Here is a 572,581-nt window from a genome sequence, read left to right on the forward strand (position 1 = left end):
GCTCATTCATGTTGCTTTCTAAATCTACCATACATTCCTAGTGACTTGAGTAGGATAAATATCAAGACCTTCTTGTATAATCGTGCTATTTAAACAAACAAACAAACAAACAAAAAAAAGAGAATTCTGTTGTAGACTGCTGTCAACAACACACCAGAAAATAGCTCATAGTGCTAAAAATAGCACCCCCAATTCAATTTCTGAAAATTCATGGTTTAAGAGTGATTTGAGTTGAGTTTTCTGTAGATCTGTACCTTCCTCTGCTTCTACAATACAGGAAGAAGGAACACACTTCAAACCAACCCTCTGCTCCACACCAGCTGCTCCCCAGTCCTTTCCCTCCTGCCTCTCTCCCCAGCTCAGGTCAGAGATGTTCTGTAACTCATACTCTGAAGTCATGGAAACTTTTAACCAAAGGCAGGCAATTCCAGACTGCTGCCAACAACAGAATAATTTACTAAGAATTATCAAAGTTATCACCAAAGCCTGCTTGATCAAAGCCTCTATTGAGAAGTGCCCTTTGGAGGGAACGAAAACACAGATCAGAAAGAGGTTTCAAAGCAGATATTTGCATATTATTTGTTCTGCTGTTACACAATACCTCTTGCAGTCTCACCCTCTGGGACTGGGAGATGAGTGGATTCCTCTGTTCATGGGCTACTGGAAACCCAGCAGAGCCATGGTGATAATCTGCTCTGATCTGTGGCACAGCTCAGCACAGGAGCCTTCCCCTGCTCCTGTTTTAGCTCTCACCTCCTCTCTGAGATGGATCAATTTAATTTCCATGTGTGGGTCCAGCTTGTTTGGTGGTGTCATAACTCCAGGCTGCTTATTGGGGGAAGTTAAACAGGAGTGCAGCCTCAAGAGATGAAACAATAGACTTCAAGGAGCTAAGATGTTGTTTCCAACCTTAGAAAACCTCCCAAATTAATCGCCCTTCACATTTGCTCTTGTTAAAGGTTAGAATAATCCATTCCCTTCCATTGCTGTAACCTAGCACACTGTTATCACTCCTAAAGCCTTATTAAATTTCAAAATATGATTAAGTGGATTCTTGAGGGAAGCTGGTGTGGGGGGAACTGGGGTGGTTTTTTTTCCTCCTGAAAGGTTAAAATATTCATTTGGGTATCAAGCACACAGCTTATAAGAATTCCTCTATTTTATGGTGGTATGTGATACCCAGAGGCATTGCATATAAAGAAAACCTATTGATCTCTAGGTTTTAATAAACACTAAACTACTGCACTTGTGAAAAGAGTGGTTTTTTAATCAGGAATGATTCCATTATGATGAGAGAAGTATCACAGTGTTTCAACCTGCCTTTTTCCCAAACTGCTGCCATCACACACAGTGATGTGTTGAGTCAGCTGCAGGGAGCTGTGAAGGGGACAGCAGTTCCTTCTCATTAGGGATGGCAACCATATGAAATGGGATTTTACTCTGGATCCAAAGAAGAGCAGAAAAGGTCAACATTTCTGAAGGAATACTCATGCATTTGTATATTTTTCTCTAGCAAAAAAAAAGGAAGTGTTGTACTTCTTGGCTTTGTTTTGAATTTTTTGATTTTATTTTTAAAGGAAACCCAGGATAAAAGGCCCAGCTGTGGTGAGAGTGATGAGAGCAGTGGGTGGGACAAGGTGCTGGCACCTGGCACGGAGTGCTGTGGGAACAATCAGGGAATGCTCACCTTGCTTCACCAGCTGATGTGAGAGCAGAAAGCTGCTCACTACACCTGGTTCCTAAATTCCTACAAGCTTTTTGCCCCTTTTTTTTGTACTAAAGCAGTGTTTAGATGATATGGGTACTCTGAGAATGTGATATCTGTAGAATCCAAGGCTAAAACCTTTGATTGATGTTGATGTTGTTGGGTGGCTCTTTGAACTGCTTTAAAAATCTGAGTGGGGGCTATTGAGATGGGGAAAAAAGGAGAATCTGTTCAACCAGCACCTCTGCTACATTCACGAGCTGCAGGCAGCTCCCAGATAATCATTTTGTGTCGGGGACACCAGATGAAAGGACAAGATCAGGAACATTGCTTAGGATAGCCAATGCCTTCCTTAATAGCCAGCTGGCCTCCTTCCAAGGAAACTCAGGCAGCTGCTTCCTCTCAAGGCCAATTTAATGCTCAGAACAAACTTGGATTTGGAGTATTCTCAGAACAAGGGTAATGTGAGAGGACTGAGGGCATCACCAGCACCATTTCCACTCTGAGGATCACCTGCATGCTGCTCACAGCACAGGTGCATTTGGGGGCACAGGGGACAGGCTGTGTGGCCTCTCTAAGATTCCCTCTAAGATGTTTGTGCAGGAAAACCCTACACTGTGGTATAAGGGAAACAAAAGGGAGAAGAGAAAGCAGTTCCTGTCATCTCTGCTGTTCGAGTGCTGCCCTGGTGCTTCAGCTAAATCTCTCTTTTGGAAAACACTTGACTTCAAAGTGACATATAAGGCAAAATTTCAACAATTAAATATTACATATATAATATTATTATTATTCATGATTAAATAAACATTACATAAAAGTACATAACTTCTGTTTCCAGTACCCTATCTGTTCTTGCTGATAAGCATGTCTGTGTGCTGCCTTTCCACCAAGCCACATATTTCATTTCTTAAAATCTTCAGAGTTTGGGGCTATTCTGTTACTTACTAAGTTATTTATTTTGATGTAGATTATGCATCTTCAGAGGGTGTCTTTCATCACTGCTTCAGAACTTGTTTGACACTTTTCTTCTGGCATATCTGTCTCCTGAATAAGACATCTGTGACACAGGCTGCTATAAATCATGGATGGAAAAAACAGCATCAGGGACAATTTCTCTAAGGGCAGTAACACTGAAACCCTCTATGTGCAGGTTTTGGATAAAGATGTATTTTTAAATGGTAAAATTGTATTACTTCAAAAATGCAATGAGATCACTTGATGGGAATTCAGTCAACATTTATTCCATATCATTAGTCCCTGAGCATTTTATAAATGCATAATGGTTTAGGACATCCATGTGCTCATGAGCCAAAAGCTGTGCTGAATTAGAAATCAAAAAAGCTCTATCTGGTATATCATTATTAATCTCTAATTCCCCATATGCAAGGTGTAACAGATAAAAAATCCTGTGTCCTGAAATTGTATTTGACAAGCAGAAGAAAAATGCATGTCAGCAGTGGTAAAGAGAAAGAGAGGCTGAAGGGTCTTGCACATGAAGCACGTGAAAAATATTTTAACAGAGTAGATGTGCATGAAAAGTCCTATTACACCACTATTGGAGACAGAGGCCTCTACATTTCACAGACTTAATGAAGTGATTTGGATGTCAAAAAAGAAGTGACATTTAATGTCCACTTTGCATAAGTGTTAACAACTGTACAAGATTCAAAAAATGGGAAGCGTGGTTTATTTATTTCATCTGGCACAGTATGTTATAGTGCAGTAATTTGCACAGTAAACTGTACTCCAAGCATATCAAATTTATCATCTTGTCACCAGGATGTTACTGTCCACCAATCTGAGACCCAAAAGGCATAATCAGAGCTGTATCCAAGGAGAGAAGATTCAAAATTTTTTAGTCAATACCTGTCAAGTAAATAGGGTTTGAGAAGTGGGACTCTGTCATTTAATCCACTCTTCAAAGTATAAACACAGCTAATAGAACAGAAGACACTCTGCAGAGAGCTTCACAGGGCTCCCCTTCCTTTTAGGAACAGCTCTGGAAAGGGCTGAAGGGTGCTGGTTGTGCAGCTATCAGTGTAACCCCTGTGGAGGAGAACAAGCTTTAAATTCAAGCTGGATTTGGGAAAATTAGCACAAATGAACATACAAATCACTGCTTGGACAACTCTGGAAAGGAGAGGATGTGTGTGCAGATGTTCTTGCCCTCCTCCCGTGTCTGCCATTTCACTCCTGTGGTGGTGCTGACCCTGGATGCTGCACCAAGCCCCAGGCAGGACCCTCCTGATGTGCTTCCTCTTTGGGAATGTGAGGATCTCACCTTGAAACCAGCCTTGAAGCCCCTCAGAGTTACAAATGTGACAGTCAGTGTAATGGCAAACTTCCCATGGAGTGATTTCCTGGGCTGCCCTGCCATTTTTTTTGTCTCTGTAATTAGTCTTGGGTTTAGCTGCTGTAGCTCAAACAGCAATTGTCCTTTACAAGATTACACTGAAAAATGATTTAACACTGTATTACACTGAGCAAAGGGTGATACTAAATACAGGCAAGTATGCAAACATTTCAGTAGGCAGGTAATCACTGTAGCCAGAAGAGTATATTTGCTAGAAGTTCTGCAAATATTTAGCATTTAAAGGTTGCTGCTGTTATTTCACAGCCCTATAATGTCTTACCAAATTATACTCTCCTAGCCTGAAAACTAATTTTTTCTTCAACAGAAGTCATGGATGCAAAAATTTAGTCAGCTTGGAAAGCTGGGTCCTCTGCAGGTATGTGTGGCCTTTTCTGTAAGGGAGCACTTCAAAGCACTTCATGAATGATGCAGGGTAATGGAGCCCAAGCTGAAAAGGACTTCAGAAGTTGTAGAAAACTCTGTCAATACAAATCCTCCACACTGCAGGATTTATATCATGACTTTTTCTAAGGAAACTAATTCTAACCATTGAAACATCACCTCTTCTAATACATAATCTTATACTTTTGTGTGACAAAGAAAGAAAAAATATTATTTTCCTCACTGTTTTGGTTTCTGACTGCTTATAATGACCAATTCCTACTTACATCTGCAATAACACCAGTGTGCCTTCTCATACAGAGAATCAGACATGCAGAATTCTGATTCAGCATGGTAGAAAGAAAACTGATTATTTAATTCAAATGTATAAGTAAGCCTTGGAGTTCCTAGCCCTACATCCCCAAATCCTTTTCAAAACAAGGAGATAAATCTGTTGAGACAGATCCCCTGTGTTGAAATTCCCTGCAGCCACATCTTCCCTGAAATGTTAACAATTTCAAACCCATTTGTCTCAAATAGAGTTTGACTCTCCTAGAAAGTCCTTGTAATACTTAAACTGAAAGTACATCAATTACTTGTCCCATTAGTTTTCATTTTTTTTTTTCTTTTTAGTGTTGATTTTTGACAATGCAGGCTCCTCAGCTGCCTTCAGTAAAACACCTGAAGAGTTGTCAGCTGGAGGCATCACTAGGCTTTCTCAGGTTTAATTTCATTATAATGACCAAAGGCAATCTCCACCCAGAAGTTCTACGGGGATGGAGTTTTAAGGAGGGAGTTTTAGCTGAGCTGCAGTGGAGCAAACCAGGAGTAGCAAACCAGGAGTAGCTCCATTAGTGTTAATGTACCTGCATCAATTGGGAACTGATGTAAGGAGAAAAGAAACATGTGGGTTATCTCTCTACCACTGCCCTTTAATTTGTAATGCCAGAATTATCAACAAGTTCTTCTAAACATTTGTTTTCCACTTAAGATTAATGCTAAGTAATAGGGTTCAAGAGAACAGATTTTTATCCTGTAAGGCCCTGCGTGCTATTGGAATATTTTTCTGTACTCTAGAGGAGGCAGAGTGGATGATCAGAAAGGGCACCAGATTTGGGAACTACGTTAATGAGGCTGACATTAGTCTCTTGCACAGCAGAAAGGTCATTTCTGTTCCCTGCCCCAGCCTTCTCCTCCAGGCTGTCATAAGAATGCTCCTTGGCTTCCTTCAGTCCAGCATCTGTCCCTTTTATTCTGAATATCTCTCTCCCCTTGTCCTTGTCATGGTTTAAGCCATACAAAGGATAGTTTCCAAAATAATTTGAGAATCAAGAACAGCAAGATATTTGGGGGTTTTAAAAACCATTAAAATTAGATTCAATTGGAATGCCTTTTGGTTTTCTGAGGTATTAGAAGTTACTGGTATGGGGTTCAGGGAATCTAAGTAGTTTAGAAGATAAAAATTTGCATTTAAAAATAATGACAGCTAAGATTCTCAGGGGAGCTGAGAATCTTTAAAGGAAAGTACTTTGAAGCATAAGAAATGTTACAAGAACTGAGAATTTGAAAACTACACCATGTTTTTCTGAGAGACTGTGCAAAGTTGTTTTTCTTTTCTAAAGATATTTGTGTCTTACTCTCAGAGGCTAAACTGTGCTTTAGATTAACACCTGAGTGTTCCTAAACAGGTGGTTGCAAATGCAGAGTCCTCTTCTACCTGCCCCCACATCCCACAGCTTCTCAGGAGGCTGCATTTACCTGGAGGCCACCCCGTCCAGCAGCACAGAGACATTAAACAGAGGCAGCCAGAGACAAGGGCATGGACAAGGGCTTGGAGTGACAGAAAATAAAATGGCTTCAGACTGACAGAAGGCAGGGTTAGATTAGATATTGGGAAGAAATTCTTCCCTGTGAGGGTGGGCAGGCCCTGGCACAGGGTGACCAGAGGAACTGCCCCATCTCTGGAAGCATTCATGGCCAGTTGATGGAGCTTGGAGCAACCTTACCTGGGGAAAGTTTCCCCTGCCCAGGGCAGGGGCTTGGATCTAAATGATCTCCAAGGTCCCTTCCCTTCACATATTATTCTATGATTTAAGAAATCAGCCTAAGGGCTAACTGGAACCTTAGCAACCAGCGGCTGCTCATGCTGATAATTTCCAAGAAAGGTTTTTTGTGCTCCCAAAGCTCTCTTCCCACTGAGAAGTCTGCTGGGCTTTTATTCTGTGTTGTTTTCCAGGTGTCCTTTACAAGACTCTGAAGTCTTTAGCTGCAGGTCAGCAGTGTCATTGACTCATCACTCTCCTTCACATCCCTTCCATGGGCACATGTATGCCTGTGGATGCCCAGCATCAACAGCAGTTCATATTAAAGACAGGAAAATATTCCTTGAAAAGGGACCAACCTCTGGTCATTTGGATAAGGTCTGTACTTTTCAATAACATTAAGGATTTGGACAAAAAGTCAGTGCTGAATAGATGGCCACAGAAGCTGTTGCATGCTGAGACAAAATAACTTCCCATACTGTTCTATTTGAAATGTGAGTTGGATTTCTTCTGTAAGTAACAAAAATAAGCATTGTAACTATTCTTATGTGTAGGGAAAGAAGGAAGCAATGTGGTTACTGAGCAAAGTGGACTTCAGCAGCACCAGGTAGATTAAATGCTAAAATACTTCTTTGCATCCTAAATTACCATGTAGGTAAATAATAAATCCAGAAAGGTTAATGCAATTTCACATCCAATAGTGGCAGATGGAATCAAAGGTTTTGATGAGGCATCAGAATTCCAGCTGTGCCAAGAGGGGTTAAGGACGGTGTTAAATTTGATTCCTTTTTTAAAAAACTGAGGGAATTTGAAGGCTGAGAGACCTGGTTATTCTTTAGGATGTAAGGAAACCAAACGTTGCAGAGCAGCAGTTGAAGACATTAATTTGGGTTTGTGCAATTCTTGCAAAATCAAGGAGATTCCTCAGTCTCCCTCCTCCATGCAGAGGGATCTGTGGATGTGTTACGTGCAAAATCCATCAGTTTAATAGGATGGGCTTTTAGTAAAACAATGTGGTGACCTGAAGAGAGGAAAGCTCCTGGGAAGCAGCAAAGTGCTGAGCAGCCTCACTCACAGTTTTCTGTTTGGCCATCCCACAGGAAGCTCTCAGCACTTTTTATCTGAATCTCTGCTGTGAATCCCTGAAGACTTCATCAGAAGGAAAAAAAGAAAAAAAAGTTCTGCTGCTTGTCACATTCATTTTTTTTTCCTGAGAGTCTCTGAGGGATAGTGTCTTTGCAAAGACAAAAGTAGAACTCCTCCTTTGTCAAAAAAATAGTCCAGAAAGTTAATACCTTTATCTCCACACACAGAGTATTAGATATCTCTAAGAGCTTTTTTTAAATTTATTTTTGAATGGAGCTGTACATTTCCAAAGACTGGCTCCTTTTGTGTGTGCAAAGTGCTCTTTCTCTGCTGGTGGAATTTACCATGCATAACCTTTCTTTCACATAATAAACTCCCCCAGGAGAACAGGTCTCTGCTTTTGGAACCTTCAGCTCCACCAGCCAATTGAAGGGTCACCCTGTTCTTAAGGGACAGGTTTCTTGGTCTGTTCAGCTGTCCCTGTGTGACAAAAGAAGAAAGGACTGAGCAGGCAGGTTCAACAGCTTGAACTGTAATGTCAGAGAACACACCACCTTGTCCATGGGAAAACCCTAGCAGCATAAACTGTGCAGATTTAAAAAAAAATAAATAAAAAGGTATTGCTCTAAATTATTAGGGTGAAATAAATTAGCGATTTTCTGCAGCCAGCTGTGTTATTTCAATGACTGGGTTAGAGGAAAGGTCTTCACCCAGGTCGTGAGACACTGCACATAAGAACCGTGTCTAAATGTGGATTTCAACTTTGCAAAATGTATTTCCCCTTTTTAAATAGATCACTAAAATCTGACATTAAACAACTCTGGCACATTAAGGGCTTGCTACTACTTAGAGGTAGAAGACCCAAGGGTCAAGTTATTCTACACATGTTGCAGTCTACAGAGATTTCCCTCTGGGTTTTCAGCAGGGACAGCTTCACTTGTGAGTTCAGAATAAGAGGGTGGCTCAGTGACAAGGATGTAGAGAACATCTCCCAAATACAGAAAAGACCCAAATACAACTGCTCCAAACCACCATAATGAGGTGTCTGGCAGAGCCAGACTGGAGGTTGATCCTGAGCAGGTCCATCATGACTCTCAGCAGGAGCACAGTGCTCTGCTCAGAGAACTGCCTCACCTCCAGCAACCTCAGACCCTGCTGGCCCGAGGGAAGAAAGGGCTCAGATCACTCCCTGCAGAAATGTCCCCAGAGAAATGGATTCTAAATCCACTGGGAATGAAAAGTCTTTGCTAAGTACTTGTGAAAATCCCTGCTAGGCTCCCCTCTTTGCAGATGCAAACACTTTCACAGTGACTCCTAGGGTCTTGCTCTCAATCCTACTTTGCCTTTAAAGTGGGGAAGTCCTGCCCTTCTCAAACATATTAAAAAATAAGGAGCTCAGGCAATGTAATAAACCAGGGATTGCAGAGAATTTCATAAGGGACAGCATGCTGATACAAATATCATAGTCTGGCTAGGCTCTGATTCAAATAGAATTTCGAATTACAATATAATATTCAAAAGCAGTAGATGAAGACATAGAGTTTTCACACAGAATAGATATGACAGTGTTGCACAAGGCTGCCATGCCTTTATTTATAAAACTCTCTAGCATGTAGAACTTGGGATTTGCTCCCACAAACAGTGAGATTTTAGTTCATATAGCTGCTTCTAGGAAGACAAGTGACAAGATGTGAGTGAACTCAAGGCATATTTAGAATGTTGTGGTTGCCTGCTTGTGTACCAAACTTAAAGAAATGTATTTTATTTAACATGGGCTTTTCTTGATTCCAGTGCACTATCAGATTAGATTTTTTCTCTGCTCTCTTGCTTTAGGTAGTTAATCAATGTGGATGTTTGGATGCTGGACCTCATTGGAAAGTGTCTCCATTTGTTGTTGTTGCTGGCAAAAAGGGGAACTAAAGCCCTGACAGTGAAGGAGTGGAGAGGGCTGGGTTTGGGACTGTCCAGCTCTACAAACACTAGTCCAGGACCACGTCTCTAATCAGGATAAAAACGTAAATATACAAGATAAGTATTTGTGAATGACTAAAAGTTTGTTTTGCCCCTGGGCACTGCTCCAGTTCTGTATGTCCCTGGCTGAAGCTGGCTCCAGGGCATCCCTGCAGGGCAGAGCTGTGTGAGGGCAAAGAGCCAGGGTGGGAAAGGAGCCGATGTGATTTCTACTCCAGGCTTCATGGTGGCAGAGAAAATATGTTCTTTCTACAGCTCCCCAGCTCAAGATTGTTCATACAAATAGCTGTGCCTATTTTATCTTCCTCTAGCTCCCCAACAGGATACCTCTTTCAGTCGGAAGCAGAAATGAGCATTTCTAAACTGCAGAGGGCTTATCCCTGGAAGGAGGTCTGTGTGATGACCTCCCTCTAACTGGATCATTTTTTGTGGTATTTTCTGCAGATTGCAGCAGGTAGCAAATAGTTTTAGTCAAAGCTTTCAAATACAGTAATTTGATGTTCCAGATGGTGCTGTATGATGTTATTTTGACTTCGCTGCTATATTATTTGATGCTCTTTTCGAAAACTAAGTACATCATGTGAAAAAAGTCTCATTAAATTATTCAAATATTTTCTTATGAGTCTATAATAGAGGTGAAATGTGGAACGAAAAGAATTGCTGGAGGTGTTCATTTTTACCCAAGAACTATGGTTTTCTAATAAACATAACATTCCTTGCTGAAGAAGATATCTATTTATTAAAAAGAGCCATTGTTTGCTTTTCAAGGTAATGTCCTGGACTTTTGTTTGCTTCTTAAGACTGAAAGAATAATGTGTATTTACAGTCACTGTGTATAAAGCTGCATTATCTTTCATTACTCTTGCAGCCTTTCTAGGGTGTTAGGTTGGGAAATGTATTGTAATTAAAAACGAGGAGATGGCTTTAAAAAATAGTTATCCGTGGCTGTGCCTGGGAAAGAAACATTATTTCCTTTGTGACAAAAGAATAATAACCCTGGCAGATGGGTTGCTGCAGAGCTGGAAGAAAAGCTCTGTTAGAGTGGGGCTGACAAAGCCATCTGTGCCGAGCAGGAAGTCCTGTCGTGGAGGTAATAAAAAGATATGGTTTCAGTTCAACTGGTTCCAGATAATCCCCACTTTAAGCTCCCCTTCTGACTTGCTAGAGAACTATCATAGTGCCAGGATATTACTGGCTCTTCTAGATTGTTGAAATGACCTTGTTGTAGTTACTTCAGCAAAGGTTATTTGAGAATTGAGTGTCCTGCCCTCTTGTCTCTGCTGGATTCTACCAGCACCCGAATTCCTTGGCATTAACACTGAGCAGGTCCAAGGAAGTTCTGTTGCAGTTCTGTTCTATGACAGCTGCAGATGCATCCCACTGTTCAGGAGCAGAGAAAACGTCCCTGTATTTGCAGAGTGAGATGAGTCTTTGAGGAGGATTATCCTGAGCAAACTTCTCAATAGAACCTCAAGCAGATCGTTTCAATTTGACTTTTGTTTTGTTGACTATTCAATGTTACCCAGTCTTTTCCTCTCTTAAAACAGATTAATGGATTTCCTACCAATCATTCCCTTTTTTTCCCCTTTCTTCTTGTGCTTTTCAGCTGATTTTGTCAGAGGAAGTGGTACAGCTGTAAGTATTATGGCCTCCTCTGGCCTGTTTTTCAAATGAGACAGACTGGATCCCCACTATTTGCTCTCTTAATTTTTATATGATTTTTTTTTCCAATAAAGGCCATTTAGAGGAGGTGAAGCAGAAAAGCTTCTTTCAAATATAATTACTTAGAGGCTTTCCAACCATGTCAAAACAAACAAAATCTAAACCCCTAAATCTTTAACAGGAAAATGCAAAACCATTGGTAATAAGCCTTACCTTGAAAAGACAGAAAGGTGCAAATACCATGGTTTCTTCTTGAGGAGGAAGTTGACACTAAATTCCAGACCTAATCAGGATGCTGCTCTTTCAGGGTTGGTACAGTCTGATTCAAGCAAACTGGAGCTTTGTTCTGATCTGAGCTGTAGATCCAATATTTGGTTGAAAGCCAAGATATCAGCAGGGCCATTGATGTCGTGATCAATGCTGTGTTTGAGAGTAGCAAGAATCTTACAAGAACCAGCAGGGATTGTTTTCCCATTTCTGTGGAGACTGTAAGAGCTTGCAGACATTTTCATTATGAAACTTGACATGTCCTGGCATTCCAGTCTGAAACCTGCTAAAGGTGTAAACCTGGGCATCCTCCTGAGCTTGCACCCAAGGATTCTCTTTGGAAAGCTTTGGTTCACAGCGTGTGGGCTTGAGCATTTCTTTTGTCTGAGGCTGTGTATTTAAAGGGAAAACCATCCTCCTTGTTTGATTCCCACCAGGAGATTCTGGTACCTAAGAAATCACTTCTAGGGGAGCAATTATTCATAAAAATAATAATGGGTTCTGGGTAAAAAAGCTGGTACCTGATAAATTATGCCTTTTTTGGGGGGGGTGTTTAAGAAGGAGTTGGACAGGGAAGGAAGAGCAATATTTCACAATTTAGTGTTTTCATATGTTGTTGAAAACAAAAGGGCTCACAAGAGTACTTGAGTCTCACTAAGCTAGGTTCAAACTTTTATAAAGGGAACAAATGTTTCAAGAGCACAAGGAGGTTTAGCTCTTTGTTTTCCTAATCTGTTTTCTGAGTCCAGGCTCAAGTTTCTTTGCTTTGCTTTATTGACCTCGAAATTAGCAATGGTAAACAGACCAATATAAATCACCTTGCTAAGATTAAGCTCTTTCACGGTCCCTCTCATAAAACAGCTCTGGGGAGTGATTGCAGGAGTCTTTGTAGTCAAATAAGTACCAAGCAGCCTTGGCTCCATGGATGAACAGAAACCACATTGTTATTTAATGGTACTAGCAAGGTTAATTAACAAAGTGAGATGATTAATTCACTGAGACATCTCAAGTAAACACAAGAGTTTGAGTTTAATCTCTTTGTGCCTCCACTGCTGAAGCTATTTTATTTTTATTTTAATAGGGAAGAGAAGGTAGAGTTGATGTTTCTGTCAAGAATGTGCTTGACTCAGCCAAAGACATCACAGTGGCTGTTAAGGTGCTTTAGATGTTCTGTCCATGTTGTAGCATTCACAACTACTGTTTGCAGAGTTTGGATTTACAAAGGGCATGAAAACAAATTTATAGAATATTAGATCTCCAGCCTTCTGTTTACGTTCCTATCATGGCACCATTTCAGTGAGGAATGTAAAAACTCATTTCAAATCAGTGCAGATGATGCCCCCTCGGGCAGGTAACAGGTCCAGCTGCCAAGTTCCAGCTGCCTCTGTGCCACAAATGCCTGCTGTGAGTCCACAAAGACCCCTCAGCCCTCCCAGGTCACACAAACAGAAACACAGGCTGGGGTTCAGAGGACACATGGCATGACACTGTGCCAAGGGAAAAGTAGTTTTGTTGAAAATGATAAAAAAGACTGAAATGTCACAAAAATAAGTTTTTAGTTTGTTAACTCGTCTCTCTCAACAAGGTGGGTCATTGAAGAAGATGAGATCCTTTTCTCTTCACATTTAACTGTAATTCCCCCACTGGTATAGAGCTGATGTGTTGAAACAGATATTAGTGTTTCAGCTGCTTAATTATTTGCTGCTTTGGGGCCTGACCTTTCAATGCATCCAACACAAAATTAATGGCACATGAAATACTCACTGCTAAATGTCAGGCCTTAGGTACTGACCTAAAGCCCAGTGATGCTGAGCCTGGTTTTGAGACCCTCATCACCCAGTGACCAAACTGGCACTCTGCACATACTCCTCCTGCTGCAGTAACCAGGGATTATTCTGAGAATAGCAAGCAAAATTTCATGAAGTTTTACAAAATTTTGTTATTTTAGAGCACAATAGGAGCTGATTATCGATATATAAGTAATGAAAGTTTTCATTTGTATGGAAAACATAAAACAAAACTCACTGTTAATGATTGCCTCTAACTGAGGATTTATTAGTCATTATTGAAGCCTTAAGACTAAATTGGACTCTTTAAATACAAATGTCTATTTTAGCTCAGTCTCAATTAATTTTTTTTATTCTTCTTGAAGGGCAGCTGAGTAACTATTAAGTTTCTTCTATTCCTAGAAGATAAACCAACATATGAAATTCTGTGTCAGGGAGTCAAAAACAGGAGGCTGAAGTGAATCTTACTACTGGGGAAATGAAAAGCAATCTTTATGTTCACTGTTAATAGTCCCTCTTTGCCTCTTTAAGAGACCTTCTGTAGTAAAACCCATTAAACAGGTGATAACAGCTTTTCAAAACAGGTCGAATTAAATGTTGAAATTTCAAACTGTGTTGAGCTTCTGTTTCTGACAGAACAAAATTAAGTGGAAGATGAACAGAAACGTTAAGGAACTACTTCTTATGCCTGTTAAAGTGCTAGGATGGGAAAATTACTTTCCTTTGTTAGTAATCAGTCCATGGTTCAGCTACTCAGAAAGGGGATATTTCATCCACAGTAGAGAGTGGGCAGAAATATCCCAGCACTGGAAGAGCTATTCTTGAGGGAAAGTTTTTAATTGTCTTTGGCTGAACACCCATCACTGTCTTTTGGACCAGGGAAATTATTTTTTTAGTGCCTTCACCTTTGCTTACAGAGAATATAACACCCTCCTTCTGTTCTACCGAGCTCTCTCCATTACAGCAATGTGAATGAAATTTATAACATTCTGAGCATCATAAAGTTAGGCAGGCTGCACTCAAGCCAGTTGTCATCATTCTTTCAGAAATAATACAATTTGAAATAAATGCAGTCCCAAGTGTTCCCTTTAGTTATCACCACAAAACAATGCAGGGAATTGTTGCTTGCTGCAGCTGACATGAAGACTGATGGTGGCCCATTGAAGAGACCACTCACTTTCTTAAAATGCAAATACCTGCAGACCACATCTGAAAACAGCTAATGAGCAATTGCCCTTGGAAACGTATGAGACAGAAGACGTTCCATCCTGATCTTTTATATATTCAGAGGCATGGCTGGGTAATTCACCAGAGCCATAACTCACTATATGATTCATTACATGTTAAAAAAAATGTTCAAAGTTGTCATAAATAAGATGACAAATGTGCAAACTATATGTGCAACTCTGATGAATCTGCAGAAGATGAACAAAGCAGACTTTCATGCTCTTTAGAAAGTTCCAAAAATTATTTAAAAAATCCCAAACCACAACACTCCAGCACAGGGGTGTCCCAGTTTAGCAAAAGCTTTCATAAACTGTTTGTCACCACAAATGTATCTGTTTAATTCTCAAGTAAATCTTATATAATAAGTTGTCAGATCTTGTGACTAAAGACTAAAATAAAAGCAAAACTTCTGAATAATCATACCATACATCTTAGCTATTCTTCCCAAAATGTTTTGCTTGACCAAGCATGAAGAGTTTTTCTGACAAGATTCAGAAAAACTTCAATATATTATTAAACTACATTTAAAAAGACAATAATCGTGCTCTAGTTCTGAGTAGCCATACAATTAACTTTCAGACACTGCACAGCAGTGGAAGATTACCCAAAGATCAGACTGCATCACACTTTGCTTTTTGAAGTCCACATCACTACAATCATGTGCAGTCTCTATGTAAAGCCACTGCAGCCTGTGCCTAGAAAAATGCAACGTTCTGAGTGTCCAGTACCTTCTTCTTCTGAAGAGCTTTCACTTTAGAAAGATCAGTGTTTTGATGGTGAAAATCCTGTTCCTAGTCTATGGGTTGAATTTGAAAAATAAGACAGAAGCTTACAAAGGTGTATGAGGAGGAGGAAAATATTTAAAAACACAAACCAAGTTGACCTAAAGTCCTACCAATCTGGTACAAATCAGAATAAATGAAGGACTGTAAGTTTACTTCTGGGAACATTTCTCTGATTCCTGATCATAGAAAACCAAATGTTCTGGGTCGATATTCTTTATTGTTTGCTACATTTTTTATACGTGATTTGGACTGAGATCAAATAATGATCAAAAGGGTGCACTTTTAATGATAACCATCAGCCTTCAGCTGTACATTTACTCAGGGCTATAATTTTGGAATTATATCAAGGGATTACAGATAATAAACTCAAGTTTTTATTTTGTCTAACAAAGGTTGAAGTCATATTTCTGTTTGTGTAACACCACTGTCTAGAAATGGAGACAAAATAGTAATGAAACAAAGAAAATGGTCAAAGGAGTGAAGAGTTCTAAACCAGTCTATCTCTTTCTTCTTCTTATGTGCACATCATCACAGATATATACTTTTTCCAGGCAGTGTTTCTGCAGAGCTAAAAGGCTTCTAGATTCAACTGAGGTCCACATCACGCCATGAGATTAAAGGAATGGGGTATAAAGATAAAACATAGGAATGACTTTTAGGCTCCATGAAAGCATTTTGTTTCATATCATTGTAAAAAATCTTTTGATTATGGAGAAAGGATCTAATTTCACAAGCCTTTCATGTAAATAATTCAGCTCTAAGAAACCATGCCAGGCCACTTTCTTTTTGATGCTTTGCAATATGTGTGCAACAGCAGTCCTAACAAAGCAAAACTTCTTGTGCTTTTGAAAGATGCTGACGACACTCCAAGAATATTTATAACTTGCCAAGTAGCCTGAGCCTGTTAACTTTGGGTGCATTACTTAAGTTTTTATTTTCCTGATCAAGATTTCCACATTTCTGAGGAATCAGCTGTGCTGCTGGCATTGCTGAGACTTTGTAATTCCCTCCTTTGCTCCAAAGTGGACACAAAAACACTTCAAGGTTTCCAGCAGGTAAGAGGTCAAATCCCCCTGTGAGCCTGTGGGTGTGATTCCCATTTCAAAGCACAGTTGTTGCCCCATGGACAGGAATATTCTGCCTGCTGCACCAACTGCCAGACACAGAGAAAATGGAGAAGTAAATGCACACGGGTGCTGAGTAACCTGTCCTGTGTCAATCCAGGCTCTGTTCAGAGACTCATACAAATAACATCATCTAAACATGACAGAAACCCTGAACAGTACACAGTGGAAAGAAACCTGTGCTATGGGGAAGGGAAAACAGCTCAAAGAAGAACTTGTTAGGTCACCATGGGATGCCAAGAAAACGATTTGGGTTTCTTTTCTGACAGATTGTGGTACACTATTAAAAAAAATAGCTTTACTATGAATAAAGAGGCCAGGAATTCAATTCTCAGGCTCCTACAGGAAAAGTAAGCCCTACAGGAAGACTGCATTTTTACATGGTCCAGAGCTGAAATGTTCAGGTTTTGATCAGCAGCTGAATGCTTTGACACTGCTTTTTTCATGATAGGTCTCACAGGGCTTTGGTCCCTTTCCTGCTGTGAAATAAAACTGTCAAATCTTGAAAGCTGCCATGGAACAGAATGTGCATCCTCCCAGCAGCTTTGCCTGTCACTGACGTGATTGTTTCCATGCTACATACAGGGTGAAACAAAGCAGAGAAATGAAAGGATAAACCTTCCCTCTACATTTTCCTTCAGGTTTTTGTCCTCACTTATCCTCACCTTTATTCCCTTTCACCCTTTGGTTATCAGATCATTTCATATCATATTGTTTAAATAGGTGGCTTTTAGAGTCAGAGCCTTTGGATAAGTTGGAGGCTGAGTGCCTGTGTAGCTGCAAGCTCCCTCCTGGCACTACCCCTCACTCAGACTTGTGGGTGGCTTGCAGTAACCTTAAGTGGGAAAGGGCTGCTTAAGTGATGGGTGATTTAAGCTTTCTGAATTGACCTTGAGCTCAAAGAGACAAAAAGAATAACTCTATAGTGTGACACCAGTCATGATTGGGAGGGAAGTCCAAAGTCTGCTGCTGGCACGTTCAGCTGGCTCTGAATTGTTGTACCTGGGAAAGGTGAGTCAGGCAAGCCAGGAAAGAAAAATTAGAGGCTCTAAAAACTTCTATTTCCTTCCTGATGTTAATTCCTGCTAATCACACCAGCTTTTCCTTTGAACCATCTTGCTTGTGTGTGCCCTGTGTGAGGTAGAAACCAAATGATGCTTTGAATCAATGATTTCCCTGCGTGGCATTTGGAAGATTTATATCCTCTCTTTTGTCTTCTCCCTCTAGCTGGGAGGGTCCAATCCAGCCTTCCCAACTCCTCTCACTGTGCTGCTGCATTTTGCTTGTAATTGAGTCCAGTCTCCTGCCTGCCTCTTGGGGATTTGAATTCCCCCACCTTCATGTCATTATCTCGTGCCCTTGCATTTCTGCTTTAAGAGACAGTTGTGTATTGGCATCTAAGCTGTTCCTTAATATTCAGAGTGAAACGTGGTGACTCCAGTAACAGGCTGCTCCTGGGCTGGAGACAGAATTATCTTACTAAATATTCCTACTCTTTTGTGCCACTTGTTTTCTCAGGAAGGAGCTTTATTCTAGCCTCACAACTGATTTTTTCTAGCAGAATCCTAATACAGGGATCTTTTGATTTGAGATTCTCAGAATTTGAATTTTTTTCCCTTAATGATACATAGTTTCGACTTCCACAAGTTAACTTTGTGAATGCAGTACTTAAAATTCCAGCAACTGCATTAATTCTCTTGGTTATACATATATTGAGAGAGAAACTCAGTACAATTTCATGCATAAAAAGACACAAGTACCAAATTTAAGAGTCTTTTTCTTGATCTAAACATTGAGGTGTACCTGCCTTACAGAAAATATCTTCAGGCATGTTAACTCTGAGATGGGTGTGTGCTCAGAAGTGTAACAGAATGCCACAGTGTAATATGGCCATTGCAGGGAACTGTTTTAATGATCATGAAATGCCACTACCTTGTAATGACACGGCATTCTCTACACAGCTAACAAAAATACTCACGAGCTGCTGTGTGACTTATGTGCACAGTTTGTCTCACACACTGCAGTCAGTTTGGGCTGTGTTTTATGGGACTTGGCACTAAACAAAGCCATCAAAAGAGCGAGCTAGAGAGCCCACAGGGGAAAGGATCTCTGCTCTGCCTAGAGAGGAACAGAGCTGGCTCTCACCATCGTTGGAGCAGCACATACAGGTCTCAGCTCCTACACTGAGATGTTGATCCTTGTTGACTCCAGCTGTTGTGTTGTGCTCTTCAGGGCTCGTTCCAACTGTTTTATATAATTGGACAGGAGTATTTGGTCAAGGTAAGGGCTGGAGAACATTGCCCAGTAGCCCCAAAGTGAGAGGCAGGCTCAGGAGTGGCACTGGGGCTGGACCTGCAGGCTGAACAGTTCTGTACTCCTGATTTCCCACATGGTCACTCCCTGCTCACTTAGAGACCTCTGGAATTCTGACACACAACCAGGAAGGAAAATATCAGCTCTGTAACAGCCTGGCTGCAGCAGCAATCCTCCAGTGAGTGCACATGCAGGAGCTCTGATTATACAGACACTGATTTAAAAGCAATGAATTTTGGGGAGAACTGTCTCAAGCCACTTATTTGACTATAACAAGAGTTGATGAGAATTTGTGCCTGAGGTGAACAAGAGACTGTACTCTCCAGACCCCACTGGTCTAAGTAAATAATAACCAGAGTTGTGAGATGAGCTAACAGCTTCAGACTATCTTTTGCTGCCTGGTTAGGTGAACTGTGTCCATCTTTCTCTTTACACTTTCTGGCAAATGAAAGATACAATCAGTCTTCTGAGAGTTGCTGTATGGGAGCAGAGGACTGAACACTGTTGAAAATATTTGGAAGTAGGAATAAGAAATCTGAGTGGCAAAAATATTTAAGCAACTCAATTTTACTTTTACTTTTACTTTTTCTTTTTTTTTTTTTTTTAGCAGGGTGTTTCAGATAATACCAAAGCTGCTCTTTGCTTTGCCAATGGCAGCCTGCCTAAAGATAGGAGCATATTTTAAATCCCACAGTGTTTCTTATGGGGTGTCTCATGCATTGGGCCCAGAGAAGACAACCTGCTCTGTCTGCCCTGTCTTGGTTGAAATGATGCCAGGAATGATGGTCTCAGAACTTGTCTGTGGGGCAGAGGTTTGAACTGGGGCAAGGGTATCACTAGATACTGTTAGATTGTGCTGACCATATCGTAGCATTTCAATAAACATTCTCTTTAGTCTCTAGTTCCTGAATAATTTGCACATAAGCCAATAGAACAGGTTTATCTCCTGACAAAGAATTGTGTACAAATGCTGTAGGCACAAATACTTGGGGAGGAGAGATGATAGGTCTTTTTGCAAAATGTCTTATTCCATTCAATTGTGCCATGGATCCAGATAATGATGGGTTCAGGCTTTTTTTTTTTTTTTTTCCTCTTTAGAAAAATGAAATATATTTCTGTGGATCCAAACAATGAAATTTACATTACAATGCATGGCCTTTCTAACCTTCTGCTGCAGTGTTCCAACTTTCCTTGTTCATAGTAATGATTAAAAATCTCCCGAGCATACAGTATTTTTGGATGTTAAAAGATTTTATAAGAGGAAAATCTTAGATTAAAATCTGAAGTTAAGCAGCATATAAGGACAATTAAATACACAATTCTCACTTCCTTACATTTTCCTGTTTGGTGTATTGCCTCAGGTTTCATTGCTTGTGATCAAAAGATGAATACAAAGTTCAGACAGACACAAATAGGTCATCCTCTCTTGCCTGGCCATATCAGTATTGTGCAGCTGTAGTTGAGGTTTGCAAGATCTTTAACAAAAGTTCATTTCTCATTCAGAACACAGAGAGATTTGTGTTGCTGAATCCTTTTCACATCCACTCACCACACAAAAAAGCATGTGCTAAATTGAGTTCAGCCCATAGCAACAGTTCTTCTGATAACCTTGGAATGCAGACTGCATGGACAGAGGACACTTCAAGTCTTTAGGAGGAATACTTATTAAATAAGCCTCTGCTTTTATAATAAAAGCCCAATTTTAAGTAAACACTCACAGGCATTCTCTTTCAAGTAACTACTGCGCTTATAGAGCCAGGTGCTCCTCTTGCTTTTATCTCACCCCTTCTAGCACAATCTCAATTTATGGTTTTAAAATTTTTGCTTTCTGGCTTTTGTCCATCTCTCTTTATAATTGGGCTTTTATGTTTAACTCCATGCTTGTCATGATGAAATAATGAAAATTCAGTTGCTATTGCTGTTCAGATGTTGCTGTTTCAGTTGTTTAATTACAGTGCTCCTGGGACTTTCTATCCTACTCTTTATCAATTTAATCCAGATTTGATTCTGAGGAGAAGTAACAGTGAGGAGCGACAGAACTGAGGTGAGATTTTGCACTTCTCTCTCTGTTTTCTGGCCCTGAATGGTAGGGTGCTGTGGGAGGCACACAGACACTTTTTTTCTACTTTTCCTTCCCTTTCCTCAGCATTTGCACCACACAGTAAAAGTCAGACTATTGTTTTTCTGATCAAGCTTTCTAACTAAATAGTTAGAAAGCTCTAAATAGAGCTCAGCATTATGGATCCTGGAGTGGACTTACACTCTTTCCTTTTGTTCTATACCGTGTGCCCTGCTCACCTTCTAAGTATTTTTCTTTGTCTAACAATGATGATGAAGCAGCTCCACAAAGGGAGATTAATGGGCAGTAGGTGATACTTGTCTGTGTGTCCTCTCTGGAGCTCACCCACAGGGCTGGCCTGAAAAAGAATCCAAGAAAAAACAGATAAATGATCTTTCAGCAGATTATCATCTGCTCTTACTGGATAGAATAAAACAATATAAATAAAATGCTGTATCACACAAAACTTTCAGATGATAAAAGGTGAAAAAAATCCCACTACAGTTGAGTGTAAATGGAATATTTTTAGAGACTTATCTGCCTCTAGTTTCATGGTATCATAGCTGCAAATCTTTATCATTAGCCTTAACAAAGGATATGTGCAATGTTCAATTACCAAAGCCACTGAAGGCATTTGCTCTTATTCATTTTCATTTTACCCTTCTGAATTTTGTCCATCACTAAGTTTCGTCCTGTTCTTCCCTTTGGATGCAATTCCTTTTCAGCAAAACACATTCCTATAAGCAATAAGGCCTTCCTATCATCCTGCACCTTAATATGTTGTGATCCATTCTTTAGGAATGCTCTGCATGCCTTTGCTCAGAAATCAGTGTTGTTGGCTCTTAGTGAAGTTGCTGCATCTTATCTAAATTGCCCCCAAGTTCCCTTTGAGGTTTGGATGCTTGAAGTAGAGAACTAGATCTCCAGCAGGAGTAAATCAACACATCACTATTGATTTTAATTATACATGGTGTCTGCTATACTGGCAGATGATCCAGCCTGGAATTACTGTACAATAGATACCTTGTGCATTTCAAGGAAGGAGGCACACTGTTTTCTCCCTGGAAGCATCCAGCTGTGTTCCTTGTACCATTTTCTCTAACAGCAACATTGACAGGGCTAACGAGAGGCTTCTAAATCTCATCCTTTAGTGGAAGAGGTGTTTTTGTGATACAGGAGAGATTCTTCCAGAATTACCCTTCCCTGGTTCACGATACTGCCATAAGCTGCCAAATCTGTATTCACACAGTCTGAGCTTCCCAGGTAAGGTAAAAGCCTTTCTGCTCCCCAGTGTCTCTGGGATTTAGCTTGGTCCCTTCTCTTCAAGCCATGATGATGTGAGGATTTAACGAAGAATTGCTTAATATTTCTTCCTTAATGGTAAAGAAACACTGTGGATTTGGGCATGATTGAATAAAAGGCTGGTTCTAAATCCCTGTTCTGACAGAAGACAAGCATGCCAGTATATTTTATGAGATTTATGTGTTAATTAGACACTCTTCATCAGCCAGCCTGAGACAGGAATTGTGTTCTCCAGAAAAGAGTCAAAATCTTTCTGAGTTGCTGTGCAAAATATACCTGATTTGGTTGCTAAATCTGATGTTTACACAAAGGAACAGACTCTCAAAAGCATAAAAGTACAGAAAACTTAAAAACTACTAACTACAAAAAAATTGGTGTAGTTCTCCATCTGAAAAGATAAAAAGGGGGAAAAAACCCAAAAATCCAGTTAAGTTTGATGCTTTTATGCTAGAGGAATGACATTTGATACAGAAACATAACTGATAGCAAAATTCATCAGCTAAAATTGTTTTTACAGTTTGAGATGGCAATTACAAACAACTTATAGTCCTGATTAAAATAAACAAAACTAAAGAAACAAATGAAAATGAAACTCTCTTCTTCAAACACAGTTCATAGACAGAATGAATAAAAGAGAACTTTGTTTCTCTCCCATGAAAGCAAAACAGAGTTGAACTGTCAGTTTCTTAAGCCAGTTCTTAAAGCAGTTTCTGACTGAAAAGTGATGAAAAGAGAGAGTAAGATGAGGGAGTTAGATTGGCACCTCTCTATGATGAAGTGAAAACTGTGTTCTGTTCTCTCTGGTCAATGCCTGCCATGAAATATGTGTACCCCATATACTGGGATCAAATTCTGAGCCTAATTGTTATAGACTATAGACTGAATAATAAGTTAAATTCTGCAATCCAGCCTGATTATGTGCAAATTCAATGTGACACAGTCCTAATTTGAAATGTATAATTAAAGGTCATAGCAACATTTCCTAGTTTCAGAGATTGATTTTTTTTTTCCACCCTAATTCAGCTACTCAGATAAATTTTAAGGCAAATTTTATCTAGGAGAACAATCACATCATTTTAAAACTGCTTTTCATATTCATATTTGAGAGCAATGTTGACCAAAAGGAGTATAAAAGATGACTTCAGGGATGCTGTTTTCACGAGTAAGATTGCACCCTGTAAGTATGGATTCTGGAATTAGACCTGACTGGCAATTTTTGTAAATGCACAGTCCTGTCCATAATGATATTCAGCACTTGCTTTGACCCAGGTTTATTAAATTTATCATACATAGCTGCATCGCAGCAATTACTGCTGGGGCTGAAGGTAGGAGAGGGTGAATGCTCAAGTGTGCAGCAGAGCTGAGTTTTGAAGACAGGAACTGTGTTTAGGCAGATGTTGATTCACAGAGCAGCTTTGCCACTCACCAGTGTGTGTGTGGGGAGCGATTTTTGTGCACAGCTGGATGATGTGGCAGGAGCCTGCTGAGCACTGCAAGGATGTGCAGATGTGTGCTGGGAATGAATGCAGTGAGGTGTGGTACAGAAAGTCACAGGATACTCTGAGGTGAAAACTCCTGCTCTTCACATGTGGTAGTGAGAACTCAAAATCATGAAACCTGGGCTCCTGTTGCAGACAACTGGTTCTGTAGACGATGCTTCCTGAGGCAGACCCTTCCATAAAAGAATTATTCATTTCCTACCTTGGCAAGCCCTGGACACAGCTGAGTACACCCAACTCGATCAGTAGAGGACCCTGAACAGACCCACTGGAGATCCTCAGCTCTTACCCTCACATTACAGACTGACACTGAGTCCCGCTTCCTTCCCATGGGATGAGACACAAGGAAAATGTCACCTAACCAAGAACTGCAATGCAAGACAAATGTGCAAAGTAACAGGCAATTAATGCAGCTTTCTGAAAGCAAAACTAAGAAAATAAAAAAGCTCCGTATGTTATCTCATGAGAGTGGAAGAGTAAATAAATGCTATCTAGGGTTTACTAATCAAGAAAAGGGCATGAAAAAAACAGGCCATCAGCATTTCTGCTGCTTATCTGAGCCCTGAGCAGTCAGGTTATCCAATTCAAGCAGTAAGGTTTCTCTGAAGATATCTCTGAAAGTCTTTACTGAATTTCTGAGACTGAATTACCTAAAATTTTAGCTGTGCAGCAGAATCTGGAAGAAGGAAGTCACTAATGGTTGGGCTGAGATACTGTATCATGCTTCTTTGATATTCAACTTTAGCATAACATTTTCAAAATAAAAAGGCAAGTAATTCTCCCTCCTGCTAAGGAACAAAGTTGCTATGAAGATGGAAGATGGTTGTGTCTCCCGAGTTTATTTTACTGCTCTGCTTCTCTTAAATACTCTGCCACAGTGGGAGGGGAAGAAGGAAAAAAAAATGGGAAAGAAAAAACAGAAGCAAGAGAAAATCCCTGAAGTTGCCTTTAAGTTTACCCACAAGGTCACATCTATGTTTAAGTGCTTTGCTGAAATAACTTCTGCTATTAGGGCTCTAGCAAGGACTGTCTCATATTTTATGCATGAATTCTGAAACCCCTGGTTGATGTTATAATATAAACACTAGTAATTATTTTTAATATTAAGGCTGAAGATAACAGTCAGCTACTGGATGCACACTATGAGGCTGCCCTTGTCCTGAAAAGTTTACAATCTAATTAGGAGTTGAAAGCAATCTGAGGATCAGCAGTCACACCTCTGCATGCATATATATTGTTCCCCTGAGTTCCCCAAAGAAATGCATAAAACCAAATCCACAGTTCATTTAAATCTACATTTAAAGAAAATTAGATCTCATAAATAAAGATGAGTCTGAGGGGAGAAAAACACACAAGTAGGATTTCCCAAATTGCATGGAAAGTGGAGAATTAGGAACAAATACCCTCAAAAAGTTATTCTTTTATTAGACAGGACCTGTTCACACAAATTAGACAATAATCAATGAGAGGCAAAGATAGACTTAGTAAATTAACATCAAAGTCCCAAAAGACTCATGTAGACAGATGCTAGGAAGTCTTCTAGAACAATGATCTTTGTGTGCTTCAGACTTCACCCTGTATGATGAAACTTGTGAAATTACAGAAAAAATTTAGCTAGAAAGAGCAATGTAGAGTATACATGTAGGAGCATTCAATGATGGCATAGGACCAAAATCTGTGCTTTGTTTCAGTTTAAAAAAAAATTAAGAAATACACATAATGAATGCCATAAAACCAATGGAGAATGTGTGCCATGTAAAATGTCAAAATTACATTCTGCCATCTTTAGGGTTTCTCAAAGCTGTGCTTAGATGTTGCAATCCTCATGATCAACTCTACTGCAACCTTGAACATGGAGAGGTCTATATTTAGAGCAAGGCCATTGTTGAAAAGTGTTGTCAGAGCAGTCTGTGTGCAGATGGGTGAGGCAGGCACAGTTTATGTGAGGAATCTCAATCAAAGTAAACTCACCTCGGAACTTCCATCTCAGATGCAACTCCTGCATTGTGGCTTTGTGGCTCCCATTCCCCCAGGAGTCTTTCATTCTCCCAGAACAGCATGGCCCACATGTTCTCTCTTCTACAGACCATATAAAAATAAAGCACAGGATAAAATAGGGGTTTTTTTCTGTCTGAGGTGATGGGCACTTTCTTTTATACCAAAACCAAAAGTAGCTAAATGTCAAAGATCTTTGCTCTGATTTATAAGTGAGAACTCCATCACCACTGTCCATGAGAAGTCTTACATATATATAATGAAACAACTCAATGTATTGGATTGCAGATATAAAATATCAAAAGAGAACTATGACCCAGGCTTGACCCCATTGCTTTGACCTAATCCTGTGCCATTGTAAAGTTTGGCTCTGCCTCAGAATCTGGAAGCAGACTTTCAGCATTTTGGGTACATACCTGAAAAACAACAAATATCATCAAAAGGTTTCTGCTATTTGGCTTAGTGGCCAATAAATGATGCAAGAGGTGAAGAAGATGTGACCTCCTTTGGTGTAGGGAAGTCTGGAGGTATTTATTTATCTGTTTATAGTTCACCGGGAAAATGATTTCCTTTTAAAGTGTACTTTCACAGAAATTGCTGCCATACCCATCCTACATTAATATTCAGGATTTGCACTCATAATCCATTGCTAAGCAACACTTAACAAAATTGATCTTGCATTAAGCAAGCTCTGGAGCTTGAATAATACATTATTTCCTCTTTCTACTTAAAATCAGAGAAAACCTTTGGTTGCTTTTTGAATGTCACAATATTAAAACTGCATTTTAAATACAGATTTTAATTGCTGCCAAAGTCCATTTGGATTAAGGATTGGATGCAAATTCACTTTTTGTAGTTTTTAATGCTAAGAGTAAATAAATTGCAAAAAATTGTTCAACCCTTGAAGAATATAGGAAAACTCAAAAATGGAATGCAGTGTAATACAGAACAGCCACATCCCATTTTGCATTCTGACACATCCAGGGTAATACCTTGTCAGTTTTTGTGTGTATATCTTAAGCATCTCTGTCACTGTTTATTTATATTCTGTATTAAGATTACACAACTGTGTGCATTTATATGCTGAATAGAGGAGTTTGTGATTCCCATACATGAATTTTATGTACATAGGAAATAACCTTGCCTCTCTGGAGTTGTCTGAATGGCTGCTGGGGATAGAATTCCATGCCTTGAAGTTGCTAGAAACTACCTGTTTTGTCTACTAGCCCATTTCTCTGCCACTGCAGGAAAGTTCCCCAGAGTGTATTCACCAATGCCTTAATCATCCTCTTCTTAAGAGTCTCAAGCAATGTCTCCTTTGGGAGTTCCCTGCACAGCCTATTAGTGCTAGACAGTGCTTATTTATATCCATCCTGCATTTATTAAGCCAGAGTCCTCCCTGTCTCTATCCTTCCAAGCCCCTGCTACACCAGTGCAAGAGAGAGTGCAAGAAGTGATTACTGAAGGTGTAGGGGTTGGGATAAATATGTATGACTCCATTTCCATGGAATTATTAGCTATCTTCAAACTCTAAAAGTTGAGCTCTTAGAGAATACGAATTGATTTTATTTTAATTATCTCACTCTTCATTCAATAGGAACTAAATGTGAAATATAATCCCCAACAGGATCCAGACAAAGGGTTAATTTACTGACATCTCCTATTATTTTTGCTTATGCTCTATCAGTGTTTGTCCAGTATCCATGCTGTAACACCTGGGACTGATGTGAGGAACTTTAATCAAAGGCTCTTCCAAGAATCTGTACTTTGCATTTAGGATGTGTATGAGTTGTTTAAATGAATAGAGAATATAAGTTACATATGATTTGCCCAAGAGAATTTTTTGGTAAAATTAACCAAAACACTCCATGTTCTTATCTGGAGGTTAGGGTTTTTTATCTTATTTGTCTTCATCAGTGTAAAACTTTATGCTGTGACTTAAAGAGGGAGGGAGTTACATTTTTGCTGTGCAGTTGAGAACAATTCATTACTCAGTGCTTTCCCATAAGATCTTAAACACCATTTTGCTTTTGCTGAATTGCACCCCATATGCTTCCCTGTCACTGTGTATGTATTAGGCATAAACCAGGATTTGTAGAGTCCTTGTACTTTGCAGGGAGCACAAGAGTTTGCATCTAACCCTAGGAAGGAAGAGGAAAGCTGTCACAGTAAGCCAGCAAGGGTCAGGTGTGGGTGTCCTTCTGTCCTTCTGTCCTTCTGTCTGGGTTTCAGAGAGCTGTGAGATGTTTCTGGGACTCAAACCATGGTGCTGGTTTTCCATCTTCTTGTGTAGCTCTGTGTCCCTAATGAGTGCAGCTTTAGATTTTGAACATCCAACGGGTTTTCCATCTTCTGTTGAATAAAATATCAGCAACTGATTAAACTAATTATTTTTTATTATTATTATTTTAATATGAAGTCTGGAAACAAGTCCAGGCTGTCTGGGCAGGCGCTTTGTTCTTTTGACAGTTTCTTACAGCAACCCTTTGGACTATGAATGATGAGAAATACTGGGCAGGAATCTTAAGCCTCATTTCAAATTAAGGGCTTAATCTGAAACCACATATACCAAACTACCAAAGAGCTTGTTGGTATTTACATATGTAGAAAAATACACTGAGACATAGGATTACCTGTTTAATTGTATTTTCTTGCAAGAATACTGCTGAGGGGAACACAGTAATGTAACTGTTATATACTTGTTTCTAGACATTGTTAAATTCTCCTGTTGGAGAGGACAGCAGAGGACAGGCAGTTCTTTTTATGTGGCATCAGTGTGCTGGTGATTGTCTCCTAATATGCACTTTCACTCAGTGTGGTCTCTCTTGCTGGCCTAGGTGACAATATTTAATAACACATGCTTCATTTGAGGCAAGACTTCAGACCTTTTCTTAGAGTTTTTAATGTCTAAAGTCACCTTTGTGTATATCTTCATACATTTTTCTATGAAGCCTTGGGGAGTCACTATCTTTGCCTCTTTAACAATTTAATAATCTCATTTTTAAAAGTATATGGGCCAGGAACATGCAGAGCTGGCTTGTGCTAATAGTATTAATTTTTTTCTTCAGGGGGATGTCAGCTGTATATTTGGAATTTGCAGTTTTTACTTCATCTGAGGTCAGACAGGCTGGTTTTATGAACTGGATTCAGAAAACCGTATCTAATCAAGTGGTATATTTTGTTCTGTTGCATTTCTCTCCAATATTCTCAAGTGTGTGTATGCAACCAAGAGCCCTGCACTTGTAGATGAGGAAAAACAATCTCAAAAGATTATTTTTCAGGTCCTCTGGCAATGGTAATGAATTTTCTATCTTCAGTTTGAGCTAGCAAAGTACTTCAGAAAAGTGTTTACTCTGATTGAGATAAAAAAATTACTTTTCTATTGGAAAAATTATGTTAGGGTTCTGCAGACATAATGGTCTCCAGAGCAAGAGAAATGACCAATCTCTTTTTCCTTTTTCTCCTTTTCCTTTTCCTACCCCAAGGCCTGAAGCTGCCTCTGAGAATTTCAGATTTTCAGAACCTGGGACATCAGGTCCACAATCCTCAAATTTCTTAGAGCTCCCCTGGCTCCCAGCAGACACTGAGGTCGATCCTACCTGCATCTCTTCACCCCTTCAGCTGGTGCCACACCCAGTGCCTCTCTTCCCTCCCTCCCCAAACTCCTCATCTCAAGAACTTGGGCTTCAACAGATTTGATGGTTGTGTAAAACACTATTTGGTTTTCCATAACGGTTTGCCAAGTTATTGGCAAAGAGAATTGTCAGCTTCCCTAGAGAATTTAAGTTTCACACCTAAAGTGTAGTGACAGGCAGAAAGAAAATTGTTTCCCTGTGTTATCTGAGAGTATTTCAGTCAAGCTCATCTTCACATTATCCCCCCACAGGAAAGCACTGAAGCCACAGAAACTGAGGAGGGTTTATGAGTGTGCAAAGCATTATGGTTCAGCTGTGGCTCATCTTTATTGTCCTCCTCTGTAGACATCAATACTTCTCTTTTATTTTCTTTAATGAAAAGAAGGTTTAGCGAGAGCCAGAATATTTGGTGCAATAAATCCCAAGTTCCAGTTGTTTCCACATTACTCAGCAGACTCAAATCTGATGATAACCATATGCAGCTGGGCTGGTGCCAAGCCTGGCCTCTGAGCTGCAAGATGTTCTGGGACTCCTTGTCCATCAAGCAGCACTGGCTCCACGAGCTGCAGGAAAGCTGCTGCTTTTGTGAGGATTTTAGTATGTGGTTATATGAACAAGGGAAAAGGGGGAATGGAAGAGTGAAGTAAACAAAAGGAGAAAAGGGAGAATGGAAGAAATTATTGTAAAGAACCCAAAAAAAGCTCAAAATGCGAAGGTTGTATAAGGTTGTGTTAAAGATCTAAGAATAATTGCACCAAAAATGGGGAAATACGAGAAAGTTTAAGGAGGAGAAAAGAAAGTACGAGCACACTTGAGTCTTCTTTAACCTTTACATGAATGCAAATTTAATGTATGTAGTTCTGCCATTAATGGTGCTCCATCTTCCATGCAAATTTAATTTCTGAAAGCTGACTGTTAATGTAAGTGGTGTTATTTATTATTGTTTTCTGCTGTGGTGCCTGGCAGATGTTCAAAACAGACCTTACTGTGGTAAATATTGAACAAACCCATTTTATATTCCACATGTTAATCTCCAAATCTCTGTTTCTGTTCATATATTATAGAAAGGCTTAAGGCAACCATGTAAGACAGCTTGACAGTGGCAGATCATAGCATGATATTTTCCAGGTTGAAGAGAACTACAAAACTTCATACCAGTGTTTCATCCCAGCTAAGTAAAAAGTCTGATGACAAATTTAATTCTAATGACCTTTTCCATCTGAAAGTGAAGGCTGCACTGGCAGAGTTAACTCTGGCATTAAATGGTGAAACCTCCTCACTGCAATATTTATGTTAACCGATTTTTGTGATGTAATTCCTTGTAAAAGTTCCAGTAGCAATAAAAGCCACTATAAAATACAGTTGCCATTTTACAAGAGACTTAGTGAAATACTATAAAATTACTTTTGTCATGATCACCATACCCACTAGAAAGATAAAAATTGAAACCATTTGTCAAATATGCAGGGATTATCTTCCCATTAAATACTTAGTCTTTAAATTGATGAATGGTCTGATGTGACCCAAAAAGACTGATTCATGTCAGCTAAGTTATTTTTTATGTTAGTCTGTGGGTCCTGAGGACAGCAATCACAAGGCAGCCTTGTGACACACCTTACACCTAGTGTGGCTCTGGTTTTTAGGCTCTTTCTGGAGTTGATAACATCTTCATCCTAACAAAACAATCTGCAGTGGCTAGGACAGACTTCAGCTCTAAGGCATCATTCAGAAAGACTTGTTTCTTTTTCCTTATGACAGAGGAAATTGAGGATTAGCCTCAGAAGACACAAGTTAAACATTGTGAATACCTGCCTCAATCTCATTTTTCAGTTTAAGTGTAACGTTGTATTTGATTATACATTTTATGCGAACAGGAGTCTTTTCAATTTTAAACTTATTTTCTCTTCTCACTTCTCAACAAATGTGGGCAAGACAGCTTTGCAACATGAGAAAGTCTTGCCTACAAAATCACCTGCCACTTTTTTATGTGATAAATAATTTTATTTTTTTAACTGTTCTTTTACTTGAATTATTTTGTTTCATATACTCTTTACCATAAACTGTGTTCAGTTTTTACTTTGTCCAGGACTTGCAATTATTTCGATTCACTTTAATCTGGGTTATTACAACTAATACACACTAGCAAATAGATTGCAGAACATGATGATCTTTCCAGGTCATTGGATGTTTTCCAGTGAAATCACTGACATTGGGGTTAAGTGCTTTAGAAGATTGAGAACACTGGGGATTGCACCAACTGCAATGTTGCCAAAGTAACTGGGGACACCTTGTCTGCTAGAAATCCACAACTCTCCTGCCATGGGGCATTCTCGCAGCACCTCTGGTGGCAAGCATTTAGCAAATTCTTGCAAAATTCCAGGCACTGTTGCAATAAAACATGGCTGTCACAGGGAGCAGAGGCCAAGAGCAGAGGCAGATAAAGAGATCAAATCAGAACCTGTATTTGTAGTATTTTTGAAGAAGAATTATGGCCTGTTGTAAAATGAACAAATGTCTCAGGAACTTTGTGTAAGCCAACAATCACTTATTGCACAGGTTAAACTCAGGGTTTTTTCTGCACAATTGCCCAGCAGAGCTAACAAAGCTGAATCTGCAGTTCTGAGACTCACAGGAGGAAATAAAACTCCTGTTTATTAAAAGGATGTGGCAGTATATGGAAGATACAAAGGGTTGTTAAATAAAAGTCTGTCCCATTGCATGCACCTTTGTAGTGATATATTTTTAAATCTGTTTAAATTACTGAAGCTGAATTTTCCTAATTCAGTCAGGAAGGACTCTGGTACAGGAAAGAAATACACTTTAAACATTTGTCACTGTAAAGATTTCCTTTCCTTAGTGAATGTTTAAAAAAAAAATTAAGTGAGTGAAATTGTGGCACACAAGAGAAGGGGAAAAACCATGAATAAAAGTCCATAGAAGCTTTTAGATGCTACTACAAAGGCTGCAGCCTCTCCCTCGAGAACTATGGAAGCAATCAAAGTGGTGAAAAAGTGAACCTTGCTGCCAAATAATAAATGGGGGAAGTAAAATCCTGCACATGCTAAGGCTTCTGTGCTATTGCTATGGACTTTACCTTGCTGGGTACAGAGCTGCTGGCTATGAAGAGCTCCAGGAAAAGCAGAAGTACCTGACTTGGTTTTCCAGTCATCCTTGGTTTGTGTTTCTGCTGCCAGCAAGGCTGGTGCTCGAGGCTCAGTTTGTTAACTGAGAGTTCCAAATGCCCTGTTTAGACAACGAACACATTCCTCTGCATAGGAGGAAGCTTAGTCTTAGTTGAGATCTGTCCCTTGATTCTTGTGTGTGTGAAATGTTTTCTGCAGCAGAGGGCTCTGCTTCCAGAACAAACCTGGAAAAGCCACAACGTGGAGAAGCTGGCAGGGAATGGTTGTTAATACAACTTCTGATCAAAAGATTTATACAGTTGAATTATCAAATAATATCCAAAATCAATACTGTGGTACTTTTTACAACTGTAAGAAAAAAAGAGAAAAAACAAGAAAAGAAAAAAAAGGCTTTATCTCTTCAGTATTTCTTCTAACTTGGAACAAAGGAGCTGTTTACATGCAAAATACCAAATACTTGAGTCATGCACAACATGGAGATCTGCAATATTCTAATTCTGGATGAGAATTAGAGGCAATTATAGCACTGTACCAAGTTAAAAACCAGCTGACAAGGGTGTTTCAATTCTAGTCATGGATGATAAACAGTGTGGAGGTGAAATGCTGCAGCTGCTGAGTGATAGAGATTGCTATCAGGATTAAACAGGAAGGCTGTGTTTTACAGGATCAAGAAAGATTAGCCATGTGTTGAATATGGGATTATGAACTAATTAAATAAATGAAGACACATTTCTGACACAAATTCTACACATAAGAAAGTAATTACTCACTTTATATACAATGTTTCTGTAATTTATCATTCGGGTCTTTGACTGGCAAGCAGAGCAGCCTATTTCCCCTCACTCAGTCAAGTCAACAGTACTGAGGTCACCAAAGGATTGATTCTGGCTCACTGTGCTAATGAGTGTGTTTTCCAGGGGTGAACTAACTGCTCCTATGAATATACAATGGGTAGAACTCCTGCAAGTTTTGGGGGAAAACAATGTTCATCTGCTTTTTACCAGCCAAGCCTAGGAATTCATGAGTTGAAGAATTGGTCAAGGGGGAATTGAGTTGGTTGGATCTCCGGTGGGATCAAGAAAGCAGTAATTAGTGCACCTATGCAAAATTGTTACGGTGCATAAAAGTCCTCAAACATTTAGCAGGTAATGGGGTTTGTGCCTGGTGGTGCTGAAATGCAGGGGTATCTGGGGTGAAACACAAGTCAGATGGAACTGTGGGAAGCTGAATGGCCATGGATGTCTGTAAGGTCACAGGGGAAATCTCTTAACTATCAGATTTAAAATGGTGAAAGATCTTTAATGTCTGTGCAGAAGAGACAAATTCTCTGTTGTTAAAAGCCTTACAGAAAAGGCCTATACAGAATAAACTGAACAGCACCCCTTTAATCTAAGTAAGAAGGGAGGAAGCTTGTGTTGACCCTACCAGGTGGAAGTTATATAAAACTTATCTCCCACTAAAATGAACAGTTTATAGGATGGCTAGTGCACAACAGAGAGAGATTTGAGAGGAATATGTGCCCTGGGCCACCTTCAGCAAAACAGTACTGTCCATTGTAGAAGGCAGGACAGAGCAAAGCTTTTAGGTAAGGATTTACATCCAAATCTGCAGGGCTTTGGTTTGGATTTCTTCTATTTGTTGCTTTTATTGGGTTATATTTTGCCATCCTGCAGGCATGTAGTTTTCATTAGATTCTATGTGCACCAAGGGGAGGATTCAATGCGGGGTACTTATGTGCTGGTGTTTGTTCTCTGCTGTTAAAATTAATAAAACTTCATAGTTTTTTTTAAATCCCAGAGGATTTTATTGAGGTAACATCATATTTGGGAACTGTATTTAAAATCAGATTTAGGAATAGATCTGTATCCTGAAATTCAGTGCTCAGATGCAGCAGTAAAAAAAAAAAGAAAAAAAAAAAAAAAAGAAAAAAAAGAAAAGATCCATTTCTGTATTACTAAAGAAATGCCAGGAATATGGAATTAACCTTGTTGACAGGTTTTTTGGAGAGAAAAGGCATTATTTACAAGACAGCTTAATTAATTGCATTTGAAAAATATCTATGGAACAGTAGTCACAGCTGTATTTAAAATGGCCATCAAAAGTATATGTCCTCATTTTTGGGCATCATATGATACATAAGGGATGAGTTCTCTGATGTAGGAAACCAGGCACTTCCTCCACTGACAATGGAGAACTTTCTTTTCTATCCCTGGAGAAGGTCTCATCCTTTCACCCAGTTCCCAGACTGATGGAGCTCCCCCTGAATGTTTCCTCCTCCTCTGTAACACCAGGAGTTGGTTCTCCCTACATCCTTCTGATGACCCGGGCAGTGTCCCATGGCATTCTCCAGTGCAGCATCCAAACCTCTTCAGAAGAATCCCATCTTCCCTGGGATGTGCTGACCCAGGGAGGGAGCTCCTTCCCTGGAGAAACCCGGGACGACCTCTGAGCTCTGGAAATGCCACTGCTTCTGTACATTGTAAAACCACTGACTCAAAACAGTCATACCCTCCCCAGGGCTTATGAAAGCTGGTGTTTGATGGGTTTTTTGTGTTTTTAAGGCCACTTTTATGTCTCTTCAGAGTGTAGTGGTAGTGAAGACTTCACTGATGATTTCTCCCCAGAGATCGTCCCCAGGTGTGACCACAGGCAGCCTCTCCAGGTATCCTCACAGACCTCCTCGCCAAGATTCCTCACAGATTTTCTTGCCAGGATTTCTCACAGCCCTCCTCTCCAGTATCCTCACAGACACCCTCCCCACGTTTCACTGAATCACCGAACTGTTTGGATTGCAAGTGACCTCTGGAGATCACCCAGTCCAACTCCAGTGCCGGGTCACCTGGAGCAAGTGACACAGGAACGTGTCCAGATGAGATTTAAATGTCTCCATACAGGGACACTCCACGCAGCCCGTTCCAGGTACCCTCCACGTGTAGCTCTTCCTCACGTTCAGGTGAAACTTGCGTTTAATTTACGGCCATTGCACCACCGAAAAGAGCCCACCAGCCGCCTCTGGGCAGCCGCCTTTGCGATATTTAGACGATTTTCAAGCGCTTTCTCTCCCGTTTGTGTCCCGGCTCCGTTCCCTCACGGCTCCGGCCCGGCCCTGCGGCGGCGCTGCGCGCGCTCCGCCCCGCGCCGCAGCGCGCCGCGCGCCCGCCAGGGGGCGCCGGACCGCGGCCGCGCCCGCCCCGCGCGCACCCGCCACACGGACACGGCGGGCTGGGGACAGCCACGGCAGCGGCTCCCACACGGACAGACACACGGACACACGGACTGACACACGGACAGACACACGGACAGACAGCGGCACCGCCACAGCACCGGCACAGCGCTCCCCGGCACCGCCACAGCGCAGACACAGGGCGCAGTGGCACCGCACGCATCCCCGCGGCACCGCACAGCGCAGCGCGGCATCGGCAGCAGCGGAGGACGAGCAGCGCACGGCGCAGGGAGCCCCGGCCGGCGGCACTGCCCGGAGGTAGGAGCATCCTCTCCGCCCCGGCAGCCAAACTTCGCGGAGCCAGCGCTGGCTGCGCCCGCGGGGGCTTGGCTGTGGTTCTGTACCGCCGGCTGTTGTCCCCTGGCTGGTGTCCGCCCGGCCCCGGTGGCCCGGTTTGTTTTTATTGCTGTTATTATTATTGTTGTTATTGATGCTGTTCCCCGCCCCTCCGGGCTGGGCGGGGGGCGGCGGGTCTCGGCAGAGCCGGCAGCTCCGCAGCCAGAAGTTGCCCAGGGCTGTGGGGGGCGAGTGGCCCCAACTTGGGTCCCCTCAAAACTTCCGTGCCCGGGGAGCCGCTGCTGCCCCTCGCCTCTCTCCGCTCCTCTCTCCGCTCCTCTCCGCTCCTCTCTCCGCTCCTCTCTCCGCTCCTCTCTCCTCTCCTCTCGTTGCAGATGTCGGGGATGCTGGTGCTCGCTGCCTGGTGCTTCCTGCAAGTGGAGAGCCGGCATCCTGAAATCATCACGAGTAACAGCAATCATGGCAATTTCCTGGACAACGACAAATGGCTGAGCACCGTTTCGCAGTACGATAAAGACAAGTACTGGAACAAATTCCGGGATGTGAGTACTTCTCCCTTTAACGGGTGTTTCTCGTTCCATTGACAGGAGCATCCTTTCAGGGGGCTGCTGGCTGCCAAGGGCTGTGGGTAGAAGAGAAATGCGGCTTGGGCAACGGGTTGCTGCCTGTGTGAAGGATGCTCAGAGCTGTTTGGGAGCTGGACAGACAGTCCTGGCATCCTTGATTTACCCTATCGATTGGGACAGCCTGGGCTCCGTGTCAGTCTCTCTGTCCTTACGGTTTTCGATTTTCCTCTGGGGAGGAACTTTTGAATGAAGTTTCAGTGCTTGCTGTTTAAGAGTCTGGTTAACTGAAAAACGATGGAATGGTGTGTGTGTGAGAAGGAATACTTACCAGTTCAAGCCACAAGGTGGTAAACAGTGAAGCTTTTTGTGCCTGCAGTTTTTGTGGGAAGGATTTTATTGTCAATTCTGCTTGTAGAGGTCCTTGAGGGTGGTATAGTGTTAGAGAAGGCAGTGCTTTTGCTCTTTTTTAGTTTTTCAGCAGTCTGGGAAAAATCTTCAAGATGTGTTATGATGTGTTATCTGTATAAAACAAATTAATTTCTTAAGCTCAAAATTAATTCTAGACTTCCCCTAGCTTGAGTACAATCGTGTATTAAGTCAATGACAGCACAAAGGGAAATGAAACTTTTTTAAAATAAAAGTAATATTTAAGTAGTTCATTTTACTTCTGCTGTCTGTACACTGAAAAAGCGTTTTTGGAGCACACACAGAAAACCTTGCTTCAGTGTGCCCAAGACTGTGTGATGGAAGCTTTACTGTTCATGTTGATCATGAGCACAGTGAGGTTAAATGTTCCTCATTGTCTGGATTTGTGCACCATGGGCACAGTGAGACTCTAGGAAAGAGAAGACTAGAGCTGGCTAGCAGTTCTGGTAGTACCCTACTGTAAGAATTTGTTTGTTTATTTATGAATCTGGCCTTTTATAGGATATTAACAGGTCAGACTTTTACGCTCTGCTTTTGTCTCTGTGATCCTAAAATTGAACCTGACTTTGTAAAGGGGAAGTACAAGTATTGCAGCTAAATGTGCTGTGTTCCTTCTCAGCTTATTCTCCCTGTGTTTTTCTGTAGTTTTGGTCATCTCTGTGTGAGAAATGGTGCTCAGAATCTCAGCATAACAAAGTGTGGCCTTAGCAGTGGTATCAATTAGCAGCTATCTTGGAGTGTGTCTTCACTTGCAGTCACCGATCCCGTCCACCCGCTGGGACTGCTGAGTTCTCATACAGGAAAGGGCATTCCACAGCAAACACGGATTCTTAGCTTTACCAGGCTTCAGGGGAATCTTTGTTAGTACCTGGTTGAGTCTTCTGGGAAACAGAAGTTAAGGATTTCAGTTGTTAATTTCTACATCTCACTTGACATGAGAACTGAGCAGCATTTGAAGATGGTAAATTGAATGAAGGACTGACACATTAATCTGAAAACACTTCTAACTAGAGACAGATTTGTAGCAAGCAATCTTTCAACAGTCTCCTTCAAAATGGGGGCCTCATGTTAATCACAAGGCTTAAAGTTTTTATTTAAATTTATGTAATTTTTAAGTTTTCTGCTTCCATCTTTTTGTAATTTTTATATTTTCCATATGTTCCTCTTACTTTTCTCTTTAAAACTAGAGTCCTTGCAACTTTTCTTTTCATCCCGGTTCCCAAGACATAGTCTCACTAGTCCAGAGAAACTATTCCTCCTCTTGTGGAAAATATTCTTGAAGGATATCTTTCATATTTCAAGATTTCACAGCTACGAATGCTTTTGTAGACCTTCTGAAAAATGCTAAAAACCCCCATAAAGCCTCAAAATCTTTTATACAGGAAGAATCAGTCTATGGAAAAGTAAAACCAACCTTAACCAGTGGTCTACCAAGCAAAAGCAAATAGTATCAAGTTCATGCAAAGCTTAGGTATCTTTCTATCTGGCCATCTTAATGGTTCTATTTAATTACTTGAAAACTAGCTTTACATATGATTATTCGTGAAAACTGTTGTGGAGCAAATTAACAGAGACTACTAATCATCTCCTACTAAACCTTTTTCAAAAAGAAAATATAAAAAAGCTTACATATGTAATTAAGCTCGTAATTACTGGTTTTCAACCAAATTGATTTACTGGATCATAACCTTCCATGAGAGGTTCTGTGTCCACAGATGAAGACATGCATAGGTAGAGTTGCTGCCAGCATTGCAGGTAGAGCAGTGCCAGCACACTCCTTGCATTCAGAGATGTGGTCAGAAGAAATATGGTGCTTGCTTTGTGGCTGTGCTGTTGGGGATAGATTGTTAAAATATTTGTTGAAACATTCCTTAAAAGACTGCCTGATGAGATGTATCCTAAACAGTATTGATTGCTGTGGATGGACTAGACCAGCATTTCGTGGATAAGTGTCGATTTCTAGGAAAATTATCTTCCCTCTTCCCCTCATTGCCAAACGAATAAACTAATTTTATAGACATGTCTACATGAGGTAGCCTACAGTGTAGGCTTTGCACAGGAGGCTGGAGTACAGAAGTGGTGTTACAGTTAAAACTTTCTTGGATTTGACACTGCAGTTACTCCAGGGCAGAAGCCCTGCTTCATACCTCGTAAATCAGCAGAGGCAAGGTTGCAGTGATTAGCACAATTACCCTTAGCTGCTCTCTGGAATTTATGTCGTGTTATACAAACATTTGTGCAAATATTTACATGACTGTGCCCTTCTTTATGGTGGGGGGAAACCCTGAAGGTGTGGAGCTGAGATTTGATGCGTTTGGGTGTGGCCACTTTATGTGCATCAGCACAAACACCTGCACACACAGATGTGCACATAAATCTGTCATAAGGTTGCAGTACTGGGTGGGTTGTTTACCCAGGTCATGTGTAATTGAATATAAAAAATTAAAATCAAGCTTTTCTCAAGTTTTTCAGTTGCTCTTTTCAAAATCAATTGGTTGGTCAGCCTGATTGAGCTATGGGCCAATATGGCCTAATTTGAGGACAAGCTATTGATTGATTTTTTTTTTAGTATGATTCATATTTCTTTTGGGCAAAGACAGCATGGTAGCTGCACTTATTGTCCCAGCAATCACTACTTTTCTGTAAGTAAAAGAGAGCACGGAAGTACACCTCATTTGAAATCTGCATTATGGCCACAGAATCATGTTTTCAAATGTGACTGAATTCAATAGTGTGAAATGTGTCATCATTTTCCAAAGGCCTCAAGGGATGTGTCTAAAACAACAGTTTACAGCGCAATCTTTTCATGAGATTTGAACACAATTTGTTTATTAAGTTCTCCATTTTAAAAACAAACAGCTGTAAATAAATAGTAAGACCAATGTGACTGATCTATTGTGAAAATTTGCTGTTGAAAATCTTGTATATTTTACATCTGCCCAGCATCAATAACGATGTAATGTCTGTGGTATTAGTCAGGTTTTAGTGCAATCTGAACCTGTTATTCCAATCTGTCTTTCACCCCTTTTTCCTTGTCTGCTATGGACTTTGTGCAATACGTGACAAAATCTTAGCTGTGTCTTAAATGGCATTTTTTAGCTGGGGATAATAGTATTTTTCTTCCTCATAAATGTATGTTGAAACTGTAAATAAGAAAGGACGGAGCTCAGAATCTGTGGTAATATGGAATTTATTATTCACCTAATCCATATATTGAATGTGTCTTCATACATACTTAAGTAACTGACTAGTAAGTTTCTAAAAAATAAAAACTAAATCAATGTGATTATTACTGGAAAAAGAAAAAAGTTAGCAAGGTGTACTCTCTAGGGAGGACCTCCAGCTATTTCCCTTGTGCAGGTCTGAGGCTTGGAAAAGCAGACATCAAGATTATGAAAGTCAAATTAGACCTTCTGATACCATGGACCCTAATATGAAGGCCTCAGTCTTTTGATCAAACCTGTTGAGAGGGATCCTTTGGCTTGAGAGGAGCTCCAGAATAGATTTGATAGCTGAATGTGAAGTGAATTCTTATGAGCCCTAGGAAGCATTTATTGTTATGGGAATAGGCATACATGTTATTGTAACAGGTCACACTGCAGCATCTCATTGTGTTCGTAGAGGCTTGGCACAGAAGGCACAGCATAAATGTCATTTTAGTGTTAGATCTGCCTTTAATCAAAATTATACGAATGGACTAATTCTAATACTTCTACTTGGAGTTATGTCTATTAAATTATTAATGCTTATATATAAAAAGGTAATAAGTTCAACTAGCCATGGATTAAACTGCAAAAAGGAAAAAAAAAGTTAAATGAACTAGGAAGATCTAGTATAAAGCACACAAGGAATTTCTATGAAGTTGAAAGCTAAGAATCTTGGCATGAACTGTGGTTTCAGTGCATGTTTATGCATGGCAGGCTGCCAGACCACATTCTGAGCATTAACTAAGCTGTTTCTCTAAATTTTATTGCTTACAGAGTTTCAGTTCAGGCTATCATGTTAAAACCCCCATGCATTTTGTGCCTGGAGATGCCTTGAGTCTGTGCAAGCCTAAGAAGCAAGGCATGAAATGTCATCATCTGTGTGTGTATATTGCACAGACTTACTGGGGATAAATAGTTACACATAACTGTTCATGCTGAGGATGGTTATCAATAGATTAGATAGATATTAGACTTCTGACACAAACCCTGAAGGGACAATTTTATCAGCTGTTAATGTACATCACCTTTCTGAGCCTGCAAATTCCTCCTCACACCTGATCAGAAGTGCAGAGTTAGGTCACAAAACAAATACAGAATTAAGACACGGGGGATTTGTATTGTTCCAGCTCTGCCACTGATGATTTTTGTCATTGGAGCTGGCTCTTCACACTTCTTCACTGCATTTCACCTTGTTGGCACTTACCTTTCTCTGAGATTTTAGCCCCAAATTAGAAGAGTGGTAGTGAAACTTGATGGCGGGGAGTTGGAAAACATGACCAGTACTGAGAAGGATTGGAATACCAAGCAGGCAGAATTGGAAGACCTTGGGAACTCAGGTAATAGAAATGAAATGAAATTTAAAAGTACAAAGTGGAAGGTCGTGGAATTGAGAGCTAACACAAATTTATTCTGGGTCCTGGCAGCTCAGCTTGAAATAGATGAGAGGGAAAACCTGTGTACTTTCATTGATTTGCAGAGTTATTCTAAGTTACAAAAGTAATGCTACTCTGAGGAGAGCAAATATATTGTAGGAATGCAGAAAATGAAAGATTTCTGCTTCTGCTGAAGAAGTAAAAATGTACAATGTATAGAAGGAACCACTTAATTCTGAATATTGTGAGCACTTCTAATCAGTAAAATTCATTAAAGGTTTTTATGGAATTGGTGAGGCAAAGACCTTCCAACATCATAGGAGAAAAGACTTTGTCTTAAAATAATATAATATATTAATTTACTCACACAAAAGTCATTACAAAGGAGTGGATTTTCTTCAGAATGTTTCTTAAGAAAAGGACACCAAATCCAGCATTGTGTCAAGACGAGATAAATCAATAGATAATTGGTGACAAAAATAACTGCACTGATAAATTTAGGGCTAAGGTTATTCCTTCACCCACAGTTATGTTTTAAAAAGTTATCTAAATTAGCACTTCATTTTCAACATGTAGCTTGTATCTTAACAAAAAAGATTATGATGTAGGGAAGAGCAATAAAAGAACATGGATTTGGGGATTCTAAAGGCATTGGGTTTTTATATCATTGTTTATGAGATTTAAAGCCCCTTGCTGGATGTTGTCTTGCTCCTTATCCATACAGTGTGGTGGAACTTGGTCTGTGACACCCAAATATCTCCTGCTCTGGTGGGATTTTTAAGGTAAAATGTCTTTTCTGTAGACTGGGTTCTTTCTGCTGTCCCTTCCCTGGCAGACACCTGCCTTCAGTCGGTCTAACTACCAGGGATTTGTTACCACTTTTTTTTTTTTTTCTACATTGTATTTAGGTCTACAGGGAGATTGAAGTATTTTTTCTGCCAACATTTTTTTAACAGAACATTTCTTTTTCTTTCTTTGCCACAAAAGTAAGCACAAGTTTTTCTGTGATGCAGTTATTGGTACATTCAGTACATCTGGAGAAACCAATCAGGTCCTGCTAATTATTTGTAGTGAATTTAGTCATAAGGAAGGTTACAGTGCACTTGAAAAATATCTGCTGGCTGGGTAATGGATGTACCAAGTGGCTGGGTTGTGACAGGACACAGGCACCTCAGGCTGGCTTCCCAGGAGATTATCATTCCAAGCCCACCTTGAGATTTAATTGAAGGTGAACACACTCAGTGTGTGTGTATTCCAGTGGATCTGCCGTACAACAGAGTTGAAATGTGATTTATAAGTCTACCCAGGCACTCCTGGCATAGGTTGTCTCTTAGAGCAATTCTTACTCAACACAGGGACAAGGCTGGAATATAAATGTGATCAAAAAGTACAGCTGAGATGTACTTGCATGAAATTTAAAAGAATAGGAAAACATGAGACTGAATCTATGCAAGTGTAATGCATAATCATCTTCTTACAACAGAGGAGATATGCTTTCTAAAAAAGCCCTTTTTAAACTTGGCACTTTCCTTTTGCAGTGGACAAGGGGAAAAATAATGGCATTTATGTCAGAATAATTAACTTGGAAGGTCCAGAGAGCCAGCTTTTTCTAATTAACTGACACTTATCCAGCTTCCCTAGGAATTACCTAAGACTCTAAAGTTAAGTAGGTCAGTACAAAACTATGGTGTTAGTTTCTGTATTATGTTTCGAATTATAACTTTAATACTTTCCTCACTTACAGAAGGGTTCTGCAGACTGCAGTCACAAATCATATCCTTACCGTAAAATTCAGGAGATTTAAAGTTTTCTCCAACATGTATTATGCATTTTTAGAGTAACCATTCCTGTATTCTGCTGCTTGTCCCTCTCCTGTCCTCCCCCCACCCAGGTGGATTTCTTTTCCATAGGGGGTTGTTTAGTTTTGTCAGATTCCTGAGAAAATCACAAAAAAAAAAAAAAAAAAGAAAAAAAAAGAAAAAATGCGGCACAATGAGCCATGTGTCAGTGTAATATAAAATGGGTGGATTGAAAATCATTATGGGAGGCTGAGTTCTGATGTCTGTTAGTGTAAGAGCTGCTACCAAGCTCAGATATCTATGGGTAAATGATAACAGTTTTATTTTAGGGAAGTTCTCCAGGGTTAGTGTTGAGAAAAACAGGTCCATTATATTCTCAAGGGCCAAAAGTTACAATTAAAGCCTATTTATGATACCCTGTTTTGACCATCACATCAGGGAGATTATAACTTTCTTTTTTTTTTTTTTTTTTTTTTTTTTTTTTTTTTTTTTTTTTTGGGGGGGGGGAGGTGGAGTTGGAATGAAGTTTCTCAGAAATTTTAACTATTTGCTTTATACTTACAGTTTTAATCATGGTGCTAGACATATGTAATTCCAGTCAGTGTGTCTTTATCAATGTGTTTTGAGGATAAAATGCAAGCCTTTCTTAATTTGGGGTGGAGCAGCTGAGCTGCCTTTACAAGAAGTAGGACTTCATAAGGAAAGTGGAGCTCAAATATTACATTACATGAAAACCTTTTTCTTTTAGATAACATCTTATGCAAGGACTGCTTGGTTATTCCTTTCCCTATGTAACCAAAACTAAGATTTGTCCAAAGGAGCTGTAGTGAAGTCTTGGTTATGTTGAAGCTGATGGCCAAATTGTCAAAGACTTTAGTGAGGGTTGAGTTTGATTCTTGTATTGCTTATCTTCCTTTTCTCTTAGACAAAGAACCAGAGTACATGACAGACAAGTTAGATTAAACAGGTTCTTTTTGCCTTTTGGAGGACACTGTGAAATTGGAAAAGCCTCAAAGATCAGGTATCTGGCCAGCATAAATAGAAGAAGCTCTCTCAAAGTCCCTGGAAGAATGAAACTATCTGAAAATCAAACATCTGTAGTCTACAAAGTACACATTTTATAGATTTCAACCAAAACAAGAATGCAGAGTTGACACAGTAAAATTAAGGTGATGCTGCTGCCACCAGTGTGATTTTTCTGTACTTGCACCACTTAACTCTTCCAGCTTTAGAAAGGGCCTTATTGCTGTGGAGATACCAAGTCCTAACTCTGAGTAAGCAGTCTGTCATCAGCTAGATAACTCCAGCAGTTATCATTGGAGGATTTGCTATAGCAGGTTGGCAGCTAAAATTGAATTACATGTTTGGACTGAACAGCTAATGTCTAATGACTTTCAAGGCTAAGATATGATTCAAAATTCAGTTTACAGATAAATTGCTAAGCTACTCAATAGTGGCTTTGGCAGGGAGTAGATTGGTCTTTATCTGTCACTTCTGTGACTTGGCTTGTAATCCTGGGTAACAGAAAATCATTCTCATTAAATAGGTACACGGGGACATCAATTAATTCTGTGATCTTAGCTGTCCTCTTAATGAACTTTGTGTCATAAATTTACTTCACTGATTGCTTTCTCCCAGGTAGATGGAAAAATATTCTATTAAAAATTACTGTAAGAGTAAGTATTTTCAGATTAGTTTTTAAAAAAGGTTTCAATATATCACAGCTTACAGTTGAGTTCTGACTAACAGGGGATTGATAGAGGTAAGTGATACTTGTCTGTCTCTGCAGGTTGCTTTGAAACTGTCTAATCAGGAAATTCAGCTGTGTACACAATTTCATCTGAAATTGTGCACCATAAATTTTATGGATTTTTTAGCTTGGAGATCTGTCTTCATCCGTCCTTCCCTGAGTTCCATTGTCCATACAGAAGTTTATTCCAGCACTGTCTTCTAGCGTTTGTGTGTTGGCCTTTCTGGCTTTCTCTTTAACTGATAGCAGTTAGAGAACTTGAACCTGGACAAGAGATTGAGGTAGAAAGATAGAGACAGCTGCAGTCACTGGAACTCAGTGGGGGGTGGTTACATTTTAGAGAATGGGAGAGAGGCAGAAAATTATACTTGTAGGATTAAGAAGAAATTAAGATAAGCTGTTTCTTCAAGGGACTAGAAAGTGTTACTTTTAGAATAGTGTTTCTGTGTGTACTAGGGATGTTGACGTTCTTGGTAGAATTTGATCACAATTAGTAAATATTTATAAAAATCAGTTTGAGAGAATTCCGAATTCCCTGGAATTTCTTGGTGAATAAGAAGAGTGTTTTACTTTGAACACTTGATTTCTAGAGCAACTCTGTCAGTCCTTCTGTCCACGTGTGTGCACCAGTGCCCGCTCTGCTGCCAGATCAGAGTGTATCCCTGGCCCCTGCAGGATTTGTTGAGTGTCCATCGCAGGCGGCGGGGCCAGCCGTGCTGCCCGGAGCTGGAGAATCTCAGGGGCCTGGCCGTGCTGCTCGTAGCTGTCCGGAGCTGGAGCATCTCAAATGATCGGCTGTGCCTGTCCGGAGCTGTCCGGAGCTGAAGCTTCTCAGTGAACCGGCTGTGCCTGTCCGGAGCTGTCCGGAGCTGAAGCTTCTCAGTGAACCGGCTGTGCCTGTCCGGAGCTGTCCGGAGCTGAAGCTTCTCAGTGAACCGGCTGTGCCTGTCCGGAGCTGTCCGGAGCTGAAGCTTCTCAGTGAACCGGCTGTGCCTGTCCGGAGCTGTCCGGAGCTGTCCGGAGCTGAAGCTTCTCAGTGAACCGGCTGTGCCTGTCCGGAGCTGTCCGGAACTGAAGCAACTCAGTGAACCGGCTGTGCCTATCTGGATCTGTCCGGTGCTGAAGCTTCTCAGTGAACCGGCTGTGCCTGTCCGGAGCTGTCCGGTGCTGAAGCTTCTCAGTGAACCGGCTGTGCCTATCTGGATCTGTCCGGTGCTGAAGTTTCTCAGTGAACCGGCTGTGCCTGTCCGGTGCTGAAGCTTCTCGGGGGCCCGGCTGTGCCTGTCCGGGGCTGGAGCCGCTCAGGGGACAGGGCTGCACAGCGCCAGTGAGGATCCTTCCTCTCGCTTGAGAGTCCTGAAGCTTTTTGTGGCATCCTGTACTACGTGGGAAAGCACTGTTCTGACATGGTTAGGCACATGGGGATGTATATCTAGATTAGACAGATGTGAAAGCAGAGGATAAAGCTGGTTCAGAGTTATCCATCAAGCTAATGCCAGATATAACAACAGAATTTATGTCGTGCAAGTCCCAGGACAGTGCTCTTCTGCAGAGCGATGAACTGTGCTGGAATACAAAGACAAAGCTTAACAGGTCTGTGTGGATATATGTGCCACTATCTGACAGCAATGTTTATTGGCCCAGATTCATTTCTTGTTTGATAACATTAACTTCACTCCAGGTATTTAAGGGATAAATTTTGTTCCTTTTTTTTAATTTTTTTTTTTTTTTTTTTTTTTTTTTAAGTAAAGTCAGGGTAAGCAATTTTTAGTGCTAGCTAAGTGTTATTTATTATTTATTTAATACTAGGTGAATAGTATATTGGAGGAGGATGAGGTATTTCCTGTTAAAGCAGAGATATTAGGCAGAGTGGATTTTCTGTATTTATTTTTATGTTAAACAACATCTAGTGAAACTCGTGAGGCTCAGGTTTTTTACATCTACCAATCTTTTTAAAACTTGTCTAAACCCCACTTTTTCAATAAAAGTACACCAGAGTGCTGCATTCAGCAAGGATATCTATAAACATATGATAATTAGTGGTTTGAATACAGAATTGTCTGCAGTATTCCTTAAGCATAACCATGAATCTCTACATTATGGTTCACTCAGGACAGCAGCATCAAAAAGGAAATTGTGCTACTTTTAATTAAAATAAATATAAACACTTAAAATACTGCATACTGTCAATTATGCATAGAACTGCAGTTATGCAGCATGAAGGAAGCTGATAAACCAGATATATTTGCTCATAAGGAAGCAGATAGTGATTCAGATCAGTGACCACAGATTTATTAGTCTCTTCATGCTTATATAACAAAGTTAAGTTGGATATAACAAGACACTTAAGGGTTTATTTTCATTGGAATATGAGGCAAGATGGACTGAAATGAGGATCCTTATGTGACACAAATGTCTGTTTTCATATTTAGTTTCCTTTTTATAAAGCCTTTGTCTCTTCTGTTGAAGAAGTGCTTTCTTTCCTATGCATGTGTCTTATCTTAATAAGTTAAAATGCTCAGCAGAGCAAAGGTTTTGTGACTTGTAATGAACTTACAACCTGAGATGAAATGTAATCTTTTTCCCCTGGAGATTGTGCTGTTGGAGATTGTGAGAGAGTATTTCCTGTCCATGTGTAGTGCCTGTAAAAGAGAAAAGAAAACTGAACACAAGTACTAGAAACTTTAATGGGTATGGATCAACAATTTTGGAGCATTCATGAAAAGCGACAATAAACAATTTTAGAACCATGGTAAAATATATTGAAACTTCCCCCTGTAAAGTAACATATGGCATCACAAATAGTCCTATCTCAGTATCTAAAAGAAAAAGAAATCCAAGCAACTTCTTATGGGCCACATTTTGCTATCAGTATTTTTTTAAGTAACTGCACAACCTTAGCATCAGTTCCTGTTGAGATATTGCATCCCCTCTTTAATGGTAGAATGTGTCCCTGTGTAATCAAGAACGAGCAATATTCTGTTACAGCAGGGCAATGTACAAATACAGACAGATGTGGCATGTGCTGCAGTTTCCATTAGCAAAAAAAGAAGCTGCAAATAGGAAGCAATTTTGAGACCTGCCACCATAATTGCAAACCCATTACTGATATATCAGGGATGGTGCAGTTGATGTGTTCCCTTCAGAATGACGCAAAGTTGTCTATAAAATTTGAACTCACTAAGGGGAGATGTGGATATAAAATAAGATGCTGTAAGATCCTTAAGGCATGGCTGATTTTAAAGCTGAAGCTCCCTGAAATTAGGAGTTACTGAAATAGCAATGGTGGAATAAATGTGTTTTTTTCAGTTATTTTTATAAGTACAAGGAAATAAAATAAAACTAAAAAAAAAAAAGAAACCAAACCAAACAAAAGGCTCCTTAATAGCAAAAAATTCCTAAGCCCCAAAGCATACAATCTGTGTCAGAGGCAAATGAATCCTGGATAATTTAGTGGCTCCAGATAGAGGAGTCATGACTGAAATAGAGACATGCTCCATTAGGTGAGAAATCATATCTGGAACAATCTTTACCAAAGCCCAGTGGTTTCTCCTCATGGAAAATACCTGGCAGAAGGAGGAAATGAGAACATGACATGTGTCTGCATGTATAGCAGTAATGAATCAATAAACACAGAGAAGAAAGGAAACGTAGATGGAAAAAAAAGTAGATGAGGAAAACCATGTTTCACTTCAGTAGAGGGAATTCCAAAATGACAGTGATGGTGGTAGGGTTAGAAGGAGAGGAAAACAGGAAGGGATTTAGGAAGGATGCAGCTGAAAATTATTTACCTGCTGAGCAGCATCCTGGGTGACTCTTGACTTGGGCAGCAAAGAGTTCTTGTGAGCAAAGCTGCTGACAAGCCCCAATTCAGACGTGTGTGTGATTCTGCACAGCTTTAAGCCTGTCTTGCTGAGTATACACAATACATTTTGGACTCTGAACAATCACCAGTGGCCCATTGCCAGATGAGAAGCTCTAAACATCTGCCCTTCTGTAGTCTTCCTACTGTGGGACTTGTGCGGTGGGTGGTATTGCTTTTCATTTGAGACAAACACGAAGATGCATGGCAGAAAGAATATATGCACTTTAATTATGTTTTTTCCTTACAATGTAGTTGTGGATATTTGTAGCATTCATAATTAGCAAAGAAACAGATGGCAAAAGCTTGGTTTAAAACAGAGCATCCATCGAGTGATCATGTGGTGCTGCAAGCTTATTTGGGAAGGAGTTTGTTCCCTTGGATGATGCCCCAACACAGTGGTGCAGGAGTAAAGTAGGAAGATAATTTTTAGCCGTGGGTGTAATTCAGTGTGTAGGACATATATAAAGCATGGAAAACATTTAAACATACAAAATATCTCCTGGATTCTCATGCCTTGTGATGCAAAAGGATGAATTTCAACTTTACTGTTCTGCAAAGCTAAAACCTGTTATGTATGAATTTACATATAGGGGAAGTACAACAAAATATCCCTAAGATTTCCCCATTCCCCTGTACTATATCTGCACAGCAGGAAACAATTTAGTTGTTCTGTGCTCAAATTTCAGTAACTATTGTACTGTAGCTTAATAAAAAAAACACCCCAAAACAAATCAAAAAACCCCGGATATATATTTCACTTGTGTGCTTCCAACATTAACATGGTGCTGCAATTTTTCAAAGCTGGAAAACATGAGATGATTTTGTCAGCATTTCACCATGACACTTGTTTCACTTAGAAAGCCAGAGGGCAAAACAAAGTGGTTTCTTTTGGTCCATGTAATGTATTTAGAAGGCAGTGGTAGCCCGGCAGGCACAATCACTGAGATGTGTATGAGGTAATGTTCAAAACTGTGAGATTCTGGGTGTAAAGGCTCATTGATTAGTTGTGTGATTCCATGTTCCAAATTCAAAACTTAGAAATATTTGATTTTAAGGAGAGGCAGGAGGAAGGAGAAGGTTGCTGAAGAGAAAAAGAAGCTAAATCTGTTTTTCATCGATAAAGCAGAAATATGGTATTCTCCATCCCAAAGGAGCTGAATGGATTATTGCAACCATCCAATCTAGTTGAGATCACGTTTTCTTTTTTGCTTTTATCTCTTTTAAAAAAAAGATAAATGAACCCATGTTGAGATATTTATCTCTGTGATTATGACCTGCATTTACCTTCAAGTCACAATAAACTGGATATTCTCTTTCTCTGTGAAACCATATCACTCTTTCTCCCTGCAGACTCTGTGGATGCGGACAAAAAATATTTCTGTGAGAACAGTGGTGCCATTCCCTCTATGTATGTAATATTTTGGAGGATATCTGTAAAAGCCAATGAAATGATCTTTGATAGCTCCTATTTTTCTCCAGATGGTGAACTATAAGTTTAAATATATTGTGAGTTGTGTTTTCTTTTTCTTTCATGAACTCCCTATATCTCCTCACAGTATATAGTTCACAGAATATAGTAGTTTTGTGTTTGCCAAAACATATTTCTAAAATTTTCATCTTCACTTTCCATGCAAAACTGAGTCAAAATTCTTTCACTTTGAAAATTAAAGTTTCCAACTGCACCAGTTTCTGCATTGACAAGATTGAATGAATTTTTAGTGCTCATTCAGTTCAGCTGATGGTTTTTTTCCTTTTAGTTCTTGAATATATTTAGATCATAAAACTCTTGGGATGGAAACACTTCTGCGTTGATTGTACAAAAGCTGAGAGTTCACTGGGGCCTGTCATCTTTGCAAGGACTGCTGACCAGTATGAATTTTATAATACAAATAATTAATCTTTATCTCCAATTCATGTGGTCAGTAGTAGAACTGAATTAAAGCAGCCATATCAGTATGGGGTCTTTTTTGTGTTGACAACCTCTGCCTTTTCAGTGTGCTGCTCTTGTTAAGAGTAGTTTGCTCAGACTACAGACAAACTTTAGCTAAGTTTATTGAAAGACCAGCACTTGCACAGGGTTTGACTTTTCCTGAGTCCCCTGTACCTCCCTTTCCTTTCACAGGTTCAGAAATAGCCTTTTCTAAGTTAGTTAAAATATTTTCACTTTAGGGATTATCAAAACACTCACAACCATCTTAGTATTCAGTTACAAGAGCTACAAAAGCAATATAATTTCAGTTGCCCCATAGCAGAATTAAGCCCAAGCTGTTTGAAACTTTAGTCAGAAATGCTCCCTTCACCAAGAATTTCCAGACACTATTAGCTTTTTACAAACACTTGAGCCAACAGACCCATGAGTCATAGGAACTTGGTGCAATAGAGTTCCACTTTCTCCCTTGTTTTTGAAGCTTTCAGTGGATTTTTAAGATGTCTTTCCTCATAGTGATTGCTGAACACCACCTCAATGGCTTTTAGTTGCATGTTCATGGCTTCAGAAGATGCTTCTTAGTTGCTGAAAGTATGGAATAGACAAAATGCCATATCTATCACCCAGGGTCTGAAGTTGCTGCAGCTGTGCTGCTCGAAACTCCAGCTGCCTTCAGGAGCTGAAGAATTACATGGTGTTCCCCATAATGACAGGGCTTACAGCTACCTGCTGGGTTGGGGATTGTTCCTCCCAGCTTAGACTGTAACTTGCACTAACGACTGTGTTAAAAGATGAGGAAGAAATTAAGGCCACCTAATCCCTTTTGCTAGTGCCACCAGCAGCCCAGTGCTTAGAGCTGTGTGTTGAGTGGCTGTGGATGGTTTGAGAAAGCGTGGGGATGTACCTCAGGAACGTACAGAGACTGGGAGAGCTGACTTTTGTTTTGAAAAAGGTCATTAAGCGACTGCTCAGCAACACAGCATGAAAAATGTGGTTCTTATGGTGCTAGAGAATACCAGTGAAATCCAACAACAGGGAGTAAACAGCATATTGTTAACAACTGGGAGGAGTGACAAGAGGGAAAATTAAAAGGAATTCCATAAAGCAAATTTATGGAATTTTCATATTGCTGCCTATTTGTGTTTCTTTCTGGGGAAAGGCAGAATGCAAACTGTTGCTCAGTTTTGCCTAAAACACTGTTTACAGACCGAATTCCTGTTTTAGGGGCATTGCTGCCTTTCTGAACTTTCTAACGAGTGCAGTGTTAAATCAAACCGTGGAAGATTTGCACCCTGCTGTGATCATGCAGCTTTCTCCTCCCACCTCCTTTCCATATGTCAGCAGCACTGCTCAGGCTTTGCCTGCTCACCCTTCCTGAGCTCTGCAAATCCTTTTTACTGGGCTGTACACAGAGACCACAGAGGCAGGGGATGGTTGGTGACTTCCTTTGTATTCCTGCAGAGAACACAGCAACTACCCAGCCTTCCCTCCGTGTCTTCCAGTTCATCACTCCTTGTAAATCTGACACTGATTTCACTTCTGTGCTTAGTTAAGAGCACTTCTTTTATCTTTTGCTTTCACATGAACACAGTACACAAATAGCAAATGCCAGAGTGCTGTGGGAATAGCTCCTCCTTCATTTCAGACTCATCATTTCTGTTACATAAATGGTTTTATTTTTATTTTCAGCTTCCACTTTCTGAAAAGCAAAGCAAAAATATATGGATTTTTAATCTCTACAGTCTTGTTTTTACCCTACTGAATATGAGCAAAAGAAGTCTGTTTTTCAGAGATAGACCTTAGATCATGTTTCACAATTTCATGACAAATTCCCAAAAGTGAAGCAGTAGGAGCTGTCACTGTAATTTGGATAATAAAAACAGTAAGAAAATGCCAAACTAAAAGTCATGTCCAACCTCACTTAACAAATGAAATAACAAACTACCAGCTGGAGTTGAAAAGAATATCCAGTATCCACAGACTCTGCTTTTATCCCTGAACCACTGGCAAGGCTCCTGGATTGGTGCCTGGGAGAGCGCTGATAATTGGCCACATCAGTGGGAGAGGCCACTAAATCATTTGCCACTTCTGGCAATTTTATGCCAAGAGAGCACTGGGATTTCTGTGAGTCTGCAGCAAGCAGGATGAGTGCTCTGGAAGAGGAATCCTAATGTGCTTGAGACCTCTGTGGAAAGGATCCAGAGAGCATTTTGAGATGTTCTGGCAGCATGAAGCACTAATGCCCCTATTACTGAGATTCTGAGGGTTAAAAAAGCCTGAGTTTAAAAAAAAGCAAAAACCAACCAACCCAAATTAAAACTGTCTTTGGCAGTTTGTTTCTGTGAACATTATTCACACACTTGATTACAAAAAGTATTGTTTAAGATTCAGAGTTTTGTGCCTAAATATAAACCTGTTTAGATAAGTTTTACTGTTTATTCTCAGAGAAAAATCTATAGCATTTCCTGCCCAACCTGTATGAACATTTTATAAATAAGTCATGTCTAGAATGAATTTACCATGTTTTCTAAGAGTTTCTTTGTCAACAAAGATATATTCAGAAGCAAAACAGGCAGCTTTTTTTTACTGTTCTCCTTGGTATCAACTAGAGTAGACATGTTCTATGATTCTATGATGTTGTTATAGTTTCTGTTCAGAAATAACTGATATTCCATCTGCTCCTCTTCTGTATTTTGGAGTGAGTTAAGCTGTGTAGGATTCCCTTATAACATGTTGAATTCTCCCATGGAAATAATAGACTGTGATAACAGAGGCCAAACTTTCATGATTTCTGCAGTTATGAATTTTAATGTGATACTAGAGCTGAAAAGAATCTTTGAGAATGAAAAATTGATGTTTCCTTATCTTCATTTTGAAATGCAGTGTAGAGAAGGTAAAAATAATTAAGTGCCCTTCATTTTTCCTTCTGGTGACCAGTTTTCTGACTTTTACCCATTTGGTGACTATTTCAGCCTCAAGCTAAGTCCCTGAAACCCAGATAGAATATCATCCCGCCTCACACAAAGTTAAGTCAGTATTTCTGAAAGGGCTGTTACTAGTATAGATTATCCTTCAGGCAGTGCTCTCTCCCTTTGGAAACTCTGCACTGACATTTAAAATCCTGTATTTGACATATTCATCAACAATATAGGGATAGGTGATGTGCTTTCTGAAAGAGATTTAGCTATAAAATATTTTGGTTCATGTCCTAGATAAAGAGATCTTAGAATTAAAGCATCTCAGATTTTCAAAATAGGTTCTCTCTGCTCTTTAAGGCTTCCTGCTTTGTTTCCAGGTTCCCAGGAACCTTTCTAATCTTGTTTATCTCTGAAGCTGATTTTAAGCGAGAACTCAGCTCTCAAGGAATGAAAACATTTTAATGGGTTTCTTATAATAATCTTGCTAGTAAGGCATACTTAAAAATAAACTGCTTCTCTCCTTCCCTCCCTTCTGGAGTCAGCTGAGAGGACAACAGCTGAATCATCTGTCTGAGTCATGCAAACTGCTGTCATTGTTTGATGTAAAGATGAACTAAAAAGCTGTCATTTGCTTGGGAATATTTTTGTACTTGACTCACTTGTCCAGTGACGGGGAGAGTTTTTGTCAGTTGTTATTTTTTTTATATTTTTTGCCTCCTTTCACATGGAAAATGACAATGGAGCTGTGTGTCATTTTTACAGCTATAAACTCTGCAACTAAAAAAGCTTTACAGAAATCTTCCACCTCAGAGCATCTGTCAGCCCGAAAGTCTGGCTTGTTTGCAATTGCACACCAGCTCTGTGAGGCCCTGTGCGAACCTTTCCTTCAAATGTCTGGGCTTGTGCAGACACCTTCTCCTGCCCAGCTGTGAAATGATTCACTCCTCTCTGGCTGTCCATGCTCTCACCCTGAGGTCTAACAGTTGATCCTCATTCATGTGGTTTTGCTTTCACTTTCCTTCCCCTCCTCCAGCTCTCATTCTCTCTTGGTTTGTCTGTCTCTTGTAGTTGACTCTGCAGCACCTTCCGCTCTGTCTTCACTCTGTCATCTCTGTTGTCCATTCTCTTTTTATTTTCCTAGTGTTAATCTTTCTCCCTTCCTTTTATAACAGATATCTTTAATATTTTCTTACATTAACTCCAGGTTCTTCCAAGTCCTGTGAGTTTCCTACCAAATATTGCTAGCCAGTAAGTCATAGCAGAACAGAGCTATTTTATCCAAAATGATATGATGTGATCAGTCTGATTTTCGTCTTAAGCCTGGCACACTGAAAACTGGGATCTGTACCTGCACTCTGGGACTACAGTACTTGAAAGGGTGAACCAGTGCTGAAAAATGATATAAACTTGGCGTCTTGGAGTCTTAATTTCTCTAGCAGTCTGTCCAACTTGTAATTGTAAACTTTCATTTAAGCTCCCTAATCACAGCTTAACAAAAAAAACAAAACAAAAAAACAAAACAAAAAAAAACAAAAAAAAAACAAAAAAAAACCAAAAAAAAAAAAAAAACAAAAAAACCCATGGAGTTTTTCAAAACTGCCTAGCTGAAGGAAAATCTCTATTTCCAGTTCAAGAGACTAGACAGGAGATGAAGATGCAGCTTCTCTTCATGGTTGTGTCTACCATAAATCTTAACATTACTGACTAAATGACCATTATTATTATTATTTTAATACCTCTGAAACAAGTAATGGATTTAATACATTTCTTACCTAAGGAATCTAATAATACAAATCTCACATGAGCTGGAAGCCTTAGCTATCCAGTTTTTGGGCACTTAAAGTTTTTTTTTAGGACCCATATTAAAGCAAAGTGCCATAGTCTCTTTGAAGTGTAGTAATTTTGAAATCTATTACAGTTGATCTCAAAGTATTAAAGGAAGAGAACAGTGGTATTTCTGCTTCTATGAGCATACAGGATCATTTCTTTACACTCTGGAAGGTGGAATTTATGTCACTTAAGCTTTGAGGCTAAGCCCAAGTACAACATTCTCCACTGTGACTTGCAGGCTGCACTACCTCAGTACCTGCACTACCTGATATTTTTCCTCATTTTTCCCTAATCAACAGGGCAAGCTTCTTTTCTGAGATGTATCTCTCTCCAAATGGTATATTTTGAATGCTTCTTGTGATTTGGAATGTGTTGGATTCCAAGGGAAGCTATTTAGAGATACCAGATTAGAAAGAGTTTGAATTCCTGAGAAATGCTGTATAGCTACCAGATCAGTACAATCTTTCCAGTGAGTTTAAAGCCTAGCTAAAAACATTAATTTTCCTGTTAGACAGGAGATCATTAACAAGTGTAATTTTGTCTGTCCTGCAAATAAATTGAACAGATCCTCTTGGAACACCACATAAGGGATAAACACTAATGTAAAGCAGATATAGTCATTTAACTCAGGAAATAAAGGTATTGTATAAAGCAAGTTGTATTATGTGAAAGATCCATTTGAAACCCGAGGTTAATGTTTTATATTGAGTATTTACCATTTTATAGGTGCTACAAAAATTAATTTAGTTTGTAAATGTCGTGCTCTCTTTCAGGAAAACAGTAGCCTGACCATTATTATGTAAAATACCATGGAATTAAATTGCATTATTTTGATTAAGTCAATATAATGTTATCTAATTTCTCTACCCAGAAGTACTAAGCAGACAGCTTAGCCATGCTATGGTTTTGATACCTTGCTGGAAGCTTCAAACAAATTGTTGTTATAATGAAGTTGTGAAGTCCTCACCCTGATAAAGCTTTATCATGTTCAGATTGAAGATACTGCTTCAGCATACTTCAGAAATGCAGAATAACTCCCCCACCTGCTTCTCTTATCTTCATGGCAAACCACAATTTCTACTTATCTGATCCCTTGTGTGTGTCCCAGCAGTTTCCTGGAGAACCTGAGAAAATTAAGTGTGAGGCAAATCACTGCCTCTCTGAGTCCCACTCCATTTTTCTGACAGATCTGCTGAAATTGGTGGCTTCCTTCCACTTTCCCTATATGCACATTGTGTAACCACAGGGACAGAAGTCTGTCATATTTCCAATAATTTCAATGAATCCTTATTTTCACATTTGTGCTTAGCCCCAGTGCAACCAGCAGAGATTTTGTAAGTTTTTGTGTTCAAGCAATTGGCCTCCTCACACTTCGAAATAAAAGAGATACATAACCTTTCCCTTTCTTTTCTACTGGTTTTATCAGCCAGCTGAGTATAAGTTATCTTTCTATTCAATTGCCTTCTGACAATTTTGTGTATGATATAATAAGGTATAGCAATCTGTGACATCAACTGAAGTTTTATAACCAGATTCCTTGCAGCAGTCTCTTCAAAATGTCTACTTATCCATATTTCTTTCTGCATGGTGCTTTTCCTGATGTGAGTAAATAGGAAAACCAGAGGGAAAAATGCTAGCTTTAGGAAGGAGGAGAGGAGAATGCCTTCCTTTCAAATAAGTTTAAAATAAAGAAAACTGATTATTCATAAATTCAGTATGAATTCTGGTAGCTGTAACAAATATGTTAACTATCAGTTCTGTTAAACGTGCAGACATAATGCTTAGAGTTGCCAAATCTGCAAATATTTAAGTAGGTGTTCAATTTTAAAGAATAATGATGAATTCAGTGGGCTGGTTTGCCATCTCCAAATTAGGGTCTTCTATAGCTGTTTGCAGGATTTATGTTTAGTGATGCATTTCATTAGCTTATGGTTGAATTTTGAGCCCAAATGTGTAGCTGCATAGTTACAAGTTTCAAAATCTGTTTGCCTTCACTGGAAAGCTATTTCTTTTGCAAAATAGTTTAATCACTCAGTCCTGATAAGAAGACTTTGATAATAAGGAATCAGAAATGCTGTGTTTAGTGTGGTGGCCATATATTGTTGCCATTAAGTCACAAATACATTATACAAAAGAATAGGTGTGAATCCTGCAAAGAGTATTGAGGAAAATCTAGTGACTGACTTACTCCTGAGACTTCATAAAATTGTGAAATGCTTTACCTGCCTTTGAAGGCAGGGTAAAATGTAGCAGCTGGTCTTACACACCAGACTTAACCCAGGCTGACCCTGCTAGGCTTGGAATCTGCCAAAATCACAGTGGGAGGCTGTAAGGCTGCAGGCAGGCCTGCAAATAAGCAGTATAAATTACTGACAATTCCAAATAAATGGCTAAGTGTTGTAGGAGATATGGAATGTGCCATTTTGTATTTTGTGAGATCACAAAATGTATTTTATTCTTTTCAAGCTGAGCTTGCCTTCTGTTTTAGTGGGGTTGGTGCTTCTCTATGAACCCACTTCAATGGTTTGATTATAGGTCCATTTCAGAATGACAAGGTGACATTATTTTCTTTCCCCATTTCAGTATTGTTAAATTCTGAGTGCTGGCAGGGCTCAAAGATTAGTCACTGGGACAGATTTGCCATTATTTTCAAGCAGTCTGGTGACATATTGGTGCTCTGAAGCTTTCACTTTAAACAAAACTGTACCCACCTTAGTGGCTGTCTCAGCTCTTGTTTCGTGGTTGAACACTTCTGTAGCTGATGTGCAGCTCCCTGTCCTCAGCTGCTCATCAAAATCAAATCAAAAGCTTATTCCTGAACTTGAACCTCTCTCAGCGTTTTTCAATTTTTACCCACTTATAGATGTTAGTTATTTGTAATTTTCAAGTGCCTGTTGTTTAAAGTTGAAATTGTGGTCCCACTCAAGTCAGTTAAATTCACCTCTGGTGGGGTCGTGTTTTCCACATGAAAATATTAAACATTACACATTAATTTAAAGATTCTTTCCCTTGAAAGAAAACAATCCTATCAGAAGAACTCAATTTTTCTGAAACGTGTCTGTACTTTGCTTTCCAAGTCAGTAGCCTCAAGCAAAAAATAAAGAGGTATAGGCCAAAAACAATATCATTTCAAGTCAGAACACAAGAAAGCTGTTTCAAACGGCCTTTAGAATTTGTTCACTAGGACAATTCAGGTAATAGAAGAGTCCCAAGGTACACACTCATATATGTCATGTCCAATACTGTTACAATATAAACCAAAAAATCATGGAAATTGTAACAGCTTCAAAATAGAAGAGGGGGAGAAAAAAAATTCAAAGCCTGAGCTAGCTTACTGTCTCGCTTTGTTTACAGTTTGTAATGTGTGCTAACTGTATAAAGGGATATGAGGATTATGATTTAGAAGTTTAAATCTATTTAAATTTTCAGGTCTGATCAAAAGGATTTCTGGTATTTCTACTCGATCAATCTGTGTGTCTGTTCTGTCTGTTCAGTCATTTCAGATACAGGCAGTCTTCTCTATTGATTTTACTCCCTGTGATATTGCATTTGATATGGCAATTTTTCCTGCTAGCATTTCATCTGATAACCCACGGAATGTGCCCCAAATAAAGTACATTGCCCTGCTTCAGTTTGCATACTAACTGGATTGGAATATTAAAGCCAGAGTTTGATTGAACTATTGGTATTCCTCATAGTCCGCTCCCAAACTTCCCTTGGAAAACCTTGGTATGGGAAACTTGAAGCTTTACATCCAGGCTTCCTTAATTGTGTTATACTCAGATATATACAAGTTTATCTTTCTAATCTTCTTAAAAATAAATGTATATACATTCAGATGTGTAGGGCATATTGACAAAAATAGTCTTGTAATGTCAGTGATTCATACAAAGAATCATTCTCTTGAACTTTAACTGTGAGAAATGTGAAAATACACTGTTTTGTTTTTATCTTGTCGGAGGTATGACTAGAAAGTAACATAAAAAAGAACTATAAAGTGAAAAGCTTTTCATTCTTGTATCTTCTGGAAATTTTTTGTGTTGTGTTTGGTTCATTTGTGAGGACTTAAAATCCCTTGCTCAGGTTTCCTTCTTCCACTCTGTACGAATTCTTATCCACAAGAGCAAGATGTTGCCAGTGACAGGAGTGTTGCCAGTGTGACTGAAATTGTTACAGTGGGAGCTGTATTTGATTCAACATTTGAGCAAAATAATGTGGTGGTGAGAGGTTTATGGTCAGAAAACATGAGTTCAGTCACTTGTACTTTACTGGACATCAGCATCAAGGAAGGATGATAAAAAAAGAAATAGCTGCATTTTCCTCCCTCCTTACTCAGTGTGGCACTACCCCTGTGGATTCAATGCACTCAGGTTTTGGGTTGTGTAGCACTATCTGGTGGATGGCTCCAAATAGCAGCACTTGGATTTCCCTGAGAGATTGGGAGCTCTAGGGAAGGAGGGGATCATGTTAAGAAAATGGACAGAGTGGCTGTTCCTCATTTATTGATCTTAACTAGATCTATCTCCATAGGCCATATCACACTTGTGGTAGATTAGATTTTTATTTGAAGTAGTTAGTTAGTAATTTATGAAAGAAGATTTTTATTTTCCAATTAAATATTAGCATTGATGTTAATGAATAATGCTACAGTATTTTGAAACACCTAACTTCTTAATTTTTTCCCTTTTTTCTTTCCTTTCCATGAAATTACTCTTTGATTTAAGGTGGCTATTGATTTGTTATACACTTGTCCTTGGTGTAAATAGATAACCCTTAAACATCAGATAAGAAGGCATGAGTGACACTTCCCATTATACAGCTACTGCTGCCAGTTACCAGGAAACGTTTCCTGCATTGGAAAAGATCCTCCAATGGATTTTCTTTTGTTATAGGAACTCTTTTGTGGTATTTGTTGACAATACTAATGACAATTAGCATGCTTCTCCATATCAATCGAGAGTGAGGAGCCTGTCCCCAGGGCAGCTGGCATGTTTGTCAGTCCTGGAGATGACGGTGTGAAGTGAATCCTGGCAGGAGGCTGGACCTCGAAGGAGTGCAGCTCGAGAAAGAGGTAATGGAAGGGAAATGCCTCATTATTGCAAAGCAAAATCAGATTCTTGCCACTTTGAAGTTCTTCTGGAAAGCCACAGAGGTTTGCAAGGAGAAATCCCTGATGACCTAAGACAGAAGGAACTGGTTCTCTTTCCCATAGGACATTCTTGTCAAAAGTGATCAGTGTTCTCTGGCATTTCCAGGGGACAGTAAGTCTCCCAGCATGTTCCCCTGTTGCAGTTAGGGCTGCTGCTGGAGGTAAGATTTTGTTATATGTGAGTGGAAAGCTGGAGTGGGAGTTGCTGTCCAAGTCAGTGAATTACTGACTGGTTACCTGAGAGAATCACTGCTGCTGCAGCTGGCACAGAAACGCTTCCCAGAAAAAAAGGAGAAGGGATGTGGAGCTTTCTCACTGCTTTCAGTGAGAGCTCATTGCAAAGTTTGTCACTTTTAGTCTGACATACTGAGTACTTGCTGACCTTCAGAGGAAATAGCAGAGTTCTTTCTTTCACACAGATTCTTGCTGAAAAACTTTTCCCTGGGAGGGATTTTTCATACGCATTTTGCTTCTGCTTTGAGGCCTGATCTGATTGTCATATCATGCATGGATGCTGCTGCTTTAGGTGGCTGATTGTGTCCTTGGCAAGGCTTTCCACGCTCAGAAGAGATGCCCTTTCATGTCTGTCCTTGTGAGTGTCCTGCAACAACAAATGGAACACATCAGTAAAATTTAACTCTTACTGTCCATAGTCCAAGGAATGCTACCTCTGATAAAATAGTAAACCCTAGGGAAAAATCCAGCCTCATCTGCTAAACGTTTTCTAATGTTCAGGAATCTTAACATAATGCTGATTAATTCACTACTTATTTTCTAGTTTTGCAGAGCATGTCACAAGTAATTGATCTAGGATCATATTTCGCCTTTATTGCCATGCAGCTAGAAATATATACCAGGCACTTAATTAGAGCCAGCTTTTAATGAAGATAATGAAAAGAGCAGCAGTAAATGGAGCAGAAGCAAGTTCCAAGTATTGCTTAGTGGAAGTTACAGGATAAAGGCTTAAAAAGTCCTTTCTAGGTCCTTGATTGGGAGGCAATTTGTGCAAGGTCAGCAAGGTTGAGGTTTCTGCCCCCTGTAATGTCCTGTTCTTGTCCAGTAGAGAATTGAATCAGTCTGGAGATGTGTGGGGTGTAAGGAGAGTCTCACTGTATCCCTTCTCCTGAATATGTCTCTGGCTGAAGACTCTGACATGGCAAAAGAATTTATCCAAGAGATTTGGTCCTGGGCAACAAACTTTTGTCCAGGCAAGAATCTAGCCATGCTCAAGGCATACGGTGTTTTTATATTAGAGGCACCAAATGAAGAAAATATTAAATCAGTTAAAATAAATACATCACCTAGGAATCACTAGAGAGGCTCCAAACTGCTACCAACAGACTGTTTGTGGCATAATGTATTATGGCAGAAAATCAGATGTATCAAAAATGCAGATTCAAAGCATAAGAAGAAACATTTAAAATCATTTGCAACAACCGATAGCTGAAGAGAAATATAACTATGATTGCTACAGCAGCAAGTGTTTTGCAAGGTTATGGAGCTCCAAGAGGAGAGCAGTAAAGCTGTAATCTTTTTTTTTAATCAGAGGCAGATTGGCAAGACACAACTCTGAGCCCAAGGGCTCAATAAATGAAACTGCAAGGACCCACAAAGTTACTTTAATTTTGCAAGGAGTTTGGGTAAGTGGCAAAATTTTACACATGCATTCAGAAGTGAGAGGATGAATATTCAGTTTGCATTCAACCCTGAATGCTCTGATGTTGTTTCTAACTGTTCAGGCAATGACCCCTGTAATTTAAGGGCTGAAATCTGCAAGCCATCACCATTGGCCTATCTTTCCTTCCTTTCTTGTTTTGCTGTTTTGTTTGTTCTTTTGGGTTGTATTGTGGAATTGTTTTTTTGTTTCTTAAGGCTCCTTTAAATTGTGATTGGGCTGGGGGAGTGCCAAATAGAACATAACAGGTTGCAGGTGTATTTTTTCTTGGTAAGTGACTTGCACTATCCCTGGGTGCATCCAGGGGAAAGGTGCAAAGTTAGTCCATTGGATCTACTAGAGATCACATTGAGTGCAAGCATTTAGAAGATTATAGAGGCTCTAATTCAGAGTTAATACAGAGTATTGTTTGTTCATCAATCTATCTGCACAGAGAAGAACCCCTCGGAAAATTCTGATAGACTGGGAATTCTTTAGAAAGTGAATCTGGGAAATATAGTAAGCCTTTTTTCCTAAGCTGTGCTCTTCACTGCAACAATGACAATTTTCTAAATCTTACAAGAAGGCACCTCCCTGATACCTTTTGACTTTCATGTGAAATTCTGTTTCATCACAGTGTACTGATTTTTGCAAGGTTGATGTGAATTTCTGTTCATTCATTACAATTGTAGAGTGTGAATAACGATGTATTTGGGAAGTTCAAAATGCAGAGGAAGTCACAGAGGAATCTATGGACTTCTCTAAAGCCTGTGGCCCCCTTGCACTGGATTATTTGAAAAACTTAAGAATATGAGATGTGGGTGAAAGGAAAGCTAAGAGGGAAGTTTCATAAAAAGAACCTTCCCTTTTTTTTTTTTTCCTGGGAAAACTCCTAAGGCAAGAAACAACCTTTTGTAGTCAAGTTTGTAACATATGCACCACAGAAGTGAAAGTGTTTTGGCAGAGATATTCTGAGACTAAGGAAAATATCCCATTTTTCATCCTGATAGATTTAAATACGTTGAAACAAGGTGTAAATATTTTCATGATTTGCAATGTATTTTCACACTGTAACACATTAAAATAAAGATTGATTCCCATTTTATTCAGAGGTCATTATGAATTCCTTTTAAAACAATGCATGGATCAGCAAATTCCCTACTTGCAGGCTACCATCTGTAAGTCTTACTGGATCTGTTTAATTAGATTTCCATGAGGCATCTGTAGCAGTGGAAAATGCAAATAATTAAGCCTTCATGATTTCTTGTGTATTATAAATGTCACACAACTAGTTGCTGCAGAGCAGATAATTCCTTTTGTAATTGGAATTTCTGCCATGAGTTGCTCCCTCATTTATAGCAATTATAACTTTTAAAATAATTTTATATAATTGGGTTCAGTTTGAATTACCTTTTCCTATAGGTTAACATTTTTTATTTTTCTTGTGTATCTTACTTTTTTTTCTTTTCAGTTATATTTTACGTTTTCTCTAAACTGACTTATTATTCCTTTATCAAAGGAGAAGAAAGAGCAGGAACAGATCTGTTGTGACCCAGATGTAAGCTGAGTCAGGTTCACCCCAAAGCATTCCACGCTCGTGCAAATACTGGAGTTTCTAAAGGCATGGCACTGGATAACAATCTCTGTTTCATTAAAAAAAATAAATCCAAAATTCAAACAGCAGTATAGGCAATATCTGGGAGGGTGGTATCTGTATATCAATCTCTGGTTCAAGGGTTGGTTTTATAATTGTTGAGTTTTACAGTGTTTATAGATGAAGTCCTTTAAATATTCAAATGTGACCTTCTGGGGGTCTCACTGTATGGCAGCTGCTGCCAGAATCTGAGCATCAGTGCCTGGCAGATTTCATCTACATTTCATTTTGGTTTCTGCCTTCAAAATTTTGGAAATAACTGAAAATATAAGTAAGAAGTAATGTAAATATTCTAAAGCTAAAAGGCAAACAACTCCCTGCAGATAAAATCTGTGCATCATTTTGAAGTCCCTTAGATGACAGTTTGATCTCCATATTTCTGTGACTTCCTGGCTTATGGAATTTAAATTCATATAATTGAAAATAATAAGGTTAAAACACAGAAGTCTGTGGAAGATATCAGTTGACTGTGTTGTTTATTTGGTCAAGCACTGAAATTTGAGTGTTAGCATTTTTTTTCCAAGAGTGATCTTTTTAATAAAGCCACTACATGAAATTTAAACACTGGGACCAGATTTTCCTTTACACTGACACTGAGCTTCAGGTGTTGCCCCTGCTCTTAAAAAGAGTCATTGGAAGATCAGGCACTTTGATCCCATTCTTGGAGAGGACCACAAAGCTTTCTCACTGTTCTTGAGATGTCTTAACATGTCCACAGAACTGAAAATGTACTCAGCACCCCTAATGAAGTTGGAGTACTGGAAGGAATTGCTCTTACACCTTGTGCTTTCTCTGCAGTCACAAAGGGTGTTTCTACTTTGGGAATGTGAAGCAGAGAGGTGATGTAACTTTTGCGTTTGACATTTTACTGGGTGAAGGGCAGAGCCACGAATAGAATTCAGGTCTCTGCAGTGTGATCCTGCTCTCTACTTGAGCCTGCTGCTACAGAGGCTTTGCTGACCCAGCTGCAAGCAAATTTGGGGACAGACAAATTTTACTTTACTTGTATGTGCTCTTCATGCAACTGCAATTAATGCATTTTTCTTTCACTTAATGAAAGCCTCTGCACTTGCATCCTGCTGTTATGTAGATTATGTACAATTCTGTCAAGCAATGGAAGATGTGCAGTGATATTTGTGGGAAATGTTGCATTTATGGAGTGTTATTACAAATTCCTTGCTGTAATGGAGAATTAGGAAGCATGGGGAACATGCTGAATAGGTATAAAAGAAGGAGTCAGCCAAGCTGAGAAACACTGTGGGTAAGGAAACGCTGAGCAGCTCTTGGGAATTGCTGCTACAGCGCTTGGAAGTCACTCCCGGTGTGTGGGGGAGACTGTGAGTGTCCAACTGATCAAAGCTGATAAAACACTGCTACCTTGGCAAGATACTGATTATAGTATAGAAACTTGGCACTGGCTTCTGCAGTTTCGTGAGTTGTGAGCAAAACAAAGGTGCAGTGGGATCAAAAGCCCCAATGTGCTCAATAGCTTTGATTTCCAGGGCAGGCGGTTGAATAAAAAGGTTATGACAGACAGTTTTATAAATGGCAATATCACTGGCTTGGTTCTTTTTGTATAGGCCACACATTAATCTCACACCATGGGGAGCATTAGTGCAACAGTCCCAACACGGTTCTTTTGTAACAGTTCTGTCTTTTCCAGTGATTAATGAATTTAGCATTAATCTATTATTACCACTGGGAATTGAGTGGAATCAGGCATATCCAAGTTATCAGTTTCCAAAACATTTCTGAACTAGGGATTATTTGTCTTTTGAGGGGTCATTTTATTCTTTCATTGTTTATTTTAAATATGTTGCATATGATTTATTGTGATTTATGAAGCTGACAAAGACTGGATCATTTGGAATACAAGAAGTTTATCTATCCATTGAATAGTAGCTTTTGTTGGAAATAAACTATTATGTTTTGGGATGCTTCTTAAGAAGTGTAATTTTCCTTCTTTCCTCTTGTGGCATTTGCTTAATGATTTACAGATTTATTTTTGTTGGGTTTTTTTTTTATTCTTTATGTAAGCAACTTAACTTCTCTCTCTTTTTCTGTTGCTCACAATTCTATACAACACAGAATGAATACAGAATGAATTAAAATACTCTCAGCCTAACTCACTCTCATTGTTTTTAAGGCAGTGTAACTTTACTGAAATAACAAGATTAATAAAATTCCAGAGCATAATACAAAAATGCTGTTCTGTTGAATTAGACTTGGCTATTAGCCAAAAATCTGCTGATAAAATTCCAATAATCCTGCATTTGCTGAATGAAGTAAACCAGGTATTTTTCAGGGGCTCAAAACACCCAGAGAGTGGATTTTCCTGAAATTGTAATATGCTTTATTATTGTTGCATATGTTGAATTTTCTGGAATCACATAGATTTTTCGTGGTTAATATGGGTTCTCTGTTATCATAGAACATCATGAAAACTCATGTGAATGTCACCTGTTAAGTAGGAAAGCCTTTGAATGCACAGAAAAAGCTGATGTTCATTGGCATGAAAACATCCGTAATAGTTAATCCTATATCTCTAAATCCTAATGAATTATTACAGAAATTACTGAAAGGTAACTGCATGTTTTTCCAGTAGTGGCTTAAAGGAAAATATCGATCAGCATGGATGATGTAATGTTGTATATTAAGACTTTTGGCATGTTCTAAGCTTTAGGCTCCTTTGCTTATACCATGGTTTTAGCAGCATTCAGGCAAATAACAAAAATGAAGATCAATAAAAGCATTAGAAATAAATGTTATTCTCTTGGGTGAAGTAATTCGTTGTGCTGCACCTGAACAAAGCCCAGGCTTGCAATGCAGTTAATTTATAGGCATGATGGGCTGATTGATAGAGGAGTCGTCTCAGATATCCTGTCTTTAATATTAGAAAATCAATTATATGGATGGGCTTGCATAGAAAAGAAGCTTATGATATGGAAATTCCCAGTAGTGCTGTAGAAGCACGGTGCTGTCTTCTGACCAGCCACTGCCATTTTACTGTGTATTTCAGAAGATGTTTGGTTTATGTGCAGTTCAGCAATAACACCTTTGTACCTAAGGAGCCAGGAGAGATTCAGTTCTTTGGAACTGGGGCAAACATCTCTTTAAGAAGTGGCAGCTCCTGAGTCCTGCAGGGAGCAGTTGCTGAGGTGATTGAGCCCAGATGTCCAGGCAAATGGCTGCAAGGAATATTCTTGGAAGTAATGGGCCATGAGGGCAGCCTCAGAAATTTGTTGCACATCACAGACTCATCTGACAAATGTCTGTTGTCTGTTTCTGTATATATTGGGCATTAATAATTCACATATCTGAAGAGTTGTGTGTCTGTGCTTTGCCTGGGAGGTTGGAACCTTCCTACCTGAAGGATGTGGTGATTCTATGATTCGTGTCCTGATCCAGATGTGATCAACCAAAAGGATTTGGAGTGGGTTTTATATATTGTTTGTTTGTTTGTCTGTTTGTTTGTTTGTTTGCTCTTTTTACTGTGTTTTACAACTACCATATTGAGATCAGATAGTGTTGAGAATTTTAGTGGTTTATGTACTGGCAATTTATGACTAATGAAAACTTAGGTTTTCTCTTACAAAAGGTGGCACTGGAAAATCCAGAGGACCCTCAGAATTTCTTCTTGTTTCTGGTGAGGTGGGAGAGGAGAGAGACAAGAGGCAGAGGCTTCATGAACTATTGATGATTCCTTTTAGCTGAAATTTGTTGTCAGTGCTGAGTAGTTGCATGAACAGTTGTGATGCCTGTGACTCCTGCTGAGCTGTGCTCTGTGGGAGCTGAACGTGGTGTTCTTTTTCAGTGCATGTGGCTGTCAATTTCTAAGCTTGATGCTTATGTAAAGTATGGCTTTTAAATATTAGGGTAGGTTTTTATTCTTTTTTTTCCTCTTTGTATGATAGTAGTGCAGTTCTTCCAGGTTGATGGTTTGTCATCTTAATGTAACCATTTCCAGCTGGTTGAGGCTTTGCTTTGTAGTTATTTCTTTGAGAGGAGTAGGAGTATTCCTGGATGGGAAGACGGGATTGTCTGCCAGTGGTCAGCTCTGGTGTCACTGACAGGTCCAGAGTTTCCTGTGCTGGGATGCTGAAGAGGCTGTGTCAGGCTGTCAGGGCAGGCAGGTGGGGGCTATGCTCTAACACCCCAATCAAAAGTCCCGTGGCTTTGCTGAGTTTAGCCATCAAACAGCAGCATTCTCGTGGAAGAGAGCTCCCATGGGCTGTTTGGGTGATTGATGGGACTGAAGGGGAGAGGAAGGCAGAACGATGCTTTCAGCACGGTTCGTTGGGCAAAGGTAATGGTGTGAACCCTGACAGACAAGAGATACTCTCTCTCTGAGAAGTCTGCCTCAGCAGCACTGAATTTCCTAAAAGACTATAGATTAAAATTGTTCTGTAGCTTTGCGGGGTAACAGAGAAGCCTAAAATTAGATGAACTACATTGTGTTATTCTGAAATAATGCTCTGTAATGTTTTGTTTTATTTAGTGGGAAATGCACCTGTTTAAGATAACAGTAACTTCAAATCCTGATCACAGGCTCCTTGAAGGAGTACAGCTTCTGTTATGTGTGGTTGCAGTAAAATAAATGGCCCCACTGAGGATATTTCTCTCAAATCTCTGAATTAGGAGTATGAGAACTGCTAAATGTTTTTGCAAACCAGGAAAATGGAACAGTTGTAACATTTCAGATAGGCAGGACAGAGAGCCCAGAAAAGGACAGAGGTACAAGTTGCCACATTACCACGTGTGTGTACAGAGACATGAGAGCCTCATCTGTTTTCAGATTTGAATCAGTGCAGGAATCAAACCTGCTCAGCATCCACTCAACAATAGTGTTCTATATTGTTTCTCTATCACTGTTTCAGAATTCTGATGCAGTAAAAGACCTTAAAAATAAACAGTAAATATTTTAATTGAAATGAGGAAATGCTTGAATTCATTGGAATTCTGGACTTTCAGTTCTTCTGTCTCTCAGATTATAGTGCACTGCTTTTTGTTCTGAATACCTTATAGCATTTAAAATAACAAATAAATGTAAGTAGCTCATTATAATATTAGTCAGATCATTGGATGACTTGGTTTGACTTATATAATGCAAGCTAAAGTGTTGCTCTCCTGTGCCCATAGATGAATTTCTAGTCATGCTATTTGATGTACAACACAGCTGCTACTGTGTTACTGAGTTTTCCATATAAGTGAAATCAGTCTCCCACGTACAGCCTGATTAATCAGCCTGTACACAAAACTGAAACCAGGCTGCAACTAAAATGTGCCATCCTAACCCATGACTGGACTGAAGAATATCCTAATTTTTATCTAAGGACTGGAGTAGCAACTGCAGGTTTTAAGTGTGACTTGTGCTGTGTTAAAGCCATCCATCACATCTGTAAGATACAAGTTTTATTCCACCGTCTTGGCTGGTTTGGATCTGTTGTGGGGGTGATTCCCAAAGAAGGCAAACATGCAGATATTTCAGTCATGACACTGAGCAGCTCACAGGGGAGGTGTGGCTCCATCAAGAAGGTACAAGTCAGGGATTTAGAAAGCTTGTTTTCATTTTACATCCCTTCAGGCTTTCTGTGTAACAAAAGCCACAAAATTGCAGTATATCCCAGCTGCCTGGCCAAACCCTTGGAGTGGGAACTTGCCTGTAAGGGTGCAGAGTGGCATTTGTGCAGCTTGCAATGGTCACCATGCTGTGGCCCCATAAATACCTCAGATAGACTTAGGATGTTCTTTGTACTTAGAGTACTTTAAGAAATGCTTTCCTCAGGCCATAATTGACTCTAATTCTCTGAAGAATTCGGTTTTCCATAAGCTAAAATATCAGATGTTAAAAGTGCTAGGACTTTTCCCTGACCTTTCCTTTCCATACTTGCTTCTCATTATTCCAGCGTTCCCTGTTTATCATTCCATGGTTAGCTGAAACAATTGTGGTTCCAGCAGGAACACCTGCAGTGATTAACTGAAGAGCCATATGTTGGCTCAGCAGGGCAAAGTCACCTATAAACTATTTTAATTTTTTTTTTGGATGGGGAGGACAGATCTTACTTTCAGGAAGTAACTTGTATGAAAGGGAGGTGCAAATCCCTCTCCAAGGGAAGTGGCATCAGTGTCCGTACTGCAAGACAAGTAGTGCCATCATCTTTCATTCTTGCTATTTCATTACAGAATTCTGCAAGGCTGGTGATCTTTCAGGCTTTAATAGAGCAAAATATACACTTTAAGTGCAATTCATCTGCTCTAACCTGAGCAGGCTGCACTACAGTTGTACTTCAGCCAACTGGTTACACTTGTTTTGCAGCCACTGGAGTGAAACGGACAATTAATTTCGGATGTGGTTCATCTGACCTAATTTAGATAGCTGTGTTAGCATAAGATGAATGGGGCCTGCTCCAGCTTACTGGCTAAAGGAAACCTAGACACCAGCTCAGAGGGATCCTGCCTTTCAGGTCAATATTCAGATCTCTTCTGATACATAATCTTTCTATACTTTAAGCTCAATCAACACATAGTCCTGAACAGAACAAGAGTTTTCTTATGAAAATGGCACTAAATCTTAGCAAGTCAGTATCTTTGGGCTGCAGAGTTTTTAACTTTCCTATAGATATTATGGAATATAAATGAGTGCAGCTGGGGTACTCAAGGCAATTGGCAGCATGGAAAAGACTGGTGCCAGGTTATAATTCTAATAAATCTTGTATTAAATATGCTGTAGCAATCTTCTCTCTGAAACATAAATAATTTACTTATTTTGCAAAAGGAGACAAAGAAATGTACAACTCCAGTGGGAAAAGTGAAAGAATGTTGCCTTCCCTTTACAGTAATAGGATATTCTTAACAAGTAGGCCACAGAAGGAAATATATATTAGGAAGGGAATAGAAATAAAACATTTTCTCCTCTGTTATGCCCTGGTGACCCATGGGTTTTCTGATACAGATATACACAGGAGCTTGGCATGTAAAAATGGACTTAATTTTCCACTCTAGAGCACAGAGGGAAATGACATTCTATGAGGTGTGGGGTTCACCTGTTGATGAGCTGCTGTGAGTACTGCCAGTGATAACCTTATCTGCAGCTCAGAGGGGCTGCATTCACCCTTTCCATGGCCAGGCTTTATCTGCAGCTCAGAGGGGCTGCATTCACCCTTTCCATGGCCAGGCTTTATCTGCAGCTCAGAGGGGCTGCATTCACCCTTTCCATGGCCAGGCTTTATCTGCAGCTCAGAGGGGCTGCATTCACCCTTTCCATGGCCAGGCTTTATCTGCAGCTCAGAGGGGCTGCATTCGCCCTTTCCATGGCCAGGCTGAAGCAAAGAAGAATCTGAGACTGCCCAAGAATTGCAAAGTTAAAGACACTGCAGGTGTGGGGAAGGCAGTGGTGACATGAAGCTCTTAAGTGAGGCTCAAAGTCCAGAGCTGGGCTGGCAGGGCAAGGGAACAGTGCTGCTCTAAGAACATGGACACAGCCCTACCCTCTAGGGGGAAGATTATCCAGGCAGGATCTGAATATGAAACTTCAGGCCTGCATCTTTTTCACTGTCAGTTCCCCCCTGTTCTGCTCATTTGAAGGTGTTGTCCATGGTCAAGCGACTTCCTGGACACACTGGGTAACAGTTCTGTTCAGATAATACTGTACTTCATTCTAAAAACAAAGTAGTTCTAAAATTAAAGACTGTTCCTGCTGGCTTTTCCTTATTTATATGATAATGACATTTGGGGAAAAAATAATCTTTGGTACTTTTACGGATTTTTGCAGAATTAAAAGAATAGATTAGAAATGAGAATCTGGGTTAGAAAAATAAAGTTTAAAAAGCAAAAGATGGTGAGAAGTAGAATTCATTAATGTTATAATCTTTCTGTTCACGTGCTTTGTAAACATGAAATTTTATGGTTATGTTCCATATTTCTGCACCATCTGGAGAGTAAGACTTTCAGAGTAAAAGTTTTTTTCTTATTTTCATCAGTGCATCAGAAGTTTGCTTTAAATGCTTCAGGAAGAGCAGTTTGCTGACATAATGAACTTCAAAATGAGTTTTGACAGAGGCCCCTATTTGTCCAATAAGTACAGTTCTATAATACATATATTCAATTGCTACTGAGAATTTCAGAAATTTGGGGTTCTAACATGCAGGAGGGCATCTAAAAAGTAACTAACTTCTGCTTAGGACATTACATGTTCTTTAAAAAATTATTTTACTATTTCAAATTCCACCTGAAAAAACCAACATATTTTAGCAGTACTAGATTATAGAACATTACTAGAATAGAATATTTTTGACTAGAATCCTTGTTCTAGTATATTCCACTCTCCATTTTTCTGAATGTCTGGTTATATGTTTGTATTAAAAATATATTAAATGCAAATATAATTTGCTAATGTTCTAATGTAAATTAGATTGAACAATTAATCAGAAACAGCCATTGAGAAGTTGTTCTTCTGAAGAAGGCCAGCAAAGAATTAGCACGGAGCAGTGTTATGGAGTGAGAACGCTCAATTGAACACGTTCCACCATGCAACCGAGGACACTTAGAGATTCCAAAGTTATATCTAACCAAATCAGTGGGTATACAGGTCAGCTGGTTTGTCTTTGACACTTGTTTAGTGCCTCAGAATTAGTATGACTATCTAAAAGTATTTTTAGAGGTGAGTTATTTGCACAGAGTCAGCTTGAGTGCCTGAAGACTCACCATGTATGTAAAAGCACCAGACACTTGCAGAAGGGATCCTGCCTTTCAGGTCAGTATTTTCCTTTCCTAGTCCTAGAGTTAGTTACATTTGGCTCTCATCTTTTATGTGTTTCAAAACTGCGTGGAAAAAGTTAAGAAGCCACAAGTTGGAAGCTGCTAGGCTCACACATTTATTTTTCTTAATGCCATAATCTGTAATTTTAAATTTTTTTTTGTGATTCTTTGTGAATCACTTTTTTATTTGGTAGCAGCTACTCTCTTATTCTCTGAATGTTTGGACTTATTAATGATTAAAGTACTCTTTGCTGGCACATACAATATTTTTCACGAGATAGTGGGACTTCTTTATCTGTTATATTGCATATAGCATCGGGAAGCAAAGCAATTAAAAATTTGGAGGTCTTTGCAAAAGTCTTGGTGGATACTCCTTGTACGGGCAATCAGAGCATGTTTGGGGCAAGACTGCTTTGAAAAAGTTTGTTATACTCTCCGTAATATCAAATGCAAAGGGAGACACGTAGGGAGTAATGTCATATTGCAGTTAAAAATTTAAACCCACAGCCCAGAAGTTGAGAGGGAGAACTGGAAATCACATAATCTGAAAGAAATTTCAGTAGGACCATTAACAGACTGAGGCTGCTATACCAGGTCAGAAGAGAATTCCCTGGAGACAAAGGGCATTTTTTTGGATGTCTAGGAGTTTTCTACTTATCTCATAATACGTGTTTCCGAACTCTGTTATTCTGACAGGAAAACCTCATTTTAAATGGACAGAATGACTCGGAGGAAAATTTGAGGAGGAGGCTTCCCTACTTAGGGAACCATCTGGTTCTCAGTTGGAAGCTTCCTGCCCTACTCTCTTTTGTCTTTAGCTGCACTGCCTGTTCTATATGTGTCCCAACACTGTACATCTGATAGCTACTGTAAACCAAACAGAATATAGATGTGTGAAACTTCTCTCAGAATTTTGATTATTTGATCAAAATATTTATTTTTAAAGTAGTTTGAAAGAGTACATTAGATGACATTAATTTAATGATCCTGCATTTTGGATTATTTTTTAACTGTATCATACCACACTCAAGTGTTCCTGTGGATTATTTTCTCCTCTCTGTTTTGGAGATCTGCTTCAACAGACTCTTTAAGTCACAAAAGTAGCATCCTTACCCCTGTGAGCAGTTTCACTAAAGCTGGCAGCTGATTACTTACTGCTGAATGTAATGGATAAAAAAACCCAGAAAGTACTTGTGAAAAACATTCCCATTGCTTCTGTGCAGCTATTCAACATCTTAAATAGCCTTTGAATGTCTCCAAAAACTGTGTGTGATTTCCTATTTTCTTGCCTGCTGCAATTGTATGAATTTAATTTTTTTGAAAAGTGCTGTATGTAATGACAAGTGAATTATAACCAGTGAGTGAGGGGAGTCCACCACAACCTAGCTTATTTTAGCATCCCAGATGCAAACCTTTGTTGGTGTGGTCAACAAATAGAGCTGTTTGCCTCTCTTACTCTCTCTCGCTCTGTTTAAATAAAATTGAATTGTGGCCAAGAGAATCAATAGTTTAAATACTTTACTTAAAAGCTATGTGGAGATCAAAAAGCAGCTTTATAACAGGTCAGACACATTGAGAGTTCTGTTTTTGGTGCTCAATCACTCCCAGAGAGAGCTGTGGTGGAATTCCTACAGCACCCAGGTACATCAGGACAAGAATGATGTCTGCAAAGGGCTTTCAACAAGATTTAGAAACCTTACAGTTCTGAGGATATTACAGCTGGAATCAAATTCCTCCAAGGCAGAAACCCCAAACTTACTGGGGAGCTGAACAGAGTGATGTGGGTATGATGATAATGAGAAGGGAGTGAAGTGTTTGCTGGCAGCTGATAACCCTGGTTTGAAGATTTTTAGAAGACTTTTTTCTTGTGTTCTATTTTTGTTGCACCATCTGAACAGCTGTAAATTACAGATTTCTGTTTTGAGTTACAAAATCATCAATCCTAGTTCACAATTAAGGGTTTAGACACCAGATACCCTCTAGATTTTGTTCAGGTATTGTTCAGAAGAGTTTACTGAATCTGTAACTGACCCCACTTCCTTCATGAACAGTTATTGCCCTTACATTTTCCATAATGATTTCTCTATGGATCACTTGCTGCAGTTGCCCTAGACTTAAATAATTTCAATCTAGAAAAAGCAGAATCATTGTAAATACTTCTCAGGGTTAGTTTACTGAGTAAAAGTGAATTTCTTAGTTCAGTTTCTGAATTTGAAGAGGTGAAATCAGTTACAGTTAACCCAAAATTTGGTAGGGGGCATTGTTTTATTTTTTAGAAAATCTATACACACCATAAATTAAAAACCTCTCATACTGACAGAACACTTTTTTTTTCTGTGGGAAGCTGCTTTGGTTTGGTTGTGGGGGTTTTTTGTGTGGCAGTTTGGGTTTTTTTGTTTGTTTGTTGGTTTGGTTTTGGTGGGGTTTTTTTTGTTTGTTTGTTTGTTTTTGTCTTGCCTTCTGTCTAAACTTTTCCACTTCTGTCGATGAGTCTTGTAGAGTTTGTAGTGGTTGCTCCAAGAGCACAAGGGCTGTTAGCAGTGCCCAGCAGTGAAGTGAAATAATAAGAAACCTCAGATTATTACAGTTTAATCTTTTTTTTTTTTCCCTCCATTCATTGCTTCTGGCCTATATTTGGCTGGTACGATATGATAAATTCTCAATTTTTTCATATTTATCCCTAATTTTATGCTGATCATATTAATATCACAATAAGTGCTAAAGGGGGTTTTGGGTTATGCTTTTTTAAAAATTATCTTACCTGCATGTAAATTCTGCCTGGAACTGCTGGAATATTGTCTAAGAGCACAAAGGTTAGATGAAAATATTCAAGAATTTGTGATTTGGTTAAAATGGGATAAAATAGGACTGTTTTGTGTGATGTTAAAATTGTGTGAAGCAAAAATACATTTTAAAGTAACATGCAAAAATAATATTTAGAAACCACAAGAAGCACATCATAAATTCAGTGCATAACATTCCTGCTAACTTGACTGTTGACTGAAGATGAATGACCTCTACCAAAGCAATTTGTTAGAATGGTTCCTGGAAAAACAAAATTAGATCATTTATGAGCAAATAAACATCTTTCATAACAGATGAACAGTATTAACATAGAATTATAGAGTAATATAATTAACTGTATTTTTTACTGTGTTTGGAAGTGGCCAGTAGCCATTTGTAAGTCAAATCTGTTTGGGTTTTTTTCTGCAATTAATATGTTAAGTGCAGAATTTAGCTGATGCAGTAAAATGGACAAGCTGTTCAGTCTCCCTGTGTGTATTTCAATGGGGCTAGAGGCAATTCAGAGATCTGTTCTCAACTAATTTCCAGAATTCAGTGGCAGCTCTTGAAAAGTGACTTAGCAGTCCAGTCTCATTCCTGCAGATCATCATTACAGTCCCTCTTAAATCTTCCTCTGGTGGAACTGAGAATAGAAGCTGCAGCTGAATAATTAAGAAGTCGCTGTAAAAATACCTAGGAGGGGTGTATATATATAAAGTAGCTTTTAAAAAGTAAAATCTTGTTAGAGCCCATCAAGAAAGCTGAAATAATTTGCATGTTTTTCCAGTAGAATGTGTCACATAACTTCTAAGCAGTATTTCTAAAAGTGTATTTATGTTTGCTTGCAATTAAACTTGAAATGTTGATGTAGCTGCAGCCTGTGCTACATACAAACCATAAAACAACCTTGGTGTGTGTTGTTCAAGAGGGAATTTAGCAAACTGCTAGTTGAGTATCAGCATATTGCTGCAAGCTCCATGGGATGTTCCCATAACAGGGCAGGACAGTAAATCTTAGGATGCTTCAGAAATCCTGAGAAGAGAGCAGCCCCTGCTCATCAGCAGTTACCATATCCAGAGTTAGTGCTTCTGGGCTAAATCTTCTAAGGGTTTTTTAGATTTCCCTCTCTTGCAGTACTTCAAGAGTTTCTTTGCCATGCACCTTTTCACTCAGGAAATTGCCACATGAGCAGTAAAACTGATTTCTTCTTTGTGTGCACCTATACAAACAGAGGAAGGAAGGAAAGCAGGCTCCATGTCTCATATCCATATCTGTACCTAGATGTGGCAATGTGCAGTGTCAGGGTATGTCAGTGTTAAACTTACAACTTCAGCTCCCAGTGAAGTTAAGAGTTTTCCTACGTGAATTTCTTACCTCCTGTTGGGATGTACCTTTGATCTATGGTTTCACTGAGTTTCAGGAAGAAAGGATCTCCGAGTCAGCACTTGCAATTTTTTCCTAATGAGGGCCATATGTCATTTACCCTTTTATACTTGCAAAACACTTGGTTTCCCTGAACCTTGACTTCATGCTGGCTTTCCTGGAGGAGCTGAGCCATGCCTCATTCTCTGTTATTTACAGCACTGAGATCTTCTTACTTCCTTTTGACATAAACAAAAGTAAATTCAATTTGTGCATAAGTGCCAGGTCTTGAATATGGCAAAGTCTTCCTGGACATGTGTGGGTGTTTGGAGGCACAAGTGACTGCTACATGATGGATAATATGTTTTTTTAGCAGTAATGATTTGCTTCTTGAAAGTGATTTAACATGAAAACTTGTATAGGTATCAAAATTGTATGCAAATTATGAAAGAACAAATAAAATTATGCACAACAGTAGGTGATTAAGATGATAGCATTTGTTTTGGCTCATTCAAGTACTGTTAAAAATCTCCAAATAGTTTTTGAAAACATGCTCATTTGCTAAATCCTCTGCAGGAGCAAAATTGAAAGAAACCAAGCCATTTGAAATGTGTCAGGCATAAATGACTGATAGCTCTTTGTGCTTAAATTATTTGGCTTCATTTGACTTTCTGAAATGGGGCTTCTGCAGCAGTGTCTTACATAAGAGACGATTAATAGAATGAGGAAAATAAGGAGCTGAAAAAAAAATCAAAAATATTTTCCTTCCCTTGTGTCATTACAGGGTTAAAAAATTCAGAGGCATCCTACAACTGTTAGAAACCATTTCAAAGAGAGCTTTTTGCCCTGCAAACAGCTTCATGAAAAGTCAGCATAAAAAGACATTGCCATTTTAGCAGCATCTTTTGAACAATAAGTCTCTCTTCTTGTACATTAAAACCTCAGAATCACTTTCCCTTATAGTCTGGGAATTCTCTGTCTTTGAGGTAAGGATGAATCTATGCTTTTTTGATCTATTTCATGTTTAAGGATATTAACATATATTCAGGATAATGAAAACCATTTCAAATGCACAGAGCATCTTTGTTGTCATGAAAGGCTGATGTTAGCTTCCTGCTGAGGTCTGCAAAACCAGAGCTCTTGAATTTAACAGAGCTCAGAGAAGTGCTTCTGGACTTAAAAATAAGAAGTTTCTTCCTAGCCATGTGGGGCTGCAGACATTTGTGGTATTTCTTGGTTTTTTTGGAGGATGGAGTTTACTTAGACATAATACTTATTTATTTTCTTTTGCTGCACAGGGACTCAAAATGTGATTCTGTGATATAAATTGTAAAGTTCTGAGGTCAAGGTTCTGTGCTACCTACATATTTATTTATTTATTTATTTTCAACTGCTGGAGTCTGCATTTTTGTTTCTCCCTGTCCTGTTAGAGTTACATAAAGGGTTTTGTGTTTAAATCTCTGAATATAACTTTTATTACAGACTGCTGAAAAAAATCCAAGGTATACCGTAGCTATGAAATCCCTTTTTTGAGCTCTGGTAAATGAAATACCTGGAAATCTTCTCCTTGTATGATAAGGACCTCTTGGTTTTGGTAAAGTTTCAATAGAATATCCACCTTCTTCTGATCTTTCCAACCATTAAATTTTCTTTTCATTAATGTTTAGAACCAAGTGGAATATACTCTTCCCTTTCTTTGTGGAAAGACTAAAGCTTTTTTCTTAATCAAGTCCTCTCTAACTGTGAATACAAAGACTTCTTCCAAGTGTTCTGGCACACCAAAAAATTCACATTTTTTTAAGGACTGCAGATGTCATCTCTGAGAAATGGCGTTTTATAAAAAGTGTTACTTTCAATCAAAGTGTGTTTTTATAGAAAATTTTCAGCCAGTCTAACAATGCATCACCTCAAGCATGTCACTGACTGCAGTTTGGATTTGAGGGGAAAGAGCTTACCCAAACTTTGAGGCAGCTTATTATATTCTTTCCATGTTTCCTGAGGACTGAATACATTTGACAACTGTTTATCCTTAATAATTGAATCAAAAATTCCTTCCGAGGAAATTACCAGGGTAAAAACACTGACAAAGGCAACTAAGGCAAAAGTCTATTAGCTTTGTTTCTTCAGGGAAACATTTCATAGACAGAAATTATGCTCTCAAGAGTGAGGAAAAATCATTATAAGAGGAATTTCATTATTACTGAAAAGAACATAACGGGTGTGTGTATGATGGAGAAGGATGGGATCACTCATTTGAAGCCTCTCAATGCACTGGTGACTTTACCATTTCAGCAAAATGCCAAAAAAGATGCATGATCTGAACCCTGGTGTCTTTATTACTGCAGCATATTATCCTAGCATATTCTGTACTAAGTGCCATTGAGCAGAGGCAACATTTTGGAGTAGAATTCTTCTTTCTCAGGTTTTTGTTTTTTTTTTTTTTTAACATTTTCTTATCACTTGGTTCATTCTTCCTCACCTTGATTTTTGCTTTGAAGTTGTCATTCTTAGCCCTCATTTTGCTTTCCTGTTTCTTTTATAGCCTTGTTAGCATTAGTTAAGCAATGCTAATTGTCATTTAAGCAACTTGGGGAAAACTTCAGGACTTGCACCTGATTATCAAATTGTCTTAAAAGTGAAAATTCAGTACCATTCAGGCCTTGTTCCATTACTCTTGGGCAGTTTGCCTTGATGTTTTAGGTAAAAATAAAATGATTTATGAAGCTGTGCATCATTCTCCTAGTTTGCAAAAAGAGCTACATATCGCATTATGTAAGTCAAAGAAGTGTGAGAATGTTAATAACTCTGTCAATCAACCTAATGTTTCATTTTAAGCCATGTTTTACCTCTAATCTTAAAGCAGAGTAGTAATCCATAGTTTTAAAATACTATTGCTCACCAATCCATTCCAAAGTGCTTTTCACTGTATTATTCCTATTTTTTAAATCAGGAGAAAATGAAGCAAAAGTAAAATTAACTGTCTCAGCCCTATTCAGCTTCCTCCCCGATGCCATTAGACTTTACTTGTGATTATAGCTCTTTGTTTAAAAGTGTCTTTATGAAGACAGTCATCTTCTCTTGGACTCACACCGCAGTCATGGTCATCTCTCATTCTGTCCTTCCTGACTGCAGAGATGTGGGATAAGTGGTTTTTTCCTCAGAACCACAAATGAGCCACAGGGCTAGTGAATATATGCAGGGGGCCTTATTCTATCTGCAAGCAACTTGAGCCTGAAATAGTTCCAGAAGCCTTTCTGGCCTTGCCCTTGAATTGTGCAGGATTCTGTGAAGAAAGCTGGTGCTGAGGAGATGAATAAACCCCTGTGGGAGAAAAGAAGACATTGACACCTTACACGAGTGTGCAGCCATGCTGATGGCAGCTGTGACATGTGCCAGCTCTACAGGGTTTGGCACCAAAGAAAGGACCTTTTCTAAAGTGGAGGTAAATTATACCTCTGAGGAAGAGCTGAGGCTGGGATGGGCTCTTGAAGGGAATAATAGCTGGGTTAAGTATTTCAAATTTAATATCCTAATCACCATCTTACAGTTTCAGCCCCCAAAGAGATGCAAGTTCATCCTGCCTCTGGTCCTGTCCTCATGTATCTGCAATGGTTTGGTGCCCAGTCCAGCTCAGGTGTGTGTGACTGGTACAGGGAATACAAGTAGTTCAAATATGCTGCATAAACACACTCACAATTTTGATTTCTTTCAGTTCATTGTACACTGTAAAGCCATGAAGATTTCCATGGAGAGACCTGCGGCACTGTAGGCAGCCTGTCATGATAATTTGGGGTGTCACTTTTTTTTTTTTTTAATTAGCCCCTTGTCAAAGGAAGGGGGTAGTACCTTAGACATCCCCTCTGTCTTCCCAAGCTCTCATACAAGTCCTTTAGTTTTGTCCAAACCTAACAGGTTGTCTCCATCATGGAAGAGGGAGAGGGTTTTTTCACTGTGGGGATGTGATTAGTCCAAGCACTTCTGCTCCTGGGTGCCACTCAATGGGAAAAGGAGTAGCAGGGGCCCCATCTTGCTCAAACCAAGGTCTTTGCACATCACACTGATGTCCACACGTTGGTTTCCTCAGATTTGTGTACAGCCTCCAGGCAGAAATAGCCTGTCTCTGTGGTCCTATGTGCTCTGAAAGGTTATGTCTAGAATGGTTATTATTTATTTCTGTTTTCTTTCCAGCTTTTAACTCTGTGGTGTTTCTGCACGTCTTGATTCCCAAAGTGTAACTGTTGATTATGTGCTCAAGCAAATGTACCCAAGTTGCCAAGCATTCATTTCATAAGTAATACTCAAGTGCTCTATGAATGCTGATAAAAAAAAATCCAAGTTCACAACTGTGCATCAGATCTTTTCCTGATGTAAACTGATGTCACTCAGAAAATGTATAATTCAGAATATTTCTGCTGGGAGTCAACATGGGGTGAACTTAATAGCTAGAGGTTGGGAGACACAATTACATGGAACCACTAGACACTTTTGTAAAGGCACTTTTAAAGCACTCTCCCGTTGAATTTGAAGGATGTTTGTGGCAAATCTTTTGAAAGGGTCATTGACTGTACAAGGATGAAAGTTGTGGGCAATCAAGTTCTGTAATTTGTTTCTGCCTACTGAAGAAAAAGGGCATATGTTTCTACAGAAGTTTTTGACTTCTCACTGTTTTGATTTTTATTTAACATACAAACTTTAAAGGAATAATTTTATTTTGGAACAAACACACATAAAAACATCAGAAGACTATTTGGCATAAAATAAATTAACAAGAATGCACACAGTCTCAGAATATCTGCTTGTGAAGTACATGGCACTGTTTAGAACCTGAGCTTCAGTGTTCATCATAAACCAACGATTTCATTTTACTGCATTTGATAGAATATTTATAAATTTAGAGTAGACATTCATAGGTAATGAAAAATAACATATTCTCTCAGATTATTTGTCTGAAGATGGTGTTAAAAAACAAGTCTGGGGTGAAGGGGGAGCAAATAACTTGCTTAGCAAGTTGTTGCCAAGCTGTGACCTACACAGCTGTTTGTTTGAGAACTTTTGCCCATACTCTAATTTCAGAGATGATAAATGTGAAGCAATTAGCACTGATTCATGCTTGTAAGTGCTACTTGAGAGTTCAGTTGAGGAACTGTGCCTTTGTATGATTTTGTGTAAGTGGTGCTTCAGCATATTTAATAAGGTCAGTTATAATACATGTTTGAAAACTGCATAAATGCAATCAGGAAAACATTTCTGATTGCATGAATAACAGTTGTTGCTTATGCTTAAAATGCAGTAAATTATAATGGGATATAAATTGAGCTCTGGAGACATTTTTACATTAATAAACCTAAAATCTCATGTATTTTGACTAAGTGTTCTGATTAAGCAGGCATTTGAAGAGAGTGAGGAGGGAATACCCCATTGCTGAAGAAAAGGCAGTTGCAGATGTTGTTGCAGCCAATTTCTAACCTGAGCTGGTGACACAGACTAGGATGGATGGGTTTTGTGCAGCTAAAATGTAGGCTGTACTTAGATAAACTATTTTATGAAGAGGTTTTAAATCAAAGTACAATAGGGCTGGCAAGACCTTAAAGTTATTTGGCCGACCCTTTTGCTCCAGTGCCTGTGCTTTCCCGGCAAATATTTATCGAGTCTGTTAAAACACTGAATATTCCTTCTGTCTGTTGTTCCACAGCTTGCACATGAGCTTTGTTCTTCTTGACTTAAATAAGTTTTTCTTGCCTTTAGTCAGAATATTTCTGCAGGAATTTGATGTGATTGTTTCTTGTCCTATTTAGAAGAATACAAAGAATAGATACTTCTCTCTGCATTAATCTTTTGGGGAATGTTTCTTATCTCACCTGCAGACTGCATGTGTTACAGGTTGAGAGGGCACAGTATCCAATTTTCTCCATTTCCAAAGTCACTGTGAGTTTCTCTGGCTGCTGTTCCTTTAGTGGCTGTTTCCATGATACTGTTATATTCCTCAGCTTTCACTCCTGAGGCAATTTCAAAGGGCCATTGAAGAATTCAGTGTCCATGAACAAGTTAGTATTTCTGGTTTCTGGTTCACTTACATTTCCTTCCACTTAAAGCTAGCTGGTAATTGTGTTCCCCACATCCTTTTGATGTGTAGATAAATAGGAAATTTATGTAAAAACTGTTTCTAGGTGTTCTGCTGCATTAAAAATATTGAAAGAAAAGACTCTACTGAAGTTTCTTGCATCTCAATGAATTTTGGGGAAAAAAATCTGTAGGACTGGAAGGACCAGTGTGTTAGGGGAGAAGAATGTAGGGATGAAGATGATGAATGTGGTTTCATAGATGGATGAGAGTTTAAGGAACTCTGGAGAGCAATTGGTTTGTGCTTAGCCTCTAAAGAGAGGAAAATTACATTGACTGAGACTGAAACCCTCTTGGGTTTCTCATTCAATTCCACCCTTGTACTCCCTGGGCCAATAAACAGATAAAGAACTAATAAAAAAAAGAATCAGGTTAAAGAGAGAATCTGTAGCTGCTAGTGCAGCTGCAGTTAAATCCTTTCCTTGCATCATAGATTGCTCCCAAATAAAATCATTCACTCTAAGGCTATTGAAAAGAAAAAGCTTCTGTTTTTAATCGTTGCCTGCTGAAGGCATTGACCTTTGGCTGTGCTGAGGCAGGAGGACAGTGAAGAAAAATGCAGATTGGAGGTAAGTCTGCCTTCATTTTGAAGTGTGTTCCCTTCCTCAGTGCAGGAAGGAACTGCCTGCAGGTTTCTCAGAGCCACTCAGGTGGCTCCAGGTCTCCTTACAACCACCACAGGTTGCAGGTGGTGTTGGCAATTCTTTGGGTGCTGGTTCTCTTCCTAAAGGCCTCCTCTGCCCTCTGTTAGCAGAACTGTACCTTCTCTGCCTGCTCTGTAAAACATGAAGAGATCTGAGTTAATTTCTGGTTGTTTGCATTTACCCAATTATGACTCTGACCCACTTTCTGCCCTTTCCTGAGTTAAAAATATACATTGTCCTAAAAAAAAAAAAGCAAAACAAAAAACCCAAACCAACAAAACCACAAAAAAATCCCTTATTGCAAACAGTCCATTGTACACATATATCTAAGGGCAAATAAAGCTTTGTATCTTGCTGGGTTTTTTTAATTCTTGCATTAAATTGCATGACTACACACCTTTGCTTAGATCCCTGTATTTTCCCATGCTATGGTATGATGGCAAAGCAAAATATAACAGAAGACAGTTAATTAAAATGAAAACCTTTTCGTTGGAAGGGTTTTGAGTCAGGCTTCTAAATGTTGCAGTGTGTGTTTCGTACACCAGCTCCCGGGGGCACGTGCAGCTCACTTCATTCTGTGGACAGCTTAAATGTTATGAGGTCTGGCAGTTCTTTATTTCACTGCTGATTAGATGACCTATGAGCAGTGTAGCATGTCACCCTTGCATTGGAGAAGAATTGGCACTGCCTGTGGAGTTGGATTCAATTGTTGGGATGTATGAATGTCTGCTTCCAAATGCTTGACAGAGATTAATAAAGTGCAGAGTTTCTTAAAGAGAATCAATGGTGAGATGGCAGATGCTATTTTCTTTGTCTTTTTTTTTTTTTTTTCCTGGGGGTAGTGTGGGGGTAGTTGCTTTTTCAAAGTAACAAGCATCATAAAGGCTTGGGGACAGCTGATGTGGAATTCTGAGAATCAGGTTCATCTCGTGGGCCTACTGTTATATATAAAGTTGCACTTGCTAAACAGTAGGAAGGTGTTTAGTTTGGGGTTTTTTTTAATTTCCCATTGGCATTTCAATGTAAGTTTAGGTGTGATGTTTTTGGGAAGGTTTGTACTTGTGCAAATGTGTCCTCAGATTGAAAACCCTGTGAAGAAGAAATGAGAGACCCAGCACCTTCAAAAAATAGTCCTCAAAGCCCCTCTGAAAACCCAACTCGCTTTTCAAACCCTGTTCCAGCTGTTCTAAATTTTTAAACCTACAAGACAGTCATGCTATTCCATGCTTTTATAGAATAAAAAGAAAATCCCACCACTACCAAAAATAGAAGCTACTGATATGTCAAAAAGTGTTAATGTAAACCACCTACATGTACTTCATTAGGTCTGCTTTAATTCTTCTCTCTTTTCCCCCACTCCCCCACCATTTTTAAAGAGTTACAGGGTATGTGTCTCTTCCTTTGCAACCCAAGTCCTGATGTGGCTGAGAAAAGCAGGATGGACAGCCCATCCTTCTGAAATGGACCTAGTGGGCTAATTTCCTATCGAGTTATGTGCTTACCTGATAATGAAAGTGTTCATTTTAAACACCATTTCCCCAACAAGTATTTCTTATATATATCTTACTGAGGACTCCTGAGTGAGTTGGATTTCTGTAACCTTCCTTTGAGACCAACTGGCTTGTGAGAGAATTTTTTCTGACTACAGTTCCAGAATCAATACCTGAAAAAGCAGTCCTGTATTTTCCTGTTCTGTGGACTTTGAGGTCACTTAGTTCTTTCTGGGGTATCACTGAGTGCCTATTAAATTGGAGTTCAAGGTAGCTAGATAGGAGGCAGGAGATAAAGGAAAAATATGTTTTAAATGCTTGATCTACCCTGGCAAATTTTCGTGAAACAGATCTTCAGAGGCATAACACATTCTGATTGGTGGGTGTCTGTAGGAAGCAAATGGAAGGAAACCCTTTTCATCACTTGCAGATAAATTTAGCTACAACATAAAAACATGTTGTAGAGGGGGGAAGAGAGAATGTATGTTGAGAAGTCAAAAGACTATTAGGGAAAAAACTCATTCTAATCTAAACAGTACAAAGGAAAGTCAGTTTTGTGAAGGTTTCCAACATTAGGTTACACATTTCATTTCTCTTATAGGTATAGCATGTAGGGAGTGTATTAAATAAAACATTTTTTATTCTGGATTTTAACTGTTGGGTAAGAAAAAATATTATTTTCATATGGGTCAGCATACAAAATTATTTTGGCATTTGCTAATAGCTCAAATGTCTTCTGTAAAAATTTTGCCACCAAAATTTGCTGTATATATAAATTGAAAAGGCTTATATGGAAGACTGAATCCAAGTGATTAAATGGCAAATTGTCCTGCCTTTTTCTAGTAATGGAATAAGTTAGAGGCTTCAGAAAAAGGAGGGGAAAAATCAGGTTTTAACTCCTTTTACAAGTAATTGCCTTTCTAAACTTTATCTTAGCTTTTTACATTTCCCTCTTGAAAACCAGAAGTCCATTTAACCCAAAATCTTCTCGTGGGAAGGTATCTGTTCCACAGCACTGTTCACAGAACAGGTTGGGATTTCATCTCAGGCTGTATTGAGGAGGAGAGGTGAGAGAAGAGCAATGACTGGGATCAGCTCAGATGTCTCGTGTCTAGCTGCAGTCCTTCCTCTGATTCACTGGGTAAAGGATTCAGGCTGTTCCACCAGAACCTTCCCAGTGGAAGTTCAAGTCTAGACAGTTCCATGCCTTTTATTTGGAGTGAGTAAATCTGCTTCTCTGCAGCCCCCCAGGCTGTGGTGATGCTCCAGTCAGGGTGTTTGTCTTTCCCACACCAACAGCTGCCTCTGGTTGAGGGGAGAGAACAGGGGCTGGAGGAGCTGAGCTGCCCAAGCAAACACGGCCATAGAAAGAAACCTCTCTCAAGTTGGGCCCTAAATGCCAAATATATTTCTTCTTGTGAAGAGCTGAACCCAGTGCTGCTTCCTGAACTTGGTCCCCTTTGTCTCTGAGCTTCTCAAGGGAGAATGGCTCTCAGAGATGGACTGATGAATTTTCACCTGTGACAAAATGCAGTCCTCCTCTGGAGCCATTTTATTCTAGTGAATTTTATTGTGAATATAAAAATAAATTTTTTCTCTTCTCATTTTGTCAAAATCCTATGTAATGTGGGCTTTTGGTGGAAATAAAAACTATTGAGTTATTAAATAGAAATGTCAAAGGAAGAAAATCACAAAGTGTTGAAAAAACCGGGTCAGCTTTGGACCTTTAGGGATAAAAACAGGCTTTAAAGTTCTGAAATGCTGTCACAAGGTTTTGCAGCCATTTTTGCTCTTCAGAAAATTCTTAATACCCTCCTTTTATCACTTGCTACAGTTTTTTCAGCTCCATTATGAAGGCTCATGGAGGCCAAGTGATGAGTGATTTCACAAGAAGGTCGTCCATCAGCTTGTTCTTCACTCTCTGTAATTAAACTTAGAGCACAGTGGGAGGCTCATCTTCATACTCTGACCTTCTTGCAAGAAGGGAGGTTATGAAATAGCAAAGCAAAGTTTCTTCCCCAGTGTAATCAGATCTCTGAGATGAAGTTTATGTACCTGCAGCTTCTTACCAGGACACAAGACAGAGCCCTAAACTGGCAGGTTCTTGTCCTTGTACACAGGATGAATACAGAAAAAGTCACCTTTCAGCAGACAGATACATTTCAATGACAATTTTTATTTAGGATTTTGCTGTCTCTCATTAGAAAAACCCATTAAGTTGGGCAAGAAAGTTTCTCCAAGATGGACCTGGGGAGATTCCCCAGAGAATGGGACTAAACCCAGATTAGTAAAATACCAACAAATAGGTAAAGAACATATTATTGAAGTGCATAGACAACACTGAGCAGGAGAAAATGGGTATACAACTATAGCTGTCAACAGTGGATAGAAATGGAGAAAGTAAAACCCATACAGAAAATAACAAATGGAGAACCTTCTACAAACATCCAGCCAATATGTGTGGAAAAAGCAATTCAAGAAACACAGGCAGGTTATTAGATAAGACACAGTGGTGGCAGTGGGAAGCAAGTGAAGCAGAAGAAATGCAGAGTAACAGATTTAGAATTTCAAGGTTAGATATAACTCCATAATTACAGTGTAGATTAGGTTGCTCTGACTAAGTTGGTCTCTGGTTTACCCATCTTCCACAGTGAATTAAATTCTACTTCTTAAACATTTTCACATCTAAGGGTGTATTATATGGTCCTTCCTTGACCTGTGTGCACTGAACCACACAGTGCATTGTCCTTCAGGATTTTAAAAGTAATCAGAACCAAATCCTCATGACTGAAACCTAATGATGACAAGTTTCTGAAGGAGTGAAGAAGCAGATACTGTTGGGGTGGCAGCCACATGACTCAGTGGATGCATGAGAAATCCTGTTCTCCCAGCAGAGAGGATGTGTGCTGGGCTGATGTCCCTCCCTGGGCACTGTGTGTTCTCTGGCTCTGTGTTTCAGCTGTGTCTGGGGTCCCTGACCCTCATCTTAGTCATGCTGCAGTGAGGTACAGGAGTCTCGCTCTGCCTTGGTTGTCTGCATTCTGAAATGTAGTTGTCTGATGTTTGACTCCTTTATGCTTTGCAGAGATGGAAATCTACTGCTAACAATTACCTTTCCTTGTTAAGATTTAGGGATACTGAGCTGTGGAGGATTTTTGTACAAGGTTATTTTTTGTGAGGTTATAACACACTTTAATAGGTTGCAATTGTTTTAACCAGAGGCTGTAAATATTAGAGAGAATTACATACGCTGTAACTTTCGCAGGCTGTTAAACAAAATTATAGGAGGAACAGGGTGTAGGAGAATGCCTCCATGGGAAATGCATATTCTGGGTAAACAGCCTAATGGGAGGACAGGACTGGGTTGTGTGGGTTGTCTCCTCAGCTGTGGTGTTGGGCCTGCTGGGTGACCTTGTCAAATGTGTTCCCAACTTTGTACTTTGGTTTCCTTTTCTGTGCAGCTATAACAGCTTCACTTGCCCTGCAGTTCCTATCTAGGGCTGGAACACTCTGTCCTGCTGCTGTCCACTCAGCTGAGTGTCCCTGGGTCCTTGACATGTAACATCCTGCTAGCATTCTCTTGGCCCAACAGTTGCTGGTGAGGAAAAGGTATCTGGAAATCAGATTTTTTTTTTCTTTTTTTTTAAGACAAATGATGCTAGATGTGTCCCAGTTTGCAAATTGGCTAGACAACAGTTACTGCTTATTTTTAGTAAAGGTCTGGATCTGCAACTTAGGTGCCAACATACATAGACAAACACCTATCAGGATTTCAAAACTCAACCTATATTCCCAAACAGTCCCAGAAGCTTTCTCCATCTGTTTCCAGTTTCCTACCCATTTATTAACTCCATGAATTTAGTTTTATTTGAGAAATTAATACAAATTTGGCAGTGGTGTTCTCTTTTTGGATTGTAATAATTAAATGTTTGCATCTCTTAGCACCTAACAATTATTTTAAAAATCAGGCCCAAATAAAACAGACTTCTGATACAATATTTAGGGGCAAGAAATTGAGGGGACAGAACAGAAAACAAAGCAGTCTGAGGCCATAAAATGGAACAAAAAGAAATTATATAAAAATACATATTAGCATGTTCGTTCTGAAATATTTTATTGAATAAATGTCAAGAAAGCAGATAGTAGATAAATTCCAGAATCCATTGTCTTCCTTCCCATTATTTTCCTACCCTTTTTTTTTTTTTTTTGCCTTTTTATTTGGAAGAAAAAGCCATGTCCTGTATATAAATATCTGAAACAGCTTTTATAACAAGAGTGGACAGAATGATAGAAGGTGCATTCCTTGGGGAATATCTGCCTGGTTTTCCCTTGCAGCTGTTAGCAATATTTGTCACTCAGAGGATAAAGCTGTTCACTGGCAGTTGGTCGAGAATGCTTGATACTATTTTAATAAACATTGCATATTTCCCCTGTGTTGAAGTGGACTGCTCTTATCTGATGGGAGAGGTATTTGTTCCAGGCACAGGAAGGGCCCCTGACAGTGGTGGCAATGTGCCACTTAGAGTAATTTAGTGATGGACTACTGAGCCAGTCTGATCCACTTTGAAGAAGCCAAAGCACTTATTTCTCTGAGGATTGGCTGCTTATTCATATTGATGAAGCATAAACAAAATACAAATGAAAAAAAAAGAAGTGAAAAAATTATCATACTAATTTTGTTTTTAGATTTCTCGTAGGATTTCAGAAGAAAAGGAAAAGAAAATGAAAATTGGCATGGCTTTTATACCAAGTGGAATATTAATAAAAGGAGGTGAATAGTATTGAAATCAAGTCTTCATCTTTAAATCTAACCTCTGGAAATGGCATGTCCTTTATTTTGTGTATTACACTTACTGTGAAGCCTAATTAATAAATATAAACCCTTATGTTTCTGTAGGCTCTGTCTAGGAACCAGGCTTACTGAAAAAAAGAGATGAGTTTTCAGTTTAATACAGGCATAAAATCCCTGTTTTCTATTTCTGTGGCAACAGAGATTCATGTTGAATTAAAGTGACCAAGTAAACATAGCTTGAGCAAGGAATTTAGCCTAATCTGTGGTATTTACTTGGCATAAGGGAATAGCTGATATCCTGATGACATAAGCAGGGCAAAGCCAGCAATCTGAGCTCTATTTTACCCGTGTAATAACACATACCATTAAATTTGGTGGCTTTACTTGGGATTTAGTGTAGAATGAGATTGTAAATCTTCTAAAGAAGTGCAAATAGACACAATGTTTTATCTGGAGCCTGCAGAGCTAAACTTGTTCTAGGGAACATCGATACCCACACCCCTCAGTACAGATGAGGAGAAATGAATAGATGATGGGAGGTTGAATGTGGAAGGGAGCAGGACTGGAATACTTCAGTGAAAAGAGGACAAGCTGGGAAAGGAGCCCCTTGGGATATGCAGGGTGAGAGGGGATTTTTGCTGAAAGTTGAGGCTTTGATAGCAGCTTCTCACCAGCTCCATGGTGTGTGTGCTCTGTATGGGGGAGAGCAGTGCTGGAATATCTGGTACCAAATTTGATGTACTGAGTCTTCCCTCCTTGGAGCAGTGCATAAAGCTTGTCTGCTCACTGCAGCTTCTCCAGTGGTGTTTTGCTTCTTGTCTCATAAAACAGTGATCAGATAAGTGAGCATTTCACTTTTCTGACCTGGTGGTGTGGCCTTACCTTGGGTTTGCTCTTAGTGGTGTGTGAAACAAGTAACTGGGTAAAAAAAGTGACAGTTTCAGAGCAGTGATTGATGCAGAGAGTGTAATGTGGCACCAACAGGAGGTATGCCTGGCTCCTAAGCAGATAAGGAGGAAGAAAGGCTGGCTAGGAATTACTGCTGCTTTTTAAATTTTTATATTTTTTTTAAGTTGCAAGATGTTCTCTGCTTTTCTTGATACTGTTTCCACAAGTAACAGATAAAAGTAAGGTACTGTATGTCTTAGATCTACCCGTTTCTGTTCTGCCAAGAAAGTCCAGGCTTGTCTATCATGCAGTCACCATGGCTTCAAGTCACTGTAGCTGAATCCTCCCAGCTAAAACTCCTTGACAAGCCTCTCATGCTGTGTTTAATCCTAGCTTTGTTTTAATCGTGATTGTGTATTCTACATTTCGGAGCCATGATTATAAATCTGCAGAAAGCTTGTGAAGAGGTCACTTCAAGGCTTTATGGGTTTTGGCCACTGATACACAGGACAAATAACTTGGTGGAGAAGAACACAGTGCCTGTGTCCAAGCCTGGGGAGTGCTCTGGCATCATGGGGTGAATCCCACACTGGTGTTGCTTCAAGGGACCCTCAAATCCACGCTGACAGCTCCCCTTGTGTGTGATCCCAGCACAGGCACAGCAGGCTGCAGTCTGCACCCTGGTGTGACACCCAGCTCACTGAGACTGGAGCTCAGGCCAGTGTGCTGGAGCAGAAACACCTTGCATAGGTGTGGCCTGGCATCCTCACAACATCACCTTGAGGAGGAAAAGCAAGCTGGCTTTCAGTTACCTGAGTTACCAGATTTTTTTTCCCTGGTTTTTTGGATGAAAGGTTGGCTTTTCTTCCTTGAGATTTCTTACAATTTAATGTTCTATTCAAAAATTATTTCTTTCCCTACAACATGAATGGAGGTGAGGGCAGGCAGAGACTTAGGATGCTGTAGAGAGAATAACTTGATTGGCCAGAAGCTGAAAAATACAGCTATGACACAATAATGAAAAAACAAATCTGTATTTCCATACTACACAAACTATGGAGTGATGAAACCTACCTACTGCACTTGATGACTCATTGAATTATGATATAATAATAATAATAGAAGCAAATGGATTTCCAGACCACTGCAGTAAATGCAGAGATTTGGGTAGGGCAGGTACCTTAAGATGAGCCTACAAGTGTTTATCTGAAGTGCATTATGTTACTAATTCTTTTGGGATTAAAATTAGGAACACAAATCTAATACATTCCCAGCAAGTAGTTAATTCCAGAGATCAAGGATTGCTGGAGAGGCTGAAAGTTAATTGTAATGTTTACTTAGTATATAACTCCTACTAAGTGCCACCATCTGATGCTGAAGGATGTGACATCACCTCTATTTTAAACGCTTTGGGACAGGGAGATGCTGCTTTGGAACACAACCTTTAAAAGGCCATGTGATGTGCAAAGAAGTTACCTGAAAGTCAACTTTAAGAGTAATTGCTGAGGTGACTCTGAGAGCTGCCATTAAACAAAAGGATGAGCACAAAGCAATAAACTATTTGGATTCAATAGCTTCCATGAATCTGTCTCCTTTTAAAGCAAGTATTGATCTTCACCACGAGAGGAGGCAATCAGTCACTCTCTCACCATCACACATATGCATACAAGCAGTAATCATGTGGGGCATCCAGTTCCCCAGAGAAACATCTGGTTTTGCGCGTGGGGATTTTGGTGATTTTGTCAAATTTATTTAGACTATTTCTCAAATATGATGTCTTTAAAAAAATTTCACCTCACAGGTGTTTTATGGGCACTCTTTGTTCTTTAAAGCTGTGAAAGCTAAGGTGTGGCTGGGAGGCTAGTTTAAAAGAAAGATTGATTTTTAGGAAGGTTATTGAAGTCTTAAATGCTTAACTGCTTTATTTCAATTCGATTATATTGAAATCACTGGTCTTATCAGTTGGTCAAGTCAGAGTTATTTGCTTTTAAGAAAGATTGAAACATTTGCTTTGTTGTCCTTCAAAATACATCTATATTCAATGTTGATGCATTCTCACTTTGTGGGAGCAAGAGACTATTAATTATCCACCCAAATAATTTAAGCTAAAGACATTTTGGTTTCCAAGCATCCATTAAAAAAAAATCCACCAGAAAATCTCAAACACTGGGGTTAAGGGTTGTGATTGTGCTCTGACTCAAGGGTAATCCCTTTAGCTGGGAGTGTGTTCTCTGACTATGCAGACAAACTGGAACAGGATGTATCTAACAATTACCTGAAAACCTTGTTATATCCATAATGTAATTATAAATCTATATAACCATATATCCACGTGGTTATTCCATAGCTCCCTACTACTGTGCTTGTGGTGGAATAGGCCTCCATTTACTATTATTTTTAATTGGTAAAATGAAGACTTTTTGGGATTGGAATGCTTGCATATATCTTGGGAGCATTGATAGCCTGTTATAGATTTACTACAGTATATTTAATATGAGAATTGTTCTCTACAAGTGATGTTTCAGGCAGGAGTCTGATTTTTCATTTCTGTCATTAAGAGTAGCTGACTTGACTCAGAGAAAAGTTTTGGGATGAAAGAGGGATCAGGAACCTTTGAGAACAGCACTGTGTTTCTGAAAACTGTTTTGCATTTTGAGGAAAAATTATTTTGAGGCTATTTTGTTTTCCATGGGCAATAAATTATGGAGTCATAATACATTGAAAAGTTTCTTGCTTAGTTATTTGCACTGAAATCTTGACTTCCTGTAAATCAAAGCTAAAGTCAAATTTTACAAATGGATATCTAATAAAGCTATGGCTTTGCTCCAAATCATAGAATCATGGGATGGTTTGGGTTGAAAGGGACCTTAAAGCTCATCTGGTTCCAACCCCCTGTCATGGGTAGGGACACCTTCCACTGAATAAATTATTCCATGTTTTCCAAGAGATGTCTGAGTAAAAATATTTCTTTTTATAAAATGATTTCTGAGACCATAAAGTAAACTTTTCATTTGGATAGGAATTTATTTTTTTTTTCTTTGTGTGAATGAGATTTTGAGGTTTTCCTTAGATCTAGAATTGCTTTAGAAGCACACGGCATTTGTAATGTGTTGCATTGTCACTCTGAGGCTTCTGAATAGATCACTGATCTTAAAATTCACAAGAGCTCTCAATATATTTGTATTCCTTATGTGTAAGAAACACATCAGACAGACAGACTCAAGAAAACTATAATTAATTTTGTTGTGCTGTTAATATTAAAGCAGCACAATTTTAAAGCAATTCTTCCGGTATTGGAATCTGTAGACAAACATTTGAAACCTTTGGAAGCTTTAAGAGAGCAAAGGATGTACAGTCTCTAAACCTTAGGTGGCATAAATGTAGAATTTGATCATCAGACACTGTTTTTGGGAGAGATTCCAAGCCCCAATAGCATCCTGTGAGGGGGTGAGGTATGATAAGTAATTGCTCATTTTGCAGCACTTTTAGAGGTTATTCTCAAAGCTCAGTTTTGTATTTTCATGTTTCTCTAAACAACTGTCAAGGTAGGGATCCACATCAATAAAATATACAATCAATGCTGCCCTCAGGTCCCCTGGCTTCAATAAGACAGGCAGCTACAAACTGTTCTAATTGAACTCTCGACACCCAAAGTATGCTGATAAGATTCGTGTTGCCTTCTGCTGAAGGATGATAAATCATCCAGGTGAAATCAGTTCATTTAAATAAACTCATATTCAGGACTGAATTCTGTTTTCTGGGAGAAAAGGGGTGTATCAGTAGGAGCGGACTTCAAGCCAGAAGGATTGTTATTTGGGCTGTAAAATAACTTTTCAAAGTAAGAGCCTTGGAGAATTTAAAATATAGGGTGAGAGTTTATGGGAGGCTCTGGTGGGGCAGGTTACTTTCTCTAATAATTGCTTCCTGTGCAGGACACTTGTACTCCCAGGAATGCAGCAAACACATTATAGAGGGGACTTTCAGAATGCAGTTCAAGGCTTTTCATTTTACATTTTTCCCATAGGAATTAATTTCTTTTAAATAATTTAAATAAAATTTATTAGGGTTTTGTCTTGGGGAATTCCATTTAATGTGCCAGACCCTTTAACATAGAATCGTTAAAATCTGGGCCCTTGGAAAAGTGCTGTGTTGGAGCTGATCTTCAAATTTGAGATCCAACATGGGAAAAAAATGCACTGTGGGATATCCTCAGTCTGAGCTCCCAAGAGACAGCTACAAGGCTGGAGTTTGGGAAGTACATGAGGCAAATCCACTGTAATCTGCAACAGAGAGGGCCAGAGGTCCCCGTGTGTAATTCCTGATGGGGAAAAATCTGTTCAACCCTTTAATCCCATTTCACAGGATTACAAGTAATTATTTTAAATAACTTAATTTTACATTTAATTTTAAAGCTCTTGAAAAGAAGATGTAGCCACAGAATTGGATAAGGTGCTCTATATTCATGTCTGAATTCTAGAAACATCCAGGAAGAGGGTGAAGCATTCCTTCCTGTGCTGACCTAACAAAGGGGCTCAAACCCATCCCTGTATTTACTGTCTGGTTGGTGTTGGGAGTTGTTCTTCTCTTGGAGCTTTCTTGCTGTATAATTCAGAATTGATTGATGCAAAAATAGTGGGCAGGAGAGGAAATCTAACCCTCTGTAGGAGAAGATGAGCATATTCTCCAGAAAGACAATCAAGGAAATGCAATGAACGTGCCCAGTGCAGAATGAGAAATCAAATATTTTCTGGGCTAGTGTTTAAAAGCAGAGAATGCACTTAAGCAAAGATTTGCTGTGCCCTGCCAAAATCTTTCACCTAATTATGGACATTTAACCTTCATATCCCCAGATGGTGAGGAGATGTCTTGTGATGTATTTTATGTCGTGTGCTCTCTGACTCCTTGGTTAACATTCTTAAACTTCCAACTAAAATGTGTAAATATTAATGAAAGCCCATTTTACAGTCCATTTGGGCTGTCTGCCAACTTTTCCATCTACCTGGCAATAGAAAAAGTATCTGCCTGGCCTTTTGGATTAATCAATATTTAAGTATCTTATGCAAACTGAAAAATTTTCAACGGGAAAATAAAATTCTAAGGCAAAGCAGGGATCTGCAACCAGTCAGAAAGTGCCTTGAACCTCCAGTGGGAATAGACCTGCTCTTGTGTGCTGACCCCTTATCTTTGCTTCAGCTACCCAGCCAAACCACCAGGAAAGCTCAAGCCTCCTGCAGTCTTAGTTACTGACATAAATATCGTAATGTAATTTGGGAGTTTGTTTTGGTTTGATTTTTTAACCATAATTTTGCTCAAGGTTAATTATGTTTTGCTTTTTGAGGAGTTCTGGGATATGGAAAGGTGGGAAAATCCATCCCTTAGTGGCTGCTTTGAAATGTTGTCTCTTTTTTTAATTTTTATAATCCTTAAAAAAACCCTAAAACACCCAAAACATCATGTTTATAGTTTCTTCTATCTTCAAGAATTTCTAAATCACACAGCTTCTTGACTGATTGATAGCAAGAATTGAGTCATATACTCAGGTAAGACAATTTTTAGATCACATCTTCTATTCCTATAATGAAATAACTTTTCAGACCAGTTTGGTACTGCTGCTCTGTGCTGCTGTCACTGTCTGCAGCAGTTCACTGGCAGTGTCTGGAGCTGATGCAGTATTTCCATGTCATCCCAGCCATTCCTCACTTACCACCGTGGCAGCATGAATGAGAAATAGGCACACAATAACAGGCCTGTCAAGTGATAACCTTTGCCTTCAGTGAAATCTTAGCATCAGCTGGTCAAGATTCTTCCCTGGCTGAGTGTTTTGAGTCCTGACCTCTGGAACACTCCTTCATGGGGTGTGAGACATTCATTACCATGTGGCAGGGCAGCACAGGAGACTCAGGCTGGCTTTTCCCCACCTGTGATAATCGTGTTTTCTTCAGAGAATATCTACAGAGTAAATTAACTTCTTCCTGAAGTGTAACAAAAATGCTGCGTTAACTCCAGTGAGGGCCATGTGAGTAGTTAAAATTAAATCCTAAAATACTTTGTATAGTTTATTTAAGTACTTTTAAGATATTTGGGCATCCTGGAAGCTTGCTACTTTTTTGTCTTTTTGTTGTTGTTTGTTTGTGGGTTTTTGTTTGTTTGTGATTTTTGTGGGGGTTTTTGTTGTTATTTTTTGTTTTTTGTTTTTGGGGGGTTTTTTGTTTGTTTTGTTTTGTTGGGTTTTTTTGTTTGGTTAGTTTTTTGTTGTTGTTGTTGTTGTTGTTGTTTGGTTGGTTTGGTTTGGGTTTTTTTGCTGTGTCAAGTGAACTAATTGGTTCACAGAGTGAGGAATACTCCTACAATTCTATCAGGCTTGTTCATCTTGCTTGTATCCCTTGTCAGCTGTGGGCCAAATGCCAAAACCTCAGACTCACAGGTTTGGAATTGGAGAAAATAAATAAGTCTACAGTGTCTGCACTGATAGCTAGCTTGGAATAAGCAAATATTCACTGAGCAGCAAATTAATGAGGCTTGATTTCCTACAGATTTGTGCCATGTGAAAGCTTTTCCAGCTTTCATAGAGCATCAGGCACATGAATAATATATGTGTTCATACCACGGCCTCTCCCTTAGTATTCTAAGTAGAAACAGTATTCTAAGTATTCTTAGTAGAGACAGTTAGAAAAGCTCTCTTCTCATCCATCTCTCCTGTTGGGATATAGTTGCATGTGAAACCCCCTGCTCTTTCACCACCCTGAATTAAAATCAGTCTGTGTATTCACAGCTTGGTGGCTTGTGCACAAACCCCAGCACAGAGGAATGTTTAAACACCATGTCCTTAGGAAAATACACTAAAAACTTAGTATAGCTATGAAAAATGAGGGAAGTTTAGATTGGGTATTAGGGAAAAGTCTTCACTGAAGTGACTCTCAAACATTGGAACAAGCTTCCCAGGGCAGTGCTGGAGTCACCAGCCCTGGAGGGATTTAAAGGATGTGTAGATGTAACATTTCTGTCATGTTGGGGACATGGTTTGGTGGTGGCCTTGTCAGTGCTGGGTTAACAGTTGGACTTTATGATTTTTGAGGGCTTTGATTCCCTGATTCTGTTCTGTGCTGAAGTGTTCTGGAATGGGACATGTGCAGTCCCAGCAGTGGCTGCACGTGGTCTCTGGAGCTCAGATCACAGGATGTTAAGCTGTGATAGGTAGACTGAAGAGCTGCAACAAGGTGCTCAAGTAAAACCAAGGTTTTCAACTCCTTCCTGTGTTTCCCCTGAAATAGTGGCCCTACCTACAAGTTTCTCTTCCTTTTTTGTTAGTTCATGGCAATGAAATTCTCCCTTTCTTACCCATGCATTTGCTATCTTAGCATCCTGCAGAATAACTTCCAGAAGCAGCCACTTTCTGCAAATTGTATCTTACAGCTATCTGAGCTGTTGAGTGGACTGAGAACAGCTTCAGTTCCAGTAACTGAGGAATAAGAACCTGCAGAAGCACCTTTATATATGCAGCTGACAATGCATATTGTTAACTATATCATGTTTGTACCACTATTACTTTGGTACCATAATTGCATTGCATGAGTCTTCACTCTGGTGTTATTAATGGCTATCATATTGGCAAGTTAATTTGGATACAGTTATTTCCTTCTTCTAATACAAACAAGATTTGATTAATGAGAAACATTAGTAATATACAATGGGCTCATTATTGCAGTTGTGTGTTTGCCAGCATGTATTGATGGCTGGAAGAGGCATTGTGGTTTTTTTTTGCTCATGCATGCATTTATTTCACTTGCATTCAGTGTTTTAAATAAAAGACAATTGCTAAAGTAGGGAAGCAGCAGTAGAAAAAAGAGTTTAGACTTGGTGATGTGAGTCTGTTGCACTCCAAGGTGTGTGCAGTGAATACAGGCACCATTAGAAAGCCTGGTTATTTCCGTGGTGTTTTAGAAGTTCATTGTTGTTCCTTTTCTGAATTGGTGCCAGTGTCAGTGATGGAATATTGACGTTCTAATGGTGACACTCACTGGTACCTCCTGGCTTGAGAAGGTATCAATGACAACATTAATATAAATACAGAAATAGTTGTCCTGCCTGTTTATGTAAAGGCTGAATTATGAGAAATAAATGGATTGTTTATATCAAGGAGGGTATCTGTAAAGCTGTAATCTTTCCAGTTCAGCCCACTACTCTGCTTTCACAGCTTTCTGACAGTTAAATCAAACTGCACTGCCTTTATGCTTGGTCTCTGCCCAGCCTTCCTCCCACCCCCAGATATCTGAGTTTGATTTGTAAGAGAAGGTGAAATATGCAGAAATCCTCATGTGGAAATATTTCAAGCTTCTTTTTTTTTTTTTCCCCTTATTTTTTTTCCAGGGAAGAGAAGATGAGAATAAGAATAGGCACTCTTGATGATATCCCTTTCCAGTATTCCTGGTTGGAACCTTCAGTAATTGTAGACTAATGAGGGCTTGACCCATTACAGCATCATTACATGCTTGCTCTCAGCCAGCACTGAACAAACCATTATAAACACTAAGCAAAATAAAAGGTTGTGAATGTGAAAAGTGGCAGTGATTCAAGGAATGCCACATCTCTGTGAATTTTATGTACACCCCATCGCCTTAAAGGTAGAACAATGATATTGTGTCCCTTTCTATCATGAATATAAAGATATTCTCTACTGCTCAATAGCCAGAGTGAGAACATGAGGATCAAAAAATTTTAATCAGTGCAGTTACTTATCCAGGAGTGCTCAGTTGTGTCAGTGCTTGTGCTGAGACTGTGGAGAGCTGGTACAGGAAAAAATAATTACAAAGAGGGTGGGGCTGGTCTTTTCCAGCCTATGTCAGGTTCAGGCAGCTGTGAAAGTGTGTTCCTGCCAGTAAGGAGGCAAGAATTGTGGTCAGCCCCATTCCTTGGACATTAGATGGGAGCCCCAGGTCTGAGGGAAGTAAACAGAATACAGCAGCAAGGGTCTGGCTTACAGTTTTTAGAAGCACAAAGCATCTTGAATAAAGAAGATGGAGGATTTATTCCAGAAGTCACAGCATATGGTTAATCCATTTCACCTCTGATGTTATCCAGAAATTAGGCTGTCAGTTTTTGCTAATCTAGGGAGGTATTGATATTATGAGCATCATTCTGCTGTCTCAGTGCTTACATATCTGTTGTATGTTGGGGAAGAAACATCTCTAATTTAATTAGTTCAATTTATGGCATGAATGAGTTTAGGAATTATTTTACAATGGATGTTTACTTAAGAGGGACTTAATTTTTCATTTCTACATTTGGGTAACAGTAACATTGCCTCACCAGAAACACATTCCTGTTAAGCTTACAATTATTAATTTCTTCCAATAAGCTGTATAAAAGTCTGATGAAAGAAAAATCTGATGCAGACACAGTAAATTACCCTGCTCCCACCTCACACTGAGATTGAGTTTAGGCATGATTAATGTGCTATAGATTTCTATAGCAGGTCAGAAGTTGCAAAGAAAATGATCCCCTCATTCTCACCAGGACGCTACAGCTCTGGTGTTTAATATATTCATCCATGCTTTGTCTGTCTCAAGGGTACGAATTTGGAAGCCAAAAAGGCATTTATCTTTTTCTGTGTAGAGAAGGGAGAGGATGACAATTAAATTACATAATGGAAAGGCTAAGCCTCTGCAATTTGTATTTGATCTAAAAACAACTATTATCTAAGAAAAATGGATCAAATTCTACTTTTGGGCATGTCGTTACTACCCTGCAGTGTTAACTAGACAGCATGAGTGTGACTGAAGAACCTTTTTCTGGGTTTGTTTCATTGGGTGTCTACAACTTAATGTTACTGATTAAGAGAAAATCCTGAGAATTAAATGGGTGGTTATTGGGATGAAGAGACTGTTTTCCCCAGACTTTAATTCATGATTTCTCTCTCCTGTTGTGTTGTGTGTCTTGTGACAAGTTTCCATAAGAAGTTGCTTAGATAGGCTAGGTTTTGTAGCAGAATTAACTTTTCACTTCTAGATTAATGTGCTTCACTTCAGGAGGTGTCCTGTCCTGGGAGAACTGGAAATGTTCTTGAGCCTGTGTGGCAGTGCTTCCACAGCAAACTGACACTTCTGTTCCTGTTGGGGCTTTTCTTTCTTTTACACAGTGATTGTCTGTAGGGGAATTTGACGTTCTGTAAGAAGATCACAAAACCTCTCAGTCAGGCTATTCTAGTAAGAGCAGCTGGGTGGGTTTTCCTGAACAATTAATTGGATTGTATGCAGGCAGGACTTCAAGTCAATTGACAGACAGCTGCAAAAGGTGTTTTTGTCAATAGCAGATGAAACAATAACTGTTTTTTTCTCAAATTACCAAAGTTTTGTGTCTCAAGCCAAAATATACTGGGTTATCCAGGTGGTTGTTATTTGTGCAGTTTTGTTGGAATGGTTTAAATTATATGGAACAGGATCATCCCTCTATTAGCAATGATCCCACTCCTCATGCCCAGCTTGAATCAGGCATGAGCAAAAGTCTGAAAGCAAAATAAAGATGTGTATGAAACATAACAGAACTCAAATAACAAGGAAAACTGAAGTGGGCTCAGCTTGAAAACCATTTCAAAGGGAATGGAGGAGCCATTTGGAAAAGCTTTTTGCAGGCAGCTGAATTGCTCACACATTCAGGCCCAGTCAGCAGCTCCAGCAGAGCAGTGAATCTCCAGAGCTCCTGAGCTGTGTTCATGTCCGTGCTCGAGAGAGCTCCCACATCAATATTGATTGAAATATCCTGCTCCAAAACACCCTGGGTATGGCACAGGGCTGTGCCAGCCCTGTCAGCCAGCAGTGCATACAGGGAGAGTCCAGAGCTCAGGGAGAACTGTTAGTTTCTCTCCAATCTCTTCTAGAAAAGAAAGACATTTTCCTTGGCCAATACATGCTGTAGATACGTTTTCATTTTATCAAAAAACACCCCTTTGTTATCTTTTTTTTCCAAAAAAAACCAAAACCCACAGACCCAGATTTTTATCTGCTCCATTTCACATGTGTAGTTTTACTCAAACAATAAATATGTTTCGAAAAACAAAGCTAAGACAAATGCAGAACATATCAAAGGTACATACCTGGGAAGTATAATCTGCTAGCCTATTTTTTCTTCTTTTTTTTTTTTTTCCTTTTTTCTAAAGGAAAAGATTTGTTCCTGAAAAATGTTTTTGCTCTGCTTCATGGTGAACTCAGACACCTCAGAGTCAGTACATAGCAGCCTCAATTCACCTGCTTTCAAGGTTTAGTCACCTCTCCTCATCTGGGTGTCAGAATTTCAGCACATCTGTTCTGCAGGAATATTTAGTTGCTTCTTGAGCACTGCAGTGCAATATATTCACTGTTCTGTCCTGATTTATTTATTTTAAACAAATTCTCTTTTCTTGCTTATGATAGACTAGTCATCATCAGAAATTATCTCTGATGTTTGTTGATCAAGAGTGGATGCTCCAGAGGAAAGGCAACATGATGCTGTCACATTATTTTTGTTGGGAAATATGTCTTAGTTGTTATCAGATGTGATACTCAGGGTTGTGTTAGGATCCAGTCATTCACGTTGCCACACCAGATGATAAAGGCAAATTAATACCTTTAAAAAATAAAAATAAATTGCCTTTTTCTTTCCCTTTGTCCAATGTTCCTCTCAGTAGCAGACAGCAAGCAATCGAAATGAGTGGAGTTTATGGATGGCTGCAGAGGCTGTCTCCATTCCCACCCTGTGCATATCCATCAGTCCCTCTGCAGCATTTTCCTGCAGCAGCAGGGGAACAATCAGCCCATTCCCACTGGAGTGCTCGGATGGGATGGAGAGGCTGGACTGTGCCTTTGTGTAAGCTTGGAAATGCACTGGAATGAGAAGTCTTTTTGGAGCTTAAGCAGTCAGAGGCATTTTAGGGGAGTAACCACACCCAGCAAACACACATATAAAAACTCTTGGAGGTTTTAGAGTGAAAGGAGATGTACTATCTAATTTTTGGTTGTTCTTTAAGGCAAAAATTGCATATTGCAAAAAATTAATTACCCATTAAAAAAATTGCAGACTTTACCTTACCTAATCAGACTTCCTTACATCACAGCAATACAACTTAGAATACAGTTTAACATTAAATTTTTTTTTCATCTGTAAATCACTTTCAAGAGTAGAATCAATCATCATGCCACTCCACAGCTCCAGTTGCTAAAGGGAATATTGCAGTAAACAAGCAATGTTACGAGCTTATTTAGCATACAAAAGTGTAGGTCATCACATTTCAAATGGAAGAAAATGGTTTTAAGTAGAACTGGGTATTTTGTGTGTTTATATGAATTTGACACTGGAGATGAAAGGTCCCCAGAACTTCCCCCAGATTCTCTCTGAAAGTACTTTGTTTTGAGTGATGAGCTAAAATAAATAACATTGATATATAAGGCAGAAAGTATAGCGTGATCCTTGCTTTGGAAGGATTTTTCTGTTGGTTGTACATCCAGCCCTGTTCTATCCATCTTCCATCTCAGGATTTTTTATTTTGCTATGCATTCCAGAAAAGCTAAGCCTACCCTATGGGAGCCAGGAGAATATATATGATGTATATAAATAAAGCAAATACTTTAGCTTTCAATCTGCTGAGCTGCAGAGATACCTGTAGTAGCTCAGTGCTCAGAGGTGGCTCAGAGCACTGCACTCCAAAGAGCCAAGCACATTTTGACATTTTTAAGAGATATACTGAGAAAAAACCAAGGGTCATCTCAGGGATTTGAAGGGTATTTGGGGGTGTTATGTTTTATCAGCATCTGGATTTGATAATCTTAGCTGCTAAAACTTGACTAGGTCAGTTTTGGAGGGGATTAGCTGCTCCTGTTTCCCAAGTGCCAGCCTGGAAAAGAGGAAGTATTTTTATCTGCTTGAGGAGAGAGCTGGGAAAGTGACTGTCAGAAGCAAGAAAATTGTTCATGTGGGAAGGAAGGGTCTGGTCAGCCACGTGTGGAGAACAGTCAAGCAAATCAGGCAGAGGAGGAGCAGACAGAGCACAGGCCATGTAGAGTTAGGGAATAAACAAAGGCCAGCTGCTGCATTTCAGGGAAAATTATCAATTATAACTGTGGCCAAGCTATCTTTGAATATCACCAAGCTGTCCGTGGAAAAGTAAGTCTCGAGATCAGAGCTGTATGAGCAGCCTGTAAAACTGTGTGGCCAAAAATCTGGGATAGGCTATCAGAGACCTTTCTCCTTCATTGCATTCCTCAGTGGTCCCACCTCACCTGCCCTTGGGGCCAGCAGAGCCCAGCCCAAGGTGCCCAGGAGAGCTGGGGATGTGCCCTGGGGCAGGGCTGTGTGTGTGCCCACATCTGAACTGCTTTCTGCACAGCAGCAATGGAGCAAAGCACTTCTGAAACCTTCACCACCAAACAAGGGGAACATGACTGTTTAAATAACACATGGTAAGTGATGGTGGGTTAGAAGAACTTGGAGGGTTTCTTCTTAGTGAAGTAGAGTTTTAACCCATTTAATGAAAAATATACAATGTTAGTGCCTGGCTAGAATGGACTGAAAGTAGATTCAGATATAATCAGTGTGGAAATGCTGGAATTGTAATAAATTGAGAAGGTTATTATGTTTTGAGCTTACTGACAATAAGTTGTTTAGGCAGGTCCAGGAGATGTACTGTAGCAAATGTCCAGCTTTCTAGGGATAAATTCTCTGGCTCAGTTTTCACAGAACCACTGGATGATTAAAACTTCAAACCAAAAAACTAAAATCTAGCTGGGCTTTCTCTAGAAAAGGATGTTGTCTGGCTTTGAAATATAAAGTAGGAAGCAATCCATTGTCTAGCTGAGGAGTACTATAGGTACCAATAAGTAGCGTTCATCAGAATACCAAAAAATATGGGAAGAACCTGGAAGAGGCAGGACGGTGAGCAAAGGCAAGTTTTGTGTGAGCACTCCCTAAATAATAATTTTTCAGGAAATTCCTTCAAATTTTTTTTTATTATAGAGATAGATAAGAAATAGACATGTAACTTTGTTTTAGTCTAGAGCATAAGCAAGCCATGAGTCGCTGTTTGTGCCAGTGCTGTTGCTGCAGATGACAGAAAGGAATCTGTTATGCTTAAGCAGAGGAAGAAGTGTTGTAAATTCTCAGCCATAGTTTTCCATTATATATATATAAAGAAATTAGGTGCTATTTCTTTAGTCTGTATTCTGCTCTCATTTCTGTCTCTTTTACATTTGTACAATCTGTTAATTTCAGTTCACGTACTCCTGATTTATATAATCTGTCCCACTGAGTGCAAAGTAAACAGGGAGAAATAGGTAATTAAAGATATCAAGGACATTTAGGAGAGAGAAACTCTAGTGACAATCCATCAAATGCATTGGGACAGACGGTGAAAAATCATGGTATCTCCATGACAGCCAGAAGTGAAATAGAAGGCAGAATAGGAGTTGTTTTTCTGACATAAAGAATTGCCAGAGTGAAAGATAGTGAGAATACATTGGAGATGCAGATTGCAGAAAGCCAAACAGCCAGGCTAAGCTCATAATAAGAGGAAATAAAGATGTTGGGTGCAGAGCCTGAAGAACAAGTTAAAGATATTTGAGTGAAAAAAGGAAAGAGACAGAGGAGGGTTAACTGTAAACTGTCTTTTACAAAGAAATGTAACATGGGTGGCTGAAAGTAAGTATGAAGTTAGGAGAAATTTAACAGATCAGTGACAACAAAGGAGGTTTAGCCTGATTGAATGCAAACCTAAGAAGAAAATCTGAACCAAGGTGAAGAAATGCAAGTAATAAGAAATCTTTTAGGTAGCTGCATACTAAAGTTGAAGCAATAAGCTCAGAACAAAAACAACTGCTAACAATCTTCAGTGAATGCTCCTTTTGTTGCTGGAGTTGTCAGCAGTCACAGAGAAATCTTTGCAGTGTTTGTAAACCACAGAACCACTGAACCTTGCAGAAAGAATAAAAGATGTACAGGTAGTTGTGCAGTTCTCTTTATTGTCACTGCAATCCTTCAGGAGAGAAGCTGTACAACTGAAGGGGCACTCAGAAGATCCTGAAGGTCTTCAAATCCAGAATTACAAAAGTTTTTAATTAATGAGTTTTTGATTCCCCACCTTATTTGAAATGTTGATGATTTTTTTTAGGCAAGAATGTGAAATTAAGTATACATAACTAGATACAATAAGCTGTAAACCAGTCAGTGGAGGCAGTTTTAAGGGAGGCAAAGGGCTGCATTTGAGAGTGTAATTGCACAGATTTGGTAGCCAGAAAAGCACACTACAGGGTCACACCTCCCAGTCACAAAGAGTCACAAAGAATATTGAATATGGTTATTTTAAGTTCTGAGTATATTGATTTTTTACCCCTTTTATAGATATTGAGAAGAGGGGTTTCTACTGAGCCAAAACACAGGCAAATAAAGCAGTGCTGTTTCCTGCAGGGACATTGGTGTGGGGTCTATGTTTATTCATCCTTCTGAGCAAAGGTGAGATTCATTGTGGCCCTTTTCTTCAAGCTCTTCATGGCTCTTGTCATGATTAATGACACTTGATTTTTGAAAGGATACTTGCTGATGTATAATGGTGCCTTCCAGCAAATTTCAGGATCTACCAGCCTGTCTCAGAGGTGAACTTTAGATGTAATCTCAGAAGAGGGTCTGCTATAAGGAAAAGAAAGATTAAAAAGTGCAAGATATGGTCTGTTGGCAGATGGCTCGTGGTTCCTGCTTGCCCTTTTGCTACTGCATTGTACTTCTCCTTCTGGATTCATCTCTCACTGGGTCAGACTTTCCCCTCACTTTCTCTTCAGACAGTATTATTGCTCATCCCACAGCAGTTCAGCTCACATGATCTACATTTAACCATCCTCTGTTTAATCAGGATCTGTTTTAGTCCTCAGAGGTCTTGAAGTAACGTGCAGTAAGCACAGGGCATTTCTTCATTAGTTTTAGATTTTAGATTTTAGTTTCCATCCCAGTCTACCCCAGAAACAAACCTCCCACTTGTTTCCAGTCACTGCACTCCTTGCATTGCTGAGCACCTGAAATAGATTCTTTATTAATGAAAGGAGAAACCAAGATATGTTTGGAGATGTGTGACCCCAATAGCCAAGAGATCAGTGCAGGGAATCAGGCTGGAGCTTGTCTGCTGCAAAGTGTGAACTTAATGAGCAGAGTAGAAGTTGGATCCTCAGTGTGAATTATCCCATCCTGCAAATGCAGTTCCCAGGCCCCCTGCTCCTGTTGATGCAGGATCTGCACTGGAGGAGCCTGAGCTCTGTATCTGCTTTCCTTCCATAATACAGCAAACCTGCCTGTGCACATTGTCACTGCTGAGGGGTCTGGTCCTTCCTCTGTCTCATAAGTGCTTTTCAGCCATCAGATGTTCTCAATCCTCTCTTAAGTGATACACTAAACCATAATTTGCATTTTATTAACTGGTTGCAGGATTCTAACATGAAAACAAGTGCATGCTGTTTCCTTTAAACATCCCCTGTGACAGACTCAGTATCTCAGTGTGGTTAAACCATCATTTTCTGAGGACTAGAAACTGGGAGATCTACAAGAGTGTTATACAGGGCAGATTTTTCCAGTCCTCCAGTTAATATTGAAATTCTCTAGGATATTTTTCATTCATCTGGATTTTTTTCTCTTGAATTCAGGTTGCAATTTCCCTCACAAACTTGGGTGAAAAAAATACTTGGGTGAAAATGAGTTCACCTCTGTAGAAATATTCCTTCAGCTCATATTATGTTTGACTGAGCTGACAAATGGCTTGACAGCCTTCTTGAAATCTGCCAAAATACAGTGTCAGAAATGACAATGCCATGCAAGGTAATAATCTAAATGAATGTTGCTGCAGCTGAGCAGTCACATTCCTGACTCTCTATAATTCAGTTAGAACGAGGCAAGTCCCCAGATGTTTGGTTCTTAGCAATGGGAAGAGTTTGGGTTATGTTTCCCTATTAACAAATGATTATAATTCACATTTCATGGTTAGCTTGCAACAAATTTAACACATTTCAACTTATTCCTTAAGTAATGGTGCTTTATTTATCTGTTCAAACTCCATTGGAGCAAGAGCTGCGGTTATTTAGTTTCTCAGAAATCCCAAACATACATGAACTAGAAATTTCATAGTGTTGAATTTATTCTTGTGGAGTATAGAACATTAGTGTCTTTGAAGTGTAACTTCCAATTTGAGCTGTCTGAGAGAACCTACAAATAGACACTGCAGCTTTAATGTTGAAAATTATCTTCTCTGCCTTACTAATATGTATGTTAATTCAATTAATATTTTAATGGCACTATTATCACAGAATCACGGAATGATTTGTGTTGGAAGAGACCTTAGAGATCATCTCATTCCAGCCCCTGGAATGGGCAGGGACACCTTCCACCAGAACAGATTGTTCAAAGCCCCATCCAGCCTGGCCTTGAACACTTCTAGGGATGGGGCAGCCACAGTTTCTCTAAATTGCCAGGTAATTTAGTGTTTTATATCTTGCAGTACATGTTTTCAGAGATCCTCAGCGCATTTCTTTAATTCCATACCCTGTAGTTTCAGCTGCTCTCTAAAGTACTCATTTCCTTTGATTTTATATCTCTAAGGTTTGGAGATTAGTTACACTGCAAGTTTGAACTATCTTCTCAGTTGTTAGAATTAAATCGCTAGTTGTACTAGACCTCAGGTGTAAAATTACAGCTGATCAAAATGCAAATGTTCTCTTTTCTTAAAGAATTCTCTATGACCTTCTTTACTCTTCAGATGTCTGTCAATGTGTTTTTCAGGTTCTATTCTTTGCTGAAATGATTTTTTGAGCCATTTCATGATTTAGTCCCTTCAAGAGTGAGCAACTATAATGTCTAGAGATCAGGAGCAGACTTCTATTTACAGCTGAAAGTTCAAAAACTTTGAGATCTGGGAGCTCTATATTCTCTTGAGCCACAGGCACTTGGTTAGGAGGTTCCTCAGATGGGAAAATAAAGTTTTTCTACATCTTTCTTTCTCGTGTCATTGTTCCCTCCATGCCACGGTACACGCTGCCCTTGTGTCACTGATGCAGAGGCTCCTGTTCTGCAGCCTCAGGGGTGCATTATATCCTCCTGCAGGGGACTCCTTCAGATGTGTGTCCTTGATCCCAGTGCATGCTGCTGGAAGAAATGAAAGGTCACTGAGTTTTCTCAGTTTTATCTGAGCTTAGCTTGAATGTTACTTTATCATCGTGATCACAGCTGTGGAAGCCTGATACAATATGTATTTCCTATTTATAATTTATCCTTTTCTAAGGCCGCTCTGAACGTGTGTCAGTAATTAATACTGAATGTTGTTTTTGGAATGCTTACTGTGTGAAATTCCATATGTACACAATTACAAATCTTAGATGATGAATCAAGTGCCAGTACAAGCATAAATAAAATTATCAAAGTTTCTGAAAACATGTAACACCAGTGAATTTTCTTTGAACCTTTCTGCTCCCTTGTTTGACATGATTCTGAAACAAAAAGTCCAAGCATAGCAACATAGTGGGGTTTGTTATTGACTTCCAGCTAAGATTATTATGTAGGATTTGCAGCAGTACTTTTGGGGTGAGCAGTTCTGGGATTAGTGCTTAGGGTATGAGGGGTCACTGTCTCCCTCCCTCCCCCCTTGAGGGGGAGATACTGAGGTGCAGTAAAATATCCAGTAATGCTGGAGTTCCCTTGCTGTGGAGGAGTCCTCCTAGCAAAGAGAGGAGGGTAAATTAGAGCATTTTCTTCATGCAAGTGCAAGATTTCGGTGGCTTAAAGTGCTCAGCATGGATCTGAAGTTGCCTTTGGACAGTATTCTGTGGACATCTTAAAAACAAGTTATGCACAAATTGAGCAGTCAGGTGCTCTCTTCTGCTAAAACAAAATAGGCTCAAAGGTAGTGGAGATCTGTGCTGTGGGCACCAACAGCATTGGCATTTGAATCCCACTGGAAACACTACTGCAGTTTAGCTATCTGATGCCTGAATCAGAGTATTTTGTTTCTTTGGCCTTTTTAGCTTACTTTTTTTTATTATTGTTATTGATTACTTGAGTTAAATCCTTTGAAATACCATTCCAAAAAAGCCTGTTTCTCTACAAAATACTATTGCTTCAGCAAGATAGCAAGTAGGAGGCACTGAGGAAAGGTAACTTGTCATTGTTACTTTAAAACTTGACACAGAAAATGAATTTCTTAATATTCATAAAAATCTTATTTAGTCAGAGTAATAAACTAATGAGGAACTGTCAGTTAAAAAATTATGTTCTTGTATCTCCAGTGATTTTTTAGGAAATGGGTAGAGGTAACACAAGTCTGTCAGTAACAAAAGAGGGTCATGAAGGACTTTCCTGAGTGAAGGGACATCACTTGTGGATGCCCCATCCCTGGAAGTGTTCAAAGCCAGGTTGGATGGGCAGCCTGGTCCAGGGGGTATCACCATGTCTGGAACTGGATGACCCTTAAGGGCCCTCCCAACCCAAATATTCTGTGACTCTGATGACTGAATCACCCAGCCCCAACTGTTATGGACATTTTTATCATGTCATAGCTTTTATAAACTGAGCAAGGTACTTAAAATAACCTGCTGGGTGTTCAAGTTGTTGGTGACAATCAAGGTGAGGAGCCTTTACCTGGGAGGGAACAGCATTTCTGTTTGCAGCAACTGCTGCATATTTTCCACTGGTTTGCTCCCATTAACCCACCCTCAGTTTTGCATAATGATTTTTGATGTAGTGTTCTTTTTTTTTTTTTTTTCCTTAGAATGGATAAAATGTCAGAGACAATTAAGAAAACGATGTTATAAACTGGAATGAGAACTGCACATTTGTAATGGCTCACGGGGTTTCTGATCTGAAATGTGTACAACCCTCTCCCACACTCAGCAGCTGCTTGTCTCATGGGCTGGTTGCCCACGACTGCTTCTTCTTGATGCAGTTCTGAAAAATTTCAAATATTGGCTAAAACTGACTAAAAGGCTGCAAAGTTTGTCCTTTTCAACAGCAAAATGTTTTATTTCACCTTTTGCAAATGTTTCTTCAAAAATACTTGGAACTAGATTTTCCTTGAAGCTGCAAATGAAGTACAAATAAATGCATGTGTGCTCCCAGGAACAGAGCATTGCTCATAATCCAGTATAATTCATACAGTCTCTTTCCAGTCATTAGTTATGCATTTAAATAAGTATTTGAAAGACTGGGGACATTGTAACTAATTTAATTGTCTCTACAGAAAATTGTATCCCTAAAGATCAAAGTTAGATAAGTTGATTTTATTCAATTGCTGTTTGTTGCCTTGTATGTTTTGACCACTGGGATTTGTATATCTAAGTGGAACATCAGTATTTTATGCATAACTTTTATTTTATAACTTTGATATTAGGAAAATTATCACTTTATTTCATAATGAGATAATTCCCATTATGGTAAAATTTTTAAAAGATCACATGACTCAGAACAAATTTCTGAAAACTTGTAAAATAAACCAAGAACTAGCAATGTATTTAGTCATCATACAAATTGTTATTTGCTGTAAAGCAGTTCCCATTTGGAAAAGCAGTGGTAGCATTAGATTTTTTTTTTATGTGGGTGTTGTTTGCCAGATACAACCCCCAAATGATCAACTAAAAAGAATCAGTGATTGTGTCAAAAAACAGCTACTGCAGATGTACTGTCAAAGCAACAAGGGTAATGAAAGTGAAGTCACATTGCCAATGGCTTTATAACCTTCAGGCTAATGTGTTTGGCTTTCAAGCTGCCTAAAAACAATTACTTTCTGAGAATGTAATTTGAATTTTTGACTGAAAATTAAGATGTAGAAAGAATTTAGCAGCTCTCCTTTCAAGGTTTGTTTTCAGTATTACACCTATTGAGAAGAAGATTTATTAACAATACTATTCTCTCTATAGGGAACCTGCAGGGGCCATTCCCCAATAATATTTGCAATTATAAACTGAGATAAAGGCACGGTGGCTTTGGCAAGTGGAAAACAAGGAAATTATCAACATTAGGCCAGGTTGTGACACGTGAATCTTCATTTCACATGGAGGGCACTTCTGTTATTTTTGTGCATTAGTTGGGACCGTGTAAGGCTCACCAGGGGCAGTGAGTTAACCTGGCTGTCCAGCTGGGAGTTCCTGCCTGGTGTTAGTTCAGAGATCAGGAGTACTGCTTTGAGCAATTGCACCTGCAAGGAGAGGGAATACATTTTTGGTGTCTCTGGCTCTGCTTCTTCCTTCCTGTCTGACTGGGAGCTGCTCATTGGGGGAATTGGGGGTTGACAGTCCCATTGCAGTGTTCAGTGTGGCCTTGGCACTGTGGCACCGATGCCAGCACACACATCCAGCCCAGGAGGGATCAGGGAGGGCACTCACGGATCCATCCCTTGGGAGTTTTGCCTTTCTGGCCTTGCGAGAGCTGTCCATAACCCTCTGTGACCAGCGGGACACGCTGAAGTGTGAAAAGCTTTATTAACGTGAAGTTAGAGAGAATTATTTAATTTGAGCAGGGGTAACAGGCTCTTTAGCACATGCTAATGAGCACAGGAGTTCAGGCAGAAGTGCCTTGTAGTTCTGAAGTTAGTCTGCCAAAAGGGAGAGCAAAGAATAATAAAATCCAGGCACTTTTTCCCTGCCACCCCCCAGCTTTAGATATTTCAGCACAGGCCAGCACAGACAGTTGTGTGATTGTCCCAGCCACCCAAATATATCATCTGTGTCAGCCGTGTGTGCTGGCACAGGGCTGTGCCACAGCAGTTCTGCTGGCCCTCATTCATCCTGCTTGGAGCACAAGCAGAGAAAATGAGCATCTGTTTGCCCTCAACATTGCAGATGTACACTCTGGCTTCATTCTTTTGGATGAACAAAGAGTGGTTTGGGGTTTTTTAAGAAAAGTTGATTCTTACTATATTTGTCTTTTTACAAAAAAATCCTAAAAAACTAAAAAGAAACCCCCCCCCAACCCCCCAAAGCCCCAAAAACAACCAAATAAAAAACCAAAATGAAAACAACCAACAGCAAAACCCAAGAGAGCAACAGGAAGATTTTATATAAAAGCCCATGTGATTGAGTTGTCAAGAATGACAATTCTTATTCTATCTGAGCTGGGCTCAGGGGTAAGGAATGTATTTCATTTTTTTCCAAGTATTTTAATTTAATTTTTAAAATTGTTGCCACCCCAATGAATGATTGTGAGTGTGGGTAAGAAAAGTCTATGCTGAAAGTTTCACCTGCCACTTTCACAGTATTGCTCATGGAAACTTCTGGAAAAGTCTTTCAGCAGAACAGGAGTAGCAAATCTTTCCTAATATAGCTGAATAAAACCTCAACTAATCAAAAACAACTTTTAATTTTTGAAAATAAGAAACCCAGTAACATTCTGGGCCAATAATATGGCCAGAAGAAGTTGGTTTTGCACGAGTGGCAGCTGAGCAAAAGTCTGTGTACTGAGAGCTTGAGTCTTATGGGAAAGCTGAGATTTTAAGATATGGTCAAGGATCTTTTCAATGCCATACACATCTGAGGACTCACTAGGATATTTATTTATGAATTTTATACTGTTATTAAGCAACCACTGTTAATATACTTGGTATTATATAAGAATCTAATTGGATTTTAGTGAATGGTTATACTTTTATCAAGTCATTCTATTTTATTAATGATTTAGCATTCTAGGCAGGTCCTGACACCTACAGATTTTTCATTACATGTGACACTGCTTCCTTCTGCCATGGATTCTCTCAGTGTCACCACTTAATGTTGGGAGCCCTTTCAGTGAACCCAGATATTCCTGGCCTTTCTGGGACATTTCTCACTAAACTTAAAGCTTTCCCATATAAAATTTGAAACCAAATATCTCCAGCAGCAGCATTACTGATTCACTAAGCCAAAGCATCCTGTTTGGATGCAGTTCTCTGATTCCTAGGAGAGAGAGAGCACACAATTGGTTAGAGACATCTTAACGTAGAGGTTTCATTGGGGAGCTTTGTTCACTGAAGCACTCAGTGGGTAAAATACATTCTCTTCCTCTTAAGCAAAAACAAAATAGATAAATAATGTGTAATTTGCTGACACAAACTATTTGCTTAAAACAGGCAATAGGCCTTGGGGAGATATTTATGATGGGCTGGATTGACTTTAGCAAGCAGCAGCTGGTGTTTAACACTGCTTGGTGTTGGAATGATCTTCTGCACTGCAAGGTACAGAGGCAGAAAATGCAGCTGCATCTTTCTGGAGCTAATTTTAACAAAAGCCATGAGCTGGTAATTACCACTTTTTCCAGCTGGTCCTTATGAGGGTAAATGGTTTATTCATAGATGGAAGGTGAAAGAGGGAAAGAGTAAGCAGGCTGCAAAGCAGGGTTAATAAATGCCCCTCCTGGAGACACTTAGAAATTTAAACTCGTGTTGGCTTGGAGGGGCTGGGAATGAAGATTGCTTCCTCTGGGGTCTCTGTGAGTCCTGGGGTTACTCCTTTGTGTGGGATGTTCCTCAGGAGGGGCCTGACGAGGCTTTCCTGATGATTCTGCACCAGTTCTGAGGAATCCTCCCAGGCCTTGGGGGAATCAACTGAGCTGAGCTGCTTCTGAAAGGGACAAAATCAGGGGAATGTTTTCAGTCAGCATCTCGTTTCTGCTTGAGTCATACAAATAAGTTATAAGCTCAATTAATGCAACAAATATAAATATTTATGAACCCATTTAGTTAATGTTTGGCTGTATTTATAAATAAGAGCATCTTGCAAGAGCTTCTTTTTGACAAGTAAATAAAGTGTAGAGAGTGTTTGTGTGTTAAATTATCCATGGTTCATTAACTCTTCCAAAATATCAAGTCTTAGGTAGTAACTAAATTCAAAGTGACAGTAGAGTAGGATTAGTGGGAATAACTTTAATACTTAGACTTCACAAGAACAAGAAGTTGTTGTTTACTTTCTTAGTTGGTAGAGGAAAAGAGGATAAATGTGTTTGCCATTAATTTAATTTTTTTTAAAACAGTATTGTTATTGTAGTGATAGGAGGGGTAATATGAGATGAGAGCAGTCTTGTATTAATGTCCTGGTCTTAGGGACAATTTCTATTTGCTGACTTTTCTGAGGTGACTAATAGGAAATTGTACTAGACCCAAGTCTACTTCAAGGCTTGATTTTTTTGTAAATCAGAACACAATCTATGAATTCTGATAAATCTAAGTGTTCCAATGAATGAGGTTTTTGACTGTTCTGACTTTTTGTGAACGGTTAAACTAGTGTTTTTAACATGCCCTTCGCATACTTAGTTTAAGATATGAATATTCTCTTGATTGACTCTGTTGATAGCACATCAATCTAAGTTGGCTGGATTTGACACCCACATATTGAATGATAAAGGATCATTTTGGTCTTCTTAAGAAACAACAATTTATTATGCATGATGTGGTGAAATGGATTTTAGAACATGGTGCTGGTGATGCCAAGGTCACCGTTTCAATCCCCGTGTGGGTCATTAGCTTAAGAGTTGAACTTCATGATCCTTGTCAGTCCCTTCCAGCTCTGTGATTCTGATAAAATGTGTTTGTTCTAATCTCTTGGTTGCTCAGATCAAAGTAATAAAAATACAATGAAGAACTGACGCCCAAGTCTAGCAATTTATATTTGCTTTTATAATTTTTTTTTCATTTGTTATGTTCACAACTGATTCTGAAGTTAAATGTCCTGAGGGTAAAATGTAGAAGAAGGGTTACATGATGCTAAGTGGTGAACAGATGCAGAGCAGGAAAGGCAGCTCCTGTCCCAAGTCTTGCAATGTAGTTAGGGTGGGGAAGTCACTGGTGAGTTCTTTCTGTGTGAGGGGCCCCTGGGCTCCCTGCCTTGCTCTCCCAGGCTGTGTCCACCTCAGGCAGGCAAATGAGATTTTATAAAGGGGGCAGAAAAGAATCTTGCCAAAGTGAGAAGAGAACAGAACTCTAAATTTCCTCAAGAATTGCACTGGGCCTGCTTTGACAGGAGCTGAATTTCTTTTCCCAAAATTGGCAGTGGAATATTTAAGCTGTGATGTCAGACTTGGAGTCCATAAGGAGCCAGTTTCAGAGGCCAAGCCAACACATCACTTTCCTGTAACACTGAGTTGAGCTAAGGGACTCTCATACAGCCTTGGCTTGCAGTATCAGCTCTTCTCCTTTCATGCATGATTTTAGGTGTGCAGAGTCCCTTCAGTTAATTAAAAGATTGACTTAGTCCTGTGCAATCACTGAGCCATAGGCAAAACCTTCAAAGTGTGAATTCTATGCAAGAAAGATATTTTCAAATATTTGTTCATCAAAAATATTTCTCAGTTGCTGTCACCTGCTGCATTAAAGTGGCCCTGTGCCTGGTTTTGCATTCCCTTCAAAGTCCATCCAATAGTCTTTAAAGTCACTACGAAAAAAATTACTTCTCTCTTATACCAGATATGTACAGATGAGTGTGTGGAAAAACACTTTATGGTGGTTTTGTCTGCCCAAAGAGAATGAAAGAGCCTTTTTTGATGACCTACAAGAAAGACGCATGATAGTAAAATGGCATTTGGCTAATAGGGCAGCAGATAAAAACTGGGTCATGGCAGCAAAGAAAGAGAAAATTGTTTCATTTGGGGGTGAAGGTCATCTGAAATAAGGGATTTCACATTTAAAAGGCCACTAAGGAGAAAACTGATGAATGTTAACCTAATTTTATATTGCTTTATTTCATTCTTTTTTCTTTTCTCATTTGTAATGCTTACGTGTTCAGGAAGTTGAGGTAGGTTTCTCAATTTTAACTTGTAAATATCCATAGAGTGAATAAAAAGATTTACAAAATTCAATGTTTTAAACTCTTATGATCACCTGTTAATATTGTTACAAATGAAAGACATGGATGCTTGTTAATTATAAATGTGTTAGTATTGATTAATTAACATATTAATATGAAAATTGCGTAAGTTTCATTTGTTACAGAAGACATAAGGGGGTTTTAGCACATTAGTATCAATCCTAGTAGAACACTCAGAAATGCATAGACTTTTCTGACAAGATGGTATTTTACTGAATGGGAAATTTAAATCTCTTAAATCAAGTTAATTGTGTTATATATATGTATGTGTGTGTGTGTGTGCTGCTTCTCTGTTGGAAGAAGTTACAGTGAAATGATGATATTCCTTCAGAGACAGAGTTCCACCTTCTAACAAAAGTCATTTGAGGATATTGTTATAAATCTCAGCCCCTTCCCGAGTTCTGGCACAAAGCCCTGTCTGCTCCTGAGTCAGAGCTTGAGGTGTGTATTTAAATGTGACACAGATTTCCTGCCCACCATACCCACAGGGTGAGTTTCACCTTTATGGTGCCATATCCCTTCAGTCTCAGTTCCTGCTGGTATGGGTGCTGCAGTGGAGCCCTGGTGCTGTATTTTGTCATTGTGGTTTAATCTAGGTTCCACCCAGCTCACACCATCATCCTCCCCATTACCTGGGTGGCACAGGGAGGAGAACCGGGGGAGAAAAAAGGTAAACCCCATGAGATGTGATAAGAACAGCATTATTATTATTATTATTATTATTATTATTATTATTATTATTATTATTATTATTATTATTATTATTGCTATTATTACTATTATTGCTATTATTACTATTAGTATTATTATTATTACAAATAGAGAGATGAATAAACCATAAGAAAGACTAGTAGTGCCCAGTACAATTTCCACACCTGCTGAGCAGTGCCCAGCTGTCCCCAGTACTGACCACCTCACCCCAGTCCATATTCTGGGCTTTAAGGTGTGGAAGATCCCTTTGGCCAGTTTGGGTCACTTGTCCTGGCTGTTCTTCCTCCTGGCTCCTCTCTGAAGAAACCTGGGGAATTGGAAATTCTTTGGCTTGGAGTAAACACTCCTCAGCAACAACTAAAATATCAGTGTGTTATCAACATTATTCTCCTCCCAAATCAACACTGTACCAGCTGCTAAGAGGAAAATTAATTCTATCCCAGCTGAAACCAGGACAGTTGTCCAACTGCCATAAGTTATTTTGGACTGCTATTGACTGTATTGCTCTAATGTATGTATAGACATTATTTACTCCTATAAATAATAATGGGGTTTATATATTGAAAATCTCAAAGGTTTTCTCTATGCCACCTTTTGGAGGTTTCTTCCCATGTATTTTTTCTTGTGTATTTTCTATGTTATCACACTGTGGTTTCGGGCACATTCTAAAATAAACATAATTTCAATTTTCAAAATGGAATACTAAACAGGTCTGCATGAAGGAGAAGAGGAGGAATAATAGATCTACAGAAGAGATGACTGTGTTGTATATATTTTTGTGAGGAAGGTGCATTTTTTGTTAAGTATTCCTTTGACACTGAAATTGAGATAAACCCCCTTTCCAATCCTTATTTCAAAACTGGTTCCATATGCCACCAGCATAAGAAATCCTTGTTGGGAGTTGAATTATTTAATAGTTTCTGATGCTGAAAACCCAGCAGCAAAGCAACACCTTGGAAAAAAATGTAAGCAGGCACAAAAAGAATATTTTGTTGCTGAAAAAAATTTCTGCTATAAATGCTGAAAACCCATCACATTCTGAAAAGTGATTAATGCTTGGTGAATTTAGCAGTACATCATCATCAGTTACAAAGCATTGTATAACCATGAGGGGGTTTTTGTATTAGCAAAGCTGTGAAATTCAAAGGCAAGTCTGTGATTCTATTTCTGGTGCCAAACCCTGTACTTGTGAAGAAAAAAAATATGGATACATTTGATGTATCTGAAATAAATGATGGGTAATAGTCTTTGCTGTTATTGTGGAATATTTTCACTGCCCATGAAGTCAGTATGACATTGAGCATGAACATATTGGTTAAAAATATGCATTTCCTCCTGCTAGTCATGCAGAATAATTTGACTTAACCCAGCATTTCTCTGTGCTTGCCTGCTCCAGAGTGGGCAGAGGAGAGCAGCAGAACAATCTGTGGTTCTCCAGGCTGTCCACAGTGTTCTGAAAGGAACATGAAGTGCATCTCCTGGTGTTCACTGAGACTGTGGAGCCCTCACTCCTGTAAAAGCCTGTTCTGAACCCATAAAGTCATGCTGACTTCCAAGTCTCCAAAATATTCCAGTTTAGGGTGACTGGACTGCATGAGAGCATGTGAAATTCAGTGTACTGGAGATAAATGGTAAACAAAGCCTTATAGGACAAATAATTTAGATGTCTTATTCACACAGATGGCTTTTTAGTTACCATCCTGGCAAGAAAAAGAAATCTTGGTGTCATTCTGGACAGCTTGATGAATACATCTCTTTAGTGGCATCCCTCAGGAAATGAATATAGAATACTAGATATATTAAAAAGGAAACAAAGAATAATATGCAGAAAAATATGACAGTGCTGTAGAAATTTTCTATGCTTCCTTACCTCAAATAGATAATTCTGTTGTTATCACATCCTCTCAGAGAGGACACAAGTGAGATACACAGAGTAAGCTCAAACTGATAAATCAGTTGGGCTTAACTCTCAGTTCTTCAGCAGAAGGGTTGATGGCACTCTGAAGCAGAAAAAACTTTGCCTTCAGATAAATACTTGCTAATACATAGAATACAGATTGATCCAACACATGGAAGAGTTTTCCATTCCTTCTGCAGAGAGACAAGTTTGCAACAGTCATTATTTGGCCAGGCACTCTGACAGTCCCTGCTTTCTCCAGTGTAAAATCCAGTGAGAATTGTGGAGAACAGAACCACAACAGTCACAGCGTAATGATCTCTTTCCATCAGATTTCAAAAAATGTTTGAAGTTTAATAGTGGGAACAGTGACAAAAATATTCACTGCAAGTGCTCCTGGAAGTTTTTGTACTATTTAAGTGTAACGTTTGCAATATTACTCCTGTATTCTATACGTTCACAAAGGTGTGATTTACACATGTCCTAATGGATGCATCTTTGAATTTACTTTGCTCACCTTTCACCAGACCAGGATGGCGTGGATCACGTTACACTACCTGAACAATATGTTATTTCTTGTCAAAGACTGTAGACTAACATGAAATAATACAGAGTTATTAAAAAGATTTTATAATGGATGTGCTTTCAGAAACAATCCAGAAGAAAAATTCAAGGTGCTGAATTCTAGGAGTTTTTTATTCTTTAATTTCTAACCTGCATAAACTACTCTTTAGGACACAACTTGTTGATAGTCTTATCTGATTGGAGCTGAATCTGTTAAAATCAAAACAGAAGTTGATTCATTTAGTTGTGTAAAATAGTACTGAAAATATTGATTGTATTTTCCCTGAGATTTCTTTTTTTTTTATCCCCATTTAGGATGATTATTTCAGAAACTGGAATCCAAACAAGCCGTTTGATCAAGGTAAACTTAGTACACATTTTGTGGTTGTCTTCTTCTATTTTGTGATATTCCCATATGCTTTATGCCTCTCTTCCTCTGTCTGTCCCATGCATTAGTGGAGAGCTATATTCATACTTACATCTTGTTCCCAATTTAGTCACAGCTTGAGGTGGTTTATGTAGAACAGTTTGACTCATCTCGATGTTTTTTCACCATGTTTTTTAATCCCCAACCATTCCACTTTATATTCAATGATGAAATGTGTGCTCAGAGAGATTCTCTGTAACCATGAATCTTGGTTTAACATGCAATTTAAAACAGGGATCTTCAAGTTCATTTTCTTTCATGTTAGAGGCTTTGCTAAATTAATGTTATAAATGTAACCACTGCATTTTCTAACACCCAAGGGGCCAATTCTTTGAAACCAGCTGTAATGCATGAATTTCAGGGCTGATTTTAAAAGGGAAATGGTGTTTTGTATGTGCTGCTGTTTCAGATGCAGGCTCTCTAAAGGATGTTTTGCACTTGGTCTTGATGAGTGCTTCAGTTATGGCAGTACTTCAAATATTTCCAGGCCAGCCACTAATGGATAGAAAAATACCCAAAAACCCCCATTTTAATTGTGTCCAGGATAGCACTGGATACAACAGCCATACCAAGAAAAAGAAATTCAAAATCACTCAAGTGTTTAAGAAGAAAATACTTACTGGAAGTCTCTGAAGGTGCTTCTGAAAATTTCACTTTACATCTATTTCTGTATTTCATTGCCAGGCATGTTCCTTGCATTGTCTGTAGCTCACAGGAATATCATTGGGGTTAGAGCTTAAGAGTGTAGATTCTCTGTCTTTAGGGAAATGGAACTTCAGTGTCAAAGGAAAGGCAAAGTTGATGCTTTTGTCAAGACACATATCCACAGAGGTTTTCAAAGGCATTTGGGGGATTTAGAATTACAAATCCTATTGACTTCAAATGGAACTTATGCTCCTACCACTTTCGGAGGCCTTGTGACACTCTGTCTTCCCAAGAGGAAAAACAAAAAGGTAAATCCTGGCAAGTATTGCAGAGAGATTTTGAACTGACATGGTTTAAAACTGTCCTGTTTATTGTGTTACTGAGATGTCTGACTCTGGGCAAAACCAGGAATGCTTGTAGAGAATCTAAAGTCACACATGGATACCTTGAAGGGATGTGTCAGATGTCTGTTGAAGATTTCTGTCTCTTTGTAAAGAAAAGGATCATTTTTTTTCAACACAGAGTTTCTCTGACACTGGGTATCTCTGGTTGGGAAGCAGAATGCAGACTGAGGGATGCAGTCTGCTCTGCCTTGCACAAAGATGCACTGCTGGGCATGTGCTGTGCACTGGCTTTTTCTCACTTAAATCTTACAAATGGATTTTATTTGACCAGCAGATCATTCTTTTTGACAGAGGTCACTACTCTTGGCTGTGGCAAATTTTGCCCTGACCAGAACATTAAAAATAGCCAAACATTTCTGAAGAGATTTATTGCACCAAAAAAAAAATCATTTGAAAACTCTTGATTAGTTTAGTTACATATACACAGAGCGTGAGTCTTTAGTCATTGTTGTCACCCAAAAACTGAAGAGAAATCATTTGTTGCTGCTTCAGGCCCTATGAGTCAGATGCTGACAAGACTAATCCTCAGTTTATATATGCATATAGGTATGTATATGTGTGTAAATGTATACATGATATATTTATGTGTATATAGAGGGAGTGGCACTAAAATAGAAACTGCTGAGATGACAGAAGGAAGGAAGGGAAGATTTCTTGTTCTCAGATGTTGCCACCAGAGCTTTAATTTCTGTAATTTTCCACAGAGAGGAAAAAGAATAGTCAGAAGAATTTGTCCCAGCTCTTTTACACAGCATGAGCTGCAAGACAATTGTCTAATCTGTTTTTTCCTTTTCCACTCTCCTCTCTCTGGTGTTTTTCCCATATTGTTCTGTTTGACTTTGGGGAGTTTAATGCCCCTTATGCTCATGTATGGTTTTGAAGACAGAAAATCTTTCATTTTATATTCTTTGGGATTCTGATATCCAGAGAGCTTGTGCAGATCCTGTGGTGAGGAGCCCTAGCTTGCTCCTGTGAATTGAGTAGCAGCTCTGTTTTCTCACTACACAATTGTTATTTTGAGAGATTTTGAGAGATAGCCCAAAAGCTTATTTTAACCTCATGACCAAGATTCTTCCTAGTTACTGAACAGAAAATAACTTCTCCAGTGGATGAATGAAAACAGATTTGGGGTTTTATAGAAAATCTAAGTCTGGTGTCACCAAACTAAAGCTTATTTGTGCAAATACTAACTTTTTGGGATGGGTTTACAAGCTTTTAATATGAAAAATCTCTTTCTCAATTCTAAACCTAAAATCCTGCTTGAATATTCTAGTTGTGAAGTCTTCATGTGGAGCCAGGCTGAAAGATCTGGGAGGGCAGGGCTGGAAGTAACTGAAGGCAGGAAGTTCCCGCCAGAGGGACCTCACAAAGGCAGCTGGAGGATTCCATATGTTTAACAGATTTAAAAACCAACAGTAATCAGAGGTTCTGAAAATTTGAAAATCAGCAGAGTTCTGCTTCCAGGCTTGTACTTCATTTGCATCTTTTAAAGAAGTTTGCTGCATCCAACCAACTCTGTATTCTTTTCTAACAAAAAGCTGGCTTTATTCAGCAGGATAAATTATTTAATTGTGCATTGAAAAACAATAGCAGTGTAATCAAGCTGTCTGCTTTCTGCTTGCAGTGTGGAGAGAAATACCTGACTGTTTGTCTCAAATAAAAAAAATACTTTGTTTTGTAAAAAAAGCATTCACAGCTTTCACTGAAACCACCTCTAGGGAGTGACACGAGGTATCTTTGGATAACAGGCCTGTTCAAGGGAAGTCAACTTGAATGGTTCAACTGCAGCTCAGAGGGCACTTGAGTGATCAGAATTTATTTTTAGCCGAGCTACCAGCCCAGATTTCTATTCATCTTTAACCTAGGAGAAAGCAATACAGAAGTGAGCATCTTCCTGACAGAGCTGAGCTAACGAGGCACTTGGACTGCAGAAGGCAGCAGAGTTTGTAGCCTGGAAATGATTGCTGGTCATTAATATTGAACTCGATTCTGTCACAGGTACAGACGCAAGAAAGCAGAAGAGCAGAAGGTGCAGGTTAGTCAGGATTTTGAAATATGAATCAAAGAGTTGGGTTTTTTTCCTGACAGGTCATTTGAGAGTTCTTAAGGACACCTAACTTGGCGTACTTTCCTAGTCTTCTTCATCCACTTTGGAGAAAGAAAAGAGGGAATAGGAGAAAACTTTAGCATAACTCAAGTGAGAGATTTTGATACATATCTTGTATTCAGTACCTATTCAGACTTGCCAGAAAATGAACTCATTAAGACTTTATGGATTATGTTAATTGAAAAATGTTAAATAAAAAGAAAGTTTAAGTTACTGAAAATTTCTGCTAGTAGGCACCCCTAAAATTGCTGAAGCAGTTTGGAATGGTGTCCAATTTGCCACATGACTTTTTAAAAGCATTGTTACCCAGAATATAGGAACTGTGGAAGTGCACTTTGTATTGCAGATGCATGAGCTCTGAATCAAAAGATGTTTGAAATATCGAGTTGTCATTATTATTAACAACACAGCTGTAGAAGGATGCAATAAGAGGGGTAAAAATTTGATTCTGTGGAAATGTGGATTTTTTTCCCAAATACGTGCTTTTTCCCAAATACGTGCATCCACTGAACTATGGAATTTTCTGTTCAAGAAGGTGCAAGTTTCCCCCTTTCTATTTGGCGTGTGACATTGTCAGGTGATTTCAGTGGATGGAGCTGATGTGAGTCCCCTCCCTCAGCTCTGCCTTCAGCACTGAGGCACAAGGACTGGCTAGAAACAGGGTATTTTACCCATTGCTGGTGGTAGCAATACCAAATGTTTCAAGCTGCAGGGAGAAAAGCTCCTGATTAGAATTAGTCTGACCTTTCCCCCTTGTCTTCCAGCCTTTGTCTTTCTTTTCACTTTCTATTCCCAATCCTCTTTCCCAGTAACTGAGAAATCTGGACAGGGATGTTCCTTCTCAGGGCTTTCAGTATCTGCCCTTAGAGAGGAGGGAATACAAAAAATTAGAAAGATTCAAACTCCCTATTCCACTGTATTGTGTGAAAATCTTTATCTGCCTGAATTGGACCTATCAATGACTGATTCTAATGTCAGACACACTCATTTAGACTTGACTATCATTATTAATTACAGACATGTACTCGTTTCAAAGAGCTCCCCTTGAGCACTAATGAAAGGCTGAACTAGCAAAATACCCTCATTTTGAAGAGGAAACACTGCTTTTGAGTGAATTGAGGCCTCCAGTGTTGCATAGCCTATGACTTTCACAGCCCAGCAGCCCTGTGAAGTGAATTTTCCAAATTTAGAGCATTACATTTCAAGATGAATGTGTTGGTGTCAATGCTTCCTTTCCTTGTGCATCACATCCTACCTGTGTCTTGCCAGTGTTTAAATCACAAATCCAAACTCCAGAAATGGGCTTCTGCAGCTGTGCAGAAAAAAAAGTTTGCCTCAAATTCATAAGCCTTCCAAAACAAAAGGAGTGAAAATGGGAAGCCTGTGATGCGGGATGAAAATCATAGAACCTGCAATTATTTTTGAACATGTAATTTTCTGTTAGCCCAGTTAAGATGTTCTTTCAGAAAAGCCTGAATAAATTCCTCACAAAGAGATGTTTAGTACTGAACACATCTCTAGTCACAAATATATGTTAGTTTTATAATAAATGTTTTCTGTTACGGTGCCTCAGATGGCAGATTTCAATTGAATAACTTATTTTGCAATTTATTTTTTGACTGTGCTTGAATTAGTTTTAGAGGCTTATTCATAGTGCAAGTGCACATGAATTATGTTTGCAAATCTTCAGTAAATCAGTCCAATTTTGGAACATGTTAACTGAATCAACCAAAAACAATAGCTGAGATGCAGCACATGAAATATACTGTCTCCCATCAAACGCATTTCAAGCACATATGGCTGCTTATCTCTAGGCAGATGCACGTGGCTCTTTTTGCATGCTAGAAGCGTAATATTAAATTCCTTATAAGCTTGTAAGCAGCCAATTTTGTCATTAAATATGGCACGAGAAGTGCCAGTGCTGGGGTCCTTGTGTGTGATTGCATTATGGCTGATGTGCTCTGAACAGAGACAGTGATCGATTGGCTGCTTGGCTGGAATTTTATTAGCACTTGGGGAGCACTTGTTAGTTTTGTCAATAATGGTGCTGGCTTGCTTTTAATATCTTACTTCATTGACTGTGAAGCAGACATGATTTTCAAAGGGGATTTCGTGCCCTCCCCATGCTCATCGAGCTTCCATTGAAATAAGAGCATTTTTGGAGAGTATCACAGAACCCAACCCTGCTCTCTTTGGCACCTCTCAGGGAGCAGAGGTTTCCCACACTGTGATTCAGTTTTGTATACAGGAATTCATGCTTGGTAACCTACCAGACCTTTGAGGATGAAGTGTGTATAAATACAGGCCTGCAAATCTTCCTTCCTTATTTGCTGCAAGAGAAACTCCAGCACATTATCCAAACAGCTTTGGTTTGTATTCTGATTTAAGAGGGCCAAACCAACGAGAGGCAAAGTCTCCAGCTTTGAAATGTTATGTGACTTAAATATTGGATAGTATAGCATCTGCAAGCCAGAGTGACCCTTGAATCACCATCCAGTCAGAAGAGGAGTTTGAACAGTATTTAAACATATTTATATGCTTGTCACTTAATGGATAATTACTGTCATTTGGTTCTAGATGAAAAACAGGTGGAGAATAGAAGTAGAAGGCAGAGTGGCAATGACCATAAAAATGCATAACAGAGAATTTTTAGAAAGAGCAAAACACCAAAATAAAGACAAGTGGTTTCAAATATAGATTTAGGTAAATTAGAAATTAGAGGAAGAAAAATAGGGATAATTAGCATTTACTCAATGTAGAAAGCACAAGCATGAATTATCCAAAGGCAGGAGCTTGGCTAATGGCAGGACTCCTAATGACTGCAGTGACAAGAGGTTCCTACAGGAAACAGAGCTAAGTGGACTCTTAAGGGTGCACAGATGGCAGCCCCAACCCAGAAAGCCAAGTACAAAACAAGATATTTGGGCAAGAATTTAGAAACAGCAATTTCTTAAGTGTATTAGAAGAAAGACAAAGAAATCAAGGAAAATGATGGCTCGGTGGAGAGAGATGCTCATGTAAAGGCACTGCTGAGAAGGCCAAAGCTTTGGCACCTGGCTTTGCTTTGGATTTCACATAAAAGGACTGCTAAGACCAGGTGGTGACTGTAGTTGATGTCTTCAGCTAAAATGTGAAATTCTGCATGAGGGAATGGACAGGCTTGGGTAAATTAGATATCCAAATCCAAATCCAGCAAATCAGCTGGAATTGATCTATGGTTTAAGGGAATCAGCGGAAATAATTTTAGAGATACTAAAAGTGATCATTAAAAAGTATATATATATATATGTAATCCTTATACAAGATTGGGAAAAGACAAGCAACGTGTTATTTTTTATCATTAAGGAGAGGAAGAAAATGGGAAAATGTATCTTGTGAGTTAAACCTAAAATTATGAGAAAAAAACTCCTACACTAGGATAAATATTTAAGAAAATATTTGTTAGGATCAATAAGAGAAGGGGGTGAATAAAACTGGCATGGATGTCAAACTAAACTCAGTTTCTTCCATGGCAATTACAGGCCATGAGACTCAGGGATAAGCTTGCAGCATCACATATCTTGATTTTGACATTGGTTTCCATTACAGCCTTTTAAGCAAGTGTTGTGTAAGAGAAATAATTATGAGGTGGATACAAAATCACTTGGAAAACTATGTTCTGGTAGTAGCTGTCAATGGTTCTGTGTCAGGCTGGGAGGATAAATTGAGTAGAGGTCTCTGTGATCTCTTTTAAATCCAGTATTAATTACCACTTTTTGACATTTTTTACCATTTTATTTAAACTATGGATGTTGAAATTATTGCCTATTAAATGTAGCATGGAAATAAAATTCTCAGTCACCTTAAGAAATTTAAGAAATGGTCTGAAAACAAAGGCTAAATTTAGTCTAGGCAGATGCAAAGTTCTTAGATAAGAACAATCATCTGCACAAAACAGGATGAAAACCAATCAGTAATAAATTTGGAGCAAAGGGCTAGGGGATTATAATGGATTACAAATAGAACATGAGTCAACAATGTCATTCTGCTGCAAAAAAAAGGCAAATGTTGCACTGGCATGTGTAACTGTGAGTAATCCTTCAGCTCTAAGCAGTGCCAGTAAGACCTTGGCTGGAATACATTGTCCAGATTTGAGTACCAGGCTTCTTGGGTGCTATGAATCAACTGGAAAGTACCCAGAGAAATGTAACAGGGGTGATCAAAGTTGCAGAAAATATCCTCTGTGAAGAAAGAAAGACTGAAGGAAAGGAGCAAACCAAAAACCAGCAACAACAAACCAAAATAACCCACAAAAAAATCCAAAACAAGGCACAAATCCTGTTTTCAAATATTTGAATTAACTGCAAAGTGGAAGGCTGATTCTATGTCCATTGTGGATACAACAAGGGGGAATAATTTTACAGTGCAGCAAGGAAGATTCATTTTAGCCTTCAAAGTGGCAGCAATACTTAAGCACTGGGAGAAATATTTTAAAGAGGATGTCGAGACTCTGTTGAGAGGTGTTCTGAAATATGTTAGACAAATGTCTTGCAGATAATGACCCATGGGTAGCTGGTCTAGCAATGGAGAGGGGGAATGGAGCCAGCATGCTTCCCAGAATTGCCATTCTAGCACTGTGATTCTATGACTGTATTTTGATTAATGAAAACCAGCTAATTCCATTGAAATCGCAGAAGAAATGCTGAAGAAAGTATTTCTTAAAATAAATTTCCAGTCAAAGCAAAGAATGGAAAATAAATGAACCAGTATCTTTGACAGATGTTTTGGCACCACCTGAAAAAACACAGGTTTTTATTTGAAGTGAGTAATGTTCAAAAACTGCAAGACAGGCACTAACCATAGTTGTCATGGGCTTGCAAAGCTCCGTGAATGTCAACAGGGACTGGCAAAAGGAGGCCCATTTTCTCTGACTGCTTCTCTCTCTTCTCTCTCTCTCTCTCTCTCTCTCTCTCTTGCTTTCTGATATAATCAGTAGGACTTCCTAGGGATGTAGCATTTGCTGTTAGTAGTTGTTTGTTGGGGTTTTTTTCTCCACACAGGAACAAAAGTTGTGATCTAACCCTCAGGCTAAAGATTTGGGTGAAAATCAGTTACCTGTTCTTTTTCAATTCTTTAGCTAAGATGTGATGATGCATTTGTATTTAGGAATTAAATCTCCTTCTGCTATAAGCCTAAGTGTCTAGATCATCAGAACACTAAGTGAATCACAGCTATTTTACTTTCCCTTCTCATTGCTTCAAATTAAACATATTTGCATGAAATAATATTTTTTCTTCTCTAAGCTGATTGTTTGCATTTTAGCTTTGCAGTCTTGGTCATCTGGAAAGTTACTTTAAACTCCTAACTGCTGATACTAAGCAGTCCATGGCAAGATGAATAAAAGAAGTTTTCAAATATATTCTGATGCTGTTCTGCACTAAAAAATTCCCTAAGCATAGTATGTTGAAAGTTAGTTTGGCAAATGTTTAGTTATTTGGTCTCACTCTGTCTTTTAGTTCTGTGTCCTATGGTTGCAATACATCCATGGACTTCACCATCAACCCTGTTTGTGTTTAGCAGTTACTGCCCAGCAGCTTTGAAAGGCTTGTCAAATTTACATACTTTCTTTGCAGTGCAAAGACAGGAAAGCCATATCTGAAGGCTGAGATTTTACTTCTCCTGTCCTTCTTGCAAGGTCTGTTTTCAGGTTTATTCGTTTTTACCCAGAGAAGATGAGTGGCAGCGTTGTTTCCTTATGGATGTGCATCCTTGCACTGCCTCTTCTGCTGTAGGATGATACAGGCAGATGAAGTGCTGACCCAAAATGGGGACATATTAAATTCACTTTAACCACAAGGCAAGGCAGTAGAATAAAACCTGCAATATAAGGATGTTCTGCTCCTGGGATAGCTTTAATTTATACGCTGAGTGATCAAATCAGTCTCTCATTTCCTATCTTATCTGTAACAAGTAAACAGAACTCTGTGATAACTGGATGTACAGTAGAGCAATCCTAGGGATCATTGCACATTACAGCCACCTTTAATGCAATGTAAGTAAGCATTATCGTAATTATTTTTATGTGATCTATCTATGTGTTCATGGAGTTTATCCTTTATTTAATTGCTGGGGGTTAAAATCCATTAGAAGAGGCATGTATTCTCTAAGAGCAAATGTATCTTTGCTGGGAAGGCTCCAGCATTAAGACTTGTTTCTCTCCTCAGTGGGGTCTTTGGAATGACCTTTCATATTTAAAACCAGTTAAAGGTTGCTGACATAACCAGAAGTCTGCAAACCCAAAAGGGAATAACCTCTGATAAACCTCTGTTAAATACAGGCATCTAACAAAAAATCTATGGTTCTCTCTCAGTGGACCACAAATCTGCCTAAGGACTCAGTGTTAGCTAAAAGCAATTCAGTAGCCATGATTTGTTAATCCTGTTCTCAACTCTAGCATATGGTTATAGTTAATTCAGTCTAACCCAATGGATTTATTTATCCTCAAAATCCAGATTATGTTTAGCTATCCCAAAGAAGATAAAAGTAAAACCATGAAAAGCCATGTTCAAGTAGAATCATGAAAAGCACAAGTCTGTTTGGAAAATGCCAGCAGGATGTTAATGTGAATGATATACCCAAGTATCAAAAACATAAATAGTTTGTCGTGATAGTTTAGACATAAAGACTATGAGTTATTATGTTTTTCATTTTTAGATACTTCATCAATAGGACTCCTAAATACAACATTACTATGTGCTGGTTGTAGGCTGTGCTTAGTTGCTCCCCCTCCTAATTTCCCGACATAGATCCTGGCTTCATCATTATTCTATTGCAAGAAATGGGACTTGATATTTAGGGAAACATTATTCATTTTCCTTATGTTTCTACTTCTAAGCTGCTTTTTCATGAAGTGGCACTTCTAGTGTATTTTCCTACCCAGGGCTGTGCCAATAACATTTTCCCAATGCCTATAAATAAATTAAGTATACTGTGGCTTGAAAGAGAAATTGCTATCAGCTGGTGTTCCACTACCTACAAAACATTTTATCTTCTTTCTGTTTCTATTACTTTGCTCTCCCCTGATTTTGTAGGGGAAGTTGTGGTCCCTGTCAGTGTCATGTGGTGCATTTGTGAGCAGCAGGTTTGATGTACGGAACTATCGCAGGCACCCGGTGTGGAGAGCTCTGCTTGGGAAATTGCACTGAAGATGAACTGTTTGGCAGATGAAGGTGTTGATATGATTTGGAAATAGACCTGTTTGTATCAGTCAGTCAAGTACTTCATGTTTTTTTAAAAAAATAAAAGTTTTCATTTAGAAAAAAAAAATAAAGGTTGAAGTTGAAAGAGGAGAGAGAGGCCACCTGCCTAGAGGAAGCAGAGAGCCCAGAAGGAGGAATGCACTCTATATATATCTGGCTTTTATAAGAATGCAACAAGTTAACTTCTTTTCAAGGCTGCAATTTTAAAGGACCTTTCTTTAAAAGGAGTTGCTTAACTTCTCTCATCTGCCCAGCTACCCAAAAGCTGGAGGTGGTTGTTCATTGTGTCTGTGGTTCAGATTAGGAAGCCACTCTGAGGTTTAGCCAAGCCTAATTAACCTTCAATGGGCTAAAGTTAGATGGGACCAGGTGTAAAGAAGATGCACACAGGGCCTCTTGTAGGCACTGATCTCATCTGAGACACAGCTCATGTTAGCTCTACACAACATGTTTGGATATTGCTTTATCCACATTTTCTGAAACAATACAGAACAACTAATTCTTCCAGGCTTACAATTGAAGACAAGAACTTGGAGGAAATGTGTGACATAAAATAACCACGACAGGTGTTGCTTAACAAGAAGGGTTCTCCTGGAACACACTTTGTGTCATCTCTGTGCAGGCCAGAGTACTTGAAAATTACCCAGTTTCAGTGGGGAAAAGGGTGTCTTGGAATAAAGGCTTCAGGAGCTGGAAACTTGTGGTAGTGTCCTTTTCACTGCTTTCTTTTGAGTTGAGAAGGGATGGGGAAGAAAGAGAATGCTGAGAGAAGCAAAAATAAAGTATGCAGTACATGCCATTGAATACTTTGAAAAAGGATCAGGTAGATTAATAATAGATTTTTTGTATGGCAGTCCCCTGGCATAGCTGATTTTTGCCTGCCCGTTAGTATGCTTTTTTGTCAATCTAGTAGAGAGAAAAGAGTCTTTTGCTTGCTTTTCTGAAATAAAAGGAATTCTGTGATCTCTGTACAGGTTTTAAATTATTGTTATTTTTTTAAAAATTAAAATATCGAATCCATACCCTCAAGACCTTAGAATAATGAAGTTTTTATCTCACTTCTAGTTAGTATTCAGTGAAAAGGGTAATAGGGTTTCAGGAGGTTGCTGGAGCAAGGTAGTACAGAATGGAAATATAGCTTTTTGTGTGGTGAAGAAGGCAAGGAGTGAAAAATTAAAGGCATATCTGGAGCAAAGGTGTTTTTTGTGAACAACTTTATTAGTTTTAGGGATGTCTATGTTAAATTCTATTTCACTATCTCCCCCCATGTGTTTGTCCAGTACACTGGCACAACAAGATGTTTCAAAAGAAAACTATTAAAAATTAAAGTCTGAAATATTTACAAGCTTTTTTTTTTAAGGCACTAAATAATTATGAGGCCATTTCCTCAATGATCAGAATGCTTAGTTTGAGAAAGTAATTTTTGTTATGCTGACTAAATATAAAAGGTCATTAAAATTTTTGTAGGGTCTGTAGTATGGAGGTAATTACATTGTTTTTTCTAATATTTCAATTATGGTAGATGTGAATTAACAAGTATTTTAATAAAACTTAGTAGCATTTATTATCCACCAAATGGTGTGAATTTAAGTGACATCTCTGACACATAAAGAGCCTAGGGTAGGATAAGTGTGGTGAATGGATTTTATTTTAATGAATTATAGTATAATTTTCATGTCTTAGCAAATAAAGTTGGGCATTAACTCTAAAGTCATTAATTCCTTTGCATCTTTTTTTTCTTTGGGAGAGGACGTACTAAAAATTCCTTTAAGCTTATAAAACTGGATGGGGTGTATGACAAATAGATTTAAACCGGATTACTGAGGGGCAGAACACAAAGGCAGAATTACATCAGTGTCAAATTCTGCCCTCAGTTGCATGCAGGCTCCTTGGTGAAGTTACAGTGATTTAAATTTGGCTGAGTCTTGCATAACTTGGATGGAAAATGCATGTTCATTGGGTATTTCTCTTTTTCAGACATTCTGATATAAACCTGGCTACTGGGCATTTGTATCGTGTGCATTTTCGTATCCTTGTAAACATCATTACGTTATGGCAATAATTGAGCAAATCTGGTCCAAATTAAGTTCTTCTTAAGCTTTGATTAATTGCTTAGCTTGTGGAATCAGGCCATTTCTCCTCTGTCAGATGAAAGCACTAAGGTGTAAAAGCAGTGTTGATAATTTTGGTAGAATTGTCTGACACTTTGGGGAGATTAGGGAGCCACTTTCTCATCTCCTGCCCTCCCCACACACGACAGCCAGAGCAGTGCTCAGATCCCTCCATCCGTTCTGCTGGGGGTGTTTGTGAGGGGTGACCAGCAAACCTTGTGGGCTCCTTGCCTCTCTCAAGTGTGGGAGGGTTTATTGTGGTGTCTGAGGTACCTGACCTCATTCTTCCAATGCTTATAAGGTCATGGATCTGAAAGAATTCTCAAAGTGAATAAAGCAGACGAAGCAGAGGGATTGTGTGTGCATCCACCATTTTGTAATTTTGCCATTCAGTGCTGTTTTCTAGGGCACAATTTCATAGCAGAGACTGAAAAAGTGTCAGTAGTCCAAACATGAAAAAATGAGCATGTGACCAGATCTGGCTTCCACAGTTCCCTAGAAAATATGCCATAAACAAGGAAACTGCAGATCCAGAGGGGAGTGATGAGCTCAGCATGATCCTGAAGTCTGACAGTTCTGTTCTTCTAAACGCTGTCTGATGTTGTTATGTGCTGAGTCCTTCTACTGAAGCAATTTCACACCTCATCTGCTAGAGATGAAAATGGCAGGGAACAAACTATAAATCCAGCTAAAACTTAGTTTAGTAGGTATATCATCCTATCAGAATCTTTTCATATAAATAATTAGATCATCACTTCCTCAATCCACTAAACTTGCAAAGCTTTGCAAATTACATGGTGTGTCATTATTTCAAGAAACTCTTAAGTAATTAAATAATCCACCTCTTCCTCCAAGGTAACATCAACCCTGCCTGCATCACTCCTGACGTTTCCTCACTGACCACAGTCTCCCCAACAATTTATTCTGGTATTCTTAGCCATTGGAAATTTGTCCCCTGAACTTACCTTTTCTGCAGTTCAGACTTTTGATTAGAAAGCTTTCATGTTGTGTGCCATTGATGAGACAAACAACTGAGTGTCTCCTTAAATGTAGTGGCTTTTTCTTTATAAAGACTTGTTATGTTTCCTTTCAGTGCTGTCATCTTAACCACAGATCTGTGATTTCTTCCTCACAGATCATTTACTGGCCTTATTAGCCTCTATCAAAAGGGTCAGAATGAGGTATTTCAAAAGCAAAAGAGCAGGCACCAAGAAACCAAGGGTTTGGGAACTAGAAGGCCATCTTCTGTGGCTCATGGTACTTGTGTCCTGGTTCCAGCTGGGACAGAATTGATTTTCTTCCTGGTAGGTGGTTTATTGCTGTGCTTTGGATTTAGGATGAGAATAATGTCGAAAACACACTGATGTTTTAGCTGCTGATGAGCAGTGCTTACTGCAAGTCAAGGATCTTTCAGCTTCTCACCCCACCAGCAGGGAGGCTGTGGGGGCACAGCCAGGATAACTGACCCCAGTTGACCCCAGGGATATTCCAGAGCACAAGATTATGCTCAGGGTATAAACTAGGGGAAAAGCTGGTCAGAGGCTGCTGCTGGGGAGCTGGCCAGGCATCAGTCAGTGGGAGCGAGAAGTTGCATTTTGTATCCCGTGGATAATATTACTATTATTACCATTATTGCTACTACTATCATGGTCATCATCATCATCGTCATCATCATCATCATCATCATCCCTTCTTTCTCTGTCCTGTCTTTAATGCAACCCATGGATTTTTCTCTCCTTCCCTGTTCTCTCCCCCATTTCCCTGCCAGGGGCAGTGAGTGAGTGGCTGTGTGCAGTTCAGCTCCTGTGGTGAGGTGCTTGTGCATTTCCACATATGTGTGCAACAATCTGTGCACCCATGGGCACAATGGTGAATGTATTTGGTGCTGTTTTTGCAAACAAGCAGAATCAGAGGAGTAAGAATGTTATGCAGTAGGATTTGAAACAGCACCTTCACATTCAGTTCTTTCCAGCCACATGGAGTAGTTTGAAAGATTCTTGTCACATCTTTCCAAGATACCACAATGGTTATGTAACAGCTATTGTGAAGAGTTGCTGATTTCCAGAGGTCACACCAGATGTTTTATGGCTCCCAGTTCCTTACTGCTAGGGCATCTGGACACTGGAGTGTGTGTAGGTGTGTGTTAATATCTTAATTATGCAGTCAGTTGATAAAAATTGCACATGAAATTGGAACTGTAACAAGGTTAAGGCAGGGCAGATACAACACATTTATATTATTCCTCTTCCTCACCTTCTTCACCCTGTGTATTACTCAATGTGTTGCAGGTCTGTAGAGGGTTGGAATCTGGTTTATTCTGTTGGGCTTGTTGACTGCTGGCATTATGGAGTTGGCAGAATTGCCAAAATTAAAAGTTTGCTGAGACTGTTTAGCACCTCTGCAAAGGTCTGTGATGCCAAACATAACTGACTTCAAGCCTGGGCAGGTACTGTCACTCTCCATTCCTCTTTCCTTGTTCCCCTTGTTTTGTGTGCTCTGAATGTGCAGAGAACTGAGGCAGCACTTCATGTGGGCACCCTGCTGTAAAGCTGCAGGCATGAAATCCAGGAAGGTTTTCCCAGACTGGGCTAGAAGTCAGTGAGGCACATAAAGAGTGTCAGTCTAAGGGAATGAACAGGCCAGCAGAATATTGTTTATTGTGACTGCTCATGTTTTGTTTGACTGCTTTAGACATTTACATGCTTGACCCAGTACCTGCAGTTAAACAAAATATGTTTGATCTCTCTTCAGTATAAACTTGATTGCATTTAAAATTAAACAGAACTTGGGCATTTCCTTCTTGCACTTTGGATGTTTTCTAGGATTGTATCTCCCCTAAATAACACAACCTGGTGTTTTTACTTCCTGTGGTTTTCACTAGACCCTCCAATTTTCAGTTTGAAACAAATGGTGTTTCCACATTGTTTGAAACAATTTCAGCCTCATTGCATTCATCAGGTCAAATAATCCTTTAATCCATGCTCAGAACCAATTGATCTTTTATTTTTTAATGTTTTTCTTAGTGGATGCCTATATTATTCTATGGTAGTGCAGATAAAGTATGATTGATCAGTTAATCAAATGAGATTTATCACTGGTTCATTAATTCTGGCTACATAGATGATTAAAATACAGATTTTTACACCTAGGGCCAGTGATATTTTTTTATAATATGGATTTAGAATATATTTAGGCAAGCAGAAAATTGAATCAACATTACCATCAGTGCATTAAATTACGGGATTTTATTAGAGAAGGATTCCCTTCTAACAGTAGACATGGAAAAAAAAATGCATGAGGATTACCGTGAAAAGTTTTGGATCTTTAAATTACAATTTGATCTTTAAATATTGTGCATGCCCAAAATAATTCCTTTTGCATGCTGGATACCATTTCTTATGTGATTTATGTGTTCTCAATGTGCACAACTCTCTCCCTGAACCATGAGATGCTCCTGATGATTTGGTTTATGTGCTTTCATTTCTGCAGTCTGAGTTAGTATGGTCTCCTGGACCAAATTAAATAAAAGGAAAGAAGGTTAAAAATCTTTGCTACGAGGAGAACTGACTTTTTCTACATTATAAACTACTGAAACATAAATATGACAAAAAATAACTGTTACTGAAACCTGACTCAGGGCAGCAATACTGTGATTGAAGAGCCTGCACAGCCTCTTTGTCTCATTCTGGCCATGCCACTGGTCTCTAACTATGGATCCTGCCTATCAGAGAGAAGTAAATGTGCTTCATCCCTGGAATATTCATATAGTAATAATCTGGCCCTTGTGATCATCGTTATTTCTGCCAGACCATAGCATATCTGTTGGGAAAAGTGCTTTTGCAGACAACTTAAACTGTTAAATAGGTTTAGTTTATGAAGAAGCAAGTTGGAGGGCAATGGATTGCGTAGTATAAATTCCTTCTGCTAAGGAAACTTGGACTGCTGAAACAACTTTAAAGAGGAAAGTTATAAAAATAACTGTCAAAAGTAAACATAGATTAATTCAAATTGGAAATTACTCTCACATTTTTAGAGAATGCAACTAAAATAATCACCTTTTCTCTAAAAGAAAACGGCCATAGAAAGTTATACAAGATTATTTAAGTCCCCACTCCTGGAATTTCTCATAACAATGCATAGACCATGAGACAAGATGGTATGATAGTGAATTCTATCCTTCACATCTCTGAATGAATCTCTTCCCTAACTCCATTAGAAATTAGATAGAGAACTGTGAAATCAAGTTTTGTTTTCCAGCTCTAATGTCAGCTTCTTGGGAACCTGGGATGAGATCATAGAAACTGAGTTTTAGCTCTATGTGCACGTAATTGGAGTAAAAAAATTTTCTTCTTCCTCACCTCCCCTGCTTAGTTTAAATGTTCATGTGTGTGAGCTCCATGAATCGTGTACCCTACAGTTCTTTACTGCCCTCCTAGTTTCAGTAGAACTACTCAAGGGAAAAAAAAGAAACAGTTCCAAAAATTCTCATCCCTTCTCTTCCCATGTCACCCATGATCCTTCTCAGGTTCTGCCACCTTGATGGTCCCAAGTAATCAGAAATCAAGGTTCAGCTCTTTTCAGCTTTGTGCCATTGCACTATCCCTTGTGGCCAAGTGAACTTTCGTAAAAAGCTTTGAGTTTGCTCATGCAAATTCTATCCAATGTTTCATTCAAATGAAAAAAACCTTGCACTTCTGTGTGCCCTTCCACTACTACTTTCTGTAAATTGATAAGAAAAAAGTGATGATATCTTTCTGACACTGTTTGTTCTGTGTAATCCTGCAGGATCTAAAGTTCACATGCCCAATATGTTCTCAGGATGAAACAGCAGCTCTCTTTGTAGTCAATGGGAACTCTGTCATTTATCCTAGTGGAGGAAGATTTTCAACCCAGATGCTTACATTCTTTTTGGTTCTATTTATCTCTAAATTACCTATAGAGATTTTTAGGGGATGAAAGGAGAGATGATGTTATTTGGAATAAAAGACAGGATGCAATAAAGCAGGATGGTTTGCTCATCTAACTACTTCAGAGACCAAAAATTCCTGTTGAATCTCAGGATAAGACTTTCTTAAGTCCATTGATTTTTTTGAATTGGGTTTAGGCTTTGGGCTTCATTTCCTTTCAGAATTTCTGTTGTATTTTCCAATACTGTATCTTCTGGCTTCTGTGAACTTTGCTGCTTTCTCTGCCTTTTAAGTCTCTTCTTTCATTTTACTACTTTTGGCTCTCTCCATCCTAACTATTACCTGTTTTCTTACTTCAGCATGGATCCTTCTCTCTTGTGAAGTGCTGGTACGTTCCCCATCAGCAGTGTTGATGGCTCCCATTAATGCTTTTCCAGTATCTTTTTGTAGGAGTTGCTGTGTGATCAGAAAGGTCAGATCAGCCCCCATGTGGTGGGCATCTGGTGTTTTTGCTAACATCAGAAGTAATCAGAGGAAAAAGGAAAGATAAGATCAGGGAGCAGCAAGATGCTTCTGTGACCGTAGGGCAGCTGGAAATCATGAATGAAAGGGTTGCTGCCAAAATTTGCATATCTATATGGAGTCAGAAAATAGCAACAATAAGAATGTTAAGTTAAAAACAAAACAAACCCACCAACCCCTCCCCCCCTTCAAAAAAAACACCAAAACCCCAAAGAAACAAAAAATCCCCTTAAAGGTCAACCTTTTACTTAATGAAGTCAGACCTGTATAATCCAGGGCAAAAATTGTTGGTTCTGCAAGAGTTAAGAAAACAAAATGAGTTTGTTTAAATATGATCTCACACAGTTATGCTCAACCAGGTGACTAGAAAAGCAATTAAGGACAAAACATCAGCAAGGAGACCCAGAATGAAAATGAAACTGAAGATTACTGTTGTTTACCTTCCGCCTCTCTGAACTGAAATTACTTTTTGTTGTTTCTCCATTCAAACGCTAAGACAAGAGCAGTTTAATCTATTTTATATCTTTTCAGAACCTCCTGATGGGAATGATCATTTTTCCAGTCTGCCTTATTTGCCCATAAAGAAGTAGAAAAGTTGCCAAAGTAATATGTTATTTTAGTATTTTCCTTCAGTTGCAAAATTCAGCCCTTACAGTTTCTCTTCTCCACCTAATTGTCACTACAAACATGATCTAAAATGGGGAATGGGCTCTAGATTTACAGTATGCTCTGTCCTGTGGTAAGATATAATGACATTTGGCTTATTATTTTCTCATATTAAGACAAGGTAGTGTTTTTACTTTTATGTACCACTGAAATTGGATTATAATAAATTTTAACAAAACTAGATAATTAAAAGAAGTAAGATAATGCCTGAAAGTTTGCAGTACTTTTTCTGCTAGAGTCAATCACAGGAGAAATTGTTTGTAATATGACTGGCACATGTAAATATAGGTAAATATCCCTCATGCACTCCCCAGAACCTCTGTCTCACACTTAGAGTATCTAAAGATGACCAGGAAAATGAGAATGAATCATGTTCATACTCGAACTGGATGGACTCCTCAAAGATAATCAGCACATCCCTCATTGTGCTTTTTTACTGAAAATCTGTAACCCAGTTGTCTCTTCAGAATTCAGAAATTCATTAGTTGTAAAACTCTCCAACATGAAACCATCTCACCAGAAGCAGAGCCCTTACCTTGATGTCCTGGTCCCCGTGTTCTTTCCCAGGAGGTGGGGGATGATTTCCCCCTGTTTCCCCAGGGCTGCAGTTCAGCTGCAGAACCTGTGAACCTCCTCTCCTTCTGAGAGCTCCTGTAACTCCAACTGCTGTTCACTCAGGATAATCCTAAACCTCTGGAAAAGGCAGCCTGATTCTTTGTGAAGATTCCTCCAGTACTGCACCAAAGCCCCCACGCTGGAATTTGTCTATTGTTTCTCATTCTGTCCTCATAGATATGGAGAACAAGGTATCTGTTTGCTTTGTGAAAAGTATTTTCTCATTTTAAGACATCTCATTACTCCCTTGTTGAGTCTTCCCTTTCTCAAGTAGTTCAATCTATTTCCTTTTTTCATTTCCTTTGAAATCATATAAAATTTTTTATCAATTTTACAGTTCACCCCTGAATTCTTATCCTCATCTTACCCTATTATCCTGTGTATCTTGTTTATACTTTTACCCAGACAGAGCCATGTGCCAATAAAGGCATCAACAATGCTTAATAGAGCAGAATAATCATCTCCCATGTTTTAGTTAAGGCTTTCCTGCTAATACACTCCAGTTAAAAGAATTTACTTTTGTTGCAGCAGCTTGACAGTTTTGATTCCTATTCAGCCTGCAGTTTGTTGACACTCCAGGATCTCATTTTGTATTATTTCTACCTAGTCAATCTCCATTTTGTGTTTATTGCTTTGATTTCTGCTTTGTGATGCTGCTGCTTTGTATTTGTGTGTACTGACTGTTGTCTTATTCATTCCTCTCATTTCCCAAGATCATTTTTAACTGTAACCTCCAGAGCATGACAGTTCCTCTCCTCATTTCTGTGGCTTATAAGCCTGCTCCCCATTCCCTTATCCAAACAGTTGGGCTATGTTTTTTAATCTCAAAATGCCTCCTCATTTTACTGAATCACGCCAATTAGCAAAATGCCCCTTGTGTGAAGACAGACTAATGTGAAAAAAATTGAAATAAACTCCTCAGATGCCCGTGTTCATTTTAGCACATTTTATGCTGGCCGGGCAGTTTTGCCTGTTGGTGTCTGGGGATGAGGATGGATGTTGACTGTTTAGCAGTTGCTCTGAGTTATCCATTTTATTCCACATTCTCTGAGGGCTGAGCCTCCAGAGGTGCTGAGCCTGCCCAGCAGCCCAGAGGGAAGGAACAGATGTAGCAGCTTCACACATCCGTGGGAGCAGTTTGCTGAGCCAGGGTAATGTTTGTTCTGTTTGGCAAAGCAATTATCAAACTGGTCAAAACCCAGGAGCCTTGTTCTCGCTGTTGGGAACTGAGCATCCTTCCTGCTGAGAGTGCCTGAACCTGAATCAAAGCCATTAGGCACTAAGTACTGACAAAGTGACAACAGGAAGTCAAGGTGGTTTTGTCAGATTCTTTTTTCCTAGCGAGAAACTGAGCTGCTGAAAACTTTTTAACACAGAGGTATTTCAGGTGAGGAAATTCAGCTGTCTGAGGCTGATAGCTGCAAAGGAATAGAGCAAGAGCAGCAGGTCCTGTCCTGGTACACAAAAGAAATTTGGGAGTGTGGGTTTTGTCCACTTTGTCCATGCTGCTTGCAGGAGAACTGCTGTGGCTGAAACTATGGGCAGACTGAATGGGATTTTTGGAGTCAGAACCAGCCTGTGGCTGTGCTGGGGTTGGCACCAACCACTGGACCCTCCCTTTCTGTATCAGCAAGGACAAGAATATCCTTGGTGGGCAATCTTTCCAGATTTAAACCTTCTCCATGTCAGCAAGCTTTCAGTTCAGAATAGTATGATAAATAAGATCAAATACGACTATGCTGAAGTAAATCATATTTCCAGCAATATTTGATGCTTTTCTTTGCATTTGCCTGTTTTTTTTCCCTAGTTCTGTGCAAGGGGAAGTCACGTCTGTGCTCCTCACAGATGCTATCATGCAGCCTCTCCCGGGAGCTGGGAGTGTCAGCTCTGTAAAATGCACTTTGATCCCATGAGGTGTCACTTCAGCCTTTATCCAGAGCCAGATGTAGATGGCATGTGTGGTAAACACTTTAATTTCGTCAATAGTTTAATTTGGTCTGCAACTTAATGACATTTGAAAGTATGTGCTGGCATTTCTGCTCGGCTGCCTGCCATCATTTTTGCCTTGACATGGCAAATAAAGGCTTACTAACTCAGGAGGGGATTAGCATGAAAGATGTCCATCAATCTCCATAAAGAAGCATTATGTAGTAGATTTTTATTAACTCTGAAGTAAAGGCAGTATAATTGAACAGAAATGTGTGCAGCAACTGATAGGCTTGTTTGAGAAATTCTCAGTGTTGCTGGTTTTCATTCTTTTTGAGCAGAATTTTAATTCCAGCTGCATTTCTTTTGTTATGACTCCTCAGCCTGTGGACAATACTAAATATTTTATTTTGAGAAGCTTTGCAGAAAGATCTGTGTTTCTTAGTCCTCAAAAGGGGCTGACTGACCTGAAATTAGGTAAGGTGCACAGAAGAAGGTTCATTTGTTACCCCTGTGCTGCAAAGTCACTTCTAGTTCAGCTGGATGTTATTAGCCCTACCTAGCAAAATAGTTCACAGCTTGTTCTCTTGATAACAGAAGATAAATGTTACACTGGATGCACTTTAGAAGTTCATTCCAAATTTAGAAGCATTACTAGTAGCTGAAATATCCAACAACTTAGGTATGAAGAGTATCACTGGAATTGATATTGCCTCGCAAAAAGATTTTGAGAATCTGCTGCAAATGAGCCTGGCTATTATGAGCACATTGTATTTTACAGCATTATATACTGCAAAGCATGTACACCTTGGAAAAAAATGGACATAAATTAGCCTTGTAAATTGTTTCATATCTTGTATTAAATGAACTGTTGAGTGTCTAATCAAAAAAGCACGGACATAAAACAGATTCCCATTGATTTCAGAGGTCTCGGGTTCAGATCCTATGTGTGTGTGCTTGTAGAAGTCATATTGTGAATCCATTTGAGTTCCAGAAAATTTAACTACCTTCAGCTGCTTAACTTTCAAAGCTCTAGGCTTGCTCATTAGTTAGGTGCAGGAATTCCTTAAGCATCATTATCACTCTTTCTCTGCATGCACAGTTCCTGTTGACTACAATGGGAGTTTCCTGCTTGGAGAGACAGAAGAACCAGCCTTAAAAATGTGAATAAGCCAGAATAACCTGCTCAGCTTTCATTACTCAGAGTGCCTTACTCAAGCTTGGTGACTTTTCAGTGATTAATTACAACTGTCAGGAAGTGAGACTGAATTAAGGATTTTTTCTGTTGCTTCTAAAATATTTCTTTACAAGGTATCCTATAGGTGCTCCACTTTGGGGTCAAAATGTTTGTACCAATTACATATTTGTAACTAAATTGTTGAGATTGCCCAAGGTTGAGGATTTTTACCTCCTTCCAAGTTCTCTCATGTTCTGCAGTCCTATAACTCCTTAGCTGAAATCCACAGCCTTGACATCAGAATGAGGTTTTTAGTTGCTTGACTAGATCAATGATTTTGTGACACACTTTTTAGTGAGATTAACATTCTTAATTTACTTTAAAAGCTTATTCAGTTCCTGATATATTACAAGAAAATAACTGTCCTCTATCTCCAGAAGTCTCTTTATTTCACTGAGAAAACATCTTTAACTTCAGAATGAAGGAGCTGTGTTCACGTTTATATATTGTTACCCACCAGCTAGCCTTGATTTGTTAAAACTGCATCCTATGCAGAAAAAGCATCCTTTGGTTGGGAAGTGTCCTAATATTTAAACTCCAGAGATTTTCTATATCCTTTTAGTACACCATAGTAACTCGCAACAGATTTCCTTCTACAAAGCTGAGCAATGAGAAGACAAAAATAGACAAAAGTGCAATTAGATCAGTAGATATGTGGCACATGAAACTCCTGATTATTAAATCACATAAAAATGTCTTTCACTTGCAACTCTTTCTTTGAAGTACCAGAGGCCAGATGCATCCAGCACTAATAATGTTCAGTTATCCATTACTTCAGTTCAGCCCGTCAGCTTTATGTGGCACTTTGTAGAATTCCTCATTAGTGGGTTCAGGACCCTGGATGAAGCAATGCCCTGACCACCTCAGTCCTCTGAGTTTTCCCATCAGGGAGTGTAGTGAAGAGATTGCTAATTGCTTTTGTGAAATGCTTCAGCTTGATGATGTGCACAAGTAACCATTTGGATACCTAGAATCTCAGCTCTCTCACAGGAGAATTCCTTGAATGGTTAAAGAGATATCTTTTTTTTTTCAATTTTAGTTATGATACAGAATCAAGATTTGTGTTTTTATTAGAGCCCCTGATGCCGGGTTTTGCTTTGATTGGTTTCAGTGCAGTGATATTTTTAAGCCTACTAAGTGCTTCTACCCTCATTACTCGTGTTTGTGTGTCTCAATGCTTTCCTTCCAAACACTCACTATTACTTTCTTAATCCATCATTGCTTTGTTCTGGGAATGACAAAGGCAAAAGCTGCTTTACTGGTCAGCTCAGGTATGTCTTCATATAGTTCATCCTAAGTTAGGTTGCCAAAACTCAGCACAGTTCTCAGGCTTTAGATCAGCAGCAGCTCAAGCTTTTCTAATTCCTGATATGTGTAACCCTGTTCTCTTTCCCAGCCCTGGCTGTGCATTCCTTCAGATCACCTGGACTTTATCCAGCATGCAATTGATTATTTTTTTTCTTAACTTTCAAGTGAGTTTACAACTTCTGTCTGGTTGGTTTTCCACTCAAAAGCCCTGTGGTGGTTACTCACACAAGCAGCTACTGAGTGTGGTAAGTAAAAGTAGAAAACTCTGGTCTCTGGCTCAAATATTCTTGAACATAAGGCCCAAAATTGGATTCAACAAACAGCAAGGAATGGAAAAAACAAACCATGAGAGAGGAAGATTTCATTAGATGTAGTGATTACATGGCAACATGGATTAAATAGGTGCAGTATTGTGACAGAAGCATTTTATGCAGCATTTTGTAGGAACAGCTGTTCAGCACATTTTCTCAGCTCCTATGCATTGTAGCATTTGGACTTGTGTAGTGAGCGATGTGCAAAGGTCCAACAAGGCACTTCAGTGAGGCATTTGTCTCATTTATTATAGATATCATATTAAAAGAAGTAGTTCTTCGTCACGTAGCTCTATTTTCTATGCAAATTCCCCACATTCATCTGCATAAATTGTGCTCTTCCTGTCTTTGGTTAAAGGCTATTCTTTTCGTTTCAAGGAAGGCACTTTTTCTAAAATTTGGAAATTATGTGAATTTTTCTTGAAATAAATCACTCCTGGGATAAGATATGGATTTGAATTGCAAAAAGCATTATTTATGAATGCAAATATCTTTTAATCACCCCGAATATAACTGTCATCTCAAATGCCATATAACTCATGCAAAGCCCAAGTGGGGCTGCCTTGTGAAAGGAGCTATGACTTGATATTTACATTTCTGGGTCTTATAAGTATAGCTGTTATTTTTTTTTTCTTCTTTCCTTTATAATAGAAACTTGGGAAGTAGGTTTTTTTCCCAGTCATACAGCTGAGGTCAGACAGGATAGCAGTCGAATGTGTTAAATATATTATCAAGATACAGCTCATCAAGTAATAAATATGTAAATACATCCATTTAAATAGGTCTGGGCAAGGAAAATTAGCATCTCCAAGGGTATTTCCTGGTGTCCTCTTGTGACCAAAGCTTCAAAAATGGACTGTAGGAAAATAAGCTTTCAGCTTATTCTTTATCATCAGACTTTTTTCCTGCTGTATAACAAGGGCAGCTAGATGTGGTAAAATTCAGAACTTGCAATTTTTTCATTGCTCCTTGAATTTCAGGTATAAGAAAATAAATAAATAAAAGGCACTCAAGGAAACAGTATTTCCATTTTTGCTAATTTGGGGCCCAATCATCAAATTCAAACACTACACTGTGTATTTTACTGGGTATATACTGTACTGTGTAGTACAGCTCAGGACAAAATGGGAGGAACAGTTCTTGGATAAGCAAAAAAAAAATCCATTGGAGGTGTGATGATCTCTTTGGTTTGGACGTGTTGACAAAGCCTGTAAAACATACTTTTTGTTTCCCTTTTTGCTAAATGTGCTGTAAATGCCTATTGGAATCAGTGTAAAGTGTTCATCATTCTTGTTCCTCTTGTGTATTTTGCACAAATGTATTTTGCATTTTAGAGATATGTCAAAATTATTTTCCTGATTTGAAAAATGAGTAAATACTACTTTGTCAATCAAAGATCTGATAAGAGCAGTGTTGAGGACGGGAATTCAAACAGTTCCCAGTTTACTGTGGTAATAATAAGTGGCTTACATTCACACAGGAGGAAAATACTCTATTACCACTAATTTAATCTGGAATTTTTTCTTGGGTGGAAAAGAGATGCTGATGTTCTCCTGAAATCTGCTGCAGACAGGCACATCATTATTTTATAATTCTCCAGAAGTCCAAACCTTTGCACCGAAAGAGTTCTGGGTTTTTTGTTGCTTATTCCACAGGAACAGGAACTCTCTTCATTAAAACTGTATGATAATAGTGAAAGGAATTTTTTATTATTCATAAATAATGGCTGTTGACCTGGAGAGCAGCCAGTGAATGAGTGATACAATCGGTCTCTTGATTTTTAAAAGTTTTATTTATATTTGAGCTCTGGCAGCAGCCTTTTGCTGAATTGAAGCTTTAATGCACATAATTCATTTGGCATGACAGAAGATCATCTCCAAACCATAAATCCATTGCTTAAGAGCAATATTAATCAAGCTGCTCCTCAGATTTGATTGAATTAATGAAAAATAAAAGAGACATAAATACAATCAATGTTGAGAGGGAAAAGAAGCATTATGGACAACTTCAAGTTGTTTGTAGATAGATAAGGAACAACCTGAGATGGTTGCATAAGCTGCTTGTCAGAATTGGAATAAGGTAAAAGTCATTTGCATCTGTTCAACATTTTATTCATCTGTGCTCCTGGAACTGTTTGTTCAGGTGCATTAAGGATGAAAATGTGCAGACCAAATATTTCAGCAGGGAGGCAGTAAAACTGGGAAGCCATGATAATAACTTCAAGGAAAAAATTATGTATGTATTCTGGCATCTGCATTCTGGCTGCTATCAGTAGTGTTGGTTCCATGTTTCATGGAATAAAAATTTTTTCTAGTGGTTGTTTTTTGGCACTAGGAGAAAATTATGGAAGCTTGAGCAGTATTAAAATAGTTGTTAATGAGCTGTAAAATCATGAATGGGCAGAGGCAAAAAATGTCATTACAGTAAAAGATGCAATATTTTGCAAACCTGAAAATTGATTTTTTTCCATTTTCTTCATTTGCAGTTAGTTAATTTAAAATGGCTTGGGGTCACTTGGATGAGTAGGAGAGAAATTATTTTGTTTAACTGATTTGACCATTGCTATCAGCTAATAGTCTACAGTGTAAACAGCCTTCCCAGCAGGGTCTGGGACTGCTCCAGAAGCTGCCACTGCCTGAGGTAGGGCTGTGTTTTGATATCCCTCAGCACACTCGTGCATTTTAACTCCCTTAAACCAGAGCAGCATTGGAGGATGACCAGGTGCTGGATCAGTCACACCCATGTGGAGCTCGCTCTCCTCAGGGTCAGAGTTACAGCTGCACTGGGTTTTCTTCCTCCTGAGGAGCAAAAATTTGCCCAGCAGTGCTCAGGGAATCCCAGACTCAGCTCTTTGCACACGTGAAAGTTCAGCTTTTGAAAATGATGTTCACTTTTTCCTTCACCTTGCTCATTAGACAAGTTTAGGTGCATATATGACTCTACTTGTTTTCAGCAGAGGTCAGAATGTTTTTCCCAAAAGTTCAAGTAAATTAAGGCTATTTTATATTAAATTTAGATTAATGGAAAGCAACAAAACTTTTCTCCTATGATTTCTTAAAGTTTTAATGAAAATTTATACTTCAGCACAGCAGATGTCCTCGGGTAATGCAGATGTGCCTGTCCTTCAAATTTTTAGGTTCATATACTTAATGAAAACCCTTTAATTTCTTCTGTTTTTCTTGTAAACATTTCTTTAAAAGCTATTGCTGGCAAATCCTCAAACTGTTCTTTCAACACTCATACAAAATAATAAATGTCTTTGATATGTTATAAAAGGATTCAGTGTACTCACATGCAATCATATTATACAAGCTAAAAAGGATGGAGCTCTCACACTTTGTGCCTCAGCACAAGATCCCTGAGAGCATAAAACTCTTCATGGGGGGAAATTGTTACTCAAGTGCTTGATTTTGACGAATGCTGTGATCTGTAGTCTTGAATGATAATCACTCTCACTGAAATCAACAGGAATATCAATGGGCAGAGATGCAATATTGTACAGGAGCTGTTCTCTGCACGACTAAATCAAGCTTGACTGAGGATGATGGAGATTTTATTGATAGCTCTTTCTGTCATTGTGTTGGGCATAAGCCAACAATGGGCTTTATTTCCACTTCCTGGGAAATGGCTGTTTTCTTTATCTGTGCAAAGTGGACATAAGAAACTGGGCTTTGTTACCAACAGTTTTTATACCCACTTTACTCTGCCTCTCAAGTGCAAATAACTTAGCATGTTTTTAGAGAAAGGCTCCTTATTGGTTCATACCCAGTTTTGATAACAGATTTTTGTTATCATTGTTCTTTGGGTCAAGTCAAGATTTGCTGATGATCAATGATCAGTATAATGTAACTCCTATATCCAGGTACTGCTATCTTCAGCATCCAGAGCCTACCATTGGAAAGGAAATATATTTTAAAATGTGGCTTTTGAACTAGTTCCACACCTGTGTAACCTTTGGTATATTTGACCATCTAAAATATTTCTGAATATTGGACTAGGAATTGGTGCTCTGATTCTCTTTGGAAGGTTCTTTACCTTTGTAGTAATTTCCATACTTCTAGCATTGATCTCCAGTTAATGCAGTCAACCCTGCCTGGCAGCCTTTATGTCCCAGAATCAAGATTTTCCTTTGTGATGTATTGAGAGATAAGCAATCAGCAGGCCCAGGGAATCCTGATAGTTATGTTAGACAGCACCTCTTTTAGGGTAGAAGGTATACATATGCTTTATCAGCTTCCACAGATTTTAAACGATTTTTTTAGCTACTTATCTTTCCTGATTTTACTTGGAGAGTGAAGTAACTCATTTCTTATAGCTGAATAGTTTTGATCTAACAAATTAATGCCAAGCAAAATAAAAATAGGTTAGATTAAAGATGCTTTGCCAGATGATTTGTAATTGGCTACTTTTGTGACAGTGACAGATGAAGTGCAGGGACTTTTTTGGCTGTGGTGTACGTTCTGTCACTATGTGCAAACCTCACATTTGGAGAAACATTCATCCAAAGCATTACAGGAGAACTGCAAGGAGTAAATAGTTAATTAACAGAAAAGAACCTGCAGATGGTGGTTACCAACATGGCATAATACCTAGGTTCTGTGTGCCACAGGAGACTCACTGGAGGCTGAAAAATCGTTTTCTGTAGCAGCAATTTACTTCTTTCAAAGGGGGGCATTAGTGAGGTAGTAATCAATAGGCAGTATGATAACATGCCGGAAAACACTGAGAAGAAAAATTCTCTCTAAAAATTAACATTATATCCTCTCCTCAGCACAAGAAGGACCAAAACCATGTAACAGTGAGGCTGCTCCTACAGGTACATATAAACAAACCAGAAAGATCAAACAGCACTGATGGAAAAGTACCAAACCCCAGCCTGTGGGCAGACGGATGTGAATCAGGGTTTATTTACTGCTGAATATTCTTGTGATCACAGTGGGTGCTGTATGAAAAGGCAAACAAAACAGGAGCAGAAGTGCTGGTACACAGACCACCAGCAATTAGCCAGCAGCAAACAAAGGGATCCACAAAGAGCTCCAGGAGCATTTGCAAACCACAAAAATGTCACAAGACGCTCAAGCCCGTGCAGTTAGGGACCTGAATAAGCACTAATGTACTATTTAGCTGAGCTGTACCAAGTGACTGATGACTCATGCAATTATCAAATCTCAGAAGGAGTTAATTCTAGTCATATGAACAAAGAAATTTTAAAAATTCTAGTTGTTGGGCTCACATTGGATGCAGGATAAAAGCAGAGATAATTCATTAATTTAGGGAATTATTGAAAACAGAAAAACTGAAATAAAATCAATGCAAAAATAGAAACATACAATTAGTAGAGAAAATACAGTTGAATACCTATGGGTAGTGGCAGAAAATAACATGATAATGAAAAATAACCTGCACGGGGACTCTTGGTGTAATGGCAGTAAAACAAACCAAATTTGTAGATGGGAAAATTGAAGGGACTGTTAGGATCTGGTTTAAACCCAGAAAGGGAAAGAAAACTAAGTCCCTGTGTATAAACTGGAAAAAACTTAGAAGGTTTAAAATATATCCCAAAACGAGATTAAAATCAAATGAGGTAAGATATTGGTGCCAAAAAATTGGTGTATTTTATTTAATAGATTCTTTTCCATTTAACCTGTGAACCAGTGGGCACATTTCTCATGAAACCACTAATACATTCAGGAACTACTAACAGAAACTAAAATTATCTGCTGAAGCAGGCAGTTGAGTGAGATTTAATTAGCAGGAAACAAAAGGAATTCACAGCAAAGATACCAGACTCTCCAAACATTGTCACCAAAGTGCCAACTATAACACATTCTCTTATCATCTGAAGGAACATTTTCCTAGATTATTGCATTAAATTGCCTGTGGTTTATACACAAGGCTTTGTCTAATGGGAAGACTTGAAAGCAGGTCCCCAGAAAAGCCTAGTGAAAAATGCTTCAGTCTGAAATAAGAGTGATGAAGATAATCATATGGGGACCTTTATCATAGTCAGTACATTTTCACCTGGGTTATGGAAGTAACAGTGGAATAAAGTGCTGAATAAATAATTTGGCTATGATATTCGTGCTTAATATTGCTTTTTTAAACAAAATGACAGAAGTTGTTTTGTGATAACTTCCAGTGATGTATTATATAATATGCTGATATCTTCAAGCAGCAAGTAATACACAGGATTATCCAAAGTGGTAACTGCAGGAAAGGGTTTTCAGGTGTAGAATAGAAAAAGGACAACATTTCATGTCTTTGTGTACATGAACAGCATCAAAATACCAAGCTTCAAAGAATTTTAACAGCTGTGACAGTTCCTTGTTCTTACTTACTGATGTTAGAGGGTCTCCTAGTAAAAACTCATGTGTGAAACATTTGTGGTTAACCAGTCTGTATCTTCTCCCACTGCAGGAAAAAAGAAAAAGGAAACCTTTCTCCTTGCCCTGCTGTGTCTCCATTAACACTAGTTTTCCCTTAAATACATCATGATGGGTGACAAATGAAACATGAGAGCTGTGTCACTATAGATAATAATAGCTTTACTCTGATGATATCACAGATTAAAGTTCTAAAATGAAAAATATGTATCAAACCAATATCCCATGGAAACTGCAGTCAGATTACAGGGAGAAACAGGTGAGAAAACAAACAGTTCAGGAATGAGAAATCAGAAATCACAAAATGAAAGCACTAAATCAAGGGATGTAACATTTTGGGTTGCATTCTGCGATTAGTGTTTTTGCATTTTTAGTCTTTTTCTATCCTAATCTGCTTGCAGGATTTATTTCCATAATAGTGGCTCTTAGTTACGTAGTCCACAAAATCCCTCAGGAATTTATAGGTTACTTTAAAGGAGCCAGGAAAAGCAATCCACAGACAGTGAGCCTGTTGCTAAAAGAGTTAAATTTGCTTGCCTCCCCAGCTGAGCTTTCTTTTTCATCTGAAAATCAAAGACATATGAAAATTGATGGTATTGCAACTTTGCTGTTCTCTAGTAGCACAGACAAGCTGTCAAATACATGGATTAAGGGAAGTTACCTATATTTTCTCATTTCCATGATTATGTGGATCTCTCAAAATTTTTATTTTTGCATCTCCTTTAACTGTCTTCAGCATTAATTTCTGTAAAGGCATTTTATATAAAGCAATCTAAGATTAGTCATGTTCAGTCAAACATAGCATTTTGTAATCTTCTTCCCCAGGTAGGAATAAGAAGTCTCTTGATACTTACCTGAACAAATTGTTATGAAAATATCCCCTGCCTGTAGTAACAGTCTTCATTTGCTACTTCTGTAAAGAAAATTGGGTATTCCTCTAGCAATTTGAGGAAATACAAAAGAGAAGATATTTCCTTACTTTTCAAAATAATCATCTCTGCTTGTACTGCTTAGTTTGGTCCCATCCACACTCCCCAATCCTTTCAAGTCTTTGGTAGTATTGGCTTACAATAAAATGAAGCATACAACAAATGTAGATTTAAAAGAAATACTCTGTATTACTGAATCATATTTTCTTTTTCTAATATACTTTGATTACAATGCACTTTCCTAAGGTTACTAGAACACTTTTGGGGGCCGTGTCTGTCAGTGATGAAGTGCATTGACCTGGCGACACAAACAAAGAGATTTTGAAATACTGAACATTTGTATTCTTACTCTCTTTTTAAAAAATAGGTTCTTTTGGCTTTTTTTTTTTTTCCCCTTCCTTCCAGTCCTAAACCCGTAAATACTGAGGTCAATGGTTCAAGTGTTGCTAGTGTGAATGTTATATAAATCATTGGGAGATGCATGACTGGTTTCTGACAGCCTGCCTTCTTGGGTTTTGCCACCAAGATAAAAATGTTTGAAAAATTTGGGAAGTTTGCTTTAACCTCATTGTTCAGCCTTTGGCTCCATTGTGGCACTGTAGGTTTGCTGGGAACAGAAGAGAGGAGAATTTGGGAATCTTTATGAGTTTTCATTGCCTTTTCCTACCTCATATCATGGGAGAAAGTCAGCCCAGTGTCTTCAGCTCAGGCTGTGCTCCTCCTCTGCTCTTTGTGATCTATGAGGTCCCTCAATATTCCTTACACTGCTGTCTGCTCCTTCCCCTCTTTGCACAATAAATGTTGATTTTACTGCTGACCATCTTTGCAGAAAGACTGAGGAAAAATCACGTGCTCACCAGAATATCCATACAGAAAGCAAACATCAGTGTGTTACAAGAGAACAATTTTTGTCTAGCAGTAAGGTTTGTTTTAAAACCTTTGGTAAAATTCTCAGTGGATTCTTTTTCTTATAGAGCAATATACTCTTGGGATCTAGCTGGTTCTGCAATTACTTTACACCTCTTCCTCCTGGGCAAGAAAGAAATAAGGATTAGTGTAACATAGCTATGGTAAGACAAGTTGATTTCATTCTTGTGCTGTTCAAGTGATTGGAACTGTCAGATTTTTCTGACTTTAATCCCTTTTGATTAATTTCCCTATTTTATCCTTAAAGTAATATCTTGTACTTCTGTAAAATCATTCCACAATAACCTTGAATATTTAGGGACACTTTTCTGCTCTCAGTTATAAAACCGTAAATCCACAGTAATGCTACACAGTTTCAAGGCTTTGCTTTCAATTTACACTGGAATGCAGAATCCTGGCTCTTACAGTAAAAGTAAAGGAAAAATAAAAAAGCTGTCCTTGAAATTTTATACAATAGAAAACTACAATCCCACGGTAGCAGGAAATTCTGCTGACATCTCTGCAGGTTTAGGTAGGAGTGTGTGACTCGGTCCTCACAGAGTAAAGGTCTTGCTCAGAAGAAAATTCCCTCCAGATTCAAGGCATCTCATTGAAGGAATTAATATTTCTCCTTTTCCCTTAAGGCTGATTTCTTGTGAACTCAAAATTTCTCCAATTAGTAGATTTATTGCTGTAGCAAAGTGATTACATTATACATTAGTTCTGTGTAGAAAGATGTATTAGGGAAATACACTGTTTTTATAAAATATATCTATTTCTGGTATGTTTTAATTCTGAAACGTTGTACTTATCTTAAAATTATTTTCTGCACTTCCTGTAGGGGAACAGTCTTTTCCCAAGATTTTATTTACATGACAGAAGATTTCAAGGCTTGACTTGAGCAAGTCATAACCTTCTGGTACAATGATTAATGCTCTTCTCTTCACATGTGCCCCCTCTGAAAATTAAGTTATATGCCAAAGAATATAAACATACTGTTTGCAGTGAATAAATATTCCTGTTAGAAAAATTTTGTTCTTTGCTTATGGCTTTTGGAAGTCTCTGGACTTGTGTTTAAATGGACACAGAAACCTTATTGCCCTTTAAGTTAGGGAGGTTGAGTGATAAAATGTCAAGAAACATTCAGGTTCTTTGCTTTAAATTTGTAAGTTCTCTTAGCTGGAGCCACAAATAACCTCAGTTTCCAGGGCTGTGAGACCAGTTTATCATCTTTATGGTTCTTAAATTTAGCCAAAACAATAAAATCAAGCTCCAGGAGGAAATTCATTTGCTGCCAAGTGACAAGAGCCTTTAATTCCTTTCTAGACTCTGACAGTGATACTCCTGGAGAACAGAACTGAAAAGCAACAGGTGTTGAAAAGCCTCTCATTTTGCCTCTCACTTTCAGCATTATCTTCAGAATATTTAAATAACTTCTTTGAATTTTAAAACCTATCATTATAACATATCTTTATGCATCTTTGGAAATTTCTCTCTAGTGTTCCTCCCCCAAACTGTCACTTTGATTAAATAATTTAGAAAGAATGTAATAATAAAGATGATTGCTAAGAACCGTGTGAAATAGGTTCTTTTTCTTATGTATATATTGCAATTTGTGTTTCCCATTAAATCTCACCGCTGATGTAAAAGCTTTATCAAAAACATTTACGTTAACTCAAATGTTTTCAGATGTCTTATGCATTAAAATGAAAAAAAACCAACCAAACACTTTCATCATTTACTTTTCAAACTCTGTTTAAAGTGTATTTCTGCTGTAACATGAAAACAAGAAAATTCAAAGCAATGCTTGGAAAAGCCATGAAGAAAAATTTTGGAGTTAAAGAAACCCCTCTTGCCAGAGGATGACACAGAATAGGGCCTGGTTTTTCTCTTGGTTTCACATCCTCCTGGAACAGGAAGCTCAGCTCAACCTCAGTAGCAATTTTTAATGAAAAAAGATTTTGTTATCAGGTCCCAAAGCTTTGATTTCACCTGGTGATCCATCAACAAAACATTCTAGCTAGAGCACAAATAGAAATCTGACAGGGAACTTTTACATGTATGCAGATGTGTGTGAAGTTTATCAAACATCGATAAGAAAACTAGAAAGAAATCTGATAGGATTACTCAACTTTTCTTCAAACATAGGTACTAAGTAGAATGGAAAGAATTTTCATTTGAGATAATGCAGTTGTTAAGAATAAGTCAGCTATAAAGTAGCTCTAATCAGTTCTTTGAAGAACTAAAACCAGCTATCAGTTCTTGGAGTAACACAAACCAGGTCAGGGAGAACTGACTTTCACCCCACTGCAGAAAGCAATCAATTAGTCAAGTACTTTGATTAGTTGATTAAGAAACACCTAGGTACTGAATATGTATGAGATTCCTAAATCAACATCCTCAGATCAGCAGATGATTTCCTCCAAATCACTTGTCCAGCAAGTTTGAATGGTTTACAGTTCATGAATATACATTTGTATATTCATTTATACATGAAATCCCTGGTTCTGCTCCTGGACCCTTTAATAGGGGCTGGCTGTTGACAGACAGTCTGTGACAAAAGTGTGTGTCTTATTTTATTTTACATTTTTCTTTTTTGTTTCCAACATATTCCAGCACAATCATTTCAATGTGTGAGGTTTCTACAATCCCTTTTTCAACAGAGCTGTACCTAAACAGGAACTCACATTTAGGAAACAGCCTTGAATGTTGGCCAGGATGGCATTTTCATGGGTACCTGTGCTTTTCTTTAAAATCAGAGGAGTCCTGGGTATGTCCTGGGCTGCAGAAATCTCTGCCACAGTTTGTGCCTTCTGGGTGATTTGTGTCATTAATCACTGTCTTGGGGGTCTGACCACGTTCAGTCCTGGTGTGCACGGGCAGTGCAGCTGCAGCACGTGGGAATGACAGGAGTGGGGAGGGACAATCCCATCCCTTTACCTTTCCTTGCATCCTCCCTGCTCCTCTCTCACTCAGGATCTTTGCCCTCACATCAAAGGCAGCCAACTGCAATCTCCAGGCACCATGAAAGGCGTTGCAATCCACCCTAAGCTCTGAGAAGCCTGACGGTGCCAGCCTTCAAAAACATTGACCTGTAGAATTATTTATCTCATGTCTGATACCTTCCAAGGCTCTTATTTGTGCTGCATTTCCTTCATTTTAAAATGAGATTAGTTATATCTTCCATATAGCTGAGTTAGGAGGGTTTTCATGTGTTCTACTGCATTTCAAAAACATAAACTGCTCCCTCAGTGTAAGCATTGTGTCGTGGTAAGTCCTTACTTCTGCTTTACAGATTCTAACCATATTTCAATGAATGAAAGCTCCTGGTCCTTCTTTCACCCATCTGATTTAGCTTTATACTGCCACAATCAACATTACACACCATTCACAGCTATCAACATCAAATTTTAACACCAATTAATTTCAAATGATAAAATCTGAATTTGGCAGCAGGTTTGGGATAAGATCATGATACAGCTGTCTGGGACTCTTTTCAATAAAACTAAATTATTTACAAGAGAAATATTAAAATCCACATAAAAGGAACTTGAAATACTGTAACATTATATTTTTGTAAGCAAATATTACACCGAGAGTACTTGAAGTTAATTCAGAAACAGCAGGGAACCTCATTAATGCTATATAATGCAGATAAGCATGTCTGACTTCACAGCAAGCATCTTTTCTTTTGGGTGTATTTGTGAGAACTGTAGCAATATTTCAAGTTTTAGTTGCAAATATTCATTATCATTAGTAGCTTCCATGAAATTATTAGCATTCTGTTGGTTTCTGTTTTGTTGTCTTGTTCATTAAATTCGGAGCACTTGTAACACACTTGTCAAGCAGAAGTGCCCTTTGTACACCAAAGTGACAAGCTGACAAAAGAGTTACATGATGATTTAAGTCCTGACTTCAATGCAAGTAAACCCCTGAGGAGGGGAAAAAAGCAATCCCATGTCAGCAATTGTAACAGATACAAGGCCAATAGATACCCCAGTGACACTGCAAAGGTTTCAGGAGTCGCCAAAGAAGCCAATTTCACAAGAGCCTCATTTGGCAGTGAAATTTGTCAAGGAGGGGATAGATTTTTCATTGAAAAAGTGACAGAAACAAATTGACAGTCATGTTTTGAAGTTGTTGGGGTTTGCCATCTTAGAGGAGAAAACTAACAAAGTCCAAATGTTTTAGCATCTTTAAAACTGAGTGTTCCATTTGGGTTTTTTTTTAACTTTTCCATTATGTACCAGCATTGTTAAATAACAATAATAATATTTATTATCTATGTATGAGAATACATAACTATTTATTTTCCCTACATAAAGAATACATAGGGAAAATAAATAGTTAAATAATAAACAAAAAGAACCAAGAAACTAAAAACTGAAATCTTGAAGCACATTTTCACCTGGGGAATAACAAAATCTCTGGTTATGCTGTAAATTTTAATTTATTCTGAAAAAATTCAGTTAGTGATAGCTCCGCCAAGCATTCATTTGGTGCTTTTGAAAAAGAACTATGTTATGGCTACAGAACTCATTACAGTTGCAGCTTTGATTAAAAACCTCTTGGTTTACTGAATAAGTTAAAGGTGAACAAGCTATTTTCAGTAAGATTCATCATGTGCATCTTGCTAAGCTTTGAAAAAAATATGTTTCCAACTTGAGTCACAAATCTTCCCCTTAGTGTCTGATATTAAATGATATCTGTCACAGTCCTTCAGATTTTTTCCCTTGCTTTGAGGAGAGTTTTGATGAGTTGCAGTAGAGTCTGTCCACGAACCCCTGAAGCACTGGAGGTCTCCTGCAACCTTACTGGAAAATCAGGGGCCCATCTTGAACTGAAGAAGAAGACAGTTCTCCTGTTATTTCCTTTATAGTAGATTCAATTATTTGCTGAATGGGTTTTATTATTAGGCTGGAAAAACACCAAATTCATGTAATATATACCAAGAAGCAGAATTTCTATCCACTACCTGTTTTAATGTAGAGTAGGCAGTAATTGAAGTGTAAGATCTCACAGACAGTTTGTTCCTGGTATGTTTTACTGAGATATTTTTGTGAAATATACAACAAGAAAAACAAAGGGGGAAAACATTTTTGTCCTTTTTTGTGTGTTTTTTGTCTTCTAGAGGAAATGTCAATGTGCCACAGGAAAAAAAAGTGAATTGTTAGAGTAGATATGGGGAGAAAAACATCTCCCACATTCACCAGGGAGTTTAACTTTGAGGGGAAGAGGAGCATGCAACAGGCATTGGAACAGCAAAAATGGAACAGGAATGATAAATGAAATTGGAATTTGCTGTGCAGGTGCCCTGTACAATGAATTCTTGCAGATAAAAAAGGTTAAATAAATTCAGGGGGACTGTTTGGTTGGTTTGGTTTAATGGTATCAGACTAACGTGGAATCAAAGTTTTTCTTCTCTTGATACTACAGGTCTGAAAGTCATGAATTACTATTAAAATTAATGAATTTGAAAGTATTCATGAGGAAAGAAATCACCTGTGGTTGGGATTTCTGCTTCCTTTAAGGAAAAACGTTCTTAGCAAGTTTTAGTACACCTAGGAGAACAAACATTAAAAATGTCAGATTTACTTACCTTAACTTCAAATTCAGTATTTCAGAAAATAATGTTTATATGATAAATGCTTCTTCCAGAAGTCACAGAAAATGAATTGAGCCCTTTTCCCCATGGTGCTCTGTCAGGTAACTGTGATTTGTGGCATTTGTTTCATCTGCAAAATTCATAAAGACGAGCAACTCCGGTACTTATCACTGAATGCAGCCACTTAGTCAAAAAGATCTACAAAGCAAGGAAGCTCAGAACAGAAATGTTATGAACCTTCTGGTATTCAGCTTCCTGAAATGTTTGAATTACGGATAATTCCTTTCTCAGGACTGGCATTCTGCTGCCTCCTGTTTATCCTCTTATGGTATTTTAAGCTATCTTAGCATCTAATCTCTCCAGAAATGGAAAATTGTGCAAAGTTTGCCCATTGAGCAGAGCCCAGTGGGAGCAGAGCAGGTGTTGGGAGGCTGGGAAGCTGTGGAAGAGAGGAGAGCCCCATGAGATCCATTTGGTGCAGCAGAATCCCTGAGGGCTCGTACCACGCTTCAGGTTTGTGATGTTGTTCTGTGGTGAGGAAAAATAAAAAGAATTATTTCTGCTCCTTCCAGAGGTGTATTCCAATGGTATTGAGGTACTCATGCAAGGGAATATACATTTTTAAAGTATGTGCATTGGGTGACAACTTTGTATAGTTCCAGTTTACATTTTTATCCACCCATTCAGTGTTGTCCAGGCATGGCTGGAGAACAATAGAACTTCTCAAGCAGCTTGCACAAATCAATTTTCTGTTTTAAATGTATTCTAGGCTCTTCTGTTTGGTCCAGAACAAATCACTCATTTCTACAAGGGAATTGTTCCACTGAGCCTTTGCAAAGCTGAACCCCATCACTAGAGGATAAACGGAGATGAATCCAGGATTTTAACACAGCCCATGGGCCAGGTGTTGACAGCACATCAGTGCTGGTGATTTCAGAGATGCCAGTTCATGCAGATCTTCATTCATCTAACAATTAATTAACATGAAAAAAGTAACAATAAAAATAGCTGAAAATAAAGCACATATCTCAGAGTCAGATTTCAGCTTTGGACTCCCAGTGTGTTAGTGATAAAAAGAAGTTGTCTTCAGGGAATTAGGATGCTGATGGAGAGGAAAATGTGTGATCATTTGTAAGGCAGCAGCCTGCTCAAGGCTTGTGTAATGGTTTCCTTATTCCTGTAGAATTGAATTAATTTGTCCTATCAAACACAAATCAGTGCCTGTCTGTTACAGACTTCTTTGTGATTCTTCCATGCAATCATAGCTTAAAGTGTAAGGTGAATTTTGCAGGACATAAAAATCAGTTACTGTAGACATTTCTAGTATTTCTAAAAAGCCCAAGATGAACCATTATAAAAAAAATGTAAAAACTCACACATAGTATATTTACATAGGAAAAAACTATTTCTTTTCATATCTCATTTTTGCTTTGGTATTGCTTAAAAAGGATATAATAAAATAAACCTGCTTAGAAACACTGATGCTATGGCCTGTAGAAGTAGCAGAGAGCTTTTTGATTACTGCTGGCTGAGAAAGAGTTCAGAAATTTTAGGTTAGGAAGCCATCATCTGTTGTTGGATTAATTTTATTTCTTCAAGAAAATAAGACCTTTTTTTTTTTTGAGTTTCACCTGAGTCATATCCAACTGCCCTTCTAAGAGAGAATAACTCAAATGTTGGCTGTCAACTCTTTCAGCTTAATAAAAAGTGATGATTTTTACAGTGCCTGTCACTGTAATATATGTATCCTTTGCAGTCCCACACTTCTACATTAAATATTTTTGATGTAGGCAAGAATGGTAATATGACCTGTGCAGAAGTGAGGTTCAGTTACTGTATCTATAGGTCTGATGTTTCCTCAGAACAGAAACAAAATTTCAGGAGACACGTGCCTGAAATACAAAATCCTCCTTGCTTCCCTCACCAGCTTTTCCATAATATATTATTCTGTTTTCACGAAGGAGGACAGAAAAACAAAGCAAAACACCACTTGTAGAAAAGAAACTGAAGATGTGTTATTTTCTGTTGTACAGTCTTCCATTTGTAAAGGATTTTTAAGCTACTCTGCATTCCAATTTTCTCCTGTTAGTGCCACTTGAGGTATATTACTATTCTATCCTATGTGTATTGTCAATAAACAAATCAAGAAAATATGCCTAAGTTTGGGAGCTAGGTGAAGGATACTGTGTTTTTACTTGTTGTACCTCCTCCTATTCAAGTGTCTTTGTTTCCTAGCTACCATTTGTATTTTCTTTCAGTCTCTGCTGAACATGATCAGAATTTACATTTGCTGCTTAAACAGCTGTGATGCCAAGATCCTTTTGGAGCAAATTTTGTGATATATTTACGAGTGTGCTCTCCATACCACACATATCCTTGGTATGTGTAGAGTTTGCAGTGAGCCTTCACATGGCGTTTTGAGTTCAGAGAAACCTGTATGTGAGTAAGAAATGCAGTACTGGGCATATTTTAGACTATACTTTCAAAAAAAAAAAAACTCTGCTGTGTTTTAAATACCAGTATAATCTTTTATTTTTCCACTTGGGACAGTTTACACATATTGAGTGTGTATAGAACCTCTTGGCTAAAGTCTGCATTTGAATTGGAAAAAGCTTGATCTGCTTGAAAAAATGTTAATTAGAAGAATACCATGTATAGCTGTTGTATATGTGAGTAATCTCTTGAGGAAAGTTATTCCAGCACCATTGTGTAAACATCTGGGAGGGAATGGGATTCCATAAACCAAAAAACAACTACACGACTGAAATGCTAGTTATGATAACTTCTCTAAGGATAGCCCTTCCTTAAATCTTCGATCTTATTCTACCTGTTTTGATCCTCTTGGTTTTTTTGTTTGGTTGTGGGGTTTTTTTGGTGTTTTTATGTTTTGTTTTGTTTTGTTTTGTTTTGTTTTGTTTTGTTTTGTTTTGTTTGTTTTGTTTTGTTTTGTTTTGTTTTGTTTTTGTTTTTTGTTTTTGTGTGTTTTTTTGTTTTTGTTTTTTTTTGTTTTTTGGGGGTTTTTTGGTTTTTTTTGTTTTGTTTTTTTTTGTCTTTGCCTCCTTCCCTTTCTCCTTTCCATCTGAATAGTACTTGCATGGCATTGAACACCATCATCTCCTAGGTAATAGTACATTATCACTGTGTTTCAGCATTGTCAGAGGGATTGAAAACAGCTTTAGGATCTGCACATGTTCTGTCAGTGCAGTGGCTCCCACCATGCCTAGAGCTGGGTTTTACACACGCAGGAAAAGGTGCCCCTTAACAAAACTGATCTGAAGCCTGGCAGGCAGTACAGCTCCAGGCAGAGCTCTCCCATATTCTCCTGCCCTTGCAGAAGAACACCAGCAGCTCACCAGGGCAGGACAAGGAAAGGGGTGACTCTGGCTGGGTATAACATGAGTGATTTGTTTTATCCTCTTTCTGTCCCGACTGAGCAGCTGCCATTGCCTGGCTGGCACAGAGCCATGCCTTTATATCCCCAGGAATCTCTGTAAAAAGATTGATCTGTCATTTCACTCAAGGTTTGCAGTATAGCTAGCAGTCTCCAAACATCTGCTTTCACAGCTACACTAAGAAATAGCCTCTACTGAGACATTTAATGAAATTCAGTGAGCTATTTTAAAAATTACAACAAACATTGAGCCACAACCCTCGGTTATCTGTGGAATACGTTGTAGCTAAGCAAGTTTGAGATGACAGTCATTCCCATAATACAACACAGTGCAGTAGTAGATAGGGAGGCAGGAGAGTTTGGAGGTGACAGGCTTGGACAGGCCCTTGAGCCCCTCTTTTGAAGCAGTCAAGGATTTATATGTCATTTCCATGCTCTTAGACATCATCTTTCACAGGAGAATGCAAAGGCTAAAGGGCTACAGCTGCAGTAGTGCCAGATAGGCCAATATTGTATGTTATGCTAATTAATACATTTTTATAGACTTTGGTTCTCCAAAGTACTTCATATCTCCTTGGGGATGCCAAGTCCCCTAATGTCCACTGACACTGATGAGTTGAGGCTTGTTTAGCCCTCTGTGTGCTCTTCTCAAGAGCCCTCAGGACTCTTTTGTTGCTACACTCAGTCAAAGCATAGAGTTGAGGCTTTTTATATTCAGCAGTGTGATCAGGTCCCTCCTGGTGTTAGAGAACAGGTTTCAAGCACTGCTTCTGTTTTTGCAAGTGCCAATTACCATAACATTCCTTTGCTGTAGGTGTCTTTTCGTCTTGTTGCTGAAATGGCATTAATCTGCCTACTTCAATTTAATTTATTAAAAAGAGACTATCAGTTAAAGTAATTGAGTAATTGAGGCCATCATTTCATCATCTTTGAATAGGGCAAAGCCTGTGTCCTTTGCTGTAGGTCCTTGGGTAGCAGGCTACTGTCAAACATTACATCATTCTAGGGCTGCTTTGTCACATCACACGAGAGGAAATGTTCTCCAGCACCGTGGAGTAGAAAACATTTTAAAATGTTCAGGAGAGCAACAAATGCATAATTCCTTCTACCTCTCTTCAAAAGAAGAGGCTATCTTGTGCTGTACATGTGCATATTTTAGTATATAGAAACATGTATTTACAGGCATTTTTATTTAAAAATTCTCAGGGCTTTTACTCTTTACACTTCATAAGTGAACAAGAAAATGTCATCTTGGGCAGCAATTATCACTGAATTTCTCACTAATATCTAATGAAGCTGTGCCAGCTGTGTGTCAAGAAACTTAACCCTGCTTCATATCTAAATGGTTGTTGGCAGCTTTGGGCCCTTGTAATGCTTTAAAACTGCAAAATTACTCTCATTGCTTCTCTCAGAAGGAACCAATTTGGAATGAGAGTTACTCATGTGTGCAGTAAATTGATGGTCCTTGCACTGCGGTGGATGGAGAGTCATCGCTGCAAACCTGCAGGATTGGGAAGCCAGAGGTCAAGTGGGGATGACAGACATGAAATAGTTTAGGGCCATGAGACCATTAGGAAATTTCAAGATTTTAATAGTAGGTTTTTTCCTCTATACAAATTTACATCAGGTACCAGCTTTTCAGGTTATTTGCAAAGACAAATCTTTTATCCTGAGCCTCTGGTACAACCAGTGCACAAGTGTGTGAGCAGCCAGGGGCAGAGGGCAAGGGGCATTTTAAGGTGCTGGTTAGACAAAAGGCTTCTCTTACCCCTGTGTTCCCATGGGGGATGGAGTAGCAATTCATTTCTAATTCTTCTTGACTCATTTCTCACTCCTCTCAGTGTGGGAAGCACTTCCTGTTTGCTCTTGTCTTGCAGTAAAGATTGGAGAAATCTTCCAGCGAGACAGATCAGTTGCAAAAAAATCTGAGCTCTCTTTCATCTCTCTAAAGAGAAGGGGAGTTGAGAGGGGAGAGAGCTTGTGGTCAACAACCTCAAAAAGCTCCAAGGAGCCCAGACAGCTCCTCAACCATAATGGGTTTTTAATATCATACATTGTTTGTAGCTCTGAGAGCTCACTCAGTTACCAAAAGGTTACACAGGTTCTGTAGTTGCACATGAATTTTGCTGAGTATTTGGGGATTCTGTCTGTAGCCCCCAAGTTGTTCATTTTTTTTTTCATTTTCAATTGAGTAGATGGAGGCTTTGTTTCCTAAATGCTTTGGAAGAGAAGATTTAGAATCGTGCTGCCTGTGTTTGTCCACTCTTTAATTACAGAAGTTACAGGGGGTTTTTTTCTTTGCTATTTACAACTATCTTGATACATACATATATATAATATATGTAAAATTAGATACTCTTTAAAGGTTTGGAAATAAGATGAACAATTTATTGAGAAGGAAATTTTTTTCTCACATCACCAACAAGATAACCCAGAAGCAGCAATGTAAAACATCAAAAATTACATTATAGAAGTGTCCTATATTAAAATCTTGGCAGTCTAAGGGCATGGGTAATGATTTATTTTGAGATTCAGTTTCTGGCATGATTTACTGATTAGTAAATTCCATGTTAATTTGTGTTATTGAGCTGAAATATTACATTAACTAAACCATCTTTCTTATAATTTTGCCTCTGATTTTATCATGACTAAGGCTTCAAAGTGAGATTCCATTTTTTTTTTAATTTGAGAAACATTAGATATATCTTGTAAATTGCTAAGGGCAAACGATTCATACAATAAACTGCTTCTGATCATGATCTGTAGCAGTTGCTCAGGTTGTCAAGAGTCAATTATATTTAAGTAAATTAAGGTTTAAGGCATATCTTATTCATCTTTAAAACTTATCAAAAGCATTGCCCAGGCATTCAAGTCATGGAACTGTTCACATTAACAGTATTTATTCCTTTTATAAATATTACTCAGAGGCTTGCTAAGGAGCAATATTGTGCTCTAATGAGCATATGTATGCTGCAGAGCTTTCAGAGAGATTTAGTTCAGTGATTACAACTCCTTGATCTGCCAATCTGCACATCAAAAGAAGCTATTTTGTTTTAATACTCTGTCTACCAATATTAACTTCATGGAAGAAGTGACCCCCACTTGTCAGTGTGTTCTAAAACTATTTGGGGATTATATTTATGCCACTGTAACACTACTTCTGTCTAAAGGCACCTCAGCATCTCATGTAGCAAAACATCCACAGATGAAAGGCAGAGAAGATAAAAGGCAAAGAGAATGTTACTAATTAACTCTGGATATGTAACGGGCCCCGTTTCCAGTCCAGTCTCCCAAAAATATCTGGCATGCACAACAGGCTCCAGATGGATTGGCTGCCATGCACATATGGCTGCAAATAACCAGGGCACTTGTCTTGGGTTTTCCTTGTTGTGTTCCTGGCTGATGGGAATGGGATGGCTCACAGCTGTGACACAGAAACATCAAGAGGTCCCAGTGCACTGGCACATCTCTCATAATAATTCAATTTTAGGCCCAGATGGGAGGCAGTGGTTGCTGGTCTTAATTGAACACTGTAAGGATATGGCTTTTTTTCCCCATTTCATGCACGTTTGACATGTGTGTATTGTTGGCCTTTCTTGGGGTCTCCAGTTGTTCTTACGGATAATTAAAAACCCAGTGAAGCTTATAACTTTATTTTTTTATTATTATTTCACTCTGTCTGTGAGGTTCAGTTTCACCCTATGAGTAAGTTAGCCACCTGCACAGCCTATTTGGGTTTTAAGTCAGCAAAGTTTTGTCATATTGGCTGGATAAAAACAACAGAAGAAAACAGGAGTTTTTTTTCTAAATTACAAACAAGTCCAATGTCCCCCTTTTCACAGGGGTTTGAGGCAGATGCATTAGGAAAAAAAAAAGAGGTGTGTTAAAATTGGACAATAAGGAAATAGGCAGGAATTTGCTTCAGACACAGCATTGTCCTTTGAAGGCCACATCAAAGACACCTTCAGAACCAGAGAAACTCCCTACAGCTGCAGGCAGCAGGGCCAGCAGGAGTGAAGCAGAGAAAAGAGGAGCTTCTGTAGCCAGAGCACACGTGGATTCCTAATGTGCCAGTGAAGGTTTGGGATGCCAGTGGGCACTGTGTGTGCAGAGAGCAAGTGAACCAGAAAGGAGCCACACAAAGCCAGCCAGAATCATCCATCACAGCCACCCAGCACAGCTGCACACATCTTCCCATTAGGTCTTCTCCTGGGCTTTCACAGATACCGGCTTAAGCCTTGAAATATTTAAGCTTTAAAATCCTGTGTGTGCTTAATTATGTTAATTTTAGGCATTCTTGCTGTCTGCATAAATGCTCAATCCTTTGGGGACCTCGTTAAGTTATTAGCTTCATCACTTTCCTGTGACAGTGATGCTGCAGTTCTGGTCAGCATGAAAAAAAAAAAAGCCCTTTTGTCTGTGAATTTCCATACAATAGCCAAAGTTTTGAATTATGAGAAATTGAGCAAAGAATTACTGTTTTCCTGATATTTGAGCTTCTTTTCATGTGAACAAATGTCAGGTTTGAAGAAGGGCATCTTGCACACATGGAACTATAAATGGACTGGGTATTTTTCACTCCAGGGAAGCTTGTTTGAACATCCCAGGGGAAAATTCTACTTGCACTTTTAATAAGACTTGCCTGTGTTTTGCCTTAAGAGCAAGAAGTGTTGATATCAGCCTCAGCCCTGAAGCTTTGTTAAGCCAATACATAGGGCAATGGAAAATCTGCCGCGCTGCCGGTGCCCTGTCGTGCTGAGAGCTCTCTGCAGTGTTTGTTTACCACCTGCCTCAACAGAGGAAACAGCAAATGAGGCCTTTGTTTTCAGTGGCAGCAGAGATGCTGCTTTAATGCCACGGCTGCCTTTCCTGTGCCTGGCTGGCTCTGTGAGCCGGCCGAGCTGTCAGGCAGCGGGAGCCCGTGTTGGGCAGGAGGAGCACTGCTGGGAGAGGAACAGCTTCCATGGCAGGGGAGAGGGCAGCGTGCCCACCTAGTTCAGCTCCAGTTGAGGCTACTGAGATCCATATTAAAGGCTCCAGAGAATGAGCAGCTTTGATTTCATGACTTCTTCATGTATATTATGACACTGCAGTGGCCAAGATAGCAAAGCTTTTGGGGACAGAATTGAGAAGAGGGTCCAAGAGACAGCTCTCCAGTTGTGATACCTTTTCACATACTCACCTGAATCAAGGCTTAGCACTGACTTGTGGCAGGTAGCATCCACCCCTTCCACACTTGCATGTTTCCCACTCCCTCAGGAAATGCAAGGTTGGGTGCTTGAATATTTCAGTTGTTATTGACAGGGTTGTTACCACAAGACAGCTCCAGTGGTTTGAAACTTGGGCGTTTTTCCTGCCATATTTTATCCATCTGACAACCTGCTGTTACATAAAATGTAATTTGAAGTATGGTACTTCATTAGATGATTTTATGGTATTAGAACCACCCAAAAGCTTTGATGTAGAAGATAATTAGTGAGGAATTATGAGGAGATGAAGGATGGGTGGGCAGACAAGGCTAATGACTCACAGTCAGCAAAAAGTGTGAACTGCGGTAGGTTTTGTCATTAATATCCCAAGTATATTCCTGTTACTTTTCTTCCCCAGGCATGAGAGGAAGACACTGAAAAGATGCATTTCCAGAGCCAGAGGTTGATTCTAATCTGCCTGTGTGGTCTGTCAGAAAGTTACAGCAGTGCCATTGATAAATCACAATGCCTTGATTTCTGAAAATTCCAGGTCATAGAAATCAGACTGATTCTAAAATAAGCCATGGTTTAAATGGTTGGTTTTTTTCCTTAGTCTGAAATATTCAAAGGAGGGTTTTTTTAAGGGTATTTTCATTTCAGTGCTGATTTGAGTCTGTTTTCAGACGTCATGGCTTCTGGGAAGGGTATTGAGCTTCATCTTTAATTTAACTATATGTGATACCACCAGTCCTGCAAACAAATTCATCCCTTTCAGCCTCTTTCCTCTTGTCTGTTGTTTCATCAAGAGAAGGTAAGAATCATGGAATGTAATTATTTAGTGTTTAGCATCCATATCAGTCATGACCCACCAGAACAGGTATCACCAAGTCACAGCAAAATTCTGTAGTTTTCATTTGAGGTAGTAAAGTGGTCTCTGTTTGGTTTGGGAATTGGGGGTTTTTTTTAGTATTGCCAAAACTATTTTTGCTTTATGTAGAATTATAAGGCTGCTGGTCATTTTCAGATGTCTTATAATGTTTGAGTCATGTGCATAACCTGGTCCCTAGAGACAATGTCCAAGGTGATGACAAGTATACTGTGGTATATCTTGAAACCAAATATACCATTAATTAAGCAGATAATAGTCCATAGGTAAGGTCTGTGGGTTCATTGCTTAAAGAAAAAATACATGAGTAGGAAGACAAAACTAGGAAAGGGTTTGGCCTCAATTTTCTATTGAGATTTGCCTTCCAGCTAATCACACATGCTAATAGAGCATTCCTTTCATTCAGCAGGAGATGGTTTTAGACTGTATTGTATTTTAATAATCTCTTCCCTAGTGTTAGCACTGCCTTTATGGTGTCCCTTGCAGTTTGTGTTGCTGACAGAACTTGCAGTTATTGTCTCTTATATTTACTAAGCTGCCTTCCTGAGGAGGTAACATGGTATCAGCTCTTGTACTAATTTTTAATCATTGTGTAGAATCATTTCTTTCTAATAAGGCAAGTGATTAATTATCATGCCCTTTTTATCACTGTAAAGCCAGCCAGGGGTGCACTAGCTTTCAATTACAACCTTTCAAGGTTTTCTTTGGTAGAATCCAGTACACTTAGAGAGTCAACCCCATAGTTAGGCAGCCTTTTTTCTGTACAAGCAATAATTATCTTCTCCATTATTGTTCTACTTATTTACAAATAAAGACCAAATATCCACAGTGGGATATAAAAAGAAATAATAAGAAATTCCATTATCCCAACACTGAATAAAAATTTGATATCAGAAGCTTGATGGAAACGGAAATACACTATCCATTTGCATGATTAGAGAATAAAAGCCCTTTATAAGTCTAAAATAAATGAAATACCAATATGAAATTAAGAATATGTTTCTCATTTATAGGGAGTCCTGAAGCAAGATGTTTTTGTCTTTTCCTAATAGCTTCACTTCAGACTCAATTGTTATAGATTGCTGTGGAGATGGAATGGAACTGTGAAGCAGCAAAGGAACAAGGCAGGAGAGCAATGCCTGAGAATCCAAATAAAGCAGCAGGAATCTTTACAGAGAGAGTGTGAAACTGCTTTATGACAAGCCATATTGCTTGCTTCTCCATAAATCTGTAGGAAGGCTTGGCAAAGGAGTTGAGGCAGTGACAGATCCAGAAGTTCTGAGCATCTCCCAAACCAGATTTGTGTCACTTAGGGTGGCCACAAATCCATCCACAGCAAAATCTTGGTGTTCCTCATGCTAGTTGAAATTTTCCATAGGCACATGAGGTAGCCCTGGAACAGTTCTCTCCTAGCCTGTGCCTCGGGAAATAAAAACATATGTGCCCCTTACTGCTCTGGGAATTTTCAAGTGGACTTGAAATTGTTTCCATCTGCCTTCTGTGCACACTCTGTTCCTTGAGATGGCCCTGGTTTAACACCAAACTTGATGAGCTCTTTAACCTGCCCTCAGTGGGAATATTGACTCTGCTTTTACACTGTGGTATGAAAGATTTCCTCCACAGAGGGAAAAAACATAGCCCTTCTGAGTGTTTGCAAAAATACCAGAAGGATTTGGAGGGACACAAATCTCCTTCAGCAGTAATCATATTTTTTTGTTGCTATTAGTATAACAAACTAAAAATCCTTTTGCTTATACAATTTGTTTTCCCAAAGGGAACTGTTCATGCCCTTAAACTTCCTAGTGTGTGAATCAAGTGCATAAATATAAAGACAACAGGAAAAAGAATGAATAATTTATACAGTCAGCATTCAGGGCATTAATGAATCTTTATTTATTTTTTTCTATCTATAATTGAAATAACCAACAAATAATGAACTTTCTTATTGAGAAGATCTTCTTAGAGATAAAGCCTCCCACTAGGCATGGAGATATGGAGATGCTTCTGCTAATCTTAAAATCTTCTGATCCCATTTTGGCCTCTCAAGAAGTTGTCAGAAGGCATATTTCTCCATGTAACACACTTTGAAAGGATCATTACTTAAAAATTCAACATTTCATAACAGAGAACAAAGTTTGGAATTTGATTTTGTTTGGAGATATGGAAAATATATTTTCTCAAGTTTGCAGCTTCTTTTTGACGTGTGCCAGTCATCCTAAACATGAAATAAATGTCCAGTCACAGTACTTCCAAGAGCACAAATGTTTTTTTTAATGGCATCAACAACACAATTCACTTTATACTGTTTTCTGTATTTGATGTCCATTAGTTAATTATATTCAAATCCGGCCCATGATTTATTAATGCCATGTGAATTCTATTTTGCCTATTAATCCTAATTTATTCTCCAGTTGATACTGGTTCTTTTAGGGTTTTTTTTTTTTTTGTAGGGGAGTGTCCTGTGTGTGTAAGTGGTGTCAGTTCCTTTTATGAGTTCTGCATAGGGGTGGGAAGTTCTTCCCAAACCCAGCAAAGTTTGCAGTTGCAGATGTTCCTGTCCCTCTGTCTTTCCCCCAGCCCCAGTGCAGTGTGACAGACACACTCCACTCCCGTGTGAGGCACTCAGAAATTGGTCCCAGTTCATCTCTGCAATACATCAGCAGGGAGCTCTGGGATGAGGAGCACAGCCTGCACCTCCTCCAAGGTTTCCTGTGTCATATTCAGGGCTCTATTCACATTTCTGTGAACATACAGGGATTTCTCTACAGCGCAAATAAAATAATCCTCTCTTTAATCCTGACACTACGAGTCATTCAGCCAGCCAGGACAGGCCACTCCTGGTAACTGAGCTCTTTCTCATGTGCAGCTGCATCCAGAAATTTCCAACTTTTGCAAATGCAGAGTGCACCCAGCAATTTGGCTAATTCATGATGATAGAGAAGCACATTTCAGTGAACTGGCACAGAAATGGCAGCCAGGGATATTAGAATTCTCTATCTAGCTCTGCCTTTTTTCCCTCCATATTTCCTTGCCTAAGACTGATAAACTTCGTGCTTTCATTTTCCCCACAGGCTAAAGTGCAGCTTCTGCAATTTTATAAGGTTCTTGAAGGATTACTAAAGAAATTTAAAATCTTCCTAAGGTGCTAATAGTGTTAGGCTGTATCTACCACAACAAGCTACCAGTTCTGATAGATAACTGGAGTATAAAAGCTCAGGTTAGCAAAGTCACTGTAACTAATACAGTCTAAACAGGGAATCCATAATCCTGCTTACCAGGCTTATAAACCTCAACGCTCAAAAGATATATGCAAAGACAGATCCTTGATTTCAGGTACAGGGCTGAACATGCTGCTTCTTTAATCAGTAGCTATGGTACCTGTTGATATATTTGCTGACTAAATTCAAAGCATGAGTGCTTTTCAAATTTTTTTGATGAATAATGGAAGATAAGATATCCCCCTCTTTCTTCTTATCTAAGGAAAGCACTTTAAAAATTGCCTGTATGAAATGGCCAAAGGACAGATTTTGTAAATTCTTCACAAGTAAATTGTATAAGACTCCCTCTAGTCGAGTTGGGTTTTTTTCATGGTAGTGTTGTTAGTAATGAAATGTTTTTAATAGCAATACCTCAGTAACAGAGGAGCTTGCTAAAGTTCTGTCTCTTTTTTTCCTGTATGGATTGTTGCAATATCCTTAAGGTGTATCATCACAGCGGCAGAGATTCATCTGTCTACATTTCAGTGTCTGTTACTATGGATCTGATTGTCTGGATTCTGTTTCTCATTGGTACAAGCAAATAGATACTCCAGGGTGTAATTCTGCTCATATTCAGATTGCTGTCAAAAAACAAGTCAGAAGAGTGGTTGGTTTTTAGATGCCTACAGTGTGAGACTCTAATGTTAAATGAGATGGCTTCCCACCTGGTATGTTTATGTCTTGACATTTCCACATCAATATAATTTCCCAGCTGGTAGTTGTCAAACATTGGAGAACTTTTGATTTTTTTTAGATTTGAATAGAAGTGTGAATGAGTCAGATTTAAGTGATATAAATGTTTTCATTTCTTGTTTTAGTCTTTCAAATGGAGCAACATACACTTTTGTCCCTTTGAATTATACAAACTGCAAGGAAATGTGGAACAGAATGTATTAAGGGATTGCACTCCCTTGCATGAAATGGACACCAAGTGCTTTGAGATTGCTTCAGCTACTAGAAAGAATGCTTTAGTTTGAAAGTGTTTTATTGAAATGGCAATTCCCCTCACCACACGCAGCCCCTGCACAGAGAAACTCTGTGTCATACCCCTCCAATCCAGATTTCTCAAAGCAGGGGTTCAGCCAAACGCTTTGGATAAGAGCTTGAATTGGATGTGTAGTCAACTGTCCATGGTAATTATTACCTTTTCATGAAGTGTAATCATTGCAGTAGCTCAGAACCTTGCATTCAGTTGAAGTTACTGTCTGTAGCTGAACTTCCCAGCCCTCAGCTGAAGCAGCATAGGGGTGGTGTGCTGCTCGTGGTGTCCTGCAGGGCAGAAGGATTTATTCACTTACCATGGACAACTCACACTTCATCTGGAGAGTGAACAGATGGGGCTTTTGATTCCTAAGTGACTTGGATACTGCAGATTATAGATTTCACTGAACTGAAGTACTTAGTTACATCAGAAATTAAGTGTTGTCCTACAGTCTGAGAGTTAAAATCATACTGAGCTATGGATTCTGTTTCTTGCCTTTGTGCTGTTTGCAGGGCCAACTAGGAAATGTAATATCATTTATATTTGTTCCCTCTTGGAATAGTACCTTGGTATGTGCAAATTAATGAAATTCCTCTCACACACATTCCCACCACACCCACCCTAATTAAACGTCAGCATAGTTTCCCAGGTCAATATTTCAAGGCAGTGCTGATGAGATAGGATGTCAAGTTATAATAAAAGATTGTGTTGGTAAGTAAATTTAGCACTTACTCCAACTGGCAAAACTGGGGAACAACTAGATTTTCAGAAAGTTAATTGGATATTGAATCCTCTGAGTTGTCTCAAGTAAGATGAGCAAGCCTTTCCTCAAAGCAGAGAATACAGCCTAGAGTTAAATTAAATGCTGGCTGCAAGCTGAATTAGCAGATGGGATCTGGGTAAAACTGTAGAGGGGAAAATTAGGATTATTTTATGTCATCAAGCAGACACCCTGTGGTTCAAGTACCAAAACCTACTGACATGCTGAGAAATTTGTGGGGTACTTCAGTTGACTTTGCAAGCTCTCAAGTAATGTGTGTGCTAGAGATAGGAGTGGGGTCAGTGAGCCCACAGAAGATGTAACAGTCAGAAAGAATCTCTGGTGTTTCTGTCTCGTAGTACTTCTCTCTCTCTCACATGTATTTCCAAGAGTATTAGCTGATGGATATTTTTTAGGTCTGGGCTTTTTTTCCACTGGAAAATGCACAGTTATCAGTACATGAAGCCTTCTGTTCTTCACATAACATTAAGTGCTCCCTGGGGGCTGTTCATGTAGGAGTTCTCTGCTAAAGATTTGCCTCAGGAGTCTGTAATTCCTATAAGAAGAACACATATCTTTATTTCAGAGTCATCACACTGGTTGATGCTTGCTCACATTCTGTTTCATTAATCGTTTCTCATTTGTTTCCTTCTCTTGCCAGTCCACTTAAGCCAGATCTCCAGTGTACCCCATGAAAGCCTTTACCAGCTTCAGGCAGAAGGCAGATGGCCTCATGCCCTATTCCCTCTCTCTGTGATGCACAAATTTTATCTGGGATAACTTCTTTCAAATGTTTCCAAAATACCAAATGCACCCTTTCCTTTCTAATAAAGCGACAAGCATTATGACTTGGTTTTGTCTTGGATTCAGAAAATTCTTGCTGCTAGAGAGGAAGAAACTTGACATGGGAGTGTGGACACAGCTTGAGATGTCATTAATGGGCAGCAATATTCTGTTAAGAACTTTCTGTCTTTCCCCACTCAATCTGAGGCTGTGTTGTGTATTTGCATATTCTCACAATCTGACCTAGGGTAGTTGACAATAGGCACGATTAATCTCAAGGAAATGGTGAAAGGAGTCTATAGATAATGATAGATAATGTAACTCTAATTCAATATGTAATCTAATGTAATAAAGTGGCTTCCAGCTGATGTTCTTGGGGAGGGCTCAAAGCTTTTATTCTGATAAACAGCATGATCAGTTGTGGGTTTCTTCATCTGCATGTGGGATTTCAGACAATATAATGGTGTGTTATATGGCAAATCCTCAACTGTGGTGCTGGACAAATGTCAACATCATTTGGAAGCTGTGTGCTTACATCTAGATGTAACAGTCATGTGATGCTTTTATGATTTCTTCTTCCTACATTGTTTATGTATATGCACATTTATGAATGCACATTGTCATATTTACATGAATTTGCAGACACTGGTAAGTGAAGCACGCAACAAATCCCCTATTCTTTATTACTTAATTATCTGGTTGTAAGGCCCAGCACTCAGCAGTTCAAGCAAATAACAGAGATGTGAATTATTCATTACAGGAGAATGAAAGATTCTAGCTGTTCCAGTCTCCTCTTTTTGACAGCTCTATCAAGCATGAGAGACAAAGATATTGGCACCATAACAGCATGCAGAGATGGGGTCATTGACTCAACCTGTCCCTACTGTTTGGTTTGGTTTTTTTTCTTTTAAAACATAGTGGGAGCAGTGATATGTATTGCTCAGTTATCAGCTTTTTCATGGTGGCAAGAATGTTTGTGTCTACTGTTGTTGTATTTCCATTTGCTGCTTCCTGATGTGCATTTTTTTCTCAAATGTGTCAGCAGTACAATAAAGTACTTTAATCCTCTAGGTGACATAGGCTACTGTGTAGATAAGCATTTCCCTGCTTTCCTATTGGTTCTATCTTATGAGTCATTTAACAAACCCCATTTGATAGCAGAAACTGAAATCCTCATTCCAAAGAAGTCAAGCTTCCACCAGTCTATGATCATGTCTGGTGTTTCATCATTAAAAGATAAGTATCTGTAAAAACACATCCATTTGCAAATTTGCACATTCTCTGATGGAGGCACTTAGTGCTTCCCATGCAGGTAATGGCTCTTCATGGATGATGACATTTCTGTAGCAATTTTTAATTGCCAGTGAATGCCAGCAGAGGAAGCTGTGGATAAACAGCATTTTAAAAGATCAGCACTCCAGCTGTAACGCTCTGGGATTTTAAGCAGGATGAATACCTTATTTCAGATCACTCGCAGAAAGAAGCAACTATATGTTCATTTTATTTCACTACAAAAGCTTGACAGTCCTCTGTCTGTAAAAATACACTTCTCTGTATTTGTATCATGAGCCTGCCAAGCTTTCTCTTCATCTGATTTCTCAGGCTTCAAGGAAATAAAAAGGGGCAGTAAAGCCTTTTAGCTGCAGCCTTTTGGCTTTGTCCTGCTTCATTCTAAAGCCAAATGATCCTGAAATCGACCTGAAAACATAGTTAAGTGATGTGAAATTTAGACATGCTAGCAAATTAGCAGTAGGAGAACATGCTGAGTTTCAAATCATCCTGCAGCCTGGGAGACTGCTAAATTAATTAGCTTGCTAAGAAACTTTAAGGAGGAGCCACTGAGACAATCCACTGGAAAGAGGAAAGAAGGATGTTTCTTTGGAAACAATGACATTGGCAGTTTGACACCTGCTGTTCTGAAGGGTTTGCCAAGCCCCTGAAAAAATCAATCTATGTATTAATGTCCATGTGGCACCACCCAGTTCAGCAGACTGGGACCAGTAGTGGGGGCTACACACACTCACTAATGGCCATGTCCCACACAGAATCTGCCGTGTTCCAGGAGCCCATTATGCCTCATAAATATCTTGACTGTTATTGACTGTTCAACTCACATTAAAAACCTCCTACTGCAGTCTTCCTTTAGAGAGGGAAAAAAAATCTCAAAGATTTGTGGGCCATTTAAAAATCCATAGGGCATGAAATTGATACTGTGTGAGAAAGAGAGAAAGGAATTCCCTCATTAGGTCTTGCACATTAGTACAAAGGCTGTTACTGTAGTTTAATCTGAGTTTTTGTGATATTTCCTCATAACTCATTTGTAGCAGGCATGCACATGGAATAATACACTAAAACACTGATATTTCTTTTAATTACATTCTCTCAATGTCTTTACTTTTTCTATCCATATGTACTGTCTAAGCAAGGGATGGTTAAAGTGAGTAGCTGAATTAAACACCCTGAACTGAAACGCTGACTCCCTGCCTCCAAATTGTGATGTATAACATAAAAGCTCTCAAGAGAATTACAAGGGCAGAATTACATTTTTACTGTGTTGTTGATGAACCTAATGGTACCCAACACTGAGGCTGCCCCTGTGGCAGCAGCTGAAGCTGATGTTCCAGTGTTTCTTGTGATGGAGTAGATTGGACTGGAACTGAACTGCTGCTCAGGCTTATTAGTTTGTACAGCTGTTCCCCACCTCTGGATCTCAGGAAAGTTACTTTGATATCCCAAGTGCAGAAAAAGGGTCAGAGCACAGAGCACGAAGCTCTCAGTTATTTTTTTCCATTCTACACTCCTGGCATGCTCAGATTGTTTTCAGTCTTTGCTCTGAAGTGACTTTGAGTGGATAAAAATTTTGAATTAGGCTTTCTGTCAGCATATATATCCTGGAAAGTGCTGTAAAATCAGCTGGAAAATGATCTTGCCCAAATTATAAATGCAAATTCAGTATTCATGTCAGACAAACACATTTTTTCTGAACAGATTTTAATGTTTGACTATGGCAAAATCAAGCTAAACTCATTTTCCAGTTCAGTGTCAGCCCAAATATCACAGGGGATCATTGCAAACCCTGTGGAGAGAGGAGGAATCAGAAAGGAGCAGAGAAATGAGATATGCCTTCATTTAGAGTTTTTCTTACTGAATATCCTGCTCCAACCTCTTCTGGAAGTGCAGAAGTCCTCTTTGTAGTGATGTATTAAAATGGCAATTTACTGATTAAAAGCAAGTAGAAATATATTCTGCAAGAGAAGCAGTGGAATGGATAAATTGTGCTGCAATAAAATTCATGTTTTCCCAACATCATAGAAAATTTATATAAATGGATTTTTTTTTAATCTCCTTAATATTAAGGTCTCAACTGTGCTGTTTCTGTTTCTAATTGTCATTTTTCCACAAGGATCTTGTTTGGAATCAGAAAAGTATTTGGGGTGATGCTTCCAGATATGTCTAGAGATGGATCAGACAAGTTGACTCTGGTAATATAATATATATATTCCCTTAAAGACAGTAAACCCCAGTTTCCAAATCCATTGTTACTTTGTGTTTGAATTATTCAACTTTACTGATACGTATGGTTCCTTTTTATTAGAACTCTGTTTTATCTTTGTTCTAATAAAAAAGAACATGTACATCAGGAACCCTGAATAATTCAGTCTGACTTGATAACTCAGAGAGCTTACTCTTTTCCAAGGCACTTCTTGCCTCGGTGTTCCAGAAATCAAGCAATTCTCTTATGAACAGTTGTTCCTCTGTTGTAGAAGTCAATTTTAGCTACCATGCTGAGTGCAAGGTTACAGAGTTTGCTGTTGTATTGCCTGAGGCAGCTTCAGCTCTTTCTCTGTAGGAAAAGGACAAAACAACATTTTAGTTATTCCACACAGTTACTCGAGAAAGGAACTGTTCAAACTTTAATTCTTCTAAAGTTCTTCTTTCAGAATTATTTTGGCTAAATATTGGCAAGAGAAAAAGCATTTCTCCTCTGTCAGATGATATCTTCATCAATGCATTTTTTATTAGAAATATAAAACATTTTTTTTAGAAATGTAAAACATTTTAATTAAACTATGAGTTCCTTGAAAACCTTTTAAACATCGGGTTTGTGTGTTTAAAATTATTATCATTTATCAAAAGGCATATCAAGATACCCTGCAATGCATTAATAAGACAAGAATTGTAGCATCTGGCAGAGAACTATATAAAGACAACTTTGATTAGCAGCAGCTCTCTAGAGCTGATCTTTTGTTGTTAAAAATTAATTTCGAGGTCTCAAAACCAAGACAGGAACTTCAGGTTGTGTGAATTAAATATTGGATTATGAGATGCCAGCATCTAAATTGTAGCAAGGAAAAAAAATGTAGAAAGAACCCAATCTCAGTTTTTTTTTCCTTCTGTATAAATTCTGCAGTGTGGTACAGGTCCTGTGACTTCATCTTTTCATTGCTGTCATCCCATTTAACACCTCTCACCTGCAATGCTAATGCTCTTCCTTGTGACCACTTTCTGTCTTCCAGCCCATTTGACAATCTGCTTTTTCCACTCCTGAGGTTACCTGCTAATTTTACCCTTTCATCTCATTCTGTGCAGAAAAGTCACTGATCTGCTACTGTTTGGAGACACCCAGTCTCAAAATGTCTACCTTTAACACAGTTCTGGCAATTACTGATCAATTCCATCAGAGTGGAGTTAATTTTTACAAAATGATGTTGTAATTTAGGAATTTTCATCATTATTTGTTTCACACTAGAGCTTCTCTCTTGCACTTTGGAGTGAGGAATGGTATCAGATACTGGTTTTCCCAGTTAAACTCATGCTTGAAGAAGGAATTCTCTTTGCTGTATTTATATCCACTATACATTAGAACCAGCCAGGCTGGGTGTTTGTCCTTTCATTTATTTCCCATTTAAACCTCTTCCAGATATCAATTATATGACTAATTGATTATCCATAGAGAAGCTTCATCTTTTCCTGCTTAGGTAATTCCTCTCAGAAGCAATGAAAATCCCATTAGGCAACAATCTATTACACCAGTCAGCCCCAGCCAATTTACACTTCTGATGTTTCCTGTTTCTAGATTGAGTACAAGCCATGTGCAGCAGCAGCAGAAGCAGCACTCACTCATTCAGGGTATTTCTGATTCTGTCTCATGGCTAAAATCCCCATAACTTAATAATTCTAGTGGCTTCTTCTGACAATAAATTCTTTACCTGTGAACATAACAAATCTGTGATTTTTCCATTTCATCCCTAATCCAGAGGTGTTCCACGGAACACTGCCCATCTTGCAAGGTTTTCCACAGCAGTATCACCTTGGCAGGAGGTGCTTCCACATGATGGGACTGAAACTGCTCTTTTCATAATGAAATCACTCTTTCAAGTGCCTTTTATTTTAGTATTTGTTTTGCTCAGTGCACACTAAAACTAATGTAATATGGAAACAAATCTTCTGTTGATGGAGAGGATGAAGTGTTTTTCCCACGTTTCCATGGAGACAATCAGGCTGCCATAAATGAACAGGAAATGGCTTTTAGTTCTGCAGTTTGGCTGTTCTAAAATCATTCCCTTGCAGGTCATTCTCAGGCTCCCTTTCTTGTGTTCTGTGCTGCCTTCCAAGAGTCCCAGGCTGATTTCTAGACACTGAGTTTTGCTATCTCCATTTTAATTGCTGACAAAGAGGCACAGAGGGACAAACTCATTTATCCCAAGGGATAAAAAAGGCAATGATAGGACAATAGACAATGTTTTGTTGTTGGCCCATTGTTTCCTTGTTGGCCCATTGACTAGAGCAGACACTGCCTGTGCACTAAGGTTTTAAGAGCACCAAGAAAAAGGGCAAATTTGGGAATTCTTCCCTGACATATTGTTTCAAAGAATGTTATCAGTGTTCCAGCTTATTCTTTAAGTAGAAAAGAAGCATAGAATGTTTTGGGAGGGAAGGAACTTTAGAGATCATCCAGTTCCAATCCCCTGCCATGTGCAGGAACACCTTCCTCTACACCAGCTTGCTCCACGCCCCATCCAACCTGGCCTTGAACACTTCCTGGGACAAGCTTATAAACTTTATATGCAATAGCTGGTAGTGTTTGGAGCCAAAATCTGTTTCATTTATCCTAGAAAATAAGCATAGGAACTTAATGGAAAAAGTAGAGTTTTTCTCATTTCCAGAGCAGAATGTCTTATCTCATTTCACATTTAAATACAGGCATGTGGAGATAGGCAGCAGCCTGGCTGGGAATTGCTGTAACTGTAACAACATTGACATTCAGGCTGTCGACAAATAGAGCAACCTCATCAGCCTTTCAGAGAACTCATACCCAGAATTTTTATTGCTTGCTTAGCTCTCTACAATGCTGTGTTAGAAAAGAGTTGTAATTATGCATACTGAAATACTGATTTGTAAAACCAGGTTGGTCCTTGTTTTCTATTAGTTGCTGATGGAATCAGTATTAACAGTGATGCTGTTTTTCTTCTGCATTACCTCTAAAAATAATCATTAAAAGATATGCATGTTGTTCATGTTTTGAAACAAATTTTAATGACAAAAAATCTATTGAATAATAAAATTTGATTGGTTAAATATTTTCCTCTGTGAAAAATACAGAGGAGTTCTACGTTGTTTCAATTTTTTTTTCTAGTCATAGTTCACAGTATTTAACTTCATTATAGCTTTTAATCAGAGTTGGAAAATGGTTCAGTTGTGAGTTAGTTATCTGAATTAAATCACAGCAATTTTTTACCCATTATATATTACTACTTCAGTTAAAATATAAATTCCAACAACTTTGGAAGTATTACAGAAGTGTTTCACAACATACAATGCAACTTCTCTCTGAGCACGTTAAAAAATGTTTGTCTTAATCTGAAATGGGAATGGCATATCTTTAATTATTCATGAATAATTTCAAATATTATTTTCTGAAGAAGGTATAGCCTAGTTTGTTTTCATTGGCCTTGGAGTAAAATAATTTGTATTAAATGAAATCCCACTAAATAAATTATAATTCACTCCAGTGTAACAGAAAGCAGAAATAATCTATGTCAGTTCACAGGAAAAAATTATATCCAGCATTTCAAACTTTACCATGGGATTGTTAAGTCCAAGCATTCAGAAATCTCAATGTTAAATTAAATATACTTTCTCCGTTTTAATTTATTTATGATGATATAGAGTCTTTTGTATGGCTTTGACATTATTAAACCTTTCTAGTTTAAATTTCAATATTTTCCTAGAAGCGAAGAGAATAAAATCTTTCAGGCATTTGGAAAGAAACACCAAGTTCTGTTCTGGCCCTGGGATCTGGAGGTTTAGGGGGATCAGGTGGTGTCACAGGACCCAGTTCAATGACAGAGATGCCAAACGCAGTCTCAGCTTCTTACAAAACTCCGATCTGACTTAGAACCCTTTGGCAAGGGTGCCCCGCCAGCCCGATCCAGCAGTGCAGAGCTCTGTCTGTCTCTCTTTTCCTCACCCTCATTGCCAGGAGAGGGAAGGTGGCAGTCAGGGGTGGGTTTTCATTCCCAAAAAGGGCTGGCAGAGCACCCACGGGCACAAGGTCAGCACTGGCTCTGCCAGCCTGGGCAGAGAGGGACAGGCAGAGTGCTGGCTGACACCTGGGGAGCCTGGGGACACAGACTGCGTCCTCCCGGGGATGGGGAGGGACACAGAGCTGAGCAGGGGAAGGAAATGGTCACATTAACTCTGCTCCTGTCCTGGGCATCTCTTACAGCACCTCCTGCAGAGCTGGGCCCTCCCTGCAAGGCAGACATTTCAGCATTTCCTCACATCAGGTGGAGATCAGAGCAGTTTTGAAGCTCTCCTTTCCATCCCAGGAAGTTTGAAACTGGATCCTCTTGGGGTTTTGGGGACTCTAAACCAGAAGCTGTAGAGATGCAAATTAAACATTTGCCAAAGCCCTCTGAGTCCCAGAGAATGGGATGATTTTTATACCCCACTACTTCCAGGAGTTAATAACTGAATGTAACATCTGACCAATATCTTTCTGCCAGGGGTCTTTTTAAAGTCTGTTTTGCCTTCAGCTCACTGGGATGTGCAGAAACCCACCCTCAGGTATGAAACCTGCAAGCACAAATTATCCTGTGGTGGAAGTTCTTGGGGCTGAGGGGACCATGGTGTCACTGCTGCAGGACCATGCTCCACTGAGCTGATGGCAGTGAGCCTTCCTTGCATGCTGGGGAAACCTTGGCCTTGAGGGCAGGAGGGTTGTTTGTTAAAAGGGCACCTGCACTGAGGGTTCTGACTGATTTTCACACCCACCAGTGCAAGCACAATTCCTAACTTCCAGTCCTGTCCTATTTCTCTTTTCTTCCCCCCCTTTTTTTTTTCACTGCATTGGATTTCTGTGTATTCGTCAAAAAATTTAATTTAAATACCAAGGGTTCTTATCCTTTGCTTCAGAAAGGAAATCTGCAGAGTCCTTTGAAGCATCTTCTGCCTTGGATGGCCCTCAGCAATGTCAAAAGCAATTATATGTCAGTTATAAAAAGTGATTTTTAGTGCCTGTAAAAATTAAAATAGATGTTTCTGTGCACTGTATCAGCATCTTCAGCCACTCAGATGTTAGAGTGCTCCAAAACAAAGCTGTACAAAAATACCACACAGGGATGGAGCAAATGCTGACAGTTTGAGATGTTATTGCCTTACTGCCTTGGGAAATTCCATTTATTGAAAATAATTCACATGCATGTTTGAAACGTTCGGTAATTAATTTTCAGCTGAATTGACTTCTGTTTCCAAACTGCTCTGAGGAGAGAGAGACTTAAATATCAGAGCTGGTGGTTGGAGGACGTATTCTCTCCAAAACTTGAGGCTGGGCTAATACAAATATTCTCCCTAATGAAGCTGAATGATTAAGCCAAGATTTGCAGAAGCAGAATAAAACCATTGGTGTTATTTACATTTATATGGTGGGTGGGTCTTGTAATCTGTTGTTAAATAACACTTTGTAAGACCAGAATTACCAACAGTATCGACTCTGAGAATAAATGTTACATTTGGCTCCAGAAAGAACAAAGTCTTCTGAATGGCTATAAAAGCCTGGAATTCTATCAAGGGCTTCCTGGGACATCTTGTCCATCCAAGGGGGATGGAGCAGTCCCATTGCACTTGGATAGAGCCCCAGTGACAGAGTAACCCCAGCACATGGATTGGTTCAAGTTTACCACTAGAGCACTGGATACTTACCCTGCCTTCACAGAGAAGTGCTCTTTAAGTTAATGTGTATCATCATGTTCACCTTAGGAAAAAATAGCATAAATTCATCATAAAGCTGATGAAGCTCTAACTCTGATGGGAAGGCTGCAGTGTTGTACTTCAAACCACCAAAATGTTAAAGCCAAAGCTGGTCTTAGCCAGCATGAGTTGAAAATATGTCCTTTCCCTAGCAAAAATCAAGAGCAGCTTGTAGGAATTTTTATTATCATATTTAGCTGGCCCAATGGCTCCTTCACATTTGCTCTGTGATGGTTTTCATGGAAGCATAGAGTAAAATTCCACCAAGGCACTACTCAGCTGCCTCAGTCCCTTCCTCTTTGGTCCTCACTCCACTGGAAGGGGGCACACGATGCTGATTGGAAACTTTCCCTCCTAGATCCAAAGGCTGACATCAGATGCCATTTGAGCTTCATGCTGAGTGGGGAGGAAGAGTCAGAGCCTTCTGTCCACTGCCTGCCCAGACCTGCTCATTCCACAGATTTCCCATTCCCACCTTTCCCTTCCCTACCCATTTCCTGGCCTCTACAGCCAGGAATTGTGCTTTCCTTCCCCTGCCTGCTTGTGAAGTATAGCTGGAATCTAGTAACTCATAATAACATTAAATGCACACATACAATGTAATGCATCATTTAATTGAGAGACTTCATTTTATTATCAATCTCTTTTGTATTAAAATATACATTAGGACCTTTGCATTGAAGACAGGGGTTCTCATTTTCCATTTCATCATACCTGTCCCAGCAGATGCTCTTTTCTTACATACTCAGAACGGTTCCAAGGGGATTGCATAAAAGCCCCTGCTCCTGCCATTGCATTATGCAGGAGTATTTTGTCTTTGAGTGATCACAGCACTTATTGGCAGGCAGTTTTAAAAAGAAACCCCCCAATATTTACATAACACTGTCTCTTTTTGATTGTGCAGTTCATTTCAGCTTCACTGAACAGCTACGTTTTGAAAATACTGTCTTCCCCCTAAGGAATGGTCATAAAACAGAATCAAGCTCATAAATCTTTTTGTGAACTAGTTGTACAATTTCTGCAGGATTGCACATCCATTGCTGTGAGACACTGAAAGTGTTTATTTGTTATCACTCTTTTAAAGTCAAATGTGTGAAAAGCAAATTCACTCTGTTGTGATTAACATGGTGACCCACTGGCACAACATATGGAGCTCCATCCTTACAGAGCAGCTTCCCCCTGTACTGCCATTGACTGAACTAAGATTTTCTGCAAGTCATAAGTCTTTTTTTATTCTGGTAATAAATAAAAATGTGGACTGTAATAGGAAAGTATCTCAAACGCTGTTGGTAGGTCTTTGTCCAGCACTGATTTATATTGCAAATCCACAGCTCTGGTGAATGGTGCAAGGAGAGGAGAGGGAAAGTGTGTTCAGTCCATAAGGGAAAGTTCTCTGGTGTGCTGTGTGGAGCTGGGACAGAAAGAGGTTTGGGATGCAGTTGGTGTTTGCAGACCTTTTAGTATTGGAAAGCAATGTCCCCATATCATTAGGAGGGTTTTAGGAGACTGATGCAATCCTGCAGTCCCTGGTGTTTATCATCTACCAATTATTTTGGTCTCTCTCTGAGATTACCACAGAAGATTTATGGTTTTAAGAGAGAACTCATGTTGCCCTGCATAATAAAAGCTAGACAAAAAAAAAAAAAAGAATGCTGAAGGACAGGAATTCTTCACCTCTATTCACTTCTTTCCTTTTTCCTTGCACTGTCAATCCAGAGACTTCTTAGCTCTGAGTTCCAGGATGGCTTCCCAGAAAGCAAATGTCAACACCAGAAACATCTGGGTATGAAGTGAGGAAGAGTGAGATTCATGAGTCAAGATAAAATTTTCTAACTTCCTACATTTTTCCAAGACACAAATTTTCTGAAAATGATTATGCTGAGATGTCCAATACTATATTTCAGTCAGCTGCCTCCTGGGATGGAGCCTTCCCTTGGAGACCCAGTATCCATGGAAAATGCTCAGAACAGGAAACCATAGAGCTGGGTTCAAAAAATGATAGGTGGGATGACTGAAGTGGGTTTTCATCAAGGAATTTTTGTCCAAGTGAAACATTTGATTCCAGTACTGGCTGGGTACATATCTCCCTACATAAATGTTGAATGAATGCTCAGCCACTCTAAAGTAATTAGTCACATCAGTTTCACCTTCAGACTCAGCCTAAAAAAAAAGTGGAAAAATGTTCATATCTCAAAACAAGGCTTAAGGTACTTTTTGTTATTACTGTGCTGACGGAGCTGAGTGCAGACTCCCTGACACAGAAGAGGGATGGTTGTAGTTTTCCTTTCAAGCTGATAAACTAATATTTTCTTCCCACATTGTTTATATATTTGTACTTTTAGCTCTTAATTTTCAAAGAGTTCATACTCATTGCTTTAGGACAAAAAGAACTGTAATGACAAAAATGGTTGTTATGTTTCATCTTATTCCCAAGGGTGTGTTCTTCTTCCAATGATGAGCATCTGCTTCTAGTCATGTACAAATCTGATCAACAAAGCATGATCTTTGATTAGCATATTTCAGAAATTATTTCTTATTACAAGCTCTCCTTAGGGCTTGTGTTACTTAGCAGTAGAACAATCTTCTAAATGTATTTAACATGTTGAGGAACTTTGCAGATATATAAATCCCTATTTTGAACTTTTATGTTCGTATGGATCATGCATTCTGCATAAGTGGGAGAAAACTCTCAAGAAATAACAATCCATATCGTGGGGTTTTTGCTGTCTTCTGATGAAGTCCACGGTTTGGCTTGTATTTAATAAACTACTCTTTTGAAGTGCATGTAATGAATAATAAATGATGTAATGAATAATAAATGATGCTTCTATGATGTGTTCCATTTAAGGATTTTCCTGAGGTTTTCCACCATGAATGAAATAATTCACTCAACACATCAGTTGCTTTATTTATTATTGTCAACATTAGTATTGTTTTCAGATGGTAGAAGCAAGCCACCAAGGCATAGAAAGTTGAGGCCTGATGTGAAAGGCAGTGGTATCTAGGATTTCCAACCACATCTTTTCCCATTGCTTCCCTTCAAACTGATAATTATTCAACACTGTTTTTTCTTTTTGGACAGGCGATTTTTAAATTGCAAAATATTAGAAAGTTGTGTTACTTTTACCAGTAATGTATAGTGGAATGCTATTTCAGAACTGCATGTATTTTTATTGCCTTAGAAGACCTAAATAGTTCCTGAAATGGATTCACCAATTGGAGTAAATTTTACAGAGAAAAAAAAGCCTAAATATTGTAGTCGTGCATGATGTCAAATAGACCATGTGGGCCTAAATTTTGCTCCTTATTCATGCCAAACTAGTACTGACTTTCCAGGCTAAACCTACATGCCCACTCCTCAGGTTTTGGCTGATAGAACACCGAGCACAAGGCCAGGCTGTGCCCGCCAGCAGCCCAGAGCTCCTGGCAGCTCCCAGCCATGGGCTCCCAGCCAGTTTGCACAGTGATTTTTGTTAATGCAGCATTTTGCATCAAGGATGTGTCACCAGCAAAAGCAAACAATGTGCATGGGCTCCAGCAACAGAGCAAAACCAGCTGCAAGCAAGCAAAAGTTCTGGTCATTAAATTTGTGTGTGGATATGACCTTTGAATTGCCTCAGCCACTGAAACGATGATGTGGTGACCCTGCACACTCCAAGTGGTGCTCACTCATTAAAGGCTTTGCAGAAGGAGGGTGTTTCACTGGTCTGCAGTTTTAGAATATCCAGGTAGACAGCCAGCTCAGGAAACTGTGGCTGGCCATTGAAATCCCTGTCAAAGATCTGCCTCAGCCCTTAACTCAGTCTCCAGTGAGAGTGGAGTAAGAGGATTAAGATGTCTCTCACTCTTTGTGTTCTGGGAAGGTAAAGGGCAGGGAATCGGATACTTCTCATCTGTGTGGCTTAAAAAAGACACCAAAAGGCAACAGCAAAACATTCCTGAGGAGCCTTGACACCCTTGGGTCCTTCCAGTGGGACAGACCCTGGCTCCTCAAACACTGCCTCTGTATTTTCCTAATGGCAACACATTGAATGTTGCTGCCTTACTGTGTATGGTGGAGGAAACAGATGGTCTTTTCTCCTTCCTTGTTCACTTCACCTCTTCTATCAGTTTTAATGGTTTAAAAGAAAAAGCTTTTAACACTTTTGCTTTGTTTTTACGATTTCCCCGTCTTGCACCAAAGGCATTCCAGTAAATACATATGCACTAGTGAAGCTTAATTGCCCATCACAAATGTGTAATGGGTGTTAATGTGGCAGGAGCTTGTAGCTGTGGCTGTTTAACCCAGCACAGAACAGCTGCAACACTTCAGACCCGGAGGAAAACAGAACAGTCCTCTGCTTGTTGGAAACATATTTGCTCTCAGAGAAATCTGGTATATAGCAAACTGAAACTTCTACTTCAAATAGTCTCCTTTGAAAGTTTTTCTTATTATTCAGTAGAAATGGGAAATGATTACCATAAAGGGCAAGTAAGAGCTTTATATCATCCTCAAAATAAAACCAAGAGTTGCCCATTTCCAGGAATGTGAGGAGGGATAGGAGAGGGAAAATGGAATTTAAGGACATTGAAGAGGAAGAGGAAGACAAATCCATGGCAGCAGAATGTCCATAAAGAGCTTCTCTAAAAATTCCTTCTCAAACAAAACTGAAATTTCTCTGTGTGACTGGTAAAACAGAGACTTCCCTTCTGAAGTGTTCACATAACCATGTTTTGAATACTTGTAATTCATCTTGGCAGAAAATGTCCTATTGCTGATTTTTAGAAACCTTCTTTTCTAGAAGAATGAATTTAGACAGATACCTTTCAAATGGGACAAGAGCCTGGATATATTTGCTCTGAGATGGCAACTCATCCTGCTGTCTAATCCCAACTCTGACAGCACTGCTGTGGTGCAGGTTGTTGTGTGAAAGCCAGGATTATTTTGTTATTACTGCTCTCTGCTCGAGCATTGTAAATACAGGGGATGCTTAGCTGTAAAAGTTAAAAATAATCTCTAAAAGTATGATGCCTGTTTTACAGCATCTGCGAAATTAAATTTATTAGCACTCTGCATTATATCAGTTATTAGTTAGCTTCTAAAATACTGGTCATTGTGTTATTTGAGTACATTTCATCCAGACACAGCTTTTCTGTGAAATAAACAGCTTGATATAGATTGTTAAACTAGAAGTTTATCCAAAGTCTCATGTCTAATATTAATGTGAACACCAATTAGACTCAGATCACTGTTCAGTAATCAGTCTTGAAGCTCTCCATCCATCTTCCTGTGTAAACTTCTCTACTTCACATGAGGTCTGAAACAGCAGCACATACTATAAAATATCAAAGTTTTTGTTCACTCACGTGTAGGAGTGTTCGTTCTAACCAGTTGTTCTCTGCCTGCCTAGAGAGACCTCTGCATGCATTTCTCACTTTCTTTTTTTTAATATGTTTGATTTTTTGTAGCCCTTGATCCATCCAAAGACCCCTGCCTGAAGGTGAAGTGCAGCCCCCACAAAGTGTGTGTCACCCACGACTACGAGACCGCGATCTGCGTCAGCCGCAAGCAGCTGGTGCACAGGTGAGGAACCTCCCCTGCCCGAGGCCTCTGTGTCTGTCCAGAAATCCAGGCTGTGAGAAGAAGTAAAATGAGAATACTCCAAAATTAATTTTAAAAACCCCTTAATTTTACAACATTCCTTTAAAGTTTAATTTCTGTTAGAAAAACAAAAAACCAAACCTGGAGACAAATGGAAGTTTTATGTTTCTAACTGAAGCTATTTAAAAAAGATGACCCAGAACATGCTGCATCCTGTGGTGTGGATTGCAGAATTCTCTCCCAGTTCTGGGAGGGATTTTCTCTCCCCTGAGAGCAGTAATTGCAGATATTTTAAAAACTGAAAACATGAAATATGAAAACACTGTGCCAGAGATATTTAACTTAATTAGAAGTAATTAATGAGAGATTGATAAAGATTCTTTTAAAAAATATATCAAACCTCTGCTTAAATTTGCTAAAGAGCTGAAAAGAGTTGGTGGAATTTTATAGAGAGGCCACATAACTATAGGAATCTCCAGATCAGACTGGTGAATGACTGAATTAAGAGCAAATTAACTAGCTAATATGTTACAAGGCCAGGATGTTCAAGTTAAACCACAGAACTTCACAGAGAGAAGCTACAAATAAAAGTAGAAAAGCCTACTGATCATGGGATGAGATATATTACAAACTAGAATTAATAAATGTTGAGAAAAAAACTAACTTCACCCTATTTTGGAAGGAGAACTAGTAGAACCAGTAGGGAAACTGGAGTTGAGTATCTCCAGAGCATGAGTCAAGTCCCAGAATTAAACTGGAGGAATCAGGCCCTCCACTTGCCAACAGATATTTAACAGAATAAATCGTGTATTGCTGTAATGAGGAACTCTGAATGCATCTTCACTTTAAGGAAAATGCATTGTCTTGGTTTCATTGTCTTTGAGTGATAAATCTGGGGACTGCTCTTCAGTTTCTCTCTATGTTTAGTATGGAAGAAAAAATTTGCCTGTAACATAGCTCAGGTCCGCAATTATTGTCAGCCAGTATTGTTGTTCAACAACTGTTTAAGCCAACCTAAATTCAGGATGATCTGATTCCACTCATCTTATCTCACTGTCACCTGGTTGAGGAGGCTAATCCTGTAGGAAAAGTTTGTCTTTGATTGATAATACAAAGTTAATGGTGAAATGTGCATGAGGCAGTGTGTTCAGTATTTGGTTTTCAGTATGGAATTATCTCTGGAAGGAAGTTAGGAGTCTGCTGTGTGCAGTGCTGACATTCTAATGACATTTTTGGCATTATGTAGCTTATATTTTCTAGTTAGGATGGATTGAAACCTGGTTTAAATCCTTGCATTATATAGTAGTCCCTGTGATATATAGACATAGATGTTGAGCCAAATGCTTTCTGAGCTATTTCCAGTATTTAATGTCTCCAAAGGAGTCAAAATGTTCAGAGGAATGGTGCAGAGGAACTGAATATCCTTTCTTTGCAGAAACCAGGCTGCGTTTCATGTGATCTCTCTATGATTCCTCCACTGCCTGCAGCTGTTTCAGCAAACCTTTGAGTAGCACTGTGACTATGGAGATGAATTGAAAAGTATTGAAAACTTACTTTGAGAATTCTCCAAACAATTTCCAGCAAGTTTTGCAATGCTGAAAGAGCTGCTGCTGGTGTGTGACAGTGGCACATACAGCCCCACAGTGGTTTTATTCTGCAGGTACCAGCTACCCTGGCCTCAGAGGGCAGATAGGTCAAAGAGGGAAGTAACCAGGGCAAATTGTCTGTTGATACGAATCAGTGGAGTGACACCCCTGGAAGGTTTTCATCTTTAGTCCACAGCATTCTGTTTTTTCTGTGCCTGACCTCAATACTGCTGTACTTCTGACTCCAGTCATATTAATGCTGTGTTAATCAGCAGTGAACACATTAAAAGGGGTGGAGTTACACCTGTTTAAAACCAGCGAAAATCTGAATATATTGGTGTGGGCACATGTAGTAACAATTACCAAATAACAGAGTGCTGTTGTGATTGTTTTGCACATCCACGGCGCTTTTGGGTGTGCTCAGGAGGATTTTCCATTTCATGCATCATTATCAGCTTGCTGCAGTGGCTTTACACAGTATGTAGGCTCAGCAAAAAGTAATCAAGAGCAACACCTTTGTTATTGCTGAGCCTCCCAGACAGAGCTGTGCTGGTTTGTGTAGGCAGTGCCTGGCTGGCTGGAGAGCTGTGGTTTTCCTGGCATAGTGTGTTACAAGCTCTGAAATCACCAGTGCCAGCACGATGCCATTCCCATTTAGTTTCCTTTCTACTGGAATGCCTGCTTTTTAAACCACTGCAGGAGCTCAGTGGCAGAGTAGAAAATTGAGTCACATGGAAATGTGTTATTTAATCTACTCAGACCCTGCCCCTGGGGCAGTCTGGCCTCTCCTGTTCAGTATCTGCAACCTCCTCGTTCTCTGCTCCTCCTCCCCTCCACAGTCACCTCGTGAGCAGCCCTGGGTCTTGAATCATGGAATGGTTTGGGATGGAAGGGACCTTAAAGATCATCTAATTCCAACCCTCTGCCCTTTGGATCTACTGATACAATCAGTTGGTTCCCCAATTAACCTTGCTGTGTTCATAGATTTTTTCTCCATTTTCTTACTCCTTTTCATACTGATTCTGAAAATAATTGCTTTTCATTTGGTTATTATGTACAATTCAGGTAAAAGGGCATAGTCCAAAGGGAACTTGGCAAAATAGCATCATTTGGATTCCTGCTGGTATATTTATCCATGTTAACTCTTTGTGTTTTATTTGCATATATTTTCTTGAAGGACCTATCACAAGCAGAAAGATGGGAGTACTCAGACAATAACAGGGGAAAACCACTGGGTAGTTTATTCATTTTTTTCTCTTTCTCCATGGGCATTAACCAACTAATTTTTCCAGTAAGCTGTTAGTACAGAAGAAATTAAGGCATAAGATTTCTGAGAGGTATTTCAGACAGATAATAGAGTTTTGTGAGCACGTCCTCTAAGGCGTTTACAGTACAAATCAGACAGTACATTTACAGAAAAGGCGAGACTGAATTATAATTGAAGAATGTGAAAAAGATAAATTGGAGGTACCTTCTTATATGCTTATTAGTCCTTGTACTAATGATAGAGTCTTATGAAATCTTTTAGGTGGATTAAAACCCCTTTCAGTTTGGACATCTATGAGGAAAAGTCTTTATTCATTCAGTTTTGCACGAAATGCACTAGTTAATGTCTCTCAAAGTTGTCTCATGCATTCTCAGTCCCATAATACTTTAAGCCATTTGTCTCTGCTGGTGCTGATAGTGCAGTGGATGGGAAGGAAAGATGTCACTCTTGGGCTCTTTTCAAAAGAACAGAATGAGGAGAGAGGATTGATGTGAAAATAAAGGGCATATTACCATGTCCAGGGTTTACAGCTCTGCTCAGTCCATTTGACTGGCAATGACCAATTAGTTCATCACTGCCATGTAAGTCACTCACGAAGATAATCAGGCATCTTCTCTGCTTTTCTGCTGTGTCTTAGAAATCCAGCTATTTACTCACTATTTCCTCAGTACTTTTAAGGATAATGCTGCTGACAAAAGAGTCTACTACTGAGTTTCTCACTTTTTTTTTTTTTCTTAAGATTTGGCTAAGTTCCCAGATAAAACATCTGTTCTTCTAAATTACACGTCAAAACCTCAGTCTGACCAGCATGGCAGCGTTGGCAATTACACTTATCCACAAGGAGCAGACAAATCTCCCTCTCTTTCCTTACAAATCCTGCAGCTGATGCACCGTTTCTGGTTAGGAGGGACCCTGTTCACAACAAGTCAAGTAAAACATCCCATATGTGAAACAGAGCATTTTTGTGGCATTGCTCTGATTTGCTAGTGAGTGCTTAAAATTATATCCAAAAGGGGGAGGCAAAGCAATCACTGCCAGGATGTCAGTGACCCACCTGCTTTGGAGAACTGCTGGGAGCATTACAGAAAATTCTCTGACCACAGCAAATGCACTTTTAGGGATTTACTGAAAAATTGTGCACATAAGCAAGGATTTGAAACAGTGCAAGTTCTCAATGTCTATAATTAAAACAATCACCTTTTAAAGGGGCCTAAAATAGGGCCTACAAACCCAACCCTGTTGTTTTGCTGTTCTCTCTGACTTGTGTCTGCCTGTGTTTTCTCGTTTACTTCACTGCTAAATGCTGATGAGGGGTTGGCAAACATCAGGGACTCCCTCTGGGGGTTTCAGCTTCCTGTGCTGAAAACCCAACTCCCACCTTCCCAGTGCCCTGACTGATGTCATGGAGGGCTTGGTCCTAAGCTCATTTAATTCTGCCTGATTTATGTGGTAGTGTTTATCAAAGCCTGAGTAGGTGAGAAATCCATAGGAGACCCAAACTTGGGCGATGATTAATTATCTTTGGATCAACTAAAACCATCAGTATGTTCCCCAGTTAACCTTGCTGTGTTCATAGCTCTTTTCTATTCTCTTGTTCCCTTTAACCCTGATTCAGAAAATAATTGTTCATCTGTGTATTATACACAGTTCAGAGGAAAAAAGGCAGAGCCCAAAGGGTTCTTTACATGAGTCACAGAATCACAGAATAGGCTGAGTTGGAAGGGACTCACCAGGAACATCGAGTCCAATTCCCAGCTCTGCACAGGACACCCCAAGAATCCCACCCCGTGCCTGAGAGGATTGTCCAAATACTCCTCTAATTCTGTCAGGCTTAATGCTGTGACCACTTCCCTGGGGAGCCTGTTCCAATGCCCAAACTTTTCCTGATATCCACCTAAACCTCATAAATGCAATAATTATTTTTCACATCTCCAGTGGTCCTGGTAAATTCTGGGATGAATTCACAGTTACGAGTTAATTTTTACTGCAGATTTCTTTACAAGCATCAAATGAATTCTTTTGTTGATTAATATTTTCAGAATTAAGAGAAGAAAATTGCACTGTTCAGAGCCAAAAGAAAATCTTTTGACCATTGCTTTATTATAAAAGAAAACCATTTTGAATAAGTTGGGTTTTTTTCCCAAGTAACAATACTACAGTATTCACACATATCTGCAAACTCATTTGAACTCTCTAAATCTGACTTTTCCTAGGGAATAAAAAAAAAAAGAAAAAGAATGCTTTTCTGAAAAACTTTTTACCCACCTCTAGTGCTGAGTATTGATTAATCTACTGGCATAGATTTTTGCTTCAGAAGAAAGGGCATTGAAATATTTGATTAAACACACAATCACAAGCCCAAACAGATTGCATTAAGTTTCTTTCAAACAAAGCTATTGCACTGGGGAAATTACCAGAATTTAGGCTTCTTATTCCCAAGGGTATCTCTGATAGAATCTTGGAGAGTTACTTTAATCCTCAGTGAATGAAAGTCCTAGACATGAACAGGATTGAGTAAATGTTTGTTGTTTGGGGTATTTTTTTCTAAGTTCTTAACTCTAGTGCATTACTCTGTAAAGATTGTTATTCTTACTAATATCCAATCCCTCATGGTACATTGCACAGTTTAACTGTGGCTCATGCTGTTTATCCAGAAAGAGAAATGAGGAGCAGGAAAATCAAGGAGAGAGGGGCCTATGAGGTCACAGCCAAGTGCAGTAGATAATGTGATGTGAAAGGGGTGTGCAAGTGATGTGTGCAATCCTTGGAGAAAACTCGAAAGCTTTTAAAGGTATTTCATCTCCAGGTTGCCTGACAACAAAGGTACCTCTACTACAGCACAAGTGCTTGGGATTTTACAACAGACAAAGTCACAGACACGTGGAAATAAGGAATGTTTGTTTTGTTATGGAGCCCAGGTTGCCTTTTAATGAGACAGAGCATGTGTTGTGATGTGCCATCAATCTATAAGTGCTCAAGAGCAGCACTGACTATTAAGAGAGAACAGCATAAGAGTCTGGCACTATACTTTATTCCCCATTACAGTTATTTCTAATATTTTGATTATGAAAATTATGATCTAAGCATGAACTCCCAAAGGTTAATAGCTTTTCTTCCAAGACAGTCTTCATCAGCAACTGCCCGGGATTCAGTCCAAGCATGCTTGAATATTGGAACAGCACTCACTGGTTTTAAAAGCAGATATTACTCGACTGAGCAGGATCATTTGTAAACTGTAGGTCTCCCTCTTAAAGTGGTCCATTTCTCAGTTTCAGCTCTGCCTACATTAAATTGCTTTTAACTAAAGAGACCATGAGAGGCTGTGGAGGGACTGGCTTTCATCCGATGTGATGATATGAGCTCATTCACTTCCAAGCCTTGAGTGACCTACTTGTGCCAGGGGTTCTGCACAAAAATCCTCCAGTTCATTACTCTCTGGAGGAAGCTGGCTATGGTCTGGCCTCTCAAGAGATGAGAATTCGTGTTCCTTCTAGGCTGCTTTCTGGCTTTCCCAAGCTCTAGGTATGCTGTTGACTTTGGTGTATTTGAAAACTCAGAGGTAAAAGACCCCTGAAAAATTCATAAACTTATGAAAGATCCTTCCTTGGCTTTAAGTACTGCAGTCATCTTTAGAGGTGAATTCAGATTTGGATTACTGACTCAAAGCAAAAAAAGGCCAAATTTTACACCATGCATTTTGGTATTTCCATGAATTTTCCAACTTCTACAGAAAAATGTACTCATGAAAAACCATGGTCAGGGAGAGCACAGACATCTCCCATGGGAACTGCGAAAGAATGTCACTGATAGCCTGGACTTTCTGCATCCCAAGGCCAGTTAGCCACTCTGCTTGTCTCTCCACAGAACTGCTTCATGCTCCATCAGCTTTAGACCTCATTAGAGTAGTGCAAGGTGATGGGCTCTTCCTGGACATGAGTAATTTTTGAAATTTATGGTAATGCAGAGCTCTTTTATAACAGATTTTAGAGTGGGTCCTCATCCCTGTCTCACTGGCCATGCCAGCAGATGAACTTGTTCTTGCTGCCAGCAGGGGATTTAGAGTATTTTGGTCACAGCCACAAGCACCAGGGTGAACATCTCACTGCTGAGGTCATTGGCTTTTACCCTGCAGCTCCTGTCTCATGTGCTGTGCAAGCACAAGGGGAATGCAATGGGTATTGAGACAATCTCCTGCTCTTAGACCAATTTCAGAGCACTCACTGAAACCAACTGAATACTTCTGGGTACCTTTGCTGTCATTAGAACATTTTTATATTGAACAGAATGAGAAAATAACTTCTTTTTTTCTGCACTTTAATTAACACTTATAAATAGTTTTTGCATTTAAAGATACTATTATTGAATGAGTTGAATAGCTCTTTGTAATATTCCCACTCTTAATATTTCTAGTTGTATGCTTTTAGCAGTATATAAAAATGGACTAGAAGTGACTTCTTGGATCATTAAGTCTAATTCCTCTGCAAAAGTATAAAATAAACTTTTTCATAAGCCTATCAAGTTCTGTCTTAAAGGTAATAAGGTTTTTTGCATCCTTTAAGCCATTTGGATGAATCCTGAACATCCAAACCTTTCTAACTGGATACCTGCTAATATCTGGCCTAAGTTTATTCAAATCCAGCTAAAACTTCTGGAGTTTTCCTAAATGATTCCTCAGTATTTATTTTTAAATAATGACCTTCTGTAGTTTTGCTGCATTTTGCAGATGTTCATAGTCTTTTCTTATAAATTAAACTCTCTTTAAAAGATATTCCTCTTGCCTGTTTTCCTTTGTAGCAGAGATCATTGAGTTTGGCTCCTGAGATCAGTAAAGAAGGAAACCCAAAATTATCACTTTATCTTCTTGTTGTTTAAACTGTTCTAGATCTTTGGTTTTGCAGTGATTCTGAGTCATCAAAAAAGATGTTAAGATTTTAATCTTTATTTCTTAAATTAGTCCCCTTTTTTAAATGGCTGTTCTATCCATGCCTGCTTTAAACCTCTGATGATTCTTCCATCAGCCCTGGTGGAATGTGTGCAGCTCAGAAATCCTTATTCCAGGTGGGCTTTCACCTGAGCTTTCTGGAGAACATTTCTGGCTTTGATGCTTTGTGATCTCTAAATTGATATATATTGTAAATACATGTGCAGTTTGCTGCTTGAAGCACTCCTGCATAACATTCTGTATTTGTTTCATCCTTAATAGAAACACACACTAATTACTTTTCTCTGTAGTGTAAAACATTTTTTTATTAACATAACAAAAAGGAGGCCGGGGGGAGAGTTTGAAATAAGTGCCATACCTAGTTCAGAATTACATATAAACTATATTTAAAGTGCAGTGTTTAGAGCTCTGAGCTCTGACTAATATGTAAGCTAATGTATAAAGATGGAAAATGCATGTCTGAAAGTTAATATGTGAATGTAACTTTGTGCAGCGGATTCATGGGAAGTACAAGCCAGCAGGAAAACTTAAATATATGAAAGGTAAAATAAGGGCAACATCATGATTGTTTTTCAATGATTTCACTGTCTCAGTGGGTTCTCTTGGTGACTGCAGAATTTGTCATATATAAACCTCTTGACAAAGCTCTTATCAGCTTTTTAAAAGCCACCATCCAAAGCTAAGTTAGCATCCAAAAGTTCCTGTTTCCCCCAGAATATCTGGAAGAAGGCAGAGTTAAAATTCAGTCACCTCCTCCATGGCATTTGGCTGTTTCTGACTTCTGGAGTGGGAGCTCTTGATAGCATAAGGGATGTTGGCTTTTTTGTTGTTTGTAAAGCTCCTCTTGCTCACTTTAAAGTGAGCAAGAAATGAAACCAATAATTGATATAAATGTCATCTGCTGAACAAATGTCTCAAGATTTGCCAACAAGTAAATAGTGAACAAATGAATAAAATTGGAAGGGATTCACTGCCTCTGAATCCTCATTCTCTAAGAAGCTGTTAGGCTTTGCAGATGGAGTAGCCTCATAATTCTTGGATTTTCAATGCTTTTTCAATCAATTATCATACATCATCACTATAATTAAAATACAAACAGGTTGGTATAAGAGGATGTGGCAGTTCCACACTCTCTGGATTCCTGTCAGCAGCACTGCATTTGACCATTGGCCCTGGTGGTCACAGGGGTGTATTTTTGCTTGTCTGACTTTTTCTGTGACTAGGTTAATCCCCACACGACTTGGAATCTGCAAAATTCTCGGGTTTACCACAGCCCAGTAAGTTAAAGATATATTTCCTGATTCACCTTCTTTGTATTTTTTATAAAAATCTTAACCAGAGAATTGCTGGAAGCAAATTTGTGATAATATTTAATATGTTCGTGTATTTTTGCTTTTTATCCCTATCTTAAATCTGTTAAGTAATCCAGTCAGTCATAAATTACTATTTAATGTTCACAAATGACCTCCAATGCACCAAAAATTATTCTGCATTTATACAATAATCTGTTTACTGGAAGTTCTAAATTTATTGCTGGTTTTTGCTGTAGAAGCCTCAGGACATAGATATGTTCAGTGGAAGTCTTTTTAGTGCTAATAAAGGCCATGCTTTTGTGAGATTGGGACTGATGTTTACAGTAAAGGAATTTTATTAAAGTTTTGCTTCAATTTCCAGCATCCTGTAATACTGGGAAAAAAATTTACACGTGCAGCATTTAAAATTTGCCTTTTGGTAAATGGCATTATACATTCCAATTGCAGTCGATACTACAAACAATACATTTTGTATGAAATTTGTAAATTAGGCCTTAAAAATATTACATTTCATTTGATGCTGGCCAGTTGGCTGCTTTTTCCAACCGTGTGTCTTCTGTGTGATGCAGTCTCGACGCACAGCTTTTAAACCAACTAAAAACTTTATTGTTTGCAAAACAGTTCTTTATTTTACCTTTGCACTGCTGAGATTTGCCAGTTATTGCTTCTAAAGCCTTTCCCTGGCAGTGAATTGGTTTCCCTGGCACCAATAACAGCAGGCTGAAATTGTGATCAGTTGGGTCAAACTCTTCTTTCCCTCTCCTCTTGAGTGTTCACAGCTCTCACCCACGTGTAGGGCTCTGCTGAGGGGAAGCTGAGAGTGGTTTCCAGCAGAGTTCTGCTAAATTTCACATCTCCTTCAACATCCTTCGTTTCAGGCACAAAACTTCACTAGGAAAAATGATGAAACCATATCCAAGACCACCCTAAGGAATTGATCAAGAAGTTTTCATTTTTGAGTAAAAGCTTGAAGAAAATTTACACTGTGAAGACATTTCCACAGAGGTTTGCCAGTTCCAAGCTAGATTAACAACAAAGACATGAATGTCAGCCTAAATGTGAAAATGAAAACGATAGTCTTTGGTGTTTGATCCCTTTCAGAGCCATGCAGTTCCATCTAATGGCACTCTTTTGCAAGAAATAACACATGAAGAAAACAAAAAAGAGCTTCTTGCATCAATCATTTTCTTATTTGGTGCATGTTATGTTATCTAAAATAACTTTTAATCTACTACTTCCCGCTTCTTTAATATTTCAATTTCTATAATTCTCTTTTCATTAGCAAGCTTATGATTGTCTCCTTAGTGCTCTGCCAGAGCTCATCAAGATTTCTACCTACAGATTTTCAATTTAGTCATTTTGTATCAGATTACCTCAACCAGTGAACCCCAGATGACATTATTTGTGGGCATGAACCACCAAAGTACAGTCTGTTCAAAGCTCTGTCTGTGGGTAGTACTAAACATGATTAGAAATCAACTCAAAGTATTTTGCTTTTTTAAATGCTTTAAGTGTTTGCTCAGGTGTCACTGTTCTACTCCCAAATTATGTATGGAAAGGTGATGCTGAGCTGTTCACCTTTTAGGCACAGACAAATACCTTAGCACACTTTTGAAAGAATATTGCTTCTATCTCAAGGTTTAAAGCAGTCTTGTGGGATACAATAATTTAATTCCCATGAGCATCTTCTACATCTTGAGAGTGGGCAGAAAAAGCCATGGACATGAGGAAAACATTCCTGCTCATTGCAGGGCGTTGGACTCTATGATGTTTTAATATTCCAACTGAAAACTGAAACTGAAAACTTCCAGTTTAAACTATTCTTGATGTCTTTGGTCTGTACATTCATTCTAAACGGCTTAACCAGCTACAGCACAGAACTGTCTAAAATAAATAAATAAATAAATAGGAAATAGATCATGATAGATTTCATTACATTAATTTAGCATAATTATCAGGAAATATTTCTACATTTTGTGTTATTAAATCTTTGTGAAATAGCAGGGGCAGGAAGATTAACAAGTTTTCAAATTAGTTAAGAGAGAATTATCAAGCCTTCATTTTGTCAGTTGTTGCATTTATGTTCTCTGCTTTCACAATGAAATCCTAAAAGATTCATTGCAAGTAAATACAGAATGTTCAGTAACTACAATCTTAAAAAATTATAATTTTTGACACATTCCATAGAGTTATTTCCTACTCCAACTAGTGGTTAAAAGAAAAAAAAACAAAGACAAAATCTTGCACTGCAGTCACTGCGGTCAGTATGAAATTGCCACCTCTATGAAATCAAATATTGCAATTAGATAAAGCACTTAAAACTGTGGGAGTTTTATTGTTCTTGGATTAACTCAACTTTGTAGAATTATCTGTGTAGCTTTTGCTCAGTTTGCACTCGACTCCCTGCTGAGATTTTTTTTAACATTTGAACATTTTGAGAAAGTGGAAACAGAAATAAGCTCAAAATGAAAATAAGCTTTCAGCTTTAAGCATGGAGTAGATGTGTTCTCGAGTCTTCTGACAAAATGGGTTTCCTGTCAGTTCAACAAAACATTTTCTAGCAGTGTAAAGAATAGTTCTTGACAAGAAAGTCTCTCACCTCAGAAGTGTGAGTAGGATGATAAAGAGACCTTGACTGTAGAATTTGAAAGAGAGAGGTTCAAGCCTTTTCACTCAGGTGGAGCAGTCGTCTGCATCTTCTGGTGAGTGGGTATTGACTTGTCTTTCCCTGAAAGTCTGGAGGTTTTATTCCTTTCCTTTGGTGTTAATTGAAGAAGAGATTTGATCTCTTAATGAACTATGCCAAATTCACCCAGGAGCCTGCTGGTTATGGCACTCAGCTGGCACTCAGGATTCACTGAGTCTCTGCTGCTGTTGTGAAGAAAATCCACTCCCATGACTTTCCAGCACACCTTTGACAAGTCAGTTAAGTCAGAATGGTGGTGTCATCACCTCCCATCTCCATGGAATGACAAATTTATTTCATGTTGAGCTTGTGAGGACAGTCAGTAGAATATAGACAGCTCCAATTGGCTCGAATATTCAATTATCATTTGCACCTGGAGAAAATAAAAAAATATCTTTCATTTTTATCTCTGGAGATAGAGTATGAATTTTCGTCCTGGAAAAGTGTTGAGAGATGTTTTTTCTCTTCTTTTCATTATTTGTAAGTGATCCTGCATTGCTACTTTCATGTTTTATTTCTAAAATGATAGCTATTAAACGCACTGTATTATGATTTGTGAAAGATGAAATCCTTTGCCTGGGTCTTCACTGGTTTCTGATGAATGCCAACTACTAAAAAACATCCCTGGTCTCCTTTCTTTTCCATTTCCTGGGACAGTATCTTTAATAAGTAATGATATTGCAAAGCAGACTTTCGCAATAGCCATCAGCTTAGCTTTCTTTCTGTGCATATGAAGAATAGGCAATTTCTGTCATTTTCTCTCTGCATACTTTTCCAGGGAAAGCAGATGCTTCAGAGTGTTCTGAGGACGTGCTACTATACCTGCAGAATTCAGGGAGAGAAAAAGCTCACAAATCTTGTGAACACTTAGTGATGTGATTACCTTAATTACTGCAGTGTTTTGCTTACATTTTACTTTAAGTCCAGCAGCAAAACTTGTCATGAAATAAAAATTCCCCGACAGCCATTGTACTTTTCCCCTGTCGAGGTTTTAACTTTGAAAAGGAATTATTTTGTCCCTTAGTTAAGCTTGTCTCACACATCTGAATGAACACCCTCCTATACAATGTCATGCAGTTTTAAAATAAAGAACATTTTTGTATCTAGAGGTTCTTTTACAACCGTGTCAAATTTTGAAACTGTGTTAATTTTCCAAAAAAGGAAAATACATCCAAGGGCTAAAACATGCTGTGCATTTCATTGAAGTCTCAATTATTTTCATTGTATTTTAATTGTCCTTCAAACCTAAACTATTGTGCAGCTGATTCTTTTAAGGGGGTCATGGAAGGACAGTCACAACAGTTTTGATTTGGATGAGAAGAGTTTTCCACTACAGCCACAGTTCTGACCCAGACTGAATCAATAATCTGTAAATTCTTCAAGTAGCAACTCTACTAGAAAAGAATAGTTTTGTAGAGGTCTTGCTGAACATATTTCAAGTATTGAAACTATGTCACTTCTGCAAGTAAAGTTTTACAAACTTTTTATTCACATTGTTTGCATTCAAATTTAACATAATTTGTTCAGAAATAACATTCAGGCTGTCACCAATGCAGATCACAGCCTTATGACTTCAAATTCTCTTGCAATTGTGTCAATTTTTTTCTGTTTCTCCTTTTTTTTTTCTCCTTTCACTGGCAAAAAATTTTGAGCCTTTCAAATTTTTTTTGCTTACTAAATTAGTAAGGAACACTAGAGTCTGCTTCATTTTGCTATTGCAACTGCTACTGTAAGCTTTGTTATGATAATATCTAGGAAAATGTTCTTTAATATGTATGGGGAGTGAGAGTTGGGAATTTTGCTTCACTGATTTATCTGGCCTCTAGCTTTGATCACCGTGTAATCCATCTTCTTTTATGAAACAAAACACACCATTCTGATTAGTTGGTTGTTACAATCAGTGATCCTCAGCGGTGGAAAACTAATTAACCTTAGTAGTAAAACATAATGTGAGTTTTTGTTCATTTTTTTAATGAGTTAAGAAGTCAGATGAACAGAGTTGGTTAAAAAGAGATGAAAACATTAATGGAGACGCAAACCTGCTCCTCTAGTCCAGTCCTTTGCCTTGCAATTCAGCAGATAAAAATACAGGAAACTTACACATCCTCTGCTTCTTCCTTCCTTTTTTTAATAAATTCTGAATTTGTAATTTATTGGCATTTAAATAGATGGTTCATGTTGAACAAAAAGGACACTTTATAATTTTGTTGCATAAATTATTCTGTCCATTATTCATTGCCCTATATTGTAATGTGTGTGCCATTATTCTGGCCAGCTTTAAATCTCTTTCAAGTCCTTGACAGATTTTTGTAGTCTTAGCTACCCCAGTTTACCCAGAGCCCAAGACTGCCAAGCTGAATTACACCACGGTCATTCCTGCTTAGTACCTCATCCATAGTTAATTTCTTTAGCCTCTATGTTTTATCTGTGTATAAATTTTTCATTTGTAACAACACTTTATCTTAGCTCAGAAGTCTGGGGGTTTTCTTAATTAGTTCCTGCGTTAGTTCAGGAATTTCTGCTTCATTTTGAACCAGCTGCCTGTGTAACAGGTTCATAGTCCTTTTCAAACTCATGTGGATGAAACACAATGAGAGCTTTTTCATTTCCTAATGAGTTTCTCCCAGCCCTGTGCAGCACAGCAGAAATGTGAGTGCTGAGATGGGAACCCTGCCCTGCTGACTGAACTGCTCTGGCACTGACACCTCGGGATCACCAGCAAGATGAGATAAACTGCCTGCAGATGCTTGTCAGGAAATACAGGCTGAACTTTCAGTGTTGCTGATATTCATTGTTTAGAGGGCCCTCTGCTAAATTCCAAAAGGTGGAGGAAAAATGAGGATCAGTAGAGCGTGAATTGGAAGCACAGTTATCAATACAAAAAAAACCAGCCTTACAGCTGCTATCATGCAACCCTCAGAGGAAGATTTAACCAGCCTGGCTTCCTTTAGATGGAAGGAAATGGGCTCCTGAAGGAGGTATCTCAGAGCATATAAATTAGTTTCCAGCTTGGAAAGAAACAAACTTTTATTTTTATTTTACCTTTGCAAATATGTCCCGCCCTCACCAAAAGTATTATTTACTAATTAGCCCTAAATGTAAAAGTACATTTGTACCCTCAGTAGTGTACAGACTGAAAATAAGAGAAGAATAGATTGTAAACAAATGAAATGGGAGAATGATTGCTTAGATAATCTGAAAGAATTTTAGGAAGGTACAGGACATAGCTAAATTCATGATTGCCTCTTGGGCATTGTGGAAAGCAGAAAGATGATGTGCTCTGGTTTGCAGCTGGGAAAGGGAGAATATGGTCAAAGAGCAAGTCCAGATAACTAATGTAATGACAGGGAAACAGCAGCAGAAAAAGGAAGAAAATGATGTGAGAAGAAATACAGGATATTTGGTCTTGACACAGTGAGCTTCTAATGTGGACAAGATGTTCCTGAGAGGAAATGGCAATAATAGTGCAAAGAGATAGAAGGATAAACCAGAGAGGGCACCTATAAGGTTTCTCAGACTTCCAAGGACTCACGTGTAGAAGGGTAAGAAGACTAAACTATTACAGGTAAAGCACCAAAATGACACTGAAATACCATTTAGAGAGAATATAATACTTAATATGGTACATCCTGGCAGAGAGGGAAAGAGCAGGCAGGAGTAGATGAAGAAATAACTGCTTCTCCAAGAGGCCTCATTTCTGTGGTTGAATGAAGCAGAAGAAAGTTGCAGAAGTAGGAGGGGAAAAAGTATGAGGAAAAGGAGATTGAGGGGGAGGAGGTCAGGGCAAAGCTGTCAGGCTGAAAGATTGGAATTAAAGTGGTTAAATACAACAGTGAGTAAGAAAGGACACTGCAATATTTTCACAATTTCATAAAATTTTCCTTAAAACAGGTGATCAGCTCTTGGGAAAATAGGGCTGGAGGAGAGAGTCTGGGTAAGCCAGTCAGGCAAAAGGTAGACCACAGTCTGTAGGATTTGAGAAAAATGTTTTTTGAAGAATTGTAACAACACTCAGGAAAAAATAATAACATTAATTTATAGTGATAAAGAATTAGTGCAGTCCCTAGATTTCCCTAGCAAGATTTCCTAGGAACAGAGAAACTGTGGAAAGAAGAATGGAGTCCAAGGAATCAATAGTGAGTAGATGAAGTGAAATTTGGCTGGCAAGAGGTAAGGTGGCATATCTTAAGCCAACAACACCCAAAACTGATTCCCATGTAAAAACTCAGCAGCAAAGTAATTATTTATTTTTCTTTTTTACAAAACCTGTTACAGTCCTGGGTAATGTTATGCTTTCACTCTAAATATGCCACTAATTGAGTCTTACTTTTTCACACAGTAAAATCAACTTTTGAGGAAACAGCTATAAAATGCTGAAACTGTCCAAGTTTTAAATGAGGAGCTACATTGCCTTTTAACACCACCTTAACTTCCATGGTAGAGGAGCCTGTGAAACAACACAGTCAAAGAATATGGCAAGGAGGGATGGTTTGTAATGCAGAGGTGCTGGGCTTCATGATTCAAGGTCACTGCAAAGTGAGACCTTAAACACTCCATGGCAGTACCTCATGAAATGTGTATATTGCAGTTTCTGCAAGTATGTCAATTGAATTCATCTTCAAATTTTACCCAAAGGTGTGTTTCACCGTGGGCTGTCCCTACACTGGATCATGTGCATTCAGTTTGTATCACAAATTAATGTGATTATGTAAATCCTGTCCATCAGTTGGGACCTTCCTGAAGCTGTAGTCACCTTTCATTAAGACACAGCCTGATAAAAGATGGGTTAATGTTTCTGATGGCCTCATTTGAGAAGCTGGCAATGGTATAGATTTTATGAGCTCCATCTCCAGCATCCAATCACCAGACAGACAGCACTGAATATGGTGAGAAATTCAGCAGAATGTTTAGACATTCATAGTACTGAGCTCTATAAATCAGCACTGCTGAATAAGCAACAGGGGCATTAGCCTATTTAGATGCTAAAAAGGATTGGATTTTAAAATTACTCAGCTCCTTATAGTATTTATAACTGGTTTAGTTTGCATGCACTTCACTAACATTCATTTTACTCTGACATAGGAAACTGCATTCTGATTATTTCCCCAAACCTACCTTGAATAGTGAATTTTGACTACACTCTGGAGGTGGCTTTGGGATTGATTATTTTTTTAATTGTCTGTTGTTTGACAAGCCAATTTTATTTAGAAATCACACATGAATTCTTAGGTAATCAATGCTAATTGTAAAAATCCTCAGCAGCTTAATCTGCTGTAGCTTTCTTGAGAATTTAATAAGCCTATCTCATAATAAAATATGTCAGAAGGGGCAAATATTTTGCTAGCACAGCTTGTAAGTGATTGTTTGAACCATGGGGCCAAGTATTCACAGAACAGGAGTACTGTGCAGTCATTTTTACACAGAAACATTTGATTTAGTGCCTTAAGGGCAAGAATTTTTACTATATTTTTAAAATTCATTTAGTTTCTCATCCCTACCAGCAAAATGTCTTTTTTTTTTCTGAGGATTGCATGTTATTTGCCTTAGGATAAGCAAAAGCAACATAATGAAGCAGAACACAGCTGAGCTGTCTGAGGATGCTTTGGAGGGGGGCAGCGTTGATTTTCTCCCTTGCAGTTGCAAAGTGACAATAAGATTTCTTAACTTTTTTGCTTCAGAAAAAAAATGAATCTACCAACCAAACTCTCACATTTTGAGCAGTAGGGCCTTTTGGAATGTAGAATTAAGGGTTGTGTTGCATGTGATGGAATAAATAAGGCTGGGTCATAAACTGAACCAAAGGCCACGGAGCTGAGCAAGACCCCAGGGTGGGTCTGTCACATCTTCCAGCACATTCGTTCCTTCCACCAGTTCCATTCTGCCAAAGTGCTGAATGTCTGGGGAGACAGGAGACATCAGAGCTTTGATGGTGCCAAACTTCACAGACCTCTGCATTTAGCCAGGACTGAGGATGGTTTGAGGATGGTTTGAAAACAGGTCTGTCCTCAGCTTCTTCAGGATTCATCGGTCATGTTGGAGCTTTAAAGTGTTATTAAATGCTGCCAAGAAATCTGCCTTGAATTTTAGCCTTACTAAGGAACCTGCACCTGTGTTTGCACAGCTATGGTTATGCACAGCTATGCAGGGTTCAACACTGGAGCAGGCAAATGCTGCTCTAATGTGGGAAATGACTGCTCTGCCAGGTTTGGTGAAAACAATTTTGAACCTGTCTAATTTCATGAAACAGGGCATAGTGAAGGAGGATCAGCTTTCCTCCCCAAACAACTTGACAGCTCAGATTAATCTCACACACCATCAGCAATTCGGCTTCCTTGGAGATCTTGGCAAGTTTTGCCAGCAGGAGAAGGCAGATCTGATCAATGCATTATTTTAATATCAAGGTAATCAGATCCTGGGCAGAGAAAAGTTTCTTTTATCCTTTTAAAATGTATTCTTCTTTGGTAATGGGGGAAAAACCAATCAGCTGTCCTAGAAGGAAAGAAAGAGGGCCAGTGCCAAAGAAAAGAGTGTATTTGCTGCACATTTCACCTGGAAGTGCTTGGTGCCAAGTTCTTGCATCTCTTCCAGCATATGAGCCTATGCATATGGAGGTTCCTGCAAACTGAGGACTGGTGAATAAGATTTCAGCTTTAATTACAAACTTCCTGCTATCTCCTCTCCTTCTTTGAAATTCAAGGCAGTTCATTTTATTTTTACATAGTTTGGTGTCTGAGATTCCTTTTTATGTTAGTGGGAAAATAACGATGAAAAGGAAAATAATTCTCTTATGAAAATTCATGAGCACAGGCAGTGTTTAGAAGCTGTGTTATTTATTCAGGAGGGCACAATGACTTTTAAGAACACTGGGATTTTATGTTTGTGTGGATTTTTTGGTTTGGTTCTTTTCCTTTGTGTACTTTGTCTACTTTCATACCTGTGCAGCTGCTGAACATATGTATTAGGTCTAAAAGTTGAAAATCATTTAGAATTTAAATTAAAAAATTAAATTCCTGTAAGAGCAATAATCTGTTCGCTAAGACTGTAAGTGGAGCTTTCAAATACCATTTTTATGTATTGAAGAGCTCAAAGGCAGAAATCCCTGTGCTTTTCTAATGGCCTTCATAAACAACCTTATCATTTTTAGTCCAGGAATAAGTAAAGCCAGAACTAACATCTCAGGCAGATACTTGTACTGAGACCCTGATGCTGTGCAGAGTGGGGCGTCCTGGCAGTTTCAGAGTATCCATATTTAAATGAGTTATATCTGTTTACACACAGACCTTGCTGCTTTCTGAGCAGCCTTGCTCAATAAGTTGCATTTGGGGTTCTCTGGCTGGTGTTGCTGGGTCTCAGAAGTCACCTGCAGCAGCTGCATCACCTCAATCACACTCACTAGAATTTTTCTAGCCTTGTAGGCCCTCAGAATCCATATCAGCTTTTCCAAGTCATTTCTTCCTTTAAAACACAGAGAAAGTTAAAAAATAAAAAATATTCCTTCATCCTGCAGAACCAATAACCCTGAGGACCCTGGGCCCCAGGCCCTTTGCTCCCTTTCCAGAGCTGGTTGCCAGCTGGACCTACTGGGATCCATGCAAGGATCTTCGGGGCATTTTCCCTGCAAGATGTGTCAGGAGGTGTTCTTGCAAAACCCACACCATACAACATCTTTCAACCTTCCCTACATCCAGCTGACAAATTCCTTCTGGAATGTTGTTCCCCTGTGCTTATTTTATAACATCTTCTTACTGGTGGTAAGAAATAGAGGCTCAACTCTTCCTCTTCCCTTGGAAATACATGTTTTTCATTTCACTGGAATGGCACCTGGTACACTTTCACTTCAACACTTGAGATTTTTGCTTTAATTCTTCCCTAAAATTGTCATCTCTAACTCTGTCTTCTGAGTACCAACTGCTTTCTGGGACCACTCCAGTGGCTACTGGTTCTCTCTTAATTCCCAATATAGTCTCTTCAATGTCATTGTTTGAAAGAACAGCAAGTAAGTGGAGTATCCATTTGCTGTGGGGGCAATTCTTGAATGAGTTTCATTCTGTCAGAAGGGTCCCCAGCCATCGCCAAGCTCATGAAAACCCAGAGAGCACTGGCTTTTTTATTTCTTATGGCTCTTTTAAGCCAGATCTGCTGGGGAGAAGATATAAAGGCAGCAAGAGAAAGTAAAACCAGTTAGGTGAAATTATTTCTTTGAATATTGAAATCAGGGAAAGTGGTACTTAGTGCAGTGGAATGATGCTGAAATGCAAGGCTGCATGTTATTATTCTTTGTATCTGAAAGTGTAAAACCCAGGTGGAGAAATTGCTGTAATCATATGTCTGTTCTCATTTTACAGTGTTTATATTAAATAGAGTCTGTATCAGATTCAATAGCATAATACCTTTTTTCAAGGTAATACTGGTAGACCATTTTCTTCACAAATCTTGACTGGTAGTGGCTCAAGGTATACACAGCTCTTGTGAAAAATTTGAAAGGTTCTAGAAATGAGGCCAAGCTCTTAACTCTAACAGAATACCAAGATGATACAAAAAGAGAAGAGGACTTTGCCATTTATACTGGCAAATTTCAGGTTTGTCATTCTTTTCCTTGAGAACAAGAGAAACAACTTATGCAAAGGAAAGATAAAAACAGGCAGGCACTGCTGGCTTTATCTTCAGTGTGATAAGCTTCCTTCAGGGGGACATGAACAAACTGTGCATACGGCATGGAGATGGTACAGAGAGTACATTTTAAATTGTTCCCACTGTGAATCGTTCCAGCTTCAGGAAGCCATTCAAGTTTGCTGTCAGAGCTCCTTCCAACTTCTGGTACCAGCTCTGACGCACTGAACTTTTCAATTTTGTTTTAATAGAGCTTAAAATAGTTTTATGTGACTTAGGAATTCTGGTTTGTTTTAAGGCCCAGAAAGAAAGAAGGATGGATGACGTTAATCCTCATCTTGATGGATTTCTCTGTGAGAGCCAAAATTGAAAACTCCAGTCAAAAACTCTCAGACTCCTTCCAGGGAGCCAGCAAACCCCAAGGATGGTGACATGGCTGTTGCTTCATGGAAGAAGTCTCTAGAGGAGACTGCTGGGAAGAGACAGCCTTTGCTGCCATCAGCCCAGCTAGGAGTGGCAATGCCAGTAAAAGTTCAGTGACACCAGTTTATCTCCATGAAATAATTTGGTTTTGTCAAGTCAGTATTTTGTACATAAGGCCTGTTCTAGCAAAAAAAAAAAAATCCTGACTAGCTCAATACTGTTCAAATAGGACCTGAAATAAGTAGTTGTATGATTTTAAGCCCAGAAAACACAATAGGTGTAAGTAATTTACAATATGGATTGAACCAAATTCTATGGTTGTGTAACATCACTGAAACACCAAGTTAAAGAACAAGAAGAGACAGTACCAATCTCACTATTTGTTTACCTGATACTTTCTGTCAGAAGATATTGTGTAGCTTATTTGTTGGGGGTTTTGAGAAACTTTTTGTGGTTATTTGTAGCAGACCTTTGAAAACTCACCTAACAAAATCTCCTTTGGGTAAAATGTCTTTTTCTTGTCCAATAAAATTACTGAATACATTCTAAAGTCCTAAGGAGAAACTTCTATTTACTGTCTGCTTCATCCTAAAAGTTTGTCAGGACTTTCAAAGCAACAGCCTGCCAAAGGAACCTGATTTGTGATTGTATTAAACCCCTCAATGCTTAATCTGCTAATTTACTGTAGGTGCATTTGGGAATAACTGTCTTGAAGCAGAGTAACATACTCTTGATATTGTACTTTTTTTTTTTAATAATGAAAAGTCTGAACGTGTCAAATATAAAATAAAATGTAAATAAATCAAACTGTAAATGTTAAAAAACAATTTTTTTTTTTTTGCAAGTACCTTTACTTTGACCCCTGGCTTTGCCAGAAGTTATTCTCATGTATGCTCCTCTGTACTGTTCCTGAGAAAATATCATCCAGTCAGGGGTTGGTCAGGAATTAAGGTTTTTCATTTTGGGTTTGGTTGCTGGGTTTGGGGTTTTTTTGAATCTGAGTCAATTTAAGATGTGTTGTTTGACAAACTCTTGCTGAATCAAAGGCACAGTTCAAACTGCCCAGCAAGCTCTCAGTGCCCAAAACTGATGCTCCCAGCCAGGCTGGGACAGGGCTGGGTGATTCCCACCCTTGGGGCTGCCAGCTGCACCCAGCTGGGGCTGAGCTTGTGGCTGCCCAGAGAGCACCTGGAAGCCATAAAATCTTGAGTGGAGCTACTTTTTCTGCAGCTTCTGAGGTCCTTTTTGCATGGCTGAGGCTTTGTGCGTGGAAGCTGAGTGCTGACATGCAGGTGTCAGGGGCTCTGGCTGCCCTGAGCTGCCACGTACCCTCCTGGCATCTGGCTGTGGCATCTGCAGAGCCTCGGGCACTGTCCCTGCCCCTGTGCCAGGCAGATGTCAGCTCCCTGGATTGCTGCAGAGTGTGCTGAACTGTGTGTCTGTGTGAAGAGTAATAAACCTGAGTCACTGTGCATTCTCCCGGTGTGAACTGTGAATGCTTTAAACCACTGAGATTTTTTATGTACTAAAACACCAAGAGGCTGAAATCTGTAGAACTTACCAACTCCATAATTCTTCTGTCTATTCATGCATTGGTTCACCAGTCTGCAAAGCAAAAGCAGGCAGGGTTTGCCTGTAAGTCTTAATACTTGACCAAAACATTTGTGTGTTCCAGCTTCTGGAATAATGAAAACAGTAGTAGATCCTTTCAGCAGGATTAAAGTTGGTTGCCAGAAAAGAAAAAAAAAGGGAAAAAAAAGTAAAAGGCCTAATTTGCTTTGGCCTGGCTTGCTCCTGACACATTTATCCTAAACCAAAATGATTAGCATAGCAGAGCATTCCCAGAGTATGTGAATGTGCACTTCCATTGAGGGAGGATTTGCTGGCTGGCTGCTTATGGCAGCCAATGTTCTTGTCTAGGTTTTAATTTGTTTGTTTGTACGTTTGATGTGTTGTTAGGAGTTACAGGATTGAAAAGCTTCCAAAAGTCCTGTCCAGCCTCTCAAAACATGACTGCAGTAAAATACATGTTTGTTTTTGGGAAATGGATGTTCCTTTTAGAAGATAAGTGCTCAGCTGTGGTTGCAGTGGGGGTGTGAAACCTGGGTATCCAGTTAAAACTTTCAGCTGTTGCTCACTTGGCCAAGCTGACAAAAATTACTTTTGACTTGCTTCAAATACAGTGGCACTTTGCACTATCATTTTGGAAAAAGATACAGCTCGAAAAGAATATATTAATTTTTGAAAGCCAGACAGTTTCTTGCAACAAAAATGGCTGCTGTACAACGAGTTCCATGCACGTGCAGGAATGAGGGAGCTGCAGATTTCTTGCAGCATTCCTGCCTCATTGCACACGTTATATGAAGTGCTACTAAAATGGTTTTGTTTTTATTTCAATTTAATGAAATGCTTGGGGATCTACTCTGCTGTAAATTCTTGTTATTAAACATCACTCTTTCAGATAATAAACCTCCTTTTATTATCAAGAGAAGATCCTGAAGATGAATGTGGAGTTTAGGAAGAGTAAATGTTTCCTTCCTTGTCTGCAGGTGAAACACAGCAAATTGTGCTCAGGTGAAACTGTTCTGGTCCCCAGCTGAAGGGACACACCAGGCTTGCTGCTGTCTGCAGGCAGCTGCTCTGAGAACAGAGCTCAGGCCCAAGGCTGTGCATGTTCTTTACACTCTCAGCAAAGTGATGGAAAGGGCCACCAGGCTCGATGAGCTGCTGCAATGGCTTGAAATAATCAAATTTAATTCGTTTTTTCTTCTTTCCTTTTTTTTTTTTTTTTTTTTTAAATGATGATGGGAGAGTGGAAAACATCAGCAGCTCCAGAAGAATTAATTTTCCAATAGAAACTGGCTTTACAATATGAGTCTTGAAGGGATCAAAGAAGGATTAAATAAATTAAGAGCAACGGGGTGCAAAGCTGTTCAGAGATGGACGAGCAGCCCTGTCCTGAGTGGACTTTTCTTTTAATGTCATAGTGTAGAATACTTGATGTAGTGTGGTCCACAAATGCTGTACAATGTGTTTTATAATTTTCACTCAGATCCTGTGATTTTTTTAGGCATCAGTGTAGCTAAGAACTGCAATATATTTAATTTTGATGGGGTGCTGGTTAGTTCACACACTCCTCTCCATCCTCCATGCTTCGTGGCTAATGGCTTTCATGATGATGGCACTAAATCACACTCTTCAAGTTTAGCATTTCTTGGCTGTTTTTCTATAACTAACCCTAAAATGTTCCTCTTAACAATTTTATGTATAGCACATGATCTGTATTTTGAGACTGTGGAAATTAAAGTCAGTGAAAGGTCTGCTTTATGCTAGGACCTTCTGCAGAGGAAAAGCACAGCTCCTTTCATATTTGTCTCCAGACTCTGCTCATCTTCAGTAGGACATTCAAACATTCTGAGTTTGTGCATTTCCAGAAGTGTAGGGCTGTAAGAAAAATAAATGAGGAAATTTTCCTGTCAAGCTGAAAAAAACAAAAGTCATGCCTGTAATCCAAAGAGCTCAATAAAATAAGATAATCATTACATTTTGATAACAAAGCATGGCTGGGGGCTGCAGAGAAATCACTTACTGTGGGAAACTTAAATAAACAGTTTGTACAGCCTCAGCATAAGAGATCAGATCCACAGAGCTGCTTTAGGAGGTTCAGAGCTGAGAAACCACCCATCCACAGCATTTAGTACCTGGTGTAATCTTACCTTTGTGAGGCAGAATGCATCTGGAACAGGGAGTGCTGCTCTCTGCATTAAGAAGACTTCTTCAAAATAACGAGGGAATTTAGTCTTAAATACTTGGCTTCTATTTTCATAGTTTATTATATTATGATTGGATTCCTTCTGTGGACCCAATCTTCTTAACAGTACTATTCATCTCTGGGAAAGGTTAGACTTGAGGAAAACTAAGACTGAGATGAAAGAATAGAAATTATATTATTTAGCAGCTGAATGTGTCATTACATCAGAGTTGGTATTGTGTAGCAAATTGCAAGCTGTAGAGAAATTGCTTTAAAAAATATCTGTATATATTTTTCTAAAACTATGATAAAGTCATTCAGCAGCACATTGAAATGCATTTCTCGCTGAACTGTTATATCTTTTTTTCCTGTGGTATAAGAACAGATGGCAGTTATTTTTCTTACCAGTCTCTGCTATGATGCTTTGCCTTCCCATGTAAATGCTTTCAACTGAAAGACAAGTACACACGACAAAATGAGTCTGCATTGTAACACTGGATTGGGGTTTCTAAAGCAAACTTTTAATCAGCTTACAACGTTAGGCTGGTGATAATTATTTAATGTCCCATCAGTCGAGTAGTTCATTATGGCAGGAAAATGACACGTTAGTCAGAATCAATGGCACATTTTGCAATAAGTTTTTGGAGCAGGTGTCTTTCTTCATAGACATTTTTAATGCAATAATTGAGTATTCCATGACTTGACCACAACTGCAGTCACTCCTCAGGGGCACACATTGGTGGATTTGGAGATGCTCTCTGGGACTTTATGGCATTCCTGGGGGGCTGTGATTTATCTGAGAACCTCAGCTGATCGTTCAGTAGCTGGTGTGTCAAAAGGGCTCCTGCTCCTGCAGTGACAAAAGTGTTTAGTGATTCTGTACATTGCTATAATCACAGTATAAATTGCAATGTTTTTTGAAGGATTTTGTTTCAAAATCATTGCTACCTTAGCAATAGTTTGGCAGCTCTGAAAGGGCCTGGTGAAAATGTCTCTAAATACAATCTGGTGTAATGTTGCCTGCATCACCAGAAATATTGAGTAGCTCAAGAAAAGCTGTGTTCTGGAGTGAAATCATTTGTAGTTATAAATCTAAATGAAACCACCAAATGTTGTAAATCTAGGGCTGCCTACCAATTTATGACTTTTTAGATTGCCTGCTGTAATGTGCCATATTATAAAAGCATTGTTAGGAGCTGTATTTAATTTACTTGCTTTAAATTATGCTTTAGTAGACTTGGCAGTGCTGGGTTAATGGTTGGACTCGATGATCTTAGAGGTCTTTTCCAACCGAAATGATCCTAAATTAATTCTGTACTGAAAATCCAGCTTTATTCAGAGAAGCTCTGTTTCTTCTGTTTCATACAAGCTTTTCAAAAACCTTGCTGTGTCTTATTTTGCAGCCTTCGACAAAAGAAAGGCAGCTTGTCCCAGAAGCACTGGGCTGGAGCAGCCAACATAGCCAAGTGCAAGCCCTGCCCCGGGGCACACCCCAGCGCGGTCTGCGGCTCCGATGGACACACCTACAGCAGCAAGGTGAGCCTGGCCTAGGGCCAAGGAGAGCTTGGCCTAGAGCACAGGGTGAGCTCTGCCTACAGCATAAGGTGAGCTCTGCCCGTGGCACAAGGTGAGCTCTGCTTAGAGCACAAGGTGAGCTCTGCCTAGACCACCAAGGTGAGCTCTGCTTAGAGCACAAGGAGAGCCTGGCCTAGAGCACAAGGTGAGCTTGGCCTAGAGCACAAGGTGAGCTCTGCCTAGAGCACAAGGTGAGCTCTGCCTAGAGCACAGGGTGAGCTCTGCCTAGAGCACAAGGTGAGCTCTGCCTAGAGCACAAGGTGAGCTCTGCCTAGAGCACAAGGTGAGCTCTGCCTAGAGCACAGGGTGAGCTCTGCCTAGAGAGCACAAGGTGAGCTCTGTCTAGAGCACAAGGTGAGCTTGGCCTAGAGCACAAGGTGAGCTCTGCCTAGAGCACAAGGTGAGCTCTGCCTAGAGCACAAGGTGAGCTCTGCCTACAGCCAAGGTGAGCTCTGCCTACAGCACCAAGGTAAGCTAAGCTCTGCTTTCATCCTCAGCTCCTGCCATGTGCAGTGGAGATCAAACCCCTCCTGATATCGGGCAGGGTTCAGTTACACTCGCTGTTAATCCAGGAATGTTTTTTCATGTAAAAGATGCTGATAAATGGTGGCTTTTCCATATTTGACAAACAGCAAATCAGAATGCCAAATCACAGTCTTGTGACTTTTCTGTTTCGTGTTTCTCTAAATAGCCTATTCTCTTAATGAAGTAGAACAATCTTAATATTGATGATGCAACTGAAAAAAAATTATTTGATCAGATTGGATTGTTTAGAAAAGAGAATTTGGGGATAGTTCTTTTCTTTAAAAACCTTGGTCTGCAAATCATGAAACTTAGCAGAATCATCCTTCAGTGACAGATTTATTTTTAATTGTCTTTTTTTTCTTAGACTGCATGGGTAACATATTACAATTCATTTAGCCTGTGGTTTTAATAGGCTTGTGTGCCAGATGCAGCATATATGGTACCATAAAAAAACTCCCATAACCCAGTGGGGATAAATTGACTCATTGTTATACTGAAAATACGATCACCTCAGGGCTTGACTCAATAAAAGAAAATGTCTTCACAGCCATTCAGCATTCCAGATCTCACATTAGCAAATAAAGCCTTCCATGCCTTGGATACATGTCCCAAAATCAGCACTTCAGGCACTGGAAAGCATGTTTTGGGGAATACCCTTAAGGTTCTCTTAATGCATGCAAAGTGATGTTTGACAGCCAGTAAAACTACCATTTAAAATCCAAAAATAGCCTTCACAAAAAAACAAAACAAAACAAAAAACCCCAAAAAACCAACAAACAATCAGGAAAATAAAGCTATCGGGCAAAAAAACCTCTCTGCTGTGTTGTACAAGCTACATTATTTTCTCAGCTGGGCATCTTGAATTCTCCACTTATTAATGGACACAAACATTAAAATGCTGCCATGCCTTGGTAATTTCAGCTTCTCTCCTGTTCTGGCTGAAGGATTTGCATGGCCAGAAGGAGCAACTCAGAGCAGAAACTCTCATCTGTGCACACAGACTGCAGGAAAAATGGCCACATGTTGCCTGTTAAACACATTACTCTTTAATACTCTCTAGGAGCGTGTTTTGCAGTAATTTAGCTTTGGTTTTTGTAGTTAAGATGGGCTCATTTTTAAAACAACTTTTTCTGCCTGGACTCTGGAGTCCATGAGATGTTCTGTAGTAAACTGAATAAATTTCATGTTCTGTCATGCTATTAACAAATTTCTGTGCATCTAACCTGCATCTCTATAGCTCCAAATGGCCTTCTATATTTCTCACCATAAGATCTAATCTGATGTGTCTTTCATCAGACATACTGCCAGTGTTATAAATTCACCAAGCTATTGTGGTTGTGATATAAGCCTGACAGCTACAATGAAGATGTGAAACATTTCCTGGTGCTGACATGTTTGACTGTCAAAGGGACACCTCCCAGAAGTTGCCTGTTTGGGTTTTGGGGGTTTTTTCAAAGGAGATTTTTTAAAGATTTATTCTGAAACAACTTTGTCTCATTTTTATTTATTGTATGTATTACTATCAATTGCTCCTGTCCTAGGAAAATTCAATTATTATTTTTTTTTTGGAGATGAATTTTGGTAAATGAGCTGAAAATACTTTAGGGAGAGCATTAAAATAAAATAGTATATGTTAGTGTCCTAACAAGTACCGTTTTTGTGATAAGGAATGATCATGGGTGTCTGTCATCTTTTACAAAAAGAACATACTGCTTCCCTCAAACTCACTGTTAGAATTCACCATACAATGTGATCTCTTTTTCTTGCCTTCAAGTCACTAAAATCAAAATTTTGTCAGTAAGTTTTTTTCACATGGCTGTGCTGTTATCAAGTATTATTTCTGGCCCTGCAGGGCTGTGATCTAGTATTCTAGTTCTAGTACTGACTGTGAAAATGCACCAAGGTGGGCTCAAGCGTGGGCACTGCTTTGTGCAGGGATGTGTTTGTTGGTCCCTGGCTCTGCCTCTGCTGCGCTGTGAATGTGCAGTGACAAGCTGGGACAATGGGCAGGGTCTTGCTAAGCTTGTAAACAAAAAATGCACAGAGACCACTAAATATCAAGGGGAAAAAATCTTCTGAAACTGTATATTGGGCTTCCCCTGCTGCTGGCAGCCAGGGGGGCACACAGGCACAGCAGCAGCTGATCCAGCCTGGCTGCAGGGGGGTCTGGCCTCTCCTGCAGCACAGCAGGGCTGAGGTGGGAGAGGGGCTTTGGGCTCTGCTTCCTGGCCTGGCAGAGCAGCATCAAAGAGTTTCAGTGATGACCTGGGGCTGCCATCCTTCAGCAGCAAGGTTTGTACCAGGGCTGGCCCTTTCCATGCTTTGAACTGTTATCTGAGGAAAAAATAAATGAAAAGACACAACAGAAGTGTGACTGACTGATCAAATGCAAATGAATCTTGGGTGTCAATAAATGCCCAGGAATTCACATTCGGAAAATACACACATGCTGAATATACATCTCACAGGCTCTCCTTTAGCCATTTGATCCTGGAATAATTCCAGCTGTTTCTCAGGAAACGTTGTAGACCTAGAGGCAAGAATTTCCTGACCAAACCGGGGAAAGTCAGTCAAATCAATAATGCAAGAGTTAGAGGGCGAAAAAATAACAAAATATAAACTAAAGCTCCATTTTTTGAGCTTACTGGTTGGTGTAGACAGAGGTTCAGGATGTTTAACTCAGCCTTGCAGGTCCACCAGAGACATGGAACCTTTCAGCCCCACAACTAATTTATTTAGGGCTAGTCAAAGAAATCTTTGGTCTTTTTAATCTTCCATTGGAAAATACTCAATGGTGTTGATTTCCAACACAAAGACAAATGGTAAAATGCTAAAAAATATGGAAGTGCCATTTCCACATCTTGTGCTGCAATGATTTGTCACCTAAACTATACGAGACGCAAGATAATGAGAACTTTGATGGCTCTAAAGTTGATTTAGCTTCATGTGTGGGAGTTGTACTGCTTAAAAAATCTCACCACCCTTTAGGCATTAAAACTTTCTGGTTCTTTCTGAAATCCTGAAAACTTCATCTGGATTATCTCGTCTGCTATGCACAAGTGCTAAGTGAAAATTGATAAACCTGTTGGGTTGTAGTGTGTAGTGGGGTTTTTATTGTTCTAGTTTTGTTTTCCAGATGACAAACTAATTCTTCTAAGCAAAGGGATTCTTCAGTTACACCAGTAATTCAGCACTTCTGCATGACACAGTTTGAGCACAGAGGTGGCCTGGATGTACTCAGTCCCTGTACCCTCTTTTCAGCAACTGAAAAGTTAGTTTTTGAACCTGCAGAAGTTGCTTGTATTTCTGGAAATTTTACAAATTTCACCCTTTCCTGGGAGCTTTGAACTCTAAGAGGCTTAGGTTTATCAAAGATTTCACTAATTTTTTTTCTAGTTAGTACTTGGAATGCACACTTGGAGTGGTGTTTTAAAATGTACACCATCTCTCACATAATAACTTTGTACAAAGAAGTTTCCTGGGTATAAGAGCTCTATTTAATATTGTGACAATACAAAGTACTTCCATAGGTTATTACAGGCAGAGTTTTCAAAGCTCTTTAAAGTACTAATGAATTAAGCTTATGAGGTACGTAAGCCCTATAAAGGGCTTGATGTAATTAGTTAATGTTTTTGTGAACAACACATTAAGAAGAATAACTTCGTAGATGTCAGTTTTACAGGAACTTTAATTAAGCTTGTTAATAAAGCAATTACCTGAACATGACGATGACTGTACTTAACTAGTCTGAAAATGAAAATTAGGATGATCTTGAATTACAAAACATACCACCTCGATGACTAATGGTCCCTTCAAAGATGGAAAGGTACATTGGCATAATTATTATGTTTCTAATTAGGTACATTGTTGTTCTGCAAATTTTAATTAAATCATTGTGAACTAATTAAGTCCATGATCATGTTTCTTTCTGTTCGAAAATGTAAAAATCACGTCCTACTGTCATAACATTAGGTAATAAATTTGATATTAAGGGATATACAAGAAAAAGAAAAAATTTCCAACAATCTTGAGACAGAAGAAAAAAATAATGATCAAAATAATGAGACACTTTTAGTTAAATGTGAAGGCTGCAACGTTTAATTAGGAAAGATCTGTATGCAGAAGCACAATTAGCAAATACTTTTTAGAGTGCCTAACTGTTGAGAATCACAGAACCACTAGGCTGAAAGAGACCTCAAGATCATCAAGTCCAACCCAGCCCTAACACCTCAAATACCCATGGCACTGAGTGCCACATCCAGTCTTTCTTTAAACACATCCAGGGATGGTGACTCCCCCACCTCCCTGGGCAGGCCATTCCAGTACTTTATCACCCTTTCTATAAAAAACTTTTTACTAATCACCAACCTGTATTTCTCTTGGTGCAGCTTAAGGCTGTGTAATCTCCTTTCTCCAGTTGCTGCCTGGAGAGAGAGACCAACCCCACCTGGCCACAGCCACCCTTCAGAAAGTTGTAGAGAGTGATGAGGTCACCCCTGAGTCTCCTTTTCTCCAGGCTAAACACCCCCAGTGCGCAACCTTTGGCCTCTCCTGATGAAAAACAAGATACTCAGTAAAGGCTCAGCAACAGTTAAGACTTCTTGTGTGCCCAGTTAGATGAAGAGTTAGGTTAAAATCTTTGCTAACTTTTAGCTTTGGTCTGGTTTTGTAAGGGAAAATTACGGAAATAAGAGAGGAGGTGGGGGAAAGGAAAGTGACATTATAGGATATGATTAAAGAATTCCATGGGGAAGAAAATCAAGTCATCCTTATGCATCTGCTCCCTGTATACATTTTAAAGATTGTTGGTGGGAGGTACAAGAATAAATTATTCTTTCATATATCTCTTTGTGGAAATTGATAGATTTTTTGGGATGTGACCGTTCTGAATGAACTTGCTACAGGAGAAAGATTTTGCAGCATTGTAACTACTTCCTTATTGTAGTAGCAGATTTTCAGTGTTCATCCCTGTGTCTTTGACTCCGTGTGTTGCAGGGGGGTTCCAAACTGCATCAACACATCTGACACGAGGCTTTTAGCACTACTGACTTTATTCTCCCAAACAACCACTGGGAAACCCCAGAGGACTGTGGGAGAACTGGAGCTGGCCTGATGTTGAGTACCTTTGTAAATCTACATCCCCTCCTCTGGCTCTGGCACATCTGGCTCCTCCATTCCCATGAGGTGGATGTTCCCTCAGCCTGTGCCCTGCGCCGGTGAGACACGAGTTGTGTAATCCAAAAGCTGTTTGAAGCTGTTATTGCATAATCAACTTCTAAATTATGAATTTTGTCTCTCAGAAGGCAAAACAGGCAGGGTTCTGTGCTGTGCATCCAGGGCTGCACAGTTTATTTGGCTTGAAGCATGAGGTGAGCGATATTTTTTGATCAAGTGCTGAGTATCCTAAAGACATCCTGTTGTTTACATGGTGTTTTTCTCTGCATGGTCTCTAGGAATGAGCAGGAATTTGGAAATAAGGTAGATCTGTTTTCTTCTGTCCTGATAATCCACGTCACTGTCTTAAGATAGTTAAGTGTAAAGGGCATTTTTGCATATACTTGAAGAATGGCATTTTCTTTTGCTCAATTCATATGCTTAAAAAATGGCTTTCTGCTTCCTACAGTCTTTCCAGTGATTCCTCTTAAGGGTGTCTTGGCCAAAAATTAACCATCCACGACAAAGACCTGTGCTTTCCCCTGATTGGGCTAACCTTTGTTAAACTCTGAGGGAGCTGGGAAATACCACTTTTGAACTCTGCTCACATAATCACTCAGTTCTGCAAATTCCTGAGCTTCCTTTCAAATCCCATTTAGTTCTGTGTTGAAGTGAAGAAGCTTTCGCTTTTCAGTGGTGTCAGATAGTAAATTCAAAATCCCAAACAATGCTCTACCAATCTTACATCCTAACCAGGAAAAAAATAGCCCTGCACAACCACTCATCTGTGCACTGCTGCTGCCTCTGTGACAGCTCCCCAGCTAAGGCCCATGAATATATGCATGTTTGCAAGGATTTTTACCTGACATAATATGAATTGTGAGAACAGCCAAAATAGAGGCTTCTGCAGTGACTCAACAGATAGAGGGGGACAGGGAAGAGCTCTGGGCAATTTTTACAGGGTAAGGGCTGCTTTGTCATATTGCCAGGCTTGAGATTCTGTGAATTAATGAGAAATTGCTGTGGCCCAGGACATGATGTTCTTTCAGAGACTGCTTGTTGCTATCCCTTTACTCTTTGGAGGAAGAGTCTTCATGCACCCAATTCTACAAACATGGACTGGGGGGAAATGTAAAGACAACAAAAAATAAACAAAGAAAGGAAAAACACAAAAGGTTTTTTTTTTTAATCCCTTAAATAAACCTCTTACAAAGAAGATACTAATTATTTCTGTTGGAAACCGGCTACTTAAAGTTCTGTTAAAGCCACTGGTCCGTATGGGAAGGAAATGGGAGTTCTTTGGTCCTGCTGAAACCTGGTGAAAGGCAGGACAGAGGCATTGGAGGCATTCTGGTGAACAGATTAAAATGGATCACAACCTGGTTTTGTTTTTCCTTGCTATAACCCTCTTTAAGAGAGATTACTTAAAATTTTCCCTCCTTTAATTTGTGCTGGGGTCAGTGAGCAAAAAAAGCCCTGACAGAACCCAAAATTTATCCAAAGTTGTGTGTCCAAGTTTCGAACAATGAGTTCAGCAAGCTGGTCTAATTGGGGTATGCTGATGTTTATCTCCTTTCTCTAACCTTGCCTAGCAGGGAAAAGATATTTTTAGTTTGTTTTTCCATATTCTAACGTTTCTCAGTCCAGAACAATTTAGCCTTGCACAGACTGGGTTCTTTGTGATTAACGCACTGTGTCAGTTTCTAAATCATATTTTCTCTTTAATTCTTGAATCTTTTGCCATATTAAGGCTTGTCAGAGTTGAATGTTTTAATTACCAAGTCATGCCTAAAGATTCTGGAGGAGATTACAATTAAACGTCTCTGTTAGGTGGGTTGCTGCAAGTGGTAATTCTTCCTTCATATTATTTTGGTAAAATGACTATAGAGAAAAAACTGCTGTAAATTCCCTAAAAAATTCCTTCTCAATATCTAGCTGCAGTGGTGTTGTATAAATACCATGCTGGGAAAGGCAGCATGAGAACCTGTGCAGAATAAAACAACCTTCAGCTTTCCAACCCACAGCCCCCATTGCAGAGGGAGAGGGAGAGGGGAAGCCTTCAGGGAGCACAAGGCTGCTTCTCTCACATCCAGCTCCCTTAAATTCTGTACAAGCCCATTTTCCCAAATGGCTCTGATAATACTCAGAGCTCTCTAAAGCAACTGAACGTGCTCATCTTTTAGTGCTGCAGGATCCTGGCCTGGTTGTCTTGAGTTTCACCAGTGCTCACACAGCACAATAAATCTTAAATAAATTTTAAAAGAAGAAGCCTACTCTTTGGCAGTTTTATGCTTTTTTCTATTGTGGTCATTTAAATTGGCAAGACTTCATTGATAGGAATCATTTAAATGTAACTTCCTTAAATAGATTGGATTAATATTTACCCACTAAGTGTCTTTAGAACCTAATTAGACTTGTGCATGATAGTGCAGCTCCTCATATTTTCATGTCAGTTGTTACAAAAACACTGAAAAAAACCCTAGGAAGGGACTGGGAGGATGTGTGTGGGGGTGAGTCATACATGTCTAAAATATCTTGGCCGAGGTATCCACAAACAAAAATATTTTGGGATTTTGTTGTGGCAATTTCTAGCACCCTAAAATAATTTTAATATAGATTTATGTTTCATTCTGGTTTTGGTGTTTTGTGGGATTTTTGTTTGTTTAAAGGGAGGGAAATGACACATTCACTTTCTTTCCATAGCAAGGGTTAATGCTGAAGAAGTGCGGCTTCTTGCAGGGAGTTTGGTTCACATATGCTTTATTCAGAAGGATGAAATAATGTTTAGGATGTCACTGATTTTTCCTCTTCCTGTTTATGAACTTCTGCAGTGTTGGAGACGATGTTTTTATTTAGGCACTCAGGTAAGTGCTGCCAATAATTAGAAGTCTGAATATGTAACATTCCTGCTGCTGGCTGCTCATTATTCCAAAAAACTTAGGTAAACAATGTTTTTCTAGGGAATGTGTTTAAATATATGTGCTGAAGTCTTACTGAATTAAATAAGACTGAATCTTATTAGCATCTTAAAAACACAGTTCTGTGCCTATTTTAGGTAGGAAGATGTAGGCCTGTCAGCTGTATTTTACACAGTGAATGAATATCTTGTTTAGAACATCAGTTCTCTAGATTGTCCAAAAGTAGATGATTTTTCCTGGTTGGTTATTTTGTGGCTGATTTTTTTTTTTTTTTTTTTTTTTTTTTTTTTTTTTTGGGGGGGAGGTACATTTTTAATTCTCATTACAATATTTTCTTAGATTTATAAAAAGTATTTGTTGATGAAACATATCACCAGCCATGACTTACTTGAGCACATTACCCCTAAGGAGGGAGCACTAGATATTGTTAAAACAAAAGCAGAACTTGGGGCTTTTTCTTTTCACATGTGTGGAAGGAGCCAGCATGGAGTGACAGAAGACAATGCCCTTATTAATTAGCTTCTACATTAAAATTACAGCAGGAGCACAGGGAGAAAGAAGCAGCAGTGAGTCGACTGTGACTTGTGTACTTTGAGTACTGTGTCAGTAATGATGGATGGAGCAAACAATGAAATTTGACCTGTCAGGTTATGCTTCTGAGGCTAGAAACCTTAAGGCATTTGTCGTTGGATTCAGCCAGTATGTTAATGTAGGTGGTTTAGAAAATTAGATTATTTGAGTGATACAGGCTGGTTTGCATTTTTTGTATTAAGAAGAAAAGACTAGAAATTCAAAGGGACTGAAGTGGTAAGGCTGGTTCTTTGTAAGCTGCCTGTTGTCCCTGTATAATAGGGCAGGCAGAGGAGTAGTTTTCAGATGAGATGTTCACAGTGTGTAGAATATGAGTTATTTTAAATGATTATGTGGGGCATAATTCTTAAACAGTGTGTGGGAGGTGCAATGCACATAGTTTCCATTACATACATAAATCTCATCATTATCTTCTTTATATTCTACTTCATGCTCAAATGTGCCCCTGTAGTATAACAGGACTAGAAAACACTTCTTGGGGTTGACATTACTCAGTGATTTGTCAGTGTGGCATGAAGTGCTTAAGTGAACACATTTCTCATAGCTTAAAAAATCTGTGTGGTGTAAATGCACAGCTAAAGTGGGTTTTAAATAGCTGTGCAGAAAGTAATTCTATCATATTAAATATGTTCAGTTGATGTTGGAAAGAGATCACATTGATATTATACACATAATATTGAGGAGAGATTGTAATAGTTGTTGCAAGTAGAATGATATGCATATTTTCCAGTGAAAGCATTTTATAGCATAATGTCAGTCTGAGCTCCCAGAGTTTTCATCAAAATCAGTATTCTGAACTTTCACTGAATCTAAGGCAAAACTCAGAGAGAAAATGTCTCTTCACCCTCAAAATATTTGTACCCTGGGCTGGAAATCAGCTGAGATCCTGCCCAATGATAACTTGCATGCTGACACTTCTTCCTGAGAGATAGGGAGTGGATTAGGGGAGTTTAGGGGGTGGGCTGTATGTTTGGTTTGGGCTGGGTTTGTTTGTTGGGGTTTTGTTAAAGTGAAGTGGTGGAGGTGGGACAGAATACTCCAAATCATCAGAACATGGAGTCATCCAGGCTGCCTTTTGGTAGTATTGAAAGGATTGGGCCATTTCTAGAGGGCTTTGGCTTTTCCCTTCAAGGGCTATTCAAATCCTTTTCTCCATTTCCCCTTCCCTATACCTCCATGTACTCTGCCTAAAGTGTTTATTCCTTCCAAGAAAAGGAAATGGCTGGGAGCAGTTGTGATTGTGGAGGGGACCTGGGAGCATTGCAGAGAATGTCAAAGGTGGTTTTGGACTGATGGTCTTGGGAGAGGATCTGTGGGAAGGAGAAAAAACAATGCTGAGAATTTTATAGTGGAAGGGAAAGACAAAGGGAACATGAATTCACAGAAAAATATGACCCCATTTCACTGTTTGCAGAAAAACTTGAACAAACTGGGCCTGTGCCCAGTCACTGGCAATTAGATGATACAAGTGGAATTTTTTGGCTCACTAAGTGTTTTCTTCTCAAAGGTAATACTACACAAAACAGAAACAGAGAGCTCAACTTGTTCCATTCCCTTCATCCAGGATATTTTTATCATAAATAGAGGAGAGCAGAGAGGCAAATTTGAAATACATGTAATCATACTCTTAATTTTTGTTTCCACATGCTTTAGATAGTTCTCCGATGATCTATATTCTTATTTTACCCATTTTGATATGTTACAGGTAGAAATAAGTATGTAAGGAGAAAGAACTTGTACTTTTTAATGTGATTCTTCTAGTTTGCTGTATTGTAATCCTAGTATAAGCAGTTTCTGCTGCAAATATACTTTTATAATTTTTCCTAGGAGAAAATGGTGTATGTTTTGTTACATGTGTTTGAGAGTAGCAGATATTTTGTTATTAATGCAAGTTATTTATGCCTTCATTCTTGTTACCTGTTCAAACTGAGAAAAGAACATGAAGTGGGTCATTTTGGGTCTAGCTGGCTGTGCTCAGTTTTTCTTCCAGGAGATCTTGATGAAAATGTAAGGAAATAAAGGAGAGATTCTGAGTTTAGATTTCAGCAGTGCTGGTTGTGAGATCTCAGTATGAATTTCTGCAGCTGGATAGAGCAGATATATCAAAAGAGTTATGGTAACCTGCATCGTCAGGTGAAAAAACCCAACTTCTTAAAAATGAGTGACATGCTGGAAAGAAAGGACCAAAATTTCTGCTAAAGAAAAGGTTTTTTAGGTAGCACAGGCAGAGTAAGGGACCTTTAGAAAGTTCAGCATTGAAGGGGGTTGGTGGTGGCTTTCTTCAGTGAGTGACGTAGCCACAGCCCTGTGTTCATCTGCTTTGCATGACGAGAATGAGCTTTAAAATGTAAGACATTATTAATAGAATAGCAGAGGCTTTCAGAGGGAAGATGGCAATGTTATTCAAGCTGTCTCTTCCAATTCCTATGTAGGATAGAAAATACAGGAAACCCTTGTAGAATGCAGCTCTAATCTGGGTTTCTGCCCAGCCTGGCAGAGTTAACCCTGCAGGACCTCTGCAAATAGTTCTCATGTCCTGGGGCAGTACATGGCAGCAGCACACAAATTCTCCCTGCTGGATTGTCTCTCCTGCAAATTATATCTCCCCCTGCCTGAGCTCTTGGGGGTGAACTGAAACTGTTGATGGGGCTCAATCAGCAGGGGAATATTTCTGTCCTATTCTTGCATGTCTGTCTGCAGCTGTGCACCACATGGTTCTTGAAAATTGGCCTGCAGTCTTAATATTTTGTGTTGAGACAGAATTCTTTTCCGTGCAGACGTGTAATCACACCATGTAATACATCTTGTCTGCCACCATATAGTATTTGGCTTCAGGTGAATCCTTTGGGGGTTATTTTTCTCTGTTATACATTGGCTAACTGGAGTGTTAGGTTAGTCCCAGCTGGCTGGAGAGGTGGAATCTGGCTGATTTAATTAGTCACTAGCTGCCCTTTTCCCACATGTGGTAAAGCACCTCCCTGGCTTAGAATGACACAGCATAATGTCTGTAAAAACCTGGTTTGGCTGTAAATGTGCTGGAGTAGCTCTCTCTCTTCATCAAGCTTAAGGTAGAGATCAGATTGGAAGACTTGCAGCCCCTAGCTGGATTTCCAGTAGCAGATCCAGACAAAATGACATCCCTCAAGCAGCACCCCCTGGAGAGTGGGATGCTCTCCCCTCACATTGCAGCTCCTTTGGAGGCTGGGACAGTGCTCAGCACCTTGAATTTGAGCAGGTGCAGGTGCCAAATGCTTTGCTGTGAGAGGATATCCAAGGATGGAGGAGATATTTATATGTTTATAGCCAACAGTAGCACATGGGAGTGAGAGGACCCTCCAGTGAAACAAATAGAATATTAAAAGAAAAAGGTTAAATGGTTTGTGTCCCAATGTACTTTAAACCTTGAATAAATATCACTTATTTAGCTTCTCAAACCAATGGTATCCTCAAACCTGTAGTTCATATTTTGATGTGTACTGTACTTCCACCTTTTGGGTAAGATTCAGTGCATAAATAACTTGCAAGGCTTCTTGACACAGGTCATAATCAACAGCCGGTTCTTGTGTTTTATGGGCCACTTTTTGATTTTGACCTAACTCTAAAAGACTTGTAAATGGAAGTTCACAAATAAAACTGGCATGAATTGTTACTACTTCTTTTAGCTGCCTCTCTAAAAGTAACCAATCCGATTAATCAATGGAATTAATTATCTGTGGAAATGACATCATTACCAGGCAAAAGCAACACCAGGACTATCTACACATTTCAAGCAAAATATCTAAAAATGTAAAATTGAAATCTGCAGAAAGTACAAAATAATTAATTTCATTCACAGGGGTTCTTACTGGGGACTGTAGATGCACTGTTTGAAAAAACTTGTCTTATTAAATACCAATTAGATTAGATAAAATTTTAAAAACCTCCTATAGATGAAGTCTTCAACTTGTTAATGGACTTTTTTCCTCTTAACTTCTGAATTTCAAATATTTTCAAGACTCTCTTGCTTTTCACACCAATGAAAAGCTGCTTGCTAGAAATTCCAATTCTAGAGTCTCTGTGTTTAACATTCTCAAGAGAGGCATCTGCCACCCAGGGGGTGATTGCTGCAACAAACTGTGTGAAGTTTGAAGATATTTACAGATCAGATGCAGCCAATTTAAATTGCAGTGAGTGAAATGAGAGGCTCTTTCAGCTGCTGTGCCTCCCTAGGCTGGGGTAAGGGCTGGTTGGAGCCAGGCACCAAACCTGGGACCATCTGATGCACATCATGACCAATTCCTGCTGAGGTTGGTATCAAAAGTTTTTCAGTTTAAAAAAAGAAATTAACAGTAGAAAATGACCAGTCAAAGCTTCGGTAAGGGGATGGAAGAGGAATGCTAGCCTGTATGGAGACCTCTATTTTCAAATCTAAAACCTGTCATCATAAAGCCTATATAGAAGGGTTAGTGCCAGAAGCATGTTTTATTACTTAAATCTATCTTGCACAAGCAACACTGAGCAAGGAAAACCCTTTTGAGTTATATAACTCTTTGATGGGATGCCTTAAGGTCTTTCTTTTTAAGCCAGTAAATTCTAGAGCAGTAATTTAAAGACTGCACTTTTCCGTAAATCTAAAAGCCTGTTCTAAATCCTGTTGTATTTAGTTTGAACACTTATCTGATGGGCCTGATCCCGTATTTCCAGACTGTGACATCACCTGCAGGCACTCAGACTCGCATTTTGCCTCACATTTTGCCTTCTGTGAGGCAACTCTCCCAGGTGATGGCACTGGGAGGCAAAGCATGTCACCAGGCAGGAATGAAATGGGGTAAACAGGAGACAGAGTGGAGACTTGTGCTCCTGTCAGGTGTGCCCTGACACCTTCAGGCAGAGCACACTCACGTTTTGACCTGCTGGAAGTTGTCAGTCTGACTAATCAAACAGACTTTAACCAGTTACTCTTGCCAGACCCTGGGCTTCCCACCTTCTGTGCATCAGAGCTGGAGTGGAACTCTGCACCCATCCACAAAGGAAGGCACAAAAACCTTTTTTGGGTTTTGATGTGCACGTTTTGTTTGGTTTTGATGAGATATCAGAGCTTTTGCTAAAGCTGTTGTGTGGATGCTGGTGCTCAACAAAGGGGTCAGGTAGGGACACTTCAGTCTTCAGAGATGTTTGTGTACTTTCTTTTCAGCAGTAATTTTACTTATAGGAGCTACTGAATCCAGTCTTGCAGCTCTAAGTGTTCCTGGTGATGCCAAAAGATATGGGCTGCAGGCTGAGGGCAGTTAACTGTTATGTTTTCACTTAGCTATTTCTGTGGACCATATAGTGTCTATAAAAATAAAAAGAAGCTGTTCCTTGGGAAATGAAAATAGAAAATAAGGCAGGTAAAGATTAATTCAGGGGGTGTTTATGGACCAAGAATGTTGTGAGCTCATGTCATACACAGAGATAGCTTTTGCTGTCAAATACAATGAAATATTTGATAAATTTTAGGTTGGCAAAATGAATAATATATAAATTTGTGGTTGCAACAAGAGGTTAGGATTAAGAACACCTGAGTAAAATCTGCAGTAAACAGCTTCCATATGGCTAAGAGCACAACATCAAAAAATACAGTAACAGGAGATGTTCTCTTGCCATTATTCAATTAGCTCTGTGCAATTAGCAGGAAAGGCAGTCAGGATTTTTGGCGCACAAAGGTGATTGGTTGGAGCCATAAACTGAGACTCCAAAAGTGCCCAATGCACCATTATGAAGGTAATCCTGTGATGCCAGGGGTATTTGCCATAGATTTGCTCATTGGTGGTGAAATAAAGGTTGATAAGAAGTTTGTTAGGTTTTTAGTCAGCTTTGTCAGATCACTGCAATGATAAAATATGAATAATACAGGGGTTTATATGAGGCAATAGCTGTAATTCAGGAGTGAAGGGTGAAAAACTTGTAGATTTACAGGTGAGTGTGAATCATATTTCTACTGGGCTGATAAATTAGGCATTTTTATCTAAATTTCAGCTCTTTCTCTTTGTTGATTCCACTAACAGTTATCAGACTTAAATCGTAACTGCAAAATAGTAGGAGGTCATTTTGAGCAACATCCAGGCTGATCTGTGTCTAAAGAATAGTAATTGTATTGGTTGGAAAAGTCATGTGAGAAGAATTCTGCATTTATTTTTGTGTGGAATAACCCCACAGGCTGATGCAACACAGTATTTGAATGATGGTCAGCAACAGTTTCCTGGTATTTCAACCTTAAATCTCATTCATTCTGGTTTCCTATTAGTTTAACTTAGAGTATTTCTTTTCTGTAAGTAGACAGCAACTGTAAAGTTGTGGGATTTTTCTCCTCCTTATATCTTATATAAAAATTAACTCTAAATCTAGTTTTTGTCATTGATTCCATTCTCTTTAATGGGGAGTCTTTTTAATTAGTGTTTTTCTTTTGATGTATTATCATAAACTTTTCTGTGTCATCTGTGTGAGTGAGCCTGCAGCACAGAATGTGAAAGCTTGGAGAAGGTCCTGTGACTTTCAAAGCACTGAAATTTATAAATTTCTGTAAAGTGATTTAAAAGAAAGTTTTCTTCATAACCCACAGTCATCTCCACAGTGATGTGATTAGTGAAACCCAGTTCATCAGTATCTAAAGTGTCACCATCTAATTCTTCTTCAGAGAAGACACTGCAGCTTCAGCATTGTATCTCACAGCCTACCAGTAAATTGAGTGACCCACTTACAGCTACCCTTGGAAGAGAATCTCAGATGTAAGCCGACTCTGGAACTCCAGTATTTTCTTCCCTTGGGCAAAAATCCTCAAGTCTAAGCATACACTGTGCTTTAAGGGTGGCAGATCACTCTGTGGGATTTATTGTTTATTAATATGCTCAAGACATTACCTGTCACTGTAGGAGCTGGGAGAACTCTCTGGGGTTTTCTGTTTATTGTTCTTCTCTGGCTCCCTTATTATACAGCCCTTTAGCTTTGGGCTGTATCCTGGGTTTGGGAGAGAATCAGTGCCACCCAAAGTCTGATATGCTCCCAGCCTTCTGTTTCCTCTATATCAACAGGCAATTCCCTGCTTCTGCTCAGCTCCAGGATTCCACTTTTAGAAATTTGAAAAGCTAATCCTTTGACTTCCCAGGCTCTTCTGGATGCATGGTTTGTCTGTTTAGTGACTTTAGTTTCAGCTCTGCTTGCATGATTTTGGGAAGGTGTAGAGAAAGGAAAGGTCCTTTCCTATTCCTTCCTTCCTCTAATCAGCTGGTCCTGTTGATTTTGGGTTTTCTTTTCTCTCCTTATTTTGATCAGAGCACTGTGTCTGTAAATGGAGTCTGCCCAGGCACTGCCCCAGCCTCCTCAGAGCTGCACTAAACAACCAGCCACTTCCCTCAGTGTTAAAAATTGTCAAAAAATTGTCTCCACTTCCCTCAGTGTTAAAAATTGTCAAAAAATTGTCTCCACTGCTACCCCCATCTCTATTTCCATTTCATCTCAGGGCACAAGACACTTGGCCATAAGATCAATACATTTTTAATACAGGTTTTATAGCCAAATGCTTCCTTCTTTCTGAGCATCATCTTCTCTGTGGAGCAGGGTGGAGACTGGGATGAGCCGAGCAGTCCTGCATCATTACACAGAGGATACACTGTGGATATAAAAAGCAACAATGAATGCAGGGAAAGCATTTTCCTCAGCATATCCGGGAGGCTAGAAAGGAAAGGCAGTTTTATAATTCATGTAGGGTGCCCTTGCTGCTGATTGTGAATTTAGTCTTGATCTTGGCAAATCAGTCACACTTAAAGAGTGACAAGGAAATGTAGCGCTGGTGACAGCCTGTATTGTGAATATTTTTAAGGTCTTGGCTAAAGCACAGTTCTACCCTAAAATATAAGCTCAAGGCCTTGCTAGACAGGCACTCTTGTCAGGGGCAATTGTGACAATCTAATCTTTCTTTAATTAAATATTTTTTCTATGGAGGGAGTTGTGCAAATCCATCACGTCCCCTCAGTTTCCAGCCATCAGCCTGTGCATTGCTCGGGGATGGATTTCCTTGGTGATCCCATGCACAGGGCTGCAGTTGCCTTCTGCAGGCTGCTGTCGTCCTTCAGCATCCCTCTGACAGCACTGTTCACCCGTTCTGATCTCATTTTTAAACCAAATGATCCTGCTCATGTCTCCTTCTCAGCACCTTGATGAGGGGAGTCCTCCCTGCTGAGATGAGACAACCGAGAGACCGGGAGGACGCGTAAGGGCGATGAGGCTTTCACCCATCTCTCTGTCCAAGCTGTGCTCGGAATGAGAAGGGACTGATGCCTTTCCTGAGGGATGCAGGCCAATTCTCACTGAGTTGTTAAATGCCTCCCCATGGAAGTAAGGGCTCAGAGCCCCTTCCAGGCTCTCCAGAGCAAACAAGTGGGTGCTGCAAAGATGAGCTCTACAGACATTGTGTGGTTGATTTAAAGCAACTCTTTATTTCAGATATTCTTCTCATAGCACCTTCAGCCAGCATACCAAATACTATCAGTCAAAATATTTATATTCTTTTCAACATTTTAATGCAATTAATTCTTCAGAATCTGTATATATGCATCCTATTGATTGTGAACAGCTAAAATAGGTCAATTTATACTTCTATCCTCAGCAATGTTTGCCTATCAAAATACTCTCTTTCCATAATGTTCAAGAGAAAATTATCACTGCTAAAATTGATGAAGCAGGTGAAGGTGAAGCTTTGAATGCTGTAGTTAGCCCTTCTGGCACCAGGGCAAAGGAGAGACAAGGAGTGCTATGAGAGAATGAGTCTGAAGTTTGGGAATCATGTAGAAACCCAGCCTGAGAATTAAGCGTCTGTTTCAGGCATTAAATGTCTGCAGGTTGGGCAGATCAAACCTCATTTGGGCACTTGTTATCAATCACTGTGGGCATTAACTCTGAGCTACAGTCAATTATCAGCTGGACCAGCCTCACTTTCCGAGGTTCTTTGGGGAGTTGGACTCTTTCCAAACCCAGATGAGAAAGGCAAGTCTGTAGTGTCTGTCCAAGACACTTTGCAGTGCTTGGCCAGTGCTGCCTCTAGGACCCAATTTCCCAGCTCTTCTCTGAGCAGGCACTAACGCTGAGCTTGGAGTTTCAATTGTAAAAGCAGGACTTGGGCAAAGATGCCTCAAGTCCCTACATTTCAAAAGAGGCATCCTCTGAACAGTTTGGGTACTGTGGAAGAAGCCACACACAGATTTTCTTCCACTGCAAGAAATAATTTTGAGGCTCAGTATGGAAGAGTTCAAGAAACTGGTTCCAAAAAAAAAGCAGTCATCTTTGACTTTGAATTTGGTGAGACTTCAGTAGGAATTTAAAATACTGTCTGCAGGAGGGGTGATGAATTGTCATTTAGAAATGTAATTTTGAGTTCTATTTAAGGACGTTCAGGAATGCTGCAGACCTGTGAGGGGGAAGAAAAGGAAGGTTTTCTCTGGAACATCACGAGTAGCCATGACCAGCTTTGAGTTCAGCCATGTAGAACAAATGGAACATTCACATAAATGGGGGATAAGTGCACGTACCAATAAATGAGTAACTAACTGGTCAACAAAATGTAAAGTACTAGACATGAGAGCTTTGCTGTGTTATTCTAGGAAATAGCTCTTTCAAAGGGAGTTTAAATAAATTTCTTGCTGACGAAAGCAGTCCAAATATCAATGGTGTATAACTAGCTGTTTGATATTATGTGGAAAATACTCATTTATTATCTAGCTAGATCTTTTGGTTCTTGAGCTATTTATATTTTAGAAAACAACATCTTTGTCTAATGGGCTGAATCTCCTTCAAAAGGGTAAATGCTCTCTTCAAATGATTTTCATGGACTTCTGAAGCACAAAAATATGACTTCAAACTGCAGTTTTACTTAGCCCTCTATAGGGGTAAACTTTAGCAGCAACTTTGTTGTGTTCTTTATTGCTCAGTCCTATAATATTACAAATAAGCAGGAATAGATGGCATTTTCCAGTACCAAAGGGTCTACTAATATTTATGAGGTCATTGTACTTGTCATGGCAGGAAAACATTTTTAATCTTCTGGAGCCTTAAGAGTTCTTTGGGAGATAACATCTAAGTTTTGCTAATAAGCTTCACTCATGCTTGATGAATTTATACTGGCAAGTAAGAAGATTTATGCCACAACCTTCATCTGCCCAGTGGCCATCTGGAGACTGAGAATATATTAGCTCTAATATTAAGTAATTTTGCTAATGTCCAGACTATGACCCAAACTGCAGTTCTACTTTATGGTAAAGTAAAATTATTGTTTTTTAAGTTGGTATGTTAAATGGAGAAAAACTGAGGAGATTTGACCCATTTGTGTGCAACTGTTAGCATAAAGGAGGGGGGAAACTGTTTTACTTTTCTAAAACTCCCGCAATTCAGCTGTAAGGCTTAGGGGCTGATTTCACAGAATTTGTGGCTCATGGGCTTTCCCAACTTGAAATAATTTGGTTCCAACCATTCCTTTTGCTAGGAGACAACAGTTTTATTACCAGTCCTAGTGCCACTCAGTGCCATGCTGAGTTAATGCAAGTACAAGCATGAGACTTGCCAAGAACCCATTTAGTAGTCTGAAAACCATGGGTTTGTGGAGAATGTTGACATGCTTGTTGATTTATGTTTAAAGCAAGCAGTGGATTCTGACAGGGCATCTGTGAGCATCTGACACAGGGTCTGAGCACTGCGTTGCTTGGTCAAGAGAGCTATGTAAGAAAAACAAATCTGCTTTATGAGGCTTAATTTTCAGCAGCTGGGAAATAAACAAAAGTCTGAAAAGCCTGTATTTGAGTGCAGGTTTAGTATTCTTATCTGGTTAATTGGGTGTTGTCATCTCTCTGGATTTAAATAGCCTCTCTCCCTTCGAACATCCCATTATATTTTCTACTGGTGCAGAGCATTTGATATTTCCTGCTGCAGGATTGGCTGCACTTGAGCAGTACTGTGTATTTATACCTTTATACATACATAGGACTTTGAAGCCTTTGTGGATGAAAGGAGTCATCTAAATGGTAATTTTATTGCATAATTGTCTTACTGAATATTTTTCAAAAGAATATTTAGGGGGATAGATGTAGTACATCAGTCAATTAATCATTCTAGTCAATTAAACTTCTTTGGCATTTTTTTAAGGATTAACAAGTATTTTCTGGTCTTTATAGAACATGCAATATTTCTCTCACAAAACCTACTTGAATACAAATGTTTATTCTTTACCTTGTATTGCATGAAGGTTGCATCTTCTCATTAGAAATGCACACAAAGTTATAAACTTTTTTGAGAAATTTACTGCCCTGGCCTATGGTAAGAGTAGTATGTTAATTGGAAGGGTTTTATTTAGGAAATATGTATGCCATAGAATATCATATTAGAATAACAAAAATACTTCAGCTTTGTAGGGAGTTTTTCAAGTTCTTAGATTTTTTCAAAGTCCATGACCTTTTTTTCTGCTCCAATAGGGACAGATGCCAAAGCTATACAGACAGTCTCACTTTTGAACTCACTGGAGTAGCAAAGCTGAAATAAAACATGTTGTAAACTAGAATTTTGTGTTTTTTCTTATACGCTTCATTAAACTAGAAGGTTGTTTTTTTTTTCGCATGAGCATTTGTCATCTCCATGTCAGATTTCTTGAAAAACATGTTGAATTAACAGGACATGTTTAATGCAGTTCTGACAGAAAGGTTAATGAGAATTCAGAAGGCAGCAAGAAGGAAAAATAATACATAGATGAAAACTACATGGAACCAGAGTGAGTTCTAATTTGGCTTGTAGTAAACAGTGGTATTTACTTATTCTGCAGTGAATGAAGTTAAAAATGTGTTGAACAATTCCCTCCTTTGGTAATACCCAGTACTCTCTGTCAGTTCATAGTGCAGAAGACCTAGAAAGTGGGTGCCCACCGGTTGAATTATTTTGCCAAAAAATATTTGAGATCAGTCTTTCAGCCTTCATGCTTGGAAGGGAAAAGGATTTCTGTATCTGCCTGTATGACAGTGCATAGGATCAAGGTCTCATGACTGAGAATGGCAGAAGGAAAAGTGGAAATGAAGAAGGTTCTGGTTTATGGCTGCTGCTTTCTCCCATCACTACCCTTGTTTAGCCAGCCCAGTTATTCAGAGGACCAAGAAGGAGCACGGGACAGGGAAGCCCTGACGCCTCCAGAACCTACATTTTTGTATGGCTTACAGAAAATTCCCAGAAGTTCCCATGCCTGCCCCTAAAACTGCAACAATTTTCACTGAAGGGGATGATGAAAGCATTAAGCCATGAGTCTGAGCAGCTCTGTGTCCTTGAGCTGCCCGTGGCTGGCGACCTGCCCTGCGCCGCGAATGCTTTTGGGCAAGAGCACGCCCTTCGGAAGGAAGGAAGCAGTAAGTGAGGATTGCAAATACAGTATTTGTTCTTTTTGGGAAAGCTACCAATCTTGATGATGGTAATCACAGGTCTGCTTTTCTAACTTGATTAGAATCACAGTTGTGACTGCCAAATCAAACAAATTGGCATGTGGTGATCGGAACTTAAAAACCCATCAATTACAGATACGCTTGCACTAAGGACAACCTGATTGCTGCTGGTGTCAGTTCCACTTGCCTGTTGTGCATTTGGTGCGTAAAACCAGTATTTAAAATCCTTCTTTCTTCAGTCAAGGTCAAAACAGGAGAAAACTGTGATTTACATAGTGAATCATCTGATACAATTCAAGCTTTGAAAGTTGTGTTCTTGACAGGAAGAGGAAACAAGAACATCTTAGAGTTTATTGCGCCAACTTGCAACTCATTATACAAGCTTAAATACAAATATCATTTGCAGTAATTTAGTTACCTTGTTCCTAGCTTGTTCCAAGCTCTACGCCTGCATTCAGTTAACCTGTAAAATTCCTTATTCCAGTATTCCAGTGATGTGATGTAATGGTTGTGAAAAAGGGGGTTTAGCTGCTTTTGGCTAACTGGCTTGTAAGGGACATGTATTTCAGGATTTTTTCCCCTAATGCATGGGCTCAGGAGGAACCACTGCCTGAGGTGCTTCAAAGCTGTGGTCTTAAATGGTCTCTGACCTTCCTGAGAGGTGCCAGCCTCCTAGCATATGAGAAGGACTTTTATTTTTTTCAGTTTCAGAATTCATATTTCGAGCTTTTCCTGGCAAACAGCTTATTTGAGCCATTTGTAACATCAAAGGAGGTGTTTCTTGGCTTGGGTACATCTTTAATTTAAAGCAGATTTATTAAAGGCCAAAACAGGATAATACTGCAAAAGGATTAGCTGTGATTACTTGATTTCTGAGCAAACAGACTAATTCTGCTTTCTTTGTATGGGTGTCTTTCACAGCAGGTCCATTCAGTGAGCATTGAACTAGGCCTGGGGTTTGGTTTATGCTTTTTTTTTTTTTAATTTCTTGTTGTTTCTATTGTGTTCTTTAGAAATCAGAAATGTTGCTGAAGGCTTTAACTTCAAAGCTTAAGCCTGCTTACTCTCCCTTGGTTGCTATGCTCCAAAAGACATTCCCAAAGCTTCTTTTCTAGTAACTGTCAAATGTTTTGTTTCAGCGCTTCTTAGCATTGGAGATTCAGTTTGGCTTTTGTTTTGATTATAAAATAAAAGTTCTGAGAAGTCAATTAAAAAGCTGGCTGGCATTCTTAGGACTTTCTCGTTGCTAGTATGAAAGCAACCAGAGCAGGGGTACTGCAGGATGTTGAGTATTTTGTATTTGTACTTACACTTCAGATTTGCTCTGTCTGTAATGAACGAAAAAACTCTCTCTGAGACCTGAAAGTTTGCTGGATAATGTACCTTTCATACATCTGTAACAAAGAATGAACACTGCTGTGGCCACATCGTGGGCAGTGAGATCTGTGCAGACCTACTGTGAACTAGTTCTTCTCACAGATGGAATGGATAGGATGGGGTAACTATTCTAGAGAAGAGGATTGGCTTCCTGAAATCTATTATCAGGGAATAAGGAGCTACTCGGGAACAGAAAAACTCAGACTGGCTTTCACTTCTCACATGCAAAGACAAAGTGTGGTTAGAAAAAGATGACACATTTGAAAACCAAGCATGCATGCTGGAAAACCTGATGTTTCCAGTTTTGCAGAGGGACTTCAGGACTTGATTGGCCTATGACTGGCAACACAAGTGAACTCCTGAGTTTGCTGCACCACCAAGTTGTCAAGCAAGCCAGGGTGCTCTTTTACTGCATCTCCATCCCTTCTCCCCACTGTTTTCTAGAAAAAAAGTGTAATGAGTTCTAAGGAATCCTTGCTAGTGCAGGATATACGAGCTCCAAAACCCAGAGTCCAGCACCTGGTCTGACCCTTGTTCTCTGTGTTTCCTGGAAGCTCCCCAGACCTTGGTCCACATGGATTCTGAGAAGTTTCCAGATACTTCCTCCTTCTCCCCAGTAATTTTGTAACACAGGCCCTGGGAAACATAAAACTTTGTGATCACAAAATCATAGAATGATTTGGGTTGTAAGGGAATTTAAAGAGCACCTTGTTCTAATTCTTCCATGGGTGGGGACACCAGATCCAACCTGGCCTTGAACAGGGATGGGCAAAACAACACTCCAGCTATTACTCAATATTTGTGGCAAGGATGCTCGAGAAGAAATGGTCAGCACAGAACAAACTCAAGACTAACTCACCAACATTTCAAGAGGAGAAGCAGGTGTAGTAGCAACTTTTCTTTGACTTTGATTTGTAAACTTAGATACATCTGAGAGAGGGTTGAGCTAATGCTGATATTTTATCAGGACTTACTGGACTTTTCCTGTTATTCAGTCCATAAAGCCAGAAGTGGTCAGAGTCCCGTCCCTGATCACATTCTGTTGGGCATGAGACATCTCAAAAGTATCTGCAAATATAGTACTAAACACTTTACAATTACTGATTGATAGGGAGAGCTGATAGATTTTTAGGATGCTAAGATATTGCCATCACACCAATTGCATAAGAGCCTTCAGGGAGCATGCCTGCCCTTTATAGTGGTCACCAGCTGCTGCTTTTAGTCCAGGTATGGACAGATGGGTATGGGAATGACTGTGTAGATGGAGCATTGCCTCAACTGAAATCTAAATTGCTGTAGTCACCTGGCGTAGCTCAATTGCTGTGTTTATAATGTGATTGACTGGGTGGAGACCCTGCGCTTGGGGATCTGAATGTCTGGTGTTGCCTTCCCTCTGCCATATGCAGGTGGTTGTTTAGCTGGTTACAGGAGCATCAGTGTGTGCACAGAGCCACAGATCGTTACCTCTTGATTATGTTCACGTTATCTGATGTGTTGTCTCCATGAGAGAAATTAAATTGCCTTTAGTAATTTGAAGCAAGTAAAAATGACAAATCATCGTTCTCATGTGATCGGTAAATGGCTGCAGAATGAGAATGAGAATGCATCTCAATTACATGGCAAGTGCATTTCAAGCAGCATCGATCACTCCAAATCTCCAATTGTTTCTCTGTGATTTTCTTTACTTTTAATCTAAGACGACTTTGGTCTATTAAAGGGAAAAAAAATTGTAGCTTCGTTCCACTTTGAATAGCGCTATTAGCTATGAAGTCTCAGCTCATGATTATGAGGAGTTAGAATGGGGAATAATTTCATAGAGGCAGAAGCAATACAATATAAATCTAGAAATGAAAGAAAACAAATGCAGTAGGAAAGTGATTTTTTAAATCCATGTCTTGAGATACGACAGACTGGTGTACTGGAAAGCAAAAACTCCCATGTGCAACTAGGAAATGGTCATCATCAGTCATGTAGATCCTGCAGGGAGACAGCAGAGCAGACATTTAGCAACAGGAAAAGGTTTTGTGACTGAATACAGAGTATAGAATATGGGGCTGGGTGACTGTTCATCATCTCCTCAGCACCTCAACTCCTGCATTTGTGCACAAGAACCAGTGGGTACAGCCCAGAGTGTGAGCACGACCTTGGTACTCAAACATGGTCACCAAAATCAAAGTGCTGTAGCCTTTTCAGGGTTTGCAACAGGAAGAGGATGGAAGAGCAGGATGGTTTGGAGATTTAAGCCAGACTGGTTGTTGTGTTAAATCTCAGTGAGAAGGGAGGATGGATGTCTTTATTTATGTAAGGGAAGAAGTGCTTTGTCTTCATTTCCTGTTTAACTCATCATGGTCTCATCAGCAATGAAGGAAAAGTTGAAATCAGCATTGCACAAATGTTTCGACTTATGAATTGATTCTTCTATGGCACGTTCCAGCTCTGTCTGGGCTGTATTTGTCCAATAAGGACCCAAACTTCTCACAGGATGATAAACCAACTGAGATATGCCTACACTCACCCTGTGATCTGGGTGTTTTCAGAACTGGCATTTAAATTACTTGTAAAAACAAGTTCACTTTCTTTATGGTGCAGTAGATTTTGGTGCCTGGAGCTATTTTCTTGCTTGTTTATGGAATGGGCAACAATTTGTTTTCATGGTCATATTGCATTAATAAATGGTCCCTTGAATGTCCTTCACCTCCACATCCAGTGTTGTGACCTTGAGTGCCATATCATCTAGCTCATGCAATCAACTACATTTTTTTAAATTTCCTGCTTCACATTGAGCTCATTACCACTTGTTTCTTGGGGCAATGTGTTTTGTATTAAAATAGAATTTTGTGCTTCAGTAGTCTGTCCAGAGGTCCCCAAATTAGCTGATTCTGCTCTGTCTGTAAGGGCAGTTTGCAGCAACACGAGTACACGATCATTTGCTTAGTTTGCAGCCCTGCCAGTCACACACACTGAGATGGCTCAACATGCCTACAAGCAATCATCCTACTAACTCTTCAGCCATCAGTCACTTGGGAAAATGGTTCTTTTTTCCTTTTTTTAATGAAGACTTTAATATTTACCTTATGATTTTTTTTATTTATTAAGTCATGGACTCTTCTTAGGAGCAGAGCTAACCCTCTATGGAGCAATCAAGCTCTGTGTTTTCTAAAATCACTCTTTGTCTTTAGCTGAGGAAAAGAAGGAACTTCTTCTGTTCTCTTTCTCCTGAGAAGTTGAAGGCTCTTTTTAGAAAGGTGTGTACAGTTCTATTATATTGCAGAGCCACAAAATGTGTAATTAATGCCATCCTGAATTGCATGATTGCTGCCAATTGCAACTCAGCTTGTTCTTTTCTGAAGCCCAAGAATCAATTGTTTCCTTCTTGGAAGATGAACCTTCTGACTTTCCTGTTGCTCTGAAGATGGTACTTTGTGATTTTAATTTATGCTCTAATAGTGAAAAACGTGTAAGTCTAGTTGTATATGGCTGAGATCTAACAAAAAAAAAAAAAAAAAAAAAAAAAAAAAACAGCTAAAAATTCTAGTAATTTTAAAAAAATATTGTTACATTTTAAAATCTTAAACCTGGCAATTCTAACCTTAAGGACCATTAACCTTGAGCCATGTGCTTGGAACACGTGGAGTTGCTGATGTGACTGCCTGACTTACACTGATATTTAAAGATTGCTGGGGTCTCATGCTTTCCTTCTGTTCCCTGGTAATTTTACTCAGAGGGCAAAGTCCTGCAGCTCTCCCTCATTAGAGCAGCAGCATTGCAGAGGGCAGTGTGGACCAATTTCTGGTCCTTGAAGCTTTGCTGTGTGAGACCTTTCGGTGTTACTACATTTGGCTGCGTAAATCTGTTCAGCCTATTTAATATCAGTGGCTTGGAACTGGGTCTCTCTCTTCTTGACCCTCCACCTGGAAGCTGTTCTCTTTTTCTAGCAGATTATGAACCACCAGCCTGTCAGCTAAGTGTGCAGTGAGAGACATTCTCCAATATTTGTTGTTTACCTGAGATAGAGTAAGGTTCTTCATGTGTCACTCCTTGAAAAGGGAATTTCTAAGCCCATCAGCTATAACATCTGCTTCAAAGCTAGAGCTAGCACACATTTTAAAAAGGCTTTAATATGTATTTACACAATAGATTGGTTGTGTTAATTAGAGTTTATTCCACTACTGATATGCATGCATAACTCCCATTAATATCAACACCAACTGTGTATTCTCGTAAGGAGAACATAGCTCCTAATTAGAGCTCCAGGATTTTAAGATATCTTTGTACAGCTTTTATTGCAAAGATTAAGTGCTGTGTGCTCGCCTGGTACGTATTATAATAGGAAAAAAATGCTGGGGTTTTATTATAATCATTTCTTTTCCCCCAGCCTTCCTTTTATTTTTATTGCAAAAGCACCAGCCAGATCCATCCTGGATCACTGCACGCGCAGGGCAGGAGGCCTGGCCGTGGGGAGCTTTACTCTGTGAGCAGAAGGGTGCCCAGAGAAATGAGATGACTGCACCAGCTCCCAGCAGTGTTGGTGTGGCTGTGGAATAGCACTAATGCCACCAGGAAGCCTGCCCAAGTGGCCAGTCCTGGGGACAGAGCTTGGCCCATATTTTCAGTGCCCACCCTGAGGCTCTGTGTCCCAGGGCAGCCCTTCCTTCTCCTCCCCAACAGCCAGGACAGCAGGCTCTGCTCTGCAGAGCAGCACAGAGGCAGCAGAGCCCACGGCAGGGAGGGCAGTGCTAAGGGACCACACAGCCCTGCCCTCAGCCCAGAATCTGACACTCACCTCAAGACTTCACATTAGTGTCTGGTTTTTTAATGAACACGATTTCATGTGGCTGACTGCTGTCTCTCAATCCTTATTTCAGGATTTCAGGTTTTACAGAGCCTGAAAAGTTTGGAGAATTCCCATTAAAACTTAATGTATGTGTTCAGCAGGATGCAATGGGAGTGCACCTTCTGACATTTCTTACGGGATTTGTAGAAAAGATACTGAACCTTTTTTTTTGTTATGACAAGTTAAAAAAAAAAGAAAAACACTCGATCTGAGTGTGTTCCAAATACTGTATTTTTTCCCATCTGATGAAAACTGGAAGCAGAGGCTTATAAAGAAAATAGTGATAAGAGTCCCAGCTAAGGAAGCAATGGCAAGCACTGCTCTAAAGCTTGTAAACAAACAACCCCTCTCAAAGGCATGTCTGAATTCCAATGGATTCTAATTATCTGCTAAGACAGATAGGTAGGAAACACTACTGATATCAAGAGACTCTGGACTAAAAATATATACATGCTATAATTTTAGGAAATTTTAGCTTCTGCCTGTGGCAGCCACTGGGTAAAAGATAAGGTAGAAAATAATGAGCTTTTGTTATTTGTATGTGTAGTTTCGAAGAGACATATTGTGAGTGAACAAAAGATGCAGCATAAAACAAACACTGCACTGAAATCATTCTTGGTGAAAATATAAAAAGCTGTAGGGTGCTAAAAATGAAGTGTCTTCCATGCAAGAGCACTGTTCATCAACAAGTTTAGAGACACTGCCATTAACATGATGTAATATCTCAGGAGCTTAACACTTAATTAGTATACTATAAAATTTAACCTCCTGTTCCAGTGTTCACTCTTTCTCAAACAAGACTTCATGTTTATTTTTCTCATGTATATTGTCTGCTAATTCTTACATACTCTCCTGCTTAATTCACATTAAATTAATGATAGAAGCAACAGAAGTTTGGAACCTAACACTTTCTTCTGTATTAGTGTGACTGCAAGAAATTTTCAGTTATAGATTTCTGGCTCATGAATCAGTCAGGAGCTGGTCTTTGATGATCCTTGCGAGTTCCTTCCAGTTGAGGACACTCCATGATTTGAGGCACTAAGACCAAACAGGGGTCTCAGAGAGCCTCCCCTGAGGGATCCCTGGGCAGAGAGTTCTCTCCTCACCCCCTTCCCTGGAGTTTTTAGATTGCCCAGGACTCTGTGAGTGCTCTGTCTGTCCCCTCTGTGCCCCATGAGCAGCAGCAATGCTGGGCACACAGGATGCCCCAGGAGCAGCTGCAGTGACAGCTCACTGACCCTGCTTTGCCACTGAAAGGTGCTGGCAGGGCTTGGGTGTGCTGCTGCACCTGGCTGCAGTTTAAGCAAATCCATGAGCTGCTTGTGTCAGGATGCAAAACTCTTCATGGCATTAATGCACTGGGCTGCACCAAGTTGTCCATGAAGACATTCAGTAGTCAAATATACACCCTTGCAGAAAAGATCACAGTAACTTATGTCACAGGATTACTTATTTGCAGGTTAGATCAAAACCTGGCTGCCAGAAGTTGAAAGCCAGAATAAAAGCAGAGATACACTGTTTTATTATATCATTAAAAAAAAAAAAATCTAGATTCTCCTCTAGCAGGGACTGGCGGCTGGAGACTAACAGACAAGAATAAAATAGCTAGGAATAAATTTTATGTAGCTATTTTCTTTCTCCCTCAAATGTGAATGCTTATGCAAAACACATTGCTGTAGATTCACTGACAATAAAGAGGGAATCATTATATGAGTAGTGGATTCTCAGGGGAACACTTTAACCAAAACACACTCTGCAGTAATTTCCCACATCTTAGTTGAATAAATTAATTTATGAATTTTCCATGAATATGTTCAACCATTTCTCCCCTCATATACTTTATTGATACCCATATACATTTAGCAACAAATAACAGAGCTGCTTTTCCATTTGCAGTAAAATAGTTTAGAGATGTTTATGTGGGCCTTGGGGTTCAGAGTAAACAAATGCAGTTCACACACCAGGGAGGCTGCAGGAAAACACAAAGCTTGCACAACCCAGGGAGCTCAGCTAGAGCAGCTCAGCAGAGAGTTGAGGCATATCCAATCATATCAGTGGCAAAATGAATCCCCTGAAATGAGAGAGACTGGCCCAAACTGGGGGCTGCTCCCACTGAGTCCTGTGCACAATCACTGCAAGGAGCTTTGTGACTCATGTCTGCAAAATGTGTAATGTCCCTTTGGTGTGAAAGACTGAGAGTTTTTCCAAGTACTGTGTATCATTTTATTGTCCATGGTCTGGAGAAAGCCAGCAGGCTCCTTATAGGCTGTAGATGCAATGGCAGAATAATCCAAAAAGTCATTATTGCTCCATAAGACATCCTTTGTGGCCACTCTGCCTCTGAATATCACTTAGCAAGGCTTAGGAAAAGTCATTAAATCCAAAGTTGAGCTACTTGTGTAGGTTATTACAGTGAGTAAACACACCATCACATGCCAAGTAAGGTATCTCCATGTTTACCTTTAGGGAAGGAATAAAGAGTTACATACAGTGATTAGGTGTTGAAAAGTATTATCCTAATTTAATATTTAAAATTATGGAGTTCTTTAATCTTCATTCCCCCCCCCCCCACCAAACATCCCAAACAAGCATGGTGGGAATATAATGTGGTCAGTCATGGGCATAAACTTACATGTACTGCAGCATTGTGATCTTCAAGCTGGTCTCAGATAATACAACCTGTTTAAGCAGTTTATTTTGGGATGGTTTTTTTTGGTTTTGGTTTTTTTTGGTTGTCATTTTTATCAATCATATGGAAAGCTGAGGAAAAACTTGCCTTGATGTTTCTAAGTATAAAGTTCTTCCTTTCTTAACTGCACGTAATAACAGGCTTGAAATAGGCTGCTGCCATCTTAAAGGCTGGTATTTGAAGTATAATTGCTAATGCTTAGATACATCATTTACATTTATTATGCATAATAAAATATGTAAGTGATGTTCTGTAAGGAATTAAATCAACTCCAGCTGCAGGAAGACGATTTATGCCTATGTTCTCAATAACAGATTGACTATCAGACTATGCTGCAGAAAGTCAATGCCTTCAGGACTGCACTCAGTGTTGTCCTTTCTCCTGTTCTCCTTTCCTTCTGATGTGCTCTCTCTTGTCTCTGTGCTCTGTGCAAAGTGTATTTATGGAGCAAAGAGTTGAAAACAAGTACAAACATTCCCTTCAGTCTTGCGAGAAATTGGTGTGAAATGCAAGCTCACCTTGCACACCTTTGTGTGTGGCTGTGCATTTTCTAAGTGAGGGGGTCAGGACATCACAGAGAGAACAGAATCACCCTGGTGCATTGAAGCTGAGGGTGGTGGGGGGATAATGCCAACAGAATGGGCTGTAGGCACAGCATAATGGTCTCCTGCTGCTAGATTAAAGCTTGGGCAACGATGAGCCCTTTTAACAAAAACAAATGCAGGAAAAGCCAAGATATTTATGGTACTTTCAAAGCAGGAGGTGTTTATCTTGTAACAACATCCTGCTCTGTTCTCTTGGCTCCCACTGTCCCAGAATTACAGGGGATGATGCTGTGGGTTTCAGCAGTGGCTGTTGCCCAGTGAGCTCCAGTTGCCCACTCATCCTCCGTGGTAACACCACAGTCTCAGGATCTGTGTCCTTCAGCCGTGTCAAAACACGTCCTGTCCCACTGTGTAAACATGTTGGCCTGCTTTTAAATGAATCATAGAATTAATCCTCAATAAAACTCAGATCAAAGGGGTTTTGCAGCTGAGCTTTCCCATTGGCAGGGGGAGATCCCTTCAGGGAGGAGGTCCAGCCTGGGCACCACAGGAACACTCCCCTGTGTATCTAAAGCCTTTGGATTCTGGTCTTGTAAAAGCAGTGCTTGAAGAAGACAAAAAATGGAGCTGAATTTGGTTCACTAGGTGTCAAGCCAAAGAGAACATTTGTATTTCTGCTACCCTGTGCTGGGTTTTTTTTCTCTTCATTTTATTGCTGCATTAGTCCAGTGTCGAGCCACTGGTGCTGCTGGGCACAGAATGTGGAAATACCCATGGGGCAGTCACTGAGGAGGGGGCAACTACAGAGACATAAAGCTCTTGGAGGAAAGTCAGAACTAAAATGTAGGTAATACAAACAACAAAGGCTAGGAATAGTCAGTGTTATCTTACAAAAATATTTGCTGTAGAGACTGAAATTTTGCAATCTATCAAATGCCATTACTGATAACACAATTTCTCGTTTAATCCACAGCTGCTGTTTTATATCTTGTCCTAATTAGTATTCTTGCCTTTTTTTTTTTTTTTTTTTTTTTTTTTTTTTTTTTTTTTTTTTTTTTTTGTGCCTCTAGTGCAAGATGGAGTTCCATGCATGTACTTCTGGCAAAACCATCACAGCTCGATGTGAAGGGCCCTGCCCCTGCCTGCCAGGACCTGAAAGTTTAAAACACAAGACAGAGAAGACTGGTAAGTTGAGCTGTTGGTGAGATCATGGCAGATAATTTGGCTCCTGCTATGTTCTTATAAAAATGTAAGAAAGACTTTTCTTAACTGGCATATTTTCTGTGTAAGGCTCTCTGAGAAAGAGTAAGCTACAACTAATAATTTTCTAAACAGATAGTACTTTCAAACACCTTAATTGCTGCAAAATTCCTATTTGAGAGAGTCTCATAGGAAAACTAAATTCTGGCTAATGAATCTCAGTTAAATGAAAATATTTCAAATGGAAATATTGAAGAATTGTAAAAGAGTGGAAAAGAAAATATACTACTTGATGGTTCATTATTTTGTGAGTTCAAAATCAGTAGACTAATCAGTGTTAACTAAACTCATTTAAAGTCACATGTGTATTACATGGGATTTGAATTATTATTTTCATCTTATTGATATTAATGTTACCATTAGAAGTCAAATATATGTTTAGAAGTCCAGCAGCAGCAGGGGAAGTGTCACAGTGTCTGAGAGTTTTCTCCCTGCTATGAGAAAAGACCTTTGGAAGGAAAATGTTTGTTTCCTGTGGCTGTGGTTTATTGGTATGAGTGCAGATGTTCTGGTGAGCTGGCACAGTGAGCATGAGCCTGGATTTACACCTGGTTTTGAGTTCTGTTGGATTGCAGAAAGTTTAACTCACTGACTGCTGCTGCCTCCTGCCTGTAGTGGGAGGTCACAAAGCCAAAATGGTGACTAGGCAGGGTTTGCTCTGTCATGTTGAGAAGGGAAATGTGTTTGTCTTGTGCCTCACATGGAGTTTAACAAACAGAAAGCTTTAACAATGGTCTGTTGGACCCAAAATGTTTGTGAACCTCTCTTCACTCTTTCTCCTCCCCACTGTGGACATGTTCTACAGGTAGCAGGCACAGAAACAGGGAAAAAATGTTTAAACAACATTTCTTCTGATTAATTCAGGCTCTGCCACCTCAGCTGAAAACCCTCATGATCCTGCTGATGGTTCTCCCTGCACACATTGTATACTCTAGCACAGCACCAGTTTTCACATTAGACCCCCATCTACTTTTCAGAACAAGTGTTACTCCAGCCTACAGTCTGAAAATTCAGGTTTAACATCATTTTTTGAAAATGGCAGACATTTTTCTGCACAGCTCTCAAACTTTGACCAAGTGTTGTAGATGGCAGTGTTCTGAAATCGATATATAACTGTACTATCGCTTTGTGTGGCTTGAATCTTTTGGTTACAGAATGCCCACTGATAAATTGCCTTATTCATATTTTCTATTTCTTGTAGTCCTTATCAGGCTACAAGAAATATTTCTTTTTCTCTGCCCTTTCTATTTCTTTGCCCTTATCAGAAAGAGTATCAGATTAATAAATCTTCAGTGACATTTCAAGCTTACAATTTCATTCACACAAGAGAAAAAAAAAGATTCTAATAACCCTTATCTTGATAAATGCAATTTGACAGGGTATATGTATTCTAAAACCCAGGCTTTTGTTTTGCCTGACTCAAACTTTAGCTCCAGCCAACAAAGCACTAATTTAATGAATTGGGTGATCTGCAGAGCAACTTTCCTGAAGGCTTTTTCAAGAGGCCAGACTTGAACTAGAAATGCTCCTGCCATTGCCCTGGTGACAAGGATATTACTACTCCTATTATTATTAATGTTGTTGTTATTATTATCATTATTATCATTATTATTATTATTATTATTGTTGTTGTTGTTGTTGTTGTTGTTGTTGTTGTGTACTGAAATGTCCACTAAAGGATTTGGAATTGAGAATCAAATAATCAGTAGCAAAGGAGCTTTATAACTTGCTTTTCTTCTGGATCTTTGAATGTGATTGTAACATTTCACTTAAAGACTTCCTTTATCTTCCTCAGTCTCCTTTCTTCAGACATTGTCTCTTCAGTTGACCCATGTGAGTGCAATGAAGTCTCAAACTGAATATTTTGGAGTTTGTCAGTCTTCTAACAAAGTGCTCCCAAGAGCTTCCATGAGAAGACATGACTAAATTCTACATGCCAACATAAATTTTATGCAGGGGTATCATCTGGACAGGGATTTGGAATTGTCTGTGTCTGCCCTTTGCAGCTTGAGGCCCAGCTTTCCTTAGCGTATGAGAAAATTATGAGCTCTAGTTGCTGACCACAAAAAATTTCCAGTGTGCTGCTGCCTTTTGTTAGATTCCTTTTTCTGCTGAACAAGGAGTGTCAGCTGGCCTTGGAGAAATAAGCCCTGACCAGTGGCTAAGGTGACCCAGCAGTGCTGAGTTCACAGCTGGATTCAGTGATCTGAAAGGTCCAACCTAAACCATCTGGTGAACCTGTGTGTGACATGGGCAAATCCATTCCTAGACAAGAGGCTCCCCAAACCTGGCCATGACAGCATTCAGTGACCTCATCTTCCTGAGATCCCCAAAGCGCTGAGTTGGGAGCTCCTGACTGGAATGGTGCTTATGTGGTATCTCAGTGATTCCTTTAGTGTCCACACAAAATTATTTTGTTTCTTCATGTGCTACAGTAATATCATTAATATTGCTGAATTAGCCTAAAAATCAGTAGTTTGATTTCTGACATAAAAATTCACGTGAGAAAACTGAGCAGGTCATTGGGATTCATTTTTGTTCCTTGTTTAGCTGCCAGGTTTGTGAAGTGTAATGTTAAGTAGAAAATGATAGAGAGACCTAAACCTCATGCCTTATACAGACATGCCAGTGGAAAAATATTAAGGAGAATAACAGTGCAAGTGCTTCCAGCAAAATGGAAATGCAGCTCTTCGAGCTCACATATCAGTGATTTTATGCCTATTACACAACAAGGTTAAACATATGTGGTTGTGAACTTCCAGTCTGAAGACAGTTTGCATTAATCTTTACATATTCATTCAATCATATTCAAATATTATTCCATGATAAAATACTTTCAGAAATTAAAAATTTAAAGGAACATTTAATTTCCAAAGTACTGTAATCTAAATGTCATGACCTTTTTTTTATACGCTTGTGAATAAAATTGGCAGCGGCATCAAAGAAAAGCAATCTAAGTGTATGTGCTCAGAGGTAACAATGGAGTGCAGTGTCTGAGTCTTGTTCCTTCCTCCTCCCTCAGCTCCTTTAAAAACATCCCAGCTTTGAGGATGGAAATGAAGACTAATAATCATGTTAAAAATTGGGATTCCTTTTACAGTGCTAACTGCTGCTATGGAGACATTAATAAAATAGCACAAATGCAAGCAAAAGAAAACTACACCAGAATTATTACCTTTAATAGCAAATAACAACAGTAAAATCTTTCTACCATAAAGTTAAATCTTTGAGGAGATGGCAGGATCATGTTCTTCATTTTCTTAAATGGAATTTTGAATCAGTGTCTGAGAGGTAGAAAACAGGTCTCTGGAAGGCACTAATGGAAGATTTTGGAAAAGAAGACAAGCCCTAATGCTTTTACTCTTTGCTATTTTAGGCCCATTTAAATTCCTTTGGTTTATCCAAACACTTGATATGCTTCATAATTCACAGCAGTATCCCAGCTTTTCAATATGCTCCCGTGGTAGCTGCTGATTTTCAACTCGGCTGCCCAGAGACCGAGGTTGAACTGTGAACTGCCCTGAGGTTAGCTGCCCTTCCAGAGTGTGTATGCCCTTTGATTTAATACTATAAAATGAATAAGGCTATAATTTCAACAAAAGAAAAGGACTAGAAACTGGCTCTAAGTGACAGAAATTATATAAGGCACAGAACCTTGTCTGCCGGTGGTTTTCAGGTACCTCTTTGCAGTAGTAAGTAGAGCCCTCATGAAGCAGAACTTATTTTTAGACCTAATGAAGCTTCCAAAAAACCCACCATAAATAACTTCAGATAAGAAACAAACTGTTTGAGTTCTTCAGAATCTCCTGGCAAAGGGAGAGATTCCTCCCTTGAATGTGCTGTTCATTCTGTCACAATGCCAACACAGTGCAATGACTGGGGTGTCTCTTGGCAGGTGTGAATTCGTGGTTGCAATTATGTGGTTCTGTCAACTTCCCCCATTGCTCTGTGGCTGCTGTTTGCTCTCTGTCAGTGGTGGAGGGGCTCAGGCAGGGTAGTAAATGTTTAACAGCCTGGCAGGGCTCTTTCTGACCATACCCTTTCTGTGCTTTCCAAGTGCTGTACTCCCAACACACCAGACTTCATTTGTTGCCATCAGAGTTGCAGAACCACTGGAGCATGAATGGATGCAGTAATTCAAAGTAGGTTTATCCCTGTCTGTGCATTGTGTGCTTTTGACCTTGCAGAAATGCCCAAGGCAGCTGCTAAGTAAATTCTATTATCTTGAGAAGGGGAATATAAGGTCAATAGGCAGAAGGAAATATATTCAAATACACCAAGTGTTGTTTAAATTTCTAAGGAGAATCAAGGGAACATTTTTAAGTTGCAGGAATAGGTCTTGGCAAGCTTGATCAAGAATCTACATTGTTTGGGGTATGAATTGTAGCATTTAACTACCAGTCTTATTGGGTGTGATGGATGAGAAAGTCTAATGTTCCTTTTCTACATAAAAAGAGCACTCAGTGCATGAAGTTCATTCAAAGAAATCAGTCTTGTTTCCCAAATGAGTTGTATCACTTCTTGTGTCTGAATGACTGACAACTAAAAGAATTTAAAGCCTTGAAATCCACTTTCAGATAATATTTCAGCTTCAAATTGCTGTTCACAGGTTTTCATAACTGCAGAGTATGTAATTTTAAAATTTATGAAGATGAAGTATGAGTCATGAACATGGTTGATTTGAAATTGGTGCAGATTAGTCTGGAAGTATTTTCTTTCGTGGCTTTAGGTTTGAAAAAAGGTTCTTTCTGACACTGAATTTCCAGGTAGATTTCTAAGTTACTTACTTGAGTCTCAAACTCTGGGAATGATAAAACAAAAGCATTCCAAAATTAAGGTTACTCTGGGTTTCAAAGCTTTGGTATATCTGATGAAATCTAGGTAGGTTTTTTCCTCTGGACTTCATCAATAAATAGTAGGTTTGTTAACTATGCAGGATCTGATATTTTGCTCCAAAATTTTGTGTGAATACTGCAATTCAGTTTTTTAATTTGTTACACACTGAAATGAACTTACCCAAGTAAATCTCAGTTATGTAGTTTTCGTAAATAATACTTACTATTACCAATACAATTTTTCTTGCCTCCAAGCTTTCACACAAGCAGATCAGTCTTTTTTTCCAGAAGCATGGAAAAGCATCCCCAAAGCATGAAATATTCCCTTTTTTTGACTTCTGCAAGATACTGTTTGTGAGTAGTGAAGTAAGTGACTGCGCCCAATTAATATTTGATTAAAGAAAGTCAGGAAGCAGGCAAGGACAGATAGCTCTGCTCTCCATGGATGGCTGTGGGTGTCACCCATTCCTCTTGGAAGCAAAAGCCAATAGCTCCAACACTGAGCCAGTAAAATCAAGCTCTTTCCAGTGTCAGAAAAAAGAGCAAAGCAATGGTGGCTGGGGGGTTTTGTTCTGCTGCTTTACCTCACATGAATCTTCCTTTTGTGCACTGGAAAAAAAACAAGAGCTGATAAGGGAAAGGCCAGTTATGGAATTCATGTGGTGTTTTTCCTGTTCCCAAATACAACCTACTGACACTTTATAATTAGACAACACAGAATGTGAATTGTAAACTTGATCATTCAATAAACCAGTCTAAATTTCTCTTGCACCAGTATATGAGCACCATATTTTAGCAGGTAAGTGCAGTCATAGTTTAAGAGCTCAAAGCTGTTCTGCAAAGGAAGAATACAGCGAGATTTCCACCATCATATCTAAATTCACTTTTCAACTTGAGCAAATACTACTGGATTTTTACCACCATTCAATATGCCTATACTAAAGTTCTGAATAATATGTATGAAATATTTATACAGTGGAAATGAAATGAAAAATATCAGGTTGCTATATTTTCCAATATAATTGTGTTGTAAAGGAAAATCAGCCCAAAAAACTTGGTTAGGCCTGAGAGTAAATTCAGGTTTGGATCTGTGGTACCTCAATGCTTTTTTTACCAAGGAGTAAAATGAATTAAAATAATTTTTGTGCTTTCAACAATTATGCACAGAAAGCACTCAGGTGCCTGTGTGAATCCTGCTTTGAGGTGAACTTGAAAAGGAGACAGAGCTGTCCCCTGTAGAAATGTTGTGTTTTGATCTGGCTCTAAGGTTTTGGAACTCAGCACACAAGCATTGATTGCAGCAGGCCCCAGACAGATAACAAGTTAGGGACGATACCATCCATAGACTAGCTGTCACTTTTTTTGGCATGATCTTCTATGGATTTGAACAAATTACAGCAGGCTCCAAAATACAGCAGACAACATCTGCTTTAGAGGCAGCACTGACAGAAAGGAGGAGCAGGCTGCACTCGGAGCGTGGCGTTCACTTGGCTGCTTTCAGGGGCTTGCTGAGAGGATGCTGACTGTGGTGGCAACATCCCTGTCAGCAGGATTTGCCCTTTTGGTAAATGCATCTCTTTAACAAGCTTGCATGGCAAGAGAAGAATGTTGAGCCAAAATTCCTGACATAATTTTCGAGGTTGAACCAGGACATGAGACATAATTCCTCATCATCTGTAAATAAAGACTAATCCCAGGCAGCAGCAGGAGACAGGAACTGCATAAAAATAACTGTGTTGTGGTGTAATTATATTAAAAACAGTAGGATAGTCTTTTCAATCCTTTTGAAATCTTCTGAAAGAGAACTTTTAAGGCTGTGTTAACTCCCTGGCAGCTCTCTGTGGCTGAGTTAAGTCCTGATGTTTTCTCAAGCATTTATAGCTGCATGTTTGCCCAGGCTTAGCAGTAAATACAGGTTTCACTCCTTCCCAGGAGAGGTCACCTCTAAAATAGAAATAATATTGAAAAAATTGATTTGGTTACATCATCCATGTAACCAGTAGCTGTGGGTTGCTCAGTTCCACATTAAATTCAGTACAGAACCCAAATCTAAATGGGCCAGTGGTCCCAAGGGCAGTGTAGGCATCACCTGGATCACTGACCCTGCAGACAACTTCTCACCTGGACATGTGAAGGATACAGGATCCCAAAGGATGCTGGCATGCACAAACCCACAAAAACAGTAAGAGCACACTGAGACAGCTCAGTGCTTGTTGGTTTCAAAAACAGTACTAAATAAAAAGCTAAAATTGCTATTGATTTCTTTTTTTGGCATAAATGAAAGGTTACAAAATGACAGACACAGTAAACACTTTGTGTCAGCAACTAACAATAATTTTCAGACAAGGAGTAATTTGATTTTGGATTGCAAACAGAAAACTATTGAAGTGGCACGCTGTTAATAGAAACACCATCTAGTAACAGCAGGTGTTTGTGTGCTGATACTGATAATTAAAACACAGAAATTTCTCTCATCATAAACAAAGTCAAATAAATAAGACTGCTTCTATATAGGTTTTTTCTCGTGGATATTGATTTCTGCATTTTGGGGAATATTTCCCTAACATTAACTCCAAGAAAAAGTTTGTAAAATCTTTGGAAAACTGACAGTGAAATAAATCACAGTGCATATCGTGGTGTTGATGCCTTGGAGTGGCTACCTAGAACAGAGCCTAGCCAAGGTTAAGAGAATAAAGTGGGTATTTGTTAAAGCCCTTCAATAGATTCACCTTGGGCAGTCAGGAGCCTCCCAGAGGCTGCACCCAAGCTGGACAATGCTCACGAGTTTTTCAGACAGATCTAAGTTTGGTCTATTTGCATATCAGGGGTTAATCCTCCAATTCCAGCTCAGGTAATGAAGTCATATTCCCCCAGTTCACTCCCCCTAATTCAGTTGTGTTTGTAATTTTTGGGGCCTGAGGCTGTAGGGTGTCCTTGAGTCCCAGGCCTAGAGAGGGATTGTTCTGTCTGAATAAAGTGGGAGAACAGCAGCTGATGGGCTGTGGAGCTTTGGAGTTACACCTAAAGCAGTACAGGATCTGAAAAATACAAAAGCTAAATCCTAAGGCATCAGAATTAAGATAAAACATCCCAGTGTGAGGGGGAAAAAAACACCAAACCTTTTTAGTAAAATGCATGAGAAAATAAGACTTTTGATGTTTCAAATACATCATTTTTTCTGGTTTCTTGGTTGGTTGGGTTTTTTTCTTTTGGTATCTTAAGGACTAAGTTCCGTCTTTAGTTAATCCAGTATAAATCTGGAATAGTTCCATCAACAATGTCAAGCTGGTTTTGGTTAAGTTATTCTGAGTCTATAGAGGTATAAATGAGTATAGCCTAGAGATTGATTATCATTCCAGACAAGTTGTAACTCTTTATGCAGCATTATGGCAAATCAGTTCTTGGTTTCTTCAATTTCTAATTCCTTATTAGTGCAGAAGAAGGGAGATGGCATTTGTGGTATCACCACCTCATTCCAAATATATATCCCTGCATATTTTAGAGCTTCCGCTGACCCAACAGGGACCTTTCTACATTAATTTTCCTCTGAAGAATTGCATTTTTTTGTAATTCAGTTTAATGGACTGCATGTAAATCAAAAAAATTGTGTTATCTGTTTTCTCTAAAGCAGCTGTCTTAGATGTGGGCTAGAATGAGAATCTTTACTAAATTACTAAAATCTGAATGGTTTGGCTCAAGTCCATTTCTAAACAGGAGTCCAACATCCACATGAAAACACTAAAATATCCTGCAACACAAAAAGTAAATACTGGAGAAGCTTCCAGGAAACCACCATAGATCCTTATGCCCCAAATATTAAAATATCCATGTTTTAAAATTTAGTAATTTTATCAGAGTCAAACTCTGAAGACTGGGTTGGTCACCCAGAATTGCAGTTCAGCCTTCCCTGCAGGTGTCCTGGTGCAGCCTCTCTTGGGATTAGCTTGGACAGTCAAATCTCACATTTGGAGCTGAATTATAAATCCTTAGACCCTGCAAGAATTCAGACAAACCTTTATAACATTTCTAACTAATAGTAACATACAGAGTGGCTAAGCTTACGTCTAGGCAATCTGTTTACTCTGATGATTTTCAAATTTAGTCTTAACTACATTTTTATAATATTGTATTCCCATTTCATTAATAGTTTAAAAGGCTGTGTTTATTGGGGAAACATTTTCCTTTATGAGAATATACTTTATACAATGATATCACTATGTGTTTGGATTGAATAATTTATAATCTTGGCTGCATCTTGCTTGTCTGAAGGTGATTTTACTATCATTGTGACCTATTTTCTTTTTTGTTTACAAAGATAGTTGGGGTTCAGGTGTTATTGGGCACAGACTAGAGGCAAAAATTGTCCAGATTGTAAGTATGGTCTGTAGCAGCAAGTACTACCTTATCAGGCAATCCCTGTCAGCAGGAAAAAATGAATACTGGGTAAAATAAAATCATGTCACTGTCATTTCGAACAGCAAGCTGCCTGTTAAAAAAGCCTCATTGATCATTCCCAGTTGAAATTCAGGTTTAAGCTCTCAGTCCTGGAAAAGGTTGCAAGTGTTCATAGAGAGTTTAAGATGCAAAAGAAAAAGCAAAAGGGATACCATCTTTTGAAAAATCCTGGGCATTTTGGTTGAGACCACCAAAACAGGGCTTCATTTGGGACTGTGAAGTGACAATAAATTGTATATATCTCTGTCTTTATCATGATTTTCCAAACACTTCTGGTACATGGTTGTTTATCCCTGTAATAACTCACTGTGAAAAAGCAATGCCATTTTCTCAGTTGTGTTACATCCTCTATTAATGTTATACAATAACATTCAGGTGTGGCTAAAGAAATAGTTGTATTAAAAAAGGTGCCTCATTCTGTTCTGTTGTTCTCACAAAGGGATTAATTAGGTCCTGCCTGAGTTATGTTTGGTTGAAATGAAACCCAGGAAAACACCAGAAACAACTTTTTCTCCACAGGTCCCAGTGCTGAGGTACCAGTATAGCACGTTTCTGATAAGACCTTATGAAAAATAGTGAAGTTGCAGGGATGATTTGCATACCTTGAGTTTTCCATGCATGAAACCCAATGTTTGTTTCCAGCTGATCCCACCCCAAAAAGAGGAGATCCTGCAGTTTCAAAGTGCAGTGAGATTGGCCTGTGTGAAAAAAAAGCTTTCCCTCATTTGCAATCCTTTCCTCTAAGTTTGATGGGCTGCAGAGGCACTGGAAAAAGCATCTCACATATGAAGCACCTTATCTCTAAATTAGATTAGTGCTGGGCATTGGAGACTTAGTTTGAGGGAAATTGCCAAAGGCATAAAACTAACCAGTGCTATGAACTATGTATCATGCTGCCCTTTCATTTTAAGTATTGACACCAGCATTGTGGACATTATAAATAAAAAAACCTTTCATAGAAATCTTGATATTATGCATTTGAGATTGTTACATGAAGCTTATATATTAATCGCTTTCCTCAATTTAGTAAAATCCCATGAGCAACTAAGAAGTTCTGAACAACAAAAAATATATATACAGATCCATATTTTTAAAGCACAGGTTGTTTTTACCAGCAAATATAACTTTTAAGTGTTTAGATTTTTTTTTTTTTAATTGTATTAAGAGTATGCTGTATAGCGTATAGAGTAAGTGCATTTGAGAATGCTGTTACCCTGAAGGCAATAAATGATTAAAATAGATTTTTCAATAAACAAGGAAGTGGAAGGGATTGTTATCTGTTCAGTTTACATTATGTCAAGAAGTTGAGTTGTTTGCAAAAAACACTGGACAGCATTTTACTTATTTTAAAAATAAGTTCCTTTTTGTATTTTCAATTGGATGTCCTTGAAAGCTGGAGCAGTAGAAATGGGAAGAAGTTCAATAGCACAAAATGCATAATTTTGTGCTATTAGAACCCCATACTCTTGGGTTCTAATAATATGAACATCTGCTTTATCTAAGTGCTCTTTGGTTAGAAATGTCCAGAGGAGGAAAGGCCTCAGTGTGCTGGCTGGCCACAGAATAACTGTGAGCAGCTAGGAGCTGGGAAAAGACTTATTTAAACCTCAGGGATGTCAGGAGAGGCATCTCCAGAAATACTGGAGATGTACTTTACAGGGCATTGGTAGACTTTGTCTGGGGCTCTTTTTGTATATTCACATCAGCAATGCTCTATCAGGGAGATTTCCAAGATGAAATAGGAGACTGAGCGAGTTTTTCTCTGTTTTAGTCTAGAGCTGACCCATTCCTGTCACAGAATTCTTTGTGCTTGTTACAAAAACCAAGTAAAAAGTCCTGTCTCCTAGAAGTTAACTCTACAGGGCTTCTGAAAAATGTGTTACAGCTACTTTGGAGAAGCTAAAGGAAGAAAGAAGCCTGGTATCGATATTTAAATGATGCTATAAATACAGCTTTAAGTCAATTCTTACAGTATGCATTAGGTGAAAAGATGTATTTTTGCACATAAATTTTTAGATTTCTTTTTCTTCAAGTCATATAGTTTATGTGAAATGAGTGAAGAATTTGAGGAAAGGGGAAAGACATCTGCTACTTGTAAGGGATTTTGGAAAATGAGAGCTCATGGCAGCACTCCACCCTGCCGAGGTTCTTGCATTGCAAAGGTAACCCTGCAAATGTCTATCCACTTGCACCCACTTGATTTTCTCTCTCCTTCTTTTCCTCGCTCTTTTTAAGACGTGTCTGTTGAACATCACTGTTTTCTATTTTTTCCTTGCCATCCCTAACACAGTAAAGGTGATTGAGGAGTTCCTGTTGATGGCTGCTGTAATTTCCATACGGTTTTGCAAGGCTGTGCAAAGGTGATGTGTTACTGCTGAGTCTTGGGACACGAGGCACTTGGCTGCATTCTTGTGACAAAGAATTCATAAAACACAATTGATGTGCTGCTTTATGGAACCAGCTGATTAGCTGCAGCCCTCAATAAAGGCAAGACACAATTGCCATGTGCAGTTGAAGTACAGGTATAAAAGAGCTACAATAAAGTAGATGCAAGTGAAAGCAATATATTAAGCTCCTGAGAAGCAGATTCATTGTCAGGGCTTTGCGTCTCAAAAGAAATCCGAGACCTGCTGATATGTGGTGGTGTTATTTCATGTTGTACAGCACTGTTCAGAGCAAAGGTTTGGAAATAAACTCCTCCTGACCTTGGGAAACTGAATTACATTAATGCAGTTTATGTTTTAAGCAAGCCTGGACTTGTGTGTCACACTCTAAGAATTAGTGAAGGCCACAAAGTTGCTCCTGCATTTAACTTCCTATACAAAGAGATTATTTTCTTATTTTATGGCAAACTGCTACCGGGTTCCAAACACATTTCTGTTTTCTCAGGCATAATTTTTATCAGCAGATGTCACTAAAAGTACTTCTATTTGTAAATACCTACACCTTAAGTTTGTAAATAATTGCCAATAATACTGTAATTATTATTGGAGTTCTAGTTTCTGTAATTGGAAATTTTGCAGATATATATGAGTTTAAGGTTCTCTGTGGTAGAGTCACTGTGTATGTAAAGGTATTGTAAGGCCAACTTAATTTTACTAAAGCTAAAGATTGTGTTTTTCTAGCAAATATGACAGTGAAAAATACTGGTTTATTTCTCCTGGTGCTTCAAATACCTGAATATGGATTAAATGTGTAACATTTTTGACTGGTGGAATCCCTAAGAAAAGTGTTGCATGAATTTAGACTGAAATGGAACATTTTTCAAGTTATTTTTCAAGTAGATAGTCAAGGGGAAAATTCAGAATCTTGTTGCACTGGTGTAGCAAGGCTCTGAAGTAGCAAGAAAGGTTTTAATCATGAAATAATGGAATTAGAGTTAGCCATGCAAACTGTGAGTATTTTATCGTGTCCTTTGCCAAACACCTGTCCTAAAAGACAGTTAACAAATTGGTTCAATCTTTCTTAAAAAGCAGCCACAAATTCAAATGTTACATACTATTATATTACAGCTGAATATTCTCAATGACAGCAAAACAAATTTCAGTTTGCTCAGTGTTAGAGCATTATCCTTGGCAACATTTTGACCAGTGTATTTTCTTGCCCTAATTCAGATGCAAGAGAATACCAGTCTCCAGGCTCTTCACAGGCTTTGAGTAATTGCCATTTGTTTCTGTCCTTCACCTCTCTGCTCTTCTGAAAACAGATTGTATTCCACAGCAGGGTTCCAGTGATGAGAGGTAAAGTAAACCCTCCTCTAGCAATTGGATGCTTTGACTTTCCAAAGTCACTGCTGCTTGAAAGAGAAATTGGTTTCCTTTGAGAACATGTGAGCAATAAAAAAAAAATAAAACTGTAGATGAGTTTGTATAAGGGCACATAAAATCCAAACTCCTGGCTGTAGACATTTTTGTGAGGAGCAGAAAACGGATTCACTTATTACTAGGGTGGCCATTGTATTTGTCTAAAGCGTTTTTGAAGTCCAAAGGCTCTTTAAAAGTGTTTATTTCCCTGAGGAGACAAATGCAGGATTCTGTAGTGCAAGTCAAGTATGCCAGCCTTTAACAAGATTATGAGAGCCTTTTCCATGGGTCTGCAGTGTGAAAAACATCCTTAGCTGTAGGTCACAATGAATAAGAGGAGAAGAAAGTAGCAGAAGAGATCCAGGCAGCTGGCTGGTTTCATGGGTGGGTTGTTAGACTGGCTGTAAAGGACTGGTTTCAAATTTAGACTGCAAAAGCAGCTGGGTCCTCACCTTCTACTGGGAATACTCCTCTTAATGCTCTGGGGCAGAGCAGTTACAGTATTCAATACTTTCAGGAAATTTATTTTAATAAAACAGAATGGCCTGGGCTTCTGCAAATGACTTATCTTCCTCCTTCAGAATACCCAGATACAAAGCCAAACTCAGCTTGCTTTATTTCACAGGTGACTGTTTTGAGTCCATATCCCAGGCTCTGTATCAAGGCTGAGGAGTGGCATTGATGCCACAGTGATAAGTGCTCTGTAAGTGTCTAAACAGAGAGATAAGGCTCGAGGACTCTCACCAGCTAATTCAGGATAATAAATTAAATAGAAGTGAAATGTAATTTAAGTTGTTAATAAGTATCTTCTCCTGTTAGTAACATGCAAATCTATGCAAAATTGTTTTGCATAAAGAAATTGAATTGGAAAGATGCCACGTGGCCTAGCTACAGAAAGTCCTTAACAAATAGCATAATATTAATATCACTAAGCTGTGCTAGTGTCTAGTGTTTGGATATGCTCCTAATTCAGTTCCTCTTGCTGTTAAATACTAACCAACACTCTCCTTGTGGGCACTTTAACACTTTGTGCCATCAAACCCCTTTATTTGAGTTGTTTATGCTCTTTGCTAATGTTAATGGATTCAACCTCACGTTGCCTTGGGGATTCACTTTAATGCACAGGTAAAGAAATGCAGACCCGGTTCCTGTGACTCACACTGCACACTCAGGAAACCTCCAGCAGGGGTTTAACTGCTGTTCTCCTCTTCCTTCCAAAACAAGAATTACTGTCCTCCACAGAAAAACATTCCAGCTGGATTGCCAGAGGGCTCTTTTCCAGTTTTTTTGTGTAGACACTTACCTTGCTCCAGGGACTACTGTGTCATGTACATACTTTTAATTTCTTTTCAGGTTTTGAAGACCAACTTCTTCCTTACTTTATTTGATGGCTGTCTTCTGCTGAGAAGTGTTAAGATAGTTTGCAGACACCATCTGCCCTCTTGCCAAGCTGGAGCACTTGGGTTCTCTAGTGGCTGTGACACTTGCCAGCTTTTCCACTCACAGCAAAGTTTCTTCTCCTACCTTTCCCCATACATTTCTAAATATAATTTAAGAATAGAGACAGTTTCTTGTATGACTCTGTCTGCCCTATGGATAAATTCTATATTTGTTCTCTTTCACTCTCCATTTGATTCCACACTGACTTTTGTATGTGATTGTCTTATATTCTGGCCTTCTTCCCCAAAACCAGTACTGTGCAAATAATTGATTTTTCAGTTTACTGACTGGACTGGAGAATCAGGATTTGAGGGGGTACTTCTTCATGGTAAAGTAAAAAGACCTTTTAAAAAACTCTTTAAAAAATGAAATCTGACAGTTTTTGAAGCAGAGACATCACTTTGAAATGAACAAGCTAAATGTCAGTATTTCAGTGATTCAGCTTGTCAATCCCAATTTGTAAATTATTTTGATATACTATTTTGAAAACTATATTTTCTGCGGCACAGAAATTGATTTCTAATAACAATTATTATTATTATTGTTAATTTTTTTTCTCACAAAGAGTGCAGTAGCATCTCATTATATTCTTTATTTTCTTTTAGTGATGGTTCTGCTTGTAACTCCACTTGCTGTGTAAGCTTTTGAGTTCCCGGTGTACTTCAAAGACACTTGGTCATTGCATTGGTATTTTAGCTCTTGTTCACATTTTTGATCTATCTCAGCTCTAAATAGTGAAAAAAACATGGGAAGTTGAAAGAACTTTCTGGAGAATAATAACAGCACGTTCTCCTAAACAGCACTGGACATCAGCCACCATCACAGGGCATTAGGCTAAATGAACCTGGTGTGACCATCCCATATTCTTCTATCCCTTAACATCCTGTCCCCCAGGCATTTGTTCATTTTCCTGGGTCTCAGGAGATGCCCATTAATCCTTCCTGGTTCTGCTCGGGGGGAACGTGCTCAGTGTCCTTGTCACTGGGCTGAAAAGGAGCCAGCAAGAGGACAGGAAAGCAAACTTGCATTTCTCTCCTGCCCTGGAGTAATTTAAGGATGGTTCATAGTTGCTCTGTGCATTGTCAGTGTTGTGACAGCTTATCCTTCCACATCAAGGGGACAGAACCAGCTCCTGCATCACCACATCAGTGATTCAAATTGCTCCTTAAATAGCATTTGCTGGTCTCTGTTGAAGTACATGGTAATCAGTTCCACAAAGCTGCACTGATGATTCTCACTTCTCTGTGCCAGAAATTACTCTTGACCATATTATGAAAGGAAATGAATGGCTTTTTTTTAACTAAAGTGGTTTGAGTACTTAACATATATAATATACAGTAAGTGCTATTATCATTATAGAAAACTATTTTTTTCTGTCTTTTCATGACTGTGAATTTCAACTAGACTTTACATTTCTCAGTATTTGTGGCTTGTACCATTCACATAGGGCTGGCCTAGGTTGTAGGGAATACCTATTTTCAGTGGACTTCTCCATACAGGAGAGTTGTCAGTTGGAAAATCAGACAGCCAAGATCTCTGCCTGCTGCAAATCCACAGAGCTCCATTAAAGTCAGGTTTGTGTCAGAGGGACCCATCCTGGAGCTTTGAGGTCCTCTTCCTTTCAACAGAAATAAAACCAGCTCTGAAAGAAAAGGAGTTTAAAGCGGTTCAGTTCCTATCAATTTGTAGGGATCTGCATCATTATTATATATGTTTAGAGTTCTGTAAATTGTCTCCTTAGAAATTTAGAATTATGTAGAATTTTCTAGTATGTTCCCATACATGTTTAGATACACTAAAGATGTTAACCACTGTTAACATGGAATCTAAGAGCAAATATACTGTTAACAAATGCAGCATTTGTGCATGAATTCAAAGGCTTATTACCATGTTTCTCTTCTTATCTCACACCTGAGTGTCACCAGCCTGGGAATTATGCAAGATCATGTTTTCACTTTTTTTTAAGAAAAGTGTCTTTTGAAGCTTCCTCAGTGTGGTTTAAAATACCTTTGATATTTGAAATCATTGTCAAATAATTGTTTGGGTTTCAAAGTACACTTGAAATTGGGAGAGGATGGCAAATCCATCTGATAGGATTAATTCAACTCATTTCTATATGCAATATCATATTTTTTATTGCATATTTTTCTACCATTTAGTCTATGGCATTTTCTCAGTCACTACAGAGTGGTGTTGTTTTGGCCATGTCAGGTTACAGAGTACAGGAGCCAACAGTTCCATCATATTTCTCCCAAGCTGCAGAGCCCAAGGGGCAGCAAAATTGCAAAGGATGAAGAACAGAGAGAGAAAAAAAACCTCACGTAGGCAGAGCAGCTGATGTGTGCTCTCCTGGAGAATTTAATTCTGGTGCAGTCCCTGGCTCTGATTTCCTTTGCAATGGTGCCCATCTTGCTTAGCCAGATTTTTCACAAAGGGTCATTAGCTGCATCTTCTAATTTTCCAGTTTCCTGATTTGAAGCCCTGAGGCCTGATTTGCAGAAGTGCTGAGCACTCACAGTGAAGGGAATGAATGGTCAGTGGGAACCTGTTAATATTTTCATATACCACGAAAAAGCAAGTCCTCAATACCTGGAACTAGAGATCCAAGCATTGACTAGTAACACCCTTCTTATATTGCTGTTGCTTTGCTTTGTAATTCAAAATGCTATATAATAATCCCTGTGAATGGTATAGCAGCAGCAAACAGCACTGGTGATTGATTAAACACTTCAGTTTCTTTTCAGAATTTAATTAATCTTAGCAGCTCTTCATTGCTTTATAGGCTACAAAACAATAGAGATTATTGCCACTTTAGTAGGGAATAGAGAGGAGCTTTTCTGCATGTTGGTTATGGCTGTTCCCCTTTCTGAAAGCCTTCCCAGATATGTGAGCAGAAAGTTAACTTGCTTATGAGTTTCAAATACTTGAAAAATTCCTCCTTTCTTACGATGAATAAATAGGATATGGAGTTAAAGCTTCATAGAAGCTTTGAAGCCAAACTCAGCAGTGCCTCATGAGGTGACCTCTCCCCTGCCCTCACAAGGACCCCTTCCAGCCAGAGCTGCACTTCTCTCTGTATAATAGGATTCCTTCTAAAATCTCATTAAAGAAGGGTTTTCTCCCTTTTAGGTTGTTGTTGTTGTTGTTATTGTTCATTTCTAAGCATTCTCCTGTAAGAAAGGTGCAGTATATAAAATTTTATATCTTTGTAGTATAGTGGCCATCATATTTTTTTCTTAATCATTTGGCACCTCTGTTGCCCTTCCCTTCCTTCTGTATACTTGTGAGAGTATTGTGGGGATACATTAGCACTCCAAGCACTCCATGTGACATTTTGTACCCTTTGTCCAGCCCTTCTTAGATTTATTTTTTCTTTGGCTATGACACAGAACTAATTCTAGACACTGACCTACTTTCGTAGCCTGTCTCCCCATCCCTTTTCCTGGGAGAATTCTTCTCCCTGGCTATGGGACAGTAACTCAGGGCAGCACCAAAGAGTCCAAAGGAGTGCTCTGGTTTTAGTGCCATCCATTCAGGCGATGGGTCACACCATCCCTGTTTGCCCACGTGGCTGCACAGATTGGCTTCTCCCTATTTTCTTTCATCACTTGCAATCCCCTCATTTCTTTTGTGACCCTGGGTCCCTTTGCAGCAAATGCCACCCTTTAAAACAAGAGAAGATGATTACTGCCACTTCTTTTGCTCAGTGCTAGGTTCAGTCTTGGTTACTTTTAAGTTTCATACAAAATGAAAAACCCTAAAACTATGGTAGCAGGAAGAGGATTAGCATTGGATCATAATAATCTATTTGGGGCTCTCAGACCTTTTAAGGGTGAAGAGTGACTGGAGCCCTCCATGTCTCCATCAAGAGAAGATTATTTCACACAGCATAAACACATGTGAACCACTGGCAGAATAAAATTAGTGCCTATTGCACACCCATTTTACATCTTTTTCCAAATTCCTATTGTCACTGGCTTAAGAGCAGTCATTGTCTGTCATTTCCTTTTATTCCTGCTTTTTTCTGGGCTGCACTGTAAGAGCACAGAATATATATAACCTGTAAGTCACTTGCAGTATGAAGTTAACCTTTTAAAGATTTAGTATTTTGATTATTTACTATTCCACCTGTTCCTCTCAGATTACCAAGACAGCCAAGGAACAGGAGTGACCAAGCAGTCAAACTGTAGAACCGTGAAAAGGTCAAATTAGAAACTGTATAATGCACTTAGTGCACATTATTCTGCTGTCTCTTAAAGACTTTATGGGGGATTGAAAACCTCCCTCTTGTGACAGAGATCATAATGAGAACTGAAAATGTCACAACATAAATTGATTTTATGTTAATGATTGTAGCAAGAAAGAGAAAGTATTCAAATACTACTTTTTAAACTAAACCTTCTGCTGCAACATTGCAGAGTTGTGCTGCTCCGGGTTTTAGTATTCACAGCATGTTCAGGTTTGGGCTGGGGACTGAGCACTCCCCATGTAGGAGCTGCACTCATCTCACCTTGTTCATCTCACCTTGTTCATCTCACCTTGTTCTTGGCACACCTGCAGTAACAGAGGGAACAAGGAGCCTGAATGTGTAAGCTGAAGGAAACCAAGCCAATAGCTGCATCACTGTAAGCCTAATCTATCACCAGCACAACTGCTCCTAACTGGGCTTGGAGGTGGAAACCAAGCAAATCAAAATGAAATTTCCCTAGATGTTGGGCTCCATGGGCAGCCTGTTGGTGTCCATACAGTCTTGCAGTTGGAGAAAACACAATTTTGAATTTAGCTTAGACCATGCTTTAGAACAAAATGTAGATGTATGCAGTTTGGGTTCAGGCCTGCATTATTTGCATACTTTTATTACCTACTTTGCTTATTCAGTACTCTGTTCACCTCTGGGAGAAGGAGGGACTGAATGCTGGCACCCTCCTCATGTGATTATAGGGATGAGAATAAAATGTGCACAGTGATGTGGATGATCTGATCTGTCCCAGAAGAATTGGGGGAGTTTCAAGTGAACAAGTCAGGCAGATAGTGCAGTGATAGTGCTGTGTTTTCATCTGTTTCTAGAAGGGATTAACTTCAGCAGAATAAGCACAACACCACTGTCACAAGTAGCATCTGTGTGATACCTAGTGCTGTCAGCAGTTTTGAAAAACAGGTTGGTAGAGTGTAGTTCAAAGCAACCAGTTGCTTTCCTAAATTAGCTGCTGGTGATCTGCATTTTATCCTTTTCTGTTGTTCTTAGATAGATATTGCAACATCTTTTCCAGAAAAGGCTCGCTAGGGTTTCAGATGTTGTATACACACCCAGATAAGAAGGAAAAGATTAATACCACTGTAACCTAATTCTAACAAGACATCAGGATACTTTTCCCTAAAGCACTTTCACTTATTCTATTAACTTTTTGTGAATTCCTTGAGAATATAGTCTTGGGTTTATCTGCACATGGAATCATTCTTGAAGGAAGCAGATGTGTTGTTTCCTGTCCAAAAATAACTTCATACATAAATGAGCCTTACTGACACCCTGCAAGTATTCTGAGAACATGTAGTAAAGACACCCCACAGATTTGCAGAAGAGATTTTTAAAAGCCCAGTGGTTAATGACATACTTAAGGAACTGATATTTATCTGCTACAAGAAAAATAAATGGCAACAGCTAATGGTGAATAGAAGCTCCCTCCGAGATTTGCTACCTGTATGATGAACAGTATGAAAAGGGACGAGGTAGGCAGAGAGGTTTCAGAAGTAAGTACCTATTTAAGGGTGAAATGAAGAAAAAATATCAGAGCTATAACTTTGGAAGTGAAAAATGTAGTTTCTGGATATAATCAAATCACAAACCTCACCTTTTGGGGTTTTTATCCTCACTGTTAGCTACTGGAACTTTGGGAATCTAAATTAAAGGGGAAATGGCAGACTTCCCTTGACTCTCTTAAGAACTATTGACATTATCCTTAAGAATGTAACTGATTATTTTAGTTGGAAAATCATGAGAAAATGAGATGATTTGAGGCAATGAATTGTAGCATGGCAATGAAGCAGCAGCAGAAGGAAAATCTGCATCTCCTCATCCCTCTAATTACATCCTCTTTTCTAAGGTGTGTTCCCATCTTCCAACACATCTCAGTCTCTTCCTTTTCACACTCAGTCACTCCTTGGCTGGCTTACAGGTGCTTGCACACTTACAGGTGTGTGTGAGACACACTTACAGCAGCTCTGTGTGTCAGCATCCTGCACTTAGAGGTGCTTTGTGTGTCAGGATCCTGCTCCGTCCTCTTTTCCCAGCTCCTGTGTCACTGTCCCAGCTCCTGGCAAAAAAATGACACTTGAATGAATGTGTTGTGTGTGCCACCAAAAACTTCAATTCATCATCACTAGCAAACTGTCTGAGCACACACAGATTGGCTCTTTCCTGCCCCACATCTCCTTGCTTGATCCTAACTCTCTTCTCATGAGCACAAGGCTTTTGGAATGGATTCTTTCCAGAAAATGTCTGTCTGCTCCTCTTCTATGTATGAGCTGCTCCTGCTCTTCAGCCCTGATCTTTCTTCTTATTTATATAATCTTTATTCTACATTGTCTTCATTTAACTACATAAAAAACTTGAGGAAAAGATCATATAATAGATATTATTCACTTTATTGTAAATATTCACAGGTAAATCTGCAACAGATTACTTCCCAGTATGAGCTAATGTTCTTTTCAGAATGAAGGCGTGCCCATTAACTAAAAATTTTACATGGCTTCAGCTTCAAACCTGGTGCAATTTTATCTGACTTTTATCTGATTTTAATTCAAGAATTTGTGTGCATGTGCAAAGTAATTTCCATTAGTTTCTTCCCATTATCTCTACAGCCCTGTGAGTAATTGCTGCTGTGAGAGATTATGTATTAATATTTTGTTAGACAAGATTGTAACAGGTGAAATTTAACTCTGATTTTCACAGACTGCTAAATGTGATAAAGAATAACTTTTCCAAAAGGCCAATCTCTTTAAACTTCAGGTCCATGTAACAAGCACGCAAGACTCTTGATTTATAATATTCCACATAGAGATTATTGTGATTAGACTCTTAAAGATGATGAAATATTGCCATTAATACACAAGGAAAATAACCAGATTTTTTTTCAACTCAGAGCAAAGAGATCTGCCCACATCATGACATTTGATGCCAGGCTTATTTGCATCTAATCATATTTGTTTCAGCAAATGGCAAATAAAAAAATTACAAACAGAACATTTTGATTTAAACCTGTGACCTTCATTCCCAGAAAATCTCAGTATTTTCTGCTAAGAAGTTTATTCTCTAAATGGAAAAAAAGTGGATTAAAGTGCCAGCAGTCAGCAATCTGTGCATGTAGATCCCTTTGGCTTGTAATTGTTATTAAACTGGTTCACTGCACCCTTCATAAAGTGTGGAGTCTCTTGGTAGGGGAGTAAATAGACCTCTGTTTATTCTGAGAAACTTGTGAACTACTGTAATTCATTTCAGATTTATAGATTCACCGTCTTTAAATTGATGTTGTTTTTTACAAGGAAACGAACAGCCAATTTTTTTAACAAACCAATGCAATTTAATTCTTATAGAATTTATCTGCCTGTGGATCAACAGCATAACACAATTTTAATTACACCGACCACACTTCACTGAATTCCCTCATTCTGTAGCAAAGCCTTATCAGAGTAAAGGTCCATGAGATGTGTTGAGCTCTGCTGAGCCCTAAGTCACAAGGTTTGCATTCTCATCATACAAAAAAAATAAAAAAGAGCCAGTCATTTACACTTCTGTCTTAGGGGGAAGCAATACTTACTATTATACAGAGAGTTAATGGAAAACACAAACTACTAAGTGCCTTTGTGGTTAAGAAATCAAGTGCAAAACCATCTAAAAATATGATTAGAGAAAAAGGAGGGAAGTATTGAAGCGGGTCAGCAGCACTAGATTGAAATAATTATTGTCAGTTGTTCATTATGTATTAATTCACAGCTAAGTGGCTTTTACTCCTTTCTTTGAAGCACAGATATGGTTCTCTGCTAGTAATGCCTTGTATCAGCCCACTCACACTTAACTGCAGTGTTTTCTGAATACCTAGATATGAATTTGTTGTATCTAAGAGGAAAGAAACCACTGAAAGGAGATCCCACCCCATGGCAGAGACCCTGTGTCCCTGGTAAATGCAGCAGAGCTGTTTTCTCACAGCAGCCAGAGTGGGGAGAAAAGGCCTCACCATCAATACTTTAATGGCTTCAACACAATTTTCCCTACTTTTAAAGTAAACCCATGCAGAGGAATTATCTGAATCAAGAACTATTTTCCTCTATTGCATTTAAATACGTTTGAGGTGTTTTTAATAAAAGCTGTGTAACCTGTTTGCTGAGCTGCCTTTCACACCTGTTGAACCCATAAATCAGCTCTAGCAGAGAAGTGGAAGTGGTGATTTCTATCTGGTCTGAGGCAAAATTGAGAGATGGGCTGAAAAGAGAGGCCCAGGGGGAAGACTTGGCAGTTCCCTGGCCTGACACCAGCCCTGCAGACAGCAGGAAATTCCCCATAGCTGCTCCTTGGAGATTTAGTTTTGTGGGAAGGCAGGGGCTTGACTTTGGCACATGTGACTTTAGAGAGTTCTGCAGGCTCAAAGCCATTCGGGACATTGGAAACAAATCTGAAGCAAAGCAGACTTTATTAGTTCTGTTATTTAGAGCACTATTTTTTTATATATATAATCATTAACTGAGGTGGTAGTTTGTCATTCCATTGAAGAGTAGAAATAGCTGAACAATTTAGGGGAAAAAAAGCAATTTCAAGGAGTTCTTAGGAAGATTTAGTCAGTGATTTTGATTTGAAATGAATCTGTAAGGGACTAGAGAAAAGACAATTTGAAAAAGAGGTCTCAGTTGATGTGCTGTCACCCACCATTCGTGCTCCTTGGCATCTCTTGTAACGTCTCCAAAGTTTGACAGCAGAAATGGTGCAGTACAGCCCTACAGTACTTTGCAAAGTACAGATGGGCCAAGCACAGATGGCTGAATTGCATCCTGTGCAGCCTCTCGCTTAAACAAATATAGAATAATTTCCCTGACACTGCTGGGGTGTTTTTCAGATTTACATTGAACTAAATCATGCCATGAATTTTTGATTTTCTCTTTATCATCATCCATTCCAATTAGTGGGTTTTCTTTCTGACACAAAGCCAAATTGTTATATTCATCTTCATATCCTTTGCAAGATATGTTTTGTGCATCTGGAAGGGGTTATACAGTTCTCTATTTTAGGACACCTTCCTTTTAACAATTTCCTTGCTTAGATAATAAAGCAGTCAGATATTTGCTATGCCCATTTCATATAAAAGGAACAAAAATATGGTTTCTAAGCAAAAAGTTTACAACCTACATAAAGCAAAGGGAAGAAGCAACACCAGCACTGCTAATTAAAAATGTGCAAGCACAGGTCAGCAGCATGTGCAGTCTTACAGTCAGCGCCTCAGACAAGATTTGTTGTGTATTTGTCTGGGATTTTTATAGGCATCATGTTAAAGTTGAGTTTCAGAAGTCTCTGAACATGACTTTGCAGGTGTTTACAGAGAGTTTCTGACAGGTATGACAAGAAAAGCTGAAGGTACTTGTTTCAAAATTTAGCAACTGGGTAATAAAGGCTGTCATCGTTAACAGAGAGAAGTCAGTGGTGGCTCAGTAGAGGTGTGATTAGAAGTGAAATAGAAACTGTGAAGGGTCTCAAAACTGAGACTTACAGCTCATGTCTCTGTGTGGGGACTGGGAGAACAGTGGGAAAATGCAGGGAGCAGAGATGGCGTGGTCAGCATGAGGAACTGGGCTCTTATCTTTGCAAAGTTGTCTCTGCAGAAGAGTTTTGAAAGGGTGTGAATAGGAGATGGTGGGACTCAGCAAGGCCAGAGGAAAGGGCGTGAGAATAGGCAGGAGGAGGAGAGTGAAAACCCACTTACCCATGAGAATGGATTGGAAATGATATTTTAAAGTATCATTTACTGACTTTGCTCAACATTTAGACAGAGATAAACTTGACACAGTCCAGGAAAGGCTGCAGCCTCACTAAAAGCATACAGAAAATGGGTGGGGGGAAACCTACAGTGAAGGGGTTTGAGCACTAGAGAGGAGCAATGAGGAGCTCAGTTCTGCCTGTGGGGAACTAATGCAACTTTCCAGTTGGCATTTGTGAGGTGTATAAAATTTAGACACAAATTTCAATTTGATGAGAAGAAGTCAATCCATCCATCTTTCACATGTGTGTCTTGGAAACTGAACTGACTTTGTGTTTGTGGAGGACAAAAGGAGGGTGGGGACAGAGGAATGGGACCTGCAAGAAGACAGGCACAAAAAGGTGGGAGGCAGAAACCTGGGAGAAGAAGATTCTTGAGAAAACTGCACTGAAGGTAGCTGAGAGTTGGAAAAATAGAGGAAGAGGAGTTGGCATCAATGCTGTTTCCATTTGGAATGGATGAGGTTGTCTTTACTGATGTGCAGAAAGTGGATGCTGGGCTGGGAAGGAAATTCTGGTGGTGCTTTGGAACAGAACCCAAGGCACCAGAGAGGGAGTTGAGTGAGTTCCCAGACAATGGAGAGGTCACTGGGATTTATGGTAGATCTGTAGTAAGTAAAGAAGAATGATTGCAACATTCTTAAAGTGAGAAGTCACAGCTATTCCTGTACTAGAGAGCTTTTACTCAACAGTTTTACAAATGTGTTCTAATGGCAGGGACAATGCCATAGCTGTAGCATTTGCCCAGACAACCCAGACAACACCAGTATAACAAAAGATACATTTTTTTAATTTAGTAAAATATACCAAGTTCTTTGAAAGTAAACTGATGGTGAAAGCAAGAGGAGAGAAAAGGGGGTGTCATTTTCATTTTCTAAACAAGCAGAATAATTATCTTTAGAATTCAACACAGCAGCTATTGAATTTTTCACTCTGAGATACCATAAAAGATACAGATATACAACAAACAAAACTTCTACAAAAGCAGCTAGGTGAAAAAGGCTCAGTGAGACATGGATAACTGAATTTCCTCTGACAGAAAAGTGATTGGCAGATCAATAGCCAAAAAATTCAGCTCTTGAGAAATCTATGAATATTCAGCTACAACACTATTGCAGATCACAGTTCATTTCTGAGTCCTTCCACCCCTCATAGGAACTAAAGAATTAATTTATTAATCTTTGTTGACCTATTGACCTCTACATTTGTGTCTTAGAATGCAGATTTATTTTTGAAAATCCCGAGTTACTGTGCATGCATGCATATTCCATCACACTGTACATACAGTGTAACATATGGAGAATTGGTATGAATCCTTTTCCTTTTAAAAGTGCATAGAGAGGGCACTGAAAGGGGAAAACAATCAGTTCTTGTTCCAAAGCAGGTCAGCTCAGGAGCTGAGCAGCCAATTTGTCAGCTCTGAGACACTGTCAGATGTAAGGTTTCCCTCCCTGACCTTGCCAAACCTCCTCTGCTCTCCTTGTGCCCCGATGTCGGGTCATATTCCACATCCCCTACCTAAAGGAAGTCCAAAAAATGATTTATTCATTTATTGGGCTTTTGCTGGCTGGCTCAGAGGTTGGCACAGGCTACCCTGGCACTGAACTTCCTCCTCACTAAGCCACAAGTTGTGTTCCCTGCACACTCAGCTGTGTCCTCACCTCCACCTCCCTGGGATCGTCAAGAAATCCTTTACACTGATGTTTTGTGCTGCTACCTTGTGACTGTTGCCTGTAAATACAACACTGCTGGGTTCCTGTCTCCTGGGTTTCCCACTCACCCTTCTTCTGACACAGGAAAATATATAGACTTGTTCTCATGAAATGTGGGTGCTTGAGATTTTTTTAATTAGACTGAATTCTGTTACACTGTAAAAAGGCCTTGTAGGCTGAGTTAACATTTTCACTTTATAATTTTGACAGTGCAATATAGTACAATTGAATTAATCAGTTTTTCCTGAGTTTCTGTTACAGAGATTTTGAGGGTCTCAGTTAAATCATCCTATTTGTAGAGTGATTACTAGGGAGGGAATGTATCACTCTGGGTTTAAATTATCTTTCTGGGAACAGATTTTAATCTTGCCTTCTTTTTTTTCTATGGAGTCCTGTGGATGTATTCAACTCAGTGTTTTCAAAATGTTTTCTATTTTTGTCTGTTTAATGAAGCATGCCAAACATTCCTCACTTTTTGCACTATAGAAATCTGTAGGAGTAATTTCTTTTCCTGCTATTTTTCAGAAAGACGGATTAAGGATTTACTTTACTTTTTTACTTTTTCCGAAAAGCATAGAGCCTTTCATGCATGAGAAGTTGTTTCCAATGCTTGTCTACCTTTGAGCATGATGGGTCACTTAAAGAAACCAACTTTTCAGCTATGCAGTGCTGGGATTTAGAAGTCTGGCACAGGGTCAGATCTCTGAGGGACCAGTCTGGTGGGACAGGCTGTGCTCAGGGCTGCTTGCTTTCTAATGCAGCACAGAGATGTTTCATTGCTGCTTTCTAGGAGTTAAATGGTCTTTTTGCTGAGTTCCCCAGGAGGATTCTGGCCAGGAGATCTGGAGCACACAGGGCATTTTTCTGCCAGCTCAGCTCCAGCTCCTCAATCCTCAGGAATAAGCAAGATGTCAAAGCCATTTCTGTGCCTGCAACCAGATGCTCTCTGCCCAGGGTGTGTGCAGGTACTTTGAATCAGGAGAGTGAACACCTGACATTAGGGCTTGGACTCTTACAAGAGCTATTGAACTAAAATTTGGGTGATTTAATGCCTGACTTGGGGACAGCAAAGTAGTTATCCTGCTGAAGGTCACATTCGATCACTCGAGTCATGATGAATATGAGAGCATAAGACAGCTCAGGGGAAATCTTCATTTTTATGAGACAGTCCAGGATCCCACCACACTTGTGGAATATATAGGTAAAGGGGTGGTGCAGGGAATTGGTTCTTTTCTCCATGTCTCCAAGTAGAAAATAAAAAGGATCTATACACCATATTAAGAAATCCAAGGTGTATTCAGCCTGGAGAATGCAAACTCTGCTCTCACTGTGTGAAAAAGGGACAAGAAGGAAAGAGAAAAGGGAGAGAAGTCTTTAATCCTTGTGTATGACACTCTTTAGACAAGTGCTTTTCAGATTAGGTGTCAAAAAATCAACTACCACACTCAGCTGGGGTCTGCTCTATGCACTTTTGGTGGAACTTTCACATTTTTCTGAAGAACTGGTTATATAAAAGGACACTGGCTTTCGTATCTCTCTTGCCACAAACTATTGCTTTTCAATCAAACCAACAACAGCAAAGGTCAGGATTTTTGCAATAACATTAGGTGGATGTACAAAGGGGGAGCTGGGATAGAAGCTGGAAGCCAGCCATGAGCCATGGCCAGCTCCCCTCTTGCCTCTGCAATGCATCCCTTGCCCACGGAGCAGCATTAACATCCTCTGTGTGTACCAGCTCTGTCCACACTCTTGGGAATGTGTAATGTTGGTAATGTTGCTCTTAGTAACAACATTCCATTATTTTCTATCTCACAGTTGTCAATAAATCATCTGTTAAGTGAATCAGGCCTTGTGAACTTGTACTGGCAAGATTGATTTTTGCATGATGTTTCTTTAGGAAATGAATTAAATTTTAGAAAGAAAAATGTGTGCACAGTGGCAGAGCATGCTTTCACTGAGAGAGTATTTATGATGAATAGAAGGAAAATAGAGTACACATGCTTCAAAGAGCACATTCTTGTAATGATGCTCAGTACTATGATCTGAAGTAAAGATGGTAAGATCAGAAGCTTTCAATGCAGAAAGATTACCATTTCCTTTGAAAGCATTATTTACTGCAAAATCCTGAGATACTTTTAGATATACATTGAGTTCTTCCATTGTAATTTACCTAACTCCTTTTCTTTTTTTCTTTTTTTTTTTTTGCTTTCCTCTGTATCTGTCAAAATAATTGGGCTTTCAGCAGTGCTTTTTACAGACAGGGGGTATTAATCCACAGGTGATTTTTTTCTCTTTGCTGCCTGCCTTTACAACTGAAGGAGGAAGAACCTCTTGCATTATTACTTGCATGGAGGCAGCTGTGTGAGTCTGTGAGCAAGAGTGAATGTGTGTTCCCTCCACTTGTTGGTACACAGATACTTAAATCCAGTCTCCTGTGCTGTCAGGGAAGGCTTCAGGAGGAAAAAAACAAAATTCCCAGTGAATTCTCTAAGATTTTTTTAACATTAGAAGTGCATTTCTCTGATCAGCCATGGCAAGTGTAATAGGGAATTATTTTTGATCCTTAGCACTGAGGCACACATAGAACAGCCTGTGGTTATTAGCTCCAAATGAAATAGTTGGACTTTGTTGCCTTTATGAGATGGCTGCTTTTCCTAATAGTGACAGGGATAGCAAATGGTGCAGGAAGGTCCTGTCATCTGCAGATTCTTTAATGTCCAAGAATTGTGGCAAAATGGGGTAAGTATATTCCAGCTCGATAGTGAATTAAAAATAAATAAAATAAAAAAAATTGAAAGGCATGGAATGTGAAATTATATCCCTGCATCCTTAAGGGGCACCAAAGGAATAGTGACATCTAAAAGGCATAAGACAACTTTTGGAGGAAGACTAAATAATATGTTCTAAAGTTCTTTCAATGCATGACACCCAGAACTTTTGCCCATGTAAATTCAAAACCTTGGAAAATCAGATGCAGGCCCATAGTCTAATTTCAATAGTATGGTCTACAAGTAGTGAAGTCTGGGATTTGAACTGGACAGTCTGATAAATAAAAAATCTAGGCAAATACTGTTTCCACAACAGGATGAATTCCTGTAGACAGCTCTCTGCAGCCTCAGAGAAACCAGCACAGCCTCGGAGCTCCCAGTTCAGAGCTGCCCCTGGAAAGCTGCTGAAGTTTGCACAGTGTACAGCCTCACCCTGCATTCCAGTTCCTCAGTCCTCCAGCATGCCTGGCTGCACCTTTTACAAAATTTTCTAACTGCAAATACTTTGAGCACATTGATCCACAGCCACTCTGATGAAATAATTACTCTGAAGAGCACTTCTGTGGCCTGGCAGGGGATGGGGCTGGAAGAACCCACCCAGATCTCCATTCAGACCCCTGCTGCTGCCCCCTCCCTCAACATTTCTCTTTCCTCACCTATTCTTTCAGCAGGAACAATCCAGGAATTTAATCTTCTTCAGAATGACCACATTTTAAATTAGATTCAGATTATTTTGACTTTGGCTCAAGCCATCAGTAAGTCAGCATCTATGCCTGGGCAAGGGGTTGGTCTCCTTTCCAAGCAGCCTTTTCTGCTATTTTTGGGGGTTTTTTGCTCACTGATTTGCCTGTGCTTTGGGGAGATGATAATAATTGCAACTACAAGAGCTTACAACTGCCCTACAATACACCCTGTCAGCCCGGCCACTTTCAAAGCTTTCTCTAGCCACAGTTCCAAACCTGTCATTTTTTTTCTACTAAACAAATTCCTTTCACAAAAGCCATTTTTATCTTTTTTGGAATTGCACAGCTTACGGTTCTCATAATTCCACAGGATAGTTTTGATCTCACTTGCTGCTTTTCTATTATTTTGGATGTTAAATATTTTATTAGTGCAAACATTTTTAAAAATTGGGACAGTTTCAATAAACCATGTCCTTGAATACACAAAACTCAATCCTGCCTCTAAAAGATTTTAAAAATACACAAATGTACATCAAGAGCTGAGAAAAGAATTGGCATTTCTTTAAATGATTCTTCAAAACACGCATTAGTAGGAGATGTTTGCAGCTACAGTCCATACTTTTTTGAAGTTTTTGATTCCCACAGCTTCGAAGTGCCAGGTGCTCATTAGTAAGCCCATCTCATATTTTTCTTTACTCCTGTTAAGGTTTTGTAGCTACATGAGGTAATACATGTTACAGTAAGCAAATAGCAGTGAGTATTTTGAGCCTTTTTTATCTACAGCCTTCTCTGTCACTCAGCTCATCTTAGCCATCCTCTTTTTAATCCTGGAGAAGTTTGGTTTGTGCTTTAGCAGTACTCCAGCTCTTTGGCCCAAAAACAGAGGCCGGAACGGTGTCAGTGACCACCTCAGCCAAAAGCACCAACGTTTGTTAAAATTGAACCACTCCACCTCTTTGCCAGGGTAGATTCAGGCAAGTTCCCAAGCACAGGTCCTGCAAGGGAGGAGGTGCTGATTCATTCACCCCCAGCTGGGGTCCTGTCCTTTGGGGGTCTCCACAGTCCCTCTGCTCACACCACACAGCAGAGTTGTCTGCCCAGAACCCAACCCCTGCTTGTGCTGCACTTTCCTGTGCATCTAATGGGAAGTGCATTCCAATGCCTTTGTTAATGGGATGCTCCTGAGCACTGATGAACCATCCCAGACAAGTGTGTCAGCTCACCAAGCGATTGCTTCTTGCTCCTGTTAATGGCACTGCTCTGGTGTACAAATGGCTCCAATAAAATCCTAGCCAGACCATAAATCCATGCAATTTGGTTCTCAATATTCAGCCCTATTGCTTTTCCTCACGGTGATTTCTGCTCTGCTTGGCTGTTCCGTGCTGCCCTGGATGCGGGGCCAGGGCTCTGCATTTCCTCCTGCTGTTTGTGCATTTCTGCTTTTGCAAGGTGCAGTAGTGCAGAGATAGTTCTGATTTCATGCCAGGAATCCACGGGGGAGCTATGTTGTCTCATTTGCACTTTCTTATTGAATTTCAATCAGGTTTCCCAACAATTTGCTGGAGGAATTCCTGTGGGACACCTTCAAATGCTCCTAGCCACATGCTGTCCAACAACTCCTCATTTTCTCTTCTAAGGTTGCCTGTGTTTTCTCATTTCAGAATAATTCACCACATGACAACATTTTACATTAATGAAGCCCTGGTGGTATCAGATGTGATGACATTCTGTAGGGAACAGAGAAAATAAGCACAGGGATATACTCAGTATAAAGTAAAAATCAGCTGATGTGCAAAAAAGTTAATGAGGGGGAAAACCAGCTTCTGCTGGCATATGCTGACTCACGAGTATCTCTCTCTCCATCCTGCTCAAGCACAGGGAAATTGGATTTATCTGTCGCATTTCAAGAGTCCCTCAGGAAGAGAATAAGGATGGTGGGCTCCAGTAAAAATTAAGTGAATCTACTCAATTGTTTCCCTTTTTTTTCTGTCTGATAGAGCACCAGTTACTGGAAGAAGGAGTCTTTCCAATCCATTCCTGGGTCCCTCTGCAGGTTTTAGGCAGTATCAGACACCCCAGCAGAGATCCTGAGGAGAATGTGGGGTGGGGTTTACCCACACATTACCTCCAAAACAAGCATACCCAGCACACACTGGCATAAAAATCAAAACTTCTCAAGTTAAAGCAAACAAAAAAACCCAATGACCAACTGGAAGCTCTTTAATTTTAGATTTGAATAAACTTTAAGAGATGGAGTAGTGTCAGAAGAACAGAATTGTGTAAAAGTAGTTTTATCTCGTGAACCACCTTCATGTGTTTTAAAAGAATGGTATCAAATAGTAATGAGTATCTCTCTTTATTATGACACTTCATAAAAATTATCTACTGCCACTGGGGTTTTTCCTAATTCAGTTTAGGTTTATCTGTGATTGCACAAGGAACTGTAAAAATTAGAGGTCTCTTACAGCTCATTTCATATATAGTAATATTTTCAACTACTTTTTGAGAAGCAGTGCATGTGCTTATGCCTCAACATAGGCATTCTGTGAAATCACCCTGCGTTTTTACTTTTTCCCCTATATATAGTATTTTCATTTTTATTCTTGACTATTGCTTTCCTGCTCCAATTGGACATAAATATATCTGCTCATTTCTTCTCAAATACTATCAAGTTACTAATTATACTTCCTGAATTTTGTTCTTTCCAGCTCAAAGCTATTTTCTTTATGGAAAGTAGCAGCTGCCCTTAACATCACCAGCTCAAGTTATTTACAACTACTGTAACTCAGAACATTTTTACTGAAGATTAGAATCTAAAATTTCTCTTCGTTCAGCAAGTGGAGCAAAACAACCTCCTGGATGTGGAGTTCAGCAAGTTGTCTGTAACATTTTCAGCTGTGGCTTTGGAAGGTCTGTGGGAAGAATTCCATTTAAAGCCCAAATATACACACTATGATAGCCTATACTCTGTCTAAAAACAACTGTCCCACAGTTCCTTCCTTTAACCACAGTGAGTTTTGTTTCTACTCCTAATTATTCTTCCAACTTTGCTTGTTTGGTATTCCCAGTGCCTTAGAGTGCAATATCTGCAGAGCTGTCAGCAGCAAAGTCAAATATCTGTGCAAACCTCCCGTGGGCTGTGAGCTGTTTGAATTAAACACTGCTTTAAACTCAGAGCTGTGGTCAGTTTTGGTAAAAACTCAGCCCTCTTGCAAAGATTGGCCAGGGCTGGACAGGCCACAGCTAAAGCCAACTGGAGCCTCTTCTCTCAGATCTGCTGGGACATTTGTTCAGTGTAAAAAACAGAGAGGGAGACAGGGAGGGAAAAAGGAAGGCAAGAAAGGAGATGATGACTCTATAAAGCCTTTTTTTATCCAGAGCTCTGCATGAACTGTTGGAAAAGTCCACTCAGTCAGACATTTTTATTTGCTCTGCTTTAGTTTTCAATTGATGTAACTCTATTCCACCTTTCAGGTGTTATGACAGAATTGAATGAGAGCATTAGAGTGAACTGGGAAATGAATTTTGGGAGGCTAAGAACCATGCAGGAGATAACATTTTAATTAGTACCTGACATGGCCAGAATGTCACTAGGGATGTCACTCCCACAAGCTTCCTGCTTGGCTCTGACAGTCCCCCACCATCATTATAGTTTGGATGTATTTAAAATAAAACTCCAGGCTTCTTAATCACCTGGCAAAGATGAACTTTCCAGGGTTTTCACAATTAATGTGAGCACAAAAGGAAGTAGCAGTAAGCACTGGAAAAGCAGATGCACACTTTGCCTCCAGCACTAGCGAGGGAGCTTTGCAGCTCTCAATCTTCGTTCACACAGCTCTAGCTGAGCTTTGTGTTTTAAATGTGCCATTTTAAAGAAGCTTCAGATCAAAGCCTATTTCATCTCCCAATAACTCGGCTGCTCCTGTAATCATCTCAAAGTCTGAACTGCAGGATCTTGGCGTCTGCTGCTGTATGTGTAAGACAAGGCAAAAGAAGTGACAGAAGGATCAGAGGTGGTTATCAGGAGAGGTGTCAGCGCTGGGGAAGAGTAGCCAGTGAGTACCAAAAATGCAGCTAGACAAATATATCCATGTAGAGCTTTGTCATGAGGTGTTGGTGACTACAGGAGTGATTTTACATGTGAGCTGTTCACTGATTGGGCCAGCAAGGCATGTTTGGAATGCGCTACCTTTCCTTGTAGTAACAGCAAACAATCCATTCCTTTCTACTTCATAAAATTATTGGCATAATACTTTATATTTTATTGTTATAAGGAGTTACCTGAGGCCTCAATGAAAAGAGCAAATTAGAGCATTACTCCTTCCAACCACGAACAGTGAAATATTTGTGAAGGCAATTATCCCCAGAGTTGCATCACCAAAATATCACATATAAAACACTTGGGAGTCATCCACAAGTCACACAGATGTGTGTTTGTTTATATGTATCTGTGTGGAGTTAGATTGGAAGTGGAAGGTTAGCACGGCCCTGAATTTATCTTGATGTTTACTTTCAAACCAGCTCCTGTAGCAGCAGTGTTTAGAGCACTATTCTGCATTTCTGGGAGCAGACCCACCCCTTTAGCCAGAGGGATGCTACATTTTTTTTAACTGCCTGTTTTAATAATCCACACACATGTGGACACAATTATAGCAGGGTGAAAAAAGATGGTGACTTATGTACAAGAAAATGTAATGATGTTTGTCAGAGAAAGCATGGTTAAAATTGCTGCATTTTCTTTTCACAAAGCATGGAAAATACAAAGATAATATAACAATTAGTACTGGAAACAAAAGATGTCCTGTCAACCTCCATGCTAAGGTACATTTATGTCAAACCTTTTTAAGAAGTGTTGCCACATTGTTTTTTAAATATGTTTTACCATGTAATTTTGTTGAGTTAGTCTTCAAAAAGACAAATATGAGAGGTTTTTTCCCTTCTGATTTGCTGAAATAATGCCTGTCCTACTTCTAACTGGAGGAATAGATCACTATTGGGCAATGTCATTTAGGTTTGTGCTACATCACATTTTAATCAAAACTAAATGGACTTATCCTCCAGGCTCACAGGACAAATGACTGGAGCATTTGTTACTGCTCACATGTGCTACCAGCAGAGCTGCTTTCTGCTTGGGAGCCAGGAGCAGGCAGGGCTGGGTTCCAACAATACATCCACTACCTCTTGTTGCTCAGGGAATAAAAAGCATCTCAGTCCATGGGCTCTCTTGCAAAGGTTTCTGTTTCTTATTTATGTTTTGTGGCTGGTCACCACAACCACAACCCATTGATTCTGGCCCATGGCAGCACATTTGCATCCTTAAGTAGGTTATTAAAAAGCAGTGGCATGTCCCTGAGCTGAAAATTTAATTTGCATGAGAAGAACACTAACCTCAGTAACTAAATATGCATTTTTTTAAAGCTCTAACTTTTTTTTTTCTTTTTGTTATTTCTCTGCACTTGCACTTTCTTTCCTTCTACAGAACAGAAACAGTTGAAGGTGTTCCACCTCTCGGGGTGCATCCCTTTGGCAATCAGGGCTCCTCAGTCTCTCCCTAAGAGACTAGTTAGTATTATATAACAATAATATGAACCCAAAGAACCAGTCTCTCCACATGTAATAGATAGGAATGTGGTACTATTTGTAAGAATAATTATTAGAATAAGGACAGTAGGAGTGAGAAGGCAACAGATAAATGCCAGAGAGGTGACAGGGAAGTCAAATGACACAAAACCTTTTGTACACATTCTGTGAACCTGGTTGCATACTTTGCTTGTTGGGAAATAGAGTAAGAGATCACTGTAACTTGTTCCTGGGCAATATGGACTTCTTGTTTGCCACACAGTGCCAGAACATTCCAGCAGCAAGTGAGACACTAATAGGGTCCTGCAGGAATGTGCTTCCTAGGTATTAAGTTTTGTTTAGTATTCACTGCAGTAGGAGTTGTGAGGCTTGGGGTTTTTTATTTTGTTAGTGGATGGAGATTTTACAATATTTTTTTGCTAAGCTGGAGTAAAAATGGGATGTGATTCAGTATTGATTTAATCTTATACATCTACAGGTAAGTTCAGTTTTAATGTTGATTTCTATCACTAAGTACTGTTGCAAGTCTATCTGAAAGAGTGAAATTAAATATTATACTGCTAATTTTCACCACCGATGTATATAGATTAGTATCTGTAGAGCTGCAAAAGTCCATAACAAAAGCAGGCCCATAAAAGCCTGAGCCTTTACAGCATGCTAATGGCTTTCCATTAGGTCAGATTAATGCTTTCTGCTCGGTGAAAATAGGTATTTAGCAAGAGTGCTTTCAGTTTGTGAGGAATAAATAACTGCTGGACCAAGCGCTTCACCCTTGGGAATAAATCTGCACTTTAGGTGCTTGTTAATAAATCACTTCTGCAGGATAATTTGTCACATCAGCAGATGCAGATCTGAGGATGTTGTTGGGTCCAGCAGCTCTCACAACCTCCCCCTACATTCTCATTGCTGAGACTCAGAGAAGGGACAGATTCTCCCCTGCTCGAGGTCCCACTGCCACCTCAGGGGCAGGGACAGGGCTCAGGTTGGTGAGGTGGATGCTGCCCACCCTGCCTCTCCACCCCTGGCTGGAGCAGCAGCCATCCCATCCTGCTGCTCTCGGGAGCCACGGGCTGTGAGCAGGTCATCAAAGCCACCAGCAGGGAAGGATCCAGGAATTAATGTCACAGGAGGGTCTGATATCAGAGGGCTGCTAAAGCAGAACCTTTGTTGACAACAATAAAGTAGCAAGGGTAAAGAACTGTGGGCTGTTCTCTCTTTAAAAGGTGTAGGAAATGAATTAAAGCCAGGGTCTCTTATCTTGGAGAAGATACACACCAGTGAAAATGCCGATTTACATATGCTGGCACTCGTGTTCCACAGCACCAGAGCTTTAAATGCTTGCTGACAGTTGACTGGATGGATTTCAGGTGCAGGAGAGGGGCTGTGGAGAGGTTCCTCCCTTGATGATTCTCTTCAGCCTGGATTTTTAAATCAGTGCTTCAAGTCATGTCAATATCCATATTGTTTGCAACCCCGGTGTTCTCTCCTTATAAATCTTCAAATAGCAAGAGACCCATTATCACATCCATTCCTCCTACAGCCCTGCTCGCCTCATCTGAGAAATGTGACTTGAAACTTCTATTAATAGTGAAGAGGTACATTTGCACTGCATTTTTCATGAAGAGGGTTCTTAAAAATGCTTTATAACTTCTACTAATGTAAATTTATATATAAGGATCTCAGATGAGGGGCTCCTCTAGAACTACACTTTCTAATTGTTTGATATACAACTAATGGGCTCTGCCACCAGAAATAAAACTTTAAGTGCTCTGGTTCCTGGATGCCAGAGCTCTGACTTTGTCTGTATGAAACTCCTGCCCTCTGAATGTCAATCCATTTTGAAGTGTCCCAAATGTGCCCCAAACCAAACAAATTCAGAATGATTATATGCCTCTGATAGTGTTCAGATGAAATAAATAAAAATGGAATGCAGTTCCATTGGGTAGAAAGGCAGGATATTTTTAACCAGGCAGGGTAGCATTAAAATAAAATTTAATACAAGAAATGTAAAATAAAAGGATACTTCCTCTATTTTAAAGTGCAAGAGAAAGTAAGATTGAGGGCATTAAATAGTTGAATAGAAACTTAACTGAACTTTGCATTAAATTTTTGAAGTCTTCTCCAGAAATTTATTATTCACTCCATATTAATAGCAAAGTTGGCTCCTGTTTGACTCATGAAACAGCATTTATTCTAGTGAAGGAAGACTGCAGTCCAGAGAGAACCTCAACATCATACTCACTGTGGAATCATCCTTAAGCAGCATACTTAAGGAATAACTCAGTTATTCACAGAAAAACTACCCAGAAAACTCCAGTTCTGGGCTTACTGTCAATCATGCCTCAGATCAAATTCCAAAGGAAATCTGCCGGGTTTGTGGTCAGCAAAAACAAGAGCAGTAAATTCACCCAGGGTCCACTCTCAAACATTGCCCTCCAAAAAAGCTTTTTCTCCACATGGCTGAAGTTACAGACATGGAAAATCTGTAACAGCTTCACTGCAAATGGCATTTTACAGACTCTGACATGTTTGATTGGCTCAGTTATAGAAAGGAGTTGTTTCAAGTCTGATTTACCATGAATTACTTCTGTTTACCATTAATTAATTACTTCTGTCCCACCTATGCTGTGCATTCAATCCTGGTTTGTATTGCAATTTAAAAGCATGGATTCCAATTACCCCAGTCAATGCAGTTTACACCAAATGACCACTTTGTGAGATTTATTTTAGAGACTTTATTTGGCCCCGGGGAGTGCATCCTGCAGGCTGCTGAGGCTGGAGGGGAGCTGAGAGTGCTCCTTGTTCCTGCCCTCCATACAGGATGAGTCTGGGAGCAAATTTAGTGTTCCTCAAAGCATTTGGCTTACCTCGGGTTGCTGTGGTGTCTGGGGTTGGCTTTGTGTTTGGAAGTACACAAATCTGAATCAGGAAAATGGCTCTAGAAGGTATTTTCTTTATTATTACTTCTTTTTCCTGGTCCTTGACTGTCTGTGGAGCTCAGTGTAGCTGTCCCAAAGGCACAGTGAGGGGTGGAAGGCACAGGAATGAATATTTGTAGTCCAGACTTCCAGCCTTGGCCTCCTAGAGGTGACATTTGCCACAATGATTATTTAATAAGTATCAGGTTTGCACAGTAAAATGATATTACTCATTTATTGGACAAATGAATGCTCTTTTTTTGTTACCCAGCTTGGAAAGATAAGATAGTTTACCATGAGTAGAATGTAATGTTAATTCAAGTGAGAAAATAAAGTGGTAAGCTTTTTCAGCAAGGTAAGGCACTTTAAAATTAGTATTGTATTGTCTTCCATTTCTTGTCCATGGATGGAATGTTTTGTTTAAGACCTGATTTTTCCTTACATGAACTCAGCTTTAGAGGGATAGTGATCTTCATATTTTTATAGGAAAATTTATCAAACTCTTTCAGTTTTACAGGAAAAAAAAAATACAAAATCTTTCTTTTTCTCCCACCTCAAATTTAGAAAACGCTGTAATTTCTATTTTTAATTTCAAAGTTATTCTTGTCCCAAACTAAAGTGTGAGAACAAATCCTCAGAAGAGCCGTGACACATCAGCAAGTTCCTTGTCATTGGAGCAGTGAGTTTAACTTGGGAGAGCTGTGGCACTCAATTGTTCTTCAGTAAGGTGGAAGGAGGAATATTATAATGTGCAGTGAGATGGAGAAGACTTATTGTGACTGTGAAGGATGTCTGCCTCTGTGGCATAAAATCTTCCTCTGTATTTCAAGAAATGTCATTTAAAATGTAGAATGAGTGTGCAGCAGGAATAATAAAATTGCCTGAGCATGTGAATTTTAAGCACTAAACATGATACAGAAATAAGAATTATTTTTTTTGACAGAAACTTGTGGCCAATGCAGCTTTCTTCCTTAAAAATATTTGCTTCACCTGGACATTAATCTCTTGGCAGAAATTTTTGGGAAAATTAGATACTTCTCAGTAAAATTTGTAAGAGAATAGATGTTTTACCTAGATAACAAAATGTAATTGACAACCTTCAGAGGTCGTAGAGTCTCACTTGCAGTAGAACTAGAGCAACATAACAATTTTTTCCGTATATAAGTAAGAACATATTTTCTATTATGGTGATAATAGCCTTATACTAAGCCAAATGTAGTTATAAATGATTCTTAGCATCTGTTTTGAGCAGCGTGTCTAGGCAAGGATGTCCCTCTTCCCTATCTGAGTGATATTTTCCTGTGAAATGCTAAAAGGTGCAAACATTTAAGTTAAATAGTCACACAGCTCTAATTGCCAACCAGCGGGGAGCTCTGCCTGGCACTCCTTCCATCACCAGTCGTGTCAGCTTCCAAGGAAGTACTTGAGTACAGCTTATAATTCATAATTACTTACATTTTCTTTTTATCTTCCATCCTTTTCCCTGACCTTCTCTTTTTCCTTCAGAGCTCTTAATGAGGAGAACATTACAACCACAAACACAATTTTTCTAATGGACTCTCTGGGGGAGAGGTTTTTCCCTGGTGCTCCTGACTCAGTCTGGTGCTCTGTTCTTTCCTAGCTTGCACAGACAAAGAGCTGAGGAGCCTGGCCTCGAGGCTCAAGGACTGGTTCGGTGCCCTGCACGAGGATGCCAATCGTGTCATCAAACCCACCAGCTCGGAGACAGCACAAGGCAGTAAGAAAACCCTTCCCATTGACCACGGGGTGTGGTGGGAGCTTCCCAGCCTGGGAGAACTGCACTGAGCACGGCTGTTGGGGCTGCAGCATCCTGGCAGGCAGGTGCCAGAGAATAAGCAGATACCTGGGACCTGAGCCTGCAAAGAAATGCTGATTTCTGAAGGAGCTGCAGTCCTTCTGTCCTCCCTCTGGCCCAAACTGCTCTAAAAACTGGCAGAGACAGAGAGACCTTCACAAGTTAATCAGGCAAATAACTGTCTGAAGGCCATGGAGACCACCCCTGTAGGAGTCACTGAAACTGCTCAGGGGCTTTTCTCAGCGCTGGGGTTAATTAATATGGTGTAGTTTGTGTCTGTACAGTTAAATTGCATCACCCTCCAATTTAACGTGGCTGCATGCAAACCATTCTTGGGGTTGGACTCTGGTCTCTGCTTAGCCACCAGTTTTATGGCCAAGCATTTTCTGACACAATGTCAGTGGCATAAAATGAAAATATGGCATGCAAGCATAGGGAATGTTATGCCAATGCTGGAAAAAACTCAGATTTTACTTTAAAATTTCCTGCTAACAGTTTATGTAAGGGAAAGAATAATTTAAAAATCCACATCTGAACCAAGGAGCTAGAAGAGTTAAATGGTTGAGAAAGCTGGAGCCCATTGTGTCCTATGTGTTTAATAACACCATCTTTGCCTCCTTTGATGCTTTTTTTTTTTTAAGAAAGGAAGAAAATGAACAGTCTAGAGGACATTTACTCTCTGTGGGTTAAGCCAACATGACTGATTTTGATGTCATTTAGCCACCAGGGAGGGGAAGATTCAGATAACAGCGTTAAAAGAGGTCATGCTCATCAGAGAGCAGATGCAACTTCACTTTCTGTAAGGATTCATTAATTCTTTTAAACAGTATGTCCCAAAACATGTGGGCCCTGGGGCTGCAGAGTAGGATGCACAAGTTTTATCTAGGTGTGTGCCTCACTGTCACTTCACTGGTTCTCTGGGATGAGCTGTCTGAAGCCAGGGTCCAAAGCCAGAATTTGAAGGGTCCAGTCAGCTGCTATTTTTATGGCTCTTTTCACCTGAGTGACACCACAGAAGCTCCAGGGGCACTAGAGCAGACTCAGCACACCAGGGTGACATTTTCTGTCGGTTCAAGTCCCCACAGCCCCTCTCTTTTGTGCTACATCTGAGCTGGGGTAGCAGCAGATTGCCTCTTCCTAAAGACACAATATACCACAGGCTATATTGCTCAAACTATGGTCAAACCCAATCATTTCACCACAGATCTTAAGACTCTGTGGTGAAATAACTCATGTTGTGTGTAAATTATCTTTTTTCATGTGTCCCTTATTTTGCATAGTATTTACAACAAAGTCAGTATCTTTAAAACCACATGTCCTACTTATTTCTGAAACAGTGCTCCAAAAAAAGATATTCTCATGCAGAGGATCCGACCCACAGTGCAAAAAGCAACTGGATGTACAGCTAATCATGGCTCCCAGATGTGAATTCATTTCAAACCCCATGACTGAAAGCCTTAGAGGCTTTAAACTTTGTTTGAAGTCCTTTAGACCCAGAATCACAGGAAATCTCATTTTATCAGATTGTCGAAAGGATGTTTTCATGCAGATGATATTTGACAGCCTCATGATGACCTTGCCAGAGGCCAAAGACCAAATACAATCCTAAAGGTGTTGAGTATTTTTTTTGGTTTTTTGGTAGTTTTTTTTTTTCTTTTGCTTAAGTAATTTCAGTGAGAAAAACATTCCTGGTAATTCTGCAGTGTTTGTTCTGATTCACAGAGGAGCTGTTATCTCTTTTTAGTTTAGTTTGATTCCTGGCAGCTTTTATTTGAAAGGCTGCCTGATGATCTTAAACACTTGGTCTCAACAATGTTCATTTTTAGACTGTTGGCTTAGTTTGGCACATTCCCTTATTTTCTTCTAAATCAGTTAAAAAAAAAAAAAAAGAAAGAAAGAAACTTTATGAATTTAGATGCCTAAGCCATTTTTGAATTCCACAAAACTTGGGCTTGTTTTTTCTTTCTGAGGTTTTGCAACAGTATTCATGAATTAATCTGCATGTGCCAATTCTGCAGCTCACATTCTCTCTGGTGGTGCTGAAAATACTCACAGGGTGAGGACAGCAGTATTTGGCTCCCTCCAACTTCAAACATTTGTAAAAATGAAAGACACCTTAAACAGGGCTCAGAATTCAAAGCAAAGTTCACATATACCCAAGTTGTAGAGAAGAATGTGTGTGAATCCTGGCAAACAGCACACACACAGCCCTGGAAATGCTCTGATGTGCACACTGCCCTTCTTCTGGCTCTGCATGTGTTACCCTCCTCACCACACACATCACTTCATTAAACTGAACTGGTTTGGTTGTGCCTGCAGAGTTTGGAAAGGCATGAACATCCTCAAAGTAATCCTTTTTGGATGTGCCCCCCTGGCAGTAAAGGAGCTCATGGTGGGATGCCATGACTGCGATGCCTCGGACACATCGGCTGCCTGGAGAAGGCTCCTCAGCAGAGAGTTCTCTATGCTGCATTCACTTTTCAAGATGTTAGTGTGAGTGTAAATAAGCATTTTGAGTGTATTATGTTCACCCTCAGGTGAAGAAAAAAAGCTTTTTGTTTTCTTTGTAACTCTCTTGAAAGTAAAAGGATGAGGATGAGTTGTGTTTAGATTTCAAACCTTCCTTCCCTGAGATCTCTGATCCCAGCAAAGCACTGTGGGCAAGGTACCTTGTCTTCTGAAGGCTTTGTGCAATTAAAATCTCCTCAGTAAATGATGTAAGAAACTCAGGGACATGCTTTGACATAGGGAAATAATAAAACTAATTAGGTAGAAAGATCAGATTCAAATTGCTCCCAAGCCTGTTGATAATTCATAACATCCCTGTATTGTATCCAGAGAGTCTCCTTGGTTGGAGTGGGTGTTGTTTTTCTTTTACTAGAGATCTAGGCAATTAAAGGATTTTTTCTGGGGAACAGTTCTTCTCCTCCTTTTTTTATTTTAAGCGATGGGGGAAATTAGGTTAATTATACCCCTGTTAATTTAATTGTAGTATACTTTAAGAAAATAAAAATGGCTCATGTAAGTCAACTCTTGAAGGGAGAAAATAATTTTTTCATGCCAGAAGGTGTGTTTATTTTTAATAAGGATTTTCTCCTAAAGACTTTTTTAAATTTAATTCCATTTTAATTCAGAGGAGGTGGAGTGTTTTATGTATTAATGGGATGAGAGACTTCTACATGTAGGTCACCAGCTTGATTTCCTTCCAGCCCTGTAGTGAATGGAAGTTGTCAGGATGCTGAACAGCTGTCAGTTGGAAAGAGGAACACCCTGGGCTCAGTCCAGGTCCTTGTGAGCAGGTGTCCAAATGAGAGCAGCCACCACCTCAGCTGACATTTTGGCATCTGTGTTGGCAGCCTCTGCCAAGGAGCCAAGAGGGGTGTGGAGCCTGCACCATTCTCCGCTTCTCACCAAAGGCACTCAGCACTGTGCTGATGAACAGAAAGATGCAGAAAAGTTCTCACTGAGATTGCTTATTCTGGGTCTCTTGTGCTGGAAATCCAGTCTGTTAAGCAAGCACTGAGTTCTTTACAGAATTACAGTGGTTCAGAAGTTAATTCATTCAGTATCACTTGGCCTCACCAGGCTGGTGGGAGCAGTGACCTCCCAGTACAGGTAAGTGAGCTCCAAAAGCAATTTTCCATCAGCTGCCCTGGTTTATGCCATGAGTCAGAGCCTGTGCTGCACACTTAGGGCACATTTGGCTTTCACTCCTGGTGCTGGGTGCTGAGAGGATCCAGGATTGTTGGATTTGGGCTGCAGATGCAACATTGCAAAACGTAATTTATTTTACCAGGAGACAATATGAAGTGGAGCTACTATTTACCTTCAGTGACATATTAGGGGACAATTAAAGAATTAACTTTCCACTGCTAATAACCATCTAGCTCAGGACTTTCTGTCACACCTACCACTTGATTATTTCAGGACTTACAGATCACATTGTCTGATAATCCAGCACTGTTTAGTAAACCAGCCTCTCAATAAATCTTATCAGGAACTCTGATCACAACAGTGAAAGCTCCCTTGTTTATAAAATTATAATCAGAACCTCTTCAACTAATGTAATTAAGTGTTTTCTCAGTGACCTTTCCCAGCTGTAGCTCCCACCAGGCCCGGATGGTGTGCCACAGAGCAGCTCTGTCATCTCAGCAGTCTCTGCTGTGATTTGCTCCCTCAGATCCGTGCTGAGGGCAGGCTGGTGGTGCATCCCCATGGCACACACAGGTGGAGATTTCCCAGCAGGGAGGAAAACAAGACTCAGAAATCATCTGCAGGCACTTTCAAGGGCAAGTTAATTCCAGGATCTTCTCCTCCCTGTCTTGGTCCCTTCCAGTTAAGAGATGACCTTTAGAGACCCATCAGGGCTGAGCAACACACACCATATTCCGCTGATCATACAACACCTTGCAGTTACTCATCTTTTGCAGCAGAAAGTGCCACCACAGTGTGTAAAGTCCATTGCCAGAGACAGCATCTGTGCAGAAAAGGAGCAGACACTGGAAACTAACTCTTTTTCTCTTGAAATTGTTGAACTGGGATAGCTGGAGCTGATCCCAGCTCCACCATGCAGTTGAATGATCCACTTCTGCCTGTTTGACTACTTTTAACCTGCTCTGGGGTTGGGAATCTAGCACCACACACCTGCACAGAGCAGGGCTGTGTGCCCTGCTCCTGTTGTTCTACAAAGGCAAAGGTGAGGAATCTTAAATCTTTTCACTTGACAAAAATTGCACAGTGACCAAATCCTGCTTGCCTTCTTCAGATGACTTAAATAATTGAAGTCAATATTTCTAATTTCCTCAGCAAGGCAAGCAGCTCCCCCTTACATCTATTCACAGAGCCTTGTTCTTTTTCACTGTGCTCAAACATGATTAGATAATGTTATGGGAGATAACAGCATAAAAATGTGATGAAATGTTCAGCATGATTTCTCTCTTCCCTGCCTGAGGTGCCTCTAGCCCTGAGGAAATGGCTTTACCTTCTTCCTTCCTTGGAGAAACATGTTTCATGAATGACACAAACCTGCCCATTAGTTAACCCTTCTGATTGTCCCTCTGTGTCACTGACAACCTTCAGCCACAGCTGCATGCAAAAAACACAGCTTCCAGCAAAAAGCCTTGCTCTCCTTTGGATTAATGCCTAAAATAGCAGGTAGAGTGCAGAGCTTGGACAAACTGTCAGCATGATTCCAGCAACATCTCAGCTTTCACTTCAACAGAGCAGCATCATACAGCAAAGGAAAGGACACACACAGCAAATAAAGCTAAGCTCAACCACTTTCAGTGAAAGTTGCAGCCAGAGGAAAAAGCTCATCAGGCTTCTCTGCATGACCCAAAGCAGAGTAGGCAGTGCACAGGCAGCTTATTGCTCACACCTAGAGCAATGTGAGCACCAGGAGCCCGAGATATCAGAGCCTCTGTCCCTGCAAATCCCCAGCCAGTGGATTCCTGTTCCTGAGCCCTGGTTGAAACCAATACCCTTGTTATCAATCTATTATCTCTGCATTAGAAATATACTTCCTTACATTGTAGATAACTTGGAATTTAGTCTAAGCATTTAAAAAACACCATGACAGTGTGGATTTATAGTGCCCCATGCCACTGTTTTTCTGGAGACTGCAGGGTACTGGAACATGTATCTCATATACACAGTGGGGATCTATATGCATGGCTTGAGTTCTCTGTGATAACCACTGCTGCTGCAGCAGCCTTTGAAGAATCTGGGCTATTAAAATGAATGATGGTGATGGTTGCCAAAGTGCTGGAAAAGCAGAATCCTGTATTGCTGCAGAGTCCTGGAGGCTGCAGGAAGGACTGGGGCTGGTACAGCACACAAGAGCACAGGCAGCTCTGGGCAGCTCCAGCTGAAGCAGTGCCCTCTCTCAGAGTGGTGTAAGGAACAGGGACACTTCACCTCTTGTCTCCCCGTGCCTCTCCCAGACAGCCCACAGTCCAGATCAAAGCAGTTTGTTGTCACAAACCACACAGACAGGCCTTTGAAGAGTGAAAAGCAAGCATGAGAGGTAGAAGGTGAGAGCACAACAGGAAAGAATTTGATCAGGCAACTAGAAATGAGTCTGGGAAACAGGATTTAAATTGCATTCAGATTTAGTCTAGTTTGAAAATATGGTGGATGCAGCCTTTTCTCATCACATTTCAGTTTCCTGGAACCAGGCCAACCCACTTGGACTGAGGACTGAAAAAAAAAAAAAAAAAGCAAGCAAGAATTTTTTCAGTAGAAATAACTATGAATTCCAGAAACCAGTTCTGAATCTCAGTCCTCTCCACCCCACAGCTCCCACAGAGTGTGAGTAGTGTTCTAGCTTGTAGCTGTTCTTGGGCTTTAAGCTTTACATAATCAGTTCAGTCAGGATTTTGTTCTGCTTTGGGCAAATCAGCTCAGTGTTCAGAGTCCAGCCAAAAAAAAAGATAAGTTGGCAAGGCTTCACCTTAGCAGCAGATTCTGTGCCGGGGGCATGCCGGGGGTCAGTTGGGGAATGTTTGCCTGTCTTCTTACAGGATTTGACACCAGCATCCTACCAATCTGTAAGGACTCCTTGGGCTGGATGTTCAACAAGCTTGACATGAACTACGACCTGCTGCTGGATCCCTCGGAGATCAGTGCCATCTACCTGGACAAGTACGAGCCGTGCGTCAAGCCGCTCTTCAACTCCTGCGACTCCTTCAAGGACGGGAAGCTCTCCAACAACGAGTGGTGCTACTGCTTCCAGAAGCCAGGGGGTGAGCTGGGCCCTTTGCAGGCCAACAGGAGCTCTGTGCCTCTCCCTGGGGTTCAGGGCCTGCCTGCAGAGGTTGGTCATTGGCAGGCAGGCGTGTTAAAACGCCCTTTTGCCCACACCGGTGCGAAGGGCGTTGTGGAACCGCGTTTAATGTCACAGATGAGCTACGTTGACATCCCCTGATCATTAAAACAAACAAAGTAGTAAGTGTCAGTGCACACAGTCTAGAAATAGACTCCATTGCTGACAGAAAGCTCAAGAATTTACTCTTTATTAACACAGGAATTAGCCAATTAGCAAGTTGTAAATCAGAGAGTTGGCATGATGTCAGTTTGGTGAAAAGAGAGGTAGAATGGTTTAACAATTAAAATGGCCCCCAAACACTACTCTCAACTACAGTGTGTAGCCATTTTTTTTTTTTTAATTAGTGGAGCTAATGACATAAATTTGTTTTGCAGTGCAGTACCAGCATATGGGCTTCTCTCAGTCCCAGGTGTACAGTAGCCTACATTTCATGTCAGCAGTGAAGCCAGTCATTACAGAGTCTGTCCCATACCATCTGGAAACTGATTCTTATACGTTATATTTTAGGTCTTCCTTGCCAGAATGAAATGAATAGAATTCAAAAGCTAAGTAGAGGGAAGAGTCTGTTGGGTAAGTTCGATTACTTGCTATTCATTTACTCAACTAATTAAAGCTTCTGTGATTATTGTAACTTTATATGCAGTAATGGTTTTTCAATTAGAGACTAATGTTTTGAGTCGAGAATATGCAGCACCGAGCGTAGGCCTGACACTATGAAATTAAACAAATAATGAGATAGCAACACACAGAACAGGTGTCAGCATGGCAATGGGTTCAGAACTAATTTACAGCTCTCCAGAAATGCAAAGCCTTGTCTGCACAGAGCTTAATACTGCCTTCATCACCTCACAGGTCAGAGTAAGTACTGGGAGGCTGCTTGAGACTCAAGGCTCCCATTTTTGAAGGGTGACTGAAAGTGCATAGCCAATGCATTCATGCTCCTTTCCAATTATGGTGCAATTCAGGCTTTCCTTGGGGTTCACTCTTTAAAATATTTCAATATATTATGTGTGTATGAAAACAGGAATTCATATCCTCTCATTTTAGGCAGCCTGCAGGACGCTCCATGCTGTAAGATGTAGTCATGTCTGTCCCTCTCTCTCGTGCCTATTGGGAGCCTGAATTGATTCATGACTTGCATTGCTCTGATGGATATCTAAAATTAGGTTAAATAAATCCCCATCTGGCATTTTCCAAATTAATTGCTAAAAATCAGGTTGCTGAACTGAAAACATTTCAGGTGACTAATTCCCTACCCTAAAATCACCCAGTGATGTGTAGCCTGCTGTTTGTGTGCTGGTGTTTTACCAAAACTTGTGTCCCAGCACATTTGTGCACACAGAGCCCCGAGGCACAGCAGCACGGCTGAAAGGCCCTGATATCAGCAAGCCCTGCTCTTCACCCTGAGGAGGATTCCTGACCTCAGCCCCACTGTCAGCCCCATCACAGAGAACATGTCAGGGTCCCCAGCAGCAGCAGCTGCAGCACAGGATGTGCACCCAGCTCTGCTGCACTGCTGCTCCCTGGTGTCCCTCCACACTGCAAACAGCTCAGCTCTGCCAAATCCTGACACTCCCTGGTGCCACTTGCACTCAAGGTTCAGGTGCCTTGTGAGCAATCCCAACCAGGAGTCACTGGTTTAAATTAAGATTAAACATTCCCAAAGGGTGCAGGGACTGTGGTTTAGATCCATCATCCTTTCATGGCAAGTTCACATGAAGATTAGGATGTTTCAGAGTTGCAGCTCCTGCTGTTCATAGCTGTGGGAGCAAAGGGAGGATTGATCACTTGGGGTATGTGTGCTCCATCCAGTAAATATTGTGCATTTATGCTCAAAGGAATATTGTGGCAGAGGAAGTCACAGTGTTCTCTGTCTCATGGGTGTCATGATTTTCAAAGCCACCTAAAAGCATAAGAAGCCCAGTTCTTAACAGATAGCTTTGACTATCTCATATTTATTTTGTGCTTTGCTGTTATTTTCTATGTGCAATAAATGTCATCTAGGTTGAAACATAAGTAGTTTATTCTGGTGTGTGGGAAGAATGATGCCTGGGTTGCAGGTAGTTCAACATGCAGGTGGTTGTAGTACATGTCACTGGGATCTGATCACAACAGCAAGAGTAAAATGACAAAGTAAAAGCAGTAAGAATGGTCCCTTAGCACAAATAACTTCTAGTCAACTGTATTAAAAAAAAATAGAAGAAGAATGAAAGTGGTGAAGCTCAACAAATCAAGGTGTCAGGCACAGGTTGTTCCACAAGCTAGAAAATTATAATATAAAGAGGAACTCTTTGCTTCACCTACCCTGAAAGTCTTCCTGCATAATGACACCTGTCTGAGAGATTTTAATTTGATATCAGAGCTATTTATACAGCAGAAAACATTGTCTTTTCTCTTCACTGACTGAAAAATCATTCAAATGGAAGCCCGAATGTACACGTGACTTGTAGCAATGGTAAAGTTGGAAAAGAGAGATGAATATTTTCAGAGAAACTAATCTTTAATTATTCTCTTTCCTCCTCTGACCCTGACATAGAGAACACAGCACTTACAGTAGCCTGGGCAGCAGCATGAAGAATGTTTTTGTTAACTTGTATCCATTGATAAAATGATGACTTTTGATATTATTTCCTTCTCTATGTATTTTTCAAAACACATGGCAGTTGCAACAAAGTACTTCAAAGCCATTGCCATTAGATATTTGAATTTGGAGGCTTTCAAATGAAGTCTAGCATCCCAGGAGACTGAATTAAAAAGTAAACAGCACTATTCATCTTTTCCTACCAGATTTATCTGGAGTACAATTAACTGCAGAGACTGTACTTTTACAGCATACAACTGTGCAGCCTGATAATGCTTCTCCCACATCACTAAAGTCATAAATTTCTGCTCCCATCACTGTTTTCTCCTGTATCAACCCTGTGGATTCAGCTAATATAATAGCTAATACCAGGAGCTGTGTGCTGGCTAGCACTTAATTCTGACTGGCTTTTACCTGTGTGCTTCAATATCTTTAGCATATAATTATTCTCCTCCTGTTCTCTAAGGAAGGGGAGTATTATACAGATAAGGAAATGATATAAAAAAATAAAAAAGAGGTATAGGTCTGGGTCCATAAGGAGGATACAGATGAAAGAGTGCTGTTCAAGTTTGTGTGGATTAACTAAACCCCTCCCAGGACAAGGGGAGATGGGAGGCAGGATTCAGTAAAATGGGGAGTGACTCCCATTTTGTGGTGTCCAGGCTTGAGGGGAAGCACTGCCTGTTTTAGAACCTCTGGAGAGGACAACTCCAGATGTTCCCTGATGCCAAACCCAGCAAATGATCTGTCTGGTGCCATGCTCCAGGATAGCAGAGCTTGTAGCCAGCATATTTCTAGCAAAGACAGACTGATACATGTACAATTTACAGGGAGAATCATCACATTGTGCAACACTTGTTCCCAGCAATTCTCTATCCTCTCCAGATTATCACCTGCCCCTGACACATGGGAGAGGACATGCTGTATCTTCCCTTTGATGGCTGGCAAGTACTGTGACATTGGTATGCAGAGCTAAATATTTAAAGCTCCAGTGTTACATACAAATTGGCACGAATTTCCCACGCAGAAGGAAAAGTACCTTCCACTCTTCACTGTGACCCAAAGTGTGAATCTATTCCACACACAGTTATGTTGGCAGTCAGCCTGGGCCATAATTTATTTTTAAATCTTTTAAAGCTTTTATAGGCGGCATGGAACATTTTCATTCCTTACAAGAAACAGTGAAACTATGCAAAAAGGCCTGTTTCAAAGAAGGAAAAGGTTGCATTGCCCTAGGAAAAGAGAAAGCATCAGGCAGTTTAAAATGCAGAAGCTGTTCTCTGCTCACCCTGTAATGCCCCTGAGGTCCCCACTTTGATCCTTCCCTGGAGCCAGATGCTCATCAGATATAAAAGGGCAGCTCTAGTGACATGGGTACAGCCATGCTGGTTTACACCAGCTCCAAGTCAGCACCTGGGCACTTTTCCCAGGGTTGTGTATGGTTTGATAAACACCTGGAGTGCTTATCAGAGACAGGACATGAGCATAAATATGAAAAAAAGTCTTTCCTAATCAATATTGAAATGAAGTTTTGGACACTCAGTATTAACTTAACAAAACCTGCCAAGGCAAATACATACATTTGTTATTAGAACTATTGTCTTATAAATAGTGAAAATTAATCTTTAGTAGTTGCTGGCATGCTTATATTTATACATGAACATAATGATGGTACCTATTAGCAACCCTGCTGCAAGATGATATTTTGACATTATTTAAAATAGTCTCACTCATGGATGTGGTCTTCAAAACTGATCTGATACATAAAGATTTCTGCAGATGTTCAAAGGTTTCTCTTCTCATCTCCCAGACCTGTATTAGCAGCACTCAAACATTAGACAAGACCTGCAGAGCAATGAGTTTGGATATTCAGATTCACTTTGTGCAGCTCTCTGTGTGCATGAGACTGACCGACTTTCACTTCTATGTCTTTTGTAGAGGAAATCTGGTGACATTTGGGCAGCACCTTCTCATTCATTTTCTCCTGTGAGAAATGTAGTGGAAGTGGCCCCTTTGACTCATGTGCTGTCTGAATAGATGCTACACATGGAACTAGTTAAAAAACTTTACTGAACCACCAGTAAATCACTGGTATCTTTGGCAAAGGAGAAAAACACGTTCTCAAAAATCATTTGAGACAAGAAATTTGGGGGCAAGGGTGTGTTTAGGCCATATTTCAAATAGAAGCAATTGACAAAGAAGGGAAAAATGAATGTACTGACCTCCAGTGGGAATAAAGCTAACTCATCTCAAAGGACAAGAGGACTTTTCATATTGAAGTACATTTGCTGTATCTGTTGAAAATGGTGGGAACAATAACATAGGTTTCTCCTGAGAGTTTCCCTCTCTGCAGAAGCCAGAATGAACCACACTCTATAAGGCTGAAATATATTGGTTTTATTGTGAGACTTGGGCTTCAAATTCGAGGACTTACAGATTCAAATCCTGTTGTCCCTCTCTGAAAAGCCTGTGCATTATTTCTTTATACGTGGGAACTCTCAGGAAGTCAGGGGATGTGCCTGAGATTAGTATGAATAGCAAGCAGATGGCAGATACCTTCCAGGGATAATTACAGAGTTGTGGAAAAACTTATGTGATAAACACTGGAGGAGTGCAAATGGAGGGAAATGCAGAACTAATGAAGTTGGGGTAATAATGCAGTTGGGAAGAAAAGTTTAAAACCAGGAGTTAAATGTGAAAAGGCTCTGTGGGAACATCAATCATTCGGGGACAGACTGAACCTCTCTCTAGAAGTGTGTGACACCCTTCTCCGTGTGCTGGATACAAACAAACAAACATTTATACACCGTGACCAGGGTGTCTGAAAAGGGTTAACCAGAAATAATCTCCTCCACCTTTCAGGATAATCACATGCATTTCCTTGCCAACATTGTCAAGATCTTCATGCATATAAGTGCTAAGTTCATAATACCCTGTGTGTGTGTTTGCTCCTGCAGAGGATTGCCTTACTGAGCACACCTTGTATTTCATTCAGGTGCTTTCATCCCGCGGTGCAATGAGGAAGGTTATTACAAAGCCACGCAGTGCCACGGCAGCACGGGGCAGTGCTGGTGTGTTGATAAGTATGGCAATGAGATAGCTGGCTCCAGAAAGCAAGGCACAGTCAGCTGTGGTGAGTAATGATCTGCTTTCCTCACACAGAGGGGAATTAACACTGCTGGGAGCCCTGCCACTGGGTGTGATAACAAAAGGGACAGCAGGGATACACGAGTTCAGAGTGCTCCTCTGTTTTCCTGTTCACAGCACAAATGGGGCCCTCCTGGGTCCCTTGGACAGCAGGGGTGCAGTGCAAGTTAGCAGGCAATAGCCACTGTTAAGGTGTTTTTGCTACCAGCCAGGAAAGTGCAGTGATATCAAAATTAAGGGTCTGGGCTTGCTCTGCATGGTTATTAAATACATTGTTCTGTGTACTCTGGAATGCACATCTATTGGAACTTCATGTGTAATGCCTTTCCAGACAGGGGAAGGCCTATATGTGTAAAATTGTTTACATTAACAACAAAGCCCAATGAAATTGCTGCAGGACAATGTTATGTAGGTAAGTGAAATCACCAATTAGCTGTTGTGCCTAGACAAGGGAGATGTCACCTACAATCCTTCAGCGTGCTTCAGGGATGGTTGTGAGGGCACCTTCCTTTTTTTGAGAAGGAACAGAGACCTAGAAGGTCCAGGATGCTCAGAATCACATCACAGATCTAGGTTCAATAGCTGCATTTGCAGAGTGAGGTTTGTGCACTCAAATAAAACCATTTTTGGATGTTTTTTAGCGTGGTTTACAGAGTCATGATGGAATGAAAGTATTTACAAAGGAATAATGATCTGGCCTGCATGTACATGATCTGGAACTTTCCAGTCAAGCCTCTAGGAGGATGGCAATGCATAGGGGGCATTTTATGCAAGAAAACTTTTCAGAGTCAATTGGCACATATTTATCCCAGTTCAGAATGAAAATTGAAATTTTGAAGTTGTTTCATGAATAGCTGAACCAGTTAATTTAAAGAAGAACATTACAAATGACAGTGGCTTGATGACAAGGATAGTGATTAATGTGGAATTTGCTGTTCTGTGAGGAAATGACCTTTCCTGTTCACCTGTTTCAGAAGAAGAGCAAGAAACCTCAGGGGATTTTGGCAGTGGTGGATCTGTTGTATTGTTGGATGATTTGGAAGAGGAACCTGAAGCAACAAAAAAAGACAAAGAAGGGAAACTGAAGATTCATGTAAGAGCAGCTAATGAGGATGATGAAGATGAAGATGATGATAAGGATGATGAAATTGGTTATATATGGTAGTGCCCATCATAATGAGGACTCACGTTTTGCACAATATTGCAACTCACATCATATCTCTGCAATTGTATCTGAGAGTACCTGGCACAAATATTCCCTCTCTACTGAGTTTAATTTTGTATTGTCAGTTTAATTTGGATGACAACTATTGTTTTTTTCCAGCAAGGACTGTTTGGAATACAGCTTTTGTTCAGTTGGTTTGGGGGATTTTTGTTCTGTCCACAGGGGCAATGAGTTTTGTTTCAAAACCATTTTGTGTCTTAATCCTCACTTGAACCACTTAGGAAATCCATCCCGTGAAAGAATCCTGGAAGGGGCTCAAAAAACAATACAAAGGCTTAGAAGCCCCTCTCATGTCAGAGAATTTGTGTCATAAATTGTTACCTGGATCATATCAGAAAACGTTTTTGCTTTCATGAAGAAGGAAAAGTAGGTGCCTCATTTTCTAGTCCATATTTATAATGTCCCAGTGAAGAGTAAGCCCCTCTGGACAGTGGCTGCTCAGTACCAAGGGTTTAATCCAGAAGAAAACCCTCTGGCAGGACTTTCCCTTCCTTCCATTCTCTGAGAATGAGTCCAGTAGGCTTAGTCCAGCTCACACTGAAGGCAAAACTCCCACCAGGGCACAGATCAGCTCACTGACACTCATTTGATAGAAGAACATGGCCTTGATCTTAAGAGATGCTGAGAGCCTGCAGCTGTCCTGGACCAAGCCCTAGAGGCAGGGGACAGGCTCCACCTGCCTTTCAGAGTGTTTAAGGGGAGAATATTTGGTGAATTTGTAGCATCACAACCACCCCCAGAGCTGTTCCTCAGCTTCTGTCTGAGCTGGTTTGCACTAGGGGGATTTTTAACAACACACAGGCAGCCTGTGCTTCCAGCTCACACACCACAGACCTGTCTGTTCTCCATTTAACAACCTCCTTGCAAAGTCAGAATGCTGTCAAACACACAGACCCTCAAAAGCAACTGTCACTTATTTAATGGAAAGACACCTGTTTAAAAAAGCAGCTTTAGGTGGTGATATTTCACAAGCATAACCCCTTGGCTCAGTGTGACGCTGCACACTTGTAATACACACTCCTAAAAAAGAATGGCATTAAAATCCAATCTAGGATTCCCTCGATACCTCCCATGTATTCAAAGCTCCTGTATCAGAGCATATTGACATTACATTATTTGCAGTGTCCTTTTCCATGGCAGTTCTTGGGTGCAGTAATGTGCTGTGCTGATCTTTTATTATTTTTGCTATTTTATGAAGCAGCAAGAGGAACCTTAACCCCACTCTGGCATCAGGATGCAGGTGAAAGTATTTTAGCAGTGCCTGTGGTTGGCCAGTGGGTTATTCTGCAGAAAAACATGTTTTTTATAACAAAAACTAATTAGATTTTTTTTCTGAGTTAATGGTGGATATGGAGGTGGAGACAGCATTGAGTCACAACATGGTTGACTACATAGTCAGTTGAAAGCTGGAAAATACCACACAGGTTGGCAGAAGGCAGTTTTTGGATACATTGGCCTGGGGATGTTGGCACTCAGCCCTCTCCAAAGCCAGTGCCCTCCTGGCAGCCCTCTGGGTAGAACCTCTGCTTTCAGACATGATCACAAGTGGAATTCCTTTCAGGTATCATGTGCTGAAGGGGCTCTCCTGTTTTCTCCTCTTTTTTTCCTATTTATCCAGATCAATGACCTCAGAACAAAGAGCGAGCCTGCATAATCGTTATTAATGCAGAAGGATGTGTAAAACCATGAGGAATTTGTTGTTTCATGCCCCTGCATCCTCCCAAAAATCTGCCATCACAGTCATTTGCAGAAGGCTTGCAATCTGCCCTGCCTCAAACAAATCCCTTTGGTTTTCCCATAGCTTTACAAAAATATATTTAATAATCATATTCCATGAGCTACACTGCACACAGACACACACACACACTTTTTCTATTTGCCTTTCACAGAAATCCTGCCAACTTGCAGGAGGAGCAGATAATCCAGCATTTCTGTCTCCTAAATAAGATTTTGTGAGAAGCAATCTAGCACTGGCAGTAGTTCCTTCTCAAACCTCCTGTCTAGTTTTCCTCTGGTATTTTCTTAATTAACCCCACACTCTTTGGGTCAGGCTCTGCTGTCCTGTGCAAGACCTGCCTGAGGCACAGAGCTGCCATTTCATTCTGACATAAATCTGAGCCCTACAATCAGCAGACTGTGCTTATCCTCCTGCCTGGACTCATTCTGCACACAGAGCTGGGGGGTTTGGGCAGTCCTGTGTCCCCACAATGGCTTATCCTGGGCTGTGCCTTACATCAAAGGTCAGAGCAAATCCCTTCTCCTGCCCAGCACCTCCCCAGGGTGAAGCCTGTCAGTCCAAGCCCTTGCAGGCAGTGCCAGGTCCGAGGCTGCAGGGGGCTGTGTCACATGTAAAAGAGCAAGATAGTGAAATTAAAGCTGTTAAATAAGCCTTTAAAAGTGAATGTGAACATCTTTGAGTTTACATGCACAGACATGGCAGCACCACCCACTGGTGGTCTCCTGGCTGTGATCTTTTGCATGCCATGCTTCCAAATCAGAGCTGCACGGGTTTATATCTGCCCCAGCCTCACCAGCTCAGGCGTGGGCTGGGTCCCAGTGGAACAGCTCCGTGCCCAGCACAGCCTGGAGAGAGGGCAGGGGCCCTGGCTGGCTGGGTGGGCTCTGGCAGCACATCCCCCTGCCCCCAGGAACACAAACACAACTGTTCTGAGCCTGCTGCCTGCATCCAGGCTGATCCCCTCTCAAGGTGGCTGTTCAGTCCTGTTTGACTTGTGCAGGTGTTCTGGCTCCAGCCAGCATGGGCAATGTGACATTCCATGGGCTGGAATGGCACATGCAGGGCAGCAGTGCCCACCCCAGGGTCCCAGCAGGGCACAGGCTGGCAAAGAGCAGCTCAGACTCTGGATTGCTTTGAGAGCAAGTTCCCAAATCCTGCAAAGCTGTTTAACAAAGCCCTTTTGTGATCCACTGGCATCCTCCTGTGGTGGGGGATCTGCAGCCTCTATATACATATGTATATCTCTGTGTGACTGTATATATACATATATGCACAGATATGTGTGTGCATATGTATGTGTGTGTCCAGTTTGGGGAGATGCATTAAGAAAAACTATTTAATGAACTAGTGATAAAGAAACCAGCGATTCCACGAAGAACCAGTGCTCTTCCAGATCAGGCCCCTTCCATTCTTCATGCTTTGTAAAGGTTTTAATTTGCTTCCAACTTAAATTAATTCAATTTCTTTCTTTTTCTCTTTTCTTTTTTTTTTTTTTTTTTTTACAAAGCAGGACTTACTTCCCATCTGAATCAAATCATTGGCCTTCCAAACATTTTCTCATCATGAAAAATGGAATCTGACGTGTCCCATTCTTTTAGAAACACAAACCAATTTTTAATCTCCTTTTCTTTTCATTTTACAGTCTATGAGATACTGTTAGGCACTGCTTTATGTTTCTTTTAACTGCTGTAGTTCAATCAAAGTGTTGAGTTCAGATTTCAGCACAGCTGGGTTTTTTGGGTCATTACTGGCCTTTGCTGTGAACACAAAGAATCCTCTTTATTTTCTTTGCCTGTATCCTGTACTATTATTTTGAACCATTTGAAGTGTTTATTTAATATTTATTCCACAGTTTATATTGAAGATGTAAAGTTTATATTTAAAACAACACTGTTTGTTAGTGAATGCTTCTCTTTGCCTCTCCAGCCTAGTCTGTTAGTCTCAGTGTACATTTCTGGCATGGGAATATTTTGATATTAGGAGTTTTGTAGCCTTTTCTCCCTCAAGCAGCAGCTGAAGTAGCTCTAAGGTCACCACCTGACCCAGACCAGGTCGCTCAAGCTTCGCTTCCTCCGTTTGTTGGCTTCTCTCGCGGTCCCTCCTGTATCCCATCCTTTCATCCACAGACTGCTTTGTACAGTTACTACACATCAAAAAGCCCTTTCTACAGTAGGTGGGTTTTGGTCTTTTTATACTTTTCTCAATGCTGTTGATGTCTGTTACTGTTCAATGTGTAGATCTGTAAGGAGAGATCCGAATATTACGTGTTTCAGTTCGATGTCCCTACTGTAGATGGATGTAGACTATCATAGTAAGTAGAACTGCATAGTAAATTCTGAATGCTTTTTCCATAAGGAGTTAAGTGGAATGTGAGCATTTTGCTACCTTTGGTTAACTGTAAATGCTTAACTGTAGTCTGAAATAGTTGCATTTTTGTCTGTCTCAATAAATTTTAATTTGTCTGCGATTCCTTATTGCCTGTCCTGAATTTTATTAAATTTATGGGATCAAAAATACTGCACTACCTTGAGTCAGCATTTAATCATGCATGGAAATGGATGCTCCTTTATATTTGCTTCATAACTTATACCTCTGTTCAATGCCAGCTGTAATCTGTGGAGTTAATGCAAGGCCTCCAGAAACCTCTATTTTAGGAGCAGAAATTAAACCAAACAGAATGGAATAACTGTACCAAAATCAGAACTTTTAAAATTATATTCAAATTGATTTTTAAGGCACTAGCAAGGGCACAGGGGGAAGCTTTCATTTCTATTCCTCTCCAGATGGCAAATTGTCGTGTTTTTCTATCTCTTCTGAAGGTATCCAGGGCAATTCCACAAACACAGCCACACTCTGCAGTGGCCATTATCTACATGATAAATGAAGGCAAAATTATATTAAATACAATTGGTGGGAAGACATCCTCATTTAGAAATACCTAGGTTTGTGTCTCTAAATTTAAATTGGAACTCCTCTTTAATATTATTAACCAATTTAAATAACCAACATAATTTCAGTGCTAATTACAGAATTAAAAATGTTATTTCATCACCTTTTCCCTGTATGTGGAATATTAAGAGTACCAGATGAGGATAGAAACCTATTTGCAGGCATTTGCACAATTGTCATCTCATCAGGTAGGCACTGGTAATGGATCTGTCCATACACCACTGGCTAAGCTGGGCCATCAAGGGTCAGAACCTGCCTGAAATTTCGGGTTAAATTCCCTGCATTAGTTTATTTTTACTGCTGGTACCACACATCATGTGCAGTGCCTTACCTGACTCTGAGAACAACTGGGTTTGCCCTTTCCCAAACCTGTCTGAGACTCTTGGAAGTGTTTGATTTCCTGTGCTGAAGTGTCTCAGCTGTTCCAGATGTCAGGTGCTGTGTGGCACTGAGCACTGGGAGCAAAGCAAAAGAAACCCGGAGCTTCAAGGTGTGTGACTTGCAAATGAGATTTTAGCTGTCAGAAAGGGTTGATGATTGGAGCTCTATATTTTTTTTTACATTTCTTCTAGCTTTCAAATTGCAGGCACCTTGCAAGCTTTGTTTTGTTTTACACATGCAGAGCTGTACATACACATCACTCCCCTCTAATTACAAACGTGTGTATAAATAGATATATAATACATGCATAAATAGATAGATATAGATATAGATATAGATATAGATATAGATATAGATATAGATGATATAGATACATAATCTTTAGACCCCCATGGGAGTAGGATATGCTTTGGAATTTTGGGATATCCACTTCTGGGAATTCCTTGTGTGCCTCATATAAAGTTCAGCTTGTGTTTTATCACCCCTACTATGCTACTGCCTCCTGGAACAACTTGTACTGGGCTTATTGCTGTAATGTGGTTTCATACATTAAAATACTTGTGTAGATTATTATATCCCACCTGTCCTGTCCTGATGAGCTGCACTAATTTGTATTTAGCTTTTCCATGACTCTGTCCTCCGTTTTCCAAAGAGAATCTTGGACTAATTTCCACGAACTCCCTGTCAGGAGATCCAGTCTTTGCTTCCCCACTGATACAGAAGGGTGTCTGTGTCTGAAATGTTGCTCCAGCAATAGTAAAAGGTTATTTGGGGTTCAAGGTGAAATGTTAGCAGGGACAACTCTTACTCTTATATGGAGTTCATCCATACCCAAATGCTGTTCTTTGCATCCTCAGCAAAATCTGCCAGCCTGGACAATTCTGGGGTGAGGTACCTTCCTCTGCATGAAAGGAGCACTCAGGACAAAGTCACAAAAATGGTTCGTTTTCTCACTGTTTTCCAATATATACTTTCCTTACCTTACTTTTTATTTTGTTCTGTGAAAGCTCTAATGTGAGATGCATGGATACACTTACACACATCCCCCCTCTCTCTCTTGCTCTCTTTTATCTTCTCTTACAAAATTTTCTTCTGAGCTCCCCAGCAGCTATAAAACAGTAGCATCACAGCCTTCACTGATGATTAGTTTCATTTTTCTTTAAATACTGACAGTCAAAGGGTGAGATATTAAAAAAGAAAAATCATGTCACAACAGCTTTGCACACTGTACAGCTTTTTGAATAGATTAAAAAGAGGCAGAGAGCTATTAATAAGCTTTTGACTTTCTGAACACTCCCATTTTTGGAATGAGACCAGCTCTTTTAGAGGGGGTGAGGAGGCAGAGTGAAGAGATGGTTTCATGTAATCTTGGAAAGAGAAGGAAAACTGTGAAACCAACAGATTTAGGTAAGCTGTGAAAGAGGAGGATGGATCCCCTGAGGGTGGACAGAGAAGTCCTATCCACTTCTTCCAGGACTGAGGTGAGTTTTTTCCAGTGGAGAATTCCCAGTGACTAGAGCAGCTCAGGATCAGCCCTTGAAAACCCAGAAACTGCAGAAGCAGGTTCCTGCTACAGGCTGGGCAATATCCACTGTCTGCTTGAACTCAGTCCCTGAAAACAAGGCTGAAAACACAAAAACAACATCGTGGCACTCCGAGACGAAGGGGAGAGCAAGGCCAGAAGCAAATTCTGATGTTGCAGCAGTCTGTCAGCCCAGCAGTGAGGGAGAGCATGCAGAGGCTCTGCTGTGAGCACTCAGTGGCTCTGCAGTCACCCTCCCAGCTGTAGCTGTGCAAGAAACCCCCCTGACAGCAGCCTTAGAAAGAAATACAGTCTGGCAGCCACTGCTCTTGAGCATCAGCTCCTTCCACATATCGCTATAAATTCCTGCAGTTCCATGCTAAAGGCTTGGGCAGAGAGGGAGTTTGTAAAGAAAACTTAAAATGCAGGGTCTTTGCCAGGTAGTAGCTGCCTTTTCTCATCTATAGTTACTCAATAAAAATCATTGCTGGAGCATGACTCTGCTTCCATTCCCAGCCAATACATTTGCAATCTGGCCCTTGAACACGGGAAAATCGACCCCAGAGCATATTGCTAAAGGAAAGATCCATAAGCACATTGGTTTCAGCTTTGGAAACACATTACCTCTAAAATTATTTTGGGGGGGTTGAGAGACTTGCAGGTTTGCCACTGATTTTTTTGTAGGGAGTATCACAAACCTGCTTAAAGCAAATATATTTGAGTAAGAGTCTGTGTAAGTAGAAGCCCCGACACAATTTTCCTCCATCACAGATGATGTATCAATTTATCACAACTGCAAAGAATTGACCCAAATAACTACTAGCCTAAAGTAAAATTAAATAAAACAGAGACTGTAACAAGATGTAGGTTTTCACAGATTAATGTCGGCTATTGAAATACTTTGGGTTACAAGGGGCTGTTACAGAAGATCAATATCCCCATTGCTTTTGGTACAGGTCACGTAAGAATCCAGCACCTGCACGGAGTTTTGGTGGTTTTAGAGACCCTAAAGCTGCAGCTCAGCCCTGCAGCCCTCCTGGTACAGCAGGAGGAGCTGGGAGGAACATAAACAACAAACACATCTGCTGAATGCCCCCCTCGCCATGTACAGCAGCAGCCAGCTTGGAAAGGTGGGCACTGAGCACTTACACAGAAGGAATTACCACAGATTTGTTTTGGCAGCCAGGAGAGCCCAGTTTGGCTCAGCTGGTTGTAGTGGTGGAGACAAACATCAGGCTGGTTGTTAAACTACCCAAAATCACTCCCCTATCCTCTCAGAGCAGGGCTGTCATCCCAGCTGGTCTCCAGCCCAGTTTCCATCCCCTGTTGGAATCATTCTCTCCAGCTGATTCTTCTGTAGGATTTGGGGGTTTTTTTCCTTTTTTTTTTTCTTATTTTGTCCCCAAGCCTGTGTATTAATTAAGCCTCAACAAAGAGCTGTATCATTGTAGAACAGGCTATCGGATTGCTCATCTGTTTTACATAATTGATTAATTAATTACCTTGCTAATTGAGTCTCATTAAATCCTCTGTTATAGTGGAGCAAGGGTACGTCCCAAACCATGGCTTGCAGGGCTACATTAAAATCAGGGCATTTGGGCTGCTCAGTGTCCCCCAGACTCTGGTGCCAGTTTAGCACAGCATGAACCCAGCAGGGCTCCTGGGCACTTGTAGAGAATTCCTGGGTGAGCCTTGCTTCCACCCGTACCCAAGATTTCAAACTTTCTGCCCATGTTTCCTTTCCACACCTCCTGCAGCAGCTCTTTTTGCTCCCTCAGGGGGCTGCCACTCTTGCTTTTGTCCCCCAGCACCCACTCACAGCAGCCCCACAGCCAAATTTAGTGACATTTTCTACCACTTTTGGGGAAGGGTGAGTGCCAGCATGGCTGTGAAGAAAAGTGGCAAAGCAACTCTCCCCTCCACTACTCAAAAACTGCACCTTGAGCTCTTCTCAAACACACTGTCTTTCATATGCTGTGACCTACATCTTTTCTTGGGAGCCATCACAGCTGAAATAAGGCAGAACATGATGGATTCTCTGCTATTAAATGGAAATGGACTTTCCATGGAAATAACCGCTGACAATACTTTGCATTTTAATGTCATTTCTTTTCTCCTTATTACCCCTAGACATAGAGCATGATGTATTTTTACCACATGAGATTGTTTGCAGGCAGCAACAAGGTGGAGGTTGCAATCTTTGCCTAAGCACTGCTCCTGAGGGTGCTTTCCAAACGAGTTTTAGTCTTAGCTACAAATACTTTCCTTCAAATCTGTCCACTAACAAAATTTTTATTCCAGTTCTAACTCACTTTCGTTTAATGTGACATAAAGCCAGGGCAACTGGGGTAGTTCAGCTTGGAGAAAAGAAAGCTCTGGGGAGAATTTTGAGCTTCTTCCAGTACCTAAAGGGGCTCCGAGGGAGCTGGGGAGAGACTTGGACAAGGGCCTGGAGTGACAGGACAGGGGGAAAAGCTTCAAACTGAGAGAGGGCAGGACTGGATTAGGTATTGGGAGGAAATTCCTCCCTGTGAGGGTGGTGAGGCCCTGGCACAGGTGCCCAGAGCAGCTGTGGCTGCCCCATCCTGGAAGTGTCCAAGGTCAGGTTGGATGGGGCTTGGAGCAACCCGGGATAGTGGAAGATGTCCCTGCCCATGGCAGGGGGTGGAACTGGATGGGCTTTAAGGTCCCTTCCCACCCAAACCATTCTGTGATTCACCAAACATTTGGAGGCACAGTGAGCAGGAACCTTCCTGCTGTACTCTGGGCAATGAGTGAAAGATGTCCTGAGACAAAGCAAACACGTTCTGAAACAGCAAATGAAGGTCTGTCATCCCTCACCTCCATTTTCAGGAGTCAGCCAGGGGGCCAGGGTGTAAATCCAGCAGCCCTCATCCATCTCAAATCTCTTCAGCCCATCCTCAGTGCTGATCTCTGCCTGCCTTACACTCAGCAGCAGTGGCTGAGCTCATCCCTCATGCAGGCTGCATTCCCACTCCTGCTGAAGGGTCTTGGCATGGTCTGGTCTTGATGATAATTTAATCCCCAGGATCTGGAAAGGATTTAGGACCTAGAAACAGAGATGGGATAAAATCCTCCATGGTGGACAGAAAACTGCCTCAATACATGCATCTGCAGAAGCTGGGAACAGAGAGTGTTTATTTTTGAATAGCACAAGAATTCCTGAGATGGGGGGAAGGAAGAAAGTGCAGTCAATCAAGAGACAAGAGTTAGCTTTCAAAAGCCCCTTCTAAATGGCTAAATCAGGAAGGAAAAATGCCATCCCTTTTTTTAATCTGTCTGTATCAGTGTGAGAAAAGCTGAGGGCATCACTCCTGCCAGGATTATTTGTATGTTGGGGTGGAGGAAGAAGTGGGCTGGTATCATGTCTTACTTCCACACTGCTGGTGAAGGTTTTGAGTAATGAATCCGGGGGCTAATCCATCGTGGCTGCCATTTCAAAGAGCCCTGATGTCTTCTTGTTTGCTTCTTAAGGCTTTTGCAGATTTGCTAACAAGTTTTCCCTGAGGAAGGATCACATTCCAGGCCTGAAATGCTCTGATTATTTACAGTTTGTCACACCATAATTTATATTTATTGATTGTGGCTTTTATTTACATATGTTCATTACTTTCTTATTTTTAGTCATTTATCCTGTATGTCCCTACTCTGCTTTTTCAGTTATTTCACATACTCACAGTTTATCAATTATATCGCCAAGTTGCATTTAGAGGGAATAATTTGTTTCTAATGTATGATTTTTTGACAGCATGATTTGTTTTCATCTTTGCGCTGAGTGTTAAGACACCAGTGACTCTAGGGCAGAGAATACAAAGTTGTGAAGCTTTTTCCTCTGAAGAGCTGTACTCATGTGCAGCTTTGCACTGGCAGCATTTCCTGACCCACTCATCAGCTCCACATTGGTTCAGGTCTTGATTCACTTCACTTTCCTCTTCCCAGGGCAGTGTTAGAAACTCTCAGAAATTTCAGGTGCTCCCTTAGTGCTGCTGCCCCACCAGGCAGCGTTCCTGGGTCACTGTGGGGGCTGCTGGAGCAGCTGCAGGGGGCTGGCAGGGTTGCTGAGCCCTGCTGGCCCTGGCAGGTCTCAGACACGGTGTTTGCTCCCTTTGGAGCAATCTTTAATGACAAGGATGACAGGCTCTGCCTGCCCATCACTGGGGTGCCTGGGAAGCAAATGGACCCTTTCTGGCAAAGTGCTGTCGTGAAGAGCCTCTGTGCTCAGGTGGGCTCTTAATGCACTCAGCTTCAGCCTCGTTAGTCCCTTTGCTCATTAACAGCAGTCAGGGGTTTTTCCTGCTGTCTGGCTTTTGCTTTCAGAGCTTTGCAGGCTGGCAAGGCAGGAGGATTGGCTCCTCAGGGGTGAAAGCCAAGAAGCACAGACCCTCCCAGCATCCTTGAAGGAGGTCACAGACGTGCTTTCCTCTCCAAGACTCACTGCCTGCCTCCATCTGCTGGCCAAGGCAGCCTGGCCTCGGCCACAGTGGTGCCTCCCCAAAAAGCTGGAGCAATGACAAACATATTTGCTGCTGTTTGGTTCTCTAAGTGCTCTCTATCCCAGGGACAGAGCTTGGCAAGTGCAGGTTGGCTGCCACCCATGCCTGTGCAAGCCACCACAGCACCTTGACACAGGCATGGCCCTGCACAGCTCCTGAGGAGAGCTGAAGGCAGGGGATGTGCTGGAAAACACCTTGGCAGTGCTGATCCATCAATTCTGCCTTCTCTCTGTGCTCATGAGCTGCCAGAGGTGAGCCAGGCTGAGCTCTGACTCTCCAGCACAGGGTCTCCCGTGGTTCCAGCATCCCCCAGGAAATACTCAGCATTTTGTTCTTTCTAACCTGAATGCTGCATTCATGGCTTGTCAAAGCCATTTTAGTGAGCGATTCATTTCTGAAGTTTGAAACTGTCTTTCAAAGAGTCTATTTAAGTAAATATTTGAAGATAAGAGGTAGTAAGAATACAACTCTGAAAGTGTTTATGTATAGAAATCAAAGCTTTTCACACTGAATCCAATAAACTAGTTTTATAGGCTCCTGAATTTGGAGTTTGTTATACAAAATTGGGAGGCAGAAGCAAATTTTGCAGGATTTTATTGGAGTTTGTAACAGAGAGCGTAATCACTTTTCAGAGAAAAAAGCTGTAAATGTCTTACAGCTTCATATAATAAAATTCCAAATGGGACATCAGATGGGATGTTTAATTTCCAGATTGGATACATTACAAAAAGGTCATTTCAGTTAAAAGAAATGTATTCATTCTTTGTCCAGGGCTGTAAATCAGTGCAGCTCCACTGAAAGCATCTAATTTAAGGAGAGGGATATGGGCAGGACCTGACCTCTATTTTTTTGAGTCAAAAGGAATCACAGTAGATTCACTGTCATCTCACAGTGCTTATGAAAGATACTTTGAACCTTTGGCCTTTTTAGGGTCTGAGTAAAACAAATATTTTTAAAAGACAAAGCCACCACATGAAAGATGCCTACAGTTCCCAACAGAGCAGGGTGGGTTATGTCTGTGTGGGATTTGGGGGATGTCTCTGGGATGCAGACACAAACCCCCCCTTCCAGCATCCTTAGGCCTCTCTCCACCCTCTCTGCTTTCCTGAAATCGGTGCAAATCCAGCTGAGAGCATTTCAGTTCTGGCAGGGAACCTGGCAGGAGCAGCTCCACCCTGCACAGAGCAGGACAAAGGAGCTCACTGGACACGGGGGTGCTCAGGCTGTAAATGCACCCCTGCATTTCTTCTTCAGCTCTGCAGAAAATTCCTTTTCCTCAGCCTTATTCTATTGGGGGTTTTAAAGCTATTCCCACCCTCCCCCTCAGCTTTCAGCACAGCAAACTCCTGCTTTTCACCTTCAGTCTGACTTTGTAATCCACGGTTGGTTTCAAATCAGCCTTTCAGCATGGTAATGAATGGATTAACTTTCTGTTTTCTGATGAGTAATAGGAAAAATGTTTCTGAATTATCAAAAAATAATTGGAATTAAAATTCTAAATGGTTTCTACAAGGGAAGTTTTTGTAATTAGTTGAATCTGTGTGATGGAAGCTATTATAAATAACAAAAATATGTGTTTACCTAATCATTGGGAAAGTGCACATTAGCTCCCTAATTAGAAGTCTCTCGTGGCTCTACTACAAACTTGGGACACAAAATAATTTGTTTCATGCTTCCTTTAGCAGGCAAAGGGAGCTGCATCAGTTCTGTTTGTGTGTGCCCACTACAGCAAAGGCAGCTGGAGCTGAATTGCCAAATTCCCCCAGATTCTCCTCAGCAGGTCCCTGTGACTGTCCAGAGCCTTGTCCTGAGCCCAGCCTGCAGCCTGCAAGAGCCAGATCAGCCTGTGCCCCACCAGTGCCAGCCCAGTACAGAACTGGGAGGGACAGGGGATGGTCACTGGCAGGTTCAAGCACTCCTGAGTGCACAGGGATGGGATGGAACAAAACCAGGGCTGCTCTGGGCCCTCTGCTGGGGCCTTTGCTCCAGAATAAATGCCATTTTCTGTTCTCATGAGCTGGGTCAGGTCTTGCTTTTAGTTGTCTGGCAAATTGCTCTTGTGTCACAGAGTGGAGACTTCATTGTCTTTTCTTCCCCACAGGATGAGGCTGCCACAGGCAGAAAAGGGTTTTCCTTCAGACACAGCTTCTTTAACACACACCCCTGTTCTCCCAGAGAAATCTGGGTAACAGGCTTAGTATCTGGTGATGAACTCACAATAGAACAGGTGTTGTTTAATACACTTGACCCATTTCATAAATAGCAAACACAGATTTATCCTTGTCATGCTGAATAGCTGTTTGAACCTTCTGTGTTAAACTGAGCAGAAATAAAGATTTTCTTATGGTTGGAGAGATAAATTTATAATGTGAGTGTTGAGGATCTACTTTGCATGATGAAAGTCCACTTAAATGGTTGAAAACACTAAACTATTTAACAAGTGAAAACACCCTCTACCATTTAAGAAGATATGACCTATTTTATCCACTTAAGAAAATCACTTTCCTAGATACATTTGCCACAGTATCAAATTCAGTAAAGGGAGTTCTGCTGCATTTCATGGAGAGCCTGGCAATTAAAGCTGCTGCTCTGCTGTGATTGCCATTCCACACAAACATCAGCCTGCTTGGAGGCAACCAAACAGAAAAGTGCTAATGTCCTTTTCTTCAGCATCACCTGGTGGGTGGGCAAGCAGAGGAAGTCTGTGATTGACCATGACTTCTGTTTTCCAGGATCTCATAATCAATTCAAATATTATAGTTTTGAGATGAAGAGAGGAAAAATGCATAGTTTTAGAAATTAAAGTATTAGTTTTGTTTGTCTAAGGCTCCCAGCATTAGCAGCCCCCGTGGTCATGCAGCTGCTTTCCTTATCTCCATTTCCTCCCTGACCCCCTCCCCACCTCCCCATCCATGCTGGGAGAAGCTCCAGGCTCTTCCCCATGTCCATGCACAGCTCTTTAGGATATGGGAACACAGTTAACTGGCAGGATTGTCATCAGCACTGGGAAATCTGCTTGGCTCTGCCCATACAGGACATGGAAATGCAGAATCCCCTGCAGGAAAACAAGGAGCAGCCCAGGAGATCCTCTGCAGGCACACCCAAACCAGCACCAGAGGCTTTAGGGAGCAGGAGATGTCCCAATGCCCTGCACCACAGGGGATGTCCCTGCAGGAAGGGACAGCATCAGCCTGCAGTGACAGCTTGCTGATACAGAACCTCCTTTTGCTGCTAATTGGTGCATTTTTTAGAATGGTAAGATGAGGAATGGCATCACAGGATAGTTTGGGTTGGAAGGAACCTTTTAGGATCATCTAGTCCAAAGCCCCTGCAATGAGCAGGGACATCTCCAACAAGAACAGGTTGCTCAGGGCCTCATCCAACCTGACCTTGAACCTTTAGATTTTTGGAAAACATGCACAGTGATACAAGCTGTAATCCTGGATGGTAAATACCCATTTTTTGTCATGTTTTACAAATGCTGCTGGTTATGTGCAGCAGCTGCATGTTAGCTCCCAACAACTGAGGCTGTTGCACGCAAAACACACTTTGCAAGTCTGGGAAGAAATGTAGGTGCCCCAAATTACTGAAAATCTGAGTAAGTTGCTGAGGTTCTTACCTCGACACAGGAGGCAAATACCATGAAATCAATTTCTGTGCCCAATTTACTCCCAGTGACACCTGCACACATTTTAAAGGGTAATTTGTCATTTTGCTCCACTTGTCACATTATTTCAGGTCATGGGACCATCAAGTCAGAAACTCGGGTTCGACCCTCTGCTCCATAATCCAGAAATGGAAAGTCCAAACACCCCTTTTATTCCCCCCCTCAGAAGAGAAGCCACAGGTTATAAATAAAAGTAGATAGAGTGGGTAAATCACTGGTGGTTTCCTGTCACCTTAGGCTTACTCTGTTGTAAGCAAAGCTTTTATTATCCCACAGGCCATGATGGGAAAAGACCATTTCATGTCCAGGGAAAGCGTGACATGGCCAGGGGTGCTGGGAGGGGAACATGAACCCTCTGGGTGATTTATCCACCTCCTTGTTTACACAGAGCTGCAGCCTCCAACAGCAGCAGCAGTAAATGGGAATGGCAGAGAGTGACAGGATGATATTTGGTGATATACTGAGCAATTTGGATGTAGGAAGCATAAAAGGAAAGGAGTAAGATAGTACTAAATGCAGTCCCCATGAGACAAAATGATGGAGACAAACCAGTAAACAATATATATACATAAACCAAATAAAACCAGGACACAAGTGGAGGCAGGAAAGGGGGGCAGAACAGAGCAGCCCTTGGCCAGAGGATGAGCCAGGACACGGGGAGCAGAGGATGAAGGGCACAAAAGGTGTGGATGACCCTAAATAACCTCCACAAGGGTGGGCACTGAGCACCAGGGCTGGTTTTGGGCTGCTCACCCATGATTTCATCCTGCAGGGGGGAGGATGGAGAGGACTGGGTTTTGTGGAGAAAAAACACAGCACAGCCATGCTCAGCTGCAGCCAGAGAAGCCTTTTTATCTGTCCCAAACTCAGCATTTGCATTGTTCCACCACTGAAAGGCAGTTTTTATGAGCTCACTCCCTCCAAGCCCCTGTGCTCAGTGCACTGGTGGTGAGGGCATGCCTTTGGAAAGCCCTTGCCAGAAAATCCCAGAGCCTGCTGTGACCCTTCCAGCCAGGACCTGTCCCTGCAAGGTCCCTCTCACCCTCACAGGGGGTCACACATCAGCCAGTGGCAAACAGTGACCAGGATGCTCAGCAAGGGCTTTAAAAACCCATCAGTGCTTGTGAATCACATTTTATATCTAGATAAAGTTACACATATAAAATTGCTGTTATTCATCAGTGAACTCCTTTAATAATCAATTGCTAATTAAGTTCCACTGCCCTACTAGATCTAAAGCAAATCCCTTTCTGAGACTCTGGAAGTCTCAGGAAGGAAGCCAATAGCATTTATTGATTATGCTTGTCACAGGCACTGGAGAGGGAAAGGAACCTTTTTTTCTTGCCCCTTCAGAAGCTCTATGCCAGCAGGGTCTGGGAAACAGAAATCAGAATTACCAGAATAATTTGTTATTACCGAAGTCCTTTTGACTCTGGTTGTGAACACATTTTCTACAGGAATAAAAGTACCAGGAAATACCTGGTACCTACCCTGACCAAGGGAGAGGTGGAAAGAAATCAGTGCAATGCTCATAAACACAGAAAAGCTGGCTCCTTTTCTATGGCCCTTGAACTTCTGCTGCAGCAGCTGCCCCAGTGAAACAGATTGTACAAGAGTGGCTTTTCCCAAAAGGGATTTGTCCCTAAAACCCTCGGTTTTGCAAGTCCTTCCAGTGTGGCTTTATCAAGACTGACCAAAGTCTGCCTGTGGCCTCAGCCTGCAGCCAAACCTGAGTGAACTTTCTGTTGAGACCTGCTCTGTTCCTCTGGGCTGCTCCTTGCCATTTACATATTAAACCCATAAATTCCTTCACTAACAAGAAAGAATGCTCCTTTACCTATATATATATTTAAATTATAAATCTTGGCACTTAGAACAATTTAAAACTGACTTACAGTTGCTTTCTCACTGCTATCAATCAGAGATGCACTTCAATTCCACAGTGCTCTGGGGACCCAGGAGGTTAGAAAAAGCAAATAGGAAAATAGAATGAATATTTTATTTTTGTTATTCATTGCAATAGCCTGAAAGCAGACCATGAAATCTGCTAAAAGTAATAGGAACTGGCTGCCTTTTTAATATATCCTTTTTTAAGGTATCTATTAGGAATCCAGAACACAGCTCAATATTCATTCCAGCAGCATGCCTCAAGTTTTTTTATTTAAGCCCAAATTTCTTGTGTGTCAGACAGACTTTATGCTCTTTCTTGCTGATATTTTTCTGTGGTTCAAACCCCCATTAATACTGTGTGAACATGGATGTGAGATCATGTGAGAGAGGGAGCGCCCACCCAAATCCTCACCTGAACCTCTCAGTCTTGTACCTTTGTGCCATTTTCTGTTGGTCTGGGGGCACTCAACAACCTAAAAAGGGCCCAGAAACGCTGGGTATAAACCACAGTTTTCAGCCAACATCTTATTTGTGACATTTCCCTGAAATGAGCCTCTATGTATTTTCTTTCAAAAGCCCAGCTGTGCAAAACTATTACAACCATCACTGATGCCCCAGGCAAATCTTTTCTCTTTTTTTGGTTTTATTTCTACAGCAGGAGGTGATTACTGAGAGAAGTTCTCCCATTCTTCCTGAAAATCAGCCCAAGTTTCCCATTGCCTCTGGGCATGAGCTTCCCAGCTTGGGAGCCTGTCATCTGATAAGGACAGAAAGAAGAATCTGATACTTAAATATGGGAAGAACACCTGAGCCAGTGTTTAATCCTGCACTGCAAAGATGACATTGGATCATTGGCTCATACACGATGTAAAATCTCACATATCTCCTCCAGTTTTTACAAGTGAAAAAAAAACAACTACACTCAGTGTCTTAGCTGGTTTCCAGTTTATCCTTGTGCTGAATTATTTTTCTTTCATCAAACTGGACAATGAGCTGCCTCATGATGTGATCATGTGAGATATCTCACCAGAATGGCTGTGTTGGTCAGTAACAGGGAGACACTGAGATAAATCAAGGCTTCCTTAAATCCTGATCACAAATGAGAGACTGGGTAGAGATTTATCTTTAGTGCCAGGAGCAGGTCCCTGCCAACTCCACCAAGAGTAGATGGGTGCTGAGAACACTTTCCTGAGGGTGTGGGAAGCCAGAACTCCTGAGAAAACAAAATTACAGGAATTAACTCAAATAGTGCCAGGATGGAGCCTTCTCATGCTCAGGATGGACCCAGAGCACCAAAGCCAGGCTGGCACCCAGCAGTGTCCCAAAGGACAGGGGCAGAAATGTCCCCAGCCTGGACACCCCCTTGTCCCCAGGGCTGGGGCAGGGGGATCCTGAGCTGAGGCTGCAGGTCCCTGTCCTCACACCAACCCCTCCATGGCCTCAGGCTGCCTGCTCCAGGCAATGCAGAGAAATAAAAACCAAGGCAGGGATGCCCAATTTCACCTGACACCGGGGAAAAAAGGCAAATTAGCTGACTTGAGCAACAATTAGGAAGCAGAACATTTCTCTGGGCACTGCTACAGAAGCTGATCATCCCTCAGAGCAGAAGCCATAATAGCTTTTGAGTCATTATAAGCACTGCACATTCAAGCAACAGTGATTTGCACCGAAAATAATCTCAGGAAGGCAGGGGAAACAGCATTTATGTAAATAAACTAACCTCACTGTTTGGACACATTTGTATTGCACATGGGTGTTGTTTTTCCACATCTGAGGAACCTCATATCAGAGAAAGAAAATAAGAACAAAAAGGATTAAAGAGCTTCAAGAATTTTAATATTTCACTTCCATTTTGTGGGCACTATTTTCCACAATCTGATACTAGATGCGAATAGTTGCAGCCAAATTCAGTTCTGTGTTTACCAATGCAATCCCAGGTTGATATCCAAAAGCCACATTTACTCAAACCCAATGGAAGCTGCACGTCAATCACAATGTCTGTATCAGAGCCAGAGCTGGAATATTTTACAGAAAGCTCTGAGAAATTGCCACTCAGAAAAAAAGGTGAAGATGATTGAAGCTGTTACTCCTGTGACACTATCCACAGCCACTTGTAATTCCTGCAGCTGTTTAAAATAAATCATGTTTTTTATTTTAAAAGAAAGTCAAATAAGAAGGAACAAATTAAAAAAATAAAAAGCTACTGAGATAAATAGTCCAGACATGCAGTTCTGCAGGGCAGAGAGCTCAGAGAGGTCACCTAGCTGCACTTCTGGATTGTAAGACACCAACAAAACATGCAGTTCCAGATTAAATTTATGCAGCCCAGTTTAAAGTTTGTTTGTTTAAGTCAACCAGAGAACTATTTTCAGTTGAACTGGTCTTCCCTGGGGTTTTGCTCCATTTTTCTTTGTTTTTACACTAATTTTCATTAAACTGTTTCGGCTTTGCCTACAGGAGGAGTGCCTGCATTTAAAAACACCTTTGCTGGGAACAAACAAAACTGTCCCATGGTGCCAATTTTAGCAACAAAAATCCGGGTTCCTCATGGGGTGGTATCCTCTGAGGTATCTCTCTCATCTCTCTGCTAGAAAAACAACCCAGCAGTCTACAGCTTTGCCAGGAAAGATGGAAATGCTCTCCTTCTGGAGAGCTGTCCCTGCAGCAAGGACCTCAGCAGGATGTTTTTAGGCAGGTGAATTTATCAGGAGTGGATTTATCCCACCCCACACATCTCCACTGCCCATCTCACAGCTCGGCTCACCTCTTGGAGCTTTGGCACAAATCAAGGTGTCCAGGCAAGCTTTGAATAATTTGTTTCACGGTGTCAGGAGGCCTTGATGGAGGCAGGAAGAGCCAGTGCCAAGCAAGGGCAAGTCCTCACACAACTCTTGCTGAATGTCCCTCCTGGCAGGGGGTTCCTAATGGGCTGAGAGCCTGTGATGGATGAACCTGCAGCTGCTGCAGCCTTTGCTCCAGAGACACTCTGCCAGCTCAAAGGTCACCAACACACTGCCCTGGGCTTCACCAGAGAGGGATCATCACCCTGCAGTGCTTGGATGAAGCAAAAGTGCTCCACTGTGAGGAGGAGCCCCAGAGGTGGCTCCTGCTGCGGAGCCTCTCCAGGAGGTGCTGGCTGAGGTGTGCCAGTGCTGGAATGATTGGCAAACCCACACAGGGAGGATTTCAAAGGCCTCAGCAGTTTTGGGGAGAATAAAGCAATGCATCAGAAGTGGAAAAAAAAATACCCAACAGAAGTGAAGGTGTGCTGGGCATTGCCCTGCTCCTGCAAGTCTCCCTTGAGGCACTGCAGACCCTGGTGAGATCAGAGCTCATGAGCCCTGCTCAGCAGCACAGCAGCTCCTCTCTGCCTCCAGCCTGCTCTGGGCTCTCTGAACCCTGCCCTGCCACCTCTCTGAGCTTTTGCTGTGACACAGGACATGCAGTGGCACCATCAGAGCCAGCAGCACAGCCAGCCCTGCGCTGCACAGGGATGTCAGAGGCTCAGCAGGCACCAGGAGACAGCTCAGGTGCCTTCAGCTGCCAAGGTGCTGCAAACCTGGACTCCTCCCATGCTGTGGAAGCCACAAAATCCCCTGTCAAAGTGGTGTCACTGCACTCCACAAGGATATCCCTACATTTACTATGCAGGTGGGGGAGGACACACACCACAGCTGCTGTGGAGAGCCCTGCAGATTCCTGCAGGTTCCTGCAGAGGACCAACACAAAAACCCAATTCTGCAGCCACAGCCACCCTGCAGACCTGTCTGGACTGCAGAGTGCTCTGCTCTCAGGTTGGAGCAGGCTTGAAAACCACACCTGCAGTCCATGTGCTTCCACCCCACCAGGCATGGGGCTCACTCTTGCCAGTTTATTGTTCTCCATGTATCATTTTCTGTCAGATGGGGTTTGCAAATCTGAGACAACTCTATTTTATAAAGTAAATTGAGTTCCTGCTATCTACATAATAAATATTAAAACATCATCATTGTAATTTTAGGCTGGAAATGTTTATGTAAAACATTGTGCAGATGTGGTGAAAGGCTAATAAAGAGATGCTAATTATCTAATCAATCTTTCTTAACCTTTGTCTTAGACACTATATAGTGCTCATGCTAAGCTTAGATTCATTTTTCAGGGTCTAAATGATGTTGTAATCATAGCTGTAATGTGTGGGTTCATTGGAAACTTCTCTTTAGATGTAACATTGTCAGTTTACACCCAAATCTGTCTATAAGCCATCTGTTGCAGAAACTGGTCATTATCAATTTCATCAATCTGTTCCCAAATATTGCAGATGCCAGCCACTAGGAACCATCTGTTAGTGTCACGAAAAAGTAACAATTCAATAAGCAGACTATTTGGTGAGGAGGTGGGGAAATACACTGCAATACTTGGCACAAAAGGCAAACCTACTAATTGTTGCAGTTTTACTACTGATCTACAACTCCTTTTGGAGGGATGCTGACCTCATTGATCAGCCATCAGTGGGAGGGAGACTTCCAGAAGACAGTAATAGCCATCAGCAGTGATGGGAGAGGAGAACTGACACCCACTCCTGCTGTAAGATACTGTCCAACAGAGTCCAGGCTGGTGCTGGCAGTGACTTTCCAGAAGTCACCAGGGCAATTGGAGCAGCTTGGACTGATCACCTGTAGCTGTAGTTTAAATATAGACAGTCTGCATAAACAGGCTGGGATTTTAAGTTCTCATGTGTTTGTTCAGTCTGAGAAACAAAGCAAATTCCGCATCTCTTTCTCAAATGTCCAGCCCTCACTGTGGTGCTCAGAATGGCTGGGATGCTCTAAATGCCCCAAAATCAACCCCCCTGAGCCCTCCTGTGAGCTGGCCAGACAAGCAGCTCCTGCAGAGACAAAGCTTCTTTACAAATTACTGCAAGAGTTCCCAAAGCCATGCTGGGCATCCAGCTGGGGCTGGGGGAGTTGGTGCCTGGGGTGGGGCCAGGACTGGGTCTTCTCAGAATTGATAAAAGTAGAAGAGATAAAAGCCATGTTTTGGTCAAAAACCTTTAAATCCTTCATTTTATCATTTATATGCCTGTGAGCTTGGACATTAACCATCCAACAGAAACTTAGATATTAATTATCATGATAATGCTGGTTATTATCCTATCAGCAACTTGCTTGGACCTTGTGCAGACACCACCTCCACCACATTTGCTTGTTCCTAAGATGCCTCTGCTGAGGCCTGCAAGCCCTGGGTGGAGAATCAGGAGAGCTAAAATGTTTTGTGCAAAGAGAAGCACAGGCTGAAAAGGAAGAAAAACCAATGCAAGGCAGACATGCTGACACTGAGTGCTGGCCAGAACCCGTCCTCCTTGCTAACAATTGCATTTTCCCCTTGCTTGTCTTGTCCACAGAGCAGCCTGATATGACAAGTACCTGACAGATAAATACGTAATGCTAGAATAATAAAGCACAGAAGCTCTTGTTAATGAGCAACTCTTGCAGCAAGAGCAAAAAACACATGTGTTTTCAGATACAGCTTTCTCAAGAAAAAAAAATCCCAATTTAGTTTCAGTTTGAAGGAGGATGTGCATTCAGAAAGTGTTTCTATTTGCAGGTCCTAATGGGCATTTTTGTTTGGGTCAGATGTGCAATTGTTTAAGCAGTTATTCTCTGGGAAAGCTGTTTTGTCCATACCATCAGCCTTGGGACTCTCTCACCTCAGTAATTTGGGTTAAATCCTTATCTGCCTCAATCCCATTTAGGAACAAAAAGACCAAGCCATTTCCTTCAGCCAGAATAGAGTGCCCGCAAAACTCCCCTGCCAGCTCATCACCACCTCCCGGCCTTGCAATCCCTTAAATATTTTCTGCTGGACATTCACAAGATCACACAGAACTCCCCTTGCAATGGCTCCAGTTCAGGACAGCACCCATCATCTCACGGATCTAGTGCTTCTTCCCATGCCTATATATTCATATCCACATGCAGGTATATAAATATATAGAAATGTTCAGGTCTAAAGTGCTTTTCCTGGAGAAAGGAGCATGGAGGTGGGCCAGGATAAACAAGGGAGTGGATTCTTAGGTTAAAGCTCCTACAGCTCTAAATTCATTCATCAATGCTGTTGGGGAATAAAGAAGTGCAAATATTTCTCTGAGGGTATGTGTGTGAGTAGGCAGGCAGGAGGCAGCAGGAGATGCTGATATTTGAAAAAAATTTGATAGGAATTGATATAGCTGAGCCCTTTGCTGGTAGAGGGAATTGGAAAAAATTAAAAGCTCAATATTCATATGGTGTGAGGAGAAAGCCAGAGCTGTGTGGGATTATTACAAATGGATTTGGCTGTGCTAGGGGTTTTCAGCTGGGTGTTTGTAATAAAGGGTAGCTAAAGTCTCTTACTCACAGCTGAACATCAGCATGCAGGCCTGCAAGGGTAACTGACCTTTTTGAATGTTAATTATCTTTAAAAGGCCTGTTTGCCCAGAATTGTCTGAACCAGCTGTAACCAGCCAACAGGGTCACTGAGGAGAAATGATGGATGTCATGGAGAGTCATTTGATATCCATTAAAGGGGAGGAAAGTCATTAAAATATATCGGGCCCAGGGACCTTATAAAACAAAGAGAAGGTAATTACTTTAGGCTCAGATTTACCTGCCTGGACTAATCAATAAAAAGACATCCTGAAAAGGAGAGAGGGAGTAGAAAGAACACATTTTGACATGTCTGTGAGGAACATCTGTCACCAGGGCAGAAGAAAAGGTCACTGCCTGCCCGAGTGCTGCTCGTCCAGCTGCACCCAGCCAGGGGCTTCAGGGGGCAGCAGGGGCCAAAATTCACCTTTTTAGAAGCACCACAGGTCAGAACAACTGAGTCAGCACACCCTCAGCCCAGCCCTGGCCTTGGGTGCTGTGGGACTGCCAGGAGATGCTCAGGTTGCATTAACTGAGCAGATGGAGGTCCCTAATCAGGTGTCCTCGTTCTGTTGTCCCTGTGTGGGGACATCAGCTGCCCTCACGGGGGCTGAGCTGGGGGTAGCAGAGCATTTCTGAAGATTAAAGCACATCTTCAGTGGCTCAGCAGCTATGTGAGAGCAACCAAGCTGCTTTTTCAGTGCGGCAGTAAAGATTAACTTTGCAAAAATTCCCTGGATTATGCATCATCTTCTGGGGCTTTCCATGGCCAGATGCTCCAGGCAGCAGGACTCAAGCCCTCACAAAAGTTTGCTGTCTTTTCAACACCCTGATGGGCACCAAGCTCTTTGAAAAACCTGATCCCACCTAATCCCTTTTAAAATGTAACACCAATTTACTTCTCCACCAGGATATGTGCAAATTAACTCAGCTATGGAAGAGGAGCAGGAAGGCTTAGGCAGAGAGTTGCCATGGGCAGCTCGTGCCCCAGAAGAGATGCTATCCTGCCTTCACCACCATCAGTGGGCATTTCAGCTCATTTTTTATCCAAAAGCAAAGCTGCTGACTTTCTTCACCATGGAAATCACTCAGGTTTTTGCAAAACGAAATATCCTCTGAGCCACTTCACAGAACTCTATGTATCTTCCAAAATGAGACATGCTAAAACCACCAGTTAATTTTGTATCATTACTCACTCTAATTAAAATCTTTGTCAAGGGAATCTATTGCCTTTTTTCTATTTTCTGCTCTGATGTTGCAGTCCTTGACACTACACTGTGGTCTATAAAGACACAGAATATTAATTCCTCCCATTGTAGGACAAATATTGAGTCTGCTCCACTATTTTGACCTTTTCAGTACATTGTATTTTGATTAACTGGCCAGCTTGCTTCTGCCCCACAGGTTTCCAAGGTTATAGGGGGACAAAGAAGTGGAAAAGTTACCAAAACACATTTCTAATCCCTGGGAAGGTGGAAGGGGTGTGATCAAATACCACATCTCACAGGCTGGCTGAGGCACAGCCACACATGTAGAGGAGAATGCTGGAAACCAGAACCAAAAGGCCCCATCGTCACCACAAACACCTTTTCCATTTTGAAATTCTGAATATTCTCTCTGTAGTCTCTGCAGGCACTGTCTTTCCTGAGAACCAATTAATTCAAGTCACAAATATCTGCCCTGAATTCTTGCAGGTAATTAGCACCACGGGTTATCAACAGGAAGCTGGTACCCACAGGCACTTCAGATAATTGTGTTTCAATACTGGCACATTTCTGCTTACCACAAAAGGTCACTTCAGTTTCTCTTCTCTATTTTATCCCTCTCTTTCACTAAATGAATGAAAAATCGTTATCATTGTTTTGAATGCTCTAAACACTTGGCAAAAGTTTGGGGCATTACAGGACAGCCATGAGTGGTGTGGGCACTTCGGGTGGTTGCAAAATTATTATTTTTTAATCCTCAGTTTCAGATATAACCCTCCTCAGCATACTAGTGAATGGAATAAAAAACTCCAAGTCTAGTTAAATACTCGTGCTCCTGAATTAATTTCAAAGAAAAGCAGTGGAAAGAACACATAATTATAATGCAGCACAATTATTGGTCACTTTAACCAGCACCTGCAATTTAGGTAAAGCTGTATTTACTACATAAATTTGCTACATAAATTTGGAGGACTTTTTACCTGTTACAATAAATTTTAAAGGACAGTCAATCATTTAATTATATGATGAATAATTTCCATGGACTAAGCATTATACATAAAGGACTGTGGAATGACTTTGTAAACATAGGGTTATATCTGTTCTTGAAACAAGAAAACAAATGAAATCAGCCTTGCAAAATTGTACTCCCCACTCACAGTGAGTGAGTAATTTTATTGCAAAAATAAATTACAAATCATCATCTTCTTTACAGAATGGTCACAGTAAAAGGCTGGGATGGTTTTGAGGCAGGGCCAGACAATTTAAAGGCAAGGCTGTGTCAAGTGTTAAATTTCCGTAACAACAAAACCTTCCCTGCAAGAAGAATTTGAGAGCATGCAATAATTTTGTAGTTGCCTTGGACTGCTGAATAAACCTTGTATTGGAAAAGGAGTCAGCAGTTGTGCCCTGTTAAGCAGAAGTTTAGAATCACAAGCATCACTGCTGGGGGTGAAGAGGGTAAGCCAGGGCACCACAGCAGCTGAGAGCCAAATTTACCCCTGGGAGGGGTAAATGTACAGGGAGGTTTGCACACACACCCTGTGACACTGCTCTGTGAGGTACCAACAGGAATCAGACCAATCCTGCACATTTTCTTTCTGAATTACTGAAGATGGATCTCATATGGAGTGCATGAACAACAGGAGTGCTCTGAGTTGCTTTGAGTCACTCCCTTTCTATCATCACTGCATTATTGCACTTAAGAGTTTCTTTATAGTATCATTAAATTTAATGAAATTTTATAGACACAGAACTGGTGGGTGGTATAACAGGGAACATTAAAATCATACTCTCATTTCAATCCCTCACAAAACCAGAAAGCCAGCCACTTAACTACTAAAGACTGCAGAGAGCTTGAGTAAAGAGACATCATGGGCCTTAATAAAAATGAAAAGGGAAAAAAAGTGACATTATCTCAGCAAAAGAAAGTGTAGCCCTAGTGCAATTCCCAGTAGCCTTCAGGAAATCAATACCCACTTCATATGGTAGAAAACTTTTCCTTTAACCTTTATCCAAGGTGCAGCAGTACAATCGATCCTGGGTGAGGTGACAGTGACCTTCCCCAGTGACACAGACCCAGCCCCAGTGCAAAGCTGTCACCTGAGTGTCCTCAGGGTTTCACATCCAACAACAGACACCAGGAAAAGGGCAAAAGCTTCGTGTTTACAGCCACCCAAGAGACTCACTGCCTGCCTAAGAAATCAACAGACCACTCACACCCAACAGAGCTTTTTCTTTCTTTTTTTTCCCCCCCAAAACCTGCTGTTCTAAGAGTCACGGGAAGTTTTATGCATGCTCACTTCCCACTGTGAAAGGCAGTCAGGTACTTCCCTCCCAAAGAAATTAAGAAAAGTATCAGGACAGAAGGTCACCTTATCTCACCTATTTTGAATAAAGATTGTTTTGGTAAACCAAATTCTTTTTATTTTTAATGGGGCCACTGGGTCATTGAAGCTTTTATTCAGAAAACATAAATGCTCCTCACTGCAGTCAACTGCCAAAGCAGAGTGAACATCATTCCCAGCCTGACTCACACCTGAAACCCTCAGCAGGAGTCCTGCAAAGCCATGCCATCTGCACCTCTTTGTGGCTCACACCTCTGCTGCACCCTGGATAAAAGAACAAAAAATTATTTGCTCCTCTAACATAAGGTTTCCAGTAGCCAATCCAGGAAACACACTTCCTCAGCTTAAATTCAGTTAAAACCCTCTACTGTCCAAGTGTGAGAGTCATTGTTTAGACATTTCTCTTTGAATTTCCACCTACTGATGTCAGACTTCATAATCTCACACAGTTCATGATCTCCCATGACCCTTGATGTGTAACTCACACACAACATGCACATCCACACAGGCTGTGAGCCCCCACATCTGCAGCCTCCTGTAAAAAGTGGAGTCAAACAACAAAACTCAGCTCTGGACCCATCCCATCATGGATTTTTTCCCAGTTAAGGAGAGGGTGCTGCTCTCTGTTCACAGAGACATGATGGGATGGACCCAGTGCATGGCAACAATCTGTGTGTCCGCATGCCTGACAACTTCATTTTGGTTTGTTTTTAATCTGTAATGCCTATTTAATGCCACATTTACTGCCACCTCCAGCCCTGGGCACCCTCAGGACCCTGTTGCACACGAGTGCAGCGCTCTGCTCAGGTGACAGAGGTGTGTGTGCACACTGTTACACGGTTTGCTGTACTCAAACCTGCACAGGCAGGAGGGGTTTGGGGTGGGTTTGATTTCCTTCTGCCTCCTGCAATGTGTCCAGGTGGATGTGCTGCTGATGGTTGCCTTAGAAACCAGCAGAGCTCATCCTGCCTGGCCAGGGCAGAGCAGGGGAGAAGCCAGGCAGGTACAAATGTTCTCCCTGGAAATGAAAGGTGTTTGTGCTCTGCACACAGCAGCAGCTCCACCAAGGAGTGACAGCTCCAGGGGCTCAGCATCCACAGCCCCTTTCCAGGGCCAGCAGAGGCAGCTCCAGACTGCTGCCAGCCAGGGTCAGACCGTCCCAGGAGGAGCCTCCTCTCTTTCCAGGCAGAGGGGAGGTGTGTTTGCACTGAGAAAACATTTTACTGTATTAAATTAAACAATTTTCCCTCTGGTTTTATGCGTAAATACAAATTGATACATAACAGATAAAGATCACTATCTTGATGTTTATATGGAGTGATCTGCATATGCAAAGGCTACTGCTATGATCATTTGTATTTTAATTACCAGCACAGTTCTGCTAATTTCAAGCTCTAGTAGAAGCACACAAAAATCAATGTTTGATAAATGGGAAGAGGCTTCAGTGGGTCAAGGAGGATTATTTCTGCACTTTTAGAAACTGTACAAGAGAAGTAAATAAAAATGTTGGAAGGTATTTGAAGAAACACATTTGACAATATCCCTTTAAACAGGTTTAAAATTTACATATCATTGTGCTAAAAGTTTCCCAGGATATTTGAAATCATATTCATTATTTTTGGGGGAGAGGGAGAATGGAGGAGGAAGAAGTAAAAAAATATACAAATATTTGAAAGCAAACTTTAGAATATATTTAAGTCCTTTTCAAATGCAGTTTAAAGGTCTGCAGTCTGTGCAACCATTGCCTTCAGTGCCATTTTTGTCAGTTCAGTGCAGTATTCAAAATCCATTTAATGCCATGAAAAGGAGCAACCTTTTTCATGAATTCTGATTTATTTAATATTGAATCCAAGTCTAACACGGCACAGAAGCAGCAAAAATTATGCTCAAAGCAACAACCAAACTTCCTTTCCACTCTGACAAGTGAACAAGCAGTTATTACATCTCTGCAGAGCCCCTTGCAGAGCCCCTTGCAGCTGAGTTTCCCTATTTAGAAATGCAATTTCACCTGGGTGCTGCAACAGCAAAACGTGGCATGTCGGGTCATGGCTAACAATGGAGACGAGAACATGAACACAGATATAACTAACTTTCTCATTTTTTCCAAGTGCAGCAGTAATAAAAATGGAAATCAAGTCCAAAGCTAGAGTTGTTGCCATCCCTGGCCAGCACTGAGTGATGCCAGTGGCCACAGCCCATGTGGGCACCGTGCCCACCCCTGCCTGAGGCCAGCACGGCCCTGGAGCTGGGAAATGGCAGGGACTGAGCTGGGCACTGGCAGGGACAGAGCTGAGCTGGGAAATGGCAGGGACAGAGCTGGGAAATGGCAGGGACAGAGCTGAGCTGGGAAATGGCAGGGACAGAGCTGGGAAATGGCAGGGACAGAGCTGGGAAATGGCAGGGACAGAGCTGAGCTGGGAAATGGTAGGGACAGGGCTGGGAAATGGCAGGGACTGAGCTGGGAAATGACAGGGACAGAGCTGGGCACTGGCAGGGACAGAGCTGAGCTGGGAAATGGCAGGGACTGAGCTGGGAAATGACAGGGACAGAGCTGGGAAATGACAGAGACAGAGCTGGGCACTGGCAGGGACTGAGCTGGGCAGTGGCAGGGACAGAGCTGAGCTGGGCAGTGGCAGGAATGAGGAATGAGCATCCTCCCTCCAGCACTGAGCACACAGAGCCTTGCCCAGCCCCTCTGGTTTGTGAAGTGCCAGGGGCACAACCTGAGCAAGCTGTTTTAGGAGAGCAGCTACAGCTTTTCTGACAACACATGCAGCAGCTCTTCAGAATCATGAAATTGTTTCGGTTGGGAAAGACTTTTAAGACTGAGATCTTTCAGGATTACCAAGATCATAAAACCAGCTCTGTGAAGTCCAGCAGCTTCTAAACCCAAGACCAGCCAGTCCATGCAGGGGCAGCTCAGCAGCAACCCAAGGTGCAATGAAACAGCAGCTGAGGGATGCCAAAGCTTAGTAAGAGACAGAGCTCCCTCCCCTGCAGGAGAAAACTTGTCCCATGATGAAGAAAAAAGGCTGATTGATTTATCTTGATATCCTGTGCTCTTTAATGAAACTGCAGAATGAATACCAGCTAGGGTAGGGATATCAAATAAAGCAATGATTAGATCCATGAAACAAGCAACCAAATATATTGCACTGAGCTCCAAAATTAAGATGCCAACAACAAACAATTACTTATCCTGACTTTTCTCCCTGTGTGAATTAAAGAGTGTTAACTTCACCAATGACATTAGTTACTTGAAATGGTGAGGATGACTAATGTCTTGTAAGTAATTTCATTTTACATCTAATTATGAATGTGTTTTGTTAGTTTTTGACCAGGAACAAGTCCCCTCTACCTCAGTGCACAAGGACAAATCCCCAGATGAAGTAGGGTGGTAAAGTCAGCTGTACCCAGAGTATTTGCACTGCATTTTTCCAGTATAGATACAATTAACAAATAAGGCTGGCAAAGGGATTCCAATAGCAAAGCAATAGCAAGGTCCCAGTGTGGCCTGGCAAATGTTTGTTTGCAATAGTTCGTATTGACAGCGTTTGTGCCAGCTCTGTGTTTTCTCTCCTCGGGTGCTTATGTAAATGAGGTTTAATCCAAGAGCCCTGCAAATGTTCTCCCCCAGCTCCTAAAGCCTCTGCCAGCACCCCCAGACCACAGCTGCCCTTCCCAGCTGAACCCTCCAAACCCACAAACTCACACTGCAGCCGAGTTAGGGACACTCCTCTGGAGAGAGGGGCTGCATTTCCCGGGAAAGGAGCCACCAGGAGGATTTGCTGTGTCAGTTCTGCAGGGCAGAGAGAGCAGGGTTGCATCCACAGGAGAGCTGCACCTGTGGGCAGAGCTGGGGCCAGCCCTGTCCCAGGCACTCCTGCATGTCCCTCTGCCATGCTCAGCTGCGTGGCCTGAGCTCACCCCCAGCACAGCAGCTCTGACCTGCTCAGGGCTGAGGCTGCTGTTCAAAATAAGAGCAGCTGTGCAAGGAAAGTACAGATCAAGTCACACTCACTGGACAAATTCAAGTCCTGAGGCTACAACCCACTTAATGTGATAGGGGTGTGATTTGTGAAGCCTTTTCTCAAAAGACATTTTTCCTGCTGAGATCAAAGTCCCATGCTGGCAGGGAAGGGAAGCAGTGCAGCACCTGCTGATTGTCTGCTCCCCTGCATGCCCTCCTGCACAGGACACCAAGTTACAACTCCCATTTAAAAATGCTCAGCTCACTTCCCTCTTCCACTAAAGGCAGCTACAGACATTGCTCCTGCAGCATTGCCACAGGCACAGCCTGTTGCTGAGGGCAGGGGGCAGGCAGAGCAAAATGCAGAAAAATCTCAATAATAAGAGTAATAATAATGATGGTGATGATGATAGTAATAATAGTAATTAAAGGGATGTTTGGGAAATAGTTGTTTGAGTTTGTGCAGAGCCAGCTTGAAAAATAGGCTTGAAAAAAAGGACTGGGAAGTAGACTGCTACATTTTCTTTCCTCAAGGTTATATTCCTCTCTACTTTATCCACCATCATTGTAATTCTGTTTCTAAACCTAATAAATTTCCCACAGAAGCCCTATTCATTCTAAAACCTATGACTGCTGATTCAGGGAACTGTCATGTTTTTCCATGCCAGCATCAGTTCACACTGTACTAAAAAAGCAAGATAAGGACCAGAAAATAAAAGGCAACACTGTGCTTTTACCCAAAAGAAAGAGGCAGCTTAGAGGGAGTTGACAGTCTTATTTTGCTGATCATCAGTCTCTGCAATAGGTTTTGTGGCCAGCTAATGAAATGCAGGCTGGAAGAGCCACGATTTCATAAGAAATCTGACATCCCTTACACTGAAATGTGGAGATAACCGTGGGGTGTAGCTGTGTGTGCTGTGCTGCCCAGGCTGAGCAGCCACACAAATGGGGGTGCTGGGGGTGGAAGGAACACAACAAGCAACCCTACCCTGCCCCAAGGACCACGGTAAACATTCCCACCAGCAATGTGACACCTTCAGACCAGAAAAAGGGGTTGTTCTTTTCCTTCCAGCTTTGGAACAGATGCAGTCTTTACATCAGAAAGACTTTCATTTCCTTTTGTAGGCAGAGAACAAGATCCCCTCTGCCACGGCACAACACACGTGGCACCACCAAAGAGAGAGCCTGGAGCCCCACAGCACCCAGCTCCTGCCACAGCATCACTTCAAAGCACTCAGCCCTCCAGGCTACCCTGCCCTGGGCTTCCCTCAAAGCTTTCCAAGAGGGGTTCAGCAAAAATGCTGGGTGTTTTTTGATCCTGGCATCTTTTCAGGAGTCAGTGATCTGACACCACCAAACTCTATCATTTTGCCATCCAGAATGGGACAGTTACACTCCCTGGTCCCACAGGGAGCCTCATCTGCCTCCTGACACTCCAGGTCACATTTTCCTGAAAAAAAAACATTGATTTAGTCAGATCACAAACATTTGTTTACACTGGCTCTTTTCTCTTGGGTCTGCTCTTTCCATGCTTCTCTCCCCTGAACCTGCCATGTGTCACTGTGCCAAGAGAAATCATAATTAACACACAAATATTCAGAGGGCAATAGGCTGAACAACAAGATTTGCCATGTTTGTACACATTTCCTTTCTGTAAGGTTATTTCTCTCGTAATAGAAATCTAGGCATTCTCTTTGAAGCTATTTTAATTGGGGAAGAGCTGGCTCTTGCCAGCTGTTAAAACATTGATATTTGCCACTGTTGAGGTGCCTTTTGATTTGGTTTGTCTTTTTGCTGATACAATTTGCTAAGCGGCCAACCTCATCTTAATTTATTTATTGGTTCATCTCAAGCAACTGCTACAAGTTAATTACAGTTTGCTTTTGCAACACAAAATCGTGCAGCAAATTTTTTTTATCAACGATCAAATCCTTGGATTACTCTGTTAATTGTGACCTGGATTAACCACAGAGAGTATTCCAATTTAGTAGACAATTTCCCTGGCTTATTTTTGCACTCACAAGCCATGTTTCAGTGGCAGAAGGTAAGGTAAAACCATTAAGTGTGCTCTGGGAATGGTGTTTAATTTCTGTATCAAGAGTTCTCCATTTAAATCTGCCACCATTTCTGCTATTAAAAGGAGCAGAGCAGCGACCCAGGCTTTTTGTAATAATTCATCACCTCTCTGCAACCAAGAGCACGTTACACAGAAACTGCTGCCTGATCCATCTTCACCCCCCATGGACTCAACTTTTGTTGGCAGATTTGTCAATCATGTTTATAGGCTCCTTTCTGCTGTACAGTCAGGAATTCTCATCCTATTTTGATTTGTGTCATAAAAATGTACCAGGACTGATATACACCCAAGGACTTTCTGTTGATTTGTTTCTGTCGCACAAGCTATGTCTAATTTATTTATAACTTATCTCATTCTATTAGATCACTTTGTAATCATATTTAATTTAGATTTATTCCCAACAGTTCAGGCTGGCTCCAGGCATTTAATTAAATTTTGCCCTCTTAAGCCACTTAGTCAGTCTAGATTTTAAACATGATGTCCGTCGGACAGCACTTTTCCATCCATAACCTTTGAATGGGTAATTTGGGCAGTTGCATCTTACATGACATTCTCAAGAACTCTCTCAAGATGCTGAGCAGTGTGAGCACCTCTGAGGAGCCCTAGGGGGAAGCCCAGCACCATCCAGCCAAGCTTTGATGGGCACTGCACCATTTAAACACCATTTTACTCTGCATTTCAACCTGACACCACCGACTCAAACATGGCAGAAGGGATGAGGCCAAAAGCAGAGATAATAAAGAGAATAAACTGTGCTATTAAATTACAAATTTCATTTGGTTTTGAAGGTCTGACTTGAGAATTAAAATCTGTGTTTCTCAAAAATTCTAGTACAAAAGTATTGACTACTCTTAGAATGCAACTCAATTCAGATTATTTAAATTTCATGTTATTATCCTTCAGGAGATGGATCTGAAAGTCTTTAGAAAAAAAACAACATACATAACTGAAAATTAGGATTAGAAAATAACCTCAATTACAGTTTTCATGAACCACTTTGCTGTTCTTCCCTGATTTCTACTAATAAGCAAAAAACCTTTGCATGAAAAGGATTCTTAGTGGATTCTTAAGAATTTTTCCTCTCTTTCTGATTACTGGAATTGTCTCTCTCTCCTTCTGCTGGTACTGACAAATTACAGTATTTCAGAGAACACACTTCAAATTTCCCATTGTCCTGCAATTTGCCTCACTTTTGTTCCTCAGTCTTGAACAAAACCCTATGAGTTTCACTAATGCCTCCTCCTTGGTGCCAATCCTCCCCCTTAATTTTCTCCTGCCAGTGTATCAAGTCTGATATCATCAAAATGCAGATTAAGACACGACTCCATAACAGCCACACACCTCTGTGTGCTTTATTGTGTTCTGGAGCTCCTAAAGCACTTTTGGACCTCCTCCCTGCTGCTTTCTTGCCCAGCCCCAGGCAGAGCACACTGCAGAGACAGCTGGGCTAATCATAATGCAAATTCAGTGATAAACTAGTCACTTAAATCCCACTAATATATCTTAATTTTTCACCCAGCAATATGATATATGGTGCCAATATAATTCAATCTTCTTACATTTTTCATGACTTAAATAAATCACATCAAGATAGAGTCCTTCAACTACAGTATTTCACTCTGCCTGCAAATCTCCTTCACACGAGGGCAGAGGAAACTCCACATCCCCCTTCACTGGCATCAGGGAAGTCAAACCCAAGGAAATGTGGATCCCAGGAAGCAGTAGGCGATGGACACAGGCATTCCCCAGGCTAGCACTCTGTCTCTGGAGTTACTATTTCAGAAAAGGCATGAGAAGAACCTGTCTGTATGGAGCTTTCCTGCTGCAGCTCAAGCTCAGGCACTGGGATAAGAGTAATTATACTCTTTCCATAATTCTGGAGTCTCTTTTTAAAGCAGAACAATTGTTTCAACCCTTCCTCCCTCAGCCCAATGGATTCACAGCATGCACAGAAATGTCTGGAGCATTTCAGCATCAACACCTTGCCTTCAGCTGGGCAGGAGCAGTGAATCCATTTGGGCCCTCTCCCAGAACTGATTTCTGAAGGGTTGAAGAGGGCTCTGCTTTGCTGAGTGTCCCAACCCACAGCCTCACACGCCTGGGCCACCCAGGACCCCTCCGTGCTGCTGCTGCTGGGTTTCAGCCTTGCAGCACCCCAGGCTGCTTCAATTAAACCATTGTAAAAATCTGGTTTTCATGGAAAAGAGCAAAGAGAAAATGGGCAATTCCCATGGAAAAACACCATTTTTATAAGCAAAGATCATGGAATGAGCCTCTGGAGGTACAAGCAATCTTGCTACCAGAGCAGTCACTTGTACATCTCAACCTTCAGAGTGGTCATTATGGTTTAAGGAATTACACTTCTATGAGAAATTTATTTAGCATTCCATATCAAAGTATTTTGGGATCATAAGAAATTAGAGATCAAGAAAAATGTATTTTGTATCCTTGCTTTCTATTTTTCTGTCTCTAGCAGAGGTCATTCTGCTACAGAACCCTTGCTCTCCTACCTCTGGCAGAGCTGCTCTTTATCATCTTCCTTTCATCATTTATTTTCAAAGCTGCTCTATAAACTTTTTATCAATGCATTTCTAATAATCTTAACAGACTTTTATCAAGGAAAATGATAAGTTTCCACTGTCAAGGGGCCTTTCTCTGAGCCTCAAGTGCTGACATTTTTTTGACAATTTATCTAAAGTCAATTGTCTTCTATTGACTTTTTTCAGCTGCTTCCAGAATGACGACACTTTTTAGCTCTGACAGTTCATTTGGCTTTCTCTGCTTTCTCTTTCTTTTGGTTTTTCCCTACCATCCATAAATCTTTTAAAAAAAACCCAGCCACTGTACTTTGCCAGCAATATCTCACTTCAAATATGTTCCATTAATTTCTCTGATTCTGTTGCTCTCACTGCCATCAAAACCAGAAACAACAAAGCATTTTTTAAAGCTTTTGAGGTTCTTGTTTGATAGGCAATTTAGCTATGTTTCAAATATTTCAGTTTCTTGCACTGTGGAGTGTGACTTGCTCTCATTTCCCTTTGGAATCACTAAATGCTCATCCTGGAAGATGCTGGAGCTGGCTCTTGGGCCACAGCTGCTTTGTACCCAGGGAAGCCAGCAAGGGGTGGCTGTGTCCCTTGAGCATTCCTGCTCCCCTTATCCATCCCATTCCTCAGCTTCCAGCTGGTCTGAGGTCTGACTCTGCACCCTCTTTGCTGCCTGCTTATAACAAACTCCCCTCATGTTCAGCAGAGAAAGATGAAAGCATCATTTGCAGCTTTTGCTGAACTGGAACCACATGTCTATTTTCCTTCTGCAACAGACTTTTCTTCTGCAATACAACTCCACTTTCCTACGTGTTCTTTCATTCTTCATACACAAACACTTTGATGGAGCTTTACTGTATATTCTCTGCAATAAACTATTTCAGGATTTATTCCAACCTTATGTTGCTGCAATGTCATGTTAGGAAGCAAATTAAGTTTATTTTTATATCACTCTCTTACAAGACTGTCTGTTCAAACAGGGATCTCCTCCTTCTCCTTCTCCTTCTCCTTCTCCTTCTCCTTCTCCTTCTCCTTCTCCTTCTCCTTCTCCTTCTCCTTCTCCTTCTCCTTCTCCTTCTCCTTCTCCTTCTCCTTCTCCTTCTCCTTCTCCTTCTCCTTCTCCTTCTCCTTCTCCTTCTCCTTCTCCTTCTCCTTCTCCTTCTCCTTCTCCTTCTCCTTCTCCTTCTCCTTCTCCTTCTCCTTCTCCTTCTCCTTCTCCTTCTCCTTCTCCTTCTCCTTCTCCTTCTCCTTCTCCTTCTCCTTCTCCTTCTCCTTCTCCTTCTCCTTCTCCTTCTCCTTCTCCTTCTCCTCCTCCTTCTCCTTCTCCTTCTCCTTCTCCTTCTCCTTCTCCTTCTCCTTCTCCTTCTCCTTCTCCTCCTCCTTCTCCTCCTCCTCCTCCCCAGGTGTTTATTCTCTTTCCAGTTCCCATCACTCTTGACTTCCTTCCTTTCTTTTTTGCCTTTGCCTTCTGTTCATTGTGGACTAACGAGGTCTTTTCTTCAGAACATTCTTGTAACACACCTCCCACAGCTCAGACACCAGAGCAGCTCAGCATTTCCAGATTCCTGTGCCACTCTCCCTTAGGAGCCCAGAGGATGCTTCAGAAGCCCCTGGCCCGAACCAGGACTCAGTGTTATGGCTCTGTGACCACCCACTGCTCCCCAGCCCAAGAAGAACAGGGTTTGGCTGAGGGCCTGATGCCAGTTAAGAGAAGAAGAAAACTTTTTAATTTCCTAGATAATCCCTTCTACCTTTCCCAAACCTCTCTCACCACTGAATTTCCTTGGAAGTTTCTGGAACACCTCAAATTCCTTGCAGACGCCTGCCATGGATTTGTGCCTATTGATTGTAGCTGTATCCACACTGCTGAGAAATCCCTCTCCACTCCATAAAGGGTTCCTTAGGTGTGACTTGCAGTTGCTAATTTTAAATTCATAGCTGTCACCATTCAAAAGCCTTCCTCAGCAACTTCTGCCATGTGTGTTCTTAGCTATTACATCAAACCCTCCTCCTCCACCTAAGAACAGAACAAATAAATTCTAATCACATGTGCAAACACCCTTCCAATATTTGCTAAGCATTAAATCAACTCTTTATCTTTTCTCTTATTATTTCCCAGCATACTCTTAAAGCTCAAGAGAGCCAGAAAATGAGAGGAAATGTGCAGAGCGTGCCAAAAGGAAGCAGGAGGGGACTGCAAATTTTTGATTCAAGGGAGAAATCAGAGGATTCAGTGATGGCTGACAACAGACTGGGTGAGGAGCCCAGCAACCTCATTAAAGTCTGAAGCTTATAACTAGACCACACCCTTGAGAAATATATTGGGTGAAAAGGTTTATTATTATCAAATAAGAAAATGTGCAGGAATTTTCAGAACAATATGTATGATAGAGAAGAGACTCTCTTTTCTTCACACAGATCTGTTTGGCAGGTGCTGGCACAGCCTCTTTCCATTTTAATCTCTCCTATGTCTTCATTGTTATTTACTTATGCCACTGTCACAGCCTTAAAAAAAAAAATCAAGATCTCATTCAGGACGGATTTTCTCTACACTTCTAAATGACTTAGAACCACGAGTCCCTTTTGCTCTTGATGGCAAAGGTGCTCCTAAGAATGCACAAAATCCTTAATCTGCCAGAATTAGAGGTGGCAGAGGAGCATGTCTGTAGTAGGTGGGAAACATTGCAGCAGAAGTGGAAGCAAAGACACTCCCTCTCTCAGAGGCAAAGTGCCTTTGCTTGCCCACAGCTCGTCTGAACACACCTCCAGAGCAAAGCTGAGGAGAGAAAAAGGGGTGGTGGTCCCAAAGCCACTACAGAAGCAATAGAATGAGACCTCTATTTAACAAAGAGAGAAATGGGATCCTTGACATGTACAAAGCCAAGCTAAAGCCAAAAGCTTTTTTCCTTAAAAAACAATCAAGAATCCCCCCCACAAACCCAATCTCAGCACTCAAGGTACAGCTGCCCACAGACATGCAGATACCCTTGTTTTACCAGCTCCAAAGATGAAAGTTGCAAGGAGAATGTATGCAGTCTGGATTGCCAAATATATAGCTATAAATGGCATACAAAGCTATGAGGAACATGTAATGCTACCAAGAGAATTCCTTCTTTTTATCTGAACCATTTTTTGCAGTTTTCATAATTTTCCTAACTGAACTCACCAGCGTTCTGCATTGCACAAGGATTAACACACCCATCATGTTTTCTGTGTTCCTGAAATCGTTGTTTCTACAGAGCATTTGGAAAAGAAGTTCACATCAAAAATATGTTCCCACCAGCATAAAATAGAAACTGAAGGGTGTGGAAAGGTGCCTGTGCTGTGGTGGGCTGTGGATGGGGGCAGAACCCAGCCCTGCACTGCGGATAACCTGGATTGCCACACACCTTCTCAAAAAGGGACACAAGGGGACACATTTATGGAGAGAAAAGGGGGATACTGCAGGGCTAAGGGCAGAGAGAGGCAGAACCTGCCTCCTTTGTGAGGAGTGGCTTTCCCAGGTAGGCACAACCCACAGTTGTGACAGAAGAACCTGCAGCCTTTAAACTGCTCCACCCTCACCCTGTCCAGGTCAGTCTCCCCTCTCAGCTCTGAAGCTGCAGCAGGAGCTGGTCTCAAGTCATAATTAGTGCCTTTCACAGGAGTAATGAACTCTGAGGGCACAGAGAAGAAACTGGGCATTTGAGATGTCAGTCAGCACACACCACTGAGGATTCTTCTGACAATGTCCCCCACAAATGCTACAGGCTCAAGACATCTACTAATTACAGGGAGCAAAGGACACCTAGAGCAAGAATGGTAAATTAAATCAAGGGTATTTCAAAGGAGGAGTGGTTCCAAAGAACCTGACTGTGTGGGGAAGGAACAAGGGAAATGGTCCTCATGATTAGAATATGGTGCCAATATTTTTAATGAACTTTTGGTTGTTTAAATTCAGATTTTATATTTGCACATAACATATACAGAAACAAATGAGCCTACTTTGGAAAGCTAAGCAGCCAAATCCTGCTAATTCCTGCTAATAACCAATATTCCATTACAAGTTGCTGAAGCTAAAAAATTAGTGCGTAAACAAGCAAATAAGACAAGCTGAAAAGCAGAGTATCACAAGCTGTCTTTTATGGAAGTTCAATGACTTGTGGAAAGCAGACATGTAATTTTCTACTCTGTGTCATCTGACAGTGAGGAGGAGGAGGAGGAGGAGGAGGAGGAGGAGGAGGAGGAGGAGGAGGAGAGAGGCAGTAGCTCACACTGCCAGAATGGCTCCATCCTCCCCACCAGGGCAGCACTGTGGAGCCTGCTGCAAACTGGGGAGCAAAGGGAGGGAGCAAGTCCTGGCAGGACAAGGGAAAATTTAACAGGCTGCAAATTCAACAGCATTTCTGTAGGTCGTGTTACGCAGCCCAAGAGGGGCCTGTTAAATCAAGTGACACAAAGCCATTAAACACCATATTTCCCCAGTGCAATTGGAGTAATGAAACACCTAGAGTTAGATGAGTATGTGCTGCCCTTGCCTGGAAATCTCAGAGCTGCTGCTGCTGGGAGCTGAGCCTGGACTGCAGGAGTGTGAGCCAGCAGAGACACAGAGCCTGGGGCCAGGTGTGCAGCAGCAGGACAGAGCCCACAGCACAGCAGAAGATTTCCACGTGCAAATGGGGCCGTGAGGAGCTCGACAGCTCCCACCAAGTACCTGGAAGTGCTCAGCTCCCCAAAGTGCCCCTGTGGAGAGCCACACGCTCCTGAGGCATCACCCCATGGGTGAGCAGCAGGGATGGGCACACACACACCCCGAGCAGCAGCTGCAGAGAGGCATGCAGCAGCTGCAGAGAGGCATGCAGCAGCTGCAGAGAGGCATGCAGCAGCTGCAGAGAGGCATGCAGCAGGTGCAGAGAGGCATGCAGCAGGTGCTGAGGCAGCAGCATTGTGCCACACCAGCAGCTGTGTGAGGGCAGGAGCTGTGCTCCCCGCTCTGGCCAGCCCAGAGCACCCCGGGGCCCCTGGGAGTGGCAGGTGCCACATCCCAGCCGTGCCAAGAGCTAACACACCTCGGGGTCCCTGGTAGATCCATCCCTGTGCACTAAAAGGTTTCTTTAGAGCAGGCTGTGGGGCCACACGAGGAGCAGGTTCACCCCTCTGGACTAGAAGGTTTCTTTAGAGCAGGCTGTGGGGTCACACAAAGAGCAGGTTCATCCCTCTGGACTAAAAGGTTTCTTTAGGGCAGGCTGTGGGGCCACATGAGGAGCAGGAGAGGGGATGTGCTGCCAGGGAGCTCGGGCAGGTGCAGGGCACAGGGGCTCCCCAGACACTCGGGGGGTCCCACACACCCACAGCCCCACAGGAACACAAGGCAAAAGGGAAAAGTTGGCCATAAAATGAGTTGGCCAGGTTTGATGGGCCCTGAGCAACCCAGGGTAGTGAGTGGTCTCCTTGCCCATGGGAGGGGGGTTGGAGCTAGTTGATCTCTAAGGTTCCTTCCAAAGCCATTCTATGAGTTCATGAAATCCATGGAGTTAGATGGTGACAAGGAAATGCAAACAAAGGCCAAATGTGCCCAAAGCTGAGAAGCAGCCTCAGCAGCTGTTTGCCAGATCCACAGGTACGAAATGCAGCATGAACACCCAGGAGAAAGTTTCCAAAAAGACCATTTTTCTCAGCAATTCCCCAATTAGCTGATTTGACACAGTAACCACCCCTGTGCATCCCAAACCTTCTTTATAAAAATGTCAGGAGCAAAAGCAGGCAGGCTGGTGGGCAGTGAGCCCAGGGAGAGGGGAGGCTGGAAGAGCCCCACCGTGTTCCCCCCTGCTCCAAACCCTCCCACCCTCCCAGCACACAATTTTCCACTTTCCATTTGATTTATTTTTAAAGTACCGTATAAATCCAAGTCTACATGAAGCTGTTTCCACAAAAGTGCTGCTTGCCAACACTCCCTTTGAAGAAATATTTCCTGGCATCCCATTGCTGCCAGTTGCCAACCCATGAACACCCTGAGATAAGGAGCCTTGCCCAGGTGCTGCAGCAGCTCCCTGTGGGACACAGAGATACCACCCAAAATTGGAGTGTGTGAGAGAGGGAGAGAACAAAGATATGGATGGGTCAAGAGCAGCAGAACAGCTACAGGCACTTTTGCTCTCCTTCTCATCCATCTGTTCCCCAGGGATACTGTCAAGGTCCTGCCCCACAGCAGAGAGCTGACAAAAAATAGTAAAACTAGGAAAATATTCATTTTTAGCTCAGGCTTTTTCTGTTGAAAGGAGGCCTCCTCTCTTCTATTATTTTTTTTTCAGACTTCAGGATCTGATCACGTCCCTTTAAAAGTTTCCTTTTTTCCCAGGAAGATAACCCCTTGTCACTTTATTTCAAATGCTTGCACTTTAATATCAGCCACAAGCTACTTCAGAAATCATATATATATATATATATATATAAAATTAAAAGGCACATCCAAAAAGATGAGGAAGTCAAATTATTTTCCCTGCTTTGATGTTTATTTGTGTTTTGTACCGTAGGGCACTTGTGCAATATGCACAGAAATGCCAGGGGAATGAGTGAATCCTGTTCAAGTAATTTAGAGGATGAAATGGTACAAGAAACCCCTTTGAACTCAGCCCAGTTGGGAAATGCACCCCCTGGATCTGCACACTGGCACTTTTTCCCAGCTTGGGTTTGTTAGCACCAAGGCAAGATTGGCCATACACACACCAGGCAGGCCTGGGATGTTGAGCTGCTTCTTTCCCTCGGGGCTGGAGACAGCAACAGAGGCAGATTTGATACCACTGAAATATATGCCTTGTTCTTTAGAACCATCTGGATTTAAAAACTTTAAAACTCCCCAAAATCTCATCTTTGTCCATAATTTAGAAAATTGGTCCAAAGTTGTGACAGAACTGTGTAAGAGAGCTCTGTAATTGCACCTTGTTTGTATGAGCACCACACCAGTGTTAATGGCTTCGCTAAATAAACTTAAGTATTGCAACTGTAAATTGAAATCCAAACCTTGGCTAATGTGAATTAGTGCTGGATTATAATGCTACATCAGGATAAGAAGCTTCAAAATATTTCAAACAGATTTGGAAAGTTGTTCTCCATTAGATTATAAATACTATTAACAGATAACAAGCCATAAAAGCTCATCACTTCAAAGGGGATCTTCTGGCCATTTTCTATCAGAGGAGCTGAAGGGACATAGTTTACTGATCTAAATTTGAAAGCAGAAAGCAAATCACAGCATCTAGAATTATTGTTATTGATTCCTGAAGTTATTAAGTTAAAGGATTACCTTGTTCACTTCATTTTTATTAGGGATAACACATTAGCTAGATATAACAAGAGATAAGACAGGCCAAGATTTTAGCTCTAATCATTAAGGGCCTTTGAAGTTAAGCATGAAATCCCTATAAAGATGTTTTTTCTCCCCAGAAAAGTACTGGGGACATTAGGGAAGAGCAGGAGGCTGACCTGGGCTGAGAAAAGAGGCAGGAGGCTTTGACAGAAAAAAGCTTCATGTCTGAGACACCCGAGCCCTTCCCCATGTCTGCACAGGACACGTCTTTGTTAGCAGTTTATGAAATAGTCATTATCCACAGATCCACTCAGGGTTATGCCAGCAGCTATGCAAACATGTAGTTAAAAAAGCAGAGACAAAAATGTCCTTCCCAAAAGAACAAATCACAGAGGATTAATGAAATGGGGCAGCCAAGGCCTCCTGAGGGAACACCAGACTAAATTAAACTTGCCATCAGCTGATCAGCATGAAGTTTTCTTCTCAGCAAAACCTATCAAAAGAGATTTCATTGCAAAGCACTTCTTGGACAACTAGTTTTTATTAAAGGGTTCTAAAATGTTTTCCTCCTGACTCCAGCAAACGTGTCAAACCCTTGCCCAGCCTCAGAGACAACATTTGCACTGACCCAGAGAACAAAGGGGTTCCCTCTGTGACCAGAGCTGAGCTGTCATGCTGAGACCTGTTTTGATCCTGGAACTTGAGATAACCCCATAGACCAAATGGGTCTGTGTTTAGCTCTGTCTTGCCCCTGATAACAGAGATTTCAAAAAAGTGCTTCATGATCAGGATTACAGCAGGATCTGTCTGTCCAATACCCCTGTAAATACAATCCCCTTTCCCAAATTCCCAGTGTCCTCCCTATGGGCAGCTTGTCTCAATGGCTACAAATCTCTCATATAAACCACGTAACAGGTAGTGACACATTTACAGCACCTTTCATCTTTACAGCACGATGTGCTGGTCAGTTTTTATTACACTTACCAGACAAAGTGCTTTCCTTCATGTCCACTAGCAAAGAAATTTTTTCCCAGACAATCTGTAACCATACAATAAAGATATATACACATTTTGCCACATTACAGTAATTGATAGAAAAAGTTAGGTCTAAGCCCAGTATGTTTCTGCCTCCATTCCCTACTAGTCTATCACATCATTTTGAAAATGTTCTTTTTATGGTGCCTTAGTACTTGGCACCCTCTAGGCCTGAAGTGCTCCCCCAAGGGTTTGCATTAGGCTCAGAAAGGATGAAAGAATGAACTAACAAGATCAGAGCTGTAGCAGGTTCAGCTTTAGGGGCCACAGCAAGTAAATTTCTAGTTTGTAACACTTGCTTATTCCTGAAGTTATTAATCGCTCCCATGCAGTATTTATAGCTGGGCTGCCTGCTTCCCTTTCCCCCAAGCAAAACTGTCACTATTTTAATGCTATAATAAGCTGATTTCCTAATGTATAACTTCAAAGGGAAATTTTCTTCTTCTACTTGATAAAGTATTAATGGGGATAACAAAGCACAGTGACATTGCACAGAACCCCAAGAATCCTTTTGGGGTTCCAATGCAGCACAGTCCCTGGCTGACAGCTTTGGTTCTTGGAGGTTATCTAATAAAGTTGCCTGCAGGAAGTTCTGTGTCTCCTTTCCCAAACTGTGACCAGGAACTGGAGGTATTTATCCAGCACATTCCTTTACAACACTCAGCCAAGGTGATGTCAGGAGAAAAAGCTGCAGAGGAAGATCCTTCATTTCACACCTGGGAGGGTTTAGCAATGAGGGCACAAGTTGGGAGGGATGAAGGAAGATGCAAGAACAGGCCAGAACAAGGTATGGCCTAAAGCCTCCTCAAGAGAAGGCAAAAAGGATGCACCCACCATCTGCCAGCCAGAGCCCCTGCAAGTGATACCCAACATCACACACAGGCTACAGCCAAAAATGCTTCTCCCTTTCAGCTGGGGAGGGCCTGGTGAAGCTCCCTCAGTCAGTATTTGATGCACAAACATCAGTTTAATCTGTCAAATACAACACAGACACCTGTCCTGGGTTTGCAGCACCAGCCCATGAATTTGCAGGGACTGCACTCAAAGCTGCTTGAGGAATTCAGACATGTAGGATGGCTGGAGAGCTGTGAGGGCAGCTGCCAGGGGAAAAGAAGGCTGAAGAATAGCTCAGACAGCAGTTCCTTCTGAGGGCTGGAAGCCACAGGGTGCCAATCATGGGCAGGATCTGCATTGCACAGAGATAACAGAGGTGCTGAGCTGCAAGGAGCATCATTCCAGATGAGACCCTCCTGCCTTCTCGTGGCTGCTGGCTCTGATGCAAGGGGATAAATGCAGCTGTGATCTGTGGTGATTTATTCAAATTCCCATTCAGGTCTCCAGATTCTGTAATTTCTTTTCCCAGCATTGCCAAGACATCTGTGTGAAAGGAAGATGCTGCAAAGCTTGGGAGAACAGGTCTGCATGTGTGCTGCAAATGGGCAAATCCAGCACGGGCTGGGCTGAGCTGGAGTGACTGGGTTACACCTTGGGGGTGGTGCTGGGCTGTCACTGCTTATGAGCTTTCTGTCAAACCTTTCACTGCTTTCCAGCTCACTTCATAATGACTGGTATAGCTGCTGCCAGAGTGCCCAAGCACTCAATTTCAGTTATTTGTCAATATATTCAATATTCAGTTATTTAATCTGAATAGTACTTACATGAAATAATGGATTCTGTGCTACGGGTGCCATCCCACAGGTTTAATGTCACCCCTGGCTAACCTCAATAAGCATTTCAGCACCCCAAGTCATTATTCATTAAAGGAACATCAGCTTCTGGCCTCTGTAATGGGTCCAGTGCTCCATCCTGCTGTGATGGAGAAAGAATCACCCCTGTGCCAGTGCTGCAGCACCAGCCTTTCCGTGTGGGAATCACAATCCAGTTGCTTATTCAGCCTCTCGCAGAGGAATATTCATTAATGTTTACTGATGTAGAATGCACACACTACATTAGTCACAATCCTATAAGTAAACATGTTTTTCATCCACACTACATTAATCCTGAGCCTATAAATAAACAGATAGAGCACAATCATAGCCTGCTAAGATACCCCCAGCAGAAAGAGAGCTACTGTACCAGAATACAGCATAGAGCAGGACTGTGGCATCATGAAGAGGCCTCAGGTTTGGTTATTATTGTAAAATGGGAAGTTATTTAAAGGAAAAATTGGGATTTAGGTGGGCAGGGTGGGGAAATTTCTGTACTGCAGCACAGACTTTTGGTACTGTCTCATTTAAAGGTGTGAGCTGCTGCCTACAGCCTTGAATAATAACTTTATAATAAAGCCAGCTAAATAAAGCTTGGTGTCCCACCAACAGCACCTAAAGGACTGGATCACGCACAGAGACTTTTCCATGTGATGAATACACAGTGCCACCTTGCATCCCCACAGAATCCCTTCTACTTGGCCACCATCCTGAAGGAAAAACTTTCCAGATTAAATACCCACAGGAGTGACTTCACCAGACACAGAAATGCAGCAGCCAAACCCAACCAGCTGGGGTGGAGAGGACACTGCTCCCAAATCAGATGACAAGGAAGCAGAAGGAGGCAGAACATGCTCACCTAAAGTGGGATTTGAAGCCACCAGGAGTGGATATTGGTGCCTGTATAAAAGCCGTAAAAATCAGTTCTTAACTATCCACTTTAGACACCAACCAGCTAAAGAAATGACAGTGAAGGAAAGAAAACAAAAATAAAAACCATTAAGATGATGAAAAGGTACAGAAAGGACAACAAAATGGAATTGAGCCCCTTTAACCTCAAGCATGTGGGCCTGGAAACTTGAAAATAATTCAATCAAAGGAAAGAGAAAGGAAAAAGGAAAGGGGAGGGAGTTTAGTATTTAATCTAAGTCACAGTTTCACTGGTTGTGTCTTATTCTTTAACACAGTATTGGGCTAGAACTGACATTTTTTCTTTGCAATAAATAATAGTTGTGTTTTAACAGGCGATAAACCCACAACTGAGAGCATCTTACAAGTCTCTCTGGCTGTGTGCACCTGCATCTGTACAACCTGAATTATGTTCAGGAGGCCATAAAAGAGAGAGCACTGAGCACTGCTGGGATGGTTGGTAATATGATGCATTGGCTATTTTAATTAACTTTCCCACTGGGAGCTGACTGTTTATACAGAGCACAATAAAATGCGTTCTTAATTTTTAAGACTTTAAAGATAACAAGACAAAATTGGAGCAAGCTATTTAGGCTGCCCCTGGAGATCAGGACTGTTGTGCTCCTCTTTCCCCCATGAGGAGTGGACCAAGCCAGCAGCACTGGAGAGGGAGTGCAAATGATTGCTAAGGCATGAGACTGATTTGATACACAGAATACAGGAGGCCTGAGCAAATTTCTCCCTAACATTTCCCTTCAAACATTTTTACTGCATCTTATCCTGTGAAAGGCACTCAAGCAATCAGAAACAAAAGTTGACTATCAGCTTCCTTTTCCTTCTCAAGAGGGTGTAATCAAGGGAAATGTAATTGTTCATGAAAGACAACATCTGCAGCACGTATCCATCACATTTCCACTTGGAAAGATTCCCAGTGCTGCTGTTGTTTGGTGTGCATTACCTTTGCACTCATCATTAATGAAGTTGGTTTTGTTATTAGAGATCTGGAAGCTGCAACAGGGGTGATGTTTATGTCCAGAACATCTGTGTGCTTTTGGTAGGAGATGCACCTCACCAAAAGCTGACACAGATGACTAAGCCAGTGGCCAAGGTATGTTGACTCTTGATTTTATTTAACAGTAATGAAATGTAACAAGTGCACCAGAGGGATGCATTTTCATAAGCAGACAAGCAGATGGGTGAAGAAATTTGACTTGCTATAAAAAGCTCATAACTGCCAAGCAGCCTGAGAGGCCCCATGGAAGGAGCATCTCCTGCACAGTGAATTCCCTTGTCAAAGATTCCACGTTATCCGTGGCAGTCACTGTCTCTGGCATTTCACATCCTACAGGTGAGATGCCTAACACATGGCTGCTGGAGCCTAGCCAGAAGCCATACACTGCCAGACCACATTTTGCTTGAATTCCTCCAGATTCCCCTGTCACACAGGCTGGGTGGAGTGTGGGTGGGGAGGACAGAGGTTTAAATGTGAATTATTCACTCAATTGATTTCACTCCCTTGTGGAAATGTTTTTCCAATAAATTGCATCAGAACCTCAGAGGTTCTCTATTTCAAATGATCCAAAATCACACACGTGCTAGGGGAGAGGTTAATATCAACTACCAGCATTAGCCATGAGACCAGGCAAGGCACAGCAAAGCAAATCCAGGTTCTTCCACGTTTGCACTGCACCAGTCAGACAGACAGACAGCTGTATCCTTTCCATACCTTAACCTGGAAAAATTCATAGTTTGATGGAACACAGTGAGACTTAGTTGTAAATCTGGTTTTGAGTTGAGATCTGAATCTGCTATGACTGCACTGTAGACATGCTGCTAAATTTTAGTGGCAAAAGTACTTCACATCCTTTCTAGTTGTGATCATTGAATCCATCCAAAATACCCACAGCAGGCACAAAACCAAGAAAAATATCAGCAGCCAAGTGGGAGGGAGCAGCAAGTGGAGTATTTCTCTTTTCCCACACCCAATAACACCACGCTTCCACCCACAGCAGCCCTTAGTGGCAAACCCTTCTCATTATGTTCACAGCACACAGCACACAAATTTAACTTATCAAAATCACAATCAATAAGACACTTCTTAAATTACCTAGATTCAGAAGAAACGAGGAAAATTAATTAGTGCTGCTTATCCCTGGGTGAGAGCTTACACTGAAGGTCCAGATCGATACTTTTGAATACAGATACTGAAAGTCAGTCCCATCACCCTGACAAGACTGGTGGATGGTGGCACTTCTAAAATCAAGGCAGGTCCCTACCAATATTCCATAAGCTCTTTATTGCTCTAGAATGCTTCTCTAGAAGCAGCAATCATGGTCAGCCTCTTTCAACACTTCCCCATACCAACCTGTTTCTTTGTTGTGCTCGAGATTTTGTCTTTGGGATTTCACATGCAAACTGATTTTCCTGGTTATTTGTGTTCATTTGCAAGAGGCACAAGTCATCGAGAGCAGACACAGATGAACACTCCACTGCTCATTGTGGGTTTTCTTTTTAATACCAACACAGCATAACAAGCCAACTTGAGAAATGTGTGTTTATAACCAGTCAGCCAGATGGAAAAATCTGATTTGCTATAAAAGCTTATAGCTGCTGAAAATCTTCAGGATTTGCTGGAAGGACTCAGCTGTAACAAATCATGCCAGGGTACCAAAAGACTGATGCTGCTTTGTCCAGCTGCTGTCTCAGCACCAGCTTTCTGACAGGCAAGGTGCAGCTGAGGAGGTGCTCTGGGATGGGCAGGGTGGAGCCCTGGTGCTGGGCAGTGGGCACACCACAGATGTTCCAGGGGTTTGTGCCAGAGCAGCCCCTCTCTGGGTGCACTGCAGGGCTGGAGCATCTTCCCACTGCCCAGCCAGGTTCATTGGCAGGGATCCTGCTCTGAGCACTCAGAGATGGCTCTGCCATGCAAACCAGGGCACAGGACAGGGGACAGCCAGGGGATTTGCTTCAGAAGAGCCCTGTCACCCAAACCACAACACCACCACAGACAAATCCACACACTCAGAGCTGTCCTGGGCAAACAGGAGCTTAGGGAGCAGGTTCACAGTGAGGAGTGTCTGCTAACTCCAGTCAGAGCTCAGCCCTCTGCACTCTGCCAACACCCTCTGAAATGCAGGTCCCTGCTTCAGTTACATCTGAGTGACACCAGCTCTCAAGGGCCTGAAACTCCCCAAGGAACAGGAAATGCTTGTGCCAAAAGTTCTCATGTCAGAAGCTGTTTTCTGTCAGGCCTCCAGCTCCAGCCTGTGCTGGAGGAGATGTCCAAGCATCGTGGTGGATTTCAGACCTTGCCAGCACACAGAGACTCCTCTCAGCTATCCCTGGAGCCCAGTTTCCACTGCCCTTCACCTCCTCTACACCCCAAAGCCACTGGTTTACTTTCTGCTTGTTGCTAATCTGTTTTGCAAGTACAATTCAAGTGAACTTGTCTACAGCGTCAACATTTCCCCATCATCCACAAGCAGAGCACACAGAATATGTCTTTTCTTTAGTTTTCACAAGCAAAACATTTCTTTTGCACCTAAAATGAGATCTGCAGAGACAAAAAAGGTGTCCAAAAACTGCCATGGGCTGTTAGTCCAGTTGAACTGGAGGCATGTCAGAGCCAGTGAGCCCTTTCAAGGCCCTGGGAAATGCTTTGCCTCTCCTCTATGTAGTTTTTCTCCTGCTTCAGGCATACACAAATTTTATCCTGATGGGGGAAAGAAATTGGTATTCATGCTATGTTTTTGTGAAAGGCAGTTTTCTTATTTTTGGCTCTGGGTCTCTGGAAGCCTGGATCACAAAAGGGTCAAAGTTCTCCAGCTATTCCTGCTTGCAAGGCAGGTACTGTGATAAGAATAAAGTTCAATATAGAAGAAAACAAGAAATATACATTCTGAAACCACAAAAATAATAAGCTGTATAGAGTTATACTAGATTTTGACATTGTAATATGAGAGATATCCTTAAAAGCACTCTGGAAGCAGCTTCATCAGCCCTAAACACTTAATAAATGAAGCTGTTGGGGCCACACCTGCATGTCTGCTAAGTGCCAGGTTCCCTGTTTCATGCCCCAGTGAGAATTCAGCTTCCTCTGGCAATGTGGAGTGCCCCAACATGCAGCCCTGCAGTGGAAAGGCACCAAACTCATCATCATCCCTGCTCAGGTAAAACATTCCTGCCTGTTTTCCTGCAGTTGAGGAAAGGCAAAATCACTGAAAAACATATTCTGCTGCTTTTAAACCCAGCAGTGATGACTGGAATCCATAAATCAGATTGGAGAGGGGTTTTTTTTCCCAGACTTGTGGGACTGCTCCAAGCATAATTAGGTTTTGGGTTCACAAAAAATGCCAGCATCTGTTGCCTGCTCTGTGCATGCTGCCAGTCTGAGGGGACTGCTCCGGGCTCACTACAGCTTTTGTTCTCACAAATAGAGAAAACTCTGTCAAGCCTGGAGCAGGGCTGCTGGCCAAGGGACTCTGAGACTCACATTATTTATGGGACTGGGAGCAGAGGAAGAAGGGGAGGAAGGATATTGAACTCAGAATACCTCATTCCCTGGTTCAATTTAATTTGATGAGTCTCCTTTTAAATTAAGACAGGGAAAATTCCCAGTAACAGCTTCTGCCAACAATCCCATTACAAAATAATGCTGGTGTAAAATAATCACAAACATATGCATATCTCTCTCTTTAAAGTCAGTTCCAAGAATTCAGAGACTGGCCAAGCCCCTTGCTGATAGCAAGGAAAGATCATTTAGCTGGATGAAAAAAGCTTTCCTCTCTCATTCACAACAGAGCAAAACAAGACAGCAATTCCAGCAGAGCACCCCATCTCCAGCAGGCCCAGGTCTCAGGGAAGGCTGGCTCAGAGGGATCTGTTATCCCTCTCCACTTCCCTGAGGAGACCCCAGGGGAGCTCCTTGGAGACAGCACTGTCCATGGCCATCACACCCACACAGTGCCTCCCCAAAAACTGCACAAAACCTCTGGCTGTGAAGGCTTTAAAGGAGACCTGTGCCTTTTTTGATTCATAATAATTCTCTAAGGACTGCTCATAGTACCACAGCAGCAGCTGCAGGTCACTGCACACAGGACTGCAGTGCAAACAGCATCCTGCAGAGCCATGTGCCAGCCCAGAAGATTCTGTCCAAATCCAGCTGAACTTCATTTGGGTACATTTGTGTTTAAATCCCTTGAACTCCATCTAATTTAGTATTACTTTCATTTCTAGATAAGCAACTCCATCAGTTCCTCTTTTTTCAAATCTGATCTCCCAGCCTGTTTGGACTCAGCACCTGGATCCTCTCCCTCAGCACGCTGCCTCTTTCCTTTCTCTGTACATTACTGCACTGCAAAGCCATTGCTCATGCTTGATGAAGCTCTTCTTTTCCCTCTCTGAAGCCCAGAAACACTTGCAGGAATCCTCCCATTATTTTTTAAGTGCTGCTTCAGTTCTCCAAGTCAGGAGGAAATTCATTCCCACACCCTCAGCATCTCCCACACAGGGATAACCCATTAGATTATTTGGTTGTAAGTAGCACTGATTCCGACTCTGGAGACCATTTTCAGCCAGCTCAAACTTGAATACATTTTTAGGAACACATTATGCATGAGAGTATAGCTATCCATATATAGTTAAGAAAAAAAAATAATAAAAGCTCAATGTTGAGAAGGAAGAGTCAAATTACCAACCCTGCCTCATACCACAGTTCCAACACAGGAAACTTATGATGTTAATATGAAGATGTATTTAAGAGCACAGGGTATTGCCAGGTGCCAATATATACTGTATGCTGTCAGAAAATGAGTGGCACATTTTCAAAGACATTATCCACCAGGAGGGACACGCACAGCCAAGGACAGGGTCAGGAGCAGGAGCCTTTGCACTCAGTCTTTGCTACAGCCACTAGTAAAGAATTTATATAAAACCAAAGTGAGTTGCCATGCCATAAAACACGAGGTTGTGCACAGTCTGCCCAAGGAGGAGAGCAGTGCTTCTGCAGAAATAAAGCAAAATCTACCACAATCTGTGTCTAAAACATGTGCAGAACTGCTGGAGACTTTACCCTCATACACCAGGCTCTTCGGTCCTGCAGGTTTTCTGTCAAAGAAATTTTGATGCTAAAAATGCCAGGTTTGCAATTATATCATTTGGCTTTTTATTTTCTTATCTACTTTTCTAAAAATTTAGAGCAAAGAAATATTTTAAATAATTTGATTAAGGATTAATTGAGAAGTGCCTTAAACTAAAAAGAGTAAAAAGCCATTAAGTGGACATGTAGAGGGAAAATGGTATAATGATATGCTACCTCTACATGATTGAAAGTTAAAATAGTCTGTGAAAGAAAGGTTGTATTGAAGGCAAAATAATAGACTTATTTCCAGCACATTTCAAACAAAAGGCTGGTAACATGAGTTGCCAAACTTTTCTAAGATCAAAAGACAGAAACCTACCTCCTAGAGAGTTAAAAAAAGTTAAAGGAACAGTTCTGCTTGCAGGAAGGAGGGTAGCTAACACCAGAAATGAATTTTCTTCTCTCAGATCTGCTCCTGACCAGTAAACTTAAACCCAGAAGAAATCATGGGAGATTCCCAACTGCAGGTTAACAGGAAGCCACCACACCTGCAATCCCCCACCAAGTTCATTAAAAAGGAGGGAAAATGGACAGTAACACCCCAAGCACATTGTGCTGCACAGGCAAGGCTGTGTTAGGAAAACCTGACTTTCCTCAGCACAGCCCTGCCCTGGCTGCTGGAGAGGCAAAGCCAGCAGAGTTTGGGGATGCTCCAGGATGAGCAGGAGCAGGGGATGCACACAGGACACTGCAGGAGCCACCTTGGCTCCGTGGTGCCTGTGAGGGGCCAGCTGAGCAAACCCTGGTGGGAAAAGGAGCAGGGCCACTGCAGGCACTCAGCAAGGCACAGATGTGGACATTGCTTTGACTCTCCCTCAGTTTTTGGTGCAACGTGGTGAGGAGATGAAACATCTTGAGAACAGCATGAAGTCCCCCCAGTGCCTCGGCCCTGGAGTGCTGCTCAGTGCAAAGGTAATTACCTTAATCACCTCCTTCATTAGCAGCCCTCGGGCTGCTCTGTGGACACAAGCACCTCCTGGTCATTTTGAAGTGCTAATCTGGCAATTCTGTCAGAGACCATCTAGACAAAATTAATTGTGGAGTCAGGGTGTAATTGTTACAGAGTGGCTTGTTTTCAAAAAGCCCTTCCTCCCCTCTCTCTCTCAGTCTGATCTCATTCAACCCTCCAGGATCAGCCAAAAAGACACATCAAGTCAAGCAACATCTCTTGGGTTTGCTTTTCAAGGGACACTGTGCTGTAATAAACAGCAATCCCAGGCCAAGTTTGGAAGCTGCTGGCTCAAGCACCCATTGAATTTCATGTGTGCAGTATGTGCAGGATCAAACACGACCATCACTGTTACACAGCCCTTGCAAAGGCTCTTTATAGTTCAGGAATAACTTGAGAGCTGCAGGAGGAACAAAAGAAGGTGAACATTACTGTGCAGGTGAATGGAGGCCCAGCACTGCTCTGTGCATTGCTTGTGGAGGAAGGGCTGCGAGACAATTCAATATCCACCACAGGCACACATCAGAGCCTGTGACTTTTTCTAAAACCAAGAAAACAAAGAATGGGTCTGGCTTTCATAAAACCAAAGGAACACACACACAACAGCTGAAAGAAGTAAGCCTTTGGCAGCTCTAAGTTGTAAAACACGGTAAAGCAGAACCTGTGGTGGCACTTGATAAATCTCCAAATGCCTTGTCATAACCCTGTGACACTGTGAGTTACAGTCTCCAGTGTGACACTCTGAGAAGTGCTGCTTTTAAGACAAACTCAGGTGAGAAAAAGAAAAAAGAAAGAAAAAAGAAAAGAAAAAGGAAAGGAATGAGATTTTTTTAGCTCTTTTTCGAAGAGTGTGGCCATCCTGGAATATTCTGAAGAGCCTCTATTTAGAAAATACCACAGATCTATGGTAAAAAACAAGATTTTGGACATCTTTTGTAACATAAAATGAAAAAAAAAAAATCAAAACTCTGATCAGATAACTTTAAGAAATACCAATATATTCTGAGTTTGCTAGTAGATTACTATTGGATTTAAATAATAACTACAAAATTATCTAAATTAATATATATTGCAGTCCAGCTGATGATGTTCAGAGATTTATGAGGTAACACAAATATTTTGAGTATATTTACCTCAAAGGAACTTTATGAGACCACACAGAGTCTAAATAGAGTCCTGAAAAAGGACTGGAAAATACACATGTGAAGCTTTGAACATGTAAATGAGGATTTCTCTAAAGCAAAACACAATAAAAACCTTTAGAACACATCAGATGAGTTTTAAATGAGAGTAAATATTGTTGCTTGCTTACAGCAAACAACTGAAAGGCTTTAGGAGGCCTATGAGGGAAATATAAACTCACTTAGGTCTGATGTGCACAAACAGCAGAAAAGCATTTGCAGGCGAGATTTTGTTCATGCCAGTAGGGTCACAATCAGCAGCTGCACTGGCTAATCTGATCAGTGGGACCTTCATTTTATGCACCCAAAATAGCCTTTTAGGTAACACAGTTTTCCAAGAGACACTTTTGAGACAAATACTTGGTTTGTACCAGTCCAATTTAAATTTTAAAATGTTGTGTTTATTTTAAATCCACTCTTGTCTCCAGCCTAAGGTCCTTTTGCAAGCCTATCTCTGCAAAGCTGTTGCCATCTTGTGGCGGAAAAAAAATCTCCTTTTCATGATAGTTTCAGTGTCCTTTCATGGCCAAAATAATCCTTGACTAACTCAGAGTTACAAGAACAGTGGCTTTATTCCAAACCAGGAATGTCTCCTCAGAACTCCCAACCTTCAGAAATTTCTATTTCTGAAGAATTTCTATTAAACTCTAAATTCTTATTCCAGCACTGAAATCAGTTAAAGCGTGAGGCTTAGAAACTGAAAGTGCATGCAGATTTCTGCCTCGTTCAGAACTCAGCCCTGGCCAGCAGTGTGTCCATCCTCAGAGCCATCAGGGATTGCCTCTGCTGGACGTGGTGGGAGCTTCCAGAAACTTCCACAGGAGCCACCTCTGTGCTCCCCCCTACCAAAATCCAGGCCATGCACAACCAACACACAATGTTGTCACAACAATCTTAATCTCATAAAGGCAGCCTCCCTCGAATTACTTGATAATTAACCTCTAGGCACAACACTCATCCTGTTCTGTTATACCTCTATTATCATCAGATTCATTAATTTCATCGTCTGTATGCTAAGACATTGCATGGTTAAAGGCAGCATTTAGCAATATTTAGAATCTTGCCAGGGTTCCCCATCCTCTGCTGAAGAGTTTGCAGAAGCAATATTACACCACAAAGATCCAGAAATTAATTTTTCCTTTAAATCCTTGCTATAGTCAGATAATAGTTGAATTAAATTAATATTAGTACTTATTTAGCTGTAATTTCAGTACATGCTGAGCATAGTGAATGGCCTTTGGATGGACCATGAAAGAGCTTTTCCAGAGGGTGGCTGGGTGAGCATTTTCCTTCCTGCATGGCTGGAGAAAATGGGATCTGCTGCCACAGGGGGTTCTTGGCCTCTGGAGTGAGAGTTTCACTGGCTGAAACACTTCTGGCAGCAGCTGAGTTTGTTCATTCTCCCGTTAGCCAGGGCTCTGTAAGCAACTTGTCTTTGTTTATTCCATAGTTCTGGGCAGTGCATGGCACTGGTTGTACACAATTCCTCTATATTCCATTTTAAATAAACCCCTTTGGAAGTGGCCAGGAGGTCAGACAGACAGAAGGAAGTGAAGGATGGAAACACCATCGAGGTTTTGAGCTCTGAGAAACTCTCCAAGTGATGTAGGAGATGAGTCCAGACACAGCAAAGCCATCACATCAGGGCTGGCATAGTCCAGGGTAAGATCACCAAATTATCTTCCATCAGAGCTATGATTGAGTGAAATGGGGTGTCACACCATTTATTTAAAACTCTGAGCAGTACCTGCTTGCAGAGCATGGTTTTGATGAGATTCCCCCACCCTCCCACACCCTTCCAGATGCCCTTCAAGAGCTATAATATAAAAGTGAAGTCTCAATCTCTATCAATTTAATAAAAGCTTCCATACAGCACCATCAGAACAAAAAGGTCCTGTATGAACAAAACACATCAAACCAGATCACTGCCACAAAGAACATCTCTGTGCTCTGTGGCCTTTGAGGAGAACAAGTGCATGGCTTATAAAAATAAAAATAGCTGTACATGTTCCAGCTAGAGGAACGGCGAGCAGAACAGCTAAGGTATCAAGTACAACAATTTTTTTTTCTTTTAAGATTAATAAATTAAATTCTGTGTTCTAAACACAGTATTTTAGCTTGTTAGTAAATCAGTATCTTTGGCAACAGGTAGAGATTGATGCAACACCCTTTTTAGGTGGGAAGTGATACAGATGCCCTGCCAGCAGGTAAAACAGAGAAACATTCCCCTGGCATGCTGAATATATTAGGTAAAGAAAGGAACTGAGTAAATGCACATGCAAATATAGGTAGGCCAATTTAATAGAGGTCCTCAAAGTCAAGGGCTAACATTTGTACAGCTTATGCTCTGCACATCTCTGTGTAGTTTTAAGCTGCAGACAGCTTCATTCAGCAGCACAAATATGAGTGGCACTAGAAGAGCAGGTGAAGTGTCTCTCTGGACACTGGAGCCCAGACACAGGATGGAAAATATATTTGGTGAAAAAGAGGTGGTTATTATTGTAAGATTAAAATACCTGGTTTAGAGAACAAAAGTTGTTTAAATATTGAAATCTGCACGAGACAGAATTCAGTATCTCCTCAACGTGGCACGGATCTGGCAATTCAAAGGTGTCCTCTGGGTTGTGGTGCTTTTCCTCCAGATCCCTTTAAAAAGCCAACCTCAGAGATTTGCCATGTTACAAACCTGCATTTTCTTGGTGTCCCTGGGAGGTTTCTGGAGGCTGCCTGGGGTGGGTGTTGGACTGAGCTCAGGGAGCTGTGCTGGGACCCTCAGTGCCACAGCAGGGACCCCTCCAGGTGACATCCTCTGCCAGGCACGACTCCCACAGGGAATGTGCCTCTCCTTTTAAATAAATAAATCAATAAATCATCCTGACTTCCCAGTTATTTACAAGTTTGCAGTGACAAGGGGAGCTGGTGAGGTCTCCTGCCATCCCTGCCCAGCCTTTAGCTGGGCTCTGGAGCAGCTCCCAATAACACTTGTGAGAGATGGGCTCAGGGTGAGAACACAGGCTTGGCTGGGGACTCCCCCAGTGCAGAACCATGCCCAATAAATTAAATTAAACTCAGTTACACTGAAGCCTGTGACCACTTAGGAACCATTAAAATGTCAGTTAATTAAAGATGGATTTGCCAGAGGTGATGAAACAAACTGTCATATGTTAATCTGTCAAAATCTAAAACTGAACAATTTAGGGGATATTTTAAGGTGATCAGACAATGGAGTAGGTTCCATTTTTTCCACATTTTCTTGCCTATGTAAAGCTGCTTCCTGACACAAAAGAAAAAAAAAATATCTTCAAAATGTTAGTGATTCCCTCAAGAAGCCAGGGACCAGGTTCCACTAATAATCCTATCCATAAATCACAATATTTGGGGAATCTGTTGTAGCTTCATAAGATTAAAAATGTCAACGAAAAATATTTAATTGAAAGGGCTCAGTTAGTACTAAAACTAGCTGTACAAATAATCAAGCAACTGATCTTGATTTTACCATTTGCTTTTACATTTGCCTGTGAACAAATCCAGATAATCTCTCATTGAAAGAAACAGGCCAGCTGAAAAGGTATTTTCTAGAAAGGGCAGAATTAGAGGAATCTGTCTGATTTGTTTAAATGGTAATTATAAAATGAGATCACTGGAACAAGACACAGATTTCAGAACCAAGGACCTGCTCTTTAACAGCCACATTAAGAACTGGTGGCGTATGCGTGTCTCATCTCACATACCTTTTCAAAAAAACTAATTAAAAACATGGCACGGTGTCAAGCTTTTGTGTAAGTCTAAGTCTCATTTCCATAAACTAATAGAAGCTTTTCTGGTTCATCAACAAGCCAGTGACAGCACAGGCAATCAGTGCCTTCCTAGGCAGTGCCCACTTCTGGGTTATGACGGAAAAGGGAGATGCTAATAACCTCTGGGGCCTTATTTCATGAGTTTCAAATAAAAAAGCCCTCGAGGTAGGATAGGAGGCAGAGGGAAACAAATAAGGGGCTCTGATTTCTACCAGGAGTAATTGTTTGCCCTGCAACCACCTGTACTTCCTCAACAAAATCATAGTCTCTGGCATCCAGACATTACTAAATGCTACTTACAGGGATGAGTAGCTTGTAGGTAAAGGTAATGTCACTGAGACTTGAAATTTAAATGTTGTTTCCGTTAGATTTGAATCCCTGTTGTTTCCATTAGATTTGAATTCAGCTGTTGGAGAGCAGCATCCACTCATCCTTCCTTGTCACCTGCACTCAAGGATCAGCAGCTTTGGCAGGATTCAATTATTATGTAGGAGGCAAAAAGCCAAATTTCTCCCAGGCATCTTTAGCATGTCCCAGCTGGAGAGAGACCCTAAACCTCCCTCTTTTTTTTCTCCATCAGTAAGGGATGATTCCTGCTTGGGGTTTTTTGAGGGGACTAGAATCAGCAGACAGTCCAGCTGTGAAGTGGGGTAAATGATAACATTGTTTAGGTTGGAAAACATCAGCAAGCTCAACTGTTACCCCAGCACTCTCCAGACCACCACTACATCATGTCCCCAAGTGCTACATTTGAACTTAAATCCTTCTAGGGACAGTGACTCCACCCCTGACCTGGGCAGTTTGTGCCAGGGTTAGACAGTGTTGTCCATGAAGAATTCTCCTCTGATATCCAGTCTAAACCTCCTCTGGCACAACTTCAGGCTGTTTCCTCTCCTCCTGTCCCTGTTCCCTGGGAGCAGACCCCAGCCCCCCCAGCTGTCCCCTCCTGTCAGGGAGTTTTGCAAAGCCACGAGGTCCCCCCTGAGGCTCCTCATCCCCAGGCTGAGTTTCCCCCACTGCTCCTCATCAAACCTGTGCTCCAGACCCTTCCCTGCCCTCATCTGGACCTGCCCCAGCCCCTCAGTGCCTTCCACACAGCTCCATACCCAAAACAGCTCCTGACACCCCTAAGAGCTCACAGGCAGCCAGTTCTAAGGCTTAATTAAGACTGCAACTCCAAGTGCACAGGTTTTGCCCCTAAGATGAATTTAAAGGCTCCCCCAGACATCAGCTGCTGCTCAGCTCACTGCAGCTTCAGGCACCTCCAACTAGAACAGAGATGACCAAGTACCTTGCTGAAAAGAAACAGCCCTCAAAAACTCCAGCTTCTCGTCTGCAGCTAATTTTTAATGTGGGCCATCAAATTTGAGGCTCAGATATGATGACTCTGAAGAACAGAGCAGGAAGGATTTGTGTCACACTACTTTTCATCCCAATCTATATAGAAAATACAACACAGGTTGTATATATTCTTCTCAAGCAGTTGAACTGCTTGAGAAGAAAATATTTATGTTTTTTCCCCATCTCCTGTTTTCAGGAAGTCACCGTGAGTCACAAAAGGCTCTTGCTAGGCAGGCTCAGGCTCATTTATTTGGCTGTGCTGACCCCCAGAGCCCGGTGCTCTGCACGGCACATCCCGAGCCAAATCCCGTCAGGATCCTCATCCTCCTCCTTCCCGCTGCCACTAATTCAGAGAGATTTTCCTGGAGTGATTGCTCCCACAGCCTGGGGGTGATTGCACCCTGCCAGCAGCAGAGAAAACAGACATTTACCCTGCACTGACTCAAACTGCTGCATGCATTTGAAACTGCAGAATTAACTAGATAAAAGGGGAGAAAAAAAATACAAAAGCATTATAATAAAGCACATAGAGAATCTCATGGGGAAGCTGCCTGATTATATCTAATATCTCCAGCCACACACCTGGGAAAACCTGAATTATCACTAGATAAGCACCTGCTGGGGCAGAAAGAATCCTTTATATCTGCTACTTGAGTCTGGAGAAAGCTGATACTATTTTCTAACAGACATATTTAGGGCTTCCTAATTCCATTTTTTTGGAAAAAAAAGTTTGCCATATCAACTATCAAGCATAGCAATCAGACATTATAAAACACAGAAAACAGAGAGGGATTAATTTTGGTTAACTATTTTTAGGTAATTGCTGCATAAGAGAAATTGTTTAAACCACAGTCACAAAGTTAAAATCACTGTGACAGACACCAAAACTTCCCCAGCACAAGAGGACACTGGAAGCTGAGTGACTCCACACTTTTTTTTTTTTGAGAGGAACCCCACTTTAATAAATGAAGTGTCTTTCTCTTGCACACAGTACTAAAAAATCATAGAGTTTCCTTTACCCAAATTCAGGTCTCCTCGGAGATGAGGATTTGCAGCTGTTTTCTAAGCAAGTTTAAAACACCTACATACTTTTTTAACTTTTAAAGCTCAATGCCACCTTCAGTGTAGAAAAAAAAAATCATTTTGTCTTCAGGTAAGAGGCATTTTTCACAAGCCAGGTGGGAATTATCTTCCCTCTCCCCCCTTCACAAATGATACCCTGATAAATCTCTTTTGTGAAGACAGGATCTTTCTTCTTGGCTGTGCTCCCCAGTCTCTGCCTGCCTCTGCACCACCCTTTAGGCTGACACTTGTCCCCTGAGCTTCAGCAGCAGCTGAGGTGACATTTGTGAATGGGGACATCACCCCTGAGTCCCCTTTGTCACCAGCACGGGGGACACCAGCTGCAGGCCTGGTTGTCATTGGCACTGTGCACACACAGGGGACAAAGGGAAAGTGCTGAAGCGTGAAAGAGAGAGAAAAAAAAGTCATAATAAATAACATCCCTGAAAGGAATCAAAGAGAGCTATCACTTGATGTATCACCATGTGCTTCTCAGGAGCCCTGGGTCAGCAAACAGGCTGATGGCACTGACAGATCACCCCTGCTGGGGCAGCCACACCAGGACTCCCACCTGAACCTGCATCCTTCAGCCCAGCACCCTGGCTGCAGCCTACTGCCAGCAGGATTGCAGTGGGGAGCATCACATTCCTTCACTCAGTACCTGAGGCTGCAATATTTTGCCATAAACAAACATAATTAATGCTGGAACTCATTAAACATAGAATAACTTTTCAAGGAAATATCCATCTCCAAGAACAAGTGAAGCCAAGAGAAATCTGTGGTGCTGTATCCTCAGTGCATCATCTCCTTCTAGGAAAACATCCCCTGCACTGAGGGAGGGGTCTCAGAATTTTTTCTTCTTACAGCATGAGCACTAGAGATGCAGAGAGAACACAAGAATTCCCTGTGACCTGGCACAGAAGCCACTGGCTGCACCCAACCCTGCCCAAGCCAGCCCCCCATGTGCCACCCGGGCTGGGACCCCCCTGCTTTGTGCCTGCCTCCTCTCCTGCAGCTCCATCCTCACTGCCCCTCTCCTCTGGCCACAGGGGCACCGTGTCCTCTGGAACCTGCTCTGCCAAGCCCTGGCAGTCCACATTTCCCATGACTTCCCCCCTGGGTTTTTGGGACCAGCTGGGTGTGTAAGGTATTTCTTGCAAAGAAAAAGTGGGAGATAATCCAGAACAGGGATCAAAGCCTTCCTTCACAGGGTGGCTGGGGAAAGGGTGGAGGGATGGATACAAGTGAGGCAGCCAACTCCTGGACTTCAACCAATTAATTGCAATTAAGGTTAAGTCATCAAGCAGGTGCTCCTGCTTTAAATAACTTTCTTCCACCTGGCTTCCCACTTTGTCTTTAACTAAGATTGTAAAGATACCTGTTTTATTTTGTGTTAGATAAAGCAAGCTGCTCCTGAGGTCAGACATGCTTTCAAAAACAGAAGCATGTTTTATGATCAAGATACAGCCATTAAAAACAACTTATGTAACAAGAAACGTGACTGATTTTTGAGACATAAAGCCCTGCTCTTGCAGATTTTTGAAACCCCCTTTTTCTTGGGTTGAGACTGGACTACGGTGCACCACATATCCTGCAGCATTTTCTCTATCCAAAGCTAAAGGTAAGGGGGATTTTAAGAACAAAAGTGACAAAATATTGTGGAAAGAGTATAATGTAACAAAGTGTAGGAAAAACATTGAAAAGTAACATTTAAACCTCTTGTGGTTAAGAAAGAACATTCTTTGGGACAAGCATTCATACTTTAAAGGGTCCTTTTTGAAGTTTTACTGAGTGGAGAAAAAAAAAACCCTCTAACATTTAAGACCAGTAATTCACTGAGCAATGTGCTTAGCAGAGGCTGTGGAGGTTTGCAGTGAAAGAAGGAGGCTCATGATAACATATTTTGTAAATCACGGCCAAATCAAATGCATTGAGTTTCAGCAGCTGTGCCAATTAAATCTCATTCAATTTGCTGAACAAGAACGTTAACATTAATCACTTTGGCAAATTTCTTAGAATATTTCGTGTCACTGAGTAGTTAAGTGATTTTGTGCTTGTTTACAGTGCAGAATAACATTCTGTGAGGCAATATCATCAGTCACTGAGCAACTGTGGGATGCTTTGGGAACCCTGGGTGGCTCTTGGCAATATTTCTGTAGTGGTCCTTTGCCTCCTAGAGGCTTTTTCAAAAGTATCTAACAGATTTTGTTATTTTTTTTAACTGCAGTTATTCTCTGCCTTCACACAGCACCCTTAGCACAAAGAACAGGATTCCAGCCAGAGCAGAGGCAATTTTGCCATCTGAACCCTCCACAGCCACATCCTGTCCTGAACTCACATCATCACTGCAGCTCAGGGCACAGGGACATGGGAATTCCTCTTTGGCCTTATTTATTAATTTGGGCCTACAAATGAACAGGTTCATCCTTGTTCAGCTACTGAAGTTTCCATAGGTGAGGCTGTCTCCTGCCCTATCTTTGATTCCTGTTCCCCATGACTCAGGTACCAAATCACACAACATTTCTGCTGCAGAAGAGGCACATCTCACCCCAGGTTATTCCAGCATCTGTGATACCCAACTACAAAGAGGAGCTGCTTTTCTGACCCTGTAACCTGCTGGGTGAGTTTTTCACCTATTTTCTTTCATTTCTCTGCTCTCCCTTTCCTCACTGCTAAACTCTAACCCTTACCCTTCTGAGGTGAGTGAGGCAAGGTGGCAGCTACTCCAGTGTGTGCCCTGTCAGGGGTGAAGTGTAGGGTGGAAAATATGCCCAAAGGTGAAAAGATGCAAGAAGAAACAATAATAGCAGAAAAAAAATCAGGCAGCAAAATCAAGGTAGTGAGATTTCTCCCTGAATTGCCAAGGCTCTTCATTAGCTGCAGGCTCAGAGATTCATAGATTTATCAGTTTAAACATGAATAAAAAGATGCCAGCTGTGCAAGAGAAAAGTAATTTTGAAATGAAATAAGGAATAATTGCGAAGTCCCCCAGCTGCACAGAGCAACCCACAACATGTCATTCATTATCTGTGTATCAGGTAATTAAATTTCAGGATCCCACATGGTAAATTTGATGTTGTACATGGGTATTAACAGATGAGGGAGGCACAAGGAGCGTTTCTGGAAAACCAGAGAGCTCAGTGAGATGTTTTGTGAGCATAAGGCAAAATGACTTGGGTGACTTGGTTAATGCGTTACTTTATGGGGTTATTTAGGAATATTGAGCCCTAGGTGCTAAACTCTCATTTTTTGTGTTTTTTCTCTTCCCAGCTGCATTTCCTAAAAGGTTCTGTCTCCTGCCAACGATGCCCTGAACCAAGGGCTTCCCCACTCCCAAGAGAAATGCTTTTAATTTCCCCTGGAAAGGAGCAGAGCAAAGTCTGGGACAGGATCAGAGCTTGGCACCAGGGCACCATCCCAGCACCAGCAGGTGTGGGTGGCACTGCCCACAGCAAGGGGCAGAGTAACCCAGGGCTGGCTCCTGCTGCAGTCCAAGAGGGACAAATAAAGCCATGGGATGAGATTGATCCTCATGAGAAGCCAATGACGTCAAAACAGACCCAGCAAAGTTTCATTACTCCAGTTTTTATTCAAATTAAATTATGGGGAACTACAGTGTGATTTTCTTTCATAATATAAATGTCAGTGAAGGTTGTTTCTTGAGTCGTTCGTCGCACTGGACAAGACAGCTATCAAGAGAATTACTTTGCAAAGTCTTTTGTCCTCCACACTCATGCAAAAAAAAATCTTTAATTTAAAAAATGAGCTTAAACAGTCAACTAACTTGTTACAGTATACTGTCAGCTACTGAACCAACAAAGCCTGGTTTACAAAACCAAAAAATTTCACACCAAGGTAAATTATTTCACAATCATTCATTACCCTTGAGGGTCTTTATACATAAAATATACAAATTAAAATTATCAATATTTATTTATTTATTTATTGTCACTGTAGAGGAAAATAATTTATAAACCCATAAACAAAGATAAGGGCTGATAAAAAAAGTGAATGAGCCCATATTCAGACCATGATGTCGAGCACACTCCCAACCACTGCAGCTTTGAGCAACAAATTACGCTCATATGAAAGTGATTTTTGGGCATGATGTGGGCAAAGGGGGAAACTGCTTTGATAATTTATGAATAATGAATCCCAAAGGTTAAGACTGAGCTGCATTCATCCATTGAACCATCACAGTAGCTTGATGAACAGGATTTATCTGTTGAGCCATCACATTGGCTTGATGAACAGGCATCACCCCTCATTGCATATTAAGGATTTTGGTCTCCAAACAATGTAAACCAGAGAACAGTATTAAGCTTTCATGGTGGTGACATGCAAACTCTGCCAAGTGTATTTATGGTAATTACTTGTTGTGCACATCCATAAAAAGACACTGTTTGGATAAACTGAATGAACTGAAAATTGATTTTAATCACCCCCAATTTATCTATTAGGCACCAATGGAGAAGATGGACTTTATTCAAACTTGTTTAAACAACAGATTGCTTGAGGCAAACCTACCCTGCTTTGCAAGCCCAGCAGGGTGTGCACCACACTTGATGCTGTTGGGGTTGGGGCTCACCCTGGGGTGCTTTTCTGCAGGAGCAAAGCCCCCCTTAGGAAACCCAAGGCCAGAGACCCACAGGGGGTCAAGCACAGAATGACCCCAAAAAGAGATTACAACAGAAGGAGCTGAGGAAAATGTTCATATTCACAAACGACCAACATGAGGATAAGGTCCAAGTTTGGTCTGTAAAGCTTTTACTAGAGCTCCTGCAATAATTTGTCTGATTTTGGCAACCTGGGGGATTGTGTCCAGACTGTTGTGGGCAGAGTCTGTCTTCAAGCAGCTCACTCAGGAACCAAGAAACAGAACCACCAAGCAACAGCTTGTCCCCAAAACTACCCAGGAACCAAACTCATGGCACAAGAAAATTAAATCAGGGTATTGAATTTGTTGTAAAATAACCAATAATCTAAGAGCCTACTGGTGACTGAGGTAATGGCTTTGAATTTATCTCATAATGTGAAGCCCAATTCTATCCTTCCAACATTAAAACCAAAACAACAGCTGTCCCAGATCTTTCTTATAACATGGCATTTCTTGTGCAGAGAACATACAGAATCACACCTACACCACAGCCAGCAAAAACCACACTGGAGCGCACAAATTAGATCCAGAAATGTCATTGAAGACCATAAAAAGCAATCCAAAAATTATTTTAAATTGTCTTATAAAAATATTTACAGTAAAATTTGTTAGTGCTAATGCTACGTTTTCAGTCCTAGAAAAAGGCAGTCTGTAAAGGGTCTGGCTCAGGTGCTCAAAATGAACAATACAAACATGAAACCACACACCAAAGACAAATTCCAAAAGCATTCTGGGGGTGGGGGGTACAGCTGGTTCATCACGTTGTTGGTATTGCATAGCTGGAAAACGAGGTCACTTGACTTGCATAACACTGCAACGTTTGGGAAGGGAGGGAGGAAAAGTGGCATTGCCATCCAGGAGAACTGGCTGCAGCTGAGAACAGCATCCCTCATCCCTGGCAAGGGCTGGGAGTCCTAGCCCTGTCCAGCAAGCCACAGCTCTGGGCCAGCACTGGGTACAAGTGCCATTTTACAAGAGCAGAGAACCACCAAAACCTGTTCTCCTTATGAGCAAGGAGGGTTTATGAACAGATGGATAGCAGCAGATAAAATTATCCCACCTCCAGGTATACCCACTTTTCACATCTGACAAACACAGCAAATTGCAACCTTGCACCTCTCTAGCAGCACCTACCAGTTTTCATCTCCAGCCCACATTAACTCTTAGTCTCTGGATAATATTTGCTTTTACTCCAGTGAAGCCAGAGGTGTGACAATGTTGGCTGGGAACTGCTCCCAGCTGCTGGGCTGCAGTTGGGCTGTACAATAGTTTATAGAGGAGTTTATTTAGCTTTATGTCTGTACCAGACCTAACAAGGGCCATGTGTGCCCAAATGCTTGTCCAGCCTTGCTCAGTCACCTCTGCCTAACAAGAGATGCCTCTTCAGACTGAAATGCTTTGTCTGTCCCATTTTATCCTTTATTCCCAAGCTGCATGGAAGGGAACCACCTTTTTGGACCAGTGAATTTGAGTCTGTCCCAGCTGAGGCCTCATCACCTTCCTTATGCCACCACAAAGGTGCAGATCAGGACTCTGATCCACAGGCAGCTGCAGCCAGGGCACATTCCTACTGGGATACCTTCCCACCAGGGAAACATTCCTTACTGGGATATCTTCCTACCAGGGAAACATTCCTACTGGGATACATTCCTACCAGCCTCAATGGCTTTCACAGTAAGCAGCACCTCACAGGAGAGCAGCATGTCACACTATTATTTTGGCACGTTTCGCTGCAGATTGGAAAACTCAAAGCAAAAGGTTTAAAGGGTATTATGGAAAAGACTGATTTTTAAAACGATTTTTTTTTTGTTACTATTTTCAAGACCTCTGAGCTCACACACAGTGGAAGGGAAGACATAAATAGTAGCAATGCCTTTTCTTTAGACAGTTTGCCCTTGTTTGTAAAAGCAAGAACTTCCAAAGAGGAGTGGGAGCCACCTCACATTCCCCATGAAGGGAATGCCAGCCCCTCTGCAGGGCAGTGACACAACACAGGCAGGGGCTGTTTCACCCACAGTGAACAGGCACCCCTCTTACAAGGACTGTGTCAACTCAAACACCAGAGAATACAGATCTATAGAAGTAACCCACTCCTCTACAAAAGCAGCACAAGATGATGCAGCTTAGATCCCTCTGAAACAAATGTTTAAGTATTTTTCTTTTCTACTGTCTAAGGTCACACAGAGCAGATCCATGGAGACAGAAACCAGAGTAACAACACTTGAAGCTGCCCACAACAAAAAGTCTCAGCTGATCTACAAGGGGAAAACAAAACAAGAGAAACCCCAAACAACAAGAAAAAGAGTAGAGGCAATATTTTTCTTCACTAGCTCCCTTTAGCTGGGGAGCTTCTGGGAGCTCACCTCTGTATGCAGAAGCATGTCAGAGCTCATAGGGAGACACAAAAATGTATTTTAAAGTCAAGTGTCTTCTTAAACAGAAAACTTTAGGAATTTGGTATATAAGCAAGACAGGTCCCTTACATCTGGATCTAGATTTGTCTGTTTTGAATAATCTTATGAGGATTCATACTAATAGAGGAATGCTTTCAGTAAGGGCAAGACTAAAATAGCAATTACAGTGACAGTGATTAGTTAATCCCCACGGTCTGGAAGCATTAAAACACTGCAGGTATTTTACTTGGCTCATTAATCCCTGCTTGGGTGACAGAGGGCTCTCGCTGTATGGAATGTCTCTACATTAATGGCACCATAAGGTATTTTTTAACATCTGAATGCTCTATTATGAAATGGCATTGAGATGCTGGACAGAGCTAGCACTGAAGCTTTCAGCACAGCTGAAACGTGTGGGTTGGGAACATTTTCTATTCAAGCAACATTTGTTTCACAGGAGCAATAAACCCCGTGGGAGCAGCGTGTGTTGTGTGGGACTGTGGAGTCCTGTGTGGCTCAGGTGCTGAGAGCTGAGCCCCGGGGAAGGCACTGCCCAGCAGGTCCTGTCACACAGCACACAGCATTCATGGCAAGTAGAAAAACCACATGGTGTTTATTTCCACAAGCATTTCAGGGGTACATACAGCAGTCCAGTGGCATGTACAAACGCATGACTGAGACAGCGTCACACTCGAGCCAGACCACCCTGTTCCAGTCCATTTCTGCTGTTTTTCTCTGCTGGAACTCAGAAGTTTCCACTGCCAATATTAAAGTCCACCCTCCAGGCACAGTGAGTAAGTAGTTCGACCAACGATGTGCACGGAGCATCAGTAGGGAAGAAATCCAGAAACGTTCATTTTTACTCACATGCCCAAACACAGCAGTTTTGTTTCACACCAGAAATCCCGTGCCTGCAGTCCAAGCACAGTGTTTATCTCAGGACACATGCCATCGAGAAGAACAGTTGATTGCACCACAGAGAACAAGCAACACCTCGTGTCTAGCATGGAACACGTCCCCAGAGGGATTTTCACTTGGCTATGCAATCCACTGCAGAGTGGATGATGCTTGCAACGTATCACTTGTCATGCTAAGACATTAACAGCAATGAGATGGGTCAAGTCAGAGGTCAGTCATCTTCCCAACGCCACCTGGCTGGATCCACTTCACTTCTGCTCCTCACATTGGCTTGATCGTGTGTCACAAGGGTTTGTGAATCACAGCCACACCTGTTGTAAGAACAGACAGACACAATTATGGTAGGAGCAGCTCCTGGGTTGCCACGTGGCTACAATCATCCTGTAAAGCCAAAAGCCTGCAAGGAGGGAGGTGTCTACCACTCCTGTGAAAGTTTCTTCTACCAAAATCAACATGAAATGTACAAAACCCATAAAATTAAAGCTTCAGGAGGCACAGCCCTCAAGCTTACACATGACCCCACTGCTGCCCACTCTCCCACTGCCTGTTTACCTGCATAACTCCTCCCTGTGCTCATGCTGGTTGGCAACAAGGTCCACTTGTCTGTGCTGGGGTTGTAGTACTCCACCGAGGCCAAATTGCAGGAGCCATCATCGCCTCCCACCACGTAGAGGAGACCATTCACCGCACACACACCTCGAAGCAGAGCACAGATGGTGAGACAAGGGCTAACTCATCCCCCACAGCACGCTGCTGCCACATTCTGATTCACTCCCAAGCAGATCCCTCAACTCCCATTTTCATCTTTCACAACACTGATCACACACACCACGAGCACACGAACCACATTAAAAACCACACACAGACAACTGAGCCAACCAGCACAGAAAGGCTTATCGTGGTTACCTGCATTTCTTCTACACATGTTCATGTCTGCTACTTGCTTCCAGGTGTTTGTCCCTGGGTCGTAGACTTCCACACTCTTCCTCACCAGGGGCCCGTCGTGGCCGCCGGTGGCGTAGAGCAGCCCGCTGAGCACGCCGACCCCTGCCGAGCACAGCCAGGTCAGCCCAGCACAGGGACAGGGCTGCACGTCCCTGCTGCTCTACTGGGCATGGCCCTGCCCTCTGCAAGGCACTTCCAAAAACATGGGCCACATGTGCATCAAGATCACCAGGCACATGGCAAACTCTGCACACACCCACCCCGTGGCACCAGAGCACCCCGCGCAGTGACGCCTGGCAGATGTCCCCTCTCAGCAGCTGTCAGGACATCCAAGATCAGCAGTCTGCTCCCATGACATTCCTCTGCCTTTATTCCATCTCTTTGCTCTGATTTGCTCCCTGCCTCCCACCCCACCTTGTTTCCATCTGCTTGATATTTTCTGCCATGGGACCCTCTGCTTTTTAGCCTGATTTCCCCTTTTAGAACTTTTACTTTTTTTTTTCCCTACTGCCATTGTGTCACATGACTTCATCCCTTGGATGATCTTCCTGTCCTCAACAACTTACAGCTCACAGCTCTTGAAGCTGCCATTTGGTTCCTCTCCTCCCACTCCCACCCCAAAACCTGGCAGCACTTGGCACAGACAAGGTGCCTCCAATGCCACCTTCTCATTTTTGAAGGACCCTGGCCAAATCTCTAGGAATGACAGGGATCTTAAAGCTACTTCTGCCTAATATTAAGTAAATTAGTTAATTAAAATGTTCACCAATCCGTGAGAGTTAAACCTTCAGCAACATATCTTCATTAATAGGTTCAAAGGCCTCTATTAAAATTAACAAGGTGGGATGTTAGTAAAACAGAAACAGATCTGAATCACATCATTTCAACCTCGGGCATTAACTGGTGTGCAGGGACGAGAGGGGCCCTGCCAGCCTGACACCAACTGGTTTTTGACTTGGTCCTTGTGCAAGGATCTTTCCTGGTCAGGAAAGGAGAGGACAGGAACAGAGGCAGGTCCCCATCTGGGGACAGGCACATAGGTCTACCACTGTCACCTCTCCCTTCTCCAAATTATCACAGCTTGCTGCTGCTGGGTTTGGTTTTGGCCATCCGTCTCTCACTGTACCAAGAGGTGCTGAAATCCTAATATGACATTGGGATTCACAGGGAAGGGAACCCTCCAGCTGGTCCAGCAAACCCTGGGACTGTTCAAAACATGTGCAGATGTGGCACTTGGGGATGTGGTTTAACAGTAAACATGGCAGTGCTGGGTTAACAGTAGGACCTGATGACCTTAAAGGTCTTTTTCAATCTAAAAATATTTATGATTCTACAAAACCTGGCAGCACCTGCACATCCCCACAGCCCCAGTGCCTCCAGGGACTTGGGGACACCTGTCCTCGCCCCCACTAGATGTCAGCAAGGGACAGCAGTGCAGAGCACGGTGTCATTCTGCAGCTGGACAGCAGATCGTGCTGCAGCACCACTGGTGGCACTGGGCAGTCCCCTCCAGTCCCTGCTGGAGGGACATCGAGGGGACAGCCAGAGCCTGAGGGGCTCAGCTTTCAGGTGGGGAACAGAAAACTGCCAAGAAATTTGGCAGGGGAGTAGGAGCACTCCTAACAAAGGACTTGCTACATGGAGAAACACTTGTAAAGCAGCACTCAGAGCAGAGTGTTTCCAACAAAGACAACTCACTAAAATCCATTTCACTACAGGCACAAAATTCTTGCTGTTTCAACACACTGCCAACAATAGGAGATACCCATTCTGTTCTCCTGGAAGGCTGCACTGGACTAGGTTTAAGCATCAAGCAGGTACTACAAACCTCTTGAACAGAACTCAAACCAAGAGTGTGTCCATATTTACCTCACCTGGAGCTACAGAAAAGATACTGGAGTGAGTAAAGAGAGACAGGGTGTAGAGAGCAGCCTCAAACTGCCCAGCTCAAAAGGGAACTTCTACCACAGCTTAACCTGCAGGGTTATTTTAGCCCCACAGAGCAGTCCCCAGGCTTGGCTGTGGATAACTGCACCATTTAACATCAGGGAGGACACGTGGCACACACTGAGCATTAGGACCAACAGTGACAAATTCCCATTCACCTGAAGATGATTTGAAATGCAGTGGACAAGAGCTCTTATCCCTTTCAGAGAGGAACAATCACAGACAAGACAAATTGCTACCTGGCCCAAGATCCTGTAGGAAATTAGAAACCATCAAGACTAGAATCCAATCCTTTTACAAGTCTTTTCCTCTAATCCTCCAGATCACCAACTCTTGCCAACAAAAAGCAAACTAAAAACTAGCTAAGCAGGGACAATCTGAGATCAATTTTGTTAGCCTACACATCACCCAACGTGCAGATGCCGTTTGTATTGCAAAGCACCCACTGGGTGCTTGCAGCAATATCCAAAATGAAAATTAATCTGAAACCCTACAATGATAGGGGAGAGGGAGGTGCAGCTTGGCTTTCCCGTGCCCAGCTGTGTCTGCAGCTGCCAATTTGGAAAGAGAGCTCTTTGCTTTTAAGTGAGATGCATCTGTTAGCAGGCCTACTTAGAGACACCGAGCATTATTTCATCAATCCAGAAATCAACCTCGGTTTGGCGGATTTTGTCAAAGTCAGGAGAGCTGCTGAGAGCTTCCAGCCACGGGAAGGGTGTGTGGTATGAGAGGCTGCACTTACACCCCCAGCAATGCCCAGTCCCCCTTCCCACGACACCCATGGGCAGAGCAGGGGTGCCGTGCCCAGCAGTACCTGCCCCGCTGCGCCGCGTGCTCATGTCAGCCACGTATGTCCACTCGTTGGTGGCGGGGTTGTACTGCTCCACCGTGCTCAGGCACTGCCGCGAGGCGCCGTCGTAGCCCCCCACGGCGTACAGCTTCCCTGCAACACACACAGCCACAGCCACAGCTCAGCACAGCCCCAGACAGCCCTGCCCCAGGCCCTGCCCCACGGACACGCCTGAACCTGCTGGGGTGATGGGGGAAGCCCAGCAAAGGATCTGCAGCGGACTCACGGACAGGAGTGACTGCAGAGCTGTGAAATCGTCAGCAATGCAAGGATACAGCTCAACAGCTTAATCAGAATTCATAGCCCAGAGGGTTTTCCAAATTACTCGTTGGCCCAGGAGAAGAGGGATTAGCAAAGTGTGTTCTGTTGATGGAGGGTTCCCCCCGGTCAGGTGTGCTGTCAAAGGCTGTCACTGCACATTAATTACAGCATCACATGAGTAATAAATACAAAACAGCCTCTCATAATAATATAATACCTGCAAAGAAACCCAGAGCTGATTTTGTAGAACTTGGGCCAAATCGAAACCCAGAGATGCCAGACTAGCTGAGGCCAGCTGGTCACTCGTGCCCAGAGGTGACAGCACAGGACACACCGTGTTGTGAGGGTCTGCTGGGGTATCCAGCCCTCCCTACCTCAGCTCACTGAAAGCTGACAAACACACTGAGACCAGAACAGCACAATCAGATATCATGGGACTGCATCATACATGACACAAGGCTGATGCTCTACTGTGCCCTCTGTTCCCAGGCCTGACTGATCTTTCCCCTTCTCTCCCTGTATCATCGATCAGCTTGTTTTGCATTTGGGCAGTTAATTCTCTGGGCAGAGAAGGATTCTTCTTACTACAGCAGCCAGCACAAGGCATTCTGGTTCAAGTCCAGGTCTCCTAGATGCTATAATGAACAACAATTTTAAAAGCTCAACAGATATGTAGAAAAATCCTAACCTAAATTTTTGTACAAAACCTAGAAATAATATCAATTCTCAATCCATGACAGCAGAGCCTGGCCATGAATGAGCTGTGCAATTCCTTGCATACACAAGACTCACACCAGCAGTTATCTTCAGCCTTAGGTTTTTTGCATCCTCCTGTTTTTGGATGTTTGCAAGACTCCAAGAACAGGTTGGCTCTTTTCTTTCTCCCTCAGGCCCACTCATGGCCTCCTTCTGCATCTTCCTGTCTCTAGGAACATTTCAAACTCTTCTTTGTGCTGTTGGTCCTGCCTGGTATTTGTCAATGAATCAGGCAAGAGTGCAAGCAAGACAATTTCCCCAGCTGGCACAGACTATTAGGTATTTACAGTATATTTCAGATCATCAGATCAATTTTTGTCACATTCAGATGAATCCTGTGGATTAACTGCAGGCTGCAGCTTGTTCCCTACACCAGTATGATCAGCTCTTGTGCCAATCATATGCCCTCATTATTTTTATCATGGACTCCAACATATGCAACACTTATTTCTCCTTTCAAACAAAGCAAAAGAAAATGATTTCATGAGTCTCCAGTAGAAAATCTGCCCATAGAAATGCATCTCTCAGGTCCATATTTAATACTTTTTCTGCATTCAAGCCACTTGAATAAATTCCAATGATTGACAGAAGCCCAGCACTTCCCAAGCATGGACCAATTTTGAAGGAGGTGCTTCTTAAATATGCAAATTTAAGCTAATGACCACTATTTATTCTGACTTTATCTCCCCTCTTCTTCTCACATAAACTCATTTCATGTACATTAACATATTCCATATATTTCCCACTCAAACAGGTCAAACCAAAGCACTGTAAAACCAAAGCACTGGTTTATATGGTTTATAATAAGGCTTGTGCCAAAGCTGCTCTGCACTGCACTAACTGGAAAGTGCTACGCCACACTAAAGTTCAAATAAAGCCTTTCACTTGCTTCAGAATAGATTTTGTAAAGGAAAAAATGGTTCCTGCTTAAACTTTTCATTCTCCTGAGTCCAAACCAAGCTGCTCAGTCCCAGCTCCCTCAAATTTGGTGCTGCCACCATCCTCCCAGGCCTCCCACCTGGCTCTGAGCTGCCACAGCACCAGCCTGTGCTGCCGTCAGCCCCTGCTCACTCAGGAACCAGCAGAGCTGTGCCTGATGTCAATAAACACAGCTTTTAGTATTCCTGCCAAACCACCAGCTTGGGGCTGTGGGACCAACTCTGCTCCTGCTCCTCTGGCTGAGCAGATTTTCCTGATGGGTATTCCATCCACACAGCGTCTGTCAGCAGCAGCACCCACTGCACAGCAGCGCTGGTTTTCACCAGCCAGGAGCAGCCCAGGGAGGATTTGGATTCAAAGAAACCTGCACACACACCTGACTGCATTCACAGGAGGCTGGTCTGACTTGGTTTGAGGCTTTTGGAAAGCTACACATGATTTTTCACCAAGATAAAGAGGAGAATGGAAAAAGTTGCAGCAATTACATCATATAAAATTAATCTTTCCCAACTGGTCTAGGGAACAGCTCTTGCCATTCCCTCCTACTGCACTTAACCATTCAGGCTTCTCTTTGACACAGTAACATTTTCTTGATGGAAATGGCTGCTGATTTTCTTACCCTCCACAACTCCAACTCCAACACTGCTTCTTCTTGTGTTCATGGGAGCCACAAAAAACCACTCATTGGTTTTATAGCTATAGGCCTCAACTGATGCCAGACCTAGTTAAAAAGGGGATACACAGGTTTTCTAATTAAAAAAAAAGAGAAGAAAAAAAGATTGGTGTTGCACTTTCATCTGCCTTCCACCTCCTCCCAAACCCGTAATTCCCACCACACTTCTGCAATCCCACTTCCTAATCCCTTGCCTTTCAGGCTGGGACCAGCACATCAATGCCACTTTTCCAGTGGCTGGGAAAGCTGTTACCCCATCACCCCTGCCTGGGACTGCTGCCTCTCCAATGTGCTGAGGACACCAAGGTGAGCAGAGTCCAAATTCCAAGCCCAAAAGCCCCACATTCTTTCAAGCATTACCAAACATCCATGCAAAGGTTTAAACATTCCCCCAGAACCTGCTGCAACAGTTAGTTCAGGGCTTAACCAAGTGGCAGAGCTTTCCAGCAGAGGCAGAAGTGTGAATCTAAACATGCAGCTATGCCAAGACAAATCCCAGGCGCACACACCCTGTAAGATTCCTTGCTAATATTTTATTCATGCTGCCATGAAAAATTTAACTGAAAAAAGGAAAAAAAAATCCCTTTTCAGCCCAGAAAAAGCATAATCATACAGAAAATGAGGCCGAAAGAACTATATCACTAAAGAAAATAATAAGGGGGAGATTCTCTGCAGGTATGACAGGTAAGAGCATGAACGTGGGGTAGTTACACCACACACCAAACCCCATTTCTGGCTCTTTCTTTACAGAGGGAGGGGGCGCAGGAACCGCTCTAAAACTCTGCAACCCTGCAGGGCTTAAAAAGCCCTTTTCCCAGGCCAGGCAGGGGCCGTTTGCTGCCCTGTCACCTACCCGTGCTGCCGTCGAAGCCGCCCACGGCGTAGAGCAGGTCGTTGAGCACGGCGGCGCCCAGCGTGCTGCGCCGCTCCTGCATGCTGGCGATGGACGTCCACTGGTCCTTAGCGCCGTCGTACACGTCCACCGTGCGCACCCGCAGAGAGCCATTGAAACCCCCCACGGCATAGACATTGCCAGCCATGAACACCACGCCTGCAGGGGGAGGAGAGGGGTTAGACAGCCTCGGGAAGAGAGGGGGGATCTGTCTTGATTCAGGGTGTGAAAGGCAGCACGGGTAAGGCTGTGGTGTTTTCTGCGGGTTAACGGTGTTGAAGTCGAGCATGGCAGAACATACGTGTCATATGGGAGGTGAAATGCACATGAAAACACAGCACAGATGGAGTTCACACCCGAATGAGTGACTCTGTGAGGCAGAGGGAACACCAAATGGTGAGCCACGTTCACAGCCCTGTCAGATGTTTTCAGAGGAACACTCCCAGCTTAAAGATCTGCTCTCCATCACCCACTCCTCCACACCAAGAGGGACTGACTCAGCTCCTTTGATTTTCACTGGGAAACCAGCAAGAAAAACTGGACCCCTGTGAGCTGCCAAGACAGCAGCAGGGGAGGAGGAGGGGAAACACTGATGGGGGAACAGCCAGGAGAGAGAGAGGATGAAGGGGAGACAGAGGCTATGGAGGGCTGACAGGCAGGAGCAAGCCCACTAGAGAGCAGGACAGCCACCTGAACAAGAAGGGAAAGCTGTCTGTAGGGGAAGAGGAAGGAATGGCAAAAAGAAAGAGCTGCTGGAGGCCAGGGGCACAGAGGGAGCTAAAGGGAGGACTAAGGACATCCATCCAGTCCTGAAGAGCTGCATTAGGGAAACAAAGGTGGTTGCAGCAAAGTTCCCTTTACCTGCTCTGCATCTCCGTGAGGGAAGCTCAGCAACCTGATCCCACCGCTCCTCCTCAAAGTCATAGCACTCCACACTGCGAATGGCTTTGGGCGCCTGCCCACCCACCACAATCATCACCTGCAGAGGGAAGAGCAGAGCTAGAAAACCTCAGACACGACCCTGGGCAGCTGCTCAGAGCAGAGAAATCATCACCACAACCTGACCAAGAACAGCTGCCAAAACATGCTTGAAGAACAGCTAGAAGCCTCTGCAGGGACACTTATTTCAGGCAATTATGTTTCAAGGGGGAAAAATTTCTCTCCAATTTAATGCATGCTAAATACGGCCACCCCATTTACCCTTCCCTCACTGTGTCCAAGGTGGGCAACTTGCCCAATTTCTCCTTGAAATACAAAACCTTTTGGCACCACGGCATACCCAAGACTCACTGCTAAAGTATTTTTAAGTGAAGAAGATTCCAGCATCATTTCCACTGGCGGCCCACTGTTTAGTCATTATCTCCATGGTGGTGCTAAAAATAATCAATGCCACTTAGCAGATAAAACGTGACAGCTGCGGTGCCACCTGCAGGGAAGGCGACACTCAGGGAAATCACCAGAAGTGTCACCACCCGGGGGGTCTGGGCTGCTGAAGGATGTGATTTGTCAGCTTCATTAAGGCTTTTGGCTGCCACTGGTATTGAAGAAAATGTGGGAATTAAACCCTGAATTCCTCACAGGTGGGGAAGAGCCATGTCAAGGTGGCCAAGGGCAACCTCAGGAGTGTAAGAACCACTCTGCTGGGTCAGGCTGAGGGCTCATCCAGCACTGCCAGCAACAGCAAGGGGTGCACACTGCTGGGAAAGGGAGAAGACCACAAGATCTGGCCAACATGCAGTGTGGTCCTTCCCAAATCTGCCCTACCTGCTGCCAGAAGACAAACTCCCCACGGGTGCCAGGAGCCTGCAGCTCTGCACCCAAGGATGCCCATGGCTCTGAGCCCCAGCTGGGCACTGCACAGGCAGCCAGCCCCCAAAACACCTGCACTGAAAGGCAGCTGGACCTGCACTTTGTCCAGCACACACTTCATTCACCCCTCCACAGCCATCAGGAGGGAGAATTTGCTCCCTTTATCCCAGCAAGTCAGTGGGATAAACATCACCCAAGACATTCTGATTTTTACAAGGCCAAGGAGCTCGAAACAAGATAATGGGGCTTCAAATATAGATAAAGAGTAGTTGGAAAACTGACTTTAGCCTCTGCAAGGCAGCTGGGAGTAGCTGAGGGATAAGATCGTCGCTTGAGGTCACTTGGATAACAAACTTAACTCCAGGCAGGGTTGCTTCAAAAGTAGAGAGCTAGACAGCAATTTAAAGAATTTAAAGAGCATGGAAATAGTAGCCTGTTTGATCTACAAAGATGAGAACATGATATTGGAAACCAAATTGAGTCTAAATTAACAGCCTGACTACTAGTTGTGTAACAGTCTCCCATGGCAAGCTGCAGGGCTTCACATGATTACAGAATTAAGGGATTCCACAGCAGACAATAATCCCTCATCAGCGCGACCAACAGGCCAGAGGAAAGTTTCTCAGTAACAGGATTGCTCAAAGATCATCACCTCCTTCCCTTTCTTCACAGTGCAAAAGAAGGGAGGAGAGACCTGCAAAAGATTTGGGTTTGTACTCATAGGTCATGCTATAAAAGATGTTGAGAACCTCTGAACTCACTGATTTGCTGTTCCTTTTATCCTTAACAACTTTAGTCCTTGAACAAGGGCCATGTCAGCCCTTTGTGATACCCCCAAAGCTGTGTTCTACCAACTTCATCTCAGCAACAGCAGGCTGAAAGGACACTGACACACTGCCACATGCTGCAAAACCACAATTTCTCAATGGACAGTCCAGTATCCAAATATCAGAAACAGCACAGATCTCATACACCATCCCACAAGGCAATCTCATTATTGTTTGTGCTTGGAAAAATAACACACTCTGATTTTGATGTCTTGGAATCTCTAAATGCTTTCTAGCAACTTCAGTGGCAGTCTGCTGAGAGACCATGTGCCAAACTGTGTTTATCTCTGGGGCACAGGGAAAAGTTCCTGTGGTTGTTTTTCTCTTCACTAATAAAGCAGTGGCTGGAGCATCACACGCCTGCAGGATAAACGTGGGGAGCAGCAAGGATTATTTATTCAGTTGCTGCTTTGGGTCTATTGAAATTTGCTTCAGACTTCCTGCCCACGGGGCTGGGTGCTGTTGTTTCCTGCTTTCCTGGCTTCAGATTATGGATAGAGGAAACCAAGAGACACCTCCTGTGACCCTCCTCAGCAGGCAGCAGCAACCTCAGCCTCCCCTCCCAGCCCTGCAGCAGCCCCTGCACAGCTCAGCCAGCCACCAAAACATTTGTGGCTGACAAAATGTTTCAAGAGCAGAGACATTCCTTCCCCTAAGGGTTTATCTAAGTTTATCCGACTTAATTATGTTTCCTTGCTGGGCACAGGCAATGCCAGAAGAGGGAGTAAAACACTTCCAAGCACAACCACTGAGTTAGGAAAAAGTAGCAGGGCAAGTTCTGGAGCTCCTGTCAAAGACAGAAAATGCCACCAGGAACAGGGGTGAGGTGACACAAAGTGACAAGCTCAGCTTACCTTTGGCAAGCTAACGGGAGTCCTTGGCTTTGTCCTGGGATTCTTTATTAGTTGTCTTTGATCCAGAGGAAGCAAATGATATTTCATGGCTTCGATAAGAAAGTCTTTACAGGTGTTGTTATTCTTGATTAAAGCCTCCTCTTCCACTGTCTGAGAAGATTCACACACAACAATGATCATTTACACATTTACACAGGTCACATGGAGCTTTGTGGAAAGAACATGTAATCTGGAATTTCCCTTCCAATGTATCAACATTAAAAAAAAAAAAAAAAGTGCAAGAGACAACCACAGACTTCCAGCTCTTCCCAAAGAAGCAGTGCAGTAACACCCAAGCTTCTCAGTTCTTTGCAAGATCACTCACAAGAAGTATTTTATCACCCTCTGCCAAACACTTGATGGAGCAGAGGAGAATTCACCAAGAGTCTGGGTGCAAAGTGATTTCTTTTATCTGAGTCAGAATTTTTAAGGAGAGGCAGTATCTTTTATTCCACCAGAAGATACAGATGAAAGAAAACCAAAACCATGATGGGTTCATCTTGTGAATACCAATTTTATACCAATTGTATTGATTTTTTTAGACATATGATAAAAGCATAGTAGTCAAAGAGCCCATATGGCAGCCCCTTTGGGAATTCCCAACTCACTATGCCAGAGCCTAGGAATTAATTTATGAAGAACAATCCCCAAGTGTCTCCCCTGCCAGCCACACAGACCCATATCTATGCATACCTGTCTTAAACCAAAATTATCACACATTATGTGTTTCCATTACGATGTTTTGCCTGGGCATGACAGAACAAAGCTGCACGAGCTTGTAACACTGCCACTTTGGTATTTTCAGGGTGGAAAATCACCAGATAATAACTTATCAATGTTTCCCTTAGAGGGACAGCAGCTCTGCTCTCAGCACTGCCTGGCAGAGCACAGGTCCCATTTACAAGAAGATTTCTGAAGCACACATTGATTTCAGAGTCCACTCTATTTTTGCTTTTATTCTTCTCTTTACAGACTCAGCAACAAACCAAATTACCCACCTCAGACACAAACAGCCAAGCCACTGATTAAGGAGCAACCAGCAGCTTAAGTGCAAGTATTAATGAGTTCTTTGCAGACTAACCTGTACCAGGTAATCTCTGGGCAAAAGGGGCAGGCGAACATGCTCCATCAGCTTAGCCATGTGCTCTAAGCGAGATTCCTTCTCGTAATTTATCCAAGAGATAACTGCTTCAAAGACCTACACAGATAAAGTACAATTAAATGGGGCAGAGAGAACTTCCCTGCACAGTCACCCACCCAAAAGCAGAAGCATGGTGATTTTAGAGCATCGAGGGAAGGGGGTGCACAATCTCTGTCAAACAGGTAAAAAATGAAAAAGCTGTGACTGCACAGAGCACAAGCAGCACTGCAGTAAAGAGCTGACCACGCATGTTAACAAGCACCTTCACATCTAGATGTGCTGCATCACTCCCAGAGCTAAGTGCATGTCCAGAACAATCATACACCTCTTGGACATTAGCACTGGAAGGCAGCCAGCAAACTTAATGAGCCTGCTGACATTTGCACTGGACATTATTCATGAAATCAGCCACAACAATTACTCCTGATAACTGAGATCTCCCTCCTCCAGGAGCCTGGCCACACAGTAAAGTCACTATGCTCATATTTAATCACTGCACCCGTTCCATCAGCCCAGAAACCACCAAGTCCTGAGGACAAGTTCCCCACACACACAGGGCAAGCCCTGCCTGCAGCCATGGAGCCTCTGCACTGCACACATTTCACTGCTAAAAATACTTGGATACTCCAGCTGGAGAACAAGGGCACACTGGGCTTCTGGTCTGAACCAAAATCTCCTTTTACTTCCAGATCCAGCTGGTTGAGATAAGCATCCAGAGCTGGAGCCCGTGACGAGGTGCTCTCAAACAGCCCCACGGGCAGAGCACAGGCGCAGGAGAGGCGCCCGTGTGGGCTCCTGCATGAATATGCATGTGCTTACATAACTCTGAGCTTCAGTCACAAAAGAGAGGCCTAAAAATGTCACCGGGAGTGGGGAAGGCTTCCTGAAACACCCAGCAAGGCAGGAAGAGGGGCTGATGCAGTCTCAGATGCTGCACAGCAGGATCTGGATTGCTGCAGTGGAGTTTCCCCACAGAGAAAGAATTAAATTCTGATGCATAACTCTCATCTACAGGCAGCACTCCCCAAGCTCTCTCACTGCCCAATTACTCAGGGGGGCTGAGCAGAGACCCCTTCTGTCCCGTGCTTCCCCCAAAAGCATCCCTGGCCCTTCCAGCATGCCAGGCAAGCGCCCTTGGTTTCAGCTTCCTTCTGGGGTCACCAAATGGTCAGGCCAATTTGCACAGATAATTATTTCTTTCTTTCCATCCCTCCCATCACTCCCCAAGAAACCATTTTGTTTGGTCCAAGGTCACTAATTTGACAAAATCAACCAAGAATGAGGGTACCGTCTTTCAGTTGTTGCTGACAAATGTATTTGCAGGAGGCCTTGGCAGACACATCCTGCCATGAAGGAGATGCAGAGCAGAAAGGGGTTTCCTCCTCTTAGGCTAAACTATATATTTTTAAAATGCAGTAAAGCACCAGCCTCATTTCCTGTGCCAACAAAGTTCCTGCTGAACTGTTTGGAATTCAGGACACTGCAATGAGGATTTAAGCAACACAACAGGGAGCGGTGTAATCAAACCACAGCAAATGCTGAGGAGAATAACTACTGCAGAGCCTTTAAGTATTTTAAAATTAAAATGAATAAGCAAACAAACATTTTAACTTCAGCTATGAGGCCTTTAAAATAGAAACTAGGTTGTTGTGAGATTTTTTTAGTTGCAAATGAATGTGGAAGGAGGATAAAGTAAATGTTTAGCCGACAAACAGGCTTTTCATTAACCTCTTCTGCACAAAGGCTGAGCTGCAGAACAGGTCACAGGGCTGGGACATACCCAGCTACACATCAGGAGGACAGTGAAGAATCCTAAAGGAAGGTAAGGCAAATGTGCTCTAGAAATAAGCTGCTTCCTTGGTGCTGGAGTCCACTCCTGAGTTAGGCAAGCACTGATGCTTCCCTGCTGTGCCTACTCTAAAAATAACTATTAAAAAAAAAAAAGCCAAATTCTGGCACCTTCTGTTGGCTCTGATTCCTAATTTCAGAGAAGTGGGAAAAAGGCTTTAATCCAAGACAGCAATATCTCTATTTAAAGGCCACATCTGTTTCCAGTGCTGCTGTGCCCGCTGCAGACCCGAGCAGCTGCTGCTGCTCCCCCAGGACTCTCCAGCTGTGCAGGGCCTGCTGCCAGGGTGGGATGGACAAAGCAGTTGCCCACACAGCTTGATTTTGAGCTGAGACACAGGCTGAGGCAGCAGCTGGCACCTGCCTGGCTGCAGGAGCAGTCCCGAGCTTGGGAGAAGTAAATTTCCCACTCTCTGGAGCAGAAGGGTAAAAGTCTGGAATATCCCCTCTCTGCATACTGCCTAAGGAAAGAGCAAGCCCAGATGTTTTCCCAGTCTCCTCTGCCAAAAATCCATTTGTTAGAGACTCCCAGGAGTGTGGACCAAACTTTGCATCAGCTTCTGCTGCATGTCAGCAGCATGAGACAATGAATCAATTACCAGACTCTGTGTAGAATCCCCAATCCAAAAATCTCAACCCTTTAAAAAATTTCTTTAGCCACTGTTCTGTGTTGGCAACAGACCATTCTCAACTCTCCCAGCATCTTCATATATCTTTAGTAAATAACAAATAATTATTATTTTATATGGGTTTTTTTAGCTTGCAAACAGTAAAAAGAGCCAATTAGGTCAGGTACAGAAAACATTAATAAACTATCTTCCAGTACTGTACTCAGCTATGTATAGCAAAAAGAGAAAGCAGGGACAACAAATCTCTGCCTTATTCTGAAAGGCCCTGTGTAACTGCAGAGGCTGGTTACAACAAGGAGGACAGAAAAGAAAAGAGAAGAATGTTTGAGTGATGAGGAAATGCTGTCACCACTTTACAACTAAAATATATTTCTGTGCTAGCAGAGAATTTTTGTCTTCCTGATGGCCTAGGGGTATAAATAAGCCCAAACTGGTGAAGATAAGGACATATTTTATTAGGCCAGCTGGTATTAGTTGCTGGGTGGCAGAGGAAGGGGAGAACACAGAAATTCCTGAGGCATTCCAAGGGCAATTCACCCTCCCTGATCCTGGCAGGACTTGTCCCTAACACTTCCCAGGGATGGCAATGCTCTGGCTGACAGGCTACAGTACATGTATGACACACAGCAAGAAGAGGAGCAAGAAAACTCCTTGTGAAATCTGGCTGTGACAATTAAGCTGCCAGATTTCTGAAGTATTTTGCACATGCTTACACGCAGATTGATGTGTCTATGTATAGACTGGTATACACACATATATACTTTTATATAATTTGTTTTATAATACATATCTCAAACATTAGCAGATAGAAAGAATAAAAGTAAGGAAAATGGCTTGTCTGTCATGAAGTTAACATGAAACAGCAGCCTACAAGTCTGCCCTCAATTTCCACCACTTCTTTGAACTCCAGCACATTTCATGTTTATGTTCCATTCCCATTTTCTGCCTCTCTCCTGTTATTCAGATCTTTTGTTCTGAACGTGCAGCTTATGCTTACATTTCCTTCCACTGCCTTGCATTCTCAACAATCTTTTCTTTTACAAGTTCTTTTCCAGTCAGCTAAAGAAATACTGGGTTTGATTGTGCAAAGCTCAGATGAGGGAAGGAGCATTTTGATTCCCCTGGGCGCAAGGCCAATAAAAGCTTTTGAACAATGCTGCACAGGACTGGAAAAAATTGGTTACTAAACTTGCACTTCCCTTTGCAGGCTGCTTGGCTCAGGCAGAGTGATTCTGCTGTGAGTTCGTGCCATTTGCTGTTTCCCTTCCTGGCCCTGCCCCAGTTCACCTCGCCAGCCCGCAGAAACGCGCCCGGAGCCTCCGAGTTTGCTGGCTGAGGAGCAGCAGGGAGCATCCCTGTGTCCACACCTCCCGTGCAGCAGGTTTCCTGGGGGTTTTACAGCCCCAGGTGTCTGCAGCCCAGAGGGGCTGAGCAGGAGGAGAGCACACAAGAGGATGTGCAGCCCAGCCTGCAGCACCACCACACCCAGGTCCAGCCTCAGCCCACCCAAACACAGGCATCCAACGAGAGCCCTGAAGTCACAAACCATAAAATCCCCAAGCTCTCCTGCAGCCTCTCACAAGTGACCATTTACATTTAGGAACATGGTTTAGTGGTGGGCCTGGCAGTGCTGGGTTAGTGGTTGGACTCAATGATCTCAAATGTCTTTTCCAACCTTAATGATTCTGTGTTTTAATCTCCCCACAGTGACAATTTGGAGATGAGCTGAAGGACTGGAGGCACGTGCCTGTCCCCAGAAACCTGCAGCAGGTCACACAAGAAGCTCAGAGCAGAGAATGGGGCTGGAGCTCACCAAGTTCCATAAACACTGGTCACACAAGGTGTGCTGAACGTTTCAAACACAAAAACAATATCAACCAATGCCTTTCCCCCCTTTTTTATTAAAAACACTGAAGATACTAGAAAAACATTTCCTTCCTTCCTTTTGGTTCTGGGTTTCCTTTTGTTGTTCTATCCAACATGCAACAGAAGCCAATATTCCTCCCCAGGGTAATGAAATTATCTTTTTTTTTTTTTTTGAGGTTTTACAGCAGGTATTAAATATTTTACACAACAGTAGATGGGAGTTTCCTAGTTTTCCAGAGAGAGAAAGTAGTTGGTTCTGAGCCCCAGGGCTTTTAGTGTGATATGGATCTGAGAGTCATAACTTCTGCAAAGAACAACCAAGTGAAGGTCATTTTCATGTGTTTTTAGGATTCCCATTATTTTAATCTTCCTTTCCACATGATCTCTGTTGGAAAATGGCCCCTAAGGAGCATATAATGATAACAGTTCCTGGTGTAACATCTAGAAACAATCCAGCATTCTTACATTCACTCGTGCTATACAATTTACTGTACCTTTTCTTCAGAGGAGACTGTGAGCTTGTCACTTGATATTAAACTGCAAACCTGGTCCAGACTAAGGCTAAGGAATTCTTCTCCTAGCATCACCTCAGGGAAGTGCTGCTCTGTTCAACAAATGAAAAGGACAGAAAATTATAATTAAATCCATGTTTTCAGTCAGTGGAAGGAGCACAGCACTCAGAGAACAGCTCTTGGCACAGCTCTGAACCCCAGGCAGAGCCACAGCAGCTGAGAGTGGAACACAGACAGAAACCAGCCTCAGACAGGATAAAGAAACCTGATGTTATTTCAAGCAGCACCAGCCCCATGAAATACTTTCCTAAATGATACTAAACTTTCTGAAAAGCCACTGAGAATATTCCAGTGGCAAATACAGTCAGAAGTGGCAATTGAGACAAGGGCCAACGTCCAAAGCAGTAAATAACCTGACCACCTCAAACTATCTTTCCAGTAGTTTTCCCCTTTCCACTTAAGCCTGCAATTAATAGTAGAAATTAATAGCACAAACTTCTGTTTCTCCCTTTTTTGCCTCCAGATGCCTCCATACTGTAACTCTGTTGAAAACAAAAAGCACATCACTGAATATAACCCCAAACTGGAAGAATTATGACTGAACATCATCAAATCTGTCAACCTTTAAATCTAGCCAAAAGGCACATGAAATAATCACTTCCTAAAAAATAATTTCTAGGTCAAATATCTCATTAGCCAGTTGCAGCAATTTTAGTTTTGCAAGAATTTCTTACATATACTGCCAATTTAATCTCACCTGTCATTTCCTAAGTCCCATTTATCTTTGGCTGAATTACAGAAACATGAATCTCAGACACTTTATCTGAAGCAGCTTCTTTCAAGTTCTAATTCAGTAGCTTTGAGAAGCTCAGACTCCTGTATCCAAAGAGCTCTCTCTGCAGCAAGGTCTGCCTCAAGTTTTCACATCTGCAGTGCTTTGCCTGACAAAAAGCAGCACCACAGGGACATGAGCTGCCATAACTTCCAGAGAGGAGATTTTTGGAGCCCCTGAACAGCCCCTCACCAAAGCTGTGGCTGCAGGACTCCCCAGTCACAGACCCTCCTTGCTCTACTAAGGACCAAAACCACACAGCTAAGCCAAAAGCTCTGATTAAAAATAGCAGCATGTGGATAAAGTTTAATACTCTGTTATGCTTGAAATATTTATATGATCTAATGAACTCTTTTGGCCTTAAATACTTAAGAGGCAGGAAACACTCCCCACACAATAAGCTGGATGCACTCTGAGTTCTGGGCAAAATCTCATATTCATTCATTCTGGACTTGCATCTGGCAGCAGAAAGGTATTTGATCCCTTATTATTAGTTGGAAGCAAGGAAGAATATTTACTGATTTTAATAAAGGAACTGGTGCCTGCATCAAGAAGGCTCCTTCACCTACTAAAGTTATCCATTGGCCAGAACTCAGCATTTCTCAAGTAACTGAGCTCATGCATGCATGGACTCTTGAGCTTGGGGACTTCTGTCTTGGTTTAAGGCTGTTACATAAACAACATAGTGAAAGGAATTTTAATGGCATTTTTATTAATGGAGTTCCATTAACATTACATGGGCTGCTGTACTAACTGGGACTTATGAAGGCCAATAAAACAACAAAGCAAACCTTCTAATTGCCAAACAACCAAATAAATATATAGTGAATGCACTGCTTGTTGGGTTAAAGATTAAACAGGGCCTGGAAACAAGGATAATGAGATATTACAAGTAAGCTTGTATACAATTAACCATTCCTTCCAGGGTACCTTTTTCTCCAGGGGATAATACAGCCAGAGCAGTTGAAAAGGTTTTAGTTTTATTTGCAGGAGAATAGGGGAGGACTCAGTGGATACATTTTTATTCTACTGAGCCTACTTATGGTCCAATTAAGGACAAAACTGTAAAAAGGCAAAAGTTGCAGGACAGAGCAGGTGCTCTGGGAGACAGCAGGTGTACGTGTATTATCAGAAAACAGAAAAACCAACTGGGAGAAAACTATCAGCTTCTCCCAAGCACAGGTCAAGGGCAACTCTGCCAGAGGAGACTGGAAAGTGCTGGGGAATTCAGAGCTTGGGGCTGAGAAAGCTTTACACTTACAATGTACAGGAGAAATGCTGAAAGCCATTGCCTGCACCTACTTACTGCAACCAAACACATCCACTCCCAAGGAAACATGAGCCTACCCTCCCTTGGGGTAAGGGGCCATTGCTGCACACATCAGAGCCTCAGACTGCATGGCAATTCTAGCTGAGTGTTCCAACTCCCACCACAGGATTTCATTTTGCCCAGTGCCATTTACTCCCACAACAGAAATGCCCAGCAGTGCCCACTGCTCTCCCAGGGCAGGGCCCACGGGGAGGACACCAGCACACCAACACCACAATGATGAACAGGCACACTGAGAGCTGCCAGGATCACACTCAGGAACTCTTTTGTGGGCTGACATCCAAAGGATCAGGCTTTTTACCCCCTAAGATGCTCCGCTGCGACCAAACCCCATTCCACAACTTGCAGCATCACAGAAAGAAGAAGCCTAGAACCCCACAAAGAATTCCCTTCCTGTTCTAACACCAGAAGTCTGAGGAGACCGTGCAGGACGTGCTGAAGCTGTGAGCTGCTGTACTGGAGGCAGGGCCAGCCCCAGCTCCCCTCTCTCACCTGCGTAGGCGTTGGCCTGCTGCAGCAGCTCGCTGCAGGCGTGCACGTCGGCGAAGGCGCGGATGCCAAGGCAGTTGGTGGGATGCAGCTGGGACTGCAGGAAGTCACAGCAGTTTTTCCTAACATCCATCAGTTGCAATAAACTAGCAGCTGGCAACAAAACCTGCAAAGGCACGAGAGGGGAATGAGTGAAAGCGAGCGACAAGGAGTGATTCACAGCTTGCACGAATTGGAGGCCATTCCCTTTCAGACAGGGACACATCCCTGTGGGGTTAGGACAAGAAAGTTCCACATGCAGAAGGTCCCTGTTCATGTCTGAGATGTGAAAATGGCTGTCCTACACTGGGCTATAAGTGGAACTCTTCTCACAGCTTCTCCCCACAAGACCTCAAGGCAAAGTGAGGACAAGGTAGAAGCAATCACAGATGCTCCTGAATTTCTGGCTTTACTGCAGGTAGGTCCTGCACACAGATTTTTTTTTTTTCCCCAAAGGGCTTTATATTATTTATAAGCATTGCCATCAGACTCAAAGCCTATAGCAGTCCAGCAGTCCTCAAAACTCTGGACTTTGCTACTTCCAACAAAACCTTACTGGCTTGTGAGGAGGGTGCCCAAACAGTCATGTAAGAGAGGGGGTTCCTAGAAGCTCAAGCAGGTTTTGGTGACAGCTCTTGGGAAAGACAGGTCCAACTATTCAAATCAGCAGCTCTCATTTACACTTACTCAAAATGCTGGGGACACTTGTGGATCATGGCTGCATCTGAAAATGAGGTACGGCTTTGTACCTCCAAAACTAAGCACAGGAAAAGGAGACAGAAATGGATGATGAATGTGACATCTGGAATAAAACACCTTTGAGGCCAGTCAGAAGGACAGGAACTAGAAAACAAAGTCCATTGGGACATTACAGCCCGTGACATCAGTTACTTCCTTTCTGATGTCCAACAGCAACTGCAGACGTGTCTTACTCCAGCTCCTTTCTAGCTCTGGCTGCCTCACACATGTCCTTCCAACTGGGCATCTGTGCTCACCATCTGAGCACACATTTCCGGAAAATTATTGCCAACTCAAAAAATAAGCAGCTGTTAAACAAAACAAATAGGTTAACAGCATTCACCTCCCTGGATCCCGATGGCAGCAAAGGGAGAAAGATGTTCCCTCCTGGTCCCCGCCACCACAGTCCCATTCCACACCAGGGCAGGACACTCACAACCTGCTCCAGGTCTTTCTGAGCAATTTTTGTGTTTCACTCCAGCCCAGCTGCACTGCCTGCTGCCAAGCAGCCACCCCAACAGGCAGCAATAAAAAGAGAAGTCAATTAACCCAGGAGCCTGTTTTAGCCCAAGCCTCTTGATGCCAGGAGCAATTAGTTTGGGGCTTTGATTAAGTCAAGATAGCAATGCTCTAGGATTTTGAAACGTAGCTGTGAACCACCTTCTTTCTAGCTGAAGCATTTCTGAACACCTGAGCTACATAAGGGCTTTGGGTAGCCAAATCAGACTCTGTGCAAACCATCTCTGGCTACAGAGCAGCCAGAGCCCCCTCTGTGCACCCCACCCATCCAGGATGCATTCCTGCCAGTCCAGGTGGGCTGCCTGCCTCTGGAGTCTGGGATGTCACCTCCAGACCAAGAGGAACTCACTACCATCACCACATGCACCAGCCCCTGGACAAACCAGAGCTGCTGTTACAGCCTGTGCTGGCTTGAGAGGTAGTGCAGAAGGAGCCTTACACCAGTTCAGCCTTCAGGAAAGGGGAATTATCACACAACACTTCTCAGAAATAGGATATAAAAAGCCTATCAAGAGATGAGGGGATTTTCTTTCTTATTTCCCAGCTGAACGTCTCAACACTCATCTTGTTTTTACCCGGGAAGGTGAAAAGCAAGCAAAGGATTTCCGTGAGAACAAAGTCTGTTTCCTTTAGAAATAACAAGAGGAAATGCCCTGCCTAAACATGCAGCAGGACCAAACTGCAACCCCATTAATATCCAGGCAAGTTACTCACATGGCTCTGGATTTAGCTCTTAATATTTGAACTCCAATAGCTGTGAATGATTTAGTGTGAGCTGCCTTCTCTACCAGACCTGCCTCTAGATCAAAACCCACTCATTTTTTGAAACTATGTCAAAATCATCTGCTATTACTACTGAGACTGACTGCTTTGCTTAATTTATGTCCAGAACCTCATCTATGGTGTGTCTGTCTAGAGATACATATATACATATAACATCCAGTTCACCAGCTGTGCTCTGCAAACTCCACACAAATTTCAAGTTTTACACAACATTGCCTGTGCAATTACTTCCACAGACCTTTGATGTCTCTAAACTAGAAACATCTTTCAGCCAAAAGTGCTCTGTATATATAAGGTTCATTCATTAATGCTGGACTGCAGAGGCTGGGGTTAATTCCCTACTGTGACAGAGCCTTACAGGTAGCCTTGACCAAAAGTTAACTCACATCATTCCTGCTCTGCAAAACTGGGAAAAGAGCATTTCCCCTAGGCAGGGGATGTATTAAATCTCATAAGCAGCTTTGACAATTTGGTCAAAATGGAAGCCAAATGAAAGTACTGGCTGTGGGCCTCAGCTGCACATCCAGGGCCACAGCTGGGACTGCACATCTGCCCAAACAGGGAGACAGCTCCCAGACACCTGCCCAGGGGAACCTGTGACCAGAGAAACAGGTGGATTTTGTGTTTGCAAGGCAGGTAAAATAGAGTTTTAAACAAGCTGCTCCACAGGAGACAGAACTACATTAGTGTAATGTGGCTTTTGAGTGCAAGGGTGGCAGTTAGGCTTTATTACAGCCCAGCTGCTCCCAGGCAGCACATGGGCTGAACAACTGTACTTCCACTGAAATGCTCCACCTGAGGTGAAATAGCCCAGACAGAGGAAGGTGTGACAGCATCACGGAGTCAAAAACCTTGTCAGGAGCAGCAGATGGACAGAACATGTAGAGATGAGAGGGAAAATGGGGGAACAACTGGCAACTTCCCTCCTGAGCTACCTTCTCCAACTTCAGACGCACCATCCCTTGGTTAAAGAGTGAAATAAAAAAGTGTAGACATGCATCAGGCACAACACAGTGCTCTAGTGCCACATCCACAAGTTCTTCCTCAGCTTTCTACTAGGCCAAGCCAATTTAAAATATTTCCTATAGGTTTAAGGAAGGGTCCCCAACCCAGAGGAGTCAGCCCTGCAATGGACCAGGGACCCCTGCACCACAGGGAGATGCACAGCAAGGAGTTTTGGCTCCAGGGAGGAACACAGCCCTAATTTATTGCTGAAAGGTGCTCTGCCTCACCCTGGGCTTGCACCTACTATAGCTGCAGCTTTTGGACTGAACAGAGGGAAGAGAGATGGACTGACCCATTTATAAACCCTTTATCATCAAAACCACACTTGCCAGAGAACTCTCTCTCCTTGCTGTGAACTCCTAAGTGTGCAGGAAAAGCTGAGGGGCAGAAGCACTTCTGAAACAGAAATATTGCAGCTCTTAGCAAAGCTTTTTTCCTCTTTCCCTGAGACATTTTTTATGACAATTACTATGCCTGCAGAGCTGACAAGTTCAATATCTACTTCTTCCAGACAGCTGATTTCAGATTTTGTTCTCTGCATGAGCCACATCTCAAGCTGTGGCAGTACACAAGGACACCTCACACATGGTCCATGGCACACCATTCCTAACAACTTAATTGTGAAATCAGGTTAATCAGCACCTTTTCCAGGGAATCATTACAACCTGAATGATAATGACTTTCTTAATTGGGAGGGCACTTCTCAGGCTGCCTGCCAGTAATGAAGTGTCATAGGTAAGGCTGGTTGGGACACACCAAGGAGGGACTGTATTCCCTGTCTAGAGCCAGAGGTCCAGGTGTTGTCCTTGGACTGCCTAGGACAGGGAGGGTCCTGCTCCCAAATCCCTTCATTCAGCTCTGCCCATGCAGAGCTTCTCCATCACTGAGCTGGCAGGTTTGACATGAAAGTTGGAAAGCAGGCAGCAAGGCAACTGCTTCAGCTACAAAATCAAGACCTAATTGCAAAATTCAGGTAATTGATATGTTAAAAGCACCAGCTACCCCACACATGTGGGGAGCAGCAGGCCCTGTCCTCTGATGTGTGTTTATGATTTCCATTGAGATAAACCAAGAACCTGAGCATCTGTGAAGTTCCTCGAGACACTCACTTTAGTTTTCCTTCCTTTTACAGAAACTGCATGACACAACTTCCTTCTAAATAAATGTATCAAGCTCCACCTTCAAATGAATGAGGTCTTTATATCATGCATATCAAAATTTACAACTAACCTTAATGTGGGATGCAACAGAGTAGGAACAACAGAAGGCAGCAGGTGTAGAAATCCCAGGATTGATTTTCCTGAAACTACAACACGACTGCAATAAAGACAGAAATTCTGTCTCTGCTCCATGCCTTCTAAACAAGTGGGAGGCTTAATCCCAAATACATATTCACAGATAAAACTTCTCTATGATCCATCATCCCTGAGCCCTGCTTCTGCTGCACTTACACTGCCTTGAAATCCCACTCTAAGAATGAAATTCCAGTAGATAAAGCAAGATTGCATTTGTTGAGGTAATTCTCACCCATGCACCCCAGCAGGGTTACAAGACAGTATTCCCTCCACATGGGCTCAGGAAATCCCCTGATTTCCTGAGAAATAAGCTAAAAATCCCCTTTGCCTTCACATTTGGAACATAATCTTGAGAAGGAATTGGATGAACACCCCCAGGAGCTCACTACATAGATGATGACTGGAACTGACCATACAGGCTTGGGCCCTTGTACACATACCTTTCCTTACATAAAAAACAAAACAAAAGACACTGTGTCATTTCATTGCACAATCAGCTACAGAAATATGTGCTTAGAAAAAGAGTCTCACGTCCTGAGCACATACCAGGCCTATAAAAGCAAAAAAGAAAAAAAAAACCAAACCCACGGGTCTTTTAGAAAAGAAACAACAAAAGAAGTTGTTAAAAGGTTTTTTGTTGTGAGGGCCTAGGCACTGGTCAGCATTCAAACACACTTAGGAACATTCATTCTGTACTTCATGGTACCTTTGCTGTTTATCTTTTTTCTCATTTCTATCCTGCTCCCCTCTTATTTTTCTCACTGACAAGACAGTATCTTTTCATTTAGTCACAAGTTTTGATACCTTGGCTGCATCTGCTCAGTTGATGTCATTGAGCAGCTTTTTTTCTTCTCATAATTTCTACATTGACACTACCTGGCACCTGTACCCAGAAATTGCTTCTTCCAGCTACTGAGAAATTCTGAAGGATTCCTTTTAAAAAGCACCATTGAATTAGGACATGTGACAAGGAAATAGGAGAGCCCAGGGGATACCTGCTGGGAAAAGAGAAAGTCTCACTGTTCCCCAGCAGGGCTGCAAAGAAACATTGCTGAAACAGCACAGACAGGCACTGCTGAGGTCTCCTTGCAGACAGATGGGTGGATGGATGACCCAAAGCTGTGCAGCAGGAGGATGTGGTTATGCAAGGGACCAAACTCACTCAGTTCTAACACTGACGCTGCTAATTCAGACAAGAGACTACAAGGAGGTTAATTTTTGTTGATTTTAGCCTTCACTTCATGTGAAACTTTCCAACAAATCACAGAATATTCGCTTCTGTAACCTTTTCTTCCTGTGGCTGGAGGTGAATATTAACCTGTTTGTGGCATTTTGTTCAGAGCAAAACACCCAGAGACAGGATGGAAATTTCTCTTTCTATTGGTTTCATAGCACAATTATATTGAATTCCATAAAACATTTTCAGCATGAACACTTTAAACATGTTATAAAATTTAAACTAGTCAGTTAATCTTGCAATAGATCAGCTTCATTTCTTAGCTCCTATGAATTAATTTACCTCTAGCCTGAAGAGTTAATCACGGAGTGGATATTGAAATAAGTGCTGCAATAAAAGGACCTGCTTTACTAGATTGAGAAAAAACACTTAGTATTCAAAACTTACATTTTTTTATCTCACTGTCTGAGAGATGAAAGCCAGAATGTTCTACTTTAGCTCCCTGTAATCCCTGAGCCACAGAAGGCAGGCTTTGGTTATGTTTTACTAAAAATGATGGCTGTCTAGTTGTTCAGAAAAGGCAACACCTGGACTTTTCACAGACCTTCTGGGCAGGTCGGAGCTGCCTCTCCATCCTGCTCCAGCTCCCACAGCACTGCTCACACCCAGCTGGAGCTGGAGCACCAAACCCTCCCCTGGGAATGCAGCAGGGTCACTGCCCAAGCCCCATCCCAGGCAGGCTCAGCAGATGGGACCCCCCGTGCCAAGTGGGAGCTTCTGGAGCCCCCAAGGCCCAGCAGGAAGGAAAGCACTCCTCTCACAAAGCACGTGGATACAGCCTCCATATTCCCCACAGAAACAGCGACCAGCCTGAGCCCTGTTGGTGTAAATGTCCTTTCTCCTCCAGGAATGGAGATCCCAGAGGTGCAAGGAGTCCCCACTGCGCGAGGCTGTGCCAGCTCCTGGTGGCCCTGGCGTGGGTCACACAGCCAGCTCCTGGTGGCCCTGGCGTGGGTCACACAGCCAGCTCCTGGTGGCCCTGGCGTGGGTCACACAGCCAGCTCCTGGCGTGGGTCACACAGCAGGCAGCCAGGCCAAGCTGCCACGGCTGGGGTTGAGTTCAGCTCCATAAGGGCATGCTGAAGGTCTCAGTGGTGCTTCTCAGCCTCACTGCAGGGCAGCCAGGCTCCACACTGCCAGCACTGTGACCACTGCCAGGCTGAGAGACACCAAACAGCCACCCTTGTAAAACCAGAGGGCAGAAGGGGCAAGAAAAGGCCCCCACAGATTTAGGTCATGAAGGATGGCAAAGGGTTGGGTGCAAAGTGAGCCTAGCTCAGGGGTTTGTCCAAGCTCCTGTGGGAAGAGCAACAGGTCAGCAAGAACCTGCACTCTGCCTGAGGGATCAGAGCAGAAGAGCTCACAGCAAGAACCTCATTTCAGGCAGAACCAGTCTAATTTTGCCATGTTAATTAGGTCAACAAAACTCTCTCCAGCATCACTCATATAGACGTGCTCCCCTGGCAATGTCCAAGTCAAACTGAGGAAGACAACAGGCTCAAACTGCCCCTTGCAAACAAGAACAGAGATCAACTGAAAAGCATGTCCACACACAAGCTCTCAGCATCCCTCCCAGCCATCAGTGGCTAAGTGCAGAGCCTTTTTCTTACCATAAAGACAAGCAGAGTCAAAGAAAGAGCTTTCCAGCTGCCACAGCCATGTGACACTGCAAAACACTCTTTTCCTGAGTACCCTGCTTTATTTGAAGGCTGCCTTTTAATTACTCTTTCCACTTCTGAACAAATATTTACCTCTCAGAAAATCAAGACAGAGCACACACACAAAAAAGGAAGAATGTCCTCATTTGAACAATTTATTCCACTCAAAGCTCTGTGAAACAACTCAAACTACCCAGAAGAATTTAAAAACTAACAGCCACATTCCTCTGCCATGGCCTTAAAACATTTAACTCACTGCTTGTTTGAGTCTATTCTGACCTTCGACAGACTGACCCACAAGTCAGCACAGCTTCTTGGAAGGCAAATGCCTGCTCCTGTTATAAGAGCTCCACACAAAAGCTAAATGCAACATGACTTAAGCGTGGGGAAAGCACTAAAGTGCCTCAAGACTAAACAGAGGCTGGAAGCGGCTCTTTTCAAGCTCAGCCTTTTACTTTCTGCAGCCTGAGGAGATCCCTCACCCCTGAAGAAGCTGTGCCTTTGAGTTCCAAGCTTTTCCCTTGGTTCTCCAGAGGAGCTGCTGCACCAGACCCACCTGCACGTTCTCCTCCGTGACCTCGATCTCAGCGGTGTAGATGTAATCAATCAGCTTCCTCAGGGTCTGCCCATCAACGTCTTTTATCTCAATCTTCTTGGCCTTGCTTTCAGACATGTCTCCTGAAATTCATTTCAAAAGGACAGTTATAGTTTGGTCTTCAGGGCTTTGCTCCCCACACATCCAGCACATTCTCCTGGTGTCTGACTGCAAGACTGCCTGGCACTGTCCCCCACCACTGAAGAACCACCAGTGAGATTGCCAGAAGCCTCCTGATGCCACCTAAAAACACCTCAACATTGAGGACACTGGTGTAAAACAACATAAACCAATAAATGCAATAAACTAAATTTCTTGATAGAAAAGAACCTGCCATGGTTCACCTGCATTCAAACAAATATAAGAGCTAAAAATAAACCTCCAATATGTCCCTCATGTCTCAGTACAGGGACAGACTCAAAGAGACTGTGGATGTGTCTTATAAAGTCCTTTGAGAAATACATTTATATATATATATATTAAAAATATATTTAATTTTTAATATATATACACATATGGATAGAATGAGTTTGTTGCAACAGCTGCACTAGGGTATTTTGTATTCCCTACACATTTATATACATTAAAAGTAATGCAGTGCTATTCTCTTTCTTTAGAAAGAAGCTGAAACCTGTTCAGGAAAACAAGCACACAGGCCAGCAGTTACACCCAGCATGCAGCAAGCTTCTCTCCTAAATTACCCTTCTGTAACCCATCCATCACTTGCACCTTGTACAAAGCATCCACACAGAAAGATGCAGTTCTTATCTCCCACCTTCCCAACCTCACACCTTTGGATCCAAGCTGTACCCCTTCTCCAAATCCATAACTCAAAGGCACGTGGAACTAGAGCAGTAATTTCCTCCCTGAATATACAAGTAAAGCCCCACAAGCTGTGTAAGAGGCTATTCAAGACCCAGAGCTTTATGCACACCTCCACACCCAGGAGCACATCAGAGGAACAAAAACATGCAGTGGGGAGGAGAAAGGACTCCCCACAGCCCTTCCAGCATCCCCACACACGGTGACCTCACCCAGGATTTAATCACCAGGATCTCCACAGAAAAGAAAGAACAAACTCCCCAGCAGAAAGAAAATGATAGGTGGAAAAACAAAGCTAAACAAAGGAGAGCATGAAGAAATGTCAATTCTTAAACCTGGGCATGAATAATCACCACTCTCAGAAATCTGGTGACTCAGTACTGCTGTGGGATTAAGTGGAAAAATATTTCCTGCAGCCTATAGAAGTAATTACAGCCTACATCTCCGTGCAGCATTCCACAAGACGTGGCCAGGCACAGTGAGTGCACAGCACGCAGGCAGATGTAAAGAGGGCCCAAGCTTGAGCAAAACCTGGATCCTGCTAATTGAACTTTGCTGACTTTCCTCACATGAATAAGGAGGCAAATAATAGGAGGGAGGTGGGACTATGAGTGTTAGAACAGTCAACAACGTCCCAAGAACTGAAATAATATTTGCCCCAAATTCAATTTTTAAAATGGAATAATAAAGTGTTATTCGGAGAAGCCCATGAATACAAATGTACCAGTACAAAGGGATAAATGACCTACATTTGGGAGGCCTTCAAAGCAGGTAGGACTTTTTAATTGACAAAATGTCATCTTCACACACTTCTTCACCCCAAAAATCCCAAACATCTCCAAAGATGAAAGGTGATGAGATGACCAGCCCCCATCAGCCCTGTGGTGCTGGAGGTGTCTGTAAGAAGCACCCACCAAACCCCCCTGCATGGGGAGGGCAGATACCTGCAGGACCCTTGGTGTAGGGAGGGGCTCAGCCACACCAGAGATTGATTAAGAAATAGCTTGGAGGGACCAATCTGATAACATCGTCTGTCATGGCACCCATGTGACACAAGAAACAAAAATAAAAGCTGTGTGGGCTCCTCTGCCCACCAGCGAGCTGCCAGCCCTGCATTCCAGCAGCCTGCACTTCCTCTGCTCCGTGTGTACCTGCTGTGCCCAGACAGGACCTGGCTCGGTGTCACCAAGCCCCCCACTTGTCACAGGGTGGACACGTCTCTGTGCTGGGAATGGGGAAGAACCTGGGGACACCACAAGGGAGCCAAGGCAGGGGTAGGTGCACATCAGCAGCAGCCAAGAGGATGCACAGAGCCTGTCCCTGCACATATCCTCTCCCTGCACAGAGCCTGGCCCTGCACTGGTGCAGCCAGGTAGACACAAGGGAGCAGCTATGAGGGAGCAAAGGCAGGCAAAACAGGCAGGGTGGCTCTGAGCTGACCCTCTCTAGGGGACAGCCTGTGCAGACACCAGCCCCTCATGGAGGCATTCCTTTCCTGCACCACACTCAACACCCAGCAGTGCCTTTTCCCCTCCCCTCTGCTCATCAGGGCAAGAAGAGAGCAGAGCTCTGTTTTGTCACAAGATAAACTACACTCAAAACTACAGCATCCCACGGTGCTGTATTTACCCAGCACAGCAGCCTGCCCTGCCTCCTACACATTGAATTTCCCAGTGCACAGCCACAGCTTTGGCTGTTTCCTAGGTCACAGATGTGCTGAGGGAGAATATGAGTGCATTGGATTACAAAACCACAGCCTCTCACACACAGGGTGAGAGCTTTGAAGTAGCACATAAGACCTACAAGGGAGGTTTCTGCTTCCTCCTTCAGCACTTCCAAAATTCCTAAGGTATCTGACAGGAGCAGTCCTAGCAGTGTCACTGAAGTATTTGTTACCCTTTCTGAAATGATTGTGTTTTCTTCTAAATGGACAGAAATTACTGTCCCAAATCATCCCCACAGAATAGTGCCAACAAGGACCAGCATCCAAAATTCTCTAGAAAGCCAGCATGGAAAGGGACACTCAGGAAGTGCTGGGTCCCATCTCTCCTTCAGCTGTGGAAGATACAAATGGAAAATGTGCCTACCCATTTTCAGACTTTCCATGAATACTTCAAAGAGGAATGGCTAATCAGAGGACACAGGATGGCTCAGGAAAGACCCCAAGGCCTTCACAAGGTCATTCAATTAGCAAAGTTTCATGTCTCCAAAGTCAGCCCCTGACAGGGACAGAGCCTGCAGAGCCAGCAGTGGTCTCAGCATGGTTCCCTCTGTTCACAGCTCCACACTGATCACTCACCACTCACTCCTGCCACTGCTGGGGGACTCCTCCAGTGGGAATTCACCAGCAGCTCCTGCAAATACCCCACAGAGCAGCTGAACCGGAGCCCTTGGCTTCATCACTGCTGTGCAGTGCAAAAAAACCAAGTTACAACAACCAGCTCGTGCTGAAGCTGTGATTTTAAACTGTGCCCGTGCAGGGGAACCCCCACGCAGCTGGAGGGAGATCACACGCTCTGTCCTCCCAAGAGAGAGATCCAGACCCTGGAATTTGGGGACAGCTAGACTAAAAGCAAAGGGACAGCTGGTCTTTGGCCAACCCTCTGCCCCAGGGGACTTGTCAGGGGGAGGGGACAGGCAGCTGCCGAGGCTGTCACCCAGCCCAGGGGAGCTCCGGAGCCAGCCACATGACGGGTTAGCTGATTACTGTTTAACTCAGAGTGAGGGATTACACGGCCCACAGAATTCCTGCATGGAAACATGAGCAGCCCTGCACCATCACCTTCCCACTCAGATGACCTCTAAGGATCAGAGGGTTTTTCCAAGAGTTTTTCTTTACTAAACTCTTCATCAGCATCACAAGTGGTGCCCGAGGTGCCCTCACACACAGCTGCTTCTGAGCAGGGTTTGCTCCTCTGCCTCACCACCACAGCCAGTACCAACTTCAGGTGCAGCACCAGTGCCCCAGAAACACAAAGCTCTCCACCTTAGCTCACCACACTGATAAAGACACCACAGGCAATGTCACATCTCATCCCATGTTTTACACCTGAGGTTTTCTCCCCACCTCCATTACAGAAGGGAAAAAACCTTCACTAACGTCAAGCTCTTTCCTGAGAAATACTGCATTCTGCTTCCAGCAAAATGAATTAAACTGGGTCTAATCTCAAGGTTTTTAAGGAAGAAACAAGGCCCAGACCACAAGCAAATGAACATGAAACAGGGAAAAAAACCCTGAACCTCATTTATGTTGGAGCTCAGGGACAGTAACAACCATTCCCTGGGTGTGTACAATCATTGTCTTTGTATTTGTCAGTTCCTATCCTGGAAATGAGGACAAAAAAAAAAAAAAAAAAGGAAGGGAGCTAAGGAGTTTCTGACCACATTAATTTTACTAGAATGACTTAAATAAGCTCACTCCCCTCCTTCAGGATTGACACAGCTTTCTTTGGGTTTCTTTTTGCTGCCCTTTGAGGGCACCTGCTCCAGCAATCAGATGATTAGAGCAGGAATTTTGTCCTCTTCTTCCTTTTCTTCCTTTCTGTCATTACCAAAACACACTGGACTGCAGCAACTCACCCTAAAAATCTGGGCTGCTAAAACACACTGGGATCAAGAGAACAACGGAGTTATTTCAGGCAGCAGAAAAAAGTGCCATGGGAGATTAAACATCTGCGACTGCCAAATCAGTATCGGCAGGACTGAGCCTTGAAACTACAACTCCTGTGCCAGCAACTTCTTTGATGTGCACCACAAACATTTAGGGCACTGAACACGTGTTTGATGATAATGTTTTCATGATCCAAGGTCTTGTTAGAAGAAAAAAATCCTAATCCATAAAGCAGTGAGGCAAACCCCACAGTAACCTCACAGTGCCCCACATGCTATCTACTCACCCCACAGCCATACAACCACCCCAGAGGATGAGGATGAGCAGCATCACCCATCAAGTACAGCAAACTGCAGACCCATCTGTACCCTCCTGTGCCAAGGAAACCCTCTCCTGCCTGTGCTGCAGCTCCTGGCAGAGACACAGCCTGAGGGCTGCAGTGGCCTGTTCAGCCCGAGCAATGTGTGGTGTCAAAAGCAGTACCTGTAAACATGGCACAAAAATAAGGGCTGCAGGCTGCCAGCACCACCCGGTGAGCTTCCATCTCCACGGTCTCGGCCACAATCACCACATCACACAGGAGCCGCTTGCTGGGAAAACACCAGGAGAGACAAAGATCAGTCAGAATTCCCAGTCAGGCAAAAAGCTACATCACTGCTGCCTGAAAAAGTGGAAGACACACCATTAACAGACACAGCACCTGAGCTTCTGTCAAATCCCAGGGGAAGGTCCTCTAATCCCTCAGTTCCTAACACTGTTTGCCTACAAAGCAAAGCCTGAATCCTCCTGAGGCTGCAGCCCTGCCTGTGGTTCTGCTTTCCCCAGGGAAAAAAAACCTGGAAACCAAACAAGACATACATGCTGCCCAAAGAACAAAGGGTAAGCAGCTCCTTCACTTCTCAAACAAGCAGGGCCTGGAAAAGGTGCAGAAAAGCTTATTAAAGATTTGGGCACTATTTGGGGCCAGGCTCTAGTAGATCTATAAGACAAGAAATAGCCAGGCAAGGGAACACCAGCACCACTTTTGTCTTTCCACAGGGAAAAGGTGGAGTGGAAAATAAGTGATTTTTGTACTTCCTTCCATGCTTGTCACTAAAGAAAGTGGCCACAAAAATAATTCCTGGCACTGGTAAGTGCAGAGGCTGCCTCAACCATCTGCCAGAGAGGAGGTATCAATCACTGGAGTTTATCCATGGGCTTGAGGACTTCATTTACCTCATGAATTAGTCTGGGATTAAGAGTCACTGGGATAAAGAACAGGGTTCCAGACAGAAACCAAAAAAAAACCCCAACCCTTCTAAGCTCCCCCACTGACTCATTGTAGAGCTTTGGAAAAGTCACTTCATTAACGAGTGACCTTTTCTACTCGCCCCACGTATTTCCTTTGAGGATTCATTAGTTAATGTTTGCACAGAGCTTCGCAGATGCCGACAGCAAGAAGTGCTCAGCCTCCCAATAAGTTGGTTTAAGATGCTTAAGCATACAAATGCAAACTAAGGGTGTTCTTTTCAAATGTCAAGCCCAAAAAAGGATCAATGTCTGTAAATCTAGATGTTGCCTTCTCTTTGGAAATACTTATCTCCACACTGGACGTAGTCTTTAGGAAACTGCATTATCAAATAAACATACACAGAGCTTCTAATGGAGCAGCTACATCTTCTCCACATACTGAAATATGTGAAAAAACAGCTCTGAAATGGAGGGTTATAGTTGGAAAACAGGAAGAAAGTAGGAACTGGCAGTCTGTACTCTACATTCATTCCAGTTTGGAAGGGGGAAGGGCAAGGAGGGGAACTCTTTAAGAGCCTCTTAATGGAAGCTTCCTCATTTCTTTTAGCTTATGTAAAAGGTGCTCTGTTCAAGTCCTCTTTGGGCTACAGTAATCTAAAGTACCACTCATAAAATTGATTTCATCTACATTTGCAAACTAAAAGCCTAAGTGGCACTTAGGGACAGGGTTTAGTGGTGGCCTCGGCAGTGCTGGGTTAAGGGTTGGACTCAATGATCTTAGAGGTCTTTTCCAACCTAAACAATTCCATGATTTTATATAGTATATAGGTTAAAGGCTTAGCATGATTTTTCTAGACCCTCTGAATGAAATTTCTGGATGCCTGTAAAGGGAGAAACTATTATTCAAGGCATCTATTAACACTGATTGCTGACAGCTTAACAGATCCCAAGCTCAGTGCACATTGAAGAGATGTGAAAACCGTATATTCCACACCAGCAACAGGAGCCAACAAAAAAAGAGTACCCAGAAGATGAAAACACCATACAGGTGCTTAATGGCAGCTTTCATTCTTCTATACTTTATCTGTTCAGTATTGCCCAAGCTACCTAACCACAGGCACAAAGAAACATTGTCTGTCTCCAGTTATTCCCACTATGCTTCAATTAACAAAGGAATAATAGTAGCACAATAGATTTCTGAGTATAGCTGCACAATCCTTTAGTTTCAGATCCTTTGCTTTCAGTACAAAGAAAGGACCAGAAGGATGCCAGTTAAAAGTAGAAAAAAAAAATTTACAACATACCCTGCTTCATATAATAGTTACAATATTTCCATTTTGTTCCTATGCAACAGAGAATCACTGTCAGGTCTGTGGAAGGAAATATTTCCAATCCTTCTCCACACTAGAAAAGGTGTGTATTAAGAACATCCATGGAGAGTAAGTAACTATTACAGCATCTTTTGATTACTTGGAGTGTGCAGAAGAGCAAAGGCTGTTACCTGCTTTCATCACATCTCCTCAGCAGTCAGGAGGCACATACATTCAGGTGTGCAACACATACTTCCTATAAGAACTCTTTTTAAAACTAGAAGGGTGAGTAAGTCTAATGAACTAGACAGAGAAATGCTCACTGAACTTCTGTGTGGTTTGTGGGTAACAGCCACCAAGAAACAACTCAGTATGAACCACTGCCACCACACTGCTGATGTGATGACAGCACTTTTCAAGGCTGTGTTCACAGGTATTTTTTCAGCCTCTGTTCTCACTGTACCCACACAGCTGTGTAAAGACCAAGGTGTTCTTTTTTAACTAGTGTCAGGATTTTTCAATTTGCAAGAGGAGAGCTGACATTCTTCCTGAGTACTTGCCTTTTTTTTTTTTTTTTGCCCCTTACTTTGGAGTGCTAAGCCCAGACTGAGTGATGCTGCTACTTAAAGAGACTAAGAACAGTACATTAATAATCTTTGGTCTGTAATTATGTGTAGGTGTCTTAATGTCTGTAATGTTCTATTATTGGGTTTCAGACCCTTATCTCAGTAAAGAACACAGTTTACAGCTGAATTTGCTGTAAGTAATGGAAAAGACTAAATGAATTATCATCTATAAAGGAAGGCTATGGCTCAGATAATGATTTTGGGAAGACAGAGGTCTGAGACTGAGGAGAGCAGCCCACCACAGAAGGACTGTATTTTACCTTCCTATTTGTTGATTAATCCTCTACATGCAACCATTAGCTGTAATAAAAATGGCACAGACTATTTCTTACATCTCTCAAACACAATTCTGCTAAACCAAAGAGAGTGCCCAGTAAGTCAAAAGTGTACCTTCGTAATTCATTCATGACCTTGAAAGCCCTTCTCATGTGAGAGGGGTTGACTGTCACTGTACGCTGGTCCTTTTCATCTTCAGCTGCCTCAGAGGAACGGGAACTCTGCTTAATGCTAAAAACAGGGACAAAAAAAGGAGTAGAAAGTTTGATTCAATGGTACTTAAAAGAACAAGCATCCTAAAACTGCAGTACAGGGTATTAGGCGCAGAGTTACTCACAAGTCAGTCAGTTTGGGTTCCCCCAATGAAGCACATCAAAAAATGCAGCTACTTCTGCATGGATGTTGAAAGCCAACTCAGCACATATTTCAGCCAGCAGGGAAGAAAAGAAAAAAGTGCCAAATACCTGAGGACAAAGCCCAGTCTTACAGGCTTCAGGCCAGAAAAGCAGTATAAGTTGAAATCCAAGCCAGAACATAATTGTCTCACTGAATAGAAATAGACTTCAGCACTGGGAAGGACAACAGTACCATGGATTTTTAACATTCATACAGAGAAAAAGAAGTTTAGCCTTCAATGTCCATCTGAAAAAGGCAACCACACTTGTATCTTCTCTAGAAGTAAGTAGAGAAGGGCTATTAAAACTCCCTGCACAGCTTTCAAACCTTTACTGAAGCCACTATCCATTTCAGAAATAGGTCTGTTTATTGCCACTGAAACATATGGAATGAATTATTAAACCTTCCTAGCAGAACCACCAGCTCCATAGGTAATGTCAAACCAGAGGCAGCCAGCTGTGTGCTGTGTTTAACCAGGCCAACAGGTGCCTAAGGCACATCCGTGTCCTCATTGCTTTGTTGGAGCGTTGGCTCTTTGCACACAATTGACAGCAGGTCAATATCTCTGTCCCCTGGTCTGAAAGCCTGTGAAAGAGCTCGGAGTAAAGGCTCCCACCTGTGAAAAGAGCAGCACTTTGAGGCAGGTCCCTGTTCTGCTCACCCCTCAAACCCCTGACAGGCAAAGGCAAACCAGACAAGCCAAGGAAGGCTGTGCATGTCAAAAGCCAAATCCAAGAGAATGGCAGAACTCAGGAGGCAACTCCATCACCCCATGTGCCTGACTGGAGACCTTGTCAGAGCTTTTCCTTCCAAAGGACAGTCTCCTTCTCCTTCACCTTTGTCCCCTCCTCCCTACCACCTTTCTTAGTTGGGCTGGTATGATAAAAAAGGCTGAACTGGGTTAAACCAGCAGTCAGGACAACCCAGCATCCTGGCTCTGGTGACCAGAAGGTGATGTCTGAAGAAGAGCAGGGAAGTGTGGAAGGATCCTGTCCAGAACACCCCATCAGCTTCTGTCAAGGTGTGCATGCAGGCACATATATATCTATACACATGCACTTACACACATTAACTCACCCTTTGAAAAACACATCACTCACTGTTTACAGCCCCTTGACAATGTGAAGCCCTGGCTAACATTATCTCCTCCCCATTGCCTGCTCCTGACCAGGGGCTGTCACCATCACCACACAAATCTCTCTGCCCCCTCAGCAGGCTTTGGTGGGCTGCACTCTCCTTCCTCGAGAAGCAAGAGGCTGAGCAGCAGCCAAGCTGCACACAGCTCAAATCCACGCCTGCATACTGAGCAGCCTCCAGCTTTGTGCCTGAGACAAAGATTCATGCCAAAAAACAGCCAAGTCCAATTCTTTCACTTTGCTGAATGAGTGAAATATTTTCAGTCATAAGTGAAGCCACAAGGCTGAGCACAGCATTACCCAGCACACATCCCAGTGAGGGACACAACTTCCCAGGCTCCATTACAGTTGTCATCCAATTATCTTAGCACAGCTGGATTAAAAGCAGAAAAATCAGAAAGGAGAATACCTCGTGTTAAATGTTAGGTATTCAAGGCAATGACACAAACAGCTTTTCTATCCCTAAAGAAAGCTGAACTCATTTTGTGCCACACGTAGGGCCAGAGGTGTTCATGGACATCTGTGCTGGCACTCAGCTCTTCCCCAGCTCTCCACACTCCCGTGAGGAAGCTCCTTCCCCCAGGGACACAGCCAAATCCAGCTAAGCCTCGGGGCTGTGTCTATCAAAAGCTCTCACTGAAACTTTAGGCCAAGTGAAGTTTGATCACAGCTTTCAACACCCCAGCACAAACCCTTGATTTTCAAACAGCTAAACCTGCCCATGTGGCATGATTGAGCCAAGAGGGGAGAAAAGGGCTCTGGAAGTGCAAGTGACTTCATGGAGCTTTCAGGCTCCAAAGCTGGAACACGTACAGGAAGCACGCAAAGTAAACAAAAAAGAAAAAAAACTTTTAAAAAGAAAGTGAAACCAAAAGGGAGCATCATGGAGAGCCACTCCCATTGCTCCTGCGGCAGGACAGCTGGATCACCACAGGACACTGCCCTGGGCAGCCTCACGGACCCAAAATCAAGCCATGCACACAGAAGTCATGGGGCTCTTTAATAAGATCAAGCACACTGCTGAGATTTATTTATTAGCTCTCCAGTGCCAGAGACCAAAGATGTTCAAACTTTTCTGCTGGGAAAAGATACAGTTCAAAGAACACAGCAAGTCTCACTGAACACCAAAGTAAATGTCAGGTCAACAAGCCTTCATAAAGCCTCAGTTCCATCAACGTTTGTCTGTGTATTTTAAAAGAAAAAAAACTTGCTTCAGGATTTTGGAAAAAGATCAGTCAGCTCTTCCTAAAAAGCAGGAAAGATATTTTTTTAAAAAAGATCCTAGGAGACATCCTCAGCTTAATTAAAAGGAGTAGATTTCAGAATTTGCCAAAGGCTTACCATGAGAAAATACTGCAGATTGTCTAGTTAAAAACTTGTTTCAGAAAAGATCAAGATATGCTATTTAAAGTTTTTTCCAAGTGACTCATATCAAAAAAAACAGATTTGAAGAATTAATGGCTAAGAGTCTTTAACTCATCTCTAAGACTGATTCAGCTACCATAGAATTGTGTTCCAGTAACGGAGACAGGATGATTTTATCTGGGAGAGATATTTTACACCTCCATGCACATACACTCAGAGATCACTGACACATTTCAAACATAAAAATGCAAAGAACCTGAATGCTCCAAGCAAATGCACCCTGCCAGAAAGCAAAGGCTGCCTCTGAGAAGACCAAACCATTACATTTCCCAGCCTTTTCTGAGATTTGTCCCCCCACAAGGCTGAGAATTACTACATTTCTTACACTGTTGTTATTTTAATAGATTAAAACAAAGTAGGAATAGGATCCTTTGATCAAAGATACCAGCAAAACCAACTGGACATGCTAGAGCCCCTGCACCCCACAACCACAGGGACATTTTCCCCCACGTTTGCCAGGCTGATGTCCTACTACAGCAGCAGGACTCGTGAGCCAGCTGCCAGGAGCAATTTGTTCTATTCCTAGGCCATCCGAGGCCGTGCACTGAGTGAATGGACAAATGATTTAATTTCCCTGGGCCAGATGAACATCCTCTTTACAGACACAGCAGGATGCTCCTAAAATGAGCAGAGAGGCTCTTAGCTTCAGACAGTGCCAACCCCACTGCCCCTCCTGCACGGCCTTTCAATGGTGTCCCCAAGTAGAACAAATGAACCCAAACTTGAGGGTCCCCAATTAAGCCAGTGAAGTTAATCACCACCCTGTTGACACCTCTCCAGGACCCCCTAGCAGAGCTGGGCTCAGGTTGCAGGGTTCACAGCCCAGCTCCTGCCCAAGCATGGCCACAGCCCAGCTGACAGAAAGGTATTTTAAAAACCCATAACCCACCGTTCTGCTGCCCGCATGTATCAACTATAAAGTTGGGTTGCCTTAGTTACCAGCAGTAATTACAGATGTCTTTGTAGATTGTGTGAAAGAATAAAAGCCTTCCTTAGAGATAAACTGTCCCCTGGCAAGATTATTGCCGTGCAGAGAGCTGGTAAACCCCAGGAACAAAAATCCCAGCTCTGCCAAATCCAATTCTAACTCCGGCTTTGTAGGAGCCAGGAGTTCACCCTGAAGGAAGGGCAGATCTCAAATGCAGTCTCCTTCAGAGCACAGGAAGGTGAGTTTCTGCTCATGTTTCTGGAGAACAGCCTCCAGGCTCAGCTCCTCACCCAACACGAACACCACGGAGGTCCCCTCCACCAGGCTGTCACACTGGGGAGGTGACAGGACACCAGACAGGTCCAGCCCAGCCTCATCCCACTGTTCATCACTGGGGGGACTCTGGGGGCTGCTCTCCTCTCCTGCCTGAGCACCACAGGCTGAGCTCTGCTCTCCTGGCTGGCCCCTAACACCACAGAGCTTCAGCCTGGCCAAAGACTCAGCCAGGCTCAGTGCCCTGCATGGGCAATCCAGCACCTCTGCAGCAGCTTCATATCCCTGTACTGACTTAAAAGTGCCTGCTAACCATAAATTTCCAAAGCCTGTGGAGCTTCTTTGTGAGCTACGTAGGAATCATCACCAGAAAATGTTAATCTACAGTTTCTGAGAGGTTTGAAACACTCTGATCTAAAAACCTGACAGATGCCCAATAGCATTTAGCAGTCTTCAAAACTTTAACAGCTCTACAAAGATCAATGAAGACCAAACTATTAGTTTTTGTCTAAGCACAATGAAAAATCATTTTACTTTAACTGGCCTAATTTTCTGTTTAGAATCAACACCCCAAATCACAGTATAAATGCATTATACCCAATAGTTTTATTCCTTGAGTCAGGCAGACACAGTAAGGAAAACACGTCAGTGGAACGGCATAGTTATAAAAATCTCAGTTTCTGAATTTATCTTTCAGTACATAAAAAGACATTTAAAAAATTGTGACTGAAGGGATCCACATACTGAACTGGGTTTGAGAGGATTTCAGAGAAATGCATTATCATTAAAACATATGGGAGGCAGCATAATGGGAAAGGATTATTTTTCTTTTAATAGCAATATTATTTTCCTATTTCGTTGATTTATTTCAGTGCCTACATCAACATGGAGACATTAGCTTAGGAAAACACAGAACTGGCATACAGCAGATCCCTAAAAGGGTATTCAAAGGAGACCTCAGGGGGAAAGAAGACTTTGGGAACTAGTGAGAAGAAAAGTCTTTGCTGACAGTAATGGAAACGACATAAAATAACACAAATATGACAATACCATTTGCTTTCAAAGGCAAATATTGTATTTCTCAAACAGATACCACAGACAACTTTCACTCAAATGTAAAACCACAGGTGTTTAAATATTTTTAAAAAAAGTTAACATTCCAGAGGGTTTTTTTCTATTCAAACTCAAAAACACATTGCAAATTCAGAACCAGAGTATCATGCCTAACTGCAAGCCTTATGCAATTTCTCCATAAAATAGAAGAGCCATCATTTTACTACCACCACAGTAAAAGAAAAGCAGGATTCTGAAATATTTTATTGCCACATGTGAATGTTTCAGGTTAAACCTCCCTTGCCCCCAGCTGCTCCTGCTCATGTGCAATGACAGGAGCACATGATACCACTGAACATCCTGGGTGTGCAAGTTAACAGGATATTTGAGTCTGGGCAGCCTTGGGAGCAGAGTCAGAGGTGAAGTGAGCACCAACAACACGGATCCTCACCGACTATGAAAATGGAAAATGCAGTAATATTAAAAACCAGGAGGAACTCTGCCATAATGAAAGTCACCAAGTGTAAAATTTGAGGACCAATCTGCCCAACACAGATCTGAGTTGAAATGCAGGGCAAAAGCACAGCAACAAGTACAGACTGAGCCCACAGTGCTCGCCCACCAAGGTCATTTCTGAACACCTCCTCCCAGGACTTGCTCCAAGCAGCCAAAGCAGCCCCAGAGCAGCCCCACACACCGTGCCCTTTTGAACCAGAAAGCAGGCGAATATTTCCAGTTTTTCCTGCCAGGAGTCAAACCTCACATCATTACTGCCCACAACCAGTTCAGGACAGCCTTATTCCCGAAAACTAGAAATGAAAGCAGCAATTTGGGTAATCATTCCTCACTTCCAGAGGCAGAGAACATGCTGATGGGGATAGTCTTTCATGCCCTAAAAACAGATGGTCTGAAAAAAACACGATAAGATAAAACAGTCCAGGTATTTTCCCAGCAGCTTTTTCACTACTGTATCCCCAGAAAAAGGCCTCCAGTCAAAATAAGACCATTGCTGGTAGCCATCAAAAAAAAAGTAACAAGCAACTGTGCCAAGGATGATCCCAGCCCGAGGTATCAAAACAGCTCTGTTCCACTTCCTCAAACACAGGCTCATTTATACAAATAAAGGGGGGAAAAAAAAAAGGAAATCGCATTCCATGAGCTGGCACCTAGCATGACAAACTAAGATTTCAAGGCACTTGAAATTAATTAATATTTGGATTGATATTCAGAGGTGACTGTTCATACCATTAAGGGAAGAAGAAGCCCTACAATGAGAAATGTGGCAGGATTAAAGGTTTTGCACATTAAATACACAAACAATTGCAACCCTTGAGTCACAGAAGGGTAGAAAGCTGCCCTTTGTAGCTCGGAAAACAACTCCTACAGGCTGCTGCAAATATTTTCCTTCAACAGAAGAAAAATTTCCAGAATTTGGGGGTTGACTCCAGCTTAATTTTCTAATGTATCATATTTAAATAAAACCCCTGTCAAGCCCTGACATTTAGTCCTACCAGCAGGTCAAGCCCCCTCTCTGTTCCCCCACCCCCTGCAAGGTCACCAGCACAAAAGGAAGCACTCAGCATATCCTGTTCTTAAAAAAATATTGTACAAAACTTACACCAGTTTAATGTTTAGTTTGAAGAAGCACAAGGAGCTTCTGGTGTGCAAAAGGCACCTGCCAGAGGGGAGTAATGAGGGCAGAGCCAAAACACTGAACATCTCTCTGGCATCCACCTGCGCAGCAAGAATATCTTTTATGGGTTCAGTGGGTCGACTCGGTAAACACTTTTCACGCAGGTTTTCGGGCAAAATAGCTGCCTGGCAGGAAATAAAGTCTCTACCGTGCGAGGGAGCCGCGGGATCCCTGCGCTGCCCTACCAGCGCACGGCGCCCGGCTCCCACACACGCCGGCAGCGAAACCGAGCCCCAAAGGACGCGCGGACCTTTCGGGTTTTCACTCGTGACTCAAAGAGGCAGCGAATATCAGCGAGGCTGCCTCGGGGGGAATGCCGGAGTCGGCTGCCCGAGGCTCCAGGTGCAGGCACGGCACACACACAAGCCCAGCACATCGTGCCGGCGGGGCAGCCACCCACCCCCCTGTCCGGCACCCTTTCCCCTTGCCCCGCACCTTCATTTTAGCGAACACCTCCCGACCTGCCCCCTCCCGTCCCTAATTACACACGAAACACACCCCACGGACCCCTCGGCTGCCTGGGCGCGGGCAGAGGGGCGAAGCCGCCTGTCATCATGACACTGCAACATCGCGATCGGCACGGCGGTTCCACCGCGGGAGGCGTTCATTCCTGCCGGGGCGGGCAGCGCGGTCCCCGCGCCCGCATTCCTGCGCACGGCCCCGGGGAAGGGCATCCCCATCCCGCAGCGCTCCGGGCGGACACAAAGGCTGGCGGCGGTACCCACCTCTCCTCCTCCATGGTGCGGGGCGGCGGCGGGGCCGGCTCAGCGCCCCGGGCCCGGCATGGCTGCGAGCGGCCGCCCCCGCCGCGGGCCGCTTCCTGCGGGAGCGGAGCGCTGCGTGCCGGGCGCGCCCCGCCGCACCGACTGCCGCCGCCGCCGCGCAGCCCCCTCCCCTCCCCGGCGGGGCTTGCGAGCGTCTCCGGGCAACGGCAGCGCCGCCCCAGAGCGCCCTCGCACCCCGGCACAGCCCCGCCGGCACCGCCCCGCACCGCCCTCCGCACCCCGGCCCCGCCGGCACCGCCCCGCACCGCCCTCCGCACCCCGGCCCCGCCGGCACCGCCCCGCACCGCCCTCCGCACCCCGGCCCCGCCGGCACCGCCCCGCACCGCCCTCCGCACCCCGGCACAGCCCCGCCGGCACCGCCCCGCACCGCCCTCCGCACCCCGGCCCCGCCGCGAAATAGGTCAGGGCAGCCCCGGGGCGGGAGCGGGACCCGCGGCACCGGGACGGGCAGCGCCGGGCCCGGCCCTCGGCCCCTGCCCGGGGCTGTCCCTCCGTGTGGCCCTGAACTGCTTCAATCCCTGCGATCTACGGAGCGGACTAAAGTTTAGTGGCCGAACATCCTCAGTGCCGAGGTGGAGCCCGCGCACGCAGGAGAGGAGCGGTGATGGTGAGGAAGGAGAGGGTCCCAGCCTTCCCAAGTCTCCCCACTCCCAGCGCAGAATGAGGGATCTTGCCTCCAGTTCCCCAATTTATCAAAACCTTCCTGTCCTTTGTGCAATCTATCAGGCCAAATACACCCTGCACAGGCAATATGGGTCCTTCTCAACTGCAGGTGCTGTTTAGCCTAAAGCACTGAACTAAATTACATTTGTCATTTTTATTCCAATTGATACAAATGCACAGAACTCTAGATATATCTTTTTTCTCCCCTCAATTTATTGACAGGTTTTTTCAGTTAAAATTCTCAACACTTTTGTTGTATTCTGCACCAGTGAGGCCTTAGGTGTTAATTAAAGACAAGAAACATTTGATAAGTAATGAAGAAACCTTCTTCATTACTCATCCATTCACAAAATGTTCTTGTGCAAAAGGAAGAGATAACTAGAAGTATCAAGAGATTTCTCTTGGAAGACAGAATTTCATCTCTTTTGTAAATAAAATTAACTTATTTTTATATGTTTCTCCTCAAGCCATGTCCTCAGCCCAAGTTTCATACATCTTTTTAAAACCAATGATGATTGAACAGATGCTATTGTACCTTCCACGGGAGGGGTTCAAAAGCTTCTTGAGAATCTTAACTAATCACCCTAATTCTTCAGATAAGAAAACTTAACACACCTGAAACTTAAAGGACTTTTATCAAAGACACATGGGGATTGAGAGTCCTGCTATTTAAACACAGTTTGGCAGCCTACCCATGAACAGAAAAAATACAGATAAAGCTGTGAAGTCAAACCTCACACAGAATTCAGGCAAAATTCCTTCATTTTCCCTAGAGAATCCTGTTAAACTATCAGCTTAAAACATCCAGATCCTCAAGTACTTTCTTCATGTCCAGTCTTACACTGTGGATGCACAAAATGCAAAACTGCAAGACACAAGCACAAACCAGAGAAAAAGGAACTATATGAAAACAGTAGAATTTACCTTGGAAATGAGGGCTAGAGCCAGTTTCCACTGAGGAAATCCCTCAATAACCATAAGAATTCCAGATACAAGAGCAAGTCCTGAAACCGCTGCGAAGTGCTTGTGTATTTTTATTAACACAAAGTTTTTCAATAGCAAAATATTAGGCTTTCACCTTAAAAATTTACATTTACTTCCAGTAAGCCTGGGAACTAAGCACCTAAATTGAACCAAACCAGCAATACCTTCTTATATGCTTTGCCCCACAGGCTTATTACCACTGGATTCTACAAATCCTGAAAAGAACAGTGACAGATGAGCAAACCAGTGAATAGTCCTTGCTGGAGTGGGACAAAAGCGTGTTCCAGTAATCAGGGATTATTTTTACAGCAGCCTTGTAAAATAATCATGACTTGGTAACAACCCCAAGACAAAAACTTCTCGTTTGTTTTTAAGTGCAAAGACTGGTATCTTGAAAAAGCCTTCAGCTAAAAGGAATTAGTGACACCTGATGGGTGGAATTTTTCCAGCCACTTTCAAAAAGTCTCAAGTAGTTGAAAATTACTCCTGCATCTAATATACCTTTGATCACTGACAACCATATAACCAATTCTCAGAGCTGAAAGAACAAACACCTGTTTCAAACATCCCAAAACACCTGTTCCAGCCAGTCCCACCATTCCTCAGCCCACCAAAACCTTTCCAGATTCCCATGACAATCTTCAGATCTACAGTGAAAGACCAAACAAGGAGTCACAGGGAAATGGGAGAGAAAAGCATTGCCAGTGTCTCCACAGCAGCAAGGAATTTCTTCAGTAAAAGTGGCCTGAAGGGAGGGAATAAACACAATCCCTCCTACAGCAGCTCACAGGAATCCAAGTTCTCGCCAGGCTCAAAAGGATGCTCTGGGAGATGTCCCAGGTAAGGACCTTCCCAGAGCTGGAACCAGGGATGTTCTGGCAGCCGTAGCAGTAAGAGATTCCCACCGGAGCACTGTTTGCTAAAGCATGTGAGCGGTAGAGCAGGGGCTGGAGCCCCCACCCCAGCTCCCCCGGCTGTGCTTTCCGGGGGGAGATGCTGCAGGAGCCACCAGCATTTCCAGCGGCGCTCCGGGCTGTTGCCCTCTGCTGGCACACATCCCACTGCCGTGCTCCTGCCTCTGCAGGCCAGCACAACCCGCCTTTAGAACACTGTTCTGCTTTAGTCTTCTCTATAAATCACAATTCCTAGAAATAGTGGGTTTATTCCTACAATTTCATAATAACATTTCCACCTTTAGGGCAGCTACCCCAACCATCTTCACCCCCAGCTGTGATTTTAGGGACCAGCCATTCCACTGCTCACCCTGCACAGCAGTTACCACCAGCTGGAAATGTTCTTCCTGACTCTTTCCTGGAGCACAACCACGGATGTCACCCGCAGTCCCCTATGTCAGAGGCACACACTTCCTGCCCTGCAGTCATATTACACATTTATCAGAAATTTGCAGGAAGGCTTTCAGATAGATTTTATTGTTTAGGATTTACTGATCAAAATGGGAAAAAAAAAACCACCACAAAAAAACACCACCATCAATCAGGAAGAAAGCTGTAAAAACAACTCTTGTGGGCATTGGAACAAAAGGCAAAGGCCAGTATTCAGTTGCCTAAATGCCACTAAGTCTCTCTGCCTCCTTAGAGTCTGCACCTACTGAGTGTACAGTTCTTGGTACAGGCTCAGAAAAAGACTGAACTTGAGAAAAAAGTTTAGGCTATGGACCAAAAAGTGGAATTTTTTAAACCAAAATATTTCTAATAAGATACAATTTTAATGTGATTTTTCATCTTTAAAATACAACCTTTAATGCTTCCTTATTACCTTCTGTAATAAGGGGAAATTATCCATATGCTTCTTAAAGATGTATGGCTTAATGAATATTTGTATACTATAGAGAACAGCATAAACACAGCTATTCCCATTCAGGATCTCAACACCATAACCCAAGTCTCTTATTACTGTTATTCCCTGTACACTCATTGTCTTCCTCTCTTCTTGGAATTTTTTTAAACATTTCATTTCTTGCTCTTTGTAAAAGCCAAGAAACACAGTCCACCACCCTCATATTGTAACATAATGTGCTGCAACATCATTAATGAGTGAATCCCACAGATGCCAGACACAAAAATTTAGACAGGATTGTTCCTGCAGGTACATTATTTTACCAGAACACAAAAACCTGTCTCAGGCAGCATATCTTCCTCACAGGCAACAGGTTGACCTTCATTATCTTGCCTGGTATTTTCTGTTCAATATTCCACAGCTTATTCAGAGTGGGAAATGTATGTCAGGGGCTTGGCTCAGGTTTCTGTTCACTTACTCGACTTTTGTGGTGTGCTTTTCAGGGCTCAGCTTTCCCATCCTCTCATTCACACAGAAGTGCACCCTGTGAAAGAAAAAAAAAAAAAACCCACACTTTAAAAAGGGATTAGAGAGTGTGTGGCATCAGCTTGTTGCAACACTTCTGGCATGGAGCAGCTCCAGCGATGAAACAGGCGCAGCTCTTCCTTTCGAAGGTGACGTTTCTCAACTCCCTCTCATCTGACTCCCCAATACATCACAAACAAGAGCTCCCCGTTGCCACCACCTACACAGAAAGCCACCGTAACATTTCCAAAACACACACGAGGCGCTGATTCATCGCCAAGCTCACGCCTCAAAGATTTAAAAGTAAAATTGATACCACACAGAGGAAGCTGAGATTTTAACTGGTGCTGGGTGAGTAAAAGAAAACTCCCATAAGATCTGAATGATGTCACTTGAGAAAAAATAACGTGCCTGCACTTAAGACTGCGGAAAGTAATGGATGGATGGGCCTAGAGGGAAAAGGCTCACTCGCTGCAGGGGCTGGAGATCCTTGTGCTCCTGGGGATTTCTCTTTTTCAGGAGGACACACCTCCATGAAGGTAACAGTAGAAAGCTGGGACTACTCTTACAGAATGCAGTTGCACCCTATGCAAGAGGCATTAGCAATGACAACTCCAAACATCCTGCAGTCCAGTAGTGATTTCAGGGGAGAAGTCCTGAACTTGCAATCAGGACTCAAAGGAGCCTTTTCCAATAAATGGAGCATCATTATTACAGCAGTGGTGGAAAGAAAACAAAAAGGTCCAAACGAAATCTCATAGTGAAGGACTTTGGCAGAATTTAAGTTAACCTAAAAGGTTACTAAAACCCAAAGAGACACTAAATAAGCACAAGGAGAGAATTGGGAATTTAGCATCAGGAATCTTTGGCAATGCTATGACCCTGCCCAGGAGGAGCCAGCGAGCCCGAAACCAGAGGACATCCCTTATGAGGAGGGAGGGGATCTGGAGGATGAAATTGGAGCAAACTATTTCAAAACAGCTGATAGTGCTGTGCTCGTATACAATAACAAGGTGAGCACAGCCTCCCCCCAGGGCCATGCCCTGCCCATGCTGCAATTTGTTCATCAGGGCGTGTGGTTGGGAGAGGAGTGAGGCTTCCCACTGGAGCTGGGTTACTGTGCAGTAAAGAACACAAGATTATTGATCCACAGAGAAAAAGTGAAAAGCACATCAACTTCCAGTCCCAGTTGTGCTTTTTACCTAGCACTGCTTCAATCCGAGCCTGTGCTGCAAACAGGTTCAGTGTTCCTGAACTCTCCTCTTCCCAGTCAGTGCCTGCAGTGATTACACTCCTGCTTCCTTCCGCCCAGGGTTCTGTGGAAAGCAAATTTTCTTACAAAAGAGAGAAAGTCCATTGTAAAGCTACAGAAAGCAACAAAAATTACAGAAATTACAAAAGAGACTGAGATGGTACTCATCTTTTGTACTGCCTAGATTACAGACTAACAGCGTGTTTTCAGAAGTGTGGCTTTGCATGCCTTTAAATTCAAAGAGCATTCCCAGGAGCACAGGGCTTCTGTGAGACAAACCATTTGGCAATTCCATGGTACAAAGCAGCATTTGAACAATTATGTACTTTCAGATTTGTCAGCTCATTTTGCTTCTAAGGAATTTTTCTGCAATGTTAATCAGTGATTGGTACTTTGATGGTGGTGAGCAAATGTGCATCTTGACATATTTCCAGCCAGAAATGTAATTCCCTTCTAAATTGGCATAGATGCCTCACTGCATTACTCATGAAAAGAAGTATTTATAGTAGTTTGATGAATATAATATGCACCAAAATTGTACACAGCTCAATCTAGCCCATTTAAAAAAAAAAAAAAAAAAAAAAAAAAAAAAGAAGAGCTATTCTTTCAAATCTGTGTATTTTCCATCTGCAAAAGCATTTGGGAATGGAACCATAAGCATCATGCTAAGAGGGTTAATATCCAGATGCCTCAGACAGATGGCATTATTAGTCTGCCTGGGCCTGACATCTAGTTTTCCAAGTTAAGGAGCTTTGGTTTCTTGGATGGCTGACAAACTGAGAATAGCCCATGCTCTAAGCCTGACGTTTACTGTAACAGCAACAGGCAACGTTGCAGCTTTGCCTAAAAAACTTTCAGAAAAAAAAAGTTACACCAAGATTAACCACACTCAGAATGTACTTTAAAATACGGTGTTGCAGCTTTAGGTAAGGACTCCTACTGGCAAAGGCTGAACCACAGAGAACAGTACTTGAATTTTGGTTTTTAAGCTGGCTGGTTTTTTTTCTTTTGCTACAGCCTAAACCTGAACTGTACCATCCTTTTAATTATTCAGTCTATTCAGCACATAGAACTACAGGAAACAGAAAAATCTGAAGAATTTATCTCTTCTGCAGTGAACTACACCTTTACAGATGTTGATCTTTCAGGGTTCCCACTACCTATTTTCCCAGAGAAGTATTTTTAAGGGGAATTCAGAGCTTATAGGATTTAAACACTCTGAGAGGCATATGAACAAGAGGTATCAGTTCAAAAGTGACTATTTCCACCCATTTATATATAATAGAAATTGGTAAAAGTTCTGGGAGCAGAGAAGGTGAAAAGACTAGGATTTGTCAAAGTGAACAGGAATGAGAAAAGCACCCAACTCCATCAGCCCCTTTAAAAGTCCTAGTATACAGTTAAATAATACAAAATTCCCAGGAAAACATATATAGCAGGAAGATTTTCATCTTGTAATGAGAAATACACATCTGACACTCATCAATAGTAATGCTTACATACAGCACAAATAAATACTCATTAAAGGTAAATAGAGGTAATGTCTGTGTGTGTGTAAAAATGCACATACCAGAAATAACAGAGCAGTAATGCTTCAACAGGAGACTTTAAAAACAAAAGCAAATAGTGCTTGTTCAGGCTAGCTCAGAACTCCTTGTGGTGTGCTTGCATCGTGACATACATTTTCAAGTGAAGCAGGGATACCACTGTTTTATTCATTAAGAAATACCAAAATAACAAGCAGAAAACTCATCTTTAAGGGACACATACACCAGATCACAGAAATCAGTTATGCAAAACATGTTAAATAACCCATTGTTTTGTAAACTGTGCCTCTGGCTAGTTTGAAAGACTGAAAATTGGGTGTTTCACTTTTAATCACCTAATATTAATCCAAGGTATTACCCATAGAGAGTTTGAAACCACTGAAAATGCCTTCTTCCAAATAGCTCAGAAAGTAAAAGGTCTGTAACAACGTAAACCACACAAATGTGGTATAAACTGTTGATTACATGATCAACACTAGTCCATAGTAACTACAACAGGTCAAACAATCCTAATCTAAAGGTTTGGATAAGCTGCCTCTATCAGAAACCCAACCCTCTCACAGACTGTACGAGCGAAACCCCATTCTCACAAAACACACCATGTTTTGTTCACTGTGTGCACCTCAGAGGGGCGTTCTTCAGGCTAGATTTAGGGATTAATTAACAATATAATTACTTAAGCCAAACTTTTTCATTTTAGAATAAACATTCTGAGGTTTGCAGAGAAAGGAAGCTGCTCTCTTTTCACACTGGAACGGAGACTGACTCTGGCTCAGACCCTTCTCAACAGCAGTGGCAATGCCATGCTGGGATGGCAGCATCAGCTGACAGGGCAGGGTAATAAATCAGGGTAAATTTCTGACCTACGCCATCCATAGACCTTCCAATGCTAAATGAAATCAAAATTTGCTTTCCAGTGATCTCAGTTGTGGGTTGGGGGGGAGGAGGACGCCATAAAGCATTTGAGAACTTTACATTTTTAGCCATTTTAAGTATTTCTGCTTCACAGGTCGTTAAGTCCACATCTGCAAAATATCTGGTAGAGTTCAGGCACACCTCCCGTCAGTGCCCAGCTGTGCACACTCCCACCTCCCCACAGGGCAGAGCTCCTGGGGGCAGGCTGGAACTGCCAGAGCCACTACTGGGGCCTGGACTGCAGCTATTACAACATTCAACGCAAACCCAAAAGCTTGCCCAGTTCTGCAGGGTAAGGATTGTCCACCCAAGTTACACTACAGAAGGGCAAAACACAGCTTTTATTTTGCAAGTGTGTCACACCATCAGTGACACACTGAGATTTATTGCCAAAGTTGTCTGTTACCATTGTTCTAAACAACCTTTTCAGCACCTGATGTTAAACACGTGGCAGGTACTTCCACAGACTCCTGCAAGTATTGCACTACATTTACAGGTGTTTAGCATGTTTCTCTTTAATGCAGAAGTAGTCAGTATTATAAAAGTGTAAGTTAGGCTAGGTTTATTAGCCAAATAAAATTTACAAGTCAAGAACAAATTATACTTGACAGTAGACATGAATACCCATTACTATTAAAATAACTGTATGTACATCACAACACACTGAGTTCAGTGACACTGTAGTCTGAAAAGTTTGGGTTTTGGGAATTCCATTTTGGTCATGCAGATTACAAAAATAAATGGACATCTGTGTTTTAAGAAAACTACCACATTTTTACTTTATTAAATGCCAAAAGCAAACTAATTGCTCTTATTTTCTATTTCTCACAGGTGACATCAACACAATCAAACATTTGGTCCTGAACAGAAGGCTATTAACTTATCAAGATAATTTCAGACATAGGAACTTCAGAACTCAACTACAAACTAAGGAACAAGCAAAGTAAAGTTACTTTATTTCTACCTTCGTGACCTTCCTAAAGCAACTGTGAAGTGACAAACTTATTTACATGCCAGCTTATTTCAGCTCAGTTCTTCCTATGCACCTCTATGCAGAGAAACCCACCCAGGGCTCAGAAAACCATTAAATACCTTTAAACACCTAAGCAAGGCTTTATCAATAAATCTCTTATTACTAGAAACTGGTTTATATTCTGAGAGTCGTGAAGTCACAGTGTCTTTAATGCCGGCCAACACAGATCTGCACTTTTCTCCATTCCATGGCACACCCTGGCACTGCTGTGCTTTCCCCACCTGTGCTTACAGGATCCTCCCCAGTGTCACCTGTAGGGTCACAGGTCCTCGCTCCCAGCACAGCAGGCTCAGAGGGGAGCAGGTGCCACCTCCTCGAGCCACCAGAGAGCACGGTTCAGCAGGTGACAATCCTCTGAGGGCAGCACTAGGCAGCCTACTCCCTAACCCACACACCATTTTTGGGATCAGCTCTTCGTTCTAGCAGACATTAGTCTTACAAGGACTATTGCACACAGGTAACAAACATTTTAGCATAGCACTTCCCAAATTGTCAGAGTTCACACAAAAAGTCACTTTTTAAAAAAACTTACTCGTTCTAGTATCAACATATTCTGTCACAGCACATAACATGAAAATACCATAAAGCTACAGTTGGTGCACAAACCTTTAGTTTCCTAAACCAAACGACAAGACACATCACAAAAGTGAATTTAACCATTTCTCGGCAAGCCAGGCTGTTCCCTAATAAGGTTAAGGCAACTCACTACTGCAATGGACTAAATCATACCCCCGAACTAACACACTACCTAGAACTCTGCTGCTCATTTCAGCTAGAAATAAGAAAACTGTGCTTTACATGAAGTTCAAGGATGACTGTCCAACATGGTTGTAAAGTGCAAAGGTACAGAAAAACACTTCAAGCCCAGTGAGCTGAAATAAAACAACCTGAAGCTGTGCACGGACAAGAGCTGGCATTGGCACTGTTTTACAAACTCAAACTCTGAAACTTGACTTATAACAATATGTAAGAGATGCTGGTGCACAACACTGACTAACAGGCTTTTGAGATAGAAAAATTACAATAAATTGCAAACAGCAAGTTATTTGGTACCTACTTATAAAAGCTCAGCTAAGCCAAAGAGAACCAGTCTCTCTATAAGAGCCATTAATAACCACAAGCAGGAGGAAATTCAGCTTACTTTAAATCCTGATGATATCAAGAGGTTGTCCTGTGTGTTTAAGCTCACAAAGGCAATTAAAGTGATGCAGTTTCATTTCTAATAGCAACAAAGCTCATTTCAATTTAAATCATCATCAAGTTAGATTGATAACAAAGAGTAACAATACCTTGAAATTTCATGCAAAATCCTTCAGCCCAGAAGCACCAAGCCCTACACATTTAACTTTTCACTGGAATCAGTGGGAATTATATGCCTAATATCTTACATATCTGGAGAAAAGCAAAAAGCAGCTTTTATGATGCAGTGCCATGAAACATCAGCATTCTAAGAGCTTAGAAACCTGAAGTCAGAATAACGTTGTACTTTTTAAATGCATGCCCCACATCATATATACTCTCACTCAAGCATATAAGGAATTCAAATCTTTTATTTGATATCCATAAACCCATAAACGTTGCTATTCTATATTTCTACGCAGGAAGGCAGTTTTCCCCTAAAACATTATGCTTTTTAATAAACAACAAACTTTAATTCTATTGCGTGAAAGGGCTACAAATATACATTTTTAATCAAGCAGACTACACAGATATCTTTGCTTTACAACTGGCACCTATGTCCCTGGTACACTTGCTGGCTCACTTCTCAAGAGCTCTTTGCCCACAGCTTAGATCACCACCTTCTGATATATGGGCAACTGCAATTATTATTTTTTAAATTATGTGCTGAGGCAGGTATTGCAAATCCATTCCTTTTACCCCCCACCCAATTAGTAGTCAGGGACCCCACCTTTATTCACATGCAGCTGTCACTGCATTCTACACCAGTCATCGAGTGGCATAAAGTAACTTTCCCAAGTCTGGTACAATTGTTAGCAAGCCAGTTTTACTCCTGCTTTAAGGCAGCCGACAGCACGGGCTGCCATCCTGACAGCAGATGGAGCTGCGAGAGTTCTCAGGGAACTTTAAGGAAGGACAACAGTTCCGAGTGAAATCTGTTAACCCGCGGCTAGGAAAACAAGTATGCTTTTAATAGAAGGGATAAATGTTGACCCTTTCCTGGAAGGAATCACACACAGACAAACCAAGGACTTGAAAACTAAGCAATAAGAAATTCTGAACATTTTATATGAATGAAGCACATGCTTAACACAAACTATTTCTTCAAAACTACACAGTACATACGTTGATGGAAAAGTCCTATAGAAAAAAATTGACCAACCATGTCAGCACGTCAAACTGCCTAGTACAAGATGGTGGATGCACACAAACTGCCAAAGTGAGAACGAGTATTTAAAAAACAGACCACATCCACAGATTGGTACTTCAAAAACTTTTCTGTCGAGTGTTTGAAAGCCACTAGCAAAAAAGTCAGTTAGGACCTTTACTGGCAACAAAATATTTACTACTGGAAGTACACAGAGATTTTAAAGCAGAGGAACACTTGCTTCAAACCTAGAAAAGCCTTAAAACCGTACGGAATTGATCCTAGGAAAAAAAATTAGACGTGTAAAGGTCAATGAACACAATGATTTATTTAAAAAATAAAAAACGTAAAAACCATTTTTCCTCCTTTACAGAAATGTTAAAAGTCAGTCATGAGATCCGAGTAGCTTTTGTAGAAAAAAACGTAGTATCCAGGCATCGAGTCCTTACAACAAAGGAGCTTCCCCCCGACCCTCCCCAGTTTTTACTCCAGCAAGACACTTCCCACCCCGCACCCCCCAAAAAACAAATTAAAACAAGACATTTTTCGTTGCTAGTATAAAAACGACCAAGGTCCAAGTAATAATAAAAAAATAGAGTCCATCAATGACTGTAACACAAAATATGTGTATGTGGGGCCCAGTCCATCTTCAGAGAGAACGAAGTGGCACAGGCAGCAGAGGCGACCCTCAGGGGGCATTTAGGAGCCGCTCCCACAGCAGGGAGGCATTTAAAAGGAGCTGCCCTTCGGCGAATGAGGGGAGAAACCATTTAGAAGCTGCCCCGTATCGAAGGGAGGGCTCTCCACGACCCCCCTCCATGGGTATGGGCGCTCCAGCTCAGAAAGAGCCGCCCCCGTAGCCTCCCCCACCATAGCCTCCTCTGTACGGTCCACTGTTACTGCGGCCCCCCCAGTTGCCGCCCCCTCCTCCACCTCCTCCGCCGCTCTTCATGGGGCCGTAGGAGGACTGATGCTGGCTGTAGCTGCCGAACCCGCCGTACCCGTTGCCGTAGTCGCCGCCTCCCCCTCCGCCGCCGCCTCCGTAGGAACCGCTGCCATAGGAGCCGTACCCGCCGCCTCCTCCCCCGCCGTAGCCGCCGTAGCTGTTGTAGCCGCCGCCTCCTTTAGAAAGCCCGTTGTGATCCCGGTTGCCGGAGCCGCCGCCGCCCCGACCCCTTCCTCCTCCTCTGCCTCCCCGGGAGGGCCTGGAAGAGCCGCCGCCTCCCCCGCCCGCCTGGATGTCCTCCTTGGGCACGGCCTTCTTGACCTCCACTCGGTGGCCCTGGATCGGGTGGAACTTGACCACGGCCGCCTTATCGGCGGCGTCGTGGTTCTGAAAGTAGACGAAACCGAAGCCGCGCTTTTTCCCGCTCTGTTTGTCGGCGATGATCTCGGCCTTCTCCACGGGGCCGAACTGGCTGAAGTGCTGCACCAGGTCCCCTTCGCCCACGTCCCCTTTGAGGCCGCCCACGAAGAGCTTCTTCACCTTCGCGTGAGCGCCGGGCTTGGCCGAGTCCTCCCGGGACACGGCCCGCTTCAGCTCCACCGCGTTCCCGTCCACCGCGTGGGGGGACGCGGCCATGGCGGCGTCCGCCTCCTCCACCGCCGAGTAGGTGACGAAGCCGAAGCATCGGGAGCGCTTGGTCTGCGGGTTGAGCACGACCACGCAGTCGGTGAGGGTGCCGTAGGCCGCGAAGTGCTCCCGCAGCCCGGCCTCCGTGGTCTGCACGTTCAGCCCGCCGATGAACAGCTTGCACAGCTGCGAGTTCTCCATGCTGCCGCCGGTGCCGCGCCTGGGCCTGGCGCCGAGACTCCTCCTCCTGTTCGGGGGCACCTCCAGAGGTTTTTTCCCCCCCTGCTCCGTCTTGCCGCTTCTTCCCGCTGCGAGCAACGGGACCTCACGGCTGCGGCGGCCGCCGGCGGTGGCTCCCTCGGCGCGGCCCGGCGCCTCCGCTCCGCCTCACCTGACCGGCAGCACAGTCGGGGCGTCCCCGGAGCCGCCGCTCCCCCGGAAAGGCGGGCGGGGGTGGGGGCGAACACAGGCGCGCACAAAATGGCGGCAGCAGCTTCTCGGGAGCGCGGCCGGCGACTGGTGCCCACACAAAGGGGCCGCCGGGAGCCCCACCCCCCGGGCCCTCTCCCCGGGCCCTCGCGGCCAATGAGAACGGTGCACCGGCGCCGCCCGCCACTCACCCTTAAGGGGCGTGGCTTCCGCCGCGATGGACGTGTTCAGCTGCCAATGAAAAGGGGTAACCTCCGCAGAAGTCCCGGGGTTCACTGAAGACGGACGTGGCGGGCAACCAATAGAGACGCGGGACGCATTCCGCGCGCGCCGGGCGGAGGAGCGGGGCATGCTGCGCCAATGCCCCGGGCCCGCGGCCGGCAACCAATGGGACGCCGCCTCCGGCCCGGCGCGCGCTCGCTCCCCGTTGACCCCGCCCCGCGGGGGCCGGCGCAGCGCGCGGGGGGCGGAGCGCGCGGGAGCGTTTGAAACGCGGGGACCGTTGGGCGCCCCCCGCGCGCGCCCCCGATGGCGGGGCCGCGCTCCCGCGTGAGGGGCTCGCGGCCTCCCTCAGAGCGCGTCGGGACCCCCAGCGGGCCTCTGGCCCCCCCTCCCCGCTCAAGCACAGAGTACACGGCACAGGATCGCGTCCTGACGGCTCTGGGATTTCCTCAGTGGGGGAGACTCCACATCCAGTCTGTCCCAGGACTCGTCACCACATTAAAGTTTTTCCTCACGTTCAGGTCAAACTTGCTGTGCATCTGTTCTGCCGTTGCCTCGTGTTCTCGTGGTTGGCGCGGTGAAGCGGAGCCTGGGCAGCCTCCTGGCACCGCTTCTTTGGATACGGACACTGCCGGCGCCCGGAGCGGCGGCACCGCTGGGCACGGCCCCGGCCGGGCTCCACCTCCGCCCGCTGCGTTCACACCTCACCGCTTGCCTTCTCCAGCCCGCTCCGGACTCCCCTCGGGGTTTAACCCTCCGGTCTGCCCTGTCTGCTCCCTGTCAGCGATGGCTCTTCCCTCATTTGTGCCCCCTTCGCCTTGGTAACCCGCTCTCAATGCCCGATCTGAGCTCACGGGAGCGGCTGGAGCGGGTCCCGAGAGGGGCAGGGGAGCTGGGGCAGGGTCTGGAGCACAAATCTGACGAGGAGCAGCTGAGGGAGCGGGCGAGGCTCTGCTGAGGATGAGGGGGCTCCGGGGAACCTTCTGGCTTTGCACAACTCCTGACAGGCGGGGCACAGCCAGGTGGGGGCGGGCTCTGCTCCCAGGGAACAGGGACAGGATAACGGGAACAGCCTCAAGTAGCGCCAGAGAAGGTTTAGATTGGATATCAGAGAATTCTTCACGGAAAACACTGCTTAGCCCTAGCACAAACTGCCCAGGGCAGTGGTGGAGTCACTGCCCCTGGAGGGATTTAAAAGATAGTGCAGATGTAGCCCTTGGGGTCACGGCTCAGTGGTGGCTTTGGCAGTGCTGAAGGAAGGGTTGGATTCGATGATCTTGAAGGGTTTTTCCAACTTAAACCATTTTGTGATTCTTTCTCACTCAGTATTCCTGCTACTGTTTCCTCCCCTGCTTCCCAGTCCTCTTTCCAACCCTGTCACAGCCTACTCACCCTTAAATCTCAACTTAGCTCTGAAAAGCAGGTATTTTCTCAGGGAAATAATTAAAGCTGTTCAAGAGTGTGCAGGCCCTGTGGAAAGACAAATAGTTAGATAATTTTGTGCTTTTTTTCTCTTTTATCAAAAGATAAATTAACATATGTTGTGTAGAAAATAATCCATGAGAGTTTTATAGATCCATAGTAATTTAGAGCAAAAAGGATTAAAAAATTAAGAGGAGCTAATTATGGCTTCAACAGATAACAAAGAAAACAAAGTTTGTTTACAGTGCACTTTCTCTCCCTGAAAGCAAGACAGACAAGTAGGCCAAGAAACAGATCAAAGAAAAAAGTCACAGCTTGTATCAGGAGAAAGAGATGAGGGTCTTTAAGATGTGAGTAAATCAGCAGGAAAAATCAGCCACTGACTCAATTCAAGTGTAGCCCAAATTCTTCCTCTTCATTTACACTTTTGACTGGTTGATTAATGAAAGGAAAGTGCCTTTAAGACACACATACCCATATCTCACAGGTGGAAATGTCCTCTGAAAATGCACAAAGGCCAAACTGCACTTGGCCTGGTGTCCTTCTGTCCTTGTGTGTGCTGCCTTTCCCAGGTGCTGAAGTGACCTCGTGTGGTTCACACCTTCTCTCAAAATCCCACCAAGGAAAACCAAATCATTTTCATGTATACACCTTTCTAGTTATTCAGAAAAAATCATACTGCCTAGAGTCCACAGGAGGGCATTGCTGCTTAAGAGATTGAATACCAGAGACATCTTTCCAACAGGACTTTGTGTTACCATATGTTCTTAGTAAAAGCTGATGCAAAATAAATTATTAAGGAATTCTTTGTATCAATTTTTGTCATTCATGAAACATAACTTTGTCATGCTATTTAATGTGTCCAAATTGCCAAGATGGAAAAGGCAGTATGAAGGGCAATAGAAAATCATTAAGTCAAAAGTAATTCGTAAGTTATAAATATTTTATCTAAACCCTCATATAAACACAAAGTCATATCTTTTTAACTAGTTTCCACCTAGTTTTAATCTAGTTACATCTGTGGCTTTCACAGTTGGCAGGCATTGATTCTGTTTTTTTAAGCAATTTACTATATCGCTTGAATTTTTGATGAGTTTAAGTATTATTTTTAGTGTAGTGCAATGCTCTAGACTTAGGTTTAGTTTGACCTTGCAGCAGACAGAAAGCATTTTGAAGCTACAGGATTCTTTCATGCAGACTGTTTGCTGAATTAGTTCTGCATTCACATTGAAGACTGTAATAATATCACCTTAGCTACACACACATTTCGCCCATATTTTTCTACTGCATAGGTGGGAACAGTTTTGAATACAAGGGATTTAACCATAATTTCCCACGTGACTCTGAGATACACACACACACAGAAGCAAAGATTTTTATTTTCATCATTTTAATGAGATATTATTAGGCTTCTGGAAGGCTCACTCCTACCAAAATCAACACCTCAGGCAGAGCGTAATCAGGAGGTATTTTGTGTAAAAATACAGCAGCACCAAGAGCATTCCCAGCCTGGCACCTTGCTTTAGTTACGGGAGTGAAAACTTCTGAAAGATGTACGCTGTCCTTGAAAGAGCTCTTGCCTTTTTGGCAAAAGTCTCTTTCACTCTGTTCTGCTGCCTGAACTTTCATCTGCATAAACATCAAACCTGTGATCTTACTTCAGAGACTTTCATGAATTAGCACTGATCAGGAGAGGGGTTTTTGTTGAAAAAGATTAAAAAATACTGAGAGGCAACTAGATAGACTTTTATCTCCCTAAAGTCTGAACATGACACTTCTCAGGATAAAAATCTCTATTTTGTGTAAATTCAGATGGGGAATAAAACACTACCCCTCTCTTGTATTTGCTTAATGCAAAATAAGATAACCTACAGATAAAAAGGTAACAAAATAACCCACAGGTACTATTTCTTCAGTAAATAGTATCAAAGTTTATCTACTAAACAAATTCTTCCTGGAGCCCTTTTTAAGGGGAGTTTGCTGAAGAAAGAAACACCCTTTGTGAAGGGTGAAGTGGAAAGTCATCAGAGAATTGAATTTGCATCCTTTTCTTTAGACTTAAGTTACCATTCTTCCTTAAACCCTGCCCTTCCTCCTCTTCCCTCTGAAGTTCAATTTCTCTTTTCCTCTTTCATCTTTTCACTCTTCTTTAATAATTCATTATTTCCTTTCTTCTCTTTCCTAAAATTTTATATAAAAGCTTACCATAATTTGAAATGATAGGATAAAAGTAAGGCAGCAACATACAGTCTCAAAAGTCAAGATTCATGTGAAGGATCAAAGAATGTAGGTAGCACTGCTGTAACAGATGTGAGAGGGGAGAATTTTCACTGTATCTTAGTCTGAGACAGACCAGGATCCCAAGTTTTGCCAAAGGAAGAGCCAGCAACAATCTCCGCTACGCTCTGATCTTTTTCACCTGCAAATTTTTCATTATGTATATTCCAATTAAATTAAAATCTACTTGCTTTTATTTTTTTCCCCTTAGCTATTCCTAGACTCCAACTTTTTCTCATTCCACAGAAACTCTGTGGGGTGGATCTGTGGTGCTTTTGCATGACTGATGTTAAGCTTTGTTTGAACACTGCAAGAAGAGCTGTGCTGGGATGCTCAATAAGTACTTGCCTGAAATTAGCTGAAAGGCATCCATGCTATTCAAGAAATTTTAAAATGAGGTGGTGTGAAGTGAGACTTTCTAGACAGAAAATAGTAATCTAGAATTTGTATTTTTAATCCAGAGAATCAAAATGCTTGTTACACTTTGAAACATGCCGGAAAATTGAAACAGACTGAGATTAATGGAAAAACCTTTTGATTATTTAAGTATTTCTTAATTAACAATTAGGACATTGAAAGATGTCATGCCATGAGAACAGCAGGGTCTGGAGCTCACAGTGTTGTTATAAAAAGACTCTAGATTGGGAAAAAACAAGCCAGAGATACAAATTGTCATTCCCCCAAATCTGTGAGCTATTGAAATAATTCATTTTTTGGCAAAAATGACTTTTGATAAAAGGGAGTTAGAGAAGATCTAGAAAGCTACAAAGAATTGAATCAGGGTTTGGAAAGTGGAATCTATTATAAAATATGAATTTACGCAGTCATACTCCTATTACAATTACTCACATATCTCTTTTTCAGTGAGAAAAGTAACTTGGCTGACCCAAAAAATTAAGATGCTAACCTTCCAGCCAGGGAGTGTATTCATCTCCATCTCAGCTCTATACCAACTGAATAAGGTTCAGAAATTAGCCAACAGTTCATGGCATGACACCATTTTAAAAATTAGTCTGTTATTATAAGTAACTCATTTATAGTTATATCTGATTTTTAAACATTTTCATTCTAGGCATGAGCTAATTGAGAATCAAAACTGAGATCAGGCATCAATGATATTGCAAAGGTGTCCTTTAGAGCTATGCAGTATAATTGAGTGAAACCTAAACTCCAGGCAGTGAACATGAATTATTTTTGTGACAATTATTTCCCGTTAGGAAAAAACCTCTGAGCCATGGAGCAGTGCTTCAACTCACACATGTACATCCATGGAGAAATAGTCCCAGTGCATACTTAGCTGTTGCTAGTTTGGTCACATTATGAGCTATTTACTGAGAATCCCTTGCTGTGGTGTTGATCTCTCCACAGAACAGGAAAATGTGAGAGGACTGTGTTTTTCCTCCATCACAGCATATTATCTTACTTTCATGGCATTAACCAGCACATCCAACACTAACATATGAGATTTCCAATTATTCTTGTTTATTTTTTTGTGCCTCTTTGAAGTGCTATAAAGAACAGTATTTATTAGGGAGCAATAATCCAGGAGAGAGATTTGCGGGTGTTGGTTTACAAGAAGTTCAACATGAGCTGGCAACGTGTGTTTGCAGCCCAGAAATCTGACTTTGTCCTGGGCTGCACCGAGAGCAGCGTGAGCAGCAGGATGATGGAGGTGGTTCTCCCTCTGCTCCACTCCTGTGAGAGCCCACCTGCAGTGCTGCATCCAGCTCTGGAGCTCCCATTGAGAAGGATGTGGATCTGCTGGAGCAAGTCCAGATGAGGCCATCAGGGTGCTGTGAGGGCTGGAGCAGCTCTGCTCTGGAGCCAGGCTGAAGGAGATGGGAGTGCTTAGCCTGGCAAGGGAAGGCTGCAGGGAGACCTCACAGTCCTTCCAGCACCTAAAGGGGCTCCAAGAGAGCTGCAGAGGGACTCTGGACAAGGGCCTGGAATGACGGTACAAGAGGGAATGGCTTTCTAGTGATAGAGGGCAGGGTCAGGTGGGATTTGGAAGAAATTCTTGACTGTGGGGGTGGTGAGTCACTGGAAGAAATTGCCCAGAGGAGCTGTGGCTGCCACACCTCTGGAAGTGTCCAGGATTAGGCTGGATGGATCTTTGAACAGCCTTACCTAGTGGGAGGTGTCTCTGCCATTGGAACTGGATGACTTTTAAGGTCCCTTCCAACCCAAACCAGTCTGTGATTCCATGACCCTTCAGAGATGTCACAGGTCTCTGAACCACCTCTTGGCCAATCTGCTGTTAAAGAATACCTTCACATGGGAAGCTGAGAAATTGTACATGTACATCTCTACTGAATCTTGTTTTCTGAAAAAGGGGACTGTAACAGGCAGAAACAAGGACTGCTCCACAGTTACATAGGAGAAACAACTAAGCAAAAGCAGTAATTTAGAGTGATCAACCATCAGCTAAGATTCCTGCTGGCCAAGGAATCAGTAAATGCCAGAGCAAAAGGTGAAGTCAAAGGAGTTAAATGTTATTTTTCACCAACAGGTTCTTGCCAATGCTACACAAGTTATTACAAACTTTAAAAACCTGTTATGGCTCTTCACCCATCACTTAATACTGAGCAATTTAGAAATAACAAGACCATTGATGAAAAGTAAATACAATTCTGCTATCCATTAACCTTTTTTGCAAACAGACACTCCAGCATTTGGCTGAAAAAATACACTGTGATCTCTCCTCCAGAGCCGTGGGTCCCACTTAGCATACATACCTTTGACATCAGGATTAAACACACCAGGAGCAGCTACACCCACAAGCCTCTTATGCTGGATGTGATCTAATTCACAACAGGTTACAACACAATTAAATCCACGAGGCAGCAGGTTGATTGGTTGTAAAACCAATGGATTGCACGTTAAAGACTCCACTTTTCCCACAAATGAAGGACTGCATACAGAATTATATTAGAAACAGAGGCATGTGTAAATAAGCAACACGACCTTTGAAATTTATAAATAGAATCAGAACATATTTTAATTTTATTGACTTATTTGCTTCATAAATAGATAATGCATTTTTATGGCTTGTTCTGATACTTATCTATCACATTGCATGTTCAGGTCCTGATTAACTTCCTGGGGTTACAGTACAACCAGAAGCAGAATTTCTAAAGTACTTTGGCAAAGCTTTTTTTTTAATAGTAATTTTGACAATCAAACCCAGCAAGTTCTAGAAGTGCTTCAGAAAAATATGCTCACATTGCTTGATTGCAGCATTTTTAGGTAAAATATCAGAATTCCCAGACCACACCTAGAATAAAAAGCACTGGGTTAAACTAAAGAGAAGGAAGTTTTATGAGGAGGTGTTAAGGCACTCTTCCTAGTGGTCAATTAGGCACTTGAATACCTAATCTAAGATTACCACAAATGGTTAAAAAACGGGACAAACACATCATGAATAGATTCAAATATATGAAAAGCAGGATGTTCATCTGGCTGATCACAAAGGTTCCCTCCACCCTGCACATATTTTATTCAAATACTACAGCATGACGACTAACAATATTATTAGTTCTGAATTGAACTTCAGTACAGCATCAGTATTGCTCATCCAAAAAATCCTACTGATTTTGAAAATTATTGTCTTAAAAAAACCCAGGCTGATATTGGAAGTTAAGTGGATGTGGGTAAAAATGCAAGAGTTTATACAGCAACTTACCAGATTGCAGTCTTAAGAAATTCAGTTCCTTTCCCACTCCAGAAATGTTAATTCTAAATATTTAGTGAATAAGCGGAATGTTTATTTTTATAAACACGTGACTACAAAACATATGGACTCTTACTGAAAAAACAATAGTAAAAATGGAACCCCTTTTAACTATGTGATAGGGCAGTGTGCCATGCCTTGCTTTTCACAAATACTGTTTTTATCTGAGGAGTATAAGCTAAAATATCAATTTATAATGAAAATCCGATTATCTTAATTGCAATAAAGCAAATTATACACTTAATAGGATGTGCGTGCTCTTTTGCAAGCAGCTTATTTTATTGCTGTATCAGTTAAGAAAGCAATATGCCATCTGCAGGTATTTATGTATGAAATCCTGCAGAGGGAAAACATTTGAACTACAGAACAGATTAAATAATTGAAAATGAAATTGCATGATAAGATGTTTGACAGGGTGGAGGGGAAGCAGCATACTGGAGGAAAATCCATCCCCATGACTACTGGTCCTTCCTCCTCCCTGCCTCACTGCTGTTTGCCTCTTCTTGGATTCCAGAGCTTGTTTTATTCCTCAGCAGCCTTCCTACAGCCTGGCACATTCAGTACTGTTGGAAATTGGGGATCTGCAGTTTGTTTCAGACAGAGAAGAAAGGAGAGTCTAAATATTGCTGTAGAAGACATGGCTTTGCTCTGGATTCTATTAACAGAAAGAAGATGTGTTTGCTGGCTCTGAAAGAAAAGGAACATTGTTAAAGGCAGTGTGGATATGACTTGAATTTTGCATCAGGTAAGAAGTCAGAAAATCCATAAAACTATGACAAAAGTTACTGAAATATCTTTTAAAGCATTATTTTATTCTCAACAACCTATATTTAAAATTGAATGTACATTTTCCTCCACATTTTAGCTGTGCAATACTTAGGAACTTAATAAACAATATTTGTAATTGAAACACCTTGAAAGGATGGGACTGTTCATCTTTAGCATAGGTAAGAAAATACTTAGGAAAGAAAACCTTTCTAAAATTCATTTTATTTTAGACCTTTCTTTTGCTTGTGAACATTTCAGTAATGTTTCTGCAGACAGAGGAATGAAACCAGACTAAGGAGTTTATAATAACTTACAGTGTTAAACTCTTACTATGGTAGAGAATCTTTTCCAAAATGCATGGATTAGGGGTTGAAGTAATTAGCTCTTTTTGTTAAACACTTCAGTTCTGGTATCAGCTGTAGTTGCGATGCAAGGATGCTGATTCCAATAACATTTATTTGTTAGATTAAAAATGTTAGTATATATTACAATATAGTTCAACATTCTGCAGTAAATACTAGAGTAACTTATTTTTTTAATGCTATGAATACTCCAGATGTTTACCAAGACAGGTGTAATTATTTTATTGCCAAGGAAATGTTTAAATTGCCTCGCAGAATGATGTGTACAGAGGACTGCACTCTTTAACTCCTGGCACAAACCAAAGAGTGAAAAGAAATGACACATTTTCCTGAGAAAAAGGCAGTGTAGATAGAGAGTGTGCCTAAAACTGATGTAGCAAGTGAACTGATTAGGTCAGTACAGGGACTTTTCCCAAACAGAAAATGCCAGAGAAGCCCTACCATCCTGAATTCTTGGGAGAGGACATTCAGAATTTGCTATCAAATTGTGTTGTGCATTCATGGAGAAATAAGCAAGCTTAGCAAATAGTGCATAAAATATTGCAAACTTGGCTCAGCCTCGTGGCTTTTTGAGTGCCCACAGCTTCTCCTGCTCACATAAAAAGCAGGGAAGAGCAGAGTTTGTCTTTGTGCCAGCCAGGTGGACACCACAGGCACTGCAGAGAAAGTTCACCCCCGGGGCAAAGCAGCCAGACTTTAGATCCTCATGCTTCTAAATCTTATCAGGGCAACAACTGCCATTGTTGATGATAAATCTGCCATTTATGCCTCTGTCCTGCCACCACATGCACCCTTGGGTGCAACAAATCCAGCCAGGCAATCAGTGCTGCTCCAGTGGAAGGGGGGATGACAGTGGCATGCTGCTCAGTGGAAGGTGGGTGACAGTGGCACTCTGCTCAGTGGAAGGTGGGTGACAGTGGCATTCTGCTCCAGTGGAAGGCGGGTGACAGTGGCACTCTGCCCCAGTGGAAGGTGGGTGACAGTGCACTCTGCCCCAGTGGAAGGTGGGTGACAGTGGCACTCTGCCCCAGTGAAAGGTGGGTGACAGTGCATTCTGCCCCAGTGAAAGGTGGGTGACAGTGGCACTCTGCCCCAGTGGAAGGTGGGTGACAGTGCAGTCCAGGAAATGGGTGGCCTGAAGGGGCTGTCACCCAACCACACCATCAGGCTCTGCAGGACGTGGCTGTCAGAGTCACAGTCCCCAGCCTCTCTCCTGGACTCAGGAGCAGAAGAGTTTGTGGAGGCTGATGGGCACACAGTGGAGTACCCAGCTCTTGGTTTTGCCCTACTGAAGTAGGAACACCTGCAAGGGACTGCAAAATCTATCAGAGCCACCAAACTTCTGTAGTTTTTGCAGCAGGATTGTAGAGTTTTCCATGTCATTCCCCAATATAGCTTTAACCAAGCCAGGTACCTTCTTTAGGGAGACTACAGGGCTTAATGCTAGCCCTGACCACAATTTAAGTAATTTTTGGGACATCAGAGTCACATAGATTCACATATATCTACAGCTACCTGCCACTCCAACATGAGTATGCTGATTGAAAAGGGTGTTTTAATCAGAATGACAGTGGTAATGAATGCTCCAAAGGTGAGAATGGTGTTTTTTGGAGATTTGTTAGAATCCAAATTTGAAACACCCAAACTTATGTCAAACAGAAGTATCAGGATAAAGCAGTCCAGGATATAATTCTGGCTGGAGTGTTCTTATATCTGTAGGAAAACAACTACAGAATCACAATTCCAATTTAACCTTGGATTTAGCGTTTAATTTTGTACAGGCAACCAAACATTTTTTTAAAATCCTTAGTGAGTAAATAATGGCAATCATTTCTGTGAAAGGGCTGACAAATCTTCTACATATAAGCAGATTATTTTTAGTAATAATAAAACATCCACGCATCCCTTCTTCTTTTTGTGTATTCTCTAACTTCCCACTGCTTCATTCTCCTTTCTCCACAGGATCTCAACGCCATTACTGGGGTGAAGAATGATCTCCCTCCAGCTAGAGTTCCAATAATTTCACTGGGGAATTAAGGTGAGTTAAAGTTGAGTTTTGAAAGATCTATGTCTGGAACATATATCTATTACCCATTTTTAAATTTTAAAATAACTCTTCATATTTAGCTTCTCCTTGTCCAGATTGGAAACAACTTCTTTCTGGCCAGAAATCTGGTGAGCCTTTAAATTAAGATTAAATTTTGCACTCAGTGATAAATTTAAACCCATCAAGATACTCTGTTGAACCTAACTCTTCCCATTAATATTAATCTTAAAACCACAGAACTGTGCCAATATCAGATTTTTTTGCTTCACTCCTGTTTAAGTTATAGCTGAAAGAGGAATAATTGTCTGTATAATTACAATGTGAGCTTCATTTTGTTTACATTTTTCTCAGGTTAGATGTAGGAAAAAGGATATGCTAACTTCAATGCATCAGTAGAACAGGAACTCCCTTTAAGATATCATTCATAGAGGTTTTGAATGCCATTTGAGCTCAAGCACACAATTTTGATTAATTCAGGAGGATTGAGTGTATTAACTCACATTGCTTTGTAGTTCTAAAGAAAATCTATATGTGATGTCTAAGCTGGCAGAGTGATGGCAGGACCCAATTCTTCTTTTCTGCCAATACAAAAGCAACAGATTATCCTCATTGGAATCCATTAAACCTTTTTAAATCTTCAGCAGAGACAGATCTTGGAATACTTTATTCTGAAAAGCAAACTTTACCACAACTGGTAAAAGAGAATTTGTATGCAAGTGTCCATACAAGTTTAGTCAGAGCTGCTATCACAGCTATTTCCTGTCCCTCAGTTAAAGATCTGTAGAACTGTCAGTGCAGAACCTCAGAAAGGTGACATCAACCTCCTTCCACAGAGATACAGAAACCCACTAATAACCATGTGCTTTTCCAGTACTGTAATTAATCCTGTTAGATTTGCTCAAAACTTTAAGGACGCTGACCACAATGGTACTCACAGTACTCACTGCTTTGAAAATCTCCATGCAAAGTATATTGTAAATAATACAAGGTTTTGTCCATAGGTTGGAAGATGCTTCAGGATGGATAAAGCTGTTCAGCATCCCAGTGAGATCCTGAATCAAACTATCTCTAACATTAGCCTTTCTCAGTTCTTGAACTTTGATACATGCCAGCTTTCCTCCCTTGCAGAATTCTTGCTTATTACAGCTTACACATTGGTTACACTAGTGGGGCTTGTTGGAAATCTTTGCTTAATTATTATAATAAAGAGAAGGAAAGAAGCTCAAAATGTCACCAACATTTTGATTGCCAACCTCTCTTTATCAGATGTCTTGATCTGTATCATGTGCATCCCTGTCACAGTTGCATATACCTTAATGGACCACTGGATATTTGGGGAAGCAATGTGTAAAATAGGCTCCTTCATACAAAGCCTTTCTGTCACAGTCTCCATTTTCTCACTTGTACTCATTGCTATTGAGAGATATCAGCTAATTGTGAACCCACGTGGCTGGAAACCTAATATTTCACATGCTTATTGGGGAATTCTTTTCATCTGGGGACTTTCCCTCATCATATCCACTCCTTTTTTAGTATTCCACCAAATAACAGATGAACCCTTCAAACATCTGTCTTTCCACAGTGATTTCTACAAGAACAAGGTTGCTTGCATCGAGGCGTGGCCGTCTCTTACAGAGAGACTGATTTTCACCACCAGCCTGCTGGTTTTCCAGTACTGCTTCCCACTGGGGTTTATTTTTATCTGCTATCTCAGGATATTTGTATGCCTTCGAAGGAGGCGTGGTAAAATAGACAGGATGAGAGACAATGAGAACAGGCTGAGTGAAAACAAAAGGATCAATATGATGCTGGTATCAATTGTTGTGACCTTTGCAGCTTGCTGGTTGCCTCTCAATATATTCAATGTGGTTTTTGACTGGAACTACGAGGCATTAATGAGCTGTAATCATAACCTGGCATTTACAATCTGCCACCTTGTGGCTATGATCTCAACGTGTATCAATCCCATCTTTTATGGATTTCTGAACAGGAACTTTCAGAAGGATTTAGTAGTATTAGCTCGCCACTGCAGATGCTCAGCATCACAAGAGGAATATGAAAATATTGCCCTTTCAAATCTGCAAACAGATGCATCCAAGGGGTCTCTGAAATTAAATAATCCCCATGTGGATATCTAAAATAATCTAACTGCAGTTTCCAAAATTCTGTATTTTGTTGCAGATGGCCTTTTTCTGCAGGCCTTGGTCATGTTACCACCAAATTTAGAGGAAATCTTTGCCATTTAGTTCAGCAAAACAAGAATTATGCTCCCATAGGCATACTCTTAACAGGTACTTTATGGTAGTATTAATGCTGATAAACCACTTCCAACAGTCCTAAAGATCAATAATAGCAAACTATAAACAGTATTAACATCTTACGTTTTTAATCCACAGTTTCCAGGTCATAGGTATGCTACCTTAACTCCAATAAAAATGTTTTCATTTCAGCCACTGATAGGGATGTCCTTCCTGAGCACCTGGCTTCCTCCAGGTAAACCCTGAACACAGTGGTGTTCCTAATTTCAGCAGCCTTTCACACACTGTTTTCTGGCATTTTTATTTTCCAACCCTACATCAATACCCTCCCTGGTTAATCTGCACTTTGAAGGCTGTTCATGCTGTAAGGAAGACCCTTGAAATTATCTTAAGGCTCCTCCACCTTCCTTTCAGCCCCCTCATGCAGTTTGCTTTGGCTTAGTACCAAGCAGTACTTTGGCTTAGTTCAGCCCAGAAATTGTATTTAACAAGGGAAAAGGCTAGGCTGGACTTTTATATTTTTTTATGAACACTGAAACAAGACCCATTTGATGTACTGCAAGTCTCACTCAGAATGATGTTGTTCAAGATGAAATATATATTCAGCATTTCTCCTAAAAGCATTGCATTCTCCAAACCACCAGCAAAGATCACTGCTTTCTGTCTTACCATCATGACTGCTCCTTACAACAGACCTTTTAGAATCTCCATTATCAAAAAAACTCACTATGAATTCAGAGTAAATTTTGTTTTAGCTACTTACTTTAGCTTATTTCTCTTTGAGTAGAAAATTAGGTTTGCATTTTAATTTCAGCAGTATTTTTTCCCACTTTTCTGCACTAGCAAGAGAACACACTTGAGCAGATGTGGTCGCTTCTGTTCACAGAAACAGTCTCTGTGTTTGAAAATAGTTTCTTTTCTAACACAGTGCAAAGATGCCTAAAGGGATAATACTGAACACAACTTTTCTTAAAGGAAAACATTTTAAAAATCACTTTCCAGTGTGGCCATAAAAATAGCCTAACTTCTTCTTCATCCCTGATATAGTGACAACATAAAGAACCAGTTAATATTGAGCTGTTTAAACAAAGTACTTGGAACACTTTAGTCCAAAAACTCACCATGCTTCCTCTTGTTCAAATTAAATATAATTAATTACTTGTACTGCTAAAACCCTTCGTTTTTTTCTCTGAGTTTCAAAACCCCTATTCTAACACTTGTACATAAGGTTCCTTGTAAAGTATTCTCTAACTTTACCAATTTATTAATGCCCCACTTAAGCAAAAGGAATTCACATTCAAATTACAATGAGCTCCTTGATGATTCAGCTTTGATGAAACTCACCTTAAGGCTATAAAGTTCTCTTGGAGAGGAAACATCACTTTTCATGGCCATCCAGTTCCTAAAGGGTTCAGGCACAATTCTCTTGTTACAGCATTAGTTCAGACTGTGTGCACCACTCTCTGCTCTGTCAGAAGAGCCTCACCAGCTCGTGCAGACACTCAGGTTTGTTAAGTGCCCCCTGATTCTCACTGAGATAAAAGACCCTGGTAAAATCTCTTCATTTCTGAGCCCATGGAAGTCATAAGGGCAGCCCCATCATAAGAGCAAGAATGGCCGAATTAGTGACATGACTCAAGTATCTGAGTGTTAGGTATGGTTTCGCTTTGGCATAATTTGGGGTTTTTTTCTAATTAAATCGAATATCATGCATTTGGAATTGATTACACAAACTTTCATTTAAACACCTGCCTTATGCATCACAGAAAAGAAACCAGGAGACAGATAAATACCTGATAGAGACCAATGATCAGACTGTTGAGAGTATCTCAGTATTAACTATTTCCATGAACTTCTTCCCAGGTCACTGGGCTGCCTTTATTGCTGATGCACGTCATCTGTTTGTTCAGCACAACAGGCATTTAATCAGGTTTAAAGCAGTGACTTGCAGTCAATGACACTGGGACCGTGCATGGTCAGAGGGGCTGGCTGTGCTTTGGTGAAGGGATGGAGCTGCTTCTCTCACCACTGAGACTCCTGGATATTCACTGTCTTCATTGCACCTGGCTTGACTGAGAGCAGATCCAGGAACTTCACTTTTCTCGGGGATCCCAGTAACTGTATTGAAAACTGTCTACTCCTGTCAGAAGGTCACTCCCTGAGCAGCATTTTAACAAATGCTGGTGTCACCTGCTAGAGGCTGGGCTCTCAACTGTATTTCCCTGGGTCTGAAACACAAATCTCTATCGCCATCTTCCTCAAATTTAAGTACACTTAAAGTTTACAGCTTCAGGGCCCATGCTTAAAGCATTTTACAAACACAACATTCACAATTTATTCTAATTTATTAATACTAGCACAGCAGTTCAGATTACTCTCACTGGCAAATGTGTCAGACAGTATTTAATGTTTGAATCAGGCCCAACTGAGATTCCCATGTGTGAACTTGCCCTAAGGGGCTCCCATCCCACCCCATCCCATCCCATCCCATCCCATCCCATCCCATCCCATCCCATCCCATCCCATCCCATCCCATCCCCAAGTCCAAGTGTGCTTACTTTTACAGCAGAAGTGGTTTTAGTGTCATGTCCCAAGTGGTTTTAAAACAGCCATGAAATTAATTCTGGTTCAGATTGTGATGCTGATGAATCGTCTCACTACTGTCTCTCCATAGAAGTGCTTGGACAGTATGCATTAGACAGGCAAAAAAAAAGCAGATTGCCATCACTTTTTGTAATACCAATTGTCTACTCCTGACATACTGATCAGAGTTAAGCACTCAATTTTTCCTTCCAGTCTGAAAATCTTGGTATAAGAGGGTTCTTCATTAGCAGGTGGGAGCTCTCTGAGCAATGACACTGGGTCAGAATCAAAAGTGAATAATACTTGTGCCTTGATTTCTCCTCCTCATTTCTTTCTCACCCTTTCACTTGACTCAAGTGTTGATGGATGCTCCATTTCTGTCTGAGCATTCAGTCATCAAGTATCTCTCCTTAATGCTGCACTTGTAAAAATCATTGTTAAGGGAACAGAGGATCCTCACTGTCTCGGAGACATCGCCCTCAGTGCTGCACATTCTCTCACTACATCCACTGGCATCCTGTGATCCTGATCCTGAACTTCCAAGCAAGTCAGTAGGAGCCAATTGACTGTGACAGGAATAGGAACAAAGAGTAATTATTTGTTTTTGAAGAATAAGCATTATGGACTCCAACATGGTGTGCTCACAGCATGTAACTGCAATACCTAATACTTAAAGATTGCTCAAGTAAACTGGCAAATGTTGCCCTGTCTTGGGTAATGCTGATGACTATTTTCCCTTGTTTTGTTGGTATAGCAAGGTAGAAAAACTACTAACAGCCTTCCTCAGCAGCAAGTTGGTACCTGATGTACCCAGCTGGAGGACTGTGAGCTTCCTTGGGGGAGCCGCACCATGGAATTAAGCACAGAAAGCTAGAGGGGGAGCCTGAACTCCCAGGTGCTGTTCCAGTGTAGAAAGTCTTTGTTTTTAAAAAATGAAAACTGCGTCAGAGCTTTGTTTGAGTGGTTTGGTCATGCAGACCAGACTAACATATTTATAAACACCCTTGTAACTGAACTGTGTCCTTAGGTATCTGTGTATTTTGTGGTTGATTGGTTTCACTTTAAGCACCTTCAGCTGGGGTTAGATACTTGGGAACTGGCATCCACTGTGGAAATTATTCCATTGAGCAAAGAGCTCAATTGATTATTTACTGTAATCCTGTGTGTGGACAAAGGCAATGCCAGTGCTGTGTGTGCTTTAAAGACTTTGATTTCTCCCACTGACTGACAAATAAATATTACCCTGTGTAAAACCATTTTCCTGCCCAGCTGGTGAATTGTATTGTCTGTTACTGGGAAAGGACACTTCTCATTCAAACGGGGCACCAGAACACCAAGAATCACCAAAAGGTCCAAAGAAAGGTCCAAAGGTCCAAGAGAGATCCAGAGCCTGCTACAGCTCGAAGGGATGGCCATGGAGCAAACAGAGCACAGCTCAAGGGCTCAGAGGTGCTCAGGAAGGGACTGACCAGACTTCAGATGTGTGAGGGAGCTGCTGACCCAGTGGAGACAAGTGAGAAGGGGGAGAGCACTCAAAGACTGCTCTGAGGAGAAGATGTGACCTCCAGAGATGTCCTGGCAAACCCAAAGGGGTACAAAGTATGCTCCAGAGATAGCAGTGTGCTAAGGTGACCCTTTAAAGCAGCAGGATGAGAGGGGAAAAAAAGACACAAAGAAAAATTAAAAAGCAACAGGGTGTGTGGCAAACAAGAAAAAAAAATGCTAAAAACAGGAATAGCCAGCTCAAAAGGAGACAGAAAGAAAAATTTTAAAAGCTAAGGGGTACAAGGCAGAGAAGGAAAAAAAAATGAAAACAGGTACAGAAAAATAGATAAAAGTAGACATAGAAAAGCAATTAAAAATGAGAGGAGAGTGAATGTGTAGCAAAGCTTTAAGAAACTTCACAATGAAGGGTCAGACAGGCTGCAGAATTGAGTGGAACTTCATAGACTCCATAAACAACATTGTCCTTTCAATTCTATGCTAATAAGACACTTAGAAATATTCCACAATGGCAACTGTAGAATTATCTTGTCTGCTATCACTCATTTTTAAACAAGGTTCTTTTGGTTTCCATGCAAATGCACTGACTGATGCCTTTTATTTAATTTCCATTTCATTTCACTTCATTTCATTTCTTTCATTTTATTTCATAGATTTCTCCATTAGTCACAAGCTATTTACATAATGTCATGGAATTGGCATGTGTGGAGCTATTCTCTGCAGAATTCACTTCACCCTCATACTTGGTGAGGAAAACCTGTTAATTCGTGTAGATGTCAGGGTTGTAACAGCTCCATGAATTAGTTTTTCCAGCCAGGAATGTCTACCAGAGTCATAAAAAGCTCTGAAAGTTTGGGATCCCTCTAAAAAACAGCCTAAATTTTGGGGAAGGGGCTTAACTCTGAAGTGGCAAAGAAGGAGCTGAATTTGACAGAGCAGAACAGAGCTGAGACAAGATCTCAACAGAGCTCGGACCCTGGAAGAAACTCAGGAAGATTCTGCAAGAAAATGGAGAGAGAGTTTACAAGTCTCAGAGTAGATTGTAGCAGCATGTAAAAAATAACAACAACTAAATATATATGTGTGTGTGTGTGTGTGTGTGTGTGTGTGTGTGTTTTATTCAACACACTGGCAGCTATCTGGGCTGCCAGAGAAAAAATTGTATTTGAGTGTCATGTCTTCACAGGACAATTTTACAAAGAAAAAAAAAAGATACAGGAATCGTTTCATAATTTAACTTGCACAGGTGGAAGATCCACCTACAAACTGCAGCCACGCCAGGAGAATTAGGAGAGAATTAGGAGAGAATTAGGAGAGAATTAGAAATTGCAGTAACACAAAGCCATCAGGCACCTGAGATGTCAGTGAGGGTCGCAGCCTCCTGCTGCAAGGCTTGGGAGCTCTTACAGCAAACAGCAGGGAGAGCCCAGGGCAGGGGATTGCTCCGGCTGTGCTGCACACCCTCCCTGGGTGGCTCAGACTTTATTGTCTCTTGAGGAGCTGCAAAGTAAAGTTCAGAGAGACCTCACTACACCCACAGGGTAAACCTTTGGGAGGCAAATTAGTCAGCAAATAATCTCTTTCAAGATATCCAGGCTATTTCACTGTTTGTAAAGAATATCTCTGCCAGTCAGCCTAGCAATGCTGTCAGCATGGCAGGATACCCTATCCAGCACACATTTACATCTGAGCATTTCAGAGGGCTTTAAGTGTCTTAGTGCTTCCAGCTCTTTATTCCCAGACCTTTCTGACCGTGTGAGCAGGTCAAGTTCTCACTTACACCAAAAGCACCGTGCACTCCTGCCCTGGGCAGAAATCAGAGCTCTCCTCCTTGGGGCTGGTGTAAATACATGTCCAGGGCAGCCTGGGCTTTCCCCTGGAACTGTCCCTCAAGGCTCTTGCTGCAGGCGCCGTCTGTCTCCAGCTCTTTGTGGCGGGTGGGAGCAGGGGGGAGCTGTGGAAAATGTCACACCCTGCTGGTTTTGAATGCCACCATCCGTGTTAGTGACCCTAAACCCGATTCCAAGAGAGCGCATTCTGCAGGGGCATCCACGACCTCTGAGCACCGCAGAAGCTCCCGCCAGCCCGGCAGGGTCAGACCCCAGTGCTTGTCAGGCAGAACCCCCAAAACCTAACGCATATTGAGGGTATAACCATCTTTTGAAATGCTCTTTATTAACTAAATTAACTGCTAAAACTTTGCCTGGATTAAGGCATTCAAACAAAATCAGTGACATACTGCACTGAGCCGTCAGCTGAAGGAAGGAAGTCCTGTGACTGACTGGGAACAAGATTCCTGGCTTCTAATTAAAGATGAACTTGAGACTCCTTTAAAAATTGGCCACAGAATTAGCATTGAGTCCACAAGCAAAATCTGAGTTGACTGAAAGGTCAACAAACACAGGGAGATAATTGCTGCTTGATGTTCCAGGAAACCCAAGCTCTGACACTAAATTTTTTAAAAAAGCCTTTGATGAATGATAACAAAAACTTTCTTTCTTCTCATCCCATCATGCCAACAGACCAGATACAGACATACTGAGAGCATTATGCAAGAAAAACCCAACAATCATGGAAGTTCAAGTATCCTGTTAAACCTCACATCTTTATTCATTGACATACACAAAAAAGTCAAATATTTCAAGGGAAAAGTTTGGGGTTTTTTGTTAGCACCATTTACTTTACTTTATCAATTTACAGAGTTAATTAGCTTTTGCTTTGAGCTCTTGCTTCTTTCTAAAGAAAAATACACAGTGTATTAAGATTTTAGAAGTACTCAAGCCATATTAAAAGGCTGATGTGAGTGTTAAAATACCTTCAGTGAGTTTCTGCATGGAGGGATCTGCAGCAGCTGTACAAAAAGGATCTGAGAATAGCAACAGCAAGTTATGAGCAAAAACAAATTATGAACAAAGGAAAACTATGAGCAGTTAATTTAATCAAGGGTTACTGTACATCTGCTGCTAAGAAATAATAGCTGCTTCTTGTTTTCTTGGAAAAGCTAAAAAAAGTCAGCTGGTAGTTTAACAATTAAGTAGAATTTAAAAATATGCAGAATGACTGAACTGTTGAGGATATGAAGGGGCCTCTTGATACCATCTAGTCTAACCCCCCATGCTCAGTAAGATAAGATGCTTTTTCTGAAGTATAGTCATAAATTTACCTAATTAAAACTTCACCAGAAAGCTCCTCCTGGACGCTGAACCACCGCCGACCTCACCGGGGTGTTTGGTGCTGCTCTGGTTCAGGATCCCCCACTCTGAAGGATTATTTTTTTCTCTGTCCCAGCTCATGTTGCTGCCAAACTGGGAGCTGAAGTCCCTCAGGAAAACCAAAATCTCCCAGTGGAGACCACTTCAGCTGCCAGCATGAAGGCAGCAGCAAGCAGATGTAATGCAGAGTTGCTGATGGAGGAAGCATGAGCCTGGTATGTCTGGGCAGATGTGCAAGAGAAAAATTTTTTTTACCTTTTTTTTTACCTTTTTTTTTACCTTTTTTTAAACCTTTTTTTTCATGCAACAGACCCAAACAGGGCTGAAATCAATAGAAATTTGTTTCCTGCTCACTTCATCTGGGGGATCCTGATGGGTTTGGAAGTTAATACTTCAGTACATGGTACAGATAGAGAAACAGACACCAGCAGAACAACCTTAGATGACCAGAATCCAGAGATCCTGCAAATTACTGCATTTTACATTAAATATATCTAGAGATGCTTGTCAAATTCGATCTTCATGAATATCTGTCAGCCTTTTATACTGACTTCATTTGCTTTACCTGCAGAGCAGTCGAGCTGGTCCCCGAGCAGGCATTACTCACATGCCACCTCTAACAAATCAGATTAGCACCGTGTTTGCTCTAAAAGCTGAAGCCTCAGTGCTCAGCATTGAAATGAGATCTCCTGAGCACAGCTCAGCCTGGCCCCAGCTCCAGCCATGTCTTGGAGAGGTCTGTGCTCACCATATGGTGCTCCTGCAACGCCTCTGCTATTTCTAACATCCAGCACTATTAGAATTATGATGGAAAGATTTACAAATAAGAATTTGATGCCAGGATGTCTGCTCAGCACACCATAAATGTTTTTTGCAGGTAGTTGAATCAGCATTGTGCTATGCAGCCATCATAGTCCAGGTGCACACACCCTGCTGTTCCTTTACTCAATTCCTTAGACCTCCTTTTACCCACTTTGATTTCTCTCCTGCTCTTCTTGCAAACCTATGTGTGTCTGGATTTAAATTTGCTTTGGCTCTGACATTATTTAACCAGATGGAAAGAAAGCTAACTTATACTCTAGGCAATGAAATGAGTCCTTGACTCCTTGAGCACTTCCTTCTACCACTTACCCAACACCCACCCTCAGCACAGTTTTAACATCTCAGCAGTCATCCTCCTGCAAAAATGAACACTTTGCAGGCCTAATCAAAAAGCCTTGAAAGGCTCCAGAATTCCTAGGGGGTGACAGAGGTACAATGGATTTCTCCTTTACACAGCCATGAACCTTCTGAAATGTCCCCAGCTGCAGCCAAGACAGAAATCTGGCTCACACAGCACTGACTTCAGTCCACTGAGTACATCAAAAATGAGCCACTCTGGTGCCAGAGGCAGGAAATGTGTTATTATCTGGGAGGGTTATAGGGAGAGGAAGGTTTCTTCCAGGCTGAGTTTCCAAAATACATATGGGAAATGGTTTACTCCTGTCTCAAAGCTCATCACCCATTTCTAGAATCCTCCAGTGCTAAGCTTGCTCTACCTGGATTTTGAGGTCCCCTTTCCCTCCTTTCTACCACTCTCTTACTTACTGGGAAAGAGCAGAGATAACATTTCTCACAGGATTTAGCAAGAACACCTACATGATGCAAGGATCCAGCACCAGGATTTTACAACCTGTAATTCAGGTTTACCAATCGGGACAGTGAAAATCAAAGGTTTGATTTGTGGGGGGAGGGGAAAAAGCAACCAAAAACCCAACTAAAATAAAAAAACCAAATGAACACCAAACAAAAACCAAACAAAAAATAACCAAATAAAAAATAATCAAATAAAAAATAACCAAGAAAAACCACAAAACAACCAACCAAACCCACCAAAAAAACCAAAACCACAACAACAAAAACCAGAGGAACACAAAACACAGTAATAAATCCCACGGACAACAAACACAGCAAAACACCAACACACATTGGAGCTTTTAGCAGCTGTCATGTGTAGATGAAAAATTGTTTCCATTCACTTAGGTAATTTTTAAATTAAAAATAATTACTACAAAGCATTAGGAATCAAAGGTCAGATTTTGACACCATTAAGCAAGTAATGGGATTTTTAGTAGCAGGATCCCTGCACACTAAACTAACAAATACCAGACTCATTCTTTTCCTTCCCAGAGGTTTTTGCAGCACTGTGGTTTCCACAGCACACCTGAGACACTCAGGACACACTGGGCCTGCAACACAGGAATTCCTCAAAAGACATTTTCCACCTTTTTCACCTCTGCAGAGGTGAGGCATGCATCAGCCAAGGAAGCTTCCCTGCCACTGTCACCTCACCACTTCCACCAACAGGTTTAGCAAACTCCACATCCACGTTCTCAGCCTGGTTGCACCCTGGCACTGGGGTTGGGTCAGCACAGCTGCACCAGCTGGAAGTTTGGATCAACATCCTTGTGATCTCCAGCTCAACATCAGCTTGAACCTTCCTGAGAAAATGAGTGTACTGCCAGCGTGGTCAGACAGCTTCTCCCGTGCACAAATTTTAGTCTTGAAATACTTCCAAATGTGAAGGTTTTGGATATCACAAAGAATACACGTTTGCAGATCAGCTCCCTCATTTTAAATGTAACAAAAGGCAAGGACAAACTCAGCTCTAGATCCTTGCCCAGGTTTACTTATTCTGCTTTGACTCCCAGCAGTGCTGTGAGGGCCAGCCATCCATTTCTGCACGTTCTGCATGGAGCACCTGCAACACTTCCTGCACCAGCCCCGTGTCATCTCCTCTTCCCAAGAAACCCAGACCTCTGTTTGCCAAATTGCCACACCTTACACCAACACTCCTATAGACACTGTTCAGATACTGCATTATCAATGAATTTATACAGCTGCATTCAGACAAAACCCTAAGAGAATCCAGACCAGCGTTGTGCCTGAGCTGCCCAAGATCTCTGATGAGTTCCACATCATGCTCACTGTTCTGTGAGTAAAGTTGAAATTTCCATGTATTTTTCTCTTAGTGGCCTCAGTGTAAATATGAAAAGCCAAATTTATGAAACAAACAGATTTTTTTCTTGGCTCAGTTTTGAAAAGAAGGAAGAAAAATAACCAATAGTCTCTCCCCATCTCACTCCTTTATTGTATTGACATTTTGTCTTATCTCTGGAGCCTCAGTCACAAAGGTTGTGGAATTGCTTCAGTCCATAATAATTACTTGTCCACATCATAAACCCATTACGGCACAATCTGTCATTATTGGCATATATTGTCATTATTATCATTATCTGCCATCCTTGTTGGCCAAGGCAGCAGCTGTGGTGGTCACACCTCTAGTACAGGCTGGGTTGGGCAGCTTAGACACCACAGCAAGAACCTGCACAGTGCATGTCTTTAGCTGGGACAGTTCACTCTTCTTGAAAGAGAAGCAAATCAACAAAAAATTAAGAGGAGTGGTTATTTTTTTCATCCTATTTCCTGCTAGTCTTTTATGAGTACAAACTATTCTTGTGTTGCAGAAAATCAAGACAGAATTATGCTTAGATTGTATCTGATTAATTTTTCATACTAAAAACCTTCTTGTTGCCAGATGGCTGATATGTGGCCATTTAGAAAGCAGAAGGTACCAGTCAGAAAACAGACAAAGCCCTCAGCTTTGTTCACTGAGCCCCTTTTTTACCTACAGCCTGGCTAGACAAATTGTACTGTGTACCTTTGAACAGGGAAGTCATTTCAGAGAAACAGAAATCTTTACAATTTTAGTGACTCTCTCTAGACTTCGGAATTATTCTTTCTCCTTCAAAGCCATCACTCTTCAGGATAAAATACAGGAGGGACAGAGTATTAAGTGCAGAATTATCTTTTACTATGTCAAAAGATCTTTGTGTCATCCTCATCTAACCCGGGGCCCTTGAGAATGAAGCACGTGGAAGCCAAGAGCCTGTGTCTGCTGTGGCTCCTTTTGTCACCTGCAAAGCACAGTCTGCTGGCAAAGGAAGAACATCCCCACCAGGGCAGCTGAGAGAGGGACAGAGAGTGCTGCCAAATCCAGCACAACCACAATCCAGTCCCAAATTTGTCAATGCCTGTGCAGAGAGGAGCAAAGCCCCGTGTCCCTCTCACAGGTGAAGCCCGGGCTTGCACCAACACGACAAAAGCATTTCTGTCCTGTGTGTGCCAGCTACCCACTGGCTAACATTTGACAGAATGTCACACAGAAAGGAAAAAACTGCTCCTTAATTATAGCCCTTCTGTTGTTCGACTGAGGGGTTTTATTAAAAGGGAAAAGGCATGGAGAGCAGCTAATCAGCTGCTCTTAGCAAATGAAGGTCTGGAGATTGATTTTTCAAGTGATTAGTGGTGCAAACACACATTTTCACAACTCAAAATCTTTGCATTTTTATCCAACTATTTTCATTAACCAAGGAAGGATTAGAGAGGGACAGTTAACAGCCAACACCATCCTCAAACACTAATGGCTTTATTACCACAGCACACAGATTTAAAAACCTGTTCAGGTTGCAGCTCTGTTCCCATAACCCCAGGAGCTCCACGGGTGCAGCTTAATTAGAAGCAAAAGCTGTTGCTGTACCTTTGCACATACAATTCTCTCCTGATGAGATATCACTTGCTGGACAAAACTCCTCCCAGCTCTGCCCAAGCCATTCCCTGTCTCCAGCAGCATTTAGCACCATCACTGCTGTGCTCGAGTTAGAGGCTGTAATGACAGCAGCTGCCACAGCCTGTGGGCTGAAACAGGAATGGGAAGGGCTCAGGTGAAACACCCTGAAGGGAGATAGCAATGAGCATGGTGGCATCAGACAGAGCAGGCAGCCTCTGAGCTTCCCCTGCTCCCTCCCATCTGTGCTGCCCCTCGAGGTCCAGCACTCACAGCTCACTCTGGCTGGGAGCACCGAGTGCCCAGCACTCACCAAATACACCTCCAGGTAAACACAGGCCACAAAAACGACAGTCTTCTATATAGATTGATAACTAGATTTAATTCAAACCTACAAAAAGGACAGTTTTAATAAAATCATTACTTGTCTACCACTTGCTGCCTAATTTTCTGAAGGTGGAAGTGAGGCAGGGTTCACCAGTTCCTCTTGAAGAGAAACCCACTAATGTGGGGCTCTCACAAAATCCCACACGCCCCAAGCCTCATTTCCCAGCCCATGGCACGGGCAGCAGAAGCAAGCACAGGCAATGGCCATGGGACATTCTTCTGACCCCAAATGACACCAGGCATTGGTGCAATGCATCCATTCAGGGATGTTCCTTATGTAGCTTTAAAACCACACAGTATAAATGAATACATACAGGACCTAAATTTTGATATCTCTTGCTTACACAGGCTCAGAGACAGTCTCACTGCAGTTCTCAGGGGAGTTAATTCGTGCACTGTGGGCCCATGGTGTTATCAAGATATGAGAAGGAATGCATTACATAAATATATATTCATCACAGGGAAGAGAACAGCCAAGACCAGTTTTCAGTTTTGCTTCTGCACTTAGACATGCTTTGTAGATATTTTCCTTCAGCAAATTACTCAATCCATCACAATTAAAGTAACACAATATAATCTTTTCTTTGATTTAATTGCTCCCCTTCTGCCAAATATTCAAGTTCAAAATACATTCAAAGCAATATTTAAAATAGGAAGATTATTTTCAAAATTAGCACAAATCTCCTAATGGGTTCAGAATTACATGCTGGGAGTCTTGCAACGCATTGGGTTTTGGTACTTAATTTTAAATGATTTCCAAGGTATGCCAGCATGAATCTGAGTTATTTCCCAGGGAACTCTAATGGATTTGGGTATTCAAATCCCTCAGAAGATCAATCTTCTCTCCCATGTGCTGCTGCAAACACTCTCTTTCTCCCATGTGCAGAGGGCAGAGCTGTTCCTCTTGGATCCAGGATGTTGCCCAAGACCTGCATCCTCACAAGGCCCCAGCCCACAGCATCTGCACCTCAGGTATTTACACAGCTCAGGAGCAAGGCCGTGGGGAAGGTCACAGAGGAGGTCAGAATGAGAGATGCACTAAAAGACACCAAGGAGAAACCTGAGACAGTGTCCATGGCTTTGGAGAAACACTCAGGGAAAGGCAAGGACCAGCTACAAAACCAGGCCACAGCTTCAACAACCCTGCTTGGGCAGATTTGACCTGACAACTTAAAAGCTTTCACTAATAGTCCCATAAGCTTGCCCCAGGTAAAGCACATGTACATGCAGATATGTTTGTTAGACAACAAAGCAGGGCTGTGCTCAGAGCTTTGCCACTCTCCTGTAAGCATACGGCGAGGGAGGAAGAGCAACTCAACATCAGCACAATTAATGAATGTAATCTCTTCTGTCCTTTCCTCCTGGCTTCCATCTCCTGCTTTGTTTTCCACTCCTTTCCCTCACTGTACCTGCTGAATTTCGTGTCCAGGTTCTGCTATGGAGAACTGCCAGTGCCAAAAATTCTTGGGCAAAGAACTGAGGACTTGTCAGACTTCTGGGCCAGCTGCAAGCAGGGGCTGCAATTCCTGGTCAGTGATATCAATTCCTGGTCAGTGATACCAATTCCTGGTCAGTGATATCAATTCCTGGTCAGTGATATCAATTCCTGGTCAGTGATACCAATTCCTGGTCAGTGATACCAATTCCTGGTCAGTGATATCAATTCCTGGTCAGTGATATATCAATTCCTGGTCAGTGATGCCAATTCCTGGTCAGTGATATCAATTCCTGGTCAGTGATATATCAATTCCTGGTCAGTGATATCAATTCCTGGTCAGTGATATATCAATTCCTGGTCGGTGATATCAATTCCTGGTCAGTGATATCATGCACCCAGACATGGTCCTGGCCAGGGGAGCTGCCAGAGCAGCCCATCCCAGCCTGCAGCTCCACCAGGCTGCCTTTGGTCCCAGCCCAAGGGTGGCTGCTCTGTGCCCACCTGGGCAACAAGGAGCTCTGTCCCACCCAGCAGAAATCAAACCTTTTGTTTCTTTGTTCTGCTGCAAACCACTCAAACCACTGCAGTGAGGGGAGGGGGAATTACAGGTAAAACTACAGTCTCCAGCTGTCTATGAAGATGCTTAGATTAAGAAACAAACAAAAAAAAAAAAAAAACCAAAAACAAAAACGAACAAAACCCACAACCAAGCCAAAACGGAAAAAAACCTCAACCAACCAACCAACAACAACAACAACAACAAAACCCCACAAAAATAAAACAACAAGAAAAAAGCCACAAACAAACAAAACCCCCAACTCTGCTCTGAGCTGGATTTTAGAGCTAATTTCCCAGCGGCTCGGTGGCAGCCCAGGCTGTGCTGAGGTGCCTGAGCTGTGTGAGCAGCACGGGGTGCTGGTGCCATCTGCCGTTCTGGCAGCCACAGGCACATCAGGAACAGCGGCACAGAAGATTAACATTTGATTAATTCATGTCTGGCATAAACAAAAGTCCTTCAGATGCCTGAGGGTCTCCTGATGCAATTTAGGGATAAACGAGGTAAAATTTATTTACATGGGAAATAACACAAGCAAATCCTTGTTGACACAGTTTTTGATGCTTCATGAAATTAGACACAATGCCCTTCCAGAAGCAAAGAATGAGAGGGAAACAGAGATAGACACTTACTTTTAGGGTGAAAATATTTTTAGCTTTAGTTTAGCTCATTAATTTTTGTTCCTCAGCCAGGAGTTTAATTCCTGCAGCTCAAAAATCCAGCAGTCTCAAGGAGAAGAGCATCAAGCTCTTTTTCTAAAAATTACCTCCTATATAGGACAAACAAAACCATCTCCATATATAAAACCAGAGAGAATCCCAGCCTGCTCTGATCCAGCTCCTCCACTGAAGGCACTTGCAGAGGCTCACAGTCCCCACCTGGAAAACTGCTTTTCCAGGATGCCCAGTTTGCACCCAGAGCTGACACAGACAGGGAGTCTCGAGACACTGGTGTGAGTTTCACAAGGGATATTATTTTGCTGGTCCCAATTCAGCTGCTTTGCATGGGACTCATTTTTAGTGTCCTTACAGAGAGCTATTTATAGTGACCATTGGGCTCTGCCTTAAGCACTTAAGCCAGAAAACAGACTTCCCACCAACTTCCATGCCCCTTCCTGTGCCCGTCCCTCAATGCTGATAAAAGGTGCTGTGCCATACGTGGAAGTCAGGAGTAATATTTCTGCCAGAGCACGGGCAATATAACTTCTAAATGTCCTTGTCTGTGGTCATGAAAACCTGCAAAGCTGAGGCCCAGAGGTGCTGTGTGTCCATCAAGAGAGCTGCAGCTGTCAGGGTGGCATCCTGAGCACGCCGAGGGAGCTCCTGCCAGAGCTAAAAACAGCGGGCGAGCGGCGCGCCAGCCATCCACGCTCTGCACGTGTCCCACCATCCCTGGCAGAGGCATTTTCTCTGCTTGGAGCCATTTTCTCTGCCTCAGTAATTTAACTCCATCTCCCAAGCACCAAGGGGAAAACCCAGCTGTAGAAACCACTGTTATAATGGGGAATGGGATGAGAGATCGCGGAGAGCACAGTCCTGTCTGCTTTAGCGAGTGGGGTGCTCAGGGAAAGGCCAGGATAAAAGATTCCTCTCTGGAAATAGCTGCAAACCTAGAGCCACATCCACAGGGGAAACTCACATAAAAGTCTGACATGTTTTGCAGAGCTGTGCCTTGGTGCAGCCTGCAGAGGAGCCAGCTGGGGGACACATCAGTACAGTCTCTATGGATATCAGGGCAAGTGTCCTACCCAGGGCTGGCAGCATCCAGCAATGCTCACCACTCCCCAAACTGCCTATGGACAAATCTGTATAGCCCAGACTGGCACGGGTTTAAATTACAGTGGAAAATACATTACATACATGAAAATACCTGAAATTAACCCCCAGGGAATGCTGCCAGAGAGCAGCACTAAGAGAGCTGTAAGAGCACCCAATAAAGTGGTGCCTTGAGGCAACATCCAGTAATGTCTTTATTGCAACACTCCGCAAGAACTTTAATCTGAGCCTAGCCAGTCTCACAGCTAAAATACTGTTCCTGGGATTCAGCATGTGGAGAGCAAGTGGGCACCTCTGCTAAGTTGCTTTCAGGAGTTAATAGTGACAGATGACTGAGGATATCTGCCAGCAATGCCACTTCTGCTATGTAGAAACAGAGTTCCAAATTGCTCATGCTTGTCTGGAGTCCTTTTCCACCACACTTGCTCAATCCCCTTGAAGTTTACAAATATGCACCAGCATAATTTAGAAGAGTATTTGGCTAATGTGGTCAGAGATAATCTGAATTTACAAGATGCCCATGATAAGCACCTAGGCTAAAACTCCTGATATGTTTGGCTCACTGAGAATATCAGATCTTAAATGGAACAACAATGTCAGGAGAAAGGTCAAATGTGTCCCTGTTGTCCAAACATGGCCCTCACATAAACCTGTGCTGCTCCTCTGAAGCCAGAGGAACTGTACCAGCCCAAATTTGGGGCTGGAGCAGTGTATTGTTAAAGATGAAGGCAGCCCAACCAGTTCTAGCCTCAGACTTGGTTCAGTTTAACCAGACTTGGCTCAGTCTACTGGTGAGTCCAGTTTCAGACAGGTTTGACTAAGTGTAACCAGCCAAACCTGGCAAATCTGCCAGAGTTTACCACCCACGTGGAGTCCCCAGTGCGGGGAGACAGGAGGGGAGGCTTGGGGAGGCTCCAGGACCCACTCACAGCCTCTGCACTGCCTTGGGACATCAGGCAGGCTGTGACACCCTCTGGCAATGCTCCCTGTGACTGAGACCTCGCAGAGTCTCCCTCTGCTCACAGATGGTGATGTTCAACCTGCAGTGGTGTTCCCTGCCCTGTCTGGGGCTCTCCTGGAGGAAGGGCACCAGCAGTGGGCACCCCACCCTCACACAGCCCCGCAGGAGGCTCCTGGCACAGCCCTGCTCAGCATCCTCCCTTCCAGAAACCACCCCCAGCCAGCCTGGGGCTGCCACAGCTAACCCTGGCAACCCTTTGGAAATGCCTGCTGGGACCTGCCAGCCTGCCTGGAGCTTCTCTCTCCCGAAATTCATAGCACTGCCAGGCTCCCTCTCTATCCTGGGCTCCCTTATGCCCAGCTTCTTCACACAAGAGGGGAAAGATGTGCAGGGTTTCCTTGGGAAGTGAGAAGTTTCTGCCTGGACTCTGAATACAACAGTCAGAATTAATCCAATTTTTACTGTCAAAACTACCCCAGACACCAACTTGCCACTGAAGATACTCAGCTTCTCCACACATCTCTTCATCACCACAAGAAGATTTTTGTTATCTGCACTCCTCATTCAAAAATCTCTCTGGAAAAAAAAATTTAAAAGTCCCTATTTGTCTGCCTCAGAATTCAATGCATAAATTGAAATGTCACTTCAGAGGCCCTTGACAAAGCATTTCAGGAAGAAGGGCCCCAGCACTTGTGGCCTTTGCACCTGCTGCTTTTCCATTTGGGGAAGGGTTTAAGATGGTTGGAATATCCAGCCTCTTCCCACCACCCCTGCATTCAGAAAGGCTTCAAAAGTTCATCTGAGAATTACACCCCCAGAAGGTGAATAATAGTTTAAATTTCTTGAGCTGGGTTGCCTCGTGAGGGGATCCAAGTAAATCCCATTAATTTGTGGCAGAATTTCTTGTCCAGAAGAAGGGGAGAGCATCCCTACACCTCAGCCCATGCAGGAGGGCAGGATCCATCCCATCCTTGAGTCCAAATGGTCTTGATACAATTTGCAGTGACACAAAAAATGTAGCAACAGCCATCAGGAACAGTGCCAGGAGAGATGCTTTAGCCCAAAGTAACTTACACCTTTTCACACAGGTTCTGGGACTCAGTATGAGTAAAGCAGGAAGGCAACAGAAAAAGTCTGAGAGCTTGTGCTTGCAGGAGAGCAAACGACAAGTCATGTTTTCAAACTGGGAATCTGGGGAATCCCACAAAAGGTAATTAATTATTCAGTACCTCACCCTGCTGGGCAGGGTTCTGCAAAGCAGCAGGGTTATTTCCAAGGCCACAAAACTGATGAAGGCTGACCAAGCCAAGCCTGAACAGGATAACCCCAGTGGTGCTCTCAGCCTTGGAAGGGCACTACTGTGGGGGCAGACAAGAACATAAACCATTTGTTTATGGACCCTTGCAGAGCAATGGGCAGCTTTGTTGGGGACCCTGAGCATCCACACAAAGCAATTCCTCCAAGGGTTTGGGAGCCCAGCAATCCCCACCACTCCTGTGCAGTGACACTGGCATGGACACAACCTCCACCCCAGACCTCCCCACAGCACTTCCCTGAATGTGCACCTTGTGTGACATTTAGAGTGTGATGGCACTGCACCTCTGCCAGCATCAGGACATCCCTGCAGCTCCCACCAGCTTCACACAGCTCTTCTTCCAAGCCTGGAGGTGAAGGACTAAACCAAGTCTGGTTAAGTGAGGCTGCTCAAGCCACCTAGACATATGCTGGCTCCACCAGGATATCTCCCTGCATTCCTCAGCATCTGGGAAGAAGCTCAGGTTTTCTTTATATCTCAAGTGAATAGGACATTCTTTACATTCCAGAGCTGTAGAAGAGAATCCTGCTTCTAATGAAGTTTTTCTACACTTCTCTCTCAGTGTAGAGAGACACAATCGACCTGAGCTGGCATCTTTCCAGCACTCAGAGCTATTAGCATTTCAAATTATAAGCAATTATGGATCTGGCCTCTGTTGTATCTCACAACACTGGACCTGTTTTGTCCCAGCTAATGGTGCCACTCTGTTAACTTTCAAACAGGCTGGAGGGAATAAATTGCTGCAGTTTATTCCCATACAGCTGACATTCCCGCCATGCCATCACTCACGAGCAGGGATCTGAACATTAGAAATGTAACCCACCACCCCAGACAGCCTCCAGACCTCAGAGGGGAGCTGCTGCAGAGGAGACATTCTGCTTCAAGACTCAACACTGACACAAACTGCTGCCAGCAGGAGCCCCAAACCAAACTGATGGCTTATAGAGGTAAGTAACACTTTAATTTCTAGAGTATTAACCACGTTCTTGGGCTGTTTGAGGCTTTTCAGAGGTAGGGAGAAGAGGCAGGGATATGATTTTCCTTTTCAGAGAGCAACATTCCCCTTGCTGGCACGCCAAGCTCTGCTCTTACCTTTAGGCTCATCAAGGGTGGTCACTTGAGCATCCTGGCAAACCAGGAGCTCCAAACCCACTTGGCTCAGTCCTGCTGCCTGCACGAGCATCTCTGAGCCTTGCACCCAGGAAGATTGTGCTTTCCAAAGCAGGAGAGGACTCCACTGCCAACCAGGGCATCCCAGCTCCACAGCCCGGGCACAGGGGGTGAAGCCATGGTGAGCTCTGCCCCCCTGAATGTCTCACTTCATTCCTGAGGTACTCTGCAAGCAGCCAACCCACCAGTGCTTCATTTGGTGCCCTGGGCTGAGAAAAGATGAAATAGTCCCCAAGACCCTGAGCTGTGATGTGGGCTGGGTTGTGCAGCAGAGCATCCACTAGACTCCAAAGCCTCCTCCTAAACATGGCTCATGGGCAGGGGAAGAGAAAAGAGCTAGAGGTGCCACAGGGCCAGAAAAAATACAATTTTTTATAATGGTCAGAGTATATAATACAACTTCTCAGTGGGTGTGTTTTCACAGCACTGAGAACTGCAGGTGATGCAGGTAACCAGAACCACAGTGGTGGGATTTGGATTCAGTCTCTCACCCTGTGCTCCACCCTGCAGCAGCCCTGGCTGCTCTGATTCTCTGACAGCACATCTTTTACAGCCATGGAAGGTCACTGTCCTGCACTGTGCCACCAGAACACACCCCTGGCTGTTCCTGTGCCACAGCCAAGGACAGCCTGTGTGTGCCTCTGCAGCAGGGCAGCAGCAGAGGGTGACCTCGGGCAATGGGCAGTGCCCTCCTCTCCTGGCCCCAGGGCACAGGGAGCACCTGGCCCATCCCCTGTAGGCTGAATCCAGAGGGCTGTGACAATGGCCAGGCATGGATAGGGTGTGGAGCCTCCCACATCCAAAGGACAAAACAGTGGAGGACCAAGTATTTCCTCAGCAGACCAGGGAGTGAGGCAAACTTGAGAACAGGACCTGCCTCTGGAAAGGAACTTTATTCCCTTTGTTGCCTGAGTATTTTTTTTCATGGTTTTCTTTTCATTTGCATTAATTGGTAACTTTTGGGTATTCAAAAGCTTTGTCCATAACACTGTTACCAACTAGGCAAATTCCTCACTGCTGTTGTAAAAGGTAGCAAGAAAATTGAGTGGTGAGAGAAGAACTTTGTCTACTTACCACAAATACTATTAAAAAGAACTGTAACTCACCTCTACCTCTGCTGCTAATTTAACCTGTAACATTTGAAATGTGTTTGCTGAGCAGCTCTCTAAGCAGAAGCAAACCTCTTGTTTTTGGCAGGGAGGGCAGGCAGACACAAAGCCCTGGCTCTTCTGTGCCTCACAGAGCACTTGTGCCTTCCTGTTGCCATTTCCTGATTTCCAAAGGTTACAGAGGGCAGGGGACAGCCCCTTGCTGGATGACAGGGCTGCAGCACGAGCTGGAGCTCAAAGCCACCCTCACATGTGCTTGTGACAACTTTCCAATACAGCTGGGGACATATTAAATTAGGCATTTTTGGGTTTGAGGGACTTTCCAACAATTAAGCAATATCAATTGTTTGTGGGACACTTGAGCGAAGCTTGGCACGTGTGTTACCTCTGCCACTCTCCAGAAGACAGAAGATTAAAGCCCTGCTGTATTTCTAGGGGTTTTCTACCCAGGATGTTTGTTTTAGCTGCCAAAAAGAAGGTAGTCCAAGCACACACTTGAGATCACTGCCTAGATGTGCTCTTGGCAATTAGCATGATAACCAGTAAATCAACTTTTCACTGCAGAGCACCTTTTCACAAAAGGGGAACACAGAGAGTATGACCAGAAAACCTTTTCACCAGTTGCAAACAGAAACAGGTGAAATATGTTAGCAATGTAATAGATTACAGGGCGAAATAGATAAGCCATGCCTCACTTTTCTAAGGAAATGGCATTAAAATCTAAGAGTCTGGGCACTGCATGCCTATGGTTACAAATTTACAGCTTTGATTTATAATCAGTCAAGTGCAAGCTAAAATCAGGCCTGCCTTCCTGATGCCCTTTGGGTGGAAATGAACATATTTGCTTCAGCAATGCACTGGTGCTGCTGGACAGGCCCAGAGTTTTGTGTGACACCAGCTGCTTCCATATCAAATGCTGTCCACAGAGTTAAAATTAGCCTGATCCTATTTCTGGGGGGGTTTGGCTGTGCAGCCACTGCCTGTCAGTGCAGGGGCTCCTGGCTGAGCAGCCACTGCTCCCAGGGAGCCACAGCATCCCCTGAAACCAGCCTTTCCTCCTCCTTGCACACAGGGTGTGGCACATGCCACTGTCACAGGAGGCATTTGGGAGAGCTTGGATGGCACAGGCTTGATGCCTGCTGGGCACAGACAATGATCATTAAAATTCATCTTTCATTCAAGAAACACCTGTGCAAGTTATTGAATTTTATGCAATGCTTTCTGCCAGCTCCATTTTCTGTGAATTCGCTTGGGGTTTGTAAAGTTATTTCCCTAGAAAAAGTTTCCTTTTACTGTACAGTGACAGGTTAATTTAGGCAATTTGAACAATGATGATTTGGGGAATTGACACCTTAAACTGCTTCATAGTCTACTCCTTAGTTCTACACACAGGCTTCCAAACTACAGTGCTTAGCAATATTCTGATTATTTGTACTTTTTAAATGCATGATTTATGCTCTGTGTAAAAGCTTCCAGACAGGAATAGTTTTCTTTACCAGATTTTACAGTGCAACAGGTAGGTCCCCGTTGAGGCTTTGAGTTTTGTGGTGACACTTTAGCACATGCAATGGGCTGACACTGCTCTGACCACTGCTGTTCTTCCTGGCTTCATTATATGATTCATTCTGGCTCCCAGCAATTCTGGATAATTACCATGAGCCCTGCTGTTGAATCAGATCTCTTGGTGTAGGCTGGAATTCTCTGTTAGATGCTGAAGCTGCCACAGCTTCCCTGGTGAAGAAATCAGGGGTAGGACCTGCCCCAGGTGTAGGACTGAGAACAAGTGTTTAAGAGCCCCAGCTCTGCCCTGCACTGTAGCCCTCCAGCTTCTGCAAGGCCCATGCAAGGGAAAAATGATGGAAAATGTCCTCCTTGTGTCAGCATCACTGCACCAGCAGCACCCCCTGCTCCCTCTCTGCCACCCTCACACCACAGCACTAACAGCCTGCTCTAGCATCATTTGAAAGGTGTTTGAGATTCCTCTGCTGCTCAGGTGGCAGCAGAGGGAAGAGCTTTGCCCCAGCTCGGGCAGGACCTGGCCAGAGACCCCATCCCTCAGACACTCCCTCCCCACTCGCAGGCTGCCCAGCCCACAGCGCTGCACACGTGGCATGGAGGGAGCCAGGCTGGCACATCTCTGGTGCCCAGCATTGCTCCTGGGGTTCACATGCTCACCACAAAACCCCCCAGCTCCTGGGGGAGCCCCAACACTGGTGTGTGCCTCCAAGAGGTGCCTCTGCCAGAACCTTGCACCACCACCACGGGGACACTGGCACCACCTCTCAGCAGCCCAGACAAACAATTCTGTGACCAGGGAGCTAAAAACCTCTCCTGGCATGTCAGGGAAACCAGAGAGGAGAGGGCTTTAAATAGCCCTCCTCGCAGCAAACAGAGTCCGGGGCGATCCTGGGCTCCAGTTGAATTGTGCTCGTTCAGATCTCACCCACCGACCTCTCTTGCCTGTGGATGTGCCCTGCCTGTCCCTGGGGTGAGCAGTGCTGAGGGGGCTGGACAGGACAAGAGCTCCAGGCCAGCATTCCCGGAGGGCACAGATGTGAGGGGATGGGCAGCTGGAGGATTATGTGCACAGCTCCCTGCCTGGGGCATTGTCTGGGAGCAGCTCCCATGGAGCAGGACTGTCACTCCCCTGCCCTCCAGTGCAGCCTCCTGCATCCAGCAGCAGCATGAGCAGCTCAGGAGCCTCACTTCACAAGAGAGCTCACATTTCAGCAGGCTCGGGAGCCTTGGCTCATCTCTGGATCTGCCAGCTTTGATGATTTCAGGTTTAGATGACAGAAGCATCAGAGCAGCAGTCAGTAAGCACTTGAGGCACACCTGTGTGACAGGAGATGACAGAAGCTCCAGCAGGCACGTGCTGCTTTGCATAGCACTTGGGAGAAAAATGTTATGCAGGCTCTGCAAAAGCCACCCCACATTCCTATTTGCATCTGAGTGCAACGTAGCTGCTGCTGTCACTCTAGAGACATCCCATTTGAATGTGTTCCCATCTGAGGATATACTTTCCTTTTATTCCCATGCAAATGAAATCAGCTAAGTAAAATCATGATGTTTGGGGAGAGAAAAGGCTCTTCCCCCATTTTGGTAATTACTACTATAGCAAAGACATCCTGTGCTACAAGATGCTGTAGCAGTTGCAACTCCTGCAGTGCTGTTCACAAAAATTCCTTCTTCCTGAAGGAGGGACACACGTCAGGTGTGGTCTGGGGCCAGTGGAGATCAGAACTCGCTGTGTTCTGCGGAAAATGCAAACGTCAGGGAACAGCCAGGGCAGCAGAGTCACTCTTGGGGCTCCGGATAGCAAAGCCATGAGTCACAGTTACGTGCACTGATCACACAATTCCCCTCTCCTAAGCCTGCTGGAATGAGAGCCGCCTCCTTGGAAGGTGTGCCCCACACGGGGCATGGGGCTGGGCAGGCTGCTCGCCCTCCTCCTTGGCCCTGTTAAGGAATCCTCCTCTGGTGTGCAGCGATCATCACTGGGCTGTGCCGGGGAGGTCAGCTCACTCACTGCCTGAGCAGTGCACGGCACATTTGCTACCTTAAAATTAAAAAGACCGTGAGTTTTTGTGTTATGGCTGAGACTTTGCCTCATCACCCTCATCACTACCTGCAGCCATCCATGTGGGAATGGGAATAACACCCTGTGTTATTGATGTTTCTGAAGGCTGAGGGTTGTGAGCTTTCCCAGGGAAACTTTTCAGCAGTTTCTCCTTCCTTAAGCAACTTTGTGTAGATATCTATTCTTCCTATAACATTTCTAAGTCAACAATATTCTTTTCCTGTAACAACGTCTCTCCCAGGTGTTGTTTGTGTTACTTCACCAGTGGAGAGAGGTGCCCATCCTATGGACCAATAATGTGCCTTTTAGCACAGCAGGTTATAGAAAGGCTGAATGAATTGTAAATAAAGAATTCTGATTCTCTTCTGCCTTCTGACTGGAGCCAAGCATTTTTATTTCGTGTCCAATGGCAACAAGGGAGAGCTGGGGTGGGCTCCATCCCTTCCTGGGGCACGGGCGATGCTCCTGGCAGGGCTGCCGAGGGAACAGGAGCTCGGAGCTGTGCCCGGGCACTGCAGCCCAGCCCTGCCCCAGGGCACCGGCTCAGCAGGAGCACAGAGCTCTCAGGAAGCAAGGATCCTGGAGATTGTGGGACTTTGGGTGCTCCCTCACAGCTTTCAAGAAAGAATTTCGTCTGGCTTTGTTATGGCATCCCAACTGCAGAGACAGCATTTACAGGTTCTTGAAACAACATTCTTTCCAAGGCACTGAATGGTCCATAGGATTCACATCAGGGACACTCAACATCCACTAAACACAGCCCCTGGGACGTGTCTGTGCCCTGTGAATGCCAAAGGTACAGCACAGAGCAGCAGGCAGGGGCCACAGGATGCCCAGGGCCTCCCCGGATGCTGCTGCCTGTATTCACACCTGCACATCCTCTGCAGGTCACAGCCACGGGCACCACAGCCTCCATCCACAGCCTGCAGGCTCCACATGTCAGGCAGTCTGGGCTCAAAATCCTTCCACAGCTCTCTAATGCTCTGGCATGCAAAGAAGTGGGGCAGGGTTAGGGGTTTTTTATAGGGAAGGAAGGAAATTAGCAGGATTTCTGTCTGACACAAATATACTTTTACAAGTAGGGAGCCTCATGACTTCAAGTGGAAGCTTAGCATCTCTTAAAATAAGCTCTAGGCTACTTTTAATGTCGGTGCTTAAAAGGGGATTTAGTCACTTGGTTCTAGGAACTCCAGTTTGACTCAAGTGTCCAGTATCTGTTGGCAGTTCAGCTGTTATCCAAATAAGGGGAGGGAAAGCCAGGATTTTCCAGCCCTGAGAAACAGCTGTGCTCAGAAGAGGCATCTAACACAAGGGATAAAATTGATTCTCCCCCAGCCCTGGAGTGTGAGCCTCTGGATGAAGGGCCTGTCCCTGCCAGGGTGTCCCCCGGGCTGTGGGGCCACGGGCAGCCCTCGCTGGGCGGCCCCCAAGCCCCGCCAGGGACCTGCTGGGCAACCAACAGGAGATTTGGAGGGACAGACACTGAGCCCCCATCTCTCCACACTGCATTTGGGGTGGGATATGTGCCTGTGAACACCCTGAGTATGTGCAGCCCTGCACCAACAGCACACAGGCTTCATGTGAGCCACAGGCTGGGTGTGTTTGTTCACCCTCTCATCAGGGATATGCCTTAAGTAGTTCCAAAATTAAGCTCTCTACTGTGCTCTTTCCTATATTAAGGCTGCTGTTGCTCAAATGTCATTACATTCTGAGTGCTGATGCTCTTTGCTTTGCATCACTTGCTCTGTAAAATGGACAAGCCCAGCTTAAACTTAGCAGTGACTCTGAGGCATGGAACAGGGCACACTCACTCCAGCAGCCGTGCTGGTCTCCATGCTTGACAGTCTGCTAATTCCAGAGGGAGCCTGTCCTTGAAAGCCAGCACACCTTTCTGCCCTTCCCAAACATGTATGGAAATGCCCACAGGAGTGCCAGACACAACTTCTGAGATGCAGATCTCCAACCTGCTCCATGGGAGGCATTAAAAGCTGAATTCACAGAAAACGAGCCTCTGAAATTGTGCTCTTTAGTGCTACCTGTTGTGAAAATATGCCAGAAATAAAAGAGGTCTTTGAAATGTACTCAGCTCCATTTCTGCAATTTAGAAAAACTCTCAGCAAGCCTCACATCCAACCAGGATTCTGCAGTTTCTGTGAATACCTTATCAATGGCTACAATAACCTCTTGCAGCTATTTGATTATTTTCAGAATATCCCACCTGACGCAGACCTGCCCCACTCCCCACCTGAAGAGGAGTGACTTTAGGAAATCATTCCACAAATCACAACTGTCTCTGCAATCCAACTGATCTTCTCAGGATTCCTGGAGCATAGGAAGAGAAGCAAATAAAATCACTCTTTTCTCACTTCCTACAGAAGTCTCATTATTCACACCCCAGGAGCAACAGAGAAGCCACTTTCTAATCACACATTCACACCACTAAGGAACTCACAACTAGAGAGCTCACTACTGAAGTGGTGACAATTTTCCTGTTTAGCCATATGGCATAGAAGAAATACAGTTCCAGACAGAGCTTCCTGCAGCCCACTGCCATTGGGAGAGCCTTGTTCTTTGCAGACCTATTCATATCTCTGTTAAGCCCTACAGAGTAGTGCCACAAGATACCCAAGTGTCTAGCACACACTCCCAAAGCTTGAACACCTCTATAAAAATGAGTAACACCATCAGGTACATGCAGATGGCTTGCAAAATACATCATTTTCAAAGTGATTGAAAGCTGAGTGTTATCCTGTGTGTCTATTCGAGCCTGTTTTTAAATAAAAGACAAGCTGGTACATTAATGTGGTGTTGCAGTCTAGCTCTGCGTCACCTCCAAGTGTAAATTTTAAAATGCACTCCTCCCCTCTGCACACACTCTTTGCAATGCAGTGTATTTCAGATCCAGCAGACGCTTGTCTTGTTCCTAAAACAGATTTAATGTGTTTTCCATGATCTAAACACCTGGCAGAAGGGCTCTGTGCAGATTTAATACTTTCCTAACCCAGTGTTAAATTTGTCCTAGTGTTGCATATAGCATAATTCTGCAGCCATGTCAAGTATTCAGGTAATGCCAGAATGTCGTCATTCAGGTTTGTGTCAGCAGCATGATCTGTATGTACCTTGTAATCATTCTGGTGTTGGGTTGCAAAGGTCCTTGGACTGTTCATTTGGCTGGCTCTAATTCTGTCCACAAAGGTCTAGAGTTGCACTAAGTAAAGGTTGACATTTACATGAGACACTAGGGCTGCTAGAATGACCCACCAAGGTAAAGCCTTGGCTAGATATTCTTTCAAGGTCGTAAATTGTAGGGTGATGACTTTTCACAGAATCGTAAAATCACTGAATGGTTTGGGTTGGAAAGGATTTTAAAGACAATCTCATTCCAACTCCCTGGCCATGGGCATGGACACCTTCCACCAAACCAGGCTGCCCCAAGCCTCATCCAAACTGGCCTTGAGCATTTCCAGGGATGGAACAGCCACAGCTTCTCTGGGCAGCCTGTGCCAGGGCCTCACCACCCTCACAGGGAACAAGGACTTCTAACCTGCTGTAGAAAACCTCTCTGCAAGGCAAACACAGACAGAGGGGCAGGTCACACACAGAGCTCCCCAGGGTGCAGGATCAGGGTCTCAGAAGTCTGAGAACTGACAGCTACAGAAGCCTAGAGCATCACTCATAAGGAGAACAAGATGCACCAAAGAGAAAACAGTTACCTCAGAGTGACCTTGCAGTGTTTTCTTGGAAGCTGAATGACCTCCTCTCAATAGGACTGCTGAATTGGAGAGCCACACACACAGGACAGCTTTGATCTCCTACAGAAGCCCACTGCTTTAACCACGTGAAACCAATTAGTAGTAGCAGGGCTAGTCAGCATTACAGCCAGTGCCCAAATGCTCTCAGGACATTTACTATCCCAAATACACTCCACCCCTTAAAGCAGCACCAGCCAGCATGTTCAGCAGGCTTGAAAGTCTCCTGGTTTACTAAATAGCCCTAAGGTCATTAGGTCTCAATCAAAACCAGGGAATTCAGACTAGAGCAGTGACTGTCCCAGTGCTGAAGCTCATAAGCCTTTTATCTGTTCCCATGAACTCTGCTTTACCTAAATCTAATATTAATAGTGAGAGCATCCAACACACTCGTGAGAAGCAAGCTGTGAAATAGGACCACACAAGAGGAGGTGAGAACAGAGCGTCTAATGTGAACCATGTGTGTGAGGGATGAGTTTGTCTACAAACAGAGGTGCTGCCAGCAACATGGATTTCAAGGATGTTGAAATCTTCTGCTTTTTAGTAGACACCCACAGGAGCCAAGAACAAGCAGAGTTCCCAGTGATGGGGTCTTCCCTCAGCTGGGCTGACAGGATCTGCTCTGATCCTGGTTAACCCAGCCCTTCTCAAGCACTGCAGAGCTGCCTGCACTTACTGTGGGAACACTGGCGTGTCACAGGGCATCAGGCCAGGCACACTTGCAACCCTGACAGCCACCATCCCTTGGCCGTGGCCTCTGCCACGTCAGGAGGTCTTAGCAGCAATCATCGCATCGAGGAACTGATGCCGTGCGACTGAGTAACTGTCTTGAGCACAAATTCATAAGCTGGTGCTATTCCTGCTCACTGCTAAAGTTCAGTGCCTCTTTCATCATACTGGAAACTTGTCAGGAGCTGTTCTTATTCAGTTCAGTAGAGCAGCCTCTCTCCAAGACCAGATACGGTGTGTCAGTGGTGTCTCACTGTGCTGTGGCCCTCAGCCCCAGAAGGCCACAGCCCTCTCTGGCCACTGCACAGGGCAATCTGTGCCCTCTGTGTCTGTGCATGGTTTGTGTGAGTCCAGACTGACCATGGACTTGGAAACAGAGGGGAACATGAAGAGTGATGGCAGTCAAGGATAATGAAGTCTTTTGTTGTGCAGGAAAAGGAAGGGCAATGATCCTCCAATGCAGTTTTGTTAATGGTGTCTCAGGTACACGGAACTCTCTTCAAAGCAGATGTATCAGTCCAGGAACTCCTTTCCTAATCTCTTATTTTAAACATGTCTGATTTTTCATCATCCTTTTTCTTAGGAGGCAAAATAAAAAAATCCCAAATCATCCAATATTCCAGGTCCTGAAAACTGACTATACCAGCTGTTACCTGATAGACTGGAAGGCAGCACTGCATCCAGCATCACAGGAATCTGTGGTGGAGCCCAGCCAGGATTGGTTTGCAGTGGGAACCCAGGGCAACTCAAAAACATTGGCTTCCCAGGCTCTGCTCCCACATCCAAGGGTTTGGGATTATCCAGCAGCCCTTGCATCACAGCACAGCCCTGTTGATGGCCTCATGATATAACCTTGGACAGGAGCCATCCTTGAACTGCTTGAGAGACATTTATAAATCAAGAGCAACAGCTAGAAATATGAGGGCCATGGGTGGTCCAAGTCCCTGGGAAGCTGTGCCTGGGGCCCCAGGGCTCAGTAACAACACACTGCAGGTGTGAATGAGACACACAGGGATATGTTCTTATTTTAACCAGGCAAATCCAACTAGACTGCAAAATATCCATCATGGTAATTAGGTGTCACTGTTTTGGAGAGTGCTGGAAAGCAGAAGAGAAAGAGAGCAGATCTCAAGTAAATTACTCGCACCAAAGAGCTGTGCAAAGCCTCTGAGGAATTCAGACATGTACATTGATTTTATTTGATAAAATGGGTTATTTGTAGCCTACTGACCCCTTCAAGGTAACTAAATCCCACCCTGCTGGGGTATCTCTGTCTCTCCACACCAGGTACCCATCTGTAACTCCACCAGTATGATGCCCAGACAGGCTGACAGTCAGCTAAAAGATCTCAAATTTAAAGTTCCTCTATGAAATGTCTAACAAACACTCTAAACTCTGCCAAACTCTGCCATGGGAGATCGACAAGGGTAATATCCAAACCCTGAAGAAACACCCACATTCTTCTGACTTAGAGCACTGTCAGGGTGCTGGAAGACAGCTGCAACCTTAAGAGAGTTAAGGTGCCAAACCACGACCTCTCACATCTGGTTCTTCACAGACAGCAAACAGAAAGGAAAGCTGCCAGTGGCTCAGCAAGGACCTCACAGGGGAGCACTACAGTGGCCTTAGCAACTGAGCATTCAGCAGAAATACCTGCCAGTACCTTCAGGTGCTGTCTGCATGGCCACAGGCTCAGACCTTGGCTGTACTCATCAGCTGCCAGCAACACGGAATTTGATGCCACAGGCACCAAGAGCACAGAGGGTGGAAGCTGCTTTAATGAACAGGGAATGCAAATCCCAGGGCCTGCTTCTGCTCACCAGGATTGCATCACAGCAGTGAGCAGCAGGGGATCTCCAGGGCTCCTGCAGCCAGCAGAAGGCCAGCTCAGGCATTTCCATGTCTGCCAAACCAGGCTCCATTCCTCCCCCAGAGCTGTAGGGACACAGGAGCACTGTCGCCATGTGCCACACGTGCTGCTGTCCCTGCCCAGGGCCACAGTGCTTGCTCCAGAAGCAGTGTGTGACATCAGCACTGCTGCTGTCCCTGCAGGGTGTTTGCCAAGGCTGGCCTTTGTCCTGGTGCCCCAGGAGAAGTAGGGGTGGCATCCCATGGTACAGCATCCTGAGCAATCCCTCTTGCTACAGCCAAAGGAAAGCAAAGACCTGTAAACCCTTAATTGCATGGTGAGCTATTAAGATCTCAATAACTGCTTTTTCTGTGTCAATCCAGTACACTACAGTCTTCATGCAGGGAAACCTAGCAGCTGGTTTATGAGGTTCCATTTTCACTTTCAATAAAGTAACAAGGGTTTTTTAGATCTTCCCATCCAAATACAGGAAAACTCTGGTTCAAGCATGAAGCCAGGTTTCACATCTAACTTGGGTCTTTATAGAGGTCTGTATCAATAACCTTCTCAAAGTGTCTCTGTGTTCTGGAGATGACCTGAGCCTACTCTCAAATACTCAGAATGCTTCTGTTTCCTCTGGCACCTCTGTGTGACCCAAACAGCCTATGCTCAGTTCACAAAACAGTCATTGCTGTGTTGTAGGGAAAAGGAGATAGTTCTAAACACACTGCTTTATGTTTGTCTCTCCAGGTTCTTAGGATAAATCCAAAGGTTAAGCCTCCTTGTAAACCTGAGCATCCTGTCGGGGCCAGAGGAATGTCACAGTAAGTGTAAATATTATTGGATCAAGTATACTCAGCCTCCCAAAACCTCTATCTCCATCCTGCCCTGTTTATTTTTCCACACACACTAGGTAAAAGCAGAAAGCCACAAAACAGTGTTTTTCTGTCCCTTGGTTCCTCAGCCAGTGCAGTCTCTCACAATCATTCAGAATTACATCACTTTAATTCAGCTTTATCTATTGACACTCGAAGAGCAGGTTACACAGGTTTTAAATTATTATTTACAGTATTCTAGAAAGATTTTGCAGGGGTCAGCTCAGGATCATCTTCAGCAAGTGCCTAAGAGGCAAAGGTCAGCATGAATGTCAAGGTCTGGACCCTAAGCTCTGGAAAAAGGTTTTCTGGTTTGGAACATTTCCTAGTGAGAATTGCCAAGAATTGATGGAGCAGGTGACAGGGCTGGAAATGCCCAAGGAGCTGCCACAGTTGTACCTCAAAGATTCACTTCAGAACAGAGAGCTGCTTTACAGCACACATGGAGAGCTGGAGAAGTCAGAACACCTAGAGACAGGTTCACATCTTAACCCAGGCTGGGGGGGAAAGAGATGAAAACATGGGTTATTTCAAAGATAAGGTTATTAAAGAAAAGGCTAATGTCACAGCAAAACAAACCCAAGCACTTCAGTTGCACATTTATATGCAAGACACATGGTTCTGAAGCTAAATGAGACAGAGATGAGTGCACATCAACACTTCACCATGGAACAAGGACATATCCTGCACTGCAAATATTTGATCATCTCAAAACTGCCTTTCTTGCTTAATCAGAGGCCTTACTGGAATTTCTGTGACAGATGAGCTTTAACAGAGGATGTCAGGACAGAGTAGAACAATCCTGCTCATTTCTCCACATTCAGCCTCACTGTAGCAACCACAGACATGACTCAAGCCAGGGCGTGCCAGAGCTGGGATCAGCTAAACCAGGTCAGGGTCTCTGTGGAAGGGGACAGCTGCTGGCAGCAGCACTGATCCTGACACAGAGCCTGCAAGGTGTGAGCAAGGAATTGGCTTAAAGCTCTGAGCAACATTTACTGGTTATCACCTCCTCCTCCCACTCACTTGGTCCACAGGCCAGGAGATTTTTCCTCTTGAAGCACCTGAGTGAAGGAGACTCTCTGTGGGGTATTTATTAGCCCAGAACATGAACAACAGAACAACACTCTTCTTCTCCTTTGAAGTAAAATCCCAGCAACACAGCCAAGTTTTTGCATGTGAAGAATTCAATCTATAAAATTCTCTTTTCTTTGCCATCTAGATGCAGAGTCCCTCTCTGAGCCTGGCTGGGTCTGCCTATGGAACCACACCTGTGTTTACAAAGGTAAAGAGCACGAGTTGTCTGAACAGCACAGCTTGTCCTGCAACTACCAGCATTAGATTTTGCATTTTTTTCTTCCATCAGAAGGTATTTCTAGGCTGGAACATTGGTTCATTTACAATTCAAAAAAAGCCAGCACACTTCGTTAGTGATGCTATCAAACTAATATCTTAATTGGTAAACGATCCAGACAGACAGAACCACTTATAGGAATTCATCTTATTTATTTCCTGCAAAGGAGACTGAAGTGGAAACCTCACATTGTAACTACCCTTATTACATTGCATCTAGTGGAACAGATGTTTTTGCTGCATGTGTATCTTTATTTAAATGCATGAGCAAGGCTTTAATGAGCACTGGTCTCCTGGTGAAAAACTTTCACTCACAACCCATTGCAAATGCATTTAGAATTCAGACAACTATTGTAAGTAAAATGAAAATACAGGCGAGACCATCCCCCTCAGTGAAGGGTGTATCACTTCCTAATAAATGTTCCAATGGGAAAATACTTGGATTTAACATGAATATTTTCTCCTCCAGGGTCTACAGAACATAAGAGCTGCCAAGGGCCAGCTGGTGGTGTTTGAGTGCCGTGTCCACTCCACGCCCGCCCTGCAGGTCCGCTGGTACAGGGAGTACGACCAGATCGTGGACTCGGCCGATTTCCGCACCCTGCGCAAGAGTAGGTGATGCTGCACCCTGCTCCTCGGGAGGGGACATCAAACCTAGACCCCCACAAGCATCTCCTGTGGAAAGGCTGCTTGGGGAAATTCAGGCAGATCAGTCAAGCTCACACATCCACACACGCCACGTGGCAGCTCAGCAGGGAGAGGCAGAAGGCCCTTGCACCAGATCGGCTCTAGCCAGGTTTATTTCCAGGAGCCAAAGGGAGATCCAGGGCAAAAAAAAAAAGGGGTGAACATGTCCCAGTGTCAGGCTTGAGTATGAGCTTGAGCAGCCAATGACCTTGAGACTCGGGGGTGGTGCAGAGGACAGGTAAGGTCAGTGACCTATAGGGAAAACAGGGGCAGTCATTGGGGTCCCACCATCAATGGAGACACAGGGGAAAGGAGAAACCAAGGGACAAGGACATTAGGAAAGGAGGAAACTGGGCAAATCATCATGTGCAGAGCACCACTGGGGAGTTCTCTCTCTCAGGCTGGGTGGAGATTCTACAGCCTGTCCTGCCAAGGCCAAACCCTGGGTATTGAGTCAAGGGGTTGCAGAGACTCCACACTGCCCCTGTTTGATGTACAGACATTTTACTGGGACAGGGATAAGACAGGAATGAGAACTGCTATAAAAATCAGTTCATCGAGCAGAGTTAAGTTTACAGTATCAGATGACCTGAAGTCACAGGCTGCTGCACAGTCTGCACTTCCTCTGGCAGTGCATGAGTGAGTCAGGCACAACTCGGGGAGATTCCAGGCTGTTAGTTATTAATGACAGCCTGACTGGGCCATGCAGGCATTGTCACCATATGCTAGAACTACTGATGAACTCAGGGGAAAAAAGCATAGCCTCATTTCAAACCATTTCTTACACTTCCAGGCATGAGCTCAGAGGGCCAAATCCACAGCAACCAACCCCAAAGTCTGTAGAGCTCTTTGTGTATCAGCTCAGTGGAGAGGTGTTTGTACCACCAGGTTCTCCAGACACACCTGAGCTTTCCCTATCCAGATGGACATCCTTGTGATAAACAGAAAGGGAGATGGCTCCCTTGCAACCAGGGTGACAGCTGAGGTGGGAAAGCAAGGGAGGGCTGAAGGGTTTGGGGTTTTTTTCCATTCTGACATTATAATAATGTCAATTATTTCTCTCTTATCTTGAGCAGAGGCTTGTTCGTCAGCAGTTCCTGGTAAGTACACTGTGCATTTTTTGTTAGACTCCTCATCACACTCAGTATTTCCCACCTTATCCAAAATAAAATAATAATGTCCAAAGGTAGCCAGAAGACAATAATCAGTTGGGCCAAGACTGTTCAGGTTCTTAATTTTGCTGCAAGCACCTGAAAGACCCTGATTCTTTCCACTACGTTGGAAAAAGGTATCAATCCTTTTACATTCAGCCAATGAAGAGTACTCTGTGCTAAGAAAAAGCATATCAACCATTCTGACCTATAATCTTTTAAACTTGTGCAAGAAAAGACAGAATTTAGAAAAAAAACACAAAACAAAACCACCACCAAACAAAAAAACACCCACCACAAAAAATGTGCTTTGTTTCATTAATGTCACAGGAAGAGTCTTCTCTAATCTTGCTCCTTCTAAAGCCCTTGGCTTCCTATGCCCTCTACATCACTTTTTTGCCCTTTATTAATGCCAATCCCCATCACTAAGTAAAGAGTCCTGTAAACAGCAGTCCCTACAGGTTAACATTTGCCTCTTGTGGTACAACATCATGCCTGAGTCTCTTATTTCAGAGGAAGTCTGCACCCTGGTTATTACAGAAGCTTTTCCAGAAGACTCTGGAATATTTAAATGTGTTGCTGAAAATGAATTTGGGTCTGCAGCATCCAGTGCACATCTTTCTGTTTCCCCAGGTAAGCACACAGATTTCTGTGTTTAGCAACTAAGCACAAAAGAATTTGCTGTTGCTCAACTTTGGGCAGAATCACAGATATTTCCCAAGCAGAAGCCAGACCCAAACAATTTTGTAGGCTCAAGAGAAGAGAAATGCTCAAAAAATGCATTGGGTACCTCTCAAAGCTGGATGCAAGTTGTTCTGCGTTTGTGCTTTTGGTCCCTCTTCTCCCTGGGTCAAGGATGACAAGGTGGAGATGCTGTTCCCTCTCTCAGAGGAGTCTCACCCCTGAGCTTCATCCCTCCAGGGATTCCAGCCCAACACATTGGCTGTGTCTACACCTTGTTTATGGTATAAACACAGCAGGAGCCAAACCTGACCTGTTTGGCTCGTGCTGGAAGCCATCTGCAAGCAGAACAGCACCTGGCCCGTACCCAGAGCTCACCAGGCCTGGGCAGCAGTCCGGTTTGGCTCCTGCAGCTGGGCAGGTTTCAGTGTGTGCAGAGCAGAATGAGCCTCCTCCACCTGCTCAGACATCCCAGTTTCCCATCCCCTGTCACTGCAATGCTGTACTGGTGAACCACCACTGCTTCCCACCTGACGTGGGGACAATTCTGTTCCAGGAGCTAAGGACCTGGAGAGCTTTGGAGGTGCTGCCCCCAGGCCAGCTGTGCAGGTCACCATGAAGAACCCCACCTTCCCCAGGAGCAGCCAGGCAGCAGCCCAGGACCGTGGGGCAGCTGCTCTGCCCTCCTACAGCCCAGAGAGCCTCGGGCTGGGCACTCGAGCAGCAGCCACAAGCTTTGGGCAGAAGAACTCCAAGAGCCAAGCTGAAGATTTCCATGGAGTTTATGAAAACTCACCTCAGGCTTCACCTCTGCGGTAAGACAGAGAGAAAATCACATCCCTGTGATTTTCAACAGCTTTTTACAACACATGGGGCATGAACTGTGCAGTGGTCCCAGCTGCACACTCCAGTGCCCCTTACCCTGACAGGGACCAGGCACGTGCAGCAGCCTGAGCTGTTTGCCTGGGTGACAGTGACAGTGTGCAGCAGCAGCCTGGCAGGTCACAGCACAGCCTGTGTTTGACCAAGCAAAACTTTAACCACCTAAAGCACCAGGGAAGTGCCTGATGTCCTTTGCAAGAGTGCCAGTCTGAGAGTAACTTAAAAGCATCATCCCAAGTAATTGTCCTCTAGGAGACCTTTGGCTCCACAGCAGAGCAGGAGGCAAAGATCAGAGTATCTGGGAAATCTCAAGGTACAATTCTGCTGCCACCACTTTTCTTGGTGGCTTTGGCCAAGTGGCATCACCTTGTGTTTCTGTTTCCTATTCTGAAAGACAGCAATAAGACTCAAGATCCTGTAAGCATAATGCAGGCAGGACCTACACAGCCTTCTGTGGGGAAAAGCACTCAGCCAGTGACCCACTGGATAGAAGGAAAATTGTCCCATGCCATGGTAGGGACACATCCCACTCAGGAGATGGAGATTCTCTCCCAGAAATAAAGTATTCTATTTTATACCAAGGCTTGACCCAATTTCCATCCTAAATGCAGCTCTCAAGTCGCTGTACACTTATTGCATTATCAGTTGTGCTATTTGATTGCTTCAGAGAAACAAAACAGATTAGAATGCATACATTGGTGATGTCATCCCCATTTCTGGAGGGTTTCTCAGGGGTTTACAGACATAATAATGACCCCAAATGGTGACAGCTCAGCCATGCAGCCCAGCAGAGGATTCCCTCTGTCCTGTTAGTGACAGTGAGCTACGTGGAGGCAGAGTGTGCCTGCTGTGCCAGCTGAGTGCCAGCCTGCAGCTGCAGTGATCCTGTTTCAGAGTGTGGGAAGGGCTGTCCCTGACAGAAAGCATTCCCTGGCTGAGAGATTATTTTTGGATGTACTCAGCCATTTTAACTAAACCAGTTATTTTAACAATTCTGAACTCCCTCCTTTAAATTTTACTACAGGAGAGTTCTTATTTCAATATAGATGTCTCCATGCAGGAGAGTTACTTTTTTGCTAAATCACTGAGTAAAAATGGGTTTGCTTCAATAACCAGCATGCAGGTCATTAGGAGGAAGTTCTCATTTTGGCTTCAAGCCCTTCTATGCAAATTTCTCCAGGGAAATCAGCTGGGACCCTAAGCAGACCCTAATGCATAAAGGGGTTTACCCTGCCTCCAAAATCAGCTATGTAATAGCTCTTAAAAATGTAGGTTACATGTGTGTGTATATATATATATAAATAAATGTAAACAAAAAACATTAACTAGCCCAGACTTTGGACACATCTCAAAATACAGAGAGAAACTATAAAAATTTCTAGGTATACCCATCTATGAGAATTTAAATACTTTTAAATCCCACAGACATACTGCCAGGTGTTTTGAAACATCATTATGAATGTGACTCAGCATTGTAAATGTTGCTGTTACCTCAAACTCAGCAATCATGGCTAATGGCTGGCTGTAAAATAACTGTCTTGTTAGTCAGATTTAGCATATAATTCCCTCATGTAGTGTATGTGGTTGCAAATGCATTACCAAAGGCAAATACCAACAAAGGCAGTGATGACAGAACAAAGCCATTACTGGGAATATCTAAAAATGAATGAAATTCTTGTACCCATATTCTCCCAATTATTGCCTAGCAACAGGCACTCCACAAAAGCTAGAAAATACAATTCAACAAAACTACCAGCGATTCCTTTCTGAGCCCTTTACACCTACAGCTTACAGTGTCCTCAACAGCCTTGAAGAAGCAGAATAAAACCATTTTTGATTATTAATTTCATTAAAGAAACTCAATCCAAGCAAAAGAAGAGGCTTCAGGCACTAATATGCTGCCAGGTATTTTAGGTAGCTTTTAAGTATCTTAATTAATAAGCAACAGATCCTTAACTCTTTTTCTTGACATTTTTTTCTCTAAGACTCAAGCAGTGAGGAGAAAGAACTCAGTCAGAAACAGCAGGGCACCATTCTTAGAGAGTAAACTGAGGCAGGACAGAAGAGCTGATTTCTGACACCTCGCAGTGTGGTCACAGCGCTATTAAGTTACTTGGCACGGGAGCTGAGATTTATTCCTCTGCCTTCATCAGTTCAGCTTCTAGTTCTTTCACCTTGTTCCTACCTTCTGGATGTCACGTTTTCCTGTTCCTTCTCTTTCACACAAGCTGTCCCGCTTGTGTGCAGTCTTTTAAGTGTATGAAACTGTCCTTAAATTGATGCCTTGCAGGCAACTTTAGTGCTAAGTTGAGGTTGGTGGGAAGCCAGGGAGCGTGTCTGAGCAGGGGCCTGACCTTTGCCGTGCTCACAGCTTCCTGCAGGGCAGCGATATGATCCAGGAACCTTTTTCTCGAGTACTCGCCTCTCTGTGCAAACCACCTGTTTTTAATGATGTTTTCCTTTTTTTTTTTTTTTTTTTTTTTTTTTTAACATAAAAATCAACTTCTACGACAGCTAGGGACGAATTCCCTCCCTTAATCACTTTCATGGGAAGAATTTATATAAATTAGCACTCAGTTAACACCTGCTCTGTAGTTTTAGTTCACAAAGGATGGGGCGATGTTGAAATAGAAACACTGGAGGGGATTAACCCCTTGAGGATCGCTGTGCTGAAAGACACAGACAAGGGAGATGGGAGCAGCCCAGCTCCGGTACTTTCGGGCTTGGGGTGTTTTTAAACAATAGGCGAGGGTTGCCAAAGTATAATTAAGATATTTAAAACACTATAATGTTAATTTAAGATGTAATTAGTCATTGAAGCTGGTGATTCAAGGGATACGAATCACATAAGCTGCCAGCAGGATCTGCTGCTCTTCTGGTGGAAACACCTCGGCTGCATTTTTTCATGTAAATAGCTGTAATAAAAAAAACCTAAACAGCAAAATATTAATATTTACCATATTTTTATCACATTCCCTCTGCAAGGCTGATTTTTTTGCCCAGTCCATGACTGTTCAGACACATCCACGAGCAGTGCCGCCGGGCCTGACCGAGGAGCGGGGTGTGGGTGGCCCTGGGCGCGGGTTAAATCCCCTTTAAACCCTTTAAACCTGGATCTCGAGTATCTGCTGCCTTTCAGTGCACAGCTTTAAAATCCGTACCAGAGTTTTACAGAGGCGATTAGCTACAAACAATTAGGAAATGAATTAAACAAGGAATTTGGAACCGTAGAGCGGTTTGGGTTGGAAAGGACCTTAAAGATGACTCTTTTTCTGCCATGGGCAGGAAACACCTTTGACTAGACCAGGTTATTCACGTCCAACGTGGCCTTGAACACCTGGGATGGGTCAGTGACAGCTTCTCTGGGCAGGAAGCTCCTCGGGATAACAAAGTGGGATTTAGGGACGTTCAGGCTGCTCGGTCGCCGCTCCCTGAGGGTGCTGTGGGCAGAACAGCGGCTTTTGTGTCCGAGACTGCTCCAGTTCTCCCCCTCTGCTGGGCCGGGGGCGCTCCCGGGAGCTGCAGCGCTGAGGGGACGGGACCAGCGGGCCCGGGGCTGGGCACACGGGAGAGGGACAGGGACAGAGCGGGACAGGGCAGGGACAGAGCGGGACAGAGCGGGACAGGGCCGGGACAGAGCAGGGACAGAGCCGGGGCAGAGCAGGGACAGAGCAGGGGCAGAGCAGGGGCAGAGCAGGGGCAGAGCCGGGGCAGAGCTGGGTTGGGCAGAGCAGGGACAGAGCCGGGACAGAGCCGGGACAGAGCCGGGACAGAGCCGGGGCAGAGCAGGGACAGAGCCGGGGCAGAGCCGTGACAGAGCCGTGTTGTGCGGCCCGGAGCAGCCGCAGCCCCGGCAGCCGGCTCGCAGCTCGGGCACCTGCCCAAGTGCCGGCCCCGGCGGTGCCCGGGCAGGCCGGGCTGGAGACTCTTATTGTGACAGCGGCGGGGCCCGGGGACACGCAGGGCCCGCGGTGTCACCGCTGGCAGCACATTAAAGCCTCCGGCCTCGCACCGCCGCGCAGAGGGCGGCTATGACAGCCCGGGCCGGTGAATGACCGTCCCTGCCCAAAACACCGCCCGAGGCCCGGGTGACAGCTCCTGGCTGTAGGTAAGGTGCCTGTCGGGGTTTTTTCCGCGTCACTTTTCACCTGGAAGCTGCTCCGGGAGGCGGCGTGCGGGCCCGCGGAGCGCTGCGGTGACAGCGCACCCGTGGGTGCGGCGGCACCAGGGGAAAGGGGCGGCAACAGAGCCAGAAACACGGGGCTGTTCTTCGGCAGGCAAACTGTCCCTGTTATTATTTCATCTTGTAAGGTCAAAGGTCTCTTCGGATTTATTTTTTCCCCTCCCAAGTCCAGGTGGAAGGGTTTCAGGCGAACATGGCTCACGCCTTGCTGTGACGCTGAGCATCAGCGCTGGGCTGAGGGCAGGGCTGCAGAAAGCGAAGTGAGCGCTGGTTGCTGTCCACAGCCCCTGGTACAGTGAATGCACAAATCCGTGCACAGGTAGTGACATAAAAACGGGATAAAGACAAGACTTAATGAGTTTTCTGCACCAGTGAATGAGGACATAGTGTGGACATGCTCCAAAAATTTGAGCCAGCTTCAAATTCCAAGAGTATGACAAGGGAAGAGTTAGGGAATTTTTACTATAAGGCCTCTGTTTACTTACAGCTAATTCACAACTCGTATTGATGATTACCTTTAGGAAATGAAAGCCTGAAGTCTTTAATATCAGAGCAAGGTCTCCAGTTATCTCTCCCCATGGGAATTTATGACCTCATGGAGCCTTCTCCAGGCTCTCAACGAGAGGAATACAATATACTGGGTATATATAGCAGCAAAACAGCTGATCTCAGAGGGGCAAGATTACAATATTTTCCAGCACATGTAACTGTGGGGATTTATATTCTCTCTCCTTTTTTTTTTTTTTAATTTTTATTTTTTATTAGTGGCTTTATTTTGGGGGATTATTTATTTATCCTGGATGTGAAGTCACTTGTCCGTTTAAAAAAGCTTGCTCAGTGAAGCTTTTCTGGGTCTTGAGTTGATGGAAAGCCCAGATTTAGACATTAAACAGCTGCAAAATAAATGTAGGACTGAGCAGCTCAGCTTGCTCTACCCTATCTTGCAGCTTATATCATTTCAGCAATTAGCAACCTTAATAGCAAATCTCTCACCTCAAACAGAGACACACAGTCCTTGGGATTCTAGTCCTTGGGATTCTAGATTCAAAACCCACTAGAGAAAAATCAGGAGATTTGGGTTCAAAAGTTTAGTTTTAGACTTAAAAGAAAGTGAAACTTTTGCGGTTGCCTATGGTATGAGCAATTTCTTGGCACAGTTGCTTGTTCTGGGGAATAGTACATTTAGCATTTTGACAGGGCACAAAACAGCAGGATCCAGGGATCTTTAGTTAAGATGATACATGGGGAATTACCTGGCTTAGCAGTAGTATCTGTGTTTATCTGTAGACTTTGGCAGGTGGTGAACCAATTGCTATTTTCTTTAGAATTTACTGGGCTCTGACATATAAGACAAGCATGGTGATCATTGCACCTGAGCCAGACAGACTGCGTGGTTGTTATTGTAACACAAAATGTTCATACAGTTGTGGGGCACTTCTAACAAATCCTAAATAACTTTAAGTTCAAGTTTTCATTTAGTTAAACTTTAACTTCATAGTGTTTGGATTGTGAATGACTGCACTGAACACAGAATTTTTTTGATTCAGCTTGTGACATACAATTCATTTTGTCTGTATTGTCTTCCTGAAGGGAAAATCCACTCCAAGAAAGCCTCTATTCTGCAAGGCAAGGGTTCCATTCTATCCAGGAGCCCAGCCAAGAAAACTTTTGTGGCCTTCCACCTAGCTTTTACCAGCCACCTATCCAAAGCCAATTATCACCAACAAAATCCCAGGACAGCCGCGAAACCTCTCCTATGAGTGTCCCTAATCTCCCATCCGTTTCCTCCATGTGCCAACCAACCATGTTTAACTACGAACGTCCAAAACACTTTATCCAGTCTAAGAATGCGTGTCAAGGGCAACAGCAGCCTCCAGGACCTGCAGCCTCTACAGAGCCAAGCAGAGAACTCAAGCAGTCCTCCATCCTCATACAGCCTCGCAACCCCAGCGGGCAGAAATTCTCCTCCTCGTCATCGCTGAGCTCTTCAATCACGCTCTCCTCACCTTCCTGCAGTGCCCCTAAGGAGCCCACATATCCCATCACACCTGCATCTGCACAGTCTCCTGCTAGCTCCTCATCCGGGCAGAGGCTTCTCCCCATGCCTAACCAGTCCCCCGCAGCCTTCCTGTGCTCAGTGCTCCCCTCGCAGCCCGACTATAACAGCCCAGCTCCCTCTCCCGTGGAACCTCCGTAAGTATCCACAGCCTCCTAACCCGCCCTGCCTCCCCTGTTCCCAGCACTGACCCAAACCCGAGGTCCTGGTGGAGCACCAGGCTGGCCCAGCCCATGGCACAGCTCCCACTGCCTGCTGGGGTTCAAGGCAGGGCTCAGAGCCGGGCTAGGAGGCTGAGTGCTGTCCTTGCGTGGGAATTAAACTGCACAGTGGGCATGCCACAGGCTGCTCTGTGAGTTTTCTGGGGCTGGTTTGGATTCCTCAGTTTAATTTGACAGAACTGTCTCAAGGTTATTTAAAACAGAAGACAGGCATACATCTCAAATTAATTTCTTTCTAAAAACATGGCTTATGAACAGGGAGATGGGGGAAGGCAGTAGTATTCCCCACATATAAACAACTTAGAGAGTCCTAGCAATTCTCAGCAATATTTTCTGGTTCCACATCATGATGTGGATTTAAACTCACCTACAATACCCTTTTTATTAATCATACATGTAAAAGAAAGGCAGCCCCTTGAAAATTTACCCCTTTAGACCAAAGACTAAATTCTTTCCTGAATGTGTATTATATCATTTTGCCTTTGGGCTGCAATCCAAATATCTTCCAAGGTCAATGAGATCCCAAAGGGAGCTGGGTCTTGCCTTCTCACCAACTTGTATTCCTGCCAATATCAGCTGGAGGTCCTGGGGAAAGTCAGGGTAGAATATGCAGAAAGTGAGATATTGGAAAGTTGATAGGAGCAGGGGTTCCTGCTGACTTGGATATAAATCCAGGTTTAAGTGTCAGTTTGCACTCAGGAAATCAGAATATTTCTGTCTCTTTTCTGAATCACAGCACTAAGGGGAAAGGTAAGATGGGGTGGGTTAACTGAGGAGTGTTTCCTGAAGTCCTGCAGGGGTGAGGAGGTTTGGGACACAGCTGCAGTTTGTGACTGCTGGGGTTTGTGTTTATGGTGTGGGGTTGTTTGTTTCCATACGAAGGGCTTGGGTGCCTCACTATGCTTTTCAAATGAGCTGTTCTTAAATGCAGTACGTGGTGAGATGAAGAATTATTTTCCCAATCACGCTACCAATGGGCAAACAGGGACAATGTATTCATCTGTTGGGCAAATCACTGAAGTTTTAAAGTTGTAACTCCCATTAAGTTATTAAGTCCAAGCAGTGCTGGGAGTATTCTGGAATTATAACCCTTCTACTCTAGTTTAGTCAGCAGAACAAATTCCCAGGCAACAGGAGGAAGAGGATTTGGAACAGAGATAATTTCTGAGCATGAGAGCAGCATCGGAGCCCCACTGCAGGTCACAAACCAGGCTAGGGCCTGTCAGCACAGTGTGCTGTGCCCTCCAGCAGAGCTATGCAAGCCGTTCTGATGGATGCTCCTCTTTTCCTGGCCTCTTCCAGAGTCAGCTGTAGTGCCCATCTCCAGGAGCTGAGTGTATCCCGTGGCTGTGGGTTGCAGGGTCAGGCTGTGAGGGTGCAGGGATGCTGAATCAGTGCTGTGGGAGGACACTCAGTGACTTGGCTGCATCTTGATGCTTCTTCCCCTTAAGGTTTTGATACTCAATTACCCAGCTTGGCCTGTTCACCTACCAGATGCTCTGTGGGTTCATTTGAACCACAGTTTTTAGGAGGCAGGCTCACATTTTGGTGTGCATTCTGTGAAGCTGTAGCAAACAATCCAGCAGGCCTATGGGAATAACTTTGTTTTCTCTCCCTGCACGAGTAGTTACTCGCAGCCCATGTATAACAAACAAGCCAGCATCAACTCTATGCAGAGGACATCAGACCAAGAAATTCGAGGAACAAAAGAGGCTCTCATTCAGGACTTGGAGAAGAAGCTCCGCTGCAAAGACAGCCTTCTCCAGAACGGCAACCAGGTAAGGGCTGAAAGAACTCTCAGTAGTGCAGGCAGGGCTGCAGAGACTCCTTCTGCTTCCCCAGAGGCTGGAGCCTCCAAACTGAGCCAAAAGCAGAAGGAAATGTGGGAGCAGCACCGCCCAAAATCTTTACTCAGAACCTCAAGAGATCCCACAAGTGCAAAAGCCATTTATGACCAGAATATTCTTTCAATGTGAAACAAAAAGGAACATGTTTAGAGCTGTGGCACAAATTTTAACTCTCTTCTGGGGATCCTGTTGAATGTCACATCCACAGAAAATTAAAAATCCAACAAGAATGCCTCGTTTCTCTAGACATGACTACAACCTGGTTTTCAACACTGGGGTTAATAACATCTCAAAATCATTAGAACCTCAGGAAAAATTGGAATATTTGAAAGTTCATTCTAGGGATCACCACCAAATGGGATAAATTTTTTTCTTTTATATGAACAACAATAAATGAAAGAAATTGTATGAGCTTTTATCATAAAACCTGTCTCCTATAAGAAGGCTTCTTAGTCTCAGTACTTATTTATTTATTCTGCAGAGGGTCACAATGGAATCCCCTTTACCAATACATCAAAATCTGGGAGAAAAATTTTACCAGTAGGGAAGCCCGTTGCAAAAAGCTAGAGCAGGCAGGTTTGTAATGTGGGAGGCTTTCTGCTGGCTGGAGGCAGACTGGTAAAAGGCCAGTGTTTAAAGTTTCCATCTTCTTTCCCCTGATGTAGAAAGGAGTATTTCCATGACCATCAGTGAGAACAGGTTTGTGTCATACATGTAATTTTAAATACTGAATGGGGAAACAAGTAGGTCAAATCTGACTGAATATGCCCCTAAACAGGAGTGTCCTATGTGCTGTAAGAAAGCTTGTCATAGCAGTCAGCTTTCCTTCCCATAGGAAGCCAGGCTAAAAATAAGGCTTATGCAATCACCCCTGTGTCCTCCTCCCCTTGTCCTCCAACAGCGTCTGAGCCAAGTGGCCAATCTCAGCCACACTTGATACACACGTAAGGACCTCGGGGTATTCAGCTCTCACAGGTTTTGCTAAAGGTCTTGTGCTCTCTTCTAAAGAAAAGTCCCTCAAGGCTCCCAAGCCTTCCCCCACCCAGCAGTAGACACGTGTGTATCTGTACATGTATATCTGCACAGAGTAGAAATTCAGTCAGAGCTTGTCCTCGTGTCCCAAAATCCCAACCTGAGTTAAACTTTGTGGGCAGTGAGCTGTCAGGTGTTCTGGTGCCCAGGGCAGTAGCATACTTTTCTAGAGTAACCCAACCGACAGAATTTGAATTTAGCTCTGCTCATTTTTATCCCTGCGTGCCACATCCACATTGTAGGAATTTACTGTGTCATGCCTGAAATGTGTCCTTGCCTCCTCCCCAGACAGCTCCCAGCACTTCACCCTGCTGTGCTGGCATAAACCTCCCAGTGCTTTCAGGGCAGTGGTGCTCCCCTCAGGCTGTGCCTGCTGCTGGTGTGGCTCTTGCTTTTTTGGGAGCATCCATTGTGCCTCCAGCTCCACAGCTGAATGACTTGGGAAGTTTTCCCAGTCCTAACAGAAAGGTACCCTGGGACTTACCCTGGCTTCTGAGGATGATGCCATCAGCTACCCATAAATAATCCCAGCAGAGAAAGAGGAGGAGTGGAAGGCCACAGATGGCATTAGGGAGGCTTTGATGAACAGGCAGTTTAATCTTTTATGCATTTCAGTGCTGTATATATTGAGGCTGACTTCAGTTGGCATCACAGACTGCAAACCCTTAGGGCCAGACGTGAGGCTTCTGGTCAGCTCCTGCTTCCATTGACAACACCCTGAATTTGTGGCATATGAATGTGCCCTTACCAAGCTGATCTGAAACACAAATGGACTTGTGAGTAGAACTGCTCTGCACTCTGCTTTCAGCGATTGACCTATGAGCAGAGAATGGCTCGCCGGCTGCTGGGACCAGCCAACGCTGCCTCTGTGCTGGACACACAGGCTGAGGACAGCGTGCACAATGCACAGGTAACTGGGACTGCCCCTGGAGCCAGCCTTTCCTGTGACTCTGCTGTGGCCTGCTTGTACCTGGGCGGGCAGGGATGGGGTTTGTGTGGTACCAGTGCAGGTGAGGGGTGGCTCTCAGAGCTCAGGGGTTGGGTGTTTTCACGGGGTGATGGCTGAGGGGGGAAAGTGAAGCACCATTCCCTTGCTGTGCCTGATCTGTAGGAATGACCTCTCCAGGGAGGAATTCCAACAGCTGCTGCACAGCACAGTGCCCAGTGCCTGTGACAGGCAGGGAACAGCACCATGAGGGAGCCAGGTACCACTCCCTGAGTGCAGGCTTGGCCAGGACAAGGTTTACACCTGTCTGTGTTCAGAATAGGTGACATTGGCTTCAAGAGGTCATGGCCTTGGGCTGGAATTGGTTGGGTTTTAACCCTTCCAGGGGGCTGCAACCATTAAGGGAAGGCAAAGCAGTTATTTCAGCAGCCCACGTGCTGATAGACAAGAATCTATCACTGCTAGCATTTTCCAAAGTGTTTTACTTAGAGACTTGCATCATTTGTTGGTTATTCAGGCCAGGTAGAAGCTCTCTTTGGCACTTCTGTGCTCAAAGTTAGTGGAAATGTCTGTGGTGTGGCACTGGGTACCTGTGCAAAAAGAGAACACCCCTCCTGCTGCCAGCAGCAGAGAGGCAGAACCTGCCAAACCTGCAGCAGAGCTCCTGCATGGAACAGACACTTAAGATCACAGCAAAGGAGGAATCCACAGTTTCAGCTATTTCTCCTCAGCCTGGCAAGAGCAGGAAAGAAGGGAAAATTTTTAATGTCAGACAGCAAGGGAAGCCTCATCAAGGAAATATTCAGTCAAAACGGGATAACTGACAACTTTTAAGCATGTGTGAAATGCTACTTTAAAAAAAGAACATTGGAAGCAGAGATTGATTTGTGTTTGGGATATCTTACTGCCATTGTTCAGTCTTATTTTAAATCTTGTAGTCACTGATTCATTCAGCCTCCTGATTCCTCAGGAATGTAACTCAGTCCATGTAACAGGTCATTAGAATCACCAGCAACTTCATCCCTACAGCATCATTTGACAGGACAAGTAGTAACTGTACAGAACTTGTGTAAATGAGCAGATTCAGGCAATTGCCCTTGGACTCCACATTGATCTCAGCCCAGCAAACCCCTCATTCATGTAATATTTCCCCTGAACTTAAAACTGCCTCCGTGCTTGAAGTTTAAACCCAGGCTTAAATGTTCCACAGGACGGGGCTGCAGAGCACAGAACCAAACACTGGAATGGCTCCGTGCAAACACTCCAGAAATTTTCCTGCAGTGTTTGCTCTCTCTGACTCCATTGCTAAAACAAGTCGCTGGCACCAAACTCTGTTGCATTTTCCAAACATCCAAGCTCCTAACAGGAATCAATCCTGGGTGCTTTAGCAGATTTAGTCATGTGATTGGAGAGTTGTCAGCGAGCTTAGCTGGTGCTGTGATCTAGAAAGAAAAGTATTTTCCAGCTCAGCATGTGTCCATCACTGCTGGTACCATATTTAAGTGGGCACAATACAAGGCTGTTGCCAGCAATTCCACTTCTATTCCTGCTGTGGGGAAGGACACTCTGTACTCAGCTCTCAGTTTAGATATTGCCAGGAGTCCTGCTCATCTCTAACAAAGGTTATGGGCTGGCAGAAAACTCTGTGTGCCAGACAAAGCTGCTGTGCCCATCACCTGGGCAGCAATGAGAAGTTCTGCCATGGCAAAGCCTATGGTGAACACAGAATGTGTCAGGAACTCGTGTCCCAATGACTTCTGAAGTAGATTCATTTTGTTTTTAAGCAGCAGTCAGGATATGAACTTAAAATGGCTTCTCATTCAGTCTACAGATAAATCTAAGTGAACTCACCTCTCCTCTTTCTCTTCCCAAGAACCAGAATGCAGAAAACATCAGGCTGCAGGTTCCTACAACACATGTAAGGTAAAGCAAAAACTTGTGCTGTTCTTCAGGATCTTATTTCAAACATTTCTAGACAACACTGGTTTCATCTCACCACTTATCACTTTTGCTAAAGTAGTAATTACTAAATTCACTCCCTTTTGGCTAAAATGCTACCATTTGTGGATGGGTGATGATGTCTGTGATCTTAATCCAGTGAATTCTAAGCATAGCATTAGAGGTGTAAAAACTCCATGCACCTTAGGAAAGTATTCTTTGTATTCTAGATGATAAATTTCTAGTCAAAGAAATATAAATATTTAAAATAATATAAATTATGAAAATGAAACACAGCCAAATTTCTGTTGTCAATTCTTTTGGCTATTAGGCCATAATGAAGATCATAATGAAGGTGTTGAATGGAACAACTTGAGCAAGAGAAGTGACTGATCAAAAGTTGTGACTTACAGCTGAAAATCCAACCAGAACAGTAGTGTTGGGTTCCTAAATGTGTTAAGGGACTCCAGCTGCAATCAGAGCTTTGATGTCACTTGTGCTACAGCAGCTCTTACACAATTAACTGTTCTGACCCATTTTCAGGAGCAGACCATCCTCAAGAGGCGACGACCGTGGACATGACTCCATCCAGGAGAAGTTTTTCCAGCCACGTTTCACACAAGTGCCTGAAGATGTAGTGATTGAGGAGGGGCGGTTCTGCAGGCTCGACTTCAAAGTAATGCCAACCTCTCCCCTCCCATTCCACTGCCAACCTCTCCCCTCCCATTCCCCTGCCAACCTCTCCCTTCCCATTCCCCTGCCAACCTCTCCCCTCCCATTCCACTGCCAACCTCTCCCCTCCCACTCCACTGCCAACCTCTCCCCTCCCATTCCACTGCCAACCTCTCCCTTCCCATTCCATTCCCTCCTGGGCTGTGGGGCAAGCAGAGAGGTCCCTGCAGTGCCCTTGCACTAAGGGCAGATGGTTCAGGGTCTCCCCAGGCTATGGAAACCAAGGAACAGGAGATGGCTAAATAGTCCAGCATTTTCCCTTGGAAAATGTGAGTGGAATTAGCTGCATAAGATTATGATTAAAGCTAAACAGTGGTAAATAGAGACCACTACAGAATGTCTCCAAACCTCCTTGGGAAGAATGAATGTTAATGCCCTGCTGAAAAAAGGCTTTTTGGCAGGGAACCTTGTGCTTTGCAAAGGGGCTCCACTCACTACTACTTCAGTGGATACACATCCAGTGAAGTCTGTACAGGACTCACCTCCCTTTAATTCATCTTCCCTGAGGTAACTGTACCCTTGCTGGAGCAGACAAGCAAGGAAATGCCCTAAATAGAAAAAAAACTCAAGAATGGCCTAAAACCTTACCTGTACCAACCCTGGGGTAAGGGAGGACCCTGCTCTACCTCACAGGCTTGGGTTTTCCCAATGACTGCCAACCTCTTTGCTTCAGTAAACTCTGGCCAGACCTACACGTGGCCTTTAGCCATCCTCCTCCAAGTTGCCTAAACTTCTGAATGCCGTGGAGAAGCTGGAGCATGGCTGCAGGACAGCTTATTCACAGCCATTATCAGTCATGGGTGTCAGCACTGCTGCAGTGCCAGCTGAGAGAACGAAAGGCTGAACCCACCATGAGCATCTTGGCCTGATCAAAGCCACCCACAAGCAGGGAACAGCAGGGGGCTGCAGGAACAGCATCTTCTGTCTTGTAGCTAAAGCTCATCTTTGCACAGCACTCCATGAGCCTTTCTGTGCAACATCACATTAATATTCAAAACCAGGCAAGACTATACAGTTTTGCAGTAGAAACACAGTTTGATCACCTATCAGCATCAAACTCCCTGTAGCATTGGAGGGATTTTATCATCTTAAAGGTGTTTAACTCTTCACTTCTCTCCCTGGCAGGTCAGTGGGCTCCCGACTCCAGATGTGATGTGGTACCAGAATGGAAGGATGGTCCATCAGGATCAGTTCCATAAAATGATAGTGTCAGAAAAGGGGTTCCACTCGTTTATTTTTGAAGCAGTCAAATCAGCTGATGCAGGGACATACGAGTGTGTGGCTGTCAACCGTGCAGGAGAAGCCTCTTTCACAGTAAAAGTGGAAGTAATTGGTAAGACTGAGAGCACTGATAATTCCCTGGCCACACAGGGAAAGTCTCAGCAATCTACTGCTTTCCTCCCTGTGTTTGGGACATTAAAGCAACAAGAAGCAGAGGTAGCACTCCACATGTTCAGGCTCAAACAATAAAAATCAATTTACCTGATTATTTTAATAACTACATCTAGGATGCTGTATTTCTTTAAGCCACTTCTATCAGAATATTTAGATATAGTAAGATGTCCAGAATTTAATTTAATTAATGTAATTAATTTTCCAGGATTGATAACATATGTTAATTGACTTTCCTAAAGTGGACTGTGTTTACTACACCCTTATCCTCATGGGAATTGCCTTCAGGCTAGGGAGATGCACTGAGGAACACATGTCCTTATGAATTTAGCATCCTGATGTCTTAAAAAACAAGCATGACATGAGCATTCCACACTTCCAGTAACCCCTCCTTATCTCTCCTCTTTAATTCAGCAAAAGAACATCACATGCCTCCAACTTTCATTTTCAAGCCACAAAGCAAAAAGGTTTTTGAAGGAGACACAGCCAGGCTGGAATGCCAGATCTCTGCCATCCCAACACCTCGAATTTACTGGAAAAGAAACAACGAAATGGTACAATATAATACAGACCGAATAAGGTACCCTACTGCTGAGCTGGTGTGTTAGAAAACAACAACCAGTGTTTGCTAAATGAAATGTAAATGGGCAGGGCTGTAACAGCAGCAGGCTGGAGAGCTGGGTTGCCCCTCGTGTGTGACACAGGGGGCACAGGCCTGTGTGTGGTCAGTGCTGAGAGCTTTGTTTTGAGGGCACAGAGAGCTGTGCCCAGGTGCTCCTCTGAGTGCCAGCAGCAGCAGGGGCCCGTGGGGAAACACAGCTTTAGGAATGAAATGTGCAGTGTGGGGATTGCCCCCTGCACTGTGCCAAGATGTGAATCACTGGTGGCTCTAACACAAATTCAGTGTTCATGTCTGAACAGTGTACAGTGCCCTGCTAGGATTGTTTTGGGGCTGTCTCAGCTCCTCAGCATGCAAACTGACTCTGCTTTCTCTCCTACCCCTCAAAGCACTCAGGCATTAACACCTTGGTTTTTCAGCTTGCTCCATGACAACACGGGGAGGATTTGCCTCCTGATCCACAATGCCAACAAGAAGGATGCTGGCTGGTACACCGTGTCTGCTGTCAACGGGGCAGGGGTGGCCACCTGCCACGCCAGGCTAGAGGTTGCAGGTAAGTGCCAGGTCCCAGGGCTACAGAAAATGCATCTTGTATTCAGAACTGGCCCTCAAGATTAATCTCGTGAAGTTCAGACTGCTGGGAGGATTTATTTCCTAGACAAAAAGTAACTATCCTGGGAAAAGCTCTTTTGTTTAGTACAGGACACTGTGGAGTGTCCTTTTGCACTTTTAAAGACTACAGTTTCCCTGACACCAAGCAAGAGGGTGAATATAAATCTCTGGGTTTGTCTGCTAAATTCTTCCTGAGGGCTTGCTGGTTTATATTGCAAATAAAAAGCAATGGGGTTGCTCTACCATGGGAGTCTCTACACTCTGGGAAGGCACTGAAGGAGGCTTTTTCTCTCTCTTCCAGCACACCCAAATAAGCCACTTCCAGCCCCAAAGCAGTTACGGGTTCGACCAACTTTTAGCAAGTATTTGGCACTTAATGGAAGAGGACTGGATGTGAAACAAGCTTTCTCACCAGAAGGGGAGTTTCAGCGTTTGGCTGAGCAGTCTGGACTGTATGAAAGTGATGAACTTTAACTGGAAATGAAGAGGAAAACCTCACACCTATAAGAGACAGATGCAACATAGATGCAGTTAACTGGTGATTGCTCTAATTAGCAAAATACCTACTTACATATTTTTACTTTGACTCTTGCACATTCAGCTGCTCCCGTTTTACCATGTTAGATTTTGTTTATATGGTTTGGTGACTATAACCATTAACTGAGTATTGCATTTTAACTAGAAAGCCTAAGAAAGCAGGTTAATTAGTTTTTACGAGTGTGGGTGGGCTTAGTTCCACTTGTGCTTGGTTACATGCTAAGGTAGCTTGGTTTGTACTGCTTCTCTAATATCACTCGTGATAATATCAGAAGTCTGTACTGTCTGAATACTAAACCAAATAGATTAGAGTGTTTTTATGAGAATAAATTATAGGCAAATAAAATTTTAAATAACCAACATCAGCTGTGACTCTTCCTTGCTTGATCTTTTGAATGTCTGGCACCAGCAGCAGCCTGGGAAAGATGGATTCTTACCCTCCTAGGCTTTCCACTTGTCCCCTCCCCTGTCTGTTCCCACTGTCATTTGTCTTGTGACATATATAAAATATTTAGCATAAACTAAATGCCGACACTCTATTAGCACTACACAGTGCCAGTGAGGCAACATCAATATTTATTCTTCTTACACACTTGACCCAAAAGCTGCCCTCTATAATATGAATCATTAGGGCTATCATGTTTTCCCTCCTTTAATCAGGGAGTGGTTGCAGCTCCTCTTGCTGCTGACTCTCAACAAGCTGCTGATTTGAGTCACCCGAGTGGTTTGTGTGTGCTGTTCACAGACACCTTGTTCAAAACAGTGTTAAACACCATGGAATATGATTTTGCTGAACTCCAGCAAACCAAAATTGGAGACCTTTCAACTGTACTTACTACAAGAAAATTTGCAGGGGTTGATCCAGCCTGAACTCCTCATCAAGGTGCAGTCAGCAAACCTCTCAAGCATCTTCCAGATCAGAAAAAAGAAGGCCTCAGTTTCACCCTGCACTGCTGTACCATTAAATAATCCCCCAAATCTGAACTGCATAACACTGAGTATTAAATTTCCCCAAAAACCCTGCAGCTCCACCATCACACATCTCCTCTTGGCTGCCCAAGTGATGAAATACACTGAGATAACTCCCCTGGTGCACATTTGGAGATAGAGCTGATCAGATGCCAGCACCCAGTTTGCCCACAGGCTCCAGTGGAGGGTTGGAAAGTCTGCATCATTTCTCTGACAGATGTCTTTCCACACAAATCATGGAGTAACTGAGGTGACTCCCACTCTTTACCAGCAGTCACTGTGTCACCTGCGCCTCATTCAGTACTCGCTCCTTACTCCACACATCATCCACCCAAAACATCCCTGCAGTGGAAATGGCTCTCAATTCCCAGCAGCACGACTTAGTGACAACTGGAAAAGGCAGAGCAAGGTTAGAAGCTGCTGTCACCCTCTAAATTCAGCCTGTGAGTGTCCCCTCCTTGTCCCTTCTCTCTGGTGATGCTCAGTGTGCTGAGCACAGCCGTGTCCCCCCTCTGCCTGGAGCCCTCCTCTTCTGAGGGTGACAGGAGCAGTTCTGGGAGCTGATTTCTGGAGGGCAAGGCTTTCCTTGTGAAGATGTTTTCTTGCAGAGAAACAAGTGAAGAAGCTCCCTCCCCTCACCTCGTGGTTCCCCTGAGGTTCCCAGCTGTGCTCACTGTTGTGCTTTCAGCTGAAGAAAGGCAACAAATGCCTTCAAATGCTTTTGGAGAAGTTCTGGGTACAAACAATACTGATACTTCTGAATAATCAGCCTAGGAAAACAATAGGCCAGCTAATTGCTGCATCATATACTCAGTACAAGGCTTGGTCTGGAAAAAGTCTTCAATAAAAATATTTTCATAGTGTGCAAAGGGATCCGTGTTGGATGCACTCTGCTGGGACAAACTTTATCACAACACAACAGTAACCCTCCCAAACAACAACAGCCATATTCACTGCAAGAATTTGCTGTTGGGGGTAGCCCAGGTCCACCAGCTGAAAGGAGGCCACACCACTGGATCCATCCACCTGTAATTCCACACTTTTTTTTTGTATATTTACAGCAAATATCATTATTGAGCTGAAGACAGGTCTGACTTCAGTCTAAGGAATCAATCTGAGCAAGTAATCCTGCCTGAGCACAGAAATGTTTCTGAAAGTGCCACGATTCTGCAGTCAATAACCACTATGAGAGCAATTAGCCGAGCTTTTCTCTTGTTTACACTGAGATAAACCACGGATTTGTTATTGTGCCAGCATCAAGGATGGGTATTTGGCATGGGAAATCCATAGCAGAGAGACAGGAAGAACTGGAAAGAGTGAGCCCAGTTGAGCAGAAGCACATGTCAGTGTTCCTATCTCCTCTATCATCTCTGGAGAAATCAATTATAGGAGGCCTGAATTTAAATCACATATTTATAAATTGGAATCAGGCAAAAATATTCTGGATACATTCTGCTTCACACACTTCATTTAGCACTGATTTAACACAATGAGAGACCATGTGAACATTCCTAAGTAACAATGAACTATGTAAACCAGAGTTATTTCATTTAAGGTAATGAAATAAGGTTTTAAAGTAATAAACTGCCTGGCCCATGCTGAATGAAATCCAGATTAATGAGCAATTGCTGTTTTGTGAAAGTACTGAGCAACTAAATAAAGGCACTGGGAATATGCTAAGGCTGTATATCTCGTGAGTACTTCATGTAAAGAGAAGTGTTATTTCAAGGTCTGTCTTAAGTGGTCAGAAGAACACAAAACCTAACAAGGATTACAAAATAAAAGTTCAGGCTTATGTAAGTTTGGGTTCCATAAGCTGAGCTGCTTTGTTTTCCCATTTCTGAGAGATGGAAATACAGCTGAACCCCCTCATTATCCCCATGGAGCTGGGATCTATGGGCTGACACAGCAGTGGAGGATGCATCTTCACCTAAATCAAAGCAGGAGAGTGTGGAGAGGTGGATGTTCCTCAGGCAGAACAGCTGGCTCTCTAGAGGACCCAGAGCTGCATTAATCATACTTGTGTTTGCATTTCATAAACATAAATGTGTATGTATTTCTCAAGATGTAATGCTAATGTGAACCTTTTCTGCACAATCAGGTGAGCTCTTACCTTTACTGTGTGTGAAATCCAATTTACTGGAGCATGATGCTTCCATAAAGACACAGGAAAGGCTGGGCACCTCAGGCATAGGCAGCCACTTTCCCTCAGCAGCTGGCAATCCATTAAAAATGCAGAAATCCAGTTAGATCAGGGAGCAGACCCAGATCTGTCCTTCCCATTTTTTGGCAATAGTTGGTGTCTGCTCTGTACACTGGTTGCTGCTGGCTGTTTTGAAGATTTCTTCCCTGGCACTGAGGCTGCCCTCTCTCCCCACTCTCCTCCCATGTGAAGTCCATCACATCAGCACGTGTCCTGGTTAATCCCTGTGTGCTGGCCACGGCTCCTGTTGCCTCTTTGTCGTGGCACCCTTAATCTAGGGAGCTACAAAGAGTAAAACTGAGAAGGAAATGCTTCAGAAGTGCCTAGAACTGGCTGCATTTGCTGCTGTTGGGGGGAGTTACCCCTTGACTTTCACATCTGCGTTTGCCAGCTCTGGCTAAAGAGGCAAGGAGGCAGAAGAGCCCCAGTCTGTGCCTGGTTAGACCCAGTCTAAGCTGTCCTACCCTGAAGAGGCTGCACAGAGCAGGGTCCAGCACACGAACCCCTTGCTGGCCTTGCTGTGGCTCTGTGTCCTCCCTACCCCTTTCCCACCCTGTTTGTTTTAGCCTGAATCCTCACAGAGCAGGGAAGAGCTGGAGCCCAGCAGAGCTGGCACAGAAACACTGGAATGTGTGTGGTGTGTGACACAGCTCAAACCCAGAACTGCCACAGCACAAATACAAAAGGTTTGGCCAGTAAAGTCTCATATATACAGCTTATGGCAAAACATCCAAAAAGGTCAGGTTCTTTAAATCTTACCAAGGGCCTTTTGAAGAGGATCCAGTCTTCCCTGTGCAGAATGAGAGCGTGAAGAGAGGGCAGAGAGCTGGACTGGAGTCTGTCTGGCTTCAGCTTTCATTCAGGATCCACCCTTGCCCTTGCCTCCATCACCTACTGCACTGCAGAAGGGTCCCTGCTAAAAGAAGAGCTGCTGGCTGGTGCCTGTGTCTATCCAGATTGCTATTTCCTTGTACCCTGGTGAATTCCTTACAACAACATGTTGTAAACATGCTGTCAACATCTTCCTTCCCTGGATAAAAGTGCTGGCTTGTATTCCCTTTCTCTGTATTCAGGAATCACAGTGTTCCTAAGCACAGCATAAATGTTCACTCTTACCTTCTCATGGATGAGTTGCAAAGGTGGAGCTCAAAGGGAAAATTCTGTTAATAAGATTCCAGAGGAGTTTAAAATTACCTCCCACTCATGAACACGGGTCACACAAATTCCAAGCTCGTATAAGGACATTTTGCTCATGGGCAGCTCTCTCCAGTGAAGCAGCTGGGGAAGCCTCCCTGAACTCAGCCTTTTCCTAGACCCTGTGTTAGCCAGGTATGCCCTGCACAGACAGCCTGGCTGTAGGAGAGGAGGGCAGCCACAGTTTTGTAGCCAAAGCTATGAAAAAAGTAGCTACTTCTTAACTGCAGAAGGAGGCAAAGTGTTGTGGCCTTGATTCCAGACCGCCTTCATGATGGGACACCTAACTGAATTGCATTTCTATTTGCAAATAGATCTGCTGACCTCTGGACAGACAGTGCAAACTTTTCCAGAATTAGGCACTACCTTTGCTCCTAACCAGGTGCTCTGAGGCCAAACCAATGGAGACTGTGCTAAGAAAAAGGTAGGCTTTATTCTTTCCTATAATCTTAGAAACTGCTGGTTGTGTTTTGGAAGTTGAGGAATACAAAAGGAGTCACAGTTGCTCCCACTGTGACTTACAGAATATATTTCTCCACAGGATACTATTTTTTTCATCATAGGATAGCAAGAGCTAAACCTTTAAATAAAGAAAAATCACCAATTATGCCCATAAAGTCAAATGACAGCTTGTTTAGGCCAGGTCATACACTGCAACAGCAGAATTGGCAGCAGGGCGAGATCAATGAGTTTTAGCAATTTTATAAAGTTGTGAGCTGGACATTTGCCCAAACGTTAACCAGAAACAGATACATGGAAAACAAACAAGTTTCACAGCAATCTATTGGGTCACAGGCTGCATCTACAGCAAGAAGAAATATTACTGCAACTTCTCTTTGCTTTGCTAAAAGGTTTCCAGAAGTCTTTGTTCCAGTTCCATAGCTGGGGTAAGTCTGTCTCTGTACAACATATTTTTATTTCAAAATCACTTCTACAAGAAGAAAGGGAAAAGCCCCCAGGCTGGCTGTAAACATTACTGCACAACAATCCCTGCCATCTCTCTCCACTCTGAAAAGAAATGTGTATTTCTAGAGCCTGTCTTTTTGGAGGGGCCAGAAGGAAAGTCTGCTTTCAGCCAGATGTGGAACATTTTTCTCCACAAAGATGCACGTATCTCTTCCTGCAGGAGTGATTGTGGTAGTGGTGCCCAGTCAGCCATGCTGGCTTTGATTGAGACTTCTTTTTTCTTTTTTTTATCTCTCTGGTGTTGAATTTGGGGTTATCAAAGCTACAAGAATGGAAGGAACTTCATCAAGGGTATCCAGGCTCTGAGGACAGACTCAGCCACAGCTCAGAGGGACATCTCCAGTGCAGCATCCCCAGGGTGTGGCAGTCTGTGCCTGCAGATGCTGCTCCCATCCCAGGCAGATGCAGTCCCTGCTGAAACCTCACTGAGCGACAACCCGAGAGGCAGAACTGCACAAAGTCAGGGATTTTAAGATAGTTCAAAGCCTTTTATACTGGCTGACAACAGCTGCCCTCAAGGGGGGAAGGATTAGTAGAGCTTCAGGAAAGAGGGCACAGCAAAATGACTGAGCTCAGACTGTTCACTCAGTTTGGTTAAAACCAATTATCCCCCCACCCTTTTCTTTTTCTATTTCTGGACAAGAGGAGCAGGACTGTCAATAAATGTACAAACAGCCACTGCCTCTGGGTCTTTCCTCTGAACCTTTCAGGTGCTGTTCTGAGAACTGCCCAGCCCTGCTGGAGCTCTGGGCAGGCACCTCTACAAAAGCCTGAATGACATCAGCTCCTGTGCCCTGTTTCGGGCCGTGCTGAGTCTCAGCTTTGTGACCAGGGGAGCGGATCCCAGCCCCTGCAGCATCCCGGAGCTGCTCCCGCCCATCCGCCCTCCTTCCCCCGACCCTGGCTCCCCTCATGCACCAGCTGCCGAGGTTAATGCTTGTCTCTCAACAATTCCTACCGCAGGCATCTGTGACCTTCGGAGAAAAGAGAATAAATCTAAGCTTTCAGGAAAGCCCCGGCTCTCTCCCGTGGCCTGGAGCTCACAGCTGCCGGCACCAGAGGGCGCCTCGCTTCACCCTTGCCCCAGCCGGAATTCCGGGAGCATCCTTTTCACTCCTCAATGCCTTTATTCCCGTAGCCCGAGAGAAAAGTTCTGTGCGGGCCAGAAGCTGTGCACTCCCGGGCAGTCACTGCTGTGTTTCATCGCCAGGGCTCGGCTGCAGGAGAAGGAAAAGGAGTGTCCAGGCGCCATCCGGACAGTGCCACGGGAAAAGCCGGGAGCAGCACCGGGATACAGCACCCGCTGCACCCCCTCAGTCCCTGTCGCAGGCAAATCCTGCTGCTGCACATCCCGGCTCCTGCGTGACACACAGCCCCAGCCCCCCAAGCCATGGAATCGTAGACAAATCCTACAAGCGGTTGTATTTTAAAGCCCATGTCCATTATCACGCTGCTGCTTGGGCTCTGTTCTCCCCGTTAATGTCAGTGTGGAAGAGCAGGGTCACGGGGCAGGGAGCAGAGGCATTCAAAGGGTCCCAGGAGGGATTTCCAGCCCAACAGCACGGTCAGGACACAGGGTACCCCCTGCCAGGGGTCACTGCTTTCGTACTTTGCTCTTCCGGCCAAGCCAAGCCACTCGCTCTTTTCTAAAGGGACCAGCTTTAAAAACTAAACCCCTCCTCCCCTCCCAAGGGATCTTGTTGCCAGGCGCTAGCCCAGGACACTTGTCCCAGAACACAGAGGTCACCGATGATGTGTTTAATCCTGATTACTCAACAGCCTGACAGCAGCAAAGCAGGTGTGTGGCACCTTTGGCACCTCCAACCTTTCCTCCTCCTGGCAGCCCTCAAAAGCTTTGGACACGTTTCCTCTCCCAGAACTCCCCAAAGGAGCTTTCAAGCACTCCTCAACCTCACCCCAAACCCCTTGGGGCACAGGGGGCACAGGACAGGCTCTCCACACCCTGCCTGGATTTCCCTGCAAGCTCTGTGCTCTGCAGTGACGCAGTGGCTCAGGAAAATCAGTTTGAAGAGGGAAAGCTTGGAAAACTCTAGACTTGTGTTGTCTCAGAAGTGGTTCCCACCTAATAGAAGAGTTTCCTAATATAATGGAGCTCTTTGCACCCTCAAAAACATGCTTCTCCTCCATTCTCACTAAATGTTCAACACAGTTATTTTTCTCATTAAAATTTTAGTTCAATGGCCATCGATTTGCAGCAGTTCCCACTGAACCAGTCTTTGAGGGAATTTTGTTTTCTTCTTAGAATCCTGATCACAGCAAGCTTAATTGAATAAATAATGTAATTGAGGGGAAATGGGGGATTGTGGAACAGATCTGTAGGAACCTTGTTCATTATTCAGGGCCATGTCCTAAGAATTTCTTCCCTTAATTTTCAGAGAAAGGCCATGTGAGCAGAGAGAACAGAGGGAAGGTTATTCTGTCCCAACACATGCCCAAGGCTGCCTTCCATCTCCTCTCCCTCCCTCACCTGCTCCATCAATTTCCTGGTTCCTTGCTCCCCTTTTCCTGCAGTGCCACACATCCACAAGGAGAGCCTTCACCTTCAGGAGTTCTTCAGCCCCTGCCACGCCTTAGGCTGAAGAGAGGTGGATTTTCACAGAATACAACACAAGAGTGAGCTTCAAAGACCTGGATCACTTTCTATGAACTCACTACGAAATAAAGGCTGCTTGGTTCAGAGAAAAAGCATCCTCTGGTGTGTACAGCAGTGTGTAAGAGCAGTGTCTCCTGCCACAAACAGCAGTGAGTGCTGCAGTGCTGATTGCAGGGATGAGAGCTCCTCATGGACACAGACAGGAGCGATGTGCTGAGCTGAGGGTGCATTCACAGGCACTGAATGAGCTGTCCCGGCGGTGCTCCCTGCCCCGTGTGCTCCTGTGCTGCTCCCGCTGGGGCAGGAAGGAGCAGGCTCCCCGTGTGCTCCTGTGCTGCTCCCGCTGGGGCCGGAAGGAGCAGGCTCCCCGTGTGCTCCCCGTGTGCTCCCGCTGGGGCAGGAAGGAGCAGGCTCCCCGTGTGCTCCTGTGCTGCTCCCGCTGGGGCAGGAAGGAGCAGGCTCCCCGTGCGCTCCTGTGCTGCTCCCGCTGGGGCAGGAAGGAGCAGGCTCCCCGTGTGCTCCTGTGCTGCTCCCGCTGGGGCAGGAAGGAGCAGGCTCCCCGTGTGCTCCTGTGCTGCTCCCGCTGGGGCAGGAAGGAGAGCAGGCTCCCCGTGTGCTCCTGTGCTGCTCCCGCTGGGGCAGGAAGGAGAGCAGGCTCCCCGTGTGCTCCTGTGCTGCTCCCGCTGGGGCAGGAAGGAGCAGGCTCCCCGTGTGCTCCTGTGCTGCTCCCGCTGGGGCAGGAAGGAGAGCAGGCTCCCCGTGTGCTCCTGTGCTGCTCCCGCTGGGGCAGGAAGGAGCAGGCTCCCCGTGTGCTCCCGCTGGGGCAGGAAGGAGCAGGCTGCCCGTGTGCTCCTGTGCTGCTCCCGCTGGGGCAGGAAGGAGCAGGCTCCCCGTGTGCTCCTGTGCCATTCCCAGCAGGATCTGCAGCCCAGCCAGCCCCACGCTCCGAGCTGCCATTCCAGGAGCTGCTGGGGCCCCGTTCCCGCACAGCCTGCACAGGCAGAACACCCGAGCCACCGCCAGGGCAGCTCCTGGAACTCGGACCCACCTCACAACGCCCTGCACCTACAACAGGAGCATCAAAGACTCAGCACTGGTGTTTCAGAGACGGCAGTGGAGGAGAAAGCACGGTGAGAAACAAAGATACAAGACAATAAAGGTTAAGGTACTTTTATTATAAAAGTCTATACAATGAGCACCAGACATAGCAATGCAATTATATCTGGTTTAGTTATATATATTTCATATCTATATATCCATATAGATATATAGGTTTTGCTTTTACCAAAGTAAAACTGTTATATCACAAAATGCCTAGTTCTACCATTTATTTATTGCTCAACAAGGATGGCACAAAACACACTCGGCATAACTGTTGCCATGCTTATCTACTATACTGAATAAACAGCCAAACACTGCATAACAAACACAAAGCAGCTGTTAATTCTGAATTGGAACCAGTCTGATCACTCACTCACTTATAAAAATATTGGAATCATATAGATTTAAGCATTATAAAGGAGGAATATATTATTTAAAACATTTAAATAGTGCATATTGACATTTTGCATGTGGTATATAAAACACAAACATTCATGTACAACACTATACAGTACACATTAGTTTCAATGTTTGGATACACCCGTGTCTGCAGACTGATAGAAAAGGAACTGAAGTGTACATTGCACAATGGAACTGAATAAAATTGGTAAATGGTCTCAAGACTAGTTTAACCTCATAATTCTCTAAGGTCCCAGATCTCTTTGCAGTTAAAAAAAAAAAAAAAAAAAAAAAAAAGGCATACCACCAGTGCTCAATAGTTTTAGTGCTTTTTCTGAATGCCAAAATTACATGCCTACAAGCAGAGTAAAACAAACCAAGAAGTATTCTATAGTACACAAATGAAATCTGAGCACTAAAAATCCTACTTGCAACCTATTTCATATGCTTCATGACGGAACAGCAAGTCTCTGAGGTTATGTGCGAGCCATTTCTTACAACATGAGAAAATTAATTTTTGGTCTTTCATAAAGCAGAGTGAACCATTGCTATGTTGACATTAGCCAGTCATAAAAACATGCAGTGAGAGTAGGTGCATGCAAAACATGGCCACAATCAAGCTGATACACTGAAATAAAAACAAAAAAAAACAACAAACCAAACCAACTGAGAAAGCACCAGCTGAAATTAACATTTTGATTTTGCCAGATCAGAAAAGCTGCGGATGGCTGCTGCAGAGCAAAGCTAGTCCCTAAATCATCATTCAGCACAGCAGATGTGATACTCAAAACATTATTTAGATTCAACTCTGAAGCTAAATCATGCAAGGCCCATAAACTGTTTTGCTTACATCGTAAAGATTAGATAATGTATTTTTATTCTCCAACTGTAAAACAAAACCGTGATAACAGCAGTAATCTTTCCACTCCAAACCGACCGTTTTCCCTGTGTTGTGTGTTAACTACACTGATTTTAGCCCTTGACACCATACTCATTTCAGGTACAGTGGCATTTTAACTGTCCTAAGCCAGCTCCTTCCTGTGGAGCCACACAAGTCTGAGCCATCAGATTTCCCAGACACCAAAGTGTTCACTGTGCTCCTCAAATCTTCCGAAAGCGGAGATGCCGTATCCAATTCAGCCCAAACACTAAGTCACCACTAGCTGATAAACAACAACTGAAAAAGGGATCAAATGAACAACAATGACATGAGTCCTGTAGGCAGCATGTGATTGAACTTTTCAGTTTTCCAAGGTTTATAAGCCACTAAGAAAAGGTCACTTTCTGGTTTGTCCACTGTCCTTTATCAAGGAGGAAACGTGACTACTAATGAGCAAAATCCATAGACGTTAATTATTACTGTGTACAGGTGCAATTTAGAACACCAAAAAATCAGAGTTGTTCCACAGCAGTCCTTTGAAAGGAATTACAGTCTGTTTAAGTGTTCCAGGAATTAAGAGCTGTACCCTTAATTTGCTGATTTTTTTAGGCAAGAGGAGTAGTTCGCTGTAGCATTACAATACTAATAATTTCTTCAACAATGCAAAAGGTTGATAATAACAAAAGTCTCAAAGTTCTTGAGTGCTAAAGAAAAAAAAAAGCTATGCTTGTTTTGGGACAGGATGGATGCATCTGGAATACAAAACTCCGATGGAAACTGTGTTTGCTAAAGTTGGATAGAGCAGTCTCAAACTCAGAAACCTTATTTGCTCTCTAGACAGGACCTGCTTACCCTTCAAACATGTCCTAGTGGCACCACAGTAAAGTGCACAATCTGGATTCTCTCAACAGTGCATGACACATGAACACAAGCACCCAATAAGTACAGGGATACTATATGGAAACAGCATGTTACTCAACAGGTTGCAGCAATATAATTTAAATTGATTTTGAAGAATCTTGTTTGCTGATAAGGACTTCTAACAGCCTCAGTTTGGCTTTGATTTTCTTGTACTCTCTGTACTCATCCAGCATTGGGACCCGATCTTCTTTCTGTACGTTCCTGTGAAAAGAAAACCATCAAAATTTCAACTAAGTCCTCCATCCTGCAGCAAGCCAAACACAGAAGCACCTACAGGAAGTTATTTTAGGGCAGATGAAAACATTATTGGCAGCTTGTTCACATTCAATAATAGGCATGACGTTATATTTTAGTTTATTGCCATTAAAACTGCCATCACCAAAAAACGGAATTGAAAACCCACCAGGAATTATTCAGCACAACTGCTGCAGCACTGGGTAATAATCATTACCCTAAACACTCCTGGGAATTTTACTAACAAGACAGGAAGAGTTTCACTTCAGATCCTGTGTAGACACTACAGAAAAAGACAAATTTAAGCCAATCTACTTTTTTCACTATAAGTAGATTGACCCACAAATTGGCAGCAGAGCATTATTCTTACTGGACTACAATAAATAATCTGTTAACATGAGTAACCTCATTATTTGCCATTGAAACCACAAGGAGTTTTCTCCCAGGTTCAGTAAGTGCACGATAGTGGAATTTGTATGACCAGTGGTCCAGGAGTTTGTAGTTCAGGAGAAATACAGGAGAAGGCACAGTCAAGTGAGAGCATTTGCCACTCAACAAAGTGACCTCTCACGAGTGTTGTTAACTTTGTTCATGACATGAGACATCTCAAAAGTACAATAGGCAGCAATGCAATCCAATTTATGACAAAACAAATCCAAATAAGAAGCCTAAAAGAACTAAACAATATGGAGAAGAATAAAAATTATAAGAACCTTTACTGGTAAAGCAAATATCCACTGCCAGAACTGACCTACTGGTACATGGGGGAAATGGTCAAATTTCCCTGCCCTTTGTTACAGCACAGGGATATCACGGGGTTTTTAAAATAAAAAAATCATACTTTTCAGTAGGTATTTTTAAATGCTATTTTTTTAAAATGGAACTGTTAAAAATACACAGTTATCTCCCTCAGGAGATTATTCACACCAGATCAAAACAGATCCAATTCCAGCTGACAACATTCCAAGTTAGAAAACGTACTTGGCTACATAACAAGGCTGCAGCCCAGCCTCTGGTTTTGTGTTTAACAAACCTTCCATTCTGCTGATAAAACTCCTCTTCAAATTCTCGTAATGTCTTACGTAGCTTCTTTTTCTCAGCTCTGGCTTTCCACAGTTGCTCCAGTAATTCAGGCCTAAAAATTTCAAGTGAAAGAAAAATATGTTAGCCATATAACAGAATTCAAATTCCTCAGAAACAACTAAGCTAGCTGCACTAATAATTTATTTGTCTGGCTCATAAAGAACATGCTGTCAGTTTGAAAGTGAAATATTGAGAACAAACTAGCAGTTAATAAAGGGGTATAAATTTTCTGCTGTCTACACAGCTCAAGTAAGGCTAAAGAAGGTGTAGAAGATACTAAATAATTCACTGAGTACAAAAAGATCTTAGTCAGACATGTCAGAGCAAAGAACACTTATTCAATCCAAACACTTCCTGAGAAGTGCTGAACATGTCACTCCCTTCCACCCAACATCATAGATTTAGTATCATGACTCTAACTACAATAATTACAACTACTATAATTAAATTATCCCCTTAATTGTCCATACATAGAAGCAGCTCGGGTGCTGGAGAGTCTTAGGTCCCGGGTGAGTTTCTCTTGACCATCTTCAATATCAGACTCAGAGTTTTCAACTGGGCTTAGAACGGGCTGTGTTTGGGCAGCAGTTTTTAAGATCTCATTCAGGTCTGAAGACAAACCATCACTTTCCTCCTCTTCTTCCTGAAAGTGAAAACGGAAATTCAAAACAAATATGATGTATTTCAGTTCCCCATTACAACTGCTGGGAAGTATTTTTTTAAATGTACTGTACCTACCTTAATTTCTTCAAAAAAATGGGCAGTTTCACCTTCAATAATGGGCTGTAACATCTGCCCCCGCCTCTTGGTTGATGGTGATCCCTGAAAAAATGGAAATTTGTTTCAAAAGGTACAGTAAGACATCAAGTGCTGTTTGAAGTCAGAATTACATTGAAGTCACCCAATATTTCCTCTTTGAGATGAGTAAAAGGCTGCAAACATACTTACAGAACACAAATTAAAATAACCATACAACCCAAAAAGCTAAGATACCCAAGGTATCCTTGACACAGAAATAAATGCTGTAGCTAGTAATTTATTTTAAAATATTCCTTTTCAGACTTAAAAAGCATTTGCTCTCTCCATGTTTTGTAGAAGATTGGTAAAGTGCAATGATAGCTCTGAATTTTGTACTTATTTTTGTTCCTACCAAACCAAAGCACAGTTACAGAGGACAGAGCTGGTTATCTCCTGCCAGGCATCCACTGGGAATAATCCTGCCAGCTTCTTTTTCCTGACCACTCTGAAGCCCTGCAGTTTGGAAGTGTGAAATCAGAGCTATCTCCAAGTCCTTTGAGCTTCAGCCTAAAGCAGGTGTCCCTGTGCTGTCCAGGTGCCTCTTGCACACCTGCCATAATGTCCTGCTCATCTCTTATCCCCAGACAGCAGAAACAATCCCAACAGATGATTGCCAGACAGGAAAAAGGTGAAACATAAAAGCCACACAGACAATGACCTGTCAAAAACTTTAGTTCATGAAAGGTAAATAGTCTCCTGCTTCTCTTTCCAAAAAGGCTTCAGTGTGTGTCATTAGTGTACCAGGATACAGTAAGAGACATCTCATGGAATCAGTTGTCATATAAACCTAAAAATCCATTCTTGAAATATCTGGCACTGAATACAGACTACTTAGAAGGCAGCACTGAACAATTCTTGGCAATAAGAGAGAGCTCCTCGTATCTCTTGTAGGTTTCAAAACCTGAGAAAAAGATTTTACAGGTGGTGTCTACAGCACAGATTAGGAATCGTGTTACTGACATCTCTCCTGAATTTAAAATCCTTCTGGTGGGCTATCACCCATGCCTTTATTTCACAGCCAAAAAACCAGAATGACTATGGTACAGTTATAAGGCTACTCAGAACGTAAACTCCATCTCAGCTGAAGAGTCAGGCTTCTGAGGGGAGAGATGGGACAGAACTCAACCAGCCAAGGGCACCCCCAAAAAGCTGTGACTCACCAGTCACAGAGAAACACAACAGTGCTTAAGAGCAACCTGTGTGTATGGCGTTCAGAAAGGGATTCTGATATACAAGCCCTTAAAATTGACTGTGATGCAAATCATGTTTTTCTTTAAAAGGAGCCACCAAAAAAATGTATGTGCAAGAAAGGCAGGATCTTGACCTGGTCCCTTTATCTCAGTGTACTCCAGCTTAGAGGGGAGAGCTAAGAACTGTCAGTGACAATGTAAACAGCAGATTAAGTTCCTGCTTAGTAAGCCCAGCTACCTATGTCTGGGAAGAACTGTCTGTATGCAAAGAGATTATCTCACATCAGCTATACAGTCCCTTCCTTCCAAAAGGGTCAGCAGCCAACATCCAAACAGGTATTTTGCAAGTCTGGCTTTTGCAAGGCTTGGATGATGGCTCATGCAGAACAAAACCAGCTGCCTGTCATTCCCCAGCTGTTTTACAGGTATTATAAACAAGGTTACATCAATTTCCTTGCACAGTATGAAAACTTTTCTTCCTCATCTCTTAGAGGACTACAGAGAGAGGAGAGAAAATTCAGGAGGAAACAAAGTGAAAAATGCAGTGAAAAAGCACGGATGTTGTACAGATGCTGCAGGTGCTGGTAACATGTCTCTCTCTGGGGAAGCATGAAGGAATGAAATGGTTCTGATGGCAATCCTGTCACTCAAGCCTCTGCTGACAGCAACCTGCACTGCAACTGGTGTTACTATTCTGGGGAGGACTGAAAGTACAGTATGTCCTATGGATCCACACCTAGCACAGGCACTGGGGAACATCTCAGCCACAGCAAGTTAGCACAGCTCACTCACTTCCACAGAGAACCATTTAATTCCCAAGAGCCATCAAGGTCACAAGCAGCTTGGAACCGCTCTGTTCTCACCACTGAATCAATCAAATGCCTCAAGTACAATGACAACAATATCTTGTATTCCACAAGAAAGACGTTTCACAGAACAATGTCACTAGCTCTTCTAAAGGCAGCCTCGCAGTTCAAAAGTGGGAAAATAAATAGAAGTAGCATTTGTTTTACTCACAAGAATAGGAGTAATGCTTGCTCTAGTTAACATTTGTTTTACAAGTCTGTATCTGTCATAAAGTGGCTTCACAATATGTCTTTCTTCTCTAGTAACCTAGAGGCAGAGAAACCACAGAATTAATTATACTGGTCACTCAATCACAGACAGCAAACACAAAGCCGTGTGCTTCTCCTGCCAGGCCACCAACATTCCAACTAGGAATACAAAGCTATCTTAAATTGTGCGTATGGAAGGGGGTTTATGCAGATAAAAGGGAATAAGTGGGTGCTTTTTCATTCTCTCTCACTTTACCACTCTGTATTTTTCAGGGAAAAGTTTGACACACTTCCTAAAAATTAGGGGAGCTTCAGCACAGGCAAACCCTCTGTATTTAAATATCCATGGAAAAGAGGCAAAAAAGGGACCAAGAACTGGGGTAAAAGATGTGTGCCTGGCAATGATGATGGTTCTACAGAAATGAAAGGGAAAAAAAAAAAAAAGATGGAACTGTAAAGAAGGGGGGGAAACTGTCTTTTCATTTCTGTTTCTGTGAAATCCAGAATGACATTTCCGGTCTTTTCCCAGGAAATTCAATAATCTTGTTTATTTTTAAGACATCTCTTTGCCTCACAGACATATAAGGCATCAAATGACACCCATCACTTTGCACACTCCAATAACCTGCTGATTTCTGAAAAGGTGGCCTATTAATACATACTTTTTTCTTTTTTTAGAAGTCAGTGCAGCAAGTTCCTCAGCTGACACCATGGAGGCCAACAGATACCTTTGTGTTTTGGAGAAGGAAAAAGAAGAACCCCACACACCAGCATTACTATTGCTTGAGAGTTACTGCTGTCTATGCACACAATGACAGAGTTTGAAATAAAGCCAAGCATTACCGGCCGTCCATGCTGGCTTTCATAATACAGGAGGCTCTTCTGGAGAGATGTTTTCTCTTCTACCAAATGGTCCTTTGTCATTTTCTATCAAGAATAATTAGCATTTAATCAAACACAAGTCACTTTTACTCGCTGTACAGATGCCTAAGCCAAACTTAGCTTAGTCAACATTATACAACCCACCTTCCTCCATTTAAAGCTATTCAATATTGTCAGCACATACTTGTAAATATTTTAATGTAGAGCAAGGAAAATGTGGTCCATGTTGACAATTTCCCCACTGAGTCTGAAATACGCTGGCCTGGCAAAGGGCTGCTAGCCAGAGGCATCGTGGTGTTGATAAAGGGGTATCTCAAGTGTCTGCCAGTGCTCTATTTCTCCCTTATTCTCTTAGGAAGGGCCTATCCATAACCTTATCCTTACCTTTATATCTTCTGGTAAACATCTCTCAACTCGTTTTTCCTTTAATCTTTTCAAAATGAGTTCAAGTGTAGCCTCCTTGGTGGGCTTCTTCTCTTTCTGCACAACCCGCATCTCATCCTCATTTTCTTCATCCTCTTGGTCAAGAGAGGAACCAAAGCTTTTTGGAAGAGTGTTACTTCGTGGACGTGTTTGAGGTATGAATTCTCCCTCTGAGCTCCTCTGCTTTGCATCTGAAATGGGGAAAATTGCTCAATCCAAAGGTTTAAAAGAAATAATAACACTCTCAGTTCATTTAACTGCAAATACAGGAACATAGCAATTTGCATAGGGAAAGTTTCTCTCCTAAAGAACTAAGCCATAAGAATAATTTGATTTTTGAATAGTAGAGAAGGTAGAAATGAAACATTTTTGTGTGCTGTGGAATTTTACTGAATGACTTGGCCATTTCAGTCATGGAGATAATTTCTGTTGGTAGAGAATGAGAAGCTGTAGCAATCTCTTACCTTTTATTTGCTTTCTCAATTTGGTAAGTTCAGTCATCCATTTTAAAACTTTTGGATTGGCTGCAATATCACTATAGGAGGGCTGAAAAAAATACAAATAAACGAGGTATTAAAACAAACACACTAAATCTTGTTTATAATACTTCTTTCATGATTTGGTAATATTTGTGACGGTGAACGTAAACAGTTACAGGAATGCCACTCAGTATCAGATCACATCTCAGTGCCAACATAAGGACAACACTTGTGAAAATAAAACTGAAACAACTTCAGCAGCTGAACCAGAGAGTGGTAAGACACTTCTGCTTTTTCACACATCTGATCTGAAAAGCCCTCAAGTCTCACAGCAGAACTGTCACTCTGTCCTCCTTTGGCTCTGGCATTCTGGCACATTTTCTAATATTGCTGTTGCTCAGCTCCCTTTTGCAGACAGCAGTGTGTAACAAAATTCTCATTTGCATACACAGTTATTCAGTGATGAACTACAAGAGTCACTCAGCCCTCCCAAGCAGTCCTTTATCCTGAGTTAAGACAGAAGTGCTAACCTACCTTACTGTTTTTCTCTTTTTCGAACTGTTCCTCAAATTGCTTTATTTTTTTCTGTAATTTCTTTACAAGCTGATAAGGTGTCTTGTCTTCCCTTTTGTCATCTTTTGAGCTAAATGATGCTCTTCGTGTTCTGTTTAAAAACATTTTTAAAATGTCATTTAGATAATTAAATGAGTGCAAACAACATGAATACTATAGTAAGAGATGAAAAATTACATATTTTTCTCCAGTTCATAATCCATTAATTTCAAGTTTTCAGAGCTATTTACTCAAACTGCTTTGAGCTGCTGCCTTCAAAATGTGATGTTATTTTTGTCTCCCTAATATCAGTAATACCCACAACAGAAAAACCGTATTTAAAATTCAAGTGTAATGTACCTTCAATTGTCAACTTTCAGGTGCTTGGGCTATTTACCTAAGTTACTGTATACTCAGTTGTTCTTCAAGTACTGGGCACAGAAAAAAGCCCAGGCTAGAAAATACCACTAAACAACCCTTGGTAATGAAATAGCTTCACTCAACTGTCTCAGGCAAGTTAAGAGATACTTAAGCCAAAACGTACCCACATACTTTGTTAGTCTTACTAATAAATTACTTAAATTTTACTAAGAGACTTCTAAAGCATGTGGGTTTGGTTTTATATCATCTTTCACACAGCTCCTTGACATTTGCTGCTCTTGCAAAGCATTTTTGTTCCAAGACTGACATGAGATTTTTCCAGAACACTTATACAAGGTGCCTGAAACATCCCTCAACACAGCCAGTGGCGTCTATGCAGTTCAAGATATTAGCAATACTAATCTAATAATCTACTAGAGCAGATCCTTATTAGTTTCAGAATGAGGAGAACAGCTCATTATCATCAGGACTTTTCTGCAGGTCAGTCTTCTTCATCATTTGAACAGTACTTGTTAAATATCTTCTATGCCTAACTGGAGAAAACTTGTACAAGGATGTTTTTGCATCAATAAATCTGTCAGACAAACAATTGGAAACTCTAGACTTGTTCCAATCTCCTCTTTCAGGTTTGCTTATTTTCATGAGATTATCTCTTCCCTAAAAAGCCTAAAAATTCTTCTCAAATTCCCTTTCCCAGTAACAGTAGCAGACAGTACAGGCCACAGGTTATTTACAGTTTTAGAGAGTCACACTGCCCAGTTCATACAAACAATCTGCAGCTTGTTTAGTGACAACTCTACTTTAACAAACTAGGTTAAAAAAATACAAGATAAAAAAGCCAGAGCTTACATAAAATCACAGACCAGAGCCCAGCAAAGCCTGGTAAACAAAGGATAAAAATAGGACTTTCAGCCCAGGAAGTGCCATTTGTCCAAAGCCCTGACCAAATGCCAGGCAAAGCTCTGCAGTCTTGTCCTATTTTTATCCTCTTTCCCTCAGCATCTGTCAGTGGCTACTTGGAGAGCCACGATCCCACCCCAACTGAACCTCTGCTCTGTCTCACTCCAGCAGTTCCTGGGCAGCCAGAGCAGCCAAATGCTACGTTTGACCTCGGCCTTCAGTTCATTCAGACCATGAAAACCCATGGCAATCTCCAGCAGTTGTATTTGCATCCTGGCAGTAACACTTGCTGCCCACCAGACTGTGTTAAAATACACACCTAACAAAAGAAAGTGCTTTGGATGAAGAGTCTAACGTTTCTGGATCATGTAAGAAACGCTGGCTTTGCCCAAAATCCAAACTGCGATGTGACAATATGGGATGACAGTCCTCTTCCAATGGATGATTAGTCATCCTCCCAGCCTGTGGAGAAAGCTGAGCTTCTCCAGATTCACTGTCCTCCTGCCAAGACTTGAAAGCAGGAAATGGATCTAGAAGATAAAAAAAAGACACAACTTTTCTGTTAACAGAACTATAAACAAGAGTTGAAACAAAAACGTGAACCCAATGCTTAGTCTTGTATGCTCTAGAGGATGTGGTGTCATACACAAAGTGAATAAAAACAGTGAAATACATCAGAAAGCTACAAATTCTGTCATATAACCGAAAGAAAAAGGCACTGAAATGAAGTATGCACACTAGGATCCCTTTTTCAAAGTGTATCTTGGGAGTATGCATTTCTGAGCAGTTCAACAGTGTAAAAGAGCCTTATTTATGTATCAGAAATATAATATAAGAAGAATATGTTTATTGTCCATTGCAGTATTTTGCTGTGGAAATTAATTTTCATACTGTACACATGTACTTTGAAAGGCTGTCTTCTTGGTTTTGAAGAAGGTAATTCTGACAGTACCTCTTTAGGTACAATGCCCATTTGCTTAAAACTTTTTCAAGGAGTATTTCTGGGGTTAATAATAAAATCTATCTTGACACCACTGAGAAAAAGAGATTTCTTAATTTGTGGAAGGTGATTTTTAGGAGGGAGATTCCAAAACAATCAATTCTTTCAAATCCCTATGAAAAGCACCTTGCTAACGTCCCTTAGAATTCTTTGACATGTTTTTTTTTGCTGTCTAAAAAAAAAAGCTAATATAGCCTTTCAATTACTTTAATTTAAAATCCCACCCCCCTTTTCCTTTCAGAGTTGCCTGGGTTTTTTCTAGTTCAAATCAGAAATTTGAAAACTGGGTTCAAAGTGTGCAGAACAACAATAAAACCCACAAAGTAATCTTTAAAAAAAAAATTAACCCTTGTACCTGCTTTCCATTGCACATTTACTACGTATGATTGGGAATTTTTTTGAGGTTTTCAGCTGTGATCTTGCCTGTTTGCACAGTACAAGATACAAGAAGGGGATCTTTTTGAATCAACAAAAAAACTGCAGATCAGAATATTCCCAAGATATAAGGGACAGCAGGTGAAGGGTTAGTTAGAAAGCAAACCATCAACTATCAAAAGGCAGATAACTGAATGTATGGCGAACCATACTTACCCTCCCCTTCTCTCTGCAGATGCATTGTTTTGAAATCAATGAGGGGGAAAGTGATAGGGCATGGCGCTAATAAAATGAAAAAGAATGGCAAAAATACTGAAGTGAACACACAGCACAGTCAGAACAAACTATACATAACATGTAAAGCAGGAAGATACAGTACCAGGGAAAAACATCCCATCTTTTTGGACCAGGCCCTGAGCACTCTCAGCTTCCAAGCAATTCCCATGGCAGGTAAGGATGCTCAGTTCTCAGCCAATTTGAACTTTTTACTGGAAAGGTTTACAAAGAACTGGTAGAATAGTGAAGACTTATTGCAGTTTAATAAGAGACTCATGCATCCTCACATGAACAAAAGGCAAGCTCTAATGTTTTTCTCAGAGCTTGGAAATAACAGAGATGGTGGTGATTTCCAAAAAGCAGGGCAAATGCAGAAAAAATATTCAGGAATACACATCAACCATTCTGCATTTTCACCTTGGGCCAGCAGGCATTTAATGCTGATTTTCAAGAACTCTGTGGCATTCAGGCCTTTGAGTTTTCTATTAGATTGGCTTTAGTAACCCAAATTTATAACTGAATTTGGATTAGTACAGATTTCTTAACAAAGTCGCTCTTCTTCAATGGAATGCCACAAGGACTTGCAGTGCCTTGGAAGGCAGAGTTCCTAAAAATCATCCAAAACAGGACTGAAGACTAGTCAATGTTCAAATACTTCACAGTGAAATAAGACCTCTTGCAAAGAACATGATTTAATACCAAGAAGTTATAATATAAATGTATAAAGAGATACAATGCTTTATTTTCAAAACAAGGGTCAGAAAGCTATTTGGGGAAGTAAAACCAAAAGCAATTTCCTGAGCAGATTCAAGGAAATAATGAAAATGGATGCCACAAACCTTCTGAGAATACATATTAAGTCATCTTAACACAAATAAAGGATGCAACAAAATGTAATATGCAAATAAGCAATTAAACTAAAAAAAAAACCACTGAAACATAAGCGAGATTTACAGGGTTTTTTCAGCTTTTTACAGGGTTTTTTTAGCTTTAGACTGTTCTTAACTTGGGCAACAAGAATGAAAATCTGGACTCAAGTGTCTTTAGGTGCCTGTAATTTGATTTCTCTGTGCCATGACATACTCTGAAAGTGCAGTTTGCTAGGGCTCAAGAGTACCAACCAGCAAATATTGTACAAAACCAGCTCTCAGAAGAAGCCAATCACAAGTTGCAAACTTCATTATTTGCAAAATAATTAAAAGGGTTAAAAGGGAACTGTGGACTCATGAAGGCAATTAATTCACAAGACAGTCAACAGCAATGACAAACTAACAATCAGTTCTCACCACTTGAGCTTCAGGACAAAGCTCTCTGTGCTGACGTGTGACAGCTCTAAGCTGCACTGATACAGAACACACATTCCAGCTTTACTTCCCGCATTTTAATATTTCCAACACTGCAGCCACAAGTGCAGTGATTCTTTGTTACCAGTGTCTTGCTGAAGTTTCACTCTGACACTTAAAGGCATCTCAAGGAACAGCTGTCACTGGAAGGGCCTGCTGAAAGTTAAAACCTTGTCCCTGCACAGTTTACCTGCACCATATCTATCAAGTTGTATTCCAAGTTTTCCAAACCAGAAACAAGTGGCCTGTGGCCACTGCACTGTCAGTGACAGCTCACAGTGGTTCAGCAGCTTAGACCACTTGCATTTTTAAGGTGTGATGACTCCAAATATCACCACCAGGCAGAGGGAACACGATATAAGGAAGACATAAAAATAGAAGTATTTTGAAAAGAAAGTATTGGCAAGAGTGTTTTGCTCTGGTTACAAAAGGCTTATGGTTGTTTTAAGTAAAACAAAAGTCTTAACAGTTATTACTGGACATTTGAGCAATAAAATTCAGTCAAGTCACAAGTTCAGGGGACTGCTAAGCCTGGAAGGCAGTGAAGAGTAAGGTCACAAACATAGGGAACCCTGTCTGAGAGAAAACTAATACAAGTATTTTTCTTTTTCTAAAATGCAGACCATGGAAAGAGAAGGGGCACAGAAAAAAAACCATCTGCAACTTTAGCTTTTATTTGAAAATTTAGAGCTGCTTCAAGTTGTCCAGTGACAAGGAAACCAAAACAACTGACAGATTTTTCAGAAAAATTGAAATATGAACTGCTGTGTTTGGCAGGTTAGTGATTTTAAGTCAAATTCAGTCAATTCAATAGTTTACATTTAATAAAGACTAGACACAATAAGAATTTTAACTAAATTATATAGTTAGACAAAGTGTTTTTAAAGACTTGGATGAGAGACTCAGTGTCATGGAACTTTAAAAACAATAAACAAAAACAAAACATGCCACCTAGAATGAAACTTGGACTATTTTGCTTTCTTCAGTTTTTCCTTAGATTTTTTAAGGTCCTTAATGAAGTTGCAGATGCTTCTAAAACAAGATGAGACCTATGTCATGACTTGGTTAATCTTACCACGTGTACAGGAACTTGTTGTCTGCTGCTTCTACTTTGTAAATTGTTTTATTTATCACTCCTCCCTAATGATACTGTGAGCTAAAGAGTGAAAATTACCTTCCCATTTGTCCCCATCAGATACATTCTTCAGGTCCAGATGCGGTACTTGGACAGCCGGAGCCTCCTCGGGAACACTGACGCTGCCATCCCCCAGCACCTCTGAATCAGTGTTTGCATTGAGATCACAAGCCTTGCTACTTGAATCCTGCATTTAAAGAACAGAATTGTTTTATTATTACTTAACAGCTGGAAGTCAGGTACTTAATCAGTTCCAGCGCTTCTAAAAATTTTAAGACAAAAAAAAACCTTTCCAAACCTGAGAATTACAAATAGAGACACACACCCCAACAGCAATTATTTACATTACAAAACATTTCTTACATGGGATGCATAAGAATAAACTGTGCTGTCCTAAGTTTCTGTGAAGTGACATGATGAGATCTTTAACAGAGGTCTTGCAAGCCTTGCAGGACCAACCACCACAAGATGTTAAAAGCTAAATTTACTGTGTTACTTCACAGTTGAATTTCTTATAAGATGCTGTGTATCAGTATATAAATGAAATCTTTCTTACCAGAAATGCCTCTGAAGATACTCCATCATTGCCATCAAGCAATATACTATTTTCCCTAAAAAGAAGACACAGACCTCGTTATCATTTTAAATGGACATTATCATTTAAATGGACAGTAAACACTATACACTCCCTATATATATATATATATATATATTATTTTTTCCCCCACAAACTCCATGCAGTTTTAGCAGATAGGCAATGTTTTTACTTAAGGCAGTAATTAAAACTCTGGGAAATAAAAGTTATATTACTTTTTTTTCACTCTCTGATATTCACATTGAATTTCAAGTTGTAGCATGTAAACAAACAACAAGACTTGAACAAAGTTGGAAATAAAAACAGCTCAGACCTTCACTCTCAAATTGAGAGTAAATATTTTAAAACTCAGCTGAATAAAACTGAAATTTCAATCAGTGCTGAAGTAAAGCTGCAAATTAACAAAGCCTTCTGGCTAGTCACTGTTGCTAACATTAATTTTTCAATCGTTAAGAGCAATAAAATGTGCCAGAATATTTTAATGAAAATAGATTTTTATTCTTCTCTTTCTCTTCCCAAGAACATAGGGTTGTTCACAAAAAAACCCCTATAGGTTAATTATATAGATTTGTATGACTACAGAAAAACACAAACCTTTCACTATTATTTTCTCCATCAACATCTTCATCTTCATCACATGGTTTCAGTAATATGTCTGCAGTCTGTTGGGAAAAAGTATGTTTAGAAAGATTTGGGAATGGCTCTCTCAACAGAAAACATTTCCATAATCATCTCTGACCACAAAACGCCCTCAAGAACTAAAAGCTTCTCTGTGGGGATGGAAATCACGTTTTTTAACCATGTGACAATTTTATACCTCAAGTAAGGCCAGTGACCAGGTGTTTTAATCACCAGATGTTTTAATGACTTTCCATCTTCAGAAAAACCATTTTTATTATTTCAGAGCACATCACAATAGTGAAAAGCACTAAGGAAACATTTTGTTTTAATTAAAAATGGAGATTCCAGATGACTTAGTTTCACTGTGCTAAGGCACCCATTCCCATCTTTTCAAGTTCAAAGACCCATTAAACTCTTCTAGTTAATTTAAGTCTACTAACAATAGGTTTGCTTATCTGGTTATCTTTCAGGAAACCCTGAGGAAGATTTATGGACTCACAGGCAAGAAGCTGAAAACCACTGCAGAAACTCCTCTACACATGTGTAACAAAACTTCTCCACCCACAGAATTCACCATTCACAATTGTTAGCAAATAAATAAGGAACTATAGATTGGATTTTTTTCATTAGAAGGGCTTATCTGACAGCTGCATATGTGCTGGTTGATACAGAGTGGAAGAAGCCTCTCTTCTCTTGTACTTTACTGTTATCCTTGATTTAATTTTTGTCAGCATGTATTTTAAAGAATTCCTTGATTGCATCAACTAGGGAAGAGATAAAGATGTGCTGAAAAGAACAGGACATTTCTGCCTACCACAGAAGAAACTGGAAATAGAGAGGAAAGGCTGTAATTAGCTAATGACAAAACCACGTCTTCCTAGTACAAGCACAACCAAGAGACAGCAAAGTCTCAAGGTGACTGCTGCCCTTTCCTGATCCATTCAAGGTGACTGTGAGCTATGCTGCAATCTCAGCTCTACAGCTTCTGCTGCTCAGGAAGCCTTCACTAAAACAGATGCTGCTCTAACCAGAGCTGTGCTGCCTCATACAGCGACTCACCTCAGCAGAAGGAAGGGCTGGTGTCTGTGAGAGAAGAATGGAAAAATATCAGTCAGGGTCCAAACAAGTCACACCAAAATAGACAAAAATTTCTCAGTGCACATGGCACAGCAAGGAAACCAACTGACTGCACAGAGCAAGAGCACAATGCTACATCAGAGTAATGTAATGCTGCACCAGAGCTCTTAGGAAAACTTGGATCTCTAGAGCACTAAAGTTCCAGCAACTTATGATTTGATATACAGGAGACTCTTGCTCTCACCTGAATGCTTTCTTCTTCCTCAGTTACAGTATCATGTTTCATAGCTTCACTGTCTACATCAGTGCAAACCAACACTTCAGAGCAGTCTCCTGTGTTTTCACTGCTACCAGTGCCATTATCTTCAATAACATCATTCCTAAAGACACAAACAGAAGAACTTTAGAAACCTGTTGTTACACCTTTAAAAGAAAAAAAAATAAACACTTCTTTACCTTTCCCCTTAAACATTATCAAACATCAGGATGTTTTTTGTTTGGGTTGTTTTTTTTTTTTTTTTTGAACAGAATTATTTCAACATGTAGGCAAAAATTAATTATTTATGTGATGTTTTGTACATCCATACATGATGGACATATTAAAAGGGATTTATTTGGTTCTTGTCTGAAGGGCCAGGCGTACACCCCACACTTACCATACCAACCTAAGGAATTCAAACACAACAGCCAGAAGCAACAACATCCAGAAACCACAGTGGCTCAATGACATTGCTGAGGCTACACTCCTCTCAGTACTGAAGCCAGTTAGTTTATAGCTACTGTCACTGTGTTCCCCTCCAGTGAGAAACCCCATTATTTCTAACATTTAATCTGCTGAGACTTCAACCTAAGACATGTAACATTACAGTCAGGTTAAAACTGATTGACACCATATTTGTATTCACATATATTCTTTTATGTGCCACCACCCCATTACCACATGACTCTGTCATTCATCACAAGCCTTTGAATTCTTTGCCTTCCTTCTCCTCACTCAAAAAGAATTCCAAACCACATTAAGAAAGCTCCTTGTCTATCAGATATAGAGATAATAAACAGGATGGGTTGAAAATTAACATTCTGACTATTTTTTTCTTAATTCCAGCCATTAAGTTAGTACTAAGAAATTGGCACTGGATCACTGCTTTTTTCAGTTCTTAATTTAACTGTGTATTTGCCTTGTGCACAGCCTGCTGCTTTAAAGAACCCAGACACTCCCTTGAAGAACGATATCATGTATCCTCTCTCACAGTTAATCCACAGTGGAATGATGATCAGAAGCTTTTGGAACTGTCCCTGTGCCAGAGGAGGATACTGGTTTCAAACCGGCAGTGGTGGCACTTGGAGCCTCCCCCTCTGAGATCAGCCAACCTTTACAGCACTTACACTGGCACTGAAAGAATTCAGCTGCTACAGGGCTGGGAGGCAATTACCCACTTACAAATTACTTCAAAGACATTGAATCCTTAGCACTAAAACTCAGATTTAATTGATCATTACCAGCAATGATTATTACTTTTATGATCCAGTGCAAACTTTACTCTTGTCTTCTAAAGATTGAACAGTTTAGAAAAAAGCATTTGACTCGCTGAACACTTCATGTATTTCAGGCTCTGTTCACATATTCCAGCTCTGAGCAACAAAGAAACTTAGGTACTGAAATCTTAACAACACATTTTTGAAGTCTGGGTATTAATCATGACTACTTATTTTTAATGAAGTACCAAAATGTACCAGCTTCCAAATGCTGCCATGGCAATCACTACACTCAGAATCTGGCCTGATTTACAAGAAAAATAAAATCTGATCAAATAAGTTTGGAACTCCATGCAAATAGACCCACAGTGGTCATTCTATCCATTTTTGGCTGTTTCACTGACATTGGCAGCCAGAGCAGTAAAGCAGCTGTGTTGACATGGAAAGACAGGGTTATGAAACTGAAAGAGAATCCACAATAGCTTTAATATGTTAAAGTTTTGTCAAAAGTCACATTGGTGAGATAAGAATAAAAGCACTTGAGTAAATATAAATTCCTGTGCTACTTGCACAGAATTCAGCAGTAAAGCAGATGCACTTCATGGCATTTTTAGCTACAAGATCAATTTAAAATATTTGCCTCAAGAGCTATTGATTACTGGCACCTCATGGAAGCTGACTTGCTTTAAAATAGATAAAACTGAAGTCAACAGCCAAAGTTGTGACTTTTGGGTTGAGGTGGGGATTTGAGAAGGTTTTTTTGGAGGAGTTAAGATACACAATCCCACAGAATTCAAGAAGATACAATAAAATCTTACTGGTTGTTAGATCCTTCCTCATCTCCACTGGGATTTTTTGTTTCATTGTTACAGCCCAGTCGTTGTTGCTGTATATGTTTCAGATCGTTATCCAAGCTGCTCTGCAGGTCGAAAAGATGCTGTTCCACAGCTGCTCTGATTGTTCTTTCTAAAATGCTAGAAAGAATAAAAGACAGAAAAGTTCTATTAAAAACTCTATTTTTGCATTGATCACCTACACAGAAAGGCAGAGATAAACTTTACCTGACAGGAATCTTTGATGGCAGTATTTCAAGGCAAAACAGACTAACTTTTCCAAAAGTGGAAATTACTACACTTATTATTTTTGAATCTGTAAGATTTACATAAAGTATTATGAAGTTTATGAACAATATTTTAAAAGTAATCAACACATTACAATAACTAACCTACTTTTTAACAACTATACACAAAAACTTATAAAAGCCTTCTATATGAATGTGACAGTAAAATCCTGTGTGTGTAACAGGTCAGAATCAACCCTGGAGCAGGTTCCACTTTATCACATGTGGCTGCACCCTCCCCTGAACAGGACTGTCATCTTAAAAGGCAAAAGTCAACAAATAGCAGAGATAATCAGCAAGTATCTGCTGAAGGACACAGGATATACCCAAAATTTCATCTAGAAAAGAAAAATATTCTTTAAAAACAGACTACTCTGCTTGAGCACCTCTCAGGCAGCTCATCCCCGACACACAAGAGGCCTCTAAAAATCCTCCTGTAAAAATCTTAAACTATTTAATCCCATTTTAACTCTGAAATTGTGCTTTTATTTTTCTTCCACGTTTGTACAAGGAATTCCACTGAACTGTACTCAGTATCACTGGTGCTAAAATGACAACATGAATGCTATTATAAGATAAAGCAAAAAACTTATGATGTATCTAAGTGCAAAACCAAAGTTTTGCACTCTGGATGCAAGCACCCTCTGCTCTCATGCTCCTGTAGTCAACAACACTGACGGGCATTTGGTATTTCCTGCATTAGTGTTAAATGACAGCAGTGAAATCCTTCACACTAAAATATGTTCCTTCATAACTGTAATCAAACCTACTGGGTTTTTTTTTAAAGGATACATAACGTCTATGCATGATCTAGAGTAAGAGCACAATTCAAACATTTCATATTTTCATTATACTTACTCTGCAGAGGCTGGCAAGATACTTATGGGAGAGATATGAGCACTGCAGAAAAGAAAAAAAGAGTTAATACAATGCAATAAACTTATCACACTAAATAGAAGTCTTGAAGTCAACAGAAAGCAACCTAAAAATATTTAAATACTGCATGTGATGCAGTTAACAGAAGTAGAATAAACATGTAAGGAACACCCTGCTTTGCAGTCCTTTATTATTTAAATGACAAAATCTAAAAGGAGCACCATCACAAGGCAGAAAATTGTAGAAGTAGCAATGCAGATTTTTCACTCTCAAGAGCCAATATTTGTTGTGTTACGAAGCTCCAAGCTCTCAGATGTGTGGTCTTTCCCATGGGAAATACTAATCATTTTGTAGTCAAACATTTCCTGACACCTTGCTTAAGAATGCAGATTTTAACACTGCTGCCTAAAGCAAATTCCAAATTACCCTGCTTTCCTCCACAGGTTCTTCCCACTGTTGCGTAATTTTGTTCTGCAAAGCTCAACAGATCTAGGCTCTCTGAGCACAACTACAACATTTCATGTAGAAGGCAGATTTTGGGACAGAAGCCTCACTTTTGTAAAGTATCTGGGAATCTCCAGGCAAAGCCAGTGCAGCCTGGAATGTTAAACTACTCGAGAGGGTGGAAATCAACATAATTAACACAAGTCATTAATTCATGTGTGTGTGGTCCCTCTACAATTTTTCATTAATATGATTAAAATTTTATTATAAACAGAATACTTAAAACTTCAGACAAGGTGACAGTAAAGAATAAAAGATGAGAAATCTACTATAAACAGCCATGGGTTGCAACACACACACCTCACTTAGAAAAAAGTAAATATTAATTTCAGCTTAACTTGGAGGCACGGAGAGAGGTAAAAAAAGCCTTTTTCTTTCTATTATAGATAACTAGGCTCAAAAAGCTGAAAAAGATTATATTCTACTCCTTACCATGCAACAATACTGTTGCCAAAGTTGATTTAAAATATTATTTTCATGAAGACACAAGGTAAACCCTGAGACACAAGGGAGCTTGCCATTCCCCTGGAGAACTCAGCAAGTTATCACCTCTGTGAGGTGCTCTATCAGTTTTGCCTGCTATGAGCCTTGCCTGCACTAAAAACTGCAGTCTCTCTGTTTACCCAAGAACAGTTTCAACACAGCAAAGAATACCTTGGTCAGAACTTATGAGGTTTATTAGTAGTTCCACCACCTCAGAGAGAGAAATCACCTCGAACAGATGTTCTATTTTTCCTTCCTCCAAGTAGGTGAAACACAAGCAATAAAGGGCTTTCAATTAAACTTAAGCTGGTAAAGAAAGTGGTTAAAGTATTTATTTAAAAATAACTGTACCAGTTTGCCTTAGATACCTTGTACTGGGCCAAGAGCAGAGCGCATAGCATTTAAACCCCATATGGCACAAGTGAACGAGGAGGTGCTCATAGATGCTTTTAATTTCTTTTCTTCACTTTTTTTTTTAACGGAAACTGGCTGACAAATCAAGTTCATCTCATGATTTGTGTGTGTGTTTGCCTGGTAAAAAGGCAAAGCTGATCTATTCCAAATACATTGACAGAACAGGCAGCACTCAACTACTATTTCAAAACAGACATAGCTTTGGGAAATTAAAACACCTGACACAGAAGCCAGATCTTATAGCCACTGATTTCAGAGCTGCAGATCAAATAACTGAGGAGGAACACGCTGACATTTTGTGTTTTTCTTACGAACAAAAAAATGGCAGGAGGTAGCTTACAGCTTAGGATATTTACACTTCATTTTTATTTCCAGGCACAGAAGTTCAGCGTAGCCCTACCACCTGTACGAAGTCGATTTTCTGATAAACATACTTTAGATTAACAATACTTTAAATAAAATATGAAAATATGAAAATATAAAGTATTACCTACGTGAACAAGGAAAGAGAAAAGAAGCACGATCTTGGGAAAAAATCCCAGTAATATTTCAAAATATGAAAAGTGTACTTTTAAGTATCCATCTCATTAAGTTCTACAAAAGTTGCATTATAAAAGGTATGCTTGAATTCTAAAGGTACAAATACATAATTGCGTAGATTGAAATTGATTTCCTATTAAAATAGTCACTCCTTGGACAAAGTGGGAGAAAAAAAATGAGGCAATTAGAGCACAGAACACTGCAACACCCTAATTGCAAAAGAGAGCAAGAAAAAATCAGTCAAGGGCACAAGTACAAACACTATTTATAGGAAACTGTGATGACTTGAAATCCTTTTATTCTACCACTTGAGACAATGAGGGTATGTGTCAAGAATTGGGAGAATCAAACTCATCTCCAAAGAATCCAGATGATTTCAGACATGGTTCAGAACAGAATTTTCCATCTTAGTGTGCAACCTTCAGCCCCCAGCACAGGACGGTTCTCAAGTGCTTTTACTCAACACATTTGGGAGCATTAGATGTACTCAGCAAAAGCTGTGCATAAATCAGCAGTATTACAAAGCCTAAAGAATCCTCTTACTACATGAAGAATATCTTACATCTTCAATGAATCCCTCAGTAATTAAGTACTTTCTGAAACAAATGTGACAATCTGAGGTTAAAAGCCATTACAACTTCTGAGCCCACCTACCACAGTTCAAGGATACTTTTTAAAAGCTGTAATTTATAATACCAGACAGAGCCCTAACGCAGCATGACACAGCAAGACACACAAAGGTAAACATCTTTGTTTCATAATGCTAACTCCCTCCTGAGAATCCCTTCGGCACTGGCTCCCTATCCAGAAAGGTCCCGATAAAAACATATCTTGACTAGAAAAAAACATTAACTGGAGATAAAACAAGCCCAAGTTTTCCTTGAAATAATAATAAGAATACACAGATTCTTATTTCTCATTAAAACAATCACTTGTGACATTATTTCATTTTGTATCTCCAAACCACATTTAATCTCACATAATTTTAAAGTTAAAGCCTTACTTGCAATCATATCAAAACAACACTTTCTTTTCATATATTTACCTGTGCAGCAGAACTTTGCAGGCCATCCTGATTATTTTTGCTATCCCGAAAGAGCACTTCATGTAAAAATGCTTCATTTGGAAGGCAGCAAAGCGTGCTGTGGGCTGCTGGCTGTGCATGCTGCTGCCTGTGCTCCGGGGGCTGCCTGCGAGCGGCACCTCTGGAGTGCTGCACTAAACCCTGCAGTCTAAATAGAAATCGACTGCAACATGAGGTCACTCCTGACAATAAGCTGCCCAATCAACACTTGAAAGCCCTCCTAACGTGTTGTTTACCGATTTTCCAGGATGGAAGGAAGAAAAAGTATTTGGATGCTAAAAATAGCACTATGTTAAAATAATAATGAATTTTCTAGCAATTTAGGTAGCTCTTCTATGCAGTCAGCTAGACCATGCATTTTGTCTCTCTTGGCAGGTGTTAATAATATCACTTGTCTCTGACCAGAGCTAATTAAATCACAAAAGGGTTAACAAAAATATCAGAAGCAGTGAGGATGTTGCCCTTGTCACTGCATTTAGTAGAAACAAAGCAAACTGTTTGTTTATACAACTTATTGCCTGTCATATCTCATATTTTTACACACACAATTTTGAAAACTCCAAAACCAAAGAGTTTTTATATTAAGCTTCTGACTGACAACATTTGAGATGAACTGCCCAATTAAAGCAAATACTGCTTGGCAAGGCTCAGGGATGAAAAATTTGGAATAATGACAGAGAAGGATTGTAAAGTACTTATTTCAACAGTATGTCTTAAAATTCAGCTGCAATGCTGAGTCAGTAATTCTTTACTCCAAAAGTCAGGACAGCAGAAAGAGCCATGGGGAAAAGGCTTCTGGTAAAGGAGAACAAGTTTCCTTTAGGTGCTCAACACCAACCTGTGAGCAACAAATGCTCCCTGCTGGGTAATGGGCTCAAAGATCACTCCACAGGTTTATTAAAAATACCATTTTCAAGCAGTCACTAAACAAAAGTGCATTAATGATTATCCACATTCTCACAAGATCTCAAAGTCAAATTAACACCATGCAGTGCAGGAAGGTCAGAGGTTTCAGCAAGAGCAAACAGAATGAGTAGAGAAAAAAGGCAGTGAGCAAAATTAGAAGCAAGTTATAGTCCAAATAACAAGAAGGAAGGTCAGATGCCCCATTGTACAAATCAAGATAAACAACCTCTTTTAGTTCTCTTCACAGAGTCTGACAACAGCAAAGAGGCAACAAAATCCCAGCTTAAAGAACTGCAAGAATCATGTTTAAGATCTACTTCTTTTCCTCCTTCCTGCATAAGCTGCCACAAGCTCTACATCAGGACAAAGATAAATAATCCAAATAAACTTGCATTAACATTTGCTTTCTTAATTACTATTTTTTTACATCAAGAAACTAAGACCAAAAAAAGGCCACTAAATGCGTACAAAAAAGCCATTAGGTTTGACAAAATATTTACAGTACTTAAGAGTGGTTGAAAGTTTAATAAAAAGCACTTTCTCGTTCACTTTATTTCTTTTTAAATATTACCTGTAGTTGTTCTGGTTTCACAGTCAAAATTCTGCTTCTTCTAAAGGATTCCTCCTTATCCTTCCCCACAAATTTTGTAAAATGCCAACCATAATTAATGCATATTCATTTTTAATTAACATTAAACATCAAGTAAAAATATATTTCTCTTCAGGCTATCCAATTTAAATTCTCAAACATGTTGAGTTTGTCACTACTGCTGTGTTTACACATTCCAGGAGCAACCTAATACCTATGAATAGTTAATTTTTTTAAAAAATAATTCAAACTAAAAAGAAGCTTTATTACTGATAAAGATAATTAGTGTTTAAAATATAATTTCAATTACATAACGGAATAGTGATTCTGTCATTATTTGCTATTTTACAGCTTCTTGCCATGAAGCAGAATGAAATATGCAGCCAGCAGCTGAAGAGATTTCAACCAAAAATCCATATTCTTGAAACGACCCATTCTTAGGCAGTAACTTACTTGTCATTTTCCCTGCATTTCCTCTGCTTTTAGTCACATTTTTATTATAGATTCCTCCTCACACCTCCCTACAAGTTCTTACATGTAATGCCCATACCAAACACATGCTGTAAGAGGGGAAGAGGTAAAATTCACCATCTGTAGAACTGTAAACTCTAAGGACAAGTAGATTTAAAAATAAAACCTTGCATACTACAAACAAGTAAAATATAAATCTGTGTATTACAAGCAAGCACCAAAAAGCTCTGAAATGAAAGTATGATTTTATATTTACACACTCTTTTATGAGAATTGCTCTTAAAAGCTGGGTGACCCTCCAACATTCCTGCCTACGTCACATTTTGCAACTTCCAAACCTGCCCACAGCTCTGCAGGACCATGGGACAAGGACCAGTCCCACGATTTCCCATTGGCAGGATGGCACAGAACAGGTTTGGATGTACCAGTATGCAGATTCTCCTTATTTCTGCTGCACAATTTACTGTTTAAATAGCACTTTACAGTTTCACTAAAATATGCCCTTTTTAGCTCTCCCTGCATAAATCCCCATACTTAATCTGATTTGAGTTCTACAGGCATTCCTCTGCTGAATTTGGGAACAGCTATTTAAACCCATATTTTACTGTAACAAGAACTGCATCTACTTCTAAAGCTTCAGTTTGTAGACACCAACACTTATCTCTGAAGTCTGGCAGTTTCTCCTTCTGACAGAATAAATTACAATCCAAACTTTAAATCCAAACTCCAAGGCAGAACCAGGTTACCTTGTTGATGCTGTAACATTCCTGGAATCTGAGAGACTCTCTGTCATATCTAGATGCACCACAGCTGGCCTTTCAACAGGTTTCTCTGTGCTGTCTTCTGGAAGTTCTTCAGACTGCTCAAGCTTTACATCTTCCTCTTCTTCCAAGAGATCATTGATCTAAAAAACATTTAATCAAAGTAATGGATTGAAAAGTTCCTTTCAAGAGGTCCAGGGAATTAAGAGAGCATGAAAGGTATGAAAGTAACGTGAAGAAGGAGAGCACTTTTCAATTTTAGGAAAAAACAGACACACTAGACTTGCTTTTATGTAAAACTGTAAATTCTACACCATTTAAAAGCTGCTCTTGAACACTGGACAAAAACTGAAAAGCAAGAAGCACCTCTGATGCCATAAATGAACACAAGCAGAATGAAGAAACAATAAAATCCCAACCACACTGAAATCATATACTACAGAACCTTTCTTATTCTAAAGAAGATACCTAAAACAGATAATTCTCCTTTATTCCACAGGTAGCATTATTCATGTATCAGAAGTATTTTCAAATCCTCCCAGGGAAGGAAATACAGAAGTCTATGAACTCAAACTTCAAAGCTCAGAATGAACACTTACAAAGTTTCTGTGCTCTTGTCTATTTTTGTTTCTTTGCTTCCAAACACAGATTTTTTTACTGAAGCAGCAAAATACAGCCAATTTAAAAAGCAAAACAATATAGCCAAGTGGCAACAGCAAACTTCACTTTTTTAGAAAACAACTATGTCTAGAACACGAAAAGGTAAAAAGTGATTCTGTTTGACTCCCAAGGTGCCTCTGTGATTGATTACTGATCTCCCAATCTTGCAAAACCAAAAATTAGAGCAGCAGCCTCAAGAAAATATGTTTTATAGTATCTGTCACCAGTGTAAAACAAAAGCACTAAATTAAGAAAAATTGAAACTTCAGAAGTTTAAGATTACACAGAAGACAGAGGAGATATTTGCTAATTTTTAAAAGGGGTGTAACTTGTTATATAGCACTACATTCCAGGCATGAAACGTATTTATCCCTGATGTTGCTGTGTAAGAGGATGTGCCAGTGAAGCAAAGGCAAGGCCACCCACACACCGAGGCAGCTGCCAGCAGGGCTGTGCCCTGCGGGGACAGCGGCCCTTCTGTCCCCACCGCACCAGCCCGGCAGAAGTGCGCTGTTGACATCTGGTGGAGACACCACGAAATTAAAGGGACACCCCACCAGCCCTCCAGCTAAGGGAAAAAACAAACAAAACCACACACCGAACAGATCTGGTGCTTAGGAAATCCTTTTGCTGAAACACAGAATGAGGCACAGCCAAGCCTGTAATTTCACAGCATGAGAGCACAGAGCAGCTCTGGTCTGCAGAGCAGCTATCCCAGCTCAGGGAGAGCCCCCAGCTCCAGGGGTCACAGGCTCAGCAGCTCCCTGGCTGCAGCAGGGCTGTGGCAGCTCCCAGTGCCAGACATTCCTGCAGGGAGCTTTGCTGCTCACTCCAGAACCTGCTGCCCACGCCTGGCACACCTGACCAACATCTACTGCAGGGAAGAGGAAGCAGCCAACTGCCCCAGAACTTGCCTTACCTGTCTTGCTAGCAGAGGGGTTTGTGAGATAGGCTTTAAAATTCAGTACTCTTCGTTACCTACCTTAGGAACCGCTTATTTTTTATCCTTTTTCCTCTTTACAGAAATCATCATTTCAAGTCTTAGAACCAGAAACACCATTCAAAATCTTTGGCACAGGAAAACACCACTGATAACATCATCCAGTGGAGTGCAAGACCCTGCATGTCCCCGTAAGGAACACCTAGAAATACTCTTGACCTGGACCAACAACAGAGCTCTTCATATGATCAAAAAACAGTTCTTCATTCCTAATTTAGTAATTAGAAAGCTGTTTATAACAGTGTCTGTGTTGGGCAGGATATCACAGTTGGTTTAGTTACTATGTATTTTTCAATACAGCACAGCTATACTTACTACAAAAGCAAAAACTTCACAAGCACTAAGAAAATTAAGAAAATGCCAGGTTTTGTCAATTTGCAAGAAACTTCAAAGTCTGAAATGCTCATACTAAAGAAACTGTATTTCAAAAAATCTTTCATAAACATAAATGGGTATGACAGTTAAGTGGTAACATACAGCCATTCAAAATATTCTTACCTGCTCAGTTATTGAGCTTAAATCATTAGTAGATGAAAAATCTTCCTCTTCATTTTCAAAAAACTCATAGTAGTTCTCCAGAAGTCCCGCCATTATTCTGCTAACTATTTCTTGTTCTTTCAGATCCTCCACATCTGTGTAAATGCTAAAGATTTCAACACTGTTTTAGTTTAAAAATCTAAATGTAACATTTCCCCAAAGAACACCTCTGCATGTCTTCTATGACTAAGTGCTACACTTCACACCATTATCCCCTACCCATTCTGAAGACACAAAACTTTAAGCATGCCTTCACACTACTGCCTTATAGAGCTTTATACTACTTTAGATTTAAAAATTATGAATTAGCAACTATTTAGTCAATTAACTTCTCATGAGGAATATTTAGAAGTCAAATATTTTCCTGTGGAAAGGAAACAACAGTATAAGCTGGTACTTTACCAGCCTTCTCCTGAAACTGTTTTCTTGCTACAAATAGCAGTCTTACATACTATTACTAAAATATTTGAATCTCAGGATAAATACAATAATGCAACAATCAAAACAGTGTTTTCTGATGCCACAGTTCAGAGACAAGCTGCTGTTTAAATCTTAGCAAAAATTGTAAAACCAAACTGGGGTGAAAGAGAGGGTGGGAACAGAAAAATATTCTGCCTCAAATGTATTGAGCACTTTGTTACTGTTGCTCACAGACCAGAAATTACTTTAAACTACATAGAGACACTCAAATTCCCACAGAAACAGTGAATGAGCTTTCATAATTAACTTACTGAAAAACATCCGGGCCAAAGACTGCAGCTAAAGAACTTGCTGACCAAATTTCTTCATGATGCGATGCTACATTAGCTAAAAATTTACACAGAAACTTTAACAAACTGTAATTAACAGGGGGAAGCTGCTGCAAGAGGAACCTCAACTTTCTTCCAAATTCATCTTCATTATTATAATCTGAAAAAGTAATAAAAATATTTTAGTCACAAAGAAGATATCTTCATATTTGATGGTGATTAGCTTTTTGCATCTGACAATTACTTACTTCTGAAAGTACAACTAATTTGGTCAAACCACAATCTAAAATGTGAAAAGTGACTTGCATTTGTTCAGTACTATCCACCACATTCTCTTCTGCACGTTTTCCCCAATTAACGCCCACTCAAATTCCTGATTTCAGAGGGCAACCTCTGAATGTTTTTGTTTTACCGCTGTTACATAACAATTGCTTCACAGAAGAGCTCTAGAGACAACAACAGCTCCAGAGTGAGTTATCTTCCATCCAGTTAAATTCTTCTGGCAGCCTTTGACACCTTTTCCTTTACAAGCATCCTATTCTCATCACCTTATCTGCTTTTGTAATACTTAACTGATAAATCCAAGCTATCTCAATGTAATCATCTTCACACGTGCTTAGCTTGAAGCTTGCTGATTCAATTTCAGATCTGAGAAAGGGTCACCATAAAATCTACTCCCTCTCACCCCATTTAACTAGACTCTTCATCAAAATATGTCCCCATAAATCTTATTTGTTACCTCATCAGCCTTACAGGCAGCAAGGTTCAAAGACTTTACAGCTGCTTGTACCCAGCTGAGAAATTCCATATATAGGAAAAGAAATGTCAGGAAAGCAAAATGGAAGAAAAATTGATACAAAGAGGCCTCCCCTTCTTTCTCAGACACTTGAAAACTCTTCTAAGATCAGTTACAGAGGGAAAAGCACATTTGAAGATGACGAGCCATCTCTGCCTCTCTAGATGAGGGAGCAGAGACATCCTAGTCCTTAATATCAAAGCAAGGAGTGAGTAAATTCCCTGTTGAGCATGTAAGGAACACCAAGCAGGAACTGCAGAATTTCATCTGCTCAGACACAGCCAACTTCTACAGCAGATGAATACAGGCAACCAAGCACAGAAAATGGTTGTCTCAACACATAACACATGAAAATGAACATCTCATTGACAGTTCTTACTCTAAAAATGCACTTTGGAAACAGAACAGAAAAAAAAAAGACTTTAAAAAGTACTTTAACAAGGCAGACTTTTAAAAATAAAGGGAACACAGCCAGGTGATAATCAGACCACTCTGAACATACTTATCTCCATGTTTTGTCTAACCAATCCATCCTGAAATTTGAGTTCTAAACCACCAGACACCCAAAGGCAGAATGTTCCTACCTCTAACTGAAGTCCTCTGGCACTAAAGCAGGGATACAGAGTTGGGATCCTCAGTTACCCAAATCACCTGTCTTTGAGGAGCCACCTGCCTGCAATGAGCTCCTAATGATGCACACAGGCCACACCTTGCTGTATAATGAAGTTATCCTGAGGACTAAGCCTGACTTATGATATGGAAGGACTGCTGAAGAGGGAGAAGACCAGAACTAACATGTGTGTCTACAATTACTGCCACCTTCTACTTTCCTTTAAATGATTCCTCTGCCTCAAATGCAGCTGATTATGTAATTCTAAAAACTAACTGAGATATGTCTATCAGACAGGCAAAACCCAATTAGTGGAAAATTGTAAGTCTTATTTTAGTACCTGAAAATACTGTTTAAGGGTTTATGTGGTTTGATTTCCTTGTTACAGATAACTTTGAATTTTTCTGAAATAACTTACACTTTAAAAAAGACAGTAAAGAATAAGCTGCAAGTTTAAGTGAAGTTTTTCTATATATTTAACAAAAGGGAAATAAATGGGGACTTGCACGCTAAAAACATTCCATATGTAAATCCATTCACAGTAATCTATTCAAAGATTGGAGGAAAAAACCAATTTCACATTAGATTTTACAGTCACAGAAGAGAATTCTGTCACACCAAATGAATACACCTCAATCCCATCTCTAGTCCTGACAGATAACACTGCAACCAAAGTGCACAGCACTATTACAGCTATTATTACACAGAGCACCAAAGACACCTTAGTGCCACTACAAATCTCAATTCAATACTGGGTTTTACTCTTAAAATCATAAAATAAAAACATTGTATCAAAAATAATTATTACCTTGAGAAAGTTGCATCAGATGTATGTGCAAACTGCCTGGAATAACTGGCTCTGGAAGTTCTTGAAGAAAAAATCTAAGGAGGCTAATAGCTGAGGGTACATCTGCTTCTTTAACCAGGTCCACATCTTCTCCATTATCGTATCGTTGCCGGAGCCACTCCACTGTCTCAGCATTCCCATTGACTTGGAAAAGTCCTTCTTGTTCCAGACCCCCTGAATTAGAAAAAAAAATGCAGAAGTAAATTTTTAGTTCCAGTATGGACAAATATGTCGGAAAAAATACTGATAATCAGATATGCACAATTCCCATACTGACTGAAACATTTTGTGGACAACGGTTTTGCAGAACTTCCAGCAGTTCTCTTCCCAACACACACATTCTTGTGCCCAGTAACAGTAAAATAAGGGAAATGCCAGCAGTACCTAAACCACAACATTTCCTATGAGGTGCCCTGCAGAGCTGATCACATTACTGTTGGCTAGAAAACAGAACAGAAGCAAAGGAAGGAAGTAACCAAAACAACCAAATCGCATCCAGTTGAATAATGACCTTCAGAAAACAAGTACTCTTTAAACCCCACAATCTATTCTGTAAGAATAACAGTGAAATATATTATTTTAGATACAGTAAGGTGATACATACCATGTTCCTCAATATAGTCCACGACATGGCGGACTATGAATGGAACCTCATTGTCTGGTTGCCCTTCTTGCTGCAGCTCATCAAGTGGAATTCCAAATATTTTGTTAGCAAGAACAGAGTTGCAGTTACTCAAGGAAGGGGAGGAGCTCTTCCTCATATCTTTTTGCAGCCAAAAATCAAAGCTGTCTTTTCTGTCAATAGGAGAAATTAAGACCAAAAAACCCACTTCAATATATGTTTTTGAAAGCATTGATCTGTAAAACAAAGTATTTTAATTACCTAATTACCTATTATTTTAATTATTCTAATTACCTAACTCTCTAGTCTGTCTCCATCCATTCACTGCTTTAATGGACAGATCTATAATCACTCCAAACACAGCTAACTCAGTAAAGAACTATCACTGAGGTGGTTCTGTCCAACCGTCAACAGACGACTGAGAAGAACATATATTGCCACAAAGAAAATGCAGAGAATTGTAGTTACCAAATTTCTAATTAAGTTCTGGTAGATTCCTCAGTACTTTTTCTGACAGTATTTAGTAGTCAGGCTTTCAAAACTCAATACAAAAGCCTCTCAACAGGAAATGAAACCAGTGGATCACAACAAACCAAACCCCTAAGTTTCAATTATATGAAATGATTAAGTATTTTGTGAAACACAACTGCACTATAATTTCAAAATATATTCGGCATTTTCTGGTCTACAGAATAAAGCTTTCTACATCTGCATCAAATTAAAATTTTTACTGAAGAGAAAATCCCCAAAGCTAGTTTCTAGATGCTCAATGCTACTATTCTATCATGCAGAAGCTCAAGCCTCACTCACAAGTCTTTCCTTGATAAAGGATCTAGATAGATAACAAAGGGCAGTGTAAGTCACTCAGTCAAGCTGTTATCCTGTCAAAACCAAAATATTTCTTCTAGCAAAGAAAAAACTGTCCTTTCAAAGTAAATAATAAAATGAAAAGAAAACGTACTGGCTTAAATGCAAGCAGTCACTTTCACAGAAGCTGGCACAGAGAACATGAAGTATATGCTGTTAGTCAAAGCACTGCAACCAAACTAAAATTCTCTGTTTACTAAGAGGTAAATTCTAATAGATTAGACATTCTGACATCCACACTTGCTTTTCTTTTTTTTTTCCCCCAAGTAAAACAAGTTAAGAAACCCACCTCAGAGTACCTAAACAGCCGAGTTTGAAAAACGCTTTCTGCGCCAGCTGCCCTCACTGACCAAGCATTCTTTTGTCATTTATGGTTGTTTAAGATTATGGCAAAAGATCAGCCTGTAGTTCCTCATTGAAGAATAGCAGAACTCGATCAGTACTTCAGCAGTTAATCTGAAAATAAGGAAAATATTGTTAGATCATAACGTTTTCACCAGTGTTAAACTCAGTCACAAACCCAAACATCACGTTAGAGGAATTCTTGTCAAATCACCTGTTTCTTGTTCTGAACAAGAAAGCATAAAGACCACATTAGCACGGCTTATGAGAGAGCCCCCAAAACACCAAATCCCTCTTTTCAATTATGAGTTAACCAAATCTGAAATGAAGTTAGCATGGGACATCTAAGTCTTAATAATTACAAAATAATTTGAAGACTCAATCCTCTTCCAAAGAATCAAGGAGGGCTAAGTAGGTTATACAGAGTGCTTTATAGTATCTACCATACTAAAATATTTAATGGCTGTGAAATTTTTAGAAGGATCTCAGGCACTGGTCTAATACAACATCTTTAAACAGCAAGACCAAAACCAAAACCCTAACTAAGGAACATTTAGAGTCAACCAGTTTTCGGTGGCACTGATCATCTTTTCCAGGCAATTGACTACGTGTCCTAACTGCCCGTTCAAAGTCCAAGTGATCGTCAGGTCTGGGTACAGGAAACAACTTCCCCCAAGTCAGTTCCACAGAACCACCCACATTATTGCCACCTTTTATTTAGAATCCAGATCATCTGGACATTTTTCATGTTCTCAGCTCTCAAAATAGCTACAAACCACAGTAAATTACCTTTAGGATTTTCTGTGGTATTAAAAATTTAAATTGCCACTTCATGGCACACTGGAGCCAACGTAATGGCCAGAATCAGTCAAAGGGTCACCTCAGCCCCTTGATCTCCCCCATTACCTGCTTTAAGTAAATTCAAGCAATTGTGACTGAGCAAAACAAGCTTGTGACATACACATAATCACAACACTCATCACCAAAACTAGACAACAAAGAGGCTTTCCCCAGCTTCGAAGTATATTCACTGAAACCTCTTGTTTCATAACTGGAGATTGATATGACAGACTGGAGACAAGTACCTTCCCTCCCTTTGTTCTCCCATACCAGCTCCTGCTTCTGTTCCACATCAGGACAAATAAACTTTATCTTTGCTTGCAAATTCCTGACAACCAAGCCCTTGGTTTCAGTACCAAAATGCCAGACCATTCATTAGCCTATCACAACAGGAGCCCAGAGTACTCTCAGTAGTTTGAATAAAGCAGTTTTCCTGCTCCCAGCCCTTCCCAAACTGCATCCATGTGCTAAGGGAGTTGGTCATAAGCTCTATATAAGACTGTTTCCCTCCCCTCAGCATTTCTTGCATTGAGGCCTAGTGGGAAAAATACTTCAGGCTTAAAATACCTCAGTCTCTGGCTATTGCCTTGTATTACATGCAGGTTGTAAATCTGTTACATCTCACACAAGTGAATCCTGGTCTGAGATCAGGACTCCAGGTGAACTGACAACAGAAAATGAAGGGTTATAGTCTAGTCTAATGGTGTTTTGTTTTGTTTAATCTGATCATGTTCAAATCTGTTATTGCAAATTCTTGGTTACTAAAAGATCCTACCAGATTCCAACAGTGAAGCAGTTGCAATTCATACCCCCCCATAATTTATGGAGGCCTTGTACAACCATTTTTCTTATTGTTTTGGTATTTTAAGTCAAAGTCAACATAATCTTTCCATGTAAGTAGATTTCAATCAATCCCAATATATCAAGCAAATTTTAAAATATGAAGTTACACATATGAATACATTATATGTGTATAAGTTATACATATGAAGTCTATTTTCTCAAACTCTACCCAAGTCAGCTTGTCCACAAGGAACCAGAAAACCTCACACTGGCCAGCTGTGGGGTTAAGGGCAGCTGGGAGAAAACCTTTGATGGAGCTGAAACAATGCTTCAGGCTGACTTGCTAAAACCACCAAACAAACCTTCAAAACAAACATCACCTAGTAAAAAGACCAAATTAGAAGTAACCAGTTCTTTATAATTCGGCACCAAATGAACAATCTTGCAGCCCAGCTTTCTCAGCAGAGGCATCTTTGCGCTCAGTTCACTGACATGAAAGCTCAGCCACTTTTGCCAGGTGCAGCAGATGAGCAGGCTGCCTGAATATTAATTTCATTCAGGAACCATGAAAAAAAGAAAATAATACAGACTTCTATTTTAACTGTTTTGGCAACGTAACAATGAAGTTGAAACAGTCTGTTGTCTCATTGTTAGAGCAAAACCGGATTTACAACCCAGGTTTATACTTTGAAGAAAGCTTTATAAGGCTTATTATCACCTAGAAAAATTAGTGAAAGCCTCGTTTTCACCCTCTCAGACACACACACATTTTTACACACATTTCAATGTATCATTATAGGCAACAATCTATTTTCAGAGCATTTCAGTCTTTTCCCTTTTAGTTCAGGTTTTGGTTTCTTCATAGGCTGTGATACAATTAATCTGACATTTACCAAATCTAGAAAGAGCTAGAAACTCTGAGTTATTCAACTTCCAGCAAGTTTTATTTCCTGCTATTTCCAACGTTGTAAAAAACTGTTAATAATTAAACATTTTATCTCTACTTTTTATATGGATCAGAAGCTTTCCACCCTGCCCTCCCTGACTCAGGAAGTGCAGCACTTCACTGCAGACACACATGGAAACTAGGACAGGATATGGAACCTTCAGGATTACTTCCAGAGTCTTTTCCAAATACTAAGCAATATTATGGAGTTTTTTAATACTTTTTTTTGCCCCAATCAAATAACTCAGGAAACAGGAGCTAACCCACTCAGTCAGCTCTCTCTGCTTTTGCCCCTATTATCCTGATCCTTTTGAGCACATCCTTCTCCCTCACAATTTCACAACCTAAATGCTTCATAAGTTCTATCAAGAAAAAAAAATAGCAACTAAAAAAAAAAACCACACAACAGAAAACTACCTAGCTTGAGTTTAATTATAAACATTCTGGTTGCATTTTTTTAACATTTCTACTTCCCCTCCTTGTTACTAAACATTTAAAAACATCCTTAAGCTACAATCATGCTCTACAAAACACGGACGCAGGAAAGTAAAAATACACCTTATTATAACCACATATTATACCACAATTTTACAAGAGACTGAAAAAAACTTACTATGTCCTTTGCAACATGTTGAGCCCAAGCATCTTAAATGGGGGTAAACCACAGAGTTTTGTTCTGTATTGTAGATTTCAGTGCTCTCACGTGTTATTTAAAGAATTTTGGTTTGCTTTTTTTTATTAAGGCAAGTTCTTCATAGAGTCTGCTGGGAAAACAGCACCATGAGCTTCATTTTGCCATCACAATAACATTCAGTTATCTTGGCAACTCAAAAAGTATTTACACCCACACAAGAAATGTCACTAAAAACCCCACGGAATACATGGCTAACTGTTAATATTTGAGGAATACACATGAAATTTAGACTTACTTTAGTCCAGATTTTACATTAACGACTGAAGCACAAATAATATACGGACATCATTTTAAATTAAAGTCCTCAGGGTTCCACCACCTTTCCTTAAAACAAAGGAATGAAACAACAAGGCAAAATAAACAAAAGAGACTGCAAACTGAAACTGTGCCATAGGAATGAAAACATTAATTCTGCATGTAGAATGTCTGCCACAAGTCTCAACTATTTAAGCAATTCTTTTATTTGCTCATTTTATGTAGCAAGAAATTCGTATTGTCTCTGAAGCCAAGCTAACACTGGCTGCTGTTTAGCTCTATTTTTAATATATTATTTTGTGGCAACTAGCAAACATCGCCAGTGATTTTTTTTTAACATATAAAAGTAAAAACTAGGACTTTTAGATAGGAAAAAAAGGAACAAAGTTCCTGTCACTGCTTCTCAGGAAACACACCTCACATTTTTTGGCTTCTTCAGCCCGCAGTGCTGTGACCCTGTGAACCATCACATGCCTGCAAACTGGCAGATCCCATCCACATCCTCCAGTACAAAGAGGATCAATGCTCCTTGGCTGCAACAATTATTTATAAATAAAATGCTACAAAAAACATTAGAGTCTCAAAGTTTTTGATTTCTTATTCTATATTTGACGAAGAAAAATAATGTATTATGTTACTTATATGACAGCTAGACAAAACCTGTGATGCCCCCCTGGATGCCTACAGCGAACATGTTAAAGCCAAATAAATAATTGATTTTTTGGCTAAGTTTGAAATTACCAAAATTTAAACAGATTTTCTAAGAAGAATTTCTAAACGATGGCCAAAACTTACGACACAGATTCCAAGCTGGAATCACAGCAACTCTGCTCATGTAATCATCTCCTCATGACATCACCCAGAGCCAGCTGCCAGGCGTGAGCAGGAGCAGGGAGGCTTTCCTGGGAAACTTTTGTGTCCCAGCCCACCCCAGAACACACAGAGACTTCGGCAACTGCTCAACTACTTTCATTTATGATCAAAAAAAAGGCAACCAGCACTCTTGATCTTAACTCTTAGTTTCATTGAATTAAAAGGAAACTGATTTTTTGCAATATTATGTCAGAATTGTAACAAGTAACACTGACTGATTTTTATGCCATTTGTTTACTCAAATTACTGTGAGCATTCCCAATGGATGAACAGCTTTTGGGTGAAAGAGCTTTTCCTACTCTGATTTTCAGCTTTTGTTCAGTTAACAAGTAAAAAAAATAGTTATTTTGCTTGTTTGAATTAATCTAGTCAAAATTGAAAAGATGGCCAGGCTGGGGAGGGAACATGGCTTGGAGTAAATTTATACAAAAGCCAAACTGAAATAAACCCCACAAGCAGAACTTTACCACAAACCCAGGACACAGACGAGGACAAATTTGTCTCAAGAGTACAGTAAAAGGCATGCAGAGATGTGGTGGTGTTTGAACAGACACAGAACATCCTCCATGTAAAAAGAATAATCACATTTAGGGACTCATTAATACATTTGAGTAGTCAAAACAATAATCATTTAAAATAAAAGTTTTTAAACCAGCAAGATTAGCTTAAAATAGACTCTTAAAGCAAGATTTCCTCTTTCTGACTCAGTGAAATCAGCTATCAAGAGGTATTTTAGTCACAAGTCTAGACTGGCAAATCAGACAACTGGGCTCAGCTATTATTTTAAATTTAATAAGCTGGTCTTCTTAAGAGCACAATCCCCATTCCCATTGAAGCATACTGTTTGAAATTAGATGTAACTACAAAATTTCACTTGCAGTGCTGAAGGAATCCATGTTAGAATAAATATCTTCACAAGCAGATGTGACTTTGCTGCTCCCTTCGTTTCCCTTCGTTGTGGTTCCTAACTCTCACTGCCCTGTTTGCTTTCTGGTTAAGCAGGGATCCAGGAAAGCAGCTCACTGCTGGTTTGCACACAATCACAAAAGGAGTCAGCAGAAGCATGAACACCAGGTCTTTAATTAATGAACTGTTTGCCTGTGTGTGTGCTCACATGTGCACTCACACATTACACCTCAACTCTATTAAGCAGAAATTCTCTATCGTTTGCCACCAGCACTTCTGAAATAGTCTCAAAAACCACTCAACTGACAAAATACTGGTTATATTGACAAAGCAAGTAGAAGCACAAAAAATACAATATAAGATTTAGTGGAATGCAATTCTAATGCAATTTTTGTTTCCTGGGAATGTGGCACCAAGCCTTCTAATTTACAAATTAGAACAATTTAAATTAAGCCTTTATGTCCTTACCATGCAAGAAAGAATTAAAACACATCATGAAAGCTCCTCTAGAAGAGATATAATTAAAACTAGAATTTAGGATTTTGGTTTTTTGTAATTTACAAGCCAAGAAACCATGCTACTGATTAGTATTTATTTTCCAGTCATTAAAGTTTAGTCTACAATTTCAGTTGACAGAACCCGATCACACTGTCCCTGAAAAAGCCCATCCTTCACAGACCTTCATGAGAGACAAATCCTATCTATTACAAAAACCTCAAATACAGTGACTGATTTAAGCAACATTCCAAAAAATTCCACGCTTTTAAAAAACAAGCTGAGAGATCACCAAAATGTTAGCTGGTTTTGATATGCAAAAAAAAAGTTTTATATTCACTTACTAGATAAAATCCAAAGCCTTTTTAAAAGCACTACAGCAATTTATAATCCTCCAGCTACATTGTAGCAAGCAAATAAAACCATCGGCGATACCAGAACAAGTAGATGTTTGCTCAGTGCCTCACACCCACCACCACACACTGCCAGATTTGCTCTCATCTGCTGCTGCCAATGCACATGTGCAGAATTCTAAAGAAACTTCCTGCTCACACAGATCCCATCACACTCTTAACAACAGTAGTTAATAAATAAAAAGGCTTTTGTATCTTGTGTAACAGCTAATTATATTCGTCCTACTCGCCACCCCCCAATGCAAGCTCTGCTCCACCAACCGCACACATCTCATTGCCCCTGCATCAGATAATGCAGAATTTCAGTGCAACAGCGTTATAAAAGTACAGCCAAGTAACAGGAAAAAATTATCAGCAAAACTATGCAACTTGCAAGCTTTATGTTGTAAAACCAAAGCTTAACAATTGTCACTGCTGTTAAAACAGACTTTTTTATGGAACAGAAGTCAAGCTATCTCAGAGACACCAAAAAAGCAAACTATAAATATATAATGCACTTAATTCATTATACATAAGTTATCCTATTACATACATTTATCATCAGTTTGTTCGTCCCCTCCCAAACAGGTAAGCAGAAATACCCACTGGAACTCAGCAGATCACAAAATGGTGACACGGCCCCTTTGCTACTGCCTCTGTCAGAACCTTGGGCACGTGCTACCAAAATAAAGGACAGGCTCAGCATCCCCATTGCAGGAGACATTTCAGTGAAGAGTGCAGTGCTGCAGCAATGATTCTCTGTTTTCAAGAGATGGGAGAGGAAAAAAAAATTAAAAGGAACAAAAAAGAAAAAAAAAAAGAATAAAAGGAAAAAAATAAAAGCCTGGTGTACTGAGGTCTCCCATCAAAACTTGGTTATGACTAAATTTGAAGACACCACCAGAAATCATAAGGTTAAGAGTTACACTGCAGACTAAAATTAACTAACCTGATTACATTTCCAGAGTACCAAGACAACAAAGGATTTCATTAAATGTAAAGTTCAGCAGAAAGGGGAGAAAACCTTTCATACATACACGCCTAAAAAGGGTATAAAGGAAGAAATAACCACATTCATAAGATTCCAGCTCTCACCTTTTCAGTTTTGTCCATGTATTATTATCCTAGAGCTGAGGACAATTTTAATCCTAACACACTGCAGGGAACACTGAAGAGAAGAGACACATGAGGAGAGCTGCCCAGAGACTGGAACCTGCACAATCAGTGCAGGGCTCCCACCACACACAGGACTCAGATCGAGCAGATGCCCCACCCAAACGTCCTTAGAAATGTCCAAACACTGAAGAAAATAAAAACCATTTAAACTGCTCTATAGGAAAAAGCCTCTGCAACCACAGTCTTTGTTACAAGCTGTTTGAACACAAACATAAAGCCCTATCTGTATTTTAAGCTCGTTTGGCTTATTTTTCCTTTTTTTTTTTTTAAGGCAAATATACAGGATTTCACACATTCACAGGGAAAGACCATAAGAGTAGAAAAGTTTGTTATTATCATAACAGAACTATTTTCACTAATCATAATATGGGCCTGCAAAATATTACCCATTTCTTGTAGAGAACTACTCCACCCATATGTTGCAAACATAACAGGTTTTGACCTTCTAAACTATGTTTTTAAGACTTCAAAACAAATCAGCTCTACAGAAGAAAAAAAAAAAAAAAAGCCTGATAAAAGATGCAGTAATAAATACATTATGGTTTGGGGTGCAATAATCCACAGAATTTGCTTGAACTGACTGAATTTCCACAAATCTCAACAGCTGGCTATCAAGCCAGTACAAACCGTGAAGATAAATCTGAATTTATCAAAGCCTTGAGACAGCAAGTCATTCTCAAACAAATTTTTTGCAGGTCAAATCTCTCACCATACAGAAAATAATAGCCATCAAGACTGAATTTTATACTAATTTTCCAGGGAGCAATGTAAAATTCCTGTATTCTCTGCCTGAATCCAGTTTTGACAAGAGACATAGAGCCCCTCTGCTGAAAAACTGATAGAGCCATCATTTTACAAACTGCATGAGAAGTAACAATCTCCCTCTTCTGTAGCCCTTCACGGAAGGTTTAATATTCCTTGGCTTCTGTATCTCCTCCTTTTGGATGAAGTGTTATTTTTTAGTTCTTAAGTAACAGTCCTCACTTCTGAAATGATCAATAAATATACAACTAGGCCTGCAGTGCAAGGAAAAAGTTTAAAAAGTTTGCCATCGTTCATTCTTACAGATGCAAATGATGAATTACCCTGCACGTAGTTAATTCACTCCCACCTAAATGGCCACTACATTTTTGTGTGCTAATATGGCAGCAAAATTAACCTGGTGCTGTGCACTGAATTAGAGGAAAACTTGAAGAATTCTCTTACCGACATCTCTTCCATGTAGCTGCAGCTCCTTTTGTGGGGGATGGGAAAAAAAAGGAGAACCACTACACCAGAAAAAAAATCCAAACTAAAAAAATCACCCCAGACTTGGCAGGTTTTACTCACTTTCCAGTGAGCCCTGGAAAGGGGCATCACTGCTCAGCTGTAATATTTGACCAGAAATCAAAAGGCTGAGTATTAGAAAAGGAACAAAAATCCCACCCCATAAAGCCCTCCCACACAGCAAGCAGGGACTCACAAAACTTTCTGCTGTCTGTTCCAAATGCACAGAATATTTCTTCAGCCTCACCTGCTTTTGCAAACATGCCATTATGTACATTAGAAAGAAACATTTTACTGCTTGCACAGGTTCTCAGGGTATGAGCCACACATGACAAATGTTAAATTAAGTCTTTTAATGAGCTCCGAGAAGATCCTCCAGTGTTCCAAGCAACACAAAAACTAAGTGCCCAAACTAACACAGAGCAGATAAAAACTATCATTTGCCAAACTCAGATGTTTTGACGTGTTGTTCATGTCAAAATCTGTAAGCATTAAAAGTTACCAGGAGCTTTTCTGAGTCAGCTTCCTTAAATGTAACCATGGAACACTCTGATTTTTCTAAAACAATACTGTAAATTTCCAGTTTGATCCTTCAAAACATTGAGGCATTTAATTCCTTATTGTTACATAGGAATACAAGACAAGGAAAGAATCCCTAGGGAGCCAAACAATGTATAAAATACAGACAAAGAAGATTAAAAGAGATTCTAAACATCTTCAAGTCTGTGCAACAAAAAACACACAATGTAATTTACTACCAATGAGTAGTAAAAAAAAAACATATGAAAGAGCTAAACTGCTTATAATATTATAATATTATAATATAGGCCAACAAACCAGCTTTCTATTCCTTGTATGCTGCAGATTAAACTGCATGGAAGACAGAAAAACTTCAAAACTAAATGCTAATCTAGTTTAACAATTTGTTCTAAATTCACAAACTAACAATTCCATCCCTGAGGACATACAGGAACACATGCCAAAAAAAAATAAACAACTGTGTAAAATAAACAACTGTGTAGGTTTTACATAGTCACTTTCTTCTTTTTTTTTTTTTTTTTTTTTTTTTTAACAGGCAAGAGTTATTATGCAGTATTTACTTTCTTCATCTGTTACCTCTTTTCCCCATCTTGAGCCTGGCAGCAGTAAGAAATTTTGTAAAAATTTCTTCAAATGCAGCCAGACCAAGGAACTTGAGAATAAGAGAGCTGTGCATTAAAAGCTGGCATTGCAGTATGTAATGGCAGGGGTTTTGTTGCTGGGTTTTGTTGTTTTTTTCCAAACCTTGAAGGAGCACCCCAACACTGGGACGTCTCATATTAAAGCAACTTTTTGATAGCAAGAAACATTTCCACTCAAATATTCAAATCCCTAAGGAGCTTCCGTGAACAATGGAAACCCACACCGGCAAACCCCTCGGAAGATACATTTGGTCACAAGCTGGCGCGTTAAGTCCATGACCCAGTGCTCTTAATACCAGCGCTGCCTTCGTGACCACAGGCGATTTAGTGACTGCCCTTTCAACTTCTGGGACTAATTTCGCTGCCAGGGAGCTGCGAGGCTGATGCTGTCAGCGCTCCAAGGCCCATGGCAGGGGTACGGGGCTGCTCCGCGGGAGGAGGGAACAGCCTGAGCACACAACTCCTGGAGGAGCCGGGCTGTCAGTGCTGCCTGCGAGGTCCCACCGACACCAGCCTGGGAGCCGCTCCCGCCTCTTGACAGCTCCCTCGGCCGCTCGGCAGGAGGAAGTTCCCGCGCCCCGCTCGGCGCCGGTGCCAGAAGGTTCCTGAAGCCTGACGTGACACCGAGCGGCCCGAGCGGGACCCCCCGCGCATGCGCCCCGCGCCCCGCGCCCCTCACCGTTGCCGGGTGACTCGCCCTCCCCGCCGTCCTCAGCACCACCAGCAGGTTCCTCCGCCTCTTCCTACCCCGGGGGCCGGCGCGGGCCTCTCCTCGCCGCTCCGCTCTCCTCGCAGCTCTCCTCCGCCGGCCGCTGCCCGCGCCGTGTGCCGCGGCCGCCGCTCTGCCGGACCCGGCGCCGTCCGTGCCCTCACAGCCGCTCCGAGCTCCGAGCCGCGAGCGGGGGGTCCCCGACGGCAGCGGCGGCGACGGGCGGAAGTGACGCGCTGACTGACAGGTGCAGAGCGCGCGCCCCCCGCCCGCCTCCCCCCGGGGGTCACGTGCCGCGGGGCGGGCGCTGAGGGCGGGCGGGGCCGCGCCCTGAGGCGGCGGCGGCGGCAGGCCCGGGAGGTGCTGAGGGTCGCCCCAAAATTAACATTTTCCCCATGTTCTCGCTCGCAGAGTAACTCAGCCATCCCCCCGCCTCGACCTGTGCGGGCTCACAGTCACATAATCAAATGTCTCGGGGAAGACCTCTGAGCTCATCGAGCCCAACCTTGGAGCGAGCATCACCGTGTCCACCACGCCAGGGCACCGAGTGCCACGTCCGGTGTTTCCCTGAACACCTCCCTGGGCAGCCCGTTCCAATGTCTGATCATCCTTTCCGTGAAGAAATTCCTCATGTCCAACCTAAACATCCTCCGGTGCAGTTTAGGACTCTCCTGTCATCCTGGGGTGCCCCAAGAGTGACCGTGGCTGGTAGTGGCACCATGCAGGCTCGTACCCTGCTGGCTTTGGTTGGACATGAGGAGGAATTTCTTCACAGAAAGAGTGATCAGACATTGGAACGGGCTGCCCAGGGAGATGGTGGCATCACCTTCCCTGGAGCTGTTTAAGAGAAACCTGGACGAGGCTCTCAGTGCCATGGCCCGGTTGATACAGGCTAGACTCAACGACCTCAGAGGTCTTTTCTGGCATAATCGATTCTAAGATTCCAGTTTTGCTTTTCTCATAACCATATTAAAATATTTCCTGTAAATTGTCTGGATTGAAGCATCAAGAGCAATCACTGCCAAACATTTCCCAAATGTAAGCGCGCCAGAAGTAACGAAGTGCCCTTTGACAAAGAGCTAATGCATTTTGAAACACAAAATTTAGCACCCTTAAAGTGAGTTAGCATAAGTTGGAGAAGAGATGCAAGCTTACACCCGAAGTGTTAAAACCAGTGCCTGGCAGTCTGTGGTTCCCACATGCCATGCTGAAACTACAACAGCTTTTTCTGTCATGCAGTGCCAGCAGCCATAGGTGGTGGGTTTAATAAGGCATTTAAGGAAACTTGGATTTAGTTAGTAAAAATCCTCTTAGGAAAAGCTATTTTTTTTCCCCCATGAAAAACTGACAAAGAATATATGAAAAGGGGAAAAAATTATACAAGCAGGATGGGATTAATTGAAACCTCTGTATTTTCAATAGCTGGAAGGATTTTGTTTCAGGTTCTCCAGCCTGGATTCTGAATTTTATCTAGAGATACATTTATAAGACTCATTAAAAGGTTTTGCATTTAGAATCCAAAGAAGGGAGAGTCACAATCCCACAGTAAATTAACCTGGGTTTAATTAGATCTAAAACTCTGTTTTCCTGCTGGAAGATTTGGTGTCATTAGGAGGTACCACGCAAACCCAATAAAACGTGTAGGGTCAGGGGAAATGGCTTCTAGGGAGGTCTGTGTGTGCTGCCCGTCTGTTTCCACAGCAGACTCCTCCACTTGAACCACTAATAAAATTTCCTCGCATCAGGATGAGGTTTCTGAATTTGTATTTTGTATACATAGCCATGTTCTTTCTGATTCATTTAGCCTCATCAACAACAATAAAGATACTGAATCAGAACAAGCTGGCAATTTTGTTGATGAAACATAGGGGAGAGCGGACTCCAGCTGGCTCTTCAGCAGATACATTGGCCACTTGACAGCAGTAAAACTGCAAGAAACCCGACACAGAAAGCACACGCGGTGAGAGGAGACAGCCAGCAGAGGCAGGCAGGTAGGCAGGCACTGCACAGCACCTGTTTGCTGGTTTTGAGTCCAAGGCAGTGGCTGCTCTCCTCTGAACTGGCTCCGAATACGCCATTTCATGCCAGCTTATCCTACCTCCTTTCAAAGGCGTCCAAGGCTCCTTGCAGGGGGCAGACATATGCAGTCCCAGGCTGCCATTTTAGGCGTTTCTGCTCACTTTGTGTTCTTGCTGTCTACTTGAAAGGTTGAGGACAACCCAGGAGTCACAGGCATAGAATATCTCAAGTTGGAAGGGACCCATAAGGATAGAGTCCAACTCTCTGCTCCTCACAGGTCTGTCTAAAGCTAAACCATGTGACTAAAAGCATTGTCCAGATGCTCCTTGAACTCTGGCAGGCTTGGCGCTGTGACCAGTAAATCCATGTCCAGAGTCACACCATGAAGGGGGAGCCATTTCTGCAGCTCAGTGTGTTTTCTTACAAGTCCTTGCAGCTAAATTGTTCAGCTTAAAAGTTTTGCAGAGATTGACTGCTAAGTGCTTACAAAGTAACCCGGTTGATCTGAAATAATTACTGCTGTAATTCCCTTGTTTTCAGGAAAAGCTATTCATAAGCACAAATCTCTATTGCCTGTATGTGGCACAGAAGAACTGGAGCCATGTTTCCTTCATATATCCCCAGTTCCCATCCTGACTTAGTATGACTTCAGAATAAATATTCTGTGAAGAATTTAGTTTCCAATTAAATCTACTTCCAGCAAGTGCCCTGCATTACACCTCATCAGAAACTGAAGAAACTTAAAGAAAAATATCCTTATCTGAACTGTGCTCACTGTTGTACAAGGCTTAGTACAAACTGAGCTAAAATACTCCAACACTTAAATCAGCTTTGCAAAGCCATCAAATCCTTGGAAGGCTGATAGCCTGCCATGCAATTCCTTACCTTCATACCAGGTTATTTTCTTACTAGGAGGAAATGGGAATCTGACATGTAGCAAAACAAGACACTGTCTGTTGTAATAACTGTGTATTATATGGCAAACATTTTTTCCCGGAAATTATCCGTATGTCAGCAAAGTGTTTGCTTTTGGGCTTAATTGTTCACCTACAAATTAATTGGTACATTCTTCTGAACGTGAAGGTGCTCAATTTTTGCCTTAAGTGGATCCTGTTGACATCTTGCAAAAAATACTGACGAACACAAGTCCTTTCAACACCAAGGAAGAATTAGTGAACACTTTCCAGCTGGTTGCTCTGCAAAGAGCTTTCCTTCCCTGCGTATTTCATCCAGAAACAGAGACATGTCCCCAAGCTGAGTCTTTACTCTGTTCTTTTCCAGCATTATAGCATTTTCTAACATACATTTTGTTTCAGGATGCCCAGCACATGACACTTGGCCTTGCTGAACATCCATAACTCTCCATGGAAACTCTTGTATCAGCAAGTATGCAGTTGTTCTAACTCATGTTGTCCAAAAGGGCACCTAAGAACCAAAGGTCATTTTTAAAGCTTTGCCCTGTATTAACAAATGAGGCTTCACAACATTCAAACAAACAGGTGAAAGGATCTATTTTATAGAAACACAAACTCCATCCCAGAGAAAACCATTCATCATTTCAGACTGTCAGGCATTACTAGACACATAGGTAAGGATTTTTAAAAACTGAATTCAGTATCAAAGGCACATGTTCTGCGTAAATGTCAGACATTTTTACTCATTTTTCTACTAGAGTTCTGTGATTAAAATAAACATTTACAGCATGAGGTTTTTTTCCCTGCTTCTGAACACTTTTTGGATCTGAATCTTGGTTTTATATCTGTCTTCAAAGTAGAAATCTAGGAATATGGGTCAAATGTGGCTTGTAAGGCTTGTTCATATTTTAATTGCATGGTTGCAGACTTAAGATATAATTCTTCCCTCCTTGAAATTCAAGACATCGAAAGGTTAATTCAGTCTTCTCAGTTCCATTTCCTTCCGTCTGTTCCCCTTCCCACACTCTTCCCCACCCCCCATCTGTAGACAGCTGAGTTATTTGAATTTTATGCAAGCTAGTATTCATCCAAAGGGGAAAATCACTCAACGTACGCACCAGTCAAGGGAAAATTGCAGTACTGCACACTTGCATTTTTTACTTCCTATTTGCTTTTCTCTGCATTCACCACCTCGGGCTGTGGACATACTCACTCATGCTCCAAAGATAAAGTTAGCTCAAATTAAAGCTTTGTGTCCTCATGGCTGTTGAATTCCCATTCTTTGCACTCACGTGGAATCTATGCTCAAGCTGCCGTGGTGCTTTTACATTGGGTTGAGAAAAGGCTACAGTTCACATTATCACAATTTTTCAGCTGCCAACACAATCACTCTCTGCTGTTCCCATGTTATTTCATGGTGTGGTCACTCATACTCAAGGTACACAAACTCCAGAGGAGTCTCTTTGACAGAGCTCAGGTTAACCCTAGGATGAAGACAGAGCTTTAATCCAGCTGATTTTGTCACCTTACATACATTTGCAAGGAAAAAAAAAAAATCCATAAAAGTACTCATTAAAAATGTTCTAGTCCACTCAGGTTCTGAAGAAAGAGGTTTACTTCAGATGCCAGGAAAGGTAAACAGTATCATCTTTCTTTTTTTCTTTTTTTTACATTTTAAAAAAGAAAACCAGCATTTAATGTAAAATTTTCAGCTTTCATTGAAAAGGCAGAAGTTAACAGATGTGGAACTACTGATTACCATTTTCTTACATAATTGTTCACACTGTACACAGCATGTAATACCTATGTGTTTGGCTTACACTGTATAACAAGCTTATAAATTTGGAAAATGATTTTTGGAAAAGATGATGGAGAAATACAAGTTTTTATTCTGTAAATTGCTCAGAGTAATCAGCTAGAAAAGATAACTTGGCTGCCTTTTCTGTTCCTCTGCTTCAGCAGCCTTGTTTCCTTAGGCAGCTGAAAAACTTCAGGGTTTATCTTCTCCCCAAACATAAAATCACTCAAGCTACCAGGAGTCCCAGGCTATTGAGAGTAGAATGATTTGGAATGAGACCCACCTATTATCCTTTTTCCTCTGGACAAAAGGAAAATCTGAAGGTAACACAGAGTTAGTAGATCTCTGGATTTTATGATCTTTGATCTATCCTCTCCCAGATTATGTTGGTTACCTATTTGCTGCACAGTGGGTGCCACAATTTGAATGGTGATGTTTCTCCTGTCTGAAGCAAAGAGAGGGAGAATCCCAAGGGTGGGTTGTTTAATTCCAGCTAGCTACAGTGAGAAGAGCCATGTTTGAGCACTCCCAATGCTCATCCAAGATTTCCCTGTCTTACTCCTTCCCTAAACTGCTGCTTTCAGGAGATGCTCCCATCCAGAGATAGAAAAAAGGGGAAAAAAAATACTGTTGAAGACTCAAAGTCATGCTAAACCCGGGTCTCTAGACCAGTATTCATCACAAACTGTCATGTGCTCTGTAGCGCTAACTAATGTGACTAACACATCACATGCTTCGTTCCCCACCCTGGCTTTGGGGGGGGAGAAGCCTGTGCATGGACATTCTGTATTAATTCCCCTTTTTCCTTTAATAATTCATGGATGGGTCAACACATTTTGCTAGAAGGGGCCAGGCCAGAGCCAAGTACTTCGTGCTGGAAGACACGCTTTTAGGTCAGTTCTTGTGAAAGCACAGTTCCAAGAATCTCCATCTGGTTAAACTTTTAAAAATTCACCCCCATACCAAGTTTTATAATATTAAAAAAAAAAAAGAGAGAGGCAATTTCTACTCCCACTAGCTTATGTTTTCTCCTTTTGCTCTTTGCTGCAACAGGGCTTCTGGTATAGACTTGTCTGAACTCCTGAGCTATTTGGAAAACATGGGGTTGGAATAAATAGCCCAAGGAGAAGGACTATCTACAACTGCCTTTCCTCCCCCCTCATCTCCTGCATGTACCTACCCTCAAGGTTCAGTGGTCTTGATAAGGAAAATGAAACACCTTAGGTAATGAGAAAACATCCAGTGTAAGACAAGTGTCAAGTATTTACTCACTGGCAGTGCAGCATTACAGCAGAGTCTGCCAAAGAGGGATCAGTGCCTTCCTTACACCCCCAGGATTCATTGTCTCTTAGCCTGGGAACCTGTCTCAGTTCCCAAACAGGGATATTTTTTTTGGCAGCAAGACAGAACAAAAGGCACAAAGAGAACTCAGAAAACCCTTCCAGTGAAGCTGTAGTCTTTTCTTTTTCCTGTTCCCCTGAGGACGGGAAACCTTCTAAGGACAGCTCATAATATACCCAACCCTGCTACCTGCCTGGAAGGTGCTCAGTGCTCACAGGGCCCTACGGGAATTAGGGTCCGTGCAGATTCCAGCCCAGCTTTCAGCCTGGACAAATTGATCCCCTACCTTTAGCACCAAAAATACCACAGCATTTTGAAAATGAAATCACTGTTATATTTGAGTGGGTGTGTTATTTCGAGACAGCACTAATGTGATTATAAAATCAGTTGTGTCAGCTTATTGGCTCAGCTACAGACACTGATCTGCTCAAGCGTCTGTTCCTCTACCCGGCTGCTCGCGTGAGGGTGCTTTGTCCCCCCTCAGCTCCCTGTGGAAATAGAGACCATTTGATTCCCACTGCTGCACCAAAGAGAAAGAAATCTCTTCTTCTGGCAGTTGCCCACCTCATTTCTGTGAAACTTGGCATTTCAGAGCACCTCTTGTGCCAAACATGAGCACAGCATCCCCCAGCCCACTAAAGGCTACAGCCCATGTATATGTGTAATATATGCATGGGCTGGGCATGCTCTTCCAAGTGACAGCAGCCAAGGGAAAAGGTCAAGTGGCAGCAGGGTGCAAACCTCCCAGCCTCACTTTTCAGACTTTTCCCTTGAGCTCCCTCTAAACGTTTCCTCTCACCTATTACCGAATCCTGGGAGAAAGTGTTTGTTTTTCCCTGCTGCTCTGTGGGTGTCTGACAGACTCGGTGGCTTGTGCTGCCAGGCATGGTTTAATGCTGTCAATGGCAGGTGACTCACTGGTATCAGAAGTGTCAGTCCTGGCAGGTTTGACTCAGCCCTTCATCTTTTGGCAGCAAATTGAAAATAAAATACAGTTTCCATTGTATGAGGCAGCTTTTCAGGCACAGCCATACCAGTGTAGCTTTACATGCTTTATGTGCAGAGCATCTGTAAAGATTCTATAGTCTGCATGCTCCACTGGCTTCCTGGTTTTTCACATTTCTATGCACTGGATCATTCTGCTGCCTCTGTGCAACACGAAGAAAGTTGAAGTTCATTGCAACCACAGTCGTGCCAAGGCCAGGTAAATGCCACGTTCCCCTTACTGAAGATGGTGACTCTGAAATCCTGCAATTAAAAACCTGACAAAGAGCAGTTTTCCTGCTCATATAACAAAAATATTTCCATTACTAGTGAAAGGAAAAGGCATCTGAGTACAATATTACCTACCCATCTTTACCTCAAAGTATGCAATGCCCTCAGGCCAAATTCCAAATTTTCCATATGTAAACTGCATCCAGCTGTGTGTGCTGCACAGAGTATATAAACATGAGGTTTGAATCCCACACGAGCTGTGTTTGACCACAGCACTGAATTTACAAGTTACAGAAATTTGACAGGCACTTTATGCAATAGTCAAGATGTTTGTTATGGAGATGAGTATCTCCTGATTTCAGCAGAGTGAGAACATGTCATTTCTCATTATTATGTTGCTTGGCCCAACACTGTTGCACCTTCCTCACAAACCAAACCAACTTTCAATTAAAAACTTGGTCATCTTCAGTCTAAAAACCCAAACAAAGTATCTCAAACTGTTTTGGTATTAAGGTAGCCAATAAATTGGGCAATTAAAGTGGTGGTGGTGGTGAAAACAAGTGTGTCCACCCTGTCTGAGCATGTTTAGAAGAGCCTGAGCTCTGCTGTGGGTCCTGGGGGCAGAGTCCATGACTGGACACAGAAAACCAAAAGTGAGGCTCTTCTGCTTTGCTGTTGTGAACACTTTGTTTGCTCTCTACAACTGAGAGAACTTGTGCTATTCTTGAAGTTTAAGAGGTTTTGTCCTTTTAGTCTCTTTTCATAATCAGAATTAGAATTGTTATTTTTTAAAAAGGACAAATATTTTAAAAAATTAAACTCATTAACTGCCTGGATTAATGAATCACTCAGATTATGTTTTAAAGTTTTTCCTGACCTTCTAGATCTTGTGTCCAGCCAAACAAGAGGTTAATGCTCTCTCTCTAAACAGACACAAAGACTCCTCAGTGCTAAATCTCAGCTACAGCTTACACCAAATATTCACCCACTGGATGCTTTCCTGCTTTTTCCCAGGGGGTTTCAGTCAGGAACACAGCTTTCTGTTTGTGACAACTGGTTGGATATGCGGGATGGAAGCAAAGGAACCAAGTCCTGACCTAAAATATGGTGCACACACACAGTGATTTGGTGTGGTCAGTGCAGATGCAGAGATAACCAAGCCAGCCTGCACAAATCCCTTAGGCTGGGAAAAACTTTAAGATCAAATCCAACCACAAACCTGTTCATTGTTTTAGTTTAAACAAACACTGTAAGAAGATGTCCTTAAGACACGTTTAAGCACATTAAAACCATTTTCTCCATGCCACATAGCAGTCTCAAACCCACTCTACCTAAGCCTGTGGTGCCAACAGAAAGATCCACAGACCATCCAGGACTCTCAGTGAGCAGATGGACATCTCTGTCCCTCTGAGCTCATTGTTCAAGCTGCCTTACAGTCAGTAGGGAAAACCAGGTACTCCTAGGGCACAATTAATTTTATCCCAACTTCATTGCCTCCCTTCTGTCATGGAGTCTAAACAGGAATTTCAGATGGAGACACTGAAAAGTACACGAGAGGAAACCCACACCAGTATCCAGGAGGATGCACACAGCCCTTCTCTCCCTGCTTCCAGAGCCATGGGCTGAGGGAGGCACCAGCAAGTGAATTAACAGCTACCAAAACAGGGACAAGCAGAAATTCATTGTACACCCCTTTAGGACACATTCCTGGGTGTCACTGTGGTGCCTGGGCTGTGCTAATCTCAGACTTGGCCCTTGGTCATGGCACTCACACCATGGCTGTGCTGAGAGCCCTCCAGAGCCCCAAGCTTGTGCTTCTGCCAGCCTGGGCGGGCAGGGATGATCCCCAGGCTGCTGCTGAATGCACATCCACTCCCTCCCCCCTGAAAAACTAATCTGGCAGCAGCAACCCCCAAATCTCACCTTCACTCCAAACCTCAGCACTGGAAAACGGTGGGAAGGGAAACTTCAATATGATTGTCATGGTAAATGAAGAGAACAGAAAAAAAGGAAAATCAAGATGCAATTTGGCAGTTTTCCATGTCAGTTTTCCCATTTCCCTCCCTCATGCACTTTCTACAGGAGCAATCTGTCCTTTCCCTAAACGCTGAGCAATCCCAGCACTAAACTAATCAATATTAATAGCGATGGGTTCAGGAGGGGGAGGAGGGGAGAGGAGAGGAGGGATTACCCTGACCTTTTTCAACTCATACTGCCTCAGACGGCCACCAAGCAGCTGAAGAGAGAGCAGCCAGACGGTAATGCCATGTGGTTTTAGTAGCTTTTCATTTTTTAAATTTTTTTTTTCCTTGTGAATATTTACTCTGTTGTCTCAGTGCAGATAGCAATGAAATCTGATTTTCTGCAGGAAGGAAAAAATATAATTATACCAGCCATCTCGGGGCCAAGCCTTGCCTTGATGGGAAATTCCACTGAAATGAGGGGAATAATGCCCAGGCTGGATTTTAACTTGAATTTCTTAATAAAGAGAAGGAATTGGATTAGGGAAGTTTTGACAGGTGAAATGCTGGTATGCTTTGTGGATTTCTATTTATTATAATAGAGTATAATCAAAGCCATTGAGCTGTGACTGGGATATGGAGCAAGAGCAAACAAAGGGCTGGGGGAACCGGTCCTCTATTGTTACACTCAAGTGTCCACAGCAGCTCAGGGGATGGATGTATTCAGTACAGGAGGCTCAGAATGAAAGGCAAATCCTATTAATTAAAAGAAAATAATAATTGAAGCTCTTTTCTCCTGTTTGATTTGGGATTTATTGTAGATTTTCCAGTTAGCAGCATTTCTTAAAATACAGGTTTATGTCATGGGGCACCGTGGATTACTGGCAATTAATCATCGTCTCTTTATTACTGATTATTCTTGTTGCCACGTGAAAAATACAATTTTTTAGAAATTTCATCTGAGAAACCTAGAGAAAATTCTATTTATGCTTATCCTCTTTTGCTCTGAAAGAGCCAAGCCTCAGGGAAAGGTCCCAGATTGAGTGTTAGGTTTGTGGGGGTTTTTGAATAAACAGTTTTATGGTATTTTCATATTTTTTCTCCTGAGGAGAAAATGCTTTGCAGATGGCTGATATCACAGCACTAGCTAATGAAACCATGGGTGTGTTTTCCCTTTCTTTGTCAGGACCCATCATGTCCGACAAACCAGATTTTGCAGAAATCGAAACATTTGACAAGACCAAACTGAAGAAGACAGAAACCAGAGAGAAAAATCCACTGCCCACTAAAGAAAGTAAGTGCTTATGAGGCTATTTGAAGTACGAGTAGCAAAGACGTAATCCGTATTGCAGTTCATATGCAAAATGAATACTAATCACAGGATTACAGGCTCAAACTCATCCCTGACTTTAAGTGGGGATAATACTGAGACTCTATGCTGGGCTTCCAAGGATATCAGTAATTATAACCAGCAGTGCATTTTGTCTGAAAAACCCTTTCTGATGGGATTGCTCTTGCTTCTGCTAAAAGCAAGACCAGTGTTCCCACTGGGTGCTGGTTACAGGATCAATCTGTTTGTAATTACCTTGTCACCAGCCCCTCTGGAGGCAGGGGAATCTCTGCCCATCCCTGGCAGGCCAGGCAGTGTCCCCAGAGGGTGCCCAGGCTCTGGATTTAATGTTATCAGGCAGATGAGCTGCTGCCTCCCACTGGTACCTGCTGTCAGCCCTGGCAGGAGACCCCCAGGCACCATCTCTGGGAATAGGGCTGCAAGCAAACCCATCATCATCCTCACTGAACAGGCAATCTCCCTCAGAAAAGCACTGCTGAGCTTTTCTTGTGCAGGGTCTTCTCCCATACACACTGTGCACAGGCAGACAGATAAAGCTGGGATTCTTCTTCAGCCTCAGATATGAAAAGAGCATTTGGAGCAGATTTTGTGAGCAGTTTCCTTCAGAAGAGTATTGCTAATCACTGTGGAAGTGTGTGCTGATAGCCATGCACACAGTCCCTCAACATTAGATACTTGTTTTTTTCCCCTGTTCTATTATCCTTGCCAATGCTGAAGCTGTAAATACAAGAGGAGCTTTGCATGGCATAAACTGCTCCCTTCTAGCCATGCAGATGTGGGAATGAGTTGTCACTTTCAGGGTGATCAAAACAACCAATTATGGATTTAACCATTCTCTGGCTTTAAGTATGACCATAGAAATTGGTATCCTGCAGAACCATTATCATTGAATCACAGAATGGTTTGGGTTTCAAAGATCATTTCAACCCCATGCCATGGGCAAGGACACCTCCCAATAAATCAGGTTGCTGTAAGCCCTGTCCAACCTAGCCTAGAACATTTCCAGGGATGGGGCAGCCACAGCTTCTCTGGAAAACCTATGCCAGGGTAATCACACTCACAGGGAAGAATTTCTTTCTCACATCTAATCTAACTGTGCCCTCTGTCCATGTGAAGCCATTCCCTGTTTTTCTGTCCCTTCCAGGCCCTTGTCCAAAGTCCCTCTCCAGCTCTTTTGTAGCTCCTTTAAGTGCTAGAAGGGGCTCCAAAGTCTTCCCAGAGCCTTCTCCTCCTCAGAGTGTACACCCCAAAAACTCCCTCAGTCTGTCTCCATAGGAAGGCAAAGTTTATTGTTCATAAAAAGTAATGATTACTGATGGTGTTTTTGCTTCCTGTTTTTCTCTCAGCTATCGAACAGGAAAAGCAAAGTGAAAGTACAGCCTGAGCATAAAATCGAAGATGTGACTGCTGCTTCTTCAGTGGGGTTTTGGCTTCTGAGTTGGGTTGTTGTTTAATTTTGCCCGTCCCACCCCATATTTGTTGCCCATTTATTTTAGGAAACATTTGTTCATTTAATGTTCCCAGGAGAAGTTTGTTTGTGTTTGTTGAAGAAGATACTATGTATTTGTATTCTTAAAATTATAATTCCAATTCTCTATCAACCCCATTACTTGGCAAAAAAACCCAATTTGCATAGAACTTGTTTTCCTAAACCTCACAATAAACAGCTTTCTTCTGACAAACTGTCTTTGAGCCTTGCAGAAATCGAGTTTACACTGCAACTCTTACGAACATCCTTCCCCCTTTGTTTGCATTTCCACAGCAGCTCGGGGGTTTGGGCAGGTTGGGAGGGTTTCCCCAGGCACTCACAGGTCCTTGGCTGGAACTCAGCCCTTCTGCATCATCCGTATCCTGCAGAATCCCAGAGCCCCAGAGGGCACCAATCCACAGGAGCCCCCCTGACTGCCCTGACAGCAGCCTGGAGACTTCACTCCCATCCCTTGTGTCACTCAGGAGTGTTTCATGGGAACCCTGAGGGACAAACTGTGTGTGCCAGGAGGTCCTGCACTTTGAAACCCTCAGGCTTGAGTAAGAGGGGAAGCCACTGGCCTGCTTCAGTCTTGTCTAGCAGTAGGTTAGAAGTTCCAGAGACAAGTATCCACTTACAAATTCCATGCCAAATTGATGGCTGGGCTCAGGACATACTCAGATTAACATTCCAGATGAAGAAAAGGGCTGCAGCACCCCCTCCACAGCTTTTTTGTCTCTCTGACTTGCAAAGATACAGTCAACCTTGGGGCAACTGCAGCACAAACAAAGCTTTTGGCCCATCTTATACCAAGCAATACAAGAACAAGGGAAAGTGGAAAGAAGAAAGAAAATTAAGCATTGCATTGATTTTTAGGGATGCGAAAAAGACCTTTAGCAGCACAAGAGTGTAAGACAAACCTTCAAAACAAGAAAGGAGTACCTACATCTTAATTGCTGGTGGAGCAATTACATCCTCACTGGTCTGCAGAGGACTTGGCAAAAATAAACTCCGGTACCAGCTCAGGGGACTCTCAATTACATGGTATCACATTATCTCTGGAATTAATTTGCAATCATATTAGAAAACCAAGTGCTTACTCTGGGCAGATAAACTGCTGTCCCTGGAGCTTCAGTTTGATCCTACTTGTGCTATGAAGTGAGAGTAGCTCTGTGTGCCTCAGCAGGGCTTATACCTGCAAAAGGTGAGGCAGAACGCAGCCTACAGGCTTCAGAAAGCAGAAGGGAATGGTTGAGGTGATCTCCAGAAAGCTTTTGTTTACTTAAGGGCTGTTTGACACATGACATTGAATGTGGATAGTCAGAACTGCAATTAAAAGTAGCAGTGGATCCACAAGACTGTGACATTTGGTGGCAACAAAGTAACCAGAGGTGACCAGGAGACCAAAGGAAAACACAGGGCAAGAGGAGCAATGATTTCTGTCAGAGCTTTGTTAATGTGGTGGTGTCCAAAGGGCTGAGACTGCTGTTCCAATCCACATTCATCAGTTCAACACTGCTGATGTTTTCTTTTCGTGTCCAAGGGGTTTTTTCACATTCTCATTTGAGGACGCCTTGGCACCTGACTCAAAGGGGTGTTTATTTTAAGGTCAGCTGGATTTATTAAAACTGATTTTTATATAAAAGGTAAGGAATGCAAGAGGTTGAGCAACAAAGAAAAGAGTGCTCTTTTCTTTGCAACTCATGCCCTCCCCTCACCCCTGCACACTTCAGGGTCAAGGAGCCTCTGACATTATTTAAATGTTTGCTTTGATGATGCTTCCTTCATGGAGAAAGCATTTAGAGATAGCACTTAGTGCAACACCACCTATGGAAATCTGTAGAGTTCCTACTGTTCAACCAGATTCACTCAACCCGTTACTTTCTCCAGAACGGTTTTTAAGCTCTGTCCTGCAGCAGTGAGGCCACAAATGAGAGTTTCTCCTTGGTTTCATCCCACATGATGATCTCCCTCCATCTCTGCCAGTTCAGAGCATCTGCCAACTAGCTCAGCAAATACACTGTAAATCACCAAAAACTTCTTTGGCATCACTGAAACAGGGGCTCATCTCTGTGCCCACAAGTTCTCCCCAAAATCAAAGGTCTGGGCTGTGTCCTCAGCCTGCACTTTTTGGTCAGAAGGGAAGAGAAGTCTGGCCAAAGCAAGAAAACAACAGAGATATTCCCCCCTTGTGTTTGCAAGATAGAAAGGATTGGCAGCACAGCTCAGGTTTGCCCAAGCACTTGGCTCGGGGCTGCTCCTGGTGCTGCTGCAGGGTTCAGACTGTCCCCATGAAGCCTGCTCCCAATTTAGCCATTTGAATTTAAAGCCTGAAACAGTAAACCCAACATCTCAGTGCTTTTATCCACACATCTCACCCTGCTAAATAGCTGAGAAGAACTTTAGTCACGTTCTCCACCCCTGGATTGACTACAAAGGCTACAAACACCTGTACACCTGGAAAAACTCCTCAAGGTTAAAGGGCAGATCCTCCCAGCTTTCCCCGCCTGCCCTAGGTGGAGTGCAGCTTTCTGGCAGGGCTTGGGGAGTGCTTCTTTCACAATTAGCAGTTCAGAGAGCTCAAAGTTAAAAACACGTAGCTGCAGTGTCCTCTGATTTGAGGAACGTCCCTCCCTGCTGCTGGGCGAGACCATTTCAACCCAGGAACTGCATTGGGAGATTGGAGTTTGTCAAGAGCAGGGACAGGTTTGGGTCCCTGTTATCTTAACCAAAGGGCATTACTGCCCTTATCTGTGGGGCAAGCTGGGGACACCAACCAGGAAACTGCTCATTACTTCAGGTTGAGACAGGGAATTTTCATCCTTCCAGGCATTACACAAGGAAATATTTGTTGCTGCCATTGAGAGGGAGCTATGAGCAGAGCCAAGCCAAGCTAAACCAAAGCAAACACCTTACCCACACCTAGGAAACACCTTCTGGGTGTTAACCTGACCTTCACTCCCTGGAAGAGCATCCTCCAGCTCTAAGGTTCATCAACACCCACCCACTCCAGGAGCTGAGGCCCTTTCCCAGCTTCCGTGGTGGTGAGCTGGAGACAAGCTCATCAGTAATCCAGCTCCAGGTGGGAAACTTAAATATTTCTGCCAATTAGAAGCAGCCCCTTGCTGTTATGTAAAGGTGCATAAATGAGGTGTTACCTTGTACCTCCTCCAAAGGAAAAACGCTTTCCATGCTAATGCAGTTATGGCCAAAAAGAAATCATTATATGCAGATGAACATTATATGCTGATAAACACCCACTTTCTTGGCACCACCAAGAAACCAGTTTTGGCCCCTGGATCCCAGGGACAGGGACAGCCCTCTCAGGATCTTGGCCAAGTCCACCTGCCCCTGTGAGTCACCTCTAATTGCTGTGCACAGTCACAGCAAGCCCTGGCGGGGCAGAGGAGATCTGCATTCCTGTCATTGTTATACCAAAGTGAGTTGATTTAATAAATCTCATTAGGCAGGCATCTGATAGCAACGAAAGCCAGGGAGAACAAGCCCTGAGCCTAGTTCTAGGAAAAGGGCATGTGTGCTCCACCTCAGCTGGGGAGCAGCTAAAAGGCCCTGGAGGTCCTGCCAGCCCCAGCTCAGACACCATGGCTGAGTCTCAAAGCTCATGTGGGGTTTTTTTCAAATATTTTTGGGTTTTCTCTCTTATTTGGGTCATTAGCCCAATGACTGCTGAGACATGCCACAGCTCGACAGTGACGAGGGCAGTGTGTTTTGGCCAGTGGCTTGGCCACCACAACAAAAGCTGGGATGCCCATGCAAGGCTGGAGAAGTGTTTGGAAAACACCTTTGTGTGTTTGTTCTGCCATAAGCACTGGTCCTGATGCAGCAGAGAGTTCTGCAAAGAGAGGATTAGGGAAAGGAACAAGGGAGGGATGTGAGCAGAGAAAGATCTGCAAAAGCTCTGCGGGATGCGGGGTCTGAACTGCACCGTGTGGGAAGCAGGTCCGGGGCTGGGAGTGCAGCCAGGGAGGTGCCCACGGCAGCAGAAACTCAAGGCACAAGAAGCCAGGGTGGTTCTCATGCCTCTGCCTGGCTCGCCCCTTGTTTTTCCAAAAACCCAGGGTGAAAACAATAGTCTTTTGAAAAGCACTAACCTTCTGCTGCCAAGCTGGGGGAGCCTCCCACACCGTGCACGGGCAAACAAAGGCGCTGTGTCCTCCTGGAGCCCTGGCACGGGCAGCCAGCCCCGGCCTCTCCACCTGCTCCCACCCAGCGTGTCCGTGAGTCCCCGGGGAGCTCCGGCTGTCCCAGCCCCATCCAGGGCACCGAGGCGTGTCCGGGCAGCGCAGCCCGCTCAGGCTGCGGGCAGGGGCGGGTGGGGCTGAGGCGGGCGGTGTGGGAGCAGGTGTGTGCCTGTGCGGGGGTGTTCTGCAGCTCCACACAACGCCGCTCAAGCTGCCAGCAGGGAAAGCTCTGCCCCCGTCTCCTGTGCCGGCTCCGTGTGCGCTGCCTTGTCAGGAGAGCTGGCTCGGCAGGGAACAGTTGCTGGGGATGGTTGGTGCACATCTTGAAAGCTGTGCTGACAACAGCTCTTGACAACTCCTACCATCAACTGCAGATCTCCCGATGCTGCGTGTTTGCTCCAAGGCCCGCGTCCAGAATCCCTTCAGTCCGTGGGGAATCAGGAAGAAAGGAAGAGGAGGGGGAGCAAAAGGGGTTTCTGGTTGCTCTGGTCAAACGGACACATTTCCTCATGAAAATGAGGATTCTTAAGGCTCCAGCAGCAGGCACTGAACAAAAAGAAAGAGAATTTTCAAAATAATAAAAAAAAAAAAAACAAATTCAGGAATTTTAAGCAGGTCTCATGAATTCACAAGCCAACTCGGTATCAAAATTTTTGTTTTGGCGAAGTTGCAACAACAAGAAAGGAAAAAAATCGTGTGTGACTCCAAGTGGGTGTTTTCAAACAGCATCTTGTTTGGGGAAAATAATCCCTCTTGGTCTGCTTTGTTTTCTCATGATACTGGAAATAATTCTCCTCAGAGAGAAGAATTGGGGTTTTATTTTTCTAACTAATCACGGGAGCTACCTCAGGTCATGCCTGACCACAGCTGGTCCCCCCATCCTTGCTAGCACTGGGAGGAGTCACCACCACAAAGTGTTAAAGAAACACGTGTGCAGGTCCAAAATCACACATTTCATTTAGCAATGAAGAAATCAGGCGTGAGGAGCCCTGGCTGAAGGCGTGTGCTTTTGGGGCTGAGCCCAAGGGCAGGGGTGGAGGCAGCAGGGATGCCCTGGGGCAGCAGCACCGCTCCCACTGCCAGGACCCTTCTCTCCAGGGAGCAGGAGCAGCAATAGCTTATGGCATTGCTATGGCTCCATAATGGCTTTATAATGGCTCCAGCCTCTTCACTGCTCCCCCAGATTCACCGTTTGATTTTTGTCCTGTCCAGGCTCTTATTTCAGCGGGATCTGGGTGACCCAGCCCACAGTGCTACTCCTGGCCATGTTCATCCTCTGCAGCAGGGACCTCACCTGGTGCCAGCCCGGGCAGCGAGGGGCAGGGGCACTGGGAGGGAATAGGTGTCACACAGTTTGTGCCAGCTGCAGTCCCCTCACTCTGGCAGACATCCCCAGCAACGCTGATGACTTCAGAGGCATCAATCCAGGGCGAGATGGGCACAGCTATAATGACATGGCCCTGGGGACAGGAAGGCTCTGGGTGCTGCTGGAGGATTGCTCTTGTCCACCCAGCTCCAGCATGGTCAGATGAACCACAGACCCACAACAGAAGTCTGGGGTTTTGTTGTTGGTTTTTTGCTGGGTTTTTGTTTGTTTGCTTGTTTGTTTGTTTGTTTGTTTTTTCTCAATACATCTTGAAAATCCCAGGGCTTGGCAGCCAACCCGAGCAATGAGCATGGAAACCTGTCCAGAGGTTGTTCCTGCAGCAGGACTGCTGCTTTCATTCCAGCTGCCCCTTGAGGTGCTGGGCTGGGAGCTCTGCAGCCTGTGCCACCCCCGTGTGCCCACCCGGCCACTGCCACCGGCTCGGGGGGTGCGGGATGGGCTGCGGGGCGGTGGCGGTGCGGGGACGTCCCACAGGGGGGAGCCTTGTCACCAGCCTGCGGGGACACTGCCGGGGACATTGCCGGGACACCAGCGCGGCATCCCCAGCACCGGCACCCTGCGCTCCCCGCGCTGTGCCGCGGTTTGATCCCGGCCCCGGGGCTCGGCTCCATTTCCACCCCATCAGAGTTAACAAACCAAAGCGAGCTGCGTTCATCCTCACGGCTCTGGGCACTGATCCCTCCAGAACCATCCCAGCTCAGGTGTTCAGAGCTGACCTGGGATTTGCCAAGCGAATATGATCAAGGAAATTGTTTCTAAAGGGTGTCACTGGGAAAAATTCACCCCATGGAGTGTCCTCACAGTTCTCTGTGCCTGAAGGATGCTGATGAGGTAAACCCCTGCGCCAGATCCCCACCTTACACATTCCCCATTGGATCAACTTTAAATTGAACAGTAAAGGCCTAAAATGGGTGTACTAAAATCAGAAACCTTGCAAAGAGCTGTCATCCCACTCTGAGCTCAGGTAACACTGGAGCTGTCTCCTCACACCTCAAAGATTCATAAATGTATGGCACTACCAGGCTGATGCAAGCAAGGTATGAACATGGCATCAATGCCCAGCTGCACTGTGAAATGGAAATACAGAGCTCGACCTGTGAGAAGACAGGCAAGGCAAGAGGGATTTCCTTAGGGGGAACCACAGCAAAGTGCCAGAGCCCAGGTGGGCACCATGGGGGAACAAACCCTGCAGCAGTGCAGGCTCCCCACTGCCTTCGTGGGCAAAACTGGTGCCAGAAGGCAACTTTTCTCCTCACTTTGTTTTTCCCAGCAAAACTCAAAGAATTTTTAAAGTTGCTCTCAGCCCAGATTCCTCCAGAGGAAGCCACAGCTTTCTGCATTTGGAATCACCTCTGTACAAAGAAACAAAGGTTTAAAGAAAACATTCGTGGCTGAAATCACCATTTTCTTCTGTGAGTTTCAAAACCTCCCACATTGAGTGTGCCTGACAGAGCCAGCAGCAACACCCATATCCATACTGTCCAACTCAGAAGTTAAGAACTTTGGGCTTGCTCTGTGACATGAAATGGATGGAGAACAGGAGGGATGACAGAGCCTCAGCCACAGAGGGGTAATACAAGGACCCATGCTGGGAAAGGATGGGGAGCACCACATGAGCCAGGTTGTAATCAGTTAATTTAACTTGAGTTTGGCGGGGAATAATTAAGAAGGAGGTGATAATTTTCCTCTGTATCAAGTGCCCAAACTCTTCCCGGACAGGCTTTCACCTGGGAGGTGACACCTTGCCAGGACAGAGATGTGGTCCCTGCATGCAGATGCCCAGGCAGTAACCTATCAGCTGCACTGACTTTGTTTGCATGATACTTCATTTAGAGAGGGAGAGAAAAACAAAATGCTTGTCCCTACTTTATGAGGCTGCTGTGTAAACAATCCTGTAGCTTTTGGGGGACACACCTAAAGGAGGCAGGTGAGGTGAGGTGAGGCTGATCAGGTCATGGAGCTGCCTCTCCAGGGCTGACTGGAGCCAAGTTCTGGAGCCAACAGGCAGCCAAGTTCTCTCCAGAGCTTTCCCCAGAGAGATGGGCACTGCTGCTGACAGGGTGAAATTCCCCTCCAGCCACTGTCCCCAGTCAATTGGGCTGGAGGGGTCCTGACCCATCTCCCAGCCCTTCCTCCCCACCACGGTGGGGCAATGCTCATCCACCTCACTCGTGACACGTGGTGAGCTCACAGCAAGTTAAATCTACATCTTGAGCCCCTTGTTCTGCCTCTTGTTGATAGAATAAAAGTTTCCCCACCCCACCCCTATTTTCTCATTTCTAGCTCAAACATATCGTCCCATACAAACAGATCCAAGAGCTCTGCAATGCTCTGAAGCCTTTTCCACAACCCCAATCAGGACATTCCCAGATCACTTTGACAGCCCTTGCTGGGAAGCATCTTTGTCCCTGGCCAGCTTGTGTCTCGAAAGATCAGAATTTGGTTCCAAACCTCAATTTTTTTTCCTTTCTGGAACCAAAAGGTATAACTTGGAGCTTCTGTGGTGCTGGCTTCTATCCCAGGGTGTGTTTCCTTCAGTGGAAGAGGCTCGTACCTTGGGCTTGATTTTTTGTGGCATCACTGATGAAGTTCACTGCTCACCCCATCATGATACATGAGGCTGTGCTGGGAATCAGGGTTAAAATTAAGACAGAAAAACTGAGTGCATTGGTACAGCTGAGGGCACAAAGTGCTGCTGAGAGACAGGAACTCCTTGGGATAGTTTTATCATTGGGAAAGCACACCCTAATCTGGCTCTGTTGGGTGGTTTAATCTTGTTTTCAGGGAATACTGGGCTACTTCTGTGTGCCAAAACAGGCATGAAGAGGACCAAGCCTGTATGGTTTGTGTGGCCCAATATCTGATTCCAGTTACATCTCCATCCCCAATTACTATTCATTAATCAAAACATATTCATTATACAAGCAAAACTCCCCCCAGCATTGCCAGGTCCAGGGCTTGGGTCCTGCCTCTGTTTGCTCCTGCTGGGAACTGCAGCAGCACACAGGGACTTTGCAGCAGGCAAAGCAATGGGGAGATATTTTCCCCAATAAAGGAAAGCTGAGAAAACTGAAAGTATCAATTCCTGGAAGAGCTGGGTGTGCAGGGGGGTTGCCCCACGCCTGCAGTGCTCTGGGGTGGAGCATTGTGCAGCACTGGGACACATCCCCTTTGCTGTGTACAGACCAAGGGCCTTGGGGGGCTTCCCGGGGCGAGCAGTGTGGGAGAGCACCATAAAACATCCTCCACCTCACCAGCGAGGGGGTTCTCTAATTACCCAGGTGGGTTTCTATTGTAAAGAGGGCAGCAATGCAGGATTTGACGCCAGGGCTCTGAATGTGTCACCTGCCGAGGGCAATTTAGCAAGTGGCCTGTGCTTTATTTTCCTGTTGTCCACAGCCACAGGGCAGCACAAGCCAAGACCCCACCCCTGTGGGACCTGCTACCCTGATAAACTGATTTACCTCGTGTCTGCCTTCCCTTAAAACCCACATTGCGGTGTGAAAAGGGTTTTGTGGGTGTGTGGGGCTGCATATGCTATTATCTCTTTAGTTAGAGCAGATACCAAAATGCTTTAGGATTTTGACCACCCCATGAAAAGCACTCCCTGTTTGGTTATATAGCAAGAAAATAAGAAACAAAGCATCAACATTTTATCAGTTAAGTCAAGGGGGTCCAGCTGACACTCAGGACAGGGCTTTGCAAACAGCCTGTCCCTCAGCATCACACCGTGCAGGCTCTGGTGCTGCCTCCATGCTGGGCAGCTGATGGCTCATGAGGTCCAGGCTGCCCAGAACCACTGACAGTGCACATTCTTCATAACCAGGTAAATTCAACAGAATTTGCCTTCCAGACTTTTTTTTGGTTTTTTTTTTCCCCATCTAGAACCAAACCAAAAGCAGGTCTCTAGGCAGTGGGAAAGTCAAAGGGAAACCACCTTCTCAGGAAACCTCATCTCTCAGGTGACCCATGGGGTGACCAGTGGGCTGTTTCCATGGGTGATGGGGGAGCATCCAGCCCTGCAGCCTCCCACACGTGCCCAGTGACTTCTGGAGCAAAGCACCAAAATCAGCCTCTAAACAGCTCTGGCCAGTTCAGCTCTGCCGCTGATCCACCCCGAGATCTCTTTCTGTGCCTCAGTTTACCCAGCTGCAAACAGAGATGTGTGTACTTAATCTCTTCTACTGCAACAATGTTGCACAAAGTGGTCTGTAAGTGCAAATTTATTAATACAGCAGGACCCAAGTCTGCTTTTCCTAAGGTGGAAAAGCCAAGCAGTGATACTTGGGATCACTGCACTCATTGCCTGGTGACCTGCAGAAGTGCTGGCTCCTGCTTGCCAGGCCTGAGCAGTTAATGCGGAAAAAACCTGGAGCAGCGTGGGAAGGCTTGTCCCAGCATGCTGCTTTGTTTGCTGACAACTAGTGCAAGTGACAACGTTATGAGTGACTTTTAAGATGGCTGTGACTTTAATTAGAAAGGACATTTTTAATAGCCTGGGCAAAGAGCTGTGTGGTCCTGCCAGCAGCTGCTCGCGGCACAGCTCACGCCCAGGGACGCTGTTATTCCTCTGGCATGTGATAGCAATATCATGTGTGAACTGACAGAGCAGACATGCCAACATTTTTTTAGCTGCACAAGCTGTCTCAGACAAGAAAAAACCCCATCTATATGGCCTCAGGGGCAGCCAGACACAACCCCCAAAATTACCTGTGTGCACGCAGAAAATGCACGCAGATTTCCAAGCCATATGCATGGGCTTTAATCAATGAGCTTCCCTGATACATGGGAAACACTCCATTCCCAGTAATTGTCCTTTGACAGCTCTAACAAGTAGGATCTGTTCGGGATGGTAATGATTAAAATGCTGACTCACAGAGGGTTTTCCATGCTGGTGGGACTGCACCAGCTTTGTGCTCACTTGGAAGGTATTTTGCATCCCTGCTTTTCAACCAATCTGCAATTTTAATCCTCTGGTTACAAACGGGTTGTTTGCGGCTTTGCCCAGCTGACTCCAGGTTTCCCTTCTGCAGAGTCTGGAGGGAGAGGGCTCTCCCCTCACTCACTGAGGGGCAGCAGGACAGGGAGAATCCCTGTGCTTTCTGCACTCAGGAGCAGTGAGGAGCTGGTCTGTGTGGTCCGGGCAGGAGAGAGGAGTGACAGGTCTCCAGCAGCAGGAGCTGAGCCCACAGGCCTGCACTTCAGACAGCAGCTGTGAGGTGTCAAACCCCAGGGCAGGTTGCTGGCTCTGCAATGCTCGTGAGCATTTCATGGCAGCACAGAAAATAACTTCTCAAAAGGGTTGAGGTGCATCCCCCTGCCTGGCCATTGTGCTGCTGGCTGTGGCCACTGCCTGCATGTGACGATGGGGTTTGTCCCTGTGTGTCCCCTTCTGCTTGTGCAGCAGCTCCCCAAGGGCCATGTCCAGTGCAGTCCATTCCCTTGAACCTCACTTTTGTCATTCTTTTATCAGTCCCCTTGCAGCAGCAGTGATTAACTCAGGGAGATGGGAGTACCCCAGGGGCAAGTCAGGGAGCTGAGAGGAGGAGGAAAAAGGCAGCACCTCTGCCAAAGACTCATCGGGGCAGATGCTGTGTGCCATGGGACAGTGACAGGCAGAGCCAGAGGTGTTTGTCTCTGCTGGCAGAGCACAGCTCTGCTTTAGCACCAAGTACCCACACCACCCCTTGGAGCAGCCAGGATCCTGCCCGGGGTGAGCCAGCCCCCAGTGGGACCATCCACCCACAGAAAAACAGACCAAGAAGTTTCCATGAACACCATCTCCCCACTCCTCCATCAGCTGCCTCACAGCTCCTCACAACCCTTAATGATACTGGCTGTAACTACCAAAAGGCTTTTTGGGCTTCCTCTGATAAGAATTTTCCTTTCCGAAGCACAGATGATGGCTCAGCTGCAGCAGAGGCCCCTCATTCCACTCAGGCTATGGGCAGCTCCTGCCTGGAGCAGCAGCCGTGCCTTTGCTGCAGCAGCCTTCACCGTAAGGAAATTGCCAACCCCAGAAAACTGTTCCCCTAATTACAGTGTTGGAGCATGGAGAAAACCACATAAATGATTCACACAGTGTTCCCAAGCTGCAGCCGCGTAAATTAGAGAGATTTCCAAAAGCTAGCGAGCCATGCTCGCTGTTATCAGGATGGAAGTGCAGAAACTTTCATCATAAAGAGGTGAGAAGGAAAAATCCTGCCGTTAAACCCGTCTCTGCAAACCAAGGAGACCTGGGAGCTCTATCCCCTATAGATCTTTACAGAAGGGTTGCTAAAACTCCTCAGGGAATTCTCATAGGAGGGAGCAGGCAGATAGCAGGGGAACTATAGAAATGCATCCACTTGTTATTTCGGAGGGACATGGGGATGGAGCCTCTGCTGGCAAGCAGAGGATGAAAAGGAGAAGGCAAGAGGACTTGGCAGCAGAAAGGGATGGCTGGTGGCAGGGAAGAGAGTTAAAAGTGTCCCATTGTTAGGGAAGTTTGCTCTCCTTCAGACCATCCCGCTCCCAGGGACACCCGCCGCCTTTTGAAGTGCAACCTTAGGCGGTTCCTTGTCACCCATTGGAGCAGCAGCTTTTTTTACCACATTAAGTCATTGGGTAGCAAATGAATGGGGGGTTTTGACTATTCACAACTTCACCTTATAAATATCAGGGTTGGAGGTTCCTGCAGCTTTGCTCCATCCCCATAGCTCACCTTGGGAAGGAGTGGAGGGAGGCTTGTGCAGAGACCTGCGGTGTGGAGAGCTACGGAACAGCCAAAGGGATCCAACCCCACTCCTTGTGACAGCCATGAAGAGAAACACCCTCCTCATCCTCTCCATCACAGGGGTCTACAGTGCCATTCTCCACACAGCAGCATGGTAGGGTCCAACTCGGTGGAAAGGGCATTTTTAGAGATGCTCCTCAGCCTGTGGTAAGGTGATTTATTTTATTTTCTTTGTTTCAGGTCTGTGAATAACTTTCTGATGACAGGACCTAAGGTAATTAACATACAGACTGTCAGGAATTTAAATAGAGTGATTTTGTTTTGCAAATGGGAAATAATACTTTCCAAGGAACCAGACTTCCCAGAGCATATCGGCTCCAAGTCCTGCCAAGTACAGAGGGAAAGGACTCGCAACATGCTTGTGTTTGTTTTCACTGATAAATGCTCAGACAGGGTGGGTTTTAACCCCGCTGTTTCCCATGCCAGGCTTACCTGACGTTCTCCAGCAGCGTGGCGGCCGGGGCACACAGCGGGATGGAGGAGTGCAAGTTCCAGTTCGGCTGGGAGCGCTGGAACTGCCCCGAGAGCGCCCTGCAGCTCTCCACGCACAACCGGCTCCGCAGCGGTGAGTGCGCCTCACCTGCGGCCCCGCTCCCGCCCGGGCTGCCGGGGGATGTGCTCTGCACGGAGCTGGTGCTGCTGATTTCACTGCCTGATGGAAAAGGGCCTTCCCGAACCAAAAATCACAGCTGTTCTTCCTTTAGCTGTGTTCGTTGGTGTCAGAAATAGCAAGAGTGTTTCCTAAGGATGCCAGGCACAGTCTCTCCCCAGTGCTGTTCCTACCCCTTCGTGGGCAGCATCCCGGGCAGGGCAGTGCCAGAGACACCCGAGCTTACAGTGGGGAGAAGTGCAGGAGAGGCACAGGGAGCCACCAGAGATGTGCAGTAAGAAAATGCCTCCATAAGAAAGCTGTGGATCTATTTCAATACAAATTCAGTATTATCTGTTTCAATGGGCAGAAGTCTCCTTTTACCCAGAGAAGCATCTCTATTTGAGTCTCTGCAGAAAGGCAAAAAGGACTACACTAGGAGTGTGGGTGCAGACAGCTGTTAGCACAGGGTCAAAGGATCAATGACCATTTTCTCCAACAGGCAAGATCAAAGCACAACATACCCTCAGGCAGGGAAGGACAGAGATGAACAGACTGCCAGGTGAAAGGAGAAATAACTCACCTTGGCCAGAGCAGGACTATGGCATTTCCTTAAAATCCTACCCCTGGCAAGAATTTCCATTCCCTGTACGGACACCTGCATAAGTTACCAAATTTCTGTACCTTGTGATACTGAAGCCTGAAAAGATCCAGTCATGAGCATCTCATTTCTGTAGCACTTCACCTTTTGCACAGAGCGTGTGGGTATTTTCTCCTTGCACCTCTGCAGCACGGGAGATCTTCATTCCTGATAATCCGGGATTGATGTCTATATTTGCATGTGACAGCTTTTACTCCCCTCTCCCCCAGCTACCCGGGAAACCTCCTTTGTGCACGCCATCAGCTCGGCTGGGGTCATGTACACCCTCACCAGGAACTGCAGCCTGGGGGACTTCGAGAGCTGCGGCTGCGACGACTCCAGGAACGGCCGCGTGGGTGAGTGACCGGGCAGGACAGACAGACCCCGTCCCCCTCCCCACACACAGCCCCGGGCTTCGGGGCAGGGCTGTGCTTCATCCCTTGTCTGTCCTGCAGGTGGCCGGGGCTGGGTCTGGGGAGGATGCAGTGACAATGTGGAGTTTGGGGAGAAGGTCTCCAAACTCTTTGTGGATGCCTTGGAAACAGGACACGATACCCGTGCGCTGATTAACCTGCACAACAATGAAGTTGGGAGATTTGTAAGTAATAATAATAATAATAATAATAATAATAATAATAATGTCTATATTGAAAAAAAACCCTAGGCTGTTCAGGTTCCCATTTTCAGGCCCCTGTGACAATCCAGGCCTGGTAATGGTTGCATGGGGGAAAAAACACAGCCAGAATCTGGCCTTGAACCTGAACACAGAGAATCACAGTAAGAGCTGTTCCCACTTTCAGCTTCTGCAGCTGTGTAGTGCAGTTAACTGCTGGCACACACCACTTATTCAGAAATGCATGGGGTTTGTACTCACCTCCAGGCTTGTGTAGTCTGTAAAACAAAGCCAGAAGCACCTTCCTTAGTTTCTTGCAATATGCATTTCCAAGCTCTTTGGCCGGGAAGCCAGGTGTGAGCTGGCCCTGCTCACAAGCCAGCCAGACTCGCCCCCATTCCTGCATGGGCCAGGGAAGCTCTCAGCATCTTGCCAAACCTCCTTGTCTGTAAAAACAAGGATGACAACACTTAACATACCTATCTCATAGGGTGTGTCAAGGCTTAATCTCACATAGATACCAGCGATTGGGACCTTATAAATACCAGAGGGAGATAGGCAGATAATATCTGTGAAGTGCTTGGCCTTGAGGAGATGCAGAGAGTTTGGGTATGATTATTCCAAAGCAGTTTCACACGTTTTGAATGAAACCTCTGAAAGGGAGGATGGGTTGATGCTGGTGAGTGGTGTGAGAAGGGCATGACCTGGCAAAGGCACTTTTTCCTGCCTGGATTCTCCTGGAAGGGCTGGAGACAATAGTTTGTGCCCACTTACCTCTGGGACAGATGTTTTCCAGGAACTTAGAGTGTCAGCTCTGGGAAGGACCTGAAGTCATGCCAAGCATGAGCCCCTTTAGATGCAGGGTCCCCAAATTACAAGTGCTGTAGAGCCTGATTTTGAGATTTCCTAATTTCTTCGCCTCATCCCACCAAGGCGGTGAAAGACACAATGAAGAGAGCCTGCAAGTGCCACGGGGTGTCGGGCAGCTGCAGCATCCAGACCTGCTGGCTGCAGCTGGCCGAGTTCCGCGAGATCGGCAACTACCTGAAGATCAAATACGACCAGGCCCACAAGCTGGAGATGGACAAGAGGCGCATGAGGGCCGGCAACAGCGCCGACAGCCGCGGGGCCACGGCCGAGACCTTCCACCACATCCACGCCACGGAGCTCGTCTTCCTGGAGGACTCCCCCGACTACTGCACCAGGAACGCCAGCCTGGGCCACCACGGCACCGAGGGCCGTGAGTGCCTGCAGACCGGCAAGAACCTGTCGCAGTGGGAGAGGAGGAGCTGCCGGCGGCTCTGCACCGAGTGCGGGCTGCGCGTGGAGGAGCGCAGGACAGAGGTGGTGGCCAGCTGCAACTGCAAGTTCCACTGGTGCTGCACGGTGCGCTGCGAGCAGTGCCGGACGCTGGTGGCCAAGCACTTCTGCACCCGCCGCGACTCCGCCGCGCCCAACCACAGCAGGCAGAGGAGCAGGGCCCACAGGAGATAGGGGACGCTTGGGTGTCCTCATGCTGGGGAAGGAGCGTCCTGGGGTCCGGAGGGCTGAGCGTGCACCGTGTGAGGCGATGGGGTCTCCTGTGGATGGAAGTGGTGGGATTGGGAAGCACAAGGCGCGGGCGCTGAGGGATCCTGGTCTGTCTTGCTTCCGTGTTTTATCCTCAACCTTTACCAGTAGCTTCTTTCTTCTTGGGAGTCACGTTATCTGTGTATGGGACAGAGGGAGAAATTTCGTGGTTTAGGTGGGCTCAGCCCCTTGTGTCCTTGCTAGTGGGTCTGCCAATGCCAGCAGTGGGGCTGCAGCCCTGCAGCCAGAGGTGGGAACAGGTGCTGTGGCCAAAAGCAAGTCCAGCCAGGTGATCCCATCCCTGCAGCCTCAGGTCCCGGCTGTTCAGGCACAGCAGCAGCTTGGCAGCATTTGTGGAGGAAAACTTATGCACTTTGTGATGTGAGAGGTTTGACAGCATCGTGGTGTGTATTACCACAGCTGCAGCCTTTTGAGGGCTTTGAAAAGTTTACAGCCAGTGTTTACATATTTCCCTCTCCCCCTTTTTTTTCTTCTCCATTCTGAATTTTGTATTTTGGCACAAGAACCCCTGCCCTAAATAGACAATAGCTTCATGTATTTGTACAGGATAAAATTCATCAGTTTACAGCTGCTATACTTTTTTTGTTTTAAATTAGCAGATAAGAATTCAGAATTCTTTATGCCTAATGTTGTTTATTAATAAGTTGTATTATTGCTTAGCACAATCTGTTTTCACTATATATTTTGAAGGTATCCCTTAAGAATTAGGTATTGGACTGTATTTTGCAATAAACCACAATGAAAAGAATTGCCTTTTTCCTTTCTGGCTTCCTAACAGTATGATTTTAGGTGCAAAATTGTCCCTTTCTCTGTAAAACCCAGCACTTCCACGAATTTCCTCAACATTAATCCAAAAGCCACCGAGGGCAATGAGTTTGTTCTCCTGGATCTCAGCTCAGGCTCCAGCCTCCAGTCCCCGGAGGGTTTGCTTTAGTACCTATCACCATAATCTCGCCCTTTCCAAGTGCTGAGTATGCAGACACAGCCCGGCTAAAGCCGATTTTGAAGCTCCCAAAGTCTCTTTAATTTGCCTCGACCCGACATCCCCCAGACAATGCGAGGCTGCCCCTCTTTGATGTGGAAAGCGTCACCATCGGCACTCGCTGCAAATTTCTTGGAGGCACGAGAGGAACCCTTTGAACTGGAGCAGGAGAGAAAACTCGGGGACAGCTGTGAATGTGTCTGCTGCTTCCCTGCTGCTCCGGGTGCCAAAAGCCCGGGCCGGGCCGGGGAGGGCAGCAGGGGACAGCGCTGGCTGCTGCTGTCCCAGGGCAGGTCCTGCTCCTTGGAGCCAGAGCTGCTCTGGACAGAGCCAGGGCTGTGCCATCACCCACACCCACGATGCAGGGCAAGGATGCTCCACCAAATTTGCTCCCCAGCCAGGGGAGGAGGAGGAGAGACAAGTGTAAAAATCACCCTACAGCTCTGCCAGCACATTGCACCCACACTGCAAATGCTTCAGTGCTATTTTATCCAGGTCTCCCTATGGCTCCCTGTGTAAACACAGCCTCGACACACACGAGAGCCAGATCGGGGAGCTCAGCTTGCTAAACACACATTTGGGAAGCACAGCTGACTTCCATGCATTTATTTTATGCAAAGTGGGTTTTATTAAAGCTGGAAGGGCAACACCATCAGTTAGGGGGGCTTTGCTGCCTTCAGGGTAGCTATTTCTAGTAAGTTACCCTACCAAAACAAAATACCCCAAAATTTTTGCCCAGTGTTGCCACAACAGCAGTTGCAACCCCCAAAAATGTAGGCTGAACTGGGAATGATAAAAACAGACAAGCAAAGCTGCTTTCCTGCACCTCGAGCACTGGTTACGTGTCTGCACAAATATTACCCCTGGGGTCTCTTTTTGTATTTGTTTGGACTGTGCTCTAGAGCCCCAGCAGCTGCAGGCACAGGATACCTCAAAATCCCACAAAATGAGGTTATACAGAGCACAGGACAGTCCCTGTTGATGTGCTCTCAGAGGAGGGAAACTATTTCACCAGGACAACTCCCAAGCACACATAAAACCCTTCCTACTCTATACCAGCAGCAGGTTAATAAACCACACAGATAAATCCGGGGAGATGAG

At 41.8% G+C, this 572,581-nt stretch overlaps 8 protein-coding genes across 16 annotated transcripts; 5 read left to right on the forward strand and 3 right to left on the reverse strand.

The window, feature by feature from the left end:
- The first annotated feature begins 35,526 nt into the window (after positions 1 to 35,526).
- SPOCK1 (SPARC (osteonectin), cwcv and kazal like domains proteoglycan 1) lies at positions 35,527 to 304,601 on the forward strand. The gene is made up of 11 exons (XM_063413334.1): positions 35,527 to 35,817; positions 36,231 to 36,398; positions 120,109 to 120,154; positions 187,989 to 188,103; positions 214,103 to 214,235; positions 246,400 to 246,514; positions 286,423 to 286,539; positions 293,139 to 293,360; positions 293,951 to 294,013; positions 299,020 to 299,157; positions 300,146 to 304,601. Exons 2-11 carry the CDS (start codon positions 36,231 to 36,233, stop codon positions 300,334 to 300,336), a joined length of 1,308 nt encoding a protein of 435 aa, XP_063269404.1. The 5' UTR covers positions 35,527 to 35,817; the 3' UTR covers positions 300,337 to 304,601.
- Positions 304,602 to 368,628: 64,027 nt separating this feature from the next.
- On the reverse strand, positions 368,629 to 412,022 carry KLHL3 (kelch like family member 3). 2 transcript variants are annotated; one of them, XM_063413276.1, is made up of 15 exons: positions 411,764 to 412,022; positions 404,249 to 404,365; positions 401,176 to 401,282; positions 396,222 to 396,343; positions 388,395 to 388,557; positions 385,723 to 385,832; positions 380,826 to 380,942; positions 379,706 to 379,855; positions 377,077 to 377,194; positions 376,177 to 376,374; positions 375,270 to 375,371; positions 372,659 to 372,787; positions 369,859 to 369,999; positions 369,505 to 369,648; positions 368,629 to 369,263 (listed from the first exon to the last, which is right to left on the reverse strand). In XM_063413276.1, exons 1-15 carry the CDS (start codon positions 411,775 to 411,777, stop codon positions 369,235 to 369,237), a joined length of 1,761 nt encoding a protein of 586 aa, XP_063269346.1. In that variant the 5' UTR covers positions 411,778 to 412,022; the 3' UTR covers positions 368,629 to 369,234. The 2 variants fall into 2 exon arrangements, 1 of the variants encoding a protein (XP_063269346.1); XR_010082431.1 differs by lacking the exons at positions 368,629 to 369,263; positions 369,505 to 369,648; positions 369,859 to 369,999; positions 411,764 to 412,022 and adding an exon at positions 411,546 to 411,726 and having other exon boundaries at positions 375,270 to 375,399.
- A 6,704-nt stretch (positions 412,023 to 418,726) lies between these two features.
- Positions 418,727 to 425,588, reverse strand: HNRNPA0 (heterogeneous nuclear ribonucleoprotein A0). The gene has a single exon (XM_063413359.1). The coding sequence runs from the start codon at positions 424,637 to 424,639 to the stop codon at positions 423,704 to 423,706; it is 936 nt and encodes a 311-aa protein (XP_063269429.1). The 5' UTR covers positions 424,640 to 425,588; the 3' UTR covers positions 418,727 to 423,703.
- An 11,126-nt stretch (positions 425,589 to 436,714) lies between these two features.
- Positions 436,715 to 437,833, forward strand: LOC134559284 (neuropeptide Y receptor type 6-like). Its single transcript, XM_063413902.1, has one exon. The coding sequence runs from the start codon at positions 436,715 to 436,717 to the stop codon at positions 437,831 to 437,833; it is 1,119 nt and encodes a 372-aa protein (XP_063269972.1).
- A 40,053-nt stretch (positions 437,834 to 477,886) lies between these two features.
- MYOT (myotilin) lies at positions 477,887 to 490,574 on the forward strand. Its single transcript, XM_063413678.1, has 10 exons — positions 477,887 to 478,212; positions 479,878 to 480,480; positions 482,192 to 482,342; positions 484,252 to 484,353; positions 486,263 to 486,312; positions 486,871 to 487,003; positions 488,185 to 488,392; positions 488,866 to 489,031; positions 489,490 to 489,623; positions 489,984 to 490,574. Exons 2-10 carry the CDS (start codon positions 480,044 to 480,046, stop codon positions 490,154 to 490,156), a joined length of 1,554 nt encoding a protein of 517 aa, XP_063269748.1. The 5' UTR covers positions 477,887 to 478,212; positions 479,878 to 480,043; the 3' UTR covers positions 490,157 to 490,574.
- An 8,904-nt stretch (positions 490,575 to 499,478) lies between these two features.
- FAM13B (family with sequence similarity 13 member B) lies at positions 499,479 to 558,950 on the reverse strand. Of its 8 annotated transcripts, XM_063413108.1 has the most exons (26): positions 542,606 to 542,862; positions 535,302 to 535,449; positions 532,067 to 532,233; positions 530,893 to 531,083; positions 530,250 to 530,462; positions 528,018 to 528,195; positions 527,248 to 527,392; positions 525,075 to 525,232; positions 519,320 to 519,361; positions 518,160 to 518,315; positions 516,110 to 516,245; positions 515,848 to 515,871; positions 514,762 to 514,829; positions 514,129 to 514,183; positions 513,612 to 513,759; positions 511,035 to 511,100; positions 509,763 to 509,973; positions 508,145 to 508,274; positions 507,596 to 507,677; positions 507,093 to 507,322; positions 506,670 to 506,753; positions 505,789 to 505,884; positions 503,522 to 503,605; positions 503,254 to 503,426; positions 502,734 to 502,835; positions 499,479 to 501,667 (listed from the first exon to the last, which is right to left on the reverse strand). In XM_063413108.1, the coding sequence occupies exons 4-26, from the start codon at positions 531,047 to 531,049 to the stop codon at positions 501,544 to 501,546; spliced, it is 2,862 nt and encodes a 953-aa protein (XP_063269178.1). In that variant the 5' UTR covers positions 531,050 to 531,083; positions 532,067 to 532,233; positions 535,302 to 535,449; positions 542,606 to 542,862; the 3' UTR covers positions 499,479 to 501,543. The 8 variants fall into 8 exon arrangements, with proteins under 8 accessions (XP_063269178.1, XP_063269179.1, XP_063269180.1 ...); XM_063413109.1 differs by lacking the exons at positions 535,302 to 535,449; positions 542,606 to 542,862 and adding an exon at positions 558,815 to 558,950; XM_063413110.1 differs by lacking the exon at positions 535,302 to 535,449 and having other exon boundaries at positions 542,674 to 542,862.
- LOC134559133 (thymosin beta-12-like) lies at positions 552,121 to 554,906 on the forward strand. Its single transcript, XM_063413665.1, has 3 exons — positions 552,121 to 552,180; positions 553,070 to 553,177; positions 554,581 to 554,906. Exons 2-3 carry the CDS (start codon positions 553,078 to 553,080, stop codon positions 554,616 to 554,618), a joined length of 138 nt encoding a protein of 45 aa, XP_063269735.1. The 5' UTR covers positions 552,121 to 552,180; positions 553,070 to 553,077; the 3' UTR covers positions 554,619 to 554,906.
- Positions 558,951 to 567,089: 8,139 nt separating the features above from the next.
- WNT8A (Wnt family member 8A) lies at positions 567,090 to 570,611 on the forward strand. The gene is made up of 6 exons (XM_063413779.1): positions 567,090 to 567,160; positions 567,247 to 567,280; positions 567,493 to 567,631; positions 568,526 to 568,651; positions 568,751 to 568,893; positions 569,842 to 570,611. Exons 1-6 carry the CDS (start codon positions 567,090 to 567,092, stop codon positions 570,400 to 570,402), a joined length of 1,074 nt encoding a protein of 357 aa, XP_063269849.1. The 3' UTR covers positions 570,403 to 570,611.
- Positions 570,612 to 572,581: the final 1,970 nt, after the last annotated feature.

Source organism: Prinia subflava, chromosome 16, assembly GCF_021018805.1.
Source record: "Prinia subflava isolate CZ2003 ecotype Zambia chromosome 16, Cam_Psub_1.2, whole genome shotgun sequence".
In the NCBI taxonomy this organism is placed as follows: Eukaryota; Metazoa; Chordata; class Aves; order Passeriformes; family Cisticolidae; genus Prinia; species Prinia subflava.

Excerpts from the sequence above, each read along its gene's own strand:
- SPOCK1 (XM_063413334.1), top strand. The coding sequence starts at position 36,231 with ATGTCGGGGATGCTGGTGCTCGCTGCCTGGTGCTTCCTGCAAGTGGAG. Across the intron at positions 36,399-120,108 it reads ACTGGAACAAATTCCGGGAT|GATGATTATTTCAGAAACTG; the intron begins GTGAGTACTTCT and ends ATCCCCATTTAG. Across the intron at positions 286,540-293,138 it reads CTCGGAGACAGCACAAGGCA|GATTTGACACCAGCATCCTA; the intron begins GTAAGAAAACCC and ends GTCTTCTTACAG.
- KLHL3 (XM_063413276.1), bottom strand. Across the intron at positions 380,943-385,722 it reads CAGTCTCCTCTGAAGAAAAG|GTCTTTGAAGCAGTTATCTC; the intron begins GTACAGTAAATT and ends TTATCTGTGTAG. Across the intron at positions 372,788-375,269 it reads TGGAGTTGGAGTTGTGGAGG|GGAAGCTGTACGCCGTGGGG; the intron begins GTAAGAAAATCA and ends TGTGTGTTGCAG.
- HNRNPA0 (XM_063413359.1), bottom strand. The coding sequence starts at position 424,639 with ATGGAGAACTCGCAGCTGTGCAAGCTGTTCATCGGCGGGCTGAACGTG.
- LOC134559284 (XM_063413902.1), top strand. The coding sequence starts at position 436,715 with ATGGATAAAGCTGTTCAGCATCCCAGTGAGATCCTGAATCAAACTATC.
- MYOT (XM_063413678.1), top strand. The coding sequence starts at position 480,044 with ATGAGTGTCCCTAATCTCCCATCCGTTTCCTCCATGTGCCAACCAACC. Across the intron at positions 484,354-486,262 it reads ACAGCGTGCACAATGCACAG|AACCAGAATGCAGAAAACAT; the intron begins GTAACTGGGACT and ends TCTCTTCCCAAG. Across the intron at positions 487,004-488,184 it reads TCTGCAGGCTCGACTTCAAA|GTCAGTGGGCTCCCGACTCC; the intron begins GTAATGCCAACC and ends TCTCCCTGGCAG.
- FAM13B (XM_063413109.1), bottom strand. The coding sequence starts at position 531,049 with ATGAGGAAGAGCTCCTCCCCTTCCTTGAGTAACTGCAACTCTGTTCTT. Across the intron at positions 530,463-530,892 it reads GGACTATATTGAGGAACATG|GGGGTCTGGAACAAGAAGGA; the intron begins GTATGTATCACC and ends TTTCTAATTCAG. Across the intron at positions 525,233-527,247 it reads TAAGCTCAATAACTGAGCAG|ATCAATGATCTCTTGGAAGA; the intron begins GTAAGAATATTT and ends AATGTTTTTTAG.
- LOC134559133 (XM_063413665.1), top strand. The coding sequence starts at position 553,078 with ATGTCCGACAAACCAGATTTTGCAGAAATCGAAACATTTGACAAGACC. Across the intron at positions 553,178-554,580 it reads TCCACTGCCCACTAAAGAAA|CTATCGAACAGGAAAAGCAA; the intron begins GTAAGTGCTTAT and ends TTTTTCTCTCAG.
- WNT8A (XM_063413779.1), top strand. The coding sequence starts at position 567,090 with ATGAAGAGAAACACCCTCCTCATCCTCTCCATCACAGGGGTCTACAGT. Across the intron at positions 567,281-567,492 it reads TTCTGATGACAGGACCTAAG|GCTTACCTGACGTTCTCCAG; the intron begins GTAATTAACATA and ends TTCCCATGCCAG. Across the intron at positions 567,632-568,525 it reads GCACAACCGGCTCCGCAGCG|CTACCCGGGAAACCTCCTTT; the intron begins GTGAGTGCGCCT and ends CCTCTCCCCCAG.